Genomic DNA, 535,835 nt, shown 5'->3' with positions numbered 1-535,835 from the left:
AGCAGCGTCTGTAACGTAGGTGGATGTCAGGTAGGATGGCCAGCGATTTTTAGCCATTCTTGTCAGAAAGAAACTGGTGCAAGAGAACCTTTGTCATTTAATTCACGCATAGTAATTATTGCTGGATCTTACAATGAAACCCTTTCACAGTAGCAGGGCATGTTTAAGTGGTTACTGAAGACTCATTCCTTGATACGCTATAGAATCCTTAGTGCAGAGACAAGGTCTGGGGTCGCAGATATAAAAGTAGGTCACAGGCGGTGCAAGGCTTTCCGGTGACCCTCTGGGGCCTGGAAGAAAGATATTCCCTTCTCAGCGGGCACATGCTGTTGATTAACATGTTGGTCCAATGTCAGTAGCATAGTTTCTGCGAGACAAGGGCAGCCAGGCCCAATTACCACTGGGCAGAAAGAAGCCCTTTCAAATGCTACAGAAACTGGAGTGGCTCCTTCCTCAACTGCAGTGTGTTGTCGCCACTGGAGTAGGTTTAGTGCTTGCTTAACGTGCTGGAAACACTGGCTTCCTTTCCCTGCACTATGTAATCCCCTCACTGTTGGCTTATGCCTGCAATCCCTGAACCCAGGAAGCAGATCGGAAGATCAAGGTTATTGTGCACTACACTGAGAGTTCTATGTCCGCCTGATATACATGTGAACCTATCTAAAAACAAAACAGAATACCAGAAAAGACTTAAATTGAAACCTCGGGGTTTGCTTTGGTGTTGCAAATTTTGTGGGCCATAGACTGTTGAGTGACTTTTTTTTTTTTTTTTTTGATATTTTCTTTACCTGCTGAATCCTTCTTTAACAGTGCTGAGCAAAAATTCTCACCCAACCCTCTACCCATTCTCCAGTTGGGTTAGACATGGGTTTTTCAGAGTACCTAATGGTGCTTTTACACATTACAGAAATTCTGGTTTTCCCAAAATGAGAAACTGTAAAAATTATTTCAGAAACAGGATATAAATATTATCCTTTGCACACATGTCATAGAGCTTACCATGGCTATACAGTTAGCCGTAGCCTTAAATAACTCTGAGTCGAGGGGTTCTTCATTAAATACATGATATTCATTCAAGTGGCTTTTCTCAGGTGGATAAATTGAACACATGCATTTCTCCATTTGCTGAGTTCTCTGAAGTTGCGTCACTACGATAAAGTTCCCTGAGTACCCGTAGTTAAGATTCTGAATGTCTCCTGAAGGTTCAGATTCCAGTCTTGATTGCCTGCCAGTGAGGCTACAGAAGAAGGTGGTGGCTGGTGTTAAGTGCTGGGCCATTAGAAGTGCACCCTTGAAAGGGAACGGGACGGTGGGCAACTACTCCTTTTATTGGTTGCTCCTTCCTAATGAGCACCTTCCTGAGCCCTGCACGCCTGGCCAGCCGCAGAGGACTAACTAGTTACAAACTCAGGGGCAACGCTGCTGAAATCTCTCGGACTCCTTCCAAAAGGTCCTTCTTGCAACTTGTCTATTCTAACTTTTTTCTTCATGGTGATGCAGCTATAACATAATAACTAAAATCACCGAATTTTTAAAAAGTCGATCTGAACTTATAACTAGCTTAATGTGCTTTTCACTTACTGCGTGTTAACTCTAGATTTACAAATGCCAAGGCATCTGCTATTCTCTTGACTAAACAGCCTAAGGCAAGTAGGAAGGTATAAATAATTAGTGAGTAGAAAGCTGAACACAAAGTTGCTAGGACTATTTTGGCAAAAAAAAAAAAAAGTACTAATGGGATAACTTCTGCATTTATCATAGTTATGAATATTAATTAGTCATGAACTAAATATCAACTGTGAAGCTTTTCTTTTGACAGGCTACACTTGCTATTTCAGTGCTTTGGGCTATCAATGACAACACACTTAAACATAAAAATGAAAATTATGATAAATAAGATCCATTCCTGAAAACTAAACTGAGCATGGGACACACACCTATAAACCCAGTCAGTACCCAGGCAGCTGGAGAAGAACTGTGAATTTGAAGTCAGCCTAGGTTACAACACTACCTCCAAATCCAGTCACACCAACAAAACCATTGCATGTGATCATATTGCCAAAGTTTCTTCTCCCTTCCTGTGATGAAGTGGTGTCACACTCTCCCCAGCAATGTTGACACAATATTCAACACAGTTATAAAATATTCAACATAGATGGAGCTGAAGGAATGATTGCCAAGAACCCACGGCTTACAGAAACACTCAGTTCCAGAAGTCTATGTAAAGTTCTTTCAACAAATTTGGGGTAACTTTGAATGCAGTGTTTGTCCTGGTTAATAATGATCCACATTTCTATTTGTTCATTAGCAATTCTCCTTTTATTGAATGAGATTTAAAATTGTAGCTTTAAGTCTGGAAAACAGTAGAGGGCACCCCAGTTCCACATAACACCCATGTTGGCTCATTCTGTATTTTATTTCTAATATGAAAGCCTAAAATAGTTGCTTTCGGGGTAGCTGTGTAATGGATGGAGGAACATTTTATCAAAAGAAGGATGGACCCTATATCCCAATAATACAAAGTACCACTACGTGTACAACAGAGTCTGAATGGTAGCTGTGTTTATGGAGATGAATGCAGTATAGTTACTAAAACATGACAGGCACATCATATTAATGAGCCTATGAGTGGCATCTTTCTTTCAATGCCTGGCCCATTTTACTTAGCATCTCTGTCAATTTCATCCATGTTGTTACAAACAACAGAACATCCTTCATTGTTCAGGCTAGAGAAAATTTCGTATAATTTATACATTTTCTGTATGCTTGCGATGATCAGCAGACATTTATGTTCCCTTCCATACCTTGACTATTATGAAAAAATGTTAAAATGGACATGTGGGCACAGATATCTTTTCAAAGTGAGCATTATGGATTTTTTTTTTTTTTAGATATATGCACCAAATGGCAACGGGCATGGAAATACAGCTCAAAGGAGAAGAAATTGATTAGCTTGCGTGGGACGTAGCTGTTGTATTAGCATGTCACTATACATATGTGGTTATGTGTGTATGGATATGCCTGTTGCATATGTGTATATGTGAGTAGAAATCAGTGTATAAATATGTAACACCAACTAGTGACATCGTGTTGTACATTTAAAACTTGCCAAGGGGGTGAACTTAGGAGTTCCTAAGCACACACAAGGACAGAGGGTGAGACAGCAGGGGCAGTGCATACACTTATTACTACACTGTGTAGACATATTTCAGTGAAGTAGATCGACTTAAAGGCGTAGCATTTCAATTATCACTGATACCTCACAGAGGAAGTCCATGAAGCAGAGAACACAGTAGACCACAAGCTAAGAGTCCACGTGTGTGGAACGAGAGAGCCACATGTGAAACTGTGCACTCTCTTTGTGCGATTATGAAGCCCCCAGGGCAAGGTAAATGTCACAAGGGATGACCTGAGTTAGGTGTATAGAGGCCGGGCAGGAGATGAGCAGGGATGAAGGAAATTATTTATTTAGGGTGCCTCTAAGGAGCTCTGACGTCACAAGTACCAGACTAAGCAAGATTCACATTGGTAACTATCATAGAGCAAGCATGGAGAGGGAAATGCAGCCTGACCACAAACAGGTGCAGCAAGGCAGCACAGGGCAGCCCCGCATGCACTTCTGCATTGCCTGCTTCACTGACAGAGAGAGACCGATCGCAGGTCTGCACAGCCAACACATGAGCACTCTGAGCACATGGAAGATGAATTGGTTGTTAAGGAAACAGAAAGGGCGAGACTGACATAGGAGATGCAGGCACATTTGAAGGGAAGCTACAGTGGGTTGACCCTGACAATGACTATGGGCAGCAGGGGCAAAAGAATACAGACAGCAAGGCAGGGGCGGGGAGAAAGCACACGGTGCCTGTCTTCAATCTGGTATTTGTTTCCTTCGTTTTTTGTGTTATTTAAATTTGAGTGTAGCCATTTGAAGACTACATACAGATGAGCCGTTCTGTAATTAGCTGGGATTGGTTTAAAATAGAGATAGTATTTTAAAACTAGATTTTTATATCAATGAATAGATGGATGCATATGTTGAGATTTCTAGGTTCCATTTGAAAAAAATGAGGAAAAATCACACAGATTTTATTACGTTATCACATTCCATGTTCGTGCCCAGATCTGCTCACTTATCCTGGAGTGGGCAGCTCCGAGCAGCATAGCCTGGGCTCTCTGCTGGAGCCCTCGTTTCTGCAGCTCGGGGATCACAGCTGATGGGGACTGGTGAAGAGTCCATTTTTTCCATCTTATATGCATTTTTGGCTCAGTGAAAGCTGTCTTGGCTTTCTTTTATAAAATGGTGTTTGTAAGGGTTAACAGATAACCTTCAGATCTTTCTGTTTATCTCAAGTAACATTCTGCCTTTTTATTTCTGACATCATACAACTGACCAAGGCTTTCTTATACTTAAATATTTATGGTAGTATGTGAACAGACAAGTCATGTAGAACATTAATCACACACACCAAGCCACTCTTCTTTCTTGTCCTACTTGGTAGTATTAATTCTATATTCTGCCAATTAATTTTTAGGTTAGCAATCAATGTTAAATGGATTTTCAATAGAGAAAATTTCTACTGAGAATCATTTTAACTATTCTCAGAGAAACTTTATGTTTATCATTTCTACATTACAGATCTTTTATAGTAAATTCTATAAACATACATTTCTTGAAAGAGTATTTCTTTTAGAATCGCTTTTGAAACATCATCTTCCCTGTGAAGAATTCTAGCCTCACAGGTGTTTCTGTATGTTTGCTAATGTTTGGGGTCACTGCATTTGGATGCACCCCATTCCTAATAAGTCAGCTGTCATATACCTTAAACGTATATGTGCTTTCCTGAGCCAGACTTTCGTATTTCCCCTTTATAACCACTTTCAGCATATCTCAATATCCCTCTATCTGTCTTCTGTGTCTGTCTTCTCTCTCTCTCTCTCTCTCTCTCTCTCTCTCTCTCTCTCTCTCTCTCTCTCTCTCTGTCTGTCTATCTGTCTTTCTCTCTCTCATTCTCCCTCTAGGTTTTGATTTAAAAATTTTTGAGCCTTGGCTATGTTTGTTAAAAATGTGTATCAAATTAAAAAAATAAAAACCCATTATTTCTTCCAGTCCTAGTTTTTAATACCCCCCTCTCCTGTTTCCTGTGCTCCCCACAGGTAATGGATCATTTGCTTAACTTCTTTCTCTGGACACTTCTATTTCCAGGCCTAGGTTTACTCTGCTTTCCCTTTTGAGGCTGAAGGACTGGCTGCCAGGATCCTGCCCAATGAGTCTTTTACTTCAACCATCGTATATTTCATCTCTGAGAGTTTCTCTTTTCATTATCTATGCCCCTAGTTTCCATGCTATGTTTTGAATTAAACATTTATTATAAATATTTCGCGGTACTTGTCAGTCTCGTCGTTGCTGATGTTTGAGGCTGCTGTTGCTAGTTCTTCTGCTTGTGGGTCGTATTCTTCTGCTATATGCATTGGCTGCTGATTTTTGTATTGGATTATGAATCTTTTGTTACATTATGGTTTGATTGTCCTCCTTTAGCGTTTGTGTCCTTTGGAGCTAGGGAGATAGCTAAATGAGTGGGGAGCTTGCTGCACAAGTGTGAGGATCTGAGTTCAGACTTCAAGCATCTAGAGTAAAAAGCCAGGATTTGTGGTGTCCACCTTTAACTCTCCACTGAGGCTATGGGGACAAGAGTTCCTAGTGACTTGGTAGGCAGCAAAAATGGCAAGTTCCAGATTCTGTGGCAGACCTTGTCTTGAAACATAGGATGGAATGTGGTAGAGAAATACAATGATATGAACCTCTAGAATCTACATTTCCATGTATTGAAATATACATATACACATATATGCACATGTCCCATGTATGCATGTACCACACATGTGATACACATACAACACTATACACCTATATGGATTCACAGAGCACAAGCACATGCATATTCTATATCATATAGATACAAATTCACACACATACCACATACATGCACATATATCTATATACACCACACACATATAAACATACATGCACGTAACACTTATATTCACACAGTACACATATGAACACATGTAGATACTCTAAACACACATACACACCACACACATCCATATTATAAACTAAGACTGTATGTATTTTAATATGGGAAGGAACTTAAATCACAAGTATTTTAGCTTTACAATAACTAACTAGCAGTAGTTTAGTCCCTCATTAAAGGGTGCTCCCTTCAGTGCATCCATCTAACACTTGGGCGTACAGAGCCTGTTTCTTCAGCAAGTCCCAAGGAAAGGCACATTCTGAGTGCTACTCATTTGATTGTTTCATGTATTGCATTATTAAGCTTTCTGGGGTTTCCTGCATGAATATGTAACAATGTGTTCCTGGCCACATTTACCAACATTTCTGAAGACTTCTGCAGCCACTACCTGCTACTTCTGATACTTTACCTTACAAGCTACATTCATCCTGATGAGCATGTGTAGTAATTTTCTCCTGTGGGCCTTTATGACAATGAAATAAAAAGGGACTTTTGCTATCTATAGATATGCATTGTTTTATTTACTTTTGGTTATTAGAAAACTCCCTGAAAGCCAGGTGGGGTGGTATGCAACTGTAATCCATGCACTCTGGAAACTAAGGCAGAAAGATTATGAGTTCAAGGCCAGCTCTGGCTACACAGAGAGATCCAGTTTCAAAACAGAAAAACAAAACAAACAATATTATAGGACAAAAGGAGGGAAATTCTGAGTTTCCTGTCTATTACTGTAATAAATATGAACACCAAAAGCAACCTATAGTTTATTTCCATCTACTGCTGATAGAGGCCAAGGCAAGAAGTCGAGGTAGGCACCTGGAGGCCGAAAGAAAAGCAGAGACCATGAGGAGGCACTGCTTACTGGTCTGATCCTAGTAGCTTGTAAAGCCTGCTTTCTTAGACAATACAGGTCCACCTGACCAGTAGTGACACCACCCACATTTGTCTGCACCCTCCTATATCAGTCAGCAATCAGGAAAATGTTCACAGACTTACCTACAGACCAATGGGGTGGGTGCATTTTCACAATCGAGTTTCCTCTTCCCAGATGACCTTAGGTTGTGTCAAGGTGACAAAGAACAGTCAGCATAGTTTCAAGTTGTCATCAGTAAAGATGGTACTGTCATCAGGAAGCTGAATCTTAGCTTATCTACAGTGGCAGTCTATAATCGAGTTGTATTAAAGAGATTTTTTTTTTTATCTCACTTCTCAACATTCTTCAGAGAAACTATTTCTAAGCTAATTTATCTTTTCTTCCACCTGTGGGGCTGGTACTCCTCTCTAGTCAATTTTACAGCTCAGTATTGTTTTAAACCTTTAAACATGGTTTTCTAGACCAGGCCTTTCTTTAATCCCAGAGCTCCACTGGGTGGGGGACAGAGGCAGGGAATGTGTGAGCTTAAGGTTGGCTGCATAGCAAGTTATAGGATAGCCAGGACTACAAATAGAGTCCATTTCTCCAAATAGATAGACAGATAGATTGATAGATAGATACAGGTTTTCTTTTACCTATACTTGTACAATATCAGTTGCATAATATAGGTTAGAAATGTGCAAAATAAATAAGAGAAACTTAAATTTCATATAATAGTAAAGTTAATAAATTATTATAGTGGTGATGGTTTGGGTGAGGCCGGCAAAGGCTCCTGTGTAGGAATACTGGCCCTCAGTGTGGGAATGCTGGCAGGCAGTGTGACCTTGAAGACATGGAACATCTTCATGATTCTTAATGTATAGAGTTAGGTAATGGGTGTATCCTTCAAAGGCACTAACCCTGGTCCTGATCCTTCTGGCCTCCCTGTCTTGATGATAACTCCTTTTTATACATACTCTCACTGTGCTGCCATTTCACCATGACGTGACATAGTCAGACACCCACAACCAGGCCTAAACAGAACCAACCTCAAGTTCTTATACTTATAGACTGATGAGCTCAGGAAAGTTCTTTTCTTCACAACTATATAGTCTTGAGTGTGTTGTTATAGCAACAGAAGACAATAATATGCACACTATCTAATGACTTATAAAAATACATTATTGATTACATTAATCCTTTAAGCTTTTTCTCTGCATCCATTCAATCCTACTAATTTTTCAATGTCCTACTTAAAATTAAGTAATTGTGTTTATATGTTCTGTATAAAATATTTTTCCATATTTTCTTGATATGTTATGAGGAGACAATTTTTCCTGTCATTTTGTAAGCTGGATTGTCACTACCCAATCACCTCCCTTTGCTGAAGGTCCTTTAGTTTAATTCCAGTATTTTGCATCTCTTGTAGACCAAATATTAAAATCCAGTTCAGCTTCATGAAAATATGTATCAGTGAGAGGGGAGAAAATTTTCTTTTTTTTTTTTCCTTTGTTTTTCCAAAACATTTTCGTTTCCTTTATTTCATTCATATAAATGTTTGGCTTACATGTATGCATAGCTATCTTGTGTGTTCCTGGTGAACATGGAGGACAGAAGAGGGCATCATGCATACTGGAACAGGAATTGTAAGGTTTGTAGATTGATACATGGGTTTTGAAGACTAAACTTTGGTCTTCTGTACGTGTAATGAGTGTTCTTAACTGCTGAGACATCTCTGTGATCCTTTACATCAAAACTTGATTGATTGATCGATTGATTATCTCTGTAAACCTTTACATCAAAACTTGATTGATTGATTGATTGATTGATTGATTGATTAAGTTGTTTATTAACATCCTATTTCCAGGTTCCCTCCCTCCTTTCTCCAAGTTCCTCCATCTCACCTCACCTCTCCCCCATCCTCTCCTCCTCCCTTTCTCCTCAGAAAAGGATAAGCCTCTCAAGGGTATCACCCAGTGCATCTTCTTCTATTGAGGCTAGACAAGGCAGGCCAGTTAAGAGAAAGGCAATTTAGTTAGAGACAGCCCCTGATACCACTTTTGGAGTCCCATATAAAGACCTAGCTGCAAAAATAAAATACAGGAGAGCCATGTTACAAACCCCACAGTTCCACAGAAAATCACATGATCAAATTACACATTTTTATCAAAAGTATGGTTTTCTTGGCAAATAAGAAACAACAAAATTATCTGATAATTTTGATAAGAGAACTGGTATATGTGAAAGGCAAACAGGAATGTGCCATGTGCCATTATAACAAACCTGATTCTGCAATTAAAATTTATAAAGAAAATTCTAGGCCTGGAACCTATGAAACATTTTCATTGTAAAAGACAAAAGCAAGTGTTTTGTAGTCTCTGTTAGAGAAATAAAATAAGCAATAAAACAAATCCAAGATTTTTAAACACAAAATTATTATTTGAACAAAAAGGGGCTTGGGGGAGAAAGATAAAGGAAAGTCTTGAACACAGTCCTTAAACTAAGAGTGCAGCAGAGCAACATCACGGAGCACTGGACAATACCACTCTAACTGGAGCTAATGTCAGGCGCCAAGTAAGGTCAGCTACGTCTTTGAAAATTCTTTATAATTTTGACTTATAAAGAATTAAATTTATAATGTGAAAAATTAAAATTTATAATGCAATTTTAGTAAATGCAGAAAAAGTTATCAGCCATTCATAATCAAACACTATGTGAGTATTTAAAGTATCAACTAAAGAATAAATCAGCCAACAAATTGGGAAAAGATCTTTACCAACCCAATATCCATCAGAGGGCTTATATCCAAAATATACAAAGAACTCAAGAAGGTAGACTCCAGAGAGTCAAGTAGCCCTATTAAAAAATGGGGTATGGTGCTAAACAAAGAATTTTCTCCTGAGGAATATCTAATGGCAGAGAAGCACCTAAAGAAATGTTCAACATCCTTAGTCATCAGGGAAATGCAAATCAAAACAACCCTGAGATTTCACCTCACACCAGTCAGAATGGCTAATATCAAAAACTCAGGAGAAAACAGGTGCTGGAGAGGATGTGGAGAAAGAGGAACACTCCTCCACTGCTGGTGGGGTTGCAAGCTGTTGCAACCACTCTGGAAATCAATCTGGCAGTTCCTCAGAAAACTGGGCATGATAATACCTGAGGACCCTACTATACCACTCCTAGGCATATACCCAGAGGATTCCCCAGCATGTAATAAGGACACATGCTCCACTATGTTCATACAACCCTATTTATAATAGTCAGAAACTGGAAAGAACCCAGATATCCTTCAATGGAGGAATGGATACAGAAAATGTGGTATATTTACACTATGGAATACTACTCAGCTATTAAAAACAATGAATTCATGAAATTCTTAGGCAAATGGGTAGAACTGGAGACTGTCATCCTGAATGAGGTAACCCAAACACAAAAGAACACACATGGTATGCACTCACTGATAAATGGATATTAGCCCAGAAGTTCAGAATACCCAAGACACAATGCACATATCAAATGATGCCCAAGAAGAAGGAAGGAGTGGCCCCTGGTTCTGGAAAGGCTCAGTGCAGCAGTATAGGGGAATACCAGAACAGAGAGGTGGGAAGGGGTGGATGGGGGAACAGGGGGAGGGAAGAAGGCTTACGGGACTTTCAAGGAGGGGGATCCAGGAAAGGGGAAATCATTTGAAATGTAAATAAAGAATATATCAAATTTAAAAAAAAAAAAGAATAATCAGGGCATCTCCAAGGATTCACGCTGTGCTTGGAGAGAGCAGAGCAAGGGCAATACTCCCCAGAGCAAATCCCCGGCACAGTCAAGGAGGAGGCAAACAGGGCTTTATTGATGAACAAGTCAGAGACTTACATAGGCTTCCTAGAATTAAAGTTGTTTGGCTAACAATGATAAATTAAACAACATTTACATCAGGAATCTATCTAAAGGACAAGAAGAGAAAAATAATCAACGGTCTCATCCAGCTGTCAGCCCTGAGAAGTACAATAATTGTTTCCCTGACAAGAAATGCTCTCTGGTACTCTAGTGGTGGGAATACTGTCAGAGTAACCAAATACTTCCTGGCTAGATCCTCAGTCCTTTTTTCTCAGTATAACAGACATGCCATTAAACTGCCCTCTGTTTTCCTTTTCTTTTTAAAGACTTAAAAAGATATGAGTGTATTTTGTTGGCATATATGGATATGTACCACATGTGCCCCTAGTGCCCGTGGAAGCCACAACATGTTGTCAAATCCCATGAAACCGGAGAGCCAGAATTGCAGGCAGTTGTGAAACATCATGTGGGGGTTGGGAGGAGAACCCAGGTCCTCCCCTACAGAAGAACTTATCTTAACCACTGAGTCATCTCTCCATCACATAGCCTGCATCTTTATACCAACGAATTAGTGCATTCCCCAACCCTCATCAGTGAATCTTCTTTTGCAGTAGAAACAACTACTGCAGAAACTCAAGACTGGTCAACATGCAAAGAATAAGAGACTCTGGAGTACTCATGAGATATCTGTATCATACTTCATCCCTATAAGGCTCAGGGATTGTTATAGGAGAGGGAGATGGGAATACTGTACGAGCCAGTGTATGTCTGCCATGAATTAATATTTGCTGGTAATGGCATAGCCATTGCCCAGATGAACTCTGCACAACTGGAGTTGCACACAGGTAACCCGCGCAAAGGCAAGCTGCTGAAAATCTCAGCATAGGTGGGGAAAGGCTTGTGAATTCCAGCCCCACCTGAGCAGCCCATAGACACACAAATTTTCTACCCTATTCTTGCAAAAACAGTTCAAGAAAACATTGAGTAGACCATACACCATGGCCAAATTGGTTTGAAAATTTACAATGCAAGATGCTGCAATATACAATAAAGATGATATGGAACCAAAACAGACATAAAAACAAACATCACATGACTCTCTAAGTAGATGCAGGAAAGACCAGGGGTCCGTAACTAGAATAGTCCATGCCTCTATTTGATGGTGGTTAAATGAATTTTGGGTTTTGTCCCATATTCTTAGGATGTGGATACCTTAACCTCTTATGACAATATGAGTATTTAAAATATGGAACAACCACATTTAGGTTTCCATTGCCAAAACATCAGCACATCTTCATTATGTTTCTCCACCTCAGCCTCCTGAGTGCTGGCATTTCAGGTGTGGAATGCTATACCTTGCCTTTAAAAACAAAAGTCAGATAAATAAGGCGGCCTAAACAGAAAAGGGGATTAAAAGAGGAGGCAGAGATGGGTGCAGCAGTGCAGATCTGTAATCATAGCATTCATTTGGAAAGCTAAGGCAGGTGGAGTATAAGCTTGAGACAGATATATTTCAAATAAAATCATTGTGGAGATGTATCTCAGTAGTCAAGTGCTTTCGCGGGCTGTGGGAAGCGCTGGATTCCATCCCATGCACCAACAAGACGGGTATGAGGAAGGTTACCAATGAATGCTCAGCTCATGGGACCTGCTACTGTTTCCCTTTTGAAGCTCAGTGAGTCTCAGGAATTCAGCTTGGACCCAGGCAGTGACCTGGCTTGCTACCCAAGCCTAGCACATTTGAGTCTCAGTGTCTGAGTTTGTCCTAGATACTGTGAGTTTGTTCCCACTGGAGCCTGGGCTAGAGTATAGAAAAGGAGCTGTAAGCTGCCTGCTACCATCGCATAAACAGGAACCAGGGATCCGAATCTTTCAATTGTGTTTCACTCAAAAGGCAGTGAGTCTGAAAGCCAAATTAAAATCCATCTTCCCCCATCCTTTTCTCATTAGTCTTTTCACAGAGAATCAGAACAATCAATTCAAAGTCCTGACAACATGAAAATTAAATTGGAAATTGATAGCTAAAATATTTCTAGAAAATTCCATAATTATTAAAAGTGACCAGCATATTTTAAGTAATTAACATGTCAAAAAGAGAAATGGCAAAGAAAAATCTAAAAATTAAATCTAGTAATAATGAAAATAGTGTTAATACATATGAGATAAAGGTATCATATAGCTAAACAAAACTAACTAAATCTGTTATATAAAGAAAAGACTTAACTTCATTTTCCAAAGACTGGCCAATAATTCATTGGTGGAGAGAACACATGGCAAGTGAAAGGCTTGGGTTCAATAACAAGTACCAATAATAAAAATACATTTAAAAATGTAAAATACATTGTTTCCTTGGAATTAACTTTAAGATGCTCGGGAAGTTTTTTTCTGTAAGTTTTACCTTTGCTTATTTTGTTTTCAAAAAGCAGTAGTCAAGAAACAAATCAAAGGACAAAGTAGGCAGAAGTAAATAAAGTATAAAAATTAGATCAAATTGTTTCTGAGAAAGTATTAGTAGAAATTGTTAGGCATGTAAGGAAGTATTTAAATACCTTGATCTTTCAACAAATGCTTGCTTTTTGACAAATTGTCATGGTAAAGAATTTCATTTTGCAAAGCTTTCTCTGTGTGTTTATGTTTTCAAAATCAGAAGGAAGTAGTTATGTGTACACACAATGGTATTTCTGTGAGAATGAGCAAGGGGCTTCAGAAATGGCAAAAAAACACAAGGGGTCATAGCTTACACCCAGCTTCAGCACAGATCACCTCTTGGGTCTCAATTCCTGTGCTTTCCTTTCCTTCCACTCAGAGATACTTGGAAGAAAACCTAAAAATCATATTCTTTATTGATAAATGATTAATTTTGTGTGCAAGATGAAAGAGTGGAGTTTGCCATGTATTCCAATCTTTTATAAGAACCACAGCATAGTCTAGGCTGCCGACAATGTGCAATCAATTGTCAGTCCTCCTGTATCACAATATTTGGAACTGAATGCTGGGGTTGTGGCCATTCTTTCTGTCAAGCCAACTGCAAGATTCTTTTGGGTAGAGGGATGAAAGCAGTTTTGGTATCACAGACTTTGCAATTTTTTTCTGCTTTGATGCTCCTAATCCTGAGGAAGGGAAGATCTTAAAATGCACATGGTTGGGATTTCACATGTGGAAGATTTTTTTTTTTAAATGTGTGCCTTACATTTAGAAGACAATATCTATAGTTGTTTCAACAACAGAGTGTCGTTCATTGGCCTATCACAGGTCTGTATGGTCTTAAGAACAAGAAACTCAGAGAGCAGGACCCCACAGAACACTGTGTAATTGAGAGGTGACATCAGCACCTGTTGGGAACTTCCTCTTCTGTGCTGGAGTGAGGTGTAACTCAAATGCAAGTTCTAAAAATTCTCCTCCACTTAGATGTCTGTCCTAGGGATTCTAACAATAATGAAGTAATTTCTAGTTTATTATAGGTAAAACTTAGTACACTATGGAAGAAAAACACCTCATTGCAATTCTGTTCCATTAGCACAACCATACTCATGATGTTAACAATGTAAGAATTCATCAACATTTGCAGATGTTTTAATTTTTAAAACATTAGTTTATCTTATGTGTATGAGTGTTTTATCTACATGTATGTTTGTGTGCCATATGTGTGTCTGATGCTCATGGAGACCAAAAGGGGGCATTAGATCCTAGGACTAGAGTCACAGTTGTAAACCACCATGTGGATGCTGGGAATCAAACTTAGGTACTCTGGAAGAACAGTCTTTGTTCTTAAATGCATCACCAACCTTCCATACCCTATGATGGTATTTTAAAAGGCACATGTGTTTCTGTGCTAATTTGTGTTTGTTGAATACAAACACAACATTGGAAAAACACACACATCAAGTCAAGATATAAACTTGTTTTGCCTCTCATAAGGGAAACAGAAGGCTTTGTGTTGCTTTTGTTTTGTTTGCAGAATATGGTGTTTTACACGTTTTCTTTATCCAGGCCTGCATATTGTGTTCCTAGATAGCCATTTCAGCCTATATTTTAAAATAGCAATTAATATCCATCTAAAAATTACATGTTTGTGTTTTATCAGTAAAGAAAGGATATGTATATAAAGGACTTTCAGTGTCTAGAAACTTAAACACACACAACATGCATACATACAGTTTACTTTACATAAATGAATGCCTAAGTCCATTTTCTGTTGCTATAACAAAACACAAGGGTCTGGGTACCTCATAAAGAAAGGGGGTTTATGCAACTCATAAATAGGGATGCTGTGAGTGCAACATCAGATTGACTCACCTGAGTGGCCTGTGTTCCTTTTGGCACCTTACAACATGGCAGAAAGTGTCATGGAAGAAGTATGAGTCAAAGGAATAAGAAATTTCATGAGAAAATAAAAGCCAAGGGGTAATTCAGAGGATAGGCTTTCTTTTTACCTAACAACTCTGAAGGTAACGAACCAGGATACTCCAAGAACTATAACAGTCCCCTCTGAGGATGGCACCAATGACATACTTATCTTCTGCCAGGCCACATTTATTAATGGTTCAGTCACCTCAATATCATCACATTGGGGAACTAGCTTCCAGCACATGAACTTCTGAGGGAAAAGACATATGTACATCTCTGTGTGAAGAAGAACAGAGGGTACAGGCTAATCTGGGAAGGAGTGAATTGACTGAGCACACACTACGTGAAAGGATCTAGCAAGCAGCTGAGTGGAGTGCAACACTGAAAAGCCCTAGCTGGGTGGGGGTTCATACCTACAAACCCAAAACTCTGGGAATGGATGCAGATGGATTGCAAGATGAAAATAGCTTGGGTTACATAGTTCTTGAGACTGTCTCCAAAAGAAGAAAAGAAAGAAAAGTAAAAAGAGAAGGGAGTAATAGAGTGGGGGGCGAGGAAAAGGAGAGAAAGGAAGATGAAAAGGAGGATGGAGAAGAGAATGAGAAGGAAGAGGGAGAAAGGAGGAGGAAGGGGAAGAAGGAGAGCAAGAACAGGAAGAGCAAGAAGAGCAAGAACAGGAAGAAGAAGGAGAGCAAGAACAAGAAGAGCAAAAACAGGAAGAAGAAGAAGAGGAGGAGGACGAGGATGAGGAGGAGGACAAGGATGAGGAAGACGAGGACGAGGAGAAAGAGGAGGAGGACGACAAGGACAAGGATGAGGAAGATGAGGAGGATGAGGAGGACTAGGAGGATGAGGAGGAACAGAAAGAGGAACAGGAAGAGAAACAAGAACAAGAACAATAAAAACAAGAAAAGTAAGAAGAAGAACTGGAATAAGAATAAGAATAAGGGTCTTTCTGCACCCAGGACCTGAGCACATAGGCGGTTCATCTGCCAGCTGACTAGTTGTGGGGTCTGTGTCCTACGTGGAGAGCAGCAGAGGGACTGGACTCCCCACGGCCATCTTCGCTGCCTGCCTGCCAAGGCAGAAAAGCATCACTAGGTACTGAATTATCCCCAACTTAAGATCTCTGGGGGTGCAAACCGCCAGGGCCTGCTCCCAGGACCTGAGCACATAGGCGGTTCATTTGCCAGCCAGCCTGTTTTGGGGCCTGTGTCCTACGTAAGGATCAACAGAGGGAGTGATTCTCCACTGCCATCTTTGCTCGATTACACCTGGTTCACTGATACAATGGAAGTATAACATTGCTTGAGGCAAGACTCAGCAGGGCTCCAAAGGCACAAAAGAGAAAGGCAGCATATCAGCAATCTGTGCCAGAGGAAACCCAGTCATCCAGTGTAGAAATATCCTTAAAGGTCCACAGGAGGTTGAAGCACCAGCCAGTGACAATAAGACCATCTAACACCAGTGAGAACCAGATGGCTAAAGGCAAACATAGGAACATTACTAACAGAAACCAAGGCATTCTGGCAGCATCTGAACCCAATTCTCCAACAACAGCAAGTCCTGGATACCCCAACACACCAAAAAAACAAGAGTTGGATTTAAAATCACTGGTCAGGATGCTGTTAGAGGAACACATGAAGGACATAAATAAATCTCTTAAAGAAATTCAGGAGAAAATGATCAAAAACTAGAAGCCCTTACAAGGGAAACACAAAAATCACTTAAAGAAATTCAGGAGAATATGGGTCATAAGTTAGTAGACAATAAGGAGGAAATGCAAAAATAAAGAAATAGAGGAGAACTTTGATCAACAGGCAGAAGTCATGAAAGAGGAAACACAAAAATCTCTCAAAGAATTAGAGGAAAACACAAACAAACAAGTGAAGGAACTGAGCAAAAACATCCAGGATCTAAAATCAGAAGTAGAAACAACTAAGAAATCACAAAGGGAGACAACTTTGGAGATAGAAAACCTTGGGAGGAAATCAGGGGCCATAAATGCAAATATCAACAACAGAATACAAGAGATAGAAGAAAGAATCTCAGACGCCGAAGATACCATAGAAACGATGGACTCAACAGTCAAAGAAAATGCAAAATGCAAAAAGCTTGTAACCCAAAACATCCAGGAAATCCAGGGCACAATGAGAAAGCCAAACCTAAGGATTATAGGCATTGATGAGAGTGAAGATTTACAACTTAAAGGGCCAGCAAATACCTTCAACAAAATTATGGAAGAAAACTTCCCTAACCTAAAGAGAGAGATGCCCATGAATATAGAAGAAGCCTACAGAACTCCAAACAGACTGGAACAGAACAGAAATACCTCCCATCACATAATAATCAAAACCCCAAACGTACTGAACAAAGAAAGAATAGTAAAGGCAGTAAGAGAAAAAGGGCAAGTAACATATAAAGGAAGACCTATCAGAATTACACCAGACTTCTCACCAGAGACCATGAAAGCTAGAAGATCCTGGGTGGAGCTCATGCAGACTCTAATTGAACACAAATGCCAGCCAAGACTACTATATCCTGCAAAACTCTCAATCACTATAGATGGAGAAACCATGATATTCCATGACAAAAACAAATTTACACAATATCTTTCCACAAACCCAGCCCTACAAAGGATAATGGGGGGAAACACCATTACAACGAGGGAAACTATACTCTGGAAAAAGCAGGATATTAACTTCTTTCATCAAACCCAAAAGAAGATAACCACAAAAGTATAAAATTAACACCAAAAATGATAGGAAGCAATAACCACTGCTCCTTAATATCTCTTAACATCAATGGGCTCAATTCCCCAATAAAAAGACATAGACTAACAAACTGGATACTAAAAACAGGACCCTACATTTTGCTGCATACAGGAAACATACCTCAGTGTCAAAGACAAAAACTACTTTAGAGTAAAAGGCTGGAAGACAATTCTACAAGCAAATGGTCTCAGGAAACAAGTTGGAGTTGCCATTCTAATATCAGATAAAATTGACTTGCAACCTAAAGTCATCAAAAGAGACACAGAAGGACACTTCTTGCTGGTCAAAGGAAAAATCCAACAAGAAGAACTCTCAATCCTGAACATCTATGCTCCAAATGCAAGGGCACCCTCATTCATAAAAGAAACTTTACTAAAGCTCAAAACACACATTGCACCTAACACAATAATTGTGGGTGACTTCACCACTCCACTCTCCTCAATAGACCGACCAGGAAAACAGAAATGAAACAGAGAGACAGTGAAGCTAATTGAAGCTTTGGACCAGTTGGATTTAACAGACATATATAGAACTTTTCATCCCAAAGCAAAAGACTATACCTTTTTCTCAGCACCTCATAGTACCATCTCCAGAGTCGATCATATAGTTGGTCACAAGACAGACCTCAACGAAAATAAGATGATCGAAATAATCCATAGTATCAGATCACTATGGAGTAAAAGTGGTCTTTAATAACAATAAAAACAACAGAAAGACCAAGTACACATGGAAACTGAACAATACTCTACTCAATGATACCTTGGTCAAGGAAGAAATAAAGAAAGAAATCAAAGATTTCTTAGAATTTAATGAAAATGAAGGCAAAACATACCCAAATCTATGGGACACGATGAAAGCAGTGCTAAGAGGAAAACTCATAGCTTTGAGTGCCTCCAAAAAGAAACTGGAGAGAGCATACACTAGAAGCTTAACAAAACAACTGAAAGCCCTGGAACAAAAAGAACCTAATTCACCCAGGAGGAGAAGAAGACAGGAAATCATCAAACTCAGGGCTGAAATCAATCAAGTAGAAACTAAGAGAACCAAACAAAGAATCAACAAAACCAGGAGCTGGTTCTTTGAAAAAATCAAAGATAGATAAACCCTTAGCCAGACTAACCAAAGGGCACAGAGACAATATCCAAATTATCAAAATTAGAAATGAAAAGGGAGATATAACAACAGAAACTGAGGAAATTAAAAAAATCATCAGATCCTACTACAAAAGCCTATACTCAACACAACTGGAGAATCTGGAGGAAATGGGCAATTTCTTAGACAGATACCAAATACCAAAATTAAATCAGGATCAAATAGATCATCTAAACAGACACATAACCACTAAAGAAATAGAAGAGTTCATAGAAAGCCTTTCCGATCACAAAAAGCACAGGACCAGATGGTTTTAGTGCAGAATTCTATCAGACCTTCAAAGAAGACTTAGCACCAATACTATTCAAACTGTTCCAACAAATAGAAACAGAAGGAACACTACCCAACTCCTTCTACAAAGCCACAATTACGCTGATACCAAAACCACACAAAGATCCAACTAAGAAAGAAAATTTCAGACCAATTTCCCTTATGAATATTGATGCAAAAACACTCAATAAAATTCTTGCCAATGGAATCCAAGAACACATCAAAAATGATCATCCACCATGATCAAGCAGGCTTCATCCCCGGATGCAGGGATGGTTCAATATACGGAAATCCATCAATGCTATCCACTATATAAACAAACTCAAAGAAAAAAACCACATGACCATTTCATTAGATACTGAAAAAGCATTTGACAAAATTCAGCATCCTTTCATGCTAAAAGTCTTGGAAAGCACAGGAATTCAAGGCCCATATCTAAACATAGTACAAGCAATGTACAGCAAACCGGTAGCCAACATCAAACTAAATGGAGAGAAACTTGAAGCAATCCCACTAAAATCAGGGACTAGACAAGGCTGTCCCCTCTCTCCATATCTTTTCAATATAGTTCTTGAAGTCCTAGCTAGAGCAATTAGAAAACATAAGGAGGTCAAAGAAATACAAATTGGAAAGGAAAAAGTCAAAGTATCACTATTTGCAAATGATACTTAAGTGAACCAATAACTCTACCAGAGAACTCCTACAGCTGATAAACAACTTCAGCAAAGTGGCTGGCTACAAAATCAACTCAAGCAAATCAGTAGCCTTTCTATACTCAAAGGATAAGCAGACTGAGAAAGAAATTAGGGAAATGACACCCTTCACAATAGCCACAAACAGCATAAAATATGTTGGGGTGACTCTAACCAAACAAGTGAAAGACCTATATGACAAGAACTTCAGATCTCTGAAGAAGGAAATCGAAGAAGATCTCAGAAAATGGAAAAATCTTCCATGCTCGTGGATTGGCAGGATTAATATACTTAAAATGGCCATCTTGCCAAAATCAATCTACAGATTCAATGCAATCCCCATCAAAATCCCAACTCAGTTCTTCATAGAGCTAGAAAGAGCAATTCTCAAATTCATCTGGAATAGCAAAAAACCCAGGATAGCTAAAACTATTCCTAACAGTAAAAGAACTTCTGGGAGAATCAGTATCCCAGACCTCAAACACCACTACAGAGCAATAGTATTAAAAACTGCATGGTATTGGTACAATGTCAGGCAAGCAGATCAATGGAATAGGATTGAAGACCCAGAAATGAACCCACACACCTATGGTCACTTGATCTTCAACAAAGGAGCTGAAAGCATCCAGTGGAAAAAAGATTGTCTTTTCAACAAATGGTGCTGGTTCAGCTGGAGGTCAGCATGCAGAAGAATGCAAATCTCCTTGTACTAAGCTCAACTCCAAGTGGATCAAGGACCTCCACATAAAACCTGACACACTGAAACTAATAGAAAAGAAACTGGGGAAGACCCTTGAGGACATGGGCACAGGGGAAAAGTTTATGAATAGAACACCAATAGCTTATGCTCTAAGATCAAGAATTGACAAATGGGACCTCATAAAACTACAAAGTTTCTGTAAGGCAAAGGACACTGTCAAAAGGACAAAACGTCAACCAACAGATTGAGAAAGGATCTTCACCAACCCTAAATCCGATAGAGGGCTAATATCAAATATATTCAAAGAACTCATGAAAGTAGAACCCAGAGAACCAAATAACCCCATTAAAAAGTGGGGTACAGAGCTAAACAAAGAATTTTCACATGAAGAACTTCGGATGGCTAAGAAGCACCTTAAGAAATGTTCAACATCATTAATCATTAGGGAAATGCAAATCAAAACATCCCTGAGATTTCACCTCACACCAGTCAGAATGGCTAAGGTCAAAAACGCAGGAGACAGCAGGTGTTGGCAAGGATGTGGAGAAAGAGGAACACTCCTCCACTGCTGGTGGGATTGCAAGATTGTCATCCACTTTGGAAATCAGTCTGGTGGTTCCTCAGAAATCTGGGCATGACAGTTCTGGAGGACCATGCTATACCACTCCTGGACATATACCCAGAAGATTCCCTGGCATGCAATAAGGACACTTGCTTCACTATGTTTATAGCAGCCCTATTTGTAGTAGCCAGAAGCTGGAAAGAACCCAGGTGTCCCTCAATGGAGGAATGGATACAAAAAATGTGGTATATTTACACAATGGAGTACTATTCAGCCATTAGAAACAATGAATTCATGAAATTCTTAGACAAATGGATGGAGCTGGAGAACATCATACTAAGTGAGGTAACCCAGTCTCAAAAGATCAATCATGGTATGCACTCACTGATAAGTGGATATTAGCCTAGAAACTTTGAATACCCAAGACATAATCCACTTATTAAATAATGTCCAAGAAAAACAGAGGAGTGGCCCCTGGTCCTGGAAAGACTCAGTGTAGCAATGTAGGGGAATACCAGAACAGGGAAGTGTTAAGGGGTAGATGGGAGAGCAGGGGGAGGGAAGAGGGCTTATGGGACTTTTGGGGAGTAGGGAGCCAGAAAGGGGGAAATCATTTGAAATGTATATAAAGAATATATTGAATAAAAAAAAAGTTGTCACAGAACAAGCGAAAAATATCAACAGACTAAAGAGACATTCCATAGAATGACCAAGAAATATTTGTAAAGCATTCAGCTGACAGAATATATATATATATATATATATATACATATATATCAATAAAACAATAATTATGTCAACTAAAAAAATAAATAAATGAAGTAAAAAATAAAAAAATAAAAGAGAAAAAAGAATGAGAATGAGAAGAAGAAGCAGAAGCAGAAGAAGAAGAAGAAGAAGAAGAAGAAGAAGAAGAAGAAGAAGAAGAAGAAGAAGAACAACAACAACAACAACAACAAGCAACTAATGACTATTTCCCTCTGCAGCATCTGTTTAATGACAACCAATCTCAGCAACTGGATAGTAGACATCTTAGAATACATCCTCATGTCTCTTAATGAGCACCCAGATTTTTGAAGGACTCCTGAGGCACCCTGCAGATGCCTTTTAGTCATATCAGGTAGAAGTTAGCATTTCTGGAAGACCTGAAACAGCTCTAGACTGAGGACAGTGTGGCAAAAGGAATTGAACTAGTCTCCATTTCTGTTCTATATTATCATGAACTAAACATAAACAAGTACATTTCTGGGTTCTCTGATGCAAGATGAGATGCATTTACATGCAAATTCACTCAACGTAAAAAGATATATTTCTCACACAGAATTTCATATGTGAAAACTGTGAGCTTAGGGTTTGAAAGAAATCAAATGTTGCCCAGAAGGAAAAATATATTTCAGGATTAAATGGCATCAAAATTGTATCAAACTCAGCCAAATTGATTCAGTGAGCACAAAAGTTTTAAAAAGAAAAAAACTCTCAGAAGATTTGGAATGATGTGTAGTTTTGGGGGAAACAACCTGGAATAAGATACATGAGCTATTATTTTATAGGCACAAGACACTGGATGGTAACCAAGACCTATCTATGATATTTCTCTCCATTTTCAGATGTTTGTAAGTATGAATGCACCTCACATGTGCAGGAAAATGGGGTGAATGCTATGAACAATCTCTCTTACACACTGTGGTAGAGTCTCTTAATCTAAAGGAGACTTCCATGTAGTTAGAGCCCGCCATGACACCCAGACAGTCCTGTCTCTGCATTCTGAAGCTGGAATCACATTGACCTGGGTGCTAGGAAATTGTACTGCTGATTGTCCAGCAAGCTCTTTAACCATTGAGCCATCCACCTGTCCATCTTTATGACATTTGAAAAATACAGTTTCCTGGACCAAAGAAAGATCTGATGTATGATCATTTGGGGCAGCAGTGTATTGGGATATGAATTTTTTCTGAACTAATCAGGATTGGGATAGTCACCAGAGAATGGTAAATTTCAACCATTCTTACTAATCTCCTTCATTTTTAGATAAAATTTTAATTCTCTGTCTCTATAGCCATAATTACTAAATGTGGTTAAAATCTCCACTTTCCAAATGGGATAGGGAGGTCTTTGGAGTGGATTGTGTATGTCTGCAGAGGAAAGGTACCACCCACAGAGGTGTTACCTTTGTGAGCTTGCCAGTCTGTTTGCTTAGGATGTTTTCCAGGCTTCAGAATTTTGAATTACTGCAATCTTTTGAAATAATGTCATGCTAATTGGAACATAAATTAAGGTGCTTAACTGCTTAGAAGAAATTAACACCAAAGGCCCACCCATCACAAAGAAACCATGATTTCTCCTAACTCCTGTAAAGAAGCCTTGAAATTTCTGTTTCAAGTGAAGCTGTCTCACTAAGCCTGTGATAATATCTTTGGAACCCAAATTCTTGGGGAAGGACTGTGTGTTCTTGCAGAATCAGAATCGACTTATCTGTGGAGATTGAACTGATTTTAGGTTTAGGGTTAGAATGATTTGAGGCCAGGTGCTGACACCACAAATGTATCTTAGTAGGCTAGTCACAAGTGACATGGGGTTTACGAATCTTCAGACCTACATGAGTGTAGATGGGTGCCTTTTGAGAGAAGGTCAGTAGAAGATGATGAATGTAGAGACAGTGTGAATATATGACCTATTTGATAGTAGCTATAACTGTTCCATCAACTGTCCTCTCTCTGTCTCTCTCTGTGTGCATGTATATGTGTATGTCTCCTCTGTGTGTATATGTGCCTTTGTCTCTTCTCTTCTCTTCTCTTCTCTTCTCTTCTCTTCTCTTCTCTTCTCTTCTCTTCTCTTCTCTTCTCTTCTCTTCTCTTCTCTTCTCTTCTCTTCTCTTCTCTTCTCTTCTCCCCCCCCTCTCTGTGTGTGTGTGTATGTTTGTGTAGTTCATGTGTTGGCCCTAGACTTGGTCCTTGTTTGAGACAAGGGCTCTTACTCCCTGGTATAGATGCCAGCCTGACTGGCTTTTGAGGTCTGGGGATAATGCTCTCTCCATCTCTTAATGTGATGAAGGAGCACTGTATAGCTACCACATATGGCTTCATTTGGCTTATGAGGATCTGAACTCAGGTCTACACACTTGAAACACGTGCGGTTTTTGCAATCTGTCTACCATCTCTCCACCACCTCACTGACTACTTGCTTGTTGAAGCAAGTTCATATAGATATTCAATGTACCTAAACATAGAGGAAGAGGATCACATGTATAGTCACAACAAAAAATTCACACCTCACCAACTCCCAAAGCATGTGCTCTTTAAGTGAACATAAGAAGTACTGTCCCTTTCTGTAGAGCAAGCAGAGTGCCTTCCATTGTCTATCTTTTCTGTTGAAGGAAGGAAGGAAGGAAGGAGGGGAAAAGAAGAACATCAGCTAGTGAAAAACATCTATTAGATCCAGCGATTTTATCCTAGTTATGCATATTGTACAAATCATCTAGTCCCCTAAGGTTTAGCTTTCATCTGCAGCTAGACAACAGAACTCTGGAGTTTTCATCCAGGGGAGACATTTTAAAAGTAAAAGTTAGCTGTGTGTGGATGCCCTGTGTAATGATGGGTAATTAGTCACTGTCTGGACGGTCTTCTCATTTGTGATTTACGGTTTATTGAAATTCAGCATAAGGGGCAAAAGTGGGTTCTGAGAGGAGGAGTCCAGATTGATGTGAACTGGCAGCTGTGTGAGCTCTGTGCCTGAGTATATGAATGCACTGGATCCATGTATGACTAGTTGGGAAACCATGTATGACTAGTTGGGAAACCTGTAAGCATGATGGAAATGACATGGACCATAATGCAGGACCATATGCCAGTGTGCCATATGTCTGCTGACATTTTAGAACAGCAGAATCCTTCCCAAAATAGTCAGTGAGGTTTGGACTGAAGTTAAGTTCCTCACTGGGTTTTTTCTCTCTGAGTCAGGGTCTCACTATATTTCTGTCTGGCCTGGAACTGACTGTCCAGCCCAAGCTGACGTCAAACTCACAGAGGTCAGCCTGCCTCTGCCTCTCTGAGTACTAGGATTAGAGGTATGTGCCGTCAGGCTTGGCAAGTTCATCAACTTTTTAAGAGATACATAATCACGATCAGACTGATGTGAATACACAGAGGAGAAACAAAATGTACAATAACTCCTGAGGTGACTCAGCACTGACAGACACCCGCTCCTGTGGAGGTTATATTCTGAATGCATTGCCAACAGATACACCATGCAACAGTGAACACAGGCCTGGAGAGGGCTCACTGACTGGCCAGCAGCCTGGTGTGTGGGGCTGGTGCAGACTGGGGTAGACCAGGAGTCAGTCAGGGACTGCACGTGCTTACTCTCTGTACTGGGGATGTCACCCATGTCTGACATGGTGGGTGTGGCAGGACCCTAGGAGTCACAGTGCCCGATCAATACAGACAAGCACCAACTGCATGAGAATACAGATAGCAGTATTTGACAGCACTCTTCCCCAAAACCCTCTGGAGGTGTGGACTCTCTCCAATTTTCATGAATGAACACATCCAGACCTTAACTTGAGGTTGGAGCTTTGTGGACAGGCAGCGTGAGATTGCTTTAGGCTGTGCCCTGTTTCCCAGGAATGCCATTCAATGTGCATGTCAGAACTAATTCACAGGTCAGTGCGCACACTGGAACATCCAGACAGGCCATTTTTCAGGAAAATTTCGCACTCGGCAGTAGCGATGCTAGAGCGGTGGGGTGGGATGGTGGTAGCGGCTCACACACAGTAGGTAACTAGTGGGTCATTTATCACCACTTCTCCAGGCTGCTTACCACCCCTTGATAGTTCTCTCTCCCACTTCCTCTCATCCTGCTTTTTCTAAGCAAGTCTTTCTCACTGGCTTCTGTCCCTAGCCCTTTACAACATAGTTTGAAGATATTTATTTTCTAGTGAGTGCAAAAACTTCAGTTTAATCTTATCAATGGCAACTAAGGACCATTTTTATATTTTAAAATATTCTATTTTAAGCATTAACTTGCTTTGCTAATTAGCATTAATTAATGAATTTAACTAAACTTTATACTGGGATTTACTTTGTTCCTGTTTGGTGTGGTTATTTTGTTATATTGTAAGAGCACAATTTCCAGATTTTTTTTATCTTACCTTTAATGTCATATACATTTAAATGGAGAAAGTATCAAGCTACTTTAGAAAGATACTATTTTAATTTGTTTATCGAATTAATTCTTTTGCAGCTTTATTGCATGGAACATTATTCCTCTGACTTTGGTGACTACTTGAAAATAAGGGCTATTCTCTGGCTATTAGGGTTTGAGGTTAACATACTTCTATTATTCTACTTCTAAATTAAATTTATTTTTTATGTCTTTTAAAATATCTTTAACGATGTGCATGTGTGTGCGTGTGCCACATGTTGAGGGCAATGCTTGGGAAGCCGGAGTATCAGGCCCCTGGAGCTGGAAATACAAGTAGGTGTCAGCCGCGTGAATACTGAAAGCTGAAATCTGTTTTCCTGGAATAGCAGCACTGTGCAACAGCCCAAGTCTATATCCTAACTACTGTTCTGGTTTTTATACTGGTTTTGCTTGCGCACAATGTGTTAATGTGTACTAGCGTCAGTTTCTATTAACACTAGGAACTCGAACTTTCTGTGCTGAACAATTTTACTTTAATTTGTGCACTGATATAAATAACTCCTTTATTCTCAGAGAAACGTGGCCTGTCTTATAACAAAAATGCTCTTTCTTTTTTCATTCAGTACTTTTTTTCTTAGACTGTGTACATATCTTGATATCAAAATTTCAGCTCCTCCAATCTTTAAAAGCAACGAAGAATTTTGAAAAGTAATTGAGGAACATGCACAAGCCAATGCCCCGCACTGGTTCTCCCAGTAATGACTTCCTTCTTGCTAGCAGCTGATCTGCGTTAGGCTAGTTATGACTACACGCAAACCAGTCTCACTGACCGAAGCCTCCTGTGCTTATTCCCCTCTTTCACCCCTCCGTCCCTGGCAACTGCTTGCTCCCTAAGCCTGTCTTTCAACAATGGCGTAGTCATGGAGTCGCACATGCAGCACCTAGCCTTTCAGACTGGCTTCTTCCTGGTAAGCGGCGTGTTTTCAGCAAGAGCTTTGAAATACACGAACTGCATGAACGTTTCCTAGGTCTTCACTGGCCATCTAAGGTGCAGGATGTCCACCACATGCAGTTTGTAGTCTTCCTCTCTGCTTCCATCTCTCCACTGATGCCGTTCATTCTTCTGGTTCTTCCCACAATTTCCATCAGGCACATGGCGTCTCGTTTTAAATCATCCTAAAATATTAGAATTTGTATTTGTTTGGGTTGAAATGATGGACCATAGTTTTGTTAAGGTCCTGAATCATGCACTGTGCAACGCTGCCCCCCAACACCACCCCCAGCCGGAAACTTTGGCCCCCTGGGAATCCTACATCCTGGGAAGCCCCCAGGGTGGACACACTAAACCCCTGCAAGTCAGGGTGCTACCACTCTGAGGGTACTTTCAACTTGGTCCAAGCTCATAGAGACACTAATTGAAAGTCAAGGCACATTCAGGTCGGTTTTGAAGGGGAAAGGTGTTCCCCTTTTTGAAGGGGAAAGAGACTGGGGGGAGGGCAAGTGACATTTAGGTACCTCTATTCGCGTGTGCAGAGAGGAAGGGGGCAACCCCAGGGCTAGCTACCTAGCAGCACTCGAGTGACTGGAGCTCTGCAGGGCCCAGCAGGTGCTCGAGCTTTGCTTCTCCTAGTTGTGTTTCTCCTCTTGGGCGTGTCCTCTCTAAGATGCTGTTCAATTCATGCAAACCTTCTCCAGGGCCCTTTCTGTTATGGAGTTGTTCACGAGTGTTAGAGGCATGTGACCTGGGTGCTTGTCCCTCTGCCCCTGGGGTTGGACGCTGGTGTGGACTCATGAGCTGAACTTGCAACGCTGCACCTGGGAGCTCACTAAGGCCTAGCGGAGCTTTTTCTCTGGGGTGAACGCTTCATTGGTCTTTCCAGGATCCTATCCCCGTCGATGCACTCCATAAATCACACTTGCAGTAGCTTGACGCCTTTGGGGGTTTTTCTGAGTTATCCATGTTTTCAGAATCATTAGCCTTGGCTCCTTGCTGTGTTCTTCATGGGCATGCTGAGTAGGAAAGTTTGTGATTTTGTGCCCGGCCCCTGACAATCTACACTCTGTACATGAACTTTTTTTTTCTCTTTCTTTTTTTTTTCTTTGTGTGTGTGTGTGTGTGTGTGTGTGTGTGTGTGTGTGTGTGTGTGCAATACCTGGGAAGTTATTGGTCTTGGGCCAGCATCCTTGTAGGTCAGATCAGACCCTTCCTTCTGTAGACTTCACAACAGTTCCTGTTTGCCCTCAGTGTGCACCAGCCCTTTCCTGCCTGTACTTAAGAATGTCAGTTGCACAAGCAGACAAAAAAACTGAGCAGGATAAAGAGATGAAGCCAGCAATCACATTGTTCCAGCCGACTGTCCTCTGCTTTGTTTTTGGGATGCTCTTCTAAGGTTTCTTTTGCTTGGAAAAGTGTTCATTTTGTCTCTACATTCAGAGACTCTTAGGGCCCAGTTCCTCACGCTCCCTTCTCAGTGGTCTTGCGGGCCCCGCAGTAGGGTTTGCTCCTCGTGCTGGTTGTGTGTATTTAGTTGTCAGCCTTGTCGTGTTCTTGACAGAAATGGCCCCCATTTTTGTCTCTCAAAGAGCCTACTTTTCACTTTGCTACTTTTAATTTTATGTTTTGATTATGTTTACCTGCTAATTATATTTACATCTTATTCTTGGCTTGAAAAATACTTTTTTTTGGTCTGACATCAAGTAGATTAGGTTCATTTCATCTTTCTTAGTCACTTTATCCAATATAAATTTAGAGCTGTACATTTTCTTATAATTTTCATTTGCATGATCAAGGCTTAATAGTTTTTTAATATACTTTCTAAATTTTAAGACCCCTTTCCTTCTTTAATCCAGGGTTAATTTCTGATCATATTAAAATTTTGTTGTATTTTTTTGCCAATGATTTAAAAATGAAATACATCTTGGGTAAAAGTATATCTGGTGTCTTCTTCGAAAAAATTGGCTGAAATGAATTCAGTCTGACAGTGTAACCCTAACACAAAATATCTTCGCATGAATCTGCAGTGAGCATGTCCTGAGTTCTACATGTTCTGGATAATTTCTTCTTAGCCACTGAATCAAATTATTTATACTCCTCTCTCTATCTGTCTGCTTCTATTGGTAGATAAGGAGAATGTATTAATGTGCTGTGAGTATTGTTGCATATCAGTTTCTTTTCTCATTTCTGTAAATGCTTGTATTTTTTTACTCATGCTGTAATTGGATATTTTCTTTGTTTACTTTTCAAATGTTATCCCCTTTCCCACACCCCCCCAAACCCCCATCCCTTCCTGCCTCCCCTGCTTCTGAGGGTGCTTCCCCACCCACTCACTCCCACCTCCCCACCCTGGCATTCCCGTACACTGGGGCATCCAACCGTCTCAGGACCAAGGGCCTCTCCTCCCAATGATGCCCAACAAGGCCATCCTCTGCTACATATGCAGCAAGAAGCATGGATCCCACCATGTGTACTCTTTGGTTTGTAGTTTAGTCCTGGGCATATACCCAAAAGAAGCTCTAACATATATCAAGAACACACACTCTACTATGTTCATAGCAGCCTTATTTATAATGAAGCAGGAAAGGACCCAGATGTCCCTCAAGAGAGGAATAGATGCAGAAATGTGGTACATTTACACAATGGAATACTGCTTGGCTTTTAAAAACAATGACTTCATGAAATTCTTAGGCAAATGGATGGAACTGGAGAATATCATCCTGAGTGAGGTAACCCAGTCACAAAAGAACACACATGGTATGCACTCACTGATAAATGGATATTAGTCCTAAAGCCCAGAATACCCAAGATACAATTCATAGATCACATGAAGCTCAAGAAGAAGGAAGACCAAGGTGTGGATGCTTTGGTTCTTCTTAGAAGGGTGAACAAAATACTCATGGGAGTAAATAAGGAGACAAAGTGTGGAGCAGAGACTGAAGGAAAGGCCATCCAGAGACTGCCCCACCTGGGGATCCATCCCACAGTCAACAAACACAAACACTATTGTGGATGCCAAGAAGTGCTTGCTGACAGGAGCCTGATATAACTGTGTCCTGAGAAGCTCTGCCAGAGCCTGACAAATACAGAAGTGTGTGCTTATAGCCAACCATTGGACAGAGCACAGGGCCCCCAATGGGGGAGTTAGAGAAAGGACTACAGGAGCTGAAGGGGTTTGCAACCCCATAGGAAGAACAAACAATATCAACTAACACTGTTCTAGGAAAGTACATTTTAAGTAATATGTTTTAGTTGATTAGATGATTTTTCTTTCTCAAAAATCTATATAAAAATGATTTTAGCATAGATTTATTTAGTTTGATAAAAAATATGCCCATTTAAGATTTCTTGGTTAAGGCTGTCAGATGAATCCATGTTCATCACAGGAACCTTGTTGTTAAGTAGGTTGTGTTTGATGTTGACACCATTTCTTTTTATTAGCTAATTTTAATCGTATTCTACCTCTCTTATTTTCTCCTCCTTTCTTCTTCCACATCCTCAATAGTTTCCTGTTTATTTTCTTTTCATCTTTTTAAACATCAAAATTGCCAATTTGAAAGTTTTAGGTTCCTTTTAGTTGGCATATAATCCTGCATATTTATGGGATATGGCACAGTGCTTTAAAACATGAGTATATCATGTGGTGATCAAACAGTGGTATTTATACTAGTGTAAACGGGTCAGTATTGGCAATCAGCGTATCTTTGTGCCAAATGTAAGCTTTTTTGTTTAACTTGGTACTGATTCGTTGTGAATTTCACATCATGCACCCAATTCCACTCATCTCCTTGTCCCTTAGTACCTGCTCTCCACCCTGTGATCTCCTTCACAAAAGAAAAAAAAATCTCACTGTGGCAGCTGTAGGGTAACAGTGAGCCCTACAGTATACACTTTTCTCCACACTTCTTTCTTTACATGCAAATGTGCATTGCAGTGACTCATTGGCCTGGTTCAAGGCTTCTGGCTTCTGATACACTATAATACTGGATCCTTGCCAGGACTCCTCTTGGTTATCCTGTTGTTGCTCTGCTTCATAGAGAACTTGCAGCTTTGGAAATGTAGAACCAGTCCCTTCACACGCTCCAGTAGTTCATAGATGAGATAGATGTTGGGATAGTATGAAGGAAACAAAACAAGTTTCTTAGATAGCTGTAAAGCAAGGTTTGGGGAATATGAACACAAGGCTTGGTGGTCGGAGTGACCAGGCCTTGTTGAGACTAGCCAAAACAAACATAGCTGGTCTTGAAAAAGATCCCCCTATCCTTCCTCTTGATAAGTTCTGAGAAGGAAATATGTCTGCCTAATCTTCTCCTAGACCACCCAGTTCTTCCACCTCTAAGGAACTTATCAGCCTAGTTCTCTCTCTCTCTCTCAAGGACTTTTTAAGGCCAGGTGAAGAGCAGAATGAGGAAAATTGACTAACTTAGCCAAGAACACCCCCTTGAGTAAACCAACCAATGCCTGAAGAGATCCTTTGTCTTGTATTTCACCAGAGTAAGCCAACTAGCCCTGCTGCTGGGGACTGCCCTCTGCAAAGTATAAAAGGTGTGTGCTTTCTTTGTTCGTGGTTGTTGCCTCTCCCTGTGAGGTGGAGCAACCAGATGCATGTGGATCTATCAATCAATAAACCTCATGCTTTTGCAGCGGTCTTTCATCAAGCTGTGGTCTGTGGGGTTGTGTGTGCACCTGAGTTGAGACCCTGGAGGGGCTCCTGAGTTACAACACACCAACTGAAAACTCCGGATCTGGACCTGGGTGGTAGCCGAGCAGGTGAACCTGTCAGCTCTTCCACACCCACGACATAAGTTAAGCTCTCTAGCATATCCCAGCTAGCTCACCCAATGCTGTAGGGTCTAGTTCATCTCTCCCACTCTCATGCCCTGGGGTTGGCTAACCTGAGCTCATGTCAACAGGACCTGCTCCATTTGCTGCCCAGGCCAGTTGCAGGGCCCACTCTCTTGCTTTACTGAGTTCTGCGGCTAGAGACATCTCTCCAGCTCTCATGGTTTTGGGGCCAGCTCTCCTGCATACCATAGGTGTTGAGGGCTGGTAGTGTAGGAGAGTGATCTCTCTCTCACCCATGCCATTGGTCGGCAATCAAGTAGCAGAGTCTGCTTTCTAGTCCTCATGCCCTCAGGACTAGCTCACCCCAACCCCTGCAACCCGGGCCAGTTCCACCGTGCTTGTTGGCGAGGTGGGCCCACTCTTCAAATGCTGGAGCTAGAATGGAATGGGACCAACTCTCCTGCTCACATGCTTTCAAGGGTCAGCTTTCCCAGGATGCTTAAGCAAGGGGCGGGACCAGCTCTACCCAATCTTCAGACATCAACAGGGCCCAGGAGCAGCTCAAACCAAGAATGTTGGTCTGGCCTTTCTTGGTAACAGACCCCCACTGTCGCAGGGCCATAGACCTCAGTGACAGTACAGGCTGGGACCTCACTGTGTCTTTAGGTGTCATTGCCAGCTGTTTGCATCAGACTGTTCTTCACGACTTTCGAGTCCCTCCAGTTCTGCCTCTCTTCATTGTGCACATATCCTTCTGCGTCTTCTTTTTTTTTTTTTCTTCTCTCCACCACTTACTTGCTTATCTTAATGGCACCTTTGGCCGCTGGGTATCCGGGGTCGCCTCAGGAATTCTATGCCGTGCCCCTGCCGGGTGGCACTGGGCAGAGGCAGAGGTTATCTTGGGCATAGTCTGCCTGCCTGGGCTGTATGATGGCCTGCAAGTCAATTAGGATTTCCTTCTTCCAGCACAGCGTGGCGTCTGCTTCCTGAGCTTGTTCCAGGGCTTACTTGATGACTGGTTGCTGGCTCCCAGGCGCCCAGAAGTGACTCTTGTACGGATATCATGTGGTTGAAATTTGTCTTTATTTTTAAAAGTCAATATAGAAATGGCTTTATTCTAAGTGGATTGATTGTTTTTACTACTCATAATTAATGGAACAATTGCGTTTCATTTTGAACCATATGCAATTTCCTTTTTATGTATTCCCATTAAAAATGCAGCTATCATTTTTAGTCTAAAAGTTAAAGCAGTCAAGCAAGAAAGAGAAGAATACAAAGTGGTACACTGCTTTCAAGTGAGAATGTATTTTTATGTACTGCTACATATTTTAAATGCCATAATTATATTTATAGAAAGCCCCAAAGGATAAGCTGAAATAAACATCGGAACTTACTCGAAGCAACTTAAAGACATAAGTATCTCTAGGTACTTCATTAGTGTGTGTCCCAAGGGAAGCACTGATGATTCTCTCAAAGTAAAGCTACATCCATGACCTATAAGTGTAATCCCTAAACTGAGGAGGTTGAGGCAGGAGGATTGATATGAGGCCAAGGCCAGCTTGAGCTCTAGAGTAAGCCCCTGTCTCAAAACAACAACAGAAAAACAATCTTCACATGAACATTTTTAAGAATATGCTGTGGAATAAATGTAACTATTCTTAAAAAATAAGGATCTTAACAAATAAAAACACATAAAAAATTGTTGGATGGTATAAGACAAGAATGCAATAAAAGAAGAATGGTGTATATCTTTATTCAGTGAAAATATTAATTATATCGATTTTCACAACTTTTATTTTGCCAACGAGCAGCCACTAAGAGAGCACCCGCCGTCTGCTCTTAACAAGGAAAGGAGTGATGTACCTTCTATGGGCGAGTGTATTACACATTAGGCAGGTCTCTGGCCTAAAGAATACACTTGCTTTTAATTTTCTGTGGCTGCAGAAGAAGGAAGGTAGGAGAAAATGCTTGTAGACACACAGAAATATTATTCTTCCCAAGGCGAATTAAGATTGTACAATTTCTCCCTTTGGTTGTAATTGACTCACACTCAGAGGATAAACACAGACACTTCTAAACCTACTACATCATCGCCCTAACTAGCCTCTCTACTATTCTCCTTTCACAGCTCCCCACTCCCAATTTCTCCTCCGTGGAGAACCCAATGTAATGCTTTCAAAATCAAGACAATTTATTTTTTCACACAGAGAGTAAAATGGCATTATATAATGTACCCCGTCTTCCTCCTTCTAGGAAACCTTCCCATTTCCACCTATCCATCTCCAGCCACCACTGCATCTATTCTGCATTCCGGTTCCACCTGAGGTGCAATGGTCCATCCCTGAAGGGTAATGGCGCCATCCCCTGGCGCCATCTTGTGGATATACAAAGAACTTCCCTAAAAGGCTTGGTCTTGGTAGATGATGAAACAGCCAATCAGCCAATTTGAAGCTGCTCTTCTCTGGCCTTTTGTGAATTAACTGTACAAGCCAGGGGCCTTAATGACAGGGGACTGGTTTGGCTTTTAGTTGCCTGCTGCTAAGGACATGTCCAAGAAACCCAAATGGCCAACTTAGAAAGGAATTCTAGAGTCACAGGAAACAAGGAGGACTAGGATAGATATTGGAGATTTCTTGAGTGAACACAATACAATGCACAGCTACACTTCTTTGCTTCATAGAGCCAAGCCTAAGAGTCATCCTGAGGAAGATGAACAGATACCTGTGTGTGTTTGTTAAAAGAATAAATGAGGCCTGGAGAGATGGCTCAGCACTTAAGAACACTGACTGCTCTTCCAAAGGTATTGAGTTCAAATCCAGCAACCACATGGTGGCTCACAACCATCCGTAATGAGATCTGATGCTCTCTTCTGGGGTGTCTGAAGACAGCTGAGTATACTTACATATAATAAATAAATAAATTATTAATAAATAATTTCTTATAAAAAAGAATAAATGAGAGTTTGTTCTAACTGGTCATTTGCTAGACCACAAAACTTGGGAATAGAATCAGTTAGAGATGTCAGGGAAATGCCTTAGATTCCATAAAAAGCAACAACCAGACCCATATATGTATAGAACTCTGCACGCCACATTCCAGAAGATCGAACCACATCCCAGTGTAAAAGCTATTTACCTCTGTTCAGTTAATTGTATTTAGACATTCTCTAAGTTATCTAGCTGTCGATAAAACTTACATACCAAAAAAGCAGTCTGTGGAAACAGAGAGAGTAGTGGAGTCTCCTGTGACTCAAATGATGACCCTGTCGCAGAGGGGATTAAGAATGGTTGTGTTAGGATAGTGTAGTCTGCTGCAGAAAGGACAGGGAATGTGTGAGACTGGCTGCACCAAGATGGAGCTGCAAGGATCCAAAAATGATGGGAAGGAAAGGGAGGGGAGAGATGCAGGATGCCCTCAAAGGATTGCCAGTGATCGGCAGCAGTTGGAGTGCAATCTCCATATTACCACCAAAGCAGCCTGTGGCTTCCTTTCCTTTTTTAGAGACTGTAAGTCTGTACTGGAAGCTCCAAGTGTACCAATAAGCCAGTAGAGATAGAGGTAAAGATTATCATACTTCTGCATGCACCATAGTCATGGACACAGATAAAACAGTAAATGGCTCATCTAATTCTAAAGATTATGCACCAATGGTTCCCTGTCTACTTACATGGGCCAGAATTATTATTATTATTATTACTATTACTATTAGTATAATTATTTGTATGCAAAAATATACTATATATATTCCCATTTTCCCCCTTTCTATCATTCCCCTCTGTTCACTTCTGCTTTAAATGTCATATATGGATATACTGTTCTGTAACTATATAAAATACAGTAAGTGCAAATGAAGGAAAAATATGTCTATGAAGGATTTAATTTGCATATATTTTCTAGTAAATGATATAAATTTATTATTCATGGTTGAAAAATCTATGTGTGTATATGCATCAATAGAGATTTTAATCTAATTACAATATTTTATCCTTTCATTTCCTCCCTCCAAAACATAACATAGACTGCTCCCCACTTTTTCCAAACCCATGTCCTCTTTTTTCATTAATTGCTATAGCATATATGGATATAATATATATGTAAATGCACATAAAAGTATATATGTACATATATAGTCCTAAATATAGCCTGCTCAGCCCATATATTAAGTGCATGTGTGTTTTCAGGGCTGACCTTTAGACACCTATCATCCAGTTGGTGTGGTCTTCCCTGGGGGGGACCACATTTTCTGGGCTCAGCTTTACTACGTTATCTGTAGAATTCTGTGTAGGGTGGAGGCCTTGTGGCCTTGTGACCTTTTTTCCAACTTAGTTTGACATGCCCATTAGTTTTGTTCTATTTCAGTTCACATTTAGGCAGTCAAGCTGCTGAGACTTTATGGGTACGGCTCCTGATTCTCTGACTCTTAATATCTATTTGGCCCCTCTGTAATTGTTCTACCCTTAGATATGGGGGTATTTCATAGATTTATCCATTAGGACTTGGCTCCATATTTCACATGTCAATTGGTTTTCTGTAGTGGTCTCCCTGTGTTGCAAAGAGAAGTTTCTTGAGGAGGGGTATGGGTTATGCTGCTTTAAGTAAATTCGAGGTTGTAGATTCTTTTCTAAAGGTATGACTTCTCTGGCACTGAGCACTTAGTTAGATTTCTAGCACCAGCTATGATATGCCTCTTGTTGAGCAGGTCTTAAGTCCACTACTGCACCTACGGTTTTGTTGTGCCGTGCTGGTCCTTGATGTGTTCATATGTGCCATAGATTGACAGGACTATAGTAGACTGCCTCCCTCCTTTGAAAGTGTTGATGGTGCCTTCTGATACCATGAAAGACAGTTTTCAGGGAAGGTCTGGCTCAGGGGTCTCTAGCTCTTGTTTCTGAAGTACATGGGTCTTCAGCAATAGGGACTTACTTTCTACCTTTCAGAACTAACTGAGGGCAACAGCAATAGGCCATATATTTGGGGAGTCTCTCGGACACCCCTAGCCAACAACTATAAAGAGGGATTCTCATGTCTAGTATTGGGGTTTTTGTTAGATGTTCTTTGACTCTTGGAGGGAGCACCATTAGCCTACATGAGAAAAGTTCATTAAACTATATATGTAGCTCTGTCGGTCTTAGTGCCGTCTTCTTGGAACTTCTGTACCGTGAAAGCGAAGTGACAGAGGGAATGTGCAGCAGGAAGAGCAAGAGGAGAAAGATGAGGCAGAGTAAATTAGCTTATGCGGGAGCAGAAGGAAGGGATGCTGAAGGCTGGGCTGCTGGTACAATCGCTGGAGTGCATGCTGCTGTCAGTAAGAATTCTCAGTGGACCTGAAACATCACTGTGCCCAGATCACCTGAGAAACTGACTACCTTCTTTACAACCAAAAGCAGTCCTGCTGGCCTTCTGCCCTGGACCTTTGGCATTCTGGACTAGTTCTGTTCAAGTAAAACTCACGTGCAGTCAATTATCTTTCTTGCTGTCTCTGTATGTATGTATATTTATGCATAGAATTGCATAGGTTTGTTTTTTTTTAATTTTTGAATAAATAATAGTACAATTTCCTTGTGGTTGTTCATCCATTAACATTTCTGTTTTAACTACTTCTCTCTTTCTTCTGTATTTGCCTCTTGTGAGGGTCCATGATTCACCAAATAATGATACCCTGGACTCAAATAGTATGCAAATTCAGAGTGTTTTATTCTGCAGAAGTCCAGCATTCTGAGGTCTTCCATTCCAAGATGGAGATGCCCAAGTCAGCTTGCAGGTACAATTTAAAGCACATTAGGAAGATTCTGGGGAGGGACAGGTGACCTCTGTTATTGGCTTTATAACTAGGGACATCCTAGAACCATTGCTGAGGAAGTCTGGAAACTATTGCTGACCCACTGTCCATGCTTCAAGCCAGGTAGCCAGGCAGATTCTGAGATCTGGACTTTCCTGGATTTGCCCAGTTCTTGGAAACAGATTTATGTCTAGTCTCCTGAATTTGAAAACTGTCATGGTATCAGTCTGTCACAAACTTAAGTGAGCAAAAACAAAACCAAAACGAACAAAAAATCCAACACTAGAGAAAGATAAGGGGTCACAAAGTCTCAATACTAACCAAGAAGCTATTTTCTGTTGATACTTGCATTTGATATTTGATAATTATTTCAGTGTTCTGATAGGTTACAGTATTTCATGGGCATTCTACCTGTGCCCTATTCATAGCCAATTGTCTTTACACTGCCTACAGTCAAGCATCCTGTTCATAGAAATGTCTCACATTTCCTGTATTGTAACTAGGGCTTGGGAATTTTTGCTATTGGGTTTTGACAGTCTTCTATCCAAATGCAAATCACCAGGATATCTGTATTTTGAAATATTTTCTTCTACTCTGTAGCCTGTCTCTTATCCCTCGGTAGACTAAACTACCAACCTTGCCTTTAGGTATTGTGCATTTTCGGGGTCATGTTCAGAAAGTCGCTGTGTTCTAATGGTTCTTTGCAAAGTTTTCAGAGGGTTCATGATCACTATCTATGGAAGTGCCACATTTGAATCTAAAACATCTCACACAGGCTCATGTGTTGCCAGCTCATGAGCTTCTGAGCAGTGAATGGATCAAAAGCTCTGCCTTTACAAACAGATTAACTCATTGGGGGATTCAAAATGTGAATTTGGCTAAGTTTTCCGTATACAATGACATGGAAAGTATATGTAATTGGTATTGGTTGGGTAGAATTACATTATGTTTGGAAGTGTTTCCTCCTTAACCTACCCTGTTCATTCCTTCAGGAAATCAGAGGTGGTTTGTAGGTTGTCTCTTTCTGCTTTAAATTTTTATTATTCTTGTGTTGAATGCCTGTGGCTAGGTGTGCACACACATAGGCGAGGACACCTTGCTATCATCGTATCTCTATCATCTTTATCATTGTAAATTCTCTCTGCTCTGAGATAGACTAAGTGTGACAGTATTTCTGGCTTGCATTTGGTTGGAACATGTATAATATACATCACATGGTTTAAATCTATTTCTGTCTTCATATTTAAAGTTAGCATCCTGGGCCTGGGCATGCAGATCCATAGAAGATATGTCAATCATATAAGAAACTCTGAATTTAAACTCCAGCACTTTGACAAATGGATGTGTGGCTATATTCACACATTCTTAAATAAGTAAAGTTAGTTTGCTGCATAGTTAGGGTAATTGATGTGAATGTACTCTAATCTTCATATAAGGCCATTTATATGTAATATAAGTATTGATATGTCTGAATATTGTTTTATCTAATTTTTAATATGTGTGTAGGCATTTCAGTAATGGTCATATATATATGTATGTACATATAGATATACATGTATATCTATATATACACTGACTTTTCATCTTTTGTTTAGAATAACAAATCTGTTCATAGAGACCTTTCCTCATCCCATTTAATCTATTTGTAGCATATAAACCTTGCATACTTTGCACATTATAAAAGCCCACTTTATCTCAATCTTATTTAATTTTAGTAACTATGTTTTCTTTCACCACATTATTCATTTCCGAGTTCTCCTACACCCTGGTGGTCCCTAATACTATGTTGTTTTCCCAGTACCAGTTTCATCCCATATCCTGTTCTCTCAGGTTGTCATCACCTCTGTCATGGTCCTCCAGATTATTCAATGAGTCTTTGTCCATTAACATTTCATTTGTCTCTTCCAAAAATATTCTCTTTTCCTCCAGTGGTGCTAGGAATTGAGCCACAGGATTTGCATATTCTATGCACTTATTCAAATGCTGAGCCACATCCCCAGGTGAAAGTTTTGTAGGGATGGCATTTGGTTGGCTTACTTTTGATTTGTGGTTGTTGGATTTGAACCCAGGACCATAAGTATTTAGGGGGATTACTCCACATCTTCAACTTTAACATGCTTTCTTAAAAAACAGTTGCATCGCTCATGACCTACACTTCATTAACTTGTTTTTTTTTTTTTTTTTACCTTTTCCACGCTACTAATATTTTGATACTTGAGTGTTTATTTTGCATGTTTCGTTTTCTTCTTCCATCTTTTCTAGTAATTTCAATTCAGGAAGAAAATGCTGTCTGTTTTTTCTTATTTCATGGGTATCTAGTAGTTTTGGAAGCCAAGTACCTGGCCACAGATGGTGTCCTTCCCCACTACGCATAGATGACTCATTGTCATTCATGGCTTTATTGCTTCAATTAGACCATTTAGTCTATCTGTTTTCTTTGATCATCTTGATAGTATTCTGGCATAAAATATACAGTTCCTTGTATATAGTAATCAATGTATGTCATCCTAGGATGTCATCAAACATCCCTGGTATGTTCTGTCCTTAAAAGCAGTAAATTCTGTTGCTTATTTTTCCTACACATCTCAATGTTGGCTTTTTCAAGGCTCACATTTCAATTAAAATGTTTCATTTATGATGCATTTCTGATGCATTTCCATTTAAACATGACTTCTCAAAAGGAACCTTCGGTTATCTTGCTTACTTTCATTTTTATCAGTAGACCTACCCCTATTTGGAAGCATTTCTTTGTCCCCTTTCTCTTCTGTAGAATTTGGCTGTGGGTACAAGGTCCTCCTAGCTGCTATTAGAGCAGCAACCCCAGCTGGAGTTAGCTTTGTGCTATACTGATGCAAGTTGACAGACGTACACAGTTCCTTTAAGTGGTTTTTCTCAGATTTCCCAAAATCCAGTAGTGATACCTCAGTGAGTAGACACATATCTGTTAGAGGAGTTTTAGGCCTTAAAATTTAAAGCCTTACATTTATGTCTCTCTTTGTATTTTTTTCAGGAATGCAGTCAAAGAGCATGGAAAACTTTATGCCATTTATGAAACCAGGTAAGTCTAAGAGACCTTACTGCATTATTAAAAGTTTTCCTTTTTTCATTGATGCTGTAAGCGTTGCTTGTTACTATTAGAGCATCAGTGATTGCAGCAATCATTACTTCCTCCTTCCCTCCCTCCTTCCATTTCTTCTTCCTTCCTCCTCATCTTTCTCTTTCTTCTCTTCTTTCCTTCCCCTCTCCCTGCCTTCCTTCCTTGCCCTTTTTTCTACATATCCAGATTCCAAGCATTAGATATTTCTGGTATAAATAATGATCTATGATTAAACACATTTATTAACAACTTATCAATAGAATAATTCATTACTTAACATATTTTGTGAGTACCATTTATCACATAAGAATTTCTGACCATGTATTGCATATAAATAATTTTATTTATTCATCCAAATGTTTCCTTAGAACAGTTTTTTAAAAGTAGAATTTTATGATAGAAGATGCAAATTTAGAACTTTCTTTTTCCAATAATAAGTTTGTACAAAAATCTGCAGTCCTAATTATGATGTTCAGGTTTCCTTGTGTAAATCACCTTCATAGCCACCTCATACAATGAAGAGAATATTCAGAAACGTCACTCAGGTCCATCCTAGATCCTGTTCTTTTCAGTAAAAAGGTAGCTAATAGCCACCTGCCTTAGGTTAGGAGCTTGCTCAGAATTCCTTGGAAGTACTGGAACATTATTTTTAGTCAGCCCACAGTGCTGCAATTATTCAGAGGCCACAGCTGATGTGAATGGAGACACCTCCATACCCCTTCATTTCAAGTGTCCTTCCTCCCTATCACTTCTACTGTCCACCAGCAAAGCAGAATGGCCAGCGTGCCTCATAATCTGTTTTAGATTATCATTGCTCTATAGACTGCTTTTCTTTCCCTGAAAAAAAATCGCAGTTCAACATGGTGTGCTAGTCCTTTCCAAAAGAAGCTACAGTGGGTCATCCAGAAAGGAATAGGGAGCAAATGAAGTCCTGAGATACTTCCTCCCACAGTGGTATGGGTCAGTTCATCTTCCATGCAGCAAGGCGACTGGTTCCTTCAGTGGCAGTAGCCCAACCTGAATCTTAATTGAGATTACTTAAGTGTTTGCTGATGGAAATGGGCCATTTCTGGGAACAAGGGCACTCACTATATTGATAACATTGCTGTCTTGTAGGCTTTAAAATTTTATATATTAACTTATGTGTTTGGTGCTGGTGACAGAAGTACTCTTTTATTCATCTTCCAATATTATTTCTGTTTCTTAATTACTAGTTATCAAACCCATAGAATCCATTAAAGTTTACTTTTTATGTTGCACATTCTATGCACTTTGACAAATGAATATTGGTATTACAGTTACAGAAACCATGGAAATAGCCTACAGAGAAGTTTCTCTTGTCTATCCACTACTGTGCTTGGCTTTCTTTATATCTTCTTACCTACTCAACATTTACATTTGTATTATTTTACCTCTTCCAGGTACTCAAATGCCTTTGGTACACTTTTACATTATACAGTCTTTTCACCCTGGATACTTTCAATTATCAATATAAATTTTAGGTTGTCCCATGCTGTTTTTTTATTTTGTAGGGGTTTTCTGTTTGTCTGTTTGTTTTAGATTGATTTTTGAGACAGGGTCTTACTTCTTACTATATATTAGGCTGAAATGAGACTCAGGATATATCCACCTGCCTCAGGCAGTGGGATCACATGCATCTACTACCATCATGCTCACATTCCACCTCTTTTTTTCAGCTGATAGTTCATTCTTTTCTCCATGTGAATAATCCTCCATTGGGTGGGTCCATAAGAATTTGTTTATGGCTACAATCTGGAGCAAGTGATCTGTGCTCAAGTTTTGACAATTATGGATGAAGCTACTACTATAAATATTCTTGAACAGACATTATGCTGGCCTAATTTTTGAAATCAGGTGGATCCTACAAATCATAATAGTTGGATTTAACACTTGGGTGTTTAGTTTATTTTAAAATGTAGAATGGTTCACCACTGGGACTGAGTTATCAAGAAGAGGGAACTCCTGTAGATTTCCATTCTAGGAGGCCAGTGACACTGTTCCTGTGTGGATCATCTCATGGTAGGAATACAGAGACTTGTGATTGGACCCTTTTGTGCAGATCTGCATATTCTAGGCATCCAAAGACTCATTATTGCTTTACTTGGGCTTGTTTTCAGACTCTTAAGTTTAAAGAGACTTTTTGGATATTTTTGGTAACAGTCTTTTCTCAGACACGTCTTTGTAAAGACATGCCCTAATCTCTCTCTCTCTCTCTCTCTCTCTCTCTCTCTCTCTCTCTTCCTCTTTTTCTTTCTCTCTCTCTCTCTCTCTCTCTCTCTCTCTCTCTCTGTGTGTGTGTGTTTGTGTGTGTGTATTAAGTATAATAACTTTTCATAGGGCAAAATGTTTAATTTTAATAAAACTTATAGAAATTGTTTCTTTTATGGATTGTGCTTTTTATGTATATTATAAAATGTAAGTATAAAGTCCAATGTCATATACATTTTTCTAAATAATATGTTCCCTGTTTATGAATTTCATAATATGTTTAGATCTACAGTCCATTTCAGAATAATTTTAGAAAGAGTAAGACCTACGTTTTGAATACTGATTGCTTTACCATCTTTTGTTGAAAAATTTTCATTCTTGAATTACATTTGCTCTCCTTCTAAAGATGTATTGACTACTATTTCCATATACATTTGTATTCTCCTAGGTGTGAGCTCCTATTTTCTTCCCTATTTCTTTTTTTTCCCTCCAAAATTCACAATGTTTTGAAAAATTCTGTGAATTTCTCATAAGAAAAGCAACACTTACATAATTTTCTTTCCTCATTTCCCCTCCTGTTTCTACCATGTCTCTCATGCTCTATTTAAAGTCATGACCTCTTTTATTTTTATTTATATAAACATATAAAAGAAAAGAAAACAGAAAACAATGTATTGTGTCCAATTAGTGTTGCTCATATGTACACATGGTTAGGGCTTACCAAATGATATTGAATATCATATCTCCTTGATCCACCCTCTCTTAGAAACCATTAAGTTAGGGTTAGGGTTAGGGTTAGGTTTAGGGTTAGGGTTAAGGATAGGGTTAGGTAAGTTAGGGTTAGGGTTAGGGTTAATGTTAGGGTTAGGTAAGTTAGGGTTAGGGTTAGGGTTAGGGTTAGGTAAGTTAGGGTTAGGGTTAGGGTTAGGGTGGAATGAAGTCTTATTGAAATTTTCTCCTATATATGCTGGCAGATCAACCGCTATTGTCATTAGGACTGTCTTATTTAGATAGCCATATGTGTCAGGGGTGTAGCATACCCTTTCTACAGCAGGAACCTTAGACTTTTGGCTCTTTGATCTTTCCATCTGTAATGGTATGAATAAGTATGTGCCCCATAGACTCATTTGTTTGAATTCTTGGCCCATAGCGAGTGGCCCCATGGGATGTATAGCCTTGTTCGATTTGGTGTGGTCTTGTTGGAGAAGGTGTGTCGCTGTGTGGAGTGACCTTTGAAGTCTCCTGTGCTCATGTGATGCACAGTGTGGCACATAATCCCTTTCTGCTGCCTGTAGACCAAGATGTAGAACTTTCAGCTCCTCCAGTACCATGTCTGCTTGCATGCTTCTTGCCATGATAATAATGAACTAAACCTCAGAAACCATAAACCAAAACCAATTCAATGGTTTTTAAATAAGAGTTGATGTGGTCATAGAGTCTCTTCCCAGCAATAGAAATGCTAACACTCCCCCTACCCAAATCTTCTGCCATCTTTCCCTTATCCTTAAGTATAGAAGTTGTAATGGTAGACGTATCAATTGTTGCTGGGCATCCCACAAGCACTCATTTTCTGCACTTTGGTCAGTTATGGCCGTATTTTGTAGCCTACAAAACATGCTGTGTAAAAATAAGGTTATTTAATGGGGGTGGTTATACCTACATTTATCTATATTTATAAGGACAAGCATTTAGAATTCAGCTGAAATCTACACTTGTCTATAAAAATGGCAGGATCTTCTTTATAACCCTCCAGAATCAGATTGTTGGTTAGATTTAGTTAGCTGTGAGTTCTATCCTATGAAGTGAGCCTTCACTTCGATCAGACAGCTGTTGATTATCTGAAAATAAAAGTTGTACTATTGCATCATAAGGGAAATATTCCCTGGCTCATTGTTGTGGTTCATGGTCTTAACAGATAGATAGGACGTTTGATTGTTTTTTCCCATTGGTTGCTTGCATAGCAACATCCCATAACTCCCCACACAATGCAAGTTATCCTTCAGGAATGAGGCTCTCAGACCAATAACACTTTGATTCCATCAAGTTCTCTGACCTGAGTATGTGGTGTCTTCAGTAATGGAGTCTTAGTTTCCAGGTCTGGGAGGCAACCACAGTAGACTATATTGTTCTGAAGGGTTCTTTTGGACTTCCCTGATCAATAACTTGAAGATACCCTTTGCCTGGCATTAGAGTCTTTGCTAAATTATCTAGGACCCCTGTGGTTATAATATTGTTATCCTGCATGGAATAACTCTATTTAAACTACACCCACCCACACACACACACACACACACTACATATATATGTACATGTATATATATATATGTGTGTGTGTGTGTGTATATATAATGCTATATATGAATTTTAAGTGAGATTGTAAAATTATGTTTTCCTTTGGCCTTTTCTGGCATCTTTGGTGTTATTTATCTTCCCTCCTTCCCTCTTCCTCTGTATCACACGCTCCAGGTCAGTTCCCCACCCCCCACACTGCTTTCCTTCCTTCTTTCTTCAAAGCAACCATGTCCTGTTCTCAAGAGCTCCTTCCCTAGCACCCTTCATGGTTTATTTCTATTTCCTTGTGTCCAGCCATTTTTCATTTCTTATATATTTAATTTTATGGATCAGATGCTAAGCTACTCAAATAAGAAAGAACCTGTAGCATTTGTCTTTCTGTGTCTGGATAACATTACTCATTATACTAATTTCCAATTCTACCCATTTGCCCTCGGATTTCATTTTTCTTTACAGCTGAATAAAATGCCATTATGTAAATGTACCACATTTTCCTTATCCATTCATTAACTGAAGGACATTTGCATTGCTGTCAACCCTGGTATTGTAAATAGAATAGCAATGAACGTGGTTGAGCAAGTACCTGTGTAGTACAATGTGGAGTTCTTTGAGCACACTTGGTATTGCTGGGTCACATGGTAGTTCTGCTTTTAGCTTTCTGAGAACTCTTCACACTGATTTCCATAGTGGCTGCACCATAGTAAAGGAGGCTTCCCATTTTCTTGCATCCACAGTAGCACTGTTGTGAGCTGATTTCTTAATCTTAACCATTCTGTCTGAGGTAAGATATATTCTCAAACTGTTTTAATTTACATTTCCCTACTTGCTAAGAATAATGAACTCTTTAAGGTATTTCTTTATTTTATGGGCACAGAATTTATTATTTGAACTATTCATTTAAGATATTTCTTAACCATTTTTTTTACGTTGAGTATATTTTATTTTTTTATTTATTTATTTTCTATATTCTTTGTTTACATTCCAAATGCTTTCCCCATTCGATTCCTCCCTCCCCATATGCCCCATAAGCCCTCTTCCCTCTGTCCATTCCCCAATCACCCCCTCCCATTTCTCTGTCCTGGTACTCCCCTACAATGCTGAATCAAGCCTTTCCAGGAACAGGGCCCTCTCCTTCCTTCTTCTTGGGAATCATTTTATATGCTAATTGTATCTTGAGTATTCAGAGCTTCTGGGCTAATTAATATCCACTTATCAGTGATTGCATTCCATGTGTATTCTTTTGTGATTGGGTTACCTCACTTAGGATGATATCTTCCAGTTCCAACCATTTGACTAAAAATTTCATGAATTCATTGTTTTTAATTGCTGAGTAGTATTCCATTGTGTAAATATTCCACATTTTCTGCATCCATTCCTCCATTGAGGGACATCTTCTGGCTATTATACATATGTCTGCTATGAACATAGTGAAGCATGTGTCCTTATTGCATGCCGGGGAATCCTCTGGGTATATGTGACCAGGAGTGGTATAGCAGGGTCCTCCGGAAGTGTCATGCCCAGTTTTCTGAGGAACCACCAGACTGATTTCCAGAGTGGTTGTACCATCTTGCAATCCCACCAGCAGTGGAGGAGTATTCCTCTTTCTCCGCATCCTTGCCAACACCTGCTGTCTCCTGAGTTCCATTTTTGTTTCTTCCTTTTAGAATTTCTATTCATAGCACCTGTTAAGATCTATAGTTCACTCTTTGGACTGGTCATTGTTTTCTTGACTTTTCTCTATTACTTTCTATATTCTGGATGGTAATCCTCTACTGGATAGCTGGAATAGAACCTCTCACACTTTGTGAACTTATTCACTCAACTGATCATTTCCTTTTCTGAGGTCTCATGTATCAATTGTTTGCCTTAATCCCTGAATAAATAGAGTCCCGTGTCTCTGTCTTCTATGATGCTGCTTAGCTTTTCTTCCAACCATTCCTATATTTCAGATTTCACATTGCAATATTTGATGCATTCAGTGGTGATTTTGTTTAGGGTGATCCTTTACATGTGAGCACACAATTTTTCAGGCACCATTTTTTTAAAGATTTTGTCATTCCTTTAGTGTGCGTTTTGAGTCCTTTGTCAAATATCAGATAACTGTACACTTATGTTTGGGTCTTCTATTTTGTTCAATTTATCCGCCAGTCCATTTTGTGGAGTAGCATGCAGTTTTTATTATTATTGATCCGAATTATAGCTTGAAGTCAGGTATAATAATCTCTTCAGCATTATTCATTTTTCTCTCAGCACTTATTGGGCTAATCAGTATCCTTTGTGCTTTCATGTGAATTTTTAGAATGGTATTTTGTATTTCTGTGAATAATGAGAATTTTGGTTAGAAATGCATTTGAGTTGTAAATAGATTTGAGGCGTTTTCACATGATTATTTCTGTATGCCTGTAAGCATTGGAGGTCCTTCCACCTTCTAGTGTCTTTTTCAATTTCTTTCTTCAGAGACTTAAAGTTTATACTGTAGAAGTCTCTTACCTCCTTGAGTAGATTTATCCCTAGATGCTTTGTTTTATTTTAATGTTTTGAATCTACTATGAATAGTAGTGCTTCCATGATCTTTCTTAGCAGGTATGTTATTGCTATATAGGAAGGCTACCAGGTTTTATAAATTGATTTGTTAGTCACTTTGGTAAAGATGTTGATTATTTCTATAAGTCTTCTGGTGCAATAATTTGGTATCGCTTGTTTATAATATATCATCTTCAATTACATATAATTATATAGTTGAACTTATTTTGCATTTGTATTCCTTTAATTTTCTTCTCTTGTCGCATTGTTCTAGCTTGTGCATTAACCACTATAAAAAGCCTTGGAGAAAACGCATAGCCCTGTCCCATTTTGATTTTAGCATGATAGTTCTCCATTTAGGAAGATGTTGGTTGTATGATTATAATGTATAGCCTTTATTTTGTTGAGTTATGTTCCCTCTAGTTCATTCTATTAAGGACTTACCATGAGTACCATTGTATTTTTCAATGGCCTTATCTGAATCTGTTGAGATTACCATATGACTTTTGTCTTCAAGTACATTTACATACATTTACATGATTTACTATATTAGTGAACTTATGTATGTTGCAACAGTCCTGCTTGGGCAAGCTAAAACCACCTATCTGGTGGTGGATATCTTTAAGATATATGCCTATAAGAGTTTTACAAGCATTTCACTAATAATTTTTACATCAATATCCACAAGAGATATTGGCCTCGAGTTCATTCTTTTTGTTGTGTGTTTAACCATCGTTAGTATTAAAGTGGGACTGGCTTTGAAAGAACTTGGAAGATGTCAGTTTAAGAAGGATTAGTTGAAGTTTCTGTTTGCTATGAATCCTTCTGGGCCTTTTTTATTTTTAAGAAGACTTCCCCCAGTCTTCCCCCAGTCTCCAGTTTCAATATCTTTATTTATTATGGGTCTATTTAAGTTGTTGGCCCTTGTTGGTATAATTTTGGTGGCTTAGTTGTATCTTGAATTTCATCCACTTCTTTAATCTTTTTCTACTTATGGAATTATGGAAGTATTCCCTAATGATTTTCTGTATCTCTTTGGTTGTCTTTTGCAATATTTTCTAATTTTGTTATTGTAGGTCTCCTCTCTTTTTTTATTCTAAGCACTTAGCATGTAGCCAAATAAAAGCTCATGTTGCTGTCCACATATCAGTGTCCTATACTTTTTCTACTTCATCTTTCTCCTAATCTTCACTATCCCAGCATCAACATTGAAAGCCCAGTGTGTCCAAAGAGATGTCTCTTACTTGTATGATCCCAACTGTCATGTCTCTAGAGTAGCAAGTGTCCTGGTAGTTTTTGTTACTTAGCTTGAGACCCTTTGCTTACCACTGTGTGTTCAGCCTTTCTGCCCCATGGTCCAAGGACCTTAGGAACTAGTGACTGAAATATGGTCAAACTTGTGAATTCAGTTTTATATGCTGCTCCATTTTTAAGGACAAGGTCCTCTCAGATATTGACTGTTTGACAGTATGATACTCAGTTTGTAGCTTATCAGCACTGGGAGATATCAAAAATATCTTTTTCAGCTTCTCTGTTCCTTAGCAGTTATTTCTGTTCTTCTTCCTACTCTATGCTTACCTCATCAGCAAGGTCACCTTAGCACAGACCCTGAGATAAATACCAGAGTAAAAGTAATTTATTTGGGAAAGCCAGGAGACGGTGGTATGACATGGGGAGTCAGCACAGAGAAGAGAAGGTAGGGCAGTCACCTGTAGCTGAATTATGTATATAAAAGTGAGCTGATACAAATGCACACCTCAGATTTCTCAAGCTCAGTAGCTGTGGAATTTACTGTACCCTCATACCAATTCTCAGAGCAAGCCTGGGAGTAAAGCTTTGCTGGTGAGCCTTCCTGCTGTCACCCTGGGCAGAACCTGCTCTCACTAACAGCAACAATACTATGTTAGACATTTGGATACACTGACTTGCTAGTTACATTTTCTTCAAAAAAAATATAGACCTAGAATTTGAAGAAGAGCAAGCTGACATGGGAGGTCACATCCAGCACAGTGAACCTGCTTTCTTTCCAGAACTTTCGCCCTAAATCCTGACTACTTTCACACCTCATTGTACCCTTAATATTATGCATACTTGTTCTAAGCAGGAAGATTGCTCCCCAGCTCATCAGCCATAACTGATATTTTGTGATCTTAGGTATGATCTGAAACTTATAACATTATTCTGTGGATACTAAAAGTATTTTTTTCATAATGATTTATGTATCTGAACACTAAAATATCATTTATTGATTTGAAATTTAAATCACTGTTATTCAATTAGCTACAGCTCGATAGGCATGATGGATTCTCTAAAAACCCATAGGTTTTTTTAGTGTATGCTCTTTTTAGTGAAAAGGATTTGTCACTGTTTACTTTTTAAATTTTTGTTTCTGTTTCATTTTCATTTTGTTTTATATTTAGAGAGGGGTTATTCTGTAGCTCTGGCTGGCCTGGAACTCACGATGCAGCTCAGGCCTATCTTGGGACTCATGGCAATCCATCTGCTTTGGTCTCTCAAGCACTGGAAGTCTGGGTATGAGATGCTACAGTGGCTGTAACATTTTCAAATCTGTGATTATTAATGAGAAATTGAAGGCAAACTGCAGCTCTTGCTCAGCAGATACTCACTGCAATGAATAAGTTACTTTGAAGGTAAGATGCAATGTGCCACGAGGACAGTCTGGCCTGGTCTGCACTATTTACTCACACCTGCAGACTTTCAATGATCTTGGCTTTGATTCTAGCCCAAGGCAGAGCTATATTGTTGGAAGATCCCGGTGTGCAGCTTGCTCTGGGCTCAGTTTCCATCTTAGGCAGCAACATTGATGTCAGCTTTCACACATGTGCTGAAGCATCTGAGTGGCAGGTGTCAATACTCATTTTTATTAGGAGTCCCTCAAATGCCACACTTAACTTTCCTGCTGCTTCTATGTGGGTTGCCTTTACTTGGCAGGTGGAAGCCCAGAATGTGTACAGCAGTGATACGAACTGAGGACATACAGCACATTTTGGAGACTGCCAGAGCCACTCTGCAGTGAGGAGGCATCATTGTATTGAGTTCAAGGCACAGAGATGAAGGAAAGTGTAACTTGATAACCCAAGGATCACCAAGTATTTCTGACTGCGTGCTAACAGTAACTCAAATCAACCCATGTATAGTCCTTTCTTTGTACAACACGTTCATGTAGATGCGATTTAATTTTTAAGTTCAGTAAAAGTTCCAATTCACAACACTACTGTGCTGAATTTTGTTGGAAAGAACAACCCCAAAGAAAGGAAGACAGCTAGCATCAGTGATCCCAACAGTGCCACCAGCAGAAGAGGTATCAACAGCAGCAATAAGGTAGAAGTAACAACTACTAAAGAGACCCTTGGCATGTGTAGGAGTTCTCTAGGACAAGTTGATCTACCATCCCTGAGGACAGGATACACTTCCAGAAGAGCTTGACTAAGCAGAGTGGTTAATGAGCAGCTTTGAAGTGAAGTGGGTTATTTAGAGATGAGTGCTTCCAGTGAGCAGAGAAGACAGAGCCTGCCCTGTACTGGATTTCTCTGCCTTCAAAACCTCATGTAGGACAGTGTGTCTCAAATCTGCAGAACCTAGGGGCACAAGTGTGACTGGTCTATCCATTGGGATGCCATTCAATCTAATTATCCTAATAGCAGAAATAAAGCTCACTGAAGTTTATGTGACAATGGTTGTACTAAATGAGTCAACATCTAATATCGGCCTCTTGCTGCTAATGTTAACATGAAAGCAAAATAAAGCCATGGAGGATATTTACAAACTGTTGCACACATCCCCATGGTAACTTCATATTAATGCTGCACCATCCTGGGTTTCTTGTGTATTCAATATCCAGCAGCAATAGTGCTAATTCTTACATCCTGAAGGGTCACCATAGTTATATTCTTATAGTCCACATAGACAGAATCCAATACATTGTCTACTGTAGAAGGAAGTAGGATGAGATACCTTGCAAATCCCTCTGCCACCTAAGTCTCTCTTCAGTAAAAAAGAGGATATTGAGTAGTTCTGACTTAGCTTCATTATTGGCACTTGGTGATTCATGCCAACCTGCTGTTGTTTGACCTCTTCAAGACTGGGTAAAAAAAAGCCCATGGTCATGCCCAGACTGGATACTAGAGAGTCTTGAGACTGCTACCGAGCTTCCTTCATAGCTACGTGTGACTGATTCATCATGATACTACTCACAAAGAGTGCTCCTTCTAGCAGTTTGTGTTCCCTACACCCCCCTGCACAGTATGTATGTCTATGATTTTTAGGTTAGCTAAAAGGATCACGGTTTTGACAATTATTGCATCTTTTTTTCCTTACTTCTTGCTCAACTGTAAATTTTGTGTTAGAAGTTTTAAAATAAGAGTTCTCTGTAGTCTGTGTGTTTGAGGTATATGAAGAATGTCTCCAAAAAAACCAGTATTTGGAGGTTCTACTTTGGGTCTTTTCATGACATTAGATCTGGGTCCTCTCAGAAATGTGTGATAGAAACACAGAGAAGCAGGGGACCTTTTGAGCGGCCTGGCAGCCATCCCTCCACTAAGAGCTTTGATGGGCACACAACTGTGATCCCTGGAAGAAAAGCAAACACCGTGATCCACGAGACCACTGAACATAAGGCCACTTTCAGATGAAAGGAAGAACAGCTGCATAATAGGGTGAAGTTGAATGGCAGGAACGTGAGAGAGGAGGGATTGGGATTACCAGAGTCTGATCCAGTGCCCTTGATGAAAATGCTTAATGAAAGGGTATGCCATAGATTAGTAAATCTTAAGCACTTCTAAAAGGAAACCATAATAAAGTTTCAGGGCCCAATCGTCCAATGGGCAGGGACAGGAAGAGAAGCAGCTTGGGACCAGGTAGCCTAGTGGGGAGAGATAAGGAAAGCAGCAGCGTTAAGGGCTTGAATGTCAGGAAGGGATGTAGGGGGCAGCTTATCAAACCCTGGGGTCAAGAGTTTCAGAGTGCCCACAGATAGACAAGAAGCTTTAGAAACGAGACTTGGGCTATATCTAAACTTCAGTCTGCATTTATGTTAAATAAAACTCTGTATGGCCATGTAGCAGAAAACTTGAAGTAAGGATAAAGAGTAGAAGAGTTATTAAGGGAAAAGAGTTCCTCCGTTATCACGCAGGACCAAGGAACATTGGCATTTAAAACATTGATAGTAGAGACAACTTGAGATTGTGCAGTAGTCAGTAGACTCTAGAGAAATGATGTTATAGGAGCTAAATTAAGCCTGGAAGAGAATCCCCTATCTCTGCTTAAAAAAATACAAAAATAATATTCCAAGGGACCAATCATTGTGGTTACTGTACTATGGCCACACACATACACACACACTCACACACACACACACACACACACACACACACACACTCTCTCTCTCTCTCACATACACACACACACACACACACACTCACACATACACACACACACATGCTTAAAATGTAAATAATAGACATTAATAAATTATAAAGTTTAAATTATAATAAATTTGTATATATATTTATCATATAATTATTATTACATTATGCATTTGTATATAATAAATTATAAAGTTGGGATTTCTTCTCAAAATGAATGTAAATTCAACTCTATAAGTTTACCATGGATCACAAGGATCTTATCTTGTGATTTATAGATAGGAAAACTGATATAAGGAACCACAGACTTAGACAAGACATCTGGAGAGGCAGGAATGATATCATGCTTTCTATCATGCTTCCTGTGCTGTCTCAGAATTGAGATGGGTCAAACTTCATGAGCTGAGTGACTGGACTTGACATTCTAAGAGCAAAGCGCCAGGGATACAAGGATACACAGCAAAGTGTCAGGGATATAGCGAGGCCGTATCTGTTTCCAAACAGACATGGCACTTTGAACGGCTATGTCTGTTACTGTGACAGCAACACTGCAATGTCATCTCACAGTCACACAGAATTAGCACCAGGTAAGCTAAACATGTAACAAGGAAAAATATAGTATCAATCTTTAATGCAACAGGAAGAGATGTAGATCATATGGTAGTCAAGGTAGAAGATGAGTTCATCCAACTGGAGACACAATGGCCCACATTAAAAAAGAGAAGACTCAGGAATTTGACTATCCCCAAAATCACTTCTGGACAAAAACTGTAAAACTAGAGAATCCTCACAACTGTAGTGAGATAAATCAGTGAACACATAAAGATGCCTGCATTTGCGCATACACAGACCCCTTTTGTTCTAAAATGGGCAAAATTATATGAACATTGATCTCTAAATTTAAAGAATCCTAAGCACTTGAAAGCACATGTGAAAGGGTATCACATTTAAAGTGGATAAAGTAAGACTGAATAGTTATTTGTTGCTAGATTATAAAAGTAATAATTCTGATAATGCCAAGCATGGAAATGAGGTAGAGACAGGAGAATACAAGGCTGACACTAGTGAGAGAGACTCCCTTAATAGTGGGCCACAGCAAGTGATCACACATGATGTAGGGCAGGTCATGGATGCTTTGGAATGCATTTTGCAGATAGTAGCAAGTTTAAAAATGTATGCAGTCAGCTCTTCTATTCCTAGTCTAATTTTCACTTAGTAAGATGCATGTGTCAGGTACTGATTTCGGCAGTATTTAAAGGTGAAAATTAGACATAAACATAACAAAACACTCTAATTCAAACTTTGATTGTGTAAGGAAGTGAATAAATTAAAAGGAAATGCATAAACGTACAGAATGATAGGTGACTAGGGGATGGGTGATGGCTCAGTTAGTTAAGACTTGCTTGAGAGATGAGAAAATGTTCATACAATCCATGTAAAGCAGTCAGCTCCTGAGTGCCACCAGGAGGTGGAGACAAGCAGGTTCTTGGAGAGACAGCCAGCAGTCTAGGGTTCTTCATGAGTTATAGTGAGAGACCTTGTCTAAGACACATAAAACAAAATAAGAAAAATGTAAAAAGATGGACAAAATCTGAGGAGTAATACCTGAGGCTTTCCTGTGAACTCCACATGTATACATAAGTGCATGTTCACACGCAAAATTCATATACACATAAAAATAAATGGGGTCTGACTGCCACATGTGCACTAACACATGCACAAACATGCATATACATATACAAGTAAACAAATAAGGTCTGGACCTCTGCATACATGTGTGTATATATATACACTAGGATATTCATGAACATACATATACACATAAAATAAATAGGGCCTGACCTACACACACATACACACATATGCAAATACACACATATATATGTACTAGTACATGTGCAAACATACATATACATACAAAAGTAAATAAACAGGCTCTAAGCTTCCACATGTATATGTGCATATGTGCACTAACACATTGACATACATATATACAAACTGAATAAATATGGTCTGAGATCCCCACACTCTCCCTTTCTCATTTATTACATTAATTTTTTTCTAATGTACTGATTTGAGTATTTCACAAATTTTACCATTGTTATTGTTTAATAAGCTAATTCAAGACAACAGATTTTATATAAATAAATGTATCTTGAGTGGCAATTTTGTAGGCTCTTTCTTTTTTTTCTTTTTTTCTTTTTCTTTCTTTCTTTCTTGTTTCTTAGGAACTATTTGGTTACTTTCATTTGCATCTATCTTAGTAATGAAGAACTAATTTGGCATCTTTTATGGATATTGTTCTGTGAGCACCAGTCATTGCAAATTGTTCTCTGCATTTGAAAGTTTTGTAAATGTTTCCTTTTGCACAAGTCTATGACTTGTCTGAATATAAAACTACTGTTTATACTGCATGTATGATTATGTTTAATGATAACATTTACAGATGGTATTTATTCTTATTTATTCTGAGAAAATGTCTACTGATAATTTTGTTAACTTTGAAACTTGCCTTTCACTGCTGTTTATCATTATCATTTATAGTATATCATCTTCTTATCATCACCAGGGAAATAAATCAAGAATCAGAACACAAAAGAGCATGTTGAATACTGTCCATTTCTAAGGTGTCTGTTTATTTTTAGACAATTGTTGATCTTAGAAATAAGGAACACAATTATCCAAAATTTATGAAATCACTAAAATAACTAACAAAGAACTCATATAATGATCACATAAAGAATGATATTCATACATTTTAGGTTAAACAAAATTCATACTATAAAAGCCGGAATGATCATGAGTAACTTCCTCAGGCAACAGCTTATAAATATTTATGTTTCTGAGTTTCAGAGAAAACCCCGAGATTCTGAGAGGACTAGAGCCAGTCTCCCCACTCAGCGCTGCTCACCTCCAGACACTTCAGTGTCTTCAACGTGTGTCAATAAAGCCACTGCTAGCTCATCACACAGTGGGGAGAAATGCTGTGTGGAGAAAGATGATTGAAGTGTTGGACATGCAAGACCCACTTTACAAATGCTAACACTTAATCCCATAAATAATTTTAAATGGCTAGGAGAAACATTTACTTGTCTGTGAAAGGTTCTTACAAATCACTCAAAAGAAAGATATATATATCACAGAATCCTGAGCAAATGAGTAGCCAATAACAAATGAAATAAAAGTCAAATACGAGGAGCATATGAATGTTATAAAAATAAATATGGGATAATAAATTAATGGATATTAAAATATAATGATAAAAAGCAAGTCAAAATTATGATTGGTAGAATGTGGTGGTACATGCCTATCCACAAATTCAGGACATGGCAATAGAAGCAACAGGTTACATATTTAAAGCCAGCTTTGGGCTAACAGTGAGACTCTGCTTCAACAAAGTAAAAATAAAATGAAACAAAATTACAATCAAATCCTATTGCAATATATACTCATTAAAAAGGCTTCTTCAAGCCAGTGAAAGCAAACACACACAGACTTGCTTTTTGTGTGTAAAAGATGCTGTCAACTTCTCTCTGAAGCTCTCTTATGGAACCCTCAGAAAGAGGCATGCCATTTGGACTTGAACTTACAAACCAGTTTCTGAACTTCACTCTAAGGAAACAAGTACACAAGAGAAAAGGAGTGCTTTACCACTGATGACATCATGGTGGAACCCATCCCTTAGAGTGGCATGGAGCAGGACTGCAAGTGTGAGGCCAACCAGGGCCATACAGGAGCTTTGTGTGAACATACAAACATCTCAGTGTGGTTGTTGTAGGAAAAAAATAGCTAGATAGCCAATTATGAGAGATTTCTGAAGTACATTGTTATATAAAGACTGCTATTTAAAAATCAATAATGATTGTGAAGTGTGTTAATTTTTGGTAATTGATATTGTATAGTTTGCTATGAGACAAACGATGGAATCCTGTATTACCAATTCTTCCATAATAACCCATTTTATTAAGAGTAGTTTTACCATTCTATGTAAGAAGATCTCAAATTGAAGATTATTTTCCTCTATATAACAAGTGTGAAGACACTCTGGACTGTCTAAAACCCTCTCTAAAAATGTCAAAGATAAAGAGAATACTTTTTATGAAAGTGTGCATTGCAAATAATAATAGTAATAAAAGTACAGCTTTATGTTAAATGTGAGGACCAATTACACACTTATCCTGCTACAGTGAACTTGTAATTCCTATAATTTGAAATAGAGTAAATAAGAACAAGAATACATGAGCAGGCTGATATAGGTAGGCATTGCTAATATTTGGTTTTGGTATATAATTGTTTGCACTATATTTGCTGCATTTTGATTATAACAAATTAGTTCTTTGAAGTCTGATCATGCTTAGCTCACTAGGCTACAAAACTAGGAACGCTGCAATAATGCTAAATAATCAGGTTAGCAAAGACTATTTTTGAAGGTTCATTTTTATTATTACACCCAAATACATAATGGTAGCTCTCAGTGAGTCAATATTTCATATTACAAAACATGGAAGGCTGAAGAGATGGCTCAGTGAATAATGCACTTGTTTATTGGACTGTAAGGACAAGAGTTTGTATCTTTGCCACCTATGTAAAACTCAGGCAGGTATATTCTCCATAATTCAAGTAGCTGAAAGGCAGAGACAGCAGACCCTCAATGGTTGGCTTGTAAACTAGCTGAATTGTGAGGGCTGGACTCTTCAAATGACCTTTCTTCAGTTAATGAAATAGAGAATGACTAAGAAAGATAACCTGTGTTAACTTTTGGCCTCCACATGCACCCATACACACACGCATGTGCAAGTGCATTTATATACATATGTACCCACATAGTTATATAAATACATATACAAACTCACCTCGCAGGTTTTATTTTGTGTTTGTGTGTGTTCCTTGGAGACCACAAATTAGGGGTGAATGAGGAACAAAGCACATGTGTGCATGTGTTTGTAAAGGCCAGATCTTGGATGTGGCCTCTCTCTCTCTCTCTCTCTCTCTCTCTCTCTTATCTATTTATAATTTGCTTGTTTGATTCTTGTTGAGAAAGGGACTCTGCCTGGTCTGGAAGTCACCATGTCAGCTAGGCTGACTGCCTTAGGCAAGCTCTAGGGATCCCCCTGTCTCTACCTCCCAGAACTCGTTTTACACTTGCACAGCACTATGCTTAACTCACTTTTTAAACCTAGGTGAAGGGAATGAAACTCAAGTCTTTGAGCTTGAACAGCAAGCACTTTTACTGACTGAGCTGTTTTCTCTGCCCTTATATTAAAATTTTAATTATGAACTCAACCTGAGTTTACATTAAGATACAAAATGCATGCAAGCTATTTTAAGAGTGTATAGCCATTTTACAGATTGATTTTAATTAAGTAATATACTGATTATAATTTTTGGCGATGAAGTATAGAGGAACTTGAAAGGAACTGCTGCTCTGTCCACCAACAAAAAGCTGAACATTCTATATTAGCAGCTTTGTGGAGCCTATCAAACCACTGTTGCCACAGAGAAAACCACTTCTAGAAAGAAGTCTGAGATGACGAGGTTCGGAGAATGTGGAGGGTTGCTTGGTGAGCTGTTGCTGCAGGGGGCTCTGAGCTTTCGGGGGCGACAGGGGAGCTACAGCCTACCTCTGGCACCTGTATCTTCAGGAACATGAAGCTCAAGGACCTCCACCTGAGCCAATAACTCAACTCTGCTGCAGAAAACTCTTTGAGGCCAGGTCAGGATGCAGCAGAATCGTGTTATTACCAACGATCGAGCATAAGACTGCACTCTGGATATAAGTGTGTGGAGAACTGGAACGAGATGACCAAGTATTTTAATGGTTACTTTGTGATTTCTAGCCTTTGACATGATGCTGCTTACACAATGTAAAGTTTCATAATTACCTAGCTTACGATTGAAGTAAAAACACAAGTGGGTTTGTTTACTTTTTTATATCATGAATTTTCTGAAAGGTCAAATACCCTTCTGGCCCTAAGCAAGAACAGGTTATAGCAGTGTTGAGAAGAGCGTGCTGTCTTGGCAGAGGACCTTGACTGTCTTAGCTTTGATGAGATCCTTGACTCTCAGCTGCAGGAGATGCCAACAGAGTCCTAGAGTGAAAGGCTTCTTTCCCTTCACAGATTCCTTCTTTTTGCCAGGCAGCTGAGGTAGAAACTCTTGGAACACTTCCCTCATGCTTGAAAGAATTGCCTGAGGACTAGCTTGAGGGGGGAGAGAATCCTGAGGCATTCAGTCTTGGAAGATGTCCCATGTGTTTCTGGATTTTCCCCTTGGAAGTACCACACTGTCCTCAAAGGGAAGGTCTGAAGATCCCCTGATGGTTTAAGTAGGAAAGGGGGGAAATTGCCTATGATGATTTAGACCTGGAGCCTGGAACTTTCTCTGTGAAAAGATTTTTCCCTCAAAAAAATATTTTTGACGGGAGCCTAGGAAGAGCTCCAGTATGCATGCCTCACAATTAATAGTTAAAACAAAACAAAAACAGCCAAAACCAACCAACCAACCAACCAACCAACAAACAACAACAAAAGACTTTGGAAAACAACAGCAATTGTGAAGATTATTTAACTGGAGCCAAAGTCACAGGACATACTCTGGTATTTTAACATATCATAACTGACCACTTACTCCAAAGAAAACAAATGAGGATCAGAGTGACAGGTTAGTATAGGGGGATTGATCGAAAGAATTCTGTTGCGCAGATGCAAAGTCAACACTTCATCCCCTCTATGGGGTCTGGCAATGAACTTCAGTTTTAAACAAAGGAGGAGTTGGAGCTAGTTGAGAACTGTATGTTCTGAGTCAGTCTTGGGCAGAGTGTCGTGTATTTTAGTTCCTTTCTGTGATTTCTAAGCTGTCTGAGAAGGCCTTATCACTTGAGGAAATAATTCAAATCCCTTGAGATGATTATTGTTGCTAGGGGTCCTTAAGGCCCTGCTGTTCTTAGATTCCACAGTGGTAGCAGATTTAGGATGTTGGCCAGGAATATCCAGGAACATTTTGAGAGACTAGAAGAGGACATTGTAAAAGCTGGAATTAAAACAGTTCAGTTTCTCTTCTTCGAACTTTTGAGATTGGTTAAGCATTAAGTTACCAGTTTTTTGGACAGATACTCCTTAGTGAGTGACAGCATAAAATTAGGTAAAAATATATGTTTTATTTATTCCTCAAGTTTTAATAAATTGTGTCTGTGTATGTAGGGGGGTCACACTATTTTGGATGTGCAATTCAGGAATGACAACTTTTTTTTTTGAGACGGGTCATTCATTTGCCTGGAGCTGCTAGACTGACTAGCAAAAACCACTTCAGGGTTCCATCTATCTCTATTACCCTGCTTTGGGGTTAAAAATAAACAATTCCATCCTTGAGTTTGTGCTTTGTTTTGTTTAGCTTGATTTCTGGAGATCTAACCTAACTCTTCATGCTTGCAAGACAAGCAGTTCACTGTCACAACCTTTTTCCCAGCTCAGTAATTTCCTTCCATAAGTGAAGTGTAAGATGGTTAAGAGGTACATCGGTCAGGGCTGGAGGCAGAGGAAAGCTGATGTTGCTAAACTCTTTATATGTTGTAATCCTAATCACAGAGTGCTAGGAACGCTGGATGTTCACATGTAGAAATAGCTTCACGAATGCAGAGTTAAACAGGTGATTGGCCCACCATTAAGCAGTTAGGCACACACAAAATGAAGACAGATGGTATGAAAAGATTGAATGTTCACATTTAGAAGAATGAAATTAGATACATATGTATACATTATCCCGCACACATACAAAAAGTTCCAAATTGATGAAATATCACAATGTAAAACTGGAATTCTAAAGCTTCTAAAAGAAAACACAGACATATCTGTAAGAAAACACAGACATATCTGTAAGAAAACGCAGACATATCTGTAAGATATATATGTAGGAAAGGACTTTCTGAATAGGATTCCACTCACTCAGGGATTAAGGCCAACAGCTGACAAACAAGATGCCATAAACTTAAAATGCTCTGAACACCTAAGGAAAGTAATAGGAAGAAGAGGAAGCCTACAAAGTGGAGAGAAATGTTGTCAGGTATACATCCTAGAGAGGATTAATTTTCATAATAAACAAAGAACTAAAACACAATACTACTACTACTACCACTACCACTACCACTACCACTACTACTGCTACTACTACTACTAATAATAATACAACTACCCAATCAAAAACTGCCCAAGGATCTGAACATAGGTTTCTCACAAGAAGAAATGAAACTGGCTAAAAGTGCTCATCCTCTTTGGCAATCAGAGAAAGAGAAATAAAGACTACCTTGAGAACTTGTTGACCTTAGCCAAAATGACTAAGGCTAAGAATCATCTGTCAACAAATGCTGAAGGGGATGCAGGGAGAGAGGACTCCTTATTCACTGTTGCTGATATCGCATACTGGTGTAAATACTATGGGATTTTATGTGGAAAGTTCTCAAAGGCTGAAATAAAATCTACCAGATGACTCAACTCTCCCTCTACTTGGTATATGCTCAAAAGACTCACTATCCTACTGTAGATGTGTTTGCTTGGTCATTGGTTCATTGTTGCTCTGTTCATAATACCTAGGAAAAGGAAGCAGCCTAGATGTCTATCGGTTGATGAGGGGATAACAAAAATGTGAGATATCTGCACAATGGAATTCTTCTCAACTGTAAAAGATAGTGAAATGTTCAGGTAATGAATAAAACTAAAAAGGAGCTGGAGAACATCATACTAAGTGAGGTAACCCAGACTCAAAAGATGAATCATGGCACGCACTCACTAATAAGTGGATATTAACCTAGAAAACTAGAATACCAAAAACATAATCCACACATCAAATAAGGTACAAGAAGAACAGAGGAGTGGCCCCTTGTTCTGGAAAGACTCAGTGAAGCAGTATAGGGCAAAACCAGAACAGGGAAGTGGGAAGGGTTGGGTGGGAAAACAGGGGGAGGGAAGGGGGCTGATGGGACTTTCGGGGAGTGGGGTCCTAGAAAAGGGGAAATCATTTGAAATGTAAATAAAAAATATAACGAATACAAAAAAAGAAAAGAAAAAAAAGTGTGACAACTGAGGTAACTTGAAACAGAAATACAATGCTACAGGTTCTTTCTTATTTATGTATCCTAGCCCCAAATCATTAGACTGGAGTACAAAATCTGAAGTACAAAACACAGAAGACATGAAATTAGAAAGAGTCTAGGAGGGAAATAGTGCTTTAGAGAGGAGCATAGTAGAATACAGTTGCTATAAAAAGGGAAAGAGATAAAACAAAGTGTTCCTCCTTAGCTGAGGAGGGAGGATGGCAACACAGGAGAAGGAGGGTGAAGGAATAAATAACACTAAGGAGATTTGTGTAAGCCATAGCGAACACATTATTTTACAATCTTTCTTAAATGACATTATATCTGTATATGAATAATGATATATTTTAAGTGAAATTGCATCATATGGAGTGATAATGCCCCTTCTCACAATACCATAGACTATATACCAAAACCCTCCAGAACCAAGCAGGGAAGAGACCACTCTATTCAAGTTGTTGGCCAGGGCTATCCCAGAGGTCCCCAAATCAATGTAGGCTATCACTATTGCTCTTGGTTGCTTTTCAGAACTTGAAAGTAATACCCCATTGCTAAAGATACCACTTTCAAACACAGAACTTAGAAGACTAAAGCCAGCACCAACTTGGGAGCCTGTTCTTTGATTACTACTAGCTCTTATAGTATCATAAGTGCTATGACAGGGGAAAGGGATCAGTAGTTGCAGCCAACTGTAAAGCCTGTAAGCCACAACAATGACTAGAATGGCAAGCTATCCTCAAGGATGCAATGGTGGCACTTTCATCTTAGGACTAAGCAACAGCTGTCCAACTGAATTGAAGGCCAACTCAATAAGAGGGAACATATTGCTTGTACAGTAAACTTTGACAACTATCCATGACTAGAGAGGTCAGAACTCTAGAGGAGAACCTCCTATTGCCCTAAACCAATGTAATTTCTAACTGTATTCTGAATACATTTTCTATACCCACAGATAAATATATCTCTTACTCATCATCAAGGAAGCTTCTTTCCTTTCTGAGGCAGATAAAAGCCACTTCAGAGGTCTACAACTGCATATATATATATATATATATACATATATATATATATGGAAATATATATATGGAAATATATAAATGAATTATATTTTATATGTTTAATATGAATTAAACATAAAAATCAATTAAATATACACACATATATATGTCTGTATATAAAACATTTGTTTTATATATAGACATATATATATACATAAAACAAATGTTTTTGTTGTTCCTCTTTGGTTTTTAGCAAAATCAGTTTCTAAGTAAATGCTTTAACCACACGATCTTTCTGTAATGTAATAATCTATAGAGGTATTAGCAATAACATGTAAAAACCTGATCCTTTACCAAAAATTCTTTACTCAATTTAGTGGAGGATGAAGCAAGGGAGGAAGAATCAAGGAAAAAGAGAATAGGGAGAGATGAAACCTATGGGTGTAAATGTTGTTCTCTGGGAGACCATTGGCTGTAGAAGACTGTAGAAATATAGAGAATGAGAATCTGGGCCAGCCTTCCTGGGAAACACTGATGATTGCTAAGTTCTTACATTTATGACTCAAGTATGGAGAAAGCATGCCTTTAGTTCCATGAAGAATGTGGAATACATGCCAATCCAACAACCCATGAGAGTACTTCCTAGTGTTCGTAGTGTCACAGAAAAGCATATAGTACATGTACTTAATTATTAACTTTTAATTAAGCACAAGAATTAATTAAATACCATAATGGTGGAGATCTTTGCCAGTTTGAGCAGATGTGCACTGTCTACTTGCTGCACTGATGGTGGAACTTAGGACCTCACTTCTGTTAGTCAAATGTTCTACCTCTGAGCTACACACTTGGTAGAACTGTCCTTTAGCCAGAATCAGAATTGGATATTAAAAATACTGTTACATATACTGTGGAAACTATTGTTTCAAGGATCATGAAACACAATAGTCCTTCCTTATTATTTCCAACAAAGAAGTAATTCAGGGTTTTTTTTTTTTTCACCATTTTAGCTGGAAGCAAAATTATAACTCAGGTTGTAACATGTCAAATGTTGACATAAATGGCATATTTTTTGCACCATACAATGGGCATTTTATCTCAGACAATCAAGAACAAATAAAGCCAGGTCACATGCAGACTGCCCATGGAGACAGGCAGGTTCAGGAGTAGACAGATGTTTGATAAAGTAGAAACCATTTTATAAAATGATAACTGTAATTACAAAGTCTAGGTCTTGAGCATATAAGGGCATTCACTATAAAAACTGTTTTCAGAGGCTGGTGGGATGGCTCACTAGACAAAGTGTTTCTTGTATAAGCATGAAAGCTTGAGTTTCTTGGGGCACTACGGTGCACATTTGTGACAGCAGCATTTAAAGAAGAAAGGCAGATCCTGGATACTCACTGGCCATCCACTCTATGGTGGAAAGTAAGCTCCAGGGTCACCGAGAGACCTTAAAAGTAATGTGAAGTGAAATAGTGAAAGATAACCAACATTGACTTCTGGCTTCTGCATGCATGTTCACATGAACAAGTACACACACACACACACACACATACACATCACATCACACAAAACAAAGAAATCAAATAAAAATATTCAGAATAACTGCCAATGTTCATAATATAGAGATGAAGAAGAAAAGCCAATATGAGTGATAACAAATGACCGAGTAGGGTTTCAAAATAGAAAATACATACATAGTCTGCTAAACTGAAAAATTCTGTGGTTACATTAAAATTCAAAATCTAAATATATGAAAATAGTGTTGTTGTCCTGGAGATTAAACCTAGAAAATAACTCCAACAGCAGTACAGAAAGAAAGTGAAATGAAACCATGGCTGTTTTATAGCCTACATAGCTACAAAATTGCAAATGTAAATTTATATATCCAGAATAAGGTTCCAAAAGAGACCCCAGGACCAAAAGTTTGACATAAATGGTTTGTTTTTTGTGCCATACTAGAGGCATGCTATCTCAGACTAAATAGTCACAGAATCAAGAACAAATAAAGTCAGGCCACACCCAGACTGTCCACAAGAGACAAGCAGAATACCACCTCAAAGGAAAATCTGTTTTTAAACTTAAAGTCAGTTTTGCTTTTTTGTGACATGAAAAGAAATCCTATCTGGCAGATATCCTATATGAGATTTGACTTCAGAATAAAGGGTCATACACCATGTTGTAAGACACAAGAATATCATCCCCGCCTTATAAGTAAGTGAACTCAGTTATGTTAAATATAATTCACAAGCTCACTCAGGCAATACATGGTAGTGAGAAGTCAGCATAACGTTTTCACTGCATGGAATAGACCTTGATAAGCATTGGTATTTAAATAGATATTTTTGTCAGGATATAGGCCTTTTTTTCCTCAGAAGAGGAAAAAAATAGCAGTAAATACCATCTACTTCTCTTGGCTCAAATGCTCTCTGGCTGCACCTCAGTGATCTGGTTTGCAGACCACAGGCTCCTTGCTTCTTTGCTGTTCTTTCTTTGTTTCATGTATTTGATAATGGGAACATGGCTAATCTTCTGTCTCCATCTCTGGTGACTTAGAAGTCACACATGTTATTGTCTCTAGTCAAGGGACCCCATACACCCAAAAGAGTGTTACCAGTTATTAAACGAATCAATATCAAAAGTGTCAAATCCTTAGTATTTGAATGTATGCCTTTCCAAAATAAGGATTTCTCAGCTTCATTCTTAGTCTCAGTGACTCTGATCCCCATAACTCTGCTTTTGGGCTTTGTTATTCTTTTCTGTCCCTAGTTTATTTGGGGATCATGCGGGAGCTGCTGAAATTTATCAATAGCCTTTCTGCATTGATTGAGAAGATCATTGTAATTTACATCCTTAAGTATATGCTTGTACTGAATCCCACTTGTTGATTTCCATATGTTGTGCCAAAACTTGCACTTTTGGATAGAACCCGATTTGGTCATGGATTATGGTCTTCTTATATTGTTGGATTCTTTTTGCCAGAAAATGTTTTCCTCTGTGTTTATCAGTGAAATTGGTTCATGGTTTCTTTTTAATTCTCATGTGCTTCTCAGGGTAATGCTAGATTTATAGGATGAGTACAGCAGTGTTTCTTTCCTTTCTGTTTCATGGAACAGTGTAAGGAGCATTGACACTAGGTTTTCTTTTTTTTTTTTTTAATCAGTTTATAAAATCTGGCCTTTGATGCATATGGTCTTAGGCTTTGTTGAGAAGCTTTTAAGATTACAGTTTCAGTCTTGGTTATCAGAGATATGTTTGTTTGCATATTCTTATTTTATTTTTGGTAGGTCATATGTGTATAGAAATTTATCCATCTTACTTATATTTTCCAATTGTTTTGATATACATGATTTCAAAATATCCCTAATGTTTTTATGGATTTTATTGGAATCTATAATAAGTTCCTCCTTTTCAATTCCTTATTTGGTTAATCTGAGTCTTTCTTAAATTTGGTTTGTTTGCTTACCAGGTTTTTCAATCAATAATTTGTTTGATTCTCTATATTAAACTTTTTATCTTTATTTCATTAATCTTTGATCCAATGTTTGTTATTTATATAACATTTGATTTCATTTTTTCCTAAATCATATCATTAGATATTTGGTGGAGACCATCCTGATTTTTTAAAATGATAAAACATCTACATTAAATTTTGTGGTTTTACTTTCCATTTGATTCTAACAATTTACATCACTCCCAACAACTGGTGGTTTGTATAAGAATGACCCCATAAGATCATATATTAGAATACTTGCTCTCCCAATTGGTAGAACTGTTTAGGAAGAATTAGAAAGTGTGGTCTTGTTGGAGAATGTACATCATTAGGCATGGTCTTTGAGGTTTCAAAAGTGGTTTCTTTCTATCTGTCTCTGTCTCTGTCTCTCTGTGATTTAAGCTTGTGGATGAAATATAAGCTTTCAGTTACTATTCTGCTCTAGCACCATGCCTCCCTATCTGTCATCATTCTCTTTGCTATGGTGGTCATTGACTCCCTCTCTGAAACTGTAATGAAGTCCTCAACTAATTGCTTTCTTTTTGAGTTGCATGTGTCTTCATAGCAGTAGAAGAGTAACTAACACATCAACCTACTGGTTTGTCCAGAATGTATTCTTCAGTTTCAGGAGTTTTTCTTGCTATTGATCTGTTGTTTCTTATTGTATGATCTGATATACAATAAATTATCTTGAGCCTTTTGCATTTGCTAAGGATTTATGGCCTAGAATATGATCTATTTTTATGTAAAATTCTGTAAGTTACTATGAATTATATCTAATGGATGGAATAGTCATTATGTATCTGTTAACGACATCTAATCTACATTGTAGTTTAGCTCTGAAAATTCTTTGGTTTTTCAGATTGGTTGACCTATATGGAGATAGGAGCAGGTTATGAAATTACCTGTTATAATAGCATTTGGACCTGTTTGTTTTTTAGGGTCAGTTTGCTTTTGCTTTATAAAATTTGGAACCTAACATTCAGAACATGCAGATTTACTATTGCTTCATCTCCTTGATTAATATATGGTAGCCTCAGGTATGTCTTCTATTTTTTTAATTGAAGTCATCCACTTTCTTACACAATACAGCCTGCAATCAACTTCGGCTGGCTTGGTACAATATTTTTCATTCTTAGATTCTCAATATGTAGGTGTCTTTAACAGTGGGATGTGTTTCTCAGGGACAATCACAGTTAGATTAAAAAAGCTTCCTGTCAGTCTTCATCTTTATTGGTGAGTTGAGGCCATTTACATTTAAGATTTACATTAAGAAGGGGTTTCCCCCCCATTCTTGTTATTTTGAGTTGTTTTCAGGGTGAGTGGTTTTTTTCTCACCTGTTAGCACCTGGGCTTTGCTGGTTCATTGTGTGGATTTCAGTAGATGCCCTCCTAGTTTCCTTTGTTCCAACAGTTGTCTCCTGAAATTCATTTATTTTTGTTCTGTCATGATAAAGACTGTTTCTTCCTTCTTTATATACAGTATTTCTTCAAATATTGGCAGTGCTGACTTGATAGTCATTAGTTATCTTAGTTTATGCTTATATCGAAGTACCATTTTCTCTATATTAACTTTAAAAGATGAACAAAACCATTTTGGTTGGGAACTATTTACTTTTAGGGTCTGATGATGTTCCTTTTTTTTTTTTTTCTTTTAAGGATGCTAGCAAGGGATGTGTTTTCTGTGTTTCTGCTTTTGTGTGTAAATTGACTTTTTTTTCTTACAGTTTTTAATGTAGTTTCTTTTTATATCTTCTTGTTTGTGCATACATAGATACATTCTTAGAGGGAAGAGGTTAACATATAAAATTCAGTTCTCTCTTTCTATTATGTGGTTCTAGGGATTAAATTCAAGCATTAGGAATAAACGGATTAGAAGAAAATGTTGTCATTGTCATCTCTCCTTACAACTTATAGTATTCTGGTTTTTTTGTTTTATTTTGTTGTTTTGTTTTATGTATGGACTATAATGTTCCACTGGCAGATTCTTCATGTATATTTGGGGTTCCACATGTCTCTTATGTTTCACAACTAATTTTTTCTCTAGATTTAGGAAATTTCCTGCTATTCTGTCATCAAAGAGATTCTCTTTGCCTTTTCCTACCTAAATTCTTGGTTTCACTTTCTTGATCACATCCAAGAATTCTTGGATGTCATATTTGTGGTTATGAATTTTTCTTTCTGTCTTGATGTTTGACTGACATAGTGTCCTTCATCATTGTGTTTTTTCTTCTGCTTGGTGAACCCTGTTAGTGACACTTCTCAATTGGTTCATTGAACTTTTCATTACTAACATTCCCCTTCCCCAGCCTCTCTTCTTGTTTTTAAAATGCTGATCGCCTTCCTGAAATTCTCTTCCCTGTTGTAATTTAATTAATGTCACTTAATTTTTCATTTACTTTACTGACTTTTGTAGGTGTTGACTTTTTGCTTCTCATCTGAGTTAACTGTGTTTACTTTGTTGTGTTCCCCTCCCCACCTCTCATATTACTATTGATTTATTTTTTTTTACCTGAAAGCCTTTAAAATATTCCTCTGTTATTTTATCTATTAGAGCATGTGTGAATTTCAGAGTTGCGAAGTTATTATGAGGACTCACATTGCCTTAATTTTTCATGCTTCATAGGTTTTTGTGCTATAATTTGGCCATTTGTTGCTCTATGTGTATCTTCCTTGCAGTGGCAAAGGTGTCTTACCATTGAGTAGCCTGTTGTTGAATGATCAATACCTAGTATATCTCAGTGAGGAGAAAACAAACCATTTTTTCCATGAGTGTTGCCTTGTCTCTTGAAGTACTACCTGCAGTGTGAACAGAGCTTTACAGGGTAGAGAGCCCATTAAATTGCCCAGGACACCTCAAAAAATATTTGAAAGCTTGAATTTTTGTCATCAAGCCCTGAACGTCTATCATTACACTGCTAATAAAAACTATTGATGGACAGAAAATTCTGCTTACAAAGTAATAGTTGGTGATAAAATCAAAGGCAACACCATTTAAAAATGGATAGAAATTGATGAGTTTTCTTCTTAGAAATAGAAAATAAGGGAAAAATACTGAGAAGGAAGGAATAGAAATTCAAAAAGCAGCTAGCTCTGTGAAGTGTTAAACACCCCTCTAACTTTATAATTATGTTCTGAGAAAGAAGTAATAATAAAAGTTATATTGACAGATTCACATAAATTAAAACTTAGTGATATAGTATGGACAGTTATGGTTTATTTCAGGAATGTGTGAGTGATCTAATATTAGCAAATGTATTAATGGAACTAAGAGTTAAACATGGAAGATTAAATACAGACATTTATCTTTCTTCTTTATTGTCTTCTTTTAATAGCCTAAATGACAGAAATATTTTAAAAATATTGTACAGAAAGACTAAGGGTAAGGAGTAAATGCATTATTTAAGTTGGAGCAAATGTACAATTTCCCATTCTTTATTTAAATATTTTATTATTCACATTGTTCATAATGTGTTTCAATAAATCTATCCCCTTTCTCTCCATTGTAATTTCTCTTCTATCCCCTCCCAGCATTTCTCATATTTCTTCTACTTCCCTTATTATTTTTAAATCAATGAGTTTGCTTAGAATTCCTTGATTTTGTATGGACTATCTACTGGAACACCGGTAGCCTCTCATGTGATCCATCAGAAACCAAACCAAACCAAACCAAACCAAACAAAACATAAAAACAACAACAACAAAACCCCCCTGACTTTCCTTTCCCAAGAAGCCATCAGGTGCCAATAGCTCTTCAGGTATTATTATAAATAATACCTGAAGGTATTATTTAATACCTGAAGAACTTCTGAGGTAAATATTTAAAGGTAAATAAATGCATGCTGAGATGTTGGCTGGCTTGTTCTTGTGAAGATATTGTAAATGTAGTCCTGGTTGCTGTAAATTCTCATGTGCATTGGTACTGTCCTAGCCAGCAAATACTATTTCACTGTTGATAGCTATTCCCTGGCTCTTAAAAGTAGTTTTTCCTCTCTACTATGATTATATCTAAGCCTTGGTAAGATGGAGTGTAATATGCATGTCTCATTTATAGCTGAGAACTCCAAAGTTTCGTATTCTCTTCACGTTGACCATTTGTGTGTCTCTGAATTTATCAACATCTATTGTAAAATAAAAAGCTATTCTAAGTTATAGTTATAAAGATGACAGCATATAGGGTGATTTGCTATTGTATCCCTTTAGCAGAATATTAATACTGGGTTCTCTTATAGGACCTGTTGCCTAGCCAACTTTGAGGTTCATGTTCAGTTAACCATACCATACATCTGTTTCATCTTGTGGAGAAGGATTTAAATCCAATCAGAAAGTCCTATGTTACTGTCATGACATTTGTGCCACTATTGCACTAGTGGGGACATCTTGCCAGGCTAGTCATTATTGTAGTTCCCAGTGTTTCAGCTAAGAGACTCTTTATGCCTTTTCTTCCCTGGTGTGTATAGAAACTTCCAACACTTACGAAAGCTAAGGATGATGCTTCCTGCTAAGTACCAATAGATTTTCCCCATGTCGTTTCCCATGAAACTCATCTGTAGTTAAGTTTTGTCTCCATCCTGGGTCCACTGTTTTCTCCTAAGCACTGCAATGTAAAACTTTCCCAAACTCACCAATCTAGTCTTGCCTTGCTTTAGGACTATTCTGTATTTGGGTTCAAAGGCTTTTGCTGGAGTGTCTTTGGGCCTGTGGGCTAGCCTGGGGTTATGTTTGGCATCACCATGGGTCCCCACATTTAACAGAAGCCACTGAGAGCTGTGTAACTTCCCATGAGCCTGTATTATTTCCTACTTTTAACCACAGGTGAAAAGGGCCACATAATACACATGAAAATAAGTGACATTGCAGGCATCACTACTAATTTTACAGAAAATGACATGTGGCCCACAATTCATGAATGATACTTTAGGGAGTTTCCTGGGATTCCTTTTTATCACATTAATTTCTGTTGAGTCCTATAGACATCAGAAAGCAAGAAATAATAGCGGGAACAAGCAGGAACGAAAAAAGGGAACAAAGACCTGCTTTCTTGGCCAAAATACTGAAAAGATGCAGGATAGCACCACCAATGCTTTGTCCAGAAGCACTTAGCTTGTAAAGGAAAGGCATTTTCTTATAGGAACAATTTAATAAGAATAAGGATGAAAAGAATGAAAATGTTAATACATTATTGATAAAAAAGCTTCAAAGACATTTCTCAAATCCTTAAGAAAGTACACCAAATATTTTTTAAAAATATTTGAGTCATATAATCAGTAAATTTTGTCAAAATATATTAGCTCTGATAAAAATCATTGAACAAAATTAGACTCTAAACTGTCATGAGGCATTTATAATTGTTTATGTATTGTTACAATAAATTAAAAATTAAAAAATATAGATAACATTTTCTGATTGTACCACAAAAATATGGTAGGAAAGTAGATTATCTTAGAAATAAAAAGTAAAAGCAAACTAAAGTGATGTTAGTATAGAGCATCAGTAAAGCTCAGATTAAGCATGCCCAGGGCCCATGGTTTAACCTAGCCTCCAAATGCTAACCAAATTAGAGACATTCCAAGGGATAAGAAACTGCTTCCATATGATGTGGCAAAAAAAGGATGGTTATCACGAGAAAACAAAAACAAACAAACAAAAAAAGCAGACAATTTTCCAAAGTGGAATAAGAGGAAGGGTAGTAGTCATTTTAAAAGGAGAGATGGGAAAGCTAAAAACTGGAGAAACAGAAAGGTGAGTGTATAAGAGAAACAGCTCTAGCTGCAGGCCTACCCAGAGATGAAAGAAGAAAGCAGGGTCGTCAAAGGGCAGCTGGCTGAGCAGTAGTGAAGGGCTGAAACCCTCAGAGTAAACTTTTAATTAGGAAGAACCTCAAGTAAAAATAGAAGAGATAAAAACCCAACAGTCCCTCAAGTTCAAGAGAAAAATCAGAGGAACACAGAAAAAGCAGGTTGGAAAACTCACCCAGATGTGTGTAACTTCTCAGCTACTGATTTTAAAGCTACGGAAATGGGCAGATGAACAATTCAAAATTTCATCTGGAACAATAATTGTGGGCCTCTCATGGATCATTGGCCAATACAGTCCACAAGGGCAGTGGGAGCAGAGACATAAAATAGTGGTTTTCAGAGCCCTGTGGGTATGAATAGACCACACCAGGACTAGCAATAAGTAGGCAGATCAACTTTACTTAGGGTGATTAAAGGCTTATAATGTCTTGGGGACTTGAGGGTAAGGATCCAGGATGGGCAATGGCTCGGAGCCTAGGGTCATTGGAATGCCTTGCTAGCATGGGGAAGCATTTCAGAAATCTCAAGTTCTGGTTGAACAGATTTTACCAGGAGAAAGGAAATTGATCCTGTAATCAAATAAGGCCATAGGACATTCCTCAGATAGAGGGTATTGAATTACCCAGAGAATGTCGGAGAAGGAGAAGACCCACTATTTGAAGGGAGTTTCCTATATTATACCTAGCTAAAAGATTATCTAGTCATGGTAGACATTGACTTTAATTAGCAGTTTTTCCACAAATAATCAGTAGCTTCAAAAATTGTACAAACAAATGAAATAGATAAGAAAATGGATGAGAAAGTTAGCAGCAAGCATGGAAAATTAAGGAAGGTAATTTGAATTTGAAAAAGACAAAAAAAAACAAATAGAAAAGCTGGAAATAGAGATATAAATTCAAATAAAAACTCTGTGGAACACATTCCCATTCATTAAAACAAGCCCCTCCAACACTGCGCCCCAAAGAAGATCCAGTGATAAAGGACAAAATTATAAAAAATGCTATTTTACATTCTAATGTCAATAAGGATAAAAATAGCATGATTACAACTTTTAAGAACACTATGAAACAATCAAGTTGAAAAGATTAGCTCAGAAACTTTGAAAAATTCCGCCAGACCTCTCCCTTCCTGAAAGAGAAAGGTCATAAAGAACATAGTCACCACTCCCCTCTGGAAAGGAGGGGCTAGTTATATTCTCAGACCATAGGGAGGAGGGACCCACCATTAGCCACCTTCAGGTAGGGGTTCCTGTGACCGCCCTCAACCTCCAGCGACCACTGGCCATGTACCTCACTCCCTAAAGACCACTCAGTTTAAAAGTCACACTGTTCTGCCAATCACATTGTACCTAATGGCTGCTGTCTTAAGGACTGTATAAAAGGCTCCCTGGATGGGCTGTGTATAGTTGTTCTCTCTCTCCATGTGCAGGGCGGCCCCAACATGTTGGAACAATAAATTCATCTTGCTTTCTGCATTGATTCCCTACTTAGTTGTTCACTCAGGAGGTCCCCAGTAAGCTTACCAGAGTCTTACAAAGGGACAACAGCTCATATGAATTTGTGTGTGTGGGGGCAATAACCAGGGTGTGGTGGGATTAAGTTGTGATCTCAGCTCCTTGGATGGCTGAGGTAAGAGGATATCAGGTTTGTGGTCATCTTAGACTACATAGTGAAAAGCTGTCATTCATAATTGTGTGTGTGTGTGTGTGTGTGTGTGTGTATGTGTGTATATGTGTATAAGTACATATATATATATATATATATATATATATATATATATATATTTGTCTGTATGTGCTATGTATATATAATAGACCCCTGAGATTAAAAACTAACATCATAAAAAAAACCTATTCAATAAAATTATGGCAGAACATTCTCCAGATCACAGGAATAAATGGACATTCAGAACAAGGTGAAGAAGCATTTAGAACCCGAAATAGACATAACCAGAGCACCACTTGTGACACACCATAGTCAAGATGACAAAAATGTATCCTATTTAACAGGGAAACAATATTACAAGCTGTAGGAGAAAAATACCAATCTACCCATTAAAATTACCATTTAATTTTCTCCAGTGGGCTGGAGAGTTGGTTGAGAGGCTAAGAGCTCATACTGCTTTGCAGAGATCCTGATTTTGGTCCTCAGCGCCCACATCAGGGAACTCCTAGTACTCACCTCAGGTAGATCATAACTTTCTATATCCTCATATATCCAGATCCAAGTAATCCAATACCTTTCCAATCTCCACCTATACCTGTACTCACATGCACATATCCCAACCCTTCTTATATAGTTACAGAGTCATAAAAAGAAATCTTTAAAAATACTATCAGATCTCTTTAAAACAAAGCTTAAAGCCATGACCGTGTGCTAGAAAAAATTATTTAGTGTTTAAGAGCACATACTGCTTTTATAGAGGACAAGAATTTGATTCTTGGCATCCACAGAGTGTGGCTTACAATGACCTCTACCTCTTGCTCCAGGGTATCCGACTCCTTTGTCCTCCATGGGCACCTGCACACAAATGCACACAACAGACATGAACATAACATATACATATAATTAGAAAAAAATGTTTAAAATCTGAAATGATATACATCTTAAAGCCTGAAAATAGATAACATTCGACCAAAAATTGTTACATTCAGTAAAGTTATCTCTCGAATTTGACATAGGAATATAACAATTCAAGAGCAAACTGGATGAAAGCATAACCACTAAGCTAGCTTTGCACACGATATTTAAGGGAATCACGAAATAAAAGCGAACCAAGGGAAGCAGCAAAGAATAAACTTGTTGTCAGCAACAGAAGAACAAAGGGAAATGAAGACAGAATTCATCATGTCCAGCACAATAAACCATCAAAATCCCTCATATAGATGAAGAAAGAAAATACCAAATAATAATCCAATCAGTCAGAAAATTGCAAGAATCAGCAAAGCTCTCAATAACACTAAATTTAAATGGCCTTCACTTCACTCTACAATTTAAGAACACAGACCAGATGATTACAGTTAAAAGATGAGATCTAGCTATCTTTTGTCCCTAAGAAATTTACCTCAATTGGCAAGACACAAGCTGAACATGAAAGAATGGAAGAACATTTATGAAGCAAATAGACGTCCAGGCAAGCTTGAATGACATTTATAATCTGACAAAGTCACTACAAGTCAGTGTAATCAGAAGTAGTAAAGATCATTGCATATTAACAAAGGACAAATCCGTGAAGAAAATTAACAATTGAAATGCATATACATTGAATCTTAGAACCTTCAATGCTGTATAAATAAGTAATAATGGACATTAAAAAATAGATAGGTCTTGATACAGCAGTGTCAGGTTAATTTAAAACTCCACTCTTATTAATAGAGTGGTTAGCCAGACTCAAAGTTTAGTAAGTTCAGAATAAGTCTGCATCATAGATCAAATGGATTTAGGAGATATTTACAGGTTACTCCATCTAATAGCCAAGGAATACACTTCCTTCCAGCAGCCTATAGAACTTTATCTAAAATAGATGCTATTTTGGGCAAAATAAAGCAAATCTCTTCAAATATAAAACAATAGAAACAGTTCCTTGTGTGTATAGCAGAATAAAGGTATGAATTTATAGCATGATAAAAGCAGACACAACAGAAATGCATGGACATTGAACAATGCACATTGGAATGAACAGTGCCATTGAGGAAACTTGGGAAAAGCACATAGTTTTAGAATGAAATGCCAGTGAAAACATAGTGGTGAGGACCTTTAGGAACCCAACAGGGCAGTCCTTAGAAGAATATTTGTCACTATGAGTGCTTACATTAAACAGATCTCAAATATATACTTTAACGGTATCCATCAATGTCTTAGATAAAGAAGAACAAGGCAAACAGACAGGCAGATAATAAGAAGTATCAATGGAGTTCACTGCAGAAATGAATGAAATCGAAGGTAAAAAGTACTGGCTCCATGAATATATAATATAGATAATTCCTTAACTAAAGTAAGAGAGAGATAAGACCCAAATTAGTCAAACTGTATGTGAAAGGGCAGTGTTAACACAGATGGTAATGAAATCCACAGATTTAGTAGTAAATACTTGGAAAACTTTGCTGTGATCTACACGGATGTAAGATTGATGGGACTCGATGGCAGGAATACATGGAGATACACATACTGAGAAGCTGAGACTGGATAAGCTGTGCGCTATGATGGAGCCCAGAAAGTCAGCAAGTTTATCAGATACAGGTGAATGAACAGCTGGGTTCACTATTTTAGGTAGACAGGGCCTCCCTGCATAGGAATCAGTCTCAGGATTTGCTCATCCAGGGGAAGGAAGTTGTGGGTGATGTTTTCTGGACACACTGTCCACATCTGTACTGAGACCAGAGGCCTTGCAGTTTCCTCGAGCCTGATCTAGGGAGGGTTTTGCCATTCCCATAAGTCTGAGGAATGAAGCATTGTGGTCTTTGACATGGTCATTCTCATGTCATGAATGTTCCTTCAAACAGGAATACACCACAACACTTGTACTCTAAAAATTGTAGAAACTCCAAAAGAAAATGATAAATTCATGTGTATATATGACCATATTGTATTAGCCTCTTTTCCATTGCTGTGATGAAACACTATGACCAAGGAAATCTTTGAAAGAAAGAGTTTAACTGACTTACACATTCAGAGTTATAGTACACAATGGCAGAGTGAAGTCATGGCAGCAGGAGCATTTGGAGCCCACTTCCTCAACAATAAGTAGGAGGAAGAGAGTATAGTGAGGATGGGATGAGTGTTTTAAAACCTCAAACCCTGCCCCAGTGACACATATCCTCCAACAAAGCCACACCTCCTCATCCTTCTCAAAAAGTTCTATCACCTGGGTCAAAGTTTAAAAACATGTGAGCCGATGGAGATCATTTTTATTCAACCACTACACTAACAAAATTAAATCAAATGCACACACACACACATACACACACACAAGGTCTATAACAGGCAGCCACCGTGCAGTCATAATAAAGAAGAAAGGCAAAGATTTCCTAGAATCACTACCAAATTGCATCAAACCTTTAAAGAAGAGCTAACGCCTATGCTCTTTAAGACATTTTATAAAATATACAGGGACAGAACACTTCAAAACTCATTCTATGGAGCTAGTGTCACCTTAATACTAAATCCAGATAAGAATCCAAAATCAGAAGAGAACTACTGATCTTTCCCCTGGTGAACACAGGTGTAATAATTGACAAATAAAAATATTACAAAACTAATTCAAGGACACTCAAAGAAAATCATACACCATAACTGAGTAGGTTTCATCTCAGGGATGAAAGGATGATTTGACACATATGAATCAGTGAATGCAATATAGTATATAATAGACTCAGAGTGACAAATTACATGACCTTGTCAATAGATGTAGAAAGGACTTTGAAAAAGGCCAATATCCTTTCATTTTCATATGTATACTTTTACACACATACTATGTAACTTGCTTGCATTCTTTCCTTACTCTTCCCCTCCCAGTATTTTCTTAAGTAGGTAATGGACAACTATACATAAAGCATGGTTTGCTGAAAGGTGTTTGGACCATCCAAAGCATAGACAAACAGACTAGCGGGGAAATAGGATGCAGTCATCTGCTTTCATTCCTCTTTTCTGCCTCAAAGAACATCTGTAAGTACAGCTAACTACACAAAATGAGTACTTGAGAGAGAGAGAGAGAGAGAGAGAGAGAGAGAGAGAGAGAGAGAGAGAGAGAATGAGAGCACGCGAGAGAGACCCTTAGATAAGGTAGAGGATCTAATGCCAAGGAGCATCATGGGTGACCAAGGCAGATGTGAGAACAGAGACGCTATATGGTGAGGCAGAAAATTAGAGTGGGGTAGGGTTGGGGGAGGAGAGGCTCAGTTTTTAACCACAACTCTTTCAGATTACTTGCCAGATTCACAAGAACTCTGCTATAAGGTCCTTCCTATCAGTGGACTGATTGCTTCCTGTTTAGTGTGACCTCCTCCCACCCTCCACCTGAGGATCTAGATAGCAAGGAATCCCAGCCTGCTTCAAGCAGCTTAGCTGTGAAAAAACTGCCTTTTGCCTCTTTTTTCTTCTGTCATGAACATTTACCCACTGCGGACTCTTAAAGTCCTATTGTCTTATGGTCATAATTAAATAAAAGTTATATGATGCCAATATGAAACTCACTATTTTGTACAATGAATATGCAATGATAAGAAACATTATATTTTGACATGTATGAGCATTGTTCTAGCTCAGAAACAAATAAAAAATAATCTATAGAGCAAAGAAGTGATTTGGTAGTGCAGGTGGTATTGGTTTTGTTTCTTTACTCTTAGCTTATGCTGTTCGAAGCCTCCCACAGTCCTTTGCACACAGTCTGACGCTCCCCATTTTGTTTCCTAAATGATTTATAATATACTACTTAGAAAAATGACCATTTCTCATGGCACATTGGCTCAATTCCTGCTGAATTGGCCAACACATCATCACCCAGTTAATCGAGGAGTGACAAATTCTTGGTTTTAGGAACTTAAACAAGAGAGAAGGGCATGGTTCACCCAGCCTTTTGGCATGCCTCAAAAAGTAGGCCAAGAAGAGAAGTTGCTGCAATGACCAAGAGGGTGTGTACATCCTTGGCCCATGCAACTTGAATTGCAGTGGTTACATGAGTGTAGTCTTTTAAAGTTTTCCTATTTTAAGGTGATTGTATTTTAAGTGGCATTTTTAATGACTTACCAGGTGGTTCCACGCTTAGCCTAGATTCCCAGAAAACATATCCCCAGGCAAAATTTAAATGGCACTTTTGTATTAAGTTGTGCAGCAGCAATGAAAACAGGAATGGAAGGAAAATGGATTGAGACCAGGAAAGGGAGAACAGGAAGATTTACCAGCACACAGATCAAGTTGAGCCTGAGGAGCTGGGATGTATATCTCATAGGCTTTGCGAGACTGAGCCACTCTTCTTAAGAGGCAATAAGAAGTATATATATATATATTGGACCCTTCTTTCTGTTGGCCAAAGATCCATCCTAAGACCATTAACTTGCTGGATTTTGAGTAGGGCCGTTTGGAGCAGGAAGTGTTTTATCCTTCCTCCTCATTAGTTTCGGACATGGACAAAAAATGAGCCTGACAGACTGCTCCCACCTACAGTTGATCAGAGCTGTCAGATAATCAGGGACTAGAGTAACTGCTGTTGATTAATAAGGGTGAGAACTCCAGAAAGAGATGGAAGCAGAGATCTAAGGTGGGCGACAGCTGACCAGGAATGCTTTTCGGCCAATTGTAGAGCATTTAAACCAGCAGGGAAGAAGGCAGGCCCTGCAATGGCGTTGGTTTGTTCGCACGTGCTCTTCTGATCATTCTTTATTTTTCATAGTGATGATTCCCAGCAGGATAGATCACTAAAGTTAGTGCATGCAAACAGGAGACTGGCTAATCATAAATGTGCGCTATGATGAAGATACCACTTTTCAGACAGTTCTAGTGCACACTATCAGGACACTGAATACAAAGCACTTATGAATAGACTTTTCCAGAAAATAATTAGGGAACTATATTTATCTCTGAACCTTCCAGGTAATGCAGTCACATCCACAGTTCCAAAAATAAAACTGCTGATTTTCAGAAAAGCAAAGATATTTAAAATTAATGCACAAAAACCATGCCAGCTTGAGAATAAGAGTCTAGATTTAGATATTTACCTACATTAATCTTGTAACAGAAAAAAACAGATATGGGGGAAAAACGGAGTCAATACTGGAAAGTAGTCATATATCACTAAACAGTCATCACATCCTGGACATCTGAACTAATCTAAAGAAATTAGAAATAGACTTGATCTGTAGGGTTCCCTGTTTGACTATAGTGGCATGGTGTAACTATACAAAAACAGGCAACCTGCGTCCACAGGAGAGTAGGCACCCCTTGGGTGCACAATAGTGACACACGCACGGGGTGGGGCAAGCACCAGTCGGTGTACTCCTGTGATGTACAGGTGGGATGTGCACCAGCGAGTGAACAGTGGCGATATAAAATCAGTGTGTACCAACCAGTGCTTGTTTTTGACCAATATCCCAGCAGTTTTCTAATGACCACTAAAGGATGGAGTCCCGTCACAAGGAAAACAAAGATATTTACCATAAAATATGGGTGGATGTCTCTGGTCTGCACCAGAAAAGGCACATTATTTCTCATCTTTGTAATGACAGGCTAGGATCTCTTAAGTGTGGCTTGGATTGGAGTTCATCGACAAGATTTCTCTTTGCGGTTCACTAGGAATGCGTTTATGAGAGCAGGAAGGATTCGGGACTCACTTGGTTGTGCAGGAGAGACACAGTTTAAGGAAACTGCTTTTCATAGTCATATTTGATAAATTGATAATCTTGCCGCCATGCAAGGGGCTGGAAGATGGGTCAGGCGGGAAAGCCCGCGGGTGGGGGTAGGGGCGGGGTGGGGGGAGGCGGGGATCCCCACGTCGCCGTTGGTTCCTAGCTCAGTGACGGTGGAGTGAAGCAGTTCCCTGTCAGGTTAGGCTAGAGGAGCAGCGCCATGTGCTCCGGGCTCCAGGCCCTGCTGCTGCCAATCTGGCTTGCCTGGACCCTGGGGACCCGAGGATCTGAGCCCAGAAGGTGAGGATGGGACTACCTCAGAGCTCTGCAGCTTGGATCCGGACCAGGCAGAGCGCCAAGGCTGGTGGCGGTGCCCCCACTGGCTCTCCCTCTGAGCAGGGCGGGGTTGAAGGTGGAGGGTGGGATAGGGCGAGGGATGTGGAGCATTTCCTATGTCTCCAGAGCCGGTGCGATGCACTCCGGGCCCCATCCTTCGCTTGGCCATGGCAAGCTCTGAGGACTTGGCTCCGTGGCCCTTCCCCCGCCCTTCAAGGCGCCACGCAGTCGTGGTATTCGCCCGCAGTGTCCAGCGCGGACCTGCGGCCGCACGCAAGCCCCTCCCCGGGAGTCCCGCACGGCCGCTGCCACGGCTGGGGGAGGGCGCGGGAGCCCCGGAGCGACCGCGGACCCATAGGGGGCGGGTGCTGTTCTTGTCCGGCTCCGCCCCCGCCTCCGCCCGCCCAGCGCTCCCGCGCCAGGGCTCCTCCCTCCCGGCCCGCTCCTCCCCCCTGCTCTCCTCCCCCTCCCCCTCCGCCTCCTCTGCTCCGGGCCAGCGCGGCGGCGGTGGCGGCAGCAGCAGCAGCAGCCCCGGCTGCGGGTCGCGACGGCGGCGGGGCGCCCCCTCCCCCGTGCCGGGGCGCGGCGAAGGGATGTGGGGCTTTGCGGGAGGAAGGCTTTTCGGCATCTTCTCGGCCCCGGTGCTGGTGGCGGTGGTTTGCTGCGCCCAGAGGTAGGGTCGCTGGTGGGTTGACGGGAAGCGGGCCGGGCGCGGGCTGGCGCGCTGTGTGCGCGCCGGGCGCTGGTGGGTGAGCCGCTGCCTGACCCTGTTCTCTGTGCCATGTGCCCCTCCTTCAGCGTGAACGACCCCGGGAACATGTCCTTTGTGAAGGAGACGGTAGACAAGCTGTTGAAAGGCTACGACATTCGCCTGAGACCCGACTTCGGGGGTAAGTGGGATGCGCGCGACCGCTGCGGGAAGCGCGATCCACTGTGTTGGAGGTCTGGGTGGAGAGGGAGGCGGGGGTGGCCTCCGCGGAGCTACAGCGGGGTGGGGTGGGTGGTCCTTTGCGAACCCCCATCCTCAGAGCCACCCGTACCCCCTGCTGGAGCCTGGCTGATCACGGTGTGCTGCGCTTCCCGCAGGTCCCCCAGTCTGCGTGGGGATGAACATCGACATCGCCAGCATCGACATGGTTTCTGAAGTCAACATGGTGAGTGCCTGTGCTTCCCCAAGCTGTCCCAGGCCCTACCCGGCCGCCTGGGCCCATTCATAGCTCCCCTGTTGGGCTGGAGGCCCGAACCGGCCTGAGCTTCCTGGCCCGCAGGGGAAGCCGCGCGCTCTGGCGCTGGGCTCCTGCCCGCCCCGCTCCCTTGCACGCTCGTGGGCACCGGGCCTGTCGCGGGGTCCTAGACTGGCCCAGAGTCCCGGTCCTCAGCGCCACCCGATGCACACAGGCATTTCAGGAGGGCTGTCATCTGGTCGCGAGGCTTCCAGAGTGCCTTCTCTTCTCTTAGCAACAGGCGCTGAGCACTGTGAAGAGAGACTGGGTGTGGGGGCGGCTTGCATCCCCAGGTGAAAGGTACTTAGGATTTCCTTTGTTGTCATTTGGAAAGAGCTGCGGTTCGCAGGAGAGAAGAGCAAGTGGCTGTGGTCTGTGTCTAGGGGCTTCTTTGGTGGGTTTCCCAGCTTCAGCCTTGGTTCAGAGGCCCGGCTTCCTCTGCCGGGCGCTGTCCTAGGTGCTGACCGATCCCAGTCCCTGCTCTCTGGAGAGGGAGGGAGGCCTTGCCAGGGCTCTGGGAGGTTAGCATTCCAGTGTCAGGGTTTATGCATATGCTGACAAGAATCAATATTCTGACCTGTGGAAAGAGGAGGTCAGTAGCCCTAGATGCGGAGACGGTGCTTCCCTTCCCCCCTTAATGCGCCAGAAAATAAGTAGCTAAGTGATACCTTGACTTTGGGAAATAGGTTTGATTTTTCTGTTAAGTGGCAATTCTAAGAATGGGTGTTTGGAGACAATACTTTTCTAGAGCAATCACTTGGCAACTTTTCTTTTGAGCAAACAATGCTGAGAATGAGTTGGTATGTTTTTCTTATTAACATGGTGTACATTGGAATCACATGGGCAAACTTGCTTTCAACTCATACTCTCTAGTCCAAGGAGTTCTGACTGAGTTGAGCTGGAGTGGAGTCCTGTGGTATTCATACTTAAGGACAGTAAAGTAGTTCAAGTTATTTTAAAACAGGTGTTTTGTATATGATATGTTGAGAAACTTTTCAGTAAATTATAGAACTATAATATGTACAAATAAATGAGAATAATTTCCTTTAAACAGCATAAGATTTATGTTTAAATAAATGCTATTATTGGGTTTATAGGAAAAATATATTCCACCAAACGAGGGGCTGGTCTTCTCATTCAGGAATTTAACATACACTTACCTAACACTCCCCAAGTTCTGACTTTGATAAACACTACTGGTCTCCAGCACCTTAAAAAAAAAAAGAAGCAACAATGTTTGTTTGTTTGCTTGTTTGTTTTATTCTTATTTTTAAGCTGTTCTTTTCCTCCAAAATATAACACTCAGGACATCTGTGTATCCGCATAGTGCAACATGCAACATAGAAGGACAGGAGGGACATGGCTTCAGTGCATGCTGAAAATAAATATTATGCACTTTGAACTTACTTATATCTTTACAATATATTTTTGTCCAAAAGGTGTGCTTTATGGTCTGGTGGGAGCAATTTCATTCAATTTCATTCTGATCCACTGTCTGAACAATTTCAATGGGGAATTCCAAGGTCTCTTGAGAAAACTAATCATGTGTATATTTAGTGCGTCTCTATGTCAAATGTCACTGTATGTCACACAGAAGCCAAGTGTATTGAATGGTGCTTTAAGAACACATAGCATTCAAAGATCAGAACAGTGAGGGGAGAGTGGTAGTGTAGACCATGGCGCACTTTATGATTTCATCGTCACGCTGTTGTGGTTTTATGCTGATGGTTGATACATGTAAAAGTATCCCTTATTTGTCTTCATTCGTAGTCCGTGAATGGAGGTGTTCTGCCTTCCGACTTATTGACAGATGAGCTGGAGATATAAGTTTCAATATGGACCAGCGTTAACGTGTGTACACCGCAGAGCCACCGCATGTTCTCCCATGCCTCCTCCTTTTGCTTTCTCATGGGAATACCTTTTCTGGCTTTGGAGATATAACTTTACTTTGAATACAAATTAGAGTTTAGTAGCATTGGGAACCAAAGGCTTTTGGACAGACATGATTGGCAGCCAGGTAAAGTGTCTTCTTCCTCACAGAAGCAGATTAGCCAACACTGTACTGTACAACACACATGTACACAAGACTTATGACACATGACCCATTATCAAAAGAACCTCAAATGTGGTTATTATTTTGGTGGTCACCCTTGACAGGAAACAGCAGAGAGTATGTGAAGTTAAGGCTTCAGCCTTCATGCAGCCATTTTTTTTTAAAGTAATTTATTCAGTTAAGAGCTTGCTTGACTGCAGCACAAAACCAAATCCTGTAAATTACGAGTAGAGAAACAATCACTGAATAATGAGTAGTCTTGTTTTAAGAGTGTTAGAACTATTGGAAGTTACAATGGCACTCAAAAACTAGGACATGGTAAGCACCACGAGAGTGGATGACTGACAAGCAGGGTAAGGAGAGGGAGGGGGAGAGAGAAAAGGACAGGGGGCATGGGGGAGAGGGAGAAGGGGGAGAGAGAAAAGGACAGGGGGCATGGGGGAGAGGGAGAAGGGGGAGAGAGAAAAGGACAGAGGGGTGTGGGGGAGGGGGAGAAGGGGGAGAGAGAAAAGGACAGAGGGGCGTGGGGGAGAGGGAGAAGGGGGAGAGAGAAAAGGACAGAGGGGCGTGGGGGAGAGGGAGAAGGGGGAGAGAGAAAAGGACAGGGGGCGTGGGGGAGAGGGAGAAGGGGGAGAGAGAAAAGGACAGGGGGCGTGGGGGAGAGGGAGAAGGGGGAGAGAGAAAAGGACAGGGGGCATGGGGGAGAGGGAGAAGGGGGAGAGAGAAAAGGACAGGGGGTGTGGGGGAGGGGGAGAAGGGGGAGAGAGAAAAGGACAGAGGGGCATGGGGGAGGGGGAGAAGGGGGAGAGAGAAAAGGACAGAGGGGTGTGGGGGAGGGGGAGAAGGGGGAGAGAGAAAAGGACAGAGGGGCGTGGGGGAGAGGGAGAAGGGGGAGAGAGAAAAGGACAGGGGGCATGGGGGAGAGGGAGAAGGGGGAGAGAGAAAAGGACAGGGGGCATGGGGGAGGGGGAGAAGGGGGAGAGAGAAAAGGACAGAGGGGTGTGGGGGAGGGGGAGAAGGGGGAGAGAGAAAAGGACAGAGGGGTGTGGGGGAGGGGGAGAAGGTGGAGGGAAATTTTTTGATGTGGAAAGCTTCATGAAAGAACTTAGAATTAACCTGGATGGCCGTGGATCCTGGCTGGTATCACCCATAGCCGATGTTCTGGATTGGAGAAGAAAATGGCAAAGGTACACATCCAGCATGAGCTGGATCAGAGTTGCACTTATAACCAGAGAAGTGCAACTTAAAAGGCAGAAGGCACACACGCTGCCTGGGTCCTTCTGCATCACGCCTGAGGTTTCACAAGGTAATTTGTGGAGGACAGGAGTCCGTACACTGACAAGACTTGAGATGCGCTTTAAAGAGAATATTTTGGTAACAATTTAAATTTAGACAGAAGAACAACATTGTGGACTAAGGGTGGCAGAATTAAAAATATTGTGAAAAATGATCATGGAAAGTCATATTTTCCTGTAGATTTTCCTGATGTTCTCACATAATATATGCAGATACACACACACATCTAGATAGAAACACACATGCACACATATATACATATACACACTTAAACACAGCCCTATGTACACACACACACACACACACATACACACACGTACACATACACACACATACACACAGCCTTTGTTTGGAGTGCTGGGAATTAGACTCATGAGTGTGTGCCTCCTAGATAAGTGCCATGACCCTGAGCTGCCTTGGCAGGTTCATAGACATAGTTCTGAAAACATGCATTTCGTGAAATAAAAAAAGTATGCACATATTTATAATTAGATTGCATAGAATTGTATATATCTCTGTGTCGGAGAGATGAAGATGTGCTTGTTTATGAGTTTTGGGGACCATTGCTGCACAGTGGCGAAACTGTGCTTTTCTCTTTAAGCAAGTGTAAAGCGCTGTCTGTGCCTGCTGGAAGATGTGTAGATGATGCCCCCAAAGACCCTCTGATCTCAGGCAAACAATTATACAAATGACGTGTGTGGATGTGTTATCTGATTTCTCTTTTTGGTGTTTTGTGCAAGTAATTAGGAGTGCATTTGGTTACTTTAATACATAGAATTGGGTTTTGCCACAATTTTATGTATGGTTACTAGAGAGATACTACTTTTTATTTATTTATTATTGTCTTCCAGTTTTTCCGTTTCTTGACCCCTGACAGTGAGAAGACGACATTATTTTCGTTGATATAGCTTGTTTTGTGTCTCTTACACTTGCTTTAACATCTCAAGTATACTTAAAATTAAACACTGTAATATGATTACTGAGATTTAGCATAAGGATTTTTGATAGATTATATACCTGTGAGAATACTATGTACTGAAAATGATCATGTTTGTGTTGCCGTTTTGGTGCTTAACAGTGTCTTTGTGTAAGAAGCATATAGACTAGTAGGTGGACAGAGGAATAAATGGTTGAAATATAGGAAGAGTAAGGTAATGATAAAAATTAAAATGTACTTAGAGTCTTTTAAATGAGACTTTTATTAAGATGTGTATTAATTGGTTAGTTTACTGTATAAACTTCAGTTTCTTCTTTTTTCACTGTGAAGTACTGGGAACATAGTTTCTGAATTCTAGAAGTTCTAGTACTACTTCTATGATTTAACCAAAACTCTGTTATTCTTTTAAAATTAATTCAGTCCTAATGAAAATGTAGATACAGGATCCCTTGTTCTTTTCTGGTTTCACACACCTATGAACTATCGTCCCTATGTCTTGTCCTTATTGCAGTTATGCATCCATGGGTGCTGTGTAGTCTGGGACTCTATGGCTGTGGTAAAAAAAAAAAAAAAACATAACCAAAGTCAACTTAAGTTGTAGGATAAGGGTTTATTTTACCTACAACTTGCCAAAGGCCAATCCTATGGAGACATTTTCTCGTTAAGATTCCTTCTTCCCACTTCACCCTAGTCTTCCTCAAGTTGACAGAAAACTAGTTCTCTTGTGTTAATGTGTCACATGTTGCATTTTCCCTTCATAAATCCACTTGTATGTATCTAGGTGTAAAAACAGTATGGCACAGAAGAACACAGTTTGAGCACATTTCAGGAAGCTGTTTGGAGCTTCTTGACTATTAAATAGAAACATTGTCACTCATGTTACAAAGCAACATAGGGTAGCAGAGCTTCGGGGATGCAATGGTTAGCTCCAGGTACTTATACAAAAGAGCATAAGGGTGTATGCTAATAGTCACAGCAGATGTTCACACATTCTCACACGTTCACATACGAGTGTTCGTACATTATGTTCACACGAGCTCATTCTCAGGTGCACAATACACATTTTCTATACAACTAGTTCATTTTTCTTGGCTCTTTTCCAGATGAGAGAAGAAAGAGTAGATCTATTCTGGCTAGAGTAAGCTAGGATCGAGGGTTTGGGGAATTGTCTAACCTCCTTTCTCTGACTGTAGAGTTGCACTGCTGTTGATGATTGCTGATTGAGCACCTACCTAGTACAACCTTGCCCTCTGCAGATTTGCAGGCAGGAGGCTAAATCCCAGAGGATTTTTAAGGTACTTACAAAGAATCTAGGCCTAGCAGCTATGGTTTCACTCCTAACTCTATGAACTCTGGTCTCAGGTGACTCACTGACCCTAGACTTCCAGGGCACAGATGATTGCCAACTCTGGATCATGGAGGGCCCAGTAAAGAAAACTGTTGTCAAACACTTGTGCTCTCCATATCAGGGAGCTGTCTGTCCCTGTCTGTCCCTGTCTGTCCCTGTCTGTCCCTGTCTGTCCCTGTCTTCCCCGCCCCCCCCCCCCCCACGGTTCCTTCACTAAAGGCATAGATCACATTCAGAGCTGTATAAGAATTGCTACAAGCAGTTCAAAGGTGAGGAATGTGCTAGTGTTCTCAGGGCAGAAGAAAGCTGGGTATGACTCAGCCAGGGTAAGAGTTTTTTGCTGACCCAGTTGGGGGTTGGAAAGCTGCTTACCAGGAAGACATTCTCAGGAAGGTCCACAGAGTGTGCCCTGTTTGGTTCTAGGTTGCTGCGCATAGAGGTCTGGGTGTTCATTGAGAACACTACTTTTCACTGCTAGTATGTTTCATGCCTAAATCATGAGAGTACATCAATGCCAGGCACTTATAAGAAAGCATAAATGAACTGAGGAAATAGATTACAGCAGCCCCTTACATAACCCTCTTTATGAGGAGAGGCTTGTGTTTAATATTAGCACGGATGATATAGGGAGCCCTAGGCGAATGCTTTTTGTCTTTCCCTCTAGGGAGCTTGTAAAGCTTGTATTGTTAGAGCTTCTTTTTAAAAAAAAGTGGATCTTCTCCTCATTTTCTTGTTTTGAATGGCTTTCTTCTTGAGCCTGCTCTGGGTTGCTTATGGTGCCTTGCATGTAAATATTTAGTTTTAACTGATGCACATTTAACGAACAATTATATCTGGAAGGAAATTGACTGAGATTCGGTTCGTTGAAAATTATGACAAGTTTCAGTCTTCAGCCTCCAAAAGCAAACCCTCTGCTCGTGTTTTCTGAGCTGACAGGAAATGAAAGCATTTGGAGAAGTAGCTGCTGCTCTCTGTACTCCTTGTCAAAGCTGGTGATTGCTAAAGGAAGAATGACACGGACATAAAGAGGGAGGGTGGTCCCTTCAAGTGAATGTATGCAGGAGCTAACAAACAAACAAACAAACACACAAACAAACACACAAAAACACATGGGCTTCAAGGGGCAGTGTATGTGAATCCAAGAGAAGAAAAAAAAAAAAAGCTTATGTCAGATCGTAGACTTCGTGATTTTCACATGTCAAGTGATTTGGATCTGGTACCATGATCCGGTCAGTGTGGCAGCATAGGTAACAGAGCCTCTCACTTTGGTCACGTGGATCTGTGTTTTATCATGTGCACGGAACACCAATCGCTGTGTTGTGAGGTGACCGGAGCACATGGAGCGGCTGAAATCTTTTTGAAGTGCAGAAGAGACACATCACTGTGCAGTTTTCTATTTACTTATTTTACATTCTTCAAATGTCACATCGCCTTGCTTTTCAAAAGTGCCAATCAGCCAGGCAAAGTATTAAAAGTTCAGATAAGGAAGAGTGTTCAGGGCCAACCGGGCACAAACCGAGCAGTAAGGCTGGGGCCAGGCCTTGCTTCAGTGGTTTTCCAGCTCGCCTTGCTTGAGAGTGACCCCCATGCAGGTGTCATTAGGACTGTCCCCCTAAACGAGGTTCTCCCCTCCTACTTTTCTAAGATACCACATTCTTTCTGACATCACAGTTTTAAACTTTATTTGGTTGTTCCCCCATTGCTTCTCCATTAAACCCTGTGAGGCAGGCCTGTCTGAGCGAGCACTGTGTGCACTGTGAGCAGTGCTTGTTTTTTGCCTGCTACTTGAGAGGTACCTATTAGATACTCGCTTTTTTTTTAGAAAACACCGGCATGAATGAAAGCAAACAGCTGAATGTATGCAGAAGTGAACGAATAGGTAGAAACATTTTCGAGAAGATGCCTTTATAACTTAAAACTTGGCCACCTGTGAAGAATCTTGCAGACAAATATGTATACAATTTTTTTTACTTCAGGAGCCATAATTCAGTCAGAGTGTGTGTAATTGTACTCCATCTAATACCATAAGCTGTGAATAAAGTCTTCTGTAGCTGCTACCTCTGTCCCTAGGGAGCTTTTATGCTGATTTCAAAGCAGAAAGGACAGTAAAAAGCTTGTAGTCGTCCCACAAAATTCAGCCCGTGTCAGGGTTGGTGTGGGTAATTCTAAACCAATCACTGTGTTTTGACACAGAATTTTGTCTCTGCTTAGAAAGCACACGAGCCTTCCCAGGCAGTTGAGGAGCTGAAATTATGCTTTTTATAGACTCCTTGGGCCACGCGCTCCCTTCCCCTTCCCTCCTGGTAGTACTACCCAGAGATGAGGCTTTCAGTTGATTTTTAGGGCTGTGTACTTTAGGACCATTTATGTCAGCCATTAAGATAATTATCTATCTTCAAAATTTGGAAGGACAAAGACAGATCCAGTCTCCTAGAAATTTGCTGTAGCATCAATTTAAACCAGAGAGGAGCTTTACTTTCTGAGGCTGGGGTGAAGATTTGCCTTATTTGTAGGTTTCTTGAAGACTGTGTCATGACGTAGAATCAATCTATCACTATTGTTTGTCTTTGCCTTTTGCCAGGAAGCATAAACACCACACAGTCACACTGTAAACAATCAGCGCTTCAGTGTGAGTGAGTCTCATAAGCAGATGAATAAGAATAAAATTAAGATGTGAATAAAACTACACCCATTTACAACCCCTAATTTATGCTTCTTTATTCGTTTTGAGAGAGGATATAGATTCCATTGATTACATCATCACATATTTTTCTCCATCTCCTTCTTACTAAAAAATTAAATTTTAGAAGAAATTGTGATGTTGAAATGATTAACAAATACTTAAATTAACAGATATTTCTACATAGTTTTATTCTTGCTGTTAATACAAACAGTCCTTGATTACTGTTGTGAATCAAGGGCTATACATTTTGCAAAGATTTTTCATAAAAGGAAATCATTTGTTATCATTGATGGTTACAGGTGATATTTTCTGTACACAAACTATTATTTCCCATAGGCTAACTAGAAACAAAACAAAACAAAACAAAACAAACAAAACAGCATTTTGTTTCACAGTAATAGACTTTCATGCCCAGGGGAAGGTTGTTAATTTTAAGCCTGTTTTTTCTTCAGAGTGCTAGAGGAATAACGTGTAAGGTGACACGGAGGAATGTATTGAAAAAGGCTCAAAAGGCTTCTGGGCCAACCACACATTATTACCGTGGTAGTGGAGGTACTTAGGATAGAACACAGGCCCCATTACATAAAAGGCAAATACTCTATGCTGAGCTGTAGCCCTAGTTCAACAGACTAGTGCTGAGAACAAAATATGGCTCACCGTGGCTTCTGGCTTGACCTGCTTTCTGGAGAGAAGTAATAGAGCCATGGAGATACATTATTGTGGCTGACAATGGGGAGATACATTATGGAGGGGGACAGGTAGACTTCAATGTTGCATCCCGTAAGAACGTCCCCTTCTACAATTGAACATGTTACACTTCACACCCAGACTTCTGACATTTATGTTTTTCCAGTGAGCTCATATAATACATGCTCTTGTTTGCAAGTGTCCCCAAAGCGCAGGTGCGTGTGAGCTTAGTACCTAGTGCAATAGTGTTGAAATGTGACACCTTTAAGCAGTGATCAATATAAATGCCATGGGACTGGATTTCTGATAAAATGGTGAGTCTTCTACCCTTTGTGCAATGACATAGCAAGAAGACTTTTGCAGGTGTCTTGACCTTCGACTTGCTAGCCTTCTCCAATAGTAGGAAACAAATTTATTTTCTTTATAACTTACCAAGGCTCAGATGTCCTTTTATGGACTAAGACTCCATATTATAATTTATGTTATCTTTTCATAATATAAAATTCTATCTGGATAAAACTTTCTAGGAATTTTTAACATGTTCCTGAGAGGGCAATTTAAACAAACAAACAAACAAACAAACAAACACCCTGCCTCCACTAGGTACCTACTTTCACATAGTTCTGTAAGTTTCGTATGTATGTGCATGAAGAGTCAGTGGTAGTAGCCCAGAGCACAGGTATATTTCTAGACTTTTCCACAAACATAGTACTGCCATAGGAAGGTAATATTGCTTGATTTAACTAGAAAGTCCCGTGGGGGACATGTGTATGGCTCAGGAGTTACCACAACCCCATGTGAGTGTGTGAGCAAATCAAAGTAGATCCAGAAAGGTAGTGAGTCAAACATTTCAATTGTAATCATTCTTTTTTTGGTTATTGTTTGGTTGGTTGGTTTTTGGTTTTTGCTATTTGGCAGCACAGAAAGCTGGCTTAAGATTGGAGCCCATGGAGTGGCCTTATTGGCTAGGAACACTTGCCCTGTAACCCTGAGGATATCTACGTCCCCAGCACCCGCCTGTAATCCATTGCAAAGGCCTGTTACCTGGTGCTAAGGAGTGGAGACAGGTGGATCCTGAGAGCTCACTGGAAACCAACCTAGCTGAAACAAAAAGCTTCCAGGTCATTGAGGGGCCCTATCCCAGGGCAACGAGACCAGTAGCAGAAGATACCTACCTAATGGCATTTCTCCAGCATCTGCACATGCACAGTATGTTCTTGTAGTCACACTCACATACAAACACCATGCCCCACCCTGCCACACACATGCAGGCACAGCCCAGCCCCACTGCACATAATGATATACACACAAGAAAGGAGGTGGATTCGAGGCAGAGGAATGGCTCTATAAGTAGGGAACTAACTGTGCAAGCACAAAGCTGCATTCTTACCCTAGCACTCATATAAAAGGCAGAAATGCGTGTATATATCTTTAAGTCCGGAGCTGGTGTGGGCAAGAGCTAGAGAGGAGGAGCATTGGAGACAGGAAGGTCCCTGCCCATTGTGGATAGCTAGCCTAGCTAATTGATGCGCTCTAAGGTCCAGAAGAAACTCTGTTTCAGAAGCTAAAGTTGAGTGTGTCACACTGTGATCTTCACACATATGTGTGTATTTGCATAGAGGTAACATCCTCTCTCCCTGTCCCTTTTCTCTCTCAGGATTCTTGTTTTGGAAAGAGAGCACTCATCTGCATATCTATCTATCTATCTATCTATCTATCTATCTATCTATCTATCTATCATCTATCATCTGTCATCTACCATCTTCCTATCTATTATGTATACAGCATCCATCTTTCTACCAGTTACCTATCTATTCTATGTTCCGATCTGTGTCTATTTTGTAGCATCCATCTATCTGTGTTTATCTATCCAGCATCTTTCTGTGCAACTATCTTTTTCCTATGGCTTGCCTTACTTATCATTATACCATATTGCATAAGTTTATTTTATGATTGTCAACTGTGTGCCCACACTTGAGAATTTACCTTATAAAATGAAAGTTTAATTACATAGATAATTTTCACCACATCCTAAGGAACTTAACCCATAGAGTCCATTGTAGGTTTAACTTGCAAGAACACTTCTGCTGTGGAAAAAGTAAGCTGTCAGGACATTTAGGTCACAGAGTGCTTTGTGAGAACTTGGACACAAATTCTTCCTTTATGGATTTTTATTACTTTTCTTATTTCTGTGAACAAATACCTGAGAAGAAGCAACTTAGGAAGAGAAGGGTTTATGCCAGTTTACACCTAGCCATGTATGATGGAGAGATCTTGGAGACAGGGCTGTGAGCCACATTGCCTCAGCAACCAGGAAACAGGCATCTGGCTCTGTTGGACATCTTTAAGTGGACTGTGGATGTGTCTCCTGTAGTCAAAACATCTCTCTGTTATTATTCTAAGAGAGCTAAATTTGTGGTTTATCAAAATTGTCCACATTCAGAATTAAGAATCAATATATATTTAATGTTTCCTTTTGAATATCTTGTGGCTTTTTTTAATTTCATAAATTTTTGCATGGAGTTTACAAATATAAATCAAGGAGAAGAGGACATAAGCTTGCCCTTTATCAAATGTATTATTGTATTTAACCAAATGCAGGATGAAGAGATTATATTTAAAGAAGATAGTTGAGAGGCAAACCCAGCTAGGCTGTGTATGTTTCTGTATCCCCAGCTGGAAGCACGTACTTAAAAGGTAGCATTTGTGTGTCCTATCGACTGTAAAAACCCAACATCTTGCCATGTTCTAATTTCTCTTGATGCCTGATCTCAATACAAATGTATTTTACATACATACCATCCAACCTTGTAAATTGTAGAGGATAAGGATAAAGATGTTGGTGTCTCCACACTATATACAAAGCATTAAGTAAAATTGTTGACTTTTGTGAGTTATTTAATTCTGCAAAAGGAGAAATTCAGATGTTCAAACTCTTATGTAACTCAGACTCTACCTATTTAAGATTATGTAAATCAGTGCATGGTGTGGCTCACATTTGGAAGCTGAAATCATAACAAATTAAATATTTCAAAGTGTTGAACTTTTCTTTGTTTTCTCATCATATGCGAAGCCCTTGTGATAATGGGTTGTGGTGTATGCTGAGAAGTTTTGCAGTTTCTCCACGTGACACTCCAACATTGGTCTGCAACGGTAGCCCATGTGTGTGCTAAGAAAGCTCTCCCTCAGCCTGCAAATCTCTCTTATTCTCTTGCTGCTCTTGCAAAGTTCAGGCATTCCAAGAGGCAAACATCTTTTTTCTAAGTTTAATAGAATTAGCATAGATAGAGAATGAGCATCTCTCTGAGAGCCTGGGTGGGTGCAGCTCACAGGTACTGCTCAGCTTCCTGGAGTAAAGGGGGAAGGGCCAGTTAAAATAGTGTATGTACAACATGGCTTCTCCGTGGCAGTCCAGGATCACAGTTACCTCTTTGTAAGAGACAAGCAATGATGATCGTACCTTCTTTCACCCTTCTTAATTTCAAAATGACTGAAAAGAATTCTCCTTTCTTCTCCCACATCCCCAGAAGAGAAATTCTCCAAAGGCTGACAGGAAACCAAGCATCTATTAACCGACATCTAATTTCCTGCTATATACCCACCTTTGCTGCAATCCAAACTTGATTATGCAATAATGTTCAGCTAGAAGCCTGGGAACTTGCCATCCTATAGTGCTTATAATAACCCTGGTCACTTAACCAGCGGGAGGGCCTTGCAGTCTGTCTCACATGTTAAAGAACTGTTTCCTGTGTGAATTATCACAATAGTATGAGTGTTTCTAGGGCACAGCACTTTTATGGAGATTTTCTTTTGTTGTTATTTTCATTATAACCAAAATTCAAAACCAATAATGAACACAATAATAGCTTGAAATAGTAAGCATGGTAATAGAATTTCATCAACTGGACAGGAGAGCCTCTTGCAGGAGTTAGGAAGTACAGGATGGTTTTCTAAATATCTTGGAAAGTCACTAGTGTTAATACTTCAGACTGAAGCTTTAGCAAGAGAATCCAAACTGGGCTTTGTACACAGATTTGAAGAATTCCAGTCTTACCAATGGACCTTTTATTTTTATTTTATTTTATTTTATTTTATTTTATTTTATTTTATTTTATTTTTAGCTTACCACCACAGCTAGCTGGGAGGAGTCAAAGCAGTGAACTTTTCTTGTTTTAACTTTCAAAGTAGGTAATGTCACCTAGTGATGATGCCTTGGATGACTGATTTTAATTCACTTGTGCTGCTGAGTTGTGTCCTCTTGCTCTGCTTTCCCCTGTGCCCCCTTCATTCCAGAACACTTGGTATTTAGAAAGTGGCTTGACTTATGTGTGAATGACTGAGCCACTGACACAAACAAAGCTAGCTTTCCATTGTCTGTGTTTTGTAATCTGTGAATAGTAAAGTGCCCCTGTGTAAGCTTTGCCCATATGATTTCAGAGGTTCAATACTGCTGAGATATCATGGCCAAGAACTGTTATTGAAGGGACTCAGGAAGAGTGCGCTCACCTGAGCTTCCATTGATGAGTCAGTTTGGGAGTCTTGGAGGAGTCAATCATGATCAACTTATAACAGATGCAGGTCATGGTTACAATGACTCTGGGTGGAAAAAGCCCAAGAAGACGGCAGTGCTGGCCTGGGTGAGCTGAGCTGTTACTTATAGCGTTCTGCAAAGCAACCTGGGGAAAAGTGGAAAGGTATACAAACTAAGCAGCTTTAAAGAACAAATATTTATTCTCACAGATAATCGGTCTGCAGCATGGAGATCTGAAATCTAGGTGCTGTCAGATTCAGTGTCTGGTGAGAGTTTCCCAGTTCACCGATTGAAACTGGTGGGTTACCCCATGGCAGAATGACTAGAGTTTCTTGGACATGTCTTTAGAAGGCACTTACTCAGAAGGATGTAGCAAGGGCATAGCACTCTAACACTCTTCAGGCTGAAGCAGGAGCACCATGAGTTCTAGGCTAGCCTGGACTATCTGGTTAGAACCTTTCTAAAAGAAAGGTGTGTATTTGGGGCTGTGTTAACCTCAACCATGACAAATGCCATAACGACCCAAAATAATTCATTTTACCTTTAAAATACCTCACTTTCTAATACTGATATCTGGAGACCCCAGTATTCACCTACAAACCTCAGGAGGCACATTCACTCCACAGAAGTCTCGAAATGACTTAAGGAGTTATACATGAAGTAAATATTGAAAAAAGATGGCAAAATCCCTGTAAGAGAAAGGATTTTTGTTTGTTTCATTACTTAGAATATTAGGATATGTTGCCAGACTTAATTAGAAAATAGAATTACAGTTGTCTTTTAGTATCCACAGGGGAACCCTTCCAGGAACCCCACAGCTTCCAGAATCTAGAGATGCTCAATCCCTTCCTACAGAATGCTCTGCTGCATGCCTGTGGCCTGTGCATGTCCTTCCATATACTTAAGCAATGTCCATATTGCTGTATTTATTTGAATATAATCCAGGTTGACCTGGCCAAGAACTCTAAGTTCTCCTGAGGGCAGGAGTCACATGCCCATATTTCTTACAGAACTTAACGCAATGCAGATGATGTGTATGTGGTTGGTACTTTGCATTGTTCAGGGGATACTGGCAGAAGACAAATCTGCATATTTGGTTATAGGTGAGGTGGGTTTTTTTATTATTTATTTATTTATTTTTATTTTACCTGAGTATTTTTCTTTTCATGGTCGGTGGAATCCATAGAAGTAAACCACGGTTACAGAAGGCACACTAGTTTGTACTATGAACAATAAATAAATTCTGTTGATTTCAGTTCTTTTTGGTTTTACAAAAGGGGACCATGGCGATGCTGTTGAAATGATCCTGTTGCTGTCCTCTGGGCAGCTGCTTCAGGTCCGTGCTCTTTAAGAGAGTGACAGTCCCAGAGGAGCCTGAGCTGTAAGGCTATGACATGCCTGGTGCATGCTAGTTGGAGGAAAACAAGAAAGAGACTGGGCAGGTCAAAGGGCAGGCAGAACTTCTCTTGTATCTGGATCTCTGCAGGGACAGTACTAACACGTTTGGTTTGTTTGTTTGTTTTTTGAACAGAGCACCCAGAACCCTACAATGAATCCTTCCCCCCCCCCTTTTTTTTTCCTGGCTGAGGGACAGAGTCTTGTTATCAGAGTTCAGATTGACCTCAAACTCTCTATCCTCTTGCCTCAGTCTTCAGAGATCTGAGATAAACCTTCACCACAGGTGAGGTTTCTAGATTATTTAGCAGTGTCAGGTATAGGAACTTTTTCCTGTAAGATATTCTGTGTTCTTCACAAGGACTCACTTGTTTAACATAGACAAAATACCTATCCATCAGGGCTTTGAGTACTTTTATAAAATCATCTTTTATAATTTTCCAAAAAGAGAAGAGTTTTGCCTTACAATGAAAAAAAGTTGAATATATAGAAAAATATAATTACATGCATGAAAAGTTTTATGTACATGATGCACACACATGCATGTATATGTATATGTGTATGTGTGCATGTATATGATGTATATGTATATATACATGTATATGATGTATGTATATGTGTATATGTATATGTATGTTTCAGGTTTCCATCAATCATGCTTTAATGCTATAGATGATTTGAGACTATTAAATATATTTTAAGAGCTATGAACTATTCTCTTGCATATCTGAATTATATATTTTACTTATTTACTTACTTTTAAATTATATGTGCTTATTTTGTTGCATTTTCCCCCTTGATGTGTATATGGGAGTCAGAAGATAATTTGTGAGAGTTGGTTTCTTCTTTCACCGTGTGAGTCCTACATTGAAAATTCAGCTCATCAAGCTTGGCAGTAATTACCTCTATTCACTGAGCCATCTCAATGGCCTATGTATAAAATACTGTCTTGAGTAGTTGTCTATGGTTGGATATATAGGTTGCGTGAATATACTTTTGTGTGAATTGTTGTATTGTGAATCATTTCATTCAAATATACTTTATCCTACACAATTACTGAATCAAACCAGTTTTTAATATTTTTGACACATGTAACTAAAAAGCTTTTAAGACAAGAGCCACCCATTATCATTTCTGTTGAATTGTGTAAGAATGTTCCATAATTATAGAATCAATTTCTGTTTGTGAATAGAAAGAGAACAATATTCTGCAAAAAAATGACAGGATTTAAAGTCCAAACTAAATTCAATCCTCAAAGTATTCTTAATTTTAGCAACATTTTAATTCATTCTCACTGGCAATTATGAAGTGCATGAAACTTAGTCTTATATTTAAATTGATTTGATCTGAACTTTATGTTTGGTATTATAAAATATATAAGCAATAGAGAATACAAGTTAAACTTGTCATCTGGAAAGAATTTGTATCAACGTACATTTGCTCATATAAATTTGTACAAAAGAATTTTCTCAGCAGTTATGCTTTGGGGCTCGGAAGCTACAACTAGCCATGTTCATTTGGAGAGCCAGGTTCTGTCAGGACATTGAAATTTCAGCTAAATTGTGGGCTTAATCTTAGCAACTGAGCTTCAGTCCTCTGGACTGGTGGAGAAGATGTGGGAAAACTGGGGGCTGAGTTACTGTAGTATAAGAGAAGTCCCATACCACATTTGTTATCTGGGGGAAGGTCTGGTGAGCGGTGGTGCCATTTATCTGTTAGGAGCAGTGATGTCAACTGGAGCCACACATAGTCAGCTGATTATTTTGGAAGAGTTACTCAATGACCCATTAGTGAGCTTTCCCTTATCAAGCAATATTTGAGGGACACATGTCCATATAGTTAGTGAGATAAGAAAAAGTCAGACATCCTTTAATATGATCCAAAGTTTGGTTTACTAGTACCATCTAGTAAAAAATTACTAAGTGGGTATTAACATTTAATTGGAAAGGGGATTTGGATGAGTTAGACTTAACTGTTATTCCAATCCTCCTAGACATCACATTAGTCCTTCCCCTTGTCAGGAATAAGAGCATCTAATCTTTTTTTTTTTTTGAGTAGGGGTATGAATGGGGATTCAACAAAAGGCTCTCTTTTGTTTCTTAGACTCCTCTTTCTTCTAATCTTCTGAACTCTTTGTTTCCCATCCTTTCTGCACCTTTTGCTCTGGCAAAAATTTTTGTTTGACAGTTAGGCAGAGTGCCACATGCCTATTGTTAGGATTCTGTCTAAGTTCCACCCCACAATTACCTGGCAACTGCCAGGTAGGCCTGGTTCACTATAGGAAGGGCTGCTTGGCCCCTCCTCTCTCCCTTACTCTCCTACTCTCATCTCTCTCTTACTCCTCTCTCACTCCCCTTAACTTGATCTGCTGTCTCTTGTCCCTCTTGGACTCCCCTCCCCTCCTCCCCCTCTCTCCCTGTGGTCATGGCTGGCCTCTGCTTCTCTACTCTCTCCCTCTCTCTGCCTTTCTCTGCCTCCACTACCCCATTAACTCCCATCCCCATACCCTGAATAAACTCTATTCTATACTATGCCAATGTGTGTCTGGTCCCTCAGGGTGAAGGGATGCCTCAGCATGGGCCCTCTGGGGCACCCCATTCCCCCACACTGCCTTATACCATATTCTCTTAACCTATTTCTCTTTTTATGATCACAACACCTATAATCCCAGCTTTTGTAATGTTGAGGCAGGAGGATCATGAGTTTAAGGCCATCTTGGGTTGCAGAGTGAGACCCTGTCTAAAACTAAAACTAAAACCAAAACAACAGCAAAACAAAAAACAAAAACAAAAGAAAGGAAGGACAAAAAGAAAGATAATTTTAGTACAATTTGTCCTTAAGCTCAAGAGAGAAAAGAAATAAAGAAAGAAAGGAAGGAAGGAAGGAAGAAAAAGAAAGAAAGAAAGAAAGAAAGAAAGAAAGAAAGAAAGAAAGAAAGAAAGAAAGAAAGAAAGTAAAAGAAAGAAAGAAAAAGAAAGAAGGATTATTTTAGTCTGATTTATCCTTAAGGCCCTGGCCCTGCCTCCAGCTGTGGGCAGAAGGAAACTGTCTCAAGGTTCTGTCGCTCTTGAAACCATGGGCATGTACAGCTTTGAATAGAGCAGCCTTCAAATAAAAAAAATGCTCGAAATGTCAGCAAACCTACATGCTAGAGAAAAGTGTTTCTTGCCACAAGCGTCTCCCGGGAAACAAGTTCATTACTTTATCTTCATTGTCTTCAGCAGCCAGCACATTCTTTCTTTTTAAAGCCTCCTTTGCCACAGTCTCTTTCCTGATAGTTAAATGCAAATTTCTTTTTCCCAAAAGATTAAGAGCACTGGATGGTTTACTCCTGTGCCCCCTACCTCACCCTCTGTTTTCTCCAAGATTCTCCTCTTCCTCACCACCATAAAGAACTGCTGACTCATCCCTCTGTCTGTGATTTTGGCCTTTCTTCTACCACACTCATCGTCAGCTTTTCAACATGATACTTGGGGTACCAAACGTCCTTATAGAGGAGTCACCCACAGCTTTTTCTTCACGCCTTGTCACCAGTTGTTGAAATCTTTTTATATGATTCCTTCATTGATCGCAGATTTCTGGGTGCTGTTTCTGGACCAGTATCAACTTGTGGCCTGGTCTGGGCTCCTGTTGCTGCTGTGTAGCCCACCCAAGCTGGGTCTCACATTGTCATTTAGTCCCAGAAAAATTGCATCTCATTCCTCTTTTCATATATATAGGCTTACCTACTAATTTTAATAATATATAGAAACACATTCCTTTCCCATTTCCCTAATTTGAAGTCTTCAAGTGTAGTTTCCTATGCCCTGGCTCTGTGCACTCAATGTTGTGACTCTATTTTCCGGTTGTTTCCAAGATTTGAGCTCACTAACAGCCTGATTGTATGAGACCTAGTAGAAAGGAGTCACTGAAGTCCTACTGACAAGTGCCAGGCAGTTGGGATAAGGACCAGTTCAGTAGTCTGGGGAAGAATCCCCATGGCCTGAGCAGTGGACATCTGATTAACCTCTGATGCTTGCAGCGGCATACCACGCAGCAGATGGCAAAGCGGAAGCTTGGAGATTTTCATTCAGACATGGAACTCCTAGTTTTTGGTTACTATAGAATTGAGCTCTTTTAGAGACAATTCTAGAGCAAAGAGGAACTATAGAGACCTTAAACAGGAGTGTTAGTATTTTAATTGAGGAGATGGCCAGCAGCAACCAAACCAAACTAAAACAAAACAAAACAAACCAAAAAACCCAAACCAAACCAAAACAAAATAAAAAAACCCAACCAAACCAAACCAAACCAAACCAAAACAAAACCAACTATCCAAAATAGGCCCACTTCAAGCCAGCACCCAGAGAAGGAAGCATTAAGGTCAACACAGAGAATTAATGATCTGGAAGTCCACAAAACAAATCTGCCAACTACATCATGAGAGTTAGGCTAACGTTAATGTTCTTATATAAAGATGATAATGAGGTAATGGATACGCTTACTAGTGTGACTTAATTGTCTCACAGTGTATGTGTGTAAATACCATGTCCTACATTGTAAATATAGTTGGTCTTCTTATCTACAAGTTCTACATGCATGAGTTCAAACAAATGTGAATTAAAAGAATTCAATAGCACAGCAATGCAAAAATAAAATATAAAAATATGCAATGTACTATGACAATGATTTTCCTATCATTTACACTGTATTGCATAATTTAAATGATCTAAAAGTGACTTAACGTACTCAGGAAGGTTGGAATAGGTTGTGTGAGTATCATGCCATCTTACAGAAGGGAGCTGAGCATGTGTAGATTTTTTTTTTGAGGATTCTCCTAGAATCAAGATAGTAGAATTACTTTATGTCACACATTTTATTTGTCAATTAAAAACGTGCATGTGAAGAAGGCCTATGAATGAGAGTAAAGAGTGATGGGCAAGTGACTGAAGAGCCACTGGTCGGCAGGTGGCGCTGAGCCTGTTCCACTAGCCAACACTGTCACCTAGGTAAAGGCTTGGTTAGAACTGAACCAGAAGCAGGTACTGCTGGTCTACCTGGTAAGCAATATTGAGTTGTTGAACTGAGAATATGTATTTCAAATTGTGTTTTAAAAAATGTAAAACAGGCAGGCATGGTGGCTTCAACTACAGTATTTAGGAGGCAAAGGCAGGCAAATCTCTGAGTTCTGGGCCAGCCCAATTTACATATCAAGTTCCAGGCCATCCAAGGCTACACAGAAAGATCTTGTCTTAAAAAACAAACAAACAAACAACAACAAAAACCCAAGACAAAAACAAAACAAAAATGTGTTGGACAGGATTCAAGTGCCTCACTTTTATTCCTAAAACTAAACCGTTTTAATTACCTTTGTGTTGCTGTGATGAGACACCATGACCAAGGCAACTTATAAAAGAAAACATTTAATTTGGGGCTTGGTTACTATTTCAGAAGCCCCATGGCCATCCTGGCTGGGAGCATGGCAGCAAAAAGTCAGTCATGGCACTGGAGCAGTAGAGAGCTTACATCAGATCCACAAGCAGCAGGCCTGGACTTAGGAAATGTTTTTGGCCCTATTGATGACTGATGAACTTCTCAGGGCCACATATCCTAATCCTTACCCAAAGCAATTCTGGCAGCTGGGGACCAAGCATTCAAATCTGTGAAGCTCTGTGGGGGCCATTCTCATTCAAATCACCACGCCAACCAACCTGTCATCTTCAGGAAAAGAAGTTAACTTGGCTATAGGAGACTTGCAGAAGGAACAATCCTGTGTTCCAACCAAAATTCAACCAGTAGGATGCGGCCACACAGTGGCACAAGGTTCTCATAAAAATGACTTAGATTTATCATTAGCTTTTCCCCAAGGTGCTTTGAAAATACTGGAGTGTGAGGGAAATCAGGAGCCAAGTATCTACCTACACAGGAGGATAAGGTTGTAAGAATTCAGGTCTCAGGAATCCTGTCTAGAGGGTGCAGCTTCAGCGTGAGAGAGTGTGGTCACTGCTGCTCCTCTCCTGGGCCCTTTTCCAAGATTTTGAGCCCAGAGTCTTGGAACCTCTGAACTTCTGGCCGCAGTTGGTGTGCACACATTCCTGCGTATCTCCCTGCTTTGATCTCTGCAGTGAAAATTTTCCAGTTGATGTTCAAAAAGATTATTTTATGTTTAATATTTGATTAAAGTGAATTATAAAATGTGCTTTGTTAAAGACAGGGATCCTATAAATTCTAGAGTCTTTTATCATAGAAAGCTGTTCTTTCCCTCAGCTTCCTAAGATGAAAACTGCGATGGCACAGATTTTGGATAATTCCTGACAGTATAGAGTATGTGATTTTCAATTGCAGTAGTTCCTTAATGTTTCATAATTAAGGATGATTACAGAAACCTAAATCTTGGAATGTGACCCACCTCTGCAAGAGGACCAAGAGCTCAAGGCCAGTCTGTGCCACATAGCTAGAGCCTCTTTCAAATAAAACAAGACAGATAAAGAGCTCAAAGATCAAGAGATAGCTCATTATTCCTGAATGCTAGTTCCAATTTTTTGGTGATGATATAGCATGGGAATGAGGTTTAAAATGTGCCATATGCTGGCATTTTAAAATATATCTTAAAGAATTGCTAGTATACCCTAATGACATTTGGAGATAAATGAACTTTGGAAAAGGTAAGTGACTCCTGATGTTCTGACTTCTAATAAGCTGTTAGGAAAAGTATAGGCTATTATTTCACTTCTCCCTGGGGCAGAGTTCCAGGGAGCTCCCGTTCAGGGGTTTGCATTGTATGTGGGCTCCAGTTTCTCACATTTCTGACAGTTCTGTAACATTTATGAGCTGAGCAGTTTATGAAACCACTTTCTTGAAAAAAATTGCTTTGTTAGAGCACACTTTAAAATTGTTTTTGAGCTTAATAGAACCATTAGACTATAAATGAGCCTGTCCTCTTCATAAAGGTGGTTTATTTACATTTAATGTAATCATATTTTTAAAAAACTGAAAAATTTTGAACTGAAAATATAATTATGCTATTTCTTTGATTTTTCTATCCTTTATACAACCTCTTCCATATACCAGCACTTGCTCTGTCTCAAATTTATGGATTCTGTTTCTTTAGTTGTTGATATATATACTGTTCAGTCCATATAAGATTACTTGTATGTATATGTTTTTATGGCCAACTATTTGGTATTGGACAACCAATTGGGAAAGGGATCTTTCCTGGGCAACCGTACTTTCCCTACTCCCAGCATTCTTTAATTGCCTATAGTTCTTTGTCTAGGGTTTAGATCTCCTGAGCTTTCCCCTTTCTGTGTTAGCTTGTCAGTTGATGTTGACCTTGTTCTGGTATTGTTTAGGAAACCAAGTCAGTAGTACTTCATGGGTGTAGCTTCCTCATCTTTTGAGGAGGCACAGCCTCATGTCACACTTCTATTCCTTTTGCTTCCACACCCCTTCCGTGATGTTCCCTGAGCCTTAGGTACAGGAACAGGAACTATGCTGAAGATATGTCATTTTTGACTGGCCTCCACATGGTCACTTGTTTTCTGCATTGTCATTGGTTCTGGTTTTCTGTAATGGTCTCCATCTGTTGCAAAAATAAGTTTCTTTGATGAGGAATGGAAGCTATACTTCTCTGTGGTTATAAAGATAAATCATAGATTGTAGTTAGGGATTATAGTGATATGCTGATAGGTTTTTATGTCACCTTTATACTGCCAGAGTCGTCTGGGAAGAAGGAATCTTAATTGAGCAAGTGCCTCTGTAAGACTGGCCAAGATGCAGTTTTGCATGGCATCTTTTTTTGACTGACGTTTGATGTGCAAGGGCCCAGCTCATTGTGGCTTGTGCCATCTCTAGGTTGTCAGTCGCGAGTGCAATAAGAAAGCAAGGTGAATAAGCCATGAGAACAAGTCACTAAACATCACTCCTTCATGGCCTCTGCCTTCAGTTCCTGCCTTGGCTTCCACACATGGGTTCTCTTCTATTTCCTAAACCCTTTCCTCTCTGAGTTGGTTTTGGTCATTGTGTCTTATGACAGCAATAGAAACCTCACTAAGATTGTTTGTTTATTAAAGTCAAAGTTGGAAGTTGTCCTCTAAGATCCATGTTCTCTTATAGGATCCCCCACCTGTTAAGTGGGCCTTAAGAGATCATGGAGGGCTTCATTTTAGTAAGTAGTTTTGTATCTTCCTTCATGAAACATCTGCCAATGGATTGACTTTAAACTTCATCCCTCTGCTCCTTGTCCATCTCTTTTTATGGAAATTCTAATGAACAGGATCAAAAAGCAGAAAGACATAGGGAAATAGAGGAGGGATATAAAAACAGGGACATTGGTTCCTTTAAAAAGATTTCTAGGGGTTGGAGAAATGTCTCAACAGTTAAGAGAACTTGCTGCTCTTACTGAAGACCTTAGTTTGGTTCCTTGCACCCACACGGAGGCTCATTTCCAAAGGATCTGACTTCCCATTCTGGCTTCCTAAAGCACTAGGCATGTACTCATAAGCATTACATATAAATAAAATATTTAAGAATAATATTTCTGAACAGTCAATTTCTGGCTGAGGTGAAGGAGTGTTATTTTCCCCTTGTCCTAATTATATTGGGCAAAAGAACCCAGATGTGACATGACAAGTGGACATCAGAACTAGAGTGTGAAAGAAGGCAGCCTATCCATCCATTGGTTTTCCTGTGCCCTATTAATGTGCTGGCATGTCTGAACGTAGAGAAAAACAAACTTGAATCAGCCCTGCCATATGGATCTGTCTGTGGAACCTGATGGACATTCTGGAGCCATTTGCCTCTAGTAGCAGAATCCACACTCATGTGTCCATGGAGGACTGCTCAAGACAAGCCAGGTTCTGTGTTGTGAAGCTAAACCTCAACATGCTTCAAAAATTCCACAGCAGTTTGTTTTCTAATCATAATGGGATTAAACTAGAAACCAATTCAAAAAGACAGCAGGAAATCCCCAAACAATAGAAAATAAAATTTCCAATGATCCTTAGGGCCATAAGGAAAATTTCAAGAGGCATGATGGATCTGTAGCATTGCATGGAAATAAGTGCACTGCAGCTGGGGACACAGAGGGAACAGCGTGCATGGGAAAGTTCCAGCACTAAGTGCTTAGACTTTAAAAAAGGAAAGCTTTCAAGGGTAAGCCTTCAAAAAATTGAAAGAGGAGGACCAAAGTCAAGGCAAGCGAAGCAAATGGAAGTCAAGGTAAGAGTGGGAGTAAATGGAACTGAAGGGCAGAGCACTCAGCTCAGTGGCAGGATGCTCCACTAGTGTACGTTGAAGGCTTTCAGGTTCATCCCGGGGACCAAGACCAACTAACAACCTATGCAAGAAACTAATGAAAGTGTCTGAAAGCTACAACCAAACGAGAGGACCTTGCCTGTGTAGAACACTGGCTTGAAAAAAAGTAGAAATAGCTTATCAACTTCAGGTAGAAGTGATGGAGAAGACCCAGACACTGACTGATGTTCAGAAGCTCTGGAAGTGACCTGCCCACCCTGTGTGTGAGTGAGGATTTAGAATGCTGTGAACAGACACATGCATATTCATATTCAGGAGCTCTGAGAACAATAGATCCAAGGACTTAGCACTCACCAGTTAGTGGCTCTGTGGAGTGTTTGTCTACCATGCATGAATCCCTATACTCCAACTCCAGTGCCACACAGGCATGGGATGGAGGACTCATACCTCAGATCCTCCCATGTAGGGAGGGCGTTATGGCAGCTTAGGAAGCAAAGGCAGGAGAATCAGGGCTTCAAGTTCGTCACTGGGTACATATGATGTTGTATGCCAGGCTGGGCTACATGAGATATCATTTTTAATACAGAAATGAGAGATCTTTGAAAATAGAGCTTAGTTTTGGAGATGCAAGATCCTGGCCTCTGTGCCTAGTATGTTAAAAAAAAAAGGTAATAACAAAAAGCATAGTTCAGTCTGGGATCCCTGGGTCATGGGGACTAACTAGCTAGCCTAGCCTACCTATGCATATTGAAGCCGGTGAGAGACCCTTTTACAAAACAGAAGGTGTCACCTATGAAGTGAACTCTAACTTACACACACACACACACACACACACACACACATACACTCACACACGCTAAGGGGGCGGGAAACTGCAACTGACTAAAAAATCCCAAGATGAAATTGATAACCTGAATGGTCCATTAATGACTAAAGAAAGTGAAACTTGTAATTAGTCGTTCCCAAAAAAGAAATCTCTGGACCCAGAAAATTTCATTGAGAATTCTCAAGTTCATTTAAAGAACTAACACTGATTACACACAATCTCCTTTAGAAAATGAAAAAGAAGATAACCATTCCCCAGTCATTTCAGGAATCCAGTGTTACAGACCATGAAAAGTGCACCCCGGGAAATGAGGAGCACGCTGTCAAAAGGTTGGCACAAAAATCTCCAATAAAATATTCACAAGCCAGGCCCATGAAGACGCTCATGAATTATGCACTCTGATCCAGTGTGGTCTTCTGCAGGTAGACTGAGTGGCAGTCGATAGCCACGTGCCAGTAGACTGAAGAGGAAGGTGATGGGAGCAGAAGTGCATTTGAAAAGTATTTTCAGTATTTCACACTTTCTAGGTGTGAAAACATGGCAGTGCTCATCAAACCTTCCTTCTTCCAGCCACTGCCGTGAGCACCGAGAGCAAAAGGCACGCAAAGAAGTGAAGGAAAGAAAATGACCCTGATATGGCCGTCTACAGAAAAGTTCCAGGACTTTACATAAAACCTGGTGGTACTAATGCATGGATGCAACAACATTATAATATCCAATATGAACATAAATCACATCTATATATTAATAAAGGATTTGTAGCAACAAGAATAAAAATAACAACGTTTGGCAGCTCCTAAAAAATGAAATACTTAGGTATTTGTTTAGTGAAATAGGCACAGGGTGTGTGTCCCAACCTAGTGAAGTGGGAAACTTTTTGTTTCTGTGAGTTTGAAATCCATGTAAACTCCCAGAAAAGAGTTTGTTTGTTTGTTTGCTTGTTTTAATTTTTTTTGGGGGGGCACATTCTCATATTAATTTGGAATGATGAAAGTGCAAGTACAGCTACAATAGTATCCTCATGGAGCAACCTTTGACAAGGTGTCCATGCAATGTCTCTTAGTACTATAGAGCCTTAGCAACTGTGGCAGTGTTACCAATGGAGATGAGTGGAATAGAATAGTCATTCTAAAGATAGATGTGCACAAGAATCCTCTACCATGATTGTTAAGAATTTTAATTAAAAATTGATTTTTATCTATTTAAAAGTTGCTTACATACTTCAGTGCTAGGAAACTTACATTATTCCTCCAATGAGGCTGTTAGAGTTATATCCACTCCCCACTCCTACGTCCAACTCCCTCCTCTGACATCCCTACATCATATCTCTCTTCCAATTTATGTTCTTCTTTATAATTAATTATATTAAAATTACATGATAATTAATTGTATTCTACAAACTCGAGGAAATATTTGTCGGAATTTAGGAGGAAGAACAACAGGACAGGCAATCTGTATATCTCTGAAGCAACTGGGAGGAGGGAGAGAGAGGAAAGAGAAAGAGAAAGAGAAGGAGAAAGAGAAAGAAATAGAAGGAGAAGGAGAAGGAAAAGGAGAAGGAGAAGGAGGAAGAGGAAGAGGAAGGGAGCAGGCAGATTCAGCCCTGTCAGTGAGGGAGCAGCTTCCCAGCAGGGCTGTGTTAAAGTTCAGCCAGTTTTAACATTAGGTTGAAAGCAATTCAATAGTGAAGCAAAAGCATGTCAGTCATACTCTGTCTCACACCTAACTGTGTACTAAACGGGCGAGCACTAAGAATGCTTTGACAGCCTGAGGCCAGAAGGAGAGCTCCCAGCACTAACACCCAAGGCTCAGATCCACTGCTGGTGGGGTTGCAAATCGGTACAACCACTCTGGATATCAGTCTGGCGGTTCCTCGGAAAACGGGGCACCTCACTTCCAGAAGATCCTGCTATACCACTCCTGGGCATATACCCAGAGGATTCCCCAGCATGTAATAAGGATACATGCTCTACTATGTTCATAGCAGCCCTATTTATAATTGCCAGAAGCTGGAAAGAACCCAGGTATCCTTCAACAGAAGAGTGGATGCAAAAAATGTGGTATATCTACACAATGGAGTACTATTCAGCCATTAGAAACAATGAATTCATGAAATTCTTAGGCAAATGGATGGAGCTAGAGAACATCATACTAAGTGAGGTAACCCAGACTCAAAAGGTGAATCATGGTATGCACTCACTAATAAGTGGATATTAACCTAGAAAACTGGAATACCCAAAACATAATCCACACATCAAATGAGGTACAAGAAGAAAGGAGGAGTGGCCCCTTGTTCTGGAAAGACTCAGTGAAGCAGTATTCGGCAAAACCAGAACGGGGAAGTGGGAAGGAGTGGGTGGGAGGACAGGGGGATAGAAGGGGGCTTATGGGACTTTCAGGGAGTGGGGGTCTAGAAAAGGGGAAATCATTTGAAATGTAAATAAAAAATATATCGAATAAAAAAAAAAGAAAAGTAGGAGACAAGACTTGATGAAGAAGGTGAAAAGATGAACTCTCTATTCAGAGAAAATACCTGCGATCCTGAACTTCATGAAGGGTTTGGATCTGGAAGACAGAAATAATCTCAAAATTCAGCCATCACCCACAAGCCTGTTTGCAATGTCCCGAGTCAAATATTTGAACAGTTCGATTTTAGTATTGAATACAGCTAGTCAGCTTCTAGGATTGATTCCTAGTGAATCTCCCGGGTAGGCTCAGATAGACAGTGTTCTTTTTACAGGCCTCATTCAGAGGTCCTAACCCTGTGGGAAATTGTGGTGTTGAGCCTACCTGGTATTTGGTGGGAGACAGTTTAGAAGACACTGATGGCGAAATTCAGTACTAAGATATTTGTGTTTCAGTGAGTGGCATGCTCCATTTGCTGCCACCCGGCTTCCCTGTCTCTAAACTCATTCTGCTTTTGACTAACTGAAGAGACCAAATGGAAGGTTTGTTTCAGAGACTCCTGAAATTTGCTTGCCAACTGTCCGAAGCATACAGATTGCTGTTGATGTTTGCATGCATGTGTTCATCCCTGGAGAGCAACCTGATTGTAACCTTGACTCAGTTTCTTGTTGGATAGAGATCAAAATGGGATGTGGTAAATATTCATCAACAGGCCTGAACTACAAGATGAGGAATAGTGCCAGGAAATATACTTTGTTCCTCCAATGAGGCTGTCATCCTGGATTTTGCTCATGGTATAACAGGGAAAGTAAGATGATGTTCATTTTCCTCCAAATTTTGGGTCTTCATTGCTCTGGCAAGGATGGTTGTCCACGTGATTAACTCTGTGTTCTGTTTCATTTTGAAGTGGAAAGGGTTTGTAATAATATGCACTGGGAATAGGCAACGGTCTCTTTCTCAGTGCGCAGGTAAAAGCATGGAGTTTGATGCTGTAAGCCACATGGTTTTCCTGGAACCAGTTTTAATCCTGACTTGAAATCTTCCCAATCTAGAATCAAGAAGCTGTGAGGTGAACACTGTGACAGTGTGCTGAGTCTGTGGGGAGGCTTATTGCTGTGTGCTGGGCACCACCCCCACTTGACATATGTAGCCCCAACTGGAGGCCTAACTTCATTTAAAAATAACTTTGTATTTATTCTTTGATGATCTCATATGCATGCATTTTGCTCACGTCACTCCACACTCCCCCAACTTATTCCCCTCCTCACTCTAGAACCTTCCTTCATAGTATATTCCCTTTCTACAGTTGTGAATTAAAAAATTACGCATATAGTACACAGAGCTTAAGAAGGACTGCTTGTTTTTTCATGGTGTGTTTGTGTGTGCTTGTGTATTGATGTGCATGTATGTTTGCTGGATTATGGGAAACATACCAGTTGTTGTAACCCTGAATAAAAATGACCCTCTGCTCCCCTAGCAGCCATTAATTTTATATAGTGCCACAGCTAGATGTAGTTCTTATGAAGTCATCCTCACTCATGCTCGAATTATTGATTGGCCTGCCCTTTTATAGGTCTTACATACATGATCATTGCTGCTATGAGTTAGCAAATTCCGTGGCTCTGATACATCCAGAAGACAACATTTTGCAGCATTCCTCCCCATCTTCCTGCTCTGACGTTCTATTTAACCACTTCTTCTACATTTCCTTTGTGTTTTGTGATCAAGGGGTGATACAAATGTCCTGTTTTGGGCTGAATATGCAACAGCTACTTAGTATAAGAATTTTGACTGCTTATAAATATGTACATTAACTCCAGACTTGTTGAGAAAAGCACACTAATCTATGAGTATAAACAAAAATATTTAGAAGATAGTTTGACAATATTGCTGTTTAGCAAAAAGAATAATAAAAAACCAAAACAATGAAAAATCATTGTAGCAGGTTCCCCTATAGGGCCTATGACCTCAATAGTCATAAGGTTTTGAGCAGGTTTACAGTACCAGCATGGATTTCCTCCTTTGTAGAGGGCTACAAAATGTTGTTGGTTATTCCCATAAGAGTCATGCCACTATTGCACCAGTGGGAATACCTTGACTGTCAGGTAAATAGTATAACATGCAGGGTTCAACACTGGCTAATTGCATTAGTTCTCTTCTCCTTGCAGTCTGCATAGATAGCATGATTCTCGCACTTAAATGTAATCCAGGATGGTAGGAGTTTCCAGGTCAGTGCTAGCTTGATCCTCTATATCCTGTAACTAATGTGTGTAGTGTGTTCAGAGTTGGGTCTTACCATGTAATTGCTGGTGGCAAACAACAAGCAATGACAATAGCCTGTATTGTTTTGAGGATCTCTACCAGTCCCACATTCCAAACCCTTAACTCCTAGAGAAGTATCCTACACCTAACACAGCAGTTTTATTTTAATAGCCCATTGCTCTTGGAATTAGCATTGTCTAGTCCTGGACACCTACCTTTTGATAGGAACTTGATAAATTAGTGAAGTTGGTATGGAAGAATCTGTGGATAAGAATACAAATTAACTTTGGGAGAAAACCTTGGTTTTAAACTTTCCCTATGAAGTAATTTTTTTTTTTGTTTTTTTGTTTGTTTGTTTGATTTTTGGTTTTTCAAGATAGGGTTTCTCTGTGTAGCCCTGGCTGGCCTGGAATTCACTCTGTAGACCAGGCTGGCCTCGAACTCAGAAATCTGCCTGCCTCTGCCTCCCAAGTGCTGGGATTATAGGTGTGCACCACCACCGCCTGACTCCCTATGAAGTATTAAAATAAAACAAAAAACAGCAACAGTGCAGAATGAGAGGCGGAGAAGCATAGCAAGGATATTGTAAATCAGTGGAAGACAGAGGAGTCCAGCACCAGTCATAGTCACTGATGGCTGCTGGCAATTAGAGATAATGTTGTAAGGCCTGAGACCTAAGAATAATCTAGCTTTGACCTGAGCACACTATGGTTTTAGTTCTCTAATCCTTGGATAAAAATGTCAAGTGAAGCAAAGGCTTGAGCATTTATACAGGAGAATTCAGTACAGCTTCAGTGTGTGTTATTTCTGGAAGAGAAAAACTGAATCTGTCCTTTATATTCTATGTTGACCTGGAGATCACTGTGAAGAGATGGCCTCAGCTTCCCAAGCGCTGGGGTCACAGGGCAGGACCTCCTCCCATCTATCTTTATCACCCCCTTCTCTCTCCTATTTTATCAAAAAACCAATATAAAGGAAAGAGCTAAACTAAAGATGAGTAAAGACTGACATTATCCAGGCAAAGTTCTAGTAAAAATGACTCCTAGACTCCTGGACTTATAGAGGAAACAGGCATAGTGATGCTGGGGAGGCAGTTACTAGCTTCAGGTAGAGAAATAGAAGTCAGACCAGAAGAGCATGCACTTTGGATCCAGTATTACCAACACTGTAGGAAAACATGCTTTTGAAAGCCATCTGCAAGTAGGCATCTATAAGGTGCCTAATTCACCTAATTACACTAATATGTGTAATTCTGCACAGTGTATGGGATATTTAAAAGCTATATCTTTTCAGACCAGAAATTGTGTTCAGTGAATTTTACTCTAAATACCTTTGTGCAGTTGTTGCCAAGAGGTTTAGAGTAGTGAGAAACTTGTAAGAAACCAGATGCCCTACAGTGAGAAAGCAGCTTAGTGCTTATGGGCACTTTTACAAAAGTGGGCACTGTGCAGCTATTCAAAAGACAATATGCCTGCATCACATGATACAGTCTACAAATATTAGCCATACAGTGTGTAGAGTATGAATGCAAGTTTAATAAGAGTGTGTATGGAATGGGACATGGCCAGGTAAGATATTCACCATAATCTTGCATTATGTGTTTGATTCTTTTAGAGGTTGTCAGAACCTTACATGTGCATTAGGTCTACCATTCAGATATAGTATTTTTCCGTTGATGGGAAAAGAAGTCCACATCAGTGTCTGGTATACTCCTTGTGTTTCAGTGTTTGGTACAGCCGCTGGGGCATGATGGGAAAGTTGACGAGTTTATTGCATTTTTTCTTTATTTGAGACGAGAAATCTCAGTTCAGCTCATTTAAGGCTTGCATCTGTTCTGACTGGCTCTGGCCTTGGTGCCACCACAAAAGCTAAAGACAGCAAGTAACAAGGTAAATCCGTACGGGGCTTGCTATGTGTTGGGTACTCATTTATGGTGTCAGTGTGTATGTATACACTGGGGACATACACAATGTTTCCTCAGCTCTACGCAGTATACACTGCTGGCATCATCTCATTTCATAGGTGAAGAAACGGAAACACTTAGTATTATTTTTCTACCCGGAGTTGAGCTCTGTAGTATGTTCTTTACCTTGCTTGTGGGCTGTCCTGTCATCTGTCTTCCCAATAGTTACAAGCGTGCATTTCTATGTACTGGGAAACTAAAAGATTCTTCATAGCTTATCATTTATACAATAACACTTAGAATGAAAGAGGGCATTGTTACTGCTGGACTGGGGCGATTGGAAATGAACTCAGGCCGCCTGGATAATGTGGAACTACTACCCTTCTGTCTGATTAGGTGAATTTTTTTCATTGATACATTCTGTGAGGAGTAAAAAGCAGGAATAACCCAGTCATGGGAAGAGGAGATGCCTGTGGGTGCTTATAGGGCAACGCTGGGGTCTTAAAGGAACATTGGTGTGACCCAGGAGAAACAGGAGATAGACTTTCAAAGTGACATCATACTCTGTTGTCGTTGTGTATATTAGATGCAAGGACGCTTTGCAAGCCTTACTCAGGCTCTTATTCTTGCCAGAGACACAGATCTCTACTGCACAGTGCCATTTTTCGGAGAAGCCCTCTAATCCTGTCTTCTCATTTTTAGCACTCCCTCTCTGGGACAGCCAAAGTAAATTGAGCCCTGTTTCCACATTTACTCCACACAAAGCTCAGTCTTAGCTCCTTGACTTGGGACTTAGATAGACAAGGTGTGGGCATGAGTCATTTGATGGAACCCAAGTGTTGTGTGAGAAAACTCAGATTGATTTGCAGGGGGATGGCTTTGTTGGCGAGTAGATTAGAAATAGAAGTCAGATCTCATGAAGACAAGTAAGTTGCTTGTGCAGGCATAGAAGCAGTGGATTGCCAAGTCTCTGAAGTCTCTGTGAAGCGGTTGTCTAGAGGACCTTTCTCGTATGAACCTCTTGTATTTTCTATAGATACAAATAGACTTTTAACTATTTTCCTCTTTCTATTTTTAAATTTCTTTGTTCTTTCTTAATATATTTTCTATATATGAGCATACCAAGTATTTATTACTTAGAAATACCTGGTGAGTGAGACAAACCGCGCCTCATACTGCCAGCTACTTCAGCTGTTCCTGGAAATCTGTCCATCTTCTGTGATATAAAATGAATAAACCGATGTATTAAATCCATGCAAAAAGTATTGCTGAGAACGTACTGACTCCAACCACATCTCTTTTCTCCTGTAACAATACTGAAGCAACGGAACATTGTTAGCAAGTAAGTGAGTTTATTCAGCACAGCTGAAGCTGTCGTGTCGTCTGCCTGTCACTTCCGGCACAGGTGGACACAGGAATGATGAGCAGAGTGTCAGGTGCTGTGTTGCTTGAGAGCAGCCTGCGTGGTTTCAGTGGATCCTTCCTGACCTAGAGTAATACAGGATGGTAACATGCCTGTGGAGCAGGACCTGCTGGTCCACGTGAGGCCTGTCTTCTATCTGGTTCTTGGAGAGCTGTGCTACATGGAGCAATTAGTACCCAAATGATGATGAATTTTGTGTGCACATGTGTATATGTGTGTGTGTGTGTGTCACACAAAAGTGACACTGCAAAATGTCACTTTTGGAGGGGATTCCATGAGGCCAGAGTCACAGAGTAAAGTTGAAGCCGGGCTACGGCCACAGACAGCCCTGTCCTCTGCGACTCAGTCCTTTCTGTTGATAAGCTCAGTGGTAAAAACAACTACCCGGGCTCAGTGTTCATTCCTTGCCAATATTTAATGTAGCTTATTGGATTGTTTAAGTACGTTTTGGCCTAAAAGGAAATTGTAATTATCCCAAAGACAAGAAATCGGGGATGAGGCTGTCTTGGGCACATTCAGTTAATTTGTTAACACATCTGGAACAACTGAATATTATTGTCAAGTAAGTGGGTTTGTTCAATAAAGTTGAAGCTGTCTTGGCTCCAGAAAAACTCAATCTGTCTGTCCCTTCCAGCACAAGGGACAAGACCCTTTGCTAAATTCCTAACCTGTCTCCAGAGATTTCTCTCCTAGTGGTCCACCACAAAGATGCCTGCTTGAGCTCAGAAACTTGGATCTTTTCCTTATTTTAGTGACAAATGGTAGAATCAAATAGTCGATGGATAATGCAAAATGAAAGGATAGGCTATTACAGAGCAATAAAAGTTAATGCCACCATTAAAGCTATTTTATGGTGGGAGAATGCTCACATAATGTTAAGTGAAAAAGTAAGACATGAAATCATATACACGTCTGAATAAAATGAACCCTCACTGTAATATTAAAGCATTGCACATATTGGCAGATTCTGCAGTATGCATTAAACTAAGAAGTACAAATATTTCATCTAGATAAACTGGAAGAAAATATGAGTTTTAATTTGTGTTATTCTTTTCTATTTCCTAGTTTCTCTGGTCTTTATTTTTTCCTCTCGCTCTTCTCATCCTAAATCTATTCATTCACAGGTACACAAGAACTGGCCAGAAGCCTCCTATTGGCATGCACATTCTTCTTAGGTTCTTGATGGGAATATTTTCATTTGCGTGGTCAAAGAAACAAATACATCTAGCTTCACTCTCATTTTCTGTGATCAACGCATTGTGAAGTCTTTCTGCGGTTAGTCTAGTCATCACTGCTCTGGGGTACACACACACACACACACATACACACACACACATACACACACACACACACACACACACACACACACACACACACACACACAGGTTGCTTTTACAACCAGATTTCCTGAATATTAGTTCTGAGGATGCAAGAGACTGTGGTTTCAGATACTCTGTGAGAAAAGAGGCTGGAGTGTGCAGCATTTTCGAGATGCCTATTCTCCGTGGAGGAGGCCTGAGGCTGACACGAGTCCGACGGGAAATACTGAAGGTTAATCCACAAGGAAAAAGCAATACTTCTCCATCTGTCTTTGTAGAGAAATCTGCTTTTCTATATCAGAACTGGCCATTTCCATAGAAATGCTTTACTGATCAAAATTTTTTTTTCAGCTCCATTTCTTTCCCAAGACAAAGCAGTTGTCATTTAGTCACCCCTTGGTTCAATCATCATTCATTGACGGTTTGCTGTGTGATTATCCCTGTGTAGGCACCATTGAGTGTAGAACCATATTCCAGCAGCTTGCAGGTGAGGCTATGCGGGTGCCCTAAGAGCAAAGACAGTGGTCACATGAGATCATAGTCCTCAGCGACACACACTTGGAGACAATGTGTGTCTCTCTGCAATGGCTAGAGATTCATGACAGATGCTTTGCTTTAGGACACAAAATACCCTGTGCTGCTGACCCACAGACCTATATATAATTCCTGACCCAGGATTGCTCAGCTTTCTGTGCCCTGAGTGGTCTGTGCAGAGGATTAGCCATGAAAGTGACCTTGTGAAATGTTTCCACTGAACTCCAGAGAACAAGCACCTGATACGGATGTGTAGCTAACGATTTCTGAGAGAGTGGCTCTCAAGACAGCCATTTCTGTCATGTTTTCTTCCTTCCTTCCCTGTAAATGGTTGGGTTGAGGAAATTCCCTTTAACCCAGGTTAAAACAAAGAGTAAGTGGTGCCTTACAATTTCATAATTTATTGTTGATCTTTATACTTAATGGAGGAAAAACATGATATAATTCTGCCTCATGTAAGTAGCTTATTTAAAAAATAATTTAGTGTTATTCGGTTAAATGTGTGAAATTTGCTATCTTAGCCACCTGTCAGTGTGGAATTCTAGCTTGGTTATTATTGCTGGTCTCTGTGATCCTTTTCATTATATAAAACAAAAACATGACCAGCTAAGCCCCTCTTCCCACTCTTCTCTCCCAGCTCCCAGCAATCACTGTTCTGTCTATAATTTCTGTCATTTTTGGCTGCTTTAGGTCCTACACAGATGGAGTGACACAACTTTTGTCTGTTACTGGTTTATTTTCATCTGCAAAAGGCCTTCAGTTTTCCCCATAGTGTAGGGAGTCTCAGAAGTTTCTTCTGTTTTAAGATTGGTTATATATCACTTTGTGTGTTAAACTTTGTCTTCTTACCCATCCATCTACCTGGGTTGTTTTTAACCTTTTAGCTGTTATGAACCATGGTGATATGATCTTGAAAACACAAATACATCTTTGATTTATTTTTTCTTCTAAGGATCTTTAACGTTTAAATCTTCAAACCATTTTGCATATATATATATATATATATATATATATATATATATATATATATATATATATTGCAGAAGGTTTTGGTAACAGTACAACTTTATTCTACTCCAGGTGGATAGTGATTTACCCCAGCAGAATTTGTTAACAACACTACCTTTTTCTCCATTCAGTAGTCTTAACAACCTTCTCAAAAAATCATTTGCCCACTGTAATTATTAGCATTATTTAACAACTTGACAGAAGTTATAATCACTTGGGTGATAGACCTCTGGGCACGGCTGTAGGGAATTATTTTTATTACATTAATTGAGGTAAGAAGACCAATCCACTGTAGGTGTTAATATTTCTTAGATAGAAGCTCTGGGACTATAAAATAATGAAGAAAGTGAGTTGAGTTGCCACATGTAAGCATTCATCTCTCTCTCTCTCTCTCTCTCTCTCTCTCTCTCTCTCTCTCTCTCTCTCAGGACTTTTGACCTTTTATGACTTTTGAGCCTCAGACTCCTGATGACTTCCTGTCAATGATATACTGTAATTTGGAATTTAAACTTAAAGGAAAGCCTTTTCCCTTAAGTTGCTTTGGTCGGGGTATTCTGAGCAACAACAGGAAAAGAGACTAAGATGTCACATTTAGCTTAATTGATATTAATTGATAGTTTATATTACCGATCTGCATTGTACTCCTTTGCAGAATTCATTTATATGTCCCTGAGTCTCCAACCTGAGTGTATCTTTAGAGGTTTCCACACACAAGGTCATGTCATTTGCATATAGTGATGAATCTTGCATTCAGATTGGATGGGCTTTTCCTTTTTCTGCCTGTTTGTTCCAGGACTTTATATCCTACATATGTTTGTAATTTTAGATGAGAAGTTTTCAATATGAGCTTTGAGTGTGTGTGTGGCTTTTATTAAGTAGATTTTATTTTGTATGGATTTTCAGAGGTAATGGAAGTATAGGTTATGTATAATTATTTTGCAAGATAGATTGCAAAGACAAGCATAATTCATAGGTGTGATGTATAATTGTGAGTGTCTGTTTGTTGCCCACTCTTTCTGTCATTGCTCTGCCGCTCAGGATAGAGGACACTTTCATTTCCATCAGAATTGAACTGATGCTGAAGCAGATAAAACAATCTTTATAGGAAAAAAGTGTGATTGAAACAGTCATGGGTAGAGGACAGGGAGCATTTCTGGTTAAGAGAGATTTAGTTTCCATGACACAGAAGAGAATTAGCCTTTTAATGAGTTGCTGGGGTGGCCCAAAGTCCAACAGAGTTTTATTAGTCATGAGAATATTTTAAAAATATATCTTCATTTTATGCCTTTTGATTCTCTTTTCCATATATAAGATATTGATCAGCAGCCATTTTATTTTTAGACATATTTTTGGACTAACCTGAATCAAGCAGGTTTTCATTTTTCAATGACAATAGGAGTTTGGCTCAGTGACAGAGTGCTCACCTAGGGTGTACAAGGACCAAGTTCCATCCTCAGAATAGGAAAAAAGATAGATGAATAGAGAGATTGATGGATAGATAGATAGACAGACAGACAGACTAAGAGACCTGACAGGAACATTTCAAATGCTGCTGCCAAAGCTTAGTGACAATTGGCCATGGGGTAGGGACAAAGGTATTCTTTAAATCTCTCCTTTTAACATTTGTGGTTTTGCCTTATAATGGTTGATCCTGCAGTAGTTAGTTAGTTTTATTTGATGATCTATTAAAGTTTCATGCTGATCTTTTAAAAATTTTCCTTCTCATCAAATGGGTAAAATGAGGAATTAGGGATACTCATGTGTCGATTATGCTGATTTCCTGGAGAAAAGGGCAGCGTAGTGAGCACCATCTATGTTTCTTGTCTAGAATCCTTTTAAGACTCCTCTGCATTTGCTGAATTGTGAACGAACACATCACAGTTAGTATTCTGTAAGACATTAAGTGTGGAAATAAAAATGCAGAATTTTAGAATACAAACATGAAGAGAAAAACCTGTTTTTTTTTGGCCTGTTTTCCTGGTTTTGACAAGTTAGTTTTCTGGAAGATACAAAGGAGGTCTGGTATCTGCACCCAGCCTTGGGTTGTGCCTGTGTGAGTGAGTATCTACTAGCGGCCTCAATGTCCCTAATGAGGCGGAGTCCCTCTGTGTAAACTCTAAAGTGAAGGTCAAGGTAGTAGTAAGTGTCTTAATTATTTCAAGACTCCGACAGACATATCATTTCAGCATGGATGGATATAAGAAAAAATAATTGTCTTGGTAATAGGAGGGAATGTGTGAAAACTTGTCCAGTGGCCCTTGTATTACACAGCTCCTGTTTGTATGTGTTTGGTGGTATGGTTGTCTCATGTTACACTTACTATAGTTCTTGGTGGTTTCTTTTATTATTTAATGTCTATGTTCTATAATGGCCTCATTTTAAAACCACAAAATGCTAATGACTAGACAAGACAAATTGACACAGCTTTGCCCACTCTTGACACCTACAGGTCCATGGCCTTGTGCAGACATGTGGCCTCTGTAGCTGTTTCTTTCCACATGATCATGTTTACCCAAAAGGTTGTCGAGTGTTTACTGGGAAACTATTGTTTAATTCTGTCCTACTGCACCAGCTCTTGTTAATCACAGTTTTTGGACATGGTAGTTTCAGGAGATGAGACTCAACTAACAGAAAAACAGCATATGTATCCAGATTGTATTGTTAAACTGATCAATTCCTGAGGAATTTGGTGTATTTGAGCTGTAAGCTTTTTCTAAGTTTTTTTTTTTTTGTTGTTGTTTTGTTTTGTTTTTTGACTGATAGACTTATTTATTTTGGATCATGTTTTACAAGTTAACAAGGGACAAACATTAAGGTATAGGAAACTCTGTCAAGAACTTCAGGTCAAATGCCAGAAGTGGCTGCTGTGAAATGTGTCTGGAGCCTGAAGTCCATGTTGTGCCATGCAGCTGTTCTTCAAGGGGAGTGTGTGTGTCCAGCCCATCTGAGTACCAGGAGTTGCATGTGTTCCATCATCCGATGGTGGAGATTTTTTTCCTAAGTTTTGATTTGGGGATATTTTAGTCTGCTTTTCCCCAGAAGCAGTCACTCCTTGGCATAGTTTGAATATGAAATGTCTCCTTATTCAGCTTTCCGTATTGAATATTAGGCTCACAGCTTCTGGCGTTTTGGAAATTTGTTGAGCTGTTTGGCCATGGAGCCTAGCTAAGAGTTTCAAAGGCATGGGGGTGGGGTTGAGGGTACTTTCTTGCTTTCTAATAATCAATTGAGATGTAAATAAGTAACTTTGTTCTGCTGCCACCTTGGAGCTCATCCAACAGCTGTGCCTTCCTCATGGGACAGTATGTATCACCGAGACTATGTGCTAGAAAAAGTCCATTAATTTCTTATGTTGAGTCTCTTGTATATTTGGGCCAATGGACAAGAACAGTGACTAACCTAGAAAAATCAACACTAAGAGGGAGCCCATTGCCATGATAAGAAAGACCATGTTACTGATAGTTCTTTGGGAATGATTTGTTAGAGGATATGGAAGAATTTGAATTGTGGGCTAGAGAGGCCGTGAGTGCTTGAAGTAGAGTTTATTGAATGACTCTAGTGGGAATACCATTGACGAAAACACTGATAGAAGTACAGACAGTGATATAGATGAATGTATCTATCAGTGGTTAAGGTTCCTGCCCTACAAGCATAAGGGCCTGAGTTCAAATCTCTAGAAATCCTGTAAGGTGAGATGCAGTAGCATATGTCTGGTATCACAGTGCTTCTCTACTGAGATGAAAGAGAGACAGAAAATCTCAAGATCTGCTATCCTAGAGCAGTCAACTGAGACAACAAAGAGACACTGCCTTCTTTTATAAGGTGGAAGACAAAGACTGACATAGGAGGCTGTTCTCTGATCTCTGTTCTTTTAAATTTTTATTGGTTCTTTGTGTCACATGCACACCAGTCCCACTAATCTCCCCATTATCACATCACTGCCCACCCTTGCAACCTCCCTCCAAAAAGAAAATAGAAAACAAAAAACAAAAACAAACAAACAGAAAAACCGATAAACCAACCAACCAAACAAACAAAATAAACTAAAGCACAGAAAACATCATGGAAGCTATAGTGTGCTACATAATGTGGCCCACAGTGTACCCTCTGCCTACACATCTTTATCAGCAAATGTTCATTGCCGTAAGTCATTGTACGACCTCTTTTTGTATAATGTGGCATGCACAGGCATTCAGATTCACACAAATGAATACCCATACACATGAATGTACATATTCATATGTTAATATTGTACACATACACACACACACATGAAGATGAAAAGTGAGAAAAGAAGTAAAGGTAATAAATACCACTCATATGTTTTCATAGGGAACAAGGTTTATATCAGAAATTTGATTAAAAGTCATTCATGTCACATTCTGGTAAAGGAACTGGGTACATTGTGCCCATTTCCTAATAGTTTCAATAAGGCTGTGGATATGATAATTGCTCACTGCTTCAATCTAGATTTACAGTAAGAGTGAACAGAAAATGGAATAATAAGATGTGGAAAAATGTGGTTTTATAGGGAAATGGTTGTGAGAGATTTTAAAGTTGGGGACAAGGCAAGTGTGGATAAGGAGGTTACTGTTGTTAAAATGTTGAGCTTTTCTACAGTGAAATCTCACATTTTGCCTTAAAACATTAGGGGTGGTGATTTGAGGACCAGATCTCATTCATTGAATGTTCTAGAATGCCTATTCCATTAGAACCACCCAGGGAAGTGTTTTAACTAGTTCATGCCCTTGATACTACCAGGGTTGGAGTAAAGGCAACAATGTGTGTGTGTGTGTGTGTGTGTGTGCGTGTGCGCGTGTGAGTGTGTGTGTGTGCGCGCGTGTGTGTGTATGTGTGTATGTGTGTGTAGCATGAGCTGTCAGCAGAACATGCTTTTGTTATTCCTGTAATGGTTTTGTGGGTGGGTGGAATGCAAGATTATTGAGGCTTAGAGGCATGCACCAAGGTTGTAGAAAGAAGCTGAGGCTACATATTGGATAGCAGGACTAGATTCTTTGCACAGATCTTCTAAGTGGTCTATTAATGGACAGCGAAGCCTAAAATATAGTAGAGGCCTGAGCATGTTGAAGATAGCTGGAATATGGAATATTTGTTGAAGAAAGCTGCAGGCACTGAATGGAGCCAGGTGAGAGGCCACGTGTGCTATAGGCAGCAGAACTGTTGGGTTGGGACTACCATATCCTATTGGAGATCAGATGGTGCCATTCTAAACCTTAGATACTACATATGGAACTGAAGGGTTTGGTGTTTGCCTAGATATGTTTTAGCATTCCTTTGATCACATATTTCCTGGGACTGCCCCTATTGTTCCCATTTGGAATGGGAATGTTTGTCTGTTTCTCTATACATTCGAATCATGTAACATTTTATTTTACTTTATTTTATAGAAACTCACAGTTAGCAAATAGTGTGTAGTCTCAAGAAAGACATTGCATTGGACTTTGAATTAAGGAACTGTGTTTGAACTATTAAGACTCTGGAGACTGTGGAAGCAGAACTCGATGCATTTTGCATGATGATCTAGAATGTGGAGTCCTTGGATGGAATGTTATTATTTGAATGTTGATAAGTTCATATGTAAACACTGTGTCCCAAGCTGTTGGTACTATCGAAGCAGGTTGTGGAAACTTTTGGACATGGGGACCAGATGGAAGAGTGATAAACCACTCTACTTTGAGCCTGGGCTTCTTCAGCTTCCTTATCTACTGAGAAGCGGGCAAGCAGCCTCACTCCCATAGACATCGACAGCATCTGGTCCTGCCGCCATGCCTTCTCTGTCATGACAGTGTCCCCTTAAGAATAAAATAGAATAAGTTTTTCTTCTTTATGTTTCTTTGCTGTGCATTTAGTCACCATAATGAGAAAAGTAACAGATATACACACATGTATAAGACTTTCCAAGCCTCCTAGTCGATGCTTGAAACCTCGAACAGTATTGATCCCCATTTATGTTATGTTCCCCACATAGATGAATATCTATGATAAAATTTCACTTTCTCATTTAAAGAAACCACTTCATAATTTCTCCTGATGGAGTCCAATTGACAACATCACTACTTTTATGTTCTGTGACCATTATTAAGCAAAATAAAAAAGAATGTTGTTAACAGCAGTCTAAAAATACCTGTGGAGGTTCGAAAGAATAATGTCCATCACAGGTTAATATATGGTTTCCAGTCTATGGTGCTGTTTGTGAGGGTTATGGACCTTTTAGAATGAGGATCCTTGCTGGAGGACATATATTAGTAGGTGTGAGATTTGACTGTTTATATCCTTACCTAACTTACATTTTGTCTTTCTGCCTCTAATGTGCATTTGGTGTCTCTGCCTCCTGTATCTGCTGCCAGGCTTACCTGCCATCATGGGCTTTCCTTATTAAACCATAAACCAAATAAACTTTTCTTCTATAAGTTCCTTTTGGTCATGGTATTTTATCACAACAACACAGGACCTACTAAAGTACATCATGTGTAACTGAGGTGACTGCGGTGTTCCTAGCATTAGAGAACAGGATGGATACATTGAAGTCAGGGATGATTCCAGTCCCAGGCAAGGACGAGTAGGACAGTATGGGATTTCATCATGTTGCTCTTAATAGTGAACAATTGAAAAATTGTATTTTTTTATTTTTGAAATTTTACATTTGATATTTTCAGGCAGTGGTGAACATAGAAAACAGAAACTTCAAACACATGCTGACATTAAAAAAGAATTGCATTCTTACGCAAATAAAAAGAATACTGCTCTGTGAGATGAAACTCCTCCCATGTGATACAGCCAAGCTATGTCCACAGTATCCATTTTACAGTCTTAGTGACCACAGTCTTTGTGTCAGTCCTGTCCTGGGTTCTAAAGCTACATCAAATCTGAGAAAAAGTTCTGCCTGGCTGGAGCTAATGACACAAACACACATGCAAATGAAGATGTTAGAAGCTAGATATGTTGTGGAGCTTGTGGGATTGTAGACACACGATGTCTGGGAAAGACCCAACTATAAGGTGATATTGACTCATTAATGTGTGAAGGCTCAGGAATAAAACGAGGTAGTATCCAGGAAGAAAGACTCCAACAGCACAGAAACCAGAAAGTGCAAGGTTTGGGATGCGCCTCAATGGTAGAGCACTTGCCCAGAACATGGAACATGCTGGGTAAGAGCTCTCCCAATATCTAACAAACAAATAGATAAAGTGTAACCCTTTCCTTAAGAAAGTAAAAGGGGAACTGATCTGTTTTGGATCCATGAGAGAGAAAAAGTGAAAATTTGAAAAAGCAGAATGTACCTCTCTTCATCATTGGTCACAGTCACAGAGGATGCTAGGGTCTGGTCCTGGGAAGCTTTGATCTATTTAACTAGCCCAATGACTTCTTCTTCAGGTATAGTTAAAGATTTCAGGTTTTCAAAGACTCCAGCTATTAGCCTAGTGTTTTTGTCCAGCATGACTAGAGAACTAATCTCAGCAAGTACTAGGGAGATCAGGGAGTACACTATAATGCTACCTGCCCCCTGAGGACCATGTGACTGAGGAAGGGAATAAGGAAGTGGTGGCTGGTCAGGGGCATAGGGCAGGTTACAAATAAGGGCATCAAGGCCTATTGGCCTATATATGCACAAATCAACTAGAGGCAGGGATGCTCAGTGTACTCCAGGTCAGGGAGCAGAGGTATCTGTAAATGCAGTGGTTACCCCTCATCTTTAGGTTTTCTTGTGACCCAAAAAATGCAGAGGGATGCTGGAAATCAGCAGATGTTGACAACTATATGCTTTGTTTTTTCTTATCAATACATACCTATAGTAAAGTTTGATTTTAAAATATGCATAGCTAGATATTAACAACAATGCCTAATAAAAAATGAAATTGTTATAACAACAAAGCAAGAAAAGTTGTTTTAAACTTTGGGATTCTTTATTTTTAGATACATATTACAGACGTCTTAAAAGATACCTTTCCTGTATTACTAAAATAGTCAAGATATAGAAGACTCACAAAGATTACAGGAGCAAATGAAATTCAAGAACATTACTAGATTCAGTGTGTGTTGCTGGTTCAGAAAGGTACTAATGTGGGATGTTCATTAAATTGGAATATGTTCTGTAAATTATTGATAATATGGTACTAATGAGGATTTTCTGGTTTGGGCAATTTTATTTAGTCAAGAAAAATGCTAATATTTGAGGTGAAAAATTAGCTTGCTGTTGTGGAGTCATAAGCTTATTTGAACATTTTTCATGCTAAGCATCAAAAAATAGCTGAAGTTATAATTAGTTCCAGTTCAGTTGTTTGAAACCACTCACAAGCCCACGGAAATCCAGACTGACTTCTGTTCGCTCGCAGGGAACCAACTCGTTCTCCAGATGTCTGCTGGGTCCTTGTCCTGGGTACAGTGGCGGGTACTGTGAGGACATGGAGGGGATGGTAGGAAATGAGCCTGTCCTCCAAAAGGTCCATGTCCTGATCACACAAGGCCAACTGTGTGCCCAAGGATCCCAAGTACACCACTGGCTGCAGTGAGTTCAAAGAGGAGCCATTTATCTATCCTGTTAGATTCACTTTGCATTTGGAAGGGCAGGCTTTCAGAACAAGTAGCATTTAAAGAACGTGGGCAGAAGGCTCCTGGGTTGGTTGAAACTGTGAGTAAAGAGCTTTGTAGAAGGAGGGCAAAGTGACCATGGAAGCTTGATTGGATGAACAGTACCTGGGAGAGCAGCATGACTTGAGTGTAGATTGTGGCAGCCAAAGACATGTGGTGTGTGTGTGTGTGTGTGTGTGTGTGTTGGGGGTGTCCTGTGGATTGTTAAAGAGCTTGCTCATGATGTTGTGGTGAGGTTTTAAAATGGTGTTATTTTGGGCCTGAAGTGCTTACTGAGAAGAAATTCGGGGGACTCTGGTACACCTCTCTTCTCTCAGCCGTTTGCTCACGCTGCTTCACTCTACAGAAGGTCCCTGGAGCCTGAGGCCTCCTGGTACTAGGAAGGCAGAGTGATGCAAACTCGGCAATGACCTTTTCCTTCTCAGGCAGTTCTGTTCAGCAGCGTGCGCCTCACACTCATGGTGACTACATCATTTCCCAGCTAAACCTCACACATTACAAGCTGACAGTTCAGAACGCTTTGGTCAATGAACTGGAACATCTGGGAGGTGTCATGGCATCAGGGACAGTAGCTGTTAGGCTGTGTAGTTGTCTACATGTACACACTGCTTTATACCTATGTGTGTGCACACACACAGCACACACACATACACACGTACACACAGACATACACACACTTGAAGCTAATTGTTTAAATTCAACAGGAGAAACTAATTCATTGCAAAATGATAGAAGATGAATGCCTAAAAATGTAAGTGTGTGTGTGTGTGTGTGTGTGTGTGTGTGTGAATAACTAGTCTAGGTAGGGTTTGTATTAGTTAGTCCTATCTTAGCATCAGGTAAGATGAGGAAGATTACCTTCAGGAGGCAGATGATAACATCCAAAAGGCTTGTGCCACTTTACCATAGGTCCATTTCTTATGTATAAACATGATCAGAGTACACATGTTCTCATGTTGTCAGCTTGTAAGAAGTAAGGGATGAAATCAATTGGACGAATTTCTTCTGTGATCTGAGAATTTCCCATGCATTTTCCACTATGTGTTCAAACCTCACGGCTTATCTTCTCAGCTTTTTATCAAGGTACTTGCTCATCATGAACAAAGAATTTGAAGTCTTCTCAAATGTAGTTATAGGTCAGGTATGTGTCCTCATTAACACCCTCTGCTTCCTACCTGTGAGTGGTAACTTCTCCCCGTGACACTAGAGAACTATGAGTTTTATAGAGAGTTCAGAGGTCCTCTTGAGGGACGTTGTAGAAATTATTCCAAATTTCTGAAAGTTGAAGCTACAAATTAATTTGAAAATAAAAATCACACTTAGGGAACTAAAAATGCAATGTAGCATAGTATGATGCTCATAGGTCCCTTAGACAAAGTAGTGGGCTCCAAAGACAGCAGCAGCCATTGCAGAGCAAGGGGCAGGGAAAGTAGATGGGCACATGAGGACTGGAGTCAGTCCCATTTGAACAAGTTCAAGGCATGCAATAGGAACTAAAAACCCGGACTCTTCAGACTTCCTCTAGCTAGCGTCTTTAGTGAATTGCCTTACCTCAGGGCTTGGTTCCCTGTCTAGAAATCAATGACCACAGTTAAATGAAGCTGCTGATGCTGCCATTGCTGTGGCTCCCTTAGAAGACTAGAAGTAGATATTGCTGATGCAAATTGATGTAAGTGGATGAGTTGGCCACCTTAGGATGCCACTTTAACCCAAATCACAAGAGAAACTGAAGAGGAGGCCAGTTTTGATTTCTATACTGCATTTCTTAGTTTATTTTCTACCTGCGGCCTGTTTTGCCAACAAGCTAACTGGCCCAGAGGAGTAAGCAAGCAAAGAACCTCAGTGTGCATGTAAACAGCCAGCCATGCCTTGCGCATTCCTAAATCTTATCCCTTAAAGGAAGATAGTGAAGAATAAAGAAAAATGCATTCACTTGAACTCATTACGGTTGCAGTCCTGGAGAACAAAGATTCAAATGATCTTTAAAATGTGTTCTGAGATTTGCAGACTGGTAGTTTCATTTATCTCTTTAAACCCCAAGAAGGCTGGTAGTCACAATTGTTTGGAATCATATTGGCACTGGACAAAAGGGCTTGGGTGTGTCCCCAGGCTGAGAGGAGTTGGGGAAGGGTTTCCATGGTGATGTTGATCAGCAAAGGTTAGCCACATCAAAGGTTCACTGGAGTTGGCCTGCATGCATCCTCTCCAGTAGAATATGTCAGTGACTTATTGAACAGTGGTATCCTGACTGGATTTTAAGTGCCCTGAACCAATGGGGCTGTTCCATATTGGTTCTTTGGGGGCTGGGGCATAAATACACAGTCCAGTGACCTGAAGAGCTCCATGACGTAGCCTCAAGCTTCTAATCTGTTGGGCATAAACCTTTTAAGAGGTGAGCCCCTTGGATCAAGTCACCACCCAGTTTGGCTGAATATGTGCTACCTTACCTATTTAAAAGTTTTCCATACTGTTCTGTCCAGTCTCCATTGTCATGCTGAATAGTCCAGTAGATAGTGCAAACTGTCTGAAAAAAGGAAATTAATGAAGTCAATGGAGATGGAGATACTTAAGATTCCTAAATTGACCCATTCATTGGGACTTTCGGGGAGTGGGGGGGCTAGAAAAAGGGGAAATCATTTGAAATGTAATTAAAAAATATATCGAATAAAAAAAAAAGAAGTAGAATGCAATAGGATTGAAGATCCAGAAATGAACCCACACACCTATGGCCACTTGATCCTCGACAAAGGAGCTGAAAACATCCAGTGGAAAAAAGATAGCCTTTTCAACAAATGGTGCTGGTTCAACTGGAGGTCAGCATGCAGAAGAATGCGAATTGATCCATCCTTATCTCCTTGTACTAAGCTCAACTCCAAGTGGATCAAGGACCTCCACATAAAGCCAGACACTCTGAAGCTAATAAAAAAGAAACTGGGGAAGACCCTTGAGGACATTGGTACAGGGGGAAAGTTCCTGAACAGAACACCAATAGTGTATGCTCTAAGATCAAGAATTGAGAAATGGGACCTCATGAAGTTACAAAGTTTCTGTAAGGCAAAGGACACCATCAAAAGGACAAATCGGGAACCAACAAATTGGGAAAAGATCTTCACCAACCCTACATCAGATAGAGGGCTAATATCCAATATATACAAAGAACTCAAGAAGTTAGACCCCAGAAAGCCAAATAACCCTATTAAAAATGGGGGTACCGAGCTAAACAAAGAATTTTCACCCGAAGAACTTCGGATGGCTGAGAAGTATCTTAAAAAGTGCTCAACTTCATTAGTCATTAGGGAAATGCAAATCAAAACAACCCTGAGATTCCATCTTACACCAGTCAGAATGGCTAAGATTAAAAATTCAGGAGACAGCAGGTGTTGGCGAGGATGTGGAGAAAGAGGAACACTCCTCCACTGCTGGTGGAGTTGCAAATTGGTACAACCACTCTAGAAATCAGTCTGGCGGTTCCTCAGAAAACTAGGCACCTGTCACTTCCGGAGGATCCTGCTATACCACTCCTGGGCATATACCTAGAGGATTCCCCAGCAGGTAATAAGGATACGTGCTCCACTATGTTCATAGCAGCCCTATTTATAATAGCCAGAACCTGGAAAGAACCCAGGTATCCCTCAACAGAAGAATGGATGCAAAAATGTGGTATATATATACTATGGAGTACTATTCATCCATTAGAAACAATGAATTCATGAAATTCTTAGACAAATGGATGGAGCTGGAGAACATCATACTAAGTGAGGTAACCCAGTCTCAAAAGATTAATCATGGTATGCACTTACTAATAAGTGGATATTAGGCTAGAAAACTGGAATACCCAAAACATAATCCACACATCAAATGAGGTACAAGAAGAACGGAGGAGTGGCCCCTTGTTCTGGAAAGACTCAGTGTAGCAGTATAGGGCAAAACCAGAACAGGGAAGTGGGAAGGGGTGGATGGGAGAACAGGGGGAGGGAAGAGGGCTTATGGGACTTTTGGAGAGTGGGGGGCCAGAAAAGGGGAAATCATTTGAAATGTAAATAAAAAATATGTCGAATAAAAAAAATTAAAAGAAAATGTAGAGTGCAGACCATTGTGAAGACCATCATTTCCCCAAATGATATTGCATAGATGGAAAACTGAGGAGGTGCAGAGCAACAACAGTTAGAGAGATAAGCTGGCATGCCATCTAGTAGCATTGTTGGAACAAATGTCATGGGCCACCTTCCTTTCCTCAGTGTTTCTATCAAGTCCTATTGAAACACAGGCAGGGTAACTAGAAATTTCTGGCTTTCCTGGTGGCTGGGCTGGCTCCCTTTGGGCTTTCCTGGGATGACTAATGATGTCCTACAGGGAGTACTGGGCATTTGAGGTAGGCTGTGTTTATATTCTTTTGTTTTTAATTAATTGATTAATTAATTAATTAATTAATTAATTAATTTTTTTACACTCGATATTTGATTCCCTTACCCAGTCCACCCTCCAACTGTTCCACATCCTATCTCTCCTTCCCAGCCTCCTGTCTCCAAGTGGATGCCCCCACCCCCCTACCCCACCTGTCCTTTAAACTCCCTGGGGCCTCCATGAGACACAGAGAAGAAAATCAGTGTCTTCTTTCTCCTTTATAGTTATTACTGGAGCAAATCCCTGCAATAAAAGACATATAAGTAAGTGAAAAATGGAAGTTTCGTAGCATGCATATCTCATGTATTCCTAGGAGATGCTTAGAATAGTGGTTAAGTTTCAAGTTACAGGTGTCCCAAAGTTCATACTTTTGTACAATCTTATCTGAAACAACTTAAAAGGTGGGAAAAACATTTAAAGGAAGGTGACCAAGAAAGCAGGTAAACAAAGATGAAGCTATTCTTTTGTGAGGCTCAGAGGATCCCTCTCCTGCAGAGAGGTAAATGCCCTGCAGAGGGAGATTCCTTTAGAGTTGTAAATTCTCCTAGGAATGGAGACTTCTGTCTGTGACTTCTACTCTGTGAGGGAAGTTCTTCAAACCAAGGACTTCCAAATCATCTCTACAGCAGAGGCTCAGACCCTAGCAGAGTGGAGGAAGACTTTGCCCCTCTAGTCTCTGGCTTCACTGTCCAACAACTTGGGTGTTCCCTGGAAGTTATAGGGGCCGAAAGGAGAGAGCCGCAGTTAGACCTTGATGACAGCTGGCTTTATTGACACTTTCAAAGCCCAGGCACTGTCTTGGAATATTTTGTTTGCTCTATGACTAAATATGCTCTATGAAAACGTTTGCATTTTAGGTAAAGAGAATCTTTGTAATTGGCAAATAACATGGTTTACTTTCTATGTTGTGGGATTTACATTTTATCATTATTTTGCCAGGCTTTTCTCCATGGTGCTCTTTCAGTTTCTATCTTGAGGAGTCTTGCTTCCTTCTGAAATAATTCGAGATCTTCAGGGACTGTGTACATAAGAGGTGACATTGTTAACAGTTCATGAATGGAGGCATTCTCAGTATTCCTAAGGGAAAATGTTTGTGGTCTAAGAAAAATCTACTGTCTTTTGATGGGGAATTTCTTGGAGTTGAAACATGCTAACATTTGAAAATATCCCTCTGGGTGTTATAGTACTGTGAATGGCTGTGGGGCCTGGGTCTCTTCCTGTCATCAAATTTCAGTCACATTGAGTTTCCAAGTCATGTTGAGTGCTTGAAAAAGTGATTTCCAAGCCAGTGTATATATACACTGGAATGAAATATATATACATGTATATATACAATGAAAATAGACATAGAAAACAGTTATTAATACATGTTAAAGACAGCCAGGTTTAGGAATTGCCAATCTAATTATGATATTTAACTATTGAGTTCATGGTTTCATTTAATTCTTCCCTTCGCCTTTTGTGTATGGTACTTTGAACTGGTCTGTGGATAATATCATAGTGGCTAGCCATCCTCAGAGCAGCTGTGTTCCATGGGACAACCTGATAGATTTCTATTTCATGTCAGAAACAGGCAATATGGGACAAAGCGATCCAACAACACATCAACATTTGACACATTATAATACACCGTGTTTGAATGAGTTTATTATTGCATGCTGTTACTGTTCAGAACTGAGTATTTGGAACTTAACTTTTACATATGGATATTGTGCAGTCGAACATGGTAAAGCATGGATAACATTTGATTATTAACAATAGTTTGAGTCATATCACTGTTCCCTGACATTTTCCTACAATGGTTTCATGCCCAGTTTGAAATGATAAATGGTAGCCAAGCTTATTGCACCTGCAAGAGTCTCTGGGAGGTCCAGCAGATCCAGTGCATGTATGGCTTTCTAGAAAGGTCATTGCTGTGTAGCTGGCCCTTGGTCAGTGCAGCAACCATTCATGGCATCCTTCCGTGTGATTTGCGCCAAGAGCCTTGTGAGAAGAACAATAGCAAGGAGTTTTTAATGCTTCTGTGGACCCTCAAGAAAAGGACACAGTCAAATAATATTCCTGTGTGCCCCTCCAGTGATAGCTATGGGATCCAGGGGTAAATGTGGAAAGGGGCAGTCACTTGGCTGGACGCTAAAGGAGAGGACTGGTAGAGGGGAAGGAGAAGGAATGATAGGCAGAGAAAATAACTTTCTTTGGTTGGTGTGGCTGCTAGGGTGGAGCTTAGTGGCTGAGTGCCAGAGTGCTTGTGTGGTTACATGGTAGGAGGCATATTGATCATGTGGTTCAGAGCTATTCACATCTAGCTTGTAACTTGTGCCCAGGGTGTGAAACTTTAGTCATCTGGAAGCATTGATGTATATAGCTTTAGGAGTAATGGGATTAAGTTGGCATTTTTGGAAAGTCCTGCTGGCTACTTCATAGAGGAAGACAGATGGTAAATGGCGTTCTAAAATTTGAAGTAGCTACAAACACTCAAAGACTCCCATCAGGGAAGAAGGGTAGATTGTTACCACCAGCTGAAGATGATACAGGGATCAATGCACCAGTAAGTACAACACACATTGCACATATTTTGCAATGTCAGCATGCTTTTTTCTCTTAATACATGTGTGGTGTAAAGCTGTCATGACTCTCCCTTTGCTCATTCTTGCTTTGAACTAGGACTAAGACTTCAAGGGAATATAATCACATTTTTGTTTTGTTTTGGTGTGTCTAGGACTAAGAACTTCCAGAAAAATGTCACTAAATGAAATACTGTCATAGATGATATCATGGGACAGTTTTGGGATCTTTCATTTTTCAGTGTGGTTGGAAGAAATGCATAGGTTTGTGTAATTGAGGCCTCAGAATTCAAAATGATTAATGATTTCTCATTTAGTCTTGGGAAATCTCTACCTTTAGAATCTTACAGATGTCTGTTGAACTAATGGGATACCACCTCAGAAAAGGGAGACATATCGTCCTTGTAAGAGGCTTCTGCTTGACAGGACAGCAATAGGGATCATGACCAGGGAGTGCAATAAACACCAAAGAAGAAGCTTGAAAGCCTGACGTATATTCTTGGAGATAAAGAAAGATCTCAGGGTGTTGGAGAGGACAAGGCTTTGTCTAATTAACAGACCTGAAAGTTATGCTAACAACAACAGAAACAGAAACAGCAGCAGCAGCAGCAACAACAACAACAACAACAACAACAACAACAACAACAACAGAGTTTCAGATCTGAGCCTTAGTAAATAGAAACTGTTCAGACGAGGGGCAGGAGGCAGTTTGTTATGACATCTTCTATAGTCATGTCTTAGATGCTTAAATCCTGACTTCCTAAGTTTCTGCTATTGGGAATATGTTTTGGAGAGGCAATCGGGAACAATGAAGGCATGAGGGTAGGGTTTCAGAATGCATTAGATTGAAGTATCAGAGATGACAAGCCTGACCCACCATGTGGTGCTCTTCCTTATAGTTTTATGAGTTACGAAGGTCCCACTAGTCACTGAGCAAAATCCAAGTGACCTGTTTTTGAACTTCTATCCTATAAAACCATGAGCTGAATAAACCTTTTTATTTTATTACATGATCGGTTGTGCTCAGTTATAGAAACAGAAACCCACCTATGACAATATCTGCTGTAATCCACAGCCTGCCTGATAGGGTTACAAAGGAGTGGCTAAAGCGTTAGGATATGAGGTTAGCTCCATATCCATATGGCCTTTGAGGTCTTTCAGGATTACAAGCTCAGAAGGGCTGGGCAGTGGTGGCACATGCCTTTCATTTCAGGTCTCAGAAAGCAGAGGCAGCAGTATCTCTTGAATTCAAGGCTAACCTGCTCTATATAGTGAGTTCTAAGACCGCCAGGGCTATACAGAGAAACACTGTCGACAGACAGACAGACAGACACAAACAAGAAGCTCAGGAGTGATACTATTAGAACTGAAAGATTCATGTTTGTTTATGAACTGCTGGACACAAAGATGAGCCAGGTGCCCTTAAGCATTATATCTTTTGAGGAGATGAAGGTGGTCGTGGGAAAGATCGGAGGGTGCCCTGGGGGAGACAGGATTTGCAAGTTGATGTGGAACAAGCTGTGACAGGAGGCCAAGCAAGATCTGTTGGCAGGTTCCAAGGCTGGAACAGCAGAGGTAGGATGTGAGCTTATTCATTTGGAGACTGTGGACAATGTCTAAGATGTCTAGGCATGTTTTTTTCCAAGGCAGTTATGAGGATAAGTTATCATGGTATCCCATTTACAGATGCAATAAGTTGCGAGAAATATGCTATTAGATGATTCTATTCTTGTGTGAATACATTGCTGTGACTCCATAGGGTGTCCTAGCTGAAAAGCCACTATTGTACATGCGGTTGCCTGAATTGTTTCTATGTGCCACATGGCCATTATCAGTTCTTGCATACATGGACCAGAGGAAGAGGACAGTCATGCTGCACTGCAGTAAGAAGACCTAGGTAACAATTTTCCCAGCTTTCGGCACTCTGAGTGAGGGTGAACTTGAATGCACCCATGTCAGCAAGCAACATGCAAATCCTTATTGTACCTGCTTTGATAGACACCCTTTCCTTAGCACTGAGGGTGGATTTCTTGCTCTTGGATAGCACAGTCTTTATATACAACTCAGTGGGAAGGTGAGCAGGTTGCATTCAGTTACTGAAAGCTGTTTTGCAGTTTGCACCCTCTGGGCCTTTAGGAGGAAAATCAATCATTGTCTTAGCATTGTGAAGATGAGGCTTTCCTGTTTCCGTCCCATGAGTTACAATATTGATCTGTGGATGTGGAGCCTAGACTGCATATATTTGATTAGAAGGTATGGGAATTCCTGTAGGCTCAGCTTGCCAGTCAACTGAAAACCAGCTTCCACAGTGGCTTTTGTTCTTACCATGGCCTGCTCCCAGTGCATCTGGGGATTTGTGTCTGGAAAGTGTAGCAAGTCTATAACTTCCAAAGCCATCTGCAAAATGCTGAAGTTGCATAAGGCGTACCCAAATGCTAGGCAGAGATATTTTAATGTTTAATAGCAGAAAGACCGTTTCACATAGGCAACAAAGGTCTTTCAACATAAGCACACCCGAATAATCTGTTTATCATAAAGGAATGACATCATCTGATCCTACTAACCCAGTGTGTATGCTGATAGCTATAGTTCATCCCTATTTCGGTCCTTAACTCAAGAGAATATTCTGTTATATCAGTATTGGTAAGAGAATAATGCTGATAAAGGGCCCTTCTTTTATTATATGTTTACCATAAAAACACCAGCTGTATCTAGTCATATGCATCTAGTTCCTGACTTGGCACTCAAGGAAAACTGGGTGTGTCTGTGCAAGTCATATTATGTGGTTGAAATCCTCTGGCGTGTAGCACATCCCACAGACAGCTTCAGGAAGAATTTTTCTGCAAAGCATCCTATCATTCTGTCCTCTCTACAGATCTTTGAGATGTATCTGAGAAGCTTCCAGACTCACAGTTGACTTTGCCACAGAAACAGTGGATTCAAGCCATACACGTTGATGCCTCCTCTAGATTTTTCTGGCATCTTTAATAACTAGCTCCTGACTTCCATTTATACTTCCTGTGCTCGCTGAATGGAAGATGCTAAAAGCTTGCTGGTCTGGGAGAACCTTAGCATTCTCTCTCCCGCTCAGCTGTCTGCCGCTTCTGAGTCACTTTACCTGGGTCCTCAAGGGCCATCCCATCCAGCCTTTAGGCACTTTGCTTTTCTATGTGGCTGCTGTATAGCTAAGTGCATTTTCACTGGCTCCCCTTTTGAAGTGTATTTTATCATCTTGAGGCATGTGATTTTTCTTTGTTCTTGAAATCTTTTAAAAAGAGAATTTTATGTGGATTTCATATTTGTCCCTGAATACTGTTTACCAAACTTCTGTGAGCCAAGACTATTCGAAAAGTAGGTGAAGATGATATTGGTGCTAGGTATTGGGCAGTGCTAGGTATATATCATATATTACTCATCATTCTGAGACTTCTAGGTATATATCTTAGTCATCATACTGAGGCTTCTACAAGCTTTGCTTCTTTGCCCTCATAGAATCTCTAAACGTTAGGGTTACTTTAGAGCCCTCTGTGGAAGAGAAGCAGCATGCTGCAGTGATTAAGGAGACTGCTGAGGATATCCCACAATCTTCCTTCACTGAGCTTTCTGGGTGTTGGAACGGAAGAATTAGTCCACGATCATTACCATTCTACCTGCCGCTTTCGTGTGTTAGAGTTTCCCTCTGGTCCACAGTTCCTGCATCGGTTATCTCAGCCCTTCCTCAGTAAGATGATCACTAGAAGGTTCTTCCCAGTTCCCCATTACCCCACCTGCACCAGGCCTCTCTGATCCACCAGGCCTTCTCCCCTGTTTAGGACTCTGCTGTGGTGGCAGCATCTCTGCTGTTGTGAAGGGCTCTTGAGTGGATGCTGGATAGCTTGCCACTGCACCTGAGCCCACACAGTCAGTGCTCGTTAGAGCAGAGCATCCTCCTCTTTCTACCCACTTCACGGGTAGAAACAGTGTGATCATCTTCCCTAGAGCCTCACGCTGTCTCTTGCTAACAAACACTGCTTATACCAGCCTCATCCCTGAGATGGCCAAGTTATCTTACTGACCAGCGCTGCATTCAAGGCTAGTAGGGATGCCCAGGTTCTCATGTTGACTTGGTGATTTGTGCACTGGCCTGGCTGTCATGCTTTGAGCTTCCCTCCTTTAGATTTCCTCACTCCCTTCCCAGCCTGGGTTGCTCACAGTGCTCTAGTTCTCCATGTGCCTGGACTCTGCAGAGCCACACAAGAAAGCATCAAAGAGGTTTCACTGTGTCCTCCCCTGTGCTGTCCTCTGGTCACATTTCTGTTTCTACAAATGTGGCTCATCACTAGTTATTCTCTTCTTTCTGCTGAGCCCTGCTGAGCACTGTCAAAACTGAACTTCCCCAGTCCAGAGGATGCCTCTCATGCCATCTTTGCTCTGGCAGTGAGCTCCCCCTGCCGCCCTGGGTCCTGGTTGGTAGGCTGCGGTGTTTCTGAACTCTGTACCCTGCTGCCAGCTTTCTCTGCTCTTCCTTGGCACTGCTTCCATGCCCACTTCCTCAGCTGTGCTCCAGCCCGTGAGTCTACTCTTACTGTTAAGCAATCTGTCATGCTCTAAAATCAAGGAGCCTCTGCCCTGCCTTCCCAAGGTCAGAGCTTAGGAACAGTGCCCCAGCCTTTGCTTTCTCTTCTCTTTCCCATCTCCAGTATCACCTGCACACAGTTGACAGGGCTTACATGGAAGACCAGCTACTGTCATTTCTGAGTAATAGATCTGTACCAAATGAACACCAGGAGATTGGAACATCGTAGATGTACAGTGCCTACAACACTCCGTTGGCTCCTAGCTCCCTTTTCTCTGTCGTCTGGTCAGACTCCTACAGAGGCTGCCAGCTCCATCTGTACAACTTCTGTCTTCTCTCATGGTTTCTGTCAATCCCATGCTCACCCACAGCTTCGTTGTCTCCATCTGGACCTATGAAACTCAACTGGATGCTTCTTCTCATTTTCCCTGCTCCTTGCCCAGCAGATAGAGTGAGCCCTTTAATAATAATAAAATTTTATTATTCCCTCCCCCTTCATAAGCTTCACTACTCTGTTCTTTGCCAACTCTTGTCCAACTACCTAATCCTATCCTGTCTCATCTTTCCCTTAATTTGTACTAACCTTGTTCGCTTTCTGATTTGTCACACATGCACAATATCTGTGTTTATCCTAGGGACTTGGTGTTTCTGAGTTTGTGTTTCTTCTCAGTGTGTTCAGTACTTATTTTGCACAGGATTGTCCTCAACATTCAAACACTCTATCTGGTTGCCTCTTACTTTCAGGCCATTTTCTCCAGTTTGAGGATGCTGAGATTACATGGTTTTTGTTTATTGCTTTCTGTCCTCTCCTCCATCTGAATATGATTCACCGAGGCAGGTGGCTTATGTTCCTCACTGTTGCAATGACAAAGGAAATGATTTTCTTTCGCCACACAGCCCACAGTGGCAGTCCTGCCATTATCGTGGGTTTCACATACTATATCCCAGAAGAATGTAGGGTGGTGGTAGGCATTAAGTGTGGTTGTTGATGTTGACAAGTGTAGGTCAGAGCCTGTCAAAATTGCTGTCAGAAAACATGCTGGAAAACATTTCTTATCAGGACTCTGAAGCAAATGGAAAACAACTTGCTATAACTGTGAAAAAGCTATAGGATCCTCACAAGTGTACATGTGCCAGGGAGCTGGCAGAGAAGCACATCATTATGTGGGGTATCTGCAGAGAAAGACAGTGCCACCAGGAAATCCATGGTCACTTCTTATTCCAAAGTCAGTGATCATCCTTATAAAAGTGGCTTTCTTGACTTTATTCAAGATGTTCTCCATCTTCAATGTTTATCCAAGATGTTTCTCTGTGAGGAAATAGGGATAGAAGTAATTTTCTTTCTTCATTAACACTGAGTAAGAATGTTGTTCCTGAAAGATTTATGGTGGAACCCATCTGACATAGAAACTGGCTCCATGGTAATGTGTATTTTCTTTAAAAAATTGATTTTTGTGAACTTACAGTGTACCAAGAAGAGGATAAAGCGTCAACATACCAAAAGCAAGAACTTATGAAACTTGGTAAAGTGAGTGATAAAATATGTCCAACACTAACTGTGGGATAGAAGGAAAAATACCTCCATTTTAATGGTTAGAATCTGAAATAAACCCTAAAGACATATGCTAAAGAATGAGCTGCCAACCTGTGCTACTTTGAGGAGATAGTAAAACTTATAGATTGTGTAGTTTACAGGATGGGTGGACAGTTCCTGTGGGCATTGTGAGGGAAACATTGGTCCCTCTGCTCTTTCTCCCTGATCCTTGTTTTCCAGATTCATGAGGAATGTGTGTAGTTTTGCTTAGGTAGGTCTATCTGAGTGGTGTGCAAGGTGGTTGTGGTCTGAATGCTCTGAAACTATGGGCCAAAATAAAATTTTCTCCTTTATATGGATTACCTCAGATATTTTGTTACTGTCGTAGAAATCTAACCAATCCATTAAGCAAGGCAGGTCTCATGCTCAGGACTAGGTGATCATAACAAAATGGACTACATGGGTTTGTGTGTGTGTGTGTGTGTGTGTGTGTGTGTGTGTGTGTGTGTGTGTGTGTGTGTGTTGTGTGTGTATTCATGGACACATGCATGTATTCACATTTTTGTTTGTTTATTCGATTGATATAGCCAAAATTTATAATTTATTCATGTTTTGATTGTAATTTTTATACTATATATTTGGTTATGCTTTCTCTTCTCTCAACTCCTCCTGGACATCATCTACACCAACCTAAGATCTTTCTCTCTCTCTTTCTAGAAAAGCCCACAAAAACTTCAAAAGACAAAAAACAACAAAAATGGGCAGAAAATAAGGCAAAAAATAATGCCAAAATGAAACAAAAAAGTGGATAAAAAACAAAACTATGTAATATGTTTTGTATTGGTCATCTACTCCTATGCATGATGTTTATCCTGGAGTGTAGTTATATACCCAGCGACACTTCATTGGAGAACACTGATTTCCCCTTTAAGAAAGACAAAGAACATAAAATTGCATGCATAGGGAAGAAGGAATATCAGAGAGGAATTGGAGGAAAGGAAATAATATGATATATAAAATCAGAAAGAGAGAGCATTCAACTGAAAGAAGAATTTTTTAAAAATGTTTCGCTCATAAAAATGTATGTCCACCATTACAGAGAACCACAAGTTAACACATTACAGAGATGAACAGATCATGGGGAATCCCACTCACTCTGATTGAAAAGATTGTAAGAGTCAGAATACCACGAAGTAGAATCTAAAGCAGTCATTCAAGTAAATAGCTGTATAAATAATCCTGAAAATTAGCAATATCAGTGGCTATGCTAATATGGAAGGAGGAGTTTATAGGGTTCTCACTCCTAGACAAAGAACTACAAGTGACCTGTGACTGAATGGAGACATAGAATTATCCTCTCCTAGGAACGAGTCACATTATTTATTGTCTAATGCAGAGTAATCATCCCTGAAACCATATACATAACAACAACAACAACAACAACAACAACAACAACAAACAGACCTAGAAAGAAAGTTTCATTTACGCATATTTGCGCAAACACACATATATAACAAATACAATTGTAGAAAAAGAGACTATCAAGTTGGGATTGGATCAGATGGAAAAGATTTTTCAGGGGTTGGTGTAACTAGAAGGGGCTAGAGAGAAAGAAGAGGGGATAGTGGTGTAATTCTATTTCAGTTGAAAACATTTAAAGCATGTATGACCGACATAAATAAACCTGGTGTTTTTAAAGCAATCATATAAGTACGCTAGCTGAAAACTGGGCTCAGCATTAGATCAATAGTTTACTGAGTGTTTGGAAATGTCATGTGGAAAACTCTAGATCCTTAATTCGTTGCTAGTGGGAATGTAAAGTGGTAGACACATTGAAATTTAGTTTGACAACTTCTTAATAACTTAAACATAGATTTGCCATCTGACCCAGCAATCCTACTTTCAAGTATCTTCCCAAAAGAAATGAAGATTTGAGCCTGGCATGGTCGCAAACACCTGTAATTTCAGCACTTGGGAGGCAGAGGCAGGTAGATTTCTGTGTTCGAGGCCAGCCTGGTCTACAGAGTGAGTTCCAGAACAGCCAGGGCTACACAGAGAAACCCTGACTCAAAAAAAAAAAAAAAAAAAAAAACAAAAACCAAAAAAAAAAAAAACCAAAAAAACAAAAAAAACCAAAAAAACAAAAAAAGATTTGTGCTCACTCAGGCATGTCTCTGCAAGTATTTCCAGCATTATTCACCAGTCATAAAGTGGAAACTACTCAAATGTCCATCAACTGATGGATGGATAAGCCAATGGGACTGATCTGTACTGTGTAATGCTACTTGACCATGAAGTCAGTGCCTATGCAAAAATATTCGTGAGTCTCCAGACACTTTGCTAAAGAAAGAAAAGAAAAAGAAAAGTAGACATCAGAGATGATGTAGTGTATGATTTCATTCATACTGAAACAGTAAACCTCATATTGAGATGATACATCAAAACATGTCTAGTTATGCAAAGTGAAATAACTATGAATTTGCTTGAAGGACCTTTTTTTGATGTCTGACTGCATACACATAATAGCATCATTAAAGATTACTTTTAGAATTGATCATTGTTATGCATAATCTATAATGGAGATTATTTTATAAAGGTAGAAAATCTACATGCTTCTGTATTCTTGCAGGAAAGAGAATAAGCAGCATTTTAGCTTTATTTAGGATCATAGATGATAATATCAAAATGTTCAACAATAATGGTAACAACAGCTAGCACATACTGATATATGTGTGTGTTGTGTTTAATTGGGACTACAGTTTGGATTTAACTATTACCCCCAAAGCCTGTGTGCTCCATGTGTAGGTGCTGTTGGGGGGCATTGGAAGTATGAGGTGGGTGGGACATAGAGAAAGGAAATGAGGTCTTGTGGAGCGATCTCTTCCTTTCTCTCTTTTCACTTTCTTCTTTGAAGTTGACTGTCTCAGGTGTTTTTTAAAAATGGCAGAAAGCTAACAGTATTTTCTTGATCCTACCAACTTGTCTATGAAATGGGATTCAAGGGAGAAGAGGTCACAGGACTTGGTAGAATCAGAGTTGGAGTTCCAGCAGTATAGCCTATTAAGAAGCTCCCCACCCCCAGCATGATCACTTCCTCCTTAGGACATTCACATGTGTTTTCCTCTCTCTTTGAAAACATTATAGTACTAGTCTTCTTTGTAGAAAATAACTCATCAGTTTGGAGTTGTTGCTAAAATCCTTTTCCAGGGGGATACATAAGTAACATTTATTCCCACCTCTAATTCTAATGATAAATTAAGTTATGATTTCACCAAAGCTTTCTCTGGGGAAACCGATGAGTTTATTAGGCTTACTTACAGAACCATAGGTGAGGGCTTATGGGCAGGAACATAGGTGACCTTAATAAAGCAACCATACTGGATTATGTGTGTAACATGGATGATGATTCCCACATTACTGGGAAGGTGGACCCCCTTGCCCTAGTCCTTCTGCTATAATCTGTTCTTCCTACGTATAGTCTAGACCTTCCCAAAGGAGATTGAGGCCAAGTGTAATTAAGGCAGAATTGGGAGTCAATTGGAAAAAGTAGGGCTGGATCCTCAGGTGAGGGTCTCATGACTCTCTGCCTCCTCTTTGCAAGAGAAAAGGTGAATCCACAAGCTCAGCTATGATGATTTCAGTTATGATGATTTGTGAAAAGCCTTAGCCAGACACTTGAAGATGGTGTCAGTGTGACTGGGAATGGTCCTGTATAATACTCCCTTCAACTCCTTCTTTGGGTACTTACAAGGGTCCCTAAGCATTGGAGGGGGTGACATAGATGTCTTCACTTGATTCCCCCAAATCCAGGAAGGTAATGAACCCCAACACCCTTTCCTTAGCATCCTGTTCTCTGGAACATTGCTGCTGTGGTTAGTTTGCAGCTATTCCTCCTACTGAAAAACACAAATTGAAGAAGAGGCGAAAGAATGGGAAACAGAAAAATATACAAAAGAACACAGACTTCAATAATAACCTATGATTGTAAATACAAATATATAAATGTGGTAAGGCACTTTAGTTGGTACATCATTTAACAAACAATAGCAGTTGTTTCTCTACTGGACTCTATGACCATTCATATATTTTTGTCTCAGTCCCTAGTGCTAGCTATGAATTTCCCGCAGGTGGATGATCCTCTGTTCAATACAAAAGTTGGTTCTCTGAGACTGGATAGTCCATGTGACTTAGAGAAAAACAAATATTTTTGTTGTGCTAAAGGAACTAAATTACTTTATGTTCATTATGATATGACTTCTAATGTCATTCCTTTATATCCATAGATCAGTGCCTCACTCAGCCATCATCAGAGAAACTTTCCCTTTCAGTAGACAGAGAAACTAACACAGAGATGCACAAGTGACAACAAACAGAGAGTGAGGGATTTCAATACACTCAGGCCTAAATGGGCTGTCTTTATCACACCCTCCCTACAGTGCTCAAGCAAGTACTCTGAAAAGGAAGTGGTAAGAGTGTAAGAGACAGATGACTTCAAGAAAAAGTGTCCATCCAGGTACAACGTAGTGATGTACACATCAATTCATAGAGACTCGGGCAGCATGCATAAGACATACAGAGGTTCAAGCCAATTAGGGTTCTAGTGCTGAGAGGGGGCAATGGACAAAGAGGTGCCTGCCTTTAACTAAGAAGGCACTTCCAATTGACTTCCATTTGCCAAGGAGAAATTATATCTCATCAATGGAGTCTATCTGGGAATATAAACCACTCTTAGGGATAGGCCCCCTGCCCAGCAGTAGCTGTCAACACAAAATGAATTGAATAGTAGTTGTGTAGATTTTGTTTCATATAGATTTGTTTGAGAATTTTCCATCTTACTGGGCTTTCGCTTGTATATTATGCTGTCTGATTCTGTGTTCTTATGGAATTTGTGTATGCATGTATGTACATGTGTGTTTCAGTGTTCTTTCTTTTTTGTGGTTTGTTTATTCTCTACAGAGAAAGAAAAAGAAAGCATGTGGAGTTCGTGTACATGGGGAGGTAGAGAGGATCTGAGAGTAATGGGGAAACAGGAATGAAATCCCTGATCAGAATATGTTGTACAATGTTTCTTTTCAGTAAAAATAAAAGTTGGTTTTATATAGCTACTTACACACAACTAGGATATCTGTAGTAGTACTTATTACTTATGCAGGGCCCACACCTTAGGACTTTTGGGCTTAATTTCCCTTAGCCTATTTAGAAGCATCTCCTGACAATACTATCTTTCAGGGAAGGGGCATTTCTGCTTCAATCCTTTCCCTATTTCTCCAAATCCCACAGCCACATGATATGGTTTTACCATTTAAATTTGGAATGCAGCCAGTAGCACTAACAATAGTTTCTATCTTAGAGGAGCGGTCACAGCCTCATTAGCTATCAACCATAATGAGATAACACACTCTTGGCCCTAGGATTCTTACTCAGCAACCTTATGGCTTCTGGCAACATCTGCTTCTCCCCTCAAAAGATACTGCTATTTACTTTTTAACATTTACAGACCCAGAGTATTGCAGACTTTTCTCTGTAATGTTGGTGTGTTGCAATTGTAGTTCCACCAGACAAAATTGCTACGAACTGCAACTGGTCTTTGTAACCCTTGTGAACTAATTTCCCAACCTTGCTCCTTCATGTTTATTCATATCTTACAAACCCATGTCTAAATTTACAAAACATTCAGAAGTGAGCATTCTGTTACCTCTATAATAAAAACTCTCTTCCAGAAGATGGGCAGGTCAAGACGGTATCCTCAACCATCATTCCATTATGAATGGTGGAGTACCAAAGATAACCTTACTGAAGACCTGTCTTAGCTAGGTCTTTATTGCTGTGAAAAGATACATGACCGTGGCAACCATTACAAAGGAAAACATTTAATTGGGGCTGGGTTACAGTTTCAGAGGATTAGTCCTTTATTACCATGGCAGGAAGCATAGCAGTGTGCGGGCAGACATGCTCCAGGAGAAGGAGCTGAGCATTCTACAACTTGATCTACAGGAAGCAGGAAGAAGGCTTGAGACACACTTCCTCCAACAAGGCCATGCCCACTCCAACGAAGCGGCCCCTCCTAGAAGTGCCACTCTCTATGGGCCAAGCATTCAAATACATGAGGTTTGGGGATCCATTTCTATTCAAACCTCCACAAGTACTCTGAAAGAACTTTACCAAATGCCAGGATATAGCAGAAGTTTGAAACTAAGGTATTAAAGTCAAGCATAAGCAAGGTATAAAACACAGATGTATTTATCCACTTGTATCAGTTGTTTACTTACTAGATAAATTTTGGATATAATAGCATGGCTAGGAGACCCTAACTTAATTAGTGATCCACAATCTTCAGTAATTCTCTCTAAGTCATTCTACTTCCATTCGTACCCTGGAGCTCTTCTCTGGAACTTCTGAATTTCTCCAGCTGAGCTTGGTAGGGCTGGCTCAAGGCCTATCAAGACCAAGAAAAAAGTGAGGCCAAACCTTGCTGTACCTGACTGCTCCCTGTGTCCAGGAAGCCCTGGGTTGACACTGTGATTCAGTTGTTACATCTCCATTCACCAAACCTGGTTACTAGGGCGGCTTTAGTCTAACTAATCATCTCCTCCCTCTTGCAGGAGAGAAAGGTACCCTGTTAGGTGGCGGTGGTGGGATAATTACCCATCCATGCTATTGAAGTGCTCTTCTGCACCTGTACTATTTTAACTTGGAGGCTGCCTGTGAACTACTACTTGAGCTTTAAAACCTTCCAGCAGCCCCAACAACACACAATTGCACTTTTTGTCAATTTTTACTTAAGAACTCAGGCTTGGTACACATCTTGTCATATTTTTCCTCAAGTAATTCAGACAGACCTCATTCTCTGCTTTGCATTCCTCTTATCTCTAGGTTGCTCTCCTTCTGCATGGACACTCTGTCCATGCTGGTCTAAGTCACTTAGATCTTCCAAAGCCTTTCCTACAGATCCTGTTCCACTAAAGGGCTCAACAATACTCTTAAAGTTCCCTGTCTGTTTCATGCTCCTAGCTGGATCCAATTCTTTATTAAGTCTCTGGTGAACAGTCTCCTACGAGGCCCTATCCCTCATATCTAGTTTCTTTGGGTAGTGCCTATGTCTCTCCCCCAAGCCTTGATAGGCATGCCAAAATTCTCTGGTGATAGGCAAATATTTTTAATGGCTCATATGAACCAGTCCATCGGGGACTTTACTCTCATTCTATTACTGACTATTCTGATTATCATGGTCTCCATCACCAGATCATTCCTAAGACTCCTTAACAATGTCTACATGATGGATTATGGATATTTCCTTTGTCTATACATCAAAGGTCAGACTTATGGTTTGGACTGTTGCCTCTCTTTCTCCCTTTCCTCGTTGTTAGCTGACTCCTCCATAGATTCCAGGGTTTGGGGTTCCAAAGAAATTCTTTCATTCCACATATGGTTTAGGAATTTTATCCATTGGCTCCTAACTGTGAGAAGCAACAATTTCTAGCCCTATGTCTTTTAAAATTCTACTTTTAATGCTAGATTAGAGGCTAATACAGACAATACCAGTCACATGTCTCTCTCTTGTAGTTGTTCCCTTATAGATCTCTTACTACTTACAGTAGTGACCAGGCTGCCCTTTAACTGCTTAGTGATCCCTGCCAAGGATGTGCTCACTACTCCCAGAATTATAATGTTTTCTCTAGATTTTCAGCTGTTTTAAAAACATCTCCATACACTCTGGGTTGACCCTACCCATTCAGCAGGTATGCCATTTCATATAACTTAGAAAAAGAATGACATCCTGGGATTTCTCCCACATATATCCCCTGCCCAGCTAGTCTCACCTTAATTACATGTTTCAATATTCTCTAAACACTCCATTTTCCTGCTACTACCCCTATAGGTTTATAAGGATAAACCACCACATCAAAATTTGTTTCACAAACTTCCATCCATGTAACTTTGTTTCAGTTGGCTGTCTTATTCTCAGTATTATCCCAGCACCTCAAAATGTTGCTAAAATTCTTTCTCAGAGGAGATGAGAATGTTTCTGGGCCCTATGACAAACTGAACTATAATTCCAACAAAGTTCACTTTGGGAAACCAATGAGTTTTGTAGACTTACTTGGAGAGCAATGGATGATGGATTATGGGCAGTGACATGGATGGCCTTAAAGGAGCCCCACTGGAAGATCTGTACCCAGTGTAAATGATGAGCCTACATGACTGTGTAGATAAGGGTTCCTTCCCTAGATCTTCACCACTTATATACTCTAGCTCTTCCTTGTAATCCTGAACCCATGTGTAATTAGGGCAGAATTACAGACAACTGATTGGGAAGAGCAGCGTATACTCAAGGTCCCATGACCCACCATGCTCCCTCTTTCTGTAAAGGAGCATCAGCATTCTTCAAGTCTAGCTGCGATCAATTATGAATAGGTCCAGCTGAATTGAAGATGGCAGCAGTGCAGCTTAGAAGATAGTCATATAAAATAGAAGAGATTCATGTCAATTCTCTGTAGACATTTTTCCTTCCATGCTGCCTCGGTGCCTGGGACTATCCCTTCCCTATCACCACCACTGGCATACATAGCCTCATTTCACTGTTTCTTATCCTTAGTTTAGGTTCTTTCCTCTAGAACCATCACCCGAGACAGAAACTCAGTTCATCCTGTCTCTTATTCTCCCTCCAGTTGAGACTACAGTTTGATAGCATGACTTAATATCCTAGATACTTCTGAAGTCTTTATTCTGTGTTAGTCTTAGCTGCCAGGTGAAGTGCCAGAGCACTGAGCATGTTAAGCAATTACTCTAAGCCTGGGCTATCACTCTAGGATATCCTATTGTTGCAACCCAGCATCTTCCATTCCGTATCTGGACTCTGATTATTTCCCAGTTGTTTTTCCATCTCTTAATTTTGTTGCATGTTATCCATGTTAAAAATATCTTTCCATTGGTCTTACCTCATGGCTTCTGGTTGAGGTATGATTCTGTCCTCTGGAACTACAAATAGTAGTTTGAAACAAAGTATCCAAAATCATAGTTAATGGACTTGAAGGTAGGGCTGCTATGGTAATTAGGTAAGGTGAGGTCATGAGTGTAGGGCCCCCATGAGGCCTTTTGTAATTTTTAGGAAGAAGTAAAGGTTTGGCGTGATGGAACAAGAGGTAAGAGTATTTGCAGTGAAAACAAGAGGACCTGGGTTTAAATCCTTTGCATCAATATGAAATGAGGGCATGGCCATCTCTGCCATCCCCATACCAGTTCTGTCTTGACATCTGATTCCCTCTATCATGTTAAAATGCAGTAAACACAAGTAACAGAAACTTACCCTTGTCACCAGACATCGGCAATATTTGTGAGCTAAATAAACCTCTCTTATTTATAAAGCACTCAGTCTTAGACATATTATAGTTATAAAGACTTTCTTCTCTATAACACTAAAGCACCTGGCACATATCTGTTAAACTATCATATGTGTATAATTGTCTATTTTTTCTTTCCCTTTTTGGAACTGTTGTGTTTGTCTCTAAGGTAGAAACCACATTTCCATCTTTGTTTGTATTTCCAACATTTAGCATCTTCATTATCTTAGAGTTGTAGCTTCAGTACTGCTTCCCAAATATGTATCTTTATTCCCTTCTAAACTTCCACTTCAACTTCCACTCCCAGTGACTCATTTAGCATAAATGAGGATGGCTAGGAGGCTGCTCTAGTTTAGGAATAAAATCATCACCAAACACACCTGTACTGGGGTTGGCCTCCAACCTGGCACTAATGGGAGGTGGAAACGCCTTTAACCACAGGGCCTTTGAGGACTCTTCAGGTTACTGAAACATCTCAAGAATTGTGACACCTCCTCCTCTTCCTTGCCTCTTTTACTCACTGGCATATGGAGAGTAGCATTGCTCCACTGTATGTATATTTCAGTCATGATGTGTCCTGCCTTCCCACAGGCACAAAAGTAGTGAAGATAGTTGTTCATGGACTGAAACTTCCAAAATGCCAGCTACAACACACTCATACCTTTATGCATTATTTCATGTATTTCTAGCACAGAAAATAGATGAACGTACCAGCCACATTTGAACCTCTATCTGCTGAACTCACTGAGGATAAAGGAAGATGGTGAAGTCTGAAAGTCCCTTTTGTTTTCATGCAGATGGCTGTAGACATAGGTATAATACATATTGGTTTAACAAATATTTGTTGATCTGTCAGGAAATACATGTTGATTGAAATAATAGAAACATGACTGTTATTGGGGTAACCAACTACTTCCTGGGTGGATTTCAGGCCTGTGCCATAGACAGGAAGGAATTGTACCTTGTAATTGTGCCTGTGGTCAAAAGCCCATGGCATGTCAGTTTGGGGGGCCATGAGCTCTAGGTTCGAATCTGCTACCATGGTTTTGCAAGGTCAAATTTACCTTGTCAAGATATGTATTCATGCTCAGGGATAAGTGCTGCTCTTAGCCTTATTCAGGGAAGCTTGGTTTTCAATCGGCAGTAGTTAATGCAGATTTATAACCTGTCAAAGTGCTTAGATTAATGACTGTTGAGTGCTCAACTCTAAATGGGACATCTGTATCAGCCTTATCACAAAGGTTTAGGGAATTTCATAGAAAAGGAGTTAGAGAGGATAGAAGAGCTTGGAGGATGAGAAGCAATGCTGTGAAGCTCTGTTTCCTGGACATGGCATAACTGCTGTACCCATGAAATCACAGCAGCTGTGGTTATCTGCATAAGACCTGCAGAAGGCTGAGGCCATGAACATTGCAGTACTGACGGGATGGACTTAAATAACCATATCTCTGAGAAGCTATAGACTGTTAATCATTACAGTAGGAAGAATCATATTCGTTTGTTGTAGAGCAATTGCTAAGTTGCCTTTGTTCAAGCAATAACACAACACACATGTCCTATGCAAGTAATCTTTTGCATTAGAATACACAGACACATATACACACATTAACACACACACTAGTATACACACATGTATGCACGTGTGTGCACACACAGACTCTGAATGTAGGAGGTGGGACATGTTAGGAAGGAGAAATAATTCAGTGTGTGATGAAGTGGGGAGAAGAGAGGATAAAGGAGAGAATTATGGGGGATAAAAGAATATTATATGCATATGTATAAAATTGATAATATTCTTGATCCAGTGTGTGCTCTGTAAGGTCAGGTATGTCCTGTATATTTAGGATGAGAAATTGTTACTGAGGGAGGTGGCCATAAGACTGTGATGAAATGGCCTTGAGTTTCATGATACAGAGCGCATCTTTACATATGAATTCCAAAGTTATTGCCACCCATTACCAAGCAGAGAGAGAAAGATTGTGAGTGGAACAGCACATCAAGGAAGGGAGCAGATGCTTCCAGAGGAGTAATCATCAGGATTGAGCAGAGTGGGCATTCTCAGGGTCTGAGTGGGAAGGTAGGGGAGTAGGAGGATAGACTGACTACCTTTTGGTGTGTGTGATTTAGTGTTGCTTTGATGTAAACAGCTTCATAAATGTGGAATTTGATAAGGGCTTGATCTCCATGTATCTCTAGCAAACAGTATACATAGTTATTCTTTAGCATAGTAAAGATTATAGATGGGGGAAACTTCATTGAATGAATTAATATACAAATGAATAAATGATATAACATTGATAAACCATTCTTTCTTTCTCGGAGAATGCTGGCGAGGGCTCACCTTTTTTCATTCTTCTTTTGCGTTGGAGTTTTTGGTGGGTGATTCTTATTTTTGTTTATCTATGTACTCATTCTTGTTTTCTAGTTATTTTAAGTTGCACTGCTTTAAAAATATTAGTGCAGATGTTACCAGAAAAAGGAGCTAACTTTGGTCTTCTAACAGTGTCAGTGTATTTCTTTGTGCACAGTCAGTGTTAATGAATGCTTGGTTAAGGCAGAACACATTATCAAGACACACGACACCATAAAATAAAAAGGGGCAGGAAAAAAAATCTAGACACAAACCCATACCAAAAAAAATTAGTTTGTAGCAGTCTAATATAAATGAATATTTCTTGTGGTTATAAGACAACTAAGTATGAATTTCTAAAGAAAACTTCCCATATATTTGTACATTTCCGTATGAAGAACTTTCATGGAGGTTTAATGAATGTGAGCATTCCTCATGCCGCTGTACACATTTCTCTCTGTTGCTTCCAGCGACACAGGGATTGTGCCTGGCTGTTATTTTATTTGTTTCTTTTGTTTTGTTTTTATGAGAATCCTCCTCCTCCACTTCCTCCTCTATCTCCTGCTCTTCCTCCCTCTCCCCCTCCCATCCTTCTGTAGGTGATCTATAGACACAGAACACATGGGAATGAAAGTGATATCACTTTTGTTATTTGTGAAGTCACAAGTCTAGAACCCTGAGTCTCTGGGTTTCTTCTTTTGCTACTGGAGGCCTTTGTTCTTGGAAGAAACTTTATGGGCTGAAGTTCACTAGCATTCCGTGGACTGAGATATTTTCTGAGTTGCTTTGGTTAACATTTTCTTTTTATAAAATCATTGTACTTTCTTGGTTTTTTTTGTTTTTGTTTTTGTTTGTTTATTTGTTTGTTTTTGTCTTTTGAGACAGGGTTTCTCAGGCTGGCCTCGAACTCAGAAATTCACCTGCCTCTGCCTCCCAAGTGCTGGGATTAAAGGCGTGCACCACCACTGCCTGGCTTTCTTGTTTTGTTTTATATTTTGTTTTAAACAATTTTTTTGAGACACCATTGACCCAGTTGCTAAGATATCATGTACTTCAGAAACAGGGCCCAGAGGCTCCTGAGATAGAATTGACACGAATGCCTCCTTTTTGAGGACTAGTTTTCATAGGAGCAGAAGATATCATGCAAGCTTTCATAGGAGGGAAGCAATTAATCATCCTACCCAGCTATGACCCCTTTGAATCACAGTTATCACATGGTAGAGTAAGCCAGTAGTGGCACGCATACCTTGGTAGTAACTGGCAGCTCTCTAATTGTACTCAAGGGACTATCTAGTCAAGTAATTTATGCTGGAGAACATACAACTACCACTTTAGTAAACTAGCACAATCTCTAACCACCTTCCATATATTTTTCCTGATGGCCAGAGATAAGTGTAGTTCCTACCCTTCAACAAAGAAATGCCTGTTTGCAATTGATAGACATCAATATAGAAAATTAACAATCAAAAAATGCAGTTTTGGAGTCCATTTAAATTGGATATATCTATAATTCAGCTCCCACAATTAAGGCTCAAGAAATAGAGTAGAGGAGGGGCTGGAAATATTCTAAGATCCAGAGAATAAGGGAGTTTGCTGTGAGCATGTCTCCTAGTAATTTGTGTTGCTGCATTCCTAAAATCTAAGCAACATATCTGTGTAAACCTGAACTTGACAGAACAACTATAGACATGCCAAAGAGGACAAGCAAAAGCCCATGAAGCCTCAACCCCACAGAAATGACTACAGGTAACTAAGGAATACTGAGAGCAGGAGAAATAGTTTTACCCAGGGAAGAGCACACCACTTGATTACTTAATACCAAATGGTCAACCCTGAATACAATGGACAGATTATAGATCAAGCATGTTGAATATGTATATATATATACACACACACACACATTCATGAAAAAAGAGGCTAGGTGAAGTTTTGAAGGGAGGAAAGCAAAGGGGAAAATGATGTAATTATATCATAATCTGAAAGATAAAAGAAAAAAACTATGGCTGCAATCCCACTTCTACACAGGATACTTGAAAGAATACTTAGATCTGAAGAGGAGGATAAACATACCCAAGAGGACACAGGGAACAAATAGAAAGTAACAACCAGTCAAAGAGGTTTAAGAAGATATAGGAAATAATACACACTATTAAGCAATAACTCTTGATATTAGTAGTCTTAATTACTCAGTAGAGAAACAACAATGAGTTAACAGATTGGATTAGAAAATAGAATGGTTCTTTTTGTTATCTCAAAGATAAAACCTATCAGAGATGGAGACCACTTTGGAGTAAAAGGATGGAAAATGTATTTTAAGCAAATTCAAGCAAGTGTTCTAGTGTCTGACCAAACTTCAAACCAAAAACAGCAATAAAGTAAGAACTGACCAAAATGACATTTGGACTCTACCCATATAAGCACTAAATATACATGGACAAAATTTCATAAGAGAAATATTAATAGATAAAAAATAGAGTAATCATAGCACAGTGAGAGCTGACACAAAGAAACTCCAGCTGCACATAAAGTAAACTGAAGCACATTGGAGATAATGACAACATAAATTAAATGGCCCTGACAGACATGTGGAGAGCATTCCATTCTAATACTAAAGAATACACATTCTTCTCAGTAGCCCATGGAGCTCTCTCCAAAGTTAATCACAAAACAGATATAAGGAAAATGAAATAATATCCTGCAGCAGAAAAGAATTAATCTGGTTATTGATAACAATAGAAATGACATAAAACACACAAACACATGGAAACTAAACACCACACTGCTGAGTGATAATCAAATCAAGAACAATGGTAATTGAGTCAAGGAAGAAATCAAGAAAGGAATTAAAAATTTCCTTTAATTAAATGAAAATGAAAACCCAAACATTGCAAAATCTGAGACACAAAGGAGGCAGTCTTAAGAGGAAAGTTCATACAGTAAGTGCCTGCACCAAAACCTTAGAGAGAATTAATAACATAGTGATATACTTAAGTGCCTTAGGAAAACATGAAAAACTACCTCAACAGTACACTAGAAGAGGTACTCAAAATCAGGGCTGACATATTAAAATGGAAAAAACAATACAAGTAATCAAACAATCAGTTCTTGAAGAGATTAACAAAATTGAAAATCTTATGCTTACTAAGCAGAGAGAGAGAGAGAGAGAGAGAGAGAGAGAGAGAGAGAGAGAGAGAGTGAGAGAGAGAGAATAAACACTCAAATTAATAATATAAGATAGTCATTATTTGCAGACGACATGATCGTCTACCTAAGTGACCCAAAGAACTCCACTAGAGAGCTCCTACAGCTGATAAACAACTTCAGCAAAGTGGCAGGTTATAAAGTCAACTCAAGCAAATCAGTGGCCTTCCTATACTCAAAGGATAAGCAGGCTGAGAAAGAAATTAGGGAAATGACCCCCTTCACAATAGCCACAAACAGTATAAAGTATCTTGGGGTGACTCTTACCAAACATGTGAAAGATCTGTATGACAAGAACTTCAAGACTCTGAAGAAGGAAATGGAAGAAGACCTCAAAAAATGGGAAAACCTCCCATGCTCATGGATCGGCAGAATCAATATAGTTAAAATGGCCATTTTGCCTAAAGCACTATACAGATTCAATGCAATACCCATCAAAATCCCAACTCAATTCTTCACAGAGCTAGAAAGAGCAATTATCAAATTCATCTGGAACAACAAAAAACCCAGGATAGCTAAAACTATTCTCAGCAACAAAAGGAAATCTGGGGGAATCAGTATCCCTGACCTCAAGCAATACTACAGAGCAATAGTGTTAAAAACTGCATGGTATTGGTACAGTGACAGACAGGAGGATCAATGGAACAGGATTGAAGATCCACAAATGAACCCACACACCTATGGCCACTTGATCCTCGACAAAGAGGCTGAAAACATCCAATGGAAAAAAGATAGCCTTTTCAACAAATGGTGCTGGTTCAACTGGAGGTCAGCATGCAGAAGAATGCGAATTGATCCATCCTTGTCTCCTTGTACTAAGCTCAAATCCAAATGGATCAAGGACCTCCACATAAAGCCAGACACTCTGAAGCTAATAGAAAAAAAACTGGGGAAGACCCTTGAGGACATCGGTACAGGGAGAAAGTTTCTGAACAGAACACCAATAGCGTATGCTCTAAGAGCAAGAATTGACAAATGGGACCTCATAAAATTACAAAGTTTCTGTAAGGCAAAGGACACCATCAAGAGGACAAATCGGCAACCAACAAATTGGGAAAAGATCTTCACCAATCCTACATCAGATAGAGGGCTAATATCCAATATATATAAAGAACTCAAGAAGTTAGACTCCAGAAAACCAAACAACCCTATTAAAAAATGGGGTACAGAGTTAAACAAAGAATTCTCACCTGAAGAACTTCGGATGGCGGAGAAGCATCTTAAAAAATGCTCAACTTCATTAGTCATTAGGGAAATGCAAATCAAAACAACCCTAAGATTTCATCTTACACCAGTCAGAATGGCTAAGATTAAAAATTCAGGAGACAGCAGGTGTTGGAGAGGGTGTGGAGAAAGAGGAACACTCCTCCACTGCTGGTGGGGTTGCAAATTGGTACAACCACTCTGGAAATCAGTCTGGCGGTTCCTCCGAAAACTGGGCACCTTACTTCCAGAAGATCCTGCTATACCACTCCTGGGCATATACCCAGAAGACTCCCCACCATGTAATAAGGATACATGTTCTACTATGTTCATAGCAGCCCTATTTGTAATTGCCAGATGCTGGAAAGAACCCAGGTATCCCTCAACAGAAGAGTGGATGCAAAAAATGTGGTATATCTACACAATGGAGTACTATTCAGCCATTAGAAACAATGAATTCATGAAATTCTTAGGCAAATGGATGGAGCTAGAGAATATCATACTAAGTGAGGTAACCCAGACTCAAAAGGTGAATCATGGTATGCACTCACTAATAAGTGGATATTAACCTAGAAAACTGGAATACCCAAAACATAATCCACACATCAAATGAGGTACAAGAAGAAAGGAGGAGTGGCCCCTGGTTCTGGAAAGACTCAGTGAAACAGTATTCAGCAAAACCAGAACGGGGAAGTGGGAAGGGGTGGGTGGGAGGACAGGGGAAGAGAAGGGGGCTTGCGGGACTTTCGGGGAGTGGGGGGGCTAGAAAAGGGGAAATCATTTGAAATGTAAATAAATTATATCGAATATTAAAAAAAAACAGAAAAAAAAATAATATAAGATAGTAACAGAGAGATGTTATTACAGATATTTACAGATATGGATGAAATTGAGAATCATAAGGATCTGCTTTAAAAATATATATTCCACCAAACTGGAAATGCTAAAAGAAATGAATAAATCTCCAAATGTGTATGACCCACCAAAGCTAAATAAAGGTTAAATAAATCATTTAATCAGCCCCCAAAACAACTAATGAAGTAGAACAGTTATTAAAAATCTCCCCATTTTGTCTTAAGTACTTTAAGCTTCGTGAGGTCCCATTATTAATTGTTGACGATATTGCTTGAGCTGTTGGTGTTCTATGTAGGAAATTGTCTCCCTATACCAATATGTTCAAGGCTATTTCCCACTTTCTCTTCTATTAGATTTAGGATACCCAGTTTTAGGTTGAGCTCTTTTTTATTAGATATATTCTTTATTTACATTTCAATTGATTTCCCCTTTCCTGTTTCCCCCCTCCCTGGAAGTCCCATAAGCCCTCTTCTCTCCCCCTGTTCCCCAATCAACCCCCTTCTGCCATTCCCCAACTCTGCTGCCTCAAGCCTTTCCAGGACCAGGGGCCTTTATGCAGGGTGATAAATATGGATTTATTGGGATTTCTCTTTATGCAGCCACCCAGTTAAATCAGCACCATTTGTTGTAGATTCTTTTTTTTTTTCTCATTGTATGGCTTTGGCTATTTTTCTTTTTCTTTCTTTCTTCATTTTTTTCTTTCTTAATTTTTTACAGATATGGATGAAATTGAGTGAAGTGTCTGTAGGTGTGCAGGATTATTTTTGGGTCCTCAATTCAGTTCTGTTGATCAACCTGCCTGCTTTTACGCCAAGACAGTGCTGTTTTTATTGCTATTACTCTGTACAGCTTGAAGTCAGGGATGTTGTTATCTCCATAAGTTATTTTATTGTACAGAGTTGTTTCAACTATTCTGGGCTTTTCATTATTCCATATGAAATTGAGAATTGCTCTTTCAAGGTCTGTAAAGATTTACATTGGAATTTTGATGGGAGTTGCATTGAATCTGTAGGTTACTTTTGTTAAGATGGCCTTTGCTACAGTGTTAATCCTACTGATCTGTGAGAACATCAATAGATCAGGTACCAAGACCATCAGTTAATAAATGGGATCTCAGGAAAGGGAAAAGCTTCTGTAAGGAAAATGATACTATTGATAGGACAAAACAGCAGGCTACAGGATGGCAAAAGAGCTTCAGCAACCCTACTTGTGACAGAAGGCTCATACCCAAAATATTTTAAGAACTCATGATGTTCTACACCAGCAACCCAAATAATCCAATTAAAATGGGGTACAAAGTTAAACAAAGAATTACCAATAGAGGATTCTCCAATACCTGAGAAACACTTAAAGAAATGTTCTGTAGGGGAAATGAGGAAAGGGGATAATATTTGAAATGTAAATAAAGAAAACATCTAATAAAAATAAAGATAAAAAAGAAAAAAGAAAATGAGACTTAAAACAGCAAAAAAAAAAAAAGAAAAGAAAGAAAAGAAATGTTCAATGTTTTTAGTCATGAGGGAAATGGAAATCAAATGATTCTGAAATTCCATCTTACACCTGTCAGAATGTCAAGAACAAAACCCCAAGTGAAAGCATATTCTGGTGAGGATGTGGAGCAAGGGGAGCACTCCTCCATTGCAGGGTGAATTGCAAACTTGTACAACCACTTGGAAAAGTGGGGATAGTTCTACCTCAAGACCCAGCTAGACCATTCCTAGGCATATATCAAAAAGATGCTTCATTATCCCACAAGGGCACTTGCTCCACTCTGTTCCTAGCAGCTTTATTCATGATAGCCAGAAACTGGAACTAACCTAGATGTCTTTCAAGTAAAGACTGGATAAAGAAAATGTGTTACATTTACACAATGGAAGACTCTCAGCCATTTTTAAAGAAAGGGACATAATGAAATTTGCAGGTAAATAGATGGAACTAGAAAATATCCTCAGGTAAGGTAACACATATGATATGTACTCACTTATAAGCCATAAAATACAGGATAACCATGCTATGATTCAAAGAAGCTAAGTAACAAGGAGGGCCCAAGGGATGATGCTTGAATTTCACTCAGATGGGAAAATAGACTTTTGAAGTGGACTGGGGGAAGGATCTGGGTGGGAGGGGCTGGGGAAGAGAATAGAAGTGTGGAACAGGTTCCAGAACTTTGACAAAGAGACCTGAAATCAATGGACAAGTAATCTCTGGGATGAGCTAGTTCCTAGGATAGGGAAGGCTCCCAGGAATCGGTGGGGTGACCTTAGCTGAGACTTCTTGCAGTGGAAGATGTGAAGAGTAGAATATACCTCCATTCACCAGACAGGTCTTCCAGTGGAGGGAAGAGGAAACCAACCCAACCACAAAACCTTTGACAAAATATTTGTCCTGCTTACAAGATATGCAGGGATAAAGTTGGAGCAGAGATTGAGGAACTGGTCAACCAATGACAGGTTCAACTTGAGACCCATCCCATGGGGAGAGAATAACCACTGACACTATTAATGTGATATGCTTGGAGACAGGAGACTAGCATAACTGTCTTCTGAGAGACTTAACCTAAGAGCTTATTTAAACTGATGTAGAGACTCACAGTCAAACCTTATAGGGAGCTTGGGGTGTCCTGTAGAAGGAGGGCAGAATATTAAGAGAGCTAGAGGGGTCAAGGACACCACAAGATGACCTACAAAGTCAAATAATCTGGGCCCATGGGGGGCTCACAAAAACTGAACCACCTTAAAGAAGAACTAATACCCATTTTCTTTCACTTTTAAATTTCTATTCCTATTTGCATCTTAGTTTGTATAGTTTCTATTGCCATATCTTCAAAAGCATTATCAACTTCACAATAGTCTATAGCTACTCTATTTCCCCTCCTGCTCTTCTTTCTCTCTTTCAGAGTTAGTTGCTTGTGTGTATTTGGCAAGCACCCTGCTATTCAGCCATACCCTGTTTCAATTTTCACATCAAAAGGTTAAGTATTGGGCTTTCATGTGCATGTGTAATATTTTGAATTAAATTTTTTAATATTTGGGTGAATCTTAGAGTAACTTTTTAAACACTTGTTTTGGCCTAGCACTTTTAAATTACCAGGTCTGATCCATTTTTATTCATAGAAGCATTTCCTCATTATTTACTGTATTCCCATGTTTCTTTCTATGTCTGGTAACCAAACAACAGTCTAGGCATGGGGGATTTTCACTTTCTGAGTATTGGATGTACCTGTTTTATAAATCCCTGTGCCTGCTGAAGTACTGTGAACCTTTCAGGTGCAGGTATTGCTCTCTCATGTCTAGCCTTTCCCATCACTGGCCAGCCCTGCTGTGAACTGCTCTCCTGGACACAGCCTTCAGTCCCTACCTGGAAAGTTTCTTTGATGAGTCCTGTAATAATGCTAATTTTTGTGAATTGAAATTGGTGTTTGCATCTGTTTTCCTTTTTCCATTTTAGTTTCTTAGCTGAGCATAAACTCAATAATTAATCACACTGTATGAAGAATGATAATTTTTTAGTTTCCTTGAGTTCTAGTTATTCTAATTCAAAATGGGCAGTGATGTAATTATTACCAGGATTTCCACAGAGTTTGTGGAAGTATTTGTTACACTTTTGTTGTGGTGGCTTTGAAATCGGTCTTTCCACATCAGCTTTCCCGCCTTTCAGTGCTCATAGCTATCTTTAAATTAATGAAGTTTCTAGCAGTGGCGTGAGGGGACAATGAACATGCTCCTGATAACAGGAGCTACATGGTGCTGGAAGACATGAGGGTAGGGCAGGGGGTGGCCCCATGAATACCTCTTACATTCCTGAATTAGTCTTTCCTAACATCATCTCTCCTCTTTCTTCTTCTTCTTCTTCTTCTTCTTCTTCTTCTTCTTCTTCTTCTTCTTCTTCTTCTTCTTCTTCTTCTTCTTCTTCTTCTTCTTCTTCTTCTTCTTCTTCTTCTTCTTCTTCTTCTTCTTCTTTCCTTCTCATTCTCCTTCTCCTTCTCCTTCTCCTTCTCCTTCTCCTTCTCCTTCTCCTTCTCCTTCTCCTTCTCCTTCTCCTTCTCCTTCTCCTTCCTTCTCCTTCTCCTTCTCCTTCTCCTTCCTTCTCCTTCCTTCTCCTTCCTTCTCCTTCTCCTTCTCCTTCTCCTTCTCCTCCTCCTCCTCCCCCCTCCTTCCTCCTCCTCCTTCTCTTTTTCTTCCTCCTCCTTCTTTTTCTTCTTCTTCCTCCTTCTCTTCTTCTTCTCCTTCTCCTCCTCCTCCTCCTCCTTCCTTCCTTCTCTTCTTCTTCCTCCTTCCTTTCTTCTCCCTTTCTTCCTTCTCCTCCTTCTTTTTCCTCCTCCTCCTAAAATCTTCTTTCTATTTATCCTTTCTTTCTTAAATGTTTTTTCTGTTTTTTTCTTTTATTTTTGCCCTTGTGATCACTTTAGACTCTTTTTTCTTTCTCTGTCTATAAGTCTTTTGCCACTGGACTGTTTATATTCAGGCAACAATATTCTGTCAATGCATTGTAATTTTCTGAGTGTGGGCACACAACAATCAATTGAATCCTAATACAATCCTCCAGCAGTCACAGAGATTGCACAACAGAAATGGACGTATGTGTAATAAGGAACAAATACGTCTTCTAGCAAGAAACAAGCCACTGTATTCCCCAGCCCTTATCTCAGTGAAGTCTATAGGTCAACACATTTTTATTTCTGGAGGAGCATAGAGTAAGGACATTAGTCATGTCAATCCATCTGTTCCCTTTTCTTCCCAAGGCATAATTAGTTGACATTTCTTTGACAGTTAGAGAGGCTAACCTGGCAGCTTCTACATGCTTTCTGCAGCATGCATAGGGTTGTTTTGCTCTGCTGGGCATGGCTCATGGAGGCCAACTTAACCAAGGAGCCTGGGAACCTTCCTCCACTCTGATGTTGTAAGAAAGGTGCACTGAATTTCTCCCAGGTAATTTCTAACTTTTTTCTTAGACCTGTAGTTTAACAGAGAAATACAAATGAGTGTGGACAGCTTGGAAAAGGATGTGAACTGTGCCTGCAGAAGTTGTGACTAGAGGAGCAGTTATGGTCAGTGCCTGGTAACCACAATTAATCTTGAGTATTAGTTGGTGTGTTTGTGCGTGGGGGTAGAGTTAATATTTCCATGGGAGCACATCTCTAAGTGACTTTATGAGTTTGTTTCAGGAAAGGTTTAACTGAGGAGGAAAGTTCTGTATTGAATGTGCACAACACCATTCTATGGACTGGGGACTGGCCTGAACCTAACATGTAGCAGCTTGCATCTACTTTCTGATTAGAGACACAGCCTGAGTCGCTGCTTCATCCTTATGCCAGCATGCCTTCCACACTGTGATGGTACTCTCAAACTGAGCCTAGAGAAACCTCACTTGCCCTCCAATTGCTTCTGTCAGGTGTTTTATCAACACAACAAGAACCATCACTAATAGAGTCATCAAGGAACATGTATTCATGAGTAATATTAGGATCCTGCCATGGTTATATATGTCTGTAATGATAACACACCAGAAGTCAAGGCAGGAAGTTCACAAGCTCTGGCCAGTATGGAAATACATAATATCACAAAACTAAAGCTCTCGGCTGGGGAAAGAAGACCAAATTACTTGGAAGATGCTTCAGGATGGCCTGTGTGCTCTTTGCCACCACAGGACCTTCTTGGGTGAGCACTTTCCAAGAATATCAGGAGTGTATCCAGAGAGAAAGAGAGAGAGAGAGAGAGAGAGAGAGAGAGAGAGAGAGAGAGAGAGAGAGAGAGAGAGAGAGGGAGGGAGAGAGAGAGAGAGAGAGAGAGAGAGAGAGAGAGAGAGAGAGAGAGAGAGAGAGAGAGGGAGAACATGCTCTGCTGGCTAGATGTCATTGAACAGACAGTGCTGCTTTGCACTAGTGTTTATCCTAAAGTAGAAATCCAGTTGTGTCACTTGAAAGGCAAGTCATGTTTATTTTCAAGGAACTCAAAGGAAAATCACATTGTTTTCATAGTAAGCGAAAGTGCACATGTCTGAGGAGAGGCCGTTTCTCAATCAGCATAATGTATTCTCCGGCAGTGTCTTCCTAATCCTTGTGCTTAAAAATAAACGGAAACATTAGAGCTATACTTTCCTTGCATTTGGCTCACTAAAAATGTGTGGGGAATCTGACCGTTAGTGGCTAGAGGTTTCCAAGAAAGCCTTGCATACTACCAGCATTCTTAACCGTGTGTGTGTGTGTGTGTGTGTGTGTGTGTGTGTGTGTGTGTGTATCTTCCAGCATGTTCTCTCCTCTTCCTCTCCTGCCCATTCTTTCTTTCTCCTCAAATACAGTCTCACACGGTTGGTCTCAAGTTCAGGATTCTCTTAGGTGGTCATTGCCATCCAGCTTCTCTGTTGTTCTCTAGTGACCAGCCTTGGTTTTATCGCATATGTCAATGTTTTCATAAGATTTTGTATGTAGTCTGTTTTCTGGGATACTCCTACAATGCTGGATAGTCTAGTGAGTTCTGCCTAAGACATACCCTGGGCACCTTTTCCTTGGGGTCGCATGGACATGGAACTTTCCATGCCTATGAGGAGTATTATTGCTACCTTTGACAGAGTTGTGAGGTTTCTGAGGCTCTCTACGGGACTCATCTTCAGACTGCGGAATGAGCTAACTCAGCTAGTTCCTCCAAAAGGAGAATGTGTGTGCAGGGAGGGCTGTCAAGGTCAGGAGCCTTGTGAATTTAAGGAATTGCTGTGCAGGGCTAACTGCATAGGTAGGAAGGCTTTATAGCATTGCACAGCTATTCCATGTATTTGGGGTTATACCAGTCATGGAGTATTTTCCCTATTTGGACAAGACATACTTCCATGCTAGGGCGGAGAATTACAGAGACTTTCAGGAAGCATGCATGTTTTTACTACCATGTTGTTAACCTTAGTTTATTCAACAACAACAGTATCTATGCTTATCAGAACTTGCAAAGTTTACATGTATACAGAAAGCATGAAATAGAATGGAAAAAGAAAAGAGAAAACTATGAATTGACAAGAGGGAGTCAAGGGTATAGGGTGAGTGAGAGAAGGCCCAATTTACTTTATCAACTGTATATTTAGAAAGAGCCAAATGGGTAAGAGGAACAGAAGGAGAAGTGTCTATAACTTCCCAGTCGTAGAAGTTTCATATTTAGTGAGACTGCAATTGCTTTAACATTTCTATCTTAGAGGAAAATAATTTCAGCTCCACCATGCCATTGACTTTTCTTCATGGTTTTGTTTAGTTTGTGGCTTCTCATGTAGACTTCATTTATTAGTTTCTTAGGAGTTTTCCTAAACATCAAAAAGAGCAAACTGAGACAGAGACAAGTCCCTTGCTTTACTGTCTCATTCAGAGAAAAAGACTCTTCTATGTGCCAGCCTCTGTTGTTGTCAGGGAGGTTTTCAGCATGTCTCCATCTAATATAGATATTTAGTCATAATAGTTTGAACTTTCATGTCAATTAATGGTAAGAAGAACATAAGCTTCATGTTACTGTCAGTTCTCTTTATCTAATGCTCTCTTTTATGAAGAGCTCAGTCACAACCATTGCCCCTTTCCTGAGCAAGAACCTTTAGGTCTACCCATACACATTTCTCGATCGTCTTTCTAACATTAGGATCCCCTTCACATGTGAAGGGTAATATTGTTTAGTAGAAAATTCGAGGTCACGAATTGTCTTCTTTTAATAGTTCAATCATGTTATTCCTCCTTATGATCCTCATGGCTTCTAAAGAGAAGTTTGCTGTAACTCTTATCCATGCTCCTTCTTGTTCTTCTTGAAGACTCTTTCGGTCTGTGGCTTCTATAGTTTAACTATGGAAAGCCTAGGTATAGATGTTATTTGTGCTGCTTAGCATCTCTGTGACTTTTTCTTACCATCACTTTGTCAGTATTTCAAAGTTCCTTTCTCCTTCTGGTGTTAACATTGCACAATTGTTGCACCTATTTGAAGGACTTTCGGCAGCAGGATGAAGGGGCTTAAAAGGGGGGAGTGTGGCTAGGCAGCATGGGGGAAGGTGTCCAGGCGGGCCCTTGCCTGGGCACCACTGCCCCTGAGGGACCACACACACACAGACATGGTATAGAATAGAGTTTATTCAGAATAGGGGATGGGAGTTAGTGGGAGAGAGAGAGAGAGAGAGAGAGAGAGAGAGAGAGAGAGAGAGAGAGAGAGAGAGAGAGAGAGAGAGAGAATAGAGAGAGTGGAGGCCTGCCATGACCACGTGGAGGGGGGGAAGAGCCCCAGGGGCAGAGAGGTGAGAGAGTATGGGAGAGCGGAGAGCAAAGAGGGAGAGGAGGAGCAAGTAGCCCCTCTTATAGTGGACCAGATCTCTGGGGCGGGGCATACCTGGCTATTGCCAGGTAGGTGTGGGTGGAGCTTAGACAAAACCCCAACACTATTATAAATGATTTATTCTTTCTCCTCCTCCTCCCCCCCCCTCCTCCTCCTCCTCCTCCTTCCCCTCCTCCCTCTCCTGCTGCTACCGCTGTTGCTCCTCCTCTTCCTTCAGGTTCCAGTGTGGTAGGAAGCCTCTGTTTATCTTAATGCTTGTGGTCTCACTATTTAGCTTTGCCTCTTCTAGTCATCAGCACATTCAGGGCATTCATCACTTTATTTTGTATCACTTTATTTTAATAATTAAAAGATGTCTATTTTTTCCATGCACTAAGTTTTCTCTTCCTGAATTCCTCCCAGATCCTCCTACCTCTTTACCTGTTAAACTATGTTTTTTATGTCTTTCTTTTAAAACAAAATCACAAAACTAAAACTTAAAACATATTGAACCCAGAAAGACCAAAAAACAAAACAAAATGAAACAAAAAAAGCCCTTTAAAAGCATGCCATTTGCTTTGTGGTGTCTAGCTACTTCTGTCCCTGAGGCTTGTCCAGACTGTTGTTGACATACCCAATGGTACCCCATTGTAGCAAACTGACTTTCTCCTTACCCACAAATAGCTTCTTCACTAGATGTGGTAATCTATATCCATTTCTTCTCTGTGTTGAGACCATGTCTTCCTACGCAGTCTGGTGCATGCTGCCACAGTCCTCGTGAGTTCATATGAGCATCACTCCTGTTGTATCTGGAAGTCACTATTTCCTGGAGTCACTCATCATCTCTGGTTCATGCAAGCTTTCTGCCTCCTCTTTCCCAATAAATCTTTAAGCCTTTAGGGGAGGGGACTGATGAGGACATTCCATTTAGGGTTGAGTGCCAGAAAGTCTGTCACTCTCTGCACAATGTCCAATTGTATGTCTCTGTTAAATCTCTATATACTGCAAAAAAAAGAAGCTTTTATGATAAGGGTTGAACATGGCACTGATATTTTTTGCAACAAGGTAATGACTATCCTTGATAGTATGGTTTTGGATATAGCCAGAAGCTAGACTCTGTTTCTAATACATTTTAATAATTTGTGTCTTTTGATCATGGAATTTAGAGCATTAATTGATAGTTTTAATTGAGCCATGTTTATTGATTCATGCTATTTTGTTGTGGTGATGTAGCTTCTGCCTTTTGATTTATTGTTCTGGGATTACTCATTTCATGTACCTTCTTGTGTGTAGTTGATTCCTTCAGACTGGTATTTTCCTTCTAGTGCCTTCTCTAGAGCTGGCTTCTTGCATAGAAATTGCTTAAATTTGGTTTTAGTATAGAATTATTTTTCCCTGTTAATTGTGATATTTCAGGATATAGTTATCTGGGATGGTATCAGTGGTTTCTAAGAGCTTTTAGAACATCTGTTCATGCCCTACTGGGTTTCAGAGCTTCCATTGAAAAGTCAGGTGTTAATGGGCCTGCATTTTTTTAAATCCGATGTATTTTTTATTTACACTTCAAAATGATTTCCCCTTTTCTGCCCCCCTCCCCGAAATTCACATAAGCCCCCTTCCCTCCCCCTGTTCTCCCACCCACCCCTTCCCACTTTCCTGTTCTGGTTTTGCCCTATACTGCTACATTGAGTCTTTCCAGAATCAGGGAGCCTGAATTTTAATGTGTCTTTTTATCTGGCAAGTTTTATTATCTTTTCTTTGTTCTGTAAACTTAGGGTCTTGATTATCATGTGTCATGAGAGTTTATTTTCTGATCCTATCTCTTTCATGCTCCATATGTACTTCTATCTTGATTAGAATTTCTTTCTTTAGGAATATTTTCTTCTATAATTTTATTAAATAGTATTTTCTGTGCTTTTGACCTAGATTTCTTCTTACTTCTCTAGGTGTGGTCTTCTCACAGTGTCTCAAGATTTCCTGGATATTTTGTGCATGGGTTGTTTTAGATTTAACATTTTCTATGGCTGAGCTATTAATTTCTTCTACGTTGCCTTTAAGATCTGAAATTCTGTCTTTCACTTCATTCAGTCTGTTGGCAAGGCTTTTCTATAAGTTTTTTTGTTTGACTTCTTGAGTTTTTCCTTTCAATTTTTATTTCAATTTGGCTTTACTTACATGATTCTATTTCATTATTAAATTCTATTTTCATATCTTGAATTGTTTTCATTACATTATTTAACCATTTTGTTTGTATTTTCTTGTCTTCGCTAAAACATTTATCTATGTCCTCTTTAAGGTCCTTGAACATATTCATAACTGCAGTACTGAATACCTCGGCTTGTGTTTTAGCTAAATTGCTTTTCTCGGAGTATACTACAACAGAGTTGCTGGGTTCTGGAAGAGTTATATTGTCTGTTAATGCTTATTTTGCACTGGGATCTAGGCATTTTCCAGTTATGTTTGAAGTTATGAGTTATTTGAAATTTGAGGTACAGTGTTTCTTGACAGAGGTTTCCTTGTGTCTTTATAAGGTAGCTGTGTTGTTCTGGTTGCTCTTACCCAGTCTGGATTCTTATGACGGCTGGGTGTCTCTGGTAGAGAGTGTTTCTGTGGCTTGGCACTTGTTGCACAGAACTGGAAAGGAAGGACTGAAATCATCAGCCAGAAAGAAATCGGGGGACCCTGGGTCCACATGAAGAAGCAGAGTCCCTGAGAACTGAAGTGAGTGTGAGCAGAGACTCCGCAGACTGAAGCATGACGAAGAGTAAGTCTGGAGAGGCAGTAATGGAGGACAAGTTAGATAATAATGGTTCTCTACTGAGTCTTAGCCTACTGTGTGCGCTGTGGGCTCCTGGTAGAGACTGATTTTGGGGGTGCTAGTGAGTAACACAAGGAATGGAGAGAGGTGAGAAGGCAAGGCTGTAAAGGGTGGCAGGAAAAAAACTAGGGGACCCTGAGGAGTCTGTATTAAGTAAGAGCCAGAGTTCCTAGGAATGGAATACATTTTTTTTCCTTTCATGGTATTTTTGGGTTTCTAGAATTTACACTGTAGTTGTAAATATTGGATTTCAGCTACTGTCATGGGAACTTCTTGAGATCTCCCCTCTGACTGCCCAGACAGATGTTGCCCAGGGCCACCTCAAATTTCTGACTTAAAATAATTCTCCAGTTCCCATCTCCGAAATACCAGGAGCTACCCGTTTCTGTCAAGGTGATGCTTAGGTCATCTGCTCTTCAGAAGCAGAGCCTGCAAGTGCCCTGTTCTCAAAGGGGCATCCTGCTGAAAGAGTGGCAGAGAGTTACAGCAAAGGCTTCTGTAGTTTTATGATAATGTCTGTATTTTAATGAGTGCTGTGACCTTCACCAGTGCCTCTCCTATGAAGGAGCCCTCCTTTACATGTGACTGGATGGCTGGTGGAGGACCTGACGTTGTGTCTCCATACTCTTTGGTTAGGCTCTGATACAGTGATTATCATTATGTCATATCTGATATAGGATTATAATCTTGTGTTTTTCAAAGGGATAAAAGTTACCCAGGGTAGACTTCAAAATGATGCTTTTACTCTCTTTGTTGGAAGCACATAGGGCTTTTCTATATCCTTTTCCCTGGAAACTTGATAGCCTTTAAGATTGGGACCTTATGATCTTTAACTCTCAAGGTAGACCATGCTCAACCTCCAGTAGTTATTTAGCACTGTCTAGTTGTCACAGGTCCAGCTGTTCCAGTGGGCTGTGAGTCTCTGTGTCCATCTGTCCCTTTCTGCAGTTTTCAGGGTAGTATTTTGTCTTGTGTCCTTAGTTCTTTCCTGAATCTAGGGAGAGTTTGTGATGTATATTTCATTTGGTTCTATGGAAAACAGGAGTGTGGCTATTTAGTTATTTGCGCACTAATGTGGAAACAGTAGATTTGAACTCTTCCTCTGGGAGTGTAAAACAAAGCTCTTGGGTGGCAGAATCTTGCTTAGATGGAGAGCTCATCCTGGGGCAAAGGTGCTATTGAAATGGTCTCCCCGGGCAAATCACTTTCATTTTCGTTCTGTGTTCCTTATTTCTATTTTGGGTTCCTGGGAACACTGTGGCCACAGGTTACAGTTTGGGGATGCAACTAAAGATTCAATAATCATGGAACTATGCTTTGTACCTACTTGGGAGCCTTGGTATTGGTGCTTGTGTTTTTAATGTAGTGGGAAGGAAAATGTCGCAAAGGCAACATGCAAAGATGCTGTATTTTACGAAAAGCCAAGAATTTCTTTGTATGTACTCATTTTGGCCAAGGGACCTCTGATGATATTAACCTCAACATTTGAAAGTTATCTGAAGTTTAAGGCATGATGAATTTCTGAATATTTCTGGCCTTGGCGGCCACTTCTTTCTGCACGTACAAGCTCTCTATAAGGATTTAGGTACCCAAGTTCATTTCTACTTAAGTCTCTTAAATATAATGATCAAGTATCTGTGTATATCCTAAGTGTTTTGCAGATCGTTATTGTATGGAATTCTTTAGACTTTGGGGAATAATATCAAGAAATTGCATGTCCATTTTCAGCACAGTGGTCAAACCTCACAGACAATTGGATCTATGTTGAGGATATTGGCAAGAACTCCCAGAAGAACATTTTTTCTTAAATATTTTTAGTCTGAGGTTGATTTAATCTAAGAATTATGCCACAGATGCACACACACATGGACATATAGATACACATAATTTAAAAAAAGAAAGAACTTTCAAAAGAATTAGATTTGTTCAACACAGGTGTTACCCTGATGACACATAGGTGTGACTTAAACACCATAATTCATTTGTTTTTTTATTCACAGCATTATTGCAGTAACACAAATAGTACAGAAAGGCCTTCTTTTTTTCTACCTTCATGGAGAATCAGAACTATTGAGGCAGATTAGTGACTCATTCGCAAGGCTTTTGATTATTTGTTTCTTCTGATGTCTTACAAACTGTGAACCAAACAAACCCTTCCTTAAGTTTCTCTTAGTTGTTTCTGTCACAGCAGTAAGAAAAACTAATATAGAGTTTAAATTATGTCCACTTAAAGCAGAACATTGGGTGCATGATTCTGATGAACAAAGAATGTGCTAGCACTCACAGATGCGCCCCTGCTTTTGTGGGATCCCAGAGATTTGAACAGTAGATCATGATATACATGTAAGAATCAGAGTTAGTGAAGCAGATTAGTGACTCATTAGCAAGGCTTTTGCTTATTTGTTTCTTCTGCTAATTGGTTGAGAACTTTGGAATGACTTACTCTGAAAAATTAATTAAGTATGGGAATAGAAGCTCCAGGGGAGAGCAAATAATAACTTCACTCCTTATCATTCCCTTTTCAGAGTGATTAGGTCATTAAATACACTGTGATTAGATTCTCCATTCTTCATGGCCTCCCTCGAACATCCACTTGCAAATTTCCTTAGCCATGGGTCAGGTTCATTTACTTTTGCACTGTGATCTGGCTAGCAGACATCTGCCTGAGTGTGGACCTCTCTTCCCTGTGAATGGCAGTGATGCATGATAGGACCCAGGCTCCTTGGGGGACTTGTTTTGAACTCAGGCAGGGAGTTCCTTTTCAGTTTCCTTGTATGTTCCTATTTTTCTTCCTCTTCTTTGCCTTCTCCATTGCTCTTTTTTTCTCTTAAGGGAACATGTATTACTATGTAAAGTCATTGTGTTTTTTCCACAAAACTTGCATACAACAAAATATCTGTAAAAGTAGTGAGTTGAGCAAAGGTCATTGGAGGCTAGAACAGGCAGAGGTTGGAAACAAAAGCATTCTGGAGGAAGACGCAAACGGAAGGGTTAGTTGTAATGTCCTTACTGTCTTTTAGATGATAAATATGCCCTAATGCCTACTTGTTAAAGTGCCCCCCACTTCCTGGCTTTGGGCTTGCAGCTGATGGAAATATCAAGTGCTGAGGTCTAGTGAATCTTTAGGTAATTTGATACATCCTTGGAGGATGTACCTTTTGCTCCACCATGTGCTTCCTCAATGTTGTGCTGCCTCACCACAAGCCACAGCAGACAGTCCTCCAGTTATGAACTGAAGTCTCCACAATTGTTTTGATGCAGTAGTTTCTCTTTAGTAGACATTTTTACACCCTTTGGTATTTGTTATAATGGCATAAAAGGAAGTTACAGTCAGCGCTAGCTAGATTTTATGTCGATGTGATATAAGGTAGGGTCATCTGGGAAAAGGAATCCTCAATGGAGGAAACACACGCATCAGGTTGGTCTGCCTGTGAGGTGTTGTCTTGATTAACAATTGGTGTTGGAATACCCAGCTCACTGTAGGTGGTGCCATCACTGGGCTGGTGATTCTGCATGGAATGAAAAGGCAGGTGGAGTAAGCCACGAGGAGCAACATGTGCTATGTAATCCTGCATTTTTTGAAGCTGGTTTTGTATGATTCTCATATTAAGAATCAAAGCCCTTACTCCTTTCAATGGTTCCCTTTCCTTGCCTTATATGAAACTTTATCTCCATGGCAACATTTACACCAATGTTAATGCTCATATTTCTATGCCAGGGCTCGAGGTTGATTTAGATACCTGACTCAGGATAAACCTTTCCAATATGTAAGGAATCAGGAATCATTTATGGGCTTTTGAGATAGCATAATGGGTAGAGAAGCTAGCATCCGAGGCTGAAGATCTATCTGAGTTCCATTCCTGAGTTCCCTATGGTAGAGAGAGAGCACTAACTCCCACAAATTGTCCTCTGACTTCCATACATACTATGACTTGTAAATACAGAATCACACACAAAATAAAGAAATAAATGTAATATATAATGAATACATTATTACATTAGCAGGTTTCAGCATCTGAAAGTGAGGGGTAAGAATATCAAATATTTAAGGCCAGCTTGCACTTTACAGAAAGACCCTGACCTAAAACAACAAAACCAACCAACCAACCAACCAACCAACCAACCAATAACCACAACAACAAAAGCAGCAACAACAAACCCAACAAAATGCCTGAATGATACGACTCAGATAAATGTGGCACCATGGGGCATGTGCACCTTATTCCAAATAAATGAATAAAATGTTGGGGGGGGCAACAAAAAATGTCATGGATGATGCAATACACAGAAAGACAGTTTGAACAACCCACCAATTTGGATGTTCTTTTAAAAAAACAAATCCTTCACATTTGCCTAAAGTGAAACAATACATTTTTCTTCCAGTTTATTTGTCTTCAATTCTTCAAAACTATTTTTTTTCCCACAAGACTTTCAGTTTACTCTCTTTTCCAGGGTTGGTGAAAATGAGAGCAACTTGGAGTGAGGCTGATGTTCCATTTTGGGTGCCATCTAGAACTGCTAGTTAGGTTAATGGTGCAGAATGGTTACTTCGAGAGGGAGAAATGTGTAGAAGCACTTGAAACATCACAGAGAGCTTGGGGTGGAGATCAAGAGGCTAGGGAAAAAGAGATCCAGGCCTGCCTGTGCTGGGTAGGAACAGCTGAGTTCTATCATAAATCCAAGCCTGGAAGCCTTTGGATTCACCTGATCCTCACTAGGCTTTTGAGAGAACAGATGTAGAATGGAAATTCTTTTTACTTGTAGAAAGTTATTTCTGCTTCCAAAAATATGCAAGAAAATAAGCTTTCAGTCTTTCAGAGATTAATTTTACATTTGGATAATTAGGCCACTTAAAACAAATCTGATAATAAGCAAGCCAATGTTTTGTGTCACAAGTGTAATTTAAGCTTTGATCAAGAGTTTAGCCATAGTTTAGGGTAAGCGAGTAGTAAGCTTAGAGGTTCTGTCTAAACCATTTTAGGATTTGTTGAATGGTAAGGTGTTCTGTATGAGCTGCCTTCATCAGTGGCCTGACTTCCAGCTTTTCAGCTGTTCTTTGTGAGCAGAGGCTGTGATTCAGTCTTAAAACTAATGCAGTAGATGAGGGTTACTACCTTTCATTGAAATCTGTGCCTTCATAAGTGTAAATGACATTGGTAGCAATCCTTATGGACTTCTCAATTTAATTCCTTAAGAAAGTGCCTTAAGTCTCCCACTTTTCTTCCTAAATCTCACCCAGTGATACAGAAAATGAAAACTACCTATCAACATGGACATAAGACCCAGTCCACCATAGGTCCTTGCTGAGGGATTCCCCTTCAGACCAGTGTGCATTTGAGGCTTCCAGTAGGGAGAGTGTGGCTTCCCAGACCTGATGACTGGGGAGAGAGCTGTGCAACAAGCTCTCATCTTCCTGAGCATGCCGGCCTCCTCTCTGCATTGTTACTGTGTCTGGTGCTCCAGCTTCCCACAGAGCAATCCTGCTAACATGCAGCCTTTACAGTACTCAAATATCTACTAGATGCTTGTATCTTTAAATGATGTCATGTTTTGTTTGAGTTTGTAATAATTACAGCTTGGGCTTTCTATCCATATAACCACTCTTGGGATCATTATGCAATATAGACATTTTTCATTTCCAATTTTAGTTTCTTGTGGTTTTTAGCTAATGGTAATAAATATCTCATCGAGTCAGAGTGTCTCCTCAGCAATGGATTATTCCAAAAATGTGAGAATTCTTATTAGGATGCAGGGACTTGTGCTGGGGGAAATGGTGGCTCAGTAGGCAAATACTTGCCAAGGTAGCATGAGGATATGAACTCAGATTTTCAGAACTCATGTAAGATCAGACATGATAGTATGAAGCTATAATTCCAATGTTCCTGTATTCAGAGGGGAGACAGAGATAGGAGAATCCCCAGAAGCTAATGGGCTGGTGAATGCATTGACAAGGAAGAGATAGTATCTCAAGTGAGGTGGAAGTTAAGGAGCAACATCTGAGGTTGTCCTTTGACCTTGCAAGTACCATAGTATGCCTACCCCTCCCACACACACATACACACAGGATAAAAAAGAAATTCAGTGACTTGTAACTTACGAAACATTAAAATAATGTGTTCTATATGTTCATTTGGTTTGCAGTAGGTAGTTTTCTTAAACACACATTTTATAATGATGTAAAAATCAGCAATCACAAAAATGCTCATTAAAATTCTCAGCCAGCAGGTGTAATTAAACAGGACCAGACACCCTCAGGGCAGCAGAACAAATCTGGTTGGAAAATACAAACCAGTTACAATCTGCTCCTCTCAGATTGTTATCAATTGAATAAAACAAAACAATAATAGGATTTGATACTTGTAAATAGTTTATATTGTATTACTTTTCATTATTTTGCAAAAGACAGAAAACAGCCAATGGGAGAGAAGAAGAGAAGGAAGGTGAAGGGTGTCAGAGAGGCCAGTATGGATGGAAAGACAACACCAGGATGCATGTAACAGAAGGATGTCTGGATGTATTGGCCTGCTATGATTTCCGGGAATTGCTGTGAACTTTACTGTGAGCTGTTTCCTGCTTCTTTAAAGTAGAATTTGCTTGTGTAAGCATCTAGGGTGGAGAAACACATGACTTCAGAAGGTGCTTGGTCAGTCATCACTGGATTCCAAACCCACCTACACATATGTAAACTCTCATTCAAAAGGTGGCACAGGTATGTTTTATTTGCAGTACCTTCAACACAAATTAAGGAATCAGACCTGAGGGAGAGAGCTCTGTGTAAGTGCTGATGGAAGACCCTCTGAGCACAGAGTGGGAAGTATCTGGCAAGGAGAAGAGTAAGGAGGCAGGTACTGTGATGAGACAAAGGAGTAAGACAGATACAGTGACTCTGACAAGACAAAAGACTGCGCACTTGGACAGATTTATACCCCTATACTCCCCTAGTATAATGCAGGGAAATTCCCTCAAGCCTGGGCACCAAGTCATGACCCTCATATATTAGCTTTACAGTATTGCATGGGGTTTGCAACTACAAGATAGTTTTGTGGCCATTGGCTCTGTTTCTCTACTGTAGATGTGGTTTGTCCAATGCAGTGCTTTACCAAATATGACTGGTATTAATAAAGAGCTTCCCCTCCCAGGGGGAGTATAACATTCCAGGCCAAACTGGATCAAACATATCTCTCCCCAAGTAGGACCCACATCAATTCCTCAGTGGGTCCAGGGAACATTCGTCTTGGTACCCAGTGGCACCAGGTGTGTCACCTCACTGCTGCTGCTGGGTTTGCACTTCTGCTCCTTCTGAAGCATGGCTCATGTGTTGTGAAGCATCCCTGCTGACATGCTGTCATTCGGTTGTAGAAAATCCATTTCCTGACATAGAGTTTTATGAGCTGCTGAGCTGTTAGAAAGTTGTTCAGGGTTTGGGGCAACTTAATAGTAGTGCATGCCTGGGCCCTAACAATCAGTCTTCAGTGCTCATACATGTTATTTAAGTTCAAGTTTGATCTTCTCAATGTTTTGCAGTTGTCAGGATTCATTATTCTTTTGTGAAAGAAGTTGTAAGGCATTTGAGAGCTTTTGTGCAGTCATGGATTTTATTCGTTGCTGTTTATTGATGTCCACTTTGCTTAGGTTTTAGAATACTTTTAATATCAGATGAGAAAGAATGCCCTGAGAACTCCCATGACATCTCAGCTTTGGTGTGGAGAGCTCATGCTCTGGGCTTTATCCTGGTGGCCATTGTTCTCTTCTTTTTGTATAGGCCATTCCCACTACTTTAAGACACGATGTTGCAGAGACCATTCCAGACATAGCCTACCATCCTGACCAGTAGTCCTACATTTTTGGCTCATAGCAAGAGCCCAAGGTATAGGTCTTCTGTTATCATGAACATGGGCTTGCGCCCCTCCTCCTTTGCAGTGGAACTCATATTTTTTACTTTCTTGGTTGTCTGGCCTTCCTCACAAACAGAGTCTACCTTAGCTGGTGATCTTGGAGCTTCTGACTCTTTATGTGTGAGTCAGTTCTTTTTTGGTTCCTAACTCTCTCCTGTCCTCATTTTTCTGACAAGCCCAATGCACCTTCCTGTATGTTTGTGTGTTTTTTAGGGAATGACACTGTGTCTGTTTTTCTGGCATAGGAAGGTGACAAATGACCAAGATAGAAATTTCAAATTCCTGGGGGACAGATTAAGCCAGGAGGCAGTGCTTATTTCCAGGGAAAAGTTAATGAAAATCAACACCTAAGTCCCCTGATGGTGGAAGACAGGGAAGGTACTGTGTGATATGCACAGGGAGACAGCTAAGTGGGCTGAGAAATGGGGGACTAAAATAATGATGCATACATTTGTGTGCTGCTCTCATCCCTTTCCTCATCCACACTGCCTATCCCTGCCTTCTATGTGGGGTCTCTTTCAGACATTCTGACATTTAGGGTTGTGCTTGATAGGGACATTGGAGCAACCACTCTGTGTCTCACAAATTTCTACCTTTCAGCTACATCCCCGGCTTCATGAGATTATGTCTCTCTCCATTCACTGGGTTGCAAAATGAGACCTCGAGGCCACTCATTTAGTAAATGACTATATTAACTTGAACATGCATACCCTGAGGCGTTACTAACTTACCGTGTCTTTTTCCTAAATCAGACTCTGGTTCTGCTCTGGGTATTCCCTTTCAGCAGTTTGTTCCCATAGTAACTCCAAAGCATGTGGGAACTCAGAGAGGGGCTTGTGCCTCCCTTTCCAGTGACACACTGGTCCCATCACATTCTCAAGGCCTCCTAAAGGACTCTTCTCTGTATGGCTATCTGTCATACACATGTGTATTCTTTCCGCCAGCTTATTGTTCCTTTGTGGAAAGTGGACCCAGGATTCATACTCATAACCATCACTATTTTATTATGGTTTACATCTTGTTTTAAATATAAAGTGTTTAATAATGAAAGTTGTAAGTAATTTTTCCATCAAGCCTATTTACTGGATGAATATGTATACTCCTCTGTTCCTTAGAGCCCACACAAAAAGGGAGCAGTTCTCTTTCAACAGCTTACTTGTATCTTTTCTTATGCAATGTGTCTGCTGCTAGAAGTGAAACTTGGTAATCTTATGCATGCATTTATGCATTGACAGTAATTTTAGAGCACCAGTTTATATAGGGTTTGGGCTAGGAGCTGTCAGTATATAAGAGACAGACTGCCCTCAAATACATACAGTAGATCCTTGTTCCCAAATGCAGTAATTGGTAACTTCCTGCTAAGAAGTCAGATGACATGGAGAACTCTGAACCCATTCAGACGGGAACTTCCTGAATTAAGGAGGACCTTGGTATCTTGACAGTGTTCTGGCTCAAATATCATCCATATTGTTTGCATTGTTGTAGCAGTGCTGTTAGCATTTTGTAACAGAGGGCAGCTCCTCTCAGCAGGTGGTTTGGTCATGGAATCACTTGGCTCCCACACTTGAACACTTGGCATTTTGAGTAGCACTTGTCATGCTGTCTTGGGTGCTTCACTGGCACAAGATACAAACCCTCAGCCTTGCTGTCTAGAATCCCTGAGACTGAGGCTTGTGGTGAAGTCAGAGCATTGGTGCTGGATCCATACCTTCAAGTGCTCAATGAGCAGGTGTTGTAACTTGCCTGCTTTGTCCTAGGCCCACCAAAGGTCTCACGCCAAGCTAACAGGTCTTTCTGGAGGGTGGAATGATCCTAACTAGAGAATGGTCACCCTGCTCACAGAGGGAAGGGACAGAATCTCTCGGTGCTTCATGGCTACATACCCTATGGAGTTTCAATACTGCGTCCCCAGACAGGGAATGTGTTCTCCAACTTGATAAAAAACAAACAAACAAACAAGCAAAAACATCTCAATGGCCTGAAGATTAGGATGTAAGAGATGAGATCTGCCCAAAATTATTCTACTACTTAAGGGGAAGGGACAGAGTTCACTACTCTCTGCCAACCTCAGATTCCTGTAGAAGAGTGAGCTCTACATAGTTTTGTGTTTCTGCTCCTCAGTTCAAGAAAGGTGAGATTCAGGTCCTGCACTTGGGAGGCTCTTCCAACTGGCTTTACTGGTGTCTCATACAGCTTTAAAGTTAACCCGGTGTATTCTGCCATTAACAGATATGGAAGTTTAGGAGTACCACTGTGGAAAAGGCTGATCACACTAGGTTGCAAAGGGAGTGGGAGGTACTGACACAGCCCAGGATTGCACATAAACTTTCTTGATTTTGTGGAGGTGAAGGTGAAAAAAAAGTCAGCTTTCACATACTATAGATGAATCACTGCTGCTGTAGGGATAGGAGAGAAATGAAGAAATGGATGACCAGGTATTAACACTGGACTTTGGAAGGACAAAGGGAAGGAATTTTATTTAACCATTTATCCAAGAAAAATACCACTTTTGGAAAGTGTTCAGGAAATGCAAAAAACAAAACAACAAACAAAAACCCAAACCTTGTAGGAGCCATTTTGAACTATTTCTCCAAATGCCAAGATAATTTTTAAGAGATTGTGGAGACTGTTTACGTCATCATAAATAATGTTTCAAAGTCCTGGGGGTGTCTGACACTAATTAGAAACAACATAACCTTATAATGTCTGTTTCATAATGTGGAACTTTACATAACCCAGACTCTGGAAACAAATAAGGATGGTAATTGACTTTGTGAGAGTTGGGATTTTCAGATGTTCTGATTTTGCACAAGCCTAGCATAGACACGACATTATGGGAGTCACACTCGCAGCCACTTAGCTTGTGTCTGAGGATGCACCATCTTGGCCACAGGAAAATTGGAATATCGGTTTGGGTTTATTTATGATCTTAATAATCTAATTTTGAGGGAAATAATAGGCATTTAGAATTTTCCATTGATTTTTCTCCTTGAGTAAGGGAATAGAAAGCAAGTGTGTCATCCTTTCACCTGAATTCATCGAGTCTTTGCTCTAAGCCAAATGAACAGTAAATCCATGATGAATGGGACAGCACCCATTCACTGATGACTGCTTTGTTTGTTCTTTTATTTGTTTATTTTTTTAATCACATCCTAAAGATATAAGATGACTTAAACCCAGGAAAAATCAAGCCTAAAGGAGAGCAATGGTAAGGTAAGGGCTATGTCTTGTCTCTAACTCAGCCATGAGGTAGCATGTTCCCCAGCTCTTCTCCTCTCCCCCTAGAAGCAGGGGGTCCCCAGAGGACTGAGAAGAGTACACCCGGCTGACTCGACACTCCAAGTCTGGTCCTACTGCGTATTTGCCTTAATCATCGTTAATTTGTGTCACCAATAATTCGTGATCATCAACAATTCCAGTGTCTCTCTGAGGCAAGCCCAAATAAGTGTTCCCAAAACAGAATACCATAAATGAGTCAGATCTAAAATCAAAGGTGGGAGAGAAGGTGTGAGAAGGGACAGACAGGGCTGAAGTATCAAAGACAAGCATCACAGGGCAGTGCCCTTCAGGAGGTCCCAGTGAAATGTTAATGAGCATGTGTGAATCTCAAGAGCAGGTGAGTGTGATTCTCACTTTTTATTCTGAGAGGTTAGCAGGGTATTTTAGAAGCACAGATGTCAGCCTGCAGTACTCAGAATGAGGTTAGAAATCAGCTATTGGGGTGTGGCCCTACAGCTTGATGAGAGGGGGATGCAAGAGAAATTTAGAGGGGGAATTTTCACATGAATATGATTATGTTTTCATTCTTCTTAGTTAAAAATATTTGGCAAGTCCAATATTTTACATGGTCACTTCACGTCGTGTGAATTTGAAGTGTTGCTTCCCTCAAAATGTTGGTTCTGGGCACTGATGATGCCAGAGGTCTGGAAGCTGGGCTGCCTTCCAGCTTTCCCTTCCTGACAGATCAACAGTAGCTCTGCCTGGAAAGAACATGTCCTGCTTTCACTGGCTTTCTGAATATGTTCTGGTCCGAATCAAATAGCTGTGGTGCTTACTCAGCCCAGTTTTGCTTCTGAATCATTTCTTCGGCTAGCCATGGAGCCAGTTTGAAAATAGCACTTCGGACTGCTAGATAAGAGTCCTTTGTGACTGCCCTCATCACCCTTGTGCATTTTGTTATTAGAATGAAATTAGAACATTTCCCCCCTGTGATTTGCATATTCTTATGGGAACTTAAATTTGGCCCTTAAAGACTGAAAAAAGTGGAACACAGCTATTAATTATTAAAGCAGCATTATGAGTCAACTTCAAAGTATGAGTCTGGAGCAAAGACAGAGCTTGAAACCGCAGAACACATGTTCACGTTTGGTGGTGACTTTTGGTCATTTTGCTTTATTTATTTATTTATTTATTTATTTATTTATTTATTTATTATTTATTTATATTTTTTTCTCTTTTCTGACTTAACGTGGTTGTCAAACCCACCCTTCTTTTTTTTATTTTCTATATTCTTTGTTTACATTCCAAATGCTTTCCCCTTTCCCAGTTCCCCCCTCCCCATATGTCCCATAAGTCCTCTTTTCTCCACCCATTCCCCAATCACCCCCTCCCATTTCTTTGTCCTGTACTCCCCTACAATGCTGGATCAAGCCTTTCTAGGACAAGGGCCCTCTCCTTCCTTCTTCTTGGGAATCATTTGTTATGCTAATTATTTCTTGAGTATTCAGAGCTTTTGGGCTAATTAATATCCACTTATCAGTAATTGCATTCCATGTGTATTCTTTTGTGATTGGGTTACTTCACTTAGAATGATATTTTCCAGTTCCAACCATTTGCCTAAAATTTTCATGAATTCATTGTTTTTAATTGCTGAGTAGTATTCCATTGTGTAAATATACCACATTTTCTACATCCATTCCTCCATTGAGGGACATCTGGGTTCTTTCCAACTTCTGGCTATTATAAATAAGGCTGCTTATGAACATAGTGGAGCATGCGTCCTTATTGCATGCCGGGGAATCCTCTGGATATATGCTCAGGAGTGATAGAGCAGGGTCCTCTGGAAGTGTCATGCCCCGTTTTCTGAGGAACCACCAGACTGATTTCCAGAGTGCTTGTACCATCTTACAATCCCACCTGCAGTGGAGGAGTGTTCCTCTTTCTCCACATCCTTGCCAACACCTGCTGTTTCCTGAGTTTTTATCCTTAGCCATTCTGACTGGTGCTAGGTGAAATCTCAGGGTTGTTTTGATTTGCATTTCCCTAATGACTAATGATGTTGAACATTTCTTAAGGTGCTTCTCCATCTGAATTTCTTCAGGTGAAAATTCCTTGTTTATCTCTGTACCCCATTTTTTAATAGGGTTATTTGGTTCTCTGAGGTCTAACTTCTTGAGTTCTTTGTATATATTGGATATTAGCCCTCTATCGGATATAGGGTTGGTGAAGATCTTTTCCCAATTTGTTGGTTGCCGTTCTATCCTTTTGACAGTGTCCTTTGCCTTACAAAAACTTTGTAATTTTGTGAGATCCCATTTGTCAATTCTTGATCTTAGAGCATAAGCTATTGGTGTTCTGTTCAGGAACTTTTCCCCTGTGCCCATGTCCTCAAGGGTCTTCCCCAGTTTCTTTTCTATTATTTTCAATGTGTTTAGTTTTATGTGGAGGTCCTTGATCCACTTGGAGTTGACCTTAGTAAGAGGAGATAAGAATGGATCAATTCCCATTCTTCTGACCTCCTATTGAACCAGCACCATTTGTTGAAAAGGCTTGGAATGTAGAAGCAAATGCTTCCTCCTCTCTGAAAAATCTTTAGAATTTTGGAGATTTTAGTCAAATTCAGGGTAGAGATTTCAGAGTCATGAAGTCCTTAGTGTATTTCCAGGGATGAGACCTGGCTAAGAGAAGTCCCAGCTCCTTCGCCCTTATTTTTGGGCACTTTTTCTTTCTCCAGAAAACTGTCTCTTTTAGAAAAGGCTTTGATACACATAGTTTATAAAAAAAAAAAATCAGTGAACATGAAAACTTCCATCTTGTCCACTCTAGGTAAATGAATGATGCTTGAATTAAACTTTTATGTCTATTTGCCTTTAGATCATCTACATTTGCAATGCCCTGAAGGAGGGATGCTCTATCTAGATGATTGGGGGCATCTTACAGTCAGACAGAAGTCAGAATAGTATTTATGTTCTATGATCACCTTTGCTTCTTCTGCTTTCCCAAGAAAGGGTTTAATATTTATGTGTCTTAGCTGAGGCTGAAGAAAAATTAAATCTACATTGAGTTTAGTGCATGCTGGAGACTCTAGATTTCACCTTAGGACAGGGGGTAAAGGTACCATAGAAATAAAAGGGGACAGCTGTGAAAAGTGGTTGGCTGTTTTGCTGTTCATAGCTATTAAAGCTAGAGTAGAGCCTTCCCAGGTCTTGGCCTGTGGTACTCTGCACTTAGAGATGCACACTGTTCTTATGACTTACTAATTCTAATTAGCCAAAATCACTGTATACATTTACATGGAAACAGTGGTGAAATGTAGCATTCATTGAGGAACCATTTAAACACAATCTTTGGAATAAGGTGGAGATCAGAATTGTTTATTTTGTCTTGACATTATTATTTGCTTAACATAATCCCATGGCTTAAGCTTGCATCAGCAGGGTATGAAGGAGTCATGAAATGAAAATATTAACAAGATTCATTCATTTTAAACCTGTTTGCTGGTCTAAATTTCTCCATGTTCAAGCACTGGTCCTTTAGGCAAGTTTGCCTAGGAAGTTGAACCTTGCTTAACTGATATAGAAAATGTTCCTATTTGATTAATAGATGTAATGATTAATTGGTTGTGGATATTTCTATATATCCCTGACTAGACTGGAAATTAAGACCGTCATTTGAGTTGGCTTATCTGTGACCATTATAAAACTCTGAGGAAAACCAATATGGAGAAGAAAGAGTTTATTTCATGGGTTACCATCTCTCATCAAATGAGGGGTCAAGGCAGGAACTCTAGGCAGCAGCTTGAAGCAGATTCTAAGGAGGAAAACGTACAACTAGATTGCTTCCCTGGTTTGCTCAGTTAGTTTTGTTTTACTTGGTCTATTAGTTCCCTTTCTACTGCTGTGATGAAACACCCTGAACTAAACTTATAAAAGGAAGTGTTTGGAAGGTTTATGGTTATAGATTGTGATGGTGGGACAAAGGCTCCAGGGCCAGGAACTGAGAGCTCGTATCTCCAACCACAAGCAGGAAGCAGAAGGCACACAAATCATAATATGAATTTTTTGAAATCTCAAAGTGTGTCCCATTTAGACATATTCTCTGTACTGGCTGGTTTTGTGTGTCAACTTGACAAAGGCTGGAGTTATCACAGAGAAAGGAGCTTCAGTTGGGGAAGTGCCTCCATGAGATCCATCTGTGGGGCATTTTCTCAATTAGTGGTCAAGGGGGGAAGGGCCCCTTGTGGGTGGTACTATCTCTGGGTTGGTAGTCTTGGGTTCTATAAGTGATCAGGCTGAGCAAGCCACGGGAAGCAAGCCAATAAGGAACATCCCTCCATGGCCTCTGTATCAGATCCTGCTTCCTGACCTGCTTGAGTTCTAGTCCTGACTTCCTTTAGTGATGAACAGCAGTGTGGAAGTGTAAGCTCAATAAACCCTTTTCTCCCCAACTTGCTTCTTGGTCATGATATTTGTACAGGAGTAGAAACCCCGACTAAGACATTCTCCAACAAGCACATACCTCTTAATCCTTCTCAAATATACAAGAGACCAATCATTCAAACATGAGCCTATGTGGACCACACTCATTCAAATCACCACATTTTGAATACAGTAGGTGTTGTGCCCACTTGCTTGAGGATGTTCTGCTCACAGTGGCCTGGACCCTCATATATCACTTATCAATAAAGAAGATGCATGCATATACATGCCTAGAGACAGTGCAACTCCTTCAGTTGAGGTTCTCTCTAGCTAGATGACTTTAGTTTTTGTCAAGTTGACAAGAGAAACTAACCAGACCAAGGCTTTGGTCTCAGCCTTCTAAATTCTTGAATTATAAGCACACATGATGGACTTCTTTTATTCTGGTTTAAGCAATTTAAGTTTAAGCTCCATGACTAGTAAGGAATGGACCACTCACAGAGAAATGGCAGGCATGTTTTCATGTGCCTCTGCAAAAAGATGTGATATGTATTTACAAAGGAGCACATCCCCTTGAATATTAGTTCTTGCTGCCTGTCTTTATGTACGCCAATGAGAGTTCTGGGAAGGTGGGTCTGGTTGGCACCCAAAAAGGTCTGTCCTCATTGAGCCATTTCATATTTATACGAAACTAAAACAAAGGCATTAATCGTCCTCAAATTTGGCCTTGCCTCTTTAGTGAGGCAGCCACCCTCATCTTTGAGGTTCATAGCGCTGATGTGTTCCTTCTTACTCTTCCACACTTTCCCTTCATGCTCACCTATCTCTGTATAATGGCCTGTTCCCCTATGCAGTAGTGTTGGGTCTTGCATTATTTCTGAATTTCCACTTCATTACAAGGTTAATTCAGAGCAGACTATTGGAGCTGTGCATTCCTTGGGCTCTTCGTAATGTGTGTATGCAGACTCCTTTTACAGCAAGAGGCACAGAGGTGCTTTTATAATGCAGAATACAAAGTGCCTTTATCTGTCCCTTCCTGTCCCCTATCACATTTCACTGTGCCCAAAGAGTAGCTTGAATTTTATAGCTTTTGTTTGGTGGCAGAGTGATCTCTGCTGCTTCATGTAAACAACCATCCATTGTCTGTATGCTTACTGTCATATAATCAGATACACAGAGTGGGATATGCAAGTCCATCTATGCTGGATGGTAAGGATTTGAACCGTAAAGGATCAGAAAGTCATAAGAGTGAAGCATGTCTTTAGAAATCAGATTTAAAAACAAAACAAAACAAACAAAACCAAAGCCATCAATTGGTTACCAAGATTTTAGGTTCATAGACTAATTTCCTACTATTTCAAAAGAAAATTAAAAATAGAAATTAGTAAAGCAGAATGTATTTATTTGTTTATTTATTTTAAATATTTATTTATTATTATATCAAAGTACATTGTATCTGTCTTCAGACACACCAGAAGAGGCTGTAAGATCTCATTACAGATGGTTGTGAGTCACCATGTGGTTGCTGGGATTTGAACTCAGGACCTTCAGAAGAGCAGTCAGTGCTCTTACCCGATGAGCCATCTCTCCAGCCCCCAAATGTATTTATTTATATTTTGGCCAATAAAATGAAAGAAAGATTCATAATTTTTTGCCAACATTTCCAGTACCTGTATCAGTATTTCATAGAAAAGATAAAACAAAAACCAGGAAATATGCACAGGCTAATTTGACTGAGTGATAACTTGGCAGATTTGTTTGAAACTTCCTTCTGGTAGACAAGTTTCTCTTCTGTCTGGCAACAGGCTTTTTCCTTTCCTTGCCCCAGAATGAGGCTCCTAAGGGAGTTTTAATTTTAATTTTTTGGGGTCCATTGCTTTCCTTTCCTTGTTTCAAGTCTAGTCATAGTCACAAAAGAGAAGTAAAGGTTAATTTAAATAACATAGTTACAATGTGGGCCTAGGGAATTTGTAGATTAACAGTGTGCATTCCTTGAGAAATATATTCTGCATTTATTTAAACAAAAGTAGAGGGCTTTGTGGCATCTAGTTTGTTTTTTGAGACAAGATTTCACTGTGTAACATGAACGTAGGTCATTAGCTTTGTGGCAGGCATTTTAACCGCAGTGTAACCGTCTTAAAAATGTGTATTGCATTATCACCACTGAAGATTCTCTTCTTGTTCAAGCTCTTACTAGGCTCCTCCTAACGCTTCTTTCCTGGTCCAGGAGCTTGGGCATCTGTGTCCATCTCTTTAGTCTCTAGCTGTAACTGGAGTTTTTAAGGCAAAAGCCTGGGCTGTTGCGGCATCTAACAGTTAGGCATGTGTCTCAAATACCTCGATTGGGATATGAATAATAGTAAAGCTCTATGTATCACTGTGACCACTCTAGGTACAGACAAAATGGTACAGTAACATAAGTCTATGTTTGGAATACTGACCTGAGCTCTAAGTGGAGAAGGAATTGGAGCTGTTATTGCATGTACTGTGCATAGTCAAACAATTCTGGTCAAGGTGTTATTTCTACAAGAATGTTTCTACTTCAGAATGTACAATAATTGTTCTCATGTGTGAGTGGGAGGCTGATTTGGCCTGTGAGGTTTTATTCTTTCTGAAATCTAAGATGACTTCAGGCCGATAATTCTATTTCTATACTTTTCAGCTAAATTAAAAGGAAACAGATATATACATATAAAGCATAACAAAGATGTTGACCCAAGAGAAAATTCTTTTTTCCCCCCAGAAACATCTGTAAATACCTGATTCACAAGAGCTCTGTTAAATCAGATTGGGAATTGGGTTCAATTCCCACTCTGAAATGGATCACTCCAGATAACCCATTAGGCTCCTTCCTTACACCCCCCACCCATGACTCATCTTCTGTAGGGTGTTGACTGATTACTTTGGCTTGAGGTTCCTGCCAGGTCAGTGGATAAGAAGGAGTCCCCTTCTTGTTTCCTCCTTAGTGACTTCTATCCACCAGCCCTCCATTCTGTTTTTTTTTTTCCCAGTAAATCCCCACCTTGATTCATTGTTGCTTGAGAGGGTATATCTTGTTTTGTTGTTCTTAGAAGGCGTGCTGGAGTTCCATCTCAGGCTTCAGAGCAAGTCTCCATTGGAGCAGAGCAGGGCACGGAACCAAAGCCTTGTTTTTATATGCTGCGAAGATCTATAACTTGATGCTGTTGTTCAGAAAATTGGGGGAAAGAAATAGCTGTACCACGAGAAATCAACTCCATGATCTCAATCAGAGCCAGCGCTCTTGAGTGTAATTTAATATTCAGTGCCTCATTAAGAGACCCAAGGACTCCTGAGACTTGAAACCACAAGTAATTATTTCACAGGAAGGCCTGCCAGCTCCTTCCGAGTGATGCTACCATCTTTGAAATAAGGAAAGCAGATTCTTAACCCTTTGTGGCACCTTAGTTCTGTTGTATATTCTGGGAACTCTAGGAATGACTGTGATGTGGTCTACAGCCAAGTCACTCATCCTGCTCTGCCCTTTCATCCTGCAGAGAACACTCTACTCAGAAATGTAGTTTTGGTCCTTTCAGCCTTGCCTACTGCCAAGCTTCTGCTCAAATCCTTCCTCATAGTTCAGCAGCTTCCACTCTCCTCCTCTCAGGTCTGTGCTTGAGCACCCGACTCCACATCACTTCTCTTAAGCATCTACCTAGGGATGCCCTTCCACATCATGCCTGATTCTTACCAGAATTGTAAATGGATTTTTGGGCAGAAGCTTGGACTTTTGGAACCTTAACAAATATGTTGGTTTGAATATGCTTGGCCCAGGGAATGGCACTATTTGTAGGTGTAACCTTGTTGGAGAAAGTGTGTCAATGTGAGTGAGGGCTTTAAGATCCTTGTCCCAGCTGCCTGAAAGTCAGTTTTCTTCTAGAGGCCTTCAGATGAAGGCTTCCCCTTGCACCATGCCTGCCTAGATGCTGCAGTTCTCCTACCTTGATGATAATGGAACCTCTGTGAATCTATAAGCTAGGCCCAATTAAACATTTTAAGACTTGTCTTGGTCATGTTATCTATTCATAGCAGTAAAACCCTAACCCAGGCAGTAAGCAAGTGTCCACTACCCATCCTGAGGTGATTCAGCTTCAAATAGAGGAAGAACTAGGGTCAAAGGTTAAGTATACATAATTAGGCACTGTTTGTCTAGGTGTGATAAAGTTGGCTATTGTCTTAGCTCATGTCCTACAAGGTGTTTCCAGGATGTTCTTAAGAGCTTGATGCAATCAGTGCTGGTCATATTTTCCAGGATACAGCTCCACCACAGGTGTAAGGGCCCTCATCCATAGTGGGTGGTGGGTGGGTTTGTTCTACAAGGTTCTTAGTGGGTGGTGGGTGGGTTTGTTCTGCAAGGTTCTACTGTTCCTGAAATAGAAGGTGAGTACAGGGTTAGTGCCCTGATAGCTCTCTGTGCCTCTACCCATGTAAATGAGGCTAGCAGACAAAACAGACCAATGCCAACCGATGCCAGGATTTCATCCTGATTTTGGTTACCTTGTAGACCCAAATGAACTACTTAGAAAAGCAACTTCTAAGGACCTGTCTCAATAATTATTTTCCCTGAGATCCTTTTAGTTCCTATCATTACAGAATATGGAAATATATGTGTTTGTAATCGCTCCCCTAGAATCCAGTTCCATACAACAGTCTTGTTTTCCTTAAATTGCCCAGTTTCTGGTGTTAGGTATTAGAAAATATCATCCAATAAAAGGGGGGGGGGAATGAATGGTTAAATTCATTTATAAACTAATGTATCTTCTTTTAGAATTGACTTGACTTTTGCTGCTAGGTAGCACATTTTGTTGCTTAACAGGTTTTTCCTTTTTTAATATCTATGCCTATAAAGCTACTATTAAGATGAAACACAGTAATAAAGAAATCTGCTTTAATGTGTCAATTTCTCTGTAATAGTTTCTCATAAACTCAAGATTAAGATAGAGCTTTTGATAGTATGGTACACTTCTGGGCACATTCCTGAGCACTGGGGATGGGTCATGGGCAAGTCTGAAGTCACCCCTCTCCTGTATGTGAGAATCATTGTGGTCTTTTAAAGTAAGTAAACAGCATTTTTCTTATTTCATCAAGCCACTTTGATTATTTTTGACTCACTGACTCAAGAGAGAAAGACAGAGAAAATGATTGGACCATGTTGGCATAAAGGAACCCTTCACCCTGGAATCAGGCGTGAAACCTCTTACCAGCTGAGAACCAAGAGTCCCAACACAATGGCTGAATAGTAGCTGACTAGAGAAAGGTTGACATGCCTCCTATGTAGAGATATTTTAAATCAGAATGTTAACATATGCAAGGCTTGAGCATATATGACCTTGAATATGAACGTTTTATCCTTTTCCAGGTATTTTCTGGGATTTCTCAAACCAGATTAGTAACTTTCTTTTACAATGAGACCATCTTCACTTCCCTTGGCATCTCGTAACCTAGGGCCTTCCATGGATCCATTATCCCATGGATTCATCTGCTTTACCTCGGGAAACACCCTGCGCAAGGAAAAGTTCCTCAGCGATGGTCAGAGAAGTAACGAGAAGCTTCCCAAGTCTTAAACTGTGAAGACGCCTGGGTGCACAGCCATGCTTGAGCGCTTAGACCCCTTCCTTGAAGATAGGAAAGGGTACTACCTTCCTCTTTCTTACTTACTCCTGTGCTTACATTTATCCTAAATAGTTTTTTCCTAAATAAACAACAGCACTTCTGATTGACTTACTCTGAAATTTTTGTCTATGCCAAAGTTGAGAGTCTTGCCTTTACTCAAGCACTCTGATAAATCTCTGCCTATGGTGGCAATGCAGAGCTGTGTCCAGCTCCTTTCCCACTGCTTCTGACACCATGGTATAGCTTTCATGTATCCTCATAAGCAACAAGCCCCATCTGGTACTCTGTTTGAAAACCAGAAATGCTTTCCATTATGAAAACCTTACCAGTGTGTGTGTGTGTTAAGTCGGGAGCTGTGCCAAGAAAACACTTGACTGGCTAATGTAGGTGAGTCATAAGATTTTCCTTTACTTTACGTTTTAGGCTTGGGGCTTGTAGGACTTTAAATTAAATCCATAGCAGAGGAACACACATACTGATTTGTTTATATTTTAGTAATTTTATATGCACAGAAGACTCACATATAGGAGGAGTGAGTTTTGATAGCTTATATCATATCTGAATAGTGAGGGGAAGAGAGAAAATGTCTTAGTTGGAGCTTCTATTGCTGTGGTAAAGCATCATGACTCAAAGCAACCTGGGGAGAAAAGAGCGTACTTTACATTATAGCTTGTAGTCCATCCGCCAGAAAAGTCAGGACAGAAACTCAAGACATCATGCTGGAGGTAGGAACTGATGCAGAAGCTATGAAGGAGTGTTGCTTACTGACTTGTTCTTCATGATTTGCATAGATAGCATGCTTTCCTCTAGTAGTCAGAGCCACCAGCCCAGAGGTGATCTGGACCCTCTTACATCAGTCTATAATAATAATAATAATAATAATAATAATGTCCAACAGGCTTGGGCCCAGGCCTGTCTCCTGGGGGCATTTTCTCAATTGAGGTTCGCCCTTTTTAAATAACTCCAGATTGTACAGAAAGGACACCTGTATGAGAACAAATGGCTCTTGGGAAAGAATGCAAATGAGGCACTTGTGGTTCCCTTTCATGTTTTTATTTTCATTAATAAAATTATCTAGAAATGAACTTGGAAGGAAAATTTAAGGAAATTTTACATGAGAAAAAGGGAGCAGAGGAGAAAATGGGAAAGAAAAATATCACAAATCAAGAAAAAACAGGTGGACAGGGCAATTTTTCTCAGTTGATAAGGTTTCTTTTCAGACAATTAAACTATATTGATATATTGATGTGTATCAGAGAAAATTATCAAATCACAGATGTGAAAATGAAAACTACCTCCATTTCTACCGGATTGCATGAAATGAAACTGTTGAAGACCCATCCTTGAAGGAACACAGGCTTTCTCCTTACGATCTGCTCAAGGTGCTTAGGCTCAGAACTGCCCTGCGCTGTGGGGTTCGGTGGGGAGAGGAGAGTGGCTACATCCAAACACTCATGTGAGGTTTCCATAGTGAGAGGTAAATTGAGAACATGTCAACCATAAAACTGATGAAGCACAATAAAGTCATTCTGAGCTTCCAGCAGTAAACCCACCCCAGAGTCACCAACTAAGGAATTTGCAATTCTTTCTACAACTCATCCAACAGCCTCTCCCCACCCCGGTTTATAATGCACACACAAAGCTGTGCTGCAGTATCTGTTGGTGGCCCATGGCTGCAAGATCCTCTCCATGCTGCAGCAAAAGAGGCACCCACCATAGAGAAGTCTTCTCCCGCAGCTTTGGTTTCTACTGGGCCTTTGGAGCAGCAAGTCCATGACACACTCAAGGACCTTCCTGCCCTTTCTGGTTCTGGGCACAGAAGGCTTCTCTCTAAAACATCTCAAAACAGTGCTTTTTTTCTTAGATGCATTTGAAAAATGGATTTGGAATCTGTGATGAAATACCTCAACAGGAAAAATGAATTCCGTTCATTTCTATCTGCTTAGTGATGGAAATTTATTTTACCAAAAGTATTTGATATTATGGGAAGAAAATGCAATAGATACGACAAACCCTAAAGGGCCTGCTCAGTTGTGTGGACTGGATCTGGGCATGCTCTGGAACTGGGGCACTTATTTCTCTTTTGAAGGAGTGAAGCATTTTTCTTGTCTTCTCGTTATACATCATAGTGCTCTTATTTGTCACTGTGACTTTAGCTTTATCCCACAGCAGGCCTATATCCCTCATGTAACTTTCTGGTAAAGACTATTACATTAGTGTGCAGTATAGGGGAGTTAGACGAATCATGAGGGGCAGGGTACAAGGAAGATACCAACATTTTATTAATAAAAGTTGTTGGTGATATTAGAGCTCCAAAAGTATACGCCCCTGGACACAAAGAACTTATCTGACCTTATGGTCAAGTTCAAGGGAGCATGTGATCTGACAAAAAAGGTGTATGAACCAATGGAAACAGAAAAAGGAGACCCAGAAAGCTGAAGTGCTCTGTCTCTGTTTCTCTCTCTGCTTGTGCTTCTGCTTGTGCTTCTGCCTCTGCCCCTCCCCTCTTTCTTCCCTCTCCTTTCCTCAATTCTTGGCCTCTCATCTGTATTCCTGTCTGGTCAGTAAGAGGCAGAGATCACTCCTCTGCAGTTGATGAAGACCTTTACTTTACACAAAAGGATGGAAGTGAAATTGAATATCTTTACATTATACAGCTGCATTGGACAGAAAGGGTGCTTTCTACCTTGATGCAAAAGAGATTCTAAGGGAGGAGGGAGAAGTGAGTTAGGAGAGGAGGAAGAAACATTTTCTGAATCCTAAATGGCTAATAGTCCTCCATTTCAGGAAAAGCCTTGGGGAGAAAATTCAATGACTTAAAAAAGAGAAACCAAGGCAGCATAGGAAAAGGCTTCTGTCTTTAGTGTATGTATGCCAGTTTCTTCAGCATCCTCAGAATGTGCTGCCATCAATTTCTGTATGATTTTCTGTCTCAGTTGTATCCCAGTTTTGCATACCACCATTTTAATTTTCATATGACAATATTTGCTAGAATAGCTGGGCAGGGTATGCACTGAAAGCTGCCGAAGTGCCTGCGGCATGGGGAGTTGGTCTGGCTTGCAGCCTCGCAGATGCTACATATACTCTATTAACTCCTCTTCTCACTTGATGTGCAGCACCTTCATATATGTCCATGGCCTAGATAGCCGTTGACATCACACCCACTCTCTGCCCAGCAGTTCTGCCAGAGGTCAAAGGGTCCCACTCAGCTGGGAGTGAAGATGCCTCTCATCCTCAAACACAGCAGCCTGTGTCACCCCAGAGTCTTCTATGGTTGCTGCCCTCCCCTGCCAGCCCTGCTACTGCTCTTGTACTTGGAGTGTTGCCTCCACCTCTGCCTATCTTGTCATGTGTCCTCTGTGGAAACCCTTCCTGACCTGCCTACCATGCATGGTAGGCACAATCTCATGCTTTTCCACCACACGGTACTTCTTCTCTGGATAGTCACATGGAACAAAGTTCTAGACTCTCATCCTTCTTCATTGGTGAATGGAAGTCATGCATGCTTTGGGATACAGTGTGATACCCATTAATCTAAGAATCTTGCCAGAGAGTTATACGTATTATTGAAGTCTGATGTGGCATAAGGCCAGAGTCACGTGACAAAGTAAGACCACTGTGACAAATAAAGAAAAGACAAGGTAATTGCTGCATTCCCTTATCAAGAGAAATAAGGGTCCTATTTCCAGAATGTGCTCAGATCTCTCTATGAGGGAGTGTTTTAATTTTGAAAAAGTCAAAGAGAGAAAGGAAGTATGGAGGCAGTGAGAGGGAGAGGGAGAGAGAGAGGGAGAGGGAGAGGGAGAGGGAGGATTCTGAAACACATCTGAATAGCTGAGATGGTTAATAAGCCGATACCAGAGATAAACCTGGGCATGTCTGTGAGGGAGTTTCTATGTTCGGTTAGTGGAGGTGGGACAAATACGAGTCAAGCATCGATCGCTCTACGGGCTGGGTTTCTAGGCTGGATAAAAAGAAGAAAGCAAGCTGAGCCGAAGAATCCATCTCTTTCTGCATCCTGACTGTGGGGGCATTGTGACAGGCCACCCCCAGCTCCTGCTGCCATTAACTTCCTTGCCAAGAGGAACCATATTCAAACTGTGAGCCAAAGCAAATCCCTTTGTCCCTAAGCTCCTTTCTCAAGGGTTTTGTCAAATTAACAAAAACAGTAACTAATACTCCTCGTCCATCCTCCCAGCTCACGCACCATGTTGTCAGGAGTTACCCTCAGGAGATCCACCAGCTCTCTAAGTAATCCTGCATCAGTCTAATGGACACTTTAGTTATCTATCACGATAGCTCTTTAAATAAATGTCCTAGATTCTTTTTCTATTCATGATGATGCCTGATAGTTGTGTGACCCTGGCTTGTCCATCCTGAGTCCTTGGCTGTATGCTACTAGAATCGATGAAGAAGGAGACAGAGTAACGCAGTGGATGCAGAAACACATTTGCATGGTGTCAAGCATACATTTGTGCAGGCACAAATGCCATCGAATATTCCCCATGAAAGAGAATTTCATTTCCCTTCACTTCAGGGAATTGGTGGCAACCAAAACCATCTTGCCATTGCTTGATCCTTGAGACATTCATCATTTGGTATTAGAAAACAAAGCAAAACAAAACAAAAACAATCATGTAGAACTATAAACAACCATAACAACAAAACAAACAAAAACAAAAGTAATAGACATATTAGCTTACAAACAATTAGTTTGTGACAATCATAATATTGACTAATATTTTAATATTTTCTATAGGGCATTAGGTCCTCTCGTACTCATATTAATGCCAATTTACTTTGGAGTTTAGTGGTTTGAATTTTTGCTGAGAAGGTGTACTTTTCCTTTCTAGATGATCTGTGAGGTTCATGGAAGGTGGGTGGTTGCAGACATTGCTATTTAAGGCCGCAATTGGACAGGATACCTTGTCTCCTATAGAATTTTTGTTCTCAAGTGTTGCTTTTTACGCTGTATCTCTTTCCCAGGCAGGTGAATCCAGGCAGCTGGGCCTCCTGATCTCCCACAGCTCTTCCAAGTACAGATGATTTGCCTGTGCACTCTTCTGGGTTCCCACACTGTCAGACAGGGCAGGGTTTGGCAGCCCCAAACTTGTTCCTGGCTTCTTTTGTAACTGAGTTCTCTAGCAAGCCCGGCAGTAAAGTACAGTGCACATCTGAGTGCCCTGGAGACTTGGTGTATTAGTCTGGGTTCTCTAGAGTCACAGAACGTATGGGCAGTCTCTATATATTTAGGGAATTTGTTGATGATTACAGTCTATAGTCCAACTCCCCAACAATGGTCAGCAGCAGCTGTGGATGGAAGTCCAAGGATCTAGCAGTTGCTCAGTCCCACGAGGCAAGCAGGCAAGGGAGAGTGAGTAAATCTACCTTCTTCCAATGTCCTTATATATCTCCAGCAGAGGGTGTAGCCCAGATTAAAGGCTGTAAGATTCCAGCAGAGGGTGTGGCCCAGATTAAAGGCATGTACCTCCATGCCTTTAATCCCAGATGATCTTGAACTGGAAATCTCCTTGTCTTAATCTTCTGAAATTCATAGCCACTATGCTTCAAGATCTCCATGCCAAGATCCAGGTCAGAAACTTATATCTCTGAGCCTCCAGATTAGGATCACAGGTGAGCCTTCCAATTCTAGATTAGAGTTCATTCCAGATATAGTCAAGTGGACCACCAGGAATAGCCACTACACTTGGCCTGACACAGCTTTCTGGGTCCATCTTGAGCATTTCCATCTAAACCTATCAGAGCAGGTGTGGGTGTGTTAGTGCTGCTGTTTGAACATCACGCCTCAGACCGTGGCCCCAGACTGCACTAAGACTGTGGAAACTTGGTAGTTATGCATGGCCCTTTGTTTCATATCTGTGATGTCTAATCATCATTGTGAAGGTGACCACGTTTGGGTCACTTGGAGATACCCTTGAGCGTGTCTTTAAGAGAGTTTCCAGAGAAAATTTTATGGGGCGGGAAGAGCCACTTTGAATGTGTATGGCACCATGCAATAGGCCAGGACCCTGCATAAAAAGAGAAAAGACTGTAATCAAGTTGAGTACAGCCACTCACCTCTCTGCTTTCTGTGAGTCTCTGCAGCTGTGCTTCCTTGCCAGGATGGGCACTCTCAGCCTGTGAGCCAAAGTAAACCCCTTCTCTTAAGTTACATTTTTTAGGACAGATAAGAAACCAAATATATCAAACAAAATTAAAAATAAACCTGATGGGGTTATATCTTTTATAGAAGACTCAGTGCGGTTTAAAATAGCCATTGCTGATACTGTCTTCAGAGTCTACACTTCCTATTTACTCTGGCATACTTAGAAATTCACCACACTGAACTGATCTGGTGTGACCTTTATGCCCCACACATTTCAGTAGTATTAGTGACAAAGGGGCTGTTGAGAATTTTCTGGAGTAGTTTCTTTCCAGATCCTATTAGAGACAGGAGAACTCTGTGGCCCAAGTCCCTAGATATCCTGGGATGTCACACTGCCTCACAGACTACCTCTTAAGTTTTACTTTGGAGACATTGGCTCAAGTTGCTGCTTTTACCCAGCTGTGAAACTTTGTTTCGTTCCTCCTTTATAAAATGGACTAAAACCTTATTAACTGTTATTTCAGAGGGATAAATGGAAGAAACACTTTGGATTGCAGAGCAGTGAGCCTTTAGTCCTTGGCTCAACCACTCTTTAACAGCTCATGAATGCTGTGTGGTGGGGAGAGGTGTCAGCTCTTACTGTGACTGTGATTATTTTTAAATTAGATGGATGACCTTCCTGCATCGATCAGAGGGATGAGATTTGTAGTCTATGGAACAATTTTTAAAGGAACCCTCATCCTCCTATTTTGAAGGTAACTTTGGCTATTGAACGCTTCATTAGAAGGGTGGAACCTGATATATGTTAGGCAAGCATTCTCCTTTGAGCTACAGTTTTGGCTTGGAGAAATCTTTTCTGAGAGTATGAATTCTGCTTGTATACCAACCCTCCCATCTCCCTAGATTTTGGGTCTGCAGTTGTTCTGAGTCCCATAAGACATCCTGTCTTCTTAGTCTCTTCAAAATCTCAACAAGATACTGGAATGCCTCCCTGCTTCCTGCTTTCTGGCTCTACTTTTGTCCTGCACAGGAGATTAATGCTACCTGCAAAGCTTGCTCACAGATTTGTCCACATAGATTCCTCTGCCTCGATGTCCTCACTGCCTCATGTGGAAGAGTAAGTGGCCAGCGGCTACCAACAGAACAACTGTCCCTTACATCTTCCCTCTACTTTGAAGCCCTAAGTAAGTCTTGCTCTGCATGTGCAAGAAGCGTGGTATGTTGCTGATGTATGGAATTGTATGACCTCCAAGAAACTTCTCCAGAAAGCTCTTCTTGCTTCCTGTGTGCCGTGTAATAGAAATGCCCCTCTCAGTCAGGGCCGTGGAAATTGTTTGGCCATGAGTAATATGCTACTTGGGTAGAATGGAGGAGCAGTGCTTTCATCTGAGCAATTCATTTTCCCTGAAACCTAAAAATAGTGTGACACGTGGGACGCTTGTGAGTGCTTCAGAGAGGCCACTTCTCAATGCTATTGTACTTATGTAAGCCCGCTTCTTCTGAACAGTGGCTTCAGCTAAGAGCAGCTCTGTGCACTTGTGTGTGCTTCTAAGGCAGGAGGCTTAACTTTGAATTATCTGTGCTACAGGGTTATGCCAGAAGCCTCTTTGTTCTAGGCTGCGTTCACCGCATGCGACATTTTGGAAGTATATTTTTAATTAAAATAGAATTACATCACTTCCCCTTTTCCTTTCCTTCCTCCAGCCCCTTCCATGGACCCACCCAGCAAGCCCTCCCCCCTAGTCTCAAATATATAGCCTTTCTTATTATTGTTACACATATCGCTGCACAAACATGAATAGAACTGTACAACTTGCTGTCTTTTTTTCTTATTTATATATATGGTTTCATAGCTGGCCACTTTGCATTGAGTAAACCGTTAGGGAGCTCATTTCTGGGAGAGGCTAAGTCACCTTCTTTTGCAGTCACTAATTGCCTATAGTTCTTTGTCGATGGGTGCTACCACATGATGTTTTTTCTGATTCCTGTTAGTTAGCATGTCTACTGATATTGTTATTGTTCAGGTCTTTTTATGCAGTGGTTTCTAGGAGACTCAGTCTCACAACAGATTTCCTGGTAGCCAGATCATTATAATCTTTCCACTCCCTCCTCTGCACTGTTCCCTGATTCATGGAAGCAAGAGTTGTTCTACAGATGTAGCCACTGGGACTAGACTCCCCATGATCCCTTGATCTCTGCACGATAGCCAGTTATAGTTTTCTGTGATGCTATCCATTTGCTATAAAGAGATGCTTCTCTGTTTAAGACGTATACATTTTCTTATCTGTGGCTATAAGGATAAAATTTAACATGTAGTTAGAAATTACGCTCATCTACCAAAGTACTGCAATAGATTCTTTTCTAAGATCCATTACCTTCCTAAGTCCTAGAAGTTGGTTAGCACCAACTGGTTCTAGCACCAGGTATGATTTCCATCTTGTTAAGTGTTCTAAGTCCAGTTAGACAGCTCATAATGACTGGTAATGTGTCAGAATCATTTTTTTTTAGATGTCTTGGCTCACTGGTCATTGTGGTTCCTATCTGTCTTATCTGGGTAAGACTATTATTTGTTTCCTCCCTTGGCAGTAGCACAGATGCTAGACTATAGGAAAGAGGGATTAAGATTAGATTTAACCAGTCACCCAAGTTCTGTGTTCGAAGTGTGCACAACAAATTTTCACACCAACTCCCATGTAAAAGCTTTAGAGAGCCATTTCATCTTTCTGGTCCATTGTCTCTTAATCCTCACAGTTGAGATGATAAAGCCGTGTCCGTGTGTCAGACATGCTAACTAACAGGAATCAGAATATTGCTCAAAATTCTTGGGACTCCATTTCAACCACCCAAGAAGCAACTACTGGCAAGGGCAATAATAGCCCTTGTTTTGAGTCTGGGATTCACTTGCACTCCCCTGAGCAAGCACTTAAAGGAGATTTTTTTTTGTATCTGGTAATGGGATTTTTATTAGTGTATGGTTCTTGTGGGGAGCATTGTCATTTCAAGTGGCATAACTCATTTTAGTTGTGTGTGTGTGTGTGTGTGTGTGTGTGTGTGTATGCGCACGCATGTGTGAGCATTGCATCTAAGTTTAGATAGCTATAAAATAATGATTCCTTGAAGTGCTGGTGTTATTTGTCCCTCTTCCCTTCTTTCTGCATTGAAATCTCTTCCTCCTCCCCAACTATAAGTCCCCCTCTTTCACTTTTGCCCCCTTTGTATCACCCATGTACTGCTACTTCCCTCAAGCCTCCTGGCTACAGTACCATTATATTATCCTGGTTTCTGGTTTTACTCCACATTATACACTTTCAACTGAAGACTTAAAGCTAGAAACAGAAGATAAGAGAGAAATGTGAGATGTCTTTCTGTGTCTGGTTTACCTCACCCACCTGGGTCCTGCCTAGGCCGTCTCTCTACTAGCAAATTTCATAATTTCACTTTTTTCCTGCTGAAGTGCATCCCATAAAATGGATATTTCCCTATCCATTCATCGGCTAAAGGATATTTAGATTGTTTCCATTTCTTAACTCTTTTTGATGGAGCAGTAATGAACATGGGTGAACAAGTATCTGTGGAGTAAGTAGGAGGGTATATGCCAAAGAGTGGTATAGTTTGGTGATATCGTAGAGTTTTTTGTTTTTGAGGATTCTCTGTAAAGAAGTCCAGAATGATTGCACTGGTTCACCCAACAGTGAATGAGTGTTCCCTTTATAATGCATGCCACAGCGTTTCCTACTGCTGTCACCTAATACAGCTAACTAATATCTCAAGAATTGAAAACTACCTGACATATCCTGTCTGACACACGGACACGGCTTTATCATCTCAACTGTGGGGATTAAGAGACAGTGGGCCAGAAAGATGAAATGGCTTTCTAAAGCTTTTACATGGGTGTTGGTGTGAGCTTTTGGGTCCTTACCCGACCACACCCTCTTCTTCCTCTGTTACTTTACACAGAATAGAAATTTCTATGTAAAGAGGAGTGGGTTCACTTGCTATTACTGTGACTATGAGTGCTACTAACTTCTATTTGGACTGTTTCTATTGTTTCAAGGTTCCCATTCATGCTTTCATCCCAGTGCTTAGTTGCCTGGTTACATTTAAGCTTTTCATGTTCTTTGACAACCTATGCTCCCTGTGAAGATTTTTCACTGTGACTCCATTTTACTTTTATAGGGTGAGAGGTTACAATTCAATGGCCTTTAACAATTCCTCCTGAAAGAGATGCTGCTGAGGTCAGTCAATTTACAAGTCAAGCAACTGGCCTTGAGCTCTTGCCAGAAGGAGTAGCCTGTTCCTCCCATGCTCTGTTTTTAATAACGAAAACACTTTGTAGATCATACCAGGAAGCACAGCGGGAGTTTGGTCCTGTGGGCATGAAAGGCAGTTTTTTCTGGGCCTGGTGCCCAAAGAGAAGCAGCTATGAGAGGATGTACCTAGTTCTGCAGTGACTGGATATACTAGGTTGGTACCCAGGTGTGGGGAAGGGGCTTTCTCCTTCTTAGAGTAGAAAGGGAGGATGGGGGAGGGACTGTGTGAGACAGGGACAGGGACTGGGTGGAAATCAGGACTGTGATCAGGATGTAAAGTGAATAAATAAATTAGTTAACAGAAAAAAAGTGAACAAGGAAACAAGGAAAGAGCAAAAAAAAAAAAAAAAAAAAAAAAAAAAGGTCTTCACAAGCATAGAAAGAAAAAACTGGAGGAAACAGACCAACAGGGAAAGTAAGAGGAGATACAGTAAATAAATAATAAACAAATGAATTTTGAGGCTTCTCCCAAATAGTAATAGTTACTTTAAATAAAAATGCCTAAACAGGAGATAAAAGACAAGGATCATCAGAGTGGATGAAAAAATAGCACGCACATACCATATGTGAGCTCTAAGAGACTTAGCATTAAATATTAAGTATAGGTAAGTTGAGTGTAAGATGGTGGCCACATGTGTTGCTCTTGCTTATAATCCCAGGAGGCAGGAGGATTGCCATAATTTACATGACAGCCTGAGCTACTGTTGAGTTCTAGGCTAGCTTGCACTACAGATGAGACTTTGCTCCCCTAATAAATAAACAACTTCAAACAGAAAGTAGAAAAGAAGAAAAAAAGTACTGTGTATGTGTGCACAGAATGAAAGCGTTACCTCTCAAATTCCATGCAGTCAGTGGTTTTATCAGAGAACTCAATTAAGGCTGAGGAGCAGGATATTGCATGGCAATGAGAAGTCTATCAAGGAGACGGAGGAGTAGCGTGTGCATTGACTAGAAAGCATCCTTTACAGATGAAAGGAAAAATAGTCAGACCTATTTTACACTTGGAGATGTCAGTACCTGCCTCTTGGCTGGGTAATTTGTAGAACTTCACACAGAAAGCCATCATGAAGTTTCTGGAAGTAAGGAAATTGGAAAGGTGCAGAATTCAACAGTCATTGCTAAACATTGGAATGAGGGGCAGGCAGGTGGCTGGCTTACCTGGGAAGGAGGCCAGTGGCCACACAACAGTCTGTCCTGACTGTTGATCTTTACAAATGAGATGGAGTAGAACTACACAGGCATGCGCATGCCTGTAAAGTTGGTGGCATCTCACAGACTGGATCAACCTCAGTGTCCTTGTTTTGACATTGTCCTTTAGTAACTCAGGAAAACGTGTCTTGGGTACATTGAACCAACTTCCCTCCCTATATTCCCCCTTCCCTCCCTCCCTCCCTCCCTCTTTCTTCTTTTCCTCCCTTCCTCCCTCCCTTTCTCCCTCTTTCATTTCTCCCTTATTTCTTTTCTTTTCCTGTTCATTTTATTTTATTTTATTTATTTTATTTGCAAGCCTTGTATTTATTTCATACTGACTTTAAAACAAATGAAGATTTCTTGCGCTCTGGAGCCCAGCAGGGAATCAGATTCACACCTGTGCTTGTAGGTGTCTTCCCAGCCTCACACAAATCCATCCCTCTTTCTGGGTAAGTTTGGGATCAGATTGTTATGACAACAATCTGCAAGGTTAGAAATGAAACCCTCTTGTCTCCTGTGAGGACAGAAGCAAAGGTGTTGATGCCGAATACAGGCCCAGGGGTCTCCTGGACTCCAAAGGCTGCAGAAAGGCACTCTGACAGTAAGAGGCCTAGTAATTATGCTCAATTGTTCTGAGATTTTACTCAAGTTATAGGAAGCTAAAAATAGGGCCATTTGTGTTGTGGTGCAGGTGTAACAGCTGGGAGACCCAGCAACAGAGAAAGAAGGCTTTTATTGGTGGATAGGGCTGAGGCTAAATGTTGTTGTTTGGTTCCATTTTCTTCTGTTACGCATACATAGGACATTAACCATTTGAATCAGCTAGACCTCCTTCAGAACAATCTTTGAAAGAAAAGAATTCACATGATTACTCTTTTATGGTAACAGAAATGTCCATTTTCTTTGTAGAACTGTCAATAATGATCAAAATCATAAGAAAATCAATTGGAAAGAAATATAGAAAAGCATAGGGTGCTTTTTTGGTCTTTGGATGTTCTGCTCATTCAGACAGTGTGTATGTGTGTGTGTGTGTGTGTGTGTGTGTGTGTGTGTGTGTGTAGGGGGGTACGCACACACATATGTTGTCCCTGTGAGCATGCGTAGCAGTGAATAGTTAATCTGCTTTGGCTCCCAATAGTCACACTTCCTCTACACCTGCACAAAACCTCTGGATTTGAGAACGAAACACACACATACACACACACACACACACAGACACATGCATGCACGGCACTTAATTTTGATATGCTTTGACTAACTCAATGTCTGGGCACTTGTAATCCTCCTCACAGCTAGTATACAATCCCTTCTGGCATTCCTCAGTTAATATCTTTTAAAATCTGTATTTCCTCTCTGCCACCCCAGACATAATCAGAGAAGTGGCTCCTAGGGCCACTTCCTGAGTTATTTATGCGTCGGGAGGCCTTTAAATCTGCTCTCTTCCCTACCCTGCCATGGTGATTCTGCCTGTTCTTCTCTCCTCCCTTGGTCCCTTGCTCATGGGAATCTAAAAGTCCCACCCCTGTGTCCCTGCCCAGGCAATGGCTGTATGGCAATTCTTTATTACCAATTGAAGCCAACTGGGGATACAGCTTTTGGGAGCCAAATTAAGACAAAGCATTAGAACCAATTCCCAACATGTATGTGTGTGTATGTCTGTATGCATATATATATGTGTGTGTTTTTGTCTGTGTGTGTGTGTGTGTGTGTGTGTGTGTGTGTGTGTGTGTATACAGGAGTGCTCACACATTCTCCTAGGTAAGCATATGCATTTTATATGTGTATTTGCTTTGTGTGCATGTGTGAGTATTATGCATGTGTATTTGCTTTGTGTGCATGTGTGTGCATGTGTGAGTATTATACATGTGTGTTTGATGTGTTGCTGTGTGCACAGGTAAGCATACCTTCCTATGGCTCCAGTTGGAGAGTGGGAACAAGAGTCTCAGCGTGTTCCTTTCAAATGGTCCCTCTTTTCTGTTTTGACATGTTGTGGGTTTCTGTGAGGACACATCTTTGCAACTGCTCACCTCTAGCATTTACATGCTATACCTGAAAGCCATGACCCTCCTGCTTCATTTTTGTGTGTGTTGGGATTACAATTGTGTGTCATCCTGTCTGGCTACATTTAGTTTTTACACTACTACAGAACTATGCAGTGAATCCAGTAATGCCTGTCTCGCTTTGTTTGTACCTGAGGACATGGAGGCTTGCAGAAGACCATGAACTCCAGCCAACCACACCCTGGTGGTTTACAGATGTTGAATGACATGCAGCGGCTGCTCTCTGCATGATAAGCAGGCCTGGATTTTGGCCAGATTTGGGGAATACATTTTGCTGTGAAAGCATTTCAGGCAGTTGCCAGCTGATTTTTGTTCTAAATTTGGCAACTCTTACTCAGATATGTTTACTCAATGTAGAAGTTCATGGAGATGGAGGAAATTGACTTGGGATTTTACAACTCCCTGACCATCTGATATCAGGTGGCTTAAACCGCAGTACAGCAAACCTTTTTATTACACACATTCGGTTGCTATGGAGACAGTCACTGTTCTCATCATCAGCTCCATATTTGGAGGGTCTTAATGCCACTTGCTTATTCAAAGCACACTTTCCCCTCAGAGGCCCCAGCACCCTGGAGTGCACTTTTAAAAAGGCTCTTCCACCTTTTCTGTCACAGTGGGTAGCAAGGGACATAAATTACAGTGTGCTTTCAGGGCTTACCGTGTGACTCGACTTGTGGACTGCTTTAGCATAAGCTGGTGCCCACTGTAGATGCTGCCTTCCTTCGGGAAGCCTTTGGTTACACTGATGGGCTCTACCAAGTTAATGCTTCATTTCCCACTCTTTCTATGTTCTATATTTAAACTAAACATTGACTGTCTGAAGATGTGATACTTGAATCCTCTTTGCTGAACATACAATGTAACTGCTTTTTATTTTGCTGTTGCCTTGCTTACCTTGTTTTAAAATCAGGTGCTTTTTTTTTGCTTTCCATCCTGAAGTGAATAACAAAATAGGGAACGGTGAACAATGTGAAGTCTGTATTGTGTGAGTCTCACTTTTTCTGCACCAGAGACTATGTTCCAGACAGGTACCCCATGGTACTGGTAAATTTTAGTTCTGAATGTTTCACTGTGGTTGATGGTGGCAGATCAAGGGTATTTGAAACGAAAATGATACTTTTCCATTTAGAGGCCAATTGATGTGAGTAGAAAAGCGCTCTGTGAAAGTTCCCATGCAATGCCTACCTGTGCCAAGCAGAGCATGAATGTCGTCATTACACATCCCAACACCAATTTAAGCCTGAAGATACTAGTTGCCTGGATTAAGAAAACTCGAAAATTCTGATTTTTACAAACTTCTTTATGTGCTGTGAGAATTCATTGTGCCTGTTGATTTAAAGCACCTGATTGAAAACACACCCTTAGCCATTTCTCTTTCTGATCTTCAGGTCCCTATGATTATTTTCTAAGAGCTCATTCACACTTAAATAAACTGGGCAGCTAACTCATCATCCTTAGAATTTAGTTTACATATCTCTATCAGTAAAGACTAGTTATTAAATTGTAAAATAGCCATTGGTAAATTGTCTTAGATTTTCTAAAGGCTGTTGAGATTCAGGTCCAAGAATAATAAAATATCATTGATGGCCAGTTTTCTTTGCTGTCATTTAAAGGTGGTTGAGATGAAGCTGGACCCTGCTTAGATGCTAATAACTCAAAGATTTGATCAAAGAAAGCTCTACGTAAGATGCATATCCCTACCAGATACTGAAAGTCTATCACAAATGACATCTGTACCTCATCCACAGCAAACTACACATTCCAGATTCCTTATGATAGGCATAATGGCACAAGCAAAGCCAGGGGGATCAATGTCAAAAGATATGAAGAGACAAAGAGAGAATGGATGGATAAGCCTAGAGGAGAGCGTTGGATCGGCCCAGAGAGGGGGTCATAGGGCTGAAAGCCGTCCTAGTAATGCAAGAGGAGGTTACATAATCTTGAGCCATTCCTGTGGAATCTGATTCAGTGTAGGTAGGTGGGCATCACATTATCCTGTTAACCATTCTATTTGTGGTGTGGGTTGCTTATTTATCACCGGTCATTAGGAGCAAGGCTTCTGTGTCTTCTTAAAGACATCGTCAGCCACGAAGTATCAAGCTTCTAGTACCTGCGGCATGATTTCTAAAGTGTGAGAGTTTTGGTTATATTTTTGAGCATTTGTTACTACACACATTTCTAATACAAGGTAAAGTAAAAGCGGGGGTGGGGGGAGGGAAGTGTTGACTATCTGCTGAGCCCACAGTGAAAACTTTAAGAACATTTCAAAGTGTTCACCACACAAGTGACCTACATGTGGTGACTGTGCTTCCTGAAGTCAGGGCAGAGGGCTCCAGGTGTCTTCATTTGAAATAGCACTTGCTGGGACTTAGATCAACAGGGACATCACAACTCAGGCAAGATCTCTCTAAATGTATTATATTTTACTATTTTCAGAGGGAAATTAGCCACACTTAATTATGCTTAAAATATTTAATACAAAATTTTAACTTTGAGTCAAGGAAGGGGGCTCAGAGGATAAAGACACGTGCCGTGAAGTCTGGAACCCACATAGTAAAAGCAGAGCCAACTCGTGCACGTTCCTTTGTGTTGAGAGTTCAGGCACAAACACACACACACACACACACACACACACACACACGCGCGCGCGCACACGCACACGCACACGCGCACACACACACACACACACACACACAAGTGCAGGCACAAGCACACACACACACTAAACAAATAAACAAACAAACAAATCTTAATTTTGTGCCAAACAAATGCTGCCTCCCAGGCTTGTGAAGGGGTCAGGCGTTGGCAAGTCTTGTTTCATTTTAATTGACACCTTTCATTATTCAGGGACTTAGGTTGAACTGAAGGTTGCTTCTTGTACTGGAGTCCTTTTGGAGCTCTGGATGAAGCCGTGTGAGAGAGACAGAGAGAGACTAGCTTCCACATTTCAGGTGCAGAAAGTAGGGCTCAAACAGATGAGTCACCACCTCATCAATCAGTTTCTTTTCCTTGCCCCAAACCCCTGGGGTAAGAGGCCTAAGGCAGCAAGACTTCCTTTTGACACAGTTTCAGTCCTTTTGTAGTCAACCAGCTACTTACTTTGGGCCTAGGTTAGTGAGAGCATCAGGAGGGTAGTAGTGTGAGGTAGAGAAGTCTGCTTAATGTACCAGGAAGCAGAAAGGGTTAAAGGGAGGAGCCAGGGATAGACAAGAGTCAGGCACACCAACTGGAACACCTCCTTGTTAATAATACCATCAAATTATAAATCTATCAGTGGATTGATCTGCTCACCAGATCACAGCCCCCATGCTCCAAGTGCCCTTTTGCAGTCAGGTCTTCCAGCTGATGCCTAGCTTCATGAACAAACTAGAAGTTCTGCCTTCTTAGTGGTGAAGCAGAAGGAGGTATGGGATTACCTGCTTGTTCCTTGCTGCAAGATGCATGTCTGCTTCTCTAGCTCCCCACCCATTCAAAACCAGCAGCATTATTTCTGTCTCTGCCACAGAATTCTATTATTTTTACTCACAGGGGGCAGGTTTAAATGACTTGTAGCATAGCTATGTAATAGATTATACATATAACAGGAGTTCTTTAAATTGTTTTCAAAATTCAATTTTACATGAAACAAAGCACACAGAACAAATATCCAATAATCCTTAATGTTAAATACATACAAAAATGTGAAGCAACTCACTAGAGTGTTGAATTCACAATAAGTTATCTCAAGACTCGCTAAGATTTGTTGGCCCTCTGTAGTAAATAACAGTTCTTTTTTAATGTCAAAAAGGAATACGATAATTTAAATGTACTTTTCAAAGTTAAATTATAATTGTGCCCATTTTAGAGTGCTTCGATTTACTATACAGCTAGTGATTTTGACATAATCAAATTCTGTACATTAATGGTGTAATTTTTACAGGCAGCTGGAGTGCAGATGGCTTGCTCGCTCTTCATATTGGTGAAATTTCCTAGCATTGTTGGATTTGATATTTACTTGAATTTGCTCAGACTTAATAACATTACAGTTCGTAATCTAATTAAGCAACTTTCTAACACACTTTTTTTTAACATTTCTAAGAGTTGTGAGGAGAGGAACCTGTCTACATACTGAAGCAGATTATACGTCTCAGCATCCTGTTTTTAATAAAGGCCAACCAATGGGATGGCTATTCTTCGTTGTCAATTTACCACATCTAGAATTAATTAAAACTCAAGTTGCTGGGTAAAACTATGAGGGATGTGAGGGATTTTTCTTGATGGAATCATTTGAGGTAGGAAGAGTCACCCCATAGCTCTACCTTTTGTGTTGAAAAAAAAATCCACCTTTACTCTGGGCCACACCTTCTAGTATCAGCCTACGTAAAGGACATGGTCAAAGGGAGCTCTTTCTCTTTGCTTGTTTGTCCTCACTTTCACTGTTAAGTTCATTTCCTCATTGGGATTCAAGTCTACTTTCAGGGGTTCTGGCATATGCTAAAGACCAGTGTATTCATCAAGCCTCATGGACTCTATAACTACTGGATTCTTGAACTTTTCATTGGTAGACAATGTTAGAATAATTGGACTATGACCTGGAAGCAAACCATTCTAGCAAATCCCAAGTCTAATAAAAAAAATATATAACCCCAACTAATACAAACAATATAATAATGTGCCAGATACTTTGAATGACAGATTAATTCATTTCTTTTCTATAGCAACATACTTGAAGGAGGGTATTTTATACAGGGAAGATATTTATTCTAGTTTTTATTTCTTGGTCAATTTCTGAGGCTCTGAATATGTTGATGGTCTACTTTGTGCTGGTGGGATCCTGAGTTAGCACAGTCATCTGGTGAAATGCAAGAATCAGCTATTTTGTGTTTCTCCCTCTTCTGGGAAAGCCTCCAGGATCCAGTCATGGAGCTCATATCCTATGACACTCAAGTAGCCCCCAAACTCTGCATATAGTAGCGTTTAAGTCTTCAGTGCTTTCGTACCTTTTCAGCATATGAAAATAGGGATTAAATTTCTGCTCAGATAGCTTAAGGGGACACACTGAAATACTTTCCCAGCTATAGCAACTGTATAGTTTTATTTAAAGTCAGCCTAGTGCTGACAATGGCTTAAAGGAACACCAAAGCTTCAGCTCTTGGCTTCCAAACATAAAAGAAGTATTTAAGTAGACTCATGCACAGGTCTCCACCCATGAATTTTCCTTCTGTGGGAAACCACCAGCTAACATGGTAGTTCAAGAAGCTTTTCACAGATATGAAGCTACTGGAACTTCCCCCACTGTATACTCTGAGTTCCATGAGTAAATAATCATATATAGAGGATGATTCAGAAATGGATGTAAAAGGAACTATTTCTATTCACTTCTGAAAGATGGGAATTCTCTCAAAAAATATTTTCTTTTCCTAACATCCAGGTGTACAATAGCATTATGTAAATATTGGCCAAATTAGGTGGCCTGAAGAGTTTACTAGCTATACATGAACCTTTTTTAGAGAAGGTTTTACATGGTGGGCAATAGCTGGCCTGGAACTGACTGCCTAGCCTAAGTTGGCTGAAAACTTGCATCAGTCCTCCTACCTCAGCCTTCCAAAAACTGGCAATGCAGGTGTGAGCCACCACATCTGTCTCTCTGTCCCTGTCTCTCTCTGTATCTATCTCACCTCTTTCTTCCTCTTTTAGTTTCCTTTTGTGAGTAAAGCATGGTAGCATGCGCTTTCCTTAATTTTTAAGATACAGTAATGTATGTTTGTAAAATATTGCTTCAGCACGATATCTTTATTCACAATGACTTCTGTCTAACAGAAGGTCAACAGAGAGCTAGAGCCACAGTGCTTTGTTTGATCAGTCTGGACCATCCTTGGAAACACTCATTGCTTACCGAAGCTGACTGATCAAACCAGAACGTTTTTGTTTTTTGTTTTTTGTTTTTTCTCAAGGAAATTATTTTACAGGTGGATAGTTTTTCATAACAGACAAACCCAAGGTAATGAATACATTTTTATATCGTCATTTTAAATTAGATGCATGGATGGGAGTCAGGGATACTCCTGGCTTGGATGGTGATGGGAGAACAGATCTCAGTAGAATAGTCCCAAACCTAAGTACAAACGTACTTTCTGTGCTAGAATGTACTATAAAAGACCTAAACTTTGACACGTATCTCAACATAGGATTGAATCTTCCATTTGAGTCTCATTATTCTATTATGTTGCTCTGCTTTGAAATCCATTCCTGAAGTAGAGCATTTCCCCTAAGTCTTTTAAAATGGAAGCTAAAAAGGAGCACCCAGAAAACAAGACATAGAGGAGATAATGATGTATTGGCTTTGGGCAGACCTTGCAGTGACCATCAAGGTTTGGGAAGGGAGGGAAAAGTACCAGGGGAGAAGACAGGACAGCAGCTTCTTAGGTCAAGAGCTTTACTTTGATGCCAGAATTGGCCTGCCTCTAGTAAGGAGAGGGACACGGGGACAGTGGGAGTGTAGAGAGGGGTAGGCACAGTGATGTTCTTCTGGTAGAGAGAGCTCAAACCCCAGGTCTGAAGCTTTGGAAAAGGTATCAGTAGAGTGTGTTCCAGGGCTATTCTGGAAATAGATCCTGAAGGATGGGGATGAGTGTTTGTAAGGAACGAGTTGCCATTCACTCCAGATCTGATTACTGAGTGTGAATTTGGCTTAGCCCAAGCCCTCTAGTTCTCCATTGAGATTTATGAAGCCTTTTGCTGGATGTCAAGTTATAAACAGATTACAAGGATTTCCTGAAAGATTTCTGTGAGCTGCTTCTGATTGCTGGGGAGGCTCCTCCTGTGGCGTGGGGCCTCAGCAAAGGCAGCGTGACATTGAGAAGGACCTGGAGCTAGAACAGAACCTGAGTCAACACAGAGTGTGATTCTTGGGCCTCCCAAATCTATGAAATGAGAATATGAAACAAGAGATCAGTAGGATTAATTTTCATGGTATAAAGTTTGTTCCTGAGAAATAAAATAATTTCAGATGTATTCTGATTTTTATTGTATGAAGCATCACTTGGGAAACACCCATGTTCAGTGTGTGTAGCAATGGAAAATCTTCCTTGAACTCATTTTGTTTGTGTTGGTGATTTTCTATTATAGGAGCTAATGCATGGGAGAAACATGTCTATATGTTTAGAAGCAGTTCTAAGCTGGGCCAGGTGGTGTATAGATGTGACCTTTGTATTTGGGAGTATGAAAAAAGAGGATCATCTCAAGGTTGAGCTTACTAGGGATACACAATGAGACCCTGTATTGGATGCAAACAAACAGCTTTATTCAGTTTGCCCTAAGAATGTAGCTTTTGATCTAGAATTAGACGTTCTTGCTTTCTGCCAAAGTACCCTCACCCCCATGGGATTCTAAGCGACTCAGTCATTCTTTAAATTGCTGAGCAAAGATTCTTTTTGTTTTGAAGGTGTTTTCATTGTTAAATGTAAGTTGCTTAATAATTAAAGAGTTTATCAGTTGAATAATACTTTGAGAAGGTGGAGTTGCCTGTGTTAATCAAATTATTATCTCTTAGGCATAATAAAAAAAAGGGATAGAATGTAACTGTCCACTATTATAAGAGTAGATTTAAAGATTGTCATTACAACACTAACACCAGGTTCTGCATCAGTAGATCTCAAAAATTTGATCCCCTCTGAGTGGACTTTTTCATCTGGCAGGAAAAATGATGTGTTCAGGTGGTTGTCCAGCCAGAGTGTGGCTATTTGTAGTAGGATGTTAGAGGAACAACACTACATAGGTCAGGCTAGGGTCTAGCTAAGCAATGCTAGACAGGAACACCTGTCCTTTTTTTTTTTCTGCTGATTCTCCAGAGATCCAGAGCAAGGTATATACTTCATATATTCTGACCATGCAATGGCCTGGGTGGACTGCTCCATATAATTACTTATAGATATCTTCAGGTTGCAGCAGAGCAGTGGGGCACATGCAAGACCTATGTGAATGAAGAGCCAGAAGAGCCTAGAGCTTAGACTTCACCCAGTGAGCCCTCATGTCTTTTGGTTGTCTATCAAAAGTACAGAAGGCTGCTCTGCATTGCATCACAAAAATCATGGAGAGAAGAGTCTATTAAGAGCAGAAAATGTATAGACTCTTGATTGAATGGGCTTCAAAGTCCAACACTGAGAGTCTAGCACTAAGCAAAAGCCTTCACTCTTCCATATGCCATAGCTATTGTAGGCAGGAGATGGGACTAGAAAGGCAGAGATTTATAATACATACATTTATATACAGGTATTACTGTATTAGGAGAGCAGAGTCATCTCAGCATAGTTACTTTCTCATGGTGTCACAGTGGCATTAAATTTCACCCTTTGGGGTTTTGAGGGGAACACTGAAATTAAAACCAGAGGTTGCCTCTGAATACTAATGGTACCCACAGACTTCTTGTGGATAGTTAAGTCTATTTTTCCATCTCAAGAGAGATAGACAAATATCTGTGCAAAATGTACTGGCGCAAGAGATTGGCTTCAGAGTGCAAAGCCAATATTGGTCCTATATCCCTGGGGATAGTTTTGGCTCCCTTCTGTATTTTCTGAACAGCTGTACATCTACTTTTCCAGAAATTAAGGCAGCGCCCATTCCTCAGAGCCTCAAATGGAGATCAGCCAGTCTCCCCTCCCAGGTTTTCTTCTGAGTCTTGTTTCCTTTGTATGCTTTTCTCTCTCGGGAGGAAATCTGAACTCTCCACTGTGATCTGGTTGCTCTGTGAAATTTCTTCTGTCCTGGGTGTAGTGAGCAAACTTGCATCCTCCTCCTCACCATGCCCATTATCTTTTTCCAGCACCACTCAGAGGGCCCATGCTCACCTGGTTCCAATCTGTGTTTGACTTGTATTTTCAAAGAGTCCTTCTCTGCCCAATGCATCAAAAATAGCATTCTTCTGCACCATTACTCTCCATTCTCTCCATCTACTTCATGTTTTTTAAAGCAACTGACTTCTATATATAGCCTTTGCTTTCCATTTGTTTGACATCCTGGAAGGGGTTTTGATGCTGTCCAGTCTATCTGAGCATCTCCCTTGGTGGTGCTTGCCCAATGGGGCATCTCAGAAAGCCACCAGTTAAATGAAGCATGTGAGGCCCTTCTACGTTATGTGCCATCATTTACTCCTCATTCTACCCCTTCCCTGTTTGAGCAAGCTTTCCCCAGGATGTTTATCTGCTTTCTTGTGTGCAGTTTTGTTCTTTTTAATTCGATATATTCTTTATTTACATTTCAAATGATTTCCCCTTTTCTGACTCCCTACTCCCCGAAAGTCCCATAAGCCCTTTTCCCTCTCCCTGTTCCCCTATTTAACCCTTCCCACTTCCCTGTTCTGATATTCCCCTATACTGCTGTACTGAGTCTTTCCAGAACTAGGGGCCACTCCTCCGTTCTTCTTGGACATCATTTAATATGTGGATTATGTCTTGGGTATTCAAAGTTTCTAGGTTAATATCCACTTATCAGTGAGTGCATACCATGATTGATCTTTTGAGACTGGGTTACCTCACTTAGTATGATGTTCTCCAGCTCCATCCATTTGTCTAAGAATTTCATGAATTCATTGTTTCTAATGGCTGAATAGTACTCCATTGTGTAAATACACCACATTTTTGTATCCATTCCTCTGTTGAGGGACACCTGGGTTCTTTCCAGCTTCTGGCTACTACAAATAGGGCTGCTATGAACATAGTGGAGCATGTGTCCTTATTGCATGCCGGGGAATCCTCTGGGTATATGCCCAGTAGTGGTATAGCAGGGTTCTCAGGAAGTGTCATGCCCAGTTTTCTGAGGAATCACCAGACTGATTTCCAAAGTGGTTGCACCATCTTGCAATCCCACCAGCAGTGGAGGAGTGTTCCTCTTTCTCCACATCCTTGCCAGCACCCGCTGTCTCCTGATTTTTTGACCTTAGCCATTCTGACTGGTGTGAGGTGAAATCTCAGGGTTGTTTTCATTTGCATTTCCCTAATGATTAATGATGTTGAACATTTCTTATGGTGCTTCTCAGCTCTCCGAAGTTCTTCATGTGAAAATTTTTTGTTTAACTCTGTACCCAACATTTTAATAGCGTTATTTGGTTCTCTGGGTTCTGCCTTCTAGAGTTCTTTGTATATATTAGATATTATCCCTCTGTCGGATTTAGGGTTGGTGAATATCCTTTCCCAATCTGTTGGTTGACGTTTTTGTCCTTATGACAGTGTCCTTTGCCTTACAGAAACTTTGTAGTTTTATGAGGTCCCATTTGTCAATTCTTGATCTTAGAGCATATGCTATTGGTGTTCTGTTCAGGAACTTTTCCCCTTTGCCCATGTCCTCAAGGGTCTTCCCCAGTTTCTTTTCTAGTAGTTTCAGTGTGTCAGGTTTAATGTCGAGGTCCTTGATCTACTTGGAGTTGAGCTTAGTACAAGGAGACAAGGATGGATCAATTCCCATTCTTCTGCATGCTGACCTCCAGTTGAAACAGCACCATTTGTTGAAAAGTTTATCTTTTTTCCACTGGATGCTTTCAGCTCCTTTGTCGAAGATCAAGTGACCATAGGTGTGTGGGTTCATTTCTGGGTCTTCAATCCTATCCCGTTGATCCGCTTGCCTGAAATTGTACCAATACCATGCAGTTTTTAATACTATTGCTCTGTAGTAATGTTTGAAGTCTGGGATACTGATTCTCCCAGAAGTTCTTTCACTGTTGAGAATAGTTTTAGCTATCCTGTTTTGTTGTTGTCGTTGTTGTTTGTTTGTTTGTTTGTTTTTGTTATTCCAGATAAATTTGAGGAGTGCTCTTTCTAGCCCTATGAAGAACTGATTTGGGATTTTGATGGGGATTGCATTAAATCTGTAGATTGCTTTTGGCAAGATGGCCGTTTTAACTATATTAATTCTGACAATCCATGAGCATGAAAGATTTTTCCATTTTCTGAGGTCTTCTTTGATTTCCTTCTTCAGAGATCTGAAGTTCTTGTCATATAGGTCTTTCACTTGTTTGGTTAGAGTCACCCCAAGATACTTTATGCTGTTTGTGGCTATTGTGAAGGGGGTCATTTCCCTAATTTCTTTCTCAGTCTGCGTATCCTTTGAGTATAGAAAGGCTACTGATTTGCTTGAGTTGATTTTGTAGCCAGCCACTTTGCTGAAGTTGTTTATCAGTTGTAGGAATTCTCTGGTAGAGTTTTTTGGCTCACTTAAGTATACTATCATATTATCTGAAAATAGTGATAGTTTGACTTCTTCCTTTCCAATTTGTATCCCTTTGACCTCATTCTGTTGTCTAATTGCTCTAGCTAGGACTTCAAGAACTATATTGAAAATATATGGAGAGAGGGGGCAGCCTTGTCTAGTCCCTGATTTTAGTGGAATTGCTTCAAGTTTCTCTCCATTTAGTTTGATGTTGGCTGCCGGTTTGCTGTATATTGCTTTTACTATGTTTATATATGGGCCTTGAATTCCTGTATTTTTCAAGACTTTTAGCATGAAAGGATGCTGAATTTGGTCAAATGCTTTTTCAGCATCTAATGAAATGATCATGTGGTTTTTTTCTTTGAGTTTGTTTATATAGTGGATAGCATTGATTCATTTCCGTATATTGAACCATCCCTGCATCCCTGGGATGAAGCCTAGTTGATCATGGTGGATGATTGTTTTAATGTGTTCTTGGATTTGGTGGACAAGAATTTTATTGAGTATTTTTGCATCGATACTCCTAAGGGAAATTGGCCTGAAATTCTCTTTCTTTGTTGGATCTTTGTGTGGTTTTGGTATCAGCGTAATTGTGGCTTTGTAGAACGAGTTGGGTAGTATTCCTTCTGTTTCTATTTGGTGGAATAGTTTGAAGAGTGTTGGTGTTAAGTCTTCTTTGAAGGTCTGATAAAATTCTGCACTAAAACTATCTGGTCCTATGCTTTTTTGTTTGGAAGGCTTTCTATGACCCCTTCTATTTCTTTAGGGGTTATGGGTCTGGGGCTATGGGTAAGCTTTCCCCGGGATGTTTATCTGTTTCCTTGTCTGCAGTTTTGGTTTTTTGTCTTTCATTTGCTGGCTCTACACAGAGCTGCCTAAGTGGCTTGTGGACATCTGTCTGATTCACTGGCCTCTGTATTATCAACAACCATTCTATCTTGATGCAGTGACTCTTTGTCTGTGCCTCGGATCCTTCATGCTGCAGATAACCTTGACATGTTTCCTTCACTGATTCCAGACTGGTTCCTGTTCCTAGTTTTTTATACTGCACTGGCTCCTCTCTAGAGAGTAGAGTGCTGTCTGCCAATAGCTTTCTCTGGATTCCTGCTACATTGAAGAATTGGGCCGTGTCTCAGTGATAACTTCTGGTCAATAAAGATTCTGATATTCACTCATTAGGAAGCAGAGAGGAGTGCTCTGATCTGGAAGCTAAGGAATCATGGGCACTTAGGATGGCAGTCACTGCTTCTCTAAGGACCCATAGCCCAACAAGGAGATCAGAGGCAAAGGGGACCATGACTGAAGGTGTTCTGAGTTGGATGTGATCAGCATTATAGGTTGCTTGTGGCATCTGGGTTGCTCAGCAAGTCCATAAAAGGGTGATGGACACAGAATTTTCAGAGGGACTTTGAAATGAGTCCTGATGTGGTCTGCGGACTCCATCCTACTGTACACAAACATGTAGTTCAGTGGGTGAACTCTTGGTGGCACATGTGAGGTTTGAGATTTAATTATAACATTGGCAGCTTGGTGGGTTGGTGGTGTTAGTAGCTGATGAAAGGCATCTAGGAAATTATGTAGACATGTAACTTATTAGGACCCAGGCTACAATCTATGACATTTGGTAGTTTTTTGTTTATGCAGTGTTGGAAAGAAATTGATGGATATTCATAGGCAGCTCATTGGAAAGTAGCTTGGCTGGATTCCTTAGAATGTGATACAACTTGAAGGCTTTATAGTATAGTCTGTGTAGAACCTTCCTTTAAAGAACAAAAGTGAAGGACTGTAGATGTGAAATATGCTTTCTATGTTCATATGGAGATGGATACAAATCACTGCATAATTTATTCAAACTACCATCTACTTTTTTTTATTCACAGAACAAATGTTATCACCCAAAAAAAATGCTTTAGCAACATGCTAGGTTTATCTTTATCTTATGAACAGATGAAGTTAGCTTAGGGAAAACTACCTTTTCTTTTTATTGACATAAAACTAATTATATATTTTCCCAACTTAAAATAATTTTCAAAAATTTCTAAGATAGATGAATTTCTTGTTCAATTTCCCAAAATACATGTTTTCTAAAGACTGAATGAGTTTATATTTGTAGACCTGTAAAGCAACATTAGAGAAGATCTCAGAGTTTCTGAATAGCTCATTTAGTTACCTAAAGTATTTTCTTTCAACCATCTTGTCAAATTCAAATGACATTTATTTCCTTAGAGCATGGCAAGTCTTCATCTGAAACCATTCATTTTGTTTCCATGGAAACATTGTGGAATTCTGTGACCACTGTAAGTCATATAAACTTAATGTGGAATTTTTCACTGTACATCTTGAATGTGGTTTGGATGATGTATGAAGCAAACTAAATTATCTGTTACTTTAATACAAGAATTCCTATTGGCAGACCTATACTTGATAATTCCACATGCCTTCAAAGCATATAGGCTTCTGGCCTGCAAACCTGACCCCTTCCTGGGTTTGGCAGTGAGGCATCATAACTTGGAGAAGTGGAACCACTAGACCAGAAATGCATGACACGCCTGATGATTCACATCCTTGGGCAGCACACCTTTTTCTTTATTAATTTCTAAATGTTGATAATTTTTCCAATGTAATGATACAATAAGTATTCTAATATTTTTATAATAATATGAGGTTGTAAAACATGTTGAGTTCAGGAAAAACACTCATGAATTAGGGTTTTTATTATTCCCTAACTTTAAATAGAAAAATTGGGTTTTTTTTTGTTTCTTTGATACATACACATCCTCTATATTGTGTACACTATACAGTGACACCATGTATATATATAAGGTCTTATACACAGAGATAGTTATGACACATACACATCTTCTATATTGTGTACACTACACAGTGACACCATGTGTGTATATAAGGTCTTATACAGAGAGATATTTATGACACATACACATCCTCTATATTGTGTACACTACACAGTGACACCATGTGTGTATATAAGGTCTTATACAGAGAGATATTTATGACACATACACATCCTCTATATTGTGTACACTACACAGTGACACCATGTATGTATATAAGGTCTTATACACAGAGATAGTTATACCTGATGAGGAATGGAGTGTTTTGCTCTCTTCAGCTGCTGTATTAATTTCTTTTTTTGCAGCTGTGATAAAATGGTCTCACAAAAGCAACAAGGAAGAAATTATTCCTATTAGGTCACAGTTTAACACAGCGTCTATCATGGTGGAGCAGTCAAGATGGCAAGAGCTTTATGAAGCTGGTCACATCTCATCCACAGTGAAAAGAAAGAAACATTTACTGCACACGTCTGTACTCAGTATACTCTCCTCCCTCCATCCCCCCCCCTCTCTCTCTTTCTCCCCCCCTCTCTCTCTTCTCTCTCCCTCTCTCTGCCCTCTCTCTCCTCTCTCTCTCTCTCTCTCTCTCTCTCTCTCTCTCTCTCTCTCTCTCTCTCTCTCTCTCTCCCTCTCCATTTGCTGTTTTTTATCCACTGTTGTATATTGCAGGAGACCTTCCTTAGGTCATTCAGTTGTCCTATCTACAATTAAAGTACTCAAGATAACCTCCAGAGACATATCTCGAATCTCATCTCCTAAGTGATTCTAGATCCTGTGAAACTGACACTTAAAACCATTACATTGCTTACATTAAAGCTGCTTCTAAATGTTTCTTTTCTAAACACACACGTTTTCCCCACATATACTATATAATGTATAAAATTAATGAAAATGCATCACCCTTCTGATCTGGGAACATCTTTCTGAACATGAGGCATGTTGAACAACAAGGTAACATTGTAAATTACACACCACTTCTTGATGTTTGGGCAGAAAGGTCGTGACCACCTCCTTAAACCTGGTGAATGGCCCAGAGGGTCGGTCCTACAGGAACTACATCTAATGGCCTGAAGAATATTCAGAAAAGTAAGTGGCTGCACCAGTGACATAGGCACAGGCGAGACTGATGGAAGAATTTAGTTATGTCTGCAAGCAGAGGGAAGAAGTATGCAGAAAAGGGACTTAAAGCTACAAAGAGAAGGTACCAAGAAAGAGGATCATGGGGAGAGACTGTGTAGAGAAGGAGGGGGAATAAACAGGGAGTGGAGAGAGAAGGCATGGAGGAAGAGGGTCACGGAAGAGGAAAGAGGACTGTGTAGAGAGAAGGCAGGAAGAATGTCTGGTAGGGCAGAGCAGTACAGCTCAGCTTCCTTCTACTCATTTGTGGTTGCATTTGCACTAAACTCATTTTGGCATGAAGTATATTGCTTGTATTTTCTGTCCCTGTATTTTATGCCTTTGTTTTTTTCTACCCAGGTCTTCATCTGTCTGTCAAAGGGATCACAGTCCTCAAAGCTTACTCAAGCCTCATGCCTTCTTTGCAAGAGTCACCCAGTGGCCTATGGCCCTCCCTCCCAGAAGAGTTCTACCACTTGGCCTCTTGAATAAATTTGTATTGCTTTCACCAAAAGCCACTTGGTGATGAAGCTACTAATGTGGTGCCTTCTCTAGCTGGGAGCATTCTACACTCCCTGTCTGCATCCTCTCATCTTTTCTGGACTTTCAAAATGCAGTTGTATAAAAATAATGAGCTGCTCCTATTTTCAGGCAGGAACTACAGTATGTGTCGAAATTTTCAGATATTTAAAGCTACCCTCTCACCAGCAAACCTCGGAGCAGATGATGGTGTGCTGTAACTGATAGCTTTAGAAGATTTGTTCAAAGAACATCCCAGTCACCACTTGCCTGCTATTCCAAAAAGTATAGTAAAGAATAATTCCTTCCTCTTCTCTTCTTTCTACTTGTTTTCTTCTCCCCGTTGATCCTCCTCCCCATCTCTTGCCCCTCTTCCTTTCCAACCTCTTTCTCCCCCTCTTCTTTTTGTTTTTTGAAATAGATTCTCATGCTGTAGCTCAGGCACTCACTATGTAACCTTGCCACTCACTGTGTAATCAGTCTAGATTTAAATGCACAGAGATCTACTTGTTTCTTTTTCCTGGATGCTGGGATTAAAAGTATGTGCTGCCACGTTCAGTAAGAAAGAACCTTCTTGAACTTGAAATTTTTATTGTTAAATATCTTTTCAGTAGTCCAGAGCATGGTGAGTTATGTGGTTGAATTATTTGGCCATTAGAAACCTAGCATGGGGGAATTGTGAAAGGATAGAGATACTTAAGGTGAAAACGGCATAGTCCCTAAAATTATTAAATTATTTTCTATGAAGCAGTGATTTGTTTAAGAGAAAGGTAGAACTATACATAGGAGGAGGCAATCATCTGTACATTTCTATTAATTCTATACAAGTAAGAAGCAGAATTGTCCTGTGAAATTTATATAGCCTTAAAATTCTCAGAGCTCCCAAATAAAATCACTGAAGAGAGCATTGAGGTTCTCTTTGGGACTTACTTTCTACAGAACATGCTGTAGAACAGGTGTGGTAAGTGGGCATGGCCCTGTTCTGTTTTGAAGACTCTGCACTCAGATTGTCTTTCTACCTGTGTTTTAAATGGATTTAATATTTCAGTAATTTTGATTGAACTGATGCAAAGCATGTTTTCATGGATAAATGAATGATGTTAGTGTTAGTTACAAAACTGAAACTTTTGGTTATAAGATGAATATGTTTTGTAGCTCCAATGAATACAAGAAATAATAATATGCTATAACAAATTTGACAAGCAGTCATATCATACATGTTCCAGGGTAGCCATGTGTGGTGATAAAATTAGCTAGACTGACATAATATTTTACAGTGTGCATGTTTGCCTTTAGTTTTCAAAAGGTTTCCTTCAGTAACACCACTCATCCATTCAGGAAGAAACTATAAGCTTGTGGCTTTGGCATTGTGGTATTTTATAGTCTGGTGAAAGATTTTTAAAATATCTACAAAAACATTTGGCTTAGAATGAATAGAGAAATGAAATTGTATGCTAGTCCCTTCCATTATATGTGTTTTATGACCCAACTATTTTCTTTCCTTTTTCTTTCTTTCATACTGAGGAAGGAGAGCTACTTTCTCTTAAAACACAATATTGATATTGATTTGTGTAATGGAGTTGTTTTTATGTAGTTTATCTTTTCTCTCAATAAATGTTGCCCTATTAAGGTTTTGAGCATCAGTTGAGCTTTAAGGAGGTATGAGAATTTCTTACCTATCCTCTACTTCCACCACAGAAAATAGAAACTCTGGCCAAGGAGCATCCCAACGTTTAGGTTCCTGATATCACCAGGTGTTCTTCTTGTCCAGGTACCAGGCAAAATTCACAGTACTGTGTGAACACTGTGCTCTGAAAAAGCCACAGTGTAATTAACAGGAGAATTTAACAAAAGGTTTTGTCCTGGGAAACTTGCAACTGTCAAGAATTGATTGCAGGAAAACAATTATACCTTACCTAGATCCTCCCACCCCTTGACCCTGGGACCAGGCAGCACAGCCACAACATTGATTGCAAGGCTGGAAAGGACCTCAATGGTAGCCATGGCTGGGAACGAACTCAAGGTAGAGCTATGACACAAATTGAATTTGTCCATCATTTGAGAAACTTTTGCCAATCAACCTCACAGACTAGTACTGAGAAACCGAGCAGATAAAATGTTTAAATATTTGGAAAGATGTTGTAATAAATGCTTTTGATCATTCGGTTTTCAGATAGAAGACACACAATCTATTATATTTATAATAAGGCTTAATCAGCACTAGAGCCAGACAAATGTCTACCCTCTATACTGTTATCTCCACTTCCTTGTCAATAACTCAACAATATGACTTGTCATGCTCTGTCTAGGCCACTTTTATGTGTGCTGGCCTGCTCATGGCCAGGTTTTCAGGATTCCATCCCTTCGGCATCTTTTCCTCTCTCTCTACCTCCTTCTTTTGATCCTCCTCAGATCCCCAGTGTGGGAACCAAAATCCCTCTCACCTCTCTTCTGCCCAGTTATAAGCTATAGGCATCTTTTTTTTTTCTTAAATTGGTTATATTATTTATTTACATTTCAAATGTTATTCCTCTTCCTGGTTCCCCTCTGCAAACCCCCTATTCCCTCCCCTTCCCACTGCTTTTATGGAGAGAACTCCTGCACCCACCCACCCACTCCAACTTCACTGCCCCAGCATTCCTCTACATTAGGGCTTGAGTCTTTACAGGACCAAGGGCCCCCTTCCCATTGCTTCCAGATAAGGCAATCCTCTGCTACACATGCAGCTACAGCCATAGGTCCCTCCGTATGTATTCTTTGGTTGGTGGATTTGTCTCTGGGAGCTCTGGGGGGGGGGATCTAGTTGGTTGATATTGTTGCTCTTCCTATGGGGTTGTGAACTCTTTCAGCTCCTTTAGTCCTTCCCCTAACTCCTCCATTGGGGTCACCATGCTCAGTCAGATGGTTGGCTGTGGGCATCCACCTCTGTATTTGTCAGGCTCTCGGGGGACAGTCATAACAATCCCCTGTCAGCAAGTACTTCTTGGCATCAGCAATAGTATCTGGGTTTGGTGTCTGCAAATGAGATGGATAAGTAGGTAGGGCAGTCTCTGGATGACCTTTCCTTCAGTGTCTGTTCTACTCTTTGTCCCTGCATTACCTGTAGACAGGATCAATTTTCAACCAATAATTTTAAATTAAGGAGCAAGGTCACATATCATCACTTGGTGTTCTCGAGGATTCTCTCCTCCATAAGGGCCAGTATTTAGCACTGCAATACATAGCAACAGACCAAACCTCAATAGAAAGACAACAAAGCTGTTAAAGGGAGGAGAGTATCACTAGCTTATAATTCTTGCAATAAACACACTTTGTGGAATAGCAAGGATAGCTGCTTCTTCCCTTGAAATAGTCATTCTGTCTTTCCTCTTTACCGTTCCTCAGTACATAACCTGTACAGAGTTGGAGGTCCTGGGTATCAACAAGTCAACATGCTCTGTGATCCTACGAGGTGAGAAGCAAAAGCCAGACATATTCTAGGGCTGCCTTGCCCACTACCTTGAAAGCATCTTCAGGATGGGGTGCAGTGGGGCCAGGCAGTTACTGTTACTCTCCCCAGACAGAGATGGCATAGTTAAAATCTGGAGAAACTGAGTCAGATTGATTGCCATAGGGCAGGCTGAGAAGAGCTTATTCTGAGAATCTAAAGGTCTGCACAAGATCCTTTGCAACTCTGAAACAAAATTCAGTTGGTACATGCATGTAATGTGATAGAGTGGCTCTAGAAAACAGGCTCCGAGTGCCCAGCAGCACACAGAGATGGGCTTTCCTTTTCTCTACAGCAAAACAGGAAACTATGATATTGAGAAGAGAGGGAGTCATTCAACCATAGGTTCTAGGTTGGTTGTACTTTATAAATATTTCCAAATTTAAAGTTTTATTTAATATTCTGCTTGAGATAGTGTCTTACTATGTTTTCTGGGCTTGTCCCATACTTGTGAACTCAAGTGATCCTCCTGTCTCAACTTTCTGAGAAACAGGGAATGCTATTTCTATTTACTTCATTGAAATGGTTTGAATAAAATTCAAGCCTATATCCATGCTAGGTAATAACTTTAAAACTAAACTATGCTCCCAGCCCCCTGATTTTTCTTAGTTTTAATTGACAGCATATAACAAGTCCCACGGGATCATGCTGTTTGTCCATAACTACACTGCAGTGCAGAAAGCTCCAGAATGTTTATAGGAAAATGAAACATCTAGCACAAAGCAAGGTGAAACTCATTGTGTTTGGAATTTAATTGAAATTTTACTAGGCATACTCAAGAAGTCTAACTATAAGAAAGAAAATAAGTCAAGTCAGAATTGACTCTGGATCATCACCAGTGTTATAATTAGTGGTCGACTGCATTAAAGCCATTACTTACAGCTTTTGCTTCTGGATAAGATGTAGCCATCCTCTGCCTCCTACCCTTTATAGGGACATCCTTGCATGTGGGGCAGTGGACCGTGCCAGGAAACTTGATAAGGTTGAGTGGGTTCAGAGACTCTATCACCCATCTGAGAGGACAGGAAAGCAGGCATTTCTCTGTTTTCTATCAGATTCCTAGCCTGGAATATGTGACCACACTCCCTATATAGATATTTGACTAATAGTCACATAGTACAGAACAGTTTTCCATGAAAATGAGGTATCTAGATGGGCCCAGGAGATTTAAGTAATAAGCTTCCCTTCCTGAACATTCCTTCCTGCAAAAGGTATTTAATATCTGGTCCACCCTGAGGAAGGTCCACCCATTTTCCATGATACAAGGTCAATAAAAGGTATGGCTAAGCATGGACTGTCCTGCAGAGCATGGAGGAAGCCTTTGCCTACAGAGCCTTGAAGTCTAAGTCTCCTTCAGAAGAACCCTCAGTGCTCCTGGACAATCACCGCTAAGATAAGCTGGAGTCCCCCCAGCTTCTACTCCAGGATCATCCTCCTCAGCCCACGGGCCCCCTCATTACCTGACCCTTCCTCTTGATTTCCAGTGGAGTCTGGATATCCAGGAGTCAGGGAGCTCCAGCTTTGGCCTTAGCTTGTGTCACTTCTCACTCAGGCTGAGCCCCCCCCCAACCTGAACTGCATTTTCCTACCCCTGAGCAGTATATTGGTACTTCCCACAATCCCATCACCCAATGTTGGGTTTAGGGTAAAATGCAGTCTAGAGTTCCGCATTTCATCTACCTGTTGTAGTCTCACACCCCAGTGGAAAGACTGAATGCAGAACCACACTTGCACAAATGCACACATAGGGCTCTCAAAGAGAGCAGGAGGATGCTGGTTATTCTGTGGTGGCACAGCAGTGAGGTTGAATACAGTCTTGGCAAGCAGGGTGATTGAAGTTGTCTTTCCTTTTCCCAATGCAGTCAGCTGGCTCTCCAAGGCTGGAATTTCAATTTCAAACTCCTTCCTCAAATCAGTATGATGCGCTTCTGTGGCCAGACTTTGTCTCCCAGGTCTGTATACTTGAGAGATTGAACATCCCAGTTCCCAGTGGAACAATCTTGAGAGGTTAAAACGTACAAAAGTGATTTAGCTCATTAAACTTCATGGCTTGGTTAGGGGTATGTTTACTGGACTGCCTTAGTTACCACAGGTGCAGGTTTAGTACAAAATCAAGCTGGCATTCTTGCTCTTTTGTGAATGCTTTCCTACCCCCTTGTCGTGGGTTGAAACATCAAGAAGACCCTCCCCATGTGCCTATAACTTTTGCATTGGATTTCTAAGCCTGCAGGGCTTGGAGAAATGTTACTTTCCTTTACAAGTGACATGGTCTGTGGTTTCCTGTTATAGCAGGAGAAAGGAGATCATGGCTACAGCACTTTCTGCCCAGCTTCAGGCAGACTAGCAGGAGCTTCATGTTACAACCCAATTCACAAAGTCAGGAACAGCCTTCTCTCCAAGGAGGCATCTGGCCTTCTACCTCAGTTCAATCTCTGGAAAACTAAATACCTTACTCAATTATGTAGAACCCAGTGGGAAACCTAATATTCACACCTACTTCAACTACACCTATTCAGTTTTACCTCAGCATGGAGACTGCTTGCTAGAAAAGAAAAATAAATGTGGCCTGCCGTCTGATAATTAACTGCCTCAATTATAAAATATATAATTTATCCCATGAACCAGAACATTATTGCTTGAATAAGAAAAGTCATCTGGCATGATCCTGAAAAGCATCCAAGTGTACTCTGTGTGACACAGATCCTGATGCAGCTAATATAAAGCACTCAGGTTCACAATCATGTCATCCTGCAAATCAGAAAACAAAAATAAATTAAATCAAAGATTTTGGAGAAAGTATTTATAAGGAACCTGTAGGTCTTAAAAATTGAAATAATGGACATTTGAAAGGGTCTTTCTGAGCAGGCTCATTATTACTGAAGGAATGACAGAAGTAACCAAACCAGATCAATGAACTTGGGCACAATTTAGCAGATTTAGCCAATCTGAACACCAAAGAGACAGAGAAAAGGGGAGGGTGTGTGCTTAGTGACTTTTGGGGCAGCACCAGAGGAGCTGGCATTCATATCATAAGAGTGTATTTGAAGAGACAAGACAAAAAAAATATTTGGTGATATAATGGGCAAAACTTCCTAAATTTAGCCAAAAGTATAAACATAGAAAGTTAAGAATACCTGCAATGTTCAAGACACATCCTACAGACCGAAAAAATGTTAAACAAGAAGGAAGGCCCAAGCAAAGATGCTTGAATCTCACTTAGAAGGGGGAACAAAAGAGTCATAGAAGGCAGAGGGCAGGAGATAAGTGGATGGGAGAAGAGATAGAGAGGGGAGTGCTATGTGGAGGGAGAGTCAGGATCAGTTGTGGGAAAGACAGGAGAGAGGTCCAGTGTACCAGAAGGGTGAATGAAGAGTCACGACTGCCTGGGGTGGGGGTGGGGTGTGTGGAATCTCTAGGCAGTTTCAGAGACCCAGGAATTGGGAGGCTCCCTCCTGGGAGTCAAGATGGGTGACCTTAGCAGGAAAGCCTGACAGTGGGGACATGGAACCTGAAGAGGCCACCTCTTATAGCCAGGCAGGACTATCTGTGGAGGGGTAAGGATACCAACCCATACACAAAACTGGGACTCTTATGGGAGAATTGGTGAAAGGGTTGAAGGGGATTGGAAACCCCACAGGAGAACCAACAGAGTCAACTAACCTGGACCCCTGGGAGCTCTCAGAGACTGAGCCATCAACCAAAGAGCATACACAGGCTGGATAGAGGCCCCAGCACAGATGGAGCAGACATGCTGCTTTGTCTCCAACACCTGAAGCAGAGGCTCTTCCTAAAGTTGTAGCCTGACTGTGGTATCTATTCCCAAGCTGGCCTGCCTTGTCTGGCCTCAGTGGGTGATGGTGCACCTAATCTGGCATAAACTTGATGCACCAGGGTTGGGAATACAGAGAGGACACAACCCTTTCAGAAGAGAAGGAGAAGGAGGGCCTCTGTGAAAGAGAGACTAGGAGGGGGAATCATTTGGGATGTAATAAGTTTAAAAGAATACCTACAAGAATAATTTTAAATAAAGCAATGCTAAGCCACATCATACTTAAACTTCTAAAATCCAGAAATAAGTAATTCACCTTTAAAATTACCAGAAAGGTGTGCCGTGTGTGTAGGAGAATAGTAACTACAGTGACAGTAAATTTCCCTTAGGAAACAGTACTGACCAGTGGAAAGTGAGCTGCATTTGTGTATTATCATATCTACAATAATTATTACCAAACAGTGTGATATACCCAAACACTATGACTTAATTATTAGAGAATTCTTTTTTTAAAGTCAATTCATAAAGAATTAATGAGAGGTAGAGGAAAGATGTGATTTAGAAAACAAATATTGAAATGTTAAACTTTTTTATTTATTTATTTTTTTAAATTTTATTCAATATATTTTTTTATTTACATTTCAAATGATTTCCCCTTTTCTGGTTCCCCACTCCCCGAAAGTCACATAAGCCCCCTTCCCTCCCTCTGTTCTCCGACCCATCCCTTCCCACTTCCCTGTTGTGGTTTTGTCTTATACTGCTACACTGGGTCTTTCCAGAACTAGGGGCTACTCCTCCGTTCTTCCTGTACCTCATTTGAAGTGTGGATAATGTTTTGGGTATTCCAGTTTTCCAAGCTAATATCCACTTATTAGTGAGTGCATACCATGATTGATCTTTTGAGACTGGGTTACCTCACTTAGTATGATGTTCTCCAGCTCCATCCATTTGTCTAAGAATTTCATGAATTCATTGTTTCTAATGGCTGAATAGTACTCCATTGTGTAGATATACCACATTTTTTGCATCCATTCTTCTGTTGAGGGATACCTGTGTTCTTTCCAGCTTCTGGCTATTATAAATAGGGCTGCTATGAACATAGTGGAACATATATCCTTATATATGTTTAGTGTATATATATATATATCCATATATATACTAAATATATATATTTAGTATATATATCCATATATATACTAAATCAACAAAAATGAAATGTGTCTGGGGACTTTTGTAAACTTAATGCATTGCAACATTTTGAAACCTTTTGCAAACTTAATGCACTGTGACTATAAAGCAGCATTCAGTAAACAGCTGAAAATCTTAACAAACCATGTTATATCTATCTATGCTGTGTGGTATAGTGAAAACAGCAACAGAATCTTGCATGCATAGCAAGTTAGGGGACTGTGAAGCATTGAAGATGAGACATCTTCCAGTCGATTTTTTTCTCTTAATCTAAGTGCCTGTCTGACTTTTATCTGATACTTTGGTTAAGTAAAAAGTTTGATTTTCTCATTGCAAAAGAAAATGGCAGAATGAGTGGGGGAAAATCCAATAATACATTTTATAAAAGAAACTCACTTCATATATATGTGTATATATATGTGTATATATATGTATATATGTGTGTATATATACATATATCTAGATGTATATATAGATATATGCACAATACTTATATGTATATATATGTATATGTGTTTCATTAATTATAATTATATTATATATTTATATACATTATATTAATAAAAACATTAATTTATATATTTATATATTATAATATTTATATATTATATGTGTTGATGTTATGTTTATATATTATATGTTTATACATTATATGAATTATGTTTATATATAATTGTAATTGATTAATTATTAACTATATATTCATATATGTATATATGTATATATGGTATTCTGGCTTTATTTCTGTTGCTCTGATAAAGCACCCTGATGAAAAACAGCATAGGAGTAGAAAGATTTATTCAGCTTACAATTACAGGTTGCAGTTCATACTGAGATAGAGTCAAGGCAGGAACTCAAAGCACTTAGTCCTATCACATTCACAGTTAAGAGAAAAGAGGAACAAATGCACTCGTACTGCCTGCTTGTTGTTTATGTCACCTAGCTTTCTTCATACCAATGGAAGTCAAAGCCTGAGATATAGTGCCACACATAGTGGACTGCGTCTATTAATGATTAGGACAATCTGCCAACGACATGTCCACAGTTCAGTGGCTAGTTCAGTTACACATAACTATCACCTGTACATAACGTGAGAATAAAAAAATAAAAAACAGGAAGAGATATCATACAAGCATTGATAATTCAATGTTGGTTAATAGAAAAATCACATAGAGTATACATTAGGAGGAATGGGTAAAGAAAAGGAGGATGTGGAAACTCCAGATAATAAGTAACTATCTGCAACTGTTAGAAGAAAGTGTGATTAATGATCTTTCCTAGATGTTTGATTAGTACTCCTAATATTTCACTCATTGATGCAATACAAAGAGCAGGCTGGTCTAGGAGAGGCCATAGCTTGCTGTTAGCTATGCTTTACCTATAATTCTGGCCTCCAGTGTGCTTTGCTGGAGTCATTGTTAATAGAAGGTGGCGTTCTGATGTGAACTCATTGCAGGCGTCTGCTCATATGGCTCAGCTAGAGTCTCAGGCAGCTTAGTTAGTGATATGAATGGAAGGGGCAGAACAGCTGCTACAGTATATCACAGCTACTTCCAAGAGCACCACAAAGAGGGTCCAACCTGGAGTAAAGATTGAGGTCAAGAACCCAAGTAAGAGGCACGAGCAAAGCCCATATGCCTCAAATAAAATACATTGGAGGAACAGTAAGATGAAGAGAAACCTATCTGCCCTGACCTGGGGCTAGTAGAGCCTGAGGTTTTTCAGGAGAAACCAAGAGAGACGCACTTGAGAAGTGGACTGAGCAGGGTACAGAAGCTAACCGTCCAACACATCAGGTTGACAGACAGACACAGACTATCTACTCCACTGGCTGTGAAGAATGGCACTTCTCTCTCTTTTATTAAGAGAACAGCAAGTGTAGACAGAGTTCCCATGGGATGCCTTTGAGCATGATCCCAGACCTGTCCTGTTCTCCCTTATGGCTGCTCAGCTGCTATTTTCTGGCTATTTGTTGTTCCTTTTGTGTCCCAGATCCGGACTGCTCAGGTTGGTTGCTTTCCCCAGGTGTGCACTGGAGGGGCTAAGGATGCTTTCTGTTTGCAATCTCAGCATTTTCCTTCCTGACTCTTCAGCCAGTCTTCCCATGCAGATCACTTCCGTTCCTATGTTCCTCTGTCTCGATTGCTCTTTTGGCTTCCATCATCTGCTCCTTTGCAAGCTTTTCCAGCTCTAAAACCTCCTGTCTCCAGGCACTAGTGCTTTGCTAGGAAAATCCCTCCAAGCCCTGTGGTTGCTCTCTGCAGGGTTGCAGGGCTGTGTGATTTCTCCCTGCATGCCATCAGCTGGGAGACACACTGACCCAGAGGAAGCTAGACATGCTCAAATTAATTAAGTTGGGGCCAACTAATGGGGCCGTCTTCAGCATCTTGCATGCCGTTGCTCTCTGCCCTGAAGCTTGTTTGCTGACTTACTCAGGATGAAGAGAATTTGTCTCCAATACAGACAAGGGAAATAGCAGATGAGAGGAACATTCCAACCCAATTACGGAATTAAGATTGTTATGAGAGCAGATGCTAGGAGAAGAATTTATTTCTGCCTTCATTGGTATATCAGATAAAATAGCAGCCAATGATACTGACTCCATGTCTAAGCCTTTGATAATCATCAATGAATGGCAGAATGAAATATCAATTATCCTCTTTAGTTATGTATTATCTGTGAAATTGAATATTCTTCAAAGGCGGTTGTGGTTGAGTGGTTAAGGCAGTGGGCTTGAATATCCTTTCAAAGAATCGATAATAGACTTTTAACTCTTTGTAATGTGACTGCCTGCCAACTCCGTTGCATGTTCAGTTAAACAGGTCTCCACCCAAACTGCATACCTTTTCTGTGTATGTACCCACACCATTGTGTTCCTCTCTTGTACTTGTAAGCACAGATTTGGCAGGCAATGTGACTTAAAGATCACGTGGTCTGTGTGTGTGTGTGTGTGTGTGTGTGTGTGTGTGTGCTTATCATGGCTCCTTTTATTATGTCTAATTTTTCTTAGTTGGAATTAGCAGGTGGACCAAGAAATAGCTTTGGGTGTGACATAAATGGTTTTTGTTTGTTTACTTATTATCAGTCTGGATGGTCACAATTGGTGTTAATATTAGCCATTACCAGACCCTTCTCTTGGATTCTGATCATTGAATCTTACTTGGAACCTTTCCTTTCCCTCACTACTAAGGTTCTGTATGGTGGTCACCTCACCTCCTTAGTGGTGACACTTTAATGCTACTTGAGTCTCTTCATCACTCACACAAAATACCTGATATGGATCAGTTCTGTTCTAGGGTTAGGGTCAAAGTTCAGGCAGCCCTATCACTTTAGAAGAATGGAGGAAAGCATCCCAGGGTGAACATCTACAGTGTTCATATTTTGAGTGGGAACCCAGTGAAGGATTGTAGATGAGGCAGACATATACATTATATAACCATTCTGTCTTGTTAACTACTAAAGGGTGGCATACTACATGTTCCTAGTGCCCAATGACCCTGCACCAGGCCCAACCTCCCAATTGCCATCCTGTCATTAAGATCTTCAATCACAAATGTCCATACCTTAGTCATAGCAGATAGTGTCGATTATGTAGTTTTTTTTCACAGAGATGTGAGCAGTCCAAAGGGTTGCCTGGAAAATCTGCCTGATATTTCAAACATGAGCTATGAGGAGGCTAGGATACTGTCCATAAAGCTAAAATACGCCCTATGTGTTAGGATGTGTTGTTCTTCATGGGTTTGATATGACTAGTAGAACCATAACCTGAGGAATAGACCACATCATAAAAAGGAGAGATAATGTCATTGCCCATGAATTCTAAGTCTTCGGTGGCCTCACTGAGTTTCTAAATGAAATAACTCTCAACCAGTCTTACTTCAATACTTCACAGAGGAGATATGTCAGCTACTCCCACAATCCTGCTGCATAGCAATCTGAATACAACCCAATATCTTAACTTGATGCATCAGCAGATAGGCTGTTGGTTGACTCCCTGGGATTAACTTCAAGGGATTGTCTGCCAGCTGAAAATGAGAAGCAAATTTGCACCATGTGTCCTTGGTCCTCTGGACTAGAGCTCTTGACAGGGCACATAAAACTGAGTGCAGGGGATGAACCCAGTCACCTGGGCACAATGCAATTGTTTTCTTACTTTATGGCCCCTAATTTCACATAGGAAAGACCCATGGCCAAGCCTGATATCAATTGACAGATGAGACACTGAGCATGGCAAGTAATACATATAATCCCAGCACTCTTGACGCTAATATAAAAAAACTGCAAATTTGAGGCCAGCCTTAACTTCGCAGTAAGGCTGGCTCTAAAATAAATATATAAATAACCCAAATGCCTGACAGATAAGAGGATCCCTGGCAAGAATCTGCAGTGATAAAGGACTTAGCTACAGTTAGGGGTCAAAACTGTGAACAATAAAGCAGTCTGTAAAGATCATTTTTCTCATTGATTGGAACCATGGAGAAAGGTTCAAAGGTGTCTTGTAGCTGGGGAAATCCAAGTCAAGGAGCTCTCTGGCTTTACACAGCACAAGGTCTAAGAGTGTGCTGCATTTGTGTGTGTGTGTGTGTGTGTGTGTGTGTGTGTGTGTAATGTTGAGAAAGAACCAGACTATCTTTTCTAGGACACAAGCCAAAAGTTCTTTAGGACTATATATTAAGCACAATTGCATAGATCTTCCCAGCAAACTGACACCTTAAATATCATTTGAAGCAAGAAGGGAATATAGATTTTAAGCAGAGGAAATGTAGACAAGGAGAAAGGAAGAGAAGAGGAGGGATGTAAGAGAATACAGGACTGCAGCCAAGGTGGTGGATTCAACATTCCTGCACTGTTTAAAGAGTTCAGTGGAAGAGCTCCTTTCATGGCTGGTGATATATAGTGTAAGAACATTCTCGACTTTTCTAACAGCCATCTCTCGGTTCCAAGGCATGGTGGCAACTGGGAACTTTTGTTGTAACCAGAGGAGATAGCTGGTGTTCTACACTGCTTCTGCTCTTGTTGACCCCTAGGTAAATGTACCCAGTTCCCATGGAGAAGGCAGTAAGCAGGCACAAATATCTGACTATTTTATAGAAACTTCAACAGTAAAATATATGTATGAGGTCAGCAAGTGTTAATTCTGACTCATGAATCAGTGATATAAAATCTATTTCAAACCTAAGCATGCCTTATCAATAGCAATACTTGGTCATAATAAACAATGGGGTGATCTTAGCAGAAAGTCAATCTTGAGGCTTGAGACTGAGGCAGAGGCTCCATGTTCTGGACAGGGGCCTGCAACATCTATTTTTTTTTGGCTTCCTTTCCTCACTTCTTTGGCTCTCAAGAGTTGTGAGGCTTGATGCTCCCTTCAGCCTCAATTTCCTCTCTAAATATCATTCTACCCATCCTAGTCTCCCAAGTCCCCGAGGCCCCCACTGTTCTGGTTAAGTACATCTGGCTGAGGTGAAAGTCACTTCTTTCCAAATGCTGTACCATTCCAAGCACATTGACTCCACTGGCTCTCAGTTTTCTTTTCTGGTGCTCATGGTGTGGTGGCACAGTGAGTTGTGGGTGAGAGTCACAACTGTGGGCCACTCAGCCTGGCTCTGAACTGGGTATGGGCGGGGCAGTTTTGATCCTGTTGATCAACTACTTTTGGTTAGATTCCGAGACTTCATGGAAATAGCCACCTCGACTTGCTGACTGGCTACACAAGAATGGATTCTAAACACCTCTTGGTGTTTGTTTTTGTTGCCCAATCATTTCTAAGCATAGCCTTGAACTATTTGTCTTCATAATAAAGACTTCCTTTGTAGAAGATTCAGAAATTACAAAATACCATAGAGCATTAAACCTAAAAATCCATGACTCCACCTGAGAAGTAGTTCTGCTTCCATACTTTAGTATCTTCGTACGCATCTCTCGGTGTCCTCCAGCCTCTGTGCATGGGGCATTTACAACCATCGTGCTTTCTTCTTGTGTGCTCAGAAAATTCTCTTGTCTTCTCATCAGTCCACTTTACCCATAGCTCCGATTCCAAAGTAGAATGTCTTTGCAAGCCGCTTCAGTTCAAATCTATCCTAGTTCCATCTTGTGGTATAGCACATTACTACTAACTGGGTAGCTTATAAATAATAGAAACATCTTAAAGTTTATAAGGTACATCCAAAGCAAAGCCTTCTATTTTCTATTTGGTTCGTGCCTGTGATCCCAGAATTCATTGGGAGGTTGAGGCAGATGAATTGCTTGAAATGGGAGGCCAGTTGGGCTATGTAATGAATCCTTCGCAAGCTTGGGCTACAGAGTGAGACTGTATTTTAAATATAAAACAAAATATACAGATAAACAAGATGACACTGACATTGTACCCTTATGTCACTCAGGGAGGAGAGAAAGAAGTGCTGTGTTTTTATGTGGTAGAAGAGATAGAAAGACAAAAAGAGCTGGCAAGTTCCCGACAGCCCTTTTCCTAATCCTGTATCTAAGAGCAGGGGTATGAAGGACTTCTCCATTCAAGCTGCAGTAGTTCCTTGTGCCTTACTAGATTGTTTAGCTTCTTGTTCCAAGAGGGAGATGCAGAGATGGAGACCGAAGTCCCTAACACCTCCCTGAGATGGAGAGGCTCTGCCTTTTCCCAGCTCTTGCCTCTTCCACTGTGCTGTTTCCATTTCTGCTTTTCCAATCTGTGCCTCCCCTTCAGCATCACTAGCTCCAGGATCTCCTGGTGTCCACCAGCTATCCACAACTGTGGACTGCCCTGCATTCCACTGGGGTTTTCTTAGCCACAGTTCTCAGCCTTTCATCAATTTGCTGTGTGTCTTTGGGCATCTGAGGTATGAATGGCAGTGCTGTGGGTGCTTGCCTTATGAAGTCCATAAGACCTCTGGAAGCCCAACCTCATGGGATCCCTCAATTTCACGTTATCTCTCACACACACTGCCTTCTTTCAACCGTCTTCCAATTCCCTCTGCTCCTTCTCAATAGTTTTATCTGATGAGTCACCACTCACCTTTTACTTTACAGGTTAGCAGGTGCGATGCACATGTAAAGGATGGCTTGCTTGACAATTATCATCTGTATTTTACTGAAGTTGTAACTAGAGTCCAGCGCATGGGCCACATACTTGGTTCCTTTGCCTGGGCCCAGCCCCTGCCTTCCCTTTATAGCCTGCAGTTGCTTCCATACTGCATTGTGCTTTCATCTCTTAGGGGTTTGCTCTGCCCCCTGCAGCTGGGACTCTCAGCTCAAAAACTGAAGTGCAGAATTCCTAGCTTTGATACATGTGTTTTTTGTTACAAATTGATAAATAGCCTTTTCCTTTTTAGAATAGAAAATTTATGGAATATGATCTATATATAATAACCAGTCAAAGTGGCCTATAGACTAAAAACCAAAGTCAAACCTACCCCACAAATAAGTTAAGAAAAAAGTCCCCCACAGCAACTTTGAACTAAATATCCCTGATTTGGGATCCAGTACACAAATCTTAAATGACATCAAAGCCCAAGTGAGAAAAGGAAATAATGATTTGGAATTCAGCAAAATTTAAAACTACAAACTCTCTGACATACAATGTACAAGCAAGGACAGAAATTTTCAGTGCATGCAATTAACAAGTGAATTGCATGTCGACTCCATAAATAAAACTTACAACCCAATAGGAAGCAAAAAAACAAATTGCAAAAAGTACTATCAATTTATATTAATAGACTTTTCTCTATAGAAATGCTATGAAAAGCTAAACAAAGCATCATCTTTAGATATGGAAATTCTAAATGACAGTCAGACACCATCTCATAACTACTAGGATGCCGCTAACAACTAGGCACACTCTAGAACAAACAGGCACACAGTAAAATAAAACAAATGGAAACTACCCATGGGGGAAGGATGTGGGTGCACATCTTATATGTTGTGTTGTGTAGTTAGGATAATGGCTGTCACTGTTTTGGAAATAGTTTGGTAGTTTGCAGTACTTCCCATTGGTCCAACAATTTTTCTTAGAGATATTCTGAGGGAAAGGTACGTTATCCAGAGACAGGGACAGGAACAATGGTGGACATCATCTCATCCTCACTAACTCATAAATGCAGGAACCAACTGATTTATCCACCACAGTATAGAATCAAGAACAGTCATCTCCTACCCTATTTCTTTTTCTTTTCCAGACATTACTTACTCTCCAGTCCAGACAGACTTTAAATTCATGATCCTCTTCTGTAAGCTCTGAGTATGAGCATTATTGCTGTGTGCTACCACATCTGGCACCAGTGTCATAAATTTTGACAGAAAAAAAGAGTGAAACAGTGACTCATATTATAATGTAGAAAGACGTCAAAACCATTTTAAGTACAAGAAATCAGGCGAAAATTTATGCTCACCTGGAAAAGAGCCTAGCAGTGGGTTAGTGGCTTCTCTGAATGGTGGAGTGTGAGTAGAGGCTCGGTGAAAATGGGCAGACATTTTTGTAGGGATGGTGTTGATGGGCATTTATATCACGATTAGCATGAGGGAAAATTTAAATATATTCTTACATTAAATGCAAGGCACGCGTATACAGGTCAATTGCTTCTAACAGCCCATTCTCTGGCCATGAATATGGAATATATGCACTGTTACACAGCATAGCACCACAGTGGAAGCAAGGGTGCTTCTGACTGGAGATGTTAGAGATTCCATTAACTTTGTCTTCCACCTGATTAGAAACATTTACTACATGTGAAGTTCGACACTGCATCACATGCCAGTGCATTCTCCAAGGTGAACTTGCTTTCTTTCCTTGTCTCACTTGTGCATACTTCCAGTCCTCACCACCTGAACCTGTGTGCCCTACACATACATGCTACACACATGTAAACCTGTTCCTCACATCGGTCCCATGATACACATTCACATCCAGCTGCGGCCATCACCCTTCTCTTGGCCTATGGCAGCCTACTTACCTGCATGTGCTTCCTAGCAGTGAGCAGGAAACTGAAGGGTCTTGTGATCTTACAGCTGTAGTGGCAGGAAGCCCGAGAACGCCAGGAGCTAAGTGTTGGCAATATTCATTGCACATGATGACCATAAGGGCAAGTCTGCTCCAGGACCCTCCAGAACTTCTTGCTTTATGGCATTTCCCCCCCATATATCATCACCATATTCTTTTTTAAGTATCCTTCTCTTGAGTGCATATCTCTTCTAGACTTTCCCTTATCAAAGGATACCACTCATCGTGGGTAAAGGCCTACCTTAATGCCCTCCCAACAATATAGTCGTCTCCAGGAAGACTATGAAGAAGATCATATTCTTTGCAGTACTGGGATATTACTGTTCAACAAATGAATCTCTAGGCAAGCAACAATAGGTGTTTACTTCCATTTATCACACAGTAATGAGACTAAAATTCTTTTATTGCAATTTCAAAATACATTGTCGCTTCCTTATGATTTCCAATGAAAAGCAAAGACCCTTTTAACCCACATGGAGTGACAATCCTCTGACCTACGCATCCATCCTCCGGTCATTCAGCCCCTGCATGATGGCCTGTCATTCTTTTCTCTCACATCTGGCATGGGGTGCCCTCTATTTTTTGAAGTCAGAAAGCTTCCTAAGCCCTCAACATCTGTCTCAGGATGATAATGCTATAAATGTCTGTTAGTATCTGCCTTTCTCACTAGCCTCTAAAATTACCCCCTGCATTTTTTATCTGTAGCATTAGGAGAGGTAAAAATCATGATTTATAATTTACAACTTCTCTCTTTGCTTCATTTTCTTAAACTGTAAGCAGGACCCTGATGTGATATATTTCTTATTTCTGTTGGCCTCTGAGCTTCTCTTCTATCTTTTATCAACAGTGTGTAGTACGTACTCAGGAAATAACACCCCAGATCGTGTTATGTGATACACTATGGATACTGGGCTAAAGAGACAGCCTCAATGTTTCACTTATCTTCTAGCTCTTTCTTTAGTTAAGCAAAGTCTGGTTCATCCTCTGAGGGTCCCTGGTTTTACTAAGTTCCTGGAAGATTTCAGTGACTATGTACTCCCTCCTGATTTCTTACTAACCTGAAAGGGTTAACTCACAGGGAAATGAGCCCACAAATCTGATGTGTTGGCCAGAAAAATGTTGCAATGGCAAGTATCTCCCCATTTGGGATGTTGCTGTATGAACCTGGTCTACATTGTGATGGATTCATCTTGGGTGCTTTTCCTCCTTGAATCCTCACATGGCCTGTACCCCATTCCAGAGTTACCAGGTTCCTATCAAGTCCTGTCACCATGTCCCTACATCTCCTCAAGCCACAACTTTATTTTGTAGCTCAGAATGCTACTTAACTTCAACCTTTGAGTTCTCATACATTATGTGACTCCTTGAACATGCATGTTGATACATTCATGGGCCTTCTCTTTTGTAAGCATCCCTATTGACTGTTTTATAGACTCAAATTATTAAAACTTCAGGAAGTGGTAATAGAAGGTTCTTCCATGCCCACATGGTCATCAATAATTTTTATCACAAATGTAAATGAAAGAGTAATAGAATAGAAAAAATGTTTTTTAATTTTAAATATAGACTGAGGTTATCTATTCTGCTGCTCTCATGAAAGGATCAATGGTCTGGATACTCCCAGCCTGTATGCACCCACCCACACACACACAAACACACACACACACACACACACACACACACGCACACACACACACGCACACACACACACACACACATGCACACACACAAGCACACACACGCATGTGTGTGCACATACACACACATATACACACGCGCACACACACGCACACATGCATGTATGCACACACACACATGTGCGTGTACATACCAGTCAGTTAACAGTATGTGTATTGGGTTGTAGTTAACAGTATGTGTATTGGGTTGTATATTGCTTCTGTCACACAACTCTTGTTCAGAGTGACTTTTGTGGTTGTTTAAACAATAAAGGAACTGGAAAAGTCCATGGTTATCAAACTAATATTCCTGTCCCTAGGGCTGGGTTTTGGCTGATGCTCATGCTGTGACGTCAGCATGTGCTTATAATAACTGAATGTCCTGGTGCACTTACCCTTGGCAGGTGGACATGCTCATTGCTGGTTGCCCCCTGTCACACTGTATCATGTGCTGTTGTTTCCAGCACTGTATAATGCTCAGGCTCTGTGTCAAGGTGAAAACTAGTACTCTACTATGTCAGGGTGGTTGAATGGAGACAGATCTTATGGGCCAGATGAGTCTTGCTGGTCTTCACCTGAACCCTCTTATTTTACATGTGAACCTGACCAGGTTCAAAACAGAGAATCCCAAGGAGGCTTGAAGATGTCATTAGAAGGCTGTCTGTGGTGAAACAGGGCTGATGGCAAAGGCTTGTGGTTTGTGAACTCATGAGGATGACCCATCCTGCAGAAGAGCATAGAAGCCCAGACATGTGGGTACTTAGAGACAGTAGAAAAATCAGTTTAAAGCTACTGTGGACCTTCCAGAACTTGAGGTCACATAGTAGCCAGGAAGTAACTGTAGCTGCTTGGGAAGAAGAGGGGATTATCTCTGGGAATGACATGCTCTGCACCAGGTTATCTGCAGGTGTATATCACTGAGACAGAAATTCACATGTTATAATTTCTGAATCACTTATTAAAGGTGCTGAGAATTTCTGGACACCCACAGCATGCAGATGGTTGTGTTACGGTCATCCACTCCCTGTCATTTTATAATATGTACTACAGTATTGCAAGTCTAGGCAAGGAAGACTGGAGACTGCCCTAAGAAGCCAGACCAGGCAATGTCCAAGTGATGACAGTGAAAGAGTCTCCTGGGTGGGAGTGAAAAAACTTCAGCAAAGCTGTGTCACGGGGCTTGAGGGGTGGATCTACACATTTCAAATACCCGGGGACCAACATACATTATTTCAGCAACCCAATATGTATAAAATGAATTTAAAAATGAATGAACACAATTGAATTAGTGTATTCATGAATAAATCGATTTATTTAATGAATATGTGAATTGACTGACTGCTATTCTTTCTGGCAAATAACTAATGATACTCAAAATCTGTACTAGTGCATTCATCTGTCACTGTCATGATGGTGGCATGTATAAGCAAGCCTATGTGTCTGTTTTTGTAGATAGATCACTATTTGTGTATTGTAGAATATCAGACCCTTTAAGTATCAGATTATTTTGTTGTGGATTCAGCTTCTATATACTGATTACTGGAGGGGTGTGTGGTGTGTGTGTGTCTCTGTCTGTGTGTCTGTGTGTGTCTGTATAACCATACATATATATATTATATTATATATTACATATATATATATATATTAAAGTGCATAAAATACATTTTTTTACAGAAAGTCATTGTTTTACATTTGATTGTTACTTCCCACACATTGCAGTATAACTATTCTATAGAGAACTTACTCTGTACTGGGAAGGATAAATAATAAGTATAGAAATCTATAACACGGTAGATGGGTGTAGTTTATACATGAGTATCTCTTTTGGGATAAGAGATGTATGGTCACAGATTTTGGCTCCTATACTTAGACCTCTATAAATATCAGGAGACACATGTTTATATATGTGTACACACTGCATATTTACTTATTTATTCCTTCTTTTTTTTATGCTTGATGCCACTTAATCATGGCAGGGAACTTTGCAGCTGTACATGTGTTCTACTTTCAGTGATCCTTATTCACAGACAAGAAACCAAATGACAGAGGTCCCTGGGTCACCCATACCTAGGATCCTAGTGTTAGCAGTTTAATTGTGGCTAATGGCAGTGCTGATGATGCTGTCCAAAGGCAACAATGACTTTCCTGTCAAGGTTAGCATCTGGAGACATGAACATCCACAGGACAAAATACAGTTCTTCAAGCTTTGATTTTCCCAGGAGTTGGTACTTTCCCAATAAAACACTGACCCTTATATTTCAGTGCTCTTATCTTTGGACCTCAGCTATATCAGTCAGTTCCATTTGCTGTGTTCAAATCTTCTCTTTCTTTGGTCTGGCAGTCCTAGAAGAAAGATGTAACAAGGTATAACAGAGAAATAAGGTCACTGAAACAAGCCTACCCAGTGGTGCTGATAGTTGTTCCAACTTTGTGAAGTCTAGCCTACCATGATTAATTTCTAGAGAGTCTATAGGCTCTTGTCATGAGCTGGAATGCAGTCAGATCTTTGCAAGCACACACAACTAAAGGTAAGGTCTGATTAAGAGACTCAAAAGACTGGAATAGAGTCTCTAGGTATTTGCAGATGCCTGCCACACAGCACTCTTGAGCTTATCCTGTTTCAAATGGCCTCCTTAGGACACAGATTTAGAGTCAGAGCATATCAAAAGATAGACAAAATAACTATTGCTTCATGATATAACATGTATGCATTTTATGTGATGAAAGTGGTCATAAAGCAAGTGGATCACAATTTATTTAATTATCAGCTTTAATTATATTGCCAATGAGATTTAAACACTATATTCTGATCAAGATTTTCCATCCCCCAAATCTTCCCAGATCCTTACTTCCTCTACCCAATACCATGCCTTTCCTTTTTCTTGTTCATTTACAAAGCAAATTGGCAAACAAATAGAAAACCAGATAAGAATAGACAAACAAGAACACAAAAACCAAAAAAACACATATACAAACAAAACCCATAAAAATATAAAATCAGAAACCATAACACAAAAAAAGTCTAGTAAAAAAAAAAAAAAAGCCCAAACAGAGCAATAAAAGACAGAATGTCTATGAAAATGCCCTTGACTTCCTTTTGTTTTCCATCTACTGCTATAGCCACCTTTAATTGTGGTTTGTATACCCAGTGTGACTTTATTGGAGAGAACTGTTTTACTTTTCAATCAGGTTAAGTGTGGGGGCCCATATCTATTTCCATACCCATCATGGGGACTCTGTTTGGCTAGAACCTGTCTGGCGTCTGTGCATGCTGCCATGATTTCCATACTTTAATATGTGCATCAGTTCTGTTGTGTCTGGAAGACTCGGTCTCCTTGGAGTCATCCATCCCCTGTTTCTAATCATTCTGCCTTCGTTTCCTGGGGCAGAGTTGAGGGAGTTAATGAAGATACATCTCTGATCAATTATAAACTGTAATTCTGATCCACAGAGCAACTAGTTAATTGAGATGTTTGGTTATCATATAACCAAATCCAGCTCCCTCAATTTAAATTTATAGCAAGAAGGAAAATGTACCTCTAAGGTTGTGCAGCCATCCCCATAGTGGCTGAGTCCTCATTGTGGGGTCTCTGTAAACGTACCAGGAGCACAAAGGACACTTGGATTTATTGTTCTAATACCAAAAATAGTCACACTACTTCCCAGCTTGAGGCAGCTCACATATGGGAAACCTGTATTTTAATATCCACCATTACTCACAAAATCAAGAAAATATACAATTAACTTGATTGTTGATGCTGTAACCAGCACCTTGTGAATAAAGACCTTTTGCTGCTTTAAATCACCATCTGGATGCCACATGCAAGCTGCTTTCTGTGGCCTTGAGTCAGCTTGACTGGGCCACAGCTGTATGTCAGAACTTTTTTGCACTCACTACAATATGAACAACATCAGATATTCTATTTACACTTAATGTTCCCCTGCATCCCCAGCTGAGATGCCCCAAGCCATATTAAAACAGTGCTCTTCCCTATTAGTTTCAAATAGTTCTTTCTTTACCAGGATCTAATCCAAAATATGGGCAGTTCTCCAGTTCAAATTCCCCATTCATGACTTCTGATAGCCTGATAGCCTGACTGGCTTTTTTTTCCTGCTCAGTAAATCTTCTCTCTGCATGTGTGATGTACATCAACATTAGTACTGAGACAGAGTAATTCATACATCTGTTTACATTCACCAGGAGCAAATATTAGAGGAATTCAAATAGACTAAACTGTCACTCATCAGACCAGGGAAACTGAACATATGGAAACATCTGAGTATGGTGAGAATAATGTTTGTTTATATATAAATACAAACACACACACATACACACACATACACACACACACACACACACACACACACACACACATACACACCAGCATCTGAATACTCTATCTGGTACACAATTTCTTTTTTTTAATTTATTTTAGTTTATCTTTTAATAAGAGTTTTTTTTCACATAATTCATTCTAAGATTTCTTTTTACCCCTTAATATCTCATTTTTTATTGATATATTTTTATATACATTTCAAATGATTTCCCCTTTTCTGGGTCCCCACTCCGCGCAAGTCCCATAAGCCCTCTTCCATCCCCCTGTTCTTCCATCCACCCCTTCCCATTTCCCTGTTCTGGAATTCTCCTATACTCTTGCACTGAGTCTTTCCAGAACCAGGGGGCACTCCTCCATTCTTTTTGGACATCATTTAATTTGTGGATTATGTCCTGGGTATTCAAAGTTTCTAGGCTAATATCCACTGATCAGTGAGTGCATACCATGATTGATCTTTTGAGACTGGGTTACCTCTCTTAGTATGATGTTCTCCAGCTCCATCCATTTGTCTAAGAATTTCATGAATTCATTGTTTCTAATGGCTGAATAGTACTCCATTGTGTACCACATTTTTTGTGATACACAATTTCTTAATTTTACAAGCTCTGTCTGGTCCACACTGCTTTTGAGTTGATTTTTCTACTGTACCCAAGTACCCACATGTCTCTGGGCTTCTATGTTCTTCTGCAGGATGGGTCATCCTCATCAGTTCACATGCCACAAACCTTTGCTATCTGCCCTGTTTCACCACAGATGGTGAAATGTTTCACCACAAATGGCATCTCCAATATCAAGCCTCCTTGGGATTCTCTGTTTTGAGCCTGGTTAGTTTCATGTCTAAACTAAAACAGTTAAGATGAAGACCAGCAAGACTTTTCTGACCCATAAGATCTTTTTTTCACACAGTCATCCTGACATAGAGGAGTCTCACTTTTCACCATGTAGCAAAGCCTGAGCACTATGCAGTGCTGGAAACAGAGAAGCAAATGATACTGAATGGCAGAGAGCAACCAGTAATGAGCATGCCCACCAATCCAGCCTGAGTCCACCAGGTCAGTCAGTTACTACCAGAGCATGCTGACTGGAGCAGCCATGAGCTTCAGCGAAATCCCAGCCTTAGGAGCAGGAACATTTTTTTGTAACCCTGAATTCTTCCAGTTCCTTTATAATGTCCACAACCACAAAAAATCACTCTGAACAAGAATGGGGCGATAGAAGCAATATACAACCACATGTTGGAGTAATGATCATGGCTGCCTATAGCTTTGAATCATAAGATGGAACTGGTGCTTCCTCTGAGATTGCTTTTCAGTCATTGGGGAGCTGAAAAACCTATGATCCTGAAGCCATGTCGCATGTGTCCCTCCTGTCCCGACCAGGGGTGAGGTAGCATTAATGGCTTTAGTGGTAACAAACTTGAAGCCATTTCCAGGAAATCCATGTTGGCACAACCACTTGGCTATCAGAACTGAGTAGGAAGCAAACTCAACAGAACAGACTCTCCTCAGACCATGATAGAGCTTTGTAGGAACTGTCCTTATGCCTGTATTTTAGTACACAGTTGCCTGCTTAAATATAGATAAATATAGATCATTCGTTTTAGGAAACAGAGTTTCCTGGCTTTTGATGAAGTTAAAGTTTTAAATCAAAATATGTATGAGTGATATAAAGATAGGTATGAGCTTGTGACCCAATGCTGCTAGGGTAGACACTGTGATTAGATTAGAAAATGATAATGGAGAAGGTGAAGCGGATAAGGAGATTACAAATAGAGCTGTCAGTAGAGAAGATGGGTAAGGAAAGGAAAGAATAGCATTTAAAGGCTCTCTGTTTGTTTATTTACTTACTTACTTTTACTTAGAAATTTGAGTCATTGCCATGGGTTTTATTAACCATCTTAGTAATTTGTGATGTTGCCTTGGAAGAACTGAAGAGTCATCCAGTCAGGTGACCATGGGATTAGCCAACCATGAAAATATTTTCCAGCCTCTCTAACTGCCAACAGAGCACAGAGGCTGTCTAGAAGTGAGCAGACAATTAAAAAGGACATCTTTTTGTCTCTACTCCCCCTGCCCAGAGCTAATTCAGTTGAGGACAAAAAAATAAAGTATCTGTATGTGTCAAGAGATTGGCTCATTGACACCAGGATAGAGACAGACTGTCTATTGAGGTTTGAGAAAATTCCATGTTTACCATATGTGATTAAGAACAGATTCTCTGTAGATGACTTTGTAAATGTTAAATAAATGATAATGTATACTATTTATGTGCATCAAGGGGCAGCCCCAGGAACCACGAAGAAGGATGCAAATTTGGATAAAAGTAGAATATGACAGCATTTCAAGCTACACCTGGCAGTATATTTTCCTCTGTGGGCACGTGTTACCAGAAAAACAGACTGAAGAACTATGTATTCCAGAAGACAGATAGGCTTGAGTTGGGACTTCATAGAACCAGTCACAACAGCTATGAAGAAAAGGTGTTTTAGAGCATCAGTCTCCAAGTGTTGACAGTGTTAACAAGGAAGTGCTTCTGTCTTTCCCAGGCTGCAGATGGCCAAGAAGACATCTTTCCTGAGAATTTGTATCCCTTGCCAGTACTCATGTGAATCTAAGGTTTGACTTCTTCCAACGGAAAAAAATTGTGACTGGAAGTGATCCAGTGCCACCAACCAATATGAATCTCTAAGTGAAAGCATACAGGGCCTTCTGAAGGGACACATGGGATACCTAGGTTACCAGGAATTTCTTCTCACATGCTCAGCAGATCTTTATGCAATTTCCCATCTGTGTTGGGCACTGTCCAATGTGCTGAATATATGTCTGGGAACCAGAGAAATGGGCCTTGCTACATGCTTGCAGCAGGAATAGCTAGGGAGAAAGGAAAACAAAACAAAACAAAACAAACAAACAAAACAGGTTGTTAGGTTCAGGGGGTAAATGCTATATAGCTGGTAAAGCTATTTAAAAAGGAGACAAAAGCAAAAACTGAGCTAAGGAAGTCAGCCAGTAGGAAAGAAAATGCACAGACTCTGAGTAAATATGATGTATGGTTTATTGAAGAACAGAGCAAATTGTGTTGTTGCTAGAATTAACAAAGTTTACAGTATTAAGGTAAGGCATCATATATGCAGCAAGCCGATATGTACCATGGCACATTGTATAATTTTGAACTGAAAAATACATGATGTGATGTATTCCCAATAAATTTCTCAGGGTGCTCTGTTGGGAAAGGGACTGTGTTAAAAGAGCAGGAGAACTTGCCATTTAGTAGGCTGAGAGATTAAGTAGGGAGAACGGAGGAAAGCTTGATATCTAGCAGTGTCTTGATAAGAAATAGTGAACCTATTATGGAGGAAGACAGATGCCTTCTCTCTCATTCCCTCTTATCCCAAATTTGAAAGTAGTTTTGATGTCTATGCCTTCAATGAAAAATTTATACCAGGACAGAAATAGACAACAGCAACAAAAAAAAAAAAAAAAAAAAAAAAAAAAGGGCAAAGGGCAAGATTTATTTCAGCAGGAAAGTAAGCACAATCAGTGCATATGTTCCTGGGTGGAGAGTGGTCTACACTGAGCATCAACTCCAGAGGCTGCCTTAAGTATCTAAACTTAGAGTCTTGATTCCCCCATTTCTTTTCCTCTTGTCCACATCTGGAGATATCTAAGGTGGTTTCTTCCTGTCCTGGAATGGCTAGAGACTTTCTTAGAAGGCATTCTCAATACAATTAGATGTGTTTTATATATATATATATATATGTATGTATATATATATATATATATATGTATGTATATATATGTTTATATTCTGCCCAGAAAGCTGAGAAGTATACTAGAAGAACAAACATCAATGTCTGATTCATGTTTCTGGTGGGAACTTCTATGAAAGATGATATGAGCCAACCAAGACAGGAATTTTATTTTTCCTAGAGCTCAGCTTTCCTCTTAACAATTCAGCATCACTATCTTGCAGCCAGACACAGTCCTCTTAATTATTTCCCAGTATTCTAAACGTCACTGTTTTTACTGTAATACTAATGTTGACCATAATACATTCAAGGACAGACTTCTCATCTAGAGGGGAGGGTGAGAATTTCAGATGCCTTGCCTCAGAAAATGAGATGTGGCTGAGTTTTGTATCCTTGGGGATTTGGGATTGAAATCCTGTAGTGATGGAAGCCATTGTGTGGCTTTAGAAGATACAAGTTGCATGGATTCTGAAGTTTGTTTTAAGCTTGTGTGGGCATCTGAATGAGAAATTCTGAAATGTAAGTGGACTTCAAAGTCATAACATTATAAACAATCAGGAAATGGATACAATAGAGAAGGACTAAGTTTTTATAAATCGAGAGAGGCTAGGTGGTATTAGAGATTGACGAGTCTAAGATTCTCAGACATTAAGAATGAAAGAAGACTTAGCTAAGGTAGTAAGGGGCATGTCCCCATGAGATAGGCAATTGATTGGGGTCACCAAGTAAGACATCATAGATTTTGCTTGGTTCTATGGAAAGCAATTAGTTTTCTCACACTTCCTGAGTGCTGGAAGAAAACATGGATTTTATAGGTTAGAGAGAATGAATACTTTACTATTCATACCAAGTCCAGCTCTGCAAGTTGAGAAGACAAATGTAGAGTAAAAGGACACAGCATTCTTTTTTTGAGGTGGAAATTAAATTTCATTACTCTATAATTTGAGAGTGAACAATCACTTTCTCTTCCAGTATTTTAAATCATTATGTGAATATATGCATTGAAGTTTTTTGTCTTTCATTACTAATTTTAGTTTGGACATGAAGTTTAGAAAAGGCTCATGTGTTAAAGACTTGGTCCCCACCTGATTGGTCCATTATTGAAAAGTGGTTGCTTCCTGAGAGCTCTGATGGAAGCAATGAATTAATCCTTTGATGGAGTCCTAATATGATGTTGTTATTGTGAGGTAGCACCTGATTGAAGGATGTTATTGAAGGTCTAACCTATAAAGACTGGGCTTGCTCCTGGACCTTTTGTACTGTCCTCTGATTTCTGGACATAATATAGTGAATGGTTTGGTCATCCTACATTCCCTTGCTGCCAGAGTGCTTTGCTTCATTTCAGGCCTATAGCAATGAGATCATGGGACAAAAGCTTGAGCCAAATATATCACCCCTTAACTTGTTTTTATTTGGGCAGAGGGATAAAAATCTCAACTTTAAAAAAAAATCATTCAAGGAAAAGGAATATTTTATAGAATTCCATGAAGAAGTATCATCTAAATATTCCTGCTGAAATTAATTTTAAATTAGAAAACAATGTTTGTTTGTTTGTTTTCAGTTTAGTGTAGTGTGCCATTGTTAATATCACAACTTTTCTAAAAAGAGCAATCCAGCAAGTTCTGGAAAGCAACCAGAAATAGACATGATGTCAGAAATGAGCATGCTTTGTGTCTGAAAATAACGCAATCATCTTAGGCATGGCAAGACTTTCACAACATGTGTCATCATTGATGCAAGGGGCTTATCTTCAAGGGAGGAAATACACTGAATACCCTGGTGAAGAAGCCATCTACAATCCAAGAGCAGTGAGATCTTATGAGTGTTCCTATATGAGAGGTCTCAGTTTAAAGCAGAAATGCTCATCTCTACTTCATCATAGATTTAAAGCTTTTTTTCTGCATTAGAATTCATGTATATTTTCTGCTCTCTTGTAATTCAAATGGAACTAATGTTAACCATTGCTAGGTTAAGCAAATGTAATGATGTAATCACTATAACTCACATAACCTAAGTCACATCCTTCACTATTTAAAATAATGTAATTCAACCTCATGACGAGAATCTACAGGTATGATGCTCAACTAGGTGAGCCTCAGAGGTGTGGGTCACAGAGCTTAGTAAGAGCTGCTTGATCCAAGCAGACAGAAGCCACTATTCATTCACCAGTTGTGGCAGCATTGCTGTATTAGTGAAGCTTCTTTAGAAGAACTAAGAAGTATGTGAGTTATGTGAGTTTAACAGCATATTTTCTAATCATTGTGGCTGTTTTCTACATCCAGTTCTCAGTGGACCTTGGGATGGTAATATAATTTAGGGGTCATTGCATTTCATTTTTAAAGCATATTAATTAGATATTACCTCTGGATAATAACATACACACATACACACACACACACACCATAGGCATGTATCTTTGTAGGTCTTTAAGTCTATGTAATATGTCTTCAGTGACTATTATTCAAATGAACTCATTTAAAATAAAGAATAATATGTTGTGAGTCCTCATTTTTTTTGACATTGGAAGATCTGTTGCCAGGTAAAATGCTGTACATTGACTGTGCTGTAGTGTGTGTGTGTGTGTGTGTGTGTGTGTGTGTGTGTTTTGCATACATCACGTGTCTGAGATCTAAGTTAGTCTCAGTATGTTCTAGATATATGACTAAGCTTTCTCAGGTATATAATTTGTTAGTTCATAAGCTCTTCCTCTAATTAGTTGCCATGACAACATCAATGGGAGCAGTAACCCTTGTTGTTGTTGTTGCTGCTGCTGCTGCTTGCCTGTTGGCCTGGTGTTAGATATGAAAGAGGTTTAGCAAACTGTTCCTATCAACAAAGTAGTTACTAGATGCCTTTTGAAAATTAGATTGAGAAAGAAGGAAGAGGCCAGTAGAGCCTTTATTTTTAGTTAGGGTAGATGATATAGGGTAGATGTATAATGGGAAGCTGTTCAGAGCAAAAAGATGGAGAGTTAATGTTGGGTAAATTGAGCTTAATTAGGTTGCAGGTTAGACCTCTGGATGGGAAAATTCAGAAGACAGCTGGATGTGTTCACAGGGAAGTAGAGTGCAAGAGCTCTGACGATGGACAAGCACAGCCCTGTTGGTGGTGTGGATGTGTCCACTAAAGGCTTGACCACCAACCTATGGTGATGTAAGAAGGACGTGAAACACCAGTCAGAATGGCTAAGGTCAAAAACTCAGGAGACAGCAGGTGTTGGCGAGGATGTGGAGAAAGAGGAACACTCCTCCACTGGTGGTGGGATTGCAAGATGGTGCAACCACTTTGGAAATCAGTCTGGCAGTTCCTGAGAAAACTCAGGCATGACACTTCCTGAGGACCCTGCTATACCACTCCTGGGCATATACCCAGAGGATTCTTCAGCATGCAATAAGGACACATGCTCCACTATGTTCATAGCAGCCCTATTTGTAGTAGCCAGAAGCTGGAAAGAACCCAGGTGTCCCTCAACGGAGGAATGGATACAAAAAATGTGGTATATATACACAATGGAGTACTATTCAGCCATTAGAAACAATGAATTCATGAAATTCTTAGACAGATGGATGGAGCTGGAGAACATCATACTAAGTGAGGTAACCCAGTCTCAAAAGATCAATCATGGTATGCACTCACTGATAAGTGGATATTAACCTAGAAACTTTGAATACCCAGGACATAATCCACATATTAAATGAGGTCCAAAAAGAATGGAGGAGTGGCCCCTGGTTTTGGAAAGACTTGTGCAACAGTATAGGGGAATACCAGAACAGGGAAGCGGGAAGGGGTAGATGGAGGAACAGGGGGAGGGAAGAGGGCTTATGGTACTTGCGGGGAGTGGGGACCCAGAAAATGGAAAATCATTTGAAATGTAAATAAAAAATATATCAATAAAGAAAAAATAAAAAATAATAATAAAAAAGAAGAACGTGAAATCTTCAAGGAGTGGCTTTATTGGAAAGAAATTAATTCACTGGGGCTTTATCCTCAGACTCTTTAACCTTGAGGATGAGCTACAGGAAGTTGAGGAAGCTTCAGTGAATCCTGGCCTCCCTTTCAGAGCCCAGCATCCTGTCCTCCTGCTAAGTATGGAGAAATCAGAAGCCTTCCAGTGTATACTTCTTGTATGTTATCTCTGATTCATCCAGGTTGACCCTCCCTAATTCGGTTCACATCAATCTGTCATAGTGACAGTGATTGCTCTGTGGATAGTAAGGTATATAGGGTAACAAAAGAAGACCTAATCCTGTAGTGAGGGGCAATAACTACACCCTACAACATAAACAAGAGAAAAGTATAACAAGTTTTGAAGATCATAGACTTATATGACACAAGAATCTACAGATTGAAGACCTGGAGATCCAGGGTGAACTATGCTCTTCTGTGATTAAGAACATATAGCTTGACCAGCCCTGTTGAAATATGAGGGAACCAAGAGGTAGTCTTCTAGTGGGTGAGAGTAGGGAGAGAAAGGTAGTGACAGCCATCTGTTTAGAATCTTCCAGGCCTTCCCTGCAACAGTTCTTTATTCACAGTGCATGGTAGGAATACTTCTTGAAAAGCATATTCCTATCTTGTTGGATTTTCTAAATATTTATTTATTTATTTATTTATTTATTTATTTATTTGCATCCCCAATACTGTGTCCCTTTCCAGTTTCCCCTCATTGAGACCCTCTCCCACTCCCCCAATCCACATTCCCTTTTCTTCTGAAAGGATGCCAGGAGACCCTGGTTATTTTCCTACCCTGGCAGATCAAGTCTACACCAAATTAGGCGCATCCTCTCCTACTGAGGCCAGACAAGGCCTCTGTTGGGTAATAGATACCACAGTCAGGCTACAACTTTTAGGAGAGCCTCCTTCCAATTGTTGGGGCTGAGAAGCCCTCACTGTCTCCTTCCAGTGTTGGGTTGCATGTCTGCTACTTCTGGAAAAGGCAGCTCTAGAGAGTCAGAATGCAGAAAGAGAATCTTAGCCTGATCTTATGCAGGATCAACTTTTTTCATGGAAAGGGAGCATTTTATCAACTACGTGTGGATGGCCAAAATTCCTATAAAAGATACAGCCCATGATAGGCGCAGAAATGACTTATATACTTCAAAAGGATCTGAGAAGTATAGTCTTTCAAGTAGGAAACTATTGTGGCCCACAATAAAGGAGTCAAGAATTTTCCTCTGATCAACTCTTACACAGAAACGTGGGAGAGAAAGTAATGTTTGTAGCTTTCAAAGTCTCTGTCTATGAAGAAAAGAGGAATTCTGTGACTTGCCTTGTGTAACAGATTTTTTCAAGCTTCTTTCTGAATTTTGCATTGAAGGATTATACAGAGTGAAACAGGAAGCAACAGAAGCTGAATAGACAGTTGGATTTTGTGTGTCTTCCTGAGGTCTTTGTTATGGGCTACCATTTTTGACTTGCAACAAGTTCATCCTCATGTTTACCAGGCCTGTAGGAGGCTAATGTTTGGATTTAGCTCCTTTTAAAAGCTCCTTCTCTAAATTACTCTAGTTTCTTTGTTTCACTTCTATGTCTCTCAATAGCCTGTGAACTACCACCAGAGGTGTTTCCTTCACTTTTGCATCTGAGTCCCTGGCAGGGTTGTTAGTCCATGATGGGTAGCCATTTGATGACTTCTTGGAACAAAAAGGAAGGAGGAAGAGGAAGGGAATGAAATAAGTAGTACTGTATCATTGAATACCACCACACAGATGCAGTGAATAGAAACTTAAGACATCATTCAAGCCTTTTGTGGGACAAGGGATAGTAGAAATGTTGTGTGCTCATTTTAGCCATTAAAAGGAATAAATTAGAATTTTTAAACACACTGTGTTAATAGAAAGGCCAACATTTCCCCAATCTAACCTTAGTGTGGAAGGCCTATAGACAAAGGCACCACAACCTAGGGCTTATATAACTATGTCTTGGAATAGTTCTCATCTTCCTTGACCTGGAAGCACCTTACCTGTAAGATCTGGTAGCATAAACTTGCTGAACCAGATGCAAATGTAGATGTCCCGTGGCTTTCACAGTTGCAGGTACACGTTTAAATTTAGTTTAGAGATTGCTTTCTTTTCTCAGGGATAGTAAATGTCTTCTTCATTTCCTGTGTTGAGTAATCTAGTCAATTACTTAACTACACAATAATGAACAGTATTTCTACTTCCAAATATGGGTTCCTGTCATTTTAAGGAAGTAAATGCTAAGAGATTGGTACCAGCAGGAAGAAACTTCGTTGTTTATTTAAATAGCTGAGCAAGGTTGTGTTATTTTGTTGTAGTTTCAGCTTATATATTCTCATGGCAATGTCAAAGGAAAACACCTTCCTTATAAGCGCTGGATCAATGAGTGGCTCACTTCCAGAGAGTCAGTTATCAATCATTTGGCCTTCTGTTCCATATAGGAGAGAGAAATAGCATTTGCCTTTTTTCCTCTGGGCGAATACCCACCAGTCCTATGCCTGCTTCATTCATTTTGGAGCAGTGTTTTGACTGCAAACCAGGGACCCTACTATGTCTGGTGTCTCATCTAGGGAACAGTGCATTGGGCAAATGCTGACCATGAACTACTACAACCTAGAGTGGGTCCTGACAACTGCTTTAGCATATTTTAATGGAAAAAAAAATCAAAATTTACAAATAATTACAAGATAATATCGAACTTATCTTACTAATACTGCTACTGATTCATCCAGGTAGTTTTTATCAAGTGAAAGTGGCTATCATCCATATATTAGTGATTGAAGTAAGGAACAAAGGAATAAGGAAGAGAAAGAAGAAGGGGGTTAAGAGAGGAATGGAGGAGAAGGAGATAAGGGAGAGAAGGAAGAACATGAAGGGGAGAAAATGGAAGAGAAAGAGAAAGAAAAACAGGAAGAGAGGGGAAATAAAAGAGGAACACAAAGGAAGATGGCTGAAGAGAGATCGGAACAAAGAGGAGGATAGATGCTATTTCTTCATGAGATTATCAAGGAGCCTAGTGATAAGTAAAAGAAATGAGCCTCAGTGCCATTGGTGTTGTTTATAACGTTCTCTGTAAAAAAGACACCTTGTTTTAAATGCAATTCCTAAATCTTTATGCTAATTCTGTAGTCTTCATAAAGTTATATATTACACAGTGAGATATTGATTTAAGATATCTAAAGATTTGGATAAATTACCATTTTTTCAAGTCAAATAAAATTAACTAAGCTTTCTTACATTTGCACAGTATATCCAAGAGTTCTAGTTCTTAGTGCTTTGAGAATGTTGGATGCTTAAGATACCCATGGACTGTCTTCATTACTGCCTGAATGCACCACCCAGCCCAGGGCAGTAGTACCCATAGGAACAGATTAAGATGTCGAGAAGAGATGGAGGATGTTTTCCTAGTATTCATAAACTGGAAAGCACTTAAACCCAGAGATTGTCAACACTGGTAATGGAGGTGTTACTGTCAATGGCAACTCCATGCTGCGTACAAAGTGTTTTTCAAAGACTTTATTCAAGTGGAAAGGGTAGTTTAACATAACATAGACTTAACATGGGTTGGGGTTTGGGGTTAGAAAGGCAGGTATTCAAAGAGACACATACCCGGGCACTTAGAAAGAAACTTGAGATATCTTAGCCACATAATTTTAGTAGTGCTCCAGTTATTATCTCAAAGAATTGCTAAGAAATATTTTTCTTTCTCTTCTTTTCTTTTTCTCTTTTTTTCAAACCTTTTTCAATAATTGAGAATATAGGGTGGCACTCAAGTTGCCTGGACAAGACTGCAATCTGATAATATATCAGCACTGGTCACAAGGTTGGCAAGCAGTAATTCTTTCTGGTCAGATTCCTAGAATTACAGGTTTACATCTGGGAAGGAGGAAGGCCATACTGGGAGTCCATATACAATTAGATCTTCAACTTTATATATAACAATATTGTCTTCATGTAAGCAACTGTTCTTTACTGATGTTAATAGTGCTGGTGTTCTTAACTTAGGTGGTGGGTTCTTCAACTAGACTAGAGAGGGCTGCTGTTTCCTCGTCCACATCCTATTTCTCCTCCTCCTTCTCCTACTTCTCCTGTTCCTCCTCTTTTTCCTTCTCTTTTTCATGTCTCCTCTTAGTTATCTTTCTGCTGTGCCTCAGTCTGGGGTGAGTTTCATACTTCTCTTTTATCTGCTCTTATGCTCAGAGATGGGTTGACCTTCTGATGGTTCCAGGAATCCCAGGACACTTGTGTCTTCCAGAAGCCTTCCTGACTGAGGATTTGGGGTTGAACTGCTATGTTCTTTTGAGGGGAAAGTTGTAGGATGCTATGTGCCAGAAAATGAATTCCTATATGGCAGCCTTCTGACTAGGTAGTTAGTGCCAATCATATTTCTGAATTTAATCTGCAGCCTCATTAGAAACCAAGTGTTTTCATGCTGCCTAGGGTTATATGGACAGGATGAAATGAGAGTGAGCTAGTGAGACTCCTGAATATGTCTCAGTGTCAATCATGTCATAGAGGGAACATTTTACAAATGCTTGACTGCCTCAGACCATGCTCTAAACTCAAGTCCCATCACATTATCACATATCAGATGTGATAAGAGTGTAAAATGTAAACAATGGCTGCAGGGTGGGGGGCTATATAAAAGGCATATATATATATATATATATATCTAATGTTTGAATTGACTCAAACACACACAGGATGAGGGTCCTTCTGAACACACAGCCATACTCTAGCTGTCCCTTTTCTTCCTATTGCTAATGAGAGGTCAAGAAGTGTTGAAACCACCAGCTTACTGTTGTTTAACCTGTATCTGAAGATGGCCTGTTTCTCTCCTGTGTGCTAATCTAATTAGTCTGACCATCACGGACTGCAATGGACAGTTCTGGTTCTCATTCCCTACTCCACTGACCTCTTCCTCCCAGAGCCCCATGCCTCTTCTGAGCCTGTGTCTCCCCAAGTTTCTCCCTTTTAGATACCCACATCTCTGACCTGATATCCAAACTACACCCTTTCTGCACGCTCCTCAGAACCCACCCCATTCTGCTGCTTCTTGACTCCTTCTCTTTTCTACCCTATTCCTCCCTGGGATTCACCAGGTGTACCATTAAGAGCAGAAGTGTAAAAGAAAGCCATAGTCATGGTCCCTCTGTTCAGATCTTCTTGGTATCTTAGAGAAATAACTGTACTGAGTACTGAAAACTGGCTTTATTTCTCATGCATATCTGGTAAACTAAACCAACCAACCAAACAAACAAACAAACAAAATCCTCCTTCAGAGAAAGGGGACCTCTGTGAATTGATAAGGAATATAGAGTCTAGTATGGCATCACTGTCATACTGATCATTAAGACCGCTGCTTCTCACTTGCAGCATCTTTGGAGCCTTCTTTTGTAGACAGTCCTTTCTAGCCCTCTACTGATTCAAATCCTTCCATCTAGGGGCTTCCTTATCTGCAGAGTGTTTGTGATGCCATTCATGGAGAAGGGTAGGTCTTAATCACAATCATGTGTCTTGCCATTTGGCAGCAGGTTTGGAGAAGATAGCTTTGCCAATGCAGTGGTAATGTCAGTGGCTATGAGCTGATGACCTGATCCATTGCCTTTTCTTCAAGGCTAATGTCATGCAGCCATCATATGAGCCCCTTTGCAGGAAGTTCTATTGGCTGTCCTTCCTGAAAATAGCCTCCTTTGTGACTCCCATGTATCTTCATGCTCAGTGTAACTCTTTATCCCAATTGCTTTTGAATTATGGACACCTGAAATCAGATTGCTCCAGTCTGATGGCCAATCCCTTAGGGCTCAAATTTATTGCATCTCGCTCATCACTCTCCTCCAGCATTCACTATTATGTGCTAGCCACTCAATACTTAATTGTTCAGTAGTTGAGTAAATACCCCCAATAAACTGATGTGTCCAGAAAGTTAAAGGTCTGTTGAAAGAACTCTCAACCATATTAGCAGAGATATATAATGTTGCTTCTATGATATAGCATATGTCCCTGACTTTGGTATAATGCTACCTCCCTGCATGCTTCTTAGCTACTTGTAGGTCTCCAGTAGACCTATCCTTCACTGAGGTAGTTAGGCTGACTGTTCTTTGAAGCACTCCACCCTCAGATTTCATTGTCTATCTTTGCCTAAAGCAAAGCAAATGGGGATGAAGAAATAGTTTATTTGGTCACATTCTATGCAGGCCCAAGGACCAGTGTGTGAGCACCTCAGCCTACATGAAAAAGGTGAGTGTGTTGATAAGCTTAAAATCTCAGTGACTGGGAGACAGGGGTCCTTTGGGCTTACTAGATCTCTTGCCTGCTTGAATTGGTGAGCCCTTGATCAATGAGAGACTCTGTCAAAAGCCAAGGTAGACATATGATGAACATCACCAAAGGTTATCTTTAACACTGCCCCATATCTGTCCTGTGATATCTTGTGCACTCATCCTCATCAGTGCTCCACAGGCAATATTCCTATTGGTTCTTGGAACCTTACAGTCTTAGTCGGTTGCTAGGAACTGGCTTGAATTTTGAACGACATATCCTTCATTCCACATATGGCTTCTTCTGTGTTCTTACTCATGACTCCATCAAAAAATAGACTCCTTTTCTGAAACCCCTTGAAATACACTTAAACAGTTGTATCACAGTAGGACAGGGCTGCCATAGTTCTCATTCCCTCTGTAGAATGTCTCCAGACATGGATCTCCACTTTCTTGGCCTTTGCAAACAACTGCTACCAAACTCACTCCACTTTAATGTACAAACCTTTCTAGACCCCTATTTGTCAGACCCTTATGTTTCAGGGGAAACACCCCCAAATTCAAAACCAGTTGCTCTTGTTAAAGAAAGAGATTGTGGAAGGAAGCAGGGAATGACTAGATTAAATCAGTTCAATAAATTTTTAATTAGATCTATGCTGGATCATAACAATAATGATAGCACCTATATTGTATTTAAATACAACAAAGAATGAGAATGTGTTCTCAGATGCTTTGTCACTGAGGTTTAGGATCCATGATGGGGCCAGGCAGCAGTATCAATTCTCAGCAGTAGAATTCTCTTTTTCACTCCTTCCTAATTGCACAAGCTAATGGAGGGGGTGGTAGGGCACTCCATCATCTGCTTCTTGTTGTTCACCTTCTCTCCCCTTCATTCTCCAATGTCTGCACAAAGAAAGATGGTATTGATTTGTGTATCCACTGATGGAATTGTTACTTCCTTATAAGAGGGTACAGATTTCAGTGACTTTGAATTTAAGTAGACTTTTCTTCTTCTGTCTCCTTAAGCTCTTCTACCTACACAGATTACTTTAGCAAACACCAAAGGCCAAACTAGGAGGTGCTGTTAATGGTGTAGAGAGCAACACCACCTAAAATAAAACCTGATCCTGAGCCCCCAGACTGTGAATGACAGCTGGTTCTCAGTGCCAATGGATGCATTTTGTCTTTCCCCGTGGCAAACCATGTGAAGACAGTCTGAAGGGGCCTCAGAGGGGAGTGCTAGACTTCATGACTCAGGAATAGGAAAGCACGTGGCAGTTAAAGAAAGAACTGAGGGAAACTTTGCTGTTCTGCTAGTGTGAAGATTCTTACGCATGTAGGAGATCCTGAATTGGTAGTGCCATCTATTCCCATGTTGCTATGCTGCCATGACTGCCCATGTTTGGGTTATTGTAGATGCCTCTTCAACAAATGTTAGTAGAGGCAATGTGGAGGTCCATTCTCCTGCTGTCTGGATCAGCACAGTGTCTGACATTTCGGGGCTTGCTAAAGCTGCTCTACACCTAGCGCTCCTGCTTCCCACCAGAAAGTGCTATTCGCCAGGACCTTTGCCTCACTGCATATCTCTGACCCCTCCCCTAACACTGAGATTTTAGTTGCATAACCAGCCTTTCCCGCTCACATTCTGTGCGTCAGACTGTAGGTGAAGTGTGCCTTAGCTACTTTTCCTGGGACTGTGACAAAACACCTGACAAGAGGGAAGTGAAGAAGGAGAGTTTATTTTAGTTCAGTGAGGGCACAGTCTACAATGGCAGCGAATCCTGAAGTATTTGTCAAACTGAATCTCCTGATAAGATGAAAGGTGGGGTAAATCCTTGCTCATTCTATTGCCACAGAGAATCTTGAAGTAATGGTCACATTGCATCCACTGCTAACAGGAAAGAGGAGGTGAATTCTTGGACTTGCCCTTTCTTCTTTTTAATCCATCTAAGACCCAGCCTTTGGAATGGTGCCACCAACATTTAGGAGGTGCCATTCCTCTCAATCTAATGTAGAAACTCTCATCATAAGCATGCCCAGGGGTTTGTCTCCTACTTAATGTAGATCCTGTCAAGTTGACAGTATTAACTATCACAACTCTACACCATGTCAAATAGAAACTCAAGTGGATAATTTTCAAGTCAGTTTTCCATCTCTTGTCAAAAACATCTATAGTCAAAATGCATTTCACCCAATGTAAAAAGTCCCTGTAGTCTTTAAGAGTTCAAAGACTCTACAAAAGTACTTATTATGTCTCTTCTGAGATCCAGGCAATTTCTTAACTCTGAGTTGCTATAACATAAAAACAAACACATTTCATACTTTTAACAGTTAATGACATAGAATAAATGTTCCCTCTACAAAACAGAAATGGGAACATAGTAAAGAAGTATGAGACCAAAGCAGTACTCAAAACAAGAAATCCTTCAGCTCAGTGCTAGGCATCTGGAACTCATAATAGAATCATCAGTGATCTAAAGGACTAAAGCAGCCTCACTTTCTAGCTCTGTAACCATGGAGCACACAGAAGAACTTCCATACTTCAACTCTACTCCTTGCATGCAACATTCCCCAGCCAACATCCGAGGGTCCTGGCATGACTACTGTTCTAGGGTCTCCATTGAAAACTTGGGCTTTTTCTTCACAGTTTATCCTATGTACCCTCAGGCCCTTCTTTGGAAGCACTGCCTTAAGCCTCCATTCCTGGTTTCTTCCCTCCTCCCTCATAGGATCTCACTATGTAGTCTTGACTGGCCTTGAACTTAACATATATAAATCAGATTGCCCTTGAACTCTCAGACATCCACCTGCCTTTGCATCCCAAGTGCTACGATTAGGTGATCAGCACAATGTCTTGACTTTCATTCTTTCATTGTTTATGTATCTATAACTGGTATCACTTGGGCTACCTGCCAGGTTCTGCTGTAAACATGAGAACTAACCTAGCTTGTTTGCACCACAGTTGTGCTCTGTTAACCTTCCAAGCTGACCCTGGGGCATGCTTCCATAGGTGGCTGTTTTTGAGCAAGAAAACCCTTCAACAGTTTTTCCAGATTAAATTCTTTCCTTTTGGTAAATTTGAATTTTCACAATGGTATTCTTGAATGGCTGGGGCACCCAAGAGCACCTTTCCAGCTGCCCCAGTGCTAAGAAAACAGCTGCTCCTTGGTGGGGTTGATCTTCTTTACATCTACAACTACTTTCTATTCATCCTTCTTGTCTGAATTGTTATTCCTTTCCCCGGCAAAGGGCACCCTTCTCATATCATTTGGCTCCATTTGTCACTATCTTTCACTGTACACATGGAGGAGTAGCCATGACTCATCACGAATGCTAGCTTGCCTTGAGATTTCTTCTACCAAGCCATGAGTTAATTACTTTTGAATTCCACTTCACTCAAGCTATAGACCAAGGGCTGAGAACATTCAGATTCTTTGCCAGAATATGACCTGAATGATGTCAGGAGAGTGCCTATTGCCCCGTGAAACCTCATGTACTGTATCTCTATTCTCCCAGAATCCCATGAGGGTGCCCCATTGAGTTCGCTTTGCAGGGTTTTAAGAGTTTTCTAGCTCAGTGTTCCAAATTCCCACAATCTCCCATAAATCCATTCCAAAGGCCTAAAAACTAAATGATGAGGTTCATGAGAGCAATGGCCCCACTTCTTTTTGTGTTTAAACAAAATACTTTTATTAATTTGTTGAACATTTCATACATGCTTACAAATTTTTATTTATCCACATTCTTCCCTTATCTCCTCTATGATCTACCTTTAAACTCTTCCCAAATTTGTGACTTAAAAACATAAAACCCCCAATTTCAATTTGTACTTCCCATATATTTACCAGTATAGGATACCCTGTGTAGTGTGGTGGGCATCTTAACAAGTGTTCCTACTCCGGTCCAATTGACAACATTACCACTTCAAGATGATCAGGTATGAGGAGGCAAACATATTAGGAGATATCTGCCAGAAAGTCACAAAAGGAGGGGATTTCCTGACAGGCCACGCCTTGGGTGGGGGCACAGGAACATGCTGCTATGAGTCAGGTGGTAGAAAGAAAAAGTTGCCTCTAAGTAAAGGCTTTTATTGTGGTTTCCATAAAAAAGAACTGATAAAACAAGGTAAACATCTTAGAATTGTCTAACTGAAAGAATCCTAATTACAGAAGCTCTTCCTGGTGATTTGGTACATAGACCTGGGCCAGTAACCATTGTGAATCCTTGGCTGCTATCTCCACTCTCCAAAAAGGAAGTGTTAGGGTTCTGGATTTGCTCTCTTAAATATGAAGGTGTGCTAATCCTGTAAGTTTTTCCCTCTGTAGTAATTGGGTAACCCTGGGAGGGGGAGTTCATTCACCTCAGCAGGGCCCTGGATATCTAAGCATACAAAAACTAAGCCACATGGTTTAATGTACTTGGTAGCCACTCAGACACATGAAACTATGTGGTCTTTTACTGTATAATGTTCATGTTCCAGTCCCTGCTCCTCAGCCACTGGTGTGAGATCCAGTTTTGCTGCCCACTCCACACACATGCAAATATGTAAGTGCTGTAAATTAACAGCTCCCAGGTTTGTCATGCTCCATGCCCTTGTAGCTAGCTTCCAGAAACTCAAGTTTAGTGATATCTTCTCCATGAAAATCTTTGAGTTGTGCTTGGGATGGGAGTGAGCATCCCTATAGGATGTACCAGTCTCAGAGCCATACTCCTGGATGTTCCTCAAAGAAATCCCTACTTCTCAAGCATTACAACTTCATTAAAATTCAGTCAAAATTCCCTGAATATCTAGCTTGCATAGGTTTGCCCTGTTTCATCTCTTCTCTGCCTTTTCTGGGCCTTTACAGTGTTGAAAGTCCTGTTTGTTATGATGGAGACACACATATCCTAGGCATGCATTTTGACCCTGAGCTGTAGCTACATTCCAAAATTTATATTCTATTTAGAGTTGGTAAGTATGCATGGGTTTTATTGCAACCTCTTGCTGGGCACATCTGGAGAGGGCAGGTTGACATCGGTTCTTTACTTTTAAGTATAGCACATATCATTTATGTTTTTGAATGAGACATAAACTACAACATGAAGAACTGCTGTGTGAGATAGTAGAGAAGGCTACTGGTGGGTTTTGTGAGCCCCTGTTATCCAGGACAGATTCTGAAGCTGGCTTGCTCCTCACCATTCACTGCCCATAAAATGAGCATGTTTATAGACCTGACCAACTGCCGTGTGGACTCCCTTGCTCTCAAATCTACCTACAGACCTTCATGTTTTCAGTTCAGTCCTTCTTCAACAGGATCCAGAATGGCCTATGAGTTTCACAGTATTTTCTGATGTATACACACGCACACGCACGCACACACACACACATATGCCATATGTATTTTTTCCTGGTTTTATATGTTCAGCCTTTGTGTCCCCCCCCCACTTCAATTAGCTGTTTTGCCACCAATAACACAATGCAAAAGTTAGTTTATGGTTTCCTGGGTGGGCATTTATTGATTTTGTTGGTTGCATGTAGCAATGCTGTGGTTTTCTCCTGTGCCTTGCTGGGGCTTCAGGATCCCATACTTTCTGTCATCATGTTATTTCCAGGTGAGGTTATGGATTACTTAGCCTAGGATAGTCAGGGTGAACTAAGAGGAAAGGATCATGTGAAAGTTGGGGCCCAGAGTCTGCCCACAGGACACCTCACTTCTAGTGGGAGTTTCTGGAAGTTCTAAATTTGTGGCCTTTGCAAAGGCAGAGGAAAGTAGCTTCAACCACATAGATGATTTTATAGATAGAATTCATCTGTAGATCTTGGTTAAAAAGCTGTTTGCTTGGTGGAAAGTATGTACCTAGGGATCCAATCAAGTTCCCTGCCAGCCATCTGATTTTACCATAATGGTTTCTTATTCCTTATTGCTATATGATTGCATCAAAATGCAACTTGCCTGGTACCCTTAACTAGGCAAAATTTTATATGTGTTTTATATATGGCTTTACACATTATGCTTATTAAACGCAATGATTTTATTTCTAAGAAAGCACCACTCTTTCTGCCCATTTCAGGATATGGGATTCAGCCTGGATTTGTCATTGCATGCCAGAGTGTTACTTGTGTTGAAAAAAACTAATTTTCTTTCTTTTCTCTCTCTTCTCCCCAGGATTATACCTTAACTATGTATTTCCAACAATATTGGAGAGATAAAAGACTCGCCTATTCTGGGATCCCTCTCAACCTCACACTTGACAATCGAGTGGCTGACCAGCTCTGGGTGCCCGACACATATTTCTTAAATGACAAAAAGTCATTTGTGCACGGAGTGACAGTGAAAAACCGCATGATCCGCCTCCACCCTGATGGGACAGTGCTGTATGGGCTCAGGTCTGTCTGCTCTGCAGGGCCAGTTTTGAAGTTATGTGGTGCACTGGCATTGAGTTTATCACTTGAGATAATTATAGTAAGTGAGACACATCATTAAATTAATCGGTAAATATCCACGAAATATTTCTAGCTTTGCAGAAAAAAAAATCTCATCACTCTCAGATTTAGGGCATTACTGTTACTATAAATAGTCACTAACATTTACAAAGTAGTCTTATTGGATAGTTTGTATATAATTGGGTTGCCATATCTAAGAACATAGATTCCCATATCATACCCAAGTGAATGTGTAATTAATATTTCCCTGACACTTGAGAAGCTTTAATTTGTTCTTTTCAAAGCTGTCTCCACTGCTTAGAAGATATCTCCTGTGAGGATGTAAGGTATAATCTCTGTGGTACTCTATGAAGTCAGGGCCGCTGATATTTATGGAGAGACTAAGAGAGAGCCTTCTACCTGAAATAGCATTTTCTGCAGAGCTTAGGATGTAGTTCCTCACCTGCAAACCAGGCTGCTTCCTGTACTTGCACAGAGGAGGCCCAGGGCTTTTCTGATTATCAGGAATTGACCCAACCTTCCTGTGCTGTTCCATTCTGCTGCATAAGAATTGTATAACTTTCCTGAATGATTTTCATAAGTTCCCTGTCTCCACATGGATTTTACACTTATTTTGGTTTTGTACTGTTGTTTAGAATAGAAGTATGTATGTGCTGTCTAGCTTTCTTGATGCCCTGGACTAGAAGTGCCATTGAAGTTTTCTAGGAGAGCCCCACAATTTTTAATAGACCACTTGTGAGTCTCTTGGAGGAAAACTGTCTCAGGTTTTGAGTTGAGAACTTTTTCAGAAGACTCCAATAGCTGAAGGCAAACCCCTAACCAAAAGTGTTGAAATCTACAAACTGTGACTCATTGATCCTCTAGTTAAGAAGAGGAATTTATTTAACTTTGTCCTCAATGGAAAATGCTAAATTTTTTTTTAGAAAACAACAACAACAAACCCTAAAGTATTAGAGCAAAAATTGCAAGACCTTTCTAAATATAAGGAAATAATGGCATATGTCAAAAAAATGTGGTGATATTTCACAAAAGTCTATGCTGATGTTTCTATGGCCAGGTTTAGCATTTTATATTTTTGCCTCACAATGAGACACTTGGCTTCAGTGTAAGAGGTCCTAAGAGGACAATGGTCATAGAGAAGAGTAATGAGACATCCAGGGACATAAAATAGAAAGCCATTTACCTGCTGCCCCCTTCCCTCACCAAAGCAGAGGCAGGAAATATGTGTTTGTGTCATACTTTTGTCTATACAATTGCACATGAGTGTTCGTGTGTGTGTGTATGTATGTGTGTGTGTGTGTGTGTGTGTGTGTGTGTGTGTCTGCAATGGGGAAAATATAGAAGCATATATCAACTAAAATTAATACCTGACATTCTGAGTTTTTAAAAGAAAACATGTTCTTTGGGTTCTCTTTATTTTAATTTTTTCTTCATTTAAAAATTAATCTTGCTTGGGGATGGTGTTGCATGCCTTTAATCCAAGCACTCCAGAGACAGAGACAAGGAAGACTAGCCTAGCCTACAGAGTGAGTTCCATGACACCTAGATCTACACATAGAGAAACCATGTCTTAAGAAACCAATATATTATATGTGTATCAGTTATGTATTCCTGCAAAGAGGTAGACGACAACATAAAGGAATTGGTTCTGTCCTACAATGTACTAGAATGGTACATGGGCTACTAGAACTGAACTCAGATTGTCAGGCTTAGTAGCTGGTGTTTTTACCCATGAGTTGTTTTGCTGGCCCTACATTCTTTGTTTTTTTTCTAGAAGTAGAACATATTGATTTGATTTGTCTTTATTAAAATCAAGGGATTTTAACTTTAGGAAATGGGAATAGAGTTACATAATATACATGCAAGTGCCGTAATAAATTTACAATTTTCATTTGAAGGTGTTAAATTTAGTGCCAAATAATAGATAAGAGTGAAAAATGACAAGAAAAGAAAACAAGAGTATGCTTTTAAAAAATAGTATCTTTAGCTCACATTTGGCTTTCAAATTAAATAGTAATGCAGTAATAAGTCAGGGGGACCTTTTGTATTGGCCTTTGCACATCGATCTAAAAATAATCTTTTTGGTTGAATTTCTATCAATTACCTGAACTCAGGAAGCAGGTTTCCATGCAGCCTCTTTGTCTGAGAACAGTTGCCACATGCTTTTTTAATTCCTATTTCTGTAATAGTTCTTCATATTTCTGGGGACCTACAGAAATCACCATAGGTGTAGGCTGACCAGCATATCCTATGTATACAAGCTCTGCATTTGTCATCTGGCTTCATGGAACTTGGCTAGTCTACAAATGTCTGTCTTGATAGTCAGAAGAGTATACAGTCATAAAACTTAACTTGAGCTTTTGAAGAAGAAGCACATTAATAATTAAAGATACTGATTTTTTTTAAGTTCATCTTCCATATAGAAATATATGTAATGTTTCTCTATAAAGATGAGGCACAGGTTCTCTTGTCAGTATCATTTTCCACCCTGTCCTCAGCTCTTCTTCCTTTGATTATTACACTTACTGAATCCCAGTGGTAATATAACAAGCCAGGGCTAAGCAAGTATCTCCTGTCTGGATTATACACTGTATCTTTTGGTAAATAGGATCAGATGCTCCTCAGTTTATAGTACTGTGACATCTTTATTTACTCATCGGAAGCTGAACAAACTGCAATCATAATGCACAGAATCTGCCCAGCCAACAGCATGTCAGTGTCTCCCCCTTGACCTGTATACGTTGGCTGTCTCTGGAGCTTGAGGCTGAATGGGAGTTGTGGATCCTAATGATGCCTCACAACATAACAGAGGCTCCTGGGAAAAGAGCAGAATTCAACATCCAAAGCCAATTCTCCTCTTAATGCCTTTTGCTTTTATTTAGAAACATCAGAAAGCTGAGATTGACCTTCTACATCAGTTATGTCTGTACTGTGTGAGGAATCCAGAAGGCACACACCAGCCAAACTCCTCATAGTTATAGCTTGCTGTTTTTGTACTCATGACAAGTCCCATCCAGCGGGGGGTGGGGGGGCAATTTCCTCCTGGCTTTGGGTGTAAGTTGGACTGGCATCCCTGAGTCTTGAAGTAGAATTTCCCATGGTTGGATATCGGGCTTGTCCTTCATCCTCTCTCTCCTGATATTTTTTTCTACTGGTGATCAGCTACTACCCGTCTCTGAATTTCTTTTTCTCCTCATATAAAGCCATGAATCATCAAGGTCATAGGGTGTGTGAATATTCTGGATAAGACAAAGATCTTTGGCTGTAGACCAGAAGTGACATACATTCATACGTCAGATCAGCCTTATTCTGGGAAAGCATTGATCCTTCGCTCTGCTGATGGAGTGAAAGGTTACCAGCACTGGGAATTGTTTCTTCCCAGTGCTACTCCAGTGCCTTGACTTTGCATGTGCCAAGCTTTGCATGTGTTTCTTAATGGTCACTGGCTTTGGCACAGATGACCGAATAGGCAGACTAAGCCTCTGGCACAGGCCCACCTAGATACGGTATTAGGGGATCTCTGGATGAAGCACATTGCTATCCTGACCTGCCCTGGACCTTGTAAATTTTCCTTTGGGTAGTAATGCCTTTCAAGGTATCAAGAAGGTCTTGGCTACTTAGGGCTTTCTGCACAGGTTGTCTGCTTTGCCCAACTACCTGTCAAAGATAGATCATCCTCCCTCTCCAGCTTCTCTAGCTTCTTTTCAATATCTGGGTCCTATTTTGCTGTTAACTGTCTTTCTTTACCCCACGAAACATTGGTGGTTTGCTTTCTGTGAGGTGTTACTAAGGAGGTTACAAATACAGCACTTGTCCTATAAAGCATCAGAGTTTAAATGATGGTTGTGAAAGAATATTAGCATATTTTGATGGGAAATGTGAAATACTTTGGAAAATACATTGTGATGTTAATACTTGCTGTTAAAAATCTGCTGAAAATTTTTAATATAACCAGTTGTATGATTAATAGAATAGATCCCAAAAGATCCAAATTGAGTCTTATAATTGATTTTGCTTTTTATTGTGAAGTTGTGGAATTTGGTTTGATTGTTTGCTTTATATTGTCACTCAGTTCAACTATATTTACTCCAAAAATGATCTTGGGGCCTCCAATATTTTGGGGTCTCCACTCAACCTATTCTTCACTGTACAGCTTTATATAATGGCCTTTCATGGCCTTGTTTTCAGTGTTCCCTGGTGCACCCTGGCTGTCCTCAACAACTCTCTGAAACTTGAAAGAAACATCTATGATCCCCTCATTCTTGCATTTTTATGCTTCCAAAACAAATTCTACAGGATTGCTCTGCCAAGTGTGTCAGGCAGTTTGAGATGGATCCTTCCCACTTTGGACCACATTAACTGTAGCTTTTATATGGAGGTTTTTCTTTGTTTGTTTTGTTTTTCTGTTGTTGTTTTTCCTAGGATTGGGAAACTCTTCAGGCTCTCTTTCCCTCATAAGTTGGAAGCTTACATGGATGGTATTTTGCCCTAAGGATTCTATTGTTATTGTTGTAATGCATCCTAGGTAGTTACTTCTTAATGGTCTTTACTATCTCTAATATTACAGGCTCTCTTTTGGCATGTGTCTTGGCTGTGACATTGAGATCCTTGGTGTTCTTTTTCTTTGTAAACTGTACACTTTGTATTTCTTTCGTCCAAAATATTCTGTTTCATTATACAGCTGCATAATAGTTGTCAGTAATAACCAATCCATAGAATCAACATTTATGCTGACTTTGTCAATGAAAATAAGAAAAGACAAGTTCAATATTTTCAGTGTAGCCTTTGTCAAGGTCTTAGGCCAAGGGCAGAATGCATCCACATTATTTGTCAAAATGTCCCATGACAGATATCTAGCTCAGTAACAAATACTGAAGTGTACAGCCTCTACCCTCTCATTGCTCTCAGCACTACTTTCTTATAGGCCGCACTGCAAACAGAAAGGCTCTGCCCATGGCAGAAATGTTCTTTCCAGATCAAGGTTTCAAATGGTCAGATTTTTTATAACAGCAAATTTCTCATACCAACTTCCATATTAGTTACTTTTATTGTTGTGATAAAATACTGTAACTAAAAAATAAATATAGGGGAAAAAAGAGTTTGTTCTGGCTTATAGTTACAGAAGGAGAGGCCATATTGTTAGGGAAGCATGGAGGCAGGCAGTCAGGGGCAAGAAAATGAGAGATTATATCATTAAACATAAATAGGAAAGAGATAAAATTGGAAGTGCCCGTCAGTCTATAAACATTCAAAACTTGCCACCAATGACACAGTTCTTTCAGGAAGGCCACATTTTCCAAAGGCTCAATAACCAATCCAAATAATTCCATTAAACTGGACACCAAGTATACATACCTGAGTGTATGAAAGACATTTCTCACTCGAACTAACAAAAAATCCAAAAACATCCAACCATGCTAATCTCTTCTTATTTCCAATAATTGAGTTAATCCTTCCTAACATTTTAGTTTTATACTTATATTTTTATTATACTAATTTTTTCTTTGTTTAAAAGAGTTTGTTTTCACTTATTTTTCTTGCTCCACTGCACTGAGTTTGGCTTCCTGAGCAGTGATGTACTGACAGTGTATAGCTCTAGCTCATTTTGCTATGACATGGAGGTTGGTACGTTCCATTTTGGATAGCCAGTTCTATGTATGTATTCTACTACTTTCCAGGTAGAGAGGAGAGAGACTCTGTTAAGAAATTTCTAGAATTTGTGATATATATTGAAATACAGCAAATGAAACATACAATAGTTTCTGCATTTATATTTTACAATGATAATGACCAATGGTAAACATTATAGGTAGATATTATCACTCCAGGCTATGTATATGACCCTTTACTGTGACAGTCATATATTAATTTTCTATATTGATTCACTGTTAAATGTTTATTTTTACCATATATTAACAATTCATAATCATATCTATTTATGGGATAAAATGATGTAATGATTTTTGCATGCAGTGTGGAATAATTGGATCAAATAAGATATCACATCGCTCTTTAAATATTTAATCTCTTTTGTGGTAAGCTTGAAATTTTCTTTCATGAATTTATATCTAACTATTTTAAAATATATAGTACATTTATTCTCTATGCTGTGTAGTAGATCTAAAAAAAATAATCTTCCTTTCTGAGATTTTATATCATCTCTTTATTATTGTCTTCTTCCTTCTTCTCCAGTCTTTCCAGCCTCATTCGACTATCCACTTCTGAGTTTGATTGGCTTAAATACTACATACAACATGCCTGTTTTTTTTTTCTGCCTGGTTTATTTCATCACTGTTATCACAAAGGAAAATACTTTTGTTGTTGTCAATTGGACAGTGTCACATCATTTGGACCACACCTTTTTCTCTGTTAATGTGTTGAATGGTTGATTGATTCCATAACTTCACAATTGTGAACAGTGTTGCATTCAGCATGGGAGTGTGGGTATGTCTTTAGCAAACTGATTTTAACTTTTGAGTAAATATGGAATTATTAGTTCTAATGTTTGTTTTACTTTTTAGTGACTTGATCACTCTGTATAGCACTTTGAACAATGGCTATGCTAATTCACATCACCACATGGTTCTCTTCTTCATATTCTGACCCAAGATGTGTCGAAATTTCTAGAAAATATTAAACAATTCATTGAAATTTTCTAAAGACATTTACATTAGAGAGTTAGTAGTGTTGTATCTGCTATATAAGTTGTAGTGTGTGCTGTGTCACACATATTTTATTAATAATGCCAGTGTACTACATATGTTTTATTATGTCTTTTGTATTTTATTATTACAAATCAAGATTTCTCTTTCTGCATGCCCCAAAATAGAGTATATGATATAGGGATATCTGAGAAGGTCAATGTTCCTTTATAGCCTTCATGTGAAAATATTTTGGGCAGATTTTTATTCTTTGAGATATTTTAGTTCTTTAAGTATTTTGTAACGAATATTTTGAACATATTTACTTACTCCTGAATCCTCTCCTAAATCTATCTCCGTTCCCACCAACTTTATGTCCTTTAAAAATTAATATGTTGGGCTGGAGAGAAGGCTAAGAGGTTAAGAGGTTAAGGCTGCCCTTCCAGAGGACACATGTTCAATTCCTAGCACCTACATCGTAACTCACAACTGACTATCACTTCAATTACAAGGGATCCAACACCCTCATACAAACATGCATGCATTTGAAACACCAATGGACATAAATAAAAATAGGCTAAATATATTAAAATAAAGCCAATCAAGTCTAAGTTGTGTAATTGTCCCATTGGGATATGGTCAACCTAGCAGGACCATATTCTTAAGGAAAATTGATTCTCCCTCTTACAACAGCTATCAGCTGCCAACAGCCCCTCAGATAGGGATTATACTTCTTTGCCACCTCTTTTCTTGCTGAGGAGACATGGTCTGGTGTGCAGTTTTCTGCTGTGTTCAGAAAGCACTGCTACATTGCAGCTGTCCACGTCCTCTGGCTTTTACAATCGTTCTCTGTCCTTTTCCAAATGACCCCTGAGCCTATGGAGGAGAGGTATGATATGGATGTTCTATTCAAGGCTAAGAATTTGGCCATCATTTATTTTCTGGACCTTTATCAGTTGTGGGTCTCTGTGTTAATCTCTGTCTCCTGCAAAAAGAGACTTTTCTAATGAGGGTGAGAGGTACTTTAACCTATAAGGATAATGAAACTTCATTAAGGAGATAGGTTAATAGTATGCCCAATTAGTGGAATGGGCCTGTGTCTTGTTTGATCACAGGGTCTTGGTCTGATAATGGTGCCAGTCATGAGTTTCTTTTTGTGGATCTGGCTTTAAATCCAATCAGAATGTAGTTCTCTTACCCCGTGTTCTTGCTATTACTGTACCAAGGGGTATATTTTGCCAGGGTGGTCATTATTGTAGCTTGCAACATTGACAATCAGTAAAGACCCGTGATTGATTTTTTCCATTAACTAATTTATTCATTCACCTTACATCCTGATCACTGCCCTGCTCTTCTCAGTCCCTGCCTCACATAGCTCCTTCTTCCCATCTCCCTCTGCTTCTCCTCTGAGTGTAGAGCTCCCCCACCCAACCCCCTGTTATCACCCCACCCTTGCACATCAAGTCTCTGCAGCATCTGGTAATGTACCTTTTAGCACTATGAAAGTTAGCTAATTGGGATGAAGCTTCCAGGTGAGTACCAGACTGATGTCTTCATGTTCTATGACTCAAGTATATGGTGTCCTCATCAATAAAAAGAAGTTGTAAAGGGTAATAAATAGCATTGGCAATAGCTGGTAATGTTGAGGTCTATAGGACCACAATCAACTCTAAAAGACAGAGCCCTTTCCTGAAAGTGGGCTCTTTATTTGCTAGCCTGTGGTTTCTGGTAAGTACTTTGTTGCCTTGTTATAATGTAACACTTTGACTCTGTGTGTGTGTGTGTGTGTGTGTGTGTGTGTTGTGTTGTATGTGTGCACATTAGAAAGCTTCTACAATTGTATGTTTCTATCCGAGTTCAAAAGGTCTTTAGCATTATTGATCCCTCTCCATCCCCTGACTCCCATCCTAATCCCAGTTTAAGCCTTCCTGTTGTTCCATCCCTTTACTTCTTTATATCACTGTGTTCTGTCTCCTTTGAAAGCTCTCTCTATGGCTCCATATCAGTTTCCAAGCACTTACGGGTAAATACACAAACCTGACGATTCAAATCTGACACTCACAGATAAAACATGAGGTGTTATACTATCTTACATTGTGGCCCTAGCTTCCCTTGTGCAGACTGTTTTCAGCTCTACCCATGGACCAGAGGATTTCATGATTTTGTTTTTCCTAGCAACCTGATATTCAGTCATCTGCTGATGGACTTCAAAGCTGTTTTTAATTCTCATGAGAGAAACAGTAAACATGGAACTCTATATTCAGATATACTCTTGGTATATGCTGAAGAGAGGTCTAACTGGGTCATGTAGTAGATCTTTTTCTGGCTTCTTGAGGAATCTTGCTTTTCTAATGTGGCTGCACCAAGCTGCACTCTCACTATCAATGTGTAAGTGTTTCCCTTTCCCCACATAACAACATTTGTTGTCATTTGTAGTTTTGAGCTTAGACATTCTGACTGGGGTACAAATGAAATCTCAAAGCAGTTTTAATTTGATGTCCCTGATGAATAAAGATGTCAAACATTGTTTTCAAAATTTCTCTGAGCCACATATATTTCATCTTTTGAGAACTCTGTACTTAGTTCCACACCCACTATTAGTTGAGCTATTTATTTTCTTGATGTTTTGATTTTTGAATTCTTTATATATTCTAGATATTCTCTGTGCTATGTATAGCTGGAAAAGATTTTCTTCTATTCTGTTTGATGCTGATTTGCTTGAATGATGGCATTTTTTGCTGCCCGGAAGCTTTTTACCTTGATGAGGTCCCATTTTCTAATTGTAGGTCTTGATGGTTGTACCATTAGCATCCTGTTTGGAAAGTTCTTTCCTGTGCCAAGCAGTTCAATTGAATTTTCTACTTTGTCCTCCATCAGATTTAGGTTATCTGATCTTCCTTTGAGATCTTTAATTCAATAGGAGTTGAGTTTTATGAAGGGTTAGGGATAAAGACTATCAAGTTTTATTTTTCAATTGTAGCTCATTTTTCAGTTAGATCAGTGCCATTTTTTTAGGATGATGGTATCTTTTGTTTGTTTGCTTGTTTGTTTATTTGTTTGGTTGGTTGGCTTTTTTCCTCCCTTGGGTATTTTTAGTCTCTTCGTCATGTAGCTTTAGGAATGTCAGCTTCCATTGACCAGTGAGTCTATTGTAGACCAGTACCATGCTGTTTTTGTTATTATAACTCTAGTATAACCTGAAATTTTGGGGGTTTTTTTGCCTTTTGTTTTTTTTGGGGGGGTGCCAAAATAGGCTTAATTTCATCCTTAAATACTTGTCATATTTCCTTATGAAACTGTCTGCCTCAAGAATTCTGTTCCAACATGTTAAAATGGTAGAGTCTATTTCCTTGGGAACAGCTATACTACTAATATTGGGCATATTGTAGGTGGGACGTTTTCCCACTCTTATCTGCTATTTCAAATGTCTGCTGTAATGCTGTACAGAACATCCTTTTAAAAAATTCATACTAGTTTGAATTCCCCTATTAGGTTTATAGTCTCCTCAGGTTTTTTGTATGTCATGGCATTTCAAGTTTTTTTTTTCTTGGACATCTTAGTTGATACTTTCTAATTAACAATTATAACCTACTACAACCATACTGCTTTATTATATTCTTCATTATTTTATGCTTTGGTGTCAAAAATATTTATTTCTGGTCATGCTTAGAAGCTATAATTCCACTCCTATAATTCCAAGACTCAGAAGGCAATTGCAATGTTGTTGTCAAAAGTTAGAGGCTAGCCTATGCTACATGGTAAAATACTTGGGGTGGGGATTGCTTGTTTCTTTTGTTTTATTCTTTTTACTTTTATTCTCTAATATTTAATAATCTTGACTCTATTTTCATGAAAATTCTCCTATCTCTATATAGATTGTTCTGCTAGGGATTGAGAGTGGAGTGATGGAGACAAAAAACCTCCAAGATATTATTCCCCAAAGAAACATTGAAGCTGATAGAAACTTTCTGACACAATTTTGTATAGTAACCAAAAAGCAGCTCAGGGTATATAGCAACTTTCCAAATACATAATCAAGAGAAACTGTATTCAGCATCACATTTTATTTCCTAGTTCTTCACTAACAATGGACAGAGGAGATAAGACCTCTCATTTAAATTATGAAGTTGTATTCTAAAATGTATATAGAATATCAAGATGACTAAAGCAATGAGTGTTTGTTCTTTATAATTCAGAGTGTAGGCAAGGAAAGAAAATGGCCCAGCTTATAAAGGCTACGAACTAGCAATGGCACAGAGGAGATAAAATAAACTTCAGAAAGGTACAAAGTAAAAGGTAGGAAGATGAGCAAATTAGAAAAATTATATATATATATATATATATATGTATATATATATATATATACACATATACATATAAGATAAGATGAAAACCATAATAATTTCTAGGAAAGGCGTATGGTCCTAAGAATCTCAAATAATCCAAAGTTTTTGTTTAGGACTGATGTCTTGGCACAAAGCAAGCATATCTATATGGCGGCAGAGTTCTCCAGGGAACAGCCAGTCTGCAAAGAATGAGGGCAGTGGAGACAATCATGGATCTGAATTTTCATTCATTCCATTTTTTAAATCAAATTCCTAAGTTCCAGCATAAGGCCTACAAAGAAGGAAAAAATGTTTATCTCAAAGGAAGAAAATGAATTGTCAGCTCCTTAGACATAAAATCTGCCAAATAAAATGTTATACCATTCAGCTTCACATCCCATGTAAAAGGTAAGAGAACAGATGAAGAAAGAACTGAGGAAATAAATGACTACATGTGAATGAAATGCGCAAAACCAACCAAGAAGTAGAAACGACACAGAGACCCAGCAGAAATTCCAAACCTTATCACTAATAAATAAATTGATTACTTCACTAGCAGGGTCGAACTATAGATTTGTACATACACAAGAAAGAGTTCATAGACTTAAAACTGTGTGACAATCAAACTTGTTGAATCTATGGGGCAGGACATAAGATGAAAAAAGATAAATTAACAGAGCCCAGTAAACTTCTGAGAAGTGATATTAAAATGAAATGGATAGGATCTCCAGAAGATAAGAGAGAGAGGGAGACTAAAGAAGGGAGGATGAGAGGGACAGGGTGGGATAGGGAGAAAGAGTATATTTGAAGAAATAATGGCTGAAAGCATCACCAACTTAATTGATGATATCAATGTATAAATCCAAGATTCCCAGAGAAATCCAGTGTAGATAAAACCAGAGAGACATAGTTATTACTAAAATTTCAGACAGTAAATTCAGAGATAGTCTTGTGAGATTCTTGAAAATATTACATACCCATTTGTCTCCAGACACATTTATCTCCAGATGCCAAAGCCAATTGGAAAATATGTATGCTAGAAAAAAAAGAAAGAAAGAAAAGGAAAGGAAAAAGCTACCAACGTACAACATTGTATTTGCAAACAGCTCTTTACAATTAGAAGGAATGAAAATTCTCCAAGATAAGTAAACCATGATACAGTTTGTTTCTGTTTAAAAAGGCCCATTTAATGGAAGTGTTCACATTTAAAGGGAAACTTACTGGACATTGACACAAAAGCGTATGAAGATGTGATGATATCCAATGATGATAAATGAGAACCAATAGTACTAAACTACTTGTAATCCCACTTCCATTTTTTTATTCACTACATGACTTAAATGACAAATTCACTGGCACTTTGCAAGCTGAGGTGGAACAAATCACAAGCCTGGACTATGCTTTCACAAGGTCTAGGCTAGCTTTGGCTACATAGTAATACTTTACTTCACTATTCCTCCCCCAAAAGAAATATGCACAAAAGTAATTATAAGTTGATGTTTTAGGCATCCAGTGTTCAGAGATAACCTATTGTAATGCAACTAGTATAGGGTGCAGAGCAAATTGAAGGTACAATATTAGGACAAATTGTTATGAATTCACCATAGTAAATTTTATATGCATGGTAACAAAAAAAAAGAATATATCTGTGAAATATCTGCAAATGAAATGAGGAGGAAATCAAATCACACTAACAAATACACTAAGCAACAAATAAAACAGATTTTAAAAATGAGGGAAGAAAATGCTCCCAAACACAAAGAAAGCACATGGTATTTCTGTGGAAGCCTGGCCTTTCTTATTAGCAATTACTTTAAAATGTAAATGGATTGACCAATGGAAAGCTAGACTGCCACATCAGTGTCTAGAAATAAATCAGGATCTAATTATACACTGTCTACAAAAAGTAATCCAGAAGCCCAGACTTACACAGATGTCTAAATGCAGGGCTTTGGCAAGAGCCAAGGAAGCTCAGAGGAAAAGGGTGAAAGCGTGCATTCCAAAGGGTGATAGCCAAAGATGTGAGGTAAAGGTGTTGGTCTTAGAGAAGACCGGCTCTAAGTTAAGAACTGTAGGAAAAGACAAAACACTAGATGTTTAACAAAGGGCCACGCAGAAGATATAACAACCGTGAACATACTAAGCATCAGAGTGAGGAAGTATAGGAAGCCAAATATCACAAAGGGAAGAGAAGAGATGTCAACCATGCCAATCTCTGTGCTGAGTTCTGAGAGTAATTTATCCATTTAGAATGTGCACTGAAAGAGTGAATCTTCTCACATCAGTGACCTCAAGGAACTGAAACAGAGGCAGATGGGGTCCGAAACCTAAAGCTACAGTGAAATGATGACAGACTGAAGCAGAGTGGGGCAGAAGAGCAGTGACGGTACACAGAAATGCCAGAGCCTTTCCTGGGGGTTGGGGGCAGGGCACTCCTCAGGGCTCCAGACTTACCTCCCCTTTGTGGTTTCTTTGTCATGCACTGTCTGTTGAAGACTTTCTCTCTTTCCTGTGAGCTAAGAGATTTGAGACTGAAGCAAGATTTGGTGTTAGGGTAGAAGGTGGGGAGTGAAAGTCCCTGTGCTTGCATCGCAGGCCTCCCTGTTGTGAGATTTTCAAAATGATGACACACTTGAAACAAGTCAGACCCTGAAGCCAAGGGTGAGCTTAAATGCTTATGGGGGGAAAACTGTCAAGTGGATAAAAGCACATGTTTCCATGAATGGTGAATGTGCACTTCCAGTGTTTTGCAAGAAATATAAAACAATCAATCTTATTTTTTAAAATAATGGGATGGAATCAAAATTACATATTTTGTAAGGACCAATGAATTGACATGCTTTTATCTAGACTTACAAAGAAAAAGATAAAAGACTCAAATGACTAAAATCATATTTTTAAAAACCATGGGACTTACAATTATTTACAAACAAGAGGTACACAATAAAATTTATGTGCTATAAAATTAGAAAAATTGGAAGAAATGAACTAGTTTTTAGAAACATAAAACATATCAAAATGGAATTATGCAGAAAATAGGCAATACGAAGCTCTCAAATTGAAGGCTCCACATTGGACAGCGCCTCTGGGTTGTCTACCAGACCCTGAAAAATAAAATTAACAGCAATGGTGCTTTCTTAGTTCATACTTGTTCTGTGAGGCCAGCAGTGCAGCTGTATCAAAGCCAAGGCAGCATGCTATCACAAGGGAAGTCAGCAGATTGCATATGTTATGAATACTTATGCAGAAACTAACAAAATATTAACAAATGAAATCGAGCAACATAAGCCTTAGTCAAGTGGAAAAATAGTACAAAATAATTTCACATGAATATCAGTGTAATATACCATACTAATAAGATGAAGGAAAACAACACACATGAAACAACCAACCATGACAAAACTTAACAGATTTTCATGAAAAGAAATTACGGTACAAAGAGTGAACTTTATTAGATGATTTAATTGTACATGAAAATGCATAAGATCATAAGGTGAACGACCGAAAATTTATCCTAAAATCAAAAATAAGATACCCAATTGTCACTTCTATTAAAGTAGGAAAGAAAGGCATAAACGTACTTCTTCACAGATGGTGCGATCATGTGTAAAGCCAAAGGATTGTATAAATACTCTAGTCAATTATTGCTAAAAATGATTTCAGCAAAATTTTGGAGGACAAAATAAACAGAATCTGTACTTCTGTATAACAATGAACAGTCTAAAAAGGCAGGGAAAAAAAAGAAGATCCATTCAGATCATCATCTATCAAGATAAAAATTTAGTTTTTTAAAAAAGGTTTAAAAATTAAGTTTAACAAAATATAAATGTGGAGGTGTCATGTGAGTGCTTGCACATGAATTCAGGTACCTGCAAAGGCCAGAAGCATTGAATCCCCTGGAGCTGGAGTTATGGGTGGTTATGGGTTGCTGGATGAGGGTTATATAAGAACAGTTTGTTCTCTTAACTGGTGAACCATCTCTTTGGCCCCAAAGGTAATATCCAAGGCTGTTCTGAATTGTTGTGTGATTCTCCTATCTTCTTCATATCCTACTGGTATGATTCACTATAACTCATGTTTGCTTTTTAACATTTTTCCTTGAGGTGGCCCAGACTGACCTAAAACTTCAAATCTTCCTTACCCAGCTTCCTGATTGGTGGGGCTATAGACATATTGTCATATAGTTGAAGAGTATTTTAAACACTAAATCTATGAAATATGAAAAGAATTTGAAGAAGATGTAACCAAAAAAGATACCTCGTGTCTTGGATAGAAATATGTAAATTTAAGAGGCTAGTCCCAGACATTTCCACATTCAACTTAACCCTATCACAATACAATAGTGTTTGTAGGATTGGAAACTCCTATTCTAATGCCCCACGAAATCCGAAATGATCCCAAATGTCTCTAATAACCTTTAAAAAGAAGAAAGATGTAGGCCTCACAGTTTGTAGTTTTAAAATTTGCTACAAAACGATGTGAGTCAAAACAAACCACTTGTCATACAGGCAGACACACTGTACAGTAAAATAGAATGGATAACTCAGGAATTAATCTTGATATTTAAATTAATTTTAAGTTCCTTTTTATTATATTACATTTGGGCATTTTCCCTCCATGTTTATATATGCAGTACTTATATACAGTGTCTATGGAGACCTAAAGATGATGCTAGATCCCCTGTCCCTGGAATTGGAGGGACCATGAGGGTACTGGGAACTGAGCACTAGGTCTGCTGCAAGAACAAGTGTTTTTAACTGCTGAGCCATCTCTCCAACTCTGTGAATTCTGACAAGGATGCCAATAGTATTCATGAGATAGTCGTGGGTCTTCTTAATAAATAATGCTGTGAAATACTAGAAGTCGTATGTAAAGGAGTGACTCTAAAACTACAAAAGACAACTGAATGGATCCAAATCTTAAGAGTTAAAATTATACAAGTCTTAGAACAAAATAGGAATGGCTGCATGAGATTGGGCATGGCAATGAATTTTGATCATGGCACTAGAAACACAACCAAGAGGTAAACAAACAAACAAAACCACAAAACAACAAAACAACAACAGCAACAACAACCAAAATCCAAAGCAAAACAGAAATTGGCTAACTGCAATGTTCAAGGAACTTCTGTGCATCCAAGTACACAGCACAGAAAAGCAGCCCCTAAAAATCATAGCTAAGCAACATGGTAGCATTAGTGTGCTTTTAGAGAGACTCACCCCCACACATTCCAATCAGATCAAGAAAGTAGGTGGGACTCCAAGTAATTTTCTGACTTTTTCCTAATGTGTTTCCCTTTTTTACCAAAGTACTGAGCTTAGGGTGTTTTTCTTATGAATTTCTTGGTCTTAGGTCCTGGGTACCTACTTTCCTGGCAGGGAGTTTAGGACACTATGCTCTCTATTTTGTTTTTCAGCACAATGATGGTTTGATTTGCGTGGAGCTCTCCTCTCAGATCATTTACAAATGGATTGGAGAAAAGTTAGCCTATCTCACCTGCCAGAAATGACACAAGACATAAAGGCGCTATCCTTGATGCTTCTATGTAGAGTCAGATACCTCTGTTGTAGGAAAAATACTCTACTAAAAAGCAGTCACCAACTGCTACATTACTGCAGTAAAACAAGCAACTGGAAATCCTTAAAGCACATAATATGTGTGTATTGCTCATTTGTCTGAGGGATGGACAAGCATGTCTGCTGGCCTTGGCTAGCTAACCCATAGGCTGAGTGCGAGTTTTCATCAGTTAGCCCACTGAGATAGTCTTTTGAGAAATGCAAGTGGCACCTCAATCCTGTCCCTGTGTCCTGGACCTGTGGACTTGCCTGGAATAGCTTTCTCACTGCAGAAGAAAAACCATTAGAGACCAGTTCCTCCTGTGATTACCAAGCTGTTTCAGGTTATGGGTTTCATTCATAGTTAAGAGAGACAAAAATGTCTCTGTAGTGCAACTCATCTAGGAAAAGTGAGGGAAAGGCTACAAGACACTCAGCATGCTCTGATGCTTTTTTTTTTTTAATATTTTTATTTTCTATATTCTTTGTTTACCTTCCAAATGATTTCCCCTTTCCCGGATCCCCCCTCCCCATATGTCCCATAAACCTTCTTCTCTCCATCCCTTCTCCAATCACCTCCCTCCTTTTTCTCTGTCCTTATATTCCCCTCCAATGCTAGATCAGTCCTTTCCAGGATCAGGACCCTCTCCACACTTCTTCATGGGAGTCATTTGTTATGCAATTTGTGCCTTGGGTGTTCAGAGCTCATTCCAAGTGAGGTAACCCAATCACAAAAGAATACACATGGAATGCAATCTCTGATACGTGGATATTAATTAGCTCTGATGCTTTTTGAAGTAACAACCTCAAGGAGTCTCCACTGCAAAAGACTTTGGACATTCCTGTAAATGTATTTTCATATATAATGTATAAAATACAACAAAAAGTTAGATAAATTACTGACCCATGTCCTATAACCTCAGCTGCTCTCTTGAAAGTACATACTGAAGAAGAATGTATTCTCTGTAGTATTTGGCTTAGGTATTCAGTCTAAGCACCTGAGTTCCTAGACCACCTTGAAACCAAGAAGGTCTGTTTGATAATTCCAACCTAGTTGTCTCCTTTAACTAACTCATTTATTCTGCGAGGTTTTGTGGCTCACTTGCTGTGGGAAATATCATTCTGGTACTAACAGATTACTGCTGTAGGCCGGGCAGGACTAGCTCTGACTTCATAGACTCAAACCAAAGTAGATAGAGAGCCGGCCAGTCAATAGTCAGATGGAAATGCCCTTTTGTAAAGGTGCTTAATACAATGGGTTCATTGATGTGAGGCAAGTTGAGGAGAGAAAACAGGACCAGAGTTCTTTCATTTTGACTGTATGTGAGAAAGCTGGCCAACAGCAGTCTCTGGCATTAACACCTCATCTTAAAACATCAGGGGACTAAGTAATTGATTAATTGCTAGAGCCTTTTCTCTTGCCCAGATGCCTCTCACTTGTCAAGCTAGGGGGAAGTTTGGAGTAGTAAACTTTCACTGAACCTGGAGAAGAGAGCCACAGTCACAGAAGGAAAATATGGATTAGCTCACATAAATTCATATTCAGATTCCTACATACATATTCCTAAATCTCCACAAAAATCATTTGGGCCCAAATTTCATACTATCTCATAATTACATACGTGTACACACACACACACACACACACACACACACACACACACACACATCCATATGTACATATGTATATGGAGCAAAAGACCAAACACTAGTGCAGAAAAACCTTCCGCATTTTGGATCAAAAATAAGCTCCAATCTTTATTTACTGAGAAAGGAAAAGCTTCTACTCTATTTTTGCTAAATGAATTAAAACTAAGTCTGTTAGAAGAAAGCTTTGTTCTCTCCAAGATGACTAAGCCTGGCTTGCTATTAAGAAAAGACCTGCTCTACCCTATGGTTAGAGGTTTGCCTGTTTCTTTTGCTCTCTCTACAGCTTCTTTTTTTCTCTTTCCCACTATACTTTTGCATATTGCTCTCTTAATTTTTTCATTTGCTTTATAGTTTCTAAATTATCCCACTCTGCATTCTTTTTCTAATCTTGCTCTCTCCTCCTGCTCTGATGTAGCAATGTTCTTACTTCCAATGCCTTTACTTCTAAGTTCTTTTTGTGTTCAGTTCTATCTAAAAAGTTCTCCTCAGTTCTGTCTCCTTTCTTTGTTATCAGCACTACACACCTTTTGAAATACATGCTTACATTGTAAAAATTTCACTATAAGTTTACTCATAAATTGAACAAGAAGTTAGCAACAGAATGTTTAGGAGTAATTATCAATTTGAAGTAATTATCTGGCTAAACATTCATCATTAGTCGCCAGCTGTACAGGATCATGGAGAGCTGAATACCATAACTATTGTGAGTAACATATTAGTGAAGTTTGTATAGATAAACCCAGTCAATATTTTATCTTCTGTCCTTGCACCTATAGTAAATATTTAGTTCCTCTTTTATGACCTTGGTTAATGGTCTTACAACATCTTAGAATATGCCCTGAGTAGCAGATACATCCTTGCTATCTTAGAAGCAATTAACTCATGACAGTTGATGACTGGCTGCATTCTCAATGCAGTTTTTTGTTTGTTTGTTTGTTTGTTTGTTTGTTTGTTTGAGAGACAGGGTTTCTTTGTGTAGCCCTGGCTGTTCTGGAACTTGCTCTGTAGACCAGGCTGGACTCGAACTCAGAAATCTGCCTGCCTCTGCCTCCCCAGAGCTGGGATTAAAGGCGTGTGCCACCACCTCCCGGCCTCAATGCAGTTTTGACTATCAGAAAATTATTCTTATGGGATAATCAGTAAGAATTAAGGAATCATCTGTTTGTTTATATAGCATCACTACAAGGCAGTACATCTTCATTGTTCTGCAGAGATCTGCTCAAGAGGGTGGAATAATACCTAGTGGTTGTTCTAATAATAATAATAGGAAAAGCATATTAATAGCAAGAGTCTCTCCTAAAATGAAATTCTTATAGGCCTTGCCTGCTGTAGCAAATCCGTCAACGATTTTTAATCCAATGCAGTCCTATCTCAGGAAGATCACGTGCTAATTTTTAGCTTCTCCCTGATAGCTCCTGACAATATTTTACATTATTTATAAAGTTAATTATATAAGATGGATCATTAGTATAGCAAAATGGTAAGATCTGGATAAGTACTACATGTTAGAAACAGTTGTTGGCAGGACGGAACTACTCTGGGCTTTATTCAGGCTTCCCTGCCGGCTTCCACAATTGTCATTCCAACTCTATGTAGTGTGACAATGTGTGGGAAGCTGCTAAACACAATGCCCTTACCAATGTATATGTGCATACATGAGCATATGACTTCAGGTGGTTTGGGAGAGATGAATTAGAAAACAGTTAGTAGAAAGTAATAATACCAATTATAGACTCAGTTCTAATGAATAGGATGGAACATTAGGCTAAATAATTGATTTAGAAAAATGTATCTAGTTTTGGATTATAGATGGAGCGTACCCCTTTCATTCTATGATGCATGAATACTTCTAAATCCTACTCCACACACCATTAACATGTTTACATTGTACTTGTCAATTTAGAACAGGTAAAGGAAATAAAATTAAGCATGATTTTGTTTTCTTGATAAAACTGATCTATAGTATATTCAAATCATTCAAGGAATTTCTTACTCATTCAAAATTCTCCCTCTCTGAGGGAGGCTTTGGTTAGGTGGACTTTGGGAAGGAAGGCTTATGTGTATGTGACTTATGTCTGTCTAGAAACAGTTTCCCTCCTATGTTCCTTAGCACATCTCTAATACCACCCCTTCTATGTGTTTCAGGATCACCACAACAGCAGCGTGCATGATGGACCTCAGAAGATACCCTCTGGATGAGCAAAACTGCACCTTGGAAATTGAAAGCTGTGTGTATTCGAGTCTGCCTTCCTCTTTTTGTCTTTTGAATTTTAAGTTCTTTTTGTTGTCATTGTAAGTTAGTATGTATACCAAAAATATCTTATAATACAGAGATACAAAAAGAGAAAGTGAAAGCAAGGGAGAAGCAAAAAGATTGGAAGACAAGAGTATGCGCGCGTGCGTGTGTGTGTGTGTGTGTGTGTGTGTGTGTGTGTGTGTGTGTATAACTCAGTATAAACGAGTACTTTATTCTAACCTGATTACATAGTCTGTTTTCTGTGCTGAAACAAGAGAAAACAAATGTCCCCCATCTCAAACCATTCAGCAAGAACGGAGTAAACACTGAGATGCAATTTTCTTACAATCTGCTTCATCATGCTTGAGTGGCTGGATTGCTGAGACCCTGGGCAGTTGGAGTGAAACTCATTTCCCATCAGAATCATAGCCTTACAAGGTGGCCATTTCTGCATCTTGGCAATTTTCTTCAATTTAAGGAGTGTTCAGATGCCTTATTGATAATTCAGTGCTGTGTACCTCTACAGGAGAATTGAAGCTGCTTGGCTAACATCTAACAAGATGTGCCTCCTGCTACCCAAAGAGCGCTGCCTCTTGATGCTGACCTGACACACTGTCTTATTACTAGTCTCAACAAGTGTTTGCACTGAGTCTGTCACAGCCTAGTTTATTATTAATCTTAACTGGTGTTCTACTGAGATTTGGGTGGTTAAGTGAATTTGCTTTTGTGGTGTCACTAGAAGTATTTTTGGAGCTTAAGCACCATGAGGGAGTACAGAGTGGGGACCACAGCTGGTCACACTGTGCCCTTCCCTGCTATACTGATCAGTGCCCATGCTTCCTGACATCTGTGAATTCAGAGACCAGGAATGTAGAGTCACATCCAATGATGCAAAATTAGAGCTTTTGAGGACACTGGCCATGGAGCTTCAAAGGCTCAGAAGAAAGATGGTGATCCCTACAGTTCCTAGGATTATGCTAGAAAGTCCAATGTGTTCTCTTTGGCTAGAGGCAATGACTCTGCTGAGACTACGGACTATGGCCATTTTAGGATGTAAAGGCAAGCTTTAATTTAGGAAGCAGCTTCATCTCCAACTGCCTGCATACATCTTTTGTTGTTACCCTTATTGTGGTGTGACCTGACTTCAGCAGGTGTTGGGCAAAAGAGGTTTCTTGGGTAAGGGATGACTTGTCCTGCAGAATTCCAGGCTGAAAGTGTCTGAGGACAAGCAGTGAATTCCTTTCTGCTGGCTTCTATACCCTAGGAGTGGAGTGGGAAAGTGGTATCTTTTGTTTTCCAGCTGAGTATAAATTTGTTAATCCTTTAATTTACCCCTCACATGCTTTGCAGGGTTTAACTATATGGCAGCATTGATGTTTAGCTCTGATTTTGTTTCCTGTTTCTGGGATTAAACCCAGGGCTTCACGCATGTGAAACGAGCACTCTCCCATAGAACTGCACTCCGATCCTGGACATGGACTGTTCTAAGTCTAGGGACATACAGAGCACAGAGACAAAATGCTTTCCAACCTGGAGTATATGATCCAGAGGATGGGAAACAGGCAGAAAGAGCAATAAGTGTTTTGAAATACAAAGAATTGTGGGAGACTGTGGGACTGTTCAGGAGATGGGATCTTGTGGACGGCTTCTAAGGGAAGCTTGCAGTAAATTTTGCGACCTGGAGAAGAATGGGTTATTTGAACACCTGAGAAAGGCTCCTGCAGGGAACACAGCTGGTCTGCACACAGGAGCTGCTCTGAGCAATAATAGGTCAGGTAATGGGAGAGGGAGGAACATCGCATTGGGGTTGGTCTTGAAAATTTCTGAGGCTTTTATGAGAAGTTTGGATTTGTTTTTTTCATTGAATAGAAAGCAATTTGCTTTATATAAAGAAGTGACTTTATATATAATCGAGTGAGTATTTTATTAGAGAAGGAATTGTCAGGTCAGGAAGACAAAAAGGTGCTAAATGGTAGATGCCACACAGTGGTCTATCCACAGGACAGCAGATTGTTCTAGGGACCTGAGGAGTACTACCGAAGCTGAGATCCTGGCCTATGAAAGTATTGAATACATTTGTTTTGTATGCATTCAAATACAAAATTTTATTGTATTGCAATGATATATTTTTAAATCAGATTTGTGATTTAATGATCTAATTGACAAATCAAATTGAATGTGATGGTCTGTGATTCCAGCACTTAGCAGATGGTATAGGTCATCTAGTGTTGGGTCATAAACTCTGACTCAAGGGAGAAACAAGACGAGGAACAAGGGAAGGAACAGGAAAGTAGTGGGGGTTGAGAGAAGGTTGAAAGGGAGATAGGGGAGGATGGGGAAGAAAGAAAGGAAGAAGGAAGAGGAGATTAAAGAAGAGAAGAAGAAAAGAAACAAAGAAAAATAAAAAATTCAAAGAGAGCTGGAAACAAATACATGATTGCTATGATCTTCTGGGTGATTCCTGGGTGCTAAGATAAGACTGCTTTGTTTCTCACTGATTCTCTGCCCATCTTTCAGGTGAATATGAGAACTGTCCCCAGAACTGGGTTAGAGATACAATTCTTATTGTTATCACTGTCTTTGTGAGGAGGACACCTATGCCAATGTACATGGGCCAGGAGTCTCCCAGCAAAGAGCATTTCTAAAATGGGCAGGCACCTTAAAAGAACTCTGCCACTAGACTCTGATTGACCCTTAGTCTCTGTAGCTATTCCTGAATCTCCATACCTGATTTTCCCTAGCATCATACTCCTTGCTGTAATGATGTATGGAAATCCTCAACTAGATGATATCCAGGTATTTGTAATGTCACTCAGAATTCTGGTCCAAGCTCTCATCTCCTACAATTCCCATTCTCTGCCTTTCAGAACCATCCTGGTACGAATCAGACTATTGAGGTAACACAGAAACACCTGAAAGCTAATTTATTCACATCCCTTATACATGTGCACATTAAATAATTCTTTAAATCTAATAGAGCCATTACTTCCCTTTAACAGAAATAATTTCTTGGGCTATACATTTCTATTTGGTCATAGTGCCTCCTATCCACCATATTCCTGCTTATCTCTCCTGGTAGATGGATACACCACGGATGACATCGAATTTTACTGGCGTGGCGGGGACAAGGCTGTCACTGGTGTGGAAAGGATCGAGCTCCCACAGTTCTCCATTGTGGAGCACCGTCTGGTCTCCAGGAATGTTGTCTTCGCCACAGGTGATCCCGTGTCCTCTTTTAGTTCCTTTAAGATGCTCGATGCACTGACAGTATGGTCTCATAGTGAAGTGTATGTTGTCTGGCTTCCATGCATTGTCAGAAACTGACCATCACATGAACTGCTTCTGTGTGTGTGTAAAAAAAGCATTGCTCCCTGTGATAAGGAGATTGAACCACCTGATAATGAGACACGCCCCACCATATGCTGTTGAAGATAAGACAGTGAATGAGAAAGTAGCTGGTCCCTATTTAATATCATATGTAATATTGCATCCTTGGTTAGAAAAGAGGCTCTATGGCTATGGAGATAGATAGAAAAGGGAAGGGATGGTAGATATTCTCCTAAATGCTGCCAACTTTTTCACTTCCCGGGTTCAGTTTAGCGTTGCTGATCCAGGACAACAGAGCTCATGCTGTTCTCCCCACCCCACATAGTCTTCTCTGAATGCTGTCTGGTTAAGGTTGCCATGGCCTGAACTTCACCACCATTCTGATCTAACTACCCAGAGACAGAGAAGATATCTTCTGCTCTCTGTCTGTGCCTGCTGAGATTTGATTACATTTCTGTCGCATGTATTTGATGTCTGTGGTGATATCTCAGTTGCTTTTCATTCTTGGTGCATGCTCTGCATGATAATTCAGATGATAAATAGAAGTGTTTTCCAAACTGTAAAGAATAGCCATGTGCATGGTGTTGAAAATGCTAGAGGAAAGCAGAACTGTCTGTACATTTAAACAAAAACCAACAGCTATAAATCAGTCTCAGTGTGCGATGGCATTAAGGAAACTGGCCCTTTGTCATCTGCCTAGCACCTGTGGGTGACTGTTGTCTCTTCTGCTAACGAGGTCTGGTTTATTTCACCTTCATGCTGCTTTTTTCTAGGAGACACTCCTTCCAATTCCTACTGCCACAGCTATCCTGGCTGGGTTATGTTATTGCAATCCCCTTCCATTTCTACCCACAGCCTATACTTCCCTTGACAGCAAGAATGCATATCCCCAGGAGGTACTGGTCCTATTCACAGCATACTCAGCTCTCCCCTCAAGCCTACTTCCTGCCTGAGATTAGAGCATTAGTCATTGAGTACCTGTACAATGGCTCAATTTTTTTTTTTTTTACCTGTATCTCTTCTCTCCATCCTGGCTTCTACCAGCCAATGTTAGTGTAGACAGAAGCTTGAATTTTTAAGACAGTTTTGTCTGCATGCAGTATTGCTGAACTGCATGAGAAAAATCAGGATCTGAGGCTTAGCATCAATGATGTGTGTACAATCAAGAAAACTGCTCTGATGCATTGAAGAAAATGGTTCATTTCTTATGTATAAAAATGAGATGTCATCAGACCTTTATCCCAAGCCTCATGTGCACAAGGTCTGCTCAAAGTATGCTGGTAGTATTTCCACAGCAGAGAGATCCTGCCCATGTCTGTATTTGTCAACAAAGTTGCCTTTGTGATCAAAACCTGTTAACCTAAGACTCGCTTAACAATACTATCTCAGATGCCAAGAATGGGTATGGACTGGGCATCACATAGCCTGCGATGCACTGGCTCTGCTCTTTTAAGCACCTGTGTTTTGATTTGTTCAGAGATGGAAGTCAGGCTGCACTTCCTAAGTATGCTTGCTGCATGAACAGAGGGAAGTCTTCTAGCTGTACGTTGACCCATGAGGCCATTAAAATGTCTTTCTTGTAGCTTGACTTGAGTTCTACATTCACCAAATGCTCATGGGCCTTAATATAAGTTATAAAACCTTTTGCTTCCAAAGAACTTGTACATTAAAGAGTACCTACCCATGAAGAAAGAAATACCATGGCCTTTGTCATCTTAAAGGCATTTTAAAGCTAAATGAAATGTTAAATTTTATTATCTCCTTGTGTTGTGAATTAATGCAGTTCTAATTGGTAATCTGGATTGAAAAACTTCATTACCTAAACACAGTCTGTCTACCAAGGATTAGGAAGGAACAAAAATATCTGTCTACTTGAAAGGTAGCTTGAGTCATGCAGGGCTGTGGAATCTACAGAACACACCTGGCTGGCAGGTGTATATTAAAATGAATTGGCAGAAGAGATGGTTAAATAAATATTTTACATAGAAATGATAACTCAAAACCCAGTGACATACTATAATCAAGGATTAAAATATCATGCATCAAATAAAAATCACATAAATCCTTCCTGTCCTTGATTGGGAATTAAGGATTGTGCCGCTTGTAATAAGGTGGCCATGTTCTAGAATTGCTGTAGAATTATAGAATGATAATCAGGTTCATTAGTGCTAAAAACACTTCAAATCCTAGCATAATCAATGTTCTGAACAGTGTTTTGATGTGTTTTGAAAAGGAAGCCAGGTCTACATAGTACTAACTCCCCACCACAGTAACATTTTTGTATCAATTTTATGCCACTAATGTCCCTGGAAGCCCATACTATTGCAATGTATTAGCTTATGTTAAAGTATAGGAAAATTGGAAGTTCGTGATATTCATTGGTAGCAGAGTACCAAGTATGCTCATGAGTCTGCCGGGACAATCCCTAGCCCTGCAAAGAAATAAATTAGAAAATTGAAGTGGTATTGATATAGGGAAATTAAAAACACAGCTACCATAATGGTTCTTCCTGCATACCAACCTTGGTCTATCTTTGACCTTTTCCACCATTAATCTTTCTAAACTCCAGGTCATCATTTTACAGTTTTGTGTGTGTGTGTTAAGTGAGTTCTTATAAAAACATGTAATTCATTTTACGAAAGAGCTATACAAAGTGTGGGTTTGGGAGAAGCAACAATCTATTTGACCATGATGTGGCACATGTATCTGACTCCTTTGCAGTCTTGTACCAAAGGCTGAGTGTTCTGGATGAAGTGGGCTACCATGCAGACTTTTAAGAACTGATACTGGGGTTGGAAGCCTCCACATCCTAATCCAGGACACTGGTTTGTCTTAATTCAATACCAAGAAGTCATGGGAGACAAGAAAGAAACGAACCACCTGCTCCTGAGCCCTGCCTGTGTTAGTGTGATGCTACCATACTTCTCAAGCCACTGATACTTTTTCCATGGCCTCAGTCCCTGACTCATGAGCTCTTCAGTTTAAACTCTTCTAAATTTTTCTCTTACGGACTGCATTGAATTGTCTTTCTTTTCTCCTACCATTCATTCTTTATGGTACCACCAAGCTTTCATTCAGATTCTAGCCTCCATTTGATATATTTTCCTTGTTCTGTTTTGCACTATCACTGTCCATTCAAACTCTCCAGTGAGCAATTCTCTCGCCACTGCCCCTCTTCCTTGTGATTCTCCTTCAGTTCCTTATTTTATCATTAGAAAGCTTTGAGACACATCTGTCTTTTGAGTAAATGTATTTGTATCCTACCATGTGTTTGGGGTTCTGACAAATTAACCAAACTCCAAACAGTGAGGCCTTCAAGCAAAGTCCATCAGGAAAAAGAAAATAGAAGGTAGACTTCATTAAGCACTGAGTTAAACAACTGACTTCTTGCGAAATCCTAGGTCTATTAGCTCTGATCTGTTCTCATTCTGAATTCTAATTTTTATCAAAGTACTTATGAACATATTACTCAGAGTTTATAAGCAACACTTTGAACTCAAATCTGGGAACCTGCATTGTTGTGCTTCCTAAGAAAGCACAAAAGCATCAGAAGAAGAGATAGACCCGTAAGGACAGTGACTGTGCAAGGATGATTATCTCACAGTGGCACCCAGTCCTCAGTAGGTTCCAGGCTGCATGGCGTCTCATGCCTGCAAAATATACTGAAAAAATGAGCAAGCCCATATGGTTAGTAGATGTCAGTCCTGCTCTATGAACTTTTATAATGAAATTTCAGGAATAATTATAAATTAAGCATATTTAGAGTTTTGTGATACTTTTGATCAAGACCTAAAATGTTATTAGAGCTTCTAAACAAATTTTTGGGCATGTTGTAAATACTTTGTCTTTTTGAATTTTAACTTTTTTATTAATTATTTTGTTTATTTGTATTTCAAATGTTGTCCCTCTTCCTGATCTCTCTTCCACAAACCCTCCACCCCTATCCCCTTTGGCTTGAAGAGGGTGCTCCCCCACCTACCCACCCACTTCTGCCTCATCCATCTAGCATCATCCTTCTCTGGGATAACAAGCACCTCCCCTCCCATTGATGCCAAATAAAGTAGTCTTCTGCTACATAAGTAGCAGGAGCCGTAAACCCTCCTATGTATATATTTTGGTGGTGGTTTAGTCCCTGGGAGCTCTGTGGGGTCTGGTCAGTTGATATTGTTGATCTTTCTATGGAGCTGCAATCCCCTTCAACTCTTTCAATTCTTCCCAAAACTCTTCCACTGGGGTCCCCTGGGTGAGCCCAATGTTGGTTGTGAGTAACTGTATCTGTCTTAGATGCTGGCAGAGCCTCTCAGAGGACAGTCATACCATTCTCCTGTCTGCAACCACTTCTTGCCATCAGCAATAGTGTCAGGGTTTGTTGTCTGCTGATGGGATGGATCCCAGTGTAGGAAAGTCTCTAGATGGCCTTTCCTTCAGTCTGGGCTCCAGTTTTTTGTCCCTGTGTTTTATTTAGGTAGGAACAATTCTAAGTTAAAATTTTTGAGATGGGTGGGTGGCCCCAACCCTCAAGTGAGGGTCATGCCTATCTACTAGAGGTAGTAGTCTCTTCAGGTTCTATCTCCCCACTGTTGGTATTTCAGATAATGTCATCCCCATTGTATCCTGGAAGCCTCTGGAATTCCTGGCATCTGGAACTTTTCAATCCCCCCCCCCACCATTGCCACCACCTACTGCTATGTATTTCTATTCATTCTCTTGGCTCTCTGGAATTCTTTTCTACCCATAGCAGAATCCACCTTCCCTTTTTCCATCCTTCTGCTTGCCCTCTCTCTCTCCCAATTTATTTAATATAGTATTCGAAGTTCTAGCTAGAGAAATTACACAACAAAAGGAGGTCAAAGGGATACAAATTGGAAAGGAAGAAGTCAAGGTATTACTATTTGTGGCTGATCTGATAGTACACATAAGCACCCCTAAGCATTCTATCAGAAAACTCCTACAGCTGATAAACAACTTCCACAAAATGGCTGGATATAAAATTAACTCAAATAAATCAGTAGCCTTCCTTTATACAAATGATAAATGGGCCAAGAAAGAAATTAGGGAAATAATACCCTTTACAATAATCACAAATAATATAAAATATCTTGGTGTAATTCTACCAAACAAGTGAAAGATCTGTTCCACAAGAACTTCAAATCCCTGAAAAAAAATTGAAGAGGATCTCACAAGAAGAAAAGATCCCCCCTGCTCATGGATTGGTAGGATTAATATAGTAAAAATGGCCATTTTACCACAAGCAATGTTCAGGTTCAGTGCAATTCCCATCAAAATTCCAACTCAATTCTTCATAGAGATAGAACCATTCTCTAAGTTTAAATATTACTGAAATATTTTTGACACTCCAACAACATTTAATGAATATTTAAATTTTTAAATGTCAAATCAAATTGATTCCAGCTCATCAAAAAAGAAGTAATAATATAGAAGGGGTCCAGCCCAAGGATAGAAGAGTTGTTTAGGTGAAAAAGGGCCCTGGAATCCATTCTCAATAATAGTTAAAATGATAAAAAAAAAAAAAAAAGAAAGAAAGAAAGAAAGAAAGAAAGAAAGAAAGAAAGAAAGAAAGAAGGAAGGAAGGAAGAAAGAAAGGAAAGAAAGATAGAAAAGAAAAAGGGAAAGGGAAGGAAAAGAAAGAATAAAAAAAGAAAATGAAAGGAAAGAATGGACAGAAAAGACAAGACAACACAAGAAAAGAAAAAAGATATGTGGAGAGTGAAAATTTTTAGTGGCTTGTTGGTAGATATTCAGATAGGCCCAAGATAAGGAGGTAAGACAATGCCATGAAGAAAGGTTCAGTATCAAAACTTCCATGAAAAGATGATTGTAACTTTAATATTCACAACTTTTCTGTTTGGAATCATTGATGGGTTTGTTCCTCGGTTTCAGCACCAATGAAGGGAGCATAAAAGAGAGAGAGGGGTTTAGAGAGTGTGGCACAGTGGTGTCTGGAAAGGGGGTACCTAGGCGGGGCCCATGCCCAGGCACCTCTGTCCCCTGAGGGACCCACGCACACAAACATGGTATAGAATAGAGTTTATTCAGGTCAGAGGATGTGAGTTAGAGAGAGAGAGAGAGTAGAGAGTAGAGAAGTGGAGGCCAGCCATGACCACGTGGTGAGAGGGGGGAGGGGAGGAGAGCCAAAGAGGGAAAGAGAGGTGAGAGTACCAAGAGGCCAGAGCAATGAGAGAGAGCAAGAGAGCTCAATGAGAAAGAGAGAAGGGGCAAGTAGCCCCTTTTATAGTGGGCCAGGTCTATGGGGCGGGGCATACCTGGGTGTTGCCAGGTAAGTGTGGGGTGGAGCTTAGACAGGATATTAACAATCATAAGCAAGAATATGTTGCAAATACAGGTATGAATCTAAATAACTCTGCCTGAAGTGACTACTCAAGTAACTATATCCACCTCGGGTTTTTTTTTTTTTTTTGGACTTCTTTCTCGTTTCCTTGATAATAGCTATTGACCCTAAAGCCACTGTCATCTGGTTTGAGCATTGTCTAAAGAATAATAAAGTCTGACTGTTTAGCAATTGTTCTCTACCCGAGCCTCATATTTGTAGAGTTGATTCCTCTTCACACTATAGTTCATTTGTTTTCTTCGTAATCTGTAGAAATTTCCTGCTTCTTATGCACAGGAAGGCATAATGTTGCTTAAATAGCTATATATGCAGATAGATGTTATTTACATGCCTTAGAGTAGACATAGAAATGTTCAAACTTAACTGGCAATGCCTAACTGTTCTCCAAAATGGTCATACCATGGTACACACGTATCAACCAGTCTGAGATCCCTGCCCCACACATTTGACATAGTCATCACCTACCGATGTAAGTCATGTATTGTGTCTTCCATTTGTCTAGTTGATAGTGAGGATGACTGTGCTTTCTGGTGCCTACTTGGGCAAGCATCTTAGATGAGCTGCCTATGAAAGACATTGTGTGGATTGTCTCTTTAAAAATAAATTGAAGACACAGTGTTATAGGTTGTATGTATTGCAACACCCTTCTCAAAAAATTGTGTTTGAGGGTCTGCTCTGATAGCTTGTCTGTACTTTGGTTTATTTATTCAACACAGTACTCATTGCATCCTTTGCTTTAAGTTGACAATGTCCTTCCCATTTTTCACTCTTATTTATTGCTCTTGGCTTTGTTATTCCTGCTTTTCTTTTGTTTTGTAATTTCACTATCAAATAACTAATTTTTTCCTTAAAATGGGATGGTGTGGCAGTAGATGCTACATGCCCATATTTGGAAGAACAGAGGCAAAAGATCACAAGTTTAAGGCCAGGCTTAGCTATTTAGCACGATCCTTTCTGAAGAGTAGGACAGACAGACAATTTGTATAGTATTAGCTCTTGGGAGCAAATTGGAGGTGATCTAAAGAATATGGGAGTATTTTTGTAGGTTCGATGAAAACACAGCTCTACTTTACAGAAGGACCTTGTGAATCCCTGGGTTTTGTTTGTTGACATCCTGGACTCTGTTCCTCACAGACACATGCTCCCCTGTACTGTAAATTATCTATCTATAGTATCAAAATGGTGCTTTTAATATCCATCTCCTTCATGACAAAGATTCTCAATGTCTACGTCTTTTGTTTATTTTATTAATATGAGAGTAAAATATGTTATTAATATGATAGTAAAAATGGGGGAGGGCAAATATGTACTTTTGGAGGAAAATATTTTAAAGCTTGAAGTCAGGGTCTTGTAACACCAATGAGCTCTGAAAATGTGTACAGAGCATGGGAATCGCTGTCAAGGACAGGAACTAGGTTTAAGGGAATTCTGAATGAAGGAGATCATAACAAATGTGCTCATCTCAGGATGCAGGAGCGCATACCTAGAACACGAGGCTTGCACATCACCAAATCAGGATTGCATCTCTCACACGAGTTCTGAGGGTCTGTCCTGCACACTGTCAAAATTTGTAATGTTCAGGTTTTGCCAAATCTAAAATTTATTACTTTTTTTTTTTAGTATTCTTTGCATTGAAAGCTTAAGATATATTTTCAAGATCCACGGAGAAACAGATTATTTAATATATGACTTTAGCTGTGTGATGTTTTGATTTTTCTTCATTTTTTTGTGCAATACGACTAGATAAGGACATTATGACTTTGTTTCAAAAGATTTTGAAATATGAAAAAAGACTGAGATATCTGATGGTGAAACCGGTCAGCTCTTTAAGTTCATTTTGAAAAATACTGTCATGCTTCTTCACCAGGGATCATGGCAAACTGAGCTTCCCTTAAAGCCTCTGTATGCCCCTCTGTTAATGTACACACTTCTAAGAGTCTTTTCACAGACCCAAAAACTTTAATATTATTTTCCTAAGTTTATATTGACAAAATGTTATCATTAGTTCTTTATTCATAAAAACATAGTAGGTATAGAGAAGCAAAGCAGAAAGATGCATTGACATCTGTGTCTTCTTCATGATTTACTATCCTCTTGAGCTCAGTGAGAAATTGCCCTTCCTTTCTCCCTTCTCCATTTTCTTTCTTGGCACATCCTTCACCTGCGTTTCTAGGCTGGAGTCCACTTCCAGTTCCCGAGTTCTCAACAGCAGGCTCAGAGTGTGCATGCGACCTCTGCCAGAGAACAGCTTGCGTCTGACTGTGCTGCTGTGAAATCACTTCCCTTTAGGAGCTCATGACATACGTCTCACTGCAGAAGCCAGAGATTTTCAAAAACTCATTACGCTATATCCTTATAAAAGTATTTATCTACATGCATCTACTGGGGTTACCTTTAAGAGTCTAGCAAACATGTCTAAATAAGCTCAATGGTGAGAAAACTTTGATTACAAAAAGAAAAGAAAAAAAAAGAAAAGGGGAGAAGAATATGTATTTATAGGCAGTATAAGACATCTTTTACTTGCTATTAGTTTAGGCATGTATTTCCCAGTAATAGACACATAGTAGATTTTCTCCTTTTTATCATGATTTATTGAGATATTTTATACAATATAATTCACTCATTAAAATTCTAAATTCAGTGGTATTTTATGTATTTGTGGGCCTCGGAAACATTGAACACAATCAAGTTTAAATTTCACTGCCCCTCAGAGAAGCCACGTAGCTTTGGGCAGTAATTTCCCCATGCCGTCACTAACCCACCTCCCTTTTCTCTGTGTGTGCTCATTCCATGCACTTCATGTAAACTGAGTCACACAATAGAGTTCTTTGTAAGTGGCTGCTTTGGACTAAGTTTTCTTTGGCACTCATGGTGTGTCATGCATCATTTTTTATTATGAATGGACTTGGCACTTTTTATACTTTGAACAATTAACTTTAGTTATTTCCATGCGTGGGCTATTTAGAATGAGATTGTTATGAATACTTGTGTACATGTTTTACTGTGGATGATTTTTGTCTTCATTTTCTTATATTTGTTTTCTGCAATATAACAACTTATTTATTTTTAAATAATTTTTAATTGAGGATTTCTTACATATACATCATGCAATATGATAATATCCACCCTTTCCCCCTTTAGTACCTGTTTACTTCCTCCAAAATGTCTCTCTTACAATTTAACTTATTTTTTATTTTTCATTACTCACTAAGTCTAATTAGTGCTGCCGGTATATGTATACCTATGAAGTCACATCCTGGAGCATGGGAAAGATATCAGTGACCGTATCACAAAAGAATGATTCTATTTAGCTGCTACTCCCTGTCAATAGCTCCTCAGTAAGGGATGCAGCCTTGAGATCACCTACCCCAGCTATACAGGGATTTTAACTGCCATGGTCTTATGTAGGTCTTTGTAGGACCATATCTTCTGTGAGTTTATTAATATGATAACCATGCATTCCAGTCCAGAATACATCATTCCTCAGTACTCCTCCAATCCTCCAGCTCTTCCTCTTCCTCCCGTCTCTTCTTTGGCAATCCCTAAGCTTCAATTATGTTGAGATTAATGGAGGTATCGCATCTAGTGCTGAGCCCTCAGTCTCTTATTTCAAAACTTTGATCAGTTTTGCATCTCTATCAATTGCTGCCAACCAAATTTATGGGTCTGAGTATAGTGAAGTCAGAAAGCAGTTATTTACCCAATAATAGTTGTGTGGCTACTTTCCACACACCTTTCCAAGCACGTCAGTATTGTAGCATGTACTCTATGCTTGTAGACAGTGCTGGCTAAGACCATGAATGTATTTTTTTTTTCATCTTGCCCAGCACATTCTGACACTATGAACACAAAAGAGGATATTTGTCTATGAACTTAAAATTGATTTTTCTGTGTCCTGTAACCAAAGTGTTTAGTGTCCTCAGTCATAGTTCTTATGATCTAGTTATGCTGGGTAACTAAGGGCAATATGTTGTTTTGGAGACTTCCCTGACCAAAAATGTATAGGGAGGTATCCCATACCTTACACTGTGATTTTAATTTGATAATGCATAGACATGTTTTTATTGTCTCAAAGAGTGAATTCACATATTTTTTTAGTTGATGTGATGCTTTCACCTTTGGAGGAACTTTCAAACTGTTTTCTGAAGCGATCTGGGCATTTATGTTGAAACTAGCAATGTGTACAAAATCTAGTTTTTTCACACCGTACCCGTCCACACTGTCGTTTGAGTATAACTATCCCCATAGTAATGAGGTAGTTTCTTATTGTGCATTTGACTTACATTTTTTCCGGTGATAAATCTAGCTGAGAATCTCTTCACAAAGCAGGTGTCCCTGTATCTATTTTCTTTAGAGAAATGCCTATTCTAAACCTCTCCCATCTTTTTATTTGGTTATTGATCTGGGATATTTTTGAGGAGGAGTAAGCATCCTTTATATGCTCTAGGTATCAAATATATGCCTTATAAATATTTGTTTTTATCCTTAGGCTTATCTTTTTATTTCCTTGTTGAGAATCATTTCCACCATCATGGTTTTTCATTTTAGTGACTGAATACTTATCACATTTTCTTCTATTGGTAGTTGTATTATTGCCCTGATTTTGTGCCTAAGGAAACAGAGGGCCTGTGACATTGGACAGCCTCATAAGCAGGAATACTCCACGTAAACTATGAAGCCATACAGTCTCAGCACCCTCTCTGTGTGGCAGCATTGTGTGAGCCAGAGTACACTTTTTCTATGGAAGACTGCAAGAACACACAATTTGCTCAAGGGGTATTTTCAGCTTGAATTCTGGTTTCCTTTTCTCTCTCTTCCATTGCACACATTTCCTTTCCTCTCTTTCATAGATTTTTATCAGCATATATTGAAGTGACTAGGATTGAAAGACTATAACTAGTCACACTGTCCCCTCCTTCCTGTTTTTGTAAGGTGTGACTTTGTAGTTTAGGTTGGCCTTCAACCTCCTGCTGAGTGTTGGAACTGCAGGTATGCACATTGTACTAGAATCACACAAGTTTTAATGTGGGACTATATCATGAAGTCAAAGGTAAATTACAAGTGAATAAGATAGCATGACAAAGGACTCCAAAATAGCCCTGGTGCTCTTTCCCAAAGGTGGTGATGAGAGTCCTTTAGCAGCTGCCTGGAAAAAGTGACATAAGTGCCTCGGTCACTCTGCATCAGCTACAGAAATACTATCTTGTTATTCTACAGAAACACTGGAGTGGCTGCTATCAATCTACAAAGCTAGCTTGACAGTGTATGTGCACATTTTTAATGAGATCTTCAAAAATATTGATGCCTGGAGAGTGATGTAAATTTAGGAGAATTGGAGATCTAGAGCCTGGTTTTGGCACAGGTCTCAATGCATCCAGGGAAAAAGGGTTGAGATCAGCATCTTTGCTGGAGACTTTTGCCAAGCAAGTCTTGACTTGGAACAGTATGCTGTGCAGGGACTGTACCTCTGCCTGTTGACTCAGCATCTACTGGGGACCTGCCTATATCTGCATTGGCACACAGGCACCAGACCAGAGATCTGCATTTTTGTTGCCATCTTAGAGCTTCTCGTGTTGTTTTGAAGGGTACTCAGTGCTTTTCAATTTTAAATTATTAGCCATTGCCTATAACTCCTTGTTAATTTTTCCAAAGATACACCATGTTCTGGGTTGTGCAACCCTGCCAATATCATGCCATATTCTATCACAGTTACACGAGGCCCTTTACACTTTGTAAGATGCATATGTATTAGTAGAAGGCTACTACTTATTTAGAAGAGTAGCTGTCATTTCTCAAAATTCTTAAGTTTACTGGTATCCATGAATCTCTTTTTTTAAATTAGATATCTCTTTATTTACATTTCAAATGTTATCCCCTTTCCCAGTTTGCTCTCCTCCGGGAAACTCCCTATCCCATCCCCCCTCCCCCTGCTTCTATGTGGGTGTTTCTCCTCCCACCCACCCACCCACCCACTACCACCTTCCTGCCCTCTATTCCCCTACACTGGGTCATCTATAGAGCCTTCACAGGACCAAGGACCTCTCCTCCCATTGATGCCTGATCTGCTACCTATGCAGCTAGAGCCCTATGTATACCCCTTGGTTGGTGGCTTAGTCCCTAGGAGCTCTGGGACATGTGGTTGGTTGATATTGTTGCTCTTCCTATGGGGTTGCAAACTGCTTCAGCTCCTTCAGGCCTTTCTCTGACTCCTCCATTGGGGACACCACACTCAGTCCAATGGTTGACTGTGAACATCCTAACCCAAAACATCCAGGAAATCCAGGACACAATGAGAAGATCAAACCTAAGGATAATAGGTATGGAAGAGAGTGAAGATTCCCAACTTAAAGAGCCAGTAAATATCTTCAACAAAATTATAGAAGAGAACTTCCCTAACCTAAAGAGATAGTATCCAGGAATCTTATTCCTAGAATCTTCTAGCTTGGTAGGGCTCTTTACCATATAAGCTTCTTTTCCCCTTATCCAAAGAAACTTAGTCATTCATGCATATTTGATTTTATTGTGTGAGAAACACAAATCTCATGCATGCCCAGGTCTAATGTAGTATGTTTGTAGTATTGCCCAGGCTTGCTCGGACTTGCCCAATCTGCCTTTGTCAGAGTCTCCTGACCTGAGTTGGGAGTCCGTGGACTTGGGCATTGCTTTCTTCATGCTTGCACTATCATTGCTTGCTTCTTATACCTGACTAAATGCTAAAATGGATTTTGAAAAATTGTGTTCTTTTTCAAAACCTAATGTATTTGCTAGACAGATAAATTACAAAAATAGATCTTCTTGATTATAAACTTTTTGTCTTGGCAAATTTCTAGGTAATGATATATTTTTGAAGCAGGATTAATATTGTCTTCATAAATGTTTCTGGTGATCATGTAGAATTTGGTTCTGTCCTTCTGTAATCTCCCATGCTAGCTAAGAGCATATTTCTCAAACAATTTCAGTGGTTCTACAGTTCCTGTGTGTTAGTTTCAATTTGTATTGAATTTTTTTTTAAGTTATACTTTAGAAAATGATGGGTAAAATCATAATTGAGAAATGTGGTCAATTTAATTGCACTTAAAAATATTTGTTGCTCTTTCCTGGAAGAGGACTAAACATTCTCACTCTCATGGTGTAAAGGTTGACAATGAGGCATGGCCAGTGAAACAGGTGGTAAGTATATGTGGCACCTCATCAGAGCATCCCACAATTTTTGCATTGACAACACTAAAAAGATTTCATTGTTATAAACTACAAGGATTTGGGATGTTTGTCACTGCCACGTGTTGACTGAAACAAAGACTATTTCACCTATAATGTAGAAACAAGGATAGCAATTTATAAATGGCATGATTAGACACTGACATCAAATCACGTCTAAGTGTCAATATTTAAATGACCTCATTAAGATCTTAAGAATGTCATGTGATTTCAAGCTAAGACACAGTGAAGCTATTGAATGTTTTGTGTATTAAACTCAATTTAATAGAGTCCAGAGAATGAACGTAATGCTTTTTGTTTTTTTACCCATCTATCTGTATGTGGGTGCACAGATCCTGAGTGGTAATGCAGGCTGTTGCACAGCATCTCAACTTCATTGCTTCACAAGCATCTTGCAGAATGTATGCCTGCCAACAGAGATCTAACTTTGGTCAATATCAGTAATTATATTTTAACAAGGACAATTCAAGAAGATGGTCACTGACATTTGGAGGGAGCACATAATAAGGATTCATGTGAACTGAATTGGGTCAAGAACTTCTATTATAGATAGCTAGGGAAAGGGATTTTCCAAAGACAGTGGCTATGAATGTGCAGTGAATTGGGTCAAGAACTTCCATTATAGCTAGGGGAAGGGATTTTCCAAAGACAGTGGCTATGAATGTGCAGTCAGGAAGTCATAGACAAATAGGGAGACAGTGACAATATCCTTGACTGGACACTGGCATGCTCATATAGAGGCATGGTAAAAATTAAAGTAAGTTATAGTAGGAACATAAAGAAACCTCCATTCCCAAGTATTTTAGTCTATTGATCTACACAGGAGAGTTTCCAGTCTGGGATAGCATAGTGTCTTTTATGCTTCTGAAAATGTGGGTAGAGTACAGGGTCTGGTACCTCCAGACTGTAGGCTTGCATGGGTTTCCTCAATGGAATAACTTGGAAAAACTCCATGATTACATAGGGTAGTCAACACATCTCTGCTGATTCTGTTGCTTAAAAGTTTCAATGCACTGATGGCATTTGAAAAGTGAAACAAAATTCAGTATAGAATTTCACCTTATATCAAATTCTGAAAATGGAGTCCAGTGTGATGGCACATTCCTGTAATCCTACTTTGTTGGGAGGCTAATGAAGTATCACTAGTTCAAAGCCAGGCTTTGCAGCCCACAGAGACACTGATACCACATAGAATACATTTTTAGAGATAGAGCTGAAGCTAGAACTCAGCCTGGGTGTTTCCCAGAAGAGCTGAACCCCTGTATCCAACCCATGCTATGGGACAAGAAATGGATAGATACAAATGCACCAAAGACAGATAAATGTCTCTAGATCTCCATTTACACCCATTAGACACTTTAAAAGATGCAACTAGGAACATGCTTACATGAAATCCAAGTGAGGATATAGATGGACAGGTCTAAAATTTAAAATAGAAACAAACAAACAAACAAAGAAACAAAAACTGAAATGAGAAGGTGATTTCAGGATAATGAATAATATTAAATACAGAGAACAAATAAATACATCAGAAATACTCAACAAAAGAAACTAAAGTTGGAAACGTAGCTCATTGGTAGATCTCTCACCTAGAAATATATGGATTAAAATGGCATGTTTTGTCTTAAGAGAATTGTTAAAAGTTAAAAAAGACCTCAGCACTGTCACACTTGCAGGGTGAGGGAGGAACTGGAGCAAGTGATGATAGGGAACAATGCAGATGAGGTTCCTTTTGCAAAGTAAGCAAGTAACATTCAAAAACAGTCCCAAGCACTAGCCTGGCAGTGCTAGAAAATAAGTCTGACACAAGAGCGCTGCATGAAGGTCTTAAGAATGCTGTTAGAGTTTTTGCACAAGTGTAAATCACCTAAATCTAAACCATTTGAGAGCTTTTATTTATAAACCAGTTTTCATATGTATATATTTCGTGAGACATTGGGAAAAATCTGAATTGCGTTTACATACACCTTGTGTCACTTATGACAGTGTGGATGCTATGTTGACAATGTGATGCGCGAATTTGATCACACCTTGCAAATCAAACTGCACAGAAATGAGAAACAACGGGGGAAGTTCCGTGCAGTTAGTCTTTAAATGCTGAGCTTAGTAAATGGTTTTCTTTCTTTTTATATAATTCAGGAATTGTGGCCAACAGTGAGGTAGGTTAACGCCAGCCATCTCAACATAACATAATAGGTATGTGAATGGGTGACCCTGCTACAGAAGGAACGCAGGGACAACCATATGGTGGCACAGAGCAGAGTGTGGATAAGGCACATTCAGGCAATGGGAGATTAGAAACCTGTATTCTTCAAGTAAAAGTGAGTTTGAAAAGTCAGGGTCACCTGAAGCTTCGGTTGTAGGCCACAGCCCACACTGAGTGTTTCTATAGTGAATGATTCCTAAATATGCAGTGACCAAAATTAACTCAAGGTCAACTGTGTAATGACTCTATGGTGTTTGTTGCAGTGCTTAAGTATGTTGTGCTCCACAACTTTAGAGTGACTCACACACACACACACACACACACACACACACACACACGCATGTGACTTTGCACTGTGCATGCTGTCATCGCATGTGATGCCAACTGAATGCTTCATAAAACCCTTGGGCTCAGATTCAGGACTGCATGTTAGGAACATCAGTGTTTTTTACTACACATGCTAAGTTCTCCAGTGTTACAGAAGCATAATGATTTACTTATGGAGAACGAGGATTTTCTTTTAGATGTTTTAATACCATTATTCCTTTGGTGTAAGTATCAAGCTAATACATCTTTGGATTGGATTGTGTTTGGGTTTTTGAAGTTTCATAAGACTCCCTATGTAAATTTGGGCTTGAGCTTAGGATGGAATTCCTAACTTTCAAAATGGCCATAAACATACTTGCAATATTTTGCACATATTTATGGGAAGTGCCAGTTGCAGCACTGAGGATAAGACATTTTTGAATCTGAAACAATCCAAGATGCTCTTTGCCTTACAGCATCAAGATTCAGCCAGAATTCAGTCTTTTAGGTAACCATAAGCAAGTGTGTCCATCATACTCGTGTGCAAACCTGTCTTTTACTTGGATAATTAGTAAAATTACATGCATCGCAGATTTGTTGTAAATTGTATTTCTTCATGATTTACCATCAGTAAACATTTGGTCGTACACCTATATACCTGAAAGCATGTAACCACTTCTTACAGAAGAAATGGTATGGGAAAAGTCTTAGATGCTCTATTTAGGCCACCTTGGTATGAGATACCCCTGCCAGTATACAGATTTTGGGAGAGGTCATGAGGTAGGTATTATAGGCTCCTTTGGGCTCTCTCTTTTACCAGCCTCTTTTCAATGCAGCAGCCCAGGATCTGAGACAATTGCACCAACTGGTGATATGGTGTTGAAATGCAAAGAAGAAACATAGGTTTTGCTTGCCTTATTCTGAGAAAACAATATAAAATGGGGTGAACAAATGTCATATTAATATGGCATCCTAAGGCCCTACTTTTGCACCTCTGATGGCAGTAGTGGTTAGAGTCCAGGTTACAAAACCCAGGATGTACACTAGACTTTGCATGCTAACACACGCTTCTCTAAGCTTCTCATTGGTGCTACTATTGTGACCAGCAGGGCACCCCAGTGTGCATTACAGCTCTCTGGGCCTGCATTTACTATTTACTCCTCCAACTCCATGTGTAATTGATTTATCCTTTCTCCAGTCATCTAGAGCCAGTGTCTCCAAAGCTCTAGATGTGCAGACAGCATGATATGTAACAGCCATTTTGCCTAGTGAAGTCTTGTCCCAAATTTTCTTTCTATACAAAGGATAAAATGGAGACAGCCAGCGATGAAAAACTGAACATCACATTTGCTGTTATTCTGTACTCCATGCCTAAAACCTCCCCCAAAACAGCTCTCAACTAAACATTTAGCCTTAGAACAATGTCTTTATTGTTCCTTGTCTTGCAACTGATATACTCCTTCCTCCTGTACTCTAAATAAGATGCCAACCTGCAAAGTAGTGGGTGGCTCCCCAGTTCGTGGAGTTTCAGGCGCACGCTGTTGACTCTCGGATGCTGAGCAGACTGCCCGCCATGGCTCTTCACTGTGCCCTGTGTGTTTGCTGTAGGTGCCTATCCTCGGCTCTCATTGAGTTTTCGGTTGAAGAGAAACATCGGTTACTTCATTCTTCAGACGTATATGCCCTCAATACTGATCACAATCCTCTCGTGGGTGTCCTTCTGGATCAATTATGATGCATCTGCTGCTCGAGTTGCCCTTGGTACGTGCTACTGTTAAGTCCTCTCTAAAATTTAGTAAAGTGACCATATCATTTCAGTATTAAGGACATTTAAAGACCAGAGTGCAACTAGAAATTCTGGGTGTCATGACATCAGCCTTAGCCACATAGTCACATTTTATCTTGAAACAGCAATTTCATGCATGAATCTTTTGATGTGTTAATTTAATTATAAGACTGAAATGTGAATTTTCATGCCTATGAAAGAGAAAATATGTCTTCAGAATATTTGCATCATATAACTATTTTTTGATATGTAATTTTAAAGTAGGGATCAACATTTCCTGGTCAAAATGATTCCATAGACAGAAAGATTTGATTAATTTGAGATTTCTTCTTTGTCAAGTCAGAAAAAGAAATCATCAAATATTATAGCACATAATTGAAATTACACAATTTAATGACCGTTAAAATAAGCAACTAATTATGAATCATTCCCAAGAACCCTAGCTTGGTTTGCTGTTCATTGGTTATTTGATGATGAGATTATTAGTTTATATTCTTTTTTTTTCTTTTGGTTTTTTTGATTTTTGGGTTTAGGTTTTTCAAGACAGGGTCTCTCTGTATAGCCCTGGCTATCCTGGAACTCACTCTGTAGACCAGGCTAGCCTCGAACTCAGAAATTCACCTGCCTCTGCCTCCTAGAGTGCTGGGATTACAGGTGTGTGCCACCACCGCCCAGCATTGATATTCATTATATCTTAGAGGTTCTGACAGTATTGTTTAGGATTTTGTTATTAAGGGAGTACTATGCTCTGTTCAGCTAGTTTTTATGAAACCCTGGACAGAATTATCATGTGAATACATCAGGGGAACAGGGGATAAGACATGCATAGGGCAGTCCTTCTCTGGGTTCAAGATTGTTTCCACAGATGGAGCTAACAAAGGAACTTTTAAAAGTTGTAGGAAAAGAACTAGACATGTATTTACCAGTAGAGCACCTAACTGGAAATCATAGTTCAAGGCCCTCGTTCACCTTCTCTCTGTCTTTTTCTGTGAGCCATCTTCTGCCATCTTATTTTGTAAAATAATGTAGATGTGTGAATGTGAATGTGCTACCCTGTAGCTATGCACACTGTACAAGTGTCTTGTGGATTAGACTTTTTCTCTACCAGAGTTCCTGAAGTTTTCATGTGCATAAAACAGTACTCTGGATAGGATCAAGTATCCAAACACTAAGAATTCTATATTAAAATTTGTTATGTTTTTCTAAAGAATACATTTTTTAAAAATCTTAGATTTCTGTGCAACTGGCAAAGGGTGTATTCAGATCTTACTTCTTCAAGTTTTTAATGACAGTAGGCCACTCTTTCCCTAGAGTAGCTGATTTTTTTTCTCTTTGCATTTTCAAAATTAAGAAACAATTTGTAGGAGCAGGTCCAAGTACCATAGTTGTTAATTTACACAATTTGAGGTTTCCTCTTTGTGTCTTTTTGTCTCGACAGAATAATATTTTAAATTCTGAACAGCCTGGCATCAGATAACAACTAGAACTCATTTGCATAAAAACATACTTTCTCTAGAAATTCATTCTATATACAGGAGTGATTCGGAGTTTCTCTCTTTATGAAAAAAATGTAGAAAAATGAAAAATGACTTGACCCCCCTCTGAGCTGGAAGAGGGTCATTTACACTGAAATGTCAGGCACACCATGGTGACCCGGCTGCTGAGCAGTTGGTACAGCAATTAGAAAGTGTAATTATCTGGATTTGCAAGAAATGAACCATACAGCAGATGTGACCCTCTGAACTCTGCCAGCTACTACAAACTCTGTACCTGCTTACTTGTAAAATATCACAACTTGAAATGGGTAGTCCATCAGAAATGACACTAACAATCCAGCTTGATCATGATAAAGGAACTTACTTTCACGTTCTCTTGATATCCTGCTGTTTCAAGCCCAAATCAAGTCATAGTGACCCTGCCAGCATGGTGCTAGTCAGACAAGCATTTGAAGCTTGAGAGGCGGGTGCCAGCGGTAAAACAGAATGGGAATTTATAGAAGTCTAGGGAGCCTGATTCCCGGAAGCTACAGGCAGCTGTTTTCCTCTGGCCAATGGGGGCTCTTCAGGTCATTGTCGACCTTCATGAAGTTTATGAAGTTATTTTTTTTTGGAGGGGGGACCCTGATAGTTTTTGAAAGGCAACCATTATAATAGACTAGCCTATCATTTTACTTCTTGAATGGCTATGTCATCTTCCCTACTTATGTGCACAGTCACATAATGCCACTGATCATGGAAGGCCACAAGGCAGACTTTTGGGAGTGGGGAAAACAGTAGTGTTGAACATTGCAAATCTTCTGAAGAATGGTGAGAATGTCTAATTCTGTAGCTTTTGCGTGGTGTTTTCACATTTATTTGTAAACTGTAATTATCCCATTGCCACATTCAAATTTTTAAAAGTCTCCAGGTGCACATGAATGTAATGTTAAAAGGAGTCTTAAAATATTCTGACATCTGAGATTTCCAAACGTTTCACAAGCAACTGTGGTTTGCAATTATGCATAAAAATAGTTTCTTGGTTTTTCCATGTTCTATGCCGTTAGCAGTCTCTTAGGGTCAGGATCAGGAGAGAGTATAGATGGAGTCTTCACCTTATTTCTCTTCATCTTTCTCCTATGGAGGGCAGAACTCCACAGCCCAGGGCCAGCTCTGGAAAACACAGGGAGAACAAACATGCTTCTGAGACTAACTGGGCATCCAAAAGGCTAAAAACCAAGAGAATAAATATAACCACCCCCATAGCCCTGGCTCTACCCCAGAAACATTACCTTGCCAGTGCTGCCTCTTAGCCTCAGTCACATCATTGGTGTGTGTGTGTGTGTGTGTGTGTGTGTGTGTGTGTGTGTGTGTGTTAGTGATGATGTCAATAATCATTGACAGTCTCTTTCTTTCCAGTGCCTTCGTAGGGGAGTAAATCCTAACAAGGGAACTGTTTTGCCCACATTCAAGGATGTTGGTTGAATTCATGACCTTTAGAGCTGGGAACTTTGAATATCTTACATTTGCAACAGAACAAGCTCAGATGGGTTCTAAGCTTGTTTTTTTCTGTGGCACTTAGTGCTTGGTGACCCAAACACAACTTACCTCTCTCTGTTCAAGAAGCCCTGGTCATGTCTCTACCCAGCATACTCTCTGGTCGCTGTGGCCTCAGATCACATAAGTTATAATCTCTGTGTATAAGGAACTCTGTTTCCTGCTGTGGAAGGTAAGGTTACAAAATATGCTGCTCTTGCGGTCTTAAGGACTACAAGCAACTGTGCTACACAAACACATATCATCTTTGTAGAACTATGTAAAGAACTCAGCATAATACTTACAGAGGAGCTTCTTGGTGTCAGAACATGAGAGACTCTCCGAATTCTTATGCTTCTATCCAATATAACCGTCCCACCAGATTGTGTGCATTGTTTCCTACTAGAGGAAAATGGTTCCAGAGTGAATCTGCCCTCTGCCCTCCCTCTTTCAACTTAAAACTGAGTCTACTTTTAATCCATAAAAAGCCCTCAACCTCTTCTCCCAGCAAGACCTGAAATAGGACAGACTGCCACCTGGTGACCAGATCCCTGCAGACACAAACCACTGGTGTGTTGTGGCCAGGCACTCGGTTGTATTCTGGGACTTCCTGCATTTGTTCTGACACTCTAATGGAAGACATTTTTCCTAGATGGCCTAGATATTTTGCCTTTCGTTCTCTCTAGACACCCTGAACTATGATAGGAGTGTCTGGGAAGGCCTCTGCACACTTGCTTTCCAAGTGGAGATACTCACTAGCTGCTCTAAAGTGTGATGTGTTGCCATGGGACACATAGATATTCCAGTGACATTCAGTCCAGTCAGTGTCTTAGAGAACATTGCAATGGGAGCATGACTGTGATCTGCGCTGAGGTACTCACACTGCCTTTACCTTTTAGGGATTACCACCGTGCTCACCATGACAACCATCAACACTCACCTTCGGGAGACTCTACCCAAAATCCCCTATGTCAAAGCCATCGACATGTACCTGATGGGATGCTTTGTCTTTGTATTCCTGGCACTTCTGGAGTATGCCTTTGTCAACTACATTTTCTTTGGGAGAGGTCCCCAAAGGCAGAAGAAGCTTGCGGAGAGGACGGCCAAGGCCAAGAATGATCGTTCTAAGAGTGAAATCAACCGGGTAGGCTCTCCACTGCCAGGACACTCCAACCATGCTGAGTCTGAACTAATGGTTTACCTCCAGGGAGCTAGCCAGGTTCCTAGGGCAAGGCTCCAGCTTTCTTATCAAACAACAGTGGAGCGGGTAGTGGAGAAGCTCAGCTTCTGTTCCCACTGTCCTTTGAGAACAGAGAAGGTTCATGAGTGATCTGTACTCTGGAATGTAAGGCTGTTACCTGACATGGCAAAAGCTCTAAAAGAACTCAGTATTCTCTTAGTTGTAGGATTATCAGTTCACTCTTCCAGCCAGTCCCCATGGTGCACAGTGCAGTAGGCAGTCCCCTCAGTGGTCCATAGGGATAGAGAACTGTAAGCATGAAGGCACTGTAGGCTCAGAAGCTCTGAGTTGGAGTTTGTTCTCTGCACAGCACAGCTTTCCTGCTCCACCAGAAAGCCATAGCCCAGCTGAGGACTACACACCTTCCAGCCACAAGGGGACTTGGCATTTGGAAACATTTACTCATAAACGTGTTATTTTATTATAGTGAATTCTTAATGAAATGATACAATTTATATGAAGCTTTTTTGAACATGCTCTAGTGCACTTTCATCTAACATTCTCAGGATATATTTCTACTAGTTTAAAAGCCGAACTTCCTTCCTTCCTTCCTTCCTTCCTTCCTTCCTTCCTTCCTTCCTTCCTTCCTTCCTTCCTTCCTTCCTTCCTTCCTTCCTTCCTTCCCTTCCTCCCTCCTTCCTTCCTTCCCTCCCTCCTTTCTTCCTTCCTTCCTTCCTTCCCTCCCTCCCTCCTTCCTTCCTTCCTTCCCTCCCTCCCTCTCTTTCCTTCCCTCCCTTCCTCCATTCCCTTCCTCCCTCCCTCCCTCCCTCCCTCTCTCCCTCCCTCCCTCCCTCCCTCCCTCCCTCCTTCCTTCCTTCCTTCCTTCCTTCCTTCCTTCCTTCCTTCCTTCCTTCCTTCCTTCCTTCCTTCCTTCCTTCCTTTCTTCCCTCTCTCCCTCCTTCCTTGGAGGGAACCTGTGAGCTTAGCTCAACACCCCCAGCTGAGCTGTTTGCACATGTTTTCTGAGAGCAAAGCATCCCACAGCTTAGCTTGATTCCTGCTTTCCTGCCTACCCGGTGTGGTAGGGACTTCCCAGGTGCCTGACCTATGGCTATAATTGTTTTTTCTGTTGTTTTTCACCGGGACTCTAGTATATATTGCTGGTCCCTCAGTAAAGCTTTGGCATTCTCCCTACAGAATCACCTGTGTCTGTGCTTTCTGTTAATCCCCGACGCCTACACATGATATTCAGGAGGCGCTGTCACTTCCTTCCTTCCTTCCTTCCTTCCTTCCTTCCTTCCTTCCTTCCTTCCTTCCTTCCTTCCTTCCTTCCCTCCCTCCTTCCTTCCTTCCCTCCCTCCTTCCTTCCTTTCTTTTGTGTTATGCTGTTCTAATCCATCCTTTCAAATCTACATATTTTTCAAGTCTTTGGAACTCTCCTTTCATTCTCCAGAATGTTTGTGCCAAGATAGACCTCTAATGCTGCCTATCCCAGGGTGGCAAGTGTCCCTGAATTGATGGAGACCTGTCAGTGAGGGGAAATGGCCTCTTCTTATCTATAAAACATAAATGAAGTTCGTCTCTGAATAGAAATAGGTTTTCCATAGACAAAATTATCTGAAATATCTTCCTGGAAAATCTACTGTGTGCCACTGTTAGTGTTTCTATGGAGATCATACCATACTATGAATACACAGTATGTGTTGGCCTTGCTGTTACTAAGGAAACTAGAATTAATCACATCATATTTTCTCTGTGGTCAAGCACATGTACAAATGCATACATGAGCTATGCTCTTTCCCTATTCATATTTTCTTTCACTGTTGCAGCTTTGCTTGCGTTTCTCTAAATGAGACTTTAAAACAGTCAAATCATCATCATTCAAAAACATCTTTCTGAATGTGAATTTAGAGAATTTGAGGAAAATCCTCAAACTTGTAACATTCATAAATAAAATTTTCAGAATGTAGAAAGAATATAATGTAGATGTAGATTTAGAGGAAATTTTAAGTTGATTCCTGAGTTCACTTTAAATCTTGTTTCTCTTTTCTGAACAGTTTCAGTAGGGGCCTTTATATATTAGTATTAGTTCGATTTTAAAAGCACTATCAAGTATTTAAAAGCAACATCAAGTATTTTCATTTTTTATGTCTATTTGATGTTCTTACAGTTAATCATTAAAAAATTATTCCTCCCTCACTTAAGAATTTAGAGATGAATTTTAAGTAGAAATAGACTTCCTAAAACATTTGTATAAAGAGATGTAGGGTCAATATGAGAAATAAGAGTCACCCACCTCATACCAGACAGAACAGTCTTAGCATGAAGGATGGAAGTGACAGTCATTGAAACAGTCCCACTTTAGTTCTCAGTCATGACACTTGGCTCTGGTTATCAGGTTCATGAGACACAGCTCCATGTTCTCAAACAGAGAAACTGTTTGATTAGTGCTGGGAACCTGCTTCTTATAGTCTTTCCTGAGAAAGTTGCCTGTCCTATTGGGCATGCCATAGGCACGGAGCATCCTGGAGGTATTGCAGGCAATCAGCTGCCAGCAACCTGTGGAAGACTAAGACTCAGGGTTTTACTGACCCTACTGTAAAACCACAAGTAGGTTGCTCATATACTTAGTAGTTGCACAATGTTGGAGCTTAGTGCCTGATACATAAATGCTCAGAACGTTTCTATATTCTTTCAGTTTATCCTCTTGGTACAGTGAGAGTCTCTAAACCTGAATTCATCTATGTATACTTGCTGTTTGTTACAGAATTTTCTTTATACCTAAGAGCGAGCCTTTGGTCATAGTGAGTACATTACATTTGCAAATCTTGTGGTACCCTGAACAGTTGACAAGATGGCATAGCATTTTAAGGCCATGACTCTCAATACACCCATAAGTGTTTTGCTAGCAATTGATCATATACCTAAAATGTACTAGCAGAGTCATATTCTTGTAAATAAGAAGATCTCATGCCACCTGCAAATTGCAAATCCTGTCTTGTTGACGTAAAACTAGAAATGTTAACTTAAGTAGAATGTGGAAAGCGAGTAAAGAGTGAGATATCCACTGGGTGCCAATCTAGTGACGTAGTCTAGAAAAGAAAACCTCTTACATGATCTTTTCTGGATGAGATTATTTTAATTTTGGATAGCTGCACCTGTCTAGGTTCAGAGCAGAAGGAAAACCTACTTTGAGATCATTGGCTCTATTTATATTCCGTGTGAGCTGGACCCTTCAAAATAACAAGAATTCATGAAACAACTTAAAAATTACAAGCCACCTGTCATTCTGCAAAAAGCATTTCAGCCTGAGATCTCTTTCTCACTCACTTCTATTCTCAGACCTGCATTCTAGAGGTAAGGACATGAGGAAGAGGTCATTGTCTCTTTTAGAAACACTGATTTTTAAAAATTTCTAAAAGTTAATAAAATTTAATACATTTAAAGCTTTTCAAACAAAAAAGCAAGTAATTTTCTGCACATTAGTTCATGTTTAAATGACAGCCATGTAATAACAAATCCATAAGTGAAGCAACCAAGCTAATTTAAGCTAAGATCATAATTCAATGAATGTTTGTATTCCTTTGCATACCAGAATGAGTATTATTTGTGATAGAGTTTCCATTACAAGTCTTCAACCTGTCTGAAATAGAGTTGGGTAAAATTATACTGATTGTTGAGCCCTGTCTCAGCAGAATCTTGAGACAGCTGTCATCAACATTCACTGAAACCAAGAGAAATTGACCAACTGGTCAAGTTTTATTTTTTTCATTTGTAAGCTACAAGCAAAGTTCCTAAGAAAGCATGGCTTTCCTCAGACTAAGCTTTTCACTGAAGTTCACAGAAACAAATTCCTGATATCATTAGATCATTTCCCAGACACACAACTGTGTCCATAAGGGACTAGCAAAGACAGGATGCTGGCTGACAGATCTGTCCCTATATGTCAGAACATCAATCTTATTTTTTATATCTCTTTTTAGTCTCCATATCTTCACATTCTTACATGTGCCATCTCTGCTTCTCCTTTATTCTGTTATCATACCTCACGACTTACATCTTCCCTTTCTTAACACCCAAGTCAAGTGTTCCTCTCCAGAGTCATCTTTATTTCTTCCCCATATGTGTTTGAATCTTGCTTTAGTCAAAAACCATTATTTTTGTTGCTGTTCTCTCAATTTCCTGCTTATTCTCTGCACATGCAATGGCAGGGCACCTAAAATTTCTCATTTCGGGGTGCACCTAGTTTCTTGCTCCTCCTGAAATACATAGAACCTGACTTCATTGTAGCAGCTGGTCATGCCAGGTGGCATTTATCACTGTATATCTGTTCCTGCTAGGCTGGTAGTATCTACCTTGCCACATAATTTTTCATTTGAGTTCCATAGATTCTGATTAAAAAAAAACAAAAGGAACTTTTCATATCATGCTTTTGATAACTAGGAATATATATATGCTTCTATAAAAATTATATTTGTTGATTGAGTTTCTACCGACTAGACTGCTTGAGAGAAGGAATCCCTGCATTCATCTTCCTGGTTCATAGCTTAGACCATGAATGATCCTGCTGAGAAGTAGGTGTGTACTTACAATTTCCATGAATGACCCCAAGTGATGCAGATTGCTTGTGTATGTTCCCAGTGAGGCACTAGGGTGGACCTCAAGCCCTTCATCTCTGTTTTCCCCTTTAAAAGTAACATAGGCTATAAGGAATATTTTTCATAGCTACTAATGTCTGTGTTCTTTTCTATCTTGGAGGCAAAATGTTGAACTTTCTGGGATGGTAACTACTCTAATGGGTGTATTATTATTAGGGAAAAGAGTAAGTTCTACATTAGTCCTTTAAAAAGTCAGTGTCTCCCTCTTTAGGGTGTTCTCTGGCTCAATTTCAGAAACAAAGAAGTTTTTAAAATGTCAGCTTATCATGAAGGTAGATCTGTTTAAAATGTTGAACATAGAAAAAGAATCAAATCAAATAAAACATTTAATGTGGCTGCCACTTCATGTAAATACATGGTGAGGGAGTATACCACCATGATGTAAAGCCAGGTAGGCACCAGATAGAACGTTGCCAATTCACTGAAGTCAAATGATGTAATGAAATAAATTAAATGGCAGGATCACCTGGCTGAGTTCCTTCCCAGCCGGCTTCCAAGTCAAGACGCCTTGTGATCCATTGGCCCTTCCATCCCTGTCCTGCTCACCGATTAATGCCATAAAGCACTGTGGGCTGCGGCAGGGAGAGGTCAGCATCAGTGAGATAGGCTCTGACCTGTCCTCTTGCTTTTAACTATATGCAAAGACCAACTCAGCCATCTGTTCATGACCACCTTCCTGTCCAGCCATAGGTAGTTCAAGGTGTGCCTTCTTTGGTAGAGCTAGGGTGGCCAAGCTTCTCCCCCAGCTGAGCCTTGTTACTACCATGCTGCAGTGAGAGTGAGGGCCACAGCCATTTACTGTTCCCTTCTGTTTCAGCCTTGCCATGTCATCTGTGGCTTCCGTAATCTCTTTGTGCTGGAACTATTAACAACTAATAACTACTAACAACTTAGTCTGAAAAGTCTCCAGAACTGTCTTCTTGGTTCTGAAGATGGACAAACAGCTTGTCATTGGAAGAAGTTTATTGTTGATTATTCCAGGGGAAAATAGAAAGAAAAAAGTAAAACCTTAGAGAGAAAATAGAAAATCCTTCCCAATCCTAATTTCTCAGATTCAGTAAGGTTAAGATATAACTCTCAGTTATCAAGTCTAGGTGGGGTGAAACTAGCTCTCTCCTCTCTCTCCTCTGTTACAACTCTCAAGATAAAAGACAAGTTTATGACTCATACCTGTAATTCAAGCACACAGGAGCTGAAGTAAGAAAGAGTACTGTCATGAGTTCGAATCCATTCTGTGCTCCAGAGGGAGCTGTTGGATAGCCAGAGCTAGACTGGGACTCTGTTTCAAAAAACAGACGTCAAGACAAACACAAAGCAGAATCAACAAACTACAGAACTTCTGCTGCTACAGGTGCAGTAGGCACCCCGAGAACAAAAGCAGGAAAAGGCCATTGGTCTGACCTTTAGTGTCTCTTTTCTGACTTCTATTGGCCATGGAGACCTTTATGATGGACTCCCTTGTCACATCTCAGATTCAGCTTTTCTTCTTGATCCTTTTGATATGTACTCTGCATCATTTTTTTTTCTGCTTGGAGATTACTTTTTATGTTGTATTTTAAAAGCATAGGGTTGGAATATCTTAGCATGACAAACAGAAAACCTTACTTAGCCCAAACTCTTATCTACCTTCACATTCATGACCAAGTGTTCTCTATTATTATCATTGTATGGTAGAAAGATGACAATGACAGAGAAAAAGCAGCACACTCCACCCACCAACAAGCATAGCATGTATCAGAAACTAGCTGGATTTATTATCTTGAAAACTTAGGTTTATTCAGCTAGCTTACTTTACACAAAATGCTTTACTTTGAATCTTTGATGTGCTTCATACTTGGGCCTGAAAAATATCTCTTTTTTCACTTGTGCTCTTTTATATGGTAGACAAATGCACATCTTATATTCTCCCTCATCATATATATATATATATATATATATATATATATATATATATATATATATATATATATACATGATTGTTGCTATGGCAAATTAAAACAAATTTAACAGGGTGAAACAGTACTCAATTTTAGCAGACATCTTTTAGGTCAAAAGTACTAGGATAGTACTAGGATAGTACTAGGTTGGGTAGGATAGGTCTTCCTCTATCATACAAAATAAAACCAAAGTTTCTTTGAGATAGTACTGCACAATCAGGTGGCTGGACAAGGGGGTCTTTGTGTGGTAGAATTGGCTTGGCTGTCATCTAGGGTCAGCCTTTGCTCCTGTGGACCGTCTTATTCCCTCTTAATAAACCTGTTCCTGTAGATCTTCCTAAGAGAGGCAAGTTTAGCCTTTGGGCTGGATATTTGACTTCTGCTTCTAGCTAGAAATGTTCACTCCTATGCTTAGGAAAGAATATATGACAATATTGTGCCCACCCAATTATTAAAAATGAACTTTCTTGAGGGCTGCACCCTTAATTACATCTACAAAGTCCCTTCATAACCACCCCACAAGCTGTAGCATGAGAATTGACCAATAGTAGCACAGAGTTAATTCTCCTTGAGAGGTATTCTCAAACAGGAGTGTGATCAACTTATTGTACTATGTGCATCCCTTCCAGAGCCTTGGACACTTTGTGGTTGGTAGCTGTAATTTTGGACTCTTTAATCTGCTCAGTGCTTCCCATGGCTCCCTATCTCTTCCTGCATAAGGGTCAGGAATCCCCCCTGCCTAATTCACAACCTTTACATTCAACTCAACACCTTTAATGAGAGGAAGGAATATCTATATATAAGGTTGAAAGACTCAAATTAATATATCAACAAGTCATTGTACAAAATAATGTTTTATGGAAAAATCCATCAACTAACAATAGAGTGAGTGCTAAAAGGAGTAGGCTGGCCAAGGAAAAAGAACGGAAAAAGAATACAGCCTTCGAGGGAAAAGGATAGACACAAATGGAGAGCTCAGAAAACAAGACAATAGGAACTACAGTATGATTCCCAATTGTAACTCTACCAGGGACCCCAGCCCAGCTTCCCCAAGTTGCATGGTCCCACAGCTGCAGGGAGGCTGCTGAACAATTCTGTGGCAAACCAATAAACCCATGGATCAATGGCATTGTGCTGGAAGGTCTGCAGCTATAGCTAACAAAGAATAAAACTTTATTATTTTTAAGTTTTCTTCACTGTGGAAAAAGACTTGCTACTTTAAATGTAGCTCTTGCAAAAGCCTTCTGCTAGGTCCACAATAGGCCAAGACCCACATCTGCATCTACCTCAGCAGTCACCATGAGCACCATCATGATTGTCCCTGTGCTTCCCCACAGTAATCTGGCAATTTAAATCATCAGAGAAAGGGCTAGAAGGCTGGGATATGCTGGGGATCAGAGCATCCTTAGCACAGGTTGGCCCTGGGTCCAATTCAAACATTCAAAATACAACAAATTAACTTCCTAAGAAACCCAAGATAAAAGGTCTACTTGAAACCATAGTTGGTAGCAAATATTACATGAACTTAGTAGTTCATGCCTAAGACAAAATTGAAGTTATCAGTAGGTGTAGTAAGATATTAACAACAGGACGTAATAAGAAAATCCTAACCATGTACTCCAGTGAAAGTTATGTGTATGAGGCCTTCTGTTGCAACAATCTTTCATGAGTTGCACTCACCTCCATTTCTGGTTGAAATGTCTGAAGATTCAATACTCATGTGACTAGGAAGAGAGATTGAATGACACAGCTATTGTGCTATTGCCAAATCTAAATGATACGTGTTGAACTGCAGACAAGAGAGAGAGTACTATAGCATTTCCTTTCAATGCACAATTATAAGCAGTCACTGACAGAGAAGTAAAATCCTGGAAGGGATTCACACTTCAGTTTTCTTCTCAGAAAGGGATTCTGTAATGTGAAATATCAACTTAGTAAAGCTCCCTTTCTTTTTTCTATAAGAACTTTCAGAAAAAGGAAATACACTCTGAATGCTGCAGTTAAATTTCCAACACAGCATTTTCCTATAAAATGTGACATGGAATTGACATACAGATTCCAATAAACTATGTTGCATGATTGTTTAACATAATTCTGTCCATGTCTTGCATATTAAAATTTGATGGGCACACCAGCTTCCTAAGCATATACATTTTCTTCCCATTAGGTGGATGCTCACGGGAATATCCTTTTAGCGCCAATGGATGTTCACAATGATATGAATGAGGTTGCAGGCAGCGTTGGTGACACCAGGAATTCAGCAATATCCTTTGACAACTCAGGAATCCAGTATAGGAAACAGAGCATGCCCAAGGAAGGGCATGGGCGGTACATGGGAGACAGAAGCATCCCGCACAAGAAGACCCACCTACGGAGGAGGTCTTCGCAGCTCAAAATCAAGATCCCTGATCTAACCGATGTGAATGCCATAGACAGATGGTCCCGGATCGTGTTTCCATTCACCTTTTCTCTCTTCAACTTAGTTTACTGGCTGTACTATGTTAACTGAGTGACTGTACTTGATTTTTCAAAGACTTCATTTAACACTGAGTGAAATATTACCCTGCCTGTCAAGTTTTTATACCAGTACACACACACACACACACACACACACAATTGTATATATATATGTGAACTTTCTCAGCATATATATAAAATACACGTGTATATGAGAATGTATGTGTATATGTTTATGTACGCAGGTGAGAGTATCTGTGTATGTAAAACAAATACACATACATACCATACATTTTGCAACTATGGACAATTTAACACAGGATGCATATTAAAGAAAGTCATAGCTTTTTCTTTCTTTTTTTAATTGAAAGGGACAAGTATCTAAATCTTATGCCTCAAGAATGAGGGCGTGAAACACAGTCATCCCAAAGTGTGTCTTTTATTATCATAAGTTAGATATTTTCGCTTAAAAAATCAAAGAGGAATTCTTAGTTAATCTTTGGGAACTCCCACAGCAGTAGTTGTACACCTCATACCCTCTCAGTTTGCAACCGAGGCTTGTTGGCTCCTCTGCGATGGGCTTGTTTCATCAGGTATGTTTCTCTGTAGTGGGTTAGCATATGAGATGAGTCGCTGGCAGTGCACTTACCTGATTCTTACTGGTAGGTAGGTCCTATGCTGAATGTTTATCCTTAAAACTCACTGGGAGTAAACGGTGTCCCGTTTTCAGTACTCCACTGTCCCACACATGTGGGAGATTTCTGTTAACATTAAGTGGGTCTAGCTTAACTGTCATGTGGGAACACAGAGGCACAGTTTGATAATGACATTTAATCACTAGAAATGTGTTCCACATCTCATCCAGATTTCTAGGTCTGCTATTTAACTGGAAGTATAGACGTCTCAGGTTCTTTGTTACTCTAAGGTAAAACCATCTAGAGTGGTTCTCCCCATACAGTTATGTTACCATTCTTATAACATTGTATGTTAATATGAATATATTTGCATAATATGCATATCTCCGTATATTACCAAGATTTTGTTTCTTCTGCTTGCTATCACAGCAGCATGCGACGTCATATTTTTCATTCTGTGATGTAACTATTTTCTGTTATCTAGAAATTAGGATTGAATCTAAAATGTTTCTACTGTTCACTTTTGGAAACTTAAGAAACATCTTCACAGCCTTTATTTCTGTATTGACATATCTCATAAGCACACCCAACTCCTCCTAGACTGACTAGGATTCTGCAGGAACACTTCCAGTATACACGATCACACAACAGCCCATGACCGTTCCTGAGGCAAGGAGGACAACCTGACACAAATACAGTCTCTTTTGGTTCCTTCTGATCCACAGCCTCATCAGGATTTGGACTTTTTAAAGCTCGTAGAAACAAGACAAGGTGCACCGGTTTCATAGATGCAACCTTAACTTACTATTTAGATGAGCTCTTTCTAAAGAAAAACAAAGATGATATATTTTTTGTAAACTATTTCTATCACAGACATCCATAAACCGACTGCAGTTGTGTAAACAGGTGTCACAGCGAAGCATTTGGAAGACAGGACAAAAAAAAACATCACTCAGTAAAGAACTGCTAAATTAATAACCCCCAAATCCCACACATGCGGCACCATCAAGTCTGGCACCATCGTTTTCCACATAGGCGGGCAGCACGACCACCCTCCCCAGGATGCGGGTGGTATGGGCTGACACCATGAATTGATACAACTTGATTTTTGGTGGCCATTGCAATCTCTAATAATGTGGGAGTCTGACTGTTCAAAACCTAATATTAAATAAAATCTAAATCCACAAAACCCATGTGAGGCACAGTTACTGATTTTTATCCCCTTTGTCTCTCCCATTCTTATCTGCTAAGTCTTCTTTAAATCACTGCTCCTTTGTTTTATTTTCTATCTGGAGGTGAGCCTGTGAATTTTGCCATTTGGCTTTTCTCTGGAGATTTTCATTTTCATGGGTAACAGTGGGAGGAGACAAAATGTTAAACAGATTAAAAAAAAATTCTGTAAGTGGCCTTATCACTGTAACATGTTAAAAGAATATAAATGTTTGCAAAGACCTTATCCCTTTCAATACTTCAGGTATCTCTCTCTGTATCCTGTAACTCAAGATATAAGTGCCACATGTAGACAAGGAACTCCAAAATGCAAGCAGTGTGGCAGAAACAGTCAGTGACTGATAATTTATTATACTCAGAACTGTGACTTTTTTCTGGGGAAGTGACTCAGAGATTTTTTTGATGCATAGTTGAGATACCGACATATCAAGGCAGAGACCCCGCAAGGCTCAGAAGAGCAGTGCACTCCTGGGGAATCTCTGGATATAAATTTGCATGGTGTAGTCATAATAGCTTTTGAGCTTTTTATATGCATTTGGCACCAAGACTGGGATCCACAACTTTATAGACACTGCAATGAAATTACCATAGTAGCTAGACTCTAAGTAGTATTTGTAATTACACACACACAAACACACATACACACACACACACACAAATACATACATGTATTCTGTAAAAAAAAAGATCTTTCTAAGATCCTAGGGTATGTGTTTGCTTTACTTCATTTCAGAAGAAAAATATTTTTCTTCTAATAACTTCTTTTATGGCTTCTCTATTTTTTAAAGCTATGAGAAGTGTTGAGAAGAGAAGTCTGGTTGTGTTAGCAGCAGAGTGGAGTCTGATCCTTATCTAGGAAAGTAACCTCTAGTTACTGTACAGCAGCCATTTGAGCCAGTAAGTAAGGGTACAGAGGGGTTCCACCAGCACCTCTGATGGGGGAGAGGGGGAGTGGCTGTTACCCATGCCCAGAGCTCTTAAGAACAGAAAATTTTAACTTCTCACCAATTCAGCAAACCATTAATTTTCTCAGTAGTACTGTCTTTCCAAAATAAAATGCTTCGCAGAGGGCTCATGGTGTTGATGCCTTGATGACAGCCCTTTATTAGTCATTTCCAGATATGTCTGTGACAACTCACTAGCCCTCCTCCATCAGTCCCAGTAGAGAAAAGACTCACCAGTGTGGAGTTACCTTTAAAATGGAAGTCAGTCCTGCTCACCAATCCCAGGACTACTGAGGGGTTGTGCTGCCAGTGCCATGACCCACTCACTGCCCCGGAATCTCAGACGAACGAAAAAGTCTATCACAGTAGTGTTCCCATTAGGCTTTAAGTGACATGTCCATCTGCAGTATTGTGTGTTTTGATGCCAACATGGGGACGTTTTCACTTGTTCACATCAAAAACAGTTCTCTTGTTTTGAAACATGGAGTTAACAACTTCATCAATCAGATGAGCTCAGAGGGGACAGGCACATTGTATCTGTAGGTGTTTGAACCATATAACCACATTCTGAAAAGATGTGTCCATTGTTGAATCTCCTTGCTTAAAAGCATAAGCCTACTATAATTAGTATTTTAACCCTCCACCTTAAAAACTGAGTTCATATTTCTGGCCATTTTTTGTCCGCCAACTGAACCAATGGTAAAATATTTTGTTACTTTTGGAATGAACTCTGGCTTTCAGGTCAGTGTGAACTTTCCATCAAAGTAACATTGACTCTTTGGGCAAAGAACTGCCCTGGTGGAGCAAATTTCCCAGGACACTGGCGAGTGTGCCTTGGACTGATTACCTCTTCTCCTGCATTGAAAGGTGCCATGTTTTCCTGAATGACTAAATCCCCCTCACCTTGTAAGTGACCTCCCAGAGTGGCTCGCGCACCATACCTCTCCTAGGGATGGCCCACAAACATGTCATTCGTGACTCATTTTTCTACTTCCCAAGTCAGTAGATGTGTTCAAGGTAAGTACAGGATTGTTCTCGTAGGAATAGGCGGTTGCTGTCCTGATTGATATTCCCGTCGATTTCATTTCATTGTAAAGATAAACTTAAACCCGGTTTTGCTTAAGCACATTGATGTAATTTTTTGGTATTATTTGACATGAAAAAAAAAACAGCAAAATTGAGTGACAGATACAATATGAAACTTGTTGAATGAATTCAAATTTATTAAAAAAGGACTAACTGATAAATGCGAAGACTGATTTTTTTCTCTTCCTTTTTATCTGTTGATGAATATTGTTGTTGTTTAATACAACCTTGTTTAACTACACATATCCATTTAGGTTATATAAAAGGAAAATGAATTTGAAGCCCCAAGGTTGCTGGTTAATAGAATAGTTAAACTGTTTTTGTAAAAAAAAAAAATCACAATTTATGTAATTTTATATGAGGATCTAGGTTCAGACTCTAGTACTGAAGGGAAAAAAAGGTCACAATTTAGTTTGGAAATTGAACTTCAAAGAACTAACCATACAGATATAATCTGTTCTAGTATTTTAGGGACTACACATTTTTTTTTGGATTTGTTTTTTTCAAGACAGGGTTTCTCTGTGTAGCTCTGGCTGTCCTGGAACTCACTCTGTAGACCAGGCTGGCCTCGAACTCAGAAATCCGCCTGCCTCTGCCTCCCAGAGTGCTGGGACTACAGGCATGCACCACCACCACCCGGCTTACACATTTTTATATTAAAAGCTATGGAACAATCCCCTACCCCTGGATAGCCACCTTCTCTTGTTGCCTTTCTAGTGTGAAAGTGAGATGATATCATGGAATGAACAAATGAGCGAGCAAATGAGTGAATGCAGAATAATGCAGACAGAGTATGAGAGCCATGTACTGTTCCCGGGGATCCTGAGGCTCTCACAATGCTCTTAGCAAGGTAGGGCTGATCAGCTCAGTGGTTATGTATCCATGTGTGGCAACTGGAAGTGAAGTAGTTAGGAATGATACAAGAGACACTTGATCCATTGTTCCGGTATAGAAACAAGGCTTTTATATTCCAGGTATTCTCTGGGTTTATGACTTGGGCATGGCTTAAACTAAGTTGTCAAGTAAAGTGAGAATATCTCTGTGGGAACATTTCTCATCTAGGTCACTAGACCAGGATTTGTGAAAAGCTTTTTTTTTTCTTTTTTCTTTTTTTAAAATTAGATATATTCTTTATTTAAATAATTTAATTTAATTAGACATATTCTTTATTCAAATGATTTCCCCTTTCCTGGTTCCACCCTCCCCCCCCTGAAAGTTCCATAAGCCATCCCCTCTCTTTCTCTTTCCCAATCAATCCCCTCCTGCTTCCATGACCTGATATTCTCCTACACTGCAGCATTGAGCCTTTCCAGGACCAGGAGCCTCACCTCCCTTTGATGTCCAACAAGGCCATCCTCTGCTGCCTATTCATCTGGAGTCATGTGTAACAAAATACCCACAGAAGGAGATACAGAGACAAAGTGTGGTGCAGAGACTGAGGGAAAGACCATCAAGATTCTACCCCACCTAGTGATCCATCCCATATACAGTTACAAAACCCAGACTCTATTATCAATGCCCATAAGTGCTTGCTGACCAGAGCCAGATATAGCTGTCACCTGGGAGGCTCTGCTAGTGCATGACAAATACAGAGAGGGACCCTCTCAGCCAGCCATTGAACTGAGCACAGGGTCCCCAAGGGGGAGCTAGAGAAAGGACCCAAGGAGCTGAAGGGGTTTGCAGTACCATAGGAGGAACAACTATATGAGCCCCCCAGTGCTCCCAGACCTCCTAGGGACAAAAATATCAACCAGATAGTATACATGGTATGAAAAACTTGAAAGACCAATAAATACTTCTTACTAAGCATCTATTTTGGTCTCCAATGGGTCCTGTGTCCCCCAAGGGAGCTTTCTTGTAGACTATTCACTCCCAACCCCACTACTGACATGGCCTGCCTTTACAGGTGTTTGCTTCAGTTCTTGCTTAGTATTCCCTTACTTCGTAAAGGATGAGATTTATCACTGCTTCTTGCCATGGACATAAACTTGAGAGAAGACTGGCTCCTGAAAAGCTGCGACAGTTTTAAGGTAGCAGCAGTTATTGACTAAGATGTTTCTAGTGTTAGATCCACTCCATGCCCCCTGGCTTACGGATAAGTAGGTTCAACTCAGAAGCAGCAGACAACAAGAGAAAAAACACAAATGCTGAGAGCTGCGGCTGGGCAGAAGTATGGCGCATGCATACACCAGACCCTGAATTCAGTCTCTAGTGTCCATAAGAAACAAAATAAGGATAAAGGAGGAAGCAAGCCATGCATTGAAATGGGAGAACACCGCGCACCTAGTGGTCCTGTGCTTCTTGAAACAGATTAATGACTCTGACTACCAGGTGATGAAAAACATCTCTAATAAGTTAAGTTTCTATGTTCAAATACACTTGGTTCGTGTCTTTGCCTCCAGATTTCTATATTTAATTAATGTATTGTCATTTTTGCTTTCAAATTTAACATGTAATAATTTTTACAGTACACTGTTACCTTGTAAACCAAGTGCATTAACCTCACTTAGGACCTGCCTAATCCTCTCTGCTAGGATTTCCTAAAGTGTGACTGTGAACTGCTCTTGCCTGCTGTGCTGCTGGCCACTTGAGCTTGTGCTAGTTGGCTAACCTTTCGCCCAGCCTCTGCCATTCTTTATTCTCCTCTTGTATTCTAAGATCTAGTTTGTCGCTTCCCCTTGTGAGAGAGAACACATGGTATCTGTTCTCTGTCTCGTTGATGCCATTTCAAAATCCTCCAGTTCCAAATCCATTTTTTGATGCAAGAGATCACTGTTTTTCTGGCTAAGTAATGATAGTGTGTGTGTGTGTGTGTGTGTATAGGACACTCTTTAGCCATTTATCTGCTGATCCTAGGCGGAGTCAATGTCTTGGCTTCCATGAATGGTGCAGAGATAAACACTAGCTTTTAGACCAAAAAAAAAAAAAAAAAAAAAAAAAAACCACTAACATTTTCATCCTTAAATGGCTTTCTCTTTTTTCTTTTCTGCCTCCAATCTTTGGTTAGCCTTATTTTTAATTTTATGTTACCAAGGTTGCAAATATTTATACTCTACCTATAGTCACAAGATGTCAATGTTTGATATCATGTTTACAAACTTCTCCTGAACGTTGAGAACTAGTGAACATTCACGTTTTTTAACTGTACTTTGTTAGTACTGTTAAAGGCTTATTATTCCTGTTAAATATGTAAAAAAATCATTAATGACAAAAGAGAAAAGAGAACCACTGTAAGCATTGCAGGCTTCTGTCTAGAAAGTGAGATTCGTTGAGGGCCCAAGACAAGCTGAGAGCATCCGCAAGCTGCCCTTCACTCGACTCCATGCTAGGGGATCTTAATTAGACATTTACCTCTAAAAGATGAACACAGTCACCAACTTTGAGATTTCAACATTTTGCAATTATTATTTGAAGCAGAGCTATCCAGTTAGCTTGGTTGTCTTTAAACTCTTTTAAGTCTCAAATAAAAGGAAACCAGACGTAACTTAGGTCCAGAAGAATGGGCTGCTATTTTTCTATTTTATTTTATTTTTATGTTTCCAGTTGATCCAAACTGTAGAGCATATCATGGTTTTCCTAGGTTGGATTACTTCTCATCATATACACGTATTGGTCCTGGGATCTCTAAGTTCTATTGTTTCCTTTCCTCCTTTCCTTTCCTTCCTTCCCTGCCCCCTTTTCTCTCCCTTTTATTTTTTCAGTTTGGGACCTTTTCTTTATTAGTCTCAGGCTGGCCTGGAATTCAGAACATAGCTCAGAGTGGCCACAGCTTCATAATCCTCTTTGTATGAGCCATGATACTCACTCTGCATCTTATTTTTTTAATGAAGAAAGACATATCCTTTTTGATTACGAACCTACTCCTGTCTATCACTTCAGACACTGAATATCAAGATAATCTCCAGCTTTTCTCCACAAAAATATCCTCTTGCTGATTGATGATTTCCCATATTATTTAAATCTACTTATTTGTGGGGACTGGATACAAAACGCAGGATCGGTTACTTTATTCTATTTAACCCTCAGAATAATTTGATGATGTTTTGGCTTCTCTCATTCCTGGTATCATCATTCCTCTGTTCATATGCAGGTAATGTCCCAGGAACGTGTTACATGACCAAAGGTTATACCTGACGTTTTCTTCTTACCTATTTTCATGAGTGTTTAGCTATGTCCACTAGTGATTGGCACTGACTCATGGATGAAAACCTCCCCTAGCTTGAGGGTGCTTCTGTTTTACTGTATTTGTCATGGAGTGAGGCTAAAAACAATTGCGATACCAGGCATTCTCTTTAAAACACAATTGGTAATTTCTTGTAACATAATGTGATCCTATCCATCCTCATGTATTCTCTAATATGCCTCCATCTCCCCAATAAGGTCCCAACTTTGTGTCATCTTAAAAAAAAATGACACACAGAGTCCAATTTGTGCTGCCTACATACGCAAGGATGTGTGAACATTCCCCAAAGAGTGATCTGCATACATGTGCCACTTCAATGAAGAAAACTCCTTCTCTAAGAAAGGCTTCTCAGTCAGAAGTTCCTCCTTATCCATGCTAGAATCTTGACTGGCTTTAGTTTAGACAGGTCTTATCTGGGCAACCACAGCTGCTGAACTTCCGAGTGCAGAGATCCTGTCACGGCCAAAAGAATGTGTTTCACACTAGTGATCTTCCCAACAAACTCTGGCTCTTTTGGTCTATTCATGCTGTACTTCAATGGTTCCAAAGCCTTGGAGAGAGAGGATTACTCTGCTGACATTTTTTTCTTTGTATTTCAACCAGCTGTGAGTTTCCACACTAACCATCATTCAGTGCATAAAGTTTGATGAGATATACAACTGCATTAATTGATGGGTAGAGATATATATTTAGAGGACAGGTGGACACTATGTCCATTTAGCAACATAACAATAAATTTATCATTAGATCTTCTGGGATCCTTAACTATTGTGCGTAATCAGAGTTTACAGAAAAAGTTACGTGTTTACTCTTGTTGAGTGGACCTTAAATCTAATCAGAAAGAGGTTATGCATATGAATATTAAATAAAATATTTAATTAAATGTGATGACTCCCATAAATTTCATGTCATTTCATTACTCATGGGCATATTTTTCTATGCAGTCAAGTTATTATTGATGTTTATTAGGGTTCAATTTTCCCCTCAGTAAACTACTTTGAAAGCTGGCCAGCACAGTGGAATCTTCCTGTTCATTTCCAAGTAGATTTCTCTATGTCCTTTGATCAGACTGTGTGGTGTCTTCAGCTATAGGATCTTACCATTGAGCTCTGGTGGACAAATAAAAGCAATGATAAAAAAAAAAATCTCTGAAAAGGAAATAGAGGGAAGGTGTCTCAAATCTGGCACTGACCTTCTTTATTTTCAGTCTGGGGCCACTTGGGGGCCTTTCCTTTGTGTAGAATTAGCTCCACCTGAACTAGTAGCTATTCAGAATACTTATAAAAATGCCTTTTCTTCTTTCATTATTTTTATTCAAATTAAATCCCAATCACAGCTCTGTCCCCCTTCTCTCCTCTCAGTCCTGCCCTTATAAATTCTCCCAACAATTACCCCCTCAAAGTCTCTTCAGAGAAGGGGAAGCCTCCCTTGGGTAAAACCCCACTGTGGGACATCCAGTCCCAGCAGGCTTAAGCACCCCTTCCCCACCAAAGTCCTATCAGGCAGTTTAGCTAGGCAGGGGATTCCAAGGGCAGGCAACAGAGTCAGAGACAGCCCCCACTCCAATTTTTAGGGGACCCACATGAAGACCAAGTTGCACATCGCTATAAATGTGTGTGTGGGGGACTATGTCCAGTCCCTGCATGTTTTTTCATTAGTGGTTCAGTCTCTGTGAGGCCACATGGATTCAGGTTATTTTATTCTGTCTTTTTTGTGGTGTCCTGGCCCCTTCACCTCGCTCAATCTAGCCTCTCCCCTCTTCCTGATATTCAGCTATGGGTCTGTGTATCTGTTTACATCCCATACAGGATGAAGCCTCTCGGGAGACAGTTATGCTAGATTCCTGTCTGCAAGTATAACAGAATATCATTAATAGTGTCAGGGTTTGGATCTCTTCCATGGAATGGGTCTCAGCTTAGGCCAGTCATTCAGTCTCTGCTCCATCTCTGTCTTGTAGTCAGGAAAATTCTCGGTTGAAGGTTTTGTGGGTAGGTTCATGTTCCCCTTCTTCCATTGGAAGTCCTGCTGGCTACAGGAGACAGCCATTTCAGTCTCTACATCCTCCTCTGGTAGGAATCTCAGCTAGGGTTACCCCATAGACAGACACCCTGGAGCCTTTCCTAAACCAGGTCTCCACTTAGTCTCAGAGAAGCCCCCACCTCCAATTTCCACTCTCTACCAGGCCTCTCCTGCCCTGCCCCCAACTCCATACCTGATCTCCACCCTGAAACCCTTCCTCATTCCCTCTCCCACCCACTTCCTTCTCTCTGTCCACCTCTGAAAGCTATTTTGTTTCCACTTCTGAGTGAGATTCACACATCCATTCACGGGCCCTTCTTATTACCCAGATTATTTGGATCTGGACTATAGCATGGTCATTCAGAATTTTATAGCTAATGACCACTTATAAGTGAAAAAATACCATATGTATCTTTTTACCTCATTCAGAGCTATATTCTCAGGTTCCATCCATTTGCTTGCAAATTTCATGCTGTCTTTTTTTTTTTGTTTTTTTGTTTTTATTCTAATAGATGAATAGTATTCCATTGTGTAGATATACCACATTTTCTTTATCTATTCTTCAGTTGAGGGACCTCTAGATGTTCACCAATAATAGGAGTGAAAATTGATCAACTCAAGACACAGCTGGACACTCCTGGACACATACCCAAAAGACGCACCATTATACCACAGGGAAGCTCAACTCTGTTCATAGCAGCTTTATTTGTAGTAGCCAGAAACTGGAAACAACTTAGATGACTCTCAACTGAAGAATGGAAAAGGAAAATATGGCACATCTTCGCAGTGAAATATTATTCATACGGCTTTTTCAAAGAGCCTTGATGTTAGTACTTCCTTCCCTTCTGCTTTCCTCTGTCCTGGCCATGTGATCTGTTTAGTCCTGATTCCATACCCAACACAACTGCTTCTACTCCAAGGACTATCTGTCCAGTTTCACTGGGTAGATATTTCTATAAATCTTTAATCGCTGTGTTGGATCTTAGGCAAGCCTCAATCTAAAGACCTGTGTCTCTTAGCTTTGAACACTGTTCTTATATTATTTTAAAGAATTTTTCATCTTTCTTGTAATGCTGCCGGTCAGATTTTTTTTATTACCAGTTTGATTGTTGTTTTCCTGAATTTCCTGCTGACATAATGGAGTACCTAAGGATTTATTTTGATTCAAAGCTCTGGAGGCTGGCAAGCTCTTAGTAAGAGTTATATGATTATTCAATTCTTGACAAAAAAAAAAGGAAATAAGAGGAAGGAGGAAGCAGGCACTAGAGATAAATAGTTGAGGAGAAAGATTCCAAAGTGTTTTATTCAAGTCCTGGAGGCAAAACATAATCCACCTCTAGAGTCAGAAGATAAACCACTTCCAATAGCTCACACTTCTCCACCAGGAAAACCACTCCCAGCAGCTCCCCCACTTCCCCAAGGACAACAACCACCCCAGCAACTCCCACCCTCCACACTGAAGAACTAACTTAGCAGGAGCTTGGGTAATAGAAACTCCTGTTCAGTGGATAGCGGCTTCTAATGTATAATGCTTCTGATTTGTTCTAAGTCTTTTGTTACTCTTTTATATGAGAGAGTGTCTACAAGAAATGTGTGCTGAGAAATTTACTTTGCCTTTGAGCAATTCTATTCCATTTCCTGAGTATCAATTTAGAATTATAAATAATGTGGGAAAATTGCAGTTATTTAAAGTATGGATAAATAAAATTTGGAATGTGAAAAATCATCAGCATCTAAATTGTGAACCTATTTCCATTATCCAAGAAATAGCTAATGTACTCTCAATTACCCATAGACAAAACATTTGTCTGAATTCTCCAACACGCTGCATGAATGGAATTAAATAATATGAATTTTCTCTATTTTCCTAACATAATATGAAGTTTGTTCGCATGTGTCCGTCAGGAGTTCCTTCATGTTATTGTTGGACAGTACTCCATTTCATGTCTATACAAGTGCCCATCCATTCATCTCTTGATAGCTCTTTGCATTTTTTCATTTTTATTCTTACCTATGAAGCAACAATGAGCTTGCCCATCCCAGTTTTGGCATTTGACTATGCTTTCGCTTTGGTTAAGTAAATCCCTAAGGTATATATGTGTGTGTTCAACTTTGTGAAACCATTAAAGGATCCCCTTTAATAAAAAAAAAAGGTTTTATTTTTTTTAAAGTGCTTTTTGCCATTGTGCAATTACACTTGTATATAACAATTTCAATTCTTACACATATTTTCCAACAATACATACTGTATGGTCAGTTTTTAAAATATTAGTCATTCCCCATGGTGTATGTTGCTATTTCCTTTTGTTTTAATTTTTGCTTTACTTTAAACTTTTTAAATTTAATTTATTTTTTAAAAATATGAATCATCAAATCCACATTTATCTCTCCTTCAGTTCCTCTCCATGTGCCCACTGCTATTCCTTCCCAATATCATGTGTTAATTTTGTTAAAATAAAATCCCTCTGGGTTCTGACTTTAATACTGAGGGCATATATGGGACCATAGAGCATGTGAACTTCTTGGAGCATGGATAGCCTCATGGATACCACATCCTTCAATTGACCATTCCTCCTTCAGCAACCATGAGTTGTCAATAGTTCCTCAGCTAGGGGCAGGGCTCGATGATCTTCCCTGATCCATACTTGGACATTGACTTGATCTCGTGCAAGTCTTTCCATGTACTCGTGACTATGGTGAGCTCATGCGAGCAACAGTCCTCTGGTGTTTAAAAAACACTTGTTTTGCAGAAGTTTTGACTCTTCTAATCTTTTCACCTTCACTTCCATGATGGTACCTGAGTCTTAGGAGGAAAGGGTATAGCACAGATGTCTCATTTAGGGTTGCTCACAGTCTATTCTCTTATTATTTGCACATAGACCATTTATAGATCTTTGCATTAATAGTAATATACTGCAAACAGAAGTTTCTCTGATGAGGCTTGAGAGATTGAGTAATCTATAGGTATAAAGATAAATATTTAGAGTTTAATAATATGCTCATTTATCAAAGAGTAGCAAGTTCTTCTCAAGGACCTCTGGTCTATCCAGCCATAGAGTGCTTGCTTGGTTGGCTGGCTGGCTGGTTTGGTTGGTTGGTTGGGTTTTGGCCTAGTTGATGCTTATTAGGCCAGCCTTAAATCTAATCAGCAAATCATTGGTTACTTGCATAATCTTCATTCCACTATAGAATCACTGGGCATAGATTAATATGCCAATTATAGAATGAAGGATTCCCAGATGGGAAAGATCAGTGATTACTTTTCCCCCAGGTAGTGATCACAGTACCTTCCATCACTAAGGAAGCCAGCCATTAGGGATGGAAGTTCTAGATCAGTTGCTACAATTTGTTTTGTCCATGTTCTATGACTCAAGTATGTGGCATCCTCAGAAATAGGATCTTATCATCATTCTAAAAGGCAACTAAGAGCAATGCAAATAACCTGTACTTTTTGAAAGGTTTAGGCATCCCACTGACAAAAATCTCCAAAAAGAGATGTCAAGTGCCTAGTACTAGGTTTTACATTCAATAAACCTATGTTGTCTGGGAAGGGCATTGTCCTCCTGTCATGGAGTAATTGTCTTCTATTAAATACACACACACACACACACACACACACACACACACACACACACACTACACTAATATATATAAATATATGCATATGTAGTATATGTATACTTTTAGGTATGTTTTAGGTAAATAACTGTCCTAAGTATGTTTAGGATACTTCTAAGCTAGTGTGTTTTCCTGTCTTTTCCAATGGTATTTAGTGCTAACCTGCTTCATACACTGTCCTCCACCCTACCTTCTTATCTTCCTAGTTACTCTTCCTTGCTCCATTATTCCCCTGTCTCTCTTGTTAACATATACATTCTATCCTGATTGAGTAGACATTAACCAGTATGGCCGCTTACAATTTTACTGTCATCAATTAGTATTCCATTTTAAACACAAATATTTGAAGACTTAAAACTAGGATCAATATAAGGGAGAGAAGGTACAGGGTTTGCCTCTTTTAGGCTTGAATTACTTCATCCAAAAGAATTATTGCCAGCTTCATTCATTTGCCAGGAAATCTCATCAGTTTTACAGCTTAGTAAGATTCTGTTGCGTGTATGTGCCACATTTTTATTATCCGCTGAATGGTTGATAGGTATATATGTTGTTTCTAGTTCCCCAGTTACACAGACAGAACATTAGAGTGCATGGATAACCAGTTATCTTTCCAGTAAGATATGAAGTTTTGGATATATACAAATAGTAATATAGCTGGATCATATGGTAGATCTATTTTTAGTTTTGTAAAAGAACCTCCCCACTTGTTTCCAAGTGGTTGCACCAGCTTGCACTCCCACTAATAATGAATAAGCATTCCCTACCCCAACCTCTGAACCTGGGTCAGGATTTGAATTCATTTGTTGTAGTGTTTTTGATCTTACGATCTTTAAGGTGAAATCTCAAAGTTATTTTAAATTATATTTTTGATGGCTAAGAATGATAAACATTCAAAAGCTTCTTTCCCTGACAGTTATATTTTATCCTTTGAAAATTCTGTTTGGTTCCATTGGATGTAAAGCTGGTAAAGATATTCTGCCTTATCATGCTGTGGTGTGCCCCTGAATTCTAAGAATAGTGTCTTTTGCTATAAGGAAGCATGTTAGTTTCATGAGGTCCTATGGTATCTCTGTTCCTATGCCAGTACCATATAGTTTTTATTACTATAACTTTGTAATAAAACTTGAACTAGGGCATGGTCATATTTCCACAAAAATTTTTATTGTACAAAATTGCTTTGGCTATCCTAGCTCTTTTTCATTTCTATATTAATTTTTGAGGCAGTCTCTGTACATAATCCTAATAATCTGGAACTCTTTTTTTATTGATATATTTTTTATTTACATTTCAAATGATTTCTCCTTTTCTGGGTCCCCACTCCCCGCAAGTCCCATAAGCCCTCTTCCCTCCCCCTGTTCCTCCATCTACCCCTTCTCGCTTCCCTGTTCTGGAATTCCTCTATACTCTTGAACTGAATCTTTCCAGAACCAGGGGCCACTCCTCCATTCTTTTTGGACATCATTTAATATGTGGATTATGTCTTGGGTATTCAATGTTTCTAGGCTAATATCCACTTATCAGTGAGTACATACCATGATTGATCTTTTGATACTGGGTTACCTCACTTAGTATGATGTTCTCCAGCTCCATCCATTTGTCTAAGAATTTCATGAATTCATTGTTTCTAATGGCTGAATAGTACTCCATTGTGTAAATATACCACATTTTTTGTATCCATTCCTCTGTTGAGAGACACCTGGGTTCTTTCCAGCTTCTGGCTACTACAAATAGGGTTGCTATGAACATATTGGAGCATGTGTCCTTATTGCATGCTGAAGAATCCTCTGGATATATGCCCAGGAGTGGTATAACCTGGTCCTCAGGAAGTGTCATGCCCAGTTTTCTGAGGAACCGCCAGACTGATTTCCAAAGTGGTTGCACCATCCTGCAATCCCACTAGCAGTGGAGGAGTGTTCCTCTTTCTCCACATCCTCACCAACACCTGCTGTCTCCTGAGTTTTTGACCTTAGCCATTCTGACTGGTGTGAGGTGAAATCTCAGGGTTGTTTTGATTTGCATTTCCCTAATGATTAACGGTGTTGAACATTTCTTAAGGTGTTTCTCAGCTCTCCGAAGTTCTTCATGTGAAAATTCTTTGTTTAGCTCCGTACCCCACTTTTTTTTGTCTTAAATATCTCTCAATTTTATTTTTTTATTTTTTTATTTTTTTAATTTATTGATATATTTATTTACATTTCAAATGATTTCCCCTTTTCTGGACCCCCACTCCCCGAAAGTCCCATCAGTCCCCTTCCCTCCCCGTTTTCCCTCCCAAACCTTCCCACTTCCCTGTTCTGATTTTGTTCTATACTGCTTGACTGAGTCTTTCCAGAAAAAGGGACCACTCCTCTGTTCTTCTTGTACCTCATTTGATGTGTGGATTATGTTTTGGATATTCCAGTTTCTAGGTTAATATCCACTTATTAGTGAGTACATACCATGATTCATCTTTTGAGTCTGGGTTACCTCACTTAGTATGATGTTCTCCAGCTCCATCCATTTGCCTAAGAATTTCATGAATTCATTGTTTCTAATGGCTGAATAGTACTCCATTGTGTATATATACCACATTTTTTGCATCCACTCATCTGTTGAAGGATACCTGGGTTCTTTCCAACTTCTGGCAATTATAAATAGGGCTGCTATGAACATAGTAGAACATGTATCCTTATTACATGCTGGGCATCTTTTGGGAATATGCCCAGGAGTGGTATAGCAGGATCTTCTGGCAGTGAGGTACCCCACTTTTTAATGGGGTTATTTGGTTCTCTGGGTTCTACCTTCTTGAATTCTTTATATATATTAGATATTAGCCCTCTGTCAGATTTACAGTTGGTGAAGATCCTTTCCCAATCTGTTGGTTGACGTTTTGTCCTTTTGACAGTGTCCTTTGCCTTACAGAAACTTTGTAGTTTTGAGGTCCCATTTGTCAATTCTTGATCTTAGAGCATAAGCTACTGGTTTTCTATTCAGGAACTTTTCCCCTGTGCCCATGTCCTCAAGGGTCTTCCCCAGTTTCTTTTCTATTAGTTTCAGTGTGTCAGGTTTTATGTGGAGGTCCTTGATCCACTTGGAGTTGAGCTTAGTACAAGGAATAAGAATGGATCGATTCGCATTCTTCTGCATGCTGACCTCCAATTGAACCAGCACCATTTATTGAAAAGACTATCTTTTTTCCACTGCATGATTTCAGCTCCTTTGTCGAAGATCAAGTGACCATAGGTGTGTGGGTTTATTTCTGGGTCGTCAATCCTATTCCATTGATCCACTTGCCTGACATTGTACCAATACCATGCAGTTTTTATCACTATTGCTCTGTAGTAAAGTTTGAAGTCTGGGATACTGAATCCCACTGAGGTTTTTTTTTTTTTTTTTTTTTTTTTTTTTTTTTTTTTTTTTTTACTGTTGAGAATAGTTTTAGCTATCCTGGTTTTTTTCTGGAACTCTTTATGTAAACTTAGATATAAACTTGAACTCCCAGAAATTTGCATGTCTCTGCCTCACACACACTAGGATTAAAGCTATGAGCTGCCATGCCTGACCATCTGTATGAATTTTAAGGTTAATTTTCAATTTCTATTAAGAATTATGTTTAAGATTGGATTGGTATTTGGTTTAAATCTGTAGATTGCTTATGATGATATTACCATTTTTGTACTATCCATAAGCATGAGTGGTTCTATTTCCATTTTCTGCTACCTTCTTTGCTTTCTTTCTTTGCTATCTGTTTTTACTATTTTGGTGTCTTAAGTTTCCATTTTTCAAGTCATTTAGTTCCTGGGTTAGGTTTATTCTACAATACTTTGCATCCTTATGAGGTTATTGTGAATGATACCATTATGGATGCAGTTTATACGTCCCTGTATTTCTCAGTTATTCAGGGTTTTAATAATAGATTGGATTTTATCAAAGGCCATTTCTGCATCTACTGAGATGATCATGAGATTTCATCCTTGTATCCCCCTATATAGTGGATTATATTTATTGATTTATATCTGTTTAATCTGCTCTGCATTTCTGGACAAAGCTTGTTTGATCATGCTTGATGATATTTTTATGTTTCTTGAACTTGGCTTGTGAATATTTTATTCAGAGTGTTTTTTTTCTATGTTCTTTAGGGAGATTCCCAATGCATCTCCTTTTTTGTTAGGTCTCTATTTGGTTTTAATATTATGACAATATTTGCTTAGTAACAGAAATTTGGAAGTCTTCCTTTTCTGTTTTATGAAAAAAAATTGTCAGTTCATTGACTGTGCTGAATCCATCTATTCCATGGCTTTTTCCTACTTGGAAGATTTCCAATAGTCTTTCTGTATTGTTATGTAGCTGTTTAAATTATTTACTTCTTGGTTTAACTGTGTTAGGTCACATCAGTTTCTTTTATATTTTCCACTTAGTGGAATAAATTTTTCAGTATATACTTATGAGTCTCTGAATTTCCTTCATGTTGATTGTAGTATCTTCCATTTCACCTCTAATTTTATTAATTTGGGTCTTCTCAGGTTATCAACTTTGATAATCTTTTCAAGGACCAACTCTATTTAATTGATCCTTTCTTTGTGTTGCATATTGCTTATTTCTATCTTGCTAATCTCTGCTCTGCTTTTGACTATTTCTCTTTGCTTGCTGCTTTTGGATGTTGTTTGTTCTTGTTTTCTAAAGCTTTATGATGTATCATTAAGTTGTTTATTTTGGTTCTTTTAGAGATTTTTATGTATAAACTTAGTGCTCTAAAGTTGCCTGTTTGGATTGCCCTGGTTGTATTTGATAGACTTGAGTATGTTCTGTTTTCCCCTTTTATTCGATTCTAAGAGATTTTCAATTTCTTTTTGTTGTTGTTGTGGTTGTTTATTCAGTGATCCATTTATAATTTAGTGATGTGTTGTTTAATCTCTACAACTGTATGTATTTTCTGTGCTTTCTTTTGTTATTGAAATGCAGTTGTATTACTCTAATCAGATAAGGTACAAGGAATTATGTCAATTTTCCTGGGTTTATTAAGAGATGTTTTATGTCCCAGTATGTGATTTATTTTAATTAAGCTTTTATCCCTGTTTCTGTATCTGTCTGTCTTTGCTCTATTTCTCTCTCTTTGTGTAAGTGATAGAGGTGGTGAGAACAGAAAAACAGAGAGGAAGAGAGTGGAGGGGAAGGGGCGGTGGGCAATTATGTATGTCACAGGTATATGGGTGCCCACAGATTCCAGAAAAAAAAAAGCTTCACATTCCCTGGAGCTGGGGTTAGAAGCAGCTATGAATCAGCCATTTGGGGCACTGAAAACTGAACTCAGATAGTATAGAAGAGCAGCAAGTGTTATTAATAGCTGAGCTAGCTTTCCAACTACAATCACACCTAACTTGTCAATGTTGCTTGTTTACGTCTGGATATGTTTGGGGGTTTGATTAGAAATGTTTTATTTTAGATAGAGCAAAGAGAATGCTAACTTAGATATGAGGACCATAAGTGTCAGGACAAAGCATTCTTTCAGGTCTACTGGAGCCCACCTAAGGAAGCTCTTTCTCTATTGAAAAAGCCAGTAAATAGTTTTTGCTGTTCTACAGATAACATCTGTTGCTTAGTTTTATCCTGGCTATAAAATACATAGCACCTGGGATGAAGAGAGAAGGGAAGAATGTTGGTAATTTGCCGATTCAAAAAACAGGAATAATAGCTTTTAATAGAGATTTCCAGTACTATCTCAGCTTGTTGCACGTGACTTCCTCATCTGCTAACATCCTTTCTAAACATTCTTGGATGATAACATTTTCTTACTGACTAAAATCGCCACTATTTATGTTTTCCAAGTAAGTTTTTCTTTTTTCATTTTTCTTTTTCCTTTCTTTTTTTTATGAGATGGCATCTACACTTTTCTTCTTTAATTGTCTGACTGAAGTCTATAATTAACTTTACCTCAATGTTTATAGTCTTTCTGATATTCCTACTTATGGTGGGGGTAGTCAAATACTAAAATGCTTATAAGTTTTTAAGGGCATTATGGGTGTTCTCTCAAAAAATGCGAAAGTCATCCCAGGAGTCATAGTTTATCTCAGTACTTGTCTTTGTACCTGCTAATTTTATGTCAGCTTGATAGAAGCTAGTGTCATTTTGGAAGAGGGAACCTTGGCTGAGAAAATGCTTCTACCAATGTGACACATGGGCAAACCTGTGATTCATTTCTCAACTGATGATTGATAATTTATGTGGGAAAGCCATCACACTTAGTGTCATACCATCCCTGGGCTGTTGGTCTCTGGTATTGTAAGAAAGCATACTGAACAAGCTAATTAGCAGCACTCTTCAATGGCTTCTGCATCAGCTCCTGTTTCCAGGTTTCTTCTCTGCTTGAGTTTTGGCCCTAATTTCCTTTCATGCTAAACTACAGTTGTAAGTTTCAATACACCCTTTCTGTCTTGTGTTGGTTTTGGCCCATGGTTTTTCTCACAGCAATAGAAACCCTAAGATAATCTTGGTTACATGCTCTTCTAATTTAGGGCTTGCCAAACTTCAACCAGTAAGCCAACTTACCAGGACCAGACTTTGACATTTAGTATTGGTTGGAATAGAGCTGTACCCAGCTACATAATTTCTACATCTGCTTTCATGTTATCACGGCAAAGTTGAAAGTCTGGCAGAGATTGAGTGACTCATAAAAATCCAACATTATTTTTTGGCTTTTACAGACAACTTCTTAGATGGACCTGCAACCAGAAACAAGTTGGCTTCATATATAAAATGACAGAGTAATCTTGAGCTCCCAATGTTTTTCTCTTGAAATAGTCATATCTTCAGTATTATAGACTGGACACAGTAAAGTTGTTGAAATTTGTAGGTATACAAAATATTAAAAATATAAATTTATAGGTATACATATAATATATAAAAAGTAATAAACTTAAGAGGTCATCTTTTAAGCAACCAAACTGTCTTTTAGAAGATAATTCTGTAGTGAGACTTAAAAAATAAAAACTTGAACTTATAATTAAAATAAGCCATGGACAATTATCTAATAATATATCATCAAATCAAAGTTAATTTACCTAAATGTCTTTAAATCACCATTGAACTCCCTTATTTGGTAATACCTCTCTCATGAAAGAATCAACTTCTCAATTGAAGGAGAAGAATCTCTTTTGTGGTATTTATTCTCAAAGATTATTTAGCAGTTTTATATATAAATTATCATCTTAAAAATAATACCATTGTTTTCAAATAATAGGGAAACATTAAAGACAAACTTATAAACCTTGGCCACTAATGGCCTATGTTCTGCTTCCCAGTCCCATCTATTAAAAACAAAATTAATTATTTGTGGAGATTTCTCAATAGACAAAAACGTTCTGATGAAGGTTCAATGATACTCTGAAGTAGACACAACAGAGTTAGTTCATATTATGACCTCACTGAGACTGTAACAATTAGGCACAGAAGCTAGCAGCTACACAAATTCAAGACACAACAGGGTTGATTCATATATGAGCTCACAGAGACTGTGATTAAACAGGCACAGGAGCTACACAAGTTCAAGCTAGACAAAACAGAGAAGGGGAAATATATCTAATGTCCCACCTCTAACCAAGAAGCTAGTTGCACCTGGTATCTGCTGGGAAAAGGAAAATCAATTTTCTACAATAGAATGTCACTAGGTGTCTCAACCATACTTCAGGGCACACTCCATGCTCAGGACAAATTGGCATACATAAAATAGATTTATTGTGTTTGCATGCTTTTTGTTTTGGTACATTTTCCCTTTTGCCTTATTGGTGTTTATTTAGTTAGTTTGATACCTTTTTTATACTTTTTGTTGAGAGAAATTGAGAGAGAGAGAAAGAGGGAGAGAGAGAGAGAGAGAAGAGAGAGAGAGAGATTGTAAAGTTCGGCATAATAGGATATAGGGAGGTTTTAGAAGGAGTTTGTGCAGAGGAAAGAATATAATAAAGATATATAATATAAAAAACTTTTAAATAACCAAGACACTGGAAAAAACTTTTAAATAACCAAGATACTGGAAAGTGAAAAAATGATATGTGCATAAATAAATAATACATTATATTAATAAAATAGAAACTAAAACCACACATTCATTTCAAAAGCCAGAAGCTCATTCCAATAAATTCAGAAAAGCATTTAACAAAATACAATACTCATGATAAAAGGCACAAACAGCCCACATCAGCACACTGGATATAGGAGAAAAGTTCTTCAACCCAATGAAGAGGATCTTCAAACACTCAAATATAACATTACATTCAATAATGAAGGAAGAGGTGCTTCCCTGGATAATTAACAGTAGTACTAGTCCTATGTATTTTCTTTCCACTTCTATTCAACACTATAATGAAGGTTTTACCAGTCAGTCAAGAAGAAGGAATAACACACACACACACACACACACACACAAATAATTTGAATTATTCTTATTTGTTGATAACTTAGCTATATGTGCCAAATCTAATTAATTTGCTTGCTTTCACAACAGAGATATAGAACTAATAAAGAATGCAGGAAAACTGCCTTTCTGTATACATAGTGAAAAACTCAGAATGGAAATTAAGGAATTAACTAATTCAATTTGTGTAAACACCCAGAATCCTTACAACTGAACAGGCTAAGAATACAGAAGTCTGATTCTCTTCCTCTTGGTTCACTTGTCCAGGTTAGCCTCTCAAGGCCTTTGCTGCATCCCATCATTCTCTCTGTGGTACAATGATACTTATAAGTGAATTCAGGTGGTAGACTAATAATCTCCTACCCTTGGCTTTCATAGCCAGATCATTAGAATTTTAAATGATCTCCAGAAAGCTTCCCTTTGAATATTTATTGACATTTCAACAACTGTTTTTAATTAAATAGCTTTGTTCACTCTGGTCCAGGAGAAATGTGAAGAGTCAAAATAACAGCATTCCCACTCAAAAGATATGAGGAAGACTATGTGGAGAAATCTGTTCTGTGGTAGCTCACAGGAAGTGCCTATGTAGACTGGATGTGCTACTGGGTAAAACAGAAAAAGGCCTTTGTGACATTGAACTTTGTGGCATATAAACTGTTATGGTGTGATTGCAAAGAGAAATAGGAAATCCATTTTATACTATATTTGATGGTCCACAGAGATCATTTTCTTGAAGCATGTTGTCATGAACTCAGATATGCGCATGCTTATGTTCCAACTGAAAGCTAAAAATTAGGAGCATAATTTTCCAAACAATGGCACCGTTTTGCTGCAAGATTATAGCCTTGCCTTCCAACTGCCCAAGTTTCAGAACTAGTTAATATGAGTAAACTGAAGGGGGAAATGGTATAATTATATTGTATTCTCAAAAATAAAAGAAAAGTAAAAAAATATTTAAAAATAGAAGAACAATCATTAACAAAAGGAAACAAAATCTTGGAACACTAGAGATTCAGTTTTATTAAAGTTGAGATGGATTTGTTTTAGGCCATGGAAGCAAAGCTTGCTATTAGCTACAAAGACACTCAGGTGAAACGGACATGAGTGGTTTTTAGCTAAGACTGGCTTCTACCTCACTTACTGCTGCATACTGGAACCTGTTAGGAAGGGTGCCAGGTCTGGCATGGCCATGGTAGGGACAGAATGACATGGTTCCTGCCCCTTGGACAGGGCCAGCAGACATGGGTCTCCACCAGTGTCAATGGCTGTTGTGGGCATAAGGCTTGTTTGTATAATAATATACATATTTTACATTTCCTTCTTCAAGAAAGGTCCTATTTGTTAGTGTTAATGACTCCATGCTGATCAAAGACAGCAGGAGTCTGGGAAACAAAGGTGTGACTAAGGTCTCAACAAAATTCAGAACTCTAAAAGCATAGTTCAAAAACATAATTTTTCAATGTAATGATACAATAGAAATTATTTGAGGAGTTTCACAAATCATTTAATGTAATCCAACTTGTCAGAAAGATACTAAGGAAAAAGAAAAAGAGATTTAGGGAGTGGTGAACATAAGAGATCACACCCAGTTGTTTGTTTGTTTGTTTGTTTGTGCTTACAAAGCCAGACATATTCCTGAGTTTATGGTCAGCCTTGGACAGAGCAAGGTTAGCCCCAGGTGTGGTAGAAATGGTAATTTCAGAACAGATTCCTACCCAACTAGTTTATTGTTTGTGATTAACATAGGCAGGCAGATATCTGAATTCTTTTGCATTGTTAAAAGAAAATTCGTGTTTGCAGTCTCCCAAGAATTAAAGGGCTGGGGTCATGGGATGATAAGTCACAGGATAATCAAAAGAAACATGGAGTAAGTGGCTAGATTCATCTGTAAAACAAAAGACCAGGAGTAGAAATGAGCTATCCAGAGAGGTTTTAATAATGAAAAGAGAGAACTGCTTGGGGAATAAGCATGAGCAGATTGTAGAGAGAGAGCTGTCTGGAGATCTCCAGAGAGAGCAGAACTTAGAGAAAACAATCTGGAAAGATGTCTTTAACAGACAGATATAGGTCATCAGTTGGACCCACAATTTGACTCTAAGTCATTTGTTTCACCTTTCCCAGACACCTCTTCCTTAGAATCCCTCTCTAAGCCAAGGCTAGCTCTTTCACCACATCAGGGTCTTGCTTGGGTCTGGTTTGTGTGTGGAGGAATGAAACATTGTAAGGTCACAGCCTGGCTGGATGCACTCACTATAACTTGCCCTTTCAACCACTCAGGGCTTCACTGATACAGCAGCTATATCAGTGAAGATATAGAAGCTATGCAGTGCTGTCAACATATAGCATTTGCTGGTGTTCTTCCTCAAAGATAAAATGGAAAGGTGACATTGCATTATTGATACATTATTGATGCCTTGTGAAGTAGTAACCTGATCATATAAATTTTCACTATAGTTTGTTTGGGTTGCTACAATAGAATATCATAAATAATGTAGCTGATAAATCTATTCCTTTCAGCAGAGAAAGTTGTGAAATCTAAGAACAAGTGCCTGGCACATTCAAGACCTGTTCATTGTTGTGCTGATAGAAGGAGGTTGAACCCAGAGCACATGTTGTGAAATACTTTACCACAGACCTAAACTTCTAGCTCAACATGCAGAATATTTTCAGAGCCATAATTTGGTTATCATAGTGATATTTTCACTTGTTAAACTGATTAGGCCAGTCTCTTGTGCCTAGTAACCTCCCAAAGACCCCACCTTCAACACTATCAGGCAGATGGCCAAGATTTTGTCATGGATCTTAGGGAAATATGACCATGAGAGCACAGCAGCATTCTCATTGCAAGCTGTGCTTACAAGGCTGCAGTTGTCATGGTAACCTCCAGCAATGTACACGGTTCCCCAAACTATGATACTTGTGGGAACATTCCAGTTACTTATGAGAATAAGGAGGACTATGGAGGAAGAGAGCACTAGAGAAGGGAGCTAGTTTAATATTAAAAGAAGAGTGACTCCTGCTACAGAGACCTTGACTTACAGGCAGAATTACACTTCCTTAGCCATACTGAGACACTCTTAATGACTCATTATCTGAGATGGGAAGAGGCCCTATGACCTTGACCTACATATACCAGGAGGGGCTTCTCTTTCTGGTCTGCTGGGTCTTTGTTTCAGACAAAGAGCTGCACCAGATCCTCCTGCTTCACTTTCTAGCTGGTGTTTGCAAGATAGGAGAATTTCAGTAGGTATTTTTCCAGAAGCACACTACAAGAATATCAAGAAAATATCTACTAGTGAAGGTATATTCACTCTGGTTGTACTATGGTTCACACTCACTCTTTACCAGTTACCTATACTACCCAGCACTTGGATGGTCCCAAAGCATGAGCTATTAATGAACATTTGGCTTCAGAGCGACTGCTGTGAGGGTCCTGCATTTCTGAGGTGGTAGCGGATTGATGAAAGGATGAACACTTTGAAAAGTCCTTCTGTGTAGAAGGATGACTGGAAGAATAAGGACATATTTTGAAAGCTTACTTTCAGAATACTGATGCAGAATAGGGTGTGAATGGCTAGAGAGTAACCTGTTACACCCCTGTTACAGTCAAGGATCCTTTCCTGTTGGGTGCTTGAGTCTGTTCTTGTTCTATAACATGAAAATGACTTATGGGATACCTACCCAGAGCTTTAACTGCTGGTGTTCTTGGAAAGAGGTGGGATAAATGTCCATTTACAGGACTTTATTTACCACAGCAAATAAAAGCTTATGTCCTAAATGGCATCGCAATCTTTTTCTCTATAGGGAAGATTAGCACCAAGAAGAGATTGAGCATTCCCTGTGCTCCAGCTTCAGAAGGCAAAAACAATAGTATATAAAAAAGACTCCCTCCATGCTGCTGGGGACCTTCATTCTCCCCAGTGAACCCATTCCCAAGCACAGTGGTAATGGAGGCTGCTTTTCTATAAGGTTTTGGGGTACCTTCTGTTTCCTCATTATATTAGAGACCAACTCAGACCACAGGTCAGGGCTTAAGTAACTGCTTCCAATGTGACCTCTAATGTAGTCAAGAACCTCTTCTCAATCTCAGAAGTCATTCTTGAATCCGTTACAAAAGCAGTCAAATAGCAATTTTGAAAATACTCATGCTATTCTTCTGCAAACCAGCCACTGTGCTGGGGCCTTTATATGCATTTTTATTTGTTCTCTGAAATCCTTAGAGCAATTACGAGAGATAAGCATTATTAACTTCACTTGTCAAATAAACCTGTAGCTGCTTTGCCAGATGTGCAGAGGAGTTGCAGACCTTGGAAAAGTTTGGACCTGGAATGAATTAGATGTTGCTCATGAGTAAAAGGTGATTGATGTCCTAATTATTTATTTGCTCCTGTGTAATTAGAAGGCTGGAGATTATGGTTGCACAGATGGCAGTATCCTAAGGCAGTGTGCATACACAAGGACTTCCTGAAGTATATTTTCTTATGTGTGTGATACAGAAGAGAGTCTGTTGTATTTGGTACCTAAATGGCTGCAACTGACAATTCATATCTTCAGAGAAAAAAAGTAAACACAGCCTGAATGATTAGGACGTTATTCAGTTTGCAGTTGACAGCACCTTCACTTTCACATTATGCAGCAGCCACTGACTTGAAAAGCAATCCAGAGTCACAGTGCATGTGTGTACTTTACTGTGCCCTGTAGGTCTTAGTTGATTCAGGGTCTTGTTTTGTGCTGATACAAGTAATGGGTTTATGTTGCTAAAATTCCTTAGGGAAGGGTATGTAAACAATATCTACTTCTTATCCTAAGGTTCCTAAGGATAAACCAAGGCATGATTGGACCACTTTATTCTGAAGAACTAATGAGTTTATTGAGCTTCCTTATAGAAGTCAGATGAAGTATTATTATTCATAGGGATGTGAGTTCTCTGACTCCAATCCACTGCACCTGGAAAGCCTTACATAGAAGGGACAAGGCTTCCCTTCACTCTCATGGATGGATTCCCTACTCTCTACTGTCTGGTCCAAAGGGACCTCTAATTCCCCAAATTCTAAAAGGCATTGGCTATAGGAGGATTTCTGGTAGTTAGATAATATCCAGCATTTCTCAGGAATTTGTGAAACCAGTTCCCATCAACCAAAAGGAGTCATTTCATATACCTCTGACAGAAAAAAAAATACATATGGTTATTTGTGGTGTCTATAAGCATATCAAAGCTCATCCTGGCCTCCAGGCTCTCTCAGCATTACAAATCCCTACTACCCAGGCTGCCTAGTCCTTCTCATCTCTTCCCCTACCCTAAACTCCCTCCTGCTACCAGAATTCTCTTTGCACAGCTACTCACTCTCCTTATGACCCTGCTATTCTTGCTATGTTCCCCAGTCTATGCTCTACTTATGCTCCTCTTCCTGTGTCTTCTCTATTCTCCCTCCAGTTCTCCCTTCTGACACAAATAGCCCTGGTCAAGTCTAGTCAGTTGGTCATGTTCAGTTTATTTCTTTCTTTCTCTGCTCTGGATGTTTCCAGATGCCTCTGACTATTCTCTCTCTCATCTCTACAATAAAATCCGCCCCTTAAACATAGCATGGAGCACTCATACATGTTGCCAGTTTATACATCGACTAGTCTTCCTATATACTCTAGGAACCCACTAAGATCATGTGCAATTGACGCAGGCACAAAACAAGCAGCAAGACATAGCTAGATATTTGAACAAGGGCTTTGTGACCATGCCCACTCCTTTATGAGAGGTAAAACCTATCAACAAACCTATCTGGAATAATTTTTTTTGCAAGGAAATGCAATTGAACTTACCAAGATGATGTTTGCTCGACTCATAGGACAATAGTTGGCTCCTGAAGTATGTCACCTGGAGGAACTTCAGGGACATAAAGACTACCCAAGAACAGGACCCTATCAAACATGGGCTCTCATGAATGGTAGAAAAGAACTTTGCACATTGAAATTACTTTATCCTTTGTAGGAAACAAATATGCCATCTGTCTTAGAATGCATTATGTATATCAACTTTACAAGACTATTTTCTATAAAGATAGCAAAACAATTATAAAATTCCTGAGAAAGAATGTTCACAGGCCAACAAGATGGCTCAGTGAGCAAGGACACTTGCTCAGCAAACCTGGAGACCTAAGTTTGATTCCTGAAATCCACATAAACCTAAGGAAAAAAATAATTCTTGACAAAGGACACATCACTATGAATTAATACCTCTAACCTATAGGATAGGAGCCCATTGATGTAAACTCCGCATTCTCAACAGGCCCTACAAAGCAGGGTGTCTCGGGGAAGGGCTCAATAAGCCTTTTGATAATTTTTTGAGGAGTTCTGATTGCATGGTAGCTCTCTGCATGTCTGAGTAGATAGTTAGCTGTATAGATTGGCCAGTGTCTTCAGCCCATTGATATTCTGTATATGCATGTTAAGCCACCTTGAGTTTATAACATATTCTGGAAGGCAAGGCTTTTTGTCATTGGCACTTTTGTTAGATACTTTTATGCCAGAAATCTTACTGATAATATATAGTCTCTGTTTCTTTGATCTTAATGTGGGACTATAACATTGACAATGTAGATGACAGCTTTGACATTTGAAAACATTATGTGCTTTTAATTAGTATGGTGATTAGTTGATCTAAAAAGATGGATACCCAAATATCACGAAAGGTCATAAGAACACAAATCTTCAGTTTTCTTCATTAACTAGTATAACTTTTTGAATTAGAGGTGATTTAATTGAGTAGTATTAGAAGACAATCCATTTAGTTCCTCACTCATTTAAAAATTTGCTAGGATAATTAGGGCTTTAAATCTCATAAAAAGATGAGAATGCGAATATCTAAATTCTATGCTCATCAGTTTTGTTTACTAGAATCAAACATTTATAATAAAAGTGCAGTGACTTACATCTGCGAACAGAAAGTTTGTGATACCATAGCAATGTGAGGACTTGGCATGCAGCCAACATTAATGCAAAAAAAAAAAAAAAGAGAAAAAAAAACAAACAAAAAAAAAACACAAAAACACAAAAAACAAACAAACAAAAAATGAACACATTATCAATATATTAATATGAACAAAGATTGGGATAAAGCTTCATTCACTAAATTGATTCAATTTTGTCCTCAGAATTTCATAGATTCCAAGTTATATTTTTAACTAAGAAAAAGTTCCATATCCTGTCAAAATAAACCTGAGATTAGCACATCTAAGTTAAATTTTAAATACTGTCAGTACTCCCAAAGTCCCATGTCCTTCCAAAACAAACTTGAGATTAGCACATCTAAGTTAAAATTTAAATACTTTCAGTACTCCCTGGACAGCAACTCCAGCAGTTTTCCAGAAGAACTCTATGGCTAATGGATAGGTTCTTATTCTTGTGGGAATCCAACTTGGGTTACATCTGAACTAGTTCACTAACACCTCCTCATATTTCTCATCTTATTATCATAAAATAGAATAATTGCTAGTGAGACCATAAGAGCAGAATTGAGATTCAACTGAAATTCATAGCAAAGTGTTCAGTCTTCTCAGGGAAAGCAAGCCTTGAATATAGAAAGTATAATCTCTTTGAATCTTATGGGTGTGCTTATCTTGTAACCGTCTCTTGAAGTGCGTCATGTAGTAATTTGTCTCTTATGGTCTATCTAGAATTAACAAGTAAAAATCCAAGTTTCTCTGATTGAATTTTATCTTCTTAATACATTATCAACATAAGAATAACCAATCAAAAAGAAATATAGATTATAGTCATTTAATAATTTTAATTTTCTACAATTCAAATAACCACCTACATTTTCAAGTGTGACTTTATATGTGTTAATTAATTAGCACTTTGAGGCTCACTTTTCTCTAGGTTGTCTACCAGAGAAAGGCTTCTTGGGTTTAAGCCAAAAGTCTAGCCCATGACTATCTTGAGTGTTCAGCTTATCAATGTATCCTTGAGCCTTTCTCAGGATGAACTTTTAAGAACAAAAACCTTGTCCTGAGTTGACATACTTTAGTTAGCAAGAATAGTTAGACAAAAGAAGACTTTAGTTAGAAGAATTAAAAATATCCAAAGAGCAAGGTCGGTATCTTTATAGTCTTTCCCAGAACTATTGATTAGTACTTTGTTTTCATTTTGGCTGGTGGTGCTGAGTTTCTTTGCCTGAATGGTACTTCCATCACAGAGTCAGTTGTGCTAAGGTCTAGGTGCCTACTAATTTCTAGAGCCCTGCTACAGCTTGTTCTAGTGTTTCTGCCTCCTAGGATGAGCCCTTCCAAAATACATCCTCAGTAGTATTTTCCTAGATCCTTTGAACAAGAAACCACAATTGCTGAAATACTGAAAAAACTGAATGTCCTTTCGTGAATACACCAGAACTCTGGGATCACAGATCAAAGAAAAATGGAAAATCTGGTTCTAGAGAGGTATGGCAATGATGTTCTCACATGAAGCAGAGTCTGCTTCAGCCCTAGACTAGTGTGGATGCTTAGATGACAAAATTTTAAGTGATAAAGTTGAATGTAAAAAATGCCAGTGACAAGTGTTTTGGAATTCCATATTTAAAGGGTCAATCATAGAAAAGTTAACCAGTTGGGTTTGTTTTCTTTTGGAGAAAATCTTAAAGGTCTCTTAGTAACTCTGAAAGAGTATAAGAAATTGTTAAGATATGTGTCCAGGAAATATCATCCTAAGTGAGGCAACCCATTCACAAAAGAACACACATGGAATGTAGTCACTGATAAGTGGATATTAGCCCAGAAGCTCTGAATAACCAAGACACAATTTACATATCAAATCATTCCCAAGAAAAATGAAGGAGAGGACCCTGGTCCTGGAAAGGCTTGATGCAGCATTGTAGGGGATTATCAGGACAGCAAAGTGGGAGAGGGTTGACTGGGGAATGGGCAGAGGGAAGAGGGCTTATGGGACTTATGGGGAGAGGGGAACCGGGGAAAGGGGAAATCATTTGGAATGTAAACAAAGGATATAGAACAAAAAGATATGTGTCCATATACTTCTCTGTAGTGGTAAATAATTAAAAGCTGCTCTATGCTCCCAGTGGGTGTACATGGCTCTGCATCTCCTCAAGAGCTCTGGATTCATGAATGAAAACCACACATGTGCGGTGTTATTTTTTAATATACCTTACTACTCAATAGCTGTCCCTTTCCTGAACCTCCACGTGGCTATCCCCTCCGATATTCCTGAGTTAATATTTGTTAAATCTACTCCGCTACTCCACTCAAACCCAATTGGGGTAGTGCTCCCTGGGACGGATTCCCTGATTTTACATGTCAATCAGGCTCTTAAATGTGATCTCTCTGTTTCCTGTCATGGTAATTCTGCCCTTCTCCTGTTCGGTGTTTCCTCAAAGTCCTGCCTGTGTCCCCCTGCCTAGCCATTGGCTACTGGCTCTTTATTAATCAGTCAAAAACCCAGCTATGGCAGGGACCTGCATTGGGCCTGCAAATTCCCATGTAAGCACAAACCAAAATCCCAACACGTCTCCAGAACTGGCATCTGTTCTCTTCACGAAATGATACTGTAAGGTTTATTTCAGCAGAGGAACAATAGTCTTCTTGCTCCAGCTCCATTCATTCTTCCTGTTTCATGCATAAACTGTAATTTGACTACAATTCATAGAACTCCCTTCTGAACTTACAACCTATTACTGTAACAAATTATTCTGATGTGGTATCTATGGATGATGGATTACAAGTGAATTCTTTAAGACATAGACTCTTTATAAGAAAAAGTTCTTAAAGAAGTTTAAATTCAAGAAGAAAGATGAAAAATGGACAATAGATACTATCAATATCAAACACAGAACAACTCCTAGCCAGCTTCACAAATTTGTATGCTAAGACCTATAAAACCTATTTACACATTATGTGGTAATTTTTTTTTAAATAATGCCACAATGTGCAGGAAAAAGGGTGAGAAATATGTAGTCATACAAGATATACCAATGGACAGAACTAGAAGTTTGAGTTATCAAATAGCAATTTTAAATAATCACAGTTAACATAATAAATATTCTAATGTGAAAAGTAGACCCTATAGAAAAATAGGTAAAGAATATAAGCAGGTTAATGGAGATTGTATCTAGTGTCCTCAGCACTTGGAATGAGGTTATAGTACATAGCTATATACCTAGTCTTATAGGGAGAGGGAAAATTTTACTCTTCTTAAACCTTGAACACTACATCAACTAATGTGTGCTTTTTATAATGGAGTGGACATTGTCAATTCCATGTAGAAATGGATACAAATAAAAGTATGTGGATGAGATGCAAATCTAAACAGACAAAATGTAATAAACCAAAACAGTAACCTTCTGGGTGAATTAAAAGAGTACAAATAAGTAGCAGATGAATGAAATAAAAAAAGTCAATATAGAGTCTGAACAAGGAATTCAGTAGTCAGCAAATGTTGAAAAAAGCTAAATGGAACTTTAAATGAAATGCCCAACAGTAGGGAGAGGGAACCCAAAAAGTCCCCTTCCAGTAGAGAGACAGAGCCTCAAGAGGAGGATGGTGTTACCAACTCACAATCAAAATTTCTGTCTCAGAAGTGTTCCTGTCTATAAAAGAACTGCAGGGATAAAAATAGAGAACAGACTGAGGGAAAGATGGTCCCGTGACTGAGCCAATTGGGGGTCCATTTCGTGAGGAGCCACCATGGACTGACATGATCACTGATGCTATGGTATTCTTGCAGACAGGAAACATTAAAAATGAAAAGCTTAGGAAGTGAAAAACACCCTGTAGAAATCCTCATAAATAAATGGAGCCTGTGGAGGACAGAATATTAAGTCTTGAAAACAAAGTAGATGAATTACAATATTTAGTCAATGTACTCAACATATGAACAGAACATAAGAAATCTATGTAACACACAAAAGATCAAATTTACAAGTTATGAGCATCAGAAAGAGAAAGGTTTAAATTAAAGGCATATAAAATACATTCAAAAAAAAAAAAAACAAAAAACAAAAAGAACAAAAAAAAAAAAACCCAGAAAGCTTTCAAACCTAGGGAAAGAGATAGCTACCCAGATACAGAAAGCAAGTGTAATGCCAAGAAAACAAGATAAATACAGACTCTCCAAGGCATATTACAGTTAAAATATTAAGTGTACAGGACATAGCAGAAATAGTGAAAAGAGAAGAAAGATGAAGTCAAATATATAGAGAAGCATATGAGAATAGCAGCAGATTCCTGGTCAGAAACCCTGTGGCGTCAGGAGGACATAGAGCAGTGTATTGAAAGCTCTAAAGGACAACTGCCAACACAAATTACAACATTCAATGTTTGATTCATATTTGAATATAATATTTATAATTGAAAGAGAAATAAAATACTTATGTTAAACACTGAAGAAGAAAATCATTGACCTCTAAGCTAAAACTGCATAAGATACTTATCCTACATACTAAAATACATCTATGAGGTCACAGAATAAAACAGGTTGCTCTAGAACAATTGCTAAGAAATGAGGGTAAGTAAGCATCAAATATTATGAAACAGCAAGATGAAAGGAATTCATACACATCTTTAAATAATAGTTCTGCGTGTTAATGGCTTCCATTCTTCAACTAAAATAGAGACTTAGAAAATTAGAAAACCAGTACCCACCCACTTGTCTGTGAAAGTATACTTCACTGGCCAAGACAAACACAGCCTTAGGGTGAAAAGAGGGACAAACACATTCCAAGTAGGTGGAAGTAGGCAAAACAAAGGTGTCTTAATCTAAAATATGATGAAGCAAACTTCAAACTCAAGTTAGAAGAGTCAAAGGACATCAATTCACAATGATTAAAGGAAAACCCAATCAAGAGGATGGGACAGCTTATAGCATAAATGTTTTAACCACTAGTGTACTCATTTCATACAGATGTAAAAATACATGCTGATCTCAACACAACAATGGCAGGCTACTACAATAACTCACTTGTACCAATAAGCAAGACATAAAAAAAAAAACAAGCAAACAAAAATGCATTATAGAACAATCGGACTTAAGAGTCATCTATATAATATTGTACCCAAATAAAGAAAGGAGAACACATTTAAAGACACAAAGGAAGTCTTAATGAATATCATAAAAGTAAAACATTTTTGTATATATTTAGTCACCGTGAAATAAAAGTAAAGTTGATAGCAGGAGAAACTATGGAAAGTACACAAACTCATGGAAAATGAAGTCATTATAAAATGATGAGTGTGCTATTTAAGAAATTAAGACAGATATTTAAAGTTTTCTAGGCATGAACAGAAATGGAGACCCAATGTATCAGAAACTATAAGACAAAAGGAAATCAGCTCTGAGTGGGAAGTTCACATACATTTGTTTAGCCTAAAATGTCAGAGAAAGATTGACTAGATTAAGGGTACACATCAGTGTCCTGGAAAACAAGAACAGTATGAATTAATGTCCAGTAGAAAGAAGGAAGAAATAAATATTTCCACAGGAATTGATGAAATGGAAATGGGAAAACACAAAGAAGGAGACAGAGACTGATTTGTTTCCCCGAAAAGGCAAGCAAGATGGACTCTTATCCAAACTAGACAAAGAATGGCAAAGAAGTCCTATTTAGAGATGGACAAAGAGATGATATAACAGATATGACTGGAGTTCAGAGGATACTTAAAAAATATTTTTAAAGCATAAGCCTCAAAATATATGAAATTATAGATGATTATTCCCTACAATATTTAAATGAAAAGGATAAAAAGAACTTACATAGGTCTGTAATAAGTAATGATATTAAACAGCATTAAAACATGTAATAGTAGAACATATCCTAAGGACCAGAAGGGGGTCGCCAAATCAATTATGAGAAAAAAAATGTTGGTAGTAGCTGATTTCCATTTATACTTGAGGGCTATAGTAATAAAAGCAGCATGGTACTATCTCTGAGACAGATACACAGATTAAAGGAATAGAATGGAGGTCGAAGATATATATCCACACATCCAAATCTGGATAATTTTTTGACAACGTTATCCAAAACCATTCAGCAAATGGTACTAAGAAAAATAACAATCTGTGTGTAGCATTAAAAAAATGAACTCCAAATAGATAAACAACCTTAATATAGTATTGGAAATTTTTGAAACTGTTAGAGAAAACCATAATAGAAATGCTTCAAGATTTAGGGAGAGCAAAGGTGCTTTCTAAAAAGACTGTAGTCAGTTAGGAAGCAAAGCTGAGACTTGTTAAATGATATTTTATAAAGTCAAAAGGCTCCCACCCAACAACGGAACCAATGAAGTGTTGAAGTAGTGTAGAGTAAGAAAGAAAGTCTATGCTAACTATCCATCTAGAATATAGAAAGAACTAGAAAAGAAAGCTATCAAAACTTTTAAAAATCAGTAAGTGGACCAATGAACAAGGAGTTATAAAAAGATGAAATAGATAGGGTCAATGAACATATAAAAATATATTCAACGTTCTTAGCCATTAAGGAAATCTATTCAACCGAATGTCTAGATTCATTTTATCCCAGGTAAAGTGATTATTATTCAAAACAAATACCAAAACATGTTCTTGAGGATGTGTAAAAAATGTATATTAGTCCAGTCACTATGTAGATTAGTAGGAACACTCAAAAATGAATAGAACTACCACATGAGACAGCAATTATCCCTCTGTAACAGTCCTGGGAGGAGTGTAAGTTAACACAAAGCAGAGATACTTGCACATATGCATTTACCACAGTACTTTTTACAATAGCTACAGAATCAGCCTTGGTACTCACTGACAGATGACTAAATAAAGAACAAATGGTATTCATGCATAATGTTTTATTCATCCATAATAAGTAAGACTAAAACTATGTTGTTTGCTAGAAAATGAATGAAAAACTCAAAAGGACAAATATCACGTGCTTTCATTCTTTTTCATTTATTGATCCTAAATTTCACATAAACACATGAAATTATTTATTCATATATGTGACACTGATGTAGAAATGAGACTTGCAGAGTTAGGTGACTAGCAGTGGGAAAAGGACAGAGAAATGAGAGGACACCTGGAATGAATAGGGACAAAGTATACTGTACACTTATAGGAAAGTGTGGTTTGGAAATGCTTTACTATGTACAGCAAATATGTTCCAGCAAAAGTACAGGAGGAAAGAGTTAACAGAAAGGAATCCCTTTGAGCCTCATAAGCAGAGTGGATGCAGCTAAAGGAAGAATTAGAGGACTTGACCATAAGTCAGAACCATCCCAAACTAAAGTTCAAAGTGGAAGAACATTAAATACAAAAACAAAATTGTACAATTCCAACAACTGTCCAAATTTTTCAAAAAACCCAAACTGTACAGCAATTTCAAGAGGTGTAAAATACATTTTATTGGAACCCACAAAGAGAAGAAAGTTATTGATTGCAATAGTCACTGAGAACCTTCCCAGTGTGAGGGCAGAAGCTAAGTCAGGAGGTTCACAGGCAAGGAGGACTATCATTTATGAAACCAACACCAAGAATATAACTATATTGAATGTGCAGAAAATAAAGCATGTGGAAAACTCTGGGGGGAAACAGGGTGGGTTAGGAGAGTATCATTATTTTGCTGAAGAGCAGGGATAATAATTACAAGTGACACTTTGTCAGAAGCCAAACAAGGAAAAAGAAGGTGTAGAGAAATACTTGATAAGCAGGGAATGAACAAAACATAAACCTTCAAGAGAGGAAGAAAAATCACAAAGGTCTCTTGTCAAATTCAAAGTGAAAGAATTGTTCACAGTCAGATTTCTTCTGAGGTAAGCGTTAAAATTCCTCTGAACAGATAAAAAATAATATGAGTAAAAAAATTGGATCTGTCTAAACAAAGGAAGGACATCATAGAGGAATGAGTGACAATGAGATGGTACCTTTCATTTCCCTGTCTCTTAAACAAACAGCTGCTTAAATAAATGCCTTCAAGGACATACTGGGGAGGATAGAATTTGGCTTTGTGAAATGGATAACAGGACCTAAAAGAGGGACAAGGGGAAAGTCTGTGGTGTACTTCTCTGAGGTTTAAGTACTATATGAAGTACTTGAGTGAGAACTAGGAAAGGGGAAATCATTTGAAATGCCAATAAAGAATATATCTAATAGAAAATAAAAAATGGCTGGACTGATGGTATGTGTTACCAGCTCCTGGACAACAATATTTTCTATTTAATCAGCACAACCAGTATAATAACAGAACTATACGAAGTTCTCAGTTAAACCCAAGGAAGGCTACAAAAGGAGCAAATAAGTCAGTACAGAACAGGTAAAAAGATTTCAGATTTTAACTTATCTTTATAAGTGACAGTTTAAAATCCCCACCAAAGTTCCAATAGCTTCTTTCATAGAAATTCACATAGAAGCTGAGACCAGGCATAGCCCAAGCGGATGGAACAGGCAACCAGTGCTGTAGGTCTCTTCATCTGTCAGGTTTTCGTGTCTTCATGCTGTAAGTTTTTGTTATTTTGACACAAACTAGACTATCCTTAAAAGGGGGAAACTTATAATTAAGAAGTGCCCCCCCCCATCAGATTGCTCTGCAGGTATGTCTGTGGAGTATTTTCTTGATTAATATGAGATTAATTTAAATATTAATAATTGCTAATTAAATCACTATTTAATATGAGAAGGCTTGTTGGCCGTGACACCCTGAAGCAGGTGGTCTTGTCTTGTATGAGAGAATCTGGGCAGGTCATGGAGCAGGGAGACAGTAAACAGAGCTCCTCTATAGTCTCTGCTTCAGTTTCGGCCTCTAGGTTTTTGCCTTGGGTTTATGGGTGGGCTTTTATTCATGGTGGGCTGTAAGCTATAGGTTGAAATAAACATGTTCTTCCCCATGTTCCATTGGGCCATGATGTTAATCACAGCAACAGAAAGGTAAGAGAGCAGTACCTTTTATAATCGTTCCTACAGCTTTTTATATTCTTCCCTTGTGTTTCGCTGTTTCTACAATGAAACTTGTGATGAGCTCTGTCAATTAGAAACTACTGTGCAAGTTCCCAGTAAGTATTTCATCTGAGTTATTAAATGTTCCAATCCAAGGAACAATCCAGTTACTGAAGAGCCTTAACTGCCATCTCCTAAAATGGTATTTAATGCATATGTGTGATTTGACTGCACGTGTATTGACACACCACATGTCTGCAGTGCCTATAGAGGCCAGAAGAGGGCATTGGATGCTCTGAAACTGAAATTGCAGGGTGTTATTAGCTGCCATGTGGGTGCTGGGAACTGAATCCAGAATTTTTGGATGAGTAGCAAGTGCTCTTCCTGTCTGAGCCATTTCTTTGGCCTTTGCTTCCTTTGTGATAGTGTTTGTGTGTGTGTGTGTGTGTTTATTAGATATATCCTTTATTTACATTTCAAATGTTGTCCCCTTTCCTGTTCCCCCCCCAAAAAAATCCCATAACACACCCTCCCTTCCCCATTCCCCAATCAACCCTCTCCTGCTTCCCTGTCCTGGTAGTCTCCTACACTGATGCATTGAGCCTCTCCAGGACCAAAGGCCTCTCCTCCCTTTCATGTCCGACAAGGTCATCCACTGCTGCCTACATATCTGGAGCCATGGGTAATTCCATGCATGTTCTGGTTGATGGCTTTGTCCCTGGGAGCTCTGGGAGCACTGGGTGGCTCATATCATTGTTCCTCCTGTGATGCTGCAAAGTCCTTGGATCCTTTCTCTAGCTTCTCTACTGGGGACCCTGTGCTCAGTTCAATGGCTAGCTAAGAGTGTCCCCCTCTGTATTTATCATGCACTAGCAAAGTCTCCCAAGTGACAGCTATATCCGGCTCTGGTCAGCAAGCACTTGTGGGCATTGATAATAGTGTCTAGGTTTTGTAACTATATGGGATGTATCCCTAGGTGGGGCAATCTCTGGATGGTCTTTCCCTCAGACTGTGCTTCACCTGTCCTTTGTCTCTGTATCTCCTTCTGTGGGTATTTTGTTCCCCCTAAGAAGGACCAGAGTATCCATACTTTGTTCTTCCTTCTTCTTGAGCATCATTTGATATGTGAATTGTGTTTTGTGACAGTCTTTATTTTGTACAGTTATCTTTAGCTCCCAGTCCTGTTTGTTCAAGTCCTGCTTATTTCCTGTCCATGCTCATACTTTCTGATCTATCTCATAACCTTTGGTGGAAAACCAGGCATTGTAGAAACGTCCTCCTGGAGGTCCTTGTGTAAAACACCATTCTCTCCTTTGCCTTCTAGCCAGGTCTATCTCTCTCATAATGCACAGTTTCTATCTTTGGTTAGTATTTCCCCATATTTCTATTTTTAGCAACTTTCTAGGAAGCACACCCTGATTTGTAGTGGCTGCTTTGGTATGCAAGGTTGTGCTTAAGATCCCATCATTTAACCTATTAGGTTCCCATTCTCTACTTCTTTGGCTTGGGGTCAGCTGTTTTTGTTTTGACAATCAGGATCCCTTATAATTCTTTCCCTCTGTAACCTCCACCAGAACACTATGGATGTTAGTGCTCCGTTAGTAAGATCACAGGTGCTCTTGAGCAAATGAGGCCTTGGCTACCTGTGACATCTTCCCAAAGATCCAAGTAACTGCATTTTAGATTTAAGCCTAGTCTATGGCTGTCCTTGGATCCAATAACAAGCTTATTATATGCCCTGACCTGGAAATACCTAGGGCTCATAATCATACAAAGCTGTGAATTTATGAATTTCCTACCTTTGGCATCAGATTTTTGCTGTTATGTAAGTTTGTAATAAATAAAAAGAGATTGAGAATATCTAAACAGCAGTATCACAAAAGACCAGGAATAGTATAATAGTATATATATATATATGTACATACAATTTACAATTTACATTTGCCACACAAGATCAGAACTGAAGAGTAAAAGCTAAGGCTGTTTTCTCCATTTCCCACTAAATGTCTTCCTCATTGTAGAATCAATTTCCTGCACTACTTGGCAGGCAGCTTTATCTTTAAATTCTGCTCCTGCCTTCTGTGCATGTGAGGGGTCTTTTGTTTGTTTGTTTGTTTGTTTGTTTTTGTGGAAAGGGAGAGCTGTGCCTCAAAACATGTGATATCCTTTAGCTACATTTACTTCATAAAGTAATCTCCTCTATCTCTTACTGCCTTAGTCCTGAATATGCCAGAAAAAATAGAGCCAGTATGAATCAGAGGTCTAATGATATAGTCAGGGGAAACATGGAGTTCTTAGCAGCTCTCAATAAGTTCTGCTTCAAAGATGGGGATTTGAATACAGAAAGGAAAATGCTTATCAACTTCTTGTTATGTTGTTTCTAATGTTCATTTGTCTGTAAACATCATTTCTTTCATATGACAGTTCTATTGACATCCATTGATAAGATACACACTGAGACACACTAGCATCAGTGTGATGACAACATGTAGGAGAGAACCTCTGTAGGTAAGATGACAAAACAGAGCTTCTTTGTCTTGGGTTAATGTGGCCTTTGTATTGAGAAACATGGAGATGCTTCCTTATAGCAGAGGAAGTTAGATGCACAGTGAAAAATACATGCAGTAGAAAACAATATGGCTTAATAACAATGGAGACATCATATCCCTCATTCCACTGGGTCTTTTGCTGAGGAAATTGAATTAAAGAGAATGAAAAATCGAGTAGCAACCAAGGAGCCTTTTCACAGAGAATCAAATACATGACTTCTAGTCTTGAAATTCTCTTATTAAAGCTAAATGTGTCTACAGTCTTAGTTACCAGTGAGATCTCAAATGAGTTGGTTTTTTTTTCCCTAACAATTATATGCCTGGCACTCAACACTTAAAATCGTCACCATGGCAATTTAAAGAACAACTAATCTGAAATGCACCTGCAAATATCAGAAAGGCAGTTGCTGGTAAGACAGAAGACAAAATGCTTCTGGTGCTTGGAATCAGTTTTGGCAAAGATCCAACCCTGTGGCGGGCTCCATGTTGATGAGAAATGGCAGACCTGATTCTCAAGAGCCCACTTCTGTTAGTACAGCAATGTAGAAAGCAGGGTGAAAGGACAAAGTCTATATGCCTGTTGTCAGTTTAAATTGGATCTGTTTCAGGGTTTTACTAGCTTTCTTTTTCATATATATATATGAAAAAATCATATATATTCTTATATATGATTATAATATATTATGCAATATAATAAAATAATATCATATGATATATAATACTAAATATTTCTTCTATACATGTATGTATTTCTAGTGTTTAGGAATATATATGTATTTTACAAAATGACTTTTATTCTTTAAAAGTTTCTCACAAAGAATATCTTGATTTTTGGTTGTTTGAAGGAAAGTCTTGCTTTGTAGCCCTATTTGCCCTATCATTTGCTGTGTTGTACACCAGAGTGGGCTTGAACTCACAGCAACTTTCCTGCTTCAGACTATCACTGATATCACAGGTATGTATAATTATGTCTGGCTAGTGTTTCTTATTTTTGATTAAATAAAACATTGCATTTTGTAATTACTGCATGAGTTCATCAGGCCTTTCAAATAAATATGATGCAGAATGGAATTATGGTGATTTTATTTTAATGCCGATTTTACATCTGTTTCATATTTTATCATTGTGGGGATATTTTATCACTGTTTTCTGGCTAGTCACAGTAGTAAGATAAAAGTTATTTAATGTTGGGAATTGGTTCTAATGCTTTGATTTAATTGGGAATCTGTGTGTCCAAAGCTGAAGGTCCTTGTTCACAAATGGTTTACGGTCAACCAATAAAGATGCCAGTGGCCAATGGCTTGGCAAAGGGAGATGGGGAGGCACCTTTAGATTTATTCAGGCTAGGAACTGGGTAAAAGGAGACAAAGGATTGCCATGATGTGGTGGGAGACAGATAAGACTGACAGCAGGAAAGAGAAGCAATGAGCCATGGAAGAACTCGGGTAAGTGGCCACTGGCCCCTTCCATGAGTTGGCCTGGGGTAGCAGGCAAAGGATTAGAACTGCCCAGCCTTTGAGCTAATCATGACATTTCAAAAATAAGCCAATGTTCATGTCTCTTTCATTCATGGATCCAAGGAGTTCCTGTGCAGGTGGCTGGAAGCATCTGACCCGATGGGAGCACAAAGTGGTGTAGCTAAACTCACTGCTGCAGAATAGTAGGGAAGTGGAAGAATGACAGACACGCCCCAAGCCCCAAGCCTGTGGACATGCTACATCGCAAACATTATTGGGGATGCCACTTTTCACCGCTTGGTGAGGTGGGGAGGTAGGAAATGTGAGGGACTTTTTTCTTTACTTTTTCATTGAGATTGAATTCCTGGTATTCAAGTCATATTGTCTTGATTAATTGTATCACAGAATCTGAACTACAGTGAAAGCTAATGCATTGTTTTAGTTATGGCTGTGTTCTCTTGTGGCAGCTTCATCTTCACTATCATTATAACCTACAAAATGTCCCTGCCATGGCAAGAGAAGAGTGGTAAGGTTTGTATGAAACAGTGGCTACATTAGTTCTCTAGTATTGAAAGGAATTTTGTACTAAAGTTGTAAAACCTCCTTTGACTTTACTACTTTTTATATTATTCAATTTTATTTTTTCCTTGGAATAGCATTTGGAATAAAACATAGACCGTTTTTTCTGAGAAATTGGGAATATATCTATGTCAATACCCAGATACACCACTCCTGGGCATATACCCAAAGGATGCTCCACCATCCCACAAGGCCACTTGTTCAACTATGTTTATAGATGCTTTATTTGTAATAGCCAAAAACTGGAAACAATCCTTCAGTTGAAAAATCAACAAAGAAAATGTGATCCCTTTACACATGGAATATTGTTTCCATGTCTTGTATTCTCTTCATGATCCTTACATCTGTTTTTCTGGTTATCTTACCTAGGTTTTCTGTCTCAAGGATAGCCTTACTTGTTTTCTTTATTGCTTCTATTTCCATTTTCCGGTCTTGAGCAGTTTATTTCATTTTCACTCTTTTGACTATATTTTCTTGTATTTCTTTAAGAGATGTATTCATTTCCTCTTTAAAGGCCTTTATCATCTACATATCATTGGATACAAGACCATTTTCTTGTGTTTCAGCTGTGCTAGAATATCCAGGGCTTGCTGTAGTAGGATAGCTAGGCTCTGACAGTCCCATATTATCCTAGCTGTTGTTGATTTTTTTTCTTAAGCTGGTTTCTATTCATTTGGATTTGTGGTTATTATAGGTTTAGTTGCTGATTTCTGTATTTATTTTTGTTAGATAGGTGTTTTTTTAAATGCTTTTCCCTTTGGTTCCTTTTTCTTCTCTGGGCTTTGGGCCTGGTTGGCCTTGGGTTCTGGTGGCTAGAGAGTCTTCAGGTCCAGTAGGGTGTCTCCACTGTGTTTTTTGTAGACTGAATGGTCTCTGTGGTTTTGAGTGCCAACATTGCCTCTGGTATTCAGGGCAAGCAAATGAAATCATAGACTAGAATATGTGTCCAGGGGATGTGGTGCAGTTTATAGATGTTGGATGTGCCTTAAGGGATGTTAGCAGACATAGGACAGGATCTTACCTGGAGTCCCTGGTACCAGAGTGGCTTCTAGAAAAGGAGGCAGAGTAGGGGGTCTGAATACAGAGACAGGGAATGGGGTACAGTTTACAGCTGTTTGGTGTGCTTTGAAAGGGCATTTTAGGCATAAGGACAGGGTCTTACCTAGGGTCTCTGGTGCCAGTGTAGCCTCTGGAATAAGAGTGATGTGTGTTTCTTGTATGCAAGAGAACAATGGGTCCTCTTTTCATACCTATTCGGTTAACATGTGTCTTTGGGGCAGAAAGACATTGAGAGATATCAACTATCAATGAGTGTGAATTCTTGTTATTTTCTTGTTGTTGTTGGTAGTGGTGGTGGTGCTGTGTGTGTGCACACTTGTGTATTTGTGTGCATTTTTCTACTTTGGTTTTGATGATGTGAGATTATTCCCTGTGTTTCATGGGTGTAGTTTAATTTCTTGATTTGATTATTTTTCTGGCATTTTTCTGTAGGACTGAATTTGTAGAAAAATATTGTTTAGCCTTGACTTTATCATAAAATATATTACTTTCTCCACCTCTGTTGTTTGAATAGTTTTTGCTATAGTCTCTTTGAATTTGCAACACATCAAATTAAATGGATAGAAACTCAAAGCAATTCCTCTAAAATGAGGAACAAGACGAAGCTGTCAACTCTCTCAATTATCTATTCAATATAATGCCTGAAGTGCTAGCTAGAGAAATAAGACAACTGAAGGAGCTCAAGGGGATACAAATTGGAAAGGAAGAAGTCAAAGTGTCTTTCTGTGCAGATTATATTATACTAAACAAAAATGACCTCAAAAATTTTACCAAGAAACTCTTATAGATGATAAACACTTTCAGCTAAGTAGCTGGATAGAATAGTCACTAAAAGGAAAATAAATAAAATCAGTAGCCTAGTAATCACTTTACGTACAAAGGATAAATCAGCTCAGAAAGTAACCAGGGAAACAGCACCGTTTTCTGTGTAATGTTATCCTTGTTAACTTGTTTGTACTTGTGTGTGTGTGTGTTGGGGGTGCTCCTAATCCTTGGATTAGGTGTTTATCTTACTCCCTTGCCTCCTCTCAAGACTCTTTTCCTTCTGTTGGGTTTCCTTGTCTGGCCTAAATATGAGAGCTTTTGTTTTCTTCTTCTATTTTGTATTGACCTGTTTGGCTGTCATTGTCTCTTGGAGGCCTGCTCTTTTCTGAGTATGAAGTCCAGGGAAGTGGATCTGAAGGGGAGGGAATATGGTTGTGGGAGTTGTTGGAAAGGAGGGAGGGGAACTGTGGCCAGGATGAATTATATAAGAAAAGACTTTTCAACTTAAAAACAGAAACAAAAACAAAAAAACCCAAACAAACAAACAAAAACCCCAAACAAACTAGTTCCATATGTGGAAATCCTAAAACACACACACACACACACACACACACACACACACACACACAAGAAGAACCAAGATAACATGTCACTTTCCCAAAATGTAAACACCATAGTAATAGCCCCAATGAAAATGACATAGAAGAAATTTCAGACACAAAATACAGAAGAATAAGTATAACTTGTTCAAATAACTCAAAGACAAAAGATAAATGACATCAGTCAAACTAAGACCTTAACATTATGTTTGAATTGCTTAAGAAAACCCAAATAGAAATGATGCTGGAAATAGCATCATTTAATGATTATAGTTAAAACACTAAAATACAAACTAAAGAAAGGGTGTTGAAAGCTGCAAGAGAGAAAGTTCAAGTCATCAAGTCCATCAGAACAGCACCTGACTGACAGAAAACTAGGAAGGCGTAAATGCCTGGAAAGGCATATTCTACATTCTCAAATATTGCAATTGTCAACCACACAGACAGTTATGCCCAAAAAAACAATACTTTAAAGTTGTTTTTATTTGTGAGAAATAAAAAAAAAACCCTTTATATTACGTAAAAACTAAGCCAGATTTATTTATTTATTTAATTTTAAAACAACATTAATTTTTGTTGAATATATTCTTCATTTACATTTCAAATGTTATACCCTTTCCTGGTTTCTCCATCCCCAAAAAACCCCAACCCATCTTTCTATCCCCTGACTCCAAGAATATGCCCCTCCACCCAACCCACTACCACCTATTCCCCACCCCCCCCAATTTCCCCACAGTCTCTGGACAGTGGGGAAAATCTCTGTGTGGACAATAGGACAGTATCTGGGTAGGTGGCCTTTCCTTCAGTATCTGTTCCACACTTTTGTCTCCATAATTGCTCCTGTGAGCATTTTGTTCCCTTTCTCAGAGGAACCAAAGCACCTCTACTTTGGTTTTCCTTCTTCTTGAGCTTTCTGTGGTCTGTGAATTGTAACTTGTTTATTTTGAGCTTTTGGGCTGATATCCTCTTATCAGTGAGTGCATATCATGTGTGTTCTTTTGTGATTGGGTTAATTTACTCAGGATGACACTTTATAGTTCCATCCATTTGTCTAAGAATTTTATGAATTTATTGTTTTTAATAGCTGAGTAGTACTCCATTGTATATGTATACCACAATTTCTGTATCCATTCTTCTGTTGAAGGAAATCTGGGTTCTTTCCAGCTTCTGGCTATTATAAATAAGGCTATGAACATAGTGGAGCATGTGTCCTTATTACTTGTTGGAACATCATCTGGGTATATGCCCAGGAGTGGGATAGCTGGATCCTCAGGTAGTACTATGTCTAATTTTCTGAGGAACTGCCAAACTGATTTCCAGAATGGTTTTACCAGCTTGCAATCCCACCAGTAATGGGGGAGGGTTCTTCTTTCTCCACATCTCCAGCATCTCCTGTCCCCTGAGTTTTTCATCTTAGCCATTCTGACTGGTATGATGTCTAAGCCAGATTTGTAAAGGATAGGAGAAGAATAATTCAGTTTGAAGAGAAGAATAAACAAACTTGAGAGGTCAATAGGTAATAAATAACCAACAGACAGATAATCAGAGAGGTTTAATCAAACACTTTTTTTGTTTCCTTGCATTGAGTTTTAGTATTTTTCTTCAAAATGATTGCTTCAGGTTTTGTCTCCTGAGAATATTTTTATTTGTTATTTTATCTATTTATACTTCAAATGCTATCTCCCTTCCCACTTTCCCCTTCGAAAGCCCCCTATCCCATCCACCCTGCTCCTGCTTCTATCAGGGGCTTCCCTGACCCAACCACTCACTCCTGCTTCACTGCTGTAGCGTTGCCCTATGTTGGGGCATCAAGACTTCACAGGACCAAGGCCCTCCCCTCATATTGATGCCAGATAAGGCCTCTGCTACATATGCAGATGGAGCCATAGGTCCCTACATATGGATTCTTTGGTTGATGGTATAATCGCTAGGAACTCTGGGGTGGGGGGTCTGGTTGCTTAATATTGTTGTTCTTCCTATGGAACTGCAAACTCTTTCAACTTCTTCAGTCCTTCCCCTAACTCCTCCATTGGGGTCCCTGTTCTCAGTTCGACAGTTGACTGAGAGCATCACATCCGTACTGGTCAGATTCTGGTAGAGCTTCTCAGGGCACAACCATACCAGGCTCCTGTCAGGAAGCACTTCTTGGCATCAGCAATAGTGTTGGGGTTTGGTAGCTGCAGATGGGATGGATTTCCAGGTGGGGATGTCTCTGGATGACCTTTCCTTCAGTCTCTGCTCCATTCTTTGCCCCTTTATTTCCTTAAACAGGAACAATTCTGTTTGCTATTTTCCATAAGCTGTTATTTATTGTTGGAAGGCTTGCATGTTGTTTTGGATAATATATGATATCCTGCTGAGTTGAGGTTGCCCCCTCCCCCCTCTCCTCTTTTGGCTTTGGGTTCCTATGCCCCATCTCTTGATGAATCATGGCATCGGGTTTGGGGAAGGTAATGTGGCTGAGAACTTTGTAGAGTCATTCTGAATTTAGCAATAAGCTTAACAATCTTGTTAGCCTGGCAGAATGTGCACGCACAGATGGAGGAGACACAGAAAATGCAACTCTTATTGTCCACTGTTCTTTAATCTTCTGGGTCCTTCCTTTGCTCTGTTCCCTCTCTGCTTCCCACCATAGCTTCCCTCTTCTCTTCTTTCCTTCCTTGATATTTCACTCTATAGTGCAAGCAAATCTCAAATTCTCAAGCCTCCATCTTCTATTTATGCAGAGATTACATTATAATGGCACAGAACCATGTGCCATGAAACCTCACTAATATTACTTAATATGTTGCATTTTAGTTCATGTGGTACTTGAATATGTGAAAAATTAATTCTCTGCTTCAGTGATAAAACCCATGATGAAAGGAAAAACAGACTTTCTTTTAATCTACAGTTTCAGATGGATAAGAGTCCACTAAGATGGAGAAGCATAGTTCCAAGTGGTAGGAACAGGAAACTAAAAGCTCACATTTTCAACCATGACCACATGCCAGAAAGAGTGAACTAGAAGTGGGAAGAGGTTTTCAGCATCAAAAGCTATGTGCAGTGGTATGCATCCTCCAGCAAGACTGCACCACTTAAACCTTTGCAAATAGCCTGCCAAATATTTAAATATCTGAGACAACAAGGACTGGGCATTCTCACAAAAATCACCACAGAACAGAAGGATTATATTTGCAGAGGAAGAAGGCTGGTTGGAAATGGATATCTTACTTTCCTCCCTGCATTTGCTTTAATTTTCTGAGTTGACCTATTATCAAAACCTTACACATTTTTTAGTCATTAGTCTTTATTATTTATTAGTCACTATTTCCTCATGGAAGATAAACCCACACAGACATAAGAAGTTCAGATATTTCTTGACTTATGAAGGTGTTATTTCCTGATATACTCATTGCAAGTCCAAAATTCATCTACTGCAACTAATTCATTTAGCATCCTGGCCCAGCGCAAAGCCATGCAGCAAATACAGCTGACCGATTTAGCAGCACTTAATCACACACAGCTCAGCTCAGAGCTGTGTGGTTTCAGTTGTTTCTTCTTGAGAGATCTTAGCCAGCACAACAGAAGTAACTTAAAGATGGTTTCCCCAGGATAAATAAAAAAAAGGATGTTAAAATGAAAAGAAAAAACATTAAAAGGAGGATGGCTTCTACCCAATCTGCACAGGTTCTCTAGAATCATTATCTAAATATGAGGTTTGCCTTGGCCTCTGTGAGAAAGGAAGGAAAGAGAAAAGAAAGGAGGGAAGGAGTGAAAAAATAAGAAGGAAAAAATACTTCTCAGGTTCTGGAGTATTTATTTGTACAAATCTATACCACCTATAAGTATGCCTGTACTGGCTGGTTTTGTGTGTCAACTTGACCCAGGCTGGAGTTATCACAGAGAAAGGAGTTTCAGTTGGGGAAGTGCCTCCATGAGATCCAGCTGTGGGGCATTTTCTTAATTAGTCATCAAGGTGGGAGGGCCCTTGTGGGTGATGCCATCCCTGGGCTGGTATTCTTGGGTTCTATAAGAGAGCAGGCTGAGCAAGCCAGGGCAAGCAAGCCAGTAAGAAACATCTCTCCATGACCTCTGCATCAGCTCCTGCTTCCTGACCTGCTTGAGTTCCAGTCCTGACTTTCTTTAGTGATGAACTGCAATGTGGAAGTGTAAGCTCAATATACCCTTTCCTCCCCAACTTGCTTCTTGGCCATGATGTTTGTGCAAGAATAGAAACCCTGACTAAGACAATGTCCATAGCCACATCTATGCAATCAATATCTATTATCTCTCGATCTATACAATCATCTAGGTCTGATGGTGCAGCTCAGGGGAAAATCAGTTGCCTTGCGTGTGTGAAGCCCTGAATTCAAGTCTCAGTACTGCAGGTACCATTCTCTAATGCTGCAGCCTATCTTTTCTCATCTGGTCATGAATAAAGACTGATGTATTAACTAGAACAAACAAGACCTAGATTAAGACATTCCATTTCTCTAGCTTAAAAAAAAATCTTTCCACCATCAAGTTATGTATTTTACCTCAGCTTAACAGCTAGTTCTTGTTCAGCACATGTCAAGTCATGTCCTGACAGATTCCAAGAGGCATCTCTAATTCACATTTCATTGTCACATAAGTATGGGAGGCTAGGCAACACAGGATAATCGGGGTGAGCTGCAAACATATATAAGACTCCAAACAGTGATTATGATCATATTTTGGATTAAACGTAGTTTCTTTTCTTTATGTGGTAAAATGGCACCTAATAAACTACTTGCATCTCCATAGGAGGAGGGTTCTTGTGTCTTCAGCCTTTCCATTATCCCTGTATGTTAAAAAGTATCCTAGTGTAAATCAAGTCATTCACAAAACTGTGTATTCCAAAACATTCTCCCTTTATGCATAGTTTTTTTTTTTTAAAAAAAAAAGCAAATAAGGGAAAAATAGATTCTAAGATCCATCTAGGGAGATGCTGACTGAAAGCCGCAAGCACACTGGCGGTCACCTTTGACTTGCTGATTTGACTGTGATGATGCTTGGCATGCTCTTCACTCTACATCTTGATGCCATAGAATTTATTTATTTATTTATTTATTTATTTATTTATTTATTTATAAGAATTTAAAAATTTAATCTTATTTTTATAGTCCAGACTTTATTTCCATCTTGGTCCACCTCCCATACCTCCTCCTCCACAATCTCCACGAGGATGTCCCCAACCCCACCACACCTCCCCACTCCCTGAGCCTCCAAGTCTCTTAAGGGTTAGATGCATCTTCTCTGACTGAGTCAAGACCCCACAGTCCTCTGCTGTATATGTGTTGAGGGCCTCATATCAGTTGGTATGTGCTGCCTGGTTGGTGGCTCAGTGTCTGTGATATCTCAGAGGTCCAGGTTGTTTGAGACTGCTGTTCTTTTTATAGGGTCGCCCTCCTCCACAGCTTCTTCCAGACTTTCCTTAATTCAATGACAGTGGTCAGCAGTTTCTGACCATTGGTTGGGTGCAAGTATCTGCACCTGACTTTTTCAGCTGCTTGTTGGGTCTTTCAGAGGGCAGTCATAATAGGCACCTTTAAACCTCAAGTAACAGTGCATGTTGGCAAGGATGTGGAGAAAGAGGAAGACTCCTCTATTGCTTGTGGAATTGCAAACTGGTACAATCCTTCTGCAAATCAATCTGGATGTTCTTCCCCAAATTGGAAATAGACCTGCCTGAACACCCAGCCATACCACTCTTAGGCATATACCCAAAAGATGCCCCACGATGCTACAGGGGCACGTGTTCCACTATGTTCATAGTGGCCTTCTTTGTGAAAGTCAGAAGCTGAAAACAACCCAGATGTCCCAAGCAGAAGAATAGATACAGAAAATGCCCTACATTTACACAATGAAATACTACTCAGCTGTTAGAATGAGTATATCATGAATCTTTATTCATTTTAACTGATATTTTTATAAGCAAGGAAAACTGCTTTGCCTACACATATATCTCTGCACTGTTTGTGTGCTTAGAAGGCAGAAGAGGGTGCCCCCTGGAGTTTCATATGGTTGTGAGTCCATGGAAGTTAGAAGAGGGTGCCCCTTTGAGTTTCACATAGTTGTGAGTGACCATGTGGATCCTGGGAACTGAACGTGTGTTCTCTGGAAGTGCAGCCACTCTATTTGAGCACTGACCCATCTTTTGAGTTCCAGTTCGGTATTTTTAAATAAAAATTAAAAGATAAATTCATGTCTTTTCCATTGATATTCTTTTTGTTTTTATTTCTTCTTTAGGAGGAATGAGACTATTTTCAAATGAGAAATAAATCCATAGGGAATGGTTTTCCACATGGCATAATGATTCAGGGGCCTTGAAAGTTCTGGCCATTTGAGTGATAACCAGAAAATCACTCTGTTCTTCCAAAGAACTGAGAATGCATTTATGGCAAGCTATAACCTCATGGGAACAATTAGAAGCATGCATGATGGGAATCTGGGCTCATCAGCAACTTACCTCCACTCTTCTGGCAGAGACATTCAAAAACATTTGTTTGAGAGTTTGGAATTCATCTAGACTGGGAAGAGTTCTTTGACACTAATTTTGTGAAAAGCAGTATGCCTGGTGAACCATGTCAGTAAATCTTCCTATCTACCTGCTCACACATGTTTTCTAGACCAGATTCTTAAGTTGTTGTGTTATTTCCTTTCCTGTTGCCAAAGGCACATTAGCATAGACTCAGACCATTATGTTTTTAAATGAGGTATATTTGGGGCCATTGCTATGGAGGTGAAATGTTGAGGTGCCCTGTGTGATGACAACAGACTTCATTCTGGCTGGTCTAGAAGTAGAGAGCAGGGAATATCGAGTCATATGGCAAGAAGCATCTCTATGAAAGTATGTAGTCTCTTCTGAGTGCCCACCCTCCTCCTTTTGAGATACCTGGATTCAAGCATGGTCTCTCCATTCAAACTTTTGTAGTTCTAAGTGCCTCTCCATTCAAACTTTTGTAGTTCTAAGTGCCTTCCAATGGTCCGACCTTCAAATACCATGTCAGTTTAAGTTTCCCCTGTAATGTCTCCAAATGGGGAACTAGAAGCTAACACATGAAGGCTTGAGTGATGCTCAAATAGCAGCAATGTTTATGTTCTCTTTGCTCTGAAGAGCAAATTAGAACTTAAGAAATAGCTGTTGTCCATGTTCCAAAACAAACTTTATTTCACCACTCAACCAGAAGATGACAAAAGGCTCTGAGCACCTGTATAAAAGTATGGCTCCAGCTAGATTAGGAGGTGCTTAGCCATCAGTTGGCTAACTCCTGGCACAAGAAATGTTTAGAAGCATGCCTTTGAGGTTCTCTGATTTGTTGCTTTATTCTCCCCTGACCCAGTGCCCCAATTTGTCATTCACTCTTGGATACTGATCTGTTTGTCCTGCTTATGCATCCGTGTCTCTCTGGAACTCTCTTGAATGTTTGAAGGTTCCAAACCATCCACACATGCAGTTTATAAGGGATGAGACACCATGGATGTGTGTCTGCCTTCTCAGATAAACTTGGACTGTGTGTTTCAGACCACACAGACATACATGGATGGGGAAATCCAGCTTTGGAAATAGTATTTGCTTAAACTACTACAAACAAGAACCATGAACTGGAGGCTTCAGCAGATATGTATTTTCCTAGTTGGGCACATTGAACATTACGCATCAAATGCTGCATGGGTGATGTCTTCTGAGGATTCTGTCTTCCATTTTAAGGAGACCTTGTTCTCCCATATCATCACTTTGACTTCATACGTGCATCTGGTCCAGTGTCCTTTCATAATATACACCATTTACATTAAACTAGAACTTACTATAATAATCCCATTTTGAATTTTGTTGCTACTTTAAAGAGGTTATCACTGCATATAGTCATCCTGAGGTTTGGGCTTCATTATAGGACTTGGGGGAGGGAAACAATTTAGTCAACACTGGTAATAATATTGCTGTCAAAACTAGCCTTAGGCCAGTTCTGTGTCCATAAGAACCAGACATATTGTTCCCACCATGCCTGCTCTGGCAAGGGTTCTGGCCAAGCAGGACCAACTGTGGTCCTAGGATCCTGATGAAGAACATCTTTTCAGTGGTTTGCCATATGTTGAATGAGAGGATGCCCTAATCTGCTTTATTTTTTGTAACATAATACCGCAGTGTGTAATTGATAAGCAAAAGTTACTTTCCACAGTTTTAGAGGTGGAAAATACCAAAGTTAAGAGATGAAATTTAAGCAGCATTTCTGTGTGCAGATGGCAGTGTGCTTGGGGGAAGGCTGATGAGAGTAGGAGCCTTGGCCTCTTTTGTCACAGAAGATTCACTCTTGTGAATCCAGTTAACCATAATAACCTTAGTAACCCACCCTATGAATACCATCAGAATAAGAATTTGGAAGTTATGAATTTCAGCATGTCATATAGGGGAGACATTCACATCATCATTGGGTAAAACCTTAAAAATTAATTAAAACATAGTTACATAATTTCCATCCATTCATTCCATTTTCTTACTCCAAAACCTCCCATACTCCACCTCAGTTCTTCCCAAATTTCTGGCCTCCATATATGCATAGATTATGTATATGTAAGTGTATGTGTATGTGTATATGCATATGCATTTATGTATATATACATATATATTTATTTCTTTTTACTTATTTACTTTGCATCCTGTTCACTGTCCCCTCCCTCTCACCCCTCCCACAATCCTTCCTCCATTCCCCCTTCTACTTATCTTCTGAGAGGGTGAGGGTCCCTCTGAGTATCCCCCCACTCTGGCACTTCAAGTCTGTGTGAGGTTAGGTGCTTCGTCTCTCATTGAGGCCATACAATGCAACTTAGCTAGAAGAATTTGTCTCACATACAGGCAGCAGCTTTTGGGATAGCCCCTACTCCAAGTGTTTGAGACCCAAATGGGGACCAAGCTGTACGTCTGTTATAAGTGTGTGAGGAGGTCTAGGTTCAGCCCGTGTATGTTCTTTGGTTGGAGGTTCAGACTCTGACAGCCCGAAGGGTTCAGGTCGTTTGATCCTGTTGGTCTTCCTGTGGAGTTCCTATCCCTTTAGGGGCTGTAACCCTTCCTCCTATTTTTCCATAAGAATCACCAAGTTCACTGTTTAGTTGTGAGTGTCTGCATCTATCCGAGTCAGTTGGTAGGTAGATTCTCTCAGAGGACAGGCATGCTAGACTCCTGTCTGCAACCATAACAGAGTATCGCTAATAGTGTCAGGTACTGGTGCTTCTCCATGAGATGGCTCTCAAGTTGGGCTGGTTATTGGCTGGCTGTTCACTCAGTCTCTGCTCCATCCCCAAGCCATATTTCTTGTAGATGGGATAAGTTTAGAGTTAAAAGTTTTGTGAGCAGATTGCTGTCTCTATCACTCCACTGAGGTAACCTCCCCTGGCTCCATATCTCTAATGCTGTGAAACACAGCTAAGACATCCTGATTCTTGAGTGCCTCCCCGGTCCCAGGTCTCTGTCTCTTCCTGGAGATGCCCCCTATCTCCAGCTCCCCATACTGTAAAAGTTGCAGATTTCTATTCCTTATCATGATCATTTGGCCATCCCCCACACTCATCCCCACATCTGACACCTAGCCACCCACTCCCCTCCAGATCCCCTCTCCCACCCAGTTTCCCACCTCCATCAGTCTTCCATGACCGCTCCATCTCCCCTTCCAATTAACACTCAAACATCCTTGCTTGTGCCCTCTTTCTTGTCCAGGAATCTTGAGTCTGTGGAATACAGCATGGACATCATATACCTTATGGCTAATATCCATTTAAAAGTGAATATATACCTTGCATGTCCTTTTGGGACTGGGTTATCTTACCCAGGATGATATTTTCAAGATCCATCTATTTTCCTGCAAAATTCATGGTGACTTGTTTTTCATAGCTGAATAAATAGTATTCCATTGTGTAGACATACCACATTTTCTTTATCCTTTCTTAAGTTGAGGGACATCTAGTTTGTTTCCCATTTCTGGCTATTAAGAATAAAGCTGCTATGAACTTAGTTGAGCAAGTGTCTTTGTGGGATGGTGGAGCATCCTTTGGGTGTATGACCAGGAGTGGTATAACTGGATCTTGAGCTAGAACAATTACCAATTTTCAGAGAAACTGCCAAGTTGATTTCCAAAGTGGTTGTACAAGTTTGCCCTTCCACCAGTAATAGAGGAGCGATCCCCTTGCTCCTCATCCTGGCCAGCATGTGCTATCATGTGGGATTTTAATCTTTGCTATTCTTAGATCTTGCCAGTATGTGCTTTCATGTGAGAATTTTTTTTTTCATAGTCAATGTAGAATGGAATCTCAGAGTTATTTTACTTTTCTTTTTCCAGATGACTAAAGACTTTGAACCTTTCTTTAAGTGCTTCTTGGCCATTTGAGATTCCTCTATTGCGAATTCTCTGTTTATCTTTGTGCCACATTTTTGATTAGGTTATTTGGGTTGTTGGTGTTTCACATTGTGAATTCTTTATTTATCTAAATTTTGGATATTAGCCCTTTGTCATACGTAGGGTTGGGAAAGATTCTGTCCCAATTTGTAGGCTGCCTTTTTGTCTTATTGACAGTATCCTTTGTCTTATAGATGCTTTGCAGTTTTATTTACTTTTTTTTTACTTTTTTTACTTTTATTTTTTTAATCATTCCATTCATTTATATCTCAAGTGATATCCCACTTCCCAATTACTCCCTCTACCAATCCCCGATCCCATGATATTCCACTTCCTGGTTACCTCTCTTTCACCCCTCCATCCCACATTTGTCCTCCCCTTCCTTTTTGCCTGTATGAGAGTGTTCCCCGCACCCAACCACACTCTCCTGCCCCACAGCCCCAGCATCCTCCTACTCTGGGGCATCCAACTTCCCAGGGTCCAAGGGCCTCCCCTCCTGCTGCTGTCTGGCAAGGCCATCCCCTGCTACCTATGTACCTGGAGCCATAGATCCCTCCAGGTATATTCCTTGGTTGGTGGTCTAGTCTCTGTGAGAACTGTGTGGTTAGCCAGCTTATATTCTTCCAGTGGGGCTACAATCCCCCTCTGCTCCTCTAGGCCATCAGTCAGCGCCCGCATGAGGTTTCCTGAGGTCAGCCTAATGGTTGGATCCAAGCATGAACCTCTGCATTGGTCAGTTGCTGGTTGGACCTTCCCAGGAACTGCCACACTTAGTTCCTGTCTGTAAGCTCCTCTTGACCACAGCAACAGTGTTAGGTTTGGTGACTATAGATGTGATGTATCCCCAGGTGGGGCCATTCCCTGGTTGGCTCTTCCTTCAGTCTCTGTTCCATTTTTTGTCCTTGTTCTTCCTTTGGACAGGGATATTTCTGGGTTAAAAAAATAACTTTGAGATGGGTGAAGTCCCATTTATTAATTGTTGATCATAGAGTCTTGACTTTCTTTTCCAATTTCTATCTCCTTGATCTCCTTTAGTTGTCCTATTGCTCTGTCTAGAACTTCCAGTACTGTATTGAGTAGTTAGGGAGAGAGTAAGCAGCCCTATCTGTACCTGATATTAGTAGAACTGCTTTAAGTTTCCATTTAGGTTGCTGTTGGTTATTGGCCTGCTGTAAATTGCTTTGATTATGTTTAGGTATGTGCCTTGTACCCATAATCTCTCTAAAACTTGTAACATGTGGGGGTGTTGGATTTCTTTTTGCCCTGACACAGTGGAGAAGAGGAACTTAATGGCAAGTGTAAGAAAGTACACGTAAGAAGCTTCATGTGAAGCAGTAGTATTACTGCCCTAACCATGACCCGAGGCGTGATGCCTTCTGCTCAGCACAGGTAACTTCATGCAGGAGTGACAAAACTGTAGAGATATAACTGTATAGACTATCAGACTACTTAGACAATGTACTCAAAGACATGTAAATTTCCTCAAAAATATCCTGCTGAAGGAAGGGAAAGGATAAATGTTTCATGCTAGAGGCAAACTTGTTCCCAAGAAAAAAATTTACAGTTTTGTCAAACCACCTTGTACCAGAAACTGGAACTGAGACACTCACCACCTCTGGTCCTCTATTTAAGCCTAAAGCACACATCAGAGTAATCTATATACAAAGGAAAAGATATTTTAAATATTTATTAAGATCGATTTGATATAATAGCTCTTCTTCCAATGTGGCCATGTTGAGTGACTGTCCCTTCTCTGTCTTTTACTGTTACTTGACTGTTTATCTGGACAATTGATGGGGGAGTGGCCAGGCTTAGTCTGCCATCAACCAGAAGATGTACTTTGGAGTTGTCAAGGCTGCATTGGTCCAGGCTTTAACCCTAACAATTCTGACAACGTTAGAGCAGGGCTCAACAGTGCTATGTATCTATTTAGAAATCAAGGTGGTTATTTATTTATGAAAGTGGAAATCTCTTATGTCCACATGTAGTACAGGAATGATTTTCAAAAATATACTCACTTTGTTACCGAGAAACCTAAAAAAAGAAAGAAAAGAAGGAAGGAAAGAAGGAAGAAAAAATGGAAAAATATACCTGCTGCTTAATCATTATGAGACTGAAAATGAATGTAGTAGTTTCCTGCATGCTTTCCTGGGGACTCCTTTCTGGATAATGGCCTACAATAAGCAAGTCTGTGTCCCACACAAGGGGTGCAAGGTTTGTTAACAGACTGATGCTTTCTATTTTGGTTGCTTGTCTTAGTCTTACAGGGACATAGAAATTGTATTTTTGATGCTTTTCTTTTTGATACCCTGGGCTATCAGGAATTGTGTTTAATACAAATAATCTACCAAATAACTGTTTCTGCTGAAATATTTTTCCACTTTAAAGTTGTGTTGCACTGTGTGCTTAGTTTGGAGACCATGTGTTTAGAAAAGCAAACATTTAATACCTATTCTTGCCTGATTCTGGATGTTATCTCTGGGCCCCAGAGAATTAGTGATTGTGAAACTTTAGGAGTATTTTTAATTCAGACCTTGAATGGTGCCACAGAGTCAACTGTGATGCTGCATAATTGTTAGTTTGAACTAATTTGCTGCTAGTGAGACATCCACTCTGAAGAAGTCTAATTTGGTCCAGTTCACTGGACCATGAATCTCTCTTCTAGGCTACCTGTGGCTGTAGCTTCAGTTTTTTGTCTTCTAAGGAAATCAAAAGCTGTTTCTTATGTTTCTCTATGATATCTTTACATTTCTCATGCTTTTAGCAACCTCGTCCCCTCTTTATTGATTCCAGTGTTCTTTGGATCTTCATCACAGCCGAATTTGTGCTTTGCCTGATGACTCAGTAGTAGTATGACACACAGAGAAAGCTTTTTCATTTGTTTACATAAGAATCCCCATCTTCATTGTACTGGAAATATTTTGGTTAAAAATTATGTTTTCACTGACATTGGCATCTTTGCTAAGGGTCACATTGAAGTAACACTGCTACAGGAACAGTCTTTAGGACTTAGTATAGCTGAAGACATCAAGACTAAAATCAAGAACTACAAAACTGCCCCCTTTTTGACAGCTACTTCTCAAACCAGAACCAGACTAAGAACTGCTGGCAGAACTACCTGGACTTCCACTGCTGAGAGAAGGCCATGACTGCAAAGGTGGGAGGGTGATGTCTCCGTGTGAGTGGTACCGAAGTGTGTACAAGTCCCTCTGTCACTTATGGGGATCAGCCTGGGATGACCGCAGAGCAGAAGGCACATTTCCTGGGAAGATCTGGCCTGGCTCCCTCCACCTCTCCTCTGTTCTTTGATCCCCCCATAGGAAAGGCAGACCTTTTGGTTTTTACCCTGGGACCCTGAATCATGATGCAACTACTATTAAAAGCCCACTGGAAAAGTTAAAAAAAATATTATGTTTTCAAAAATACATACATGATAAGGAAACTTTAGAAGGTGTAATTATGCTTATTTCTATTATTGTAGTGATTATATATTGAATATATGCTTGTATCTAAATTCATCAAAACATGTGCATTGACTACATGCAGCTTTATATCAAATAAATCTTTGCATTTTTACTTAGATGATGTCTTTGTTAGGAAGCTGTTATCAATCCTCTCTCTTGTTGGATTCACTGGAGGAGTATAAACTTTTAAATAACATGTTGAACCAGTTTTTTTCCTCCTTACTTCTAATTTTACCTGATGTGGTCTTTCAAAGGTTTCAATTATTTCATTACATTAGGATGCTTAATGTTGTACTAAATCAAGTTACTGATTCATTCCCAGTGTTTTAAATGAAAACTGTAATTATTTTAAAAGGATAAGAACTTAAATCCTCCTTTGTAGTATTAAGAAAAGTACTCAATTTATAGCTAACATCCACATATAAGTGGGTGCATACAATCTTTGGCTTTCTGAGCCATAGGCAGAGTACACCATGCTAAAATCCACAGTCTCAAAGAAGCAAAGGAACAAGGAGGGCCAAGAGGGGAATCTTGAATATCAATGAGAAGGAAAAATAGAATAAACATGGGACTCTGTGGATGGAGGGAGGGGACTAAGTGGGAGAGGGGGTCAGGAGGGTTACAGGAGGGATCATGTACAGGAAAGAATACTTGGAGAGACAACTGGAATGGGCAGGGGCATCTCTAGGACAATGTGGAGACCTAGGGAAAAAAATCTCCCAGGAATCTATGAAGGTAGCCCTAGTTAAGACTCTTAGCAATGGGGGATGCAGAGCCTGCAATGGCCATTTCCTATAACTAGGCAAGACTTCCAATGGAGGTCCTGAATACTAACTTAGCTACAGATGCTTTGATTCACAATTTGTTCTGCCTACAAGATGTGCAACTTGGAGCAGAAATTGAGGAAATTGTCAACCAAAGATTAGTCTAACTTGAGACCCATCCCATGAGAGGGAGTTCACTTCTCATACCATTAATGATATTTTGCTATACTTCTAGACAAGAGCTTAGCATAACTGCCATTAGTTTTGCAACTGGTTCTTCATGTGAGGCTCCTAACAGTCAGAGCAGAGACTGTCTCTGCTACCTGCCTTTGGATCCTTTTTCTCAAATTGGACTGCTCAGTCTAGTATCAGTAAAAGAAGATGTTCCTAGTCTTTTTGTAATTTGATATGCCAAGGCTGATTGTTATCCAAGAAAGGCCTCCATGTTTTTGAGAGGAAAAGGAGGAAGTGGTGGATTGGGGGGTAAAGAGAGGGATGTGAGAGGGAAGGACTGGGATGAGAGGAGGGAGGAGAAGCTTCAATCAGGATGTAAAATAACTAAGGCACTTGAAAAAATAACCCTGTGTGTAAAGTTTCTGTAAGGCAGAGGACATTGTAAAAAGGACAAAACAGCAACCAACAAATTGGGAAAAGATCTTTACCAACCCTACATCCGACAGAGGCCTTATATCCAAGATATACAAAGAACTCAAGAAGGTAGACTCCAGAGAGCCAAATAACCCCCTTAAAAATGGGGTCCAGAGCTAATGAAAGAATTTTCACCTGAGGAATATAGAATGGCTGAGAAGCACCTAAAGAAATGTTCAACATCCTTAGTCATCAGGGAAATGCAAATCAAAACAACCATGAGATCTCAGCTCACACCAGTCAGAATGGCTAAGATCAAAAAGTCAGGAGAAAACAGGTGCTGGCAAGGATGTGAAGAAAGAGGAACACTCCTCCACTGCTGGTGGAGTTGCAAGCTGGTACTACCACTCTGGAAATCAGTCTGGCGGTTCCTCAGAAAATGGGAATGATACTTCAGGAGGACCCTGCTATACCACTCCTGGGCATATACCCAGAGGATTCCCCAGCTTGTAATAAGGATACATGCTCCACTATGTTCATAGCAGCCATATTTATAATAGCCAGAAGCTGGAAAAACCCAGATGTCCCTCAATGGAGGAATGGATACAAAAAATGTGGTATATATACACAATGGGAGTACTATTCAGCCATCAGAAACAATGAATTCATGAAATTCTTAGACAAATGAATGGAATTGGAGAATATCATCCTCCAATGGAATGATGTAACCCAGTCTCAAAAGAACACTCATGATATGCACTCACTGATAAGTGAATATTAGCCTAGAAGCTTGGCATACCCAAGACACAATTCACATATCAAATGGTGCCCAAGAAAAAGGAAGGAGAGGCCCCTGGTCCTGGAAAGGCTCAGTGTAGCAGTGTAAGGGAATACCAGGACAGGGAAGTGGGAAGGGGTGGATGGGGGAACAGGGGGGGGAGAGGGCTTATGGGAGGGGGGATCCAGGAAAGGGGAAATCATTTGAAATGGAAATAAAGAATATATCGAATAAAAAAATTGAAAAAAAAAACAGTTTGAATAAGCATGATTCTTTCCAAAGAATAAGATGCTGTGGAGTGAGGTGTCTCAAGATGTGAATTGGTACACCAGCAACACAAATATCACAGGAACAAGTAGCAATTTTTAAAAATTGGATTTTTAGTACATTCCATGATATAAAACTCTGACACAGGGTTCTATATCATGGCTCAGTGGTTAAGAGCACTGAATGCTCTTCTGAAGGTCCTGAGTTCAATTCTCAGCAACCACATGGTGGCTCACAACCATATGTAATGAGATCTGACACCCTCTTCTGGAGTCTCTGAAGACAGCTACAGTATGCTTACATATAATAATAAATAAATCTTTATAAAATAAAGAACCGTGACACTACTAGGGTGGCTAAGAGCCCAAGTTTGGATAGGTCATGAGTCTGGGGGATAACCAAATACTATTGTTCTAGTAAAAGAATACAGCAATAAAATTACTCCTAAGGATATATTTATATACCCGTAGATCAGAGCTTTGTTGAACCTTCATCAGAGAAGTTTCTTAAATCACTGGGTTGTAATTAACATAGAGACCCACAACTGGACAATGTGTACACTGAGAAACTTTGGGACACTTGGCCCTAAATAGAATGTCTTTATTAAACCCTTCCCATCAATGTCCAGGGAGCCATAGATGAGGAGGAAGATAGAAAGAGTGTAAGGGCTAGAGGTTGAGTGACTTCAGTGAACCAGACTCTTCTTGACACAATGTGGAAGCACATATGAACTCACAAGACTGTGAGAGCACACACAAGACCCACACACTTCAAGACAGACAAAATCAGAGTATAGAGAAGCTGAAGTAAACACAAAGCCCCACCCGTAACCAAGAAGCAATATGCAGGTGATACCTACTGGGAAAGGGAAAATTAATTTCTTCATTGTAGCTTCACTGGGTATATCAACCACACTTCAGGGAAGGCCCCATGCTTAGGAGTCCATGCAAAATGGATTTTTGTTTGTTTTTGTGTATGTGTACTTTTTGTTTTGCTTTGATATTTTAAATAAAACTTTTTATTGAATCTTTGTGAATTTCACATTATGTACCAAATCTCACTCGATCTCCCTGTCTTTTCCTGTATGTTCTCCACCCTTGAAACATCCCTATCAAAAGAAAACAAAAATAAAAAAAGAAATAAAACACAACAAACAAAACACTGTTTTGCCATGGAAGCTGTAGTGTGCTATATAATTTATCTTTTTGCCTAAGCACCTTTATTTGCAAATGTTCATTGCAATGTGTCATTGGTATGGTTTGAGGTCTCTGACTTCTGCTGCACTATCAATACTGGATCCTTACCTGGATTCCTCTTGGATATCCTGTTGTTGCCCTGTATCATGGATGTCCTACAGCTTTGTTACTACCCCCTCACACAGTCCAGCAGATAATAGATGGGGTGGATGTTGAGGTGGGTCAACTCAGAGTCCTGGATCTGGCCCTGGGTGGAACCTGATTTGGTCAATCTACCCACTCTTCTGTGCTTGTGTCACCAAGGCCACTTTGCCCAGGCAAGATGCAGGGCTAGCTCTCCTATTCTTACCCTTGTGTCAGGCTCTCCTGCAGCCATGCCACCAGGGCCAGCTCTACTCTGCTGCTCAGGTCAGGTGTGAGGCAGGCTCTCCAGAATGCTGCAGCTGGAAAAGGATGGGGACAGCTCTCCCATGCTCCTATGCCTGGGCCTAGTTCACTTGCCTGACAAATATGGTGAGAAGCAGTGCCAACTTTGGACAGTGCTTGGGCATTAACATAGCCTTTGGTGGCAGCTCAGCCCAGAGACACCCCCATGGGCTTTGGGGGTAACATGGGGTCTTGGGCATCAACCAGGGCCCTAGCTGCATCAGGACCATGGATGCAGACATGACCATCAGATGTTGCCCAGGCCAGAATGTAACCATGGCCTCAGGTGGCAGCATAGACCACTCCATTCAGTTTAGCTCTCAGCATCAGTATGGCTCCTAGGCATTCACAGGGTATCAGGATGCAGCCCAGACCCCTGACATCTGGATGGCCTTTTGTGGCAACACAGGTCACAGATATTAATACAGAACCTGGATGCAGTGGCTCTTGGTAGCAGCCCAGGCAACACCTCTACATCACCTCAGGTGGTTGCACAGGCTTGTCATATCTGCCTGTTCCTCATCACTGTTTGGTCTCCAGTTCTACCTCTCTTCTCAATGCACTAACCTCTAGTTGTCACTTTCTCCCCCATCTCTCCACTGTGTCTTCTCTCCTTTCCATCTCTCCATCGCACATTTACTCATCATAGGGCCACCTGCTGGGGTGGACTGGGGGGATGGGCACTTGGCTGTCTCTTCCTGCTGGCAGCCTATGGGCAGAGGAGACCCAGGGCACACATTTCAGTGTCTCCCCCAAGTTTTTTCCTACAAACTATTCACTGTGTTGAAGCTACACTCTGCAATGTTTACCATCCAGGAGCAGTGTACTTGGTACTATTCACTGTAACTTCTTGTAGGTCTGTGCATAGAACAATGGAGAATGTCTAATAAAATCACAGTCAAATACCTCTGTAATTCTGGAACTGTTTCTACAGTATGTGTGTACACATCTAATCCTGACAGAATGACCTTTTCAACTGCTTTCCAAATTCCTCAGAAGTCAGGGGTGAGGCATTCCATGAAGATTCTTGGATTTCTTTCCTTTAAGCATGACACTGTCTTTGCAATGTGTTCAGTACCCCGTCAGGCACATCATCTAGATGCATAAACGTCAGACCAAGATAATCCTGATCCCACTCTGCAATTGCTTTGAACATATTGTAGAGCAAATTGCTGTCCAATGGAGGGGGATTTCTTTTGGTATTAACAGCACAAAATCTTCAATCTTTTCTACACGTGTCTCCCATCAACATGATTGCAGCTGAGGCTGTGGCATATCCTCCACCTCCCCAACACTCTCCAGTGTTGGGGCATTGGGCTTCTTGACATACTGGGTGGAGATTTAAATTCTGCAATTTATTTTTCAGTTTATTGTAATTTTTGCTCATGGGCATTTCTATCTTTAACCACATGCAGTCTTAAACTTTCTCCTTTCTAATGCTTTAAATTTCCTTTGTATTCATCCCAAGTATTCTTGTCCAATAGATTACCAGATACAAAATCTTGGAGGTCTGATCCATTATGTAAATGTCTGCCACCCCTTTTAATTTGGCAAACAATTTAATGCTCTAACCTGGCTGTATAAATATCTTTCAAATACTTAACACGTCACATATTCATATCTTCTATTCTTAAGACATGTACTAAATGTATGTTGTCAACAAGTTTAAACTTCATTAATTAAGATTTGCCACGGCTGTGAATATGTTTCTTCTAATGAGACACAGACCATGAAAAAGGATATCTGGAATAATATCCCTAGTTTTGGACTTGGAATAAGCAACAGTTTTCCTGTTACCTACCTGAATCCCCAGGCTGCAGCTGCATCCCTGCAGGTCTTAGGAGGGTCAAGGAGTTTGGGAACCCTGATTTGATAATTTTTCTTACTGATTTTACTTTTGTTTTGACCTTTGTTATTTGTTTTATTTTTTTTATTGAGAGAGGGAGAAAGCATGAAGCTAGGCAGGAGAATCTGGATTGAGGAAGGGAAAAATGTGACCAGAACATATTGTGTGTAAAATATTTAAAAATTAAAACCATAAAAATCTGAATATCAGGCCTTTATTATGGTAATGAAGCTTGGATATGATGAGTCTCTGTAGCATATCATCGATGCTTTGTCAAGCTCTGGGAACAAAATTTTGCATGCAGATTAAATGGAGGATGATGATATGATATCAACAGACAAAGCATTCATGAAAAAGAGGGTAGTACAAAAAATATTTACATGCTTAAAATAAACATCTTCTGACCAGAACACTCCTGGTTAGCGTTTCATAACCAACCACTAATTAATGATGGTGCTTAATAAGGAAGTGGTATTGTAGCCAGCCTGGAAGAAACAAAGGTATTCTAAAGAGGCAATTGTGGATGGTCTCCAAAGGATCTAGAGTTTCTTCTAGGATCCTCATATGGGGGGAAGGAAAGGATGCTAGAAGCAGAATTGTCTCTTGGAAAGATAATTCATACAGTCCTAACTTGTCCAGCCACAGTAGCGGATAAGACTGAAGCCCAGTTAATGATGGGTCAGTGGTGGATGAGACCATATCTTGACCGAAACTGGTTAGATGTTTATATTATTGGCACTTTAGTTCAACATTCATTTCATTTAAGGACAGAAAGACAGACTCAAAGGTTTTGGATCTCTTTTTCCATTTTTCCAGTGCAGTCACATTGAATAAACTCCCCCTGACTGCTTTATATTATTAATTTGTCTGTCCTAATTGGCTTAAGGATTTGAATTGGTGTACAGGTTCCTATTCCTGAGTTAAATAACAATGTTATTGTGAACTTTGTACCTGCTTTGAATTGGCACCCAAGAATGACAGTGACGATGTTGAAAATGACAGTCTGTGCTCAACACAAGTTGGATTCTGGTGTGCAAAAATAAGAATTTGTGGCTGGCAACCAAAAGTCTAAAATTAACATTCCTCTGACTCTTGTTGGAGTTGGTTTCTGTTTGTCAGGAAGAGCCACTACCTCCCTTATTTGCCCCTACAGCTGACTGACTACCGCTGGCAATAGAGCAACTAGCTACCTATTAACACATACATACAACATATGTCAAAATCCCCATGCCATCTTTCAGGCTGTTCTGGTTTACAGCCTCCCTTCCTCTACAGTCTGTCCTGTTAAAACTGGCAAAGCTTCCCCACCAATTTTCTACCCTCTCTGCCCGCCAAGAGACAGCCATGGAAGTTTTCAATTTCTGCAAATAAACCTTTCTTTCTGTCCATGGAACAGCACAGTTTAATGGTTTCATTACATCCTCAGTAACACTGGGGAAGACACATACTTTTCTTTTGGTGTTTTTTAGTACTTAAATTGTAGAATGCCTTAGGGTGATTGCCCTTACAAAATTTGCCACTTTCTACACTACAAAAGAGACACATATTAAGAGGAGGACACTATTCCAATTTGGATTTTGATATTTGACTGGACTAGTCATTTGCAGCTTCTGTCTCTTGAGATGTTGGACAGTAGTGGACAGACTCAACAACACTAAAAAGAAACACTGAGTACCACTGTGTATTGTTGCTGAACCACAATGTTTTGTAAACTAGATGATTGAAATACATATTCATCTTATATTTTCCAGTTATATTGAGCTCAATTAGGACAGAGCTTCATTGTAATCAAAGGGCATCTGCATTGTTCCAGTTCTAAAGAGAGTGCTAGAACAGGGTTCCAGAACTGTTAAGACAGTAGAGCAATAACCACCCAAGAACATTATCATAAAGGAAGTATATCATAATTTTTAAGTGGCTCATCTAGGGCTGAACAGATGGCTCAACAATTAAGAGCACTGACTGCATTTCCAGAGGATGAAAGTTTGGTTTCCAGTACATATGGCTTATAATCATTGGTGACTCCAGTTCTAGGGAAGCTAATCCTCTTTTCTGGACTCTGCAGGCACAAGACATGATTGCATACAAACAACAACAACTCTACCTCTACCTCTACCTCTACCTCTACCTCTACCTCTACCTCTACCTCTACCTCTATCTCTACCTCTGCCCATACCTATACCTATACTGGGCAGTAGTGGACAACCTCATATGCATTATTTTCAGCTCATTAAGGAACTGAGAAATGAAAAGAGGAGTTTCTGTTAGCGAGTGAGTAAAGTCCTGAATTAATGTGTATTATTTGATATGGGCATAGTCATGTCAGGGACCCCAATGCCTCAGATCCATGGTAGTGTTAATACTTTTTTCAGATGAGGCTTGGGCGGGGGGGGGGGGGGATGATAAAGCTTTTCTGTTGTCCAAGTTTAAATATTGACAATGAATGAAACTATCAGTCACAGCTTCCTCCTGTGGAAGGAACATAGCCTGACATATAGACATAGAGACACATAGATATCTTCTAGCAAGATTAACTAAACTTGCTTCCTTGATCAGCTGCATAATAACCTCTCTTCCTTGTTTATCTGTACATAACAACTGGGCTTTCTTTTTCAGCTGTGTGCAATAACATCGTCTCTCTGTTTAACTGTATATAACCTTGATCTTCCAGGGCACTGTAGCTTCTCCATCAGAGTACAGGCCAGCCCATTTCAGCTTTTGTGTCTCTATATGTCTGTCATTTCTTTATTTTCTTGTCACTGTTAGACAGTGCTCCAAGACTCAAGCCATGCAAAGACACAGTAGTAGTTGTGTTCCTTCTGCATCCCAGTCTATGGTGCATCCTATTCCCACTCATGCTCATCTCAGCCAATCCACTCACTATTCATTTGTTCTTTCCTTCCCAAATGGTTTGCTGTTTCCTGTGTGAGAGAAATTAGGGCTAAAACCAGCAATGTAAATAAAACCAACCCATAGACTTTCATTCTTGTCACTGAATGGAAGTTAATAAACAGAAAACAGTCTCTAGGCCACATATATAAATTCTCCACTGAAACATCTCGAGCCAGGTTGGCACAATTCAAATCACTCTCAATAATAAAGTCTTCCACATTCCTACTAGGATAGTCCATTAAGCCCCATTTCCGCATTCCACTGCTTTCCAAATCCAAAATCCCCAAATCCACATTCTTCCAAACAAAAGCATTGTCAGGCCTATAACAACAATATCCCAGGCCTTGATACCAACTTCCATCTTAGTTAAGGTTTTACTGCTGTGAAGAGATATCATGATCAAGGAAAGTCTTTTACAGGACATTTAATTGGGGCTGGATTAAAGGTTCAGAGGTTTAGTCCATTACTATCAAGGAGGGAGCATGGCAGCATCTGGGGAGACATGGTGCAGGAGTGGGTGAGGGTTCTACATCTTCATCTGAAGGCTACTATTTGAAGATTGAATTTCAGGCAGCTAGAATGAGGGTGTTAAAAGCCCACACCCACAGTGACACACCTGCCACAACAGGACCATACCTCATTCAACAGGGCCAAACCTAACAGTGCCATTCCCTGGGCTGAGCATATATAAACCATAACAATACCAGTGGATATTTGTCTAGTTGTAGAAGATACAGGTCCAAAAGTGAGTTATTACATAGATCATGGGCTCTGGATGACAGAGACAGTCCAGGTTGCTTGATCCCCTATAACAAAGACCCTCTCTGTTGCAAGTGTTGACAACAATGGAGGCAGAGACATAGGGAAGATCTCTATAGTTTTTGTCACATTTTTCTGTGAAAAGTTGCTCTGGAAATAAAATATGTTGGAAATATAGACTAAAAAGTAAATCTTGAGAAAGTGGTAAATCAACTCTAGATGACTAGTAGGTGATAGAGTGACCATGGCCATTTTGTGGACACTTTCTATGCTTACCGGACTGCCTCTGTTTCTATACACTTCACACACTGAGCAAACCCATTTAACTTTGAAGAATAAAATATCAGCACTGTTTGAAGAGTGATCCAAGAAAAATGATATAGAATTGTTATATTATTATTATATATAATTATAATAATAATAACAACAATAAATAAATAACAATAAAAATTCCAAATATGTAAAAACTGAAAGGACATTATGCAGACATGTCCCCCTACAGAATGTTCAGCTTCATGTACCTTGAGGACTCTGTGAGAGTGTTCTGCCCCTTTCTGATGGCTCCAGAAGAGAAGCACTCCTGCATCTATGACCTTTGGCCTTGGGGGAGGAGGTCTTCTACTGGCACTGTAGCGTCTCTTCACTATACAACCCTGGGTCTCAGTAGGAATTTTTAGGATCTCAAGTTTAGTTTATGAGATGTCATATTTTAAAATCTAGCAAAATTATGGAGTCACATAATAGACAAAACATAATTATTCAGTACATACCTCAAGTCCCCAGGTAACTGCCCTAAGATGAGCCAACCGTATATTTGACACTATCCATGGTAGATTATAAGTTTTCTATAAGAGAGCCCACCTTGGTGCAGTTGAGTTAGAGATGTATGGGATGACATAGAGAACCCTGGCCTAAATGCTTTATTTTTGGCAATTTGATATAAAGTAGGATCATCAAAGAATTTTAAGTATTAAGAAAATTTCTCAAGAGTTGGAGAAAAAGAGGAGTTGGATGACTTGAACATTATGAAGAGGGATAGAACTGGAGACTGAAGAGTTTAAAGGAGTAGACTATTGTGAATGGTGAGTGGCCAGCCCCCCATCCTGGGACCATGGTAAGGCCCATCCTGAGCTGGGCCATGAGGGCAATGAGTCAATGTCAAAATGTCCATAGTTCACTAGAGAACTTGGGGACTTCTCTGTTTGGGGAAGCTTCCAGGGATCGCATGGATGTCCAGGGGCTGTGTAGAACTGTCTCTGCTCCTTACTGGCTACAGCACTCTGGAGACCTGGCCCTACCTCTCTCATTGGTGACAGCATTTGGGAGAGCTGGCCCTGGATGTTGTCTGGACACACAACAGAGCTTACCCTTGTGGTTGGGGAGCACATGAACCAAATTAGAGTGTGAGAGCACAGGAGAGATGATCCTGCCACTCCTCTGTTCTCTGATGTAAGGTGGCCTGAGCATGAGTAGTTGTGTTGGAGTGAGATGCCCTCTATCTCCTTAAACCCTGAGGCATTTGGGAGGGAAGACCACTGGGTCATGAGAAGGGGTGAGCTGGCCTTATTCCTCTCCAGCTGCAGGACTCAGGAGAGCAGTTCTTGCACCTCACCTGGGCAGCACAATAATGTTGACCCAGGTCAAGGAGGTGCAGAAGAGTGCCCATGGGTGAGAGTATGAAGAGCTGGTCCTGCCATGTGGTGTCATGGGTGCGGGGGGTGGTACTCCACCCCCTATCCCCTTCTCAGGTGACATAATGGGGAGAGTTGGATCTGAGGGCCTAAGAGTGGGAGACCTAGCCCTGCCCCCTCACTGGCTGTAACACTCAAGAGAGTGGGCCTTGCACTCTGTCTGGAAAGGCAGTGAAGTTGTCCCTAATGGTAAAGGCACAGGATGTGAGAGCCGGAGAGCTGTCCTACTCCCTCACAGAGTGGGACAAGCATGTTGACTGGGCAGCACAGTGGAGCTGACTTTGGAGGTGAGGGTTGGGGTGAACTGGACTCTGGTCCATGAGAGCAGGAGAGCTGTCCCTGCCTCCCGCCAATGGTGAAATTGCATGGCCTTGTTGGAACAGTCCTGGAGAGCTTGCCCCAATGGAGCAGATAAGGAAAAATGGGGCTATGGTCACATCAGACTTCTTGCAGATCAGCATTATCTTTTACCAGCATTATCTACCAGTGATCTCCACAATGGTGTAGCACCAAGAATTTAAAAGAGAAATGGATTTTTTATTTTATCAAATGATACAACCAAGATTCATAAAGATCAAATATGCTGTGTGTTCTCATATGTAGATCTACACTTGCCCCGTGTGTGCGTGTGTGTGTGTGTGTGTGTGTGTGTGTGTGTGTGTGTTCATGTGTGTGTTTCATGAAACTATGATAGGGACCATGAGAGATATTGAAGAAGGAGGGAACGACAATAAAACATATGAACCATGAATGGGAAGGAAGCTACAGGGGGAAGTGTACAATGCAGACCAAAGGATGAGGAAAAGAAAAGGGGAAAAACTCAACAAAATTTGCATTTGAAAACCCCAAATGAAACCTAATACTTGAGATACTAATTAAAAAATAAAGTGTTTTTAAATACTCAAGAGAAATAGACTTCTGAGGGAAAAAGACTAAGTTAAAGAGAGGAAGTTAAGGACAAATAAGAGAAACATAAAACCCAAGAACTGATAAATAGTAAGCCACAAAAGTGTCTAAACAGGCCTAGCAGCTACTGAAGTAGCCTTCCTATTGCAAGAAAAACCCTGCATTTACAAACATGTCTGTGATGATTAACTGAATGTTAAGTTGACAGAATACATGAGTTAGGAGAAACAACCAGGTATGCTGGAACTTAAGACTAGGTTAGCATCTGGAAATACATATGAAGAATCACTGTGAACCTCTTGATGTATGACTAATCGTCATAATGAACAGTAGCAACATTACCTGCACTTGAACTGCATAAAAAAGCAGGAACCACACTGAGTAAGGCATTCACTATACTCTCCTTCCAGACTGCAGACAATGTGATCAGCTATCTCAACAATGTCCCTGTCATAAAGAAGTGCACTGCGGATTTGTGAATCAAATAAATCATTATTCTTTCTCACCTAAATTGTTTTGTCAGGATATTTTATCACAATAAAAACAGATATTTGATGCATTAAATTGACATATTGTGGCAAACTTGACCAAGTGGCTTTTAGGCTGCTATGCGAGGAATATGGAAGGCTTTGTAACTTTGGGCTTGAAAAGCTCTCAAATACTGCAAGAAGAGATAAATGGGTCATTCTTATGGAAGGTTGAAAGACAAGAATGCTGCGAGAAACTTATACAGTGGGCACCTAACTTGTGAGGGTTTCGAAAGACTCTTCAGAGCCAGACTTGAGACCATTTATTTTATGTTCTAGAAAAGAATTTGGCCACATTCTACCCATGTCTTGAGAACCTGGCAAAGCTGAACGAAGAAGCAGCAAACCAATTTGTTTCACAGAGGAATACAACACGGTTATTGAAGCATGCTCTCAGTTAGCATGAAATAGAAAGAAAGGAAGTTTAAAAAATAAATGTTGACCAAAAAAATGTGTAACAAAAGTTAAAAGTATATGCAGAAAGTGCAGATGACAGTTTATTTGCAATTATGAACCAAAACTTTACTAACTACAAAAAATAAAAAAGCCTAAAATATTCTATCCTTGGCCCCAATGCCAGATCAAAAGCTTCAAGATTTGTTATTTTACCCGTTGGGTTGGTCTGCTAATTCTTTGATATACCTCGACTCTTCCATTTTGGAGTAGAAATGTTTACTCTATACCATTTTATGTTGGGAGTATAGAATTGAATTTTATTTCATAGGAACTCACAGTTAGGAGATTGCATTGCATCTCAAATGAGATTTGGACTTGGAATTTTAAATAGTGTTTGAATAGTTAAGAACGAAGATGACTTTCAAACTTTGATCGGAAATACTGTGATTATAATATAAAAATATTTACATTTAACCCAGAAGTCCTCATGGTATTTAACAACTCAAACACTGTTTAAAATGTCAACTCCAAGTCTAATTTGAGACTCAAACTGTGTGATAAATAACAAAGAATGGGATACTTTGGATAAAAATGATATATTTGGACATCAAGTTGACACAAGGTGGACTTTGATACTTAATTGTCAACTTGACAGCATCTGTAATCACTTATGAGACAAGCCTCCAGGCATGCTTTTGAGGGATTATTTAGATTATATTATCTCTGGGCACACCCTTGAGAGTTTATTTCAATTAGTATAATCAAAGTAAAGAATCCAAAGTATAGGACATGGACCCAGGATTGTGTCCTGGACTACAAAACAAGGGGAAGCTACCAGATTATAAACTTTGGCCATTTTCTTCTTTCTGGCTGGGGACACAGATGACCAGATCTCTCGGTGACTTCCCTGCCATGATGTACTATGTCCTAAAACCACAAGCCAAAATAAACCCTTTCTCTAGTACATTGCTTTCATAAGGCTATTCTACCAGAACAGTGAAAAAAGCAACTCATGAAGGATCTAAACTTTTAATTTATCCAAATATCACAAAAAGTGAAGTATTCTTTATCAAATTACCCTAATCCAAAACTGCCCATGTAATATATATATATATATATATGTCCATATATATATATGTCCTTCAGAATTAGTATAAGCTTCCAATGAAGGTCTGTTCAGTGGTCCTGGAAATCCTTAATTCTCTAAGTGCGTACCTTTACCTAATAATAAATTTTGTGTTGATCTCATACAATGTTTTAATTTCACTGGGTCTCTGCTTGGTCAACATTTTGTTGGGCTTCTGGACATTTTCCTAAGTCCCTTGGTAAATTACCTTTTACTATCTAGTTTAGATTAAAGTTCTGTCATGTCAGGTTAGTATCTACCCTATAAGATCAGTCTCCTTATCTTCTCATATCCCAGGTAATAATCACCCAGACCTTATATTTAGGCCAGCCTATTCATGATACACTTTGTCCTTTGTAATAATTTACCATGCATTACAACACATGTAATAATTTACATGCCTCCCACAACCTACTCAATTAAAATATCCCATAGGTACATACTGTATTTGGAAGTTCAGTATGGACTCTCTCTTGTCAGAAATCTATTACAGTAGTCCTTATTCGTGGAATCATGATGTTGAGTAAAATCTTTATTCTTGTATTTTAAAAAGTATCATTGAATTGAATTTTTTTCTTTAGTATGCTCAGGTAAAAATTAGTCTGCCAGAAAACATTTATTGTGTAATGAACACTCAAAGGATCTCTTTCAGGTATGAGAAGGGCTATAAGATTTAAGATCTGATATTCTACACATAGACGATTAATGTAAGAATTCCTAAGGTAGAATATGAGTAAATAAAAAGACTGTGATGTGGAATTCCAGCCTGCAAACACCTGGAGTAATGAAAATGTCTTCCTGATTCTTCATATGAGGTGGACTTTTCAAGGGTTTAACCAAACAAAAGGAGAGAGGTGGCATCGCAGTATCTCAGGCTGATAATAGACACCCAGAGTTGCAAGGTACAGAGTGGACGGAGCTTTCTTGCCTTTCAAGTCCAGGGCTATAAATCACATCATCTCTAGTATCTACACTGAGGGTTCTTAAAGAAGCTTTAGGATATTCTGCATACAGCATACCTGTTGGTTGACACTTGGTCTTAGTATCATTTCTGTTGCTGTGACAAATGCCCTGATCAAATGCAAATACAGGTAATGGAAAGGTCTATTTGACATGTGATTTTAGATTATGTTAGAGGCAATTAGTGGCAGGTCAAGGCAGAAACTTCAAACAGCTAATCACATGATAGCCACATTCAAAAGCAAAATGAGAATAAATATATCCTAGTGTCCTGGCTAGCTACTTAGTACTCTGATAGCCTTCTCTATTGCTATACAGTCTCTGGCTGCAAACTAAAAAACATTCCACCCATAAGTGGCTGGGCCTTCCCACAACATTTAAAAATCAAGACATTAAATACCCAACAGACATATCCATAAGGTCTATGGGTCTAGAATCTAGGCTACCACTCAACTGACCCTCCCGTTCTATGTAGTCCTAGGGCATGGCAAGTTAAATAACATGAAGTTGGTGGGAAAGGGATATATGAGGGAGAAGAAAGAATGAAGTCAAAATATACTGCATAAATTTTTTTTAACTTTAAATTTCATTTAAGTATCTTTTTTTATTCGATATATTTTTTATTTACATTTCAAATGATTTCCCCTTTCCTAGCCCCCCCACTCCCAAAAAGTCCCGTAAGCCCCCTTCTCTCCCCCTGTCCTCCCATCCACCCCTTCCCACTTCCCCATTCTGGTTTTGCTGAATACTGCTTCACTGAGTCTTTCCAGAACAAGGGGCCACTCTTCCTTTCTTCTTGTACCTCATTTGATGTGTAGATTATGTTTTGGGTAATCCAGGTTTCTAGGTTAATATCCACTTATTAGTGAGTGCATACCATGATTCATCTTTTGAGTCTGGGTTACCTCACTTAGTATGATGTTCTCTAGGTCCATCCATTTGCCTAAGAATTTCATGAATTCATTGTTTCTAATGGCTGAATAGTACTCCATTGTGTAGATATACCACATTTTTTGCATCCACTCTTCTGTTGAGGGATACCTGGGTTCTTTCTAGCACCTGGCAATTATAAATAGGGCTGCTATGAACATAGTAGAGCATGTATCCTTATTACATGCTGGGGAATCTTTTGGGTATATGCCCAGGAGTGGTTTAGCAGGATCTTCTGGAAGTGAGGTGCCCAGTTTTCAGAGGAACCGCCAGACTGATTTCCAGAGTGGTTGTACCAATTTGCAACCCCACCAGCAGTGGAGGAGTGTTCCTCTTTCTCCACACCCTCTCCAACACCTGGTATCTCCTGAATTTTTAATCTTAGCCATTCTGACTGGTGTAAGGTGAAATCTCAGGGTTGTTTTGATTTGCATTTCCCTAATGACTAATGAAGTTGAGCATTTTTTAAGATGCTTCTCTGCCATCCGAAGTTCTTCAGGTGAGAATTCTTTGTTTAACTCTGTACCCCATTTTTTAATAGGGTTGTTTGGTTTTCTGGAATCTAACTTCTTGAGTTCTTTATATATATTATCCCTCTATCTGATGTAGGATTGGTGAAGATCTTTTCCCAATTTGTTGGTTGCCGATTTGTCCTCTTGATGGTGTCCTTTGCCTTACAGAAACTTTGTAATTTTATGAGGTCCCATTTGTCAATTCTTGCTCTTAGAGCATACGCTATTGGTGTTCTGTTCAGAAACTTTCTCCCTGTACCGATGTCCTCGAGGGTCTTCCCCAGTTTCTTTTTTTTTTTCTTTTTTTTTTTTAAAGAACTACCTTTATTTATTTATTTTTTATTCAATATAATTTATTTACATTTCAAATGATTTCCCCTTTTCTAGCCCCCTCCCCACTCCCCGAAAGTCCCGTAAGCCCCCTTCTCTTCCCCTGTCCTCCCTCCCACCCCTTCCCAGTTCCCCGTTCTGGTTTTGCCAAATACTGTTTCACTGAGTCTTTCCAGAACCAGGGACCACTCATGCTTTCTTCTTGTATTTCATTTGATGTGTGGATTATGTTTTGGGTATTCCAGTTTTCTAGGTTAATAACCACTTATTACTGAGTGCATACCATGATTCACCTTTTGAGTCTGGGTTACCTCACTTAGTATGATGTTCTCTAGCTCCATCCATTTGCCTAAGAATTTCATGAATTCATTGTTTCTAATGGCTGAATAGTACTCCATTGTGTAGATATACCACATTTTTTGCATCCACTCTTCTGTTGAGGGATACCTGGGTTCTTTCCAGCATCTGGCAATTATAAATAGGGCTGCTATGAACATAGTAGAGCATGTATCCTTATTACATGGTGGGGAATCCTCTTCCCCAGTTTCTTTTCTATTAACTTCAGAGTGTCTGGCTTTATGTGGAGGTCCTTGATCCATTTGGATTTGAGCTTAGTAAATAAAATTAGCCAGCAAATGCTCCAGTCTTGATTACACATAGATTTTCCATAAGAAAACATACTGTTTTCAACCTTCTCTGCTGCTTATGTCCCAGCTAACTTAAATCTCTAAAATAATTTGAGAAATTAGTTTTGCAACTTTGAACTGAGATAGTATAGAAAAAATATTTCTATTTTTTAATGACTTTCACTTTGACCTGCTGTGGCTGAGTGAGCATATCTCTACTGGGAATCATTTCACTTCCCATGCATGCCTTCATACATGTATAATTCCATGATTAGATGACTGCATGGACAAAACCTTGAATTCAGCCTTATACTGCACTATAATTACATATAAATTCAAGTGAGGGAGTAGATTTTATAGAATTCGTTTGTCAGCATTACATTTAAGAGTGGATGGAGAAGATTGGAATATCTGGCTGATAAGATGTGACATTTTACCATAGCTCTGTGGTGTCTGCAGCTGAACGATTACAAGACAGTGGGTAGCTCTCTAAAATCTTGAGTAGTGTTGAATCTTGACTGTGATGATTGTTTTCTTAAATATATAATTGAATTGAATTTATAAATTTCACATGGTGAGAGATTGACAAACATAATGGCAATATAAGACAATTTTAAACAACACACTATGACAGAAGTCACTCAGTCTGCCCAGTCACTTCTGTCTGTCTTTTCTCTGGAAGACAGTGTGCTTCAAAGTACTCAGAACAGCATCCAGCTTAAAGCTTATGAACTGTTTATTTTGGAAATGTTTTACTTAGTATTTTCCAACCTCAGCTGGTCACCAGTACCTGGAATTGTAGAAAAGGAAGCATCTGATAATGGGTAATAATAGAGTGGTGCATTGCTTTTTTCTTTTAAAAAAGCACAAGAGGACACAGGTTTCCTGAGTTCTATCAACTCATTATTTTGCCCTAGCTGTGGTTCTCCCACTCATTCTAAGGTGGCCGCTATGGCTACAAATGCCATACTTCTCTTTTGAGCAGTAAGATAGAGGAGGAAAGATGAAAGAGCATTCTCTAACAGGCACTTAGAAACTGCTTCTTCTAAAACGCACTAACTGTTCTGCAAGCCACTAAGGCATCTCTGTTCATTTTCTAATCTCTTTTTGTTAGGTCAGGCTTCTTCTTACACCCACACAATTATGCACAGAGTATCTAAAAAAGCAGTAATGCCTGACTCTTTGATCCTTCTTCAAGGATGACAGCACAGTGATGAGAGTAACTTGGGTATCTTACCACCAACTTTCAAATTGTCTAGACACTTCCAAAAGGCTGACAGATGTCTTGATATGTTCTTCTTTGGTGCTATGATTTGACTGTGAATTGTGCCCATAAGTTCATTTGTTGGAACACTTCTTCCACCAGCTGGTAGAACTGTTTTGGGAAGATGGTGGAACCGTTCAGAGATATAGAATCACGAAAAGAAGTAGAACACAGGAATGGCTCTTAATGTCTTATAGTCCAGTCCTACTTCATATCCATTCTCTGCTTCTGTTCTCCAAAGATGTGACCTTGCTGAGGAATCTAATTCCATACTGACCACCATGAGGCCACCTGTCATCATGACTTTCTCTCCATGACTGAATGTACCTCCATCAAACTATTTCTTTTTAAATTTCTTCATGTCTGGGATTTGGTCACAGCAAGGAGAACAGTAAGAAATATACTGTGAGCTCCAGGAATAAGTGAGACTTGCAAGGGTAATAATTGCATGGGAACTTCTCTGTTTTGGGAGAAGCAAGGATTTTTTGAAGCATCTTTTAGAGAAACTTGAAGCAATCCCATTAAAATCTGGGACTAGACAAGGCTGCCCCCTGTCTCCATATCTTTTCAGTATAGGACTTGAAGTTCTAGCTAGAGCAATTAGACAACATAAGAAGGTCAAAGGGATATAAATTGGAAAGGAGGAAGTCAAACTATCACTATTTGCAGATCATATGATAGTCTACTTAAGTGGCCCAAAAAACTCCACCAGAGAACTCCTACAGCTGATAAACAACTTCAGCAAAAGTGACAGGTTATAAAATTAACTCAAGCAAATCAGTAGCCTTTATATACTCAAAGGAGAGGCAGACTGAGAAAGAATTATGGAAATGACACTCTTCACAATAGCCACAAACAATATAAAATATCTTGGTGTCACTCTAACCAAACAAGTGAAAGATCTGTATGAGAAGAACTTCAGGTCTCTGTAAAAGAAAATCAAAGAAGACCTCAGAAAATGGAAAAATCTTCCATGCTCATGGATCAGCAGGATTAATATAGTAAAAATAGCCATTTTACCAAAAGCAATCTACAGGTTCAATGCAATCCCCATCAAAACCCCAACTCAATTCTTCACAGAGTTAGAAAAAGCAATTCTCAAATTTATCGGGAATAACAAAAAACCCAGGACAGCTAAAACTATTCTCAACAGTAAAAGAACTTCTTGGGGACTCAGTATCCCAGACTTCAAGCAGTACTACAGAGCAATAGTGTTAAAAACTGCATTGTGGGTGGGAGGACAGGGGAAGAGAAGGGGGCTTACGGGACTTTCGGGGAGTGGGGGGGCTAGAAAAGGGAAATCATTTGAAATGTAAATAAATTATATCGAATAAAAGAAAAAAACTGCATTGTATTAGTACAGTGACAGGCAGGTAGATCAATGGAATAAGATTGAAGATCCAGAAATGAACCCACACACCTTTGGTCACTTGATCTTTGACAAAGGAGCTGAAACTGTCCAGTGGAAAAAACATAGCCTTTTCAACAAATGGTACTGGCTCACCTGGAGGTCAGCAAGCAGAAGGATGTGAATTTATCCATTCTTATCTCCTTGTACTAAGCTCAACTCCAAGTGGATCAAGGACCTCCACATAAAACCAGACACACTGAAACTAATAGAAAAGAAACCGGGGAAGACCCTTGAGGAAATGAACACAGGGGAAAAGTTCCTGAACAGAACATCAATAGCTTATGCTCTAAGATCAAGAATTGACAAATGGAACCTCATAAAACTACAAAGTTTCTGAAAGGCAAAGGACACTGTCAAGCAGACAAAATGGCAACCAACAAATTTGGAAAGGATCTTCACCAACCCTATATCTGACAGAGGGCTAATATCCAATATATACACAGAACTCAAGAAGTTAGGCTCCAGAGAGTTAAATAACCCTATTAAAAATGAGGTACAGAGCTAAACAAAGAATTTTCATCTGAAGAATTTCGAATGGCTGAGAAGCACCTTAAAAATGTTCAGCATCACTAGTCATTAGGGAAATGCAAATCAAAACAACCCTGTAATTTCACATTACACCAGTCAGAATGGCTAAGATTAAAAACTCAGGAGACAGCAGGTGTTGGTGAGGATGTAAAGAAAGAGGAACACTCCTCCACTGCTGGTGGAAATGCAAGTTGGTACAAGCACTCTGGAAAATAGTCTGGCGGTTCCTCAGAAAACTGGGCACAACACTTCTGGAGGACCCTGCAATACCACTCCTGGGCATATACCCAGAGGATTCCCCGATATGCAATAAGGACACATGCTCCACTATGTTCAAAGCAGCCATATTTATAATAGCCAGAAGCTGGAAAGAAACCAGATATCCCTCAATGGAGGAATGGATACAGAAAATGTATATTTACACAATGGAATACTACTCAGCAATTAAAAGCAATGATTTCATGAAAATCTTAGGCAAAGGGTTGGATCTGGAAAATATCATTCTAAGTGAGGTAACCCAATCACAAAAGAACACACATGGAATGCAGTCACTGATAAGTGGATATTACCTCAGAAGTTCTGAGTACCCAAGACACAATTCACATATCAAATGACTCCCAAGAAGAAGGAAGGAGAGGTCCTGGTCCTAGAAAGGCTTGATCCAGCATTGTAGGGGAGTACCAGGACAGAGAAATAGGAAGGGGTGATCAGAGAATGGGCAGAGGAAAGAGGGCTTATGGGACTTTTGGGAAGGGGAGAACCGGGAAAGGGAAAATCATTTGGAATGTAAACAAAGAATATAGAAAATGAAAAATTAATAAAAAATAGAACCACAATGATACAATTATGATTTACCAGGTCACAACTTGACTGATAATCCATGCTTCTAAACCCAATTCTCTATATAGTTCTTGTTAGTACCCCAAAGACCCAAAAATGGACTTTGAGTCACTGATTCCCTTCATTTGACCTTCTTTATTCCCACTGTAAGCTATCTCTTTATCTCTTAGTCTAGCATTCTGACACCAGTAGACAAGACATATCTGTTAGTCTATTTTGACTTTTGGGGATGAAGCGCTTGCTTAGAACTCTAGTAAACATTTTATTGGAGGTGTCAAACTACCTTCAGCTTTGCCAAAATACTTGTAGGAGTTGGTAACACTTCCTTTTATTCTTTTCTTTTTTTTTATTTTATTCGATATATTTTTTATTTACATTTCAAATGATTTCCCCTTTTCTGGTCCCCCACTCCCCAAAAGTCACATAAGCCCCCTTCCCTCCCCCTGTTCTCCCACCCACCCCTTCCCACTTCCCTGTTCTGTTTTTGCCTTATACTGTTACACTGAGTCTTTACAGAACCAGGAGCCACTCCTCCATTCTTCTTGTACCTCATTTGATGTGTGGATTATGTTTTGGGTATTCCAGTTTTCCAGGCTAATATCCACTTATTAGTGAGTGCATACCATGATTGATCTTTTAAGACTGGATTACATCACTTATTATGATGTTCTCCAGCTCCATACATTTGCCTAAGAATTTCATGAATTCATTGTTTCTAATGGCTGAATAGCACTCCATTGTGTATACATACCACATCTTTTGCATCCATTTTTCTGTTGAGGGATACCTGGGTTCTTTCCAGCTTCTGGCAATTATAAATAGGGCTGCTATGAACATAGTGGAGCATATATCCTTATTACATGCTGGGGAATTCTCTGGGTATATACTCAAGAGTGGTATAGCACGATCTTTCGGAAGTGACTTGCCCAATTTTCTAAGAACCGCCAGACTGATTTTCAGAGTGGTTTTACCAATTTGCAACCCCACCAGCAGTGGAGGAGAGTTCGTCTTTCTCCACATCCTTACCAACATCTGCTGTCTTCTGAATTTTTAATCTTAGCCATTCTGACTGGTGTAAGGTGAAATCTCAGTGTTGTTTTGATTTGAATTTCCCTGATGACTAGTGAAGTTGAGCATTTTTTAAGATGTTTCTCTGCTATTCGAAGTTCTTTAGGTGAGAATTCTTTGTTTAACTCTGTACCCCATTTTTTAAATAGCGTTATTTGGTTTTCTGAGGTCTAACTTCTTGAGTTCTTTGTATATATTGGATATTAGCCATCTGTAGGATGTAGGGTTGGTGAAGATCTTTTCCCAATTTGTTGGTTGCCGATTTGTTCTTTTAACAGTGTCCTTTGCTGCACAGAAAGTTTGTAATTTTATGAGGTCCCATTTGTCAATTCTTGATCTTAGAGCATACGCTATTGGTGTTCTGTTCAGGAATTTTCCCCCTGTACCGATGTCCTCAAGGGTCTTCCGCAGTCTCTTTTTTATTGGCTTCAGAGTGTCTGGCTTTATGTAGAGGTCCTTGATCCATTTGGAGTTGAGCTTAGTACAAGGAGAAAAGGATGGACCAATTAGCATTCTTCTGCATGCTGACCTCCAGCTGAACCAGCACCATTTGTTGAAAAGGCTATCTTTTTTCCATTGATGTTTTCAGTCCCTTTGTCGAGGATCAAGTGGCCATAGGTATGTGGGTTCATTTCTGAATCTTCATTCCTGTTCCATTGATCCACCTGCCTGTCACTGTACCAATACCATGCAGTTTTTAACACTATTGCTCAGTAATATTGCTTGAGGTCAGGGATACTGATTCCCCCCAGAATTTCTTTTGTTGTTGAGAATAGTTTTAGCTATCCTGGGCTTTTTGTTATTCCAGATGAATTTGAGAATTGTTCTTTCTAACTCTATGAAGAATTGAGTTGGGATTTTGATGGGTTTGCGTTGAATATGTATATTGCTTTTGGCAAAATGGCCATTTTAACTATATTAATCCTGCTGATCCATGAGCATGGGAGGTTTTTCCATTTTTTTGAGGTCTTCTTCTATTTCCTTCTTCAGAGTCTTGAAGTTCTTGTCATACAGATCTTTCACATGTTTGGTAAGAGTCACCCCAAGGTACTTTATACTGTTTGTGGCTATTGTGAAGGGTGCTATTTCCCTGATTTCTTTCTCAGCCTGCTTATCCTTTGAGTATAGGAAGGCTACTGATTTGCTTGAGTTGATTTTATAACCTGCCACTTTGCTGAAGTTGTTTATCAGCTGTAGGAGTTCTCTAGTGGAGTTTTTTTGGGTCACTTAGGTAGACTATCATATCATCTGCAAATAATGATAGTTTGACTTCTCCCTTTCCAATTTGTATCCCTTTGACCTCCTTATGTTGTCTAATTGCCTGAGCTAGTACCTCAAGTACAATATTGAAAAGATAAGGAGAAAGGGGGCAGCCCTGTCTAGTCCCTGATTTTAGTGGGATTGCTTCAAATTCCTGTCCCTTCAGTTTGATGCTGGCTACCGGTTTGCTGTATATTGCTTTTACTATGTTTAGGTATGGGCCTTGAATTCCTGTTCTTTCCAAGACTTTAAGCATGAAAGGATGCTGATTTTTTTCAAATGCTTTTTCAGCATCCAATGAAATGACCATGTGGTTTTTTTCTTTGAGTTTGTTTATGTAGTGGATTGCATTGATGGATTTCCGTATATTGAATCAACCGTGCATCCCAGGAATAAAGCCTACTTGATCGTGGTGGATGATCGTTTTTATGTGTTCTTGGATTCTGTTGGCAAGAATTTTATTGAGCATTTTTGCATAGATGTTCATAAGGGAAATTGGTCTGAAGTTTTTCTTTGTTTTATCTTTGTGTGGTTTTGGTATCAGTGTAATTGTGGCTTTATAGAAGGAATTGGGTAGTTCCTTCTGCTTCTATTTTGTGGAATAGTTTGAAGCGTATTGGTGTTAGGTCTTCTTTGAAAGTCTGATAGAATTCTGCACTGAAGCCATCTGGTCCTGTGCTTTTTTTGGTTGGAAGGCTTTCTGTGACCCCTTCTATTTCTTTAGGGGTTATGGGACTGTTTAGATGATCTGTTTGGTCCTGATTTAATTTTGGTGTTTGGTATCTGTCTAGGAAATTGTCCATTTCCTCCAGATTCTCCAGTTGTGTTGAGTGTAGGCGCATAGATGATCAGAAATGAAAGTTCTTCTTGGTGGATTTTTCCTTTGATCAGCAGGAAGTGTCCTTCTGTATCTCTTTTGATGACTTTAGGTTGAAAGTCAATTTTACCTGGTATTAGAATGGCTACTCTGGGTCTTTTCCTGAGACCATTGGCTTGTAAAATTGTCTTCTAGCCTTTTACTCTAAGGTAGTTTTTTGTCTTTGACATTGAGGTGTGTTTCCTGTATGAAGCAAAATGTAGGGTCCTGTTTCCTTATCCAGTCTGTTAGTCTATGTCTTTTTATTGGGGAGCTGAGTCCATTGACGTTAAGAGATATTAAAGAATAGTGATTATTACTTCCTGTCATTTTTGATGTTATTTTTATATTTGAGTGGTTATCTTCTTTTGGGTTTGATGAAAGAATGTAACTATCTTGCTTTTTCCAGGGTGTCATTTCCCTCCTTGTATTGGAGTTTTCCTCCTATTATTCTTTGTAGAGCTGAGTTTGTAGAAAGATATTGTGTAAATTTGGTTTTGTCATGGAATATCTTGGTTTCTCCATCTATTGTGATTGAGAGTTTTGCTGGGTATAGTAGTCTTGGCTGACATTTGTGCTCTCTTAGAGTCTGCATGAGATCTGCCCAGGATCTTCTAGCTTTCATGGTCTCTGGTGAGAAGTCTGGTGTGATTCTGATAGGTCTTCTTTTATACGTTACTTGGCCTTTTTCTCTTGTTGCCTTTAATATTCTTTCTTTGTTTAGTACATTTGGGGTTTTGATTATTGTGTGACGAGAGGTATATCTGCTCAGGTCCAGTCTGTTTGGAGTTCTGTAGGTTTCTTGTATATTCATGGGCATCTCTCTCTTTAAGTTGGGAAAGTTTTCTTCCATAATTTTGTTGAAGATATTTGCTGGCCCTTTCAGCTGTAAATCTTCACTCTCATCTATACCTATAATCCTTAGGTTTGGTCTTCTCATTGTGTCTTGGATTTCCTGGATGTTCTGGGATGCAAGCTTTTTGCATTTTGCATTTTCTTTGACTGTTGAGTCAATGGTTTCTATGGTATCTTCGGCATCTGAGATTCTTTCTTCCATCTCTTGTATTCTGTTGTTGATATTTGCATCTATGGCCCCTGATTTCTTCTCAAGGTTTTCTATCTCCAAAGTTGTCTCCCTTTGTGATTTTCTTAGTTATTTCTACTTCTGATTTTAGATCCTGGATGGTTTTGCTTAGCTCCTTCACTTGCTTGTTTGTGTTTTCCTGTAATTCTTTAAGAGATTTTTGTGTTTCCTCTTTCATGACTTCTGCTTTTTGACTCACTTTCTCCTGCATTTCTTTAATTTTTTTTTTTTTTTGCATTTCTTCTTTATTGGCTTCTATCTCTTGAGCCTTATTCTCCTGCATTTCTTTAAGTGATTTTTGTGTTGCCACTATATGGATTTCTAGCTTATTTATGTTCCCCTGTATTTCTTTAAGAGATTCATTTATGTCCTTTTTGTGTTCTTCTAGCAGCATCATGAACAGTGATTTTAAATCTAAATCTTGTTTTTCTGGTGTGTTTGCATAATCAGGACTTGCTGATGTTGGAGAATTTGCTTCAGATGCTGCCATATTGCCTAGGTTTCTGTTAGTAGCATTCCTGCGTTTGCCCTTTGCCATCTTGTTATTTCTGATTTAGAATGAGATAGTGAATATCAACTGTCATTTAACTGCATCCTATCTAGCAAGGACATCTAGAGGTATGATAGGAGAAAGGAACATTTCACCCTAGTAAAGACTTGACAGTTGTAACCTTATTGTTAGGCCCATGCATGTTGCCGCAGAGTTGTTTAAATCTATTGTCTTTTGAACACTTACTTTGCAAGGTACACTCCCATATCTTGTATCATACACATCTCCTATGGTACTGCTTACTGGAGGTCTGCATTGTTCCAGAGTTATGAATGATCTGTTTAGAGTTGTGGGGCTCATGCACATGCAAACCGCAAATATAGAACATTGCTATATATCTTAATATAGAGGACATCTTCAGGAGGAATCAAAGGATCATTGGGTTAGTGTTTCAGTGAGAAGAGATGGATTTTAGCAGAAGGTATTAACTATACCACATTTAGAAGGACCATAGCCTGACATTCCCAGAGCCCTTGCTTTAGGAAGTTTTACTTTCACCATGCAACAAGATACAGTGCATGAGTCTATGCTTTGTGCTGATCCTTTGTTGTTTTGGTTATGTTACAGCTCTGTCTCCTTCTGGCCAGGCTGTTAGAATGGGAAGCTGGACATGTTGACTCAAAGGCATATTCTTCCCCAGTCTGTACTCCTTACTTTATTTCTTTTCCCTGGTTCCCTCTTGATCCCCTGAATGAAGATACATATCATTTTTATCTAACAGAATCAGTCATACTTTTTTGGAAGCCCTCAACCCAACCAATCTAGCCATCCAATAGGATGTTTCCAAGTTCATGGTTCTTTCTCTTGAAGATAATTTTAACTTCATCTCTGAGGACTATAGTCTTTAAGTCTGGTGAAATAAACTGGATATAGATAGACTAGTAGTGGAGAAAAGTCACAAAAATTTAGTCAAGCATTTTTTTCTAAATATTTAACTTGAACCTAAACAGGAGAAAATAATGTAGAACTTTTCTTACATGGATATGTGCATTAAGTTTCCTATTTTATTTATTAATATTATTTTATGCATAGGTATTTTGCCTGCATGTGTGTCTACCTGTCATGTGTCTTTGGTGTCTGTTGAAGCCAAAAGAGAGAATCAGACTCCTTGGGGTTGGAGTTATGGACGGCTTAATTTTCTATTACTGTTTTATTATTTTCTTTTATGTACAGGTGTTTTTGCCTGCATGTGTGTCTGCTTGTCCCATATTTCTTGTGTCTGTTGAAGCCAGAAGAGGGGGTCAGACCCCTTTGAGATGGAGTTATAGATGGTTGTGAGTAGCTCCCACTTGGGTTCTGGGAATTGAATATAGGTCCACTGGAAAGAGCATTCAGTACTCTTAACAGCTGAGCCATCTCTCTAGCTCTCAATCATAATTTTATATGACACATAAGCATCATAAAGAAGAATCATCTCTTTTTATGTCTAGGATAGTTGGAATGGGACAAGTTTAAATAAGCATGACTAGAAACAAGCATGACCTATGCAAATGGAGAAAGTGGGAACCAGTAAATTCTGTGTGTTCATAGTAGAACCCAGTGTCTTCTAAGAGAGGCAGTTGCCTTAAGTAGCACACTCCTTTATCCGTGCATCTTAAATGTCTCCTTTACTTTGTAGCTAAAACATTAAGATGCAAATAGCATAACCAGAAGCATATATGTCTGTCATTTTAACTTAAAAGAAATATCCTTCTTATGGAAGAATAGGGGGAAGGATTGTAAGCCTAAAGTGTATAGGAACTCCACAGGAAGACCAAGCAACAGAGTCAACTAATCTGGACCCCTGGCCCCTCAGAATCTGAACCACCAACCAAAGAACATATATGCGATGGACCTAGGCCTCCCCGCATATATGTAGCAGAAGTGAAGCTTGGTTTTGTGTGGTTCTGTATAACTGGCGCAGGGGCTATCCCAAAAGCTGTTGCCTGTATGTGGGATATGTTCTCCTAGTTCTGCCTTGTCTGACTTCAGTGGAAGAGGACATACCTAGCCTCTTAGACTTGATATGCTAGGTTTGGGGGATACCCCAAGAGACCTCCTTCTTCTTAAGAGAAGGATTTGGGAAGGGGTGACAGGAGCTGGGCAGTGAGTGCAATGTAAAGTGAATAAGTATAAAAAATAACTAAGAAAATTAAAAAATCATAACCAATAAATAAAATCTGTGTGTCCTATGACCTTGAGCTAAGTGTGCCCCCAAAATATATCTCTAGCTTTTCTTTATTAAGTTATGGCCTTAAACTGAGAATGCTCAGAAATATGCTGTATATCTGCACATACTATGGAATACAGTTACCACTCTCTAGGCTATCTGATGAAAATGCTCATATTTTCTTTGTTAGAGAAGAGCTTGGGAAATAACCACAGTGCTGTCTAGACCCAATGCAGGCAATAAATATCTCTCTAGTATTTTATGTCTTACTAAGGTTTTTTTTCAGCTTTTGGTCACCAGTGACCTCATAACATTTGACAACAAAGTTAACATATATTTTAATATGACTCATGGATTAAATTTTAATCCCCACAGTTTTACCTAATATTGCTACTTAATTTTGCATAATATGTTTGATTAGAAGAAAGTATTTCTTCTGAAAAAAAAAACCAACAAAACTAGACAGTGGGTAGAGCTATTTATGACTTAAAAAAAAAAACAACAAAATTTGAGCTAAGTCAGCTAAGCAGCACTGGAGGCAAGGGTCATCCTTTGAAGTGCTTACTCTTGGAAAGAGAAAAAGTTTCTCAGGATTATATTTGGACACAGCTTGCAGACTCTCCCTAAATGTTAGCGAAGGAAGCTTTGAGTTAAAACTGCTGAGTTTTCCTAAGAATGGAAATCTTCTTTGAGCCATAGACTAGACCGAACTACATAGAGGCAAACCTGGCACAGACAGTCACATGAGTAGAGACTCAACACCCATAAGCAAAAGCAGCTGTAAATATAGGTGTGACTGCATGGACTCATTCGGCACCCGTGCCCAGTCAGGGGACTGCAAACAGCCTGTGAATCATCACCTAATTTCTGTTCCTTTGCTTTTATACTTTTTATTTAATATCTAATTTCAATTTAGTGGAACGGTGAGTTCAGTACTTCTATTTCTTTTACTTTTTTTGGACTGGCCTTGGTGTTGGAGTTTCTCTGCATCAGTCCCATGGGTCCTGGAATTGTTTTCCTTTATTTTACCTTGAGTCAGAGCTGTCTGACCTCCTTCCTTTATGTTTACTGGCCCCCATTCTATTTCCCTTTCTCAACTGTTTCTTGGCGCTCTGGTGTTAAGTGTTATTTCCTTTGAACTCCTAGTATTACTAACAAATATCTTAAGAAATTCCATGATCCATAGATGGAGAAACTAAGATATTTCACGACAAAACCAAGTTCACCCAATATCTATCCACAAACCCAGCCCTAAAAAGGATAATAGGAGGACAACACCAATACAAGGAGGGAAACTCCACCCTGAAAAAAGCAAGATAGTAACCTTTCATCAAACCCAAAAGAAGTTAAGCAATCAAATTTAAAAAATAACGTCAAAAATGATAGGAAGTAACAATCACTATTCCTTAATATCTCTTAACATCAATGGACTCAATGCCCCAATAAAAAGACACAGACTAACTGACTGGATACGTAAACAGGACCCTACATTTTGCTGCTTACAGGAAACACACCTCAGGGTCAAAGACAAACACTACCTTAGAGTAAAAGGCTGGAAGACAATTTTACAAGCAAATGGTCTCAGGAAACAAGCTGGAGTAGCCATTTTAATATCAGATAAAATTGACTTTCAACCCAAAGTCATCAAAAGAGACTCTGAGGGACACTTCTTGCTGGTCAAAGGAAAAATACAACAAGAAGAACTCTCAATCCTGAACATCTATGCTCCAAATGCAAGGGCACCCTCTTTCATAAAAGAAACTTTATTAAAACTCAAAGCACACATTGCACCTAACACAATAATTGTGGGTGACTTCAACACTGCACTTTCCTCAATGGACCGATCAGGAAAACAGAAACTAAACAAGGACACAATGAAACTAATTGAAGCTTTGGACCAATTAGATTTAACTGATATATATAGAACATTCTATCCTAAAACAAAAGAATATACCTTTTTTTCAGCACCTCATGGTACCTTCTCCAAAATCGACCATATAATTGGTCACAAGACAGACCTCAACAAATATAAAAAGATAGAACTAATCCCATGCCTCCTATCTGATCACTATGGAATAAAAGTGGTCTTCAATAGCAACAGAAACAACAGAAAACCCACATACACGTGGAAATTGAACAATACTCTACTCAATGACACCTTGGTCAAGGAAGAAATAAAGAAAGAAATTAAAGACTTTTTAGAACACAATGAAAATGAAAACACAACATACCCAAATCTATGGGACACAATGAAAGCAGTGCTAAGAGGAAAACTCATAGCCCTGAGTGCCTCCAAAAAGAAAATGGAGAGAGCATACATTACCAACTTAATGACACACCTGAAAGCCCTAGAACAAAAAGAAGCTATTTCACCCAGGAGGAGTAGAAGGCAGGAAATCATCAAACTCAGGGCCGAAATCAATCAAGTAGAAACAAAGAGAACCATACAAAAAATCAACAAAACTAGGAGCTGGTTCTTTGAGAAAATCAACAAGATAGATAAACCCTTAGCCAGACTGAGCAAAGGGCACAGGGAAAGTATCCAAATTAACAAACTTAGAAATGAAAAGGGAGACATAACAACGGAAACTGAGGAAATCCAAAAAATCATCAGATCCTACTACAAGAGCCTGTACTCAACACAACTGGAGAATCTGGAGGAAATGGACAATTTCCTTGACAGATACCAAATACCAAAATTAAATCAGGACCAACTAGACCATCTAAACAGTCCCATAAAGCCTAAAGAAATAGAAGGAGTCATAGAAAGTCTTCCAACCAAAAAAAGCACAGGACCAGATGGTTTCAGTGCAGAATTCTACCAGACATTCAAAGAAGAGTTAACACCAATACTCTTCAAACTATTCCACAAAATAGAAACAGAAGGAACACTACCCAATTCCTTCTACGAAGCCACAATTACGCTGATACCAAAGCCACACAAAGATCCAACAAAGAAAGAGAACTTCAGACCAATTTCCCTTATGAACATCGATGCAAAAATATTCAACAAAATTCTTGCCAACCGAATCCAAGAACACATCAAAACGATCATCCACCATGATCAAGTAGGCTTTATCCCGGGAATGCAGGGTTGGTTCAATATACGGAAATCCATCAATACAATCCACTACATAAACAAACTCAAAGAACAAAACCACATGGTCATTTCATTGGATGCTGAAAAAGCATTTGACAAAATTCAGCATCCTTTCATGCTTTAAAGTCTTGGAGAGAACAGGAATTCAAGGCCCATACCTAAACATAGTAAAAGCAATATACAGCAAACCGGTAGCCAGCATCAAACTAAACGGAGAGAAACTTGAAGCAATCCCACTGAAATCAGGGACCAGACAAGGCTGCCCCCTTTCTCCTTATCTTTTCAATATTGTACTTGAGGTACTAGCTCGGGCAATTCGACAACATAAGGAGGTCAAAGGGATACAAATTGGAAAGGAGGAAGTCAAACTACCATTATTTGCAGACGACATGATCGTCTACCTAAGTGACCCAAAGAACTCCACTAGAGAGCTCCTACAGCTGATAAACAACTTCAGCAAAGTGGCAGGTTACAAAATCAACTCAAGCAAATCAGTGGCCTTCCTATACTCAAAGGATAAGCAGGCTGAGAAAGAAATTAGGGAAATGACCCCCTTCACAATAGCCACAAACAGTATAAAGTATCTTGGGGTGACTCTTACCAAACATGCGAAAGATCTGTATGGCAAGAACTTCAAGACTCTGAAGAAGGAAATGGAAGAAGACCTCAAAAAATGGGAAAACCTCCCATGCTCATGGATCGGTAGAATCAATATAGTTAAAATGGCCATTTTGCCTAAAGCACTATACAGATTCAATGCAATACCCATCAAAATCCCAACTCAATTCTTCACAGAGTTAGAAAGAGCAATTATCAAATTCATCTGGAACAACAAAAAACCCAGGATAGCTAAAACTATTCTCAGCAACAAAAGAAAATCTGGGGGAATCAGTATCCCTGACCTCAAGCAATACTACAGAGCAATAGTGTTAAAAACTGCATGGTATTGGTACAGTGACAGGCAGGAGGATCAATGGAACAGGATTGAAGATCCAGAAATGAACCCACACACCTATGGCCACTTGATCCTCGACAAAGAGGCTGAAAACATACAATGGAAAAAAGATAGCCTTTTCAACAAATGGTGCTGGTTCAACTGGAGGTCAGCATGCAGAAGAATGCGAATTGATCCATCCTTGTCTCCTTGTACTAAGCTCAAATCCAAATGGATCAAGGACCTCCACATAAAGCCAGACACTCTGAAGCTAATAGAAAAGAAACTGGGGAAGACCCTTGAGGACATCGGTACAGGGAGAAAGTTTCTGAACAGAACACCAATAGCGTATGCTCTAAGAGCAAGAATTGACAAATGGGACCTCATAAGGTTACAGAGTTTCTGTAAGGCAAAGGACACCATCAAGAGGACAGATCGGCAACCAACAAATTGGGAAAAGATCTTCACCAATCCTACATCAGATAGAGGGCTAATATCCAATATATATAAAGAACTCAAGAAGTTAGACTCCAGAAAACCGAACAACCCTATTAAAAAATGGGGTACAGAGTTAAACAAAGAATTCTCACCTGAAGAACTTCGGATGGCGGAGAAGCATCTTAAAAAATGCTCCACTTCATTAGTCATTAGGGAAATGCAAATCAAAACAACCCTAAGATTTCATCTTACACCAGTCAGAATGGCTAAGATTAAAAATTCAGGAGACAGCAGGTGTTGGAGAGGGTGCGGAGAAAGAGGAACACTCCTCCACTGCTGGTGGGGTTGCAAATTGGTACAACCACTCTGGAAAGCAGTCTGGCGGTTCCTCCGAAAACTGGGCACCTCACTTCCAGAAGATCCTGCTATACCACTCCTGGGCATATACCCAGAGGATTCCCCACCATGTAATAAGGATACATGCTCTACTATGTTCATAGCAGCCCTATTTATAATTGCCAGATGCTGGAAAGAACCCAGGTATCCCTCAACAGAAGAGTGGATACAAAAAATGTGGTATATCTACACAATGGAGTACTATTCAGCCATTAGAAACAATGAATTCATGAAATTCTTAGGCAAATGGATGGAGCTAGAGAACATCATACTAAGTGAGGTAACCCAGACTCAAAAGGTGAATCATGGTATGCACTCAGTAATAAGTGGTTATTAACCTAGAAAACTGGAATACCCAAAACATAATCCACACATCAAATGAGATACAAGAAGAAAGCAGGAGTGGTCCCTGGTTCTGGAAAGACTCAGTGAAACAGTATTTGGCAAAACCAGAACGGGGAACTGGGAAGGGGTGGGAGGGAGGACAGGGGAAGAGAAGGGGGCTTACGGGACTTTCGGGGAGTGGGGGGGGGCTAGAAAAGGGGAAATCATTTGAAATGTAAATAAATTATATCAAATAAAAAAAAAGACAAAAAAAAAAGACAAAAAAAAAAAAAAAAAGAAATTCCATGATACTTATTACTTTATTCCCCCAACCCAAATTATTAGGGATAAAGGAAAGTTTGGTTTATAATTAACTATTACCACATATTTATAACTGGCCTACCCATTAAGTATGGTCATTTACCTAGTTAATATTCTATTCTCAGCATAGAACTGGATAGCAAGTTTGAACATATTTCCTGAAAATATTTCCACTGAAAGAATATCAGTGACCTTTAAAAAGTATAAAGGGATAGGGAGATGCTTAGTGCTTATGAAAATTGACTGCTAGGGTTTGATTTCCTGAACACATGTGAAAGCTTCTAACAATCTGTAACTCCAGTCCCAGAAAATCTAATGTTATCTTCTGAACTCCACAAGCATCACAGATGTGTGTGGGTACAGAAATGCATACACACTAAAAACATACACAAGAAGTAAATTAAAAAGAAAACAATAGAACTGTAAAAGTTGTTTAACTGCAGTTGTGCAAAAGCCAATACAGAAACATAAGGAACATGACATACAAAGTTAAAATGAAGTCTCAAATAATTATTAATGTTTTAATAATGGACTCTACTGGGAACAATTCATTCAAAAGGAATGGTAAGAATGTTCAAAGAAATAAAAAGTGACACAAACTTTAGAACAATTTAAAAAAAAGTAATTAAACTTTTAGAAATGAAAACCAAAATAAATTAAATCAATATTTAATGTAAGGTTTCTATCAATAAAATGAATCAAATGGAAGATAGAGTGTCAGGCTAAAAAACAAGGAAGACGAATTAGAACACCAGGAAATGACAAAGATAAAGTAGTAAAAATGTATGAACAAAATATAGAAGAAATATGTAACATCATTAAGGACAAAATACATAGATTATAAACATAGAAAAGGAGTTCAAACTAAAAATAAAAAAAATTGTGTTCAGGAAAATGATCACAGAAAAATTGCAGAAAATTTCCCCAATCTAAAGAAACAACAATGGTCGTCAAGTTATAGGAGCTATTTCAAAGGTCAATCAGGCAAAGCCAGAAAAGAAGTTCTCCAGGACATTTTATAGTTAAAATATTATTTATATGTTATACTGCAGGGCACATTGAAAACTGTAAGAGAAAAGTGACAAATAACACTTAAAGGCAAACATTTCATAAGAAAATATTTCTCTCCTAGCCAGAGCAATCAGGCAGCAAAAGGACGTCAAAGGTATACAAATTGGAAAGGAAGAAGTCAAAATATCACTATTTGCAGATTATATGATAGTATACTTAAGTGACCCCAAGACTTCCACCAGAGCACTTCTAAAGCTGATAAACAACTTCAGCAAAGCGGCTGGATATAAAATTAACTCAAGCATATCAGTAGCCCTCTTCTACTCAAAGGATAAACAAGAGGAGAAAGTAATTAGGAAAATGACACCCTTCACAATAGTCTCAAATAATATGTCATACCTAGGTTTGACCCTAATGAAAGAAGTGAAAGATCTATATGACAAGAATTTTAAGCCTCTGAAGAAAGAAAGCGAAGAAAGTCTCAGAAGGTGGAAAGATCTCCCATGTTCATGGATTGGCAGGATCAATATACTAAAAATGGCCATCTTGCTGAAAGCAATCTACAGATTCAATGCAATCCCCATCAAAATCCCAAATCAATTCTTCATAGATCTAGAAAGAGCAATTCTCAAATTCATCTGGAATAACAAAAAATCCAGGATAGCAAATACTATTCTCCACAACAAAAGATCTTCTGGGAGAATCACCATCCTTGACCTCAAGCTCTAATACACAGCATTCATAATAAAAACTGTTTGGTATTGGTATGCAGACAGGCAGGAAGATCAATGGAATAGAATTGAAGACCCAGAAAAGAACCCACACACATATGGTCACTTGATAATTGACAAAGGAGCTAAAAACACCCAGTGGAAAAAAGATAGCATTTTTGACAAATGGTGCTGGATCAACTGGAGATCTGCATGCAGAAAAAAAAAATGCAAATCGACCCATTCTTATCTCCTTGTACAAAGCTCAAGTCCAAGTGGATCAAAGATCTACACATAAAACCAGACACATTGAAGCTTATAGAAGAGAAAGTGAGCACCAATCTTGAACACATGGGCACAGGGGAAAAGTTCCTGAACTTATGCTCTAAGAACAAGGATCAACAAATGGGACCTCATTAAAGTGCAAAGCTTCTGTAAGGCAAAGGATGAGGTCAATAGGACAAAATGTCAACCAACAAATTGGGAAAACATCTTTACTAACCCTACACCTGATAGAGGGCTAATAACCAATGTATGCAAAGAACTCAAGAAGTTAGTCTTCAGAGAGTCAAATAACCCTATTAAAAATGGGGTACAGAGCTAAACAGGGAATTCTCAATTGAGGAAACTCGAATGGCTCTAAAGCACCTAAAGAAATGTTCAGCATCCTTAGTTATGAGGGAAATGCAAATCAAAACAACACTGAGATTCCACCTTACACCAGTCAGAATAGCTAAGATGAAAAATTCGGGGGACAGCAGATGCTGGAGCGGATGTGGGGAAAAAGGAACACTTCTCCATTGTTGGTGGGATTGCAGGCTGGTAAAACCACTCTGGAGATCAGTTTGGAGATTCTTCAGAAAACTAGACATAGTACTACCTGCTGACCCAGCTATACCACCCCTGGGCATATACCCAGAAGATACTCCTACATGTAATAAGGACACATGCCCAACTATGTTCATTGCTGCCATGTTTATAATAGCCAGAAGCTGGATAGAACCCAGATGTCCTTCAGCAGAGGAATAGATACAGAAACTGTGGTATATATACACAATGAAGTACTATTCAGTTATTAAAAACAATGAATTTATGAAATTCTTAGGCAAATGGATGGACTAGAAAGTGTCATCCTGAGCGCGGAACTCAATTACAAAAGATCACACATAGTATGTACTCACTAATAAGTAGATGTTAGCCCAAAAGTTCAAAATAACCAAGTTATAATTCACCCAGCACAGGAAGCTCAAGAAGAAGAACTTAAGTGAGGGTGCTTTGGTTCCTCTAAGAAAGGAAACAAAATACTCATAGTAGCAATAAGGGAGACAATGTGTGGAGCAGGGGCTGGAGTAATGGCCACCCAGAGACTGCCCTACCTGGTCATTCAACCTATAAACAGTCACCAAACCCCAACACTACTAAGGATGACAAGAAATGTATACCAAAAGGAGCATGCAATGGTTGTTTCCAGAGGAGTCCTGACAGAGACAAATACAGAGACAGATGCTAGCAACCAACTATTGGGCTGGGCACGGGGTACCCAATGGAGGAGCTGGAGGGTGGTCCAGAAGAGCTGAAGGGGTTTACAGCTCCACGGGAAGAACAATGATTTTGGCCACCCAGATGCCCCAAGACTCCCAGGGACTGAACAATGAACCAAGGAGAATGCGTGGTTCCAGCCAAAACTGTGGCAGAGGAAGGCCTTGTTGGGCATCAGTGGGAGGAATGGTCCTTGGTCAGGTAAAGGCCCCAACAATGGGAAACGGGAGGGGGGGGGAGGTGAGAGTGTGTCTATCTATCGGGTGGAGGGGCATATATGTGGAGGCAAGGGGAAGGAGGAGGGGTTGGGGGTCTTTGGGGAGGGGGCAAATTGGGAAAGGTTTTACCATGGCAATGTAAATGAAGATGATATTCAATAAAAAAGAATGAAAATATTTCTCAACATTAAGTCTAATAGTCTGAAGTATTATTTTATTTCAAACTCTGAAAGAAAAATATTTGTCAAATTATGTTAGCATAGTCTTCATTATTGAAGGAAAGAAAGCTTTCAATACTAAATGTAAATTAGAGAAATTTATGCTAGGCCAGAGCAATAGACATTATTTCAAGAAACCCTATACTGATGAGAAAAGTTTATCATCTCCATGAGACCACAAGGAAAAAAAAAACAATATTTTGGCCACCAATAAGGTCTGTGCTCATTTACCTTGGGTAAAACAATTAGGGATTAGGAAAGTGCCAAAATCTTTGAAACACTGAGGTGACAGGAATTAATACGTGGCTTCCACTGATAAGTCTGAACACTATTGGATTCAGCTCTCTAGTCAAAAGACAAATACCAGCAGCAAAGGTTAAAATAACACTCATTGATTTGGGAAAATAAACCACTGCTCTGGCAAAGAGAAGCATAATTTTTTGGGTCAAAGAATGAAAAATAAAATCTAATGCCTTCTAAGCAAGTAAAACTAGAAAGAAGGCAGATATAGCAATGCTACACTCTGACAAAATGAAAGTTCAAACCAAAATCAGGCAGAAGAAATGAAGAACTCACCTCATATTGGCTAAGGGTACAATCCATAAGGATGATGCTTCCATTCAAATGTGCATGCACTGAATTTCAGCACACTGAGGATCATAGGATCAGAGATGAGAAGGACATAAAATATGCCCCAACACCAAATAGTAACTGGAACCATTGGGATCCAATGATGCAGGAATCCTGCCCCACCAGTGGCAAAGGTAACTTCAGGTCTGGCCTGGTTTGCCTTGGGTATAAACTCTGCAGCCAGTCCTGAAACACCCAGAAGAACCTCTACTCCTAGGCACTCTAACATACCCAGGATCACAGGATCCCAGGAGCTTGGTCACACCAGGATCTCAGGCCCCCAGAGGCAGCTTGACTCCCAGAAGCTCTGGCACATCCAGGATCTCAGAATCACAGGATCCTGGAATCACAGGACCACAGAGACAGCTGGACTCTGAGGAGTTCTTGTACAACCAGGATCACAGGAAGGACAGGCTTCACTTAGATAGAGTGAGGGCAGGTAACAGAAGGGATAATCAGATGGCCGGAGGCGGATGGCCGAGAGGCACCTTAAGAAGTGCTCAACATCATTAGTCATTAGGGAAACGCAAATCAAAACAACCCTGAGATTTCACCTTACACCAGTCAGAATGGCTAAGGTCAAAAACTCAGGAGACAGCAGGTGTTGGTGAGGATGTGGAGAAAGAGGAACACTCCTCCACTGCTGGTGGGGCTGTAAGATGGTACAACCACTTTGGAAATCAGTCTGGCGGTTCCTCAGAAAACTGGACATGACACTTCCGGAGGACCCTGCTATACCTCTCCTGGTCATATATCCAAAGCATTCCCCGGCATGCAATAAAGACACATGCTTCATTATGTTCATAGCAGCCTTTTTTTTATAATAGCCAGAAGCTGGAAAGAACCCAGATGTCCCTCAAAGGAGGAATGGATACAGAAAATGTGGTATATTTGCACAATGGAATACTACTCAGCAATTAGAAACAATGAATTCACAAAATTTTTATGCAAATGGTTTGATCTGGAAAATATCATCTTAAGTGAGGTAACCCAATCACAAAAGAATACACATGGAATGCATTCTCTGATAAGTGGATATTAATTATCCCAGAAGCTCTGAATACCCAAGGCACAAATCGTATAACAAATGACTCCCATGAAGAAGTATGGAGAGGATCCTGATCCTGGAAAGGATTGATCTAGCATTGGAAAGGAATATAAGTACAGAGAAAAAGGAGGGAGGTGATTGGAGAATGGATGGAGAGAAGAAGGTTTATGGGACATATGGGGAGGGGGGATCTGGGAAAGGGGAAATCATTTGGAATGTAAACAAAGAATATAGAAAATAAAAATATTTAAAAAATAAAAAAATAAAAAAAGAACATAAACAGTGGAAACCAAGGTTACTTGGCATCATCAGAACTCAATTCTCCCCTAATAGCAAGCCCTGGATACACTGGAAAAGCAAGTTTTGGATCTAAAATCACTTCTCATGATGATGATAGAAGATTTAATGGACATAAATAATTCCCTTAAAGAAATACAGAACACAAGTAAACAGATAGAAGCTCTCAAAGAGGAAACACAAAAATCCCTTAAAGTATTATAGGAAAACACAATCAAACAGGAAGGAAATGAACAAAACCACCCAAAAATCTAAAAATTGAAATAGAAACAATAAAGAAATCAAAAGGGAGACAACCCTGGAGTCAGAAAACCTAGGAAAAAGATCAGAATTCATAGATGCAAGCATCACAAACAGAATAGAAGAGATTGAAGAAAGAATCTCAGGTGCAGAAGATACAATAGAAAACATTGGCCCAACAGTCAAAAAAATGCAAAATGCAAAAATCTCCTAACCCAAAACAACAAGGAAATTCAGTATGCAATAAGAAGACCAAACCTACGGATAATAGGATAATAATATAAGGGAGCAAAGATTCGCAATTTAAAGGGCCAATAAATATCTTCAAGAAAATTATAGAAGAAAATTTTCCTAACGTAAAGAAAGAGATGCCCATGAACATACAAGAAGCCTAGAGAACTCCAAATGGACTGGACCCAAACAGAAATTCCTACCGTTACATTATAATCAAAACACCAAATGCACTAAACAAAGAAAGAATATTAAAAGCAGTAAGGGAATAAGATCAAATAAAATATATAGGCAGACCTATCAGAATTACACCAGACTTCTCACCAGAGACTATGAAAGCTAGAAGATCCTGGGCAGATGTGTTACAGCTCCTAAGAGATCATAAATGCCAGCCTAGGGTACTATACCCAGCACAAATTTCAATTACTGTAGACAGAGTAAACAAAATATTCCATGACAAAACCAAATTTACACAATATATTTTCACAAATCTAGCTCTACAAAGTATATTAGATGGAAAATACCAAATTAAGGAAGGAAACTGCACCCCAGAAAAAGAAAGAAGGCAATCTTTCAACAAACCCAAAAGAAGATAGCCACACAAACATAATTACACCTCTAACAACAAAAAACAGGAAGTATTGATCACTTTTCCTTAATATCTCTTAATTTCAGTGGACTCAATTCTCCAATAAAAAGACATAGACTAACAGACTGGATATATAAACAGGACCCAGTATTTTTCTGATTACAGGAAACATACCTCAGCGACAAAGACAGACACTAGCTCAGAGTAAAAGGTTGGAAAACAATTTTCTAAGCAAATGGTCCCAAGAAACAATCAGGCATAGCCATTCTAATATTATGGCGTGTCAACCAAAAGTTATCAAAAAAGATAAGGAAGGACAATTCATATGGTCAAAGGAAAAGTCTATCAAGATGAACTCAATTCTGAACATCTATGCTCCAAATGCAAGGGCACCCACATTCATAAAAGAAACTTAAGCTCAAAGCACACATGACACCCCACACAATAATAGTGTGAAACTTCAAGATCCCACTCTCAGCAATGGACAGATCATGGAAACAGAAACTAAACAGCGACACAGTAAAACTAACAGAAGTTATGAACCAAATGGATCTAACAGATATTTATAGAACATTTCATCCTAAAGGAAAAGAAGAAAGCTTCTTCGTAGCTCCTTATGGTACCTTCTCCAAAATTGAACATATATTTGGTCACAAATCAGGCCTCAACAGATACAAGAAGATTCAAATGCAACCTATCAGATCACCACTGACTAAGGCTGGTCTTAAATGCGCCCCCAAAATACCCAATAGAAAATACACATACACAAGGAAGCTGAACAATGCTCTACTCAATGAAAACTTGGTCAAGGAAGAAATAGAGAAAGAAATAAAAGACTTTTTAGAATTTAATGAAAATGAAGACATCATACCAAAACTCATGGGACACAGTGAAAGCAGTGGTAAAAGGAAAACTCATAGCTTAAAGTGCTTCCAAAACAAAACAAAACAAAACAAAAAAACAAAACAAAAAAACAAAAAAAGAAAAGGGAAAAGAAAAGAAAAAGAAAAAAGAACTCACACTAACAACTTGACAGCACACCTGAAAGCTCTAGAAAAACAAAGAAGCAAATACACAGAAAAGGAGTTGATAGCAGGAAATAATCAAACTTAGGACTGAAATCCACCAAATAGAAACAAAAAGCTACAAAGAATCAACAAAACCAGGAGCTAGTTCTCTGTGAAAATCAACAAGATAGCTAAATCCTTAGCTAGACTAACTAGAGAGCACAGAAACAGTATCCAAATTAACAAAATTAGAAATGAAAAGGGAGACATAGCAATGGAAACTGTGGAAATAAAAAAAAAATCAGATCCTACTACAAAAGCTTATACTCAACAAAATTGGAAAATCTCGACAAAAATGGATAATTTTCTAGACAGATATTAGAATGTAAACAAAGAATATAGAAAATAAATAAAAAAAATTTAAAAAAAGATACCAGGTACAAAAGTTAAAACAGGATCAGATAAACCATGGAAATAGTACCATAACCTCTAAAGAAAAAGAAACAGTCATTAATAGTCTCCCAACCAAAAAAAGCTCAGGACCAGACAGGTTTAGTGCAGAATTTTATCAGACTTTCAAAGAAGACCTAATACCAATACTCCTCTCTCCCACAAAATTGAGACAGAAGGAACACTACTCAATCAATTCAATAAATCCAAAATTATACTTATACCTAAACCACACAAAGACCAAACAAAGAAAGAGAACTTCAGTCCAATTTCCCTTATGAACACTGATGCAAAAATACTCAATAAAATTCTTTCAAACTTAATCCAAGAACACATCAAAATGGTCATTCACCACAGTCAAGTAGGCTTCATTCCAGGAAGGTAAGGGTGGTTCAATATACAGAAATCCATCAATTCAATCCACTACATATACAAACTCAAAGAAAAAAACAAATGATCATTTCATTACATGCTGAAAAAGCATTTGTCAAAATTCAGCATCCCTTCATATTAAAAGTCTTGGAAAGATCAGGAATTCAAGACCCATACCTAAACAGTAAAAGAAATATACAGCAAACCAGTAGTCAACACCAAAATAAATGGAGAGAAACTTTAAGCAGTTCCACTAAAAACAGAAACTAGACAAACCTGCTCTCTCTCTCCCTATCTATTCAATATAGTACTTGAAGTTTTAGTTAGAGCAATTACAAAACAAAAGGAGGTCAAAGGGATACAAATTGGAAAGGAAGAAGTCAAATTATCACTATTTGTAGATGATATGATTGTATACTTAAATGACCCCAGAAATTTCACCAGAGAATTCCTAAATCTGATAAACAACTTTAGCAAAGTGGCTGGATATAAAATTAACTCAAACAAATCAGTAGCCTTCCTCTACTCAAAGGATAAAGAGGTTGGGAAAGAAATTAGGGAAATGACACTCTTCACACTAGTCACAAATAATATTACATACCTTAGTGTGACTCTAACCAGGCAAGTGAAAGGTCTGTATGACAAGAACTTCAAATCTCTGAAGAAATAAATCTCAGAAGATGGAAAGATCTCCCATGCTTATGGATTGCAGGATTAGTATAGTAAAAATGGCCATCTTGATAAAAGCAATCTACAGATTCAATGCACTCCTCATTAAAATTCCAACTCAATTCTTCACAGAGTTAGAGCAATTCTCAAATTCCTCTGGAACAACAGCAATAACAACAACACAACAAAAACAGGATAGCAAAAACTATTCTCAAAAATAAGAGAACTTCTGGGGGGAATCACCATCCCTGATATCAAGCTGTATTACAGAACAATAATGATAAAAACTGTATGGTATTGGTACAGAGACAGGCAGGAAGATCAATGGAATAGAATTGAGGACCCAGAAACTAATCCACACACCTGTGGTCATTTGATATTTGACAAGGGAGCTAAAACCATTCAGTGGTTAAAAGACAGCATTTTAAACAAATAGTGTTGATTCAATTGGCAGTTAGCATGTAGAAAAATGCAAATCTACCCATTCTTATCTTCGTGAAAAAAGCTTAAGTCCAAGAACCTCCACTTAAAACCAGATACACCAAAACTCATTGAGGAGAAAGTAGGGAAGAGCCTTGAACACATGGGCACAGGGGAAAACACTTCCTGAAAATAAAAACATTCCTGAAAATGGCTTATGCTCTAAGACCAAGAACTGACAAAGGAACTTCATAAAACTACAAAGCTTCTTTAAATCAAAGGACTCTGTCAATAGGACAAAGCAACAAGTAACAGTTTTTGAAAAGCCCCTTACCAATCCTACATCTAATTGAAGACTAATATCCAATATATACAAAGAACTTAAGAAGCTAGACTCCAGAAAATCAAATAACCCTGTTAAAAATGGGGTACAGAGCTAAACAAAGAATTTTCAACTGAGGAATACTGAATGGCCTAGAAGTTCCTAAAGAAATGTTCAACATCCTTAACTATCAGGGAAATGCAAATCAAAACAATCCTGAGAGTCTACCTCATATTAGTCAAAATGGCTAAGATCAAAAACTCAGGTGACAGCAGATGCTGGTGATGATGTGGAGAAAGAGAAACACTCCTCCATTGCTGGTGGGATTGCACGCTGGTTCAACCACTCTGCAAATCACTTTGGCAGCTCCTCAGATAATTGGACATAGTACTACCTATGGGCCTAACTATGCCACTCCTGGGAGTATACCCAGAAGATGCATCAACATGTAAAAGGACACATGCTCCCCTATGTTCATAATGCCCCTATTTATAATAGGCAGATGCTGGAAAAAAATCCAGATGTCCTTCAATAGAGGAATGGATATAGAAAATATGATACATTAACACAATGGAGTACTACTAAGCTATTAAAAAATGAATTCCTGAAATTCTTAGGCAAATGATGGACCTAGAAAATATCATCCTGAGTGAGGTAACCCAATCACAAAAGAACACACATGGTATGCATCATTGATAAGTGGATATTAGCCGAAAAGCTCCAAATACCAAAGATAGAATTTCCAGACCACATGAAGCTCAAGAAGGAAGACCAAAGTGTGGGTGCTTCAGTTTTTCTGAGAAGGGGAACAAAATACTCACAGGAACAAATACGTAGATAAAATGTAGAGCAGAGACTGAAGGAAGGGCCATCCAGAGACTGTCCCACCTTCGGATTCATCCCCTATACAGTCACCAAACACCTATTGTGGATGCCAAGAAATGCTTGCTGAAAGGAGCCTGATATGGCTGTCTCCTGAGAGGCCCTACTAGAGCCTTACAAATACAGAGGCAGATGCTCAAAGCCAACCATTGGACTGAACACAAGGTCCCCAATGGAGGAGTTAGAGAAAGGACTGAAGGAGCTGAAGGGGTTTGCAACTTCATAGGAAGAACAACAATATCCACCAACCAGCCCCCTCCACCCCCGCCAGAGCTCCCAGGGACTAAGCCATCAACCGAAGAGTACACATGACTCCATTTGCATATGTAGCAGAGGATTTCCTTGTCAGGCACCAATAGGAGGAGAGGTCCTTGGTCTTATGAAGGCTTTATAGATGCCCCAGTGTAGGGGAATCAAGGATAGGGAGGTTGGAGTGGGGTGGTAGAGAGATACCGTTATAGAAGTATGGAGAGGGTGGATGGGATAGGGCGTTTCTGGAAGGGTAGGGGAAACTGGGAAAGGGGATGACATTTGAAATGTAAATAAAGTAAATATCCAATGAACAAAAGGAAAAAAAGCAATGGAATAGTAAAAAAAAAAGTGGAGGTAGAAAGTTCCCTTGAACTGAATGATGAAACTGAAATTTCAATATACTAGAATGTAGAAAGTTGATTTAAGAGAGGTTTATTTTTATAAATATCTACATCCAAAAAATCATAACTAATCATAAATATCAAAGAAATAATATAATGGGTCACTTTATCTCAAAGTGTTAAAAAAGCAAGAATGTGGCTATCTATGAATCAGATTAAAAAAGTAACAGAGATAAGGGGGACAGTTATGAAATGAAAATGGAAAAATAAAAATAAAAGTACAATGTTGAGTCAAACAGAACATTGGTTCCTTGAAAGGACAAATGGGTTAACTGAGAGAGAGAGAAGGAGAGAGGGGGGGAGACAGAGAGAGACAAAGACAGAGAGACAGAGACGAACACAGAGAGACAGAGACGAATAGAGAGAGACAGACAGACAGTGTCAGTGAGAGAAGAGACAGAGTGAGAATAGTTAATAAAACTCGAGCTGAAAAAGGATTCAATACAATAGAAAGCCATGAAATTCAGATGGTCACTTGGCCATATTTTGAAAAACTATATTTCAGTAAATTATGAGGTCTAAAGAAAAATATTTCTAGAAACATATCCATTTACAAAAATTAAAGAAAAATGATATAAATAAATTAAATGTATATGTAGCAAGGGATGAAACTAAAACAATAATAAAGTGTCCTATCTAAAAGCAACCCAAAGCCCAGATAGAGTCACTGCTGAATTTCAGGATGCCTTTGAAGTAAGATCAAAGCTTCTAAGACATTTCATAAAACAAAAATGGAATGAATGGTCTCAAGTTCTTTTTATTCATCTAGCATTATTCTGATATTAAAGCCAGATAAAGACACTGAAAGCTTAGATCAATTTTCCTAATGAACTTGAATGCAAAAATACTTGTTAAAATATTTGCAGATGAAGTTCAACCCAACATCAAAAAGATCATTCACTATAACCAAGTGGGCTTTATTTCCTCAATGGAAAGATGACACAAGATATACAGACCACATTATTAAACCCAAGGGCAGAAACTATACAGTCATCTCAATAGATACATAAAAGGCTTATGACAAAGTCAAATGTTCTTTCATTAAAAATATCCCCAACACAATGAAAAGAAGGAGTAAAAGAATCATACTTTATTACAATAATGGCTGTATAAAAGGAAGCTACAGCCTTCATCATACTAAATAAATAAAAGCCCAAAGCTTTTATATTAAAATGAGAACGAGACAAGTGTGGCCACTTTCTCAGTTCTTATGTACTATATGAAGTCTTAGATAGAAATCAAAAACTAAATAAAATACATAAATATCAGAAAGGAAGATGTGAAATTATCCCTAATAGTAGTCAATGTGATCTTGTAAATAAGAGATTGTAAGAACAGCTTAAGAAAACTCTTTGGGGACATATGGGTTCTTTCCACCATCTGGCTATTATAAATAAGGCTGCTATGACCATAGTGGAGCATGTGTCCTTATTACATGTTGGAGCATCTTTTGGGTATATCAGAGGTATGGATACAGAAACTTGTGGTACATTTACACAATGGAGTACTACTCAGGTATTAAAAACAATGAATTCATAAAATTCTTAGGCAAATGGGTGGAAATAGAAAATATCATTCTGAGTGAGGTAATCCAATCACAAAAGAACACACATGGTATGGACTCACTGATAAGTGAATATTAGTCCTGAAGCTTGGGATATTCAAGATATAATTCACAGACTGAATGAAGCCCAAGAAGGAGGAAGACCAAAGTATGGATAATTCGGTCCTTCTTATAAGGGGGAACAAAATAGCTATGGGAGGAGATACAGTGACAAAGTGTGGAGCAGAGATTGAAAGAAAGGCCATCTAGAGACTGCCCCACCTGGTGATCCATCCCATATACAGTCACCAAACCCAGACACTACTTTGGATGCCAACAAGTGCTTGCTGACAGGAGCCTGATATAGCTGTCTCCTGAGAAGGTCTGCGAGTGCCTGACAAATACAGAGGGTGATGCTCTCAGCCAATCACTGGACTGAGTACAGGGTTCCCAATGGAGGAGCTAGAGAAAGGAGCTGAAGGAGCTTGCAGCCCCATAGAAGGAACAACAATATGAACCAACCTATACCCCCCGCAGGGCTCCCAGGGACTAAACTATCAACCAAAGAGTACACATGGAGGGACCCTTGGCTCCAGCTGCATATGCAGCAGAGGATGGCCTTGTTGGACATCAGTGAGAGGAGAGGCCCTTGGTAATCGCCACATTGTAGGGGAATGGCAGGACAATGCCAAGCAGGAGTGGGTAGGTTTGTGAACAGGAGGAGGGGGGATGGGATGGGGGTTTTGGGAGGAGAAATGAGGAAAGGGGATAACATTTGAAATGTAAATAAAGAAAATATCTAATCAAAAAGAAAACTCTTGGAGTTGATAAATACTTTCATAAAAAGGATCAAGATATAATATCAATGTAGAAAAGTCAATAGCATTTTCGTAAACCTTTAATAAACATGTTGAGATAGAGCCCAGGGAAACAATCTTGTTGACAAGAGCTTCAGACCATACCTCATATTTATCTTCTGTGTAGAAGTGAAAATTCTCTACAATGAAAATTTAAGAACACAGAAGAAAGAAACTGAACAACTTATTAGATATGTAAAGATTCTCTAAGCTCATAAATTGGTAGAGTTAACATTGTAAAAATTGGTTCACTCTCAAAAGCAATAAAGATTTATAAATTCATAGATGTATAGATTCAATCTAATCCCCATCAAATTTCCCATGATATTCTCCGCCAAAATTGAAAAGCAATCCTAAAAAATCTGTACAGTGCATAAAAATACTCAGATACTATATTTTTTGAAAGACAATGCTAGATATTACAATACATGATTTCGAATTATATAAAATATCTACAGTAAGCAAACCACCATTGAAATTTACAAGCATAGTTGAACAGATAAATGACGCAGAATACAGGATACTGAATTATGCACAGACATTAACAGTCACCTGATCTTTGATAAAAATTGCAAAAACTGCACACCCAAATTGGGAGACAGCCTCTTTAAAAGTTGGTACTGAGGCCGGATGGGGCCATATGTAGGAGGCCCCCACCTACTCAGAGCAGAAGTGGAGGTGGGGTGATTATTATGGGAGGGGGTAACTGAGAGGAGGGGAGTGAGCAGGTTGTTAAATGAATAAGTAAAAAATAAGTAATTAATTAAAAGTATTGGTACTGAGATAACTAGGAATTTTTATGTAGAAGAATGAACATAGGTCTGTATCTCTTATCTTGAAAAAAAAAACCAATTAAAATGAATCAAAGAGCCACAGAATATCTAACAATTTTCCTAATGCTAAGCTTAGGAAGTCTTACTTTTAGTAGTTTGTTGGAGAAATCCAAAAGTTTTCCAAACCAAAATAGGCCATCAACATTGATCTTGAATGCCTTCCAGATCAAGGTGAACCCCTATTACTGAGGGCATTACACACTTTAGACACAAGACTTGGAAGAATCAAATTCGAGCTAAACTGTATTTCTCTGACTGAGGAATAGGCCTCATAGTATTACAAGGTACAAAACATATTGCCAAGGGAAAAAAATTAATAATTTTATCCAACCATAAAACCTGCAAACAACACCGTGACAAGCTGGACAAGACCTCCCCAGGGGTGCTATAGCAGCACTTTTATCTAAGTTGTAACAAAAAGCCATCTAATTGGACTTAAGGTCCACTCAGCAGCAGGGAATTTATACACAATACAGCAAACCTAACAAACCACCTGTGGCTGATGAGGTCTCACCACTCTCCTAAAACAGTATAATTTATAATGTCATTCTAAATACCTAACCTTATATGTACAGACAAGTGTAGCTCTTGCCTCACATAAAAGAATTTTTCTTCAGCCAACGGAGATTATCACAGAAATTCACAAATGTTCAAAATGCAGAGAAGAGCAGACCATTGGCAGACATTGGACTAGAAGAATGTACAGTAGAAAGGGCGTACATTTAGCTCATATGTATGAACTTCCCAAAAAGTAGTAAAAAACAAAAATAAAATCAAGTCAATTAACCAAACAAATACTCATCAGTAGGGAACAAATGACCATTGTGTGGCTGTGAGTATGAGACTATAATTCAGGGACATATACAAGTGATGTCCTACCCAAGATTAAATAACCCAGGAAGTATAATCATGAGAAAACACAAGATAACTAGAGATTGTGGAAATGAATGAGAATTGAATCCTTTTGTCAGCGTCCTGAATGATAAGGAAAGTCTCTGAAGATTAAAAGAAGCTCGGAGCTGTGACAAATATAAAACCTGCGCATAAAGTCACTTTCATTCAGTAGGAGAAATGATAAAAGGACAATATTACATCAATGGAAACTGACTGCTGGAATATGAATGATAAATGAAAAATTATTAATTTAAAATGCATTCAACTATGTTGAACTACATAGGAAGACCCTATTTCAAACAAATAATAACAAAGTTACCAGTTTTTTATGTTATGGTGATGTGGAAGGCATATGCACTTAGGAAGCCGTACTTTGATTTTCAATCCTTTTATAGACACTGCTGATGACGATGGTGCTGTCTGGGATCTGGGAAGTGGTAACACACCACAGCCACAGGAACAGGATAGAGAACTGCTAGCATTCTATATGCTATATTACAGATGTATTTCAGGCTTATTATATTTTCAACTTAGTGTGCACTCTGAGATTAGTTGAGGGGTATGGCAAAATTAACAAACAGGAAATAGGGATTTAGAGCATTATGAGCTTAATCTTGACTTTTGTGCTCTGTCCTTACCTGCTCTGATCACTGTAGAGTAGCAATGACATTTTAAAAAAAATTGATAATATCATTAGAAAATAGTATCCAATCTTAATTTCCTTTTAAGTGGTTACATTAGGAAGGGAGAGAGATCCTTGAAGCTTGGTTAGCCATGTTAGCAGAAATGTCTCTAGGATGGTGCCACCCAGAGTAGTGGTAAGATGAGTTGGATGACTGAGGCATAAGATCTTCCCCATGAACCTAGTAGCCATTTTTACTTCTTATATGATCTAAGACTGCCATTTTATTCAGCTGTGAGCTCACTTATCTGGGTTCTTCACTCTTTTGTCTAAGATTGGTTTAAGGGTATATTTAAAAATGACTTCCAACTCATTGATATAACTCCTATCAGTTGGAGCTGGCAGAGCGTACATATTCCGCTTCAAGTAGTAGACTGTGTAAGTAGTTGCACCCAGCCACTCATGATGGTAGGACTTACAGACTACGATGTACACACCTGATCCTATTGTTAACGTTTCCTGGCAAGATTTTTCCCTCAGTATCTCTCCATGATGCTTGAAGATTCTCAGGTTCCCTATGTATGATCGATCCAACAAAGTCAGTCAACATCCCAGCAGATAGCACAAACTGGATTCAGTGAAATATAATAGGGATGTCTATGGGAAGACGAGCTGGGCTAAGTTTGACCAAGTTATGTTGTATACATATTGAAATTTTCACAGAGGAATTAAGACACTGTAGAAATGAAAACATGCATAAAAACAAATGGAAGTCATGTCAGAAAAATCCATGCTTTTATGCTGAATTGATTTTCAACAAAGATACTTAAGGCATCTACTTCTGTAATTAGGGAAGACTTCTAGTGGAGCAAGTGGGACACCAGCCTAACCACAAAACCTTCAACTACAATTTGTCCTGTCTGTAAGATGTGCTGGGGTAAAGGTAGGGCAGAATTGATGAGAGTGGCCAATTGATGAATGGTTGAACTTGACACAGCTGAGAGGGCATGTCAAAGAACTAGAGGTTGGATAGCCCAGAGGCCTAAGATAAAACCAAACATAACTGACAAAAAGAATGTCAGTGAAATGATTCCTAATAATATTCTCCTACATTCATAGACCAGAGCCTAGCATAGTTGTCAGAAAGGCTTCATCCAGCTATTGATGGGAACACATGCACAGACCCATAGCCAAATATTAGGCAGAGCTCAGGGAAAACTTCAGAAGAGGGGACGGAAGGATTTCAGGAGCCAGAGGTGTCAGTGCCAGTACAAGAAAAAAAAAGGCCCATAGAATCAGTTAATCAGGGTTCATATGGACTCACAAAGACTGAACCAACAATCAGGAAACCTGTACAGCCCTGACCTAGGTTCTATGCATATATGTGTAGTTTGGTGATCTTGTGGTACTCCTAGCAGTGGGAATGGGGGCTATATCTGAGTCTTTTGTTTCCTCCAATTGGGTTAACTTCTCCAGCCTTGATATGAGGGTATATGCCTAGTTGTATTGCAAATTTCTTGTGGCGTGTTGGTTGATCCTTAGGAGGCCTACTCTTTTCTGAAGGGAAATAAGAGGTATAGAGCTGGGATACAGAAGGTAGGGAGAAAGGACTAGAAGGAGAGGGAGAGGAGACTGAGGTTGGAGGTGTAATATATGAGAGAAGAATAAATAAAAGTAAAAAGAAGACACAAGTGGAAAAGACAATTTCTTCAATAATTGGGTTTTAAAATTTGAATTTTGTATGTAGAAGAATAAAATTAGACACTTATGTCACTACAGATGTGAATATAAAGTTAAAGATGAACTGAAGACTAAAATAAAAGAATAAAAATTATAAAAAAACCATTTGAAAAACAATAAAAATCTTAATCATAATGGTCTGGACAGGGTTAGCTTGGATATGAATCCAAAATCATAGAAAACAAAGTAAACAAATAGAAGGCAGCTATGCTTACCACTGTACCACCTATGTCCTTCAACAGAGGAATGGATACAGAAACTGTGGTATATATACACAATGGAGTACTATTCAGTTATTAAAAACAATGAATTCATGAAATTCTTAGGCAAATGGATGGAACTAGAAAGTGTCATCCTGAGCAAGGTAAGGCAATCACAAAAGAATCACATGGTATGTAATCACTGATAAGTGGATGAGCCCAAAAGCTCAAAATAAACAAGTTACAATTCACCCAGCATAGGAAGCTCAAGAAGAAGGAAGACTTAGGTGAGGGTGCTTTGGCTCCTCTGAGAAAGGGAACAAAATACTTACAGGAGCAATAAAGGAGACAAAGTGTGGAGCAGAGACTGAAGTAAAGGCCACCTAGAGACTGCCCTACCTGGGGATTCATCCTATAAACAGTCACGAAACCCCGACACTACTATGGACAACAAGAAGTGTATACCAAAAGGAGCATGTCATAGTTGTCTCCAGACGGGCTCTGCCCGATCCTTTCAAATACAGAGGCAGATACTAGCAGCTAACCATTGTACTGGGCATGGGGTCCGCAATGGAAGAGTGGGAGGGTGGTCCAAAGGAGCTGAAGGGGTTTACAGCCCCATGGGAAGAACAATGAGGTCAGCCACCCAGCCACCCCAGGATTCCCAGGGTCTAAACCATCAACCAAGGGGTACACATGGTTACAGCCAAAATGTGGCAGAGGAATGCCTTTTTGTGCATCAGTGGGAGGAGTGGTCCTTGGCCAGGTGAAGCCTCAATAGATATCTTAACAAAGGGAAACCAAGGGTGGGTGGGTGGGTGGTAATGGGTTGGATGGAGGGGCATATACTTGGAGGTAGGAGGTGGGAGTAGGGGTTGAGGGTCTTTGGGGAGGAGGAAAATCAGGAAAGGTTTTACCATTGGAAATGTAAATAAAGATAATATTTAATAAATAAAATTAAAAATGGAGTAATTGGTTTACTAAAATGTTAATAGTTTCTATACCACAAACAATGTACAGTTGAGAGACAAACCATGGAATAGGAGAACTTAGCTAGGAAGAAGATCCAGAGTTATAGCTCAGCAGCAAGCATTGGTTTTTACATGTACAGGAAAAGGCATAGAACATTTAACATATTGCCCAATGCCAATCATGGGAAATTCTCATTTGGTTTTAGGGAAGTTCAAGAAGACTCTACAAACAATAAAAGTGATTGCTGTTGCTTTTGATTTCCTCCAAAAACTTGAGAAAAACACCATATTGCTGAAAATACCACATACGTTGGTGATAGGACATGGAAAATCAAGCTGGAACTTACATGAATGCCTACTCTGTGAGTTCCAGCTCTTATAGTATCCACAGGAACTACTGAAGTGGCCATGTGAGGAAAGCAATCATCTGTTCTACCCATCTGTAAAGCTCTGAACTACAGCAATGACCAGACTGGCAAAGATAACCCCAGTTGTGCAATAATGGGAACATACTCTGGGGTTAATTGACAACTGTCTAATTGGAATTATGATCCTCTTAAAAGGAAGGAGTTCATGCCGGGTACTGTAATCCTCATATACTGTGTTTTCACTATATTTGATTCCTCCAAAGTACTTCACCACTCATCACTTTTCCATACTCATACAATGTTGTGGCCTCCTATTTCTTTTAACTTGTATAGTTTGTGTCACCTATATAATGATTGATTTGCTCTTCCTTTTTCTCTTACAGAAAATTGATTCTTCCTTTCACAGCAGCTATCAACTGCCAATTGCTCCACAGAGGGCTAGACGAGGGCCTTAATGATCATCTCCCCTGTTCATTCATGAATGTGTCTGGCTGAAGCTTTTGCATGTTTTAAGCATACCATCAGTCTTGCTGTGAGGTGACATGCAACTGCCCTGCTGTGTTCAGAAAACACTGTTTTTTGCTAGTCATCTTCAACATCTGGCTATTAATGGAGGTATGTAAGAGATGTCCAGTTTAGGGCTGAGCATCCTGTAGGTTTTATTTACTACATGTTCACTACACATTGGTCTTTTTATAAATTGCTAAGTACTTTTGAAAGAAATGTCTCTGTTAAGAGTTAAGTGATACACTAATCTGTGAGTATAATAATAAAATAAAACAAATTCCTTTAAGCTAAATTATTATAGTAATTTCTCTTCTAGGATCTACCAAACAGGTTCTTGACACTAAAAACAGTACCAGGTTCAGTTTTTATCATGCAGAAATGACCTTAAGTCCAGTAAGAAAATGGTTACTACTCATATAACACTTGTGCCACATTTGTACCAGTGATTTGTCTTTCCAGGATGGTCATTACTATAGCTCTCAGGATTCACAGTTGAGTAAGATTTGTGACTACTTTTCTCCTCTGGTAGCCTGCATAGCACCCTTTAGTACAATGAAACTACCCAGTAGAAGTGACATTTCCAGGTAAATATTAGCTTAATCTGTTCATATGATTCAAGTACATGGTGTCTTTAGTAATAAGATCTTGCGGAACTGTGAAAAATAGCCTAGTTCCTGACTGAGCTAAGGCTAGAAGCCCTGGAAAACCTGAAGGGATGGTAAGAGCTTTGCCTGCTCCTGGGCACTATGCCCCTGACATTGGCTGCAGTCCCCCGCCCCCATAGATTTGTGGCTATCAATCACATAAGGGCAATGCCCCAAGTCCACCCCCAACATGTAGATGAAGAAAAGGATGTGTCCTGTGGTCATGACAGCTTTCCATTTTAATGTGGTGTATAGAGGCCTGGAGGGCTTAGCCAATATGCTTTCCTTCCCAGACATTCCTTCCTGCAAAACGTATTTTATCTCAGGCCCACCCTAAGAAGGCATGTATGGTTTTACACATCCACTTTCTGCCATGATAATAAATGTCATAAAACCATGGACTGCCTCTTTTCATCGAGATCCTTAGTAGGGAACCATGGAGAAGGCCTTTGCCTATAGAGCCAATGACTAGTCTCCTGTAGACAGCCTCTCTGTGCTCCCAGCCACAACCACCACCAAGCCCAAGCCCAAGTTTGCCTGCAGTCAAGCCAAGGACTATCACTGTGGGACCAGCCAGAGTGTCCACCTCCCCACCCCACCCTTGTGCTGGGCTAGATCCAGTCTGTAGCCCCCACTCTGCTCTTAGCTTCCAGCCATTTCTGGATGTCCAAGAGGATGAGAACCAGATGAGGTGCAGGCCCTGGTATCCTCCTGTCCTGCACCTCAGGCTGTACTTTCCCACCCCAGGGCATTTTCCCAGGGCTTCCCTAAAGTGCAACACCTGCCTGGTGATGGAGTCGGGTAAGAGGAGTCAACTTCCCCAATCCCACACAACTGAGAGGTTGTACCCTGTGGCAGAGCAGACGAGTGTCCCCACAGCCCTACAAGGTCTTCCATCAAGTTCTGGAGCATTTCCAAAAGCATGGGCCTTAATGTTTAATGATACTTGACACTGTACTGATTGGCAACTTCAAAAGCGGTATCCCATTCCTGCTGCTAGCCTTGTGGTTGTTGTTAGCAGGTGGTGTGTAGTGAGATATGGTCACCTTGTTGTTATATACAGTTATCCTATTTATACTTTTTATATTAATGAGTGTTTATATTTTAGAAAGCTTCTATGGTGTATCTTTTTAAACTATACCTTTCCACATGAACATTTTTAAAGGTCTTTAGTATTAGTCTTTCACTCACTCCATGATGCCCTCCCTCTTCCATCTTATTTTAACCCTTTCTATTCTAATATTCTTTCTTTACACTATTGTTTTCTATGTTCTATCCCATGAAAGCCCCCTCACCTTACCCAGCCCTGGTCCTTACTAATTTCCTGTTGTCTCTGGGTAATCCAATTAAACACTCACGTCTAAAAACTCCAAGCTAATATCTATCTACCAATGAGGGAAACATGTGGCATTTATCTTTTTGCATCTTCACTAAGAATGATTGTTTCTAGCTGCATCTATTTCATAATTTTGTTTTTCTTAACATAAAGACAATTTTCTTTTGTTTAAATGGAGCACATTTTCATTATCCATTCATCAGTTGATGGACACCATGAGTTGTTTTGCTTCTTGACTATTGTGAATAGAGCAACAATGAACATGGGTGAACAGATATCTTTGTAGTAATGTGTGGTGTCTGTTGGGTATGTGCCTGCGGTGTTTTGAATGAGAATAGACCCCAGAGGTTTGTATGTTTGCATGATTTGTCCTAAATTGATGGAACTATTCAGGAAGGGTTAGGGGTTTGATATTAGTGGTGGAGGTCATGGTATCTTTACAGCATTAAAAAATAGTTGAGAAAATGAGTGGTAGAGCTGTATTATGAAGTAGACAAATGTATGAAGGAAGATCAGGGAAACAAAACTGTTTACCACAGTCTGAAAAATTATATCCTTGAATAAATATAACTAAAGAAATAGAAGAGTTATACAGTGAAAACTTTAGGACCCTGGGAAAAAAGACATGGAAGATAATGGGAAAGATGAAAAGATCTCCCATGCTCATGGATTGGTATTATTAATACCTTGAAAATTGTTATTCAATCAAAAACAATGCACAGATTCAAATGAAATACCTACCAAATGCCAATGTAATTTTTCCTACACAGAAATGCAAAGAGCTAAGGACAGCACAAGCAATCCTGAGCAATAGGAACACTTCCAGAGGTATCACCACATCGTTGTAAATTATATTACAGGGTTGATATAATAGAATACTCTGAATCTTAGTGTAATTATGAATTTGAAAAAATCTGTAAACAGAAGGAAAGATGACCACTAAACCAAAATCATTTTTTCAGAATGAGACTCTCACTTCTATCTTACCTCCAGCTGATTTTACAAACCCAGAAAATCCCTTAGTTCCATACCCTTGCTCTATTTCTTCACTAGAGATTAACTGGAAGGGAATTAATGAGACAACTCATTACTAAAACAACCTTACCCATGCGAAGTGACAACTCATGACAGGTGTTCAGAAAAGAACACTTGCCAATAATTACCAGGAGTCACTGTTTAGAGTCAGTGTAGACCATTGGCAGATTTGGTGTTTTCAATTTCTCTAACAGTCCTATACTTATTTGTTCTTTTCAACAATTAAATATTAACTATACTTGAGTCAGTAATGCCTACTAACTGTATAGGTAGGAACACTTTATATGACAGTTACAATACGGACATGCATATATGCAAACCCCAAGTCCTTTGATGGAGTATTGTATCTCTTCATTCTCTTATGTTTTCTTTATTGTTTCTTTTCTGCATTTTAAAAGACTTTTGACATCATAATATAATTACATTTCCTTCCCTTTCCTTCTTCTAAACCCATCCATATACTCCTCCTTGCTCCCTTTCAAATTTATGACCTTTTTCATTTTGATTGCATTGTATATATGTATGTGTATATGTATGTATGTGTATGTGTATATTGTTAACTATTACCTGATCAGTCTGTGAGTGCTGTTTGTGCAGTTCTCATGGCTGACCATTTGGTATTGGATAACAAACTGGTATGCTCTTCCCTGGGGAAGAGTATTTCTCCCACTCTCAGCATTACTGAGTTGCCTGAAATTCTTTGTGTAGATCTGAGATTTTGTATGTTTTCCCTCACTCAATTTGGCATATCTATTGATGTCATCTTTGAGTTGACATCAAAGTACAGGAAAATGTGGCACCACATGAATATTTCATAATAGAAGTGGGCTCTTGCTCAGTCATAGATGTAAGAATGTGGAAAGCATTTTCTCACCCTCCAGAAGAGTCAAGCTGACCCTCCTATGGCAAAAGATATGCCAAGAAAAGGTTACCTAAAGGACTTAATAAAATTGTATACAACTTAGAAGTTTTTCTTGTCCATTATAAAGAATCATATAAGAAAGAAATTGATTAAAGTAGAAAAATAAAATAAAAATTATCACTTTGTACAGTCAGTTCTGTCCTTTACACAGCCTAAAGACTTCAGAAGATTAGACATGATATTTAAAATTTTCAACAAATAGCAGAGTATACAACAACTATATAAAAGCCTTTTAAAATGCCAATTACCAACATGCAGTGGAAAAAAATCAAGGAAGCAGGCCAAATCTCAATTCTTTTAAAAACACCTATGAATTACTTAACCAAGAAAATGGAAGAATCCAAAAATAAAAATTTTGAAACTTCAAAGAAAGAATTTGAAAACACTAGACTATGTAAATACGTCCTATGCTCAGAGGCCCTCAGAATGAATATTGCATACATATTTATATCACTAAAGGCTGTCTACAGATCCTGTGCAATCCCCATTACAATCCCCATTACAATTCCTCTTCAAGGAAGCAAGCATCAATTATAGGAACACAAAAGACACCACACAGTCAAAGGAATATTGAGGAAAAAGAACAAACCTTGAGACACAACAATACTTAATTTCATGTTACGTTATGAAGAAATTATTTAAAAAGGCAACATGGGACTGCTGCCAAAACACACACATAGAGGATTAATAGAATGAGGAACTTGCAGCTAAATTCACAGAAGTCTTCTTTTACAAAAAAGATGATAGAAATATATATTGGAAAAAAGATAAGCTTTCAACAAATGGTACTGAGAAAACTAGAGAGTAGAAGGGAGAAAACGGATAGTAAAAAGTGAGTATGGGAATGACTATGATCAAAGTACATGATACATTTGAAACTAATAGACCTTATGAAATCTATCACCATGCAAAATTAATGTACACCAATGACACTAATAAAATAAATTTACATATGTAAACATGCACATTCTATTTGTATTTACAACTTTATTCTGACATGCTTTATTTGCTTCAAGACTTTAGAAATATAAATTTGAAAATGTTAACGAATAATGACTTGTAACATCAAATGACTAAGAAAGAAGAGAAATGAAAAAAAATATGCACTTCATTTTCCAGCCCACAACTCTTTCTGCATTGCAGGAGGTCTGCAGGCTCTAGGGTAACTAGGAGAGACCCATCCACCCCCAATCCACTGACTACTAAGTCTCCCTGGGTCATACCCAGCAATGCTGAACTGCATTCTCTCTTGTATTCCTGGAAGCCTGCTGCCATCAGCACAACCAGATAAGACCCAGTTCCAGGCCCCTTGTCTTTCAGGCCCACTTAGAGCACACACACCAAGAGCTAATTGTCCCCTGTCCCCTGAATTGCATTTTCTGGCCATTCTTGGCCTGCATTGCTAAAGGCCTGAAGATAGCAGGAACAGCATGGAAAGACCTCACCTTGTCAAGAATCAGCCTCATCTTAGAGAAAGGTTCTGATCTTGTGTTCTGCTCTAGTCAGCTCTCCAGAGATATCCAGATAGCTCAATTTTTGCAGCACAATACACAGTCTGTTTGTTGATATATCAACTCAATCATTTACTCTGGTTCACTTTTTGTTATTTCTCAAATTAGCATCTTATGACTTTAGTGTCTTGATTCTTAGAAAAAAGGCAGCAAGTACATTTTTTTCTTTTTTTTTTCGATATAATTTTTTATTTACAATTCAAATGATTTCCCTTTTTCTAGACCCCCACTCCCTGAAAGTCCCATAAGCCCCTTTCTCTTCCCCTGTCCTCCCACCCACCCCTTCCCACTTCCCTGTTCTGGTTTTGCCTAACACTGCTTCACTGAGTCTTTCCAGAACCGGGGGCCACTCCTCCTTTCTTCTTGTACCTCAATTGATGTGTGGATTATGTTTTGGGTATTCCAGTTTTCTAGGTTAATATCCACTTATTAGTGAGTGCATACCATGATTCACCTTTTGAGTCTGGGTTACCTCACTTAGTATGATGTTCTCTAGCTCCATCCATTTGCCTAAGAATTTCATGAATTCATTGTTTCTAATGGCTGAATAGTACTCCATTGTGTAGATATACCACATTTTTCCTCTTCTGTTGAGGGATACCTGGGTTCTTTCCAGCATCTGGCAATTATAAATAGGGCTGCTATGAACATAGTACAGCATGTATCCTTATTACATGGTGGGGAATCCTCTGGGTATATGCCCAGGAGTGGTTTAGCAGGATCTTCTGGAAGTGAGGTGCCCAGTTTTCTGAGGAACCGCCAGACTGATTTCCAGAGTGGTTGTACCAATTTGCCACCCCACCAGCAGTGGAGGAGTGTTCCTCTTTATCCACACCCTCTCCAACACCTGTTGTCTCCTGAATTTTTAATCTTAGCCATTCTGACTGGTGTAAGGTGAAACTGAGGGTTGTTTTGATTTGCATTTCCCTAATGACTAATGAAGTTGAGCATTTTTTAAGATGCTTCTCCACCATCCGAAGTTCTTCAGGTGAGAATTCTTTGTTTAACTCTATACCCCATTTTTTAATAGGGTTGTTTGGTTTTCTGGAGTCTAACTTCTTGAGTTCTTTACATATATTCGATATTAGCCCTCTATCTGATGTAGGATTGGTGAAGATCTTTTCCCAATTTGTTGGTTGCCGATTTGTTTTCTTGATGGTGTCCTTTGCCTTACAGAAACTTTGTAATTTTATGAGGTCCCATTTGTCAATTCTTGATCTTAGAGCATATGCTATTGGTGTTCTGTTCATAAACTTTCTCCCTGTACCGATGTCCTCAAGGGTCTTCCCCAGTTTCTTTTCTATTAGCTTCAGAGTGTCTGGCTTTATGTGGAGGTCCTTGATCCATTTGGATTTGAGCTTAGTACGAGGAGAAAAGGATGGATAAATTCGCATTCTTCTGCATGCTGACCTCCAGTTGAACCAGCACCATTTGTTGAACAGGCTATCTTTTTTCCATTGGATGTTTTCAGTCCCTTTGTCGAGGATCAAGTGGCCATAGGTGTGTGGGTTCATTTCTGGATCTTCAATCCTGTTCCATTGATCCTCCTGCCTGTCACTGTACCAATACCATGCAGTTTTTAACACTATTGCTCTGTAGTATTGCTTCAGGTCAGGGATACTGATTCCCCCAGACTTTCTTTTGTTGCTGAGAATAGTTTTAGCTATCCTGGGTTTTTTGTTATTCCAGATGAATTTGATAATTGCTCTTTCTAACTCTGTGAAGAATTGAGTTGGGATTTTGATGGGTATTGCATTGAATCTGTAGATTACTTTTGGCAAAATGGCCATTTTAACTATATTGATTCTACCGATCCATGAGTATGGGAGGTTTTCCCATTTTTTGAGGTCTTCTTCCATTTCCTTCTTCAGAATCTTGAAGTTCTTGTCATACAGATCTTTCACATGTTTGGTAAGAGTCACACCAAGATACTTTATACTGTTTGTGGCTATTGTGAAGGGGGTCATTTCCCTAATTTCTTTCTCAGCTTGCTTATCCTTTGAGTATAGGAAAGCCACTGATTTGCTTGAGTTGATTTTATAACCTGCCACTTTGCTGAAGTTGTTTATCAGCTGTAGGATTTCTCTAGTGGAGTTTTTTGGGTCACTTAGGTAGACTATCATGTCATCTGCAAATAATGATAGTTTGACTTCTTCCTATCCAATTTGTATCCCTTTGACCTCCTTATGTTGTCTAATTGCCTGAGCTAGTACCTCAAGTACAATATTGAAAAGATAAGGAGAAAGGGGGCAGCCCTGTCTAGTCCCTGATTTTAGTGGGATTGCTTCAAGTTTCTCTCCATTTAGTTTGATGCTGGCTACCGCTTTGCTGTATATTGCTTTAACGATGTTTAGGTATGGGCCTTGAATTCCTGTTCTTTACAAGACTTTAAGCATGAAAGGATGCTGAATTTTGTCAAATGCTTTTTCAGCATCCAATGAAATGACCATGTGGTTTTTTTCTTTGAGTTTGTTTATGTAGTGGATTGCATTGATGGATTTCTGTATATTGAAGCAACCCTGCATCCCTGGGATAAAGTCTACTTGATCATGGTGGATGATTTTTTTGATGTGTTCTTGGATTTGGTTGGCAAGAATTTTATTGAGTATTTTTGCATCGATGTTCATAAGGGAAATTGGTCTGAAGTTCTCTTTCTTTGTTGGATCTTTGTGTGGCTTTGGTATCAGCGTAATTGTGGCTTCGTAGAAGGAATTGGGTAGTGTTCCTTCTGTTTCTATTTTGTGGAATAGTTTGAAGAGTATTGGTGTTAGGTCTTCTTTGAAGGTCTGATAGAATTCTGCACTGAAACCATCTAGTCCTGTGTTTTTTTTGGTTGGAAGACTTTCTATGACTCCTTCAATTTCTTTAGGCATTATGGGACTGTTTAGATGATCTATTTGGTCCTGATTTAATTTTGGTATTTGGTATCTGTCAAGGAAATTGTCCATTTCCTCCAGATTCTCCAGTTGTGTTGAGTACAGGCTCTTGTAGTAGGATCTGATGATTTTTTGGATTTCCTCAGTTTCTGTTGTTTTATCCCCCTTTTCATTTCTAAGTTTGTTAATTTGGATACTTTCTCTGTGCCCTTTGTTCAGTCTGGCTAAGGGTTTATCTATCTTGTTGATTTTCTCAAAGAACCAGCTCCTGGTTCTGTTGATTCTTTGTATGCCTGCTAGCAACAGATACAACCAGATGGCTAAAGACCAGCATAAGAACAAAATCAACAAGAGCCAGACTAATATGGTACAACCAAAATCCAGTTATCTTATAACAGCAAGCCCTGTGTATGTTAACACAGCCAAAGCACAGAAGAAGTTTTAAGTTAAATCTTATAAAGATGATAGAGGCCTTTAAAGAGGAAATGAATAAATCCTATAAAGAAATGACAGAATTCTGGAGATAGAAAGCTTGGGAAAGAGAACAGGAACAACAGATTTATCCCCAACAGAATACAAGAGATGGAAGAAAAAACTCTCAGGTGTAGAAGATACAATAGAAGAAAATGATACAACACTAAAAGAATATGTTAAACCTAAAAAAATTGCTGACACAAAACATGCAGAAAGTTTTGACACCATGAAAATACCAAACTCAAGAATAATAAGAACAGAATAAGAATAAAAATGAGGAGAGGGAGGAGGGGGGAAACAAGGAGGAGGTGGGGGTTCCCAGCTCAAGTGACAAGAAAATATTTTCAACAAAATCATACAAAAAGAAATCTGTAACCTAAAGTAAGTGATGTCTATAAAAGTATAAGAACCTTAAAGAACACCAAATAGGTTTGGCTAAAAAAAAAACTTCCTGCCACATAATAATCAAAACATTAAATGTATATAACAGAAAATATATTCAAAATCTCAAGAGAAAAGGGCCTAACATATAAAGGTAGACCTATTGGTGGCATTATACCCAACTTTTCAGCAGAAGCTTTAAAATCCAGAAAGACCTTGGCAAATGTCTTACAGTCTCAGACATTTGTCTGAGAGACCACAGATGCAAGCCTAGACTGACATACCCAACAAAACTTTCAATCATCATAGATGGAGAAAACAAGATATTCTATAATGAAACCAAATTTATACAATATTTAACCATAAATCGAGCCCTAGAGGCGATACTAGAAGAAAAACTTCAACCCAAGCAGGTTAACTATACCCAAATTAACACAAGAAATAAATAATTTAACATCAGCAAAAACTAAAGCAGAGAAACACACACATACACACACTACTGACACCAATGAATGTCAAAATGACAGGGATTAGCAATCATTGGTCTTTAATATCTCTTAATATCAATGCATTTAATATCCCCAAAAGATGATGAAGGACACTTAAAACACATCAAAGGAAAAAAAATCCACCAAGAAGATACCTTAATTTGAATATCTATGCCCCCAATGCAAGGGCACCTACATTTGTATAAGACATATATCTAGAGATTAAATCGCAGATTGAACCCCACACAACAATAATGGGGTCTTTAACACCCCACTCTCAACAATGAACAAGAAGCCAGACAGAAATTAATAGAGAAATAATGACACTAACCAGGGTTACAGACTTTGAAAGAACATTACTCAACTTCATGTGGAAAAATAGTAAACACAGGGTAGGTAAAATAATACTGCATAGTAAAAGAACTTCTGGAGTATCACCATCCCTTATTTCAAGCTGTACTACAAAGCATTAGAAATAAAAACCACTTTGCTCTGGAATAAAAACAGACAAGGTTGATCAATGACATTGAATGGAAGAAACAAAAGTAAATCCACACATCTATGGACACTTGCGTATTGACAAACAAGCCAAAATTATACAATGAAAAAAAAAGAAAGCATCTTTAACAAATATTGCTGTTCTAACTGGATGTCTCTGTGTAGAAAAATGTAAATAGATCCATATCTATTACCCTGCATGAAAATGAAATCCAAATGGATCGAAGACTTCAACATAAAACTGGATACACTACGGGGAAGTGGGAAGGGGTGGGTGGGAGGACAGGGGAAGAGGAGGGGGCTTATGGGACTTTCGGGGAGTGGGGGGCTAGAAAAGGGGAAATCATTTGAAATGTAAATAAAAAAATTATATCGAATAAAAAATTAAAAAATTAAAAAAAAAGAATTATGAAGGTTTTTTTCTTAAAATTTCATCAAATATCACAAATTTGGAATTAAGTTCAAATTACTTGAATTTCTAATTATTGAAAAAAATCTCATTGTAAGAACCATGTGGAAAGAAAAAAGTATTTTCCTGAGATTTATGAACTTTAATGCAGAAATAATTATATTTATTTATAATTAAATTTCTGGAAAAATTAAAAAAAAACTGGATACACTAAACCTGATAGAAGGGGAAATGAGAAATAGTCTTTAACACATTGGTATAAGAAACAACTTTTTGAATAGAACACCAATACCTCAGACACTGTTATTAACAATTAATAAATGGGAATTCATAAAACTGAAAAGCTTCATAAAGGAAAAGACACCATCAATAGGACAAAATGGCAGCCTACTGAATGGGAAAAGGTTTTCACAATTCTACATTTGAGAGAGGGCTGACTTCCAAATAAAATATAAAGAATTCAAGAATCCAAACATCAACAAACCAAATAACTCAATTTTAAAAAGTTTGGTACAGATCTGAATAGAGAATTCTGACAGTGGAATCTCTAATAGCCAAGAAGCATTTAAAGAAATATTCAACATCTTTAGTTATCAGGGAAAGGCAAATCAAAACAGGCTGAAATTCCATTTTACTCAGAATGGCTAAGATCCAAACTTCAATGGGTAGCTCATGCTGGTGAAGATGTAGAGGAAGGGGAACACTCCTCTATTGCTGGTGGGAGTTCAAACTTGTACAACCACTTTGGAAATCAATTTGGCCATTTCTCAGAAAACAGGGTATCGTCTACCTCAAGACTTAACTATATCATTTTTGGCCATATAACCAAAAGAAGGTCCACCATATTACAAGGACTCTTGCTCAACTGTTTATAGCAGCTTTATTTGCAATAGCCAGAAACTAAAAGCAACTTAGATGCCCCTCAACAGAAGAATACATTAAGAAAATGCTATACATTTACATAAGCGATTAGAAACAATGACATCATGAAATTGGCAGGCAAAAAGATGTAACTAGAAAATATCATCCTGAGTTAGGTAACTCAGACCCAGACAGATACACAGGGTAAGTACTCACTTATAAATGGATATTAGTCACAAAGTACAGATAACCATGCTACAAGCCACAGACCCAATACTTGTTTTGCTCACATTTGAGTAGTCCTGATGGTGAGATTTTATAGGTTACTTTGTTTTTGTTTTTTATGTTACTAAATGACACAATCTCAGAGCCATCTCATAGCACTGGCTCTTACAATCAGTTGGCCCCTGCTTATCCTTCTTAAGCCTTAGATTCATAGTGTTTCTGTAGAATTAAACACTGGGATTACACTCCATGACACTATATTTGATTAGTTGTGGTTTTCAGTAATAGTCTTCATCTTTTGCAAAGAGAAGGGATATGTACTTTGGTGGTTTAGTAAATAAGAGGTGGTACATTCTCCTTCAAAATCCATGACTTCACTTAAACTGAGGATTTAGCTAGGTTTCTAGTACCAATCATGGGGTTTCTCTTTTTGAGTGTATTTTAAGTCCAATTACAGGATTTTGTTTGCATGTTTTGTTTTTATTTTTGTGTTTCACCATTAACGTATGTGTGCCCCTACTCCAATGTAGAGTTATTGTGCCATCCTGGTGATTGATAGGGTTCACAGTATTATAGCTACATAAGACTGTAGTCTATATTCCTTCTTTAAATCTTGTATAGTTCCTTCTGGTAGCATGGAACCTAATTCTCAGGGAAAGTCTGGTTCAGGGATCTCTGGGACCTGTTTCTGAAGTACATGGTGACTTTAGTAATAAGAACTTATCTTCCACCTCTCAGGGGCAACCAAGAGCAACAACAATAGGTTGTATACTTTGGGAGTCTTATGGACATCCCTGGCCAAGAACTCAAAGGAGAACCTCTTATGTCTGGTATTGAGGTTTTGTTGTTAGGTGGTGTTTGGCCCTTGGAGGGAGCACTATCAGCCCAGATAAGTTAAAATTCATTAAAACAATATATGCATATTTATACATAGAATTTTGTGTTTTGTAAAATTTTTATATAAACAGTTTGGTCATGATGTCTCTCTAAAGCAACAGAAAAGTAACTAAGACAATGGATAGTATATGGTACATGTACACTATGGAATACTATTCAGCTATGAGAAAAGCTGAAATCATGAACTTTGCAGATAAACGAATGGAATTAGAAAAGATCATATTGTCTGAGGTAACCCAGATTCTGAAGACAAATCTAGAATGGACTCTCTGATTGGAAACTCCTGTCTCCAAATTTTCAACAAGTCTAAATAGAACAGCAATGAATATAACCATTCACAACCATTCTTTTTTCTTCTCATGAGAAGTCACTATCCAATTTTTTGATGGGCCATTTGTCATTTGTATGTTTTTTGTCCATTACGGATATAGATTCTGTGTCAGATATATGGCTGACAAAGACTCTCTCCCATTTTATGGCTGTCATCTTCATCTTCAGGTGATTGATTCCTTGGGCGTGAAAAGCTTTTTACTTTCGTGAGGCCACTCGTCAATAGCTGGCCTTTATTTTTGAGCAAATGAAGTTCTATTTAGGAAGTTATTGCCTTCCTGAATATGTAGTATACTGTACTGATTATGTTTTCTTCTAGCATTTTCAGTGCTTCAGGTTTCAGGTTTCACCTTCGACCTTTGATCTATTTGGAATTAGATTTTGTGCCAGATGTGGGTCTATTTTCAGTCCCTTGTATGTGGACATCTAGTTTCCCCTACACCATTTGAAGATCCTCTGTTTTATCTGGTATATATTTGTAGCGTCTTTGTCAATTATTAAGCAGCTGAAGGTATATTTGCTCATATTTGGGTCTTTGATTATGTTCTATTAATGTATATGTCTATTTTTGTGCCATTAACATGTTTTTGTTACTATGGTTTTGTAATATATGTAAAGATCTGGAATTATAACCTTTGTAGCATTGGTCTTGGGTGTTTTGTTTATCTGGGGTTTTAGTCCATGTGGATTTCAGGATATTTTTTCTAGCTCTGGGAAGATTGAAATGGGTATTTAGGAGGCAATTGTGACTGGGGATGGGCGTGGGAGGTAATAGGCCAGGAGCAAGAGTGAGGTTGAGATGTGTCCAACACCCTCCCACCCCAATCTCATTTTAAGACTGGCAAGCATATGGAATTCTGCCTCCCTGATTTGGGTTCACATTCTCTACTGCAATATCTTTGTGACTCCTATCTCTAACACATTTGAGGTAGTCACATAGCCAGGTGTCCAGATTACAGGTTTAACCTCCTCTCTCCCTATGAAGACATGTCCTACAAGCACTGGAAATTCCTTTTCATGTGAATGAAGAATTCTCAGCACCTTGATATCAAACAATGATGGAAACTTACTCTAAAACCCATCTACTCACTCCATAACAGTTTTATGGCCCTTATTACCCTCAAATAAAGCAAGCTGAAACACTGAAAACTGTCTTAATTTCTACCTCTCCAGTTCCCTAAGAGCTAGCATGCCTGTTGTACAAGGGTGCTTGGACACCCCGGGGGCAGAAGTAAAACCAGTCCCACAGGTATTTTACATTAGTATTGTATTCAGTGTTTGAATCCATTTTGGTAGAATGGTCATTTTTACATCATTAATTGATAAATTCATGAGCATGAGATGAGTTTTTTTTACTTTCTAGTGTCTCTATTTCAAAGGTGTAAAGTTTTCATTGTATAATTCCTTCACTTCCATGGTTATATTTATTCCTATGTATTTATTTGAGGAAATTGTGAATGGGTGTGTCCATGATCTACTTCTCTGTTTGTTTTTGTTGATATATAGATAATTATATTGAATTTTTTGTGGGGGTTTCAAGGCACAGTTTTTCTGTATAGCCCTGGCTGTCTTGGTACTCACTCTGTAGACCAGGCTGGCCTCAAACTCAGAAATCTGCCTTCCTTTGCCTCCCAAGTACATGCACCACCACTGCCCAGCTAAGATATTGATTTTTGTTAGTTGACTCTGCATTTTGCCACACTGCTAATTGTATTTGATTATTTCTATAAACTTTCTGGTAGACTTTTAGAATCTGTATTATATAGTATTCTATCATCTACAAATAGAGATAGTTTAACTTCTTTCCCTATTTGTATATTTTCAATTTCTTTCTCTTAACTATTGATCCAGCTATTACTCCAATTACAGTAGTAAAAAACAGTGGGGATGGTGGCTTTGTAGATTTTTATACTTATATGTTATGAAGAATAGACAGCTGAGTAGATCTGTGGTTAAACAGAGTAGGTATAACTCAGTGATATGACACAAAGATGGAAGAATCTCAAATGGGCCTGCGGGCTTTTCTTGGCTCCTTCCTCTTGAATAAAGCAGGGATTACAATTAAAGTGGAATACAACCTACATTTATAGCAGACAAAGCAATTCAGAGAATTTCTTCATGTCCTGCTAAAGGAGCCTGTGGTGTGAGTAAAAGTAATACCTCTAGGTTCTATTGGTGTCTGTGGGGAGATCTCAGCAGCTACAGATGAGTCTGAATAAAAGAATTATTGTTTCTATGTTGTAAGAGAAAAGTCTAGGGGAAAGAGGCCAGAAAAATACCTTTGGTTTTTTTAAAAACTTCTTGGTATCATCTCACCTCCCAAAGTCACCAGGAGGTTAAAAGGCCACTCTAGGGGCTTGTTTTCTGGTCCCAACAGAAGTCGTGATATATATTCCAACACAGATGGCCACAAACTCAATTTGGCATGTGCACATTTCCTTGCATGAGAAGACACTTTAGACAAAAATTATATGTTAAAATTACACAGAATCCTTTCATGGGGTAAGTTATTTCATCTATCATAGCAGACTATATCTTATGTTATTTGTGATTTCAGCCCAAAGCAACCATGATATTGATATTTTAAGTGGTATCTAGATGATATCTTGACTAGTTTGGGAAAAAATACTTTATGCCATTTGACTATGTCATTTAGTTGGCGGGCAGATGATATTAGAGAGAATGTTTAGTGTAACATTTCAGGAGTGTTCTCAGTTCACAACCCAATCAACACTGTTCACAGGTTTAAACTTTATTCCAAATCACCCAAATCTCAGCTCTCAGCATCACTGTTTGTCTATCGAGTAAGAGCATGCACATTGAGATATTACTACACGGATAGTAGTAGTAATAGCAGTAATTCTTTGTTTTTAATTAGAGGTTGCATCTAAAAGTTAAAAAAATAGATCTCCAAACTTAAAAACTTAAAGAAACTAAAGATAGCAAATAGGTAAGTTAAATCATAAACAGAGAATCCAAATACAATATCTTCAGACATTTGTGCTTAGGAAGCCAACAAAAATTATCAATATGATTTCCTTACCATCAATTTGACTGACATGCAAATTGCAAAAGATGTTAATTGGGGAAAGAAAGAGATTGTCTATAAATAGCTCATAACATAGTGCTCCTTGGAAATAGTAAATTTTCATTGCAGTTAATTTTAAATATAATGCTAATTATTATTTCTATTTGCCTTAGTAATGTGCCTAAATAATTAAGTTTCAGTGTTCAAATCAAAAAGCAGCCTTTACAACTAGAAAAAAGATGTATGTTACTGAAAAATACACAGGGGAAATCCATTTTAGGTTAGTACTTCAGTGGGCAATATTAATCCCAAGTAAATCAAGAGAAATACAATCAGGAGTGTTTTAAAAGAACTTTACTATGATATTTACATTTGATTAACCAAGTACAGTACTCTAATGCATACATCTACACAAGACTAAACATTGATGCTTTGCAGTGAATACATAATGATAAAATACTAATAATAGCATATTTATATGAAGAAAAATAAATATATTCAGAGTGCTCACAAAAGGAATAGAATGCTGTACCTGTTGTTAAGAGTCATCCAGGTGCAGGGCGGTGGTGACACACGCCTTTAATCCCAGAACTTTGGAGGCAGAGGCAGGCAGATTTCTGAGTTTGAGGCCAGCCTGGTGTTTAGAGTGAGTTCCAGGACAGCCAGGGCTACACAGAGAAACTGTCTTAAAAAAAAAAAAAAACCAAAAAACAAGAGAGTCATCCAGGTGACTTAAACATGGCAATCTCCAGTGGCAGATTACAAGATTCTTCTGAGCCATGGTCAGTTCTTTATATCACAGGATTAACTGTTGTAGGAACACAAGAAATAGACAAATCATGCAGAAAAACGGGAAGAATCTGTATAAATGTAGCAGCGTGTGTTCCATGAATAACATGTAGAACAAAAAGCTAATAAAAGTTATCCTTAATGCTGGAGGGAGGGCCTATTGGGTAAGGGTGCCTTCTGCCAACCATAATAACCTGTCAGTCTCAGACCCCACATGGTGGACATGCACACGCACAAATGCATACATGTGTGTACTCATGTACATATGTATGAGAGGGACATTCAATTCTGTAATATTGTACATAAGCCAGGAGATCCCTTCTAGGATGCTCCAGCAGCAAAGAGGCTCACTGAACTTTTTATTTTTAAACTTGATATCTAAATAGACTTGCTACCTCTTTGTAAGATGCAGTGGGAGGGGGAGGTAGGGTTGTTGTTGGAAAAGCATGTTTCTCTTTGTGCCACCCATCCCTACTCTTTATTCTTAGCCACTTTATCTGCATATAGCATAAGTCTACCAGACCATATGTTAGGATCTTTCAGGGAAACTGTTTTGCAACAGCATGTTACAAGCACACACAGGTGAAGAGGAATTGGCAATGAGTAATGTATAAGAAGGACATATTATATTTTCCAGAGATGTACATGATATGTCTCTGAGGGCAGGTGTTTGCATCCATTATAGAAATATATAAAATCTTACTCTTGTCCATTGTTTGTGGCACTGAGAATCGATACTACAGTTTCAGACCATTAGGGTAAGTCCCATTGCTCTGAGCTACCTCCACCCCCATATCCACTTTTATTAAAGACAAATTTACAGACGGTCAAAGCTGGCCTTGAACTTCCGGTTCCTCTTCCCAAGCCTATTACACACTGCCAAAATTTCAACTGAAAATACTTTGGCTGTTTATTTAAATTTATAACATCATGTTATAAGACATATTGATATGTTTTGGACATGACTGGATTATGTCCCTCAAGGTCGTGTGTTAAGTGCTTACTTCCCAGGGTGCCGTTATTAGGAAGTGTTGGAAACCTTTGGGACCAGGAGAAAATATTTGGAGGCATAAGGTGCATCTTTGCAGAGAGTTCATATTTAATCCCTTCTCAGCAAAGGGTTGTTATAAAAGGAATAGGCTGGTGTCCACCCATCCTTGCTGTTCTGGAGTGAGGCATAACACACCTTTGATTCTGCACCTGTTGGCACCATTGCTCCCCATCTATACCATGATTGATACAGGTATTACTCTTGCCTTGCAGGGACCTGAGATAAACCTTGTGATACTTTAGCTGCTGAAACTGAGCTCAGTGAATTTACCCCTCATAAATAGCCTACATCAGGCATGCCTTATAGTGAAGTCAAGCTGACTGATGTACATTTTCAGGAAAATATCCATCATGTCCTGAAGGTGTCAACATTCCCCACCACTGTAGTGGCAAGAGGAATTATAACTTACCATTTTCAGTCAGTGGAAAAGATGAGAAGTGAAAACTGGAGGTTACTCCAATCTCTGTGTTATAAGCACAAATCATTTAACCAATCATATCTTTATATTTATTTGTTGTCTGTTGACTGATTTATAAATAGACTTATTCACTACTCAATTCATTTATATACTTTGTAGCTTAAGTGTCCACTGGTTTCCATTAATGATTAAACAAAATGCGACAAAATAAAATCCTAACCACAGGAAGAGTCATGGAATCAAACAAATAAAACATAGATTAACATTGTATTTAGCACAAGTCAGGTGTTCTTGGCAAGACCACAAGCTCTTTAGACAGGGCTTGTGAGGGCTTCTAGAAAGCTGTCTACCCAGGAAGCTTTCATATCATGTCCATTGCAAATCTGTGATCAGAATGGCATTGTAAGGGATGGCAACCCTGGGACTTGACCCAGTGGCAATGATAACATGGAATTAGAAATAATCTGGTAGGATGTTATCAACTTTATTTCCAAAGCTATTGAACATAATTTGAAGAGAAGAATCAGTGTCTTGAGATCAGTTGCTCTGTGATCAGTCTGGCGGTTCCTCAGAAAACTGGGCATGACACTTCCTGAGGACCCTACTATACCATTCCTGGGCATATACCCAGAGGATTCTTCAGCATGCAATAAGGACACATGCTCCACTATGTTTATAGCAGCCCTATTTATAGTAGCCAGAAGCTGGAAAGAACCCAGGTGTCCCTCAACGGCGGAATGGATACAAATATTGTGGTATATTTACACAATGGAGTACTATTCAGTCATTAGAAACAATGAATTCATGAAATTCTTAGACAAATGGATGGAGCTGGTGAACATCATGCTAAGTGAGGTAACACAGTCTCAAAGATCAATCATGGTATGCACTCACTGATAAGTGGATATTAGCCTAGAAACTTTGAATACCCAAGACATAATCCACATATTAATGAGGTTCAAAAAGAATGGAGGAGTGACCCCCGGTTCTGGAAAGACTCAGTGCAACAGTATAGGGGAATACCAGAACAGGGAAGTGGGAAGGGATAGATGGAGGAACAGGGGGAGGGAAGAGGGCTTATGGGACTTGCAGGGAGTGGAGACCCAGAAAAGGAGAAATCATTTGAAATGTAAATAAAAATATATCAATAAAGAAAAAAATTAAAAAAAAATTGGATGGTCAAGAAGCACCTTAAGAAATGCTCAACATCATTAGCCATTAGGGAAATGCAAATCAAAACAACCCTGAGATTTCACCTCACACCAGTCAGAATGGCTAAGGTCAAAAACTCAGGAGACAGCAGGTGTTGGCGAGGATGTGGAAAAGATCTCTCTTCTTATATATATATAAGCATTTGGGGGGCTAGGCACACAATGTCACTTATTTTATGCTTTTTGTTTTTTATTTTTTTATTTGATAACAGAAATAATAGGCTCTAGGGTAAAACCCTCTAGTCTCAAGAAAAAAAATGTTCATGTTTAAAAAGTTTTTACTGCATCACAGAAAGAAGACTAAGACTTTAGTATAAAGCTAGGAAGATGGCTCAGTGAGTAAAATCATTTTCCAAGCAAACAAAGGGCCTGAGTTCAATTCTGGGTTTCACGTGGAGGGGGAGAACCAGTATCTGGAAGTTGCCACCTGACTTACACTCTCACATGCATATATACAGAGTACATACATATCCACACAGGCTGGCATATGTATAAGAATAATTCATTAGTTAACTTAAAAGAAATTTAGCACAAGGTATGAGACCTCTAGGACAAAACTTAATTCTGTACAGTGACTTTGTTAATTTTTCATGTTTGTTTTTTGAGAAAGTGCTCAGGTATCCTAGGTTGGCTTCAGACTCACTGTGCAACTAAAGATTAGCTTCTACTTCTGATTCTCTCACCTCCATTTCTCCAGAGCTGGGATTACAGCTGGGAACTGTGTTTACACGGTGCTGAGCATCAAACTCAGAGCCGTGTGTGTTGAGAAAGTACTCTGTCACATCTCCAGCCCTCATTATTTTTGTTCAGTTGATAAAATATTTTATAAGGCAAAATATCATCAGAACTTCTGCTAATCTTAAGACCCCAGTAAATGGCTTGTGAGAAAAATGTTCTATATACCATAGTCCAAATATCTTCACATTAACTTTCAAAGGGCAGAGGGATTAAATAGTGCTTGTTAATAGGAGTGAGCACCAAATTTAAAATGTCTTAAATGCAATGTAAGGTTATCTCTCATTGACATTAATTCTACAAAATGGATGCTTCTGCTGGGAACAAAGTTTTCCTTACCTCGTTGTCCCAAGGCCGCTTTTCTCTCTGGTACCTGTTGCAGGATTTTCCCTATCCAATTACATTAGTGCAGGGAAGGTCTGTGATTAGACAGGGTAAAGGGGCAGGCTAAGAGTTGGAGAGAGAGGGAGTGAGCCTGAGGGGTGGAGAAGAACCTGGCAATTACCAGCCACAAGTAGCTAAGTTTTCACCAGGTTAGAAACGTTGGGATAAAGCTTTAATCTTTACCAATTGCCTCTAAAATTATTGTATTGATATCTTGTAAATTGTGACATTATGGATACATAAATCTGGTTAATTAAGCATTTTTTTTTTCGAGACAGGATTTCTCTGTGTAGCCCCTGGCTGTCCTGGATCTCACTCTGTACACCAGGCTGGCCTGGAGCCCAGAAATCCCCCTGCCTCTGCCTCCCAAATGCTGAGATTAAAGGTATTCGCCATCACTGCCCAACTAGGTGGTAAATTAAGCATTAAGAGTCTTGATTCTACTGCGTAATTAGGTGATAATTGTGGGGGGTTTGGGGCATTGTGTAGAAGCGAGAGGAACGTGCCGCGGCAGCTGAGGCAGTGGCGGCAGTGCAGCAGTGGCTGGTCCAGCCGAAGGGCCATCAGCAGTGGAACCAAGGCGACACAGGGTCCAGTTAGACCCTGCGCCCACGACCACTGACCTTCACTGGCCAGCTGGGCTGCAAGCACCTGCGGATTTACGGTGCCTTTCACCGCACAGAAGCCACATCAGAACTCTGCCTCCCACCACTCACGAGACTCGCCTCCATCTTGGTTTCGGGCTCCAGAGACATCGGATAGACTCAGGTACACAAATATAACCTGAGGCCAACATCGCAGGGATCTAAGCCCGACAGGCATTGGCCTGCACCCAGGCCCTGGGCTATTCTGGGGGCCATCGGGGTGCCAACCCAGCCAGGAGGTTTTTTTGCCTGCCATTTTGCCTACAGGATGCCAGAGAGCTCTAGCAGGCAAAGCCGGTAACAGGCATAGCCTGAGGCTAACAAAGCGGGGGTCTAGGCCCCAACAGGCACTGGACTGACCCCAAGAACTGGGCGGCTTGGTGGGCCATCTGTGTGTCAACCCACCCAAGAGGTTGTTAGCCCAGCAGACTCTCCCAGCACTCAGGGAGCGCAAGTGCACATGCCCGCCATCCTGGCCACCTGACAGACCCAATTAACAGTCATAGGCCGAGGGGAACTTTGCTCTGACCTTGGCTTCCCAGGCTTTTACCTGGACCCAGGGCCTGAGCAGCCAGGCTAGCCTTGTGTGCACCAACCCGGTTGGGAGATCGGCTGCCCAGCAGAGTGATCAGCAGGCAGAAAAGGTCCCAGCAGCATACACCATCAGCACTCCCTGAAGGTGCAAACGGGCTCCATCTGGTTTACAGACACAATCTGGGGCAAAGCACACTAGAGCTGCAAGGGCACCCAAGAGTAAGACAGAACATCAGCAATCAGCTACAGGGGAAACCCAGCCATATAGTGTTCCAGTAATAGCCCCAGAGCCCCTCAGGAGGCCCAAACACCAGCCAGGGACAAGACCAACTAACTCCAGAGAACAAGATGGCAAAGGGCAAATGCAGGAATGCTACTAACAGAAATCTAGGCAATATGGCAGCATCTGAACTAAACTCTCCAACATCAGCAAGTCCTGGTTATACAAACACACCAGAGAAACAAGATTTGGATTTAAAATCACTGATCATGATGCTGCTAGAAGAACACAAAAGGGACATAAATGAATCTCTTAAAGAAATACAGGGGAACATGAAAAAGCTAGAAACCCGTATAATGGAAACACAAAAATCACTTAAAGAAATGCAGGAGAATAAGGCTCAAGAGATAGAAGCCAATAAAGAAGAAACGGAAAAAAAAAAAACTTAAAGAAATGCAGGAGAACTTGAGTCAAGAGGCAGAAGTCATGAAAGAGGAAACACAAAAATCTCTTAAAGAATTACAGGAAAACACAAACAAACAAATGATGGAACTGAGCAAAACCATCCTGGATCTAAAAACAGAAGTAGAAACAACTAAGAAATCACAAAGGGAGACAACTTTGGAGATAGAAAACCTTGAGAAGAAATCAGGGTCCATAGATGCAAATATAAACAACAGAATGCAAGAGATGGAAGAAAGAATTTCAGATGCCGAAGATACCATAGAAACCATTGACTCAACAGTCAAAGAAAATGCAAAATGCAAAAAGCTTGTATCCCAGAACATCCAGGTATAGATGAGAGTGAAGATTTACAACTGAAAGGGCCAGCAAATATCTTTAACAAAATTATGGAAGAAAACTTTGCCAACTTAAAGAGAGAGATACCTATGAATATACAAGAGGCCTACAGAACTCCAAACAGACTGGATCTGAGCAGAAATACCTCTCGCCACATAATAATTAAAACCCCAAATGTACTAAACAAAGAAAGAATATTAAAGGCAGTAAGAGAAAAGAGCCAAGTAAATATAAAGGAACACCTATCAGAATCACACCAGACTTCTCACCAGAGACCATGAAAGCTAGAAGATCCTGGACAGATCTCAAGCAGACTCTAAGAGAACACAAATGTCAGCCAAGACTACTATACCCAGCAAAATTCTCAATCAAAATAGATGGAGAAACCAAGACATTCCATGACAAAACCAAATTTACACAATATCTTTCCACAAACCAAGCTCTACAAAGAATAATAGGAGGAAAACTCCAATACAAGGAAGGAAACTACACCCTGGAAAAAGTAAACATAGTAACCTTCCTTCATCAAACCCAAAAGAAGATAATCACTCAAATATAAAAATAACATCAAAAATGACAGGAAGTAATAATCTCTATTCCTTAATATCTCTTAACATCAATGGACTCAAATCCCCAATAAAAAGACATAGACTAACAGACTGGATAAGAAAACAGGAACCTACATTTTGCTGCATACAGGAAATACACCTAAATGTCAAAGACAAAACTACCTTAGAGTAAAAGGCTGGAAGACAATTTTACAAGCCAATGGTCTCGGGAAACGAGCTGGAGTAGCCATTCTAATATCAAATAAAATTGACTTTCAACCTAAAGTCATCAAAAGAGACACTGAGGGACACTTCTTGCTGGTCAAAGGAAAAATCCAACAAGAAGAACTTTCAATTCTGAACATCTATGCTCCAAATACAAGGGCACCCTCATTCGTAAAAGAAACTTTACTAAAGCTCAAAGCACACATTGCACCTAACACAATAATTGTGGGGGACTTCAACACACCACTCTCCTCAATGGACTGATCAGGAAAACAGAAACTAAACAGGGACACAGTAATACTAACTGAAGCTTTGGACCAATTGGATTTGACTGATATTTATAGAACATTTCACCCTAAAGCAAAAGAATATACCTTTTTCTCAGCACCTCATGGTACCTTCTCCAAAATCGACCATATAATTGGTCACAAGAAAGACCTCAACAAATACAAGAAGATTGAACTAAACCCATGCCTCCTATCAAATCACTATGTTGTAAGAGTGGTTTTCAATAGCAACAAAAACAACAGAAAGCCCACATACACATGGAGGCTCAACAATACTCTACTCAATGACAACTTGGCCAAAGAAGAAATAAAGAAAGAAATCAGAGACTTTCTAGAATTTAATGAAAATGAAGGCACAACATACCCAAATCTTTGGGACACAATGAAAGCAGTGCTAAGAGGAAAACTCATAGCCCTGAGTGCCTCCAAAAAGAAAATGGAGAGAGCATATACTAGCAGCTTAATGACACACCTGAAAGCCGTGGAACAAAAAGAAGCTATTTTACCCAGGCGGAGTAGAAGACAGGAAATCATCAAACTCAGGGCTGAAATCAATCAAGTGGAAACAAAGAGAACCATACAAAGAATCAACGAGTCCAGGAGCTGGTTCTTTGAGAAAATCAACAAGATAGATAAGCCCTTAGCCAGACTGACCAAAGGGCACAGAGAAAGTATCCACATTAACAAACTTAGAAATGAAAAGGGAGATATTACAACAGAAACTGAGATAATCCAAAAAATCATCAGATCCTACTACAAAAGCCTATACTCAACACAACTGGAGAATCTGGAGGAAATGGACAATTTCCTTGACAGATACCAAATACCAAAATTAAATCAGGACCAAATAGATCATCTAAACAGTCCCATAACCCCTAAGAAATAGAAGGGGTCATAGAAAGTCTTCCAACCAAAAAAAGCACAGGACCAGATGGTTTCAGTGCAGAATTCTATCAGACCTTCAAAGAAGACCTAACACCAATACTCTTCAAACTATTTCACAAAATAGAAACAGAAGGAACCCTACCCAATTCGTTCTACGAAGCCACAATTACGCTCATACCAAAACCACACGAAGATCCAACAAAGAAAGAAAACTTCAGACCAATCTCCTTTATGAACATCGATGCAAAAATACTAAATAAAATTCTTGCCAACCGAATCCAAGAACACATCATAACGATCATCCACCATGATCAAGTAGGCTTTATCCCAGGGATGCAGGATTGGTTCAATATACAGAAATCCATCAATGCAATCCACTACATAAACAAACTCAAAGAAAAAAACCACATGGTCATTTCATTGGATGCTGAAAAAGCATTTGACAAAATTCAGCATCCTTTCATGCTTAAAGTCTTGGAAAGAAGAGGAATAAGAGGCCCATACTTAAACATCGTTAAAGCAATATACAGCAAACCGGTAGCCAGCATCAAACTAAATGGAGAGAAACTTGAAGCAATCCCACTAAAATCAGGGACTAGACAGGGCTGCCCCCTTTCTCCTTATCTTTTCAATATTGTACTTGAGGTACTAGCTTGGGCAATTCGACAACATAAGGAGGTCAAAGGGATACAAATTGGAAAGGAAGAAGTCAAACTATCATTATTTGCAGATGACATGATAGTCTACCTAAGTGACCCAAAAAACTCCACTAGAGAACTCCTACAGCTGATAAACAACTTCAGCAAAGTGGCAGGTTATAAAATCAACTCAAGTAAATCAGTGCCCTTCCTATACTCAAAGGATAAGCAGGCTGAGAAAGAAATTAGGGAAATGACCCCCTTCACAATAGCCACAAACAGTATAAAGTATCTTGGTGTGACTCTTACCAAACATGTGAAAGATCTGTATGACAAGAATTTCAAGACCCTGAAGAAGGAAATGCAAGAAGACCTCAAAAAATGGGAAAACCTCCCATGCTCATGGATCGGCAGGATCAATATAGTTAAAATGGCCATTTTGCCAAAAGCAATATACAGATTCAATGCAATACCCATCAAAATCCCAACTCAGTTCTTCACAGAGTTAGAAAGAGCAATTATCAAATTCATCTGGAATAACAAAAAACTTAGGGTAGCTAAAACTAGTCTCAGCAACAAAAGAAAGTCTGGGGGAATCAGTATCCCTGACCTCAAGCAATGCTACAGAACAATAGTGTTAAAAACTGCATGGTATTCATACAGTGACAGGCAGGCAAATCAATGGAACAGGATTGAAGATCCAGAAATGAACCCACACACCTATGGCCACTTGATCCTCAACAAAGAGGCTGAAAACATCCAATGGAAAAAAGATAGCCTTTTTAACAAATTGTGCTGGTTCAACTGGAGGTCAGCATGCAGAAGAATGCGAATTGATCCATCCTTGTCTCCTTGTTCTAAGCTCAAATCCAAAATGGATCAAGGACCTCCACATAAAGCCAGACACTCTGAAGCTAATAGAAAAGAAACTGGGGAAGACCCTTGAGGACATCGGTACAGGGAGAAAGTTTCTGAACAGAACACCAATAGCATATGCTCTAAGATCAAGAATTGACAAATGGGACCTCATAAAATTACAAAGTAAGGAAAAGGAAACCATCAAAAGGACAAATCGGCAACCAACAAATTGGGAAAAGATCTTCACCAATCCTACATCAGATAGAGGGCTAATATCCAATATATATAAAAAACTCAAGAAGTTAGACTCCAGAAAACCAAAAAACCCTATTAAAAAATGGGGTACAGAGTTAAACAAAGAATTCTCACCTGAAGAATTTCGGATGGTGGAGAAACATCTTAAAAAATGCTCAACTTCATTAATAATTAGGGAAATGCAAATCAAGACAACCCTGAGATTTCACCTTACTCCAGTCAGAATGGCTAAGATTAAAAATTCAGGAGACAGCAGGTGTTGGAGAGGGTGTGGAGAAAGAGGAACACTCCTCCACTGCTGGTGGGGTGGCAAATTGTTACAACCACTCTGGAAATCAGTCTGGCAGTTCTTCCAAAAACTGGGCACCTCACTTCCAGAAAATCCTACTACACCACTCCTGGGCATATACCCAGAGGATTCCCCAGCATGTAATAAGGATACATGCTCTACTATGTTCATAGCAGTCCTATTTATAATTACCAGAAGTTGGAAAGAACCCAGGTATCCCTCAACAGAAGAGTGGATGCAAAAAATGTGATATATCTACACAATGGAGTACTATTCAGCCATTAGAAACAATGAATTCATGAAATTCTTAGGCAAATGGATGGAGCTGGAGAACATCATACTAAGTGAGGTAACCCAGACTCAAAAGATGAATCATGGTATGCACTCACTAATAAGTGGATATTAACCTAGAAAACTGGAATACCCAAAACATAATCCACACATCAAATGAGGAACAAGAAGAACAGAGGAGTGGCCCCTTGTTCTGGAAAGACTCAGTGAAGCAGTATAGAACAAAATCAGAACAGGGAAGTGGGAAGGGTTGGGTGGGAAAACAGGGGGAGGAAAGGGGACTGATGGGACTTTCGGGGAGTGGGGGTCCAGAAAAGGGGAAATCATTTGATATGTAAATAAATATATCAATAAATTAAAAAAAAGAAGCGAGAAGAACTCGGGGTCCCCACCAGAGAAATGGCGGGCAGAGGGACCGCTGAGTGAGTCACACTGGGCTCACTGCTTGCCTTGCTGGCACTAGCATGGGAACATGCCAGCTCTTTTTTAATGTTTCGTACCCCATAGATATGAAGCGTCAATATCTGATTATTTCATTGGTCTACCTGTTTATATCATAGATGTAAGTCATTAATAATATAAATATGTTCAGTTATAAATTGAGGTAAATTATCCATATTTTGAGGTGAAGATTCTTGATCAGTTGAGGGAGATTTTACAGAAAATTGATAAACTACAAGTCTGTCCTCTAGGGATGTTCCATAATAAAATGTCTGAAGAAGTTTGTGAAGATTAAGATGACTCAAGACTAATAGTGTAGGTGCACAAAAAGGATAATAAAATCTGAGAAAAAGGCATGTGCCACCCTATCTAGCACTGTCAGATGCAACAACTAAGATAACAGTTGATACATTGAATTAACAACAAAAATAATGACTATCCTCAAGCTGTTGGTGTTGGGCACTGGTATTATTTTACTGGTATTATTTTGACAAGCTTTTAAGTTTTTTTTAGGTGTTTTAAGAGAGCCAAAATAATGCTTTTGTTTTTATCCTAAACATTATTTTTATTTCATTTTATTTTTTTATTTTGTGTATAGGAGGGTGTTGTCCGGATGTATGCATTTGTACCATGTGTGTGCCTGAGGAGACCATAAGAGGGTCTCAGATGTCCTGTCTGGAGATGAGATACAGATGGTTGTGAAGTGCCAGGTGGATACAATTCTGAGTCCTGTGAAAAAGGTATGCTCTTAACCATAGAGCCATCTCTCCAGCTCCTAGTAAACATTCTCAAAAGGTTCAATTTGTATGGTGAAATATCAATTTCAAACCCAAAATAAGGAAATAAACTAAATTCTATTCTCACAAACTATCTTATCTCTATTGCCACAGGCACTTTGACAGCCAATGGTCCTACAACCTAAGGAGACAGCAACCTAAATGATAGAATTTGAAGCCAACCAGAAACAGTTCTTCCAAGGCTGCCATCAGCTGCCTGACCAGAGACTGTGATAGGCCTGATTTTCAGGGATTGTCTTAACCTGTTATAACTCATTACTTTGGTATTTTCTAGGGGTTCTGAGACCAGATCTCTGATACCAGATTTTAGTTCCAATTTCTGTTAAGGGCCAGATTAATTGTGAGCATATCTGGCTTTAAGGTTCCTACATTGGTGCAGTCTTAGTACCTCACTTCTGACCAAAGGCGCAACCACTGTCTATACTGAGTTGCTGAGAGAATGGAGAACAAGAAAGGAAGCACTGTGGTTCCTTAGACATCCCAGTCCTTTACACTCTGTCCCAAACAGAATTTATTTTTTATCTTCCTATGTTCACTTCACCATATGAACTTCTACCTCTGGGGCTCCATCATGTTTAGGCTAGAAACACGAGCATAGGAGGTGATGGTGAGGCCCACTGTGAGCCATGGGCATTCCAATTCATGTGGTCTTCCACACATTCCACTCTAATCTCTGTTTCAGAGATTTTTTTAATACTTCTCCTTGGATTCTCTCCATATATACATACACACACACACATACACACACACACACACACACACACGCACACACACACACACACACACACACACACACATATATATATATATATATATATATATATATATATATATATATATATATATATATATATATATATGTAGCCTGGGACATATATCGTTAAGACTGTATTTTACAAAAGTTAAGACAAACCCTAAAAGATATGACACTCTCATTTGATACATTTCAGGGTAAACCCACATGATAATTTAAAACTTAGATTTTCTTAACATTTTCAACAAGGAGAAATAGAGATTTGGCAATTTTGTAATTGGTCATTTAGGTTTCCAATCTTGGAATTCGTGAGCTTTCCCCTTATTTATTTTGTGGTAAAGTAAATGGCTACTCTTAGAAACCCAAATCTTTACTAAAGGCACATCAGCTTATATCACATGGGCATGCATGTAATTTGCAGTGAACTGAACATATTCTCGAGTAATATTTCTACAGAGAAAATTCAGTGTGATAATTGCCTTAGAGTTTGTTTTGCTGTAAAGAAGCAACATAACCTCAACAACTCCTATTAAGGAAAACATTGACTTGAGGACGGTTTACAGTTCAAATATTTAGTCCATTGTCATCACAGCAGGAAGAATAATGACATGAGGTAAGACATGAGCCTGGAAAGTAGCTGAGAGTTCTGCATCTGCATCAGCAGACTGAAGGAGGGAAGAGAGAGGGAGAAGGAGAGAGGGAGAGAGAGAGAGACGGGGGTGGGGGGGTGTGGGGGGGGGGCATGGACTTAGCTTGAGCATTTGAAACCCAAAGCCTTTCATCAGTTGACACACTTCCTACAAAAAAGGCCATAGCTACTCCCTCAGTAAGGATACACCTCATAGTAGTGTCACTCCTTAATGACCAAACATTCAAATATATGAATCTGTAGAGGGGCAGGTGTCTTCCTATATCATAGGTTTAGACTAGAAGTACATTCACTCACTTCAAACCAAGCAAAAATCTTTTACAGGTGTACTCTTCAATTCTGGATTGTAGTTCATTCTCATGTAGTCCAGTTGGTAAGCAAGAATACCTAAGACAACAGTGCTTCTTTTACAATTCCTCCATTTCCTCATAGTTAGCAACTTGGTTTAACTATAAAAACAAAATCACTTGAGGGCTTTGAGTTGAACTTTATCCCACTTCAAATTCAAATGCTGAAATACTAATCACAATGTAAACATTTTGGGACAAAGCCATTACAGACCTAATTATCAAGACAATTACTGATAATGGAGTATGCTGGGCCCCTAATGTGATATGACCAGTGCTTGTTCAAAGGGCAAGAATTTGAATACAACCTCCACACAGGGAGAATATTACATAAAATACAGTGTGATAGTTTTTTATAAGCCATGTGATACCAAAGTTTGTCAGCAAGTGACCATAACTCAAGCAAAACAAAGAAATGGATGACTCTACTTAAGCCTTCAGAAAAGAAAACCAGAAACAAAAAATGAAAGCAAACAAAAACTTTTCATGACAACTCAACATTGTACTTTTAGATTTTAAAACTGCAAGACCAGTTTGCCAATTGGTAGTACTTATACCACAGCATAGCTAAACTAATAAGTGTGACAACTGAAAAAAATAAAAAAAATTAAGAATCTTTCATTTTTGAATAAGTTAGAATGATTTTTGACCCATGCAAAAGGATATTTTGGAGGATCATGATATATACAGCTAAAATTAATGGAGTTAAGAAAAAATTTCAATAATTCTTGGCTGCCATAGAAATAAATATTATGTTCCCTGAGATTAAAAAAAATACAGGAAAAAATAGGAAAAGAGAAAAGGACATGGAAAACTTTCACTTTTCTAGCAGAAAAATTCTAATACTGGCCTCTTCCAAAATCAAATTATACCCAATGATCTCAGATTAGGAGTTTAAGGCACTGTGGTAGACCACTCTTTTTGGTAAGATATATGTTAGAAGTTATATATGCCCTAGACTGCACCATCATACAAGCAAACTAATGACCACGCCCCACCATCAGCTGTTTTAGGGTGGTTTCAAAAGGGAATAATGGAAGAGTAGTCCATGGTACAGCCTCGACATCACGCTGTACACTGTATCTGATTTTCCTGCATTGATGAAGGGTAAAAGATTCTGCTCTTCAGTTAGTGTGTGTTCAACACACAGGAGATCCCTAGGTGTTTAGGCTGCTTGGTATGTTTCCTTGAAGGAAGGAAAGATTTCATACTTGCAGTCACAAAATGATGGCTGTCATTTTTTTTTTACAGTGGTCATGAGGGTAGAGAGAGAACAATCCTGCCATGGAGGAGTATGGACCAAGAAGAGTCTCAACTTAAACCTAATAGCAATAATACAAAATGAGTTTGTTATGCTCACAAAACCACCCTAAAAGAGCTGATGGTGGGGCGTGGTCATTTGTGCTAGTAATTACAGCCCACATGGAGCAGACCGCATCTGGAGCTGACTGAGACTCAAAATACACTGGGAATGTGCACAGAAGCCTACGCATATCAAGTGTGTGTGTGGTAAGGGAAAAATCATGAGGATTTTTTTGATCTTAACAATTTAGGAAAAAAATAGCTGAAAGTAATATCCATATAAATGAGTCACAGGTTTTATACGGGAACATTAAAATTTTATTATAAATGTTTCTGGCCCTTATTAATCTTCTTCTATTAAAAGATGACATGAGAAAAATCACAATAAAGAAAAAATATAGTCTATAATAGTGTAAGGCCCCCAAGGTGCCCTCTATCATGGGTAGATGTACATTACTACAGTTAAACAGTTAAGGCAGTCATCCAACATCTTTTGGGTTTAAGCAAAGGCTTTGCAACTAATTGAAAATCATTTATAATGAACTGAGAGCCAACTATTCTTTGAAAGTGATGCCAACTCTGTAAGAACACAGGGAGAATGTTCCGTGAAGGCAGGACGAATACCTGGACCCTTCAGTTTTTCTTGTACAATGACTTATTCTATGGCCTCTGTAGCTAAGCTATGATTCTAATGCCCTCACCCTCCACTCAAAGGGATGAGCTCCTCTGTGTAGCAGTGTAGTTTTGAGACACTAGAAGATGTAGTTTCTACAAGTCCATGAACAGAAAGGCTTATATGTCTTCTCTGTGAGCCTAGCACTGTGAGTATGCCCATCAGTTTTCCCCATATGCTATGTGGGAGGATCAGGGAAGGGCAACTGGGGAAGGGAACAGTGTCTTCTCCCTCATAGTTCAGTGTGGAAGGGGCCTTTTCCAGTGTGCTTTGTTACTGAGAGGCAGCTCTCATTGCTCCTGGCTTTCTGATGTTGATCCGAACCAGGTAGTAATTGGTACAGTGAACATGATCTGTACCATATTCTGTGACCAGCTGTGGAAGATTCAGAGCTGGTGATGTAGGCTGTTTGGCACCAGTCCCTCTGACACATGCAATGCTGACACACAGAAAGCATCCACAGGAGGTAACCAGCTGGGCTAAACCAGCATCCTCTGAATCCCTGCTTATGTACCAGAGTACAGAGAAAGCTTAATTCACTATAGTTGCCAAGGGCCCTGGGTTCAACTGAATACAACTCCAGAACAATGTATGCTCAAAGTCATTGTTTAAAATAATACATGATTTAGCCAGCAATTACAGGAAGGTAATAGTTGGGTGCGATAAGAATAGATAGGGATCTGCAGATGTTTCAATGAGATTAGGGTGAAAGTATCAAAGGAGTACACCAAAATTACTCAGGCCTGGTGAGCAGGAGCATTGTGCCTAGCCAAGGCTGGAGCCTGTGATGAGCAATTCCAGAGGCTTCACTGCAGGAAATTAAAAGTCACTCTCACTCACAACAAAGGACTATAGGGAACAAAACAATGTCGTTTCTTTTGAAGTAGCAAAAAATCCAACAAAGCAGCTAATAGGGGGTGAACTCACATGACCTTATAAGATCAAGAATTAAGAATTACTATGAAGGACATCACAAAGAAGCAATGGATTAGACAAACATTACAGTGCTATGCCAACCCATGAGATAACTTAAGTTACTGAGTGAGGGGCAAGTTCAAGAATATGCTTGAGGATGTTTAGAACTGGAAACCTCTTTGCTAGATGCAAACAGGTGACATGAAGTAATGAGAAAGAATAAGGCAGGAAAAGAAAGATGTTATAAATCAAAGTAAACTAGATTGAAAAGGACTAAAGCAAAGACATTGATTCAGAACAGGGTGAGATTTCTGAGATTTCCCAGTAGCCAACTGTCTGTTATGAAATCTAATAATTCAGAAATTTGAGTACTTGACTATCCTCCCTGTCTGAATTTCAGAGGAGGGTTTTGCGGGAAGGCCTCTACCTTTTGGTACAGAGATAGTAGAAGCACGGACAGTTTGGAAGGACATTTTCTTACCCAGTTGTTTTTCAATAAGAGTTTAAAATTCTCCAAGAGATCCCAGTAGTAGGCAGACTTAGCCAATCACTCCTGGTTAAAATCAAATGTGCTACTGTATCTGTTTTGAGTGTGTGACAGTTTACTTCCTACAAGAGTAGGGTGTGGGAACCACCTTTAATCTGGATAAATGAATCCAAGAGCTAAGATCTGATGGATTAATGGCAGTGGAGGTGGTAAGGAGCACCAAGTGATGTGCAGTGGTTGGAGGCCTTTAAGGCTTAGAGTTTGAAGTCCACCCAGTCTTCTGGGCAGATTATAGTTACCAATGACTATGGAGGACAAGACAACATTCTTAATACAAAGGATTTAGGTCACCTGAAGCCTGGGGTAGTGAGCAGATTCTAATGAAAACAGTGAGGGAAAATTACTCCACTTAGTTTGCGGATGTGCCATTAATTTCCTTTCCATGTTACCGGGTGATTGGGACCTTTAGGGGATGTTCAACTTTCTAGTTATGTGAAGAGATTTACAGAAAGTTGGTGTAATTCTAGGCAAAAGGCATGGGCATTGTCAGATTGTTGTAAAATTTCTGTGAGATTTTATACTTGGCTGCCAATTTTTATTTTTTTCCACATTGTGATCAGGTAGGGTACCCAGAGTTATTTCAGTCTTACTTAAAATTTTTTTTTCAGAAATGACCTCTTTATTGGACAAAGCGAAGTGTGGAAGTCACCTACTATTAATGGATTGATGTTAATTTATGTCTTTATTTCTAGTAGTATGCATTTTATGAAATTGAGTACACAAGGGTTTCGTCCATATATGTTAAGGTTAATAAAATCTTTTTGGTTAGTTCTTCCTTATTTACAATGAATTGTTCTTTACTCTCTTGATTAGGTTTAGTCTGAAGTGTATTTGTCACACGTTACGCTAGCAATGCCTGCTTAGTTTCTGGTCTCATTTGACTGAGTTTCTTTTGCCTATTCATTTATTCTAAGGTGAATCTTTAAAGCTAAGATAGAATTTTTGTAGAAAATTGAAAATTTCTTTTAGATAGATTTGTGTTTTATTCATTCAGCAAGCCTTTGTGTTTTAACTGGAGAAATGAAACCATTGATATTAAAAATTGTGCTCATTTCAGTCATTGTGCTGTATTTTTGTTGTGGATTATGTTCTCAGTGGTGCTTTGTGTTTAGTAATTATAATTTCATTTGTTTTGTTTATATAATCTCTTCATCAAGCTTCCTATTTTTCAGTCAGAAGTATTGCTTCCTGTTTTTGGTTAGGCTTGGTCTGTTGCATTTAATTTCCTTTAGGCTGTTTGTATCATGGAAAGGATTTCCTTCTCTTAATGTTTTACTGCGTACTTTAGTCTAGAATGGAACTCACTGTCTTGGAATGCATTGCTTTAAACCAGTGGTTCTCAATCTTCCTAATTTCGCGACCCTTTAAAATAATTCTTCATGGCTTGGTAACTCTCAACCGTAAACTTATTTTCGTTGTTACTTCATAACTTTAATTTTTAAATTTTATGAATCATCATGTAAATATCTGTGTTTTCTGATGGTCTTAGGTGATCGTTGCTCAACACCCCCAGGGGGTCATAACTCACAGGTTGAGAACTGCTGTAGATACTCCAGCCTTTCAAAGTTTCCATTGAGAAATCAGAAGTCATTCTGATAAGTTTTCTGTTTATTTCACTTGTGTTGCTTTCATTGCCCTTTATTTTGTATGACCAGTGAGGACTTTCTTTTCTGGTTTTCACTATTGGTGTTCTTTGTAATTCCTTGTTTTTTCAATTGGATGTTTTCTTTATTCACATTTCAAATGTTATCCTATTTCCCGGTCCCCCCCCCCCGAAGCCCCATAGCCTATCCTCCCTCCCCCTGCTTCTATGAGGATGTTCCTCCACCCATCCCACTTCCACCTTCCTGCCCTCAATTCTCCTACTCTGGGGCATCTATCAAGCCTTCATAGGACCAAGGACCTCTCCTCCCATTGATGCCTGACAGGGCATTGTGTAAATGTACCACAGTTTCTGCAACCATTTCTCTGTTGAGGGACATCTGGGTTCTTTCCGCTTCTGGCTATTATAAATAAGGCTGCCATGAACATAGTAGAGCATGTGTCCTTATTACATGTCAGAGTATCTTCTGGGTATAGCTGGGTCCTCAGGTAGTACTATGTCCAGTTTTCTGAGAAGCTACCAAATTGATTTCCAGAGTGGTTGTACCAGCTTGCAATCCAACCGGCAGTGGAGGAGTATTCCTCTTTCTCCACATCCTTGGCACTATCTGCTGGCCCCTGAGTTTTTGATTTTAGCCATTCTGACTGGTATAAGGTGGAATATCAGGGTTGTTTTGGTTTTCATTTCCCTGATAACTAAGGATGTTGAACATTTTTTCAGGTGCTTCTCAGCCATTCGATATTCCTCAGTTGAAAAGTCTTTGTTTAGCTCTGTACCCCATTTTTGATACTAAACTATTCTCCTTTGTGCATATTTTTATTATCCTACATGGTTCCTTTTAATGAAAACAGTACCTGACAATAGTAAGATGATCACACGAGCAGTCACTATATTGTCTTGAAAGGGAAATCAGACTTCCTCTTTGATTCTGATTTATGCTTATTGAAGTGCTTCTCACACGACGTGAAGTAAACTAGACATATATCCCCTCAGGAAAAAGTTCAAGGTCACTTGAGTTCTATTATAACCACTGATTTTGGAATTTGAGGAATCTAAAAGGAAATCCATTTATTTTTTCCATTTTTTTTCTTCTGAATGAATGCTGAAGCTAATAGAACAGACTAGAGAGCAAATGGTTGGGAACTGTTTTTCATTGTCCCACGCAACAATAATTAATGCTCTACCTATCCTCTTATCTTACTCGGCTCATATGAAAGAGAAGTTGTTAATAGCCAATTAGCAATTTCTAGATGAAATGTTGACCACGTCATCATTTTTATAGAAAATTAAGACAATAGATGATGAGAACACAGCAACTCTTTGGGGAGCTGTATTTTTCCTTTGCAAGTGTTGAGAAAAATTAGGCCAAACTGAAATAGTCAACCAAAAGTCCATGTCAACTTTGTTTCTGTATTGTAACCACTTACTGGGATTATTTAAGTGAAAACATCTGTTTGGAAAATAGTATTTGTAGATATAATCTTAAAATATATTTCTTAATGTATTTATCCTATCAGTGTCCCCATATGTTTGCTGAGGAGGGGCAGAGAAGTATGAGGTATGAGCATCCTGAATGGTTATGGTATTTGATTTTTGGATAATGTGTCTCATTATCCTCATGGCTTGTCTATGACCCACACTCCCTAGCTACTTCCTAGCAACAGCCAATCAAGATTAGGCTGGTTGTTTCAAATGTACTTTCAGACTGTTTGTGATTAATCAAGATTTTACTTCAGAGCACCCACCTGTCAGCTTAAAATTAGATGCTTACCTGGCTGGAAACTATCTTCCTTACTCACCATTTCCTATAAAAACCTTGTCCCGCTGATAGCTTAGGGATTTACCCTCTCATCCTCTATATCAGAGATGACAGTGTGGCCCAAGTTTGAGCTTGAATAAAGACCCTACTGTGATTACATTGGGTTAGGCTCCTTGGTGGTTTTCTGGGGCTCATCAACAGAACAGGCACAAGAGTAGATATGCTCATCTAATAATCTTCCCCAAAGTTAAATCTAAAACAATAATCATCCAGTCAGTAAACACATGTGCACATGCTCACATCTCTCTCTCTCTCTCTCTCTCTCTCTCTCTCTCTCTCTCTCTCTCTCACACACACACACACACACACACACACATACACACGCACATATATATATATATATATACATGTAAGCATATATATAAAATTTAGAAGACTACAGTCTTGCAAGTATTGGTAATGAAAGAATAAACTCTGTCAGCTATCAGAGCAACATCTCAAGCTTCTACTTGTAAGAATTGTGTATGAACAAGATGAGTTTTTATAACTGGAAAATGGAAGAAATATTACATTAAGTAATTGTGCTCTGATGAAGGGAATAAGACAGAAACTAGTCAGTTCTGGAAGACAATCAAAAGTTTTTAAGTCGTGGATTGGAGAGATGGCTCAGCAGTTAAGGGCACTGATTGTTCTTCCAGAGGTCCCGAGTTGAATTCCTAGCAACCACATGGTGACTTGCAACCATCTGTAATGGGATCTGATCCCCTCTTGTGGTGTGGTTTAGAACAGCTGTAGTGTACTCACATACATAAAATAAATAAAATCTTTAAAAAAAAATGTAATTGACTAGAATACACAGCAAATTTACTATTTTTAAACAAAAAGTCTACAAGCCAATGGTAAGCCATGAGGCTATAGTATTCTATGAGCCTATAGTGGTCCATGAACCCATAGAAATTCATGAGGCTATAATTGTCCATGAGCCTGTTGTCATATGTCAGGCTATAGTAGTCTAAGAACTTATAATAATTTATGATCATGCGGTGGTCCATGAGCTGACCCTAATCCATGTTTTTGTGATAGTCTAGAGCTTATGGTAGTTCATGAGGCTATAGTCGACTGTGAGCCAGTAGTAATTACCCTATAGTAGTAAGTCTGTGAGCTTGCAGTAACACTAGAGAGATATAGTTAATATATTAAAGCAGAAAAGGAGTAGTGGTGAGTGGCTCTGTGGATAGAAGTTGAATGGCAATGTACAAATGTGTAAGCATGAATTTGTATATGAATTTATGTGAGCTTAATCCATATTTGTTTTTGTAAAAGCTTTCCTTCTGCAAGAGTGACTCACTTCTTCTGGTTCAATAGAAGTTTATTGATCCAAACCTTCCCCTAGACTGACAAGAGAGAAGTATCTGGACAAGAGTGAAGGGACTCTAACAATTAATCCCTTACTTAATCCTCTGCTGCTTTACCATAAAGCCAGAGACTTCAGTTTTTGGCCTCAGAGGAACTCAGGCAGGTCAGCTACAGCAGCAAAGTGACTTAGACTTAAGATAGGTAAATGTTCTATTATTAAACAGCAACTCTCAACATCTTTCAAGACCAAGTCTTGACCCCTTGCTGATGCTCTTCTCCCTCCATTGCCAAAAGAGGAAACAAGAAAGAAGAACAGCCTGGGTGGGCCCCCAGCCCAGAGAGAATGAAGAGATAGCATGATGGAGGCAACTTTTATAAAAGAAAGCATTTCATTGGAGTTTCCTTACAGTTTAGAGGTTTAGTCCATGGCAGCACATAGGCAGGCATGGTGCTGGAAAAGTACCTGAGAATTCTACATCTGGATTTGCAAATAGCAGGAAGAGAGCATCACTGGACCTGGCTTGGGCTTTTGAAACCTTAAAGCCTACTCCTAGTGACATACTTTCTCTAACATCTACTCCAAGGCCAACTCTGTGAGCATATATATGTGCTACTCTGTGAGGACTAAGCAATCAAATATATGAGCCTATGGGGGCTATTCTTATTCAAACCACCATATGGGTGACACTACACAGTTTCAAAACCTGCCCCAATGATGTGCTCCATGGAGGAATATTGCATTGTCCTAGATATTCCAAAACACATCCAAAGAGTGCTTTGGATCTGAACTTGGAACCAATTCTTTAAATACCTTAGCCAATGGTGGACATTTCTCATTCTAGCCATGACACTAGACAGTAAGTCCATCAGCCCTGCATGCAATATCAGTGATTGTCTTCAGCATTGTCTTTATTATTTTTTACAGCACAAACACTCCTAGTACTTTGGGAATATAAAACAGGCCAGACTTGACTTTTCAGTGGATGTCTGTTGACAGTAACTGATCTTCAATGAGTTTCAGAATTAAACTGGTAATTACTGCTATTACTATGCTATACATTTCCCATCAAAACATAATAGTTAAATTTATTTCTTTCCTTATTTTTAAGTTAATTATTGCCACCCATATTCTTTTTTTTTCTTTTTTTTTTATTTGATATAATTTATTTACATTTCAAATGATTTCCCCTTTTCTAGCCCCCCCCACTCCCCGAAAGTCCCGTAAGCCCCCTTCTCTTCCCCTGTCCTCCCTCCCACCCCTTCCCAGTTCCCCGTTCTGGTTTTGCCAAATACTGTTTCACTGAGTCTTTCCAGAACCAGGGACCACTCCTGCTTTCTTCTTGTATCTCATTTGATGTGTGGATTATGTTTTGGGTATTCCAGTTTTCTAGGTTAATAACCACTTATTAGTGAGTGCATACCATGATTCACCTTTTGAGTCTGGGTTACCTCACTTAGTATGATGTTCTCTAGCTCCATCCATTTGCCTAAGAATTTCATGAATTCATTGTTTCTAATGGCTGAATAGTACTCCATTGTGTAGATATACCACATTTTTTGTATCCACTCTTCTGTTGAGGGATACCTGGGTTCTTTCCAGCATCTGGCAATTATAAATAGGGCTGCTATGAACATAGTAGAGCATGTATCCTTATTACATGGTGGGGAATCCTCTGGGTATATGCCCAGGAGTGGTATAGCAGGATCTTCTGGAAGTGAGGTGCCCAGTTTTCGGAGGAACCGCCAGACTGCTTTCCAGAGTGGTTGTACCAATTTGCAACCCCACCAGCAGTGGAGGAGTGTTCCTCTTTCTCCGCACCCTCTCCAACACCTGCTGTCTCCTGAATTTTTAATCTTAGCCATTCTGACTGGTGTAAGATGAAATCTTAGGGTTGTTTTGATTTGCATTTCCCTAATGACTAATGAAGTGGAGCATTTTTTAAGATGCTTCTCCGCCATCCGAAGTTCTTCAGGTGAGAATTCTTTGTTTAACTCTGTACCCCATTTTTTAATAGGGTTGTTCGGTTTTCTGGAGTCTAACTTCTTGAGTTCTTTATATATATTGGATATTAGCCCTCTATCTGATGTAGGATTGGTGAAGATCTTTTCCCAATTTGTTGGTTGCCGATCTGTCCTCTTGATGGTGTCCTTTGCCTTACAGAAACTCTGTAACCTTATGAGGTCCCATTTGTCAATTCTTGCTCTTAGAGCATACGCTATTGGTGTTCTGTTCAGAAACTTTCTCCCTGTACCGATGTCCTCAAGGGTCTTCCCCAGTTTCTTTTCTATTAGCTTCAGAGTGTCTGGCTTTATGTGGAGGTCCTTGATCCATTTGGATTTGAGCTTAGTACAAGGAGACAAGGATGGATCAATTCGCATTCTTCTGCATGCTGACCTCCAGTTGAACCAGCACCATTTGTTGAAAAGGCTATCTTTTTTCCATTGGATGTTTTCAGCCTCTTTGTCGAGGATCAAGTGGCCATAGGTGTGTGGGTTCATTTCTGGATCTTCAATCCTGTTCCATTGATCCTCCTGCCTGTCACTGTACCAATACCATGCAGTTTTTAACACTATTGCTCTGTAGTATTGCTTGAGGTCAGGGATACTGATTCCCCCAGATTTTCTTTTGTTGCTGAGAATAGTTTTAGCTATCCTGGGTTTTTTGTTGTTCCAGATGAATTTGATAATTGCTCTTTCTAACTCTGTGAAGAATTGAGTTGGGATTTTGATGGGTATTGCATTGAATCTGTATAGTGCTTTAGGCAAAATGGCCATTTTAACTATATTGATTCTACCGATCCATGAGCATGGGAGGTTTTCCCATTTTTTGAGGTCTTCTTCCATTTCCTTCTTCAGAGTCTTGAAGTTCTTGCCATACAGATCTTTCGCATGTTTGGTAAGAGTCACCCCAAGATACTTTATACTGTTTGTGGCTATTGTGAAGGGGGTCATTTCCCTAATTTCTTTCTCAGCCTGCTTATCCTTTGAGTATAGGAAGGCCACTGATTTGCTTGAGTTGATTTTGTAACCTGCCACTTTGCTGAAGTTGTTTATCAGCTGTAGGAGCTCTCTAGTGGAGTTCTTTGGGTCACTTAGGTAGACGATCATGTCGTCTGCAAATAATGATAGTTTGACTTCCTCCTTTCCAATTTGTATCCCTTTGACCTCCTTATGTTGTCGAATTGCCCGAGCTAGTACCTCAAGTACAATATTGAAAAGATAAGGAGAAAGGGGGCAGCCTTGTCTGGTCCCTGATTTCAGTGGGATTGCTTCAAGTTTCTCTCCGTTTAGTTTGATGCTGGCTACCGGTTTGCTGTATATTGCTTTTACTATGTTTAGGTATGGGCCTTGAATTCCTGTTCTCTCCAAGACTTTAAGCATGAAAGGATGCTGAATTTTGTCAAATGCTTTTTCAGCATCCAATGAAATGACCATATGATTTTGTTCTTTGAGTTTGTTTATGTAGTGGATTGTATTGATGGATTTCCGTATATTGAACCAACCCTGCATTCCCGGGATAAAGCCTACTTGATCATGGTGGATGATCGTTTTGATGTGTTCTTGGATTCGGTTGGCAAGAATTTTGTTGAGTATTTTTGCATCGATGTTCATAAGGGAAATTGGTCTGAAGTTCTCTTTCTTTGTTGGATCTTTGTGTGGCTTTGGTATCAGCGTAATTGTGGCTTCGTAGAAGGAATTGGGTAGTGTTCCTTCTGTTTCTATTTTGTGGAATAGTTTGAAGAGTATTGGTGTTAACTCTTCTTTGAAGGTCTGGTAGAATTCTGCACTGAAACCATCTGGTCCTGTGCTTTTTTTGGTTGGAAGACTTTCTATGACTCCTTCTATTTCTTTAGGCTTTATGGGACTGTTTAGATGGTCTAGTTGGTCCTGATTTAATTTTGGTATTTGGTATCTGTCAAGGAAATTGTCCATTTCCTCCAGATTCTCCAGTTGTGTTGAGTACAGGCTCTTGTAGTAGGATCTGATGATTTTTTGGATTTCCTCAGTTTCCGTTGTTATGTCTCCCTTTTCATTTCTAAGTTTGTTAATTTGGATACTTTCTCTGTGCCCTTTGGTCAGTCTGGCTAAGGGTTTATCTATCTTGTTGATTTTCTCAAAGAACCAGCTCCTAGTTTTGTTGATTTTTTGTATGGTTCTCTTTGTTTCTACTTGATTGATTTCGGCCCTGAGTTTGATGATTTCCTGCCTTCTACTCCTCCTGGGTGAAATAGCTTCTTTTTGTTCTAGGGCTTTCAGGTGTTTCATTAAGTTGGTAATGTATGCTCTCTCCATTTTCTTTTTGGAGGCACTCAGGGCTATGAGTTTTCCTCTTAGCACTGCTTTCATTGTGTCCCATAGATTTGGGTATGTTGTGTTTTCATTTTCATTGTGTTCTAAAAAGTCTTTAATTTCTTTCTTTATTTCTTCCTTGACCAAGGTGTCATTGAGTAGAGTATTGTTCAATCTCCACGTGTTTGTGGGTTTTCTGTTGTTTCTGTTGCTATTGAAGACCACTTTTATTCCATAGTGATCAGATAGGAGGCATGGGATTAGTTCTATCTTTTTATATTTGTTGAGGTCTGTCTTGTGACCAATTATATGGTCGATTTTGGAGAAGGTACCATGAGGTGCTGAAAAAAAGGTATATTCTTTTGTTTTAGGATAGAATGTTCTATATATATCAGTTAAATCTAATTGGTCCAAAGCTTCAATTAGTTTCATTGTGTCCTTGTTTAGTTTCTGTTTTCCTGATCGGTCCATTGAGGAAAGTGCAGTGTTGAAGTCACCAACAATTATTGTGTTAGGTGCAATGTGTGCTTTGAGTTTTAATAAAGTTTCTTTTATGAAAGAGGGTGCCCTTGCATTTGGAGCATAGATGTTCAGGATTGAGAGTTCTTCTTGTTGTATTTTTCCTTTGACCAGCAAGAAGTGTCCCTCAGAGTCTCTTTTGATGACTTTGGGTTGAAAGTCAATTTTATCTGATATTAAAATGGCTACTCCAGCTTGTTTCCTGAGACCATTTGCTTGTAAAATTGTCTTCCAGCCTTTTACTCTAAGGTAGTGTTTGTCTTTGACCCTGAGGTGTGTTTCCTGTAAGCAGCAAAATGTAGGGTCCTGTTTACGTATCCAGTCAGTTAGTCTGTGTCTTTTTATTGGGGCATTGAGTCCATTGATGTTAAGAGATATTAAGGAATAGTGATTGTTACTTCCTATCATTTTTGACGTTATTTTTTAAATTTGATTGCTTAACTTATTTGGGTTTGATGAAAGGTTACTATCTTGCTTTTTTCAGGGTGGAGTTTCCCTCCTTGTATTGGTGTTGTCCTCCTATTATCCTTTTTAGGGCTGGGTTTGTGGATAGATATTGGGTGAACTTGGTTTTGTCGTGAAATATCTTAGTTTCTCCATCTATGGTGATTGAGAGTTTTGCTGGATATAGTAGTTTTGGTTGGCATTTGTGTTCTCTTAGAGTCTGCATGAGATCTGCCCAGGACCTTCTAGCCTTCATAGTCTCAGGTGAAAAGTCTGCTGTGATTCTGATAGGTCTTCCTTTATATGTTACTTGGCCTTTTTCTCTTACTGCCTTTAGTATTCTTTCTTTGTTTAGAACATTTGGTGTTTTGATTATTATGTGACGGGAAGTATTTCTGTTCTGGTCCAGTCTGTTTGGAGTTCTGTAGGCTTCTTGTATATTCATGGGCATCTCTCTCTTTAGGTTAGGGAAGTTTTCTTCCATAATTTTATTGAAGATATTTGCTGGCCCTTTAAGTTGTAAATCTTCACTCTCATCTATGCCTATAATCCTTAGGTTTGGTCTTCTCATTGTGTCCTGGATTTCCTGGATATTTTGGGTTACAAGCTTTTTGCACTTTGCATTTTCTTTAACTGTTGAGTCCATGGTTTCTATGGAATCTTCAGCATCTGAGATTCTTTCTTCTATCTCTTGTATTCTGTTGTTGATATTTGCATCTCTGTCCCCTGATTTCTTCCCAAGGCTTTCTATCTCCAAAGTTGTCTCCCTTTGAGTTTTCTTAGTTGTTTCTACTTCTGATTTTAGATCCTGGATGGTTTTGCTTAGCTCCTTCCCTTGCATGTTTGTGTTTTCCTGTAATTCTTTAAGAGATTTTTGTGTTTCCTCTTTCATGAGCTCAGCCTGTTGACCAAAGTTCTCCTGTATTTCTTTAAGAGATTTTTGTGTTTCGTCTTTCATGACCTCAGCCTGTTGAGCAAAGTTCTCCTGTATTTCTTTAAGTGTTTTTTGCATTTCCTCCTTGTTGGCTTTTGTATTCTCCTGGATTTCTTTCAATGATTTTTGTGTTTCCCTTGCAAGGGCTTCTAACTTTTGATCCATTTTCTCCTCAATGACCTTCATGTGTTCCTGTACCAGCATCATGACCAGTGATTTTAAATCCAAATCTTGTTTTACTGGTGTGATGGGGTATCCAGGACTTGCTGGTAGAGGAGAATTTGGTTCAGATGTTGCCATATTGCCTTGATTTCTGTTAGTGACGTTTCTGCGTTTGCCTTTTGCCATCTAGCTCTCACTGGTGTTACTTGGTCTTGTCAGTGCTGGACTCACCAGTGCAAGCTGCCCCTTCCCCGTTGGCCTCTGGTGCACAGCTTACACTCTGCACTGCCTATAGACAGGGTGCTGTTTTCCAGGCTGTTCAGATCCCAAAGCAGGCACCTGAAGGCTCCCGCTGGGGCCCGCAGGATTTATCGGAGCACACCGACTTTTCCCAGCTGGCCGCCCGGAAGCCCCCACTAGCCTCTTGAGGGACCTGGAGATGTGGCGGCCACCCAGGCTGATCTGAAGCGGAGAGATTTGAGCTGGGGGCTTCTGCCTGAGGCCTTGCCCCAGATTGTGTCTGTGGACCAGGTGGAACCCGTGTGCACCCCCAGGGAGCTCCGAAGGTGAATGTTGCTGTGACCTCCCCTGTGCTCCGCTCACTCCGCTGGGCAGCCGATTTCCCCAACCGGGCTGGCGCACACTAGGTTAGCCTTGTCGCCTGGGCCCTGAGTCCAGGCAAACGCCTGGGAGGCCAAGGTCCGAGCAAAGTTCCCCTAGGGCTATGTCTGTTATTTGGGTCCGCCAGGTGACCCGGATGGCGGGCGTGCGCGTCCGCGCTCCGCGAAAGCACCGGGAGAGTCTGTTGTGCTAATAACCTCCTGGGCTGGTTGACACACAGATGGCCCACCAAGCCGCCCAGTTCTTGGGGTCAGTCCTGTGCCTTTTGGGGCCTAGACCCCCGTTTTGTTAGCCTCAGGCTACGCTTGTTAGCAGTCTCTGCCCTCCCGAGCACTCTGGCTCCTGTAGGCAAAATGGCGGCGCGTGCACCGGCCGGGGCAAAAAAAAAAAAACTCCTGGCTGGGTTGGCGCCCCGATGGCCACTCGAACAGCCCAGGGCCTGGGTGCAGGCCAACGCCCGTCTGGCTCAGACCCCTGCGGTGTTGGGCCTAGGATTATGTTTGTGTACCTCAGTCTGACCGATCTCTGGAGCCCGGGATCAAGATGGCGGTGAGTCTCTCCTGACTGGCGGGCAGCCCGCCACCCATATTCTATAGCTTACACAATTGCCAAGTACTTTTCTTATAGAAATAGCTGTTAGGAATTTCTGGCATGCTTATGCTTATGACTAAACTCTCTATGATGAATATGCATTGTCTGTAAATCTTATGACTGTAGACATTCTCATTGAATGTTGTACTAGTTATCCACAGGGTTCTGCTACACCGCATAGACCATACCCAGATGTAGACGCATAGCCCTATACCTATTTTGAAAATATTGATGAAGAAAACTGATAGTAGGTCAAGGTCATGCACAAAGCTGTGAGCCAAGCACTCAGCAGACTGAGACAGGAGTTTCTAGATCTGTGATTTTCAGACAAGCCTGAGCCTTCTAAGATCCTACCAAGAAGAAGGAAAGGAGGAAGAAGATGAAGATGGAAGAAGAGGAGAAGGAGGAGGAAGAAGGGGAGAGGGAAATGAAGAGCAGGAGGAGTCAAGTGAGAATCTGAAACATTAAGTGGATATTGGGTATAACCATGTTTCTCATTTTAAGGCCATGTAATAATGTCTCAGGGGCTGGTCCATTTTCTGGGCCTGATTCCTGTTTAGCCAAAGCCACATGCTCAACAGCTTCTGGGTGAATCCTTCCACTGTGAACAAAGCATAGGATGGGCTCCTGATCAGACTCTCCTTTTCCCTTCATTTAATGTTGGCAACTCTGCTCCTCTAGGTGGATCAAGACCTGATTTCTTAGACTGTCTCTTGGTAAGGCTGCTATTATTTGAAGTGTCAAGTCTGTGTTTAAAGTGCTGTGTGCAGATGTTTCTAGTATGGAAGACGTTAAACTATTCATTTGAAAGTGGTTTTGTTTCACAGGCCAGGTTTTCATTGACAGTTTGTCAAATCAGATAAAAGTTTCTTCAGTGATTAAGTTCTATCAGGCAATTCTACAGATTTTTAAATTTGAAAAAATATGCTTTCTGTATATACATAAACATATAGATAAAAGATGTGATGATAACTTCCTTAATTTCTCAGATATATATTTTCTGAATCATTAATATTTTTTAAAGCATAAAATTTTATCCAGGAGTTCTGATAGAATAACTGAAATGTTCTGATTGAAGCAGAATGCAGTTCTAAATCAAACAGGATTGCAGTTGATATTAGACACCAATAATGCTCAGAAAGAGAGTTGTGCTGAGGAGGCAGTTCTATTCTACCTTTGTCTTTGCTCGAGGTAGCTCATTTGATGGTGCTATTTTCAGAAAGACACTGTGCTTACTAGAAACTGAGATGGAGCCTGACACAAGGGCTTCCTGGGGACGGCAGGATGCTCTTCCTCATGAATCTTGTTCCAGACACTGACAACCTTATCTTCCACATGGAAGGTAATTACTTGTCAGAGAAAAGTCCACTCAGTTATTTGTCACCTCATACTTTCTAGAAGGGACTGTGAATGTGGCCTTTCATGAGACAGGGCTCAGGGCTTTGGGATGTTAAAACTTAATCTTTGAATTCATTTTGTGGCCTGGAAGCTAGACACTGAGTCATCCTGGGAGCTTTGAGAATGTAAGCCAGGTACCACTCAGGTATTCTGACACAGCAGGTACCAGCCTTCAGCATTTTATATAGCATTTGCCTACCATCCTAAGACTCTGGAATCCCAGTACCACCCATAAACCAAAGCTCCCCAGGAAATCATGCTGTTCTGACAGTCTAAAAACTTTGATAGCTGTGAACAGAGGAAACACAGCTGCTGAAGGTCCACATTCTCAGTATCTATCCTGCTTTTGGATCTGATCATTTATTCATAAGTTGCAAGTAGTTACAGTGGTATCCCTTATAAGAATTATTGTATAAAAAGCATATCTCATACACTGTCTTATATTCTTAAAGAATCTTATGAATTATCACAGAAATAATATCCCTTAATAACTGAGACTGTCATAGTTTTGAACACTGAGCATGTGAGTGTCAGTCTCTTGCTTTATCAGTGGCAGGTTATTTCATTTTGAATAAGCTTACCTCAGATCCAGGATAATGCTCTGGGCCTGAGAACACAACAAGCCTGCAATTTCTGACATTCATAGAGAAGTACACCTTTTTAGCCACTAAGACATAGCTTGAGTTGAGAGTCACTTCAGAGAAATTGGCAAGTAAATTGGGCTCTTTCTGGTTACACTGCAAACTTTATCTTATACTTAGAAGTGATGTAGTTTGCTTGTCTACTGATTTTGTCCTCAAACACCTTGGTGTGAGATCAACCAAAAGGAAGGCAGCCAACAAAACGTGGCTCAACTCTCAGAGACTGTATTAATAGCGGGTAGGATCTTACCTTGTGTACTCTGGACACTCTGGACAAAGGGAAGAGCTGGAGATGGGTTTATCTGGTCTAGTGAAGTTAGGTTCATACAGTTTTGGGGGAAGTCAAACACAAATGCAATGTAAAAGGGAGGATGCTCAATTACCTTGTAGGATCATTGAGTCAATGACACAATAACTATTCTCTAACTCCAATTAAACTAAATTTAAGTAAGTGGTGATGGGGCAATCCACAAACCAAAGTAGGCCAAGAAATGAAATTAAGTCTGGTTTTTTGAATTGCTGAGCTAACTGAAACCTCTGCATCATTTATGTAAGCAAGTGTGCAGGAAAAAAATATGGGCATAAAGAAATGCTTATTTGGGGGAGTTCAGAACTACCAAGGCTAACTGTGGGAAGCAGAGCGAATAACAAAAATAGTAGAGGGTCCTTCCAATTATAAGGGGTTATATTGACTCTGGAGTTAGGAGAGTTAGTTGAAAGATCTTGGGAATTAATGTGAGTTTTTGGTCTGTTAGAGGCGTGGTTTCTAACCTGTAGGACACCTAAGCAGGTCATGTATCAGATATTTACACTATGATTCAGAACAGTAGCAAAATTACAGGTATGACATAACAACAAAATTTTATTTTGGGGGAGGGTTCTCACATCATAAAGAGCTGTATTAAAGGATTGCAGCATTAGTAAAGATGGGAACCACTGTGTTAGGGGCTTGTCTGAATTAATATGGAACTACATGTTCTTTCCAGAGGTAGGAGATTATAGCGGCAAGTTTTAAAAGAATAGCTTTTTTTCTGGACACCCGAAACACATTTTACAAGGTTTCTTAGGAATTCTGGCTTTAAATAGTAACCCTTCTGTTTATCTGCTCAGAGCGTGGGCTGGGCTCAGATATCATCCATGAAAACTTCAGTAGCACTGCCACTTTGTCAGGATTGGGACCTAACAATCCACTTTTCACATCTCCTCCTGTACCTGGCTGCCTTTCCTATTCATGTATCTGGTGTGTGAGTAAACCCTGAGATACTGTCTCAGGATTACTCTGTCCATTTGTGAGAGGGTGGAGTTTTTCTTAGTATTCTCTACTGCAATAAAGACAATCCAATTGTTTTACACATCCCTGGGATTTTTAAAAAAATCTTGTCTGAAAGTGAATGGAAAAAAGTCATTAAAACCCACTATGCGTTTGCTACAGGGTTTTGAGCTAGATTATTTGGGGGCAAGTTCCCAAAACAGTAAGCAAGAAATTGATTCTACAGTTAAGAGATGCTGGGGATCCCTTGATTTACAACTACATACCTGGAGACAGGGTTAGGACAATCTCACAAGTTGACAGATTGCTTGCTAAGAATAATACCTTAACACTTCAGATGCCAATCATAAACACAAGGTGTGTCTCCTGCCTTCAGTCTGTAAACAGTGATTCCCATATCCAGTCTTAGATTTGATTAATTTGCTAGTCCTGCTCACAGAACAAAAAGAAGCTCATTTATCGGCACTATCAAGAGTATTATGAGGGTAAAGATGAAGAAATTTGAAGGGCAAGGTGCAGAGGAGTTCTGTGGTGTTTTAGAAACCTCTCTTGTCTTGCTACTCACTGTGAGCTCGGTTTTCACAATCTCCCCATCTCTGACAATTTGTGGTTACATGGAAGATTCATTACACGGATAAGATTGATTAAGTCATTGAAGATTGGTGTGGCACTAACTATCTGTTCTGTTGCCATGACCTTTCTAGCCTACATCCTCAGGCTTTCAGGGACTGTCAGCCAGCAGTTAGTTTAATCACACACAAAAGATGCAACACATTGACGATGACAAGGATTTTCAGGTTTGTATGCCAGGAGATGTATGAAAGACCAAGCTGTATCACAAGATCGAAGTGCTCCCGATTCCTCCAGAGTTATTAAGTCGAATACCCAATTTTAAATTGAAATATCATTCTTCTATGTGGCATATATTCATTGAGAACTTAGTATGTGTCAGACACCATTCTAAAATAAAATTTGCCATATAGAAAATCCAAGACTAGAAAGACTGGAAAACTGTGATATGCAAATGCAGGGGCCTTGCAGACTCTCACCCTGACAATGCTCCTTTCTCTTTTGCATCATCTAGTGCTTCCAGAATGAATAAAGAATTGCATGATATTCTAAACCTTCCTTTGTTGTTTGCAATACTTGCTCTTAATTATATTTTCTAATTTGTTTTTATTTGCTTGAAATAATATTTTAAAATATGTATTTTATTATGTTTCTGTATGTGTATGTATGAGCGTCTACTGTATCCATATTCCTCACACATACCAGGCCAGAAGAGGACATTGGATCCCTTAAAGCTGAGGTTGCAGCTCTATGACAGAGCCATCTTTCAGTCCCAGCATTATTAATTTTTAACCATTCTATTTGAACTGTCCTTTAAAGTTCATTTTTTTAAAATGTGTCTTTCTGTGTAAGTGTATGGCCTTTGTGCATGCCTGCACAGGCCAAAAGTGGGCAGTGAGTACCCTGGAGCTAGACATACAGGTGGTTGTTAACCACTGGATGTGGGTCCTGGGAACTGAACTTGGGACCTCTGGAAGACCAGTAAGTAGTCCTAACTGCTGAACTATCTCTCCAGCCCCCTGAATTGGTGTTTCATGGAGGTTTGAAAGACCACTTAGTCCCAGATGTTTGTCCTCTTTTCCTCAGTTGGAGATCACACCACAGCTAACACTGCAGTTGACTGTCTATAGCCAAATTCATATAGCTTATCATGGATGGACTTTTTTTTTAAACAATTTCTGAAATAATATCTGTTATGACTATGTAAGTCTTCACTGCATTATGTACTATAAGCAAATTACAACATAAAGGAAGATACACAGGATTTCTATGCCAAGATATCATTTTACATAAATCACTTGAGAAGCTGCATACCTTGGTATTCTTGAAAGTCCTGAAGCAAATTCTTTTAGGGGACTGAATGATCATCATGTATTATCTGCTCTAGAAAAACCATGGAGGCCTTCCCTAGCATAACTGGATTCTGTCAAGGAATTCTAGCATGTATATCTGATAAATAAACATAAAAGTGATTCTTTGAGTCATATGGTAACTATAAATATTCTACAGTGGGGTTGGAAGGACAGTCAGGCTCATTTGGCTCAGTGATCACCTGAATGCTTAACTTCCACAGAGAGCCCTTAGGGGTAAACTCTCAACTTGGTGGATTTGTTCAGTTCTGCACTCTATTTATAGCTTCAAGTTATTTCAGTCAACCTTAACAAAAGCTTCCAGCAAAAGAACTGAGAAAAAAGCTCCGGCTGTGGGAAGCGGGTTTTCCTTCCTGTTTTTGTGGTGCCTTGCTTTCTGGCATTTATGATGCTGTAATATTTTCAATCTGTCTTCTCACAGGAAACAGTTGGCACATTAAGGAAAGATTTAATGGAACAACTCTTTGTGATAACTTGGATAAGGTAATGGAAAACAGCAAAGAACAGCAAGGTATCCCAAGGCCACCAAGTAGAGGAGGCTGAAACCAATGGAAACCTGAAAGGGTTCATTCAGAGAGAGGCATAAGCTCTCCACTAGGATGCAAGAAGAGTAATTCCTTAAAAGACATCTATCTACTGCTATCATGGAATCCTGATATAGACTCAGTGTAAGAGCTGCTCCTTACATTTTTGTAAACACATCAAACTTCCAAAAACTCCATACAGAAGGTTGCCAAGGCTTCAACAACTCAAATGGAGAATGGATCAGGAGGGCTGAAGTAGGCAAATGCGGCCCACCATTTCCCCAGCATCCAATATTTCTGTGTGGAAAACTAGTGAGACACAGAGAAATCACAAGCCCTTTTCCCTCTATGCACCCCCATGAAGAAGTGAATTTACACTCATTGAAACCTTAAGTGTCTTAGCTCCTTTTTATTAATCATTTTATTAGTTTACATTTCAAATGATACACTTGCTGGTTACCCTTCCACAAATCCCCAATCCCATCTTCCATGTCCCCTCTCCTCTTGCCTCTATGAGGGTGCTCTACCCATTCACCCACTCCTGCCTCACCTCTCTAGTATCCCTCTATGCTGGGTCATGAACCCTCCCTACCCTCCCATTGATGTCAGATACGGTCATCCTCTGCTACATATGTATCTGGAGTTAGTTCCTTAAATTCATGTGTTTGTAGTACCATTCATGATTTCATAAAGATAGTCTCAACTTGGATGTAAAAAGGATGGGTTCTATGGTAGAAATATTCATCCTCCAGTTACAAGAACTCCAAACAAGACAAAGAATATAGAGATGAAAACAATAATTATTAGCATGAATTAACTTTTTGAGGTGAATGGACATTGTAATGACTATTCTTAATTGTTGACTAGAATTAACTAAAAATCCAAAATTTGAGTGTACCCTTGTGAGGGATTTTTGCTTATTTGAAGTAGAAAAATCCACTTCAAATTCAGATTGTTGAGGTAGGAAGACATGGTTTTAATCCAGATCTTCTGAGCTGGAAAGAGACATGTCTTTAATCTAGATGTTCAGGCAGGAAGACATACTTTCTTCTGAGTCACACTTTCTAGTGGAAGCCTGTAGAAAGACAACAAGAAGGAAAATTTGGCTCTTTGTCTGCTTGCTCCCACCTTGCTAGCAAGTTCAGTCATTCACTGACATTAGAGCCCACATTTTTGGAACTAAACAGCATATACTGAAGACCAGCTGAGAAATCCAACCTCATGGAATGAGAAACTACTGGATTCTTGTACTTTCTGTTCATAGGCAACCATTGTTGATTTAGCAGTATGGCATCCTGTTGTTATTTATTCTAATAATCATATATATTCATTCTGTAGCAAACCCTAACTAATACAGATGCCTTTCCCCTGAACTGCCTCTTAGGATAGATTTCACAGAGATTAAAATTTGTAGTGCACCTTGAAATATGTCCAATTATATGTTCTCATTTTACACCTTAACAAAAGAATTCAGCCTTAACCTCTACTAACTCAAGATATCTGATTTTGTAGATACAGTAATATGCTATAAGAGTACTTGTGCTGATTAGTTTTCATGTCAAGTTGACACAAGCTAAAGTCATCTGAGAGGAGAGAACTTCAATTTTAAAGATGTCTCCCTAAGACTGGACTGAAGGCAGGCCTGTAGGACACTTTCTTAATTATGATCAATTAAGGAGGGGCCAGCCCATTGTGGGTGAGGCCATGCCTAGGCTGGTGGTTTTGGATTCTATAACAAAGAAGGCTGAGAAAGTTATGATGATCCAGTCAGTAAATAGCACTTCTCCATAGCCTTTGCATCAGCTCCTACCTCCAGGTTCCAACTCTGCTCGAGTTCCTGTTCTCATTTTCTCTGATGATAAATAGTGACATGAAACTGTAATCCAAATCAACTGTCTCCATCCCAACTTATATTTGTCATGGTGTATATCACAGTAACACAAACCCTAAGACAGTACTCTAAATCATAAACAGACCAAATATGAACCAATTCACCACGACCCATTCATCTACTCATTGGAATGTCTGTTAAATTTTTATTCATGGAAAATGAGTACTTTGCACTTCTTCAAGAATACTTACAATTAGACTAAAGACTTAAATGTCTATAAATCAATGAATGCATTATTCAGCTGTTAAGAAAAGTGAAATTCACAGATAAATGGAAAGAATGACTCCGAGTGGGATAGATAGCTCAGATGCATAAGGATATGTCCTATCATATTTGTCTCATTTGTGGATGTTAACTGTGAATCTTTTGATATTAACATTCTATTTGGAATGCACATGGAGATCATGAAATTAATAAGGGTCTATAAAGATAGGGTTTTCAAGGGATGAGAGATAGAAGACTAGGGTATAAATGTTTAAAGGGAAAATTGTAACAGCAAGAATTAAATGGATTTAGGAATGGGAGAAGAGAATAGAAGAGGAAATACAATGACTGATGACAATACTAAAGAAATTTCAAGAAATTTACATGGAAGCCTATACTGTAGACGCTTCTGCAAATATACACACACATGGAGGAAGTCCCACATTCTATGTGATTAGAGAGAAGTCGACAAACTAGAAGTGTTAAACATCAAGGCTGTTTTCTTCTGTCCAAGAAACTGATACCTGTTCACTTAGAATCCTGGAAGGATAATGCTCAATAATCTGGTGATCTTTTACAATTTTGTGGCACCAACCTTTGCCTGAATCCCCCTTTTCCTTAGCATTGTTTCTCAGTCAATAGACCCTAGTCTCATGAAAGACATTAGGTCTGATGTACTTTGGAAAGGAGTTTGCCATTATATTTATTACTAACGATTCTTCCCTAGACCCTTATTTTGATTATTGTTTTGCAGTCAGTAGAACCCAGTTTTGTGCTTTGCAAAAGACATGTACTTTGCAAGGCAGTGCTAATATAGTCGTGCTTTAAGCTTTATTGTAATAATTGTCAAAGGGAACTTTCCCCCCCAAAGTTTTACTGTATTTAAATTGAGTGTGGGGAACCCAATGGAGGAATTGGAGGGTGGACTTGAGGAGCTGAAGGGGTTTCCAGGCCTATGGGAAAAACAATGTTGGCCACCCAGATGCTCTAGGACTCCCAGGGACTAAATCATCAACCAAGGGGTACACGTGGTTTCAGCCAAGAGTGTGGCAAAGGAAGGCCTTGTCAGGCATCAATGGGAGGAGAGGTCTTTGGTCCTGTGAAGGCTCAATAGATGCCCCAACAAAGGGAAATCGAGGGGGGTTGGGAGTGGGTTGGGTGGGAGGGTATATACTTGGAGGCAGGGCCTAGCAGGAGGGGTTGGGGATTTTTGGGGAGAGGGGAAACAGGGAAAGTTTTTAGCATATGAAATGTAAATGAAGAATATATTCAATAAAAAAAAAGTTGTTTCATATCAGACTCCAGAAGTTTGAGCCATCAGGTTAAGACATGCTACACCAACATTCATTCTTGCCTCTCTGTGGATTATTTTGCTGCCAGCTGTGATGCTTGCAGGGACCCCCACACATGCACATATATAAAAAGAGCATAAATGGAGGTACCCTGGAACTTGGGGACCATACTTCTAATATGTGGGACTGTATTGGCTCTGGGTTGCAAGATGAAGCTTCAGCCCTCAATACTCCAGATGTGGATGGCAGGAGTTGCTCCTGCCTCATGGTGTCATTATACTGACTGCATCACTATCAACCCTAGTAAGAATTTATTACCCTGACAGTTATTAGGCTTTACTCCTTCTTTGACCTTTCAAGGTTTTTCCACTCAGAACCTCATAGCCCCTGAGTATTCAAATGAAGTATTTTTCCAACAGCCCTGTCCTGCCCAATTGAACACACATACACAACCTTTACCATAGAGATCCTGGTAACCTCCCTAGGGGCATAACTACTCTCCTACAAAACTGAACCAGTTCTCTGAAGCTGTTCCTGTATGTGTGTTCTTTGTCCACATACTCACCACAGACTAAGATCCTGAGTTCCACCCACCTGCCCCTACTGAACTTCCCTCCCTTCAGCCCAGCCAGGTTCACATAGGCTTGGATAGCCCAAAGGGAAGAAGCATACACGGGATAGCACTAATAGATCCTACAGGGTAACAAATACAGGGCCCAGTGCCAAAATGGATTACTCTTTTTTTTTGAGTTATTGTTCAGAGAATTCCTATAGATACTAAACAACACAGGCCATTGGAAATACTTTTACCATCCAGAACTTAATGGTTTTAAAGCTATTTTTCTTTACAGAAATGTGTGTAGGCCTGTGTGGATAAATATTCCAAGTGTGCTAATGCCTGAGAGAGCCAGAAGAGGGCACCAGATTCCTTGGAATTGGAGTTACAGGTAGTTTTGAGCTGCCCAACATGGGTTTAGGGATCTGGATATGAGGCTTCTAAGAGAGTAGTAATGCTCTTACCTGCTAAGCCATTTGCACCGAGGCAAATCTCCTCCACACTTACAGATGCTCTGTAGCTGCCTTCCTGCCTACACATTTCAGGAGACTCATATTCCTTTTCTAGCCAAATTATGCATTTGTCATGATTTCCACTCTACTCCATGCTATCTTTCAGTATAGATCTGAAAAAGAATGGTATGTGACAATCAAGCCATAGTCTGAGTATTTTGTTCTGAAACTTCTTGACCAAGGTGAAAATTTTTTGATCCAGTATTACTGAGTCAAAGTCTTACTGAATCAAACAAATCGCTCTCAGGACTATGGGCATAAGTTCAGCCGAATTATTTTCCAGAATATAATTTGAATATCTTTATCTCAGTTCTTCATAAGAATCCTTACTTCCCCCTGAAATTTTGTGAACCACGTTCCCACTGTTTGAATTCTTTCTTGATTTATTCCATATGCTCACTGAAATAGTTCAGGAGAACTGCCTTTTTGCAGTGACAGTTTTCATGACCAAACACGGGGCCCCAATGAAGAAACTGTCACCAGAAGAGTTACCTGGATGTGTAAGTACCCACACTTACTCAGCCAAAGTCACCTGAAATGGTCTTGAGGAAATAAGTCAGGCTGCTCAGTGGAGTCACACTGAAGCTGTGAGAATAAAGAAGGACTTTATACCTTTATCAGAAACAAAATATAATGGCAATTGCCAAGATCAATACAGTTATTGTAATTTCCAGGATACAATGATGTCTGAAAGTTTTGCAGGGTACACAAGATTAATGTCTAAAACTAATCATCCTGTCAAGTTCCCATGATTCCTTCACTTCCAAGGAAACATACAGAGAAACACAAAGCTTCCTGGACACTTCACTGCCTGAGGGAAACATCAGTCTCTCAGAAACTGAAAGGCATATTGTACCCCAGGAGACATGGACTCTAACATGAAAAACCTATGGTATCTGCCTCTAAAGGCAGCTAGGCTAAGCCAACTCCATGGGTCCCAGCATGGATCGGCCATGGATGAGAGCACAGGTCTCTTGTGCCCAGTTTTCTGGTGCTTTAGCTTGGGTGAACATTACTGAGTTCTTTCTGAGGCCCAAAAAACTTTTAGTGTGGTCCTTGGTTCACTGTTTTCATCTGGCTGAGGGGATCCTCCTCTTTTGGCTGTCTACCCTTCTTTTCTGAGCATCTGGTTCATTCTTTGTCTTAATAAAGTTCCTTTTGCTTTTATCATTTAGCTCTTTCCTCTCGCTAATCCTCCAGTGTAACTCTCTGCCTTTCTATATCTTCTGTTTATTGTAGTCTTTCTATCTTTAGTTTGGAATTTTTATCAACACCAGATAATAATGTTAATGATAAGAGGATGCCTACATCCTAATAGGACAAAGATGTTGTGGAGAAGACTTCATGATGTATAATCATCTCAGAATAAAACTCATCAAAATTAAGCCTGCTACTAGATTGTAACTACCTTGTATCATCTGGGAAGACGAATAAAGGTTTAAACACGATGTGGTATTGAGCATCCTTGTATTCCATGAAAATGCAAGGCATTGTCTGATATACTGGGATGAACTCACCTATAGTGAAAGTTCAAGAAACTATTTTTAAATCAGCACATAAATCTGATAGAGAACACATGTGTACCTCCAGAAGATACAAAGAAGTTTCAAGATTTCAGTAGAATATGAGAAATGGAGATAAGGGAGTGACAAAAATACTTGTAAAGGTGCTCTAGCTGGATTTATGTTTCATAATTGAGTTAATTAAGTTTGTAAGTATTTATATTGAGTGTGTCCTTAGGGTCACTGTGTTTAAAATAATTGCTTTCATAGGATTATTTACATTGATTTGTGTCTAAGGTGGTGCAGAATAAAACTCAATCTGCCTCAAAAAACCTTGAAAATAATTGCATAGCAAAATCTGTGATAATTTAATTTAGTATTTTTTAACTTTCTGTAAGATAAAATTAGAATTCAGGGAATGTTTGATTTAAGATATGTGTCTACAAACACAAATATTTTAGGATGACTTTTGAACTTACAGGTATGTTAATAATATATAATGACTATTGATCATCTGCCTGTGCCACAAAGGTAAACATCTGACTCAAAACTAAAAGAGGTTCTGCCTGGTCCTTTCTGCTGAGGCAGAAACCTAGCTGGTCTGCGTCCATGAAGACATCATGTCCTGACCCATCCTAGAGGACCCATTGCACTCAGATTAATGGAGGACCCACTCCACTCAGAGAAGTTGAGGACCAACTGCACTCAGAGCAATGGAGGATCCACTGCACTCAGAGAAGTTGAGGATCAGGTACACTCAGAGCAGTTGGACAACAGCTTGACTGCTCCACTAAAAACCCAAGAGTCTGAAAGCCTCCCAGGAGATCTACTGCAGCCAGGGTAACAGATCAGTAACTTCTCTGCTCCTGTGAAGAGCCCCCAGTTGGAAGTCCCCATAGGTGGTCTGCTACAGCCAAGGCTGCAGATCTACCAGGAGACCCAAAGCAACCCAGAGACAAAGGAGGTAGACTCCATACAATCATCCACACCAACAAACACCAGGGATATCCAGATGCTGAAAGGCAAGTGTAAGACTATACACAACAGAAGCCAATATATGGTGGCATCATCAGAACCTAGTTTTTCCACCACAGCAAGCCTGAGTATGCCAATACACCTGAAAATGAGGAATCTGTCCTAAAATCCTATCACATGAAGATAATAGAATCTTTAAGGAGGATATCAATAACTCACTGAAAGAAATAGAGGAAAACACAGGTAAAGAGGTGAAGAAATTGAATAAAGTGATCCAAGACCTAAAAGTAGAAGTAGAAACAATTAGGCAAACACAAATGAAGGCAAACCTGGAAATGGAAAACCTAGGAAAGAGGCCAGGAATTACAGATCTAAGTACCACCAACAGAATACAAGAGATAGAAGAGAGAAACTCAGGTGTAGAAGATACCTTAGAAGAGATTGCCGCAACTGTCAAAGAAAATTCAAAGTATTAAAAAAAAAAAAAAAAAAAAACCCTCCTAACCCAAAGCACCCAGGAAATTCAGGACACAATGGAAATATCAAATCTAAGAATAATTGGAATAGAGGAGAACTAAAATTCCCAGCTCAAAGTGTAAGACTCGAAAAACCTGAGGGCACCCCAGTGCCCCACACTTCAGAAGGTGACACCCAAATCACTCGCAAGAAACGGTCTTGATGCAATAGCAAAAGGATTTTTATTCCAGAGCTCTGGGGTCCACAGTTGTATACCGTGCAGGGGTAGAGGATTGAGGGACCCTGAGTGCCAAATCGGGACAACTTTTATGGGTTTGTAACAAAGCTCGTGAATCACAAACCAATTATTCCTTAGCATTGAGAGCCCATGTAGTGCGAGCCAATTGATTTGTACCACTCCATAGTTTTTAGACCAATCAGTTTAAATTATCATGAACCAATTAGTTCCTAACTAAGGGCGGGCTCTGGAATGTGACCTTTCACCTAGTTTCTAACAAAGAGCAGGGTCTGGAACTTCTGACTTTTTGGGGTCATTAGAGAGTTAGGCTATATTTTTTATCCTTTCAAAAGGACCTGAAAATGTTGTCAACAAAATCATAGAAGAAAACTGCCCTATCATAAAGAAAGAGATAGACATAAAGGTACAAGAAGCCTATAGAACACTAAATAAATGGGGACAGAAAAGAAAATCCTCTCATCACATAATAATCAAAACAGTAAACATACAGAACAAAGAATATTAAAAGCTTCAAGAGAAAAGGGCCAAGTAACATACAAAGTTAGACCTAGACTATGAAAGCCAGAAGAGCCTGGTCACAATTCATGTAGACTCTAAGAGAACACAAATGCCAGCCCATGCTAGTGTACCCAGCAAAACTCTCAATCAACATAGATGGAGAAGCAGAAATATTCCAAGATAAAACCAAATTCAAACAATATTTATCAATCCAGCCCTACAATGGATCCTAGAAGGAAAACTCCAAAACAAAGAAGGTACCTGCAGTAAAGAAAGGACATGATATTAAGCATCTCACAATAAACCCAAAAGGAGAGAACCACAAGTACATAAAGCTACCTACAAAAACAAACATATCAGGAAACAACAGCCATCTCTCTTTAATATCTCTCAGTATTAATGGACTCAACTCACACATAAAAACACATAAACTAACGGACTGGATATGCAAGCAAGATCCAACATTTTGCTGCATACAAGATACACACTTCAATAACAAAGACAGACACTATCTCTGGGGAAAAATGTCTTCCAAGAAAATGGTCCTAGGAAACAAGCAGGAGTTGACATCCTAATATACAATAAAATAGACTTTCATCCAAAAGTTATCAACAATGATTAAGAAGGACACTTCGTATTTATCCACTAAGAGAAAGTCTCAATTCTGAACATCTATACCTCAAATACAAGAGCACTCACATTCATAAAAGAAACTTTACTCAAAACACACATTGAACCCTACACAATAATAGTGGGCACGACACTTCTGGAGGACCCTGCTATACCACTCCTGGGCATATATCCAGAGGATTCCCCAGTATGTAATAAGGATACATACTCCACTATGTTCATAGCAGCCCTATTTATAATAGCCAGAAGCTGGGAAGAACCCAGATGTCCCTCAATGGAGGAATGGATACAAAAAATGTGGTATATATAAGCAATGGAGTACTATTCAGCCATTAGAAACAATGAATTCATGAAATTCTTAGACAAATGGATGGAGCTGGAGAACATCATCTAAGTGAGGTAACCCAGTCTCAAAAGAAGACTCATGGTATGCACTCACTGTTAAGTGGATATTAGCCTAGAAGCTTGGAATACCCAAGACACAATCCACATATCAAATGATGTCCAAGAAGAAGGAACGAGTGGCCCCTGATTCTGGAAAGGATCAGTGCAGCAGTATAGGGGAATACCAGAACAGGAAAGTGGGAAGGAGTGGATGGCGGAACAGGTGGAGGGAAGAGGGCTTATGGGACTTTCGTGGAGGGGGGATCCAAGAAAGGGGAGATCATCTGAGACATAAATAAAGACTATATCGAATAAAAAAAAAGAATAGAAAGAAAGAGGAATTTAAAAATAAAATCATCTGGCCTAGACCCTTCCAACCCCGGAGCTCCTTGGTACTGGACCACCAACCAAAGAATATACATGGAGAGACCCATGGTACTGGCTGCATATGTGGCCGAGGATGATGGCCTTGTTGGACAGCAGTGGGAGAAGAGGCCCTTGGGCCTGAGGGTGCTAGATGCCCCAATTTAGGGGTATGCTAGGGCAGGACAACAGGAGTAGAAGAGTGGGTGGGGAGCACCCTCACAGAGGCAGGGGGAAGGGGAAGGAATAGGGAGTTTCGTAAGGGGAGACCTGGAAAGGGGAAAACATTTGATATGTAAATAAAGAAAATATCCAATAAAAAAGAAAGCAAAACAAAACAATAACAACAACAACAAAAGAAACAAGGAAAACAATACAAAGAATCAACAAAACCAGATGTTGGTTCTTTGAGAGAATCAACAAAATAAATAATCTTTTAGCCAAACTAACTAAAGGGTGGAGAGGCAATATCCAAATTAACAAAATCAGAAATGAAAAGGGAAGTATAACAACAGAAATGGAAGGAATTCAAATTCATCAGATCCTACTATAAAAGCCTATACTCAAGAAAACTGGAAAGTCTCAATGAAATGGATGGTTTTCTAGAGATATACCATATACCAAAGTTAAATCAAGAGCAGCCTAAACAGGCCCATATTGCACAAGGAAATAGAAATCATTAAACCTCCCAACAAAAAATGCCCAGCACCAGATGGATTTTGTGCAGAATTCTACCAGACCTTCAAAGAAGACCTGATACCAATTTACCTCAAACTATTCCATAAAATAGAAAGAGAAGGAACATTACCTAAGTCATTCTATGAAGCCATAAGTACTCCTAAATCATACAAGGATCCAATGAAAAAAGAGAACTTCAGACAAATCTTGCTTATGAATATCAATTCAAAAATACTCAATAAAATTCTTGCAAACCGAATACAAGAACACATGAGAACCATCATTTACCACGATCAAGTAGGTAGGCTTCATTCTAGGGATGTAAGGTTGGTTTAATATACAAAAACACATTAAAGTAATCCACTATGTAAATAAACTCAAAGGAAAAATTTCATGATCATCTCCTTAGATACAGAAAAAGCATTTGACAAAATACAACACCCCTTCATGTTAAAAGTATTGGAGAAACCAGACAGTGGTGGTGCACGCCTTTAATCCCAGCACTTGGGAGGCAGAGGCAGGTGGATTTCTGAGTTCGAGGCCAGCCTGATCTACAGAGTGAGTTCCAGGATAGTCGGCACAGAGAAACCCTGTCTCGAAAAACCAAACCAAACCAAACCAAACCAAACCAAACCAAACCAAACCAAACCAAACCAAACCAAAAAAAAAAAAAAAAAAAAAAAACCCAAAAAAACCAAAAAACAAAACAAACAAACAAAAAAAAACTATTGGAGAGATTAGGAATTCAAGGCCCATACTTATACATAATAAAAGCAATTTAATGCAAACCAACAGCCAATATCAAATTAAGTGGAGCCATACTTGAAGCAATCCCACTGAAATCAGGGACAAGGATGCTTATTCTCCCCATATCTAGTCAATATTTTACTCAAAGTGCTAGCTAGAATGGTAAGACAACAAAAAGAGATCAAGGGAATCTCTTGGCAATGAAGAAATAAAGGTGTTACTATTTGCATTTGATATGATAGTATACATAAGGGACTGAAAAAACTCTACCAGAGAATTTATCCAGCTGATAAACAATTTCAGCAAAGTGGCTGGATATAAAATTAACTCAAATAAATCAGTAGCCTTCCTTTATATAAATGATAAACAGGCTGAGAAAGAAATTAGGAAAGCAACTTCCATCACAATAGCCACAAATAATATAAAATATCTTGGGATAACTCTAACCAAACAAGTGAAAGACCTGTATGACAATAACTTCAAGTGTCTTAAAGAAATCAAAGATCTCAGAAAATGGAGAGATCTCCCATGCTCATTGATTGACAGAATTAACATAGTAAAAATAGCTATCCTACCAAAAGCTATCTATAGATTCAATGCAATCCCTGCCAAAATCCAATACAATTCTTCAAAGAAATGGAAAGAGCAATTCTCAAAAACCCAGAATATTGAAAACAATTCTTAACAATAAAAGAATGGCTAGGGGAAATCACCATCTTGACCTCAAGCTTTACTACAGAGCAATAGTGATAAAAATTGCATAGTATTGGTACAGATAGAGACACGTTGATCAATGAAATAGAATTAAAGACCCAGAAATTAAACCACACACTTCTGGACACTTGATCTTTGACAAAGAAGTCAAAAATATACAATGGAAAAAGGAAAGCATCTTCAATAAATGGTGCTGGCCCAACTGGTAGTCTGTATGAAAAAAATGAAAATAGACCCATATTTGTTACTTTGCACAAAGCTCAAGTCCAAGTGGATCAAGGATCTCATCATAAAACTAGATACACTAAATCTAATAGAAGTGAAATGGGAAAGAGATCCTTGAACTCATTAGCAAAGGGAGAAATTTCTTTTTTTTTATTATTCGATATAATTTATTTACATTTCAAATGATTTCGCCTTTTCTAGCCCCCCCCCCCACTACCCGAAAGTCCCGCAAGCCCCCTTCTCTTCCCCTGTCCTCCCACCCACCCCTTCCCACTTCCCCGTTCTGGTTTTGCTGAATACTGTTTCACTGAGTCTTTCCAGAACCAGAGGCCACTCCTCCTTTCTTCTTGTACCTCATTTGATGTGTGGATTATGTTTAGGGTATTCCAGTTTTCTAGGTTAATATCCACTTATTAGTGAGTGCATACCATGATTCACCTTTTGAGTCTGGGTTACCTCACTTAGTATGATATTCTCTAGCTCCATCCATTTGCCTAAGAATTTCATGAATTCATTGTTTCTAATGGCTGAATAGTACTCCATTGTGTAGATATACCACATTTTTTGCATCCACTCTTCTGTTGAGGGATACCTGGGTTCTTTCCAGCATCTGGCAATTACAAATAGGGCTGCTATGAACATAGTAGAACATGTATCCTTATTACATGGTGGGGAGTCTTCTGGGTATATGCCCAGGAGTGGTATAGCAGGATCTTCTGGAAGTAAGGTGCCCAGTTTTCGGAGGAACCGCCAGACTGATTTCCAGAGTGGTTGTACCAATTTGCAACCCCACCAGCAGTGGAGGAGTGTTCCTCTTTCTCCACACCCTCTCCAACACCTGCTGTCTCCTGAATTTTTAATCTTAGCCATTCTGACTGGTGTAAGATGAAATCTTAGGGTTGTTTTGATTTGCATTTCCCTAATGACTAATGAAGTTGAGCATTTTTTAAGATGCTTCTCCGCCATCCGAAGTTCTTCAGGTGAGAATTCTTTGTTTAACTCTGTACCCCATTTTTTAATAGGGTTGTTTGGTTTTCTGGAGTCTAACTTCTTGAGTTCTTTATATATATTGGATATTAGCCCTCTATCTGATGTAGGATTGGTGAAGATCTTTTCCCAATTTGTTGGTTGCCGATTTGTCCTCTTGATGGTGTCCTTTGCCTTACAGAAACTTTGTAATTTTATGAGGTCCCATTTGTCAATTCTTGCTCTTAGAGCATACGCTATTGGTGTTCTGTTCAGAAACTTTCTCCCTGTACCGATGTCCTCAAGGGTCTTCCCCAGTTTCTTTTCTATTAGCTTCAGAGTGTCTGGCTTTATGTGGAGGTCCTTGATCCATTTGGATTTGAGCTTAGTACAAGGAGACAAGGATGGATCAATTCGCATTCTTCTGCATGCTGACCTCCAGTTGAACCAGCACCATTTGTTGAAAAGGCTATCTTTTTTCCATTGGATGTTTTCAGCCTCTTTGTCGAGGATCAAGTGGCCATAGGTGTGTGGGTTCATTTCTGGATCTTCAATCCTGTTCCATTGATCCTCCTGCCTGTCACTGTACCAATACCATGCAGTTTTTAACACTATTGCTCTGTAGTATTGCTTGAGGTCAGGGATACTGATTCCCCCAGATTTCCTTTTGTTGCTGAGAATAGTTTTAGCTATCCTGGGTTTTTTGTTGTTCCAGATGAATTTGATAATTGCTCTTTCTAACTCTGTGAAGAATTGAGTTGGGATTTTGATGGGTATTGCATTGAATCTGTATAGTGCTTTAGGCAAAATGGCCATTTTAACTATATTGATTCTACCGATCCATGAGCATGGGAGGTTTTCCCATTTTTTGAGTTCTTCTTCCATTTCCTTCTTCAGAGTCTTGAAGTTCTTGTCATACAGATCTTTCACATGTTTGGTAAGAGTCACCCCAAGATACTTTATACTGTTTGTGGCTATTGTGAAGGGGGTGACTTCCCTAATTTCTTTCTCAGCCTGCTTATCCTTTGAGTATAGGAAGGCCACTGACTTGCTTGAGTTGATTTTATAACCTGCCACTTTGTTGAAGTTGTTTATCAGCTGTAGGAGCTCTCTAGTGGAGTTCTTTGGGTCACTTAGGTAGACGATCATGTCGTCTGCAAATAATGATAGTTTGACTTCTTCCTTTCCAATTTGTATCCCTTTGACCTCCTTATGTTGTCGAATTGCCCGAGCTAGTACCTCAAGTACAATATTGAAAAGATAAGGAAAAAGGGGGCAGCCTTGTCTGGTCCCTGATTTCAGTGGTATTGCTTCAAGTTTCTCTCCATTTAGTTTGATGCTGGCTACCGGTTTGCTGTATATTGCTTTTACTATGTTTAGGTATGGGCCTTGAATTCCTGTTCTTTCCAAGACTTTAAGCATGAAGGGATGCTGAATTTTGTCAAATGCTTTTTCAGCATCCAATGAAATGACCATGTGGTTTTGTTCTTTGAGTTTTTTTATGTAGTGGATTGTATTGATGGATTTCCGTATATTGAACCAACCCTGCATTCCCGGGATAAAGCCTACTTGATCATGGTGGATGATCGTTTTGATGTGTTCTTGGATTCGGTTGGCAAGAATTTTATTGAGTATTTTTGCATCGATGTTCATAAGGGAAATTGGTCTGAAGTTCTCTTTCTTTGTTGGATCTTTGTGTGGCTTTGGTATCAGCGTAATTGTGGCTTCGTAGAAGGAATTGGGTAGTGTTCCTTCTGTTTCTATTTTGCGGAATAGTTTGAAGAGTATTGGTGTTAACTCTTCTTTGAAGGTCTGGTAGAATTCTGCACTGAAGCCATCTGGTCCTGTGCTTTTTTTGGTTGGAAGACTTTCTATGACTCCTTCTATTTCTTTAGGCATTATGGGACTGTTTAGATGGTCTAGTTGGTCCTGATTTAATTTTGGTATTTGGTATCTGTCAAGGAAATTGTCCATTTCCTCCAGATTCTCCAGTTGTGTTGAGTATAGGCTCTTGTAGTAGGATCTGATGATTTTTTGGATTTCCTCAGTTTCTGTTGTTATATCTCCCTTTTCATTTCTAAGTTTGTTAATTTGGATACTTTCTCTGTGCCCTTTGGTCAGTCTGGCTAAGGGTTTATCTATCTTGTTGATTTTCTCAAAGAACCAGCTCCTGGTATAGTTGATTTTTTGTATGGTTCTCTTTGTTTCTACTTGATTGATTTCGGCCCTGAGTTTGATGATTTCCTGCCTTCTACTCCTCCTGGGCGAAATAGCTTCTTTTTGTTCTAGGGCTTTCAGGTGTGTCATTAAGCTGGTAATGTATGCTCTCTCCATTTTCTTTTTGGAGGCACTCAGGGCTATGAGTTTTCCTCTTAGCACTGCTTTCATTGTGTCCCATAGATTTGGGTATGTTGTGTTTTCATTTTCATTGTGTTCTAAAAAGTCTTTAATTTCTTTCTTTATTTCTTCCTTGACCAAGGTATCATTGAGTAGAGTATTGTTCAGTTTCCACATGTATGTGGGCTTTCTGTTGTTTCTGTTGCTATTGAAGACCACTTTTACTCCATTGTGATCAGATAGGAGGCATGGGATTAGTTCGATCTTCTTATATTTGTTGAGGTCTGTCTTGTGACCAATTATATGGTCGATTTTGGAGAAGGTACCATGAGGTGCTGAGAAAAAGGTATATTCTTTTGTTTTAGGATAGAATGTTCTATATATATATCTGTTAAATCTAATTGGTCCAAAGCTTCAATTAGTTTCATTGTGTCCCTGTTTAGTTTCTGTTTTCCTGATCGGTCCATTGAGGAAAGTGCAGTGTTGAAGTCACCCACAATTATTGTGTTAGGTGCAATGTGTGCTTTTAGTTTTAATAAAGTTTCTTTTACGAAAGAGGGTGCCCTTGCATTTGGGGCATAGATGTTCAGGATTGACAGTTCTTCTTTTTGTATTTTTCCTTTGACCAGCAAGAAGTGTCCCTCAGGGTCTCTTTTGATGACTTTGGGTTGAAAGTCAATTTTATCTGATATTAAAATGGCTACTCCAGCTTGTTTCCTGAGACCATTTGCTTGTAAAATTGTCTTCCAGCCTTTTACTCTAAGGTAGTGTTTGTCTTTGACCCTGAGGTGTGTTTCCTGTAAGCAGCAAAATGTAGGGTCCTGTTTACGTATCCATTCAGTTAGTCTGTGTCTTTTTATTGGGGCATTAAGTCCATTGATGCTAAGACATATTAAGGGATAGTGATTGTTACTTCCTATCATTTTTGACGTTATTTTTTAAATTTGATTGCTTAACTTCTTTTGGGTTTGATGAAAGGTTACTATCTTGCTTTTTCCAGGGTGAAGTTTCCCTCCTTGTATTGGTGTTGTCCTCCTATTATCCTTTTTAGGGCCGGGTTTGTGGATAGATATTGGGTAAACTTGGTTTTGTCATGAAATATCTTAGTTTCTCCATCTATGGTGATTGAGAGTTTTGCTGGATAGAGTAGTTTTGGTTGGCATTTGTGTTCTCTTAGAGTCTGCATGAGATCTGCCCAGGACCTTCTAGCCTTCATAGTCTCAGGTGAAAAGTCTGCTGTGATTCTGATAGGTCTTCCTTTATATGTTACTTGGCCTTTTTCTCTTACTGCCTTTAGTATTCTTTCTTTGTTTAGAACATTTGGTGTTTTGATTATTATGTGACGGGAAGTATTTCTGTTCTGGTCCAGTCTGTTTGGAGTTCTGTAGGCTTCTTGTATATTCATGGGCATCTCTCTCTTTAGGTTAGGGAAGTTTTCTTCCATAATTTTATTGAAGATGTTTGCTGGCCCTTTAAGTTGTAAATCTTCACTCTCATCTATGCCTATAATCCTTAGGTTTGGTCTTCTCATTGTGTCCTGGATTTCCTGGATATTTTGGGTTACAAGCTTTTTGCATTTTGCATTTTCTTTAACTGTTGAGTCCATGGTTTCTATGGAATCTTCAGCATCTGAGATTCTTTCTTCTATCTCTTGTATTCTGTTGTTGATATTTGCATCTCTGTCCCCTGATTTCTTCCCAAGGCTTTCTATCTCCAAAGTTGTCTCCCTTTGAGTTTTCTTAGTTGTTTCTACTTCTGATTTTAGATCCTGGATGGTTTTGCTTAGCTCCTTCACTTGCATGTTTGTGTTTTCCTGTAATTCTTTAAGAGATTTTTGTGTTTCGTCTTTCATGACCTCAGCCTGTTGACCAAAGTTCTCCTGTATTTCTTTAACAGATTTTTGTGTTTCGTCTTTCATGACCTCAGCCTATTGACCAAAGTTCTCCTGTATTTCTTTAAGTGTTTTTTGCATTTCCTCCTTGTTGGCTTTTGTATTCTCCTGGATTTCTTTCAATGATTTTTGTGTTTCCCTTGCAAGGGCTTCTAACTTTTGATCCATTTTCTCCTGAATTTCTTTATGTATGTCCTTCATGTGTTCCTGTACCAGCATCATGACCAGTGATTTTAAATCCAAATCTTGTTTTACTGGTGTGATGGGGTATCCAGGACATGTTGGTAGAGGAGAATTGGGTTCAGATGTTGCCATATTGCCTTGATTTCTGTTAGTGACGTTCCTGCGTTTGCCTTTTGCCATCTAGTTCTCACTGGTGTTAGTTTATCTTGTCAGTGCTGGACTCACCAGTGCAAGCTGCCCCTTCCCAGTTGGCCTCTGGTGCACAGCTTACCTCCTGCACTGCTTGTAGACAGTGTGCTGCTGCCCAGGCTGTTCCGATCCCAAAGCAGGCACCCGAAGGCTCCAGCTGGGGCCCGCTGGATTCACTGGAGCACACTGACTTCTCCCAGCTGGCCGCCCGGAAGCCCAGCTAGCCACTTACAGGACTTGGAGATGTGATGCTGCCGCCCAGACTGATCTGGATCCAGAAGCGGAGAGAGTAGAGCTGAGGGAGCCTGTGTGCACCCCCAGGGAGTGCCGACGGTGTATGCTACTGTGACCTCCCCTGTGTTCCGCTCACTCCGCTGGGCAGCTGATCCGCCAACCGGGCTGTCGCACACAAGGTTAGCCTGGCCGCCCAGTCCCTGAGTCCAGGCAAAAGCCTGGGAGGCCAAGGTCCGAGCAAAGTTCCCCTAGGGCTATGACTGTTAATTGGGTCTGCCAGGTGACTAGGATGGCGGGCGTGTGCGCCCGCGCTCCCTGAAAGCGCCGGGAGAGTCTGCTTTGCTAACAATCACCTGGGCGGGTTGACTCACAGATGGCCCACCAAGCCGCCCAGTTCTTGGGGTCAGTCCTGTGCCTTTTGTGGCCTGGACCCCCACTTTGTTAGCCTTAGGCTATGCCTGTTACAGGTCTGCCCGCCAGAGCTCTCTGTCGTCCTGCAGGCAAAATGGCGGCGGCGCGCACGCAGGCCTGGGCAAAAAACCTCCTGGCTGGGTTGGCACCCCGATGGCCCCCCCGACCCGCCCAGGGCCTGGGTGCAGGCCAACGCCCGTCGGGCTCAGACCACCGCGGTGTTGGCCTCGGATTATGTTTGTGTACCTCAGTCTGTCCGATCCCTGGAGTACGGAACCAAAAGGGATGCACCTCTCCTGACTGGTGGGAGGCCGAGTTCTGAAGTGGCCTCCGTGCAGGAAAGGCGCCGCACAACTGCAGCTGCTTGCTGCCCGGCTGGTCTGCGAAGGTCAGTGGTCGTGGGCGCAGGGCCTAACTGGTCCCTGTGACGCCTTGGTTCCACTGCTGATGGCCCTTCAGCTGGAGCAGCCACTGCTGCCGCCGCCGCTGCTCGCCTCTCTGCAACTCTTAAGGGAGAAATTTCTTAAACAGAACTCCAATGGCTCATGCTCTAAGATGAAGAACTGATAAACTGGACCTCATGAAACTGGAACTCTTCTGTAAGGCAAAGGACATAGTCAATAAGACAAATCTGCCACCCACAGATTGGGAAAAAATATTCATTGACCTCACATCTGATAGAGGGCTAATATCCAAAATATATAGAGAATTCAAAAAGCTAAATTCCCCAAAACCAAACAACCCAACAAAAAAATGGGGCATAGAACTAAACTGAGATTACACATCTGAGGAAATTCAAATGATTAAGAAACACCTAAAGAAATGTTCAAAGTCCTTAATAATCAGAGAAATGCAAATCAAAATGACCCTGAGATTCCACCTTACACCAATCAGAATGGCTAAGATCAAAACCTCAGGTGACAACACATGTTAGAGAGGATGTGGAGAAAGAGGAACACTCCTCCATTGCTGGTGGGATTGCAAACTGGTACAACCACTCTGGATGTTCCTCAGAAAATTGGAAATAGATCTCTACCTGAAGACCCAGCTATACCTCTCTAGGTAATATACCCAAATGATGCCCCACCAAGCCAGAGGGGCATGTGTTCCACTATGTTCATAGCAGGGATGGAAATGGAGAGGAGCCTGAGGAAAAGAAGTTCCAGCAACAGGTCCAAAATAGGATCCAGCTCAAGGGGAGGTCCCAAGGCCTATTACTATTACTGAGGCTATAGAAAAAAGGACCTAACAAGACCGCATTCTGTAAGACCCTAGAAGCAGCTAAAAGAATCAGATACAGATATTTGCACCCAAGCAGTGGTCAGAAGTGGCTGACCCCTGCTGTTGAATTAGAAAAGGCTGATGAGAAGGGTGAACCTGTAGGAGGACCTGCAGTCTCCATTAATCTGTACCCCCAGATCTCTCATATACTGATCACCAAACAGGCAGCATACACAGTTAATATGAGGCCCCCAACACATAGACCCGGACCCGGTAGAGGACTTCAGGGTCTGTGTTTATTAATAGATGAGGCACCTAACCCTAAACAGACTGCAGACACCAGAGAGTTTAGAGGTCAGATGGGGTGGGGGGTAGGGAAGAAGTATGGAATGTGGAACAGCCCAAGGATAGACTGGGGAGGGTTATAATATGGAGTATAAAAAATAAATAAATTTATTTTAAGAAAACCTAAAAGAGATAAAAACAAGATGGAGAAAGATAGTAGTCCTCAATTCTATCTTCTGTTTGCCTTGTGAAAGGAGTTATTACTTTTAATACTGTCAGTTTTGTGTGACTGTTATAATAAGGCTTAAATCAATAATTGCTTTAAATTTTGTTTCATAATAACATGTTTTGCCTGCATTTATAACTGTTATATATTTAAGACACAGGATTCATGTTTTAATTTGAAGTAGTTTTTAAAGTTATGAATAAATTGTTTTCCTAACTTTATGAAGGAAATTGAAAAGAATCCACCAAATAAGAAACATCTAAAAGTTGTAGGTATTAAGTAGATTTTTCTATAAAGGTTAATGGAAAAAGAAAATGCTTTTATATGTGAAAGAATGGTGTTTAGTAAAGTGAGATTTTTCCTAAAGGCAAAGGATTTTCCAAAATGGACACAGGTATTTGAGGTTAGTATTGCATAAAAACATGAAAGTTAGTGATGGCTCAGTGGTTGAGAACACTGCCTGCCTTTCCAGAGGTCTCGAACTCAATACCCAGGAACTACATGGTGGCTGACAACCATCTGTAATGGGATATGACTCCCTCTTCTGATATATGTGACAACAACTACAGGGTACTCACATAAATAAAATAAATCTTTAAAAAACATAAAAGTTAAAATGTAAATTTTCATAGTGAGACTAAGTTGCATATAATTAAATAATATTAAAATTCCCAAAGTCAAACCTCATTTTCTGTTCAAAAACAAAATGTTTTGAACATATCCATCTGCTCTCTGTAGCGCTTATGGTTGAACAGACTTGGCAAACACCTAGAGATTTTAGGTTTATCCCTTTACTGAAGACCAGCTTTAAACACAGGGCTTTATTTTAATCTTCATGGCAAGTCATTTATTTGCCCAGGATTTGAAACATCACTTGTCTCATAGCCACGTTTTCAACTAAAGAATTCTACTAATGCATCATTGCTATGTGGGATGTTTCTGCTGAAGTGGCATAGTAATTGTGAAACCTATTTTAGTGGACAGAAACTTAAAACTATTTCCAAGATCTGGCTATTTATGATTTTTTCATTTCAAAGTTGTGCCATCTTTTTCTGAAAACATCTTTGTGGAATTCAGCAAGGATGGTTAACACTCTATTTCCACTAAACTAACAACTTAGTACCCTATATAACTGGGTTTTATCATATAACATTTACTAACATGATTTTTTATTTCTCAAATCCTTTTACATAAAAATACTTAAAACTTGCAATAGTTGGTATTTTCTTTGGTGTGTTTTCTTAAGTGATAAAGATAATGTTGATCTTACTTTCAACAAACCTACAAATGAAGATGATAATATTAGACTTCATTAATTTTGCTTTTGTTATGACCATTTGATCACCCATATGTCTTACCATATGTGAAGTAAGCCTTCATATTTAAAAAGATTCAGGTTTATCTCTGCATTCTTAAAAAAATTATCACATTCAGTGTAATTTGGAATTTTAAAATTCGAATTTTATATTGGCACAGACATAAATTTTTCAAAGGAACTCGATTTGTAAGATATTTAATCGTCCTAAGTGAAATAACCCAATCACAAAAGAATACATATGGAATGCAATCACTGATAAGTGGATATTAATTAGCCCAGAATCTCTGAATATCCAAGGCACAATTAGCATAACCAATGATTCCCATGAAGAAGTGAGAGGGCCCTGATCCTAGAAAGGCTTGATCTAGCATTGTAGGGGAGTACCAGGACAGAGAAAAGGGAGGGGGTGATTGGAGGATGGGTGGAGAGAAGAGGACTTATGGTACATATGGGGGGGGTAACTGGGAAAGGGGAAAGCATTTGGAATGTAAACAAAGAATACAGAAAATTAAAAAAAAAAACAAAAAATACCATTTCTCCTGGTAAGAGAAAAGGTAATTTTTAACTAGGACAAACCAAAAGGATTATGATGTTAAGATTAAAAAAAAAAAAATCAAAGCCCTGAAAATAACCCTCAATCTCTCCTCTTTACACACACATTTTTTTTCTTTTATTGCCATTAGATCCTTTTTTTCATACAGTATATCCTGTATATACAGGGATTATAGTTTCTCCCTCCACTCCTCCTAGTTCTTCCTCCCTTTCTTCGCTTCCCATCCAGATCCACTCTCTTTGTGTCTCTCAATAGAAAAGAACCGCCTTACAAGAGACAAAATCCACACCTACCAAATAAAACAATAAGATTAAGCAAAAGCTATCATATTGAATTTGGACATGGCAACCCAAAAGGAGGAAAAGTATCCAAGAGAAGGCACAAAACTCAGTAATCCACCTATTCCCCACCCCCTCCCCCCCCCCCGCCCCCGCCACCAGTTAAGAGTCCCATTCAACAAAGCTGACAGTTAGAATATATGCAGAGGATCTGGTACAAATCCATGTAGGCCCTGTGATTGCTGCTGCCGGGCCTGTGACCTCATATGCATTGTGCTTAGTTGCTTCAGATGACCTTGTTTTCCTAGTATCCTCCTTCCCTTCTGGCTCTTACCATCTTTCTGCCTCTTTATTTGGGAGATTCCTAAAAGTCTGAGGGAAGGGATTTAACTGACACCTCTAATGTAGAGTCTCTTTCTCCATGTAATATCCAAATGTGGATCTTTTCATCTGTTTCCAAATTCAGCTAGAGGATGCCTTTCTGATGATGACTGGGTACATCACTGATTTATTCTGTTTCTTTTTTTCTTTTAAAAATGAATTATTTATTTCATGTATGTGGGTATACTGTTACTGTCTTCTGACACACCAGAAGAGGGCATCTGATATCATTACAGATAGTTGTGAGTCACCATGTGGTTGCTGGGATTTAAACTCAGGACCTCTGGAAGAGCAGTCTGTACTCTTAATCACTGAGCCATCTCTCCAACGCCAAGGCACTGATTTATGAGTATAGCAGAATATCATTAAGAATTGTTTCTTTTCTTTCTTGACCAAAAGTGTTTAGTTTTATCTTAGGTCTCTGGGTTATCTATCTGGTTTTTTGTTACACAAACAGTATTCAGCATCTTTATTGTGGGATGAGCTTTAATTCAAACAAGATATTTGTTCCTAATCTCACTACTTCCATGGCACCATTATCCTAGCATGTTTTATAAAGCAGGACAGACTGTAAGTATTATTATTATAGCTATAGTACAACTTGAAATTGGAAATGGTGAGACCTCCAGCAATTCTTTTATTGTTCAGGATTAGTTTAGCTATTCTGAGTTTTTGTTTTCCACATGAAGTTGAGAACTATCCTTTCAACATCTGTTAAGGATTGTGTTGGAATTTTTATGATGGTAGCAATAAATCTGTAGATTGTTATTCGTAGGATGAACATTTTACTATGCTAATTCTACTGATCCAGGAGCTTGAAAGATCTTTTTCTCTTCTAATGTCTTCTTTAATTTCTTTCTTCAAAGAGTTGAAGCTTTTATCATACACATCTTTAACTGGATTGATTAGTTATACCAAGATATTTTTTACTATCTGATGATACTGTGAAAGGTGTTCTTTCCCTGATTTCCTTCTCAGTTGCCTTGCCATTTGTATATCAGAATGTTACTGACTTTTTAAAATTAATATTATATCCAGCAATTTTGCTGAAAATGTTCAACAGCCCTGGGAGTTTCCTGGTAAAATTTTTAGGGTCACTTACGTATGCTATCAGATTATTTACAAATAAAGACATGTTGCCTTCCTCCTTTCCAATTTGCATCCCTTTGATGTCCTTTGGTTTTCTTATTGCTTTAGCTAAAACCTCAAGCACTATATTGAATAGATTTGGAGAGAGTGGACAACTTTAACTTGTTCCTTATTTTCATGAAATTGCTTTGATTACCTGTCCACTTAATTTGGTGTTGGCTATAGACTGGCTGTAAATTGCCTTTGTTACATTTAACCTATGTCCCTTGTTGTAGGTAGCTGCTAAGTGCTGCACCTTAAAGTTTCTGCCTTCTGTCCCCTCCCTGGCAGAAGGCCCCTGAGTATTTAGAAAGCCTGCTGCTTCTTGCCCCTTCTGCATAGAGACAGCCTACCAGCAGTTCCCATAGGGCTTAACCTGATTTGATCTTGGGACAGCATAAAAAGGGTTGGTGGGCACTCCCCAGAAGAAGAAGAAGCTTTGTTCAAGGTTCCAGAATAAACTGCTTGGAGGAAGAAAACTCCCTGGTGTCGTGTTATCTCTTGCTGGACAAGGGGGGGTCGCTACACTTTGTTTCACTGATCTTTCTAGGGCTTTTATCCAGAAGCGATGTTGAATCTTGTCAATGGCTTTTTCAACATTTAATAAGATGATCATATTTTTCTTTCAGTTTATTTATATGGTATTACATGCTTAGCTACCCTTGCATCTCTGAGTTGAAGCCAACATGATCATGGTGGATAATTTTTTGATATGTTTGAACTTGGTTTAAAAGTATTTTATTAAGTATATTTGCATCTATTTTCATGAGGGAAATTGTTCTGTAACTTTCTTTGTTAAGTCTTTATCAGGTTGGTACATCAGGATAACTCTAGCCTTACAAAATGAGTTTGGCAATTTTCTTTCTGTTTCTATTTTGTGAAATAATTTGAGTGTATTGTCTTTAACACTTCTGAGAAAGTCTGGTAGAATTGTATTCTAAAACAGTCTGGCCTTCAGCTTTTAAGAGTTCAGAGACTTGTAACATTTTAACTGCTTCTATTTTACTGGGTATTATAGGTTTTTTTTTAAATTGTTATCTTGATTGGCTTTGATAAGTGGTACCTATATAAAATATTATCCATTTGTTTTAGATTTTTTTCCAGTTTGTTGGTGTACAGCTGGTATTTTCATAAGATTTTCTAGGTTTCTTCTGTATCTCTTGTTATGTCTCCTTTACGTTTTTGAATTTTAAGTTTGGAGATTTTCTGCCATTTATTTAGTTAATTTGGTAAGGGTTTGTCTGTTTTTTTCTTTATTTTCTCAAAGAACCAGCTTATTATTTCATTGATTCGTTGTAGTCTTCTCCATATTTAAGTATTATCACTATTATTATTATTATTATTATTGGATAAGGGTTTGTCTACCTTGTTGGTTTTCTCAAAGAACCAACTTTTTGTTTCATTTAAGTCTTTTTATTTTTCCTCTTTGTTTTATTATTATTATTATTATTATCATTATTGATATCATTATTATAGCCCATAGTTTGATTATTTCTGCTGCCTACTCCTCTTAGGTACACTTACCTCTTTTGGTTCTAGAGCTTTCAGGGGTGCTGTTAAGTTGCTATCATGAGAGTTATCCAATTTTTTATATAGGCACTTAGTGCTATGAACTTAGTATTGTTTGCAATGTGTCCCATAAGTTTGGGTATGCTGAATATTTATTTTCTTTCAATTTCTTTATTTCTGTTTTTACCCATTTTTATTCAGTAGAGACTTGTTCAGTTTCCATGAGTTTCTGTTCTTGGTATCTAATTTTAATATGTGATAGTCTGATAGGATGCAGACAAATAGGATACTTTACAGCTTGATCTCATGAAGAAATTTCCTCAATACGATTTCTTCTTCTGTGATAATTGTAGCTTGTGTCGATTTCGACACACAAACTGCTGGGGTCCCTTGCTGCAATTAGGCTGCACTTTTGCCAGTAGCCTCTCATATGCTCTATTCATTGCAGCAAGCCTCAAATTCCTCAAATCCCAGTCATGGGTCTTCAACCACCACTGAGGCTACACTCTCACCAATGTTGTCTTATTGCTTCTCAAAGTGGCAAGTCCCAGTTGCTCTACTTGACCCCTTCATGCCTTCAAAAACAGTACTACCTGGGTGACTCTTATACAAGTTCAGCTGCCAGCTTGACGTACACCCTGGCCACCTCTAAGACACAGTTTCTGTATGCTAACTCTGAGGAAACACTCCAAAAAAGATTTCACCTGAACAATGCTGGTTTCTTCTTAATCACCATTGAATTCTCAGCTTCAGTTGACCATCATCAAGTATCCCAGCAAAGTAAACATTTTGCTTTAGTAGTTTTGGTATCTTGTTTATCGCAGCTGATTATTCAGCCCTAGCTAACCTGAACCTCATAATCTTAAATCAAAATAGCAAACAGCCCAATACAATCTTTAATCTTCCCTCTGAAAGTTCCCAAGCCAGGCCTCCATCTTCTGCATTTTTCTCAACATTCTTATTTTCCAAGATCCTACGTAACACTCCACTGAAGTTTCAACATTGATGGCTTTCCTAGCCCAAAGTTCCATTGTCCTTTCATAATCATCTGCAAAACGTGGACAAGTCTGTCACAGCAATACCATACAATTCTGGTACAAACGTCTGTCTTGTGCTAAGAAGAGACAACATTTCCATGGCAACTCTTATAAAGGAAAACTTTCATTGGGGCTGGCTTATAGTTTCAGAAGTTTAGTAAATTATCATAATGGCAGTAAAACTGGCAGCTTAGACATGGTACTAGAGGACCTGAGAGTTCTACATCTTGATTCACAGTCATCAAGGAGAAAGTATCACATGCTGGTCAGCCAGATTTGAGCTTATACCTCAAAACCCACCCCAGTGACACACTTATATCACTAAAGCCACACATACTCTACCAAGGCCACACCTATTATAGTGTCACTCCCTTTGTGCCAAGAATTCAAATACATATGGGAAATACTCTGTAGGCTTAGATTTTTAAAACCAACTTTTAATAAGGGTTCTCAAATGCTTCTACTTCCTTTCTAGGCCAGCATCTAAAGACAGGGGAGAAAAGATGGTAAATAGGACAATGGAATGTAGACATGTTTAGAAGTAGTTCCTTGGGGGTAATTTTAATCACTGTTGTCAGGATACCAGCAATCTAGTTTAGTCATGTTAGGATACCAAACACATATCAGCAGTGGTGACACCATCTAGCAGAAACTTCCAGGCCGCCAATGAATGGACACAAGTCATCAGGAGCAAGTAGAACAAGCCAGAATGTCAGAAGTTCTCTGCCATGCCTTTCTCATAAATCAAAAATCAGCTAAGATTCAGGACCAATGAAGCAAAGCTAGCTATGGAAGTATACTACCACTATTTGTTGAGTATTATTTTTATTCTCTCCAAATATCACCTCTCTTCCCATGAGTTTTGCCTCAACAAAAAGATGTAGATCTTCCTCAGCAACATACCACATAAGGATACATCATATGATACAACCAGAAACTTCCACTTCACCATTCCTATTCAAACCAGCATAGTATGTAAGGGTCAATATGTGATTTAAGCTGTAGTACTGTTTCTTTAAAATTTGATTGCCCTGTACTGGGGACAGTGATATTAAAAACTGACATGCTGTCTTGTTGATATTCTCTTGATGAGTATCTAGTGTCCTTCCCTATCTCATTTGAATAGGTCTAGTTTGAAGTCTACTTTATTGTATTTAAAAATGGCTATACCCACTTGCTTTCTTGGGTCTATTTGCTTGACATGTCATTTTCCAAATATTTACCCTGAGGTGCTATCTATCCTTGATGTTGAAAATGTGTTTCTTGAATGCAGAAGAAGTATTGGATACTATTTTCACATACACTATGTTAGTCTGTTTTTTTTTCTTTTTTTCTTTCTATATTCTTTTTTTTTTATATTCCAAATGCTTTCCCCTTTCCCAGTTCCCCCCTCCCCATATGTCCCATAAGCCTTCTTCATTCCACCCATTCTCCAATCACCTCCCTCCTTTTTCTTTGTCCTGGTACTCCCCTACATTGGTAGATCAAGCCTTTCCAGAATCAGGACCTTCTCCTTACTTCTTCATGGGAGTCATTGGTTATGCTAATTGTGCCTTGGGTATTCAGAGTTTCTGGGCTAATTAATATCCACTTATCAGAAATTGCATGCCATGTGTATTCTTTTGTGATTGGGTTACCTCACTTAGGATGATATTTTCCAGATCCAACCATTTGCCTAAAAATTTCATGAATTCATTGTTTTTAATTGTTGAGTAGTATTCCATTGTGTAAATATACCACATTTTCTGTATCTATTCCTCCATTGAGGGACATCTGAATTCTTTCCAGTTTCTGGCTATTATGAAAAAGGCTGCTATGAACATAATGGAACATGTGTCCTTATTGTATGCTGAGGAATCCTTTGGGTCTATGCCTAGGAGAGGTATAGCAAGGTCCTCCAGAAGTGTCATGTCCAGTTTTCTGAGGAACCACCAGACTGATTTCCATAGTGGTTGTACCATCTTACAATCCCACCAGCAGTGGAGGAGTGTTCCTCTTTCTCCACATCTTACCAACACCTGCTGTCTCCTGAGTTTTTAACCTTAGCCATTCTGACTGGTGTGAGGTGAAACTCAGGGTTATTTTGATTTGCATTTCCCTAATGACTAATGATTTTGAGCATTTCTTAAGGTGCATCTCAGCCATCTGAATTTCTTCAGGTGAAAATTCTTTGTTTAGCTCTGTACCCCATCTTTTAATAGGGTTTTTTGGTTCCCTGGGGGTCTAACTTCTTGAGTTCTTTGTATATATTGGATATTAGCCCTCTATCGGATGAAGAGATGGTGAAGATCTTTTCCCAATTTGTTGGTTGCCATTTTGTCCTTTTGACAGTACCCTTTGCCTTACAGAAACTTTGTAATTTTATGAGGTCCCATTTGTCAATTCTTGATCTTAGAGCATAAGCTATTGGTGTTATGTTCAGGAACTTTCCCCCTGTGCCCATGTCCTCAAGGGTTTTCCTCAGTTTCTTTTCTATTAGTTTCAGTGTGTCTGGTTTTACATGGAGGTCCTTGATACACTTGGAGTTGAGATTAGTACAAGGAAATAAGAATGGATCAATTCACATTCTTCTGCATGCTGACCTCCAGTTGATCCAGAACCATTTATTGAAGAGGCTATCTTTCTTCCACTGGATGTTTTCCACTCCTTTGATGAAGATCAAATGACCATAGGTATGTGGATTCATTTCTGGGTCTTCAATCCTATTCCATTGATCCGCTTGCCTGACATTGTACCAATACCATGCAGTTTTTAATACTATTGCCCTTTAGTAATCTTTGATGTCTGTGATACTGATTCCCCCAGAAGTTCTTTTACTGTTGAGAATAGTTTTAGTTATCCTGGGTTTTTTGTTATTCCAGATGAATTTGAAGATTGCTCTTTCTGGCTCTATGAAGAACTGAGTTGGGATTTTGATGGGGATTGCATTGAATCTGAATATTGCTTTTGGCAAGATGGCCATTTTAACTATATTAATCCTGCCAATCCACAAGCATGGACGATTTTTCCATTTTCTGAGGTCTTTTTCCATTTCCTTCTTCAGAGACCTGAAGTTCTTGTTGTATAGATGTTTCACTTGTTTGGTTAGAGTCACACCAAGATACTTTATATTGATATGGCTATTGTGAAGGGTGTCATTTCCCTAACTTCTTTCTCAGCCTGCTTATCCTTTGAGTATAGGAAGGCAACTGATTTGCTTGAGTTGATTTTATAACCAGCCACTTTGCTGAAATAGTTTATCAGCTGTAGTTCTCTGGTGGAGTTTTTTGGATCACATAAACATACTATTATATCATCTGAAAATAGTGATAGTTTGATTTCTTTCTTTCCAATTTGCATCCCTTTGATCTCCTTATGTTGTCTAATTTTTCTAGCTAGAACTTCAAGTACTATATTGAAAAGATATGGAGAGAGAGGGCAGCCTTGTCTAGTCCCTGATTTTAGTGGGATTGCTTCAATTTTCTCTCCATTTAGTTTGATGTTGGCTACCGGTTTACTGTTTAGTTTCTGTTTTCCTGATCAGTCCATTGAGGAAAGTGCAGTGTTGAAGTACCCCACAATTATTGTGTTACGTGCAATGTGTGCTTTGAGCTTTAGTAAAGTTTCTTTTATGAATGATGGTACCCTTGCATTTGGAGCATAGATGTTCAGGATTGGGAGTTCTTCTTGGTGCATTTTTCCTTTTACCAGCAAGAAGTGTCCCTCAGTTTCTCTTTTGACGACTTTAGGTTGAATGTCAATTTTATCTGATATTAGAATGGCTACTCCAGCTTGTTTCCTGGGACCATTTGCTTGTAAAATTGTCTTCCAGCCTTTTACTCTAAGGTAGTGTTTGTCTTTGACACCGAGGTATGTTTCCTGTATGCAGCAGAATGTAGGGTCCTGTTTACGTATCCAGTCTGTTAGTCTATGCCTTTTTATTGGGGGATTGAGTCCATTCATGTTAAGAGATATTAAGGAATAGTGATTATTACTTCCTATCATTTTTGATGTTATTTTTTATATTTGATTGGTTAACTTCTTTTGGGTTTGATGAGAGAAGGTTACTATCTTGCTTTTTCCAGGGTGAAGTTTCCCTTCTTGTATTGGTGTTTTCCTCCTATTATCCTTTGTATGACTTGATTTGTGGAAAGATATTGGGTAATCTTGGTTTTGTCGTGGAATATCTTGGTATCTCCATCTATTGTGATTCAGAGTTTTGCTGGGTATAGTAGTTTTGGCTGGCATTTGTGTTCTCTTAGAGTCTGCATGAGCTCTGCCTGGGATCTTCTAGCTTTCATAGTCTCTGGTGAGAAGTCTGGTGTGATTCTGATAGGTCTTCCTTTATATGTTACTTGGCCTTTTTCTCTTACTGCCTTTAATATTCTTTCTTTGTTTAGTACATTTGGGGTTTTGATTATTATGTGATGGGAGGTATTTCTGTTCTGGTCCAGTCTGTTAGGAGTTCTGTAGGCTTCTTGTATATTCATGGGCATCTCTCTCTTTAGGTTAGTGAAGTTTTCTTCCATAATTTTATTGAAGATATTTTCTTGCCCTTTCAGTTGTAAATCTTCACTCTTATCTGTGCCTACAATCCTTGGGTTTGGTTTTCTCATTGTGTCCTGGTCTTCTTGGATGTTTTGGGTTACAAGCTTTTTGCTTTTTGCATTTTCTTTAACTGTTGAGTCCATGGTTTCTATGGTATCTTCAGCATCTGAGATTCTTTCTTCTATCTCTTGTATTCTGTTGTTGATATTTGTATCTATGGCCCCTGATTTCTTCCCATTGTTTTCTATCTGCAAAGTTGTCTTCCTTTGTGATTTCTTAGTTATTTCTACTTCTGTTTTTAGATCCTGGATGGTTTTGCTCAGCTTCTTGTGTTTTCCTGTAATTCTTTAAGACATTTTTGTGTTTCCTCTTTCATGACCTCAGCCTGTTGACCAAAGTTCTCCTGTATTTCTTTAAGTGATTTTTGCATTTTCTCCTTATTGGCTTCTATCTTTGACCCATATTCTCCTGAATTTCTTTCAGTGATTTTTGTGTTTCCCTTGTAAGGGCTTCTAACTTTTGATCCATTTCCTCTTGAATTTCTTTAAGAGATTTATTTATGTCCTTCATGTGTTCCTGTAACAGCATCATGACCAGTGATTTTAAATCTGAATCTTGTTTTTCTGGTGTGTTGGGGTATCCAGGACATGCTGTTAATGGAGAATTAGGTTCAGATGTTACCATGTTGCCTTGATTTCTGTTAGTAACATTCCTAAGTCTGCCTTTTGTCATCTAGTTCTCACTGGTGTTACTTGGTCTTGTTGTCAATGCAGGACTCTCCAGTGCTCGCTGCTTCCTCCCAGCCTGCCTCCGGGTGCAGAGCTGGCCTCCTGCACTGCTTGGAGACTGGGCACTGTGGCCCACCTGTTTTTTTTTTTGTTTGTTTGTTTTGTTTTTTTTTGTACAGAATCAGGTGTAGCAGGAGATTGGGGGGGGGGGGGAGAAGTACAGAGGCTCAAGAATTCAACTGAGTTGTATAGTAGTGGGGAGCCACGAGAAAGTCCCAGATGCCAGAAAAGCAAGAGGATCCCAGGACCAAGCAGGGATGACATTAGCTGAAATACCCAACAAACGGGAGAGAGAACCTATAGAGACCATATTCAGAGGTTAGGCACTGCCCTCCTGGCTGAGGGATGGGGCCACCCACCCATTTCAAAAATATTAACACAGAATTGTTCCTGTCTAAAGGAAATACAGGGACAAAAGCGTGGAGCAGAGTCTGAAGGAAATTCCATCCAGAGACTGCCCCATTTAGGGGCCCTCTCCATCTGCAGACACCAAACCCAGACACTTGCTGATGCCAAGAGGCACTTGCTGAGAGAGGCCTGGTATGACTGTCCCCTGAGAGGCTCTGCTGGAGCCTGACCAATACAGATGCAGATTCTTGAAGCCAATCATTGAACTGAGCATGGAAACCCCAATGGATAAGTTAGGAGAAGAACTGAAGAGCTGAAAGAATTTGCCACCCCATAGGAAGAACAACAATATCAATCAACCAGATCGCCCCCCCCCCCAGAACTCCCAAAGAGTAGATATAAGGGGACCAATGACTCCAGATGCATATGTAACAGAGAAATGCTTTATCTGCCATCAATGGGAGGGCAGGTCCTTGATCCTCTGGAGGCTTGGTATCCCAGCATAGGGGAATGCCTGAGAGTTAGGCAGAAGTAAGTGGGTGGGTAGGGAGCACCCTCATAGAGGCAGGGGGAGTGAGGATTTATGGCGTGGAAACTGGAAAGGGGGACAGCATTTAAAATATAATTAAATAAAATAACCAAAAATATCTAAAAAAAAAATACATTGATTCCTTATGAGTTTCACATCATGTACCTCAGTTCCACCTATCTTCTAGTCCCCTCATATCTCCCCCTTAACTTTGCAACCTCCCCCAAGCAAACACACACACACACACACACGCACACACACACACACATACAAGTAAGCAAACAAACAAACAAAAGCAAAGCATAGGAAACATCTTATGAAAGCTGTAGTATGTTGTAGTATCTTCACTTGCAAGTATTTATTACAATCAGTCATTGATCTAGTTTGAGATCTCTAGCTTCTATGACACCATCATCTTGGATCTCACTGGGATTCCTCCAAATTATCCTGTAGTTCCCCTGTATCATGGAGAGCCTGTAGTTTTGGATCAGCAGGACTGGTCCTCTCATATGTCCCAACCATTTGCAGATGATATATATCTTAGGGTGGACCAACTCAGAACATTAGGTCTCAGCTTGGATGGTAGCTGGTCTGGCCAGCACTGGCTCTCCCTTATCTGCACCAGCACAGGGAACTCTCCAACACTGCTCTGGCTAGGCTACCCAATGCCACCATTGGCAGGGTCAGCTCTCCTGCTCTCATGCACATGCAGTTGGCTCAACTGCAACCATGCCTCCAGAGCAAGCTTCACTATATAGTCCAGTCAAGGGGCATGGCCCACTTACACAAGTGCTACAGCCTGCAAGGAGCTGAGCCAGTTCTTCTTCTCTCAAGCCCTTGGGGCCAGCACTTCCAACTACTGCAACTAGTGAAGAACATATTGGGGAAAACATCACCCTGAACCCACACCACTTTAAGGTGTAGGCTTCGTCTGCTACTTCACAGCTGAGTCTTGGGGCCAGTTTTCCCACACTCTCACTCGAGGGGCTGGCTTACCTCCACCAGGGCCAGTTCTACTCCGCTGTACAGGTGAGGTGCAGGGACCACTCCCCTGAGTGCTGCAACCTGCAAGGAACAGGGGCAGCTCTCCTGCTTTATGACCCGACTGCCACCAGTGGTGAGTGGCCAGAAGTGACAGGTTATGACCCCTGTACACACACCACCTCAAGGCAGACAAGTGGCAAGGCCAGCTGTTCTGTGCTTTTGCACTGCTGGGTGGTTCACCTGCACACCTTTAACCAGGACCAAATCTAATCTGCTGCCCAGGCAAGGTACAGGGCCTGCTCTGCCATGAGTTACTAAGTAATTAATTACTTACTAAGGGGCAGCTCTCCTGCTTTATGACCCGACTGCTACCAGTGGTGAGTGGCCAGAAGTTACAGGTTATGATGAGTTACTAAGTAATTAATTAATTACTTAGTTACAAAGCCAGCCCATCACCTCTTATGACCCCACTGCTACAGGTGGCAATGAGTGAGGTGGGGAAGGGAATCACGCATGAACCTATGCTACCTCATGGCAAATAAGTGTCAGAGCCAGGTCCCGTGTGCTTTCACCCTTGGGACAAACTCAACTACATCTCCTGCCACCAGGTTCAGGACTGCTGTGCTGTCTAAGTGAGATGCAGGGCCCATCCTCCTGAGTGTTACAACTGGTGAGGAGCAGGGCTAGCTCTCCCAAACTCATTGCCCTTTAGGCAGCTGTCCCCACTGACAGAGGTAGTAAGGAAGTAAGGAGCAGAGATTGGGAGTATCATCTCTGTGCCCAAGCCACCCCATGGCAGATGAGGGGAAGACTCAGCTCTCCCACATTTGTGCTGTTGGCTCTGATGCAAGCACTACTCGCCAGCCAATCCTAGTGTGCTGCCCAGGCAAGGTAGAGGGCCAGCACCACTGTACTTCCTGAGTGAGATTCAGGACCTTCTTTTCCAAGTGCTGTCACAGATGAGAGATGGGGCCAGCTCTCCAGAACACCACAGGGAGTAAGGTGTGGGGCCAGATCTGCATAGCCTTTGGACATCTATGTGATCCCTAGCAGGTGTCCTACCAGGGATGTCCCCAAGTTTTCTAGTAGTAATGGATGAAGCATGGCAATTGACAGTGACCCATACTACTGCATGGGCACATACTCAGACATGGTCCAGTGTCAGCTCTGGCTGGAACTTCACCATAGCTCCATGTGGTGGGGCTTTCTCTCAGAACATGTTACTTCTCTCCACCGTTGAGTATCCAGCTTCATTTCTCTTCATAATGCTTAAGATGTTCCACTGCTCCTCTCTCATCTAACCTCCACACACTCATACACTGTGATGCTCCTGCTGCAGACTGGCCATGTGGCTGATAGACCCATTGGGCAACATCCTCTGTCTGTGAGGTGTGACATGCAGCAAGTAGGTGTCTATGGCCTGTCTGTGCCCTGTCCAGAAGGGTGTGGGTATGTGGGTGGTAGGGCAGTCTGAAGGTCTCTGTCTTCCTCTTCCCACACTGGGATTTGTTGTTGTAGGTGGGGCTGTATGTGTCTGTGGACTGCTCTGGCCTTTGGGACAGAGGTCAGGTCTGTGTGGTTCTTTCCTTGCCTGTGCCATGTGGCATGAAAGAATGCAAGTCTTTGTCTTTCTCTTCCCCTGCTATGTTGCCTGGATTTAATTTAATTTGACTTGACATGATTTTTGAAAATTAATTAATTAATTAATTTTACTTCATCCTTTTACATCTTGCTCACTGCCACCCTCCGGGTAATCCCCTCCCCCAATCCTTCCCCTATACCCCTCTCCTTGACTTGATTATTATGTGTCCTAGGCATTTAACAGCTTTGGCCAACAAGCCAAGTATCAAACTAGGATGAACAAGGCATTGCCATCTGGTCTACTTTAGCTTATGTAAGAGCATCACCATCAATAAGGTGTCTCTTTCTTCACTACCAAGGGGGGAGTCTGTGTCTTTTTACTGGGGAAATGAGTCTATTGATATTGAGAAAAAATTAATGACCAGTGATTGTTTATTTCTCATTGTTGTTGGTGGTGATGTCGTTGGTGGTGTTGGTGTGTGTGTGTGTGTGTGTGTGTGTGTGTGTGTGTGTGTGTGTTTGGTCTTTCGATTTTGCTGGTGTAAGATTATTTCCTGTGTTGTGATGGGTGTACTTAAACTCCCTAGGTCACAGTTTTCCTACTAGCACCTTCTGAAAGCACTCTGGATTTGTAGATAGATACAGCTTAATTTTTACTCTAACATGGGATATCTCATATATGTGGTGATATAATCTTTTTCTGGCATCTGTGATGTCTTAGAAGCACATATGTTCAGGCCCTTCTGGCCTTCAGATTATCCACTGATAATTCAGGTGTAACTCTAATATGTCTACCTTTATATTTTGTCTGGACCTTTTTTCTTGAAAATTTTAGTATTCTTTCTTTTTTCTGTATGTTTAGAGATTTCATTGTTATGTAACAAAGGGATTTTTTTCTGGTACAGTATATTTGGTGTTCTTTTTGTACCTGAATAGGCATCTCTGTCTTAAGGTTAGGAAATTTTTCTTCTATTATTTTATTGAAAATATTTTCTTGGCCTTTGAGCTGGCTTTATTCTTTCCCCTCTCTTCCTATTATTTCTAGATTTAATTATTTCATAATGTCCCAAATTTCCTGGATGTTTTATGTCAGGAGATTTTTAGATTTAACATTTTCTTTTACAGATGTATCCATTTCTTTTATCATATCATTAACATCTGAGATTTTTTTCTCCCATCTTTTGTATTCTGTTGATGAAGCTTTCCTATTTATTTCCTGTTCCAATTCCTAATTTTTTCACTTCCAGAATTGCCTCAATTTGTATTTTCTTTTTACTCTATATCTATTTTTAGGACTTGAATAGTTTCATTCACTGTCTTTGACTATATGTGTTGTTTTAGATATCTTTAAGATATTTATTTATCTCTATTTTTGAGGGAAGGGTCCTTGATTCTGTAAGGGATTTATTCATTTCTTCTTTCAAGAACTCTATCATCTTTATATAGTTGGTTTTAAGGTCTTTTTCCTATGCTTCGACTATGTTGCTATTCAGGATCTGCTGTGGTAGGTTCATCTAGGCTCTATTGAGAACATATGGTCTTGACGATTGCTGATTGTGTTTTTACCCTGGCATGTAGGCATGTGGGTTTGGGATGAATTTAGATCTAGGTGTTTATTTCTTAATTTGTCTTTGTTGGGAGGGTGTTTTGTCCTTTGGGTTCTGTTTCCTCTCTAAATTATTTTGGAGAGTGTGATGGTTGTGTGTTGCTTGTTTTTTTCTGGCCTGCTCATCTAATGTATTCATAAGGAGTGACCTCTGGTGCTAGAGGCTGGGATGGTGAGATGAGTTGTAGGTAGGAAAGGTTTCAGGAGGTCTTTGTAAGCTCTTGAAGATAAAATCAAAGAGAAATGAGAGACAAAGGCAGTTTTCCAGCTCCAGAACTGGGTATGAGACTAGGGGTTGGATCTCAGGAGCAGAATGAGAAGCATTGGTCCACCTTCATTTTGTTGCCCTGGGAGGAGCAGCCCATGGGTTAGCTGGAGGTGACTGCTGGGGTCTAGAGCCTAGGCCAAAAATCAAGTCAGAGGAAGAAAGTTAGAAGGGGAAAATCAATGATGTTGGGATTGTTTGGGGAAAGGGAAGTCAGCCTAGGCAGCCCTGTGACAGATCTTGGAAGATTGGAAAATTGGAATGGGTGAACACAGAGCAGAAAGTTTGTAGTAGCCTACATGGTTTTGTATTAGGCATGTCCTGTAGCTTGTCAGAGGGTGCCTACTGAAGTTGGGGGCTGCTATAAATCAACAAGTGGGGAAAGTGGGGTTAGAAGAAGGTCTGTGAAATCATAAGATAATGTGGGCACACAAAGAAGACTACAGCAGGTCTTCTACTGTAAAGATAGAGATGAAACTTGGGGATTTGTAGGGGAGGGAGGAGTGGTGAGGATCTTCAGTTAGCGTACCTGGTACCTGTTTTTCTGTTCTGCTTAGCTGGTGTGTTGCCAGTGAATGCTGCTGGTGCTAGAAGCTGAGATAGTGGGATAGGTTGGAGGAAGAAAAGTTGCAGGAGAAGATCTTTGTGCTCCTATGGGAATGGGGTAAAAGCTAATCGTGAGCTCACAGTGGGCTTCATGTTACAGAACTGGGATGAAACTAGAGGCAGGTATTAGATTTCAGGAGTGATAGGAGGGGGCCTTTCCTCTTTGGCCTACTTGTTGCCCTATGAGGAACAGCCCTTGGGTTAGCAGGGGGTACCTGCAGGGATTGAACAGGGCAAGCAACAAATGGGAAGAGGAAAATTAGAAAGAGAATATATATGTGATTCACTAGAGATGGGGTGGGGAAGGTTGTCATGAATATTTTGTTGCAAGACATTGGATCTGGAGGAAAGAGAGAAAAAATTCTGCTTTTCTAATAAGAGGAGGCAACATCTGCAATTTCACACATAGCTCCAATGTGCTACATCTTTCAAACAAACAGGAAGTGTTTTTGGTTCTAAACCAATTATCTATTTCTGACCTGCAGAGGAAAGTAGTTATGTTTCCTCACTATTACCATGCATCCAAACTGCAGCACTGAGCTGCTTTCTTCTACGGTCCTCTACTTGGAGAGAAAAAGAGACTTTTAGTTGGAGAGAAAGGAGACTCCTTTATTTCTTTCACCTTTTGGGTCCAGAACCATTCTGGGTGGTCAAGGAGATGCTGTGAGTTAGGTAGAGGCACAAAGCTACTGAACACATCAGAGAATTCTCTTGGAGTTACCTTTGACTCAGGACATACTTTGTTTCCTTCTATCCTCACTTTCAGCATATGCTCAGTCTTTTGCTGCATAGGGATAACTTTGAGAATCAAGGACTTATGTGAGCCTGTCCACAAAGAATGGCCTGTTCTCCTCACTGCTGGGGCTTCAAATGTCAATGGAAACACCATGTGACCTCTGTCCTCAAGAACTCTAAAGCCTGAAGGACAAAAAGGAAATCCAGGAAAAGTGACATAGCTAAAAGAGACCAAGTGCTCAGATGTGGGTAGGCAGAACCAGTGGCTACATGGTCTTAACATTTTTCTGCATACAAGAAACCCACCTCAGTGACAAAGACACTCATTACCTCAGAGTCAAGGGTTGGAAAACAATTTTCCAAGCAAATGGTCCCAAGAAACAAGCCGTAGTGGCTATACTTATATTGGATAAAATCGACTTTTAACCAAAAGTTGTCAAAAAAGATAAGGAGGGACACTTCATACTTGTCAAAGGAAAAATCTACCAAGATGAACTCTCAATTCTGAACATCTATGCTCCAAATGCAAGGGCACCTTCATTCAAAAAGAAAACGTTACTAAAGCTTAAAGCAGACATTGCACCCCACACAATTATAGTGGGAGACTTCAACACCCCATTTTCAACAATGGACAAATCATGGAAACAGAAATTAAGCCGAGACACAGTGAAACTAACTAAAGTTATGGACCAAATGGATCTAACAGATATTTTTAGAACATTCCACCCTCAAGCAAAAGGATATATCTTCTCAGCACCTCGTGGTATCTTCTCCAAAACTGACCATATAATTGGTCACAAAATAGGCCTCAATAGATACAGGAATATTGAAATAATTCCATGCACTCTATCAGATCATCATGGCCTAAAGCTGGTCTTGAGTTCAAACAAAAACAACAGAAAACACACATACACATGGATGTTGAATAATGTTCTACTCAATAATAGTTTGGTCAAGGAAGAAATAAAGAAAGAAATTAAAGACTTTTTAGAATTTAATGAAAATGAGGACACATCATACCAAAACTTATGGGACTCAATGAAAGCAGTGCTAAGAGGAAAATTCATAGCTCTAAGTGCTACCCAAAAGAAATTGGAGAGAGCTTACAGTAGTAGCTTCACAAAATACCTGAAAGCTCTAGAACAAAAAGAAGCAAATAGACCCAAAAGGAGTAGATGGCAGGAAATCATCAAACTCAGGGCTGAAATCAACCAAATAAAAACAAAAACAACCATACAAAGAATCAACGAAGCCAGGAGCTGGTTCTTTGAGAAAGTCAACAAGATAGATAAAACCTTAGCCATACTAACCAGAGGGCATAGGGGCACCACCCAAATTAAGAAAATCATAATGAAAGGTGAGACATAGCAACAGAAACTGTGGAAATTCAAAAAATCATCAGATCCTACTGCAAGAGCTTATACTCCAACAAAATTGGAAAATCTGTGGGAAATGAAAAATTTTATAGACACATATCAGGTACCAATGTTAAAACAGGATCAGATAAACCATCTAAATAGTCCCATAAGTCCTGAGGAAAGAGAAGCAGTTGTTAGTAGTCTCCCGTTTAAAAGAAGAAGCCCGGGTCCAGATGGGTTTAGCAGGGAATTCTATCAGATCCTCAAAGAAGAGCTAATACCAATACTCTTCAAACTATTCCATGAAATAGAAACTCAATTATCCCTATTAAAAAATGGGATACAGAGCTAAACAGGGAATTTTCAACTGAGGAAACTCAAATGGCTCCGAAGTACCTAAAGAAATGTTCAACATTCTTAGTTATCAGGGAAATGGATATCAAAACAACACTGAGATTCCACTTCACACAAGTCAGAATGGCTAAGATGAAAAACTCAGGGGACAGAAGATGCTGGAGAAGATATGGAGAAAGAGGAACACTTCTCCATTGTTGGTGGGATTGCAAGCTTGTAAAATTCTCTGGAAATTAGTTTGGAGTTTCCTCAGAAAATTGGACATACTACTACCTGAGGATCCAGCTACATATACCACTCCTGGGCATATACCCAGAAGATGCTCCTACATGTAAAAAGGACACATGCTCCACTATGTTCATAGCAGCCTTATTTATAATAGCCAGAAGCTGAAAAGAACCCAGATGTCCTCCAACAGATGAATGGATACAGAAATTGTAGTATATATACACAGTGGAGTACTATTCAGCTATTAAAAACAATGAATTCATGAAATTCCTAGGCAAATGGATGGAACTAGAAAGAGTCATCCTGAGTGAGGTAACCCAATCACAAAAGAACACACATGGTATGCACTCACTGATAAGTGGATATTAGCCCAAATGTTCAAAATAAACACGTTAAAATTCACAGACCAAAGGAAACTCATGAAGAAGGAAGACCAAAATGGGGGTGCTTTGGTTCCTCTGAGAAAGGGAACAAAATATTCAAAGGAACAACTATGGAGACAAAGTGTAGAGCAGAGACTGAAGGAAAGGCCACCCAGAGACTGTCCTACCTGTGAATTCATCCTATTAACAGTCACCAAACCCCAAAACTACTAAGGATGACAAGAAGTGCATACCGACAGGAGCCTGTTATTGTTGTCTTTTGGAGGTGCCCTGCCAGAGCCTTACAGTTACAGAGGCAAATAGTATCAGCCAACCATTGCACTGAGTGTGGGGTTCACAGTGGAGGAGTTGGAGGGCAGACTGGAAGAGCAGGGGGTGGTTGCACCCCCATGGGAAGAACGATGATGTCATCCAACCAGACTCTGATGGCTCCCAGAGACTAAGTCATCAACCAAGGGGTACACATGGTTCTAGCCAAAAGAGTGGCAGAGGAGAGGTCTTTGGTCCTGTGAAGGCTCAATAGAGGCCCCAGTGTGGGGAAATCGAGTGGGGATCATGGGAGTGGGTTGGGTGGAGGAGGATATTTTTGGAGGCAGGGTGTGGGAGGATGGGTTGGGGATTTTCAGGGAGGTGGGAAACTGGGAAGGGGTATAACCTTTTAAATGTAAATGAAGAATAAATTCAATTAAAAAAGTAAAAATAAAAGATAATGTGTCAAGAAGATGGAAATTGAAAATAAGATGTAGCTAATTTGATATCTGTCAGCAGGCTTTAAGGCAAAATTAGAAGAGAAGTTCAACAAAACTTCACCAAGAATTATGACAAATATGACTCTCTCTCTCTCTGTGTGTCTCTCTCTCTCTCACTATTTGTGTGTGCATGTGCACATGTGTGTTTGTACAATAAATATTGAGGCTTCTAGTTTTATAAAAGAAATACTTACGGATGCAAAATAATAGATACTCATCTAATAATAGCAATATCATATATAACCCCCTCTTATCAATAGATACAGCATCCATACTAAAAATTTATGGAGGCTGAACTTAATAAGAGATAAAATAGACTTATCTCATATATTATATATATAATCTTATTGAACAAATGGAGAATTTACATCCTTCTCAAAAGTCCTTGGAAATTTCCCTAAATTAGATTATATTTTGTAGCATAAGCAAAATTTAACAAAAATAAAATAATTTCTTGTTCTCAGGACACAGTGAGCAAAAGTGAGAAACCAATATATAAAGAAACTACAGAAACTACACGAATACATGCAGAAGGATGAATATATTCATGAATGACTATTTCATAACTGAAGAAATCATGGATGAAATTGAAATTTGAAGAATTCAAGGAAAATGTAAGAACATTATTGCCTTGGGATATGGCAAGGAAAATAATCCTAAGAGGAAAATTTATAGATAGTACCACTTACATTAAAGAAAGAAATTGCAAATAAATAACGTGGTGATGAATCTATGGTCTTATAAAAAAGAGAACAAACTGCAAAGCTTTCATAAGGCAAAGAACACTGTCAATAGGACAAATCGTCAGCCTGATTGAGAATATTCATTAACCCTACATCTGACAATGGGCTAATATACAAAATTAACAAGTAGTTAGATACCAACAACCCAAACAACTCAATTAGAAAACAGAGCAAAGATCTAAACAGAGAATGTCAAGAGAAGAATACCAAATGGCTTAGAAGCACTTAAAAGAAATGTTCAAAGCCCTTAGTCATCAGGGAAATGCAAATTAAAGCATTTCTGAAATTCCCATCTCACACCAGTCAGAATGGCTAAGATCATAAGCTCAAGTGACAGCACATGCGGGTGAGGATGCACTCTCCATTGCTGGTGGGTGTGAAACCTTGTACAACCACTTTGGAAAATGATTTGGCAGTTTCTCTGAAAACCCAGATGTACCACTCCTGGACATACACACAAATAATGCTTTACCATCCCACAAAGACACTTGCTCAACTGTGTTAGCATCGTTATTCTTAATATCTAGAAACTGGAAACAAAGTAAATGCTCCTCAACTGATAAATGATAAAGAAAGTGTGGCACATCCACACAGTGCAATACAATTCAGCTATTGAAAACCAAGACATTGCTGGGCAGTGGTGGCACACACCTTTAATCCCAGCACTTGGGAGGCAGAAGCAGGTGGATTTCTGATTTTCTGGTCTACAGAGTAAGTTCCAGGACAGCCAGGGCTACACAGAGAAACCCTGTCTTGAAAAACAAAACAAACAAAAAACAAACAACAACAACAAAACAAAACAAAAACCAAGATATTATGAATTTTGCAAGCAAATGGATATAACTTGAGAATATTAAGTGTGGTAACCTAGTCTCAAAAGGACAAGCATGGTATATACTCACTTATAAATTACCCATACAATATAGGATACCCATGCAATATACTCTACAGATGGAAAGACGAGAAACAGGAAGGAAGGCACAAGCAAGGATACTTGAATCTCACTTAGAAAGGGGAATTGGGTAGGAAAGAGGCTCTGCAGGTAAATGGGGTGGTTCAGGATCAAGTGTGTCAAGAAACAGGAGAGATGTCCAGATGGCCATGAGAATGAATGGAAATCTGCAACTAACTGGGATGAGGAGGTTAGGGGCATATCCAAGACATGACAGAGACTAGAATAAGACATCCACCCAAGAATCATAGCTAAGGGGTGACCTTAACTGTGACTCTCAGAATTAGGGATATTGAACTGGAAGAGGCCACCTCCTGAATCTAGGCAGGAACCCCAGTGGAGCAATGACACCAACCCATCCACAAAACTTTCAATCCCAAATTTACCCGTTTTACAAGAAATGTAGGCACAGGGATGAATTAGAAACTGAAGAGAACCATCCCATAGGCCGGCATCAAACCCTGACTCTATAGATCATATTCTGTTAAGCTTGCAGACGGGAGAGGCTCCACGAAGCAGCTTACTCCTACAGATGCCAAACAGTAGTTGGAGCTTGGGGAATCTTGGGGAAGAAAAAGAGAAAGGATTGCAGCCTCTAAGGAACTTCACAGATAGGCCAACAAAATCAACTCACCTGGACCCTTGGGGCTCTCAGAGAAGGAACTACCAATCAAGGAGCATATACAGACTGGACCTAAGCCTCTCCACACATAATATGTGTACAGCTTGGTTTTCATATGGGTCCTGAACAACTGGAGTAGAAGCTATCCCAAAAGCTGTTGCCTGCCAATGGGATATGTTCTTCTAGATGGGCTGTCTTGTCTGGCTTCAGTGGGCATGGATGCACCGAGTCCCAGACAGACTTAATGTGCCAGATTTCAGGGTACACAGGGACCCCCCACCTGCTCAGAGAAGAAGGGAGAGAGGAGATGTGGAGAGGGACTCTGTGAGGGGAGAATTGGGAGGGGCATCATTTGGGATGTAAATTTTAAAAATTCTAGAAGCTCTTCTTTGCCTGCAGACTCAGATGGGCATGCTGTTCCTCATCCCAACAGCTGCCTGCCTCCCTGGAGGCCTGCCCTTTGCAAAAGGGAAATCAAGGAGGAGTACATAGAGTGGGATGTGCTGGGATGAGAAGTGGGGGCAGATTGTCAGGATGTAACACGCAAGAGAAAAAAGTATTAAGGGCATACAATGCAACCACTACATGTTGGGTGAAGTATTAATTAGGATTAGTGCCTCCACTTATTCTAGGATTTAGTGTGTATATTGAGGGGCTAGGTAGATGGATAGTAATAGAGTGCTTGCCATACAAAAACAAGGACATGAGTTCAGACCATCAGCTCTCAAATAAAAAGCCAGGCCCTGCAATGTGTGCCTTTAGCCCAAGATGGAAGTAGGTGGATTCTTGGAGCTCACTGGCTGGGGTTCGCCAGCCTGCCTAGCTAAATTGATGAGCTCTGGATTCAGTGAGAGACTCTCTCTCAGGAAACAAAGCAAAGAGTGATTAAAGAAGTCACACATAACAGAGATTAGGCCTCCACATGCACATGCATACATAACTCCACAAACGCGCGGGCTTGTGCAAGAGCGCACGTACACACACATACACACAAACACACACATGCACATACATATGTGTATGTATGTATATATATATAATATATATAATGTAAAGTATATATAATGTAAAGTAACTAACTTGCTTAACTGGTACAATGATTAATGCTCACAGATAATGACCTGGATCAACTTTGGCTAGCTCAGGAGCCAGGTGGTTTTTACTTCCTTCAGTCATAGGAGTGAAATCTGGAGCCTTAATATCAATAACATCACTCCGTTTATCTTAAAATCACCAAAAAAAGAACAGTCTCTCCAATTTTTAGCATTGAAAAATCAAATTGGTGGAAGGAAGGAGGAGCGACAAAGCATGGAAGAATCTCCTGATCTCTAAAGAATATAATATTTAAATTAAGATCTTACAAAAGTTTAAACCAGGTGTGATGGTGCATGCTTTTGCTTTCAGCACTTGGGAGGCAGAAGTAGGCAGGTCTCTTTGAGATCAAAGTCAGCCTGGTCTACATATCAACTTTCAAGCCAGCTAGAGTTATACAGTGAGACCTTGCCTCAAAATACGAAAACCACAAACCCCACAAATGTTTGAATCTACTATTGTGTAGATTCCGGTAGAAACTTCCATATAAATATTCTCATTTAATGCATAAAACGAACTAGGCAGCAAGTAATGCTGTTAATGTTTAACACAAAGGAAAATGGGTGCTTGTCATCAAGTGTGAGCACTTGTGTTAAATACCTGGAACCTATGCAAATGCTAGAAACAACTCCCCTAAGTTGTCGTCATGACTCAACATACATGCTGTGGCTGGCAACTCCTACCATGCTGGGGCAGGTGCATGGACACACACACACACACACACACACACACACACACACACACTTATTTAAAACACTTGACACAAAAAACAGAATTGAATCAACTCTCAGAATCATGCAGGAATATTTAATTCTTTTTTCATTTCCCCGTTTAGCTCTAGAGACCTGAAAGCTCCTAAAGATAGGTTCTGAGTATCAGACATCTACAGAGACTTGCCTTTATTCCTGCTATCTAGCTCAGCTTGTCTCAAAGAAGATTTATAACAAATTACACAAATGAAATCCTGTGCGAAGTTTCTGTAAGGCAAAGGACACCATCAAAAGGACAAATAGACAACCAACAAATTGGGAAAAGATCTTCACCAACCCTACATCAGATAGAGGGCTAATATCCAATATATATAAAGAACTCAAGAAGTTAGACTCCAGGAAAACAAATAACCCTATTAAAAAAATGGAGTACAGAGTTAAACAAAGAATTTTCACCTGAAGAACTTCGGATGGCAGAAAGCATCTTAAAAAATGCTCAACTTCATTAGTCATTAGGGAAATGCAAATCAAAACAACCCTGAGATTTCACCTTATACCTGTCAGAATGGCTAAGATTAAAAATTCAGGAGACAGCAGATGTTGGCGAGGATGTGAAGAAAGAGGAACACTCCTCCACTGCTGGTGGGGTTGCAAATTGGTATAACCACTCTGGAAATCAGTCTGGCAGTTCCTCCGAAAACTGGGCACCTCACTTCTAGAAGATCCTGCTATACCACTCCTGGGCATATACCCAGAGGATTCCCCACCATGTAATAAGGATACATGTTCCACTATGTTCCAGAAGCTGCAAAGAACCCAGGTATCCCTCAACAGAAGAGTGGATGCAAAAAAATGTGGTATATATACACAATGGAGTACTATTCAGCCATTAGAAACAATGAATTCATGAATTTCTTAGGCAAATGGATGGAGCTGGAGAACATCATACTAAGTGAGGTAACCCAGACTCAAAAGATCAATCATGGTATGCACTCACTAATAAGTGGATATTAACCTAGAAAACTGGAATACCAAAACCATAATCCACACATCAAATGAGGTACACGAAGAACGGAGGAGTGGCCCCTTGTTCTGGAAAGACTCAGTGAAGCAGTATAGGGCAAAACCAGAACAGGGAAGTAGGAAGGGTTGGGTGAGAAAACAGGGGGAGGGAAGGGGGGCTGATGGGACTTTCGGGGAGTGGGGGTCTAGAAAAGGGGAAATCAGTTGAAATGTAAATAAAAATGTATCAAATAAAAAAAAAGAAGGAAAAAAAAAAGAAATCCTGTACGGTCTACTTCTGACATGTGCTTAACATGCAGGCCTGATGACCCAACTTCAATTCCTGGAAGCCATAGAGAGATGGATGCAGAAGAAAAACTCCACAAATCTGTTCTCTGACATTCATTTGCACAGGCATGCATTAATTTTTTTGAAGGGGGTGGTGGTGGTTTCTTTGTTTTTGTTTGGGAGATTGGTTTTGTTTGTTTGTTTGTTTGTTTGTTTTTTGGGTTTTTTTTTTTTGGTTTGTTTTTGTTTTCTTTTGAGACAGGGTTTCTTTGTGTAGTCCCGGAACTCAATCTGCAGAACAAGTTGGCCTAAAATACATAGGGATCTAAGGCAAAACCTTCCTCTAATGAATAAAGAGTTCAGGGGACCAATCACCAGGTGAGGCATAGGCAGGACTTCTGGGTCAGAAAAAAGAGGGGAGGCAGGAGAAAGATACTTTCTTTAGGAAGGGAGACAGTACTGAGGCCAAAATATAAGTAGTGGAGGAGGTCCCTGGTCTGATCAAGATGGAGGATCTGCTGGGATCCCCTACCAGAGAATTTAACATACAATGGCTTACAAATTAGGATGCTAGTTGCTGTGACCAACAATTGAATTACCCATTAATTCTGTAATTGTATGGTATTTTCCCTCACTAAGCATCTCAACCAGTTCTAGGCAGCAAAATATGCATTTGTGAGATGTGCATCCCTAAAGGCCATGGGAATTTGAAAGCATGGGGTTGGCGTGGCAGCGATCTGCCTTGGAACCATAGCAAGTCGGGTCAGGTGGAGTGTTTGGAGCTCTGGAGAAGAGGCCAGCCTGCCTGCTGGTGCTTGGTTGGCCAGCCCGCCAGTGCACTGCCAGCATAGCATGGGTTGCTTTTTAATATTTCATGCAACAGGGTCCACCTGACTTTGCTTCCCAAATCCTGGTATTAAAGGCCAGAGCCAATACCACCTACCAATAAAAAATTTTAAAGAATTTTTATGAGTAATTCTCATGTGTATAACTTTCCATTTGAAACTTTAAAGATATAATCCTAAGAATCATCCTCACTGTTACTGTCTTAACCAAGATGTGAACCTATGAGCATATGACATGTTTCCTAAGCAGGATTTTACAGAGCAGATACACACAGGAATTGTGAAGTAAAGAAACATCACATAATCCACAATATTCTGCAAACTGAGTTTCTTCTTTGTCCACTCCCCAAATCTACTATTAACAATAGGGATAAGCACTGAACTGGAAGAAACAGGAAGGATATAAAAGGGAAAAATATCAAGCAGTTACTTGGGACATTTGTCCATGCAAACTGTTAAAGTTTTATGAAATGGAATGGACAAAGAAGTTACACACACACACACACACACACGGGGACAAACAAGAGTTGCTTTTGAAATCAGAAGTCCTAGAACCTTAAGTAAGTGTCTTCATTTTTTTTACAGAAAAAAAGAATGCAAAAGAAAGGAAGGATAAAGGAAGGAAAGAAGAAAGGGAGGGAGGGAAGGAGGGAGGGAAGGAGGGAGGGAAGGAGAAAGAACTAAAATAGAACCCTTTAAAGGTGATGGACCTTTATATGAGACCACTAAACTAAAGTAAGCTACAAGGAGTCATAAGCTCACAGCCTCCCTACATACCCAAGATTTCATAATTTTAAAAAAAAGTTCTTGGGCCAGAAAAATGGCTCAGTGGATAAACTGACTGCATTCATTCTCAAGGATCTGCATGATGGAGGGAGAGAGCTGACATCCAAAAGCTATCCTCTGACCTCTGTCTGTATATCATTTTATGCATACACACACACATAGATACACACAGACACACAGACACAGACACGCACACGCACACACACACACACACATACACACTAAGTATGTGAGTTTTGAAATAAAAAAGTAATTAATTTTGCCCACCTACATGATCTTAAACATCCGTAAGAAAAGTAGCTCCTGGAATAGAATGGTCAATATGTATGTTATGTTTCTTTAACATTTCTTTGACATTATACCATATGGGATGTCCTTTGACAGTTGTTTCTCAGTAATAATTTTCTTCCTGATAATACTGTCTCTGAAAGAGTACTTCTTACAGCTATAATATGATATCTAGTGTCCTTACTTATCATATTCTCTGATTGAGAGAGGCTGTCAGATACCCTGCTGTCAAACTTACTGATGCTCATGTTTAGTTATGATTTATACAAATGGAATCAGAATTTCCACTCTGATTTGGACAATATTGTCTACTGCCACTGAATGTTATAGCTAGTAGATGAGCAGAGGCATCTCTTGCTGGTAAGATATTGTCAATAGGTCTTCTACAGTGTTCTCATAAAGAACTTTTTGATACAATTCACCCATCTATAGAAATACGCGTCACTTTATTTAACAATGCTTATGTTAACCATAATGTCAAGGAATTTCCCTCATTAACCTTGCCTCTTAATGCTTGAAGAATGTCAGTGGCTGACTTCTAAACTGAGATTGGCTGTAGAAAGCCTCCTGTATGCCTTAGGCCAGACAAATGGCCTCCTCCACAGGGTACATCTTAAGGTAAATCTCATAGATACCTATAAGGCCTTCTTTGCATGGTTTGGGTTGATTATGCTCTTTGTCTAAGGCTAAACTGCCTCAACTATTTTTCTAATTGTGCTTTCAAGAGGAATTACAGCACTTCTAACAATCTCACCTTTCATATGCTACAGATGCTACCTTACTCATATGATAAGCTCCAAAGAAATGCACAATCTCTGAACAGCTGTCATATGCTCTAGATTGTTCTCCTTGGTTAAGGGTTAATGTGGCCCCTTAGACCCTCCTCTGAGGCATTCTGACTGCTGTCCCTCGGTATAGACCTCTTTTCAGCTAGAAGCAGTTAAAAGCTGTCAGTACCCACAAGCCCCTAACAGCCAGTAGGGTGACCTCTTCGAGCAGGAAATGAGACACTACAAGTTAGACAGACTCACTTTCAGGGAGACAGAGAGAGGGGCCAAGGGTTGGTAATAAATGTGAATTTTCAAAATGGCCAGCTTCTTCTTCACCCTCCACTTGAGACAAAGGGCTAGCAGCTTGAAAAGAAGGCTTTGCGGGATTTTGTCGCTCATCCACAGGCCTCATGCTGATGGACTGACTGGCTCATTAAGTTCAAAGCTTAGTCTGGGCATGTACATAACAGTTCTGGACCAGTAAACCATTCCAGCTTTCTGCAAACTGACCAACCCTAAATTTGAAGAAAATGCTTCAGAGACTTAAAAGCCCCCAGACCTGGAGAAGAGACTGGATTTTTTAGCTTACCGAGTCCTGTATAACTCTGTATAACTTCATCACACCCAATAAACATTTTTCTTCAACTGCTGATTCTGTCTTGGTTGCTTGAGATTTCTCTGCTCAGTGTTTTCCTGACTTTTAATTATTTAATTGGCAGAGAAAATGAACTGGATCAAGACACCTAAGCAGTGTCAGTTCAAAGGCCCTAGACTGTATCAGTGTTTTATCCACATTGGCTGTTGTTTCATTCAGCAACACTTCTCTTGCTTCAAGCACTGTGGAGACATCAATTGTGGCATGGCTTGGATAAGAGACTTGGGGTTAGGGAAGTCATCCATGAACAAAAATAAAGAGCTCCACCATCTTGCTGAGATGTAGGATATAGAGGCAGTTTTTTTCAGGAGTATAAAATAGACCAAGACTACCACAAGCTGGCAGAACCAGGAGCATGGGGTAGGAAGGAGTTGCCAAGAGAACAGTGACTTTGTGATAATAGGATATATTGTTCTGCTACATAAAAGAAAAAAGAAAACTGGCAGAACTGCCATATTTGGTGTAGGCTCTCTCTTCATCTGCTGAGACAAAAATGTCATTTGGGGGGTGGGGAAAATAGCAGATGGCTTTCCCTATCAAATGTAACTCATGCCAATAAGTTCTTATTTAAAGGGAGTCTACAGTCACAGGCTAAATTTGCTTTTCTGGCCATGGTTTACTGAATCCTGGGAAGAAGCCTGAAGACTCAAACTTATTTGATTCTAAGAACATGAAAGGATGGCTTGGATCAGTCTATATTGCTCCTGGGCTCTAGTAGGTTTATGGGCAGCTGCTCTCCTAGGTGAGGGGGGGTTGTATTTTAACTCGGGGCACCTTGATTTTAAGAAAGTAAGAACACATGAATCTCTATCCTCCATGAACTCTGGTTGAACCTGACAGATGTTCAAACTTTTCATTTTTTCCTCCAGCGAAGCTTAATGGAAATTTTGTTACCAGGGTAATCATCTCTCTGTTTGCTCTATTAATCTAGGCTCTCTGAATGTTGACTCTAGATATATAAAAGCAACTGAAATATCTGTTTTTCTCATTGATTTATCATCTTGGAGTTTTCATTTTGTAATTTTGCTTTTAATATCAGCTCCTTGATTCAAGCAAAAATGAAGAAAAGACAAATGTTTAACTGCCTTCAGTCTAATCTCAACCATGGAAAATGAATTTTAGTTGTTCTTTGGACTGTTTAATATTTACTATTGCTCTACCCAGACCCTGCTTGGAATACTGGCTTTTGAGTCACATAGATTATATCAATCTAAGTTGCTGATGCATTTACACTTCCTAAAAGGGAAAATAATGTCACTTTCAGAGGCAGAAGTGGAACTCAGTGGTAGAATGCTTGCCTAGTATGATTGAATCTCTGATTTAAACCAGCACTGAAAAAGAGGAAAGCAAGCAAACCAACTTCTGTGAGGCCATTTCCTTCCTAGTGTGAGTATAGAAATAACATAGAATGTAATTAGGAGGATTAAGTAAGATAATGCATGTGTGTACTTCCTTGCATAAATGACTTGCCCTTAGAAAGTAAGTTCCTTAGTTTCTAAGGTGATACCAAATGTCTATGGGAAAGACAGAGAATGGACTGTGTACATAGACTAAATGACAGCCTCTGAACTATATGGAAAGACACGCAGAGCACAGCACACCTTCCAGAGGGAGAACAGTAATAGTTGCTTGAGTGATGGTCAGATTTGCTTTACTCCACATATTGATGATCTGAGTCACTATGGAGTACACGGTGCCCATTGGCCTCAGAAAGTATCCAAGGATAGAAAGGAATGTTGTTGCACATGGTCCCGCCCTGACAAAAGAAATTCTCTTTCCTTTTTATCCACTTAAAACTATGTGATCCTAGACATTTTGCCTGTGGTGCTCTCAATGTTTTCACCTGAAAGATTAGAGTAGTAAATTAAGTTAGCTTTATGAGTGCCTCTAGGCCATAGATGGCAAATTTGATTCTGGCTCTGAGTCTGTTGACAATATAAATAATATACCCTATATGTAGGTGCACTGGAATTGATAGTCACTTGCCAGGGGGATTCCCTGGGTTTCCTAATGTAGCTCTATTTTGAGACTTCATTTTCAGGAAACCAATGGCATTTCACTGATTCTCATCACCCTCATATAGACATTTGTCACTCTATGTTTAAAACAAAATGGAAATTAACCTGTTGGCTTAAGCCGATTTACTTAGAAATCATCTTGAGATTACCTGACCTGGAATAGGAAATGTTATTATACTTGACAGTTAATGTGGACACTATAATGGTGAAAAGGAATATACTATTGCCTTTTCACCATTAATGCACCTATGATTAAATTAATGGAACAGCAAAGTTTGTTATGCACCAACAAAGAATCATGGAAAATATGGAAACCTTATAATCATATTTACATTGCAATTGCTAACAGAAAATAAATTAAACAAACAAGGTATCAAATTATGTATTTGCTACAAATAAACTGAGTCACATTGTATAAGGCATTTAAATTCCTAAAATTTAGATTTCTCATCAGAAAAATAAAACACTCTCCTTAATGAATTTGTATGGGATAGAAATAATTTTACAGAAGAAAACTTATTACTGGCCATTAATACTACCATTGAGTGCTATTTAGGATATATGAAATGATCCTTATTTCTACATTTCATGTGGCCTACAGCAGACACTTTAATCTCTTAAAGTCCATTGGTTACTTAACTTGCTTACAGTAGTGTATACTTCTCATGGTACATGTCAAATGTACTTAGCGGAGTCCTGACAAATAGTTCTCAATGAATAATTAGACACCTTGGCAGGCATTTTCAAGCTTGGAGAATATTAAGGGTAGACCCAAGTGGTGGTTTGAAAGCAAATGTCCACTGTAGGCTCATAGTGAGTGACACTGTTAGGAGTGTGGCCTTGTTGGAGGATGTGAGACACAGGCTTTGAGGTCTCAGACTGTCAAGTATGGCCAGTGTGTTTCAGTATTGCTTCTGATACCTGTGGATCAAAATGTAGAACTCTTAGCCTCTCCAGCACCATGTCTGTCTCAACACTGGTATGCATGATAATGGACTAAACCTCTGAACTGTAAACCAGCCCTAATTTAATATTCCCTTTATAAAAGTGACCATAATCATGGTATTTCTTCACAGCAATAGAAACCTTAACTACATTGCTACCTGGGACTGGGGTATTACTGTAATAGGCCTAACCATATTTTTGTTTGGAGGAATGTGGACTTTAAGACTTTGGATTAGAAAAGTAGATGCATACTTTATGTCGGGATTAAATGGGCCATACTTGTATAAACATGGAAGACAGTAGTGCTGAAGGATATTTGAACTGTGGGGTTTGTTGTCAGCTCAAAGGTTTCAAAGGAGAAGAATTTTAATATGTAATCTAAAGTCTATCTCATGATATTTTGGCAAAGAGTGTGGCTACTTTTGCCTTTTCCAAAAAATTTGTCTGAGGCTAAATTAAAGAGTTTTGGATTAATTGTGTTGACAGAGAAAATCTCTAAGCAGTCTAATATTGATTCTTTCACGTGGTTGTAAGTGGTTGATCTCATAAATATCTATAATGAAAAGGAGCAAGCTAAGCAAGTAAAGCTATAACATGTACAATTTGAGGAGAAAAGGGTTGACTGGACATGGAATGGAACTAAACCCTCTGTTCAAGGAGATAAACAGATTAAAGAAAAGCATGATGTTAAATGAAATAAACAAATTTCCATTTAATTGTCCTCAGGACAATACCCCAACCAGCTAAGCTTCCAAACCATGAAAAGAGATTAAAGTACAGTTTAGGTCCAGGCATCATGGTACATGTCTTTAATCCCAGCACTCAGAAGACAGAGACATCTGAGTCAGGAGAGATAGGTCTCTGAATTTGAGGCCAGCCTGGTCTGCATCAAGTTTCAGGTCATCCAAGCTTAGGCAATGAAGGAAACTGCTGAAATCAGAAAGCTGGTAAACATGTTCCAATTCCAGCAAGAAACAGAACTTGGCAACATTGGCCATGCTATTCTAGCTTTAGAATAGAAAAAAAAGATAGAAAAAAAGAGGTGGTGGAATATCCCTCTAAGGCCAGACATATGTCAGGATTATCCATGTGTGGAGAACCAGAGAGAGCATTATGCAAAATATTTGATATGACAGAGACAGGGGATACCATCTAAGTACAGTTTCTAACAGGATTTGGAAACAGCCCAAGAAAAAGAAG

General features: G+C 39.6%; 1 protein-coding gene and 2 pseudogenes across 2 annotated transcripts; 2 read left to right on the top strand and 1 right to left on the bottom strand.

Annotated features, from left to right (window-relative positions):
- The first annotated feature begins 81,367 nt into the window (after positions 1-81,367).
- On the top strand, positions 81,368-317,507 carry Gabrb3 (gamma-aminobutyric acid type A receptor subunit beta3). 2 transcript variants are annotated; one of them, XM_052178514.1, is made up of 9 exons: positions 81,368-81,447; positions 82,282-82,373; positions 82,570-82,637; positions 262,308-262,528; positions 282,902-282,984; positions 286,072-286,209; positions 304,028-304,180; positions 308,116-308,360; positions 317,159-317,507. In XM_052178514.1, the coding sequence occupies exons 1-9, from the start codon at positions 81,368-81,370 to the stop codon at positions 317,498-317,500; spliced, it is 1,422 nt and encodes a 473-aa protein (XP_052034474.1). In that variant the 3' UTR covers positions 317,501-317,507. The 2 variants fall into 2 exon arrangements, with proteins under 2 accessions (XP_052034474.1, XP_052034469.1); XM_052178509.1 differs by lacking the exon at positions 81,368-81,447 and adding an exon at positions 82,077-82,156.
- Positions 317,508-375,694: 58,187 nt separating this feature from the next.
- On the top strand, positions 375,695-376,151 carry LOC127688718 (cytochrome c oxidase subunit 6B1-like; annotated as a pseudogene).
- Positions 376,152-381,158: 5,007 nt separating this feature from the next.
- Positions 381,159-382,151, bottom strand: LOC127688655 (lipoyl synthase, mitochondrial-like; annotated as a pseudogene).
- Between the last annotated feature and the right edge of the window lie 153,684 nt (positions 382,152-535,835).

This window comes from Apodemus sylvaticus, chromosome 1 (genome assembly GCF_947179515.1).
Source record: "Apodemus sylvaticus chromosome 1, mApoSyl1.1, whole genome shotgun sequence".
NCBI lineage: Eukaryota > Metazoa > Chordata > Mammalia > Rodentia > Muridae > Apodemus > Apodemus sylvaticus.
Note: the sequence above shows the minus strand (reverse complement) of the source record. Positions and strands in the feature narration are given on the sequence as shown.

Coding starts and splice junctions, on each gene's coding strand:
- Gabrb3 (XM_052178514.1), top strand. CDS start 81,368: ATGTGCTCCGGGCTCCAGGCCCTGCTGCTGCCAATCTGGCTTGCCTGG. Junction 282,985..286,071: donor CACCTTGGAAATTGAAAGCT/GTGTGTATTCGA, acceptor CTCTCCTGGTAG/ATGGATACACCACGGATGAC. Junction 304,181..308,115: donor TGCTGCTCGAGTTGCCCTTG/GTACGTGCTACT, acceptor TTTACCTTTTAG/GGATTACCACCGTGCTCACC.